The 576,716-nt window shown below is 42.0% G+C and overlaps 6 protein-coding genes across 13 annotated transcripts; 5 read left to right on the top strand and 1 right to left on the bottom strand.

Moving 5' to 3' along the window:
• The first annotated feature begins 16,000 nt into the window (after positions 1-16,000).
• Positions 16,001-170,737, top strand: man1a1 (mannosidase, alpha, class 1A, member 1). Of its 2 annotated transcripts, XM_034161869.1 has the most exons (13): positions 16,001-16,734; positions 46,067-46,163; positions 73,095-73,210; positions 77,255-77,335; positions 127,210-127,304; positions 143,793-143,916; positions 144,129-144,222; positions 147,877-147,992; positions 151,005-151,224; positions 154,920-155,092; positions 155,958-156,073; positions 163,731-163,856; positions 170,712-170,737. In XM_034161869.1, coding segments are annotated over exons 1-13 (1,872 nt in total). In that variant the 5' UTR covers positions 16,001-16,221; the 3' UTR covers positions 170,713-170,737. The 2 variants fall into 2 exon arrangements, with proteins under 2 accessions (XP_034017760.1, XP_034017759.1); XM_034161868.1 differs by lacking the exon at positions 170,712-170,737 and having other exon boundaries at positions 16,002-16,734; positions 163,731-165,293.
• Positions 170,738-192,407: 21,670 nt separating this feature from the next.
• fam184a (family with sequence similarity 184 member A) lies at positions 192,408-383,794 on the top strand. Of its 2 annotated transcripts, XM_034161841.1 has the most exons (22): positions 192,408-192,560; positions 255,023-255,142; positions 258,267-258,425; positions 266,535-266,774; positions 280,694-280,777; positions 287,422-287,673; positions 298,653-298,788; positions 302,962-303,143; positions 303,345-303,530; positions 311,525-311,647; positions 312,738-312,899; positions 313,194-313,315; positions 320,752-320,902; positions 323,852-324,064; positions 326,819-326,972; positions 332,605-332,732; positions 347,185-347,369; positions 356,359-356,505; positions 360,632-360,749; positions 363,819-363,923; positions 365,739-365,980; positions 382,868-383,794. In XM_034161841.1, exons 1-22 carry the CDS (start codon positions 192,408-192,410, stop codon positions 382,947-382,949), a joined length of 3,444 nt encoding a protein of 1,147 aa, XP_034017732.1. In that variant the 3' UTR covers positions 382,950-383,794. The 2 variants fall into 2 exon arrangements, with proteins under 2 accessions (XP_034017732.1, XP_034017733.1); XM_034161842.1 differs by lacking the exon at positions 365,739-365,980.
• Positions 383,795-395,338: 11,544 nt separating this feature from the next.
• On the top strand, positions 395,339-430,218 carry fntb (farnesyltransferase, CAAX box, beta). 2 transcript variants are annotated; one of them, XR_004558525.1, is made up of 12 exons: positions 395,339-395,553; positions 400,415-400,479; positions 404,041-404,113; positions 407,527-407,618; positions 407,744-407,890; positions 411,687-411,770; positions 415,340-415,426; positions 415,570-415,699; positions 419,715-419,847; positions 424,934-425,041; positions 425,130-425,244; positions 429,784-429,905. XR_004558525.1 is itself a non-coding variant. In XM_034162446.1 (12 exons), exons 1-12 carry the CDS (start codon positions 395,464-395,466, stop codon positions 429,937-429,939), a joined length of 1,284 nt encoding a protein of 427 aa, XP_034018337.1. In that variant the 5' UTR covers positions 395,340-395,463; the 3' UTR covers positions 429,940-430,218. The 2 variants fall into 2 exon arrangements, 1 of the variants encoding a protein (XP_034018337.1); XM_034162446.1 differs by having other exon boundaries at positions 395,340-395,553; positions 424,934-425,045; positions 429,784-430,218.
• Positions 430,219-438,735: 8,517 nt separating this feature from the next.
• Positions 438,736-465,962, bottom strand: max (myc associated factor X). Of its 5 annotated transcripts, XM_034162280.1 has the most exons (6): positions 465,804-465,957; positions 465,509-465,535; positions 451,120-451,227; positions 446,751-446,889; positions 446,150-446,189; positions 438,736-439,808 (listed from the first exon to the last, which is right to left on the bottom strand). In XM_034162280.1, the coding sequence occupies exons 1-6, from the start codon at positions 465,837-465,839 to the stop codon at positions 439,676-439,678; spliced, it is 483 nt and encodes a 160-aa protein (XP_034018171.1). In that variant the 5' UTR covers positions 465,840-465,957; the 3' UTR covers positions 438,736-439,675. The 5 variants fall into 5 exon arrangements, with proteins under 5 accessions (XP_034018171.1, XP_034018172.1, XP_034018170.1 ...); XM_034162281.1 differs by lacking the exon at positions 446,150-446,189 and having other exon boundaries at positions 446,751-446,874; XM_034162279.1 differs by lacking the exon at positions 446,150-446,189.
• Positions 465,963-474,078: 8,116 nt separating this feature from the next.
• Positions 474,079-513,245, top strand: slc10a1 (solute carrier family 10 member 1). The gene is given in 9 exon segments (XM_034162817.1): positions 474,079-474,405; positions 487,417-487,551; positions 487,553-487,649; positions 487,729-487,807; positions 495,748-495,878; positions 510,855-511,094; positions 511,262-511,440; positions 511,557-511,756; positions 512,965-513,245. Coding segments are annotated over 8 exon segments (1,089 nt in total). The 5' UTR covers positions 474,079-474,405; positions 487,417-487,447; the 3' UTR covers positions 513,024-513,245.
• A 4,277-nt stretch (positions 513,246-517,522) lies between these two features.
• On the top strand, positions 517,523-523,795 carry LOC117503560 (follicle-stimulating hormone receptor-like). Its single transcript, XM_034162818.1, has 2 exons — positions 517,523-517,592; positions 522,974-523,795. The coding sequence occupies exons 1-2, from the start codon at positions 517,523-517,525 to the stop codon at positions 523,498-523,500; spliced, it is 597 nt and encodes a 198-aa protein (XP_034018709.1). The 3' UTR covers positions 523,501-523,795.
• Positions 523,796-576,716: the final 52,921 nt, after the last annotated feature.

Consider the following 576,716-nt stretch of genomic DNA (forward strand, 5'->3'; position numbering starts at 1 on the left):
GAGTCGAGAACATAGCCCGCAGGCTTCAATCATGATATGTGTGGAGGGGCCCTTAAGATTTCATGGTCACCCCTTTTTTCTGTCCCTCGAGTGACAACATTCCACACAATCCCATTCTTACAAAACTGACTTGTTTCGGGAATAAATGCAGTGCTTTGAGCCAGTCCAAAATATTCATGAACAAGAAGAAGATGATGAAGGGCCTTTATTGTCACTGTACATACGTGAATACATAGAATGAAAATTAACCTCTGAATTAATGAGAGTTAGACACAATCCAACCACTAGGAGAAGGGATCGGCCACAGTCAGTGGAAGAAGCAGATCCTAATGCGCATGTTTTTGATACTGGTTTAAACATAAAGGTTTGAGGTTAATAACCCTCCACCCTGAATGTTTAGCAAAGGAAAAGTAAGTTTTGGCTTTCTCAGTTGAACATGTACGTGTGAATAATTATTAGGCAACTATTACTATTGTAGAATTGTTATGCAACTGCAGTAAATGAATAAAAAATTCCCATCTCACTTGTATTCATTTCAATTATTAAAGTATAATAAATAATCTGTTGATGATCAATTTTTCATGCGGCAGTAACCACAGCTTCCCAGATGATGTTCAAAGATGGCCATCATTTTGCTACACTGTAAATCTCATGTTTAAAAGGAGCTCACAAGTTCTCAGTAGGGTTTACATCAAGTGAAGAAGGGAGAAACACTTTATCTTGTGCCACTGCTTGAAGAAAGTATCTTTTAAATACTGGCAGTAGGTTTGGGAGTTGATTTCAAGTCCAGCTTCAACCCAAAAAGGTCCATCGAGTGCATCCTTAATAATACGAATAAATTTTTTTTTATAATACTCGTACATGCCCATACCAGTACACCTCCTCCACCTTGATGGTGTGTGACTTGAAGTGGTGCTGTGTGTCCATTTGTGATGGAGTCACGGGCCCATCTATCTGGTCCTTCAACTGTCATTCTTATTGATCTGCCCAAAAATCCTTTGAAAAATGTACCTACAGACATTGGTTGACCCGATCTTTACAATTCAGTTTGTGGGTGTTGTTCTGCATAGCCATGTCTCTGAGCACTGAACACCTTGTACTGTGGCCTCCATCATCCATAAATGGATGAAGTTCAGATCCACCAGAACTCTTCCTAGAGCTGGCCGCCCGTCTGAACTGAGAGATGGGGGGTAGAAGGACATTAGTCGGGTAGGTGACCAAGAACCCGATGGTCACTCTGTCAGAGATCCAGCATTCCTCTGAGGAGAGAGGAGAACTCTTTGGCATAAATGCCAGGTGTCATGTTTAGACGAAACCAGGCACCATCCCTACCGTGAAGCATAGTGGCAGCAGCATGCTGTGGGAATGATTTTCAGCAGCAGGAACTGGGAGACTAGTCAGAATTGAGGGAAAGATGAATGCAGCAACGTACAGAGACATCCTGGATGAAAACCTGCTCCAGAGTACTCTTGACCTCAGACTGGAGCAACGGTTCATCTTCACCTCCTGTACAAGAAGGGCCAAGATCACCTTTACCAGCTGAGGAGACTGAGGTCCTTTGCTGTGTGCAGGACACTGCTGAAAACCGTAGTCTGCTAGGGCTGTGGAAGTTCTGAAAGGGACAGGACAAGACTCAACAGATTAGTCAGAAGGACTGGCTCTGTCCTGGAATGTACTCTGGGCCCCATAGAGGTGGTGGTTGAGAGAAGGATGCTAGCTAACCTGACATCAATTATGGACAACCCCTCTCATCCCTACATGAGACTGTGGGAGCCTTAATCAGTAATTGATTGTTGCACCCTTGGTGCAAAACAGAACGCTTCCGCAGGTCATTTATTCCAACTGCAGTCAGACGAGTGATGGGCACAGTTCAGCTAATCCGATAACAGATAATTATTGAAGCTAATGTTTTTGCTAGCGGATTAGCTTTTCAGATAGGTGTGAATGGCCTAATGCTATATTTAAGAAGACTTGAGTCTGTAATTGCTGCCAAAGGTGCATCAACAAAGAATTCAGCAAAAGGGTTGTGAATACTTATGTACGTATAATTTCTTTGTTTGTTTTTTCAATAAATTTACAAAAAATTCCAAAAACATTTTCATGTTGTCATTATGGGGTCAACACCCCATAATGACAGAGTTTTGAGGGGAAAAATGAATTTACTCCATTTTGTAATAAGGCAGTAACATAACAAATTGTGGAAAAATTGAAGTGCTGTGAATACATTCTGGATGCACGGTACCTGCAAGCAACTAATATCTTGAAGTCATAGTTTGTTATAGTTTGATCTCATATGCATGCTTACACTTTAAACCTTTGCAACATTAATAAGATATCAGTTTTATCTTCATCCACAGGGTTCCTGAGAAGGTCCTGGGCCTCTTATCTCTGAGGCCATTGACATATGGAGTCTTGGATGTGTCACTAATTACCTGCCTGGGCTTTAAGATCTTATACTGTCCATAGAAACTGCAGAAGAAAACATTTCATATTAAAAAAATATAAGCGGATTTGCATGATTTATTGCATAAAAATATGAAACAGAATGTAACTTTTTAACCTCTTAAAATACCTCTTACAATAGGTCAATGTTAGCCATCTTTGAACTTGTCCGTCTGTCTGTGCTTATGCTGAACATGGACAGCTTATCTTAACTTATGATTAGCTAAGATAATCATAATTTATTTGTAAAGGACTTTCTGAATAATATGTTCAGAGTTTTTTTTACATCACCAAATGCACATTAAAACCGATAACTTCATGCTGTGGTTGATCAACGTAATGCCTCTGTAGTTACTGTAGCTCTGCACATCACCCTTGTTCTTAAAAATAGGAACCAGCACACTTTGTCTCCACTCCTCAGGCATCCTCTCACTTTCCAAGATTTTATTAAAACAATCTGGTTTGAAACTCCACTGCCATCTCTCCTGGACATTTCCATGCCTCCACTGGAATGTCATCTGGACCAACTGCCTTTCCACTCTTCATCCTCTTCATAGCTTCCCTTGCTTCATCCTTACTAATTTCTTGCACTTTCTGATTTACTCTCTCCACATTATCCAGCCTTTGCTCTCTCTTGTTTTTCTTCATTCATCAGCGCCTCAAAATATTCCCTCCACCTTCTCAACACACTCTTGCTTGTCAACACATTACATTCTGCAATTTTAACCACCCGAACCTACTGCACATCCTTTCCAGCTCGGTCCCTTTGTTTGACCAATCGGTACAAGTCCTTTTCTCCTTTTTACTATTCAACGTCTTGTACAGTTCGTCATACGTGTTTTCCTTAGCTTTTGTCACTTCTTTTTTCACCTTACGCCACATCTCCTTGTACTCTGCAATAATAATAATAATAATAATTGTACCTACTGCAATAAGACTCCTGAACTCTCACTAATCCCCACCCATCTCCACACATCCCCCCATGTTATGTACATCAAGGGTTACCAACCCTGTTCCTTAAGGGCACCTGCCCTGCATGTTGTCTAACTCTCCCTGTTCCACTCCCAGGCATTTAACTCGATCAGCAGGATGAATATGTTAGTTTAAATGAGTCAACACCCCCGAGTCACACTAACTGCCAGAATGCTCGTAGCACGGGCCGAGGTGGAGGATTAGCAGCAATCTTCCATTCCAGCTTATTAATTAATCAAAAACCCAGACAGAGCTTTAATTCATTTGAAAGCTTGACTCTTAGTCTTGTCCATCCAAATTGGAAGTCCCAAAAACCAGTTTTATTTGTTGTTATCTATCGTCCTCCTGGTCGTTACTGTGAGTTTCTCTGTGAATTTTCAGACCTTTTGTCTGACTTAGTGCTTAGCTCAGATAAGATAATTATAGTGGGCGATTTTAACATCCACACAGATGCTGAGAATGACAGCCTCAATACTGCATTTAATCTATTATTAGACTCAATTGGCTTTGCTCAAAATGTAAATGAGTCCACCCACCACTTTAATCATATCTTAGATCTTGTTCTGACTTATGGTATGGAAACTGAAGACTTAACAGTATTCCCTGAAAACTCCCTTCTGTCTGATCATTTCTTAATAACATTTACATTTACTCTGATGGACTACCCAGCAGTGGGGAATACGTTTCATTACACTAGAACTTAGCTATGTACCACAGGCTTTTAAGGTGGCAGTAATTAAACCATTACTTAAAAAGCCATCACTTGACCCAGCTATCTTAGCTAATTATAGGCCAATCTCCAACCTTCCTTTTCTCTCAAAAATTCTTGAAAGGGTAGTTGTAAAACAGCTAACTGATCATCTGCAGAGGAATGGTCTATTTGAAGAGTTTCAGTCAGGTTTTAGAATTCATCATAGTACAGAAACAGCATTAGTGAAGGTTACAAATGATCTTCTTATGGCCTCAGACAGTGGACTCATCTCTGTGCTTGTTCTGTTAGACCTCAGTGCTGCTTTTGATACTGTTGACCATAAGATTTTATTACAGAGATTAGAGCATGCCATAGGTATTAAAGGCACTGCGCTGCGGTGGTTTGAATCATATTTGTCTAATAGATTACAATTTGTTCATGTAAATGGGGAGTCTTCTTCACAGACTAAGGTTAATTATGGAGTTCCACAAGGTTCTGTGCTAGGACCAATTTTATTCACTTTATACATGCTTCTCTTAGGCAGTATTATTAGACAGCATTGCTTAAATTTTCATTGTTACGCAGATGATACCCAGCTTTATCTATCCATGAAGCCAGAAGACACACACCAATTAGCTAAACTGCAGGATTGTCTTACAGAGATAAAGACATGGATGACCTCTAATTTCCTGCTTTTAAACTCAGATAAAACTGAAGTTATTGTACTTGGCCCCACAAATCTTAGAAACATGGAGTCTAACCAGATCCTTACTCTGGATGGCATTACCCTGACCTCTAGTAATACTGTGAGAAATCTTGGAGTCATTTTTGATCAGGATATGTCATTCAAAGCGCATATTAAACAAATATGTAGGACTGCTTTTTTGCATTTGTGCAATATCTCTAAAATTAGAAAGGTCTTGTCTTAGAGTGATGCTGAAAAACTAATTCATGCATTTATTTCCTCTAGGCTGGACTATTGTAAATCATTATTATCAGGTTGTCCTAAAAGTTCCCTGAAAAGCCTTCAGTTAATTCAAAATGCTGCAGCTAGAGTACTGACAGGGACTAGAAGGAGAGAGCATATCTCACCCATATTGGCCTCTCTTCATTGGCTTCCTGTTAATTCTAGAATAAAATTTAAAATTCTTCTTCTTACTTATAAGGATTTGAATAATCAGGTCCCATCTTATCTTAGGGACCTCATAGTACCATATCACCCCAATAGAGCGCTTTGCTCTCAGTCTGCAGGCTTACTTGTAGTTCCTAGGGTTTGTAAGAGTAGAATGGGAGGCAGAGCCTTCAGCTTTCAGGCTCCTCTCCTGTGGAACCAGCTCCCAATTCAGATCAGGGAGACAGACACCCTCTCTACTTTTAAGATTAGGCTTAAAACTTTCCTTTTTGCTAAAGCTTATAGTTAGGGCTGGATCAGGTGACCCTGAACCATCCCTTAGTTATGCTGCTATAGACTTAGACTGCTGGGGGGTTCCCATGATGCACTGAGTGTTTCTCTTTTTGCTCTGTATGCACCACTCTGCATTTAATCATTACTGATTGATCTCTGCTCCCTTCCACAGCATGTCTTTATCCTGTTTCTCTCCCTCAGCCCCAACCAGTCCCAGCAGAAGACTGCCCCTCCCTGAGCCTGGTTCTGCTGGAGGTTTCTTCCTGTTAACAGGGAGTTTTTCCTTCCCACTGTCGCCAAGTGCTTGCTCACAGGGGGTCGTTTTGACCGTTGGGGTTTTTCCGTAATTATTGTATGGCTTTATATGACAATATAAAGCACCTTGGGGCAACTGTTTGTTGTGATTTGGCGCTATATAAATAAAATTGATTTGATTTTGATCAGATCCAACCTTTTCTATTGGTTGCAAAAATTTAGTACTATATCAAGTTAATCTGTCAAAATATTTGTTACCTGGGAATAGAAATAGCAGGGTCAAATAAAACTATTTTTCAGCATAACTATAGGTCTATTTTAGATCGTGCCATTACAATCCTAACTGCACCTTTTCTACTAAATATCTAATCATCTGAGCTGACTCAAATTTGGTGGTCTCTCCTTCCGCCTGCTGCTTGGGATTGGGCCTCACATGTCTCACCCTTTTAATGCACTTCACCAGGTTAGTACCTGCATGCACATCATATTGAGTTGTAAGTAGCACATTATAGGGTTCATAGAGTTTTGCGGTCACGTGTTGGGGATGGGTTTGCAGGGCAGTCTGTGGCGCAGCTGTGTGCTGCAGCCTTCCACTGCGATCTCCATCCGCCACTCCTGCCCTGCAATTTTAATGCACACACTTTCTTTCTACACATTTAGTAAACACCTTCATTAATTTAGAGTCAGGGTCACAAGACGGTGGTGGGTTTCCAGGGCAGGCTGTGGTGCAGCAGTGTGCCGTGGCCTCCCACAGCAGTCCGCCACCTGCCATCTCCTGCCCTGCTTTTAATGCAACAATTTATCTTTGCTCACTTAGGGGGTTGCACATAGCAAGGGAAATTAATTATAACAACTATGGTGGGGCTCCCCCTTGAAAAGCCACCTTATCGTGGTGGGGGAGTTTGCGTACCCGGATGATCCTAGGAGCTATGTTGTCGGGGGCTTTGTGCCTCTGGTAGGGTCTCCCATGGTAAACAGGTCCAAGGAAATGGGTCAGACTAAGGGCAGTTCAGAAGCTCCCATGAGCAGTATAATATCAAGGACCAAGACGTTGCCCGGTACGGCGGAGCTGGGGCCCCACCCTGGAGCCAGGCCTGCAGTTGGGGCTCGCGCACGAGCGCCTGGTGGTCAGCCCTTAGCCCACGGGGCCCGGCCGGGCGACATGGGCCCGCTCTCCTATGGGTTCACCACCTGCAGAAGGGGCCATGGGTGTTGGGTGCAGAGAGGACCTCCACGCACAGCTTGGGCTCTGGTAACCAACTCCTGGAGAGGGGCTGGGCGCTCCACTTTTCTGGTGTTGCCCACGAGGAGAGGCAGCAGGCAGGGGTAGCATTGCTCATTGCTCCCCAGCTCAGTAGCCATGTGTTGGAGTTCACCCCGGTTTAATGAGAGGGTCATGTCCCTACGCCTTCGGGTTGGGGACAGGTCTCTCACTGTTGTCTCGGCCTACGGTCTGAGGACAGTGCAGAGTACCCAACCTTCTTGGAGTCCCTGGGAGGGGTACGAGATAGTGCTCTGACTGTGGACTCCATTGTTCTCCTGGAGGACTTCAATGCCCACGTGGGCGTCAACAGTGAGACCTGGAGGGGGGTGACTGGGAAGCACGGACTCCCAGATCTGACCCCGAGTGGTGTTCAGTTGTTGGACTTCTGTGCTAGCCACAGTTTGCCTATCACGAACACCATGTTTGAGCACAAGGGTGTCCATAAGTGCACATGGCACCAGGACTCCGTGAGCCGGAGGTCGATGATCGATGCCTCTGGAGGTGGAAGCAGCTCTCCACCAACACTGTCTATAGTGCAGGTGGGGAGCTGTTGACCCTGGCTGGGGATGTTGTTGGGCGGTGGAAGGAATACTTTGAGGATCTCCTCAATCCCGTCGTCATGTCTTCTGAAGAGGAAGCAGAGTCTGGGGACTCAGAGGCGGACTCATCTATCACCCAGGCCGAAGTCACCGAGGTGGTCAGAAAGCTCCTTGGTGTCAAGGCTCCGGCGTTGGATGAAATCTGTCCGGAGTACCTTAAATCTCTGAATGCTGTGGGACTGTCTTGGTTGACATGTCTCTGCAACATCTCGTGGTGTCTGGGACAGTGCCTCTGGATTGGCAGACCGAGGTGGTGGTCCCTCTGTTTAAGAAGGTGGACCAGAGGGTGTATTCCAACTACAGGGGGAATCACACTCCTCAGCCTCCCCGGTAAGGTCTATTCCAGAGTACTGGAGAGGAGAATTCAACCGATAGTCGAACCTCGGATTCAGAAGGAGCAGTGTGGTTTTTGTCCTGGTCGCGGCACACTGGACCAGCTCTACACCCTCCATCAGGTGCTTGAGGGTTCATGGGAGTTCGTCCAACCAGTCCACATGTGTTGCGTGGATCTAGAGAAGGCGTTCAACCGTGTCCCTCGAGGCGCCCTGTGGGGGGTGCTCCGGGAGTACAGGGTCCGGGGTCCTTTGTTATGGGCTATCCGGTCCCTGTATGACCGCAGTAGGAGCTTGGATCGCATTGCCAGTTGTAAGTCAAGCCTGTTTCCAGTGCACGTCGGCCTTCGCCAGTGCTGCCCTTTGTCACCAGTTCTGTTCATTACCTTTATAGACAGAATTTCTAGGCGCAGTCAAGGTGTAGAGGGGGTCCAGTTTGGGAACCACAGAATCTCATCTCTGCTGTTTACGGATGGTGTGGTTCAGTTGGCTTAATCAAATCAGGACCTTCAGCGTGCACTGGAGCGGTTTGCAGCCGAGTGTGAAGCATCCAGGATGAAAATCAGCACCTCCAAATCCGAGGCCATGGCTCTCGACCAGAAAATGGTGCTTTGCCCTCTTCAGGTTGGTGGAGTGTCCTTGCCTCAAGTGGAGTTTAAGTATCTCGGCGTCTTGTTCACGAGAGAGGGACAGATGGAGTGTGAGATCGACAGACAGATTGGTGCAGCATCTGCAGTGATGCGGTCGCTGTATCCGACTGTCATGGTGAAGAGAGAGCTGAGCAGGGGGCAAAGCTCTTGATTTACTGATCGATCTATGTTCCGACCATCACCTACGGTCATGAGATTTGGCTCATGATCAAAAGAACAACATCGCGAGTACAAGCAGCCAAGATGAGTTTCCTCTGCAGGGTGGCTGGGCACTCCTTTAGAGATAGGATGAGGAGCTTGGTCACTCGGGAGGAGCTCGGAGACGAGTTGCTGCTCCTCCACATTGAAAGGAGCCAGCTGAGGTGGCTCGGGAATCTTTTTCGGATGCCCCCTGGATGCCTTGCTGGAGAGATGTTCCGGGCATGTCCCATCGGGAGGAAGACCCAGGACACGCTGGAGGGACTATGTCTCGCAGCTGGCTTGGGAACGCCTCGGGCTGCTCCCCTGTTCATTCGTCGTCTGCCACGGTGGCTCTTGGGGCTGCCCTTCCTGGCCCCTGTGCCCTTCCGCTGCCCTTTTATCCTGGTTTCTCCTGGGGCCCTGCGTCCTGGGCCCGTTGCTGTCAATGCTCGCAGCCAGCCATATGGCTTTGACGCGCCGGAGTGGTCCATGTCATATGGTAAGGTTCTGTACTTTAGTCTTGGCACCAGCCACAGTAGCGATCAGATATTTAGCTGTGATCTGGGTCTCTGTATATGGATGGTTGTGTGTTTGTGGCCGTCACCACAATTCGGTTTTGGGTGCTCTCAAGGGGATTAACACTCTGGTGTTCTTGATTAGGGTATGGATGCTCACTAATTAGACAACAGACTGTTGCTGTCACTGTTTGTTCATGTGTGGTTGTTTGTCCTGGTATCGTTAAGGCCCCGTCTCCCCGGTGTCTCACTTCACAGTTATTGCCTTCACCACTTGTCGTTCTTTCTTGTCTGTCTTTGTGTTGTTTTGGTGGTTGGCCCTTCCTGATAGAAGTTGTCGGTTGGCTTTGAGTAGGATGTTGAAGGCTGATAGGGAAGGGTGGATGGGGGTCACACACACACACCACGTTCACTCACGCACTACATACCTTCTGTCTTGCAAGAATAAATTGCATATATGTGTATTAATGTTCATAAATGGTTCTGCCAGTGTGGCACTTACCATTACTATATGCAGACAGGGGGAAAAAACAAGCAAATTTGGTGGTCTAAAATTTGATTAAGATGTGGGGTCAGTTCAGAAAATATTTTAATTTGACAAGCATGGGTGGCTTTTCTCCAATAACGTCTAATCACCTTTTTAGACCATCTCAAATAGATCAGGCATTTGCAGTCTGGCACAGATGTGATTTGGTCTACTTTTAACATCTCTTCACCGATGATGGCTTTGTGTCATTTAAATCTTTATGTGAGGATCATAATTTTCCAAAATATCATTTCAGATATCTTCAGGTTTGGAGATTTGCCTCTAAAATCTTTCCAGGGTATCCATCTCCACCCTCTGAAGATCTACTGTATTTAGTCCTCAATGTAAATCTACACAATAAAGGAGCAATATCAAAAATATATGCACTAATTCTGGATGGCTGCCGTATAAAATTAAGACGGCATGGGAAGGATATATTGGACAAATAATACCAAAATATTATACAGCGCATACACACATCCTCTTTCTGTATCAGACATAGCTTGATTCAGTTTAAGGTAGTCCATAGATTGCATTTCTCTAATGATAGACTGTCTAAATTATACCCTAACATTGCACCAAACTGTCCTAGATGTCAACACTCTCCTGTTTCTCTGAGACACATGCTTTGGTCATGTCCATCTTTGTATAGTTTCTGGTCTTCAATCTTTCAGTCACTTTCAGCCATACCAGGTAAAACAATGCAACATGTCCCCTTGACAGCTATTTTTGGAGTAGTTAGTGATGAGTTAGAGTTGTCCCACCTTAGAGTTGACCCCGTCTTGTACTGTTGAACTGGAAGGGGAAGACCCCCCCATGTTCATTGGATTAGAGAGATGATGTTGGGAGTAGCACTGGAAAAAATAAGGTATACAGTATGTGGGTTAGAGGACAAATATGATAGAACCTGCTCACTGTACATAGCTCATATCTAGAGCCTTTTATTTGACTCCTGGTTGATGTTTAGTAACTCATTTTTTTATATTTCCTTTTTTATTATTCACTGCTACCTTTATCCTTTTAATGTCCAGATCGTGACTGTTGGTGCATCTCTTTTTTTCTTCTAATGTATTTATCCATCTATTTTCCATTATCTATATTATAATAGCCAAGTGGCCTCTCTCTCTCTGTGTGTGTGTGTGTGTGTGTGTGTGTGTGTGTGTGTGTGTGTGTGTGTGTGTGTGTGTGTGTGTGTGTGTGTGTGTGTGTGTGTGTGTGTGTGTGTGTGTGTGTGTGTGTGTGTGTGTGGCTTTGAACACAAAAAACGGGGAGAGCTGTCATTTGCCGTTTGGCATGCTTATGTATTTTGGGTCAAGGATGAACCCTGCGAAACTGGAAAGTTGATAGGACAAATATGTTTGAAGAAATTAGCAATTTTAGCTAACCAATAAACAAAGGATGCTGTGCTGCAATGCACATTGGGAGTTTGGGTTTTCAGGTTTAAGTGTTGTTATTGTGGTTTATGTTAGTTTAACAGTGTTGTTAGTGTTAATCAATCAATCAATTTTTTTATATAGCGCCAAATCACAACAAACAGTTGCCCCAAGGTGCTTTATATTGTAAGGCAAGGCCATACAATAATTATGTAAAACCCCAACGGTCAAAACGACCCCCTGTGAGCAAGCACTTGGCTACAGTGGGAAGGAAAATCTCCCTTTTAACAGGAAGAAACCTCCAGCAGAACCAGGCTCAGGGAGGGGCAGTCTTCTGCTGGGACTGGTTGGGGCTGAGGGAGAGAACCAGGAAAAAGACATGCTGTGGAGGGGAGCAGAGATCGATCACTAATGATTAAATGCAGAGTGGTGCATACAGAGCAAAAAGAGAAAGAAACAGTGCATCATGGGAACCCCCCCAGCAGTCTACGTCTATAGCAGCATAACTAAGGGATGGTTCAGGGTCACCTGATCCAGCCCTAACTATAAGCTTTAGCAAAAAGGAAAGTTTTAAGCCTAATCTTAAAAGTAGAGAGGGTGTCTGTCTCCCTGATCTGAATTGGGAGCTGGTTCCACAGGAGAGGAGCCTGAAAGCTGAAGGCTCTGCCTCCCATTCTACTCTTACAAACCCTAGGAACTACAAGTAAGCCTGCAGTCTGAGAGCGAAGCGCTCTATTGGGGTGATATGGTACTACGAGGTCCCTAAGATAAGATGGGACCTGATTATTCAAAACCTTATAAGTAAGAAGAAGATGATTTATTATATGATAATGATTTATTGTGCTTTTGTAGCTCCATTGGGTTTGTCAGTTTAGATAAGTCTCATGTTGCGATTACCATGAGTGACTTAAGTTTCATGTAGGTACCATGAGTGAAATGTTTGGTGGTTTTAATATCTTCAGCCATTGTCTTTGTTTGTCAAATTAAAACCACATGTGTGCATCTTTGATAAAGACAAACAGAACACAGCTGTTTTTTTTACTGTTTAGTGTGCCTATGTATTTTGGGCCAAGGATGAATGGTACACTGATAGGGCTAATACTTTTGAACAAGCTACGAATATTAGCTAGCATTGCAAATTACATTTTGGACTCACACGCCTTTCCAGCAGGGGGCAGTAAGTCATCTTTATATTATACACTCAACAAAAATATAAACGCAACACTTTTGGTTTTGCTCCCATTTTGTATGAGATGAACTCAAAGATCTAAAACTTTTTCCACATACACAATATCACCATTTCCCTCAAATATTGTTCACAAACCAGTCTAAATCTGTGATAGTGAGCACTTCTCCTTTGCTGAGATAATCCATCCCACCTCACAGGTGTGCCATATCAAGATGTTGATTAGACACCATGATTAGTGCACAGGTGTGCCTTAGACTGCTCACAATAAAAGGCCACTCTGAAAGGTGCAGTTTTATCACACAGCACAATGCCACAGATGTTGCAAGATTTGAGGGAGCGTGCAATTAGCATGCTGACAGCAGGAATGTCAACCAGAGCTGTTGCTCATGTATTGAATGTTCATTTCTCTACCATAAGCCGTCTCCAAAGGCGTTTCAGAGAATTTCGCAGTACATCCAACCAGCCTCACAACCACAGACCACGTGTAACCACACCAGCCCAGGACCTCCACATCCAGCATGTTCACCTCCAAGATCGTCTGAGACCAGCCACTCAGACAGCTGCTGAAACAATCAGTTTGCATAACCAAAGAATTTCTGCACAAACTGTCAGAAACCGTCTCAGGGAAGCTCATCTGCATGCTCGTCATCCTCATCGGGGTCTCGACTTGACTCCAGTTCATCGTCGTAACCGACTTGAGTGGGCAAATGCTGACATTCGCTGGCGTTTGGCACGTTGGAGAGGTGTTCTCTTCACGGATGAATCCCGGTTCACACTGTCCAGGGCAGATGGCAAACAGCATGTGTGGCGTCGTGTGGGTGAGCGGTTTTCTGATGTCAATATTGTGGATCGAGTGGCCCATGGTGGCGGTGGAGTTATGGTATGGGCAGGCGTCTGTTATGGACGAAGAACACAGGTGCATTTTATTAATGGCATTTTGAATGCACAGAGATACCGTGACGAGATCCTGAGGCCCATTGTTGTGCCATACATCCAAGAACATCACCTCATGTTGCAGCAGGATAATGCACGGCCCCATGTTGCAAGGATCTGTACACAATTCTTGGAAGCTGAAAATGTCCCAGTTCTTGCATGGCCGGCATACTCACCGGACATGTCACCCATTGAGCATGTTTGGGATGCTCTGGACCGGCGTATATGACAGCGTGTACCAGTTCCTGCCAATATCCAGCAACTTCGCACAGCCATTGAAGAGGAGTGGACCAACATTCCACAGGCCACAATTGACAACCTGATCAACTCTATGCGAAGGAGATGTGTTGCACTGCATGAGGCAAATGGTGGTCACACCAGATACTGACTGGTATCCCCCCCAATAAAACAAAACTGCACCTTTCAGAGTGGCCTTTTATTGTGGGCAGTCTAAGGCACACCTGTGCACTAATCATGGTGTCTAATCAGCATCTTGATATGGCACAACTGTGATGTTGTGTGGGCCGCCAGAAGAGGAGGTACTGCTGGCCCACCACCAGAGGGCGCCCTGCCTGAAGTGTGGGCTTCAGGCACGAGAGGGCGCTGCCGCCACGGACACAACCAGGAGTGACAGCTGTCACACATCAACTCATGACAGCTGTTACCCATCATTTCATCACTCCATAAAAGCCGGATGTCATCTCCACCTCGCTGCCGAGATATCATCTACCTGTGAAGGTAATATTCTCTGCTGTGTCTGAACTTAACACTGACTTATAGTCTGAACTTCTTTGCAGCCGTTTTCCTGTAAGTGTTGCCTTATCTGTGGGATTGGCGTTTGGTGTGTTCAGCGACGGCTTCGCTTCACCCCCCAACCAGATAAGTGGTTGACAGGAGCTGCACGTGTGTGTGATTAGAGGTGGAGGTGACTTTCCACCTTCTGACTGTTTTTGTTACTGGGTGTGCACACACCCACATCTCACTGTTTGTGCTCCTCGCCAGCAGTACCACATCCGACAGTCGGGGACGGTGATCACATGGGAATTCGGGACTTGGCGGCTCCAGTATTCTCCGGGTTCTGTGGCGGTGGAAATCGTGTGGTTCCAGCTCTTATCAGGACAGACGTCTTCTATCCTCGGGCCTGCCCACACGTCACCTTGGTGTATTGACTGCTGTCAGATTCTGTGATTGTCTGTATAATCGTTGTGCACATTCACAACATTAAATTGTTACCTTTTGGCTCATCTACTGACCGTTCATTTGCGCCCCCTGTTGTGGGTCCATGTCACTACACTTTCCCCAACATGTGAGGTGGGATGGATTATCTCAGCAAAGGAGAAGTGCTCACTATCACAGATTTAGACTGGTTTGTGAACAATATTTGAGGGAAATGGTGATATTGTGTATGTGGAAAAAGTTTTAGCTCTTTGAGTTCATCTCATACAAAATGGGAGAAAAACCAAACGTGTTGCATTTATATTTTTGTTGAGTGTATCAAAAGCATGCCTGTAAGTGCATATAATTGTAAATACGTTAAAAATACATGGATGACACAAGAAAGTGAAAATACTTCATTGTGGTCCATTTAAAAATCAAATGACAATCAAATGAATAATAATACTAATAATGATAATAATAATTGTGTGCATATAATAGCAAGAACCTAAACAACTCAGAAATACATTAGGACAGTAAATTAACATTAAAAATGTCATAATTCACAGGAACTAACATGTTGAGTTCCTCTTCTAAAAATTGTTGAGGTCTAAGGTTCTAAAAACATTCTGGACTGACACACCATTCCAACTCATTGCTTAATTTATTACCACTCTTGAAAAATGTCAGCTACCTAGTTTATAGACACTAGATCCCCACAGGCAACACCATGGCAGTTATTATTATTATTATATCTTTCTGGTGTCAGAGGTCTAGAATGTTGGTGTTATAACTACAATGAGTTACACAGATTATTTGAGTTGTTTTTTTTTGTTTTTTTTTACTGTTTTTGTGTGTAGGTTTGTGGGGATCCCACCTGGATTGGAGGGAGTGTTTGTGGGTGCGTTTTGGTGTGGAAAAATGATAAAGTTGTAAAAAAAATAGAATCAGGCGTGAGTTGAGTAGGTAGATGTGGAAAACATGCAGGTCATGTGCTCTCCAGAAACAGGGTTGGTGACCTCTGGTGTACATGTTTACTTTTTGACTGTTGCACTACTTTTGCACCTTCAATTGCACATTATAATGTTTATAATAGTTATACCTGTCATATATATATATATATATATATATATATATATATATATATATATATATATATATATATGTGTATATATATATATATATATATATATATATATATGTGTGTATATATATATATATATATATGTATGTGTGTGTGTCATTTAGTACATTCTGTTATTCATAGTATCTGTTATTTCATATGTTCTGTTTTTTCCCTCTATATTTGCTATTTTATTTTATTCATCTTTGTTTTTGCGTGGAGACAGTAGCAACTAAATTTCGTTCCACTTTGTACCTTTTACGAGTTGTAATAATGACAATAAAGTAATCTTGAATTTTAAATGTTGAAGACACGCCCACTCCGCACGCACTCACGCAGCGGCTGTCAGTCAGGCCCCGGCCCCGCCTCTCGGCCCCGCCTCTTGTGTTTTGCTTCCTGCACGTCGATCAGTCCGCGCGGAGCCTCCGGTATGGACAGCGTCAGCCGCCTCGCCTCTCAACTTTGTAGCGATAATATTCCAGCTGGTTCTTTCTTTATACCGTCTCGAAATGGGTTTCTAAGCGGAATAAGCCAAAGCTGAAGCCGACCTGAGCTAATTCGAACGTTTGAAGCCCTTATTGCTGTTGAAGGTGTAGTAGGAAGAAGAAGACGGGAAAATGCCAGTTGCTACCCTCCTGCCTTTTACCGCCACCCCGAATCGGAAGTCCGCCAGCCCGACGTCTTTCAGGTTGACGGAGAAATTCATCTTGTTGTTAGTGTTCAGCGCTTTTATTACCTTGTGTTTCGGTGCCATTTTCTTCCTGCCGGATTCGTCCAAGCTGCTCAGCGGAGTTTTCTTTCGCTCGTCCGCGGTGGAGACCAACACCCGCACGGGTCTGGACAGCGGAGACTTCCCGTCCGCTGGAAGCGACCACCGGGTTCTGGCCAAAATCAAGAAGGACCACGAGAAAGCTCTACTGGAGGCCAAGGACACCCTGCAAAAACGACCCGAAGACATTAAACAGGACATTCTCATCGAAAAGGAGAAAGTTGCCAAAGAGGTAGTCATTAATAAAGGCGGCGGAGATGCCAATAATTTGCCTTTCTTTGAGTTCCACCGGCCCCCCGGAGCCACTGGACACGAACCTGTGGACCCCGAAGCCAGGGACAGACGGGCTAAAGTCAAAGAGGTAAGGATGGAAGAACGCACTCAGACAGCTGTGAGGGTTTTTGGGGATCAGGATCATGTAAGAGTGAGTTTGCAGAATCCACGTCCCCCCGTGGACTGAGGTCTCCGTCTGTCACCTTTCTTCTGATCGGACAGAGTTTCTCATTAACACGATCATCTTAACATCACCCAGATAACACAACACGCACTATTTTTTTACTCTCCGAGATGACATTTAGAGGAAAAGTACATATTGATATAATTTGTTGGGAATATATATATTTTTTGCTTCCAGTTTTGTGCTAAATGCTGATTCTTGTCCCTATTTAACCTGAGGAGGTTTGACAGGGATGAGCTTTTTACGCAATACTTGTGTGACTGCTCACAGAGCCCGAGGCAGAGTGGAAAAACACCAACAGGTAGCATTTATTGGTCTGGATGTCTTAAACAGCAAAGTTTTTTTTCAATCCAGTGTCTGATGATACTGAGGACAGTACTGTGATACTTTAGAGTTTTCCCAATTTCATTCAAAGTCACAGTCTTTTTTTGGGGGGGGGCGTGATGATACTAATATATGTGTTACTATACTTGGGTACTGATTCGACATGTATCACAATTCTTAAATGGGAATCTACAAGTATTCCAATGTGATATTTTGAGTATATTGTCATGTTTGTTTGTTTTTGTAACTTTAGACCAGGTAAGGGGTGCCCAAGTTCGGTCCTTGAGATCTACCTTCCTGACACTCTTGGTTGTCTCCCTGTTCCAACACACCTGAATCCAATGAAAGACTCATTAAAAGCCTACTAACAAGTCTTTCATTGGATTCAGTTGTGTTGGAACAGGAAGACAACTAAGAGTGTCAGGAAGGTAGATCTCGAGGTCCGAACTTAGACTCCCGGTAGGTCTGTGACAAAAAAATAAAATAAAGTTAAAGGAATTGTAACACAAATGGTGTTTGCAATGGAGCTTTTAGAGACCTTCAAAATGGTATTTAAATATTTGTACTATGTCAAATATGAAAAAAGTTATGAGCATTTGAAGGTGGCAAGATCTTGGTAATTTACATCTGTGTGTTAGGGTTAGGGGTTAGGGTTAGGGTTAACAGCAGAAAACACCAGAAAACCTCATTGTTTACATTTCGAAATGATGGTACTCTGTCAAATCTAATATTTAGGGGGAGGTGATGGTCTAGTGGTGATGGCGTTGGGCTTGAGACCAGAAGATTCTCAGTTCAAATCCCAGCCTGACCGGAAAATCACTAAGGGGCCTTGTGCAAGGTCTTTAATCGCTTATTGCTCCCGATGTGTAGTGAACGCCTTGTATGGCAGCACCCTGACATCGGGGTGAATGTGAGGCATTATTGTAAAGTGCTTTGAGCGTGTGAGAAATCTTGGAGTCATTTTTGATCAGGATATGTCATTCAAAGCGCATATTAAACAAATATGCACTCTCCTAGAAGGAGAGAGCATATCTCACCCATATTGGCCTCTCTTCATTGGCTTCCTGTTAATTCTAGAATAGAATTTAAAATTCTTCTTCTTACTTATAAGGTTTTGAATAATCAGGTCCCATCTTATCTTAGGGACCTCGTAGTACCATATCACCCCAATAGAGTGCTTCGCTCTCAGACTGCAGGCTTACTTGTAGTTCCTAGGGTTTGTAAGAGTAGAATGGGAGGCAGAGCCTTCAGCTTTCAGGCTCCTCTCCTGTGGAACCAGCTCCCAATTCAGATCAGGGAGACAGACACCCTCTCTACTTTTAAGATTAGGCTTAAAACTTTCCTTTTTGCTAAAGCTTATAGTTAGGGCTGGATCAGGTGACCCTGAACCATCCCTTAGTTATGCTGCTATAGACGTAGACTGCTGGGGGGTTCCCATGATGCACTGTTTCTTTCTCTTTTTGCTCTGTATGCACCACTCTGCATTTAATCATTAGTGATCGATCTCTGCTCCCCTCCACAGCATGTCTTTTTCCTGGTTCTCTCCCTCAGCCCCAACCAGTCCCAGCAGAAGACTGCCCCTCCCTGAGCCTGGTTCTGCTGGAGGTTTCTTCCTGTTAAAAGGGAGTTTTTCCTTCCCACTGTAGCCAAGTGCTTGCTCACAGGGGGTCGTTTTGACCGTTGGGGTTTTACATCATTATTGTATGGCCTTGCCTTACAATATAAAGCGCCTTGGGGCAACTGTTTGTTGTGATTTGGCGCTATATAAAAAAAAAATTGATTGATTGAATTGAAATATGTAGGACTGCTTTTTTGCATTTGCGCAATATCTCTAAAATTAGAAAAGTCTTGTCTCAGAGTGATGCTGAAAAACTAATTCATGCATTTATTTCCTCTAGGCTGGACTATTGTAATTCATTATTATCAGGTTGTCCTAAAAGTTCCCTAAAAAGCCTTCAGTTAATTCAAAATGCTGCAGCTAGAGTACTGACGGGGACTAGGAGAGAGCATATCTCACCCATATTGGCCTCTCTTCATTGGCTTCCTGTTAATTCTAGAATAGAATTTAAAATTCTTCTTCTTACTTATAAGGTTTTGAATAATCAGGTCCCATCTTATCTTAGGGACCTCGTAGTACCATATCACCCCAATAGAGCGCTTCGCTCTCAGACTGCAGGCTTACTTGTAGTTCCTAGGGTTTGTAAGAGTAGAATGGGAGGCAGAGCCTTCAGCTTTCAGGCTCCTCTCCTGTGGAACCAGCTCCCAATTCAGATCAGGGAGACAGACACCCTCTCTACTTTTAAGATTAGGCTTAAAACTTTCCTTTTTGCTAAAGCTTATAGTTAGGGCTGGATCAGGTGACCCTGAACCATCCCTTAGTTATGCTGCTATAGACGTAGACTGCTGGGGGGTTCCCATGATGCACTGTTTCTTTCTCTTTTTGCTCTGTATGCACCACTCTGCATTTAATCATTAGTGATCGATCTCTGCTCCCCTCCACAGCATGTCTTTTTCCTGGTTCTCTCCCTCAGCCCCAACCAGTCCCAGCAGAAGACTGCCCCTCCCTGAGCCTGGTTCTGCTGGAGGTTTCTTCCTGTTAAAAGGGAGTTTTTCCTTCCCACTGTAGCCAAGTGCTTGCTCACAGGGGGTTGTTTTGACCGTTGGGGTTTTACATAATTATTGTATGGCCTTGCCTTACAATATAAAGTGCCTTGGGGCAACTGTTTGTTGTGATTTGGCGCTATATAAAAAAAAAATTGATTGATTGATTGATTGATGCAGATGGAAAAGTGCTATATAAATGCAGTCCATTTACCAAAACATTAAATCTAGGCTTTCATCTTAGATGCACCTTGTGGCAAATTGTAGTTCAACTTTCAGGTCTTCTTTTTAAGAAAATCCTCATATAAAACCAACAATAATAATAATAATATTAAAACAGACAGAGCTCTGGTATCAGATCGGAAAAGTATCGGTATCGACAGATATCCAAATTCAGGTATTGGGATTGGATCGGAAGTGAAAAATTGTGGATCAGTGCATCCCTACATTTTCTACAACCTGTCCTAAACAATATCCATGTAGTGATTTTTTTTTTTTTTTTTTTTTTTTTTTTTTTTTAAAGATAAATTACTAGGGGAGCTATGACCACTACCTTTGCACACCCCCCCTGGACTAAACCAAACCAAGTTTTTTAGGTTCCTTAGATGACTCCAAAACACAATCAGGATGTTCCCAAAAATAAAAACTGTCCTCAAGCCAGTTATCCAAGATGGCCACCAAAATAGGGTTTTTCACTAAAACACCTTTAAACAACATATAAACAACTTAATTATCACAGATTCAATGATAAGAGTCTATTGGCAGCCATTTTGGACGCCATTTTGAATCTTAAACCCATGAATGAATTTAGTTTAGGCACAAATGAGTTTGCTGTGACCTGCAGTGGTCTTCCCATTGAATCTTTGTTTTCCCTCCCTCCCAAAATACTTATCTGTTTGCATAGTCCTATTGAGTTACTGCAGCTATCATGCGATCCGCCATAAAATTGTGTTCTTACAGGGTCATGGCTGAGAGCTTGATATTTGATACAGCGGACATGAGGATGGTAAATCAGAACATAGTATGGAGTATTCAAGTTGTATGAACTTCTTGTAACAGTAAAATAAAGTACACAAGGCAAAACAAACTATAACAAAAGTAAGTGCATTCAACATATAAGTTAAAAAAAAAAATGCTCCTCTATGATTAAACATAGTAATGAATAATTGGATAATCTACACAGAACAAACAACACAGAGGAATAAAGTTATGTTAGTGCATTAGGTTATACAATCTCAGGCATGTTTTAAATGGGATCATCAAAGCATTATATATGATTTTAAATGTATCACTTGTTGATGCTGATTAGACAGCATGATTGTTGCACAGGTGTGCCTTGGGCTGGCCACAATAAAAGGCCACTCTAAAATGTGCAGTTTTGCCATATTGAAGGGATCTGTGGGGGGGGGCAGAAAACCAGTCAGTATCTGGTTTGACCATGATTTGCCTCATGCAGTGCAACATATTTCCTTTGCATAGAGTTGAAGGTTGTTTTATTTATGGGCTGTGGAATGTTGGTCCACTCCTCTTCAATGACTGTGCGAAGTTGTTAGATATTGTCAGGAACTGGAACACACTGCGTTATGCAATGATCCAGAGCATCCTAAACATGCTCATTGGGTGACATGTCTTGTGAGTGGGCTGGCCATGCAAAGACCTGGGATATTTTCAGCTTCCAGGAATTGTGTACAAATCCTTACAACATGGGACCGTGCATGATCATGCTGCAACATGAGGTGATGGTCATGGCACAACAATGGACCTCAGGATCTTGAGTTTGCCAAAAGGCACCTGAAGGGCTCTCAGACCATCAGAAACAAAATTCTCTGGTCTGATGAGACAGAGATTGAACTCTTTGGTGTGAATGCCAGGCATCATGTTTGGAGGAAACCAGGCACCATCGCTACAGTGAAGCATGGCGGTGGCCGCATCATGCTGTGGGGATGTTTTTCAGCAACAGGAACTGGGAGACTAGTCAGGATTGAGGGAAAGACGAATGCAGCAATGTACAGAGACATCCTGGATGAAAACCTGCTCCAGAACGCTTTGACCGCAAACTGGGGTGACAGCTCTTCTTTCATCAGGACAGTAACCCTAAGCACACAGCCAAGATATCAAAGTAGGACCTTTAGGACAACTCTGTGAATGGCCCAGCCAGAGGCCAGACCTCAACCTGGTTGAACATCTCTGGAGAGATCTGAAAATGGCTGTGCACCAACGCTCCCCATCCAACCTGATGGATCTTGAGAGGTGCTGTAAAGAGGAACAGTCAAAACTGCCCAAAGATAGGTCCACCAAGCTTGTGTCATCATATTCAAGAAGACTTGAGGCTGTAATTGCTGCCAAAGGTGCATCAACAAAGTATTGAGCAAAGGGTGTGAATAATAAATGTACATGTGCTTTCCTATTTTTTTATTTTTAATAAATTTGGGGGAAAAACTTATTTCATGTTGTCATTATGGGGTGTTGTGAGTAGAATTTTAAGGGGAAAAATTAATTTACTTCATTTTGGAATAAGGCTGTAACATAACAAAATGTGGCAGAAGTGAAACGCTGTGAATACTTTCTGGATGCACCGTACATGCCTCGTCTTGTGTCAGAATTCCATCAGACTCTCGCTTGGTGGGCACCAGCTTTGTCCTATTGTGTGCTGCACGTTTTTCATCTGTCTCTGCTCTGCCTCCGCCTGATTAGTAAAGTTTATTGTCTGTTTGCTTTTGACTGGTTGGAGACACCTGGCTAAGGGAGGAGGACAGGCAACCTCCAGGAGTCGGATTAAATCACTTCAACATGCATACCTGAAGAATGCAGAAGTGCCTTGTGCTGGAATGTTCTCTCCGTGTCCCGTTCTCACATGCACTCATATACCGGTTGTTAACCGTGACAGACATTTTCACTTATCACTCTGAAAATCCTGGTCAGAGGGGCTGTTATCTTTGTCCCTCATATGGCTGCTGTTTTAGTCTGTCACTTTTTTTTGTATCTCAAAGAACAAGGTCGTATCAGAACCCGAGTTACGTCAGATATCTTCTATTTATATTACTCATTGATATTTTCTCTGTCTGTGTCACATCACCAGCAGTTGAAAATCAAGCACAATGGCATTAAACAGCAGCAAAAAGAGTATTATTATTATTATTATTATTTAGCGTAGTGGTTGCAGCTCTGTGCACAGTCCAGATCCATTCAGTCGTCTGCTCTCTACTTTTAAGATTAGGCTTAAAACTTTCCTTTTTGCTAAAGCTTATAGTTAGGGCTGGATCAGGTGACCCTGAACCATCCCTTAGTTATGCTGCTATAGACGTAGACTGCTGGGGGGTTCCCATGATGCACTGTTTCTTTCTCTTTTTGCTCTATATGCACCACTCTGCATTTAATCATTAGTGATCGATCTCTGCTCCCCTCCACAGCATGTCTTTTTCCTGGTTCTCTCCCTCAGCCCCAACCAGTCCCAGCAGAAGACTGCCCCTCCCTGAGCCTGGTTCTGCTGGAGGTTTCTTCCTGTTAAAAGGGAGTTTTTCCTTCCCACTGTAGCCAAGTGCTTGCTCACAGGGGGTCGTTTTGACCGTTGGGGTTTTACATAATTATTGTATGGCCTTGCCTTACAATATAAAGCGCCTTGGGGCAACTGTTTGTTGTGATTTGGCGCTATATAAAAAATTGATTGATTGATTGCTTCCTGATGTGGGCGATCCCACAGACACTGACATAGTACCGATACTACAGTGATAGACACTTCATCTTTTACTTGATTGCATTTTCTTTGTGCGTTCACACGTGGCCACTAATCCACTCTTACAAGAACATTTACTCACAAGAGTGCATGTGTGGAAGGTCACAGTTCGGTACAGTCTGTGGACACAAGGAACACAACATTAATCTGTAACATTCCCCCCCCCCCCCCCCCCCCCGCCTTAATTTTTTAATAATTTTTTTTTTTTTTTTTTTTTTTTTTGACATACTGAGCTAGGTAATGTCATGGCAACACGTCCATCTGTCTGTCGACAATTCATAAGAAGTAGGGATGCACCGATCCACATTTTTTCACTTCTGATCTGATCCCGATATATCAATCAATCAATCAATTTTATTTATATAGCGCCAAATCACAACAAACAGTTACCCCAAGGCGCTTTATATTGTAAGGCAAGGCCATACAATAATTACGTAAAAACCCCAACGGTCAAAACGACCCCCTGTGAGCAAGCACTTGGCGACAGTGAGAAGGAAAAACTCCCTTTTAACAGGAAGAAACCTCCAGCAGAACCAGGCTCAGGGAGGGGCAGTCTTCTGCTGGGACTGGTTGGGGCTGAGGGAGAGAACCAGGAAAAAGACATGCTGTGGAGGGGAGCAGAGATCAGTCACTAATGATTAAATGCAGAGTGGTGCATACAGAGCAAAAAGAGAAAGAAACACTCAGTGCATCATGGGAACCCCCCAGCAGTCTAAGTCTATAGCAGCATAACTAAGGGATGGTTCAGGGTCACCTAATCCAGCCCTAACTATAAGCTTTAGCAAAAAGGAAAGTTTTAAGCCTAATCTTAAAAGTAGAGAGGGTGTCTGTCTCCCTGATCTGAGCTGGGAGCTGGTTCCACAGGAGAGGAGCCTGAAAGCTGAAGGCTCTGCCTCCCATTCTACTCTTACAAACCCTAGGAACTACAAGTAAGCCTGCAGTCTGAGAGTGAAGCGCTCTATTGGGGTGATATGGTACTATGAGGTCCCTAAGATAAGATGGGACCTGATTATTCAAAACCTTATAAGTAAGAAGAAGAATTTTAAATTCTATTCTAGAATTAACAGGAAGCCAATGAAGAGAGGCCAATATGGGTGAGATATGCTCTCTCCTTCTAGTCCCTGTCAGTACTCTAGCTGCAGCATTTTGAATTAACTGAAGGCTTTTCAGGGAACTTTTAGGACAACCTGATAATAATGAATTACAATAGTCCAGCCTAGAGGAAATAAATGCATGAATTAGTTTTTCAGCATCACTCTGAGACAAGACCTTTCTAATTTAGAGATATTGCGTAAATGCAAAAAAGCAGTCCTACATATTTGTTTAATATGTGTATTGAATGACATATCCTGATCAAAAATGACTCCAAGATTTCTCACAGTATTACTAGAGGTCAGGGTTATGCCATCCAGAGTAAGGATCTGGTTAGACACCATGTTTCTAAGATTTGTGGGGCCAAGCACAATAACTTCAGTTTTATCTGAGTTTAAAAGCAGGAAACCGATGCTATTCCGATACCAGAGCTCTGTTTGCTGTAGTATTATTATTGTCATTATTATTAATTTTATGTGAGGATATTTTATATCACGGGATTTTCTTAAAAAGAATACCTGAAAGTTCAGCTACAATTTGCCAGCAGGTACATCTGAGATGCAAGCCTAGATATAATGTTTTGTGAAAAGAAAATCCTCCTCTATACCACTTCATCAAGAAGCTGTATCACTGGTGATACAAAACATGCATTATGCACAATTTCTCCAGTCACAGCCACAGAAGCCTATAACTTCTTCTGGGTTGTCTGGGTGTCTTGGTGGTGGTCCCTCACTCTTCTTCTTGCACAGTCACTCAGTTTTTGAGAACTGTCTACTCCATACAGAGTCACCACAGAGTGCCATACTGTTTGTATTTCTTCACAAAAAGTCCCTTCAGTTGCTCCGGTGTTTGCACTCTGGATTGCCACAGCAAATCCGAGGTGGATCTGTACGTTGAATTAGTTTTATGCCAGATGCCCTTCCTGACGCAACTCCACATTACATGGAGAAATGTGGCGGGGGTGGGGTTTGAACCAGGAACCTTCTGCACTGATGTTAAAAAAAGGTTCAAGAATGCGTTGCAGAGTAAAAAGACATTTCAACTTTTTCATTAATATATTTGTTTTCAGGGCAGATGCATCCATTTGCACAATCACGAAAACCACTCCGCAGTGCAAGTCATTCTTTCCAAATTCACGTCACCTGTTGAAAATTCCTGTATTTTTCATGTTGCACGATGCATCACGTCAGGTCTTATGGTACCTTGATATTTGCATGAATTTGATCCGTAGCATATATTCTGCAGTGCCAGAGAGTAAACTTGTTGTAAACTGTGTGCAGCTGTGTGCAAGTGCCCAACGAAAATTTTGAAATGTTCAAAATCTCTGGCATGCATTAATTTTGTGAACGAAACGTAAACATTGTGCAAACATTTCAAAAGACTGCGTGCCACTGCAAGTCACTACACCAGCGCATCACAACTCAGCTCATCTGAACAATTATGACGAGATGTTAAATCTATAATCATAATTTTACAGATACGTATGCGAATAAATGAAAATGCAACCGCTTTACCAAGCCATTACAATATAAATATTATAAATGATTACCTTTGAGATGATTCCAAATGCGTTCTCCACGTCAAGAAGTGCATGAGAAAAAGCTGCAGCTGTGAAAAATGCCTCTGTGATTCCAGAGGGATTAGAGGTGGTTTCACCAGCCAAACTCTTGAGAGCAAATGATTAATCCACTATGAAATAATTATTTTATATAACACAGTGTCCAGCAGCACAAAGCGCAGCATCCAGTGGAACACAGTGGGTTGTATTTGCATGACGAATTGCATGGCAGTGCAGGGATTAAATGCGTGCAAGTGTCAAGGTGCCTTTATTGTCAAATACACAGAACTGCCTCCAGGTTGCAGCCCCTCATGCAGACATCTATACTTCTCAAAAACATCCATCTGTCTGCAGCCATGTGAAATGTGGGTGCCCAGTTGGCCTTCTCCAACCACTGGGGTCCTCCAGTCTGAGGCCCCTGGGCGGTGGATCATGTCCAGAGAAATGCGCCACATAACCCTAATGTCAAAGCTGATGTTCCCTCACAGTCTATATTGCAGGCATATCCATTTTTTCCAATTTTGTGGTGCCTTATTTTCCTTTTTTTTTTTAAATTTGAAAACGTGTTTACCATTGTGCACCATGGCAGACTGCCGAAATGTCATTTTGTGCGTAAACATAACTCCTTTTGAAAAGACAAATAGCTTTTGGATGCTTCCAATTTTAAACCCATTTCCTGACATAAACATTAACTTCTTTCCCAGCCCGTAATGCTTAATGCATTCCTGCTGCAGAAACTGTTGAAGAGGAGCCCTGGTTTGGAGGTGTCAAACTGAACTGCCAAGATCATATTGTGTAGTATAGTTTGTACTCTTGCCTCGCAGTAAGAAGAGCAGTGGTTTGACTGGTGACACTGGTGGTTTGACACTGCAGGTGTTAACTTCAAGTTGTTCTTCATAAATGTCATGTCAAACCATTGCTCATGTTTCAAATAAAACAAATCAGTCATAATTCAAGCTAGGGTCCAATACAGTGGAAATATGAATGAGAGGGGAGGCAATAAAGAATTGTGAGGGAACCAAATTTTTTTATGCGGAAAGCCGGAAACATAAAAGTGTTCCAGAAACACTTTCCCTTTCTATTTAAAATGTGTTCTATTTAAAATATCAAATTGAGGAAGAAATCTGACAAAGTGGGAAAACGAGGCAAAAAGTTTTGAATTTAGTTTACACATGTTGGTACTAGATATGATCCCTGCAAGGAAACATAAATGCAGCAAAGCATGGTCCCAGGTAGAGTCCCTTAATTGAGAGAGTGGTGTCAACTCACAGCATGGTGCCATTTTGGTTCCAACTACTGAATGAACCTTTTTATATTTTCAACATTTTTTAAAAATCATTTAACCACATACAGCAACACATCCAGGTACAGGTGCTATCAAAATTGCTATCAAAATAAATATAAAAATAGTTAAACTATCAAATTTACAGAAATTTACTATTTCTGATGATTTATTTAATTAATTTAAAGCCTGATTTTATGCTTCTGCAGTTCTGTAGCTGCGTGACAGTTTTAAAGTTCTCCGTCTCTGGACTATGCTTTATTCTGGACTAATTTGACCCTAAACAAGCTTTTCTTTCTACAATCATCACCTCCAATTCAAAGGTAAGCTGTACATTTTCCTCTTTTTCCGACTTTTCTGATCCATTTTTAATCAGCATGCGCACTGCAAAAACTATTAAAATATGATGGCAGATGAAGTAGTGAAAGCAGAAAAGTGTTAAATCACAGCCTTTTGCTGTGTCTGATTTAACAGGTGCACGTCAGGCTGCAAGTCCGAGTCTGAGCACAGTGTGGAAAAAAAAAGGGATGCACCGATACCACTTTTTTCCAGACCAAGTACATACATTTGGGTACTCATTCATATCAAATACCGATACGAATACTTAATGATACCATTACAGTGTTATGATGACTTTGAAAACATGTTTTATTCATCAGTTGTTTCTTACTTTGACTGTAACTGCTACCAATATCATTAGATTTGTTTTTGTTTACAAACATTTCACTTAAATCATGTAAGTTCACTTATTGACTACAACAAATTGTCCTTTAACATTAATTGTGTGTTTCTTAACAAACATGACACTGACAGATATCTCACTGAAATGTAACCTGTGGACTTCAGCACTACAAGATATACCACAACGATAACTGAACTAAAACTGTCCATCAATAACTTCGTCTGTGAGCACTAAAAGCCTTTTTTGAAAATGTGAGGAGCAGATTTATTTTGATGAAAAGCAGCTTCTCTGCATTATCAGCTGTGAGCCTGTTTCTGTTTTATCTAAAACACTGAGCTAAACTCCACAATATTTTTTAACTTTTAATTAAATACGTACAGGTAACATATGCAAATACAAACCGTAATTTTTTTTTCCTCCCAAAGGTGGAACATGTAATGTTGGAGTAGCACGGCTTACACACACGGCGTCGCACACACACAGACATGCGCAGTGTTGCGACACAAGGAAGCAAAACTTAGTAATTTTAACGTTATTTTATTTTTCCTTTTTGGATGATGGGATAATTTCCTCACATTCAGACAGAATCACCCATTTCCTGTGGTAAATGAGCCATTTAATGAATGAGGTGCGCAGTGAGCCAACTTCTGGCGCAAAGCGCAGCTTGTGGAAGTGAGCGGATGGTCTGAACGCAGCCTCACAGTGATTCTGCAAACGGATTACCCCTGTAGTGGGCCGAGATGCCTGAACACCCACATCAAGGGCTGCAACTCACCAACCTGATTGACCATCTCCGCCGCTGAAGCCCCAGTCTGAGTTCTGATGGAGGAACTGTGATGCAAAGTGCCAAAATCACAGAGGAACTTTTTTTTTCAAGCCACACGAGGAATGAAAATGTTTTCAAATGTTGTCTTCCAAACTCAGGAGGCTTTATGTGGATTATTTTTCAGGATCGTATGATGATGAAATCTACAAACAGGTAAGACTTTTTATTTACTGTGTGTGTGGATTTTCTCTGCATGATGGACCGCGGCTCTCTGTCAATTAATGGACAACATTGATGAACGTATTTCGACTTAGTCCGGAAATTTCGGAGCATGTGCGTGAAAATCCAACATTGAGAGGTTGACATCACTAAGGGTCGTGGAGTATCGGTCACGTTTTACGATTACAAGTACGAGTAAATAAATATGGGATCGGGCCAATATCGTTGTATCCCTAGATAAACGGCTGGGCTTTTAATCACGGAAATGCGTCCGGTCCCACAAGCGAGGGTTTTTTTTAAATGGAAATATAATTGTGATCGGATGAACATTTTATCCAATGTGAGTGAAAAATCTGTTGTATAAAATCCGTTATATACGGTGTTTTTTACATGGAAAACAATACAAAAACATTGGGACTTTTCATGTCTGTGACTGCGAATAGCTGTTTTTTACGATGCTGCTTTAGGTGTGTTTTACTGTACATGGAACTGAACAATAAATTTACCTTGCAAAGCTTTGATGATGAAGTCGGCTTCCATCCCACATGGCTGACTGTATTTTCCCAAATTTTTCTTCTGTTTGGATCTGAAGGGAATCTGTACTTCTTGAAGTGTCTGTTTGTGCCTCCAAATGCACAGCAACCTGTCATTTTCAGCAAATAAATAAATAAAATAGCTGGATTTACATGCAGACAGTGACCCCAAGATGGCACCACGAGTCATGTGAGTGTTTTTTTTTTCAACTCATTATGTCGCCACTCCTCTCAATTAAGGCACTCTAGTCCCACGTACACCAGCATCTTTTTCTGTGAGTCAGTATTTTTCCTTCCCACTCTCGCCAAGTGCTTGCTCATAGGGGGTCGTTTTGACCGTTGGGGTTTTTCTGTAATTATTGTATGGCTTTTGCCTTACAATATAAAGCGCCTTGGGGCAACTGTTTGTTGTGATTTGGCGCTATATAAATAAAATTGATTTGGTTTGACTCTGTACCGAGACAGCTTTGATCAGAAAGTTAGCTTTGGTGGCATAAATAAGGGTTTCCAAGCGACATGCCATTCACACAAATCTGATGAAGATACCGGACTGACAGATGGCTTTTTTTTTTTTTTTTTGAGAGCTCTTCTTATGGGGCTATTCCACAGAATGTCGTCCCTTCTGGTTTAATCCTGAATAACAAATGGCAAAGGCTATACGCCCAACCGTTGGGCAGATAAGTCATACATTAAACATTACACGCCCAACCGGCAGTTAAATATAATGTCTTACCTTATTCGCCCACCCGTGATTGTGTATTTGACATGTTTTGCGCATCTAAACGATTTTTTACACCACTTTTTAAGGCTCTGTTGCGGCGTATGTTTGACACATTTAACGGCATCGTGTTTAATTACTGCGAAAACACCGCAATGGATCAAAACAGACAAACTTCATAAGCAATTTGAACGGAAGCCTGTTAATGACGACGAAACAGGTTTTGAACAAAATGCTGCTTGTTGGCTGGAAGATGGTGTTAGTTTGACACAGTTCCCTGGGTGTGATGAGCCAAACAGAACCACTTTAGATAACAGCTCCTCCGTGGGGTGCGAACCCTCCTGCAGCCGGCGAAAAAATATCCCTCCCGCGTTGAAACCGGAAGTAAGCTTAAAGCACGCTCATTGGTCGGTTGTGGTTGGGTGTATATGCTCGCATATTAGATTAGATAAGCCTTTATTCATCCCTCAATGGGGAAATTTCAGATTTCCCCATTGAGCGATGAATAAAGAATTTGATGAATTTGGGATTTCCCCAAATTTCAGCATATTTATTGAACCAACAGTTGGGCGTATAGCCACTCCGATAACAAATCGGGGCATGTTTTGATCAGTCATGTTTGAATGTCTTTAAACGGAGTATTCCTTGTCAGTATGGCTTGAAACGTGCTTGATCGTGCTTCATTGGGGTAAAAATTTGAAGCTGAAGCAGCATTTGATGCAGTTCTGGCAGAGGGTGTAGCTCCTTAATTTTGTTTTTGGGAGGGTTGCCAGTTCTGCACTTTACAAACCAGCCTGTTAGGAGGCAAGCCGGACTAAGCCGTTTCATCCCATTTTTAAAATTTATTTATTTATTTTGCACTTTTTTTGGATCGTGGTCGATTGTAGTAGAATGGTGCCCTGGGGAATAGGGGTGTAAGAGGTGAATGGTATAAACAGTATATAAAATCAGTATATATTTGCCCTTATTACTAATAATTAACTTTATTATAGAAAGATTAAAAAAATAAAAATATGAAAAATAAAAACCTTCACTGTGCCTTGTGGTGGAATCAGTACGATGACCAGTCCAAGATGGCGGCTGCATTTCTTACACCTCAGCAAGCAATGCGGCATCTACTCTTTATAATGTCTGTGGGGCCACCAATCTGGACCAAAAATTACAACAAAGATACTGATGGTTGGGCATGATCTAAATGTGTTGAATCTTAAAATCTGAACAACAAAACCAAGCAGAAAGGATCAAGCCAAATGATGCGTGTCTTTGGCCATCTCTAGCTTTTGGGGTCCTCAACATTGAGGCACCTCAGTACTGGATCATGCAAAGGGACGTACCTAAGGATGGGTATTGATAAGATTTTATCAATATCATTACCATTATCTTTCCAATTCCTTATCAAGTCCCTTATCCATACCTCTTAACAAGATTCCCAATACCTGCACTGGCCACACAGCCCCACAGCATGATGGAACCACCTCCAAATTTTACTGCAAGTAGTAAGTGTTTTTCTTGGAATGCTGTGTTCTTTTTCAGCCATGCATATCGCACCTTATGTCCAAATAACTCAATTTTAGTTTCATCAGTCCACAGCACCTTATTCCAAAATGAAGCTGGCTTGTCCAAATGTGCTTTAGCATACCTCAAGCGATTCTGTTTGTGGCATGTACGCAGAAAAGGCTTCCTCTGCATTACAGCATCATACAGCATCTCCTTGTGCAAAGTGCACTGTATAGTTGAACGAGACACTATCTGCAACAAGATCATACTGTAGCTCTTTAGAGCAGGTCTGTGGGTTGACACTTCAGCTTATCTGAGATTTTTCTTGGCCTGCCACTTCGGGCCTTAACTAGTACTGCACCTGTGGTCTTCCTTTTCCTCACTATGTGAAATCTCCCTAAACCATGATGTTGAACAATCTTTGTCCCATGTTGCCATTCGTTAGAAGAGATGCAAAGAGGGGAAGCATTTGCAAATGGCCACCTTAAATACCCTTTCTCATGACTGGATTCACCTGTGTAAGGAGCTAGTGAGAAATAAACACTTCTAAAACTGAAAATGCTGTTTTTGTAACCTGATAACACCTCTAGAGCCATTCACAAGACATTTTGCGGATGTTAGCTTGCACAGTAACTTTCGCTAACTCAAAGCTAAATTCAAAGCTAAGTTAAATTTCTTATTAATGACTACAAATGCACAGATGGTGAGCTACAAATATTCCTTCATTTGCACAACATGAGCAAATGATTTGATTTGAACATGTACAAATTGTACGTAAGACAGTAGGATCTTAATAATTAATTAAAGAATTGCAAATTCTAAACAACACAATGCTAATACAGCCGAGGATATTTTAGCATTGCGTTATATTTTTTTCTGTCCAGTGGCTGTAGTATGCTGTAATTTCAATATTACAACATTGCGGGTGACTGGTGATGATATGTGCAGGCAAGCAAAATGTATGTGTGTTGTAAAGTCACATAAAAATGAAAACTGTATCAGGTGGAAACATGCAATGACACTTTGCACTGCTTTGTGATTGTCTAAGATATTACCATACCAAGCATAGCAGACGATGTTTTGCAAAAACACAAAATGTTCATACTCTTTTTCTTGCCAGTCATTATAAACACTGCACACCCGTGTGAATCTCTGGGCACCTCACGATTCAGTTCAGCTACGATGCAGAGAGCTGTGATTAGAGTATACTACTTGACTATGTGACAAGTAGTCACTATGTACTTTAAGTGTTTCCAGTGATCCATAATGAATTTACTTCCAGTCCATTCTTTAGCAGCTCAGCCATATTTGCACCTGTGTGGCTCTCATTCACTGATTCTAAATTCTACATCATAAAAACACAAGTGTCACTGTTCATTTCCACCCTTCAAAATAACAATAGCACTTGTGCTCCTGTGGGGTTGCTGGTCTTAAAATGACATGTGATCGGGTGCACAGCTGACACTTTCATTCCTCCCATCACCAGATAGTGTTTGCACTTAGACCAGCAAATACCGGGTCTGAAGTCCAGCGCTGTCTGCAGTGGCACAAAGAGCACAGCAGTCATTCATGCCTGATATATGCAGCTTCACAACACAGCCATAATAAAAGTTAATGAGATAAATAACAGCTCATGAAAGGAAATGTTCCTTTAACAAATGAAGACTGTTGTTTGTGGTGAGTCTTAATGATGAGAGGAGTTCATGCGCTTTAATTCATCCCCCTGAACAAATTATTTTCTGTTATTAGAACAGAAATTAACTTTTATTTGTTGTGTACTTGTATTGATATGCCTAGCTGGGTGTTTGCTTTAACAATTTACTTTTTTTTATCAGACGATGTATATTGTAAAAAAAAAAAATTACCACAGTCATGTATAATTGTGCGCACACATGGCTACAAATACTAATAATGTTTAAGCAGAAAAACTTAAAAATTTGACAAGTCTCCTGGGGAAATGGAAATTTTTTATCTTTTATTCTTAGGCAGCTCTGATGGATTTACCAGATGGATTTAATTCAAAGGATTTGCAGTATGATTATTATTATCTTAGATTTCTAAAGACGTTTCAAGGAACCAAAGGTCACTTTACACAGAAACTGATCAAGGTGAGGGTTACTTCTAAGAGCTAGCAGTGCTACGCTGCATGTTTTAAAAACACATTTATTAATGCTCTCTTTGCTTCACGTCCAAAATTTAATGGAGTATTCCACGCTCTCATGTCTATCTCTGGTGCAAATTTGGTGAGAATGAGATGAGATGAGATATACTTTATTGATCTCACAGTGGAGAAATTATGTTTACACTCCAGTTACCTCAGATAGCAATTAGTCCACAATTATTACTTGTTTACCGTAATAATGGCACACATCAGAATTAAAGACAGCACATACACATTTGACATTGTTTATGTGCACTAAATTTGAAGAAGGCCGTTATCCGAATTGAGGCAAGTGGGTGAAGGTCATGCAGCAACCCTGAGTTGCGCCACTGTCAGCTTGGGGGGAGGAACGGGGACCAGCAGCAGCTAAAACCGCACCGCCCCCCCAGAAGGGAAGGGGTGACGTGAGCAGAAGCCGGAGTGGGGTGTGTGTGATGCGGGGTAGGAGGGGGGTGGGGAGAAGGAGTGGAGCATGCTTCAGTCCTATGAAGAACAGTTTGTCTTTGTGAGTTGAGATAAGAAAAGAGCCAAGTAATCACCAAGGCCTGAAGACATTCCTCTGGAGGAAAACAGTCGGGCAATTTGTCCTTCAGGCTTGATAAGCCTGCCGTGTTGTGGTTTGAGCAGTGAAAAACACTTTTTACAGCTTCACTTGAACAACCAAATTCCAATTATGAATTAAGAATATTCCCCGGCCTCCGAAATCTTCATCTTCATCTGCAAGGCACACATCTGCTCCAAGATGTCATCGCATTCTGAGAATGCACTACCTTGCCCACCTTGTTAATCACGACGGACAAGCGAGGGGCCGTGGTTCTTGATGCCGCCATCTTTCCAATTTTCTGGTAGATCAGGGCAGCACATAAGCCAGAAAGTACCAGCCCTGCTATCATAAGACCAAATATGAATAAATCCTCGACGTCCTCAATGGAGAAAGGCGCCAAGCATGCAACACATCACGACCCCCAGGAGTTGAGAACATAGCCCGCAGGATACGTTCCATCTGGGCAGGTAGGATCCCCTGGTCCTGGCCTTCTTGTAGAAAAGATGGTGTCAATAGCGTTCAGAGACCAGCTGATCAATTCCATGGTAAATCCAATAGTAGTCCAATAGATGCAGTATCCAATATAATTTGAGGAATTCACAGTCTGGTGAAGTAAGGACTTGAAGGTTAAAGCAGAGAGCAGAGATAAGGGAGAGTGGAGGAGATGCGACCGCCCTCGTTGGAGTCCCAAGCTATCATCTGTGAAGTAGTTTTGAAGAAATCCCTCAAAGCCTATATAAAGTGAAATCTTGATCCGGAATCCGGATCCAGCTCACCTTCAAAACTCAGTGGGGTTTTCTGTGGTGCAAATTTGGTGAGAATCCTCAAAGTAGTTTTGACATAATCCTTCAAAGTGTATATAAAGTGAAATCTTGAACCAGAATCTGGATTCGGATCTGGATCACCTCCAAATGTTAATGGGTTCTTCCTTGACCTAATACAACCCCTGGCAAAAATTATGGAATCACCGGCCTCGGAGGATGTTCATTCAGTTGTTTAATTTTGTAGAAAAAAATCAGATCACAGACATGACACAAAACTAAAGTCATTTCAAATGACAACTTTCTGGCTTTAAGAATCACTATAAGAAATCAAGAAAAAAAGATTGTGGCAGTCAGTAACGGTTACTTTTTTAGACCAAGCAGAGGAAAAAAATATGGAATCACTCAATTCTGAGGAAAAAATTATGGAATCACCCTGTAAATTTTCATCCCCCAAATTAACACCTGCATCAAATCAGATCTGCTCATTGACATTGACCCTATGCCATGACATTGACCCTATGTGTCTTTTTGCAAGGAATGTTTTTGCAGTTTTTGCTCTATGGCAAGATGCATTATCATCTTGAAAAATGATTTCATCATCCCCAAACATCCTTTCAATTGTCCAAAATATCAACATAAACTTGTGCATTTATTGATGATGTAATGACAGCCATCTCCCCAAGCAGAGGAAAAAAATATGGAATCACTCAATTCTGAGGAAAAAATTATGGAATCACCCTGTAAATTTTCATCCCCAAAACTAACACCTGCATCATATCAGATCTGCTCGTTAGTCTACATCTAAAAAGGAGTGAACACACCTTGGAGAGCTGTTGCACCAAGTGGACTGACATGAATCATGGCTCCAACACGAGAGATGTCAATTGAAACAAAGGAGAGGATTATCAAACTCTTAAAAGAGAGTAAATCATCACGCAATGTTGCAAAAGATGTTGGTTGTTCACAGTCAGCTGTGTCTAAACTCTGGACCAAATACAAACAACATGGGAAGGTTGTTAAAGGCAAACATACTGGTAGACCAAGGAAGACATCAAAGCGTCAAGAGAGAAAACTTAAAGCAATATGTCTCAAAAATCGAAAAATGTACAACAAAACAAATGAGGAACGAATGGGAGGAAACTGGAGTCAACGTCTGTGACCGAACTGTAAGAAACCGCCTAAAGGAAATGGGATTTACATACAGAAAAGCTAAACGAAAGGCATCATTAACACCTAAACAGAAAAAAACAAGGTTACAATGGGCTAAGGAAAAGCAATTGTGGACTGTGGATGACTGGATGAAAGTCATATTCAGTGATGAATCTCGAATCTGCATTGGGCAAGGTGATGATGCTGGAACTTTTGTTTGGTGCCTTTCCAATGAGATTTATAAAGATGACTGCCTGAAGAGAACATGTAAATTTCCACAGTCATTGATGATATGGGGCTGCATGTCAGGTAAAGGCACTGGGGAGATGGCTGTCATTACATCATCAATAAATGCACAAGTTTATGTTGATATTTTGGACAATTGAAAGGATGTTTGGGGATGATGAAATCATTTTTCAAGATGATAATGCATCTTGCCATAGAGCAAAAACTGCAAAAACATTCCTTGCAAAAAGACACATAGGGTCAATGTCATGGCATAGGGTCAATGTCAATGAGCAGATCTGATTTGATGCAGGTGTTAATTTGGGGGATGAAAATTTACAGGGTGATTCCATAATTTTTTCCTCAGAATTGAGTGATTCCATATGTTTTTCCTCTGCTTGGTCTAAAAAAGTAACCGTTACTGACTGCCACAATCTTTTTTTCTTGATTTCTTATAGTGTTTCTTAAAGCCAGAAAGTTGCCATTTGAAATGACTTTAGTTTGGTGTCATGTCTGTGATCTGCTTTTTTTCTACAAAATTAAACAACTGAATGAACATCCTCTGAGGCCGGTGATTCCATAATTTTTGCCAGGGGTTGTATGTATCTGTGTTGAAAATTTCATCGAAATCCGTGAAATAGTTTTGATGTAATCCTTCAAAGTGTATATAAAGTGAAATCTTAATCAAGAATCTGTATTCGGATCCAGATCACCTCCATGCCCTATTATGTATCTGTGTTAAAAATTTTGTCAAAATCCGTGAAGTAGTTTTGACTTAATCCTGCTGACAGTAATCCTTCAAAGTGTATATAAAGTGAAACTTGATCCAGAATCTGGATTAACTCCAAAATTTAATGGGTTCTTCCTTGGCCTATTATCGATCTGTGGTGAAAATTTCATCAAAATCTGTGCAGTAGTTTTGACGTAATCCTGCTAACAGGCATACAGACAAATAAACGCAGGTGATTTTATTATGTCCTTGGCGGACGTAACAAGTTTCAAGCACTATTCAGTAGGAATACCTTGTTTAAAGACTTTCAAACATGATTGAAACTGTAAAGACTATGAACACCAGGAAGCTTCCATGCACTAGCAACAATTTTGCGAATCGGAATGAAATTTTTGAACAATTCCAAAATTGGACCCCACTTTCAAAACTGGTGCCGGTGATGGCTGTAACTAGTACTTAAGTAAGTATGATGCTTCAAAACACACCCTGATTTGCTATTTAGGAGTAATCAGGAAGGAATGGCGCTCTGTGGAATAGCCCCATTAGATACTCAATTTTAAATGACTCTGTTTGGGATTGGGGGGCGGGGGACTTAATCAGGACACCCACAATGGTCACAACATGATTTTTTTTTTTTTTTGTCACTCACGGCAAGATATAGATTGCACAATACTGTCAACATCATGAGAACTTAGATCAACGAGAACACCCAAAAGGCTAGAAAAGTCTTTTTTAATTTAATGTAATTTAACCTTTATTTAACAAGGTTAGTCCCATTGAGACCGAGACCCGGACAATTATAAAGTTTCCAATTCACCGAACCTGCATGTCTTTAAATGTGGGAGGAAACCGGAGCACCTGGAGGAAACCCACGCAAACACGGGGAGAACATGCAAACTCCACACAGAAAGCCCATAGGTGGGGATCGAACCTATGACCTTTTTTGCTGTGAGACAACAGTGCTAACCACTAAACCACAGTGCTGCCCACTGTGCTGCTTTTTAGTGACACAAACAAAAACTAATGCAGATGAAATAACACCTAGATGACACCAAGTATCCATTCATTTGGGAATCAGTAATCATTCCAGTGCATCCACAACTTGGCTCAGAACTGTTAAATAGTTCTTGAGCGATACCCTGAAAATTATATAACGATAGCTCAAGGACATTTGCGATAACTATACAATTATTACTATATAGAAACTTCTCCATGCAGATCCGTCTCTGATCCGCTGTTGTGACCCTGAGTGAGCGTTGTAAGTAAGTAAGTAAGTAAATAAATAAATAAATGAAGTCCAAAATTAGATGTTCTGCTGCCAAGAAAACTGTGGGGGAAACAAGAGGGGTCGAGAAGATTCTGTCTGTGTGACTCAGTGTGTTCTTGTGCACGCACCAAGCTGTCGAGGCTAACGAATGGTTGCATGTCATCAGTGAACACAGGACAGTTATTAGTTCGCTGGCTGAAGCACACCAGTAAGATGAAAGGCAAAGTGGTGCAGTGGGACAGCAGAGAATAGTGATTAATTGAAGAGATAGGATGTGGTTCTGTCTTCACAGCGATCACCAACACTTCTCACACTCCTCCTGTCTGCAGAAAATGATCCAGCTCTTCCCTGGAAGTCTTGTCTATGTATGTCGTCATATTCAGGAGTAAAGAGCACGTCCATGAGTATTTTGTGACGCTCTTCTAAGATGAAAGAGATGTAACGCCCGACTGCAGCAGAACAATGTTACTTTCACAAGACAAGGATGGACCACAGTTTCCAGACAGGGTCCAAAGCAACAACAGGAAGTGGTGAATGATGCAGCACGTTTTTACAACAACTTGTTGTTGAAACTCCACAAATCTACAACACCTCAGCGAACCAGTAAGCGTGGATGTGTAGCTGAAACAGCATCAGACAGCTGTTCTAAACCACAGTGGTCTGTCGAGAACATCCCGAGCACTTATCACACACTTAGGGTTGTAACACGCTGTCTGCATGTGTCATTGTGGAGGTCCGTGGACGTATGACACGTATGACACACTGCCCGGCCATATTTATTTATTTATATTTATTTTTATTATTAGTACATATTTATTTATTTGTCCCCTTGGGGACAAATAAAGCTTTTTGAATTTGATTCCCGTGGTGGAACATCGCACTTATCTATTTTACTAACCAACTCAAGTACATACAGTAGTGTTCAGAATAATAGTAGTGCTATGTGACTAAAAAGATTAATCCAGGTTTTGAGTATATTTCTTATTGTTACATGAGAAACAAGGTACCAGTAGATTCAGTAGATTCTCACAAATCCAACAAGACCAAGCATTCAGGATATGCACACTCTTAAGGCTATGAAATTGGGCTATTAGTAAAAAAAAAAAAGTAGAAAAGGGGGTGTTCACAATAATAGTAGTGTGGCATTCAGTCAGTGAGTTCATCAATTTTGTGGAACAAACAGGTGTGAATCAGGTGTCCCCTATTTAAGGATGAAGCCAGCACCTGTTGAACATGCTTTTCTCTTTGAAAGCCTGAGGAAAATGGGACGTTTGACATTGTTCAGAAGAATAGTGTAGTTTGATTGAAAAGTTGATTGGAGAGAGGAAAACGTATACCCAGGTGCAAAAAATTATAGGCTGATCATCTACAATGATCTCCAATGCTTTAAAATGGACAAAAAACCAGAGACGCGTGGAAGAAAATGGTAAACAACCATCAAAATGGATAGAAGAATAACTAGAATGGCAAAGTCTCACCCATTGATCAGCTCCAGGATGATCAAAGACAGTCTGGAGTTACCTGTAAGTGCTGTGACAGTTAGAAGACGCCTGTGAAGCTAATTTATTTGCAAGAATCCTGTTACGTGCAGACGCAGGTTGAGGAGCGGACCAACGTCTGACCGAACCCAGCGCTAAATAAGCAGAAAGCGGTTCCACAAAGAAAACGATTTTATTTCCCCCTCTAGTGCAATAATTAGTGCACAACATAAATATGTGGTTTGTCTGGTGGAGTGAAGGACGGCGCGCTCTCCAGCGCCCAAAAAGATCGAAGCCTCGGTGCTTCTGGACTCAGACTCACCGCCAAACACCCCTCAGGTGGACACGACAAACTGACTCTGTGAAGGATGGAAAAGGTGAGGTAAGTCAACAGAGCTACAGCAAATATCCCTGAGGCACACACTATCAGCAATACATTCAGGTCTGAATTTAAGCTTTATGTAAATGAGCAGCTTCTCACAACAGGTGGAGGATCATCAGTCCGTACGCCACGGCAATGAGAAGCAAACTGCACAATTCTCATCAATGTTCAAATACACTGCGTAACAAAATACCAAATTACTATTTACGATCAATCAGACAATAATCACCTCTGATGTGTGCTGACAGCATGTGTCCCTCACCCGTCCTCCTTCACAGGCACGATGTGTCAAACCCTGGCGCGGTCCTCAGCGTCTCACAAACGAACGTCACAAGGTCGAGTTCCCGGCAATTCTGCTTGAACCACTCATGGCTTAAATGCAGAACGCCATCTCATTATCTGCTTCAGCTGAAAGTCTTTAAGTTTACACGTGAGCATCATCCACAGGTGCAGCTAATAATGCTGATGAGGGTGAAGGACTCTTCTGCCAGCACCTTCTCCACAGACAAAAACCAGTTTGCATACCACCTGGAGAGCAAAGAAAAGAAAACAACACAAAAACATCCAGCCAAACCCCCCAACACACAACAAATCCCCCGCAATGTCCCTCTGTTAAATAAAAGACGTGCAGAAGAGGTTACAATTTGCCAAAGAGCACATCAACTGGCCTAAAGAGAAATGGAGGAATATTTTGTGGACTGATGAGAGTAAAATTGTTCTTTTTGGGTCCAAGTGCCGCAGACGGTTTGTGAGACGACCCCCAAACTCTGAATTCAAGCCACTGTTCACAGTGAAGACAGTGAAGCATGGTGGTGCAAGCATCATGATATGGGCATGTTTCTCCTACTATGGTTTTGGGCCTATATATCACATACCAGGTATCATGGATCAGTTTGGATATGTCAAAATACTTGAAGAGGTCATGTTGCCTTATGCTGAAGAGGACATGCCCTTGAAATGGGTGTTTCAACAAGACAATGACCCCAAGCACACTCGTAAACGAGCAAAATCTTGGTTCCAAACCAACAAAATTAATGCCTCGTAGATGTGAAGAAATCATGAAAAACTGTGGTTTTACAACTAAATACTAGTTTAGTGATTCACAGGATTGCTAAAAAAGCAGTTTGAACATAATAGTTTTAAGTTTGTAGCATCAACAGCAGATACTACTATTATTGTGAACACCCCCTTTTCTACTTTTTTTTTACTAATAGCCCAATTTCATAGCCTTAAGAGTGTGCATATCATGAATGCTTGGTCTTGTTGGATTTGTGAGAATCTACTGGATCTAGTGGTACCTTGTTTCCCATGTAACAATAAGAAATATACTCAAAACCTGGATTAATCTTTTTAGTCACATAGCACTACTATTATTCTGAACACTACTGTAATTCTGCCTTTTTATGTAGTTGTTTGTCATGATATTTCTTTTGTTTAGATACCCCTGAATGTCTTTCAGTGTCCGTCTTTGTACCTTGGATGTCTTCATATATCATGGCAAGCGTCCTTACAAACAAACCTGAATTTTGTTCTGTCTAGGGCTGCAGCCATTGATTATTTTATTGATTATATTGATTATTCTGGTGATTAATTGAGTAATCGGATAAAAAGTACTTTTGCGTTTTTAAACAACCTCAATAGTCCAGGGCTCTCACTAAGCAATAGCACAGTGTCGCTGTGCCAAAGTCTTGAAATTTTGATGAAATGGTGCTGGGATGTGGCTTTCTGTTGTTTTTTCCCCCCCACTACTTGTAAAATTTAACCTTTTTTTTTTAAGTCTGGTGGACTGGGTCCCTACGTGATTTTTTTTTTTTTTAATCCCTCTTTCTCTGCATTTCAGCTGGTGCATTTCAGCTGGTGGTTGAACATGCACGCCTCGCAGTCACTTTTTTTTTTTTTTTTACTTAAGTTACTGTGTTTGTGAAGCATTGTGTGTTGCCCAAAAAAAGTGAAAATTAAAAAGTGAAACACTCAGTGCGAGTCTGAACAAAACAGACAGCAGCCGGCTTCGACTGTGGGAACCCGGCTGTCGGGTCATTAGTCACTTACGACGTCGAGCAGACCGTGTACAAACACATTGCTTCACTTTAAATGCACAGTAAGTCTTTTTTAGATGATCAGTGTGGACCCTCTTTCTCATCAAAGGCTTTATTTTAGTCCGTGTCGCATTGGAAAGTGGTAGCTTTAAGGGCTAACTTATTAGCTGTTACACCGCCTGAGTGCATGCTCTAGTCTTCTTCTGTTGTCTTTTCTGGGGACATTACAGCGCCACACACAGGCCTGGCATATGTACTACAACGTTAAACGAAGCTTCGAGGCACAGAATTTGCCTCAATCATTTTTTGTAATCGAATTATTCGAGTTACTCAAGTCATCCTTTCAGCCCTAGTTCTATCTGTGAACACAGAAACTGCTCGTCTTCCATGTTGTGTATCCGGGTGTGTCTGAGTTGATGCGTGCACACATCACATTTCAGTGCTGAACATTATGGGCCTGATTCACTAAGATCCCAGGTAATGAGTGCTAAATTGTGTGGGTGCAGGTAGTGATTTACTAAAAGCAAGGGGTCTGTTACACAAGACGGCAGCGGTTTTGCAGCTTAAAACGTGTCCGATCCGCAGAGGGGACCTGAAAACACCTCTCTGTCTGCCTGCTTCAGTGGTCTTTGTGCAGTGTTGTTGTCTCATGTGGCCTTGGTGCGCTACACATGATGTCACATTTCTGTATTGATCTGCTGCTTTTTTGACATATGCTGAATTTTTAGCGGTTTGCCGTGATCGAAAAGCATGAAAGTCATATTTGAGAGAGAGAGCGAGCACTAAACAATTTTTCACATTCCTTACTTTGTTTATCTAGTGTGCATATGCGTTTCTCTGTCATTCATGGGCAGTGTCAGCTACTTCAGCAGAAAAATAATATCACTGGGTAATTCTTATCCAATTACATTTTCCACAAATTTGATTGGTTAATCGTGTGAGATTTCCATAAAATATCGCGTATACGGTGGCAAAATATTTAAACTGTTTCACAATTAATGTGTTACTCCATACCCTGTCCACACGTGTTGCTATGCAGATGTCAGTAATGGCGCTGTCATTTGAGATCAAGAGGTTGCCAACTGCCATTAAACACGAAGAAGGAGAAGAAGGGGAAAAAAAAAACAACTGGTGGAGCAACGACGCCGAAATGGATTAATTTAGGATATCATCAGAAAGTACTGATGTGGATTCTGCTCACAGAACTTCCAGTTTGGCATGAAGACGCTGTTGCCACTGTAAGCTTTGACGAGCCGACCACATCCTTTGTCTGCGTAACATTTTTACTAAACTATAGTATTATGCAGATTAAGATTTAGCCTTCAGTGGTGGACACTGATCCGTTCAAACGTTGGAATTGGATTAGAATAGGAATAACCCCCTTGACTGTAAAATCCAGCATTAACGTCCGCAAATCATCAGACACAACAGGGTTAATCCCTAATTAACATCCTACAATGGACTTTTTTATGTTTGAAAAATGACTGAGCCATGAAAAATACAAACTTTTTTATTTTTATTTTTTTAAACCATTGCAGTGATTGAAAAAAGGTCACGTGATTGTTGTCCGGTGTCACAGACCGAACGGTCCACCGCTAAAAATTGGTCTATCCTGCCTCCACTACGCATGAGTCATTTCAGAGCTGTGAGACAGAGTCTCTTCACCCAAAGTGATCAAATGGATTAATGGGATTATTAACCAGATTATAAGGTAAAACCTCTTAAATCATTCTAAAGTCAGTTTTAAGCAGACACCAGGGTGTTTTAAGCAGAAACGAGGCGATACTTGATGATGCTTTGAAATAACCGACGTGCAGTGAACGCATCAGCTAGCAGCTCATGTAGCTGCGGCGCTCTGATCGCTTCTTCTGTCTTTTATGATGAAATAATGCTGAATTTATGTGGAAATGATTGTTGTACAAAAGTGTCCGACTGTTGCTCGACACTGAGCTCTGAGAGTCAGACCCTGGATTATAAAATTCATGAAAATAAGGACAAATGTAATGTTAAGCCCACATAAACTTAATGTACCTATATTTTATATGAAAACATTCCGCCCAAGGTGTTTTCAAGCAGGTGTTGTCAGGCGCATGGCAGTGAGGGGGAAATGCACACGCACACATAATTCAAACTGAAGGTGCACTGTACACAAATGTGGAAAAAGGATTAGTTTAATATTTAGCTCATTTTTTCTTCCATGATGATAGTTTTTTAGTTAGTTAGTGCTACAGGTTGTCATCATAACAGTAATCTGGTCGCATGTTAGTTGTCTGACGTGATGTGCACTTTTGTGCTGAATTGACACTGGAGCTTTCAAAAGTCCAGAACTGTTTTCCTTTTACAGGAGAAAATATACATTTGATAGAGTTCATTTTATGTCATAATTTTTGTTTTTATTTAAAAGAAAAACAAATCATTTATTTTTATTTTCATCTGTGGTCACATTTCATATACTGGTATATATAAGGGTGGACTGGTTAATTTTTATGAACATCAGATGTAATTTCTTGGAGAAGAGATGACCTATCAGACAGTCTTGGTGTCATTTTAAAGCTTAGGATGTTCTCTTTCCAGTGATATGTATTTCGTAACATTTGGACATAAATCAAGGAACCTGTGGTCTGTTGAAATAATTTTGTCAGGGGTGGACTCAGTGGTGGTGATTCAATAATTAATTCAATAATTCAGTCTTTTTTTTTGGCCAGATGTCTTTAAATATAGTATATTATGAAAGAACGGGTTCTTCAGAACATTTTGACACCAAGTCCCATAGATTTTGCATAAAAACTGACTGAATAATGCTATTTTGTGCAAAAAAAAAAAAAAGCTCAATTCTGAGAAAATTGACAAAACATTTCAATTCCAAAACATTTTCCATTTATTTATGTCACATAAATTGGCTTTTTCTCTATAATTAAATCCAGAAGGTTGCATTTAAAAGTGATACATGTGTATAGTTTACATAATGAATTTTGAAAAAAAATGACCATTTTGACCCTGTTACACTTTTCAGGCCCAGTTTGTGAAATGCGACCCTATTTACAAGACAAAATTAGGTTTTCTCAGCTGGGATGTTTTCATAAATTCAGTGAATTGAGCTGGAATGAACCTTTGGTCAACATGTGAGAGGAACACTTGAGCAAACATCAGTGGAGATTTGGTGTGACTGTGTTTTGACCCTAGATGATCACGATCTAGCTGATTCTAATGGAAGATATAGCAACAAATATCAATATTATAGACAACAGATCAATGCCACATTTGTTAATGTTGAAATAAATTTATGATCACATGACTTGGATTTGATTGTTGAATCACTACGGGTTGAATGTAAACTAATCAAGTTCTGTAAAAATTAAAACAACTCTGTTCTGTATCCTTACAGCCCAGCTTTGTCCTTTTAAAATAACAATCTCTCTCGCTCTCTCTCTCTCTCTCTCGCTCTCTCTCTCTCTCTCTCTCTCTCTCTCTGCCTGTCTCCTTCCTTCATGTCAGATGATGAAGCATGCATGGGACAACTACAGGCGCTACGCCTGGGGTTCCAATGAGCTCAGGCCGGTCTCCAAACAAGGCCACTCCAGCAATCTATTTGGTGAGTTGCACAGGCATACACGTACACAAACACACAATTGATCTTTTGTCCCTTTCACCAGCAGCCTTGCCCTTTATAACTGGCAGCCAAATTGGCACGTCACTGAGAGTCATCCATCTGGGGACATCTGGAAATACCAGCTTTATCATATTTTTAAATGCTGTTTGTGCTGTTAATGAGTGGGGTAATGATCAGAGGTGTCTGATTTCATTCCCTTTTTTCTCCTCTTTTCCACACTCTGCAGCTCTGCTCAGTTTCCATCTTTTCATATATTATGAAACACTGTGTTTGCTTCAAGACCCAAAGCACTTTACAAATGTTGCACACTAGAATGTTGAAAAATCAACTGAAAACCCATGTGCATAAAAAGATTGTCAGGTTTTTCTCCTGATACTGACATACAAACTCACAGTATAGACGCCTTTACGGTGTCAAATCTCGCACGGAATCACGTTCTCGCTGGGGAGGCCGAGATTTCGTTGTCAGTGTAAACAAGCGTTTGCAGCAACTTGTTTGCAACATTGCTTCGTTATGGAGGTGAGTTCAACCAAAATATGCACTTAGGTGTTTAACTAAGATAATTGCGAGTCTGTAATGTGAGTTTTATGAGAAAAAAAAAAAAGCGTGTTGCTGTTAGGGTTGGGAACTGGTTCTTTTCGGGTATCCTTAAGAAATAATTTGATCCATCGACATCAATAGCCTTTTTGCATAACGATTCCCTTATCAGTCCTTCAGAGTGGCCGTTGTTTTTGGGGGGTGTTTGTCAGGAAAATGATCATTTCTCTATTATTTGCAGACCCTGCAGCGGGTCTGTATAATCAACCGTTTCTGCAGTGCGGCTTTGCTTTAAACCTTGAACCAATCGAAGCAGTGCTTCAATCTTCGATCTGCTGCTTCGTTGGTTCTTTGTTTTATTTCACTTTATCTCAATTTTTCCCCGCTAAAACCCCAAAGAGCGTATGTCTGTGACTAATATTTACCTTTTTATGTTAAACCGACCTGTTATGGTCTTCTGAAACAGTTGATAGATGTATTTTACAACTTAAAAAGGGGACCGATGCTAATGCGTTAGCATGTCTTACTTACTTACTCTGGATGGCATTACCCTGACCTCTAGTAATACTGTGAGAAATCTTGGAGTCATTTTTGATCAGGATATGTCATTCAAAGCGCATATTAAACAAATATGTAGGACTGCTTTTTTGCATTTACTCAATATCTCTAAAATCAGAAAGGTCTTGTCTCAGAGTGATGCTGAAAAACTAATTCATGCATTTATTTCCTCTAGGCTGGACTATTATAATTCATTATTATCAGGTTGTCCTAAAAGTTCCCTAAAAAGCCTTCAGTTAATTCAAAATGCTGCAGCTAGAGTACTGACGGGGACTAGAAGGAGAGAGCATATCTCACCCATATTGGCCTCTCTTCATTGGCTTCCTGTTAATTCTAGAATAGAATTTAAAATTCTTCTTCTTACTTATAAGGTTTTGAATAATCAGGTCCCATCTTATCTTAGGGACCTCGTAGTACCATATCACCCCAATAGAGCACTTCGCTCTCAGACTGCAGGCTTACTTGTAGTTCCTACGGTTTGTAAAAGTAGAATGGGAGGCAGAGCCTTCAGCTTTCAGGCTCCTCTCCTGTGGAACCAGCTCCCAATTCAGATCAGGGAGACAGACACCCTCTCTACTTTTAAGATTAGGCTTAAAACTTTCCTTTTTGCTAAAGCTTATAGTTAGGGCTGGATCAGGTGACCCTGAACCATCCCTTAGTTATGCTGCTATAGACGTAAACTGCTGGGGGGTTCCCATGATGCACTGTTTCTTTCTCTTTTTGCTCTGTATGCACCACTCTGCATTTAATCATTAGTGATCGATCTCTGCTCCCCTCCACAGCATGTCTTTTTCCTGGTTCTCTCCCTCAGCCCCAACCAGTCCCAGCAGAAGACTGCCCCTCCCTGAGCCTGGTTCTGCTGGAGGTTTCTTCCTATTAAAAGGGAGTTTTTCCTTCCCACTGTAGCCAAGTGCTTGCTCACAGGGGGTTGTTTTGACCGTTGGGGTTTTACATAATTATTGTATGGCCTTGCCTTACAATATAAAGCGCCTTGGGGCAGCTGTTTGTTGTGATTTGGCGCTATATAAAAAAATTGATTGATTGATTGATTGATGTCTGTGGCATTTTCAATGTTAAATTTAGCATTAAGCTGAGCCATTATCAAGCCTCCTTCCCCAGAGTGCAAAGGATTCTGGGTTACTGTAAAACCATGAATAAATCACGTCAAACCTGTTGTCGTATCCACACAACCACCTTGGAGCCAAGATGGCAACCACCCAGGCAGACAGCAGGGCCATTCTTACATCTCTAAAATAACCATCTACTTACTGCAGCTAGGTGAAACGTGGGCATCCCCTTGGCCTTCTGCACCTTCTGGGGTCCTCAACACTCAGACACCTGTGTGCTGGATCATTTACAGAGCCACGTTAACAAAATTTTGAAGCTGTCACTCCCTCATCTTAGTCTCTCTTAGTAACCGCTTGTTTGATGCACAGTCATTCCAAAGATCCTTTGAAGACACCTAGTTACAAAGACATCCAGTCGTCTCCTGGTGAGCATCCAAGTCTCACAACATACAGCAAGACAGGTAGCACCAGGACCTTCAAGATTTGGATCTTCATTTGCCTGCAAAGATATTGCCATCAGTGATATCTTACAGTGTCAGACAGTATCAGGCAACAGCAAAAATGAGCTGAATTTATAGTTTCTCAAAACTGTTTAGAACTGTGTACCTTCAAATTGTGAACTTATAGTTTCTCAAAACTGTTTAGAACTGTGTACCTTCAAATTGTCTGGATTTCCCCCCTCGGATATGCACAGCATGCACCAGACTCGGCTACTCTGACAGTGACCCAGTGTGATGACCTGCAGCTCTGTGTGAGGACAAGTTGACTGGTCAGGCCAATGGCAACAGCCAGTACTGATCCCACACACACACTCTTTGTCCTCACCTGATGACTTAAAGGGCATATCTCACTCCACTCCATGTGTTCTTTAAAAAATTATATACCAGATTATAAATCATTTCCTCCAAGTCTGTAATGTTTTCAGGCCCTGATATAGCTGATGAAAGTAAAATAATCCAGAGTCCATCAGAAAAATGCACGACAGATTCACCACCATTTTGATCCAGAATCATTACATAACATTTGGAACAGACTTTTAGCTGCGTGAAGGTCACAGAGCCTGCATCCAGTTACAGTGTCATGCTGTTACTTACGCAAGCATGTCGATCCAGGTTGCTTGTTGTAATCAGAAAACAAAAACAACACATCTAAATAAGACTGAATAATCACAAAGTATTAATAAATACATACCCTGAGAGATGCAACCCACTGACTATGTTTACATGCAGCCAGTAACCCTTTCATAACCGGAATATTAGCAAAAACCCGTTGCGCACAGCCATGTAAACACCCGCAAAAACCCGAATATGCTTATATTCCAGTTTTTAAAAACCCGAATATGACCCCTGGGTTACTCCTTGTCTAACCCGAATATCGGGTCATATAAACGCGCATTGGGATATCCCCATAGAAAGGAACATTATTTTGTGTTCTGCGCATGTCCTGTCCGCAAGGAATCTTGGTCTTTTGAGTACAGGAACTACTTGTATGCAGCGCACGCAACCCACAGAAGCAGAGGTAAGCAGCCCATTGTGTTCTGGTTCTGCGTCCTTATCAGGCTGGCCCGGTCGGCTTCACCGCGATGGCTCTCACTGCGTCCGATGCGCTTACTGAGTCTGCGGGCTCGGTAAACGCTGCAGCGGGCCACTCCCCCCACCCCCTCTCTGCTGTGCAGAGCTGCGCCAACTCTGGCAACAGGTCCAGAGACTACGCTCGTTGTTTTGATGCGGAGTGCTCCGGCAGCCTGCAAGGATAGATTTCTTGCGGAAAAATCCACAGCGCTGCAGGGTCTCGGTATACCACAGCCACAGAGCTCCGTGGCCATGACTTGGATTCTTTGCGGGTCCTGCATCCGTACCTCCGGAGGCAGTGAGCGAAGGGAGAGCATGCGCATTGTGTTCTGCATGTGTCTGTTTATAATCTTCTCACCCAGAAGAAAAAAGAGAGTGTTTACACAGGAGAGAAAAGTGAGAAAATGTTAATGCCTGTTTGAGAAAAGTGTATAAAGTGTGTAGTGAGGGGTTTTACAGCCTTAAAACTGTTGTGTGGGCCGCTGAAGAGGAGGTACTGCTGGCCCACCACCACAAGATGGCGCCCTGCTTGAAGTGCGGGCTTCAAGCACGAGAGGGCGTCGGAGCGACCGGGAGTGACAGCTGTCACCCATCATCCGTACCAGCTGTCACTCATCCACTACTCATCACCACCACCATAAAGGCCGGACTGCAACTCCACCTCCCCGCCGAGAAATCAGCTACCATTCAGGTAACTTCTCTGCTGAATCTAAAGACCTTGTGTAATAGTCTGATCTCATTTGCCGCCGTTTTCCTGTGACGGTGTCATTCTGCGGTATTGGCGTTTGGTGTGGACTGCGACGGCTTCGCCTCACACCCCAAACCAGATAAGTGGTTAAACAGGAGCTGCACGAGTGTGTGATTGGAGGTGGAGGTGCTCCCTCCTAACTGAATACTGACTGTGGGATTACTGAGTGTGCAAACTCACACTCATCAGTACTGTTTCTGTTCTCTGCCAGCAGATCCAGGTCTGACTGCTGAAGACAGTGGCCACCTGGGGCGCAGGGCTTGGCGGCTCCGGTGTTCTTTAGATCCGTTGGTGGTGGAAGTTGTGTGGGATCCGGCTCTTCTCTCGCCAGACGTCTTCTATCTTCAAGCCTGCCCACACGTCACCTTGTGTGTAATTGACATTCCACCATATTGGTATTGTCTGTACTTCGTTGTGCGATTCACAACATTAAATTGTTACTTTTTGGCTTATCCATTGTCCGTTCATTAACGCCCCCTGTTGTGGGTCCATGTCACGACACTTTCACAACAAAAACATCTATAATAATTGTAAAAACTAACGCTGACTACTTCGCGGATTTCACCTATTGCGGGTTATTGTGGGAACGTAACTCCCGCAATAAACGAGGGACCACTGTACTTCATTAGAATAGTGCAAGACATGAATATGTATTTTATTGACGGTAGAAAGTACCGAGATAGTGACATTTACAAGATGGTGGCCAAAAAGTTACATGAAGCAGGATTTGCATAAACGCCAGACCAAATCAAGCACCGGTGGAAGACATGCGTCGCTGTTTAAATGGGGATATTCCAAATGATACTAATGACCATGTATACAGGAGTAACTCTGTCTGCTTAAGCATGTAAACGGGTTATTCCTAATGATTCACAAACCGGAATATTAACCTTATCCCAAATATTAACGGCATGTAAACACAGCCACTGAGTTCATCATCATCATCATCAATTTTATTTATATAGCGCCAAATCACAACAAACAGTTGCCCCAAGGCGCTTTATATTGTAAGGCAAGGCCATACAATAATTACGTAAAAACCCCAACGGTCAAAACGACCCCCTGTGAGCAAGCACTTGGTGACAGTGTTAAGGAAAAACTTCCTTTTAATAGGAAGAAACCTCCAGCAGAACCAGGCTCAGGGAGGGGCAGTCTTCTGCTGGGACTGGTTGGGGCTGAGGGAGAGAACCAGGAAAAAGACATGCTGTGGAGGGGAGCAGAGATCAATCACTAATGATTAAATGCAGAGTGGTGCATACAGAGCAAAAAGACAAAGAAACACTCAGTGCTTCATGGGAACCCCCCAGCAGTCTAAGTCTATAGCAGCATAACTAAGGGATGGTTCAGGGTCACCTGATCCAGCCCTAACTATAAGCTTTAGCAAAAAGGAAAGTTTTAAGCCTAATCTTAAAAGTAGAGAGGGTGTCTGTCTCCCTGATCCGAATTGGGAGCTGGTTCCACAGGAGAGGAACCTGAAAGCTGAAGGCTCTGCCTCCCATTCTACTCTTACAAACCCTATGAACTACAAGTAAGCCTGCAGTCAAAGAGCGAAGCACTCTGTTGGGGTGATATGGTACTATGAGGTCCCTAAGATAAGATGGGACCTGATTATTCAAAACCTTATAAGTAAGAAGAAGAATTTTAAATTCTATTCTAGAATTAACAGGAAGCCAATGAAGAGAGGCCAATATGGGTGAGATATGCTCTCTCTTTCTAGTCCCCGTTAGTACTCTAGCTGCAGCATTTTGAATTAACTGAAGGCTTTTCAGGGAACTTTTAGGACAACCTGATAATAATGAATTACAATAGTCCAGCCTAGAGGAAATAAATGCATGAATTAGTTTTTCAGCATCACTCTGAGACAAGACCTTTCTAATTTTAGAGATATTGCGTAAATGCAAAAAAGCAGTCCTACATATTGTTTAATATGTGCATTGAATGACATATCCTGATCAAAAATGACTCCAAGATTTCTCACAGTTCACACACAGCAGCCATGTAGAATATTGTTCCTGCTCCGGTTCCACACGGCTCCATATGTAAACGAGGTCATTATCTCCTTTCAAAACCTCCAAGTTGTACAAAAACATACATGACTGTCAATAAATGTGCAATCACTGTCGTCACATTTGTGTTGCTTCCATCTGTCATTTGTCCATCAGCAGACATTGATCTAGTAAGCAGGTACTGCTGATAAATGGCCGGGTGCTGGTCCGGGGTCAACGCCGCACAGCTCTTCCATTAATATTACAACAACTATCACTTTCTCAGAGCCTTCGTGGCCACGCTCTAGTTTCCACATGTTTATGACTTAATTTCTCAGTGCATATGGCACCAAAAATAAACACAATACATCAGTGTTTTTAGAATTCTTTCTTTATTTAGTTTATCTGGCTCATTTTGCTTTTCATTTACCAGAGATATGCACTTTAAGTTTACCAGCTGTTGACTGGTTGAGGACACCTGTCAGAGTCAATTATTGATACACATTTTAAGAAGACTCCATACATCATTAAGAAGTAATTGCTGAAACATATTTGATAACGCCACTCATGGCCTTTGCTTCTTATTTCATTACATTATCTCAGCTTATAAACGGCTCCAGTCTGCATCACTGTCAGATTTGCAGCCTATATTCACGCGTAAGATTTGCACGGCCTTTGACGGTAACCTTGACAAAAACTGTTGACGCTTCAATATCTGGTAGGAGAAGGTGTGCAGTTAATTCAGTCTGGGTGTGTGTGTGTGTGTGTGTATAGTGTGTGTTCATGTGTATTTTCTGCTTACGATAACACTATGAGCCAAAGGCTTAGTCAATACTTTGCTCACCCAGCCTTCTGTGACCTCTTAGAAAACACTATAGACTCAGTGATGAAGCAGCATTCGGGATCAGCAGCAAGGCAGAGTTGAGATCTGGATCAAATTATCAAGTTATCAAGGTAACATCATGCTGTGGAAAAGTTTTTTTTTTTTTTCCAATTTTAGAAAAAATGCTGAGAATGGCAGCATGCTGTAAGAACGGTTTTGTTGGTGATGTGTGGATGAAAAGCTTTGCTATTCTCAGCTTTTATAATATCAGTGACACTTTGATAGGTGCCTGAGCTTTTGACCTGAAGCTGCTGATCCAGTATATATACCACACCAATTATTCTCAGGTTCTACAAACTCCAGCAGAGTCCAAAACCAAAAAGTATTTACACAGCAATTATATAAAACAAAGAAAAGGAGAAACTTTTCATTGATGATCACTCAGAGGTGGGATGAAGTCACCGTCAAGTCACTCTCGAGTCATCAATCTGCAAGTCCCAAGTCAAGTCTCATGTCAGCTTGCAAACATTACCGTTATACGGTCGCAATTATCCATTTTACCGGCGACGCATTAGCTCAATTTGCAACCATATAACCCGCATGAACATCCGCAAATCATCAGACACAACAGAGTTATATTTGATAGAAAGTTAACTTTCTGAATCTTAAATAAATACCTAACTACAACCCCAATTCCAATGAAGTTGGGACATTGTGTCAAATGTAAATAAAAACAGAATACAATGATTTCCAAATCCTCTTCAGCCTATATTCAATTGAATACACCACAAAGATAAGATATTTAATGGTCAAACTGTTCAAACTTTTTTGTTTTTGTGCAAATATTTGTTCATTTTGAAATGAATGCCTGCAACACATTTCAAAAAAGCTGGGACAGTGGCAACAAAAGACTGGGAAAGTTGATGAATGCTCAAAGAACACCTGTTTGGAACATTCCATGGATGAATGGGTTAATTGGAAACAGTTGTGTCATGATTGGATATAAAAAGAGCATCCCCAAAAGGCTCAGCTGTTCACAAGCAAAGATGGGGTGAGAATCATCACTTTGTGAACAACTGCTTGAAAAAAATAATCCAACAGTTTAAGAACAATATTTCTCAACATTCAGTTGCAAGGAATTTAGGGATTCCATCATCTACAGTCCATAATATAATATAAAATCTGGAGAACTTTCTACACATAAGCGGCAAGGCCAAAAACCAACATTGAATGCCCGTGATCTTTGTCCCTCAGGCAGCACTACATTAAAAACCGACATCATTGTGTAACGTATCTTACCGCGTGGCCTCAGGAACACTTCAGAAAACCATTGTCAGTTAACACAGTTCGTCGCTGCATCTACAAGTGCAAGTTAAAACTCTACCATGCAAAGCGAAAGCCATACATCAACAACATCCAGAAACACCGCTGCCTTCTCTGGGCCCGAGCTCATTTGAAATGGACAGACGCAAAGTAGAAAAGTGTGCTGTGGTCTGATGAGTCCACATTTCAAATTGTTTTTGGAAATCATGGATGTCGTGTCCTCCGGACAAAAGAGGAAAAAGACCATCGAGATTGTTACCAGAGGAACATTCAAAAGCCAGCATCTGTGATGGTATGGGGGTGTGTTAGTGCCCATGACATGGGCAACTTACACATCTGTGATGGCACCATCAATGCTGAAAGGTACATCCAGGTTTTGGAACAACACATGCTGCCACATCTAAACAACGTCTTTTTCAGGGACGTCCCTGCTTATTTCAGCAAGACAATGCCAAGTCACATTCTGCACATGTTACAACAGTGTGGCTTTGTAGTAAAAGAATGCGGGTACTAGACTGGCCTGCCTGCAGTCCAGACCTGTCGCCCATTGAAAATGTGTGGCGCATTATGAAGCGCAAAATACGACAACGGGAGACCCCGGGCTGTTGAACAACTGAAGTTGTACATCAAGCAAGAATGGGAAAGAATTCCACCTACAAAGCTTCAACAATTAGTGTCCTCAGTTCCCAAAGGCTTGAGTGTTGTTACAAGGAAAGGTGATGTAACACAGTGGTAAACATACCACTGTCCCAGCTTTTTTGAAACGTGCTGCAGGCATCCATTTCAAAATGAACAAATATTTGCACAAAAACAATACAGTTTATCAGTTTGAACATTAAATATCTTGTCTTTGTGGTGTATTCAATTGAATATAGGTTGAAGAGGATTTGCAAATCATTGGATTCTGTTTTTATTTACATTTTACACAATGTCCCAACTTCATTGGAATTGGGGTTGTGCTAAAAATGGCAACAAGCCCAATGTTCTTCATAATTTATTTCTTGTCAGCTGTCATGGCATGTCAAAACAAAAGGGGTGCTGGCCAAATGTGGCTGGCAGGCCCCAAATTGGGTTCTCCTGTACAGCCACAGTAAGAAGCTGGTGCTGGGAGGCAGCACCAGTGCCTGTGTTGGTTTGTGCTTTTGAGCGTAATCACCTTGAAGTAATCACAAAATAATACAATGATTCCCAGCTTTGTCTTTGACTCGCATTGTAACTGGGAGAAACTAAAAAGAAATAAATGAAATTTGCTCCCATGATGGAGGTGAGTCTCAAAGCACCACGTACAGCTCAGTCATGTTTTCTAGATAATTAGCTCATGCAGGCTGATGACGACAAAGTCTTGTCTCCTGGATCCCCAAAATCCACACAATAAGGAAAACTCATACCGGTGTAATTTATATACAGGTTATATTTCTCAGCTCAAGCTGAGCGATTGATTACTGTAGCTATTAAGTCATTAACACAATACACATTGAGAGGGCTGTGACAAATTGTTAAACCTATTCAGCTTCTCTTTTTGTCTCTCACATATGAGGCCATGTTAAACAGCCAGTTTAAAATTTGGAGGATTTTAAAAATTGCGGTATTTCAGGTTTTCGCTTAATCACAGTGGAGATGAAAGGAAACACTCACGATGTGGTTGTAATGTGAATATGTACGATATCGGCACTGAGGCTAAACGCGTCGGTGCCTATTCTGGATTTTGTAGCATAAAGCAGATGGGATTCTTTGACTCGCTCGATACAAAATGGAAGTCCAGTACAGGTTAGTCCTGTTGACTGATACTCGTTTACAGCTGGCTGGACTGGGACAAAGCAGATTAAGTTTCTTGGACATAGACAGGTGGTTTCAACTGACTATTTCATACTCAGAACTCAAAATCACTGTAACTGGGGTTCATTTTTACAAACAGGCTTCACTTCATGTTATTTATTTGACGCTTTTATGTGAAAATTGTGGTATTAAAGCACCATTCTGCACAGAGTGAAACTAACTTTTCTTTCTGATGTGGATAATTTCAAATATTGCATAATCCCCTAATATCCTGAACTCAGAGCACACCGTTATATTTGTGCTGGGTGCACACAGTCACAGTCAAGTGGACAGAAATGGGCCTGGTGGCATTTCCACTATACTCTTAGCATCATGCAACATGAGTGAACTCTCGTTTTTTCAGACACGTGAGCAATTAAAGATGTCAAGAATCACTGCTTCACTGTCTCATTAGTCATCAGCAGGGATGGGTATTGAAAAGATTTTATCGATATCAATGCCATTATCGATCTGATTCCTTATAGATTCCCTTATTGATACCTCTTGTGAATTGTCTTTATACTAAAAGTAGGCTTTACAGGTTTTCTATGGCAACAGCATTTTAAATTGGTCACTGGATCTTTGATCTCTGGACATAAATAAAAATAATCTGTAGTTTTTGTCAGTAGGTGTCAGTTGATTTTAAACTGCATTTCACTTTGAAGTTATTAATTCTGACGGGACTCGGCAGAGAGCCGCGCAGCGTTTGGAGCTGTGTGAACAGAACAGAGGACGATTCTCGTTTTTTTTTTCTCCCAACAAGACAGGAGCCCCAGTTAGTAACTTTAATCCGCACAAAAGTGACTTACGATTGACATATTCAGGGATGAAAGTGGTGAAAAACCAAAAAAAGCTGTAACCCAAAATTACCCCCCAACACCACCCGCACAAAAATGTTTACATTTTACAAGCTCTGAAATGCCATCTGGGGTTATTCCAGACAAACTGCAGTGAGTGCAGCATCCATTTTGATGAGAAAAAAAACCCCCAACTTTCCTTATTCAAATTTATTCCAGTAGTATTCTGCTCTTACTAGGATGCAGCAGTTTTCTAGCTTGGCAGATACAACCCCTGGCAAAAATTATGGAATCACCGGCCTCAGAGGATGTTCATTCAGTTGTTTAATTTTGTAGAAAAAAAGCAGATCACAGACATGACACAAAACTAAAGTCATTTCAAATGGCAACTTTCTGGCTTTAAGAAACACTGTAAGAAATCAAGAAACAAAGATTGTGGCAGTCAGTAACGGTTACTTTTTTAGAGCAAGCAGAGGAAAAAAATATGGAATCACTCAATTCTGAGGAATAAATTATGGAATCACCCTGTAAATTTTCATCCCCAAAACTAACACCTGCATCAAATCAGATCTGCTTGTTAGTCTGCATCTAAAAAGGAGTGATCACACCTTGGAGAGCTGTTGCACCAAGTGGACTGACATGAATCATGGCTCCAACACGAGAGATGTCAATTGAAACAAAGGAGAGGATTATCAAACTCTTAAAAGAGGGTAAATCATCACGCAATGTTGCAAAAGATGTTGGTTGTTCAGTCAGCTGTGTCTAAACTCTGGACCAAATACAAACATGGGAAGGTTGTTAAAGGCAAACATACTGGTAGACCAAGGAAGACATCAAAGTGTCAAGACAGAAAACTTAAAGCAATATGTCTCAAAAATCGAAAAATGCACAACAAAACAAATGAGGAACGAATGGGAGGAAACTGGAGTCAACGTCTGTGACCGAACTGTAAGAAACCGCCTAAAGGAAATGGGATTTACATATAGAAAAGCTAAACGAAAGCCATCATTAACACCTAAACAGAAAAAAACAAGGTTACAATGGGGGTAAGGAAAAGCAATCCTGGACTGTGGATGACTGGATGAAAGTCATATTCAGTGATGAATCTCGAATCTGCATTGGGCAAGGTGATGATGCTGGAACTTTTGTTTGGTGCCGTTCCAATGGGATTTATAAAGATGACTGCCTGAAGAGAACATGTAAATTTCCATAGTCATTGATGATATGGGGCTGCATGTCAGGTAAAGGCACTGGGGAGATGGCTGTCATTACATCATCAATAAATGCACAAGTTTACGTTGATATTTTGGACAATTGAAAGGATGTTTGGGGATGATGAAATCATTTTTCAAGATGATAATGCATCTTGCCATAGAGCAAAAACTGTGAAAACATTCCTTGCAAAAAGACACATAGGGTCAATGTCATGGCATAGGGTCAATATCAATGAGCAGATGTGATTTGATGCAGGTGTTAGTTTTGGGGAAATTCCATAATTTTTGCCAGGGGTTGTAGTTCTGGGGGAAATCACTGAAGAAATTAACCAGTTGAAAGTATGGTTTTACCGAAACAAATTGTCATTAAACTTAAATGAGACAGGGATGAAGTGGAGGTGTAAGAGTCACTAGGTGTTCACAGGAAACATTTATTTCTGTATTTATTTATGTTCATTGTTCGTTGGTTTTATATTTTCTGTTGTTTTGTTTCATCAGGTTCTGATGAAATTGAATTGTAGCAATTATTAGTTATTGTTGTTGTTGTTTTTATTAATATATGAATAAAAATAAATAAAAAAATTACAATTTGACTCTTAAGACAACGAATGCTGAGCCATTAATTATTATACAGAAAACAATTGTACACAAAATGTGCTGAGATGCGAACAGCTTAATGCTAACTTTAACATTGAAAACACCATAGACATGCTAATGCGTTAGCATCTGTCCCGTTTTTAAGTTCTAAAATACATCTATCAACTGTTTCAAAAGACCATAACAGGTCGGTTTAACATAAAAAGCTAAATATTACTCACAGACGTATGCTCTTTAAAGTTTTAGCGGGGAAAAATGAAGATAAATCAAAATTAAACAATGAACCAACAAAGCATAAGATCGAAACACTGCTTCGACCTGCGAATCACTGCTTTGATTGGTTCAAGGTTCAAAGCAAAGACACGCTACAGAAAAGTTGATTACAGACCCACTGCAGCATCTGTAATCAATGTAGAGAAGTGATAATTTTCCTGACAAACACCCCTAAAAACAGCGGCCACTCTGAAGGACTGATAAGGGAATCGTTAAGTAAAAAGGTTATTGATGTCGGTGGATCGAATCATTTCTTAACGATACCTGAAAGGAACTGGTTCTCGATACCCAACCCTAGTTATCAGCAGTACCCTGGAGTGAGACCGTTCAGATGCTTTTGCAGGCTAATACGGATATGCTACATTCAGCCTTGATGTGTCCCCTTAAAGACAATGTTCTTAGGCAAATGTCACATCTGCAGGTGCTGATAATGAACTTTTTAAAGTTTTTAACCAGCTGATACAGATGTCTTGCCAGTATCGTTGAGCATCTCTAAAAGAAAGCATTAACCATGAAGCTATAATTATTGTGTAAATCAAATTATCAGCGCCGTTATTTCCTCTTCTGTATCAGATGCACTCAGAATATTGTTTTGCTCACGGTCTAGTTGATGGAGGTGCAGCTGCCAAAATTCAGATAGGCCAAAAAATGTTTTGTACGCATGGGGAGAATAATGCCCTCATTCAACAAGCCCTGATGTGGCATGTGCGGTACTTATTATAATTAGGTTGTGACAAATTAACAGCATGGCAGAGTGCGGCGTGGGTACGGAGGAGAAATGAAAATCAGTAAGGCCATCAGAAATGACTGACTTACCCAAAATAAATCATGAACGTGGACCTGCTACGGCAGCACAGACGGTCTGTGATTCATCCATTCAAGTGGGCATTTGCCCAGAGCCAGGCGGGAATCCAGCATAGAGCGAGACCCGTGTGGGAGGATCACAAACCTGACCTGTGGTCTTCCACTCATCCGAGTTGCTGTTTCTCCCAACCAGAGAGATAAAACAATGAGACAAAAACCATACGATTTGAATTGCAAAGAGCTCAGAGCCAGAATCAATTTGCATGTCTGTTAAGCAGACGAAAGTCCGGCTTCCAAAAACAGCACTTTAAATTGATATTACAGTATTTGCCATATTCATATATTCAAAATATTATCTTCATAACGTCATGACATTTATACCTAGACGTTTTTAAAGTTATATTGTAGGGGTTTTTTTTTTTTTCTTCAATTTTAGTTTTTGTACAAATAATTAGCAGTACTAGCTCAGGATATGAATCGTACAACAACTTACGATTCAATTTGATTCCAATTCTTGGGGTGATGATTCAATTCAGAATCGATTTTCGATTCAAAGAGCTTTGAGCAATAGTTATATTACTTAAAAAATGTTTATGTTTAAGAAAATGCAGCTTTACAAGGTTAATCAAGTGATTCTAGATGTAAATTTACTTATCTGCTTTGCTCGTTCAGAGTTAGCTGGCAATTTCGCAAAGCTGGTCAGTAGTCGGCAGAGACCGCTGCTCCCCTCTTTTAGCTCCGGGTGATGGTTGTAGCATGTGGGCTTGCAGATTTGAAGTGTTTCCAAAGTACTTGACTTTCATTTTTCAGATTTTGCACACTGCATAAGTCATGTCAGGCTCCTTCTTACGCAGCAAATAATAAAATCCAAAATGCGCCCAAACATTTGCCTTCAGCAAAGATGGTGCTGGCTGAATTAGCTCTTCGTCCGCCATGCTAAGCTGCAGCTCACGAATGTTTGAAGCACGCCGGACACTCCCCTTGCGGGGACGCTGCAGTATGGAGGCCGTTGCCTGACAAACAGTACACACAGCGAGTAAGCAAGAAAATGTTTTAAAAAATGCATTTTAAAAATCGATTCTTGGACATTTTGGATTGATTCAGAATCGTAATAAATAAGAATCACGATTCAGACATGAATCGATTTTTTTTTTCCGGCACCCCTAATACTAATAGTAAAAAAGTAAGTAGTAGTAAAAATTCCTGTTTTCAGGACACAGTGACGCACTGAATGAGATCAGTGATTTTTCTAAGAGATTGTTCAGATGTGTTTGTGTCTTACACTGAGCAAATGTCAAAACATTTCTGAAGTGCTTTCTCCCTCAGTGTCTTGTTAAACTTTGTAGTGGTATTTCTTGTTGCTCTTTGACAATTTGGATCTGGAGGGAACACACGCACACACACGCTCGGGACGAGCACGGCAGCGAGAGGGAAGGAAGCACAGTGACAAGGCTTGAATTAGGAGGGAAGTGTTTGCTCTTCCTTGTGAAACTCTGGAGGCGTCTGTTGAGAACATTTTTCATAGACGGCTGGAAACAGAAAAGACAAAGCAAGGACAAGTAACTGCAACACAACCGTGATGCCTGGGCGATCACACGTCCTCTGTACACACACCCGCATGTTCAAAGATAAGCTTACAAATACAGTCATCAGACTTGTGGTCTGTTTCTAGTTGGATGAACAGAGGTTTATTGATTAATTCAAATGCATTTTAAATCATTAATGTCTCACTGCATCATTATTGAAACCCCACTTTTCTGGAAGGATTCCAGCGCAGTTCATGTGTGACGCCACGTGTATTGCTGTTGTCATGGTCACATCCTGCACCCATGTCGGCGAGTACAGTCGCACCCTTCCCGGCACACCCGAGCGTGCTGGTCTAATAATCAAACATGGTCAGGCACAGTGTTGGATCCTTTTTTTTGAGTGCCTTTAGAGAAACAAAAGACAACAATCTACAGACTGACATATAGCAATTTCAAATGTCATCAGGAGAACCTACCACCTGCAGGAGAGGGCAGCCTCCTCCTGCAATTTCTCTCCTAAAATGTTTTTTTTTATTTTGCTTTATCATTTTTATTTCTGTTTATTGATATGATATAAAGTAGAGCTCTTGACAGTTTTAATATTTGCATTGGCAGATTGTGTGATCCCTGGTGTCGCCAACCATTAACCCAGCCATCATTCCTATTCTGGAGAGGAATTGGTAACATCTAAAGTATGATTCCAGTGAATTGAAAAATTCAGAACGGGCTCTCAAGTGGAAGCTGTACTTGATTCCCATCCCTGTGCAGGCTGTTTTTAGTTTAGTTTAGTTTTGTTTTTTGACTAGTAATTTGACATTTTCCCATAACTGATTTTACCCCAATCACACACTCAAGTATGTAATTATTCACTGGAAACTCTTGGTTATGCATTTCTGAGTGGCCGTGAAATGCCACTGGATGGGTTTTCAGCGTTGGTTGGTCAAACTCACACAGAGGAAAGCAACAACAAACACAGAGTGTCATTTGTGATAGTGAGCAGAAGGAAATGAAACAGAATGGATAGTAGAGGCAACAGACTGAGTGGTGAGGAGGTACGGGCGATGCACGTGGTACTGTCGATAGAGGAGATACTGGATGAGGTACAGCTGATGGACTAGATACTGTCGATGGACGTGGTGCTGTCGATAGAGGAGATAATGGACGAGGTCCAGCTGATGGACTAGATACTGTCGATGGACGTGGTGCTGTCGATAGAGGAGATAATGGACGAGGTCCAGCTGATGGACTAGATACTGTCGATGGACGTGGTGCTGTCGATAGAGGAGATACTGTCGATGGGCGAGGTCTAGCTGATGGACGAGGTACAGGCAATGGACATGGTACTGTTGAGGATGCAGTACAGGTGATGGACGCGGTCCAGTGAGGTTTCAAGTCCTTCAGGATGAATGACAATCTCTGTTAGCTCACATGGATTCCCACGGAATCAAATCATCAAAAATCAATGCCAAGAGACAAGTTGAAGTAGGACTATGAGCATCTGAAAGACCACAACAGCAAAAGTGGCTTATACCACAAAGCCAACAGACATATGGACAAAAGGCTCACTGCTTTTTGTTGTTTTCTTGTTTTATCTACAACAGACATTGTACTGGAGAGGATGTTGCAATCTCCAAAGATCAAAAGATTTAAGACTTTGCATTACCTAGCACTACATTATGTTAGAAAGCTAGTGGTAAGCCACACACACACACTCATCTTCAACCTCAGCTTAGTCCACTTAAGGGTTGCGGGGGGCTGGAGCCTATCCCAGCAGTCATAGAGCACAAGGCGGGGTACACCCTGGACAGGACGCCAGTCTGTTGCAGGGCCACATATAGACAAACACATTCACACCCGCACGCACACTTATGGACAATTTAAAGTTTCCAATCCACCGAACCGGATATGGGAGGAAGCTGGAGCACCTGGAGAGAAGCCACGCAAACACTGAGAGAACACGCAAACTCCACACAGAAAGGCCACAGGTGGGAATCGAACCCATGACCTTCTCGCTGTGAGGCAGCAGTGCTAACCACTAAACCCACCGTGCTGCCAGTGCTAAGGCAGATAAAATAAAAATAAGAAACATAAATTATGCCCATGTTTGCCTTCTGAGTAGTGAACTAAAGTTGAAAATGTTTATGATGCCTTGATTGGAACTTTAAAATTTGCTTACTCGCTATCGCTAATGTTAGATGCTTGCTGTCAGTGTGAGTCCAGTGGGTCTTCATTGGAGAGGAAACACAGCGGCTGAACAGGGTTAGCGGAGCGTTCGGTAAACATTTGTGGCACCCGTGGAGTAGGTTGTTCCTCTGGTGGAAATGGGGTTATTGAGTAACAGGTTTCCTGCACAGTAGACCAGTTTAATAGCTAACCTACGATGCCGTAGCTGAGAACTTTCACTTTGCTGTAATGTGTTTTTAACCAGTGGGTAATTTGGAAATAAACCTTTTGCCAGTGAAGATATGCGTTTTTACTGAAGAAAGTATAACAGATTAGTGATTCTAGGTACATTTACCCCTGTGTTTTCTACCTTGAATTATGGCCCAGAATGGAAGCTTTCAAGTCAGAAATTCACACCCGATCAAGAATATTACCACATTGATGGACATGTCTTTTTTTTTTTTTTTCTTCCCTTCCCAGTGGGAGCCCTGTCCGTACTTGCGTCCGCTTTCTAAATAGCACTGTGCCGGGTGACAGATGACAGTGATTGGTATATTTCTTGTTATACCCACATCATGGCTTTGACAAAATTGAATAAACCTATTTTGCACTCAAATTTCAGACCCTCTAAATACCAAAGTGGATTTGGATGACACCAAATGCACTTACACTGTGTGCCATCGGTCACCACAGTAGGATCTGTAGAGTCCACCGAAACCATCCCGAGCTTATTTGTTTTATTCAAATCCTAAAGCGATATTGGATATTAGTAACTTCATCCAGGAACGTCAGCATCACTGATGACTTAGAATTTGTCAGTTGATCGGCCATCACAACGATCCCAACAGCGACAAATTGAAATACTGAGTTGGAATATTCCAGCAGGGATTAAGAAACACTTATTATCTTGCCAGATGTGGTGTGAGCACAGCAGGATAACAGTGTGCACGCCTGCAGCTGATGATTCAGCATTGTCTCTAATGGAAAGCTTTTAGCCGCCTTTCAATCCTCCCACCGCTTACACAAGCGTATGAAGCAACAGATTCACATCCTTTTTTTCTGGGCTTATTTTCTTTTCTTGTTTAGTTTCTGACTTCAGCTTTCGTTCTTCTTATCTATACTTCAGCGTTTTTCTCCTTCCTCTCGGTGGAGATGTACCCTGTCTGACCCCAGAAGGGCGGTCTCCCATTGCAGAATAAATGTTTTCATTTCTGCTATCTCTGCCTTTCTTCTTGTGTTCTGTCATCTCCTTTTTTCACCTCACTTACCTGTAAGTGGTCACATACGTTGATAGAGGCGTTGTTGTGTTAATAACACATTTGTTATCACTAAAAGCATTGTTGAGCGCTCTGTGTTGAATTTCCAATGATGTTCTTGTGCATGCGCACATATAAAAAGGGAAGGCGGTAGAAGGATGATGGTGTATTTAATGTTTTGAACAATGACAGCTAATTCTACTGTCTTTGTTCTCACCAGTGAGTTTAATCGCTTCAGATGAGCCGCATTTCCAGCGTTTCATCCGTGGCAATAACAATAATGGCTGATTCTCACCATCTGCCAAGAAATAAACAAGCAAATATGAGTTGAAATACAAGATCTTACTTTTAATACATAACTTGTAAAGGATTTTCATTCCATTGCTTGTTCAGTGTGACTTTCTGTGCAGAGTTGGGACCATATATATGTGGACATTGACAACATTTTTGCTGTTTCAAATGTCCATCAAAGTACGTTAGAAAAGAAATCATTAATGTGTTCATTGATAGTACACCAGTTTTAATTCACTTCATGGTGCTGTCGCATAAATGTATCAATTGCTAAGTTGCTGCTAGAAGAGCTTGTGGACGTGGTGCTGTGAGAGGGGTTCCCATTCATCTCTGTACTCTTCCATTCTGTTTTTGCAACATGTAACTTTATAACGCAACAATTAATTACCCAACAACTACATAAATGTGGCTGCTCAGACTGCCATAATTTCATGATCTGAAAATACGTGTACATGTTCTGCAAAAGAAAACCAGCCACCCAGACCATCAAAACCTGGCCTGAAAATGCGCTTACCCAGCTGCAGGACTGCTTTGGCGCATTTTTGAAGATCAGGATCTGGACACATACACACACCAAGTCTGTCCTCTTCTACATTAGGTGCTGTGTAGAAAACATCACCGAGGACAGACACAACTACGTCTTTCCAAACAGGAATCCCTGGATGACAAAGGAAGTCCAGACGTGTTGCTCCAAAACCTGGATGTACCTTTCAGCATTGATGGTGCCATCACAGATGTGTAAGTTGCCCATGCCATGGGCACTGACACACCCCCATACCATCACAGATGCTGGCTTTTGAACTTTGTGCTGATAACAATTTGGATGGTCTTTTTCTTCTTTTGTCTGGAGGACACGACGTCCATGATTTCCAAAAACAATTTGAGACATGGACTCATCAGACCACAGCACACTTTTCCACTTTGCGCCTGGTTCGGGTCCAGAGAAGGTGGTGGCATTTCTGGATGTTGTTGATGTATGGCTTTTGCTTTGCATGGTAGAGTTTTAACTTGCACTTGTAGATGTAGTGACGAACTGTGTTAACTGACAGCGGTTTTCTGAAGTGTTCCTGAGCCCACGTGGTAAGATCCTTTACACAATGATGACAGTTTTTAATGAAGTGCCGCCTGAGGGATCGAGGGTCATGGGCATTCAGAAAGTTCTCCAGATTCTCTGAATCTTCTGATTATATTATGGACTGTAGATGATGGAATCCCTAAATTCCTTGCAACTGAATGTTGAGAAACATTGTTTTTAAACTGTTGGACTATTTTTTCATGCAGTTGTTCACAAAGTGGTGATCCTCGCCCCATCTTTGCTTGTGAACAGTTGAGCCTTTTGGGGATGCGTCTTTTATACCCAATCATGACACTCACCTGTTTCCAATTAACCTGTTCACCCATGGAATGTTCCAAACAAGTGTTTTTTGAGCATTCATCAACTTTCCTAGTCTTTTGTTGCCCTGTCCCACCTTTTTTGAAATGTGTTGCAGATATCCATTTCAAAATGAGCAAATATTTGCACAAAAACAAAAACGTTGATCAGTTTAAACATTAAATATCTTGTCTTTGTGGTGTATTGAATTGAATATAGGTTGAAAAGGATTTGGAAATCGCTGTATTCTGTATTTATTTACATTTTACACAGCGTCCCAACTTCATTGGAATTGGGGTTGTATTCCAAAGCTCCTCTGTCAGATATGCACAGTAGAACTACAGTGCTGCGACGAGTGCGTTCAAAACAAAGTTTGCAGTAAAGTTAACAAATTGCAGTAATCATTGCAGTTACTTGCCAGTCCAAACTATTTTATCATGATCTACTGTATGTATCACAGCAAGCAGATAACATGACTGCAGACCTTATCATTGATAAATAATGTTCATCTAAAGTGTGCTAAGTTAGCATGGTGTGAACATCTTATTCTTGCAAGTTTAAAGTCAAACCTTTTTGGTGCATTTGGATAGGATTATGTATCAGCAAACTGACAAACTAACAGTACAAATACTGTAGATCCACCCTCTACCCTGGATGAGAACCACCCATGCAGACAGCCGACCAATGCCCAGCCCTTGAAAGTAACCGCCTTTCTGCTCCACCCACCTGAAACATGGACATGGTATTGGCTTCCTCCAGTTGCTGTGGTTCTTCCTCAACACTGAGCCATGTGCATGCCGTATCATGCCACATGACCAAAATGTCACACCTGCTTTTTCCTCCCAATTTAAGTCATATTCCTCATCTTAGTCTCCCTGAGTAGCAGTTATTTTGATACAGAGGTATTCCAGTAGTACCCAAAGATTCAATCAATAACAATATGTTACTAACTTGGAGAGTTCTGTTGCTTCAGCAGCTCAAAGAGTAAGAAGAGATTATACACTGTTTAATTAATATACTCTGTAGCTCTGACACTGAGTGGAGACTAAAGCACAGACCCATGGAAAGTGTTAGTCATGCAAAAAGAAAAAAAAACTGACACGTTGTGAAATGTTAGTCTTAAAAATAAAAAAAGGAAAAAATGTAATTGTGAAAAAACTAGTGAACACATACTATCCAAAGCTTAAACTCTGTGTGCTGGGCTGACTGAGATGCAAAAATGGAAAACCGCCTGCACACTAGAAACTTTACATGCACTGGCACAACAATTATCATACAAGGATACAAATTTTTCTTCATACCCCCACTCACTATGACTGTATGCTAAGTGGCTAGTTTGCTGATCTTAACTTTGCAGATGATACTGTGATGATTCTTTAAGGGAAATGACTTTACATCCACGTTTTTGTGAACAGTTTGGTACCACCACTTCTTGTGCGTGATCCTGCATTTTTAAGGGACCTAAAATAACTGGACAAAGTTAGTTGCCAAGCTGTTTCACAGGTTGGAGTGTGTTACTCCCTCATTATTTCATTGACATAGTGCTGTCTTCCAGTTTTTGACAGCCTGCTCTTGACAGATTTACCTCACTGTGAAATGCTGTTTCCATTTTGTAATCATCGATTTAGCTCATCTGCCAGTGATATGTCATATGTGACATTCACTCTGCACCTCATATCTGTTGACTTGATAATGAATTGAGGGAATAAAACCCAACGGATCATGCCGCAGTTCAGCCACTGAATGTGCAGTTCAATTCAGTTTATTTATACTGCGACAAATCACAACATAAGTCATTTCAAGGAGTTACACAAGCTAGGCTTAAATTTTAGCCATTCCAAGAGCAAGCACATTGGTGAGCATCGTAAAGAAATACGTCCTCAGGAAGATTTTGATTACAGGAAGACACCTCAAGCAGACCAGACTCAGTGGGTGACCTTCTGCTTTGGCCAGGCTAACGATTAAAACAAAAGCACAACAGTGACAAATGTAGCTAAGCAACTGCATACAGGCCAACATTGGCAGTGGCAGATGATCGAAAAATCAACCAGGATGTGAAGGTTGAAGTCAGACGCAGAAATAACATGTTCCCTTTGAAATAAGGGACCACACAGTCAAGTTCCTCTGATATTTGAGAGATCTGGAAGGAGAGAAATTCTGTCCAAACCTGACATGCAAAAATCTGACACAAACCAGAAAATAAGATCTGATCCAGAACAGGACTGCATGATTTTTTTTTTTTTTTTGGGGGGGGGGGGGGGAATTTCCACTGCTGCGATATGTATTGCAATTTAAAAAAAATGCAGGAGTTTTTACTAGATGGCTTAAGTGTGTTTGCATAGAATTAATGAACCGTGTCTCATGTTGTGTGACTGACAAATATAATACTGTTCGAGTCGACAGACTAATTCATTAACAAGTCTTCTCGCACGAACGTTTGTGTTGTATCATGTTTTAATCAGTAAATGCAATGTGAAAGATTTATAGTTTTGACCTGTCCCAGAGGGCTTTTGTCACATAACAGGAAGTGAGAAATGTCTGTTTTAAGTGAGAAAGAGAACAGACAACGGAAACGACCCCAGTCCTACACACACACACACGCACGCACACACACAAAAACATTTTCCAAATTTCAGTATTGTCTCAACCTGTGCATAAATGAGCTGCATGTACGTTAGTGTTCTACTCGATCACGTTGTAATCCATTAGTTTGTGACAAACTGCAGAAATCATTCTGTGTTTTTGGCCATGTAAACGCTAAAACTGTAATATTGTTGTGATCCTCGTTTAGAAATTCAGTTGCTGTTTTAATGTCCGTGAACCAATCCTCTGTTCCCCCAGAACACCAGAACAGATTATTGCAAGGGCACACATGCTTTTCAGTGGAGGCGGAAAAAGTGGTAAAAGGTGTCGTAATTACTGTCGCTTTCCCACTTTAGACGTAATTGCTTTCAAATTAAATCTGAAAGTCGATAGCGTGACTTCATGTTGGTCTGTTGCTTTTAAATTCTCACATGCTGTGATACGTGGCTAATCAATCAATCAGTTTTTTTATATAGCACCAAATCACAACAAACAGTTGCCCCAAGGCGCTTTATATTGTAAGGCAAGGCCATACAATAATTATGTAAAACCCCAACGGTCAAAAACGACCCCCTGTGAGCAAGCACTTGGCTACAGTGGGAAGGAAAAACTCCCTTTTAACAGGAAGAAACGTCCAGCAGAACCAGGCCCAGGGAGGGGCCTGGTTCTTTACCAAAGTAAAACTTAACATACTGTCCCTGTCTGTATTACTGACGCCACTGATTCTTCAAGACAGTGTAAAATGTTCAGAAATAAATGCCAAAGAGCTAAATTTATACAATCATGAAATTTATTAGAAGGAAAAAAAATGCTTTGACAAAGAGAAATAAAAAGCTCAAATGAATTTACAGTAATTCATCAATTTCGCAGCTGCAGGTCAGGGATTGATATGTACATTGACATCTACAAGTCACTGAATATGAGCTGAACTTCATTTACATGAACTATTAAACAGTACAAACCGTATGGTGCTGTATGGTCAATATATCTGGAGTGGACAGCTCTCAAAGTTGACCAGTGAGGGAAGCCAACAAGGCACCTCTGATGATGCTGAGTTTTAGGTTTCAACAATTTTTTTAAAAAGAAGAGGAAAAATTTCAGCTAGTTTGCCAGAACACGATGTTCTCTGTTGTCTTTGGTCTGTTGTCTGTTCCAGGAAGCTGTACCTGCTGATGGAACAAAAGCTGCCCTGAGCACAGTCTCTCCAGTCAAACCCACAGAAGCCTAATATACAAATAAGGAATATTTATGAGTTTAATGATTTGAATATTTCATGAGGTGAAAGCTGGAACATACCATTCAAAGAGGCGAAGCCAGTGCGTGTGCACGCTCACACAAGCGGGACGGCACTTGTGCGCACATATACGTCCCAAAAAAAAAAAGACTGTGTATTTCCTCAGTGCAGCGAAAAACACGTCAGAAATTAGTCGAGGTTTTCACTCTAGCTTCCTCCGAACAGCTCCTCCTGCCTCCAGGCGGCTTACAGCATAGTGTGTGTGTGTGTGTGTGTGTGTGTGTGTGTGTGTGTGTGTGTGTGTGTGTGTGTGTGTGTGTGTGTGTGTGTGTGTGTGTGTGTGTGTGTGTGTGTGTGTGTGTGTGTGTGGAGTGCAATGGTACCAAATGTATGGAACCAAATTGCGCTCTATATGCAATGCAACACAATTAATCCATGTCACGTGACATACAAAGGACCAATCAAATGACAAGGATCCACTCATCTCTTTAGACGTCATCAGGGATGCGTTTCCTCGCTAGTTTTCTTCTTGGATGGTCAGTGAGTTTTTGAGAATTGCCCGCTCTGTTTACTGTGCAGTATCATATTGTTTCTGTTTACGCAGTCATTGATTTTCAGATGTTGTCTTTCCCCTGATCTGTGTGTAGAAAACTGTCTGTGATGGCCCTGACTTTGGATATTACAGTCAGGTCAATGCTGTTTGTATTTCTTATTGATGACTATAAATGCAGTCTTAAGACATATTCAATGAGTTGGACATGTTCATATATCCATCCCCTGATGTGTCCAAAGAAAACTGGCAGTAAAAGTTTTTATTTGTATTGAAAGTTTTACTTGTATACGAGGTCTGTCAATAAAGTATAGGTCTTTTTTATTTTTTTCAAAAACTATATGGATTTCATTCATATGTTTTTACGTCAGACATGCTTGAACCCTCGTGCGCATGCGTGAGTTTTTCCACGCCTGTCGGTGACGTCATTCGCCTGTGAGCACTCCTTGTGGGAGGAGTCGTCCAGCCCCTCGTCGGAATTCCTTTGTCTGAGAAGTTGCTGAGAGACTGGCGCTTTGTTTGATCAAAATTTTTTCTAAACCTGTGAGACACATCAAAGTGGACACGGTTCGAAAAATTCAGCTGGTTTTCCGTGAAAATTTTAACGGCTGATGAGAGATTTTGAGGTGATACTGTCGCTTTAAGGACTTCCCACGGAGCGAGACGTCGCGCAGCGGTCCCAGGCGCCATCGTCAGCCTGTTTCAAGCTGAAAACCTCCACATTTCAGGCTCTATTGATCCAGGACGTCGTGAGAGAACAAAGAAGTTTCAGAAGAAGTCGGTTTCAAAATTTTATCCGGATATTCCAGTGTTAAAGGAGATTTTTTTTAATGAAAGACGTGCAGGCGGATTGCAGCGTCGGCTCGCAGCCGCCGCGACGCTCCGCCACAGGAAAAACACCTCCGTTGGAAGCCTTAAGGACAAGTTGGAACATGTCCAGCTGTTAAACAATTTCTCATATACTCACTCCACTGAAAGCCATCAAAAGCTGCCTGGATTTTACAAATGGTTATCAACACGGAGGTGTTTTTCCTGTGCCGCCGCACCGTGCCAGCTGCGTCCCGACGCGCGGACCCGTCCGCACGTCTTTCATTAAAAAAAATCTCCTTTAACAGTGGAATATCCAGATAAAATGCTGAAACCGACTTCTTCTGAAACTTCTCTGTTCTCTCACGGCGTCCTGGATCAATAGAGCCTGAAATGTGGATGTTTTCAGCTTGAAACAGGCTGACGACAGCGCTTGGGAGTGCTGCGCGACGTCTCGCACCGTGGGAAGTCCTTAAAGCGACAGTATCACCTCAAAATCTCTCATCAGCTGTTAAAATTTTCACGGAAAACCAGCTTAATTTTTCGAACCGTGTCCACTTCGATGTGCCTCACAGGTTTAGAAAAAATTTTGGTCAAACAAAGTGCCAGTCTCTCAGCAACTTCTCAGACAAAGGAATTCCGATGAGGGGCTGGACGACTCCTACCACAAGGAGTGCTCACAGGCGAATGACGTCACCGACAGGCGTGGAAAAACTCACGCATGCGCACGAGGGTTCAAGCATGTCTGACGTAAAAATATATGAATGAAATCCATATAGTTTTTGAAAAAAATAAAAAAGACCTATACTTTATTGACAGCCCTCGTATACTTTGTCCAGTTGCTTATGGTCTATGAAAATGGAGGTGGAGGAGTGTGGCTGTAAGGTCTAAATGGTTAATGTGATATTTTTATTTATCCTATTCAGTTAAAGCTAAAAGTCTTCACTACAAGCACATCTTGGAAGGAAACTAATCCGAGGCTGTGGCTCTGTAATATGTGTAATCTTTGTCTCTTACAGGCAGTATAAAAGGAGCGACCATCGTGGATGCTCTGGATACTCTTTATATCATGGAAATGTATGAAGAATTTGATGCTGCGACTGACTGGGTAGAGAAGAACCTTGACTTTAATGTGGTAAGAATTTGACCTTATCCTGCATGATATCTGACTGAACAGAACTGTACACAGAGTACATGGTACGATTCTGCACAGTCTAGTTATAAACGCGTGTATATTACTTTCCATAAGTCACTGACATTTTGGCAAGTAGTGCTGCTGATTAGGGCTGCAGGTGTTGATTATTTTAGTAATCGAGTATTCTTTCGATTATTCTGGCCATTAATTGAATAATCGGATAAAAAGTACTTTTGTGTTTTTAAACAACGTCAATAGTCCAGGGCTCTCACCTAAGTAATGGCACAATGTCACTGAGCCATCACGCAGATTGTCAAGTTTAGTGTATCCCTTTCTGTTTTCCTGGGTAACTTATTTTTTCACATCTTTGCAAGTTTTGGATCTTTGCCGATGTCAGGAGCTCAGCTCAGCACTCCCCCGACACCGGACCGTAAGCGCAGGTGGTTGGTGTAATCCTTAGTCAGTCAGGCTGCACGTGAATGTGAGCACAGCGGTGCGACAATTTACCCAGACTGACCCAGACTGTCCCAAACTGACTCCAATAATTTAACCAAACTGCCCCAAACTGACTCCAAATATGACTAAATTAAGTACTTTTATTTATTTTCGGAAATGCGCTCCGTTCTCAAAACGGTACATGAAAAGCAAATGGCACTCACCTTTGCAGACGTTCAGCGGGATGCACTGCTGCCTCGTCAGGGCTTGCAACATCAGATCTTAAAGTTCAGAATACGTTGTATGCCCCCCCCACACACACACACAAAATTGGCAGTACTCACAAACGTAAATGCTAAATAAATGGACTGCATTTACAAAGCGCTTTTAAAAGACATAGCTCATACAAGACAAAATTCTCTATGCAAAAAATAAATAAATAAAACAGTAAAACAAATAATATATAATAAAAACTTTACACTATAAACAATGTTACAGAATGTACAGAATGTATATGAGCTAAGATAAATATATAAGATATACATACATATACACACACACACACACACACACATATATGAGATCCGTGCAAACAGACTGCATAACACAGGGTTGTTAGTGGTGATAACAACAATCTACAGTTCTAAAAGTTCTTGTTGATGAGGCTAATGGCAGAGGGGAAAAAACTGTTCTTATGGCGGGAGGTTCTGGACCGAAGGGACCGTAGCCTCCTGCCTGAAGGGAGGAGGTCAAAAAGGCTATATCCAGGGTGAGAAGGATCGGCTCTGATCCGACCTGAACGCCCCAGTGTCCTGGAGATGTACAGGTCCTGAAGAGATGGAAGGTTGGAACCAGTCACTGTCTCTGTATGTCCCTGGTGGTGGCTCCAGCGTACCACACGGTGATGGAGTTGGTGAAGATGGTCCCATACTTAAACATCCCTTGTTTATTGTTTCAGCATTCTAAAGACACAGAGAGACAGAGGGAGGGAGGGAGAACGCTCATGTACCGTTTTGAGAATGGAGCGCATTTCTGTAATTAAATAAAAGTACTTCATTTAATCATATTTGGCGTCAGTTTGGGTCAGTCTGGGTAATTGCCGCACCCCTCTTGAGTGCGGCCACACTGAAAAATCTGCTCTGTACCCTGTTGATGAAAACTTGACTTAAAGTGCACGTAGAGCAGAGCGCAGCCAGCGGACCAAACCGTGTGTTTTTTAAAAATAGACAAACACACTGCTTGGCTTTAAATGCGCAGTGAGCTATTTCAGATGATCAGCGTGGACCCTCTTTCTCTTAAAAGGCTTTATTTTACTCTGTGTGTACTGACATGCATTTGCCTTCAATCACTGTCCCCTGATGAGGTCGGTCCAGTTATCTGTTTAGACAAAGAACTCCAGCAAATGATGACAAAAGTTGATGTTTTGTATGAATTAGTGTAAAATTTTAATGGATGAGCTGGTCACCGAATAACGACACTGTCTACAATGAATTGAAACCTGTTCAGAGTGAGTTTTAATGAGATAGCGTCATTTGCACAAAAATAAAACAAACTCATAATATTAATAAATATCGAAAGCAGTCTGGCTCGACAAGTCACGCAACATAAAAACAAACAAAACCTGAAACATTTAACACCCTGTGCAGTGAATTCATCCCAATGGGAATGACAAGAAATGTAATCAATTCATAAACGTACATTTACACTCTGCTGCACAGTGTTAAAGACGGCAGCTCTCTGCTTTTCACAGATTAAAGATACTGTATAAGGATTTGAAAACTTTTTACAAAGCGAACTCGTTCCAAACCGTGACACTCCTGCATGTTTGTCATGTTTGTCAAGCATGTTTGTCTTTCCCAAAAAGCTCTGGGAAGCTTTCTCTGTCGAGTTTGTGTGTGCCCACACGTGTTTGCGTGCGTTCCCTCCGGGCGCTCCGGCTTTCTCCCACTACCAAAGACAGGCAGGTTAGGTGGATTGGCGATTCTAAATTTGACCGCAGGTGTGAGTGAGAATTTGAATGAGTTCGTCTGTTTGTATGTGACTCTACGATAGACTCGCATCCTCTCCAGGGTGTGCCCCACCTCTCGCCCAATGACCGCTGGGATAGACGCCGTTTATTCCTTAACTGGAATGAACTGGTTTAGAAAATGGACAGACAGATGGTCCTGTATCGCAGTATTCCTGGTTTTGGGCTGTAAACCCTTTAACAATGATAATAATGACTTTAAGACTATTTTATACCAAAGATGGTGAAATTGCACTCATTCCACAAGCAGTGGACCATTAATTTCCAAACAGATTCACTCATTGGAATTGGAATATGGGTGTAATTTTAATTATCCAAAATACTCTACATGAAACAAAATATTCCAACACGACTAAACCAGTAAATAAAGGGGACTCTTTGGCCTCTTTATTTTATTATTTATTTTTCTTTAGAAGTCATTTCAACATTGGCGACAGTGTTGCCTGTTTTTCCATTTACACAGAAGAAATTTAAAGCCCTATGTTCATTTTAAGTGTAGCAGCTGCATTTGGAATTGGATTCTGCTATAGTCAAGTCCAAAAATAGTCACAATTTATATTTTTATTTTTTTTTGCCTCTGTACACCACCACAGTGGAGTTTCATTAAAACACTGGGTTTGCTTTTGTTGTAGCCTTTTACAGTTAATTCAAGGGATTTCACAAAAATATTGCATTAAATATTGAGAAGTTATACCCTTTTGTTGACATAGTCCCCTGATTTCAAAGCCTACGTGTAATTGGACAAACTAAAAATAGGGTTAGTTTTAGTACAATTCATCACTGAAATTGAATTTGAAAAGCTTTAGCCACGGTGTATGTAAACCTTTGTCCTTAAATGTAGATGTTTGTTAGTCACCTGTGGTCAAACCTGCCATAAATGACCTGCATTTATGGTGCATTCTCATGTTGGTGGAAGAAAAACTGTCACACTGGTCATCATAGTAGATTTCCTGTCATCTGCAGTGGCTGACTGTAACAACATGAGCTGTGATCATTTTCAATGCTGTTGACGTGGACAGTCATTTACGTCTCCCAAACATTTTCCATTTTAAAACATAAGTTCACTTAGTCACGTAACTGTTGAAAATCGCACCCCTTTGGTGATGGCTTCTTATTACAGAAATCCCATTTTCAGAAGGTTAGTTTAGGAATGAATAAGAGTAAACAGGGACATTCACCTGCTGGATTTGTATCTGTTTTAATATGACTAAAGGTTGTTAAAAATTTTCAGTGTTTTGAAAAACATTTGTGGGTAGTTTCGAGCTTCGTTCACACCATCATCTCATCAAACTCTCATGAGGTTTTGTGCATTTTTAAGTGGAAGCTTCACATTAAATCATCGAAGAAAAACGTTTCTGGAGTTATTGGAGTGGAAAGGTTGTTTTTTTTTCTACCTTTGGTTGATGCAGAATGTAGTTCATCGCGTTTGTGACCACGTGTTTTTAGCTCAAGTAGAATTTCACATATTGCTGTAGTTAATACTGTCAATAAATAGAGAAATATGTATTTATGAGAAGATGTGTGTATGTATTTATGTATCTCTCAGTTTCTTTTGTGTGATTATTTTTTTTTTCTTTGTCCAGAATGCAGAAGTGTCGGTGTTTGAGGTGAACATCCGGTTTGTTGGAGGCTTGTTGTCCGCCTACTACCTGTCTGGCAAAGACGTAAGAAACACACTAGAGCCTTTTTTTCAGGTCCTCTCTGCAGTGCACACTTCTTGGGAGAAAAACCTCAGTGCCTTGAGGCTGAGAGAGAGAGAGAGAGAGAGAGTGAGAGAGAGAGAGAGAGAGAGAGAGAGAGAGAGAGTGAGAGAGAGAGAGAGAGAGAGAGAGAGAGAGAGTGAGAGAGAGAGAGAGAGAGAGAGAGAGAGAGAGAGAGAGAGAGAGAGAGAGAGAGAGAAAAAATATAATAGCAGGAGCAGACAGAGTGAATGAATTGTTCTAAATTGTCATGATTTTATTTTCTTCCATGTCAGGCACCTTAAAGTAGAAGTCTCAGAGTACCAGAAATGGCTTGCGGCAGACCTTGTACTTTATTATTAAGTAAGGTCAGTGTGGGTTTTTTTGTGGGGTGGGGGGGTTGTATTACAGCTGTCAGACTGTTGTGTGCTGGTCTCAACATGGCTCACTGATAAAAGTGAAGAATAAATCCTCTTCTTACAGCAGGATTTGGCAGCAGGTCTTAAGAAAACAGCACTGGGGAGGGGAGATTGGACCCGTGAACATTTTTCAGAAATTACTTTAGTCAAATCTGGGAGTGTGCGCTGGTGTTGTGCGTTACCACATTCACCACATCATGAAACCACCTTAGGTCCCCGATGCCAACCACCCAGGCAGACCCCACCTCTCAAACAACTATTCATTTGTCGTAACCTGGTGAAACGCGGGCGTCCCCTTGGTCTTCTCCAACCGTTTATGTTCTTTGCACTGATACACCTACGTATGTGTTGGATCTGACACAGAAATGCGCCGTATGACCTGGACCTAAGTCCATCCTGTCACAAGTTCAAGTCAAAATGTGGCAAGTCACTGTTTTTAATTTAAAAACAAACAAAAAATTTAAAAACCTTGAGCTCACTTAATTCCTTGTACCAGTTTTGTTACCCTTTATTTTTACTTTTTATATTTTTGAACATTTTTACAATTTTCTGGAGTTCAGTCAAGGTCCCAACTACCTGTTGGTTGGGAGCCACTGCTGGTGTTCAGCACCGTCCAGGCCCGTGACACACTGAGTCGCAGTTTTCACACTGAGCACAGAAAGAATCACTCAGAAATATCAGGAGTTGAAGACTGAGTGTGTGTAATACGCCTTTTTCCTGTGCTGTTCCAAGCTGAGTGTGGGTGTGACCATAGTGGCTGGGAGTCCACTGAGCTCCACAAAACCTGACTTTTCTCAGCTTTTACTGAGTGGTGTGTCTGATTGGGAGCACTCTGGTGCCAAAGACAGCCGGGCAGGAGCTCCCCTGGGGCTGTCAGATGCCATGTGCCATGTTTTTAGCACAACCTGTAACAACACCAAAGTTGGCTAGGTGTCAGAATATTTGGTTTAAGTGTATTTTTGCTGGGTATGTTCATCAGTTTGCAGAATTATTTAACAAAGCCTGCTACATATTAATTGTTTCAGTACCATAAAAAATGGAATTGCAATGATGTATATAATTTTTATTTAAAAAAAATTACGATTACTAAAACCATTATTGCGATGGCATCAGTTATTACAAAGTTATTTGATGTACTGTTGGGTATACATTGAGGCAAATAAGTATTTGTTCCACTGTTGATTTTTGCAAGTTTCCTCACCTACAAAGAATGGAGAGGTCTGTAATTTTTATCGTAGCTACACTTCAACTGTGAGAGTCTGTGTATCTTTGTTTGACAGTGTGAAACTTATTTCATGAAGCAAAGGTGCAGCTGCAGAGCAGTAACACAGTGAAAAGGACAGAGATGGGAACTCAACATGTTTTTTTTGTTCACCAGATACAGTGTTTCGTACTCAGGGTCTTGAATAATTTAGTTCATCCTTGCTTGTAGACATTGGTGTAGTCGTATCAGTTTTATCACTTAGTCACTGATAAAACCTTTACAGTTGGGACACAAATGAAAACCCTGGCAGAACTCCAGTCTCTCCCCGCGGCAGTGGGACACTATTACAAAACATCTAGTTAATCTCCCAGTAAGCCAGCTATGTCCATTTAACAGTGATGACATAAATCTCATGAAAATTCAGTAAGGTATATCTTATATATTATATTCCAATTCTAAGGTGGAACTATGGCAGTATACAAAGGTATATCTAAATATCTAAAAAAGAACAGTAAAATAGGAGAGTAGAAAAGAGTAGAGTAGAGCCACTTAGGTGCCTGATCTTGAGAACCAGGGATGGTAGGTTAAAAAGCTTTTTTATCCCATGGGAACTCTCCCTACCCACCAAAGCAGCTCAAGAAAAAGGTCTGTATAATATAATAAGTAATAAGACATAAGAAGGATAAGACATCACAGGAGAAGATTGTAGTAAAGGTAATTAGTATGTAGACTAGTAGTGAAATCAAATATAGTTAGTAGGCTAAGCTGTAGAAGCAGAAGCTGTGAGTGTGTGAGTGTGCTGGTATCTATCTAAAGTAACTCTGTTAGCATACTATAGGAAAATAAAAAGTATAATCATTATGCTATCTAATGGAAACCTAAGAACTTAGGTACTATATGTTGATGTCTTTAGAGGAACACATAAACTGATGAATCATTAAAAATCTACACCATGTAAAATAGAATTGTAAATGGTAAAAATAAGCTATATGGTAGAAGAGCTAAATTACCTGTGAATAAGCCAACCATACCCAGCAAGCTAACGCGATAAACAAAAACGGTAATTAGTGTATAAATATAATAGCATAGTTAAACCTACAGTAGCGGTATTAACAAATACATACAAAATAAATGTGGGCAAAAGTATGAATTAATGTGGGTTATCAAACACAAAAGAACCAACTATTTTGTAAGCTACGATGAACGTTGCTAAGGCCGCCCTTACCAAAAAGTAGTATATGCATGTATGTTTCAAGTATACTTCTAGTTTACTTTTTATATACTTATCAGTACTATTTTTTGGTAAGGGCGGCTAGATAAGCTAACGTTAGCTGTTAGGTATAACTAATTGTACCCCACTCCTCCAATATTTATTTAAATATAATAATATTAAAAAGGGGGGAACAAGAAAAAGTAAAGTGTGTAGAAATGCATATGGAGACATAAGTACATATATTTGCAGAAATGAGAAAAATGGTGGGCGTTTTAATCACCAAACCTGCAGCTGCCAGCATTGCACATCTTCATGTTAAAGAATGTTCCTTCTTTATTAAAATGGAACTCTGCTTCTTACTTACTTTTAGTGACTTGGGAATTGGGTTGGTGATGGATTTAATACCAAAGAGAGAATTTGATGCTATGCTCAAAATAAATAAATAAAATAATTTAAGGTAACAATGCAGCTGAGATAATGTCAAGAATCCATTTAATATATTCAGTCCCAATCGCTTGTGTTGTTTTTAGCTTCGCTAGTAGCCTCTTAACGTGTTCTTTTGTGATAATGTCATTCAGAAACATCAGTTAAAGACGTACAGACAGTTGAAAAATGAAAGTAAAAAGCTGAATAAATGAGTGGAGCAAGACAGTGAATCCAGATGGACCTGCATGTTAAATGAAGCAGTTAACAGCCAAATACTCTGTGGCAAGTGTAAAAATGCTGAGCATGTCCACTTGATTGTGGACCAACATGCTCAGAAGAGCTCTCCATCAACACTATCATCAAAACACCAAGTCGTGGAATTTCTTTACTCCGGTAGAGTTCCAGAGACTTGTCAAATTAATGTCATTGTACATTGAAGCTGACAGCTTCCTGAGTCACTCTACTGTGTTTGTGTTTTTAAGTTGTTACCTCACTGGGTCCAAATTCAGCGGTGGCACGCTTCTAAGGCTGTAATCGTCAGTTGGTTACGTCATAAATGGCATGAATGTGCTGTCCCATTTCAAAGACTGCTTGTGAAGCGGTCAGCATTCATAGCCTTCTTTCCTCTGAAAATGAAGAACACAAAGTGGATCCTTCATGGCCCAAACAATCCCATGAGTCATTGCGTGATTTCTACCCACCCCATCCGAACCTTGGGAAACTGTGTATAGCTGACTTGTCAGACAAGCACGTGGCTAATACATTAATGATACAAATTACCACTGATCTGGCACAGATTGACAAGAGCCATCTTTCAGGACAATTAAAGATCTAGTGCTGCCAGTTCACCTTATACAGATGGCTGATGTGGCCTCTCAAGATGTGTGAGATGAGCATCTCCACTGTGCAGAAGATGGACTCAAAAGCTACAGCTACATTAGGAAGTGGCTGGGCTTACCACGGAGCCTCTCCAGTGTTGGACTGTTTGGGAGGAATGCAGTTCAACTGGTACTGAGATCAATCCTGTTGGGCTACACACAGAAGGTGACGCTGGTCCTAGAGTTGAGGGACTTGTCAGACCCATCTGTGCAGACCATCAAAGCCTCAGTCCAGACAGGTTGCAAGTGGAGAGTAGAACTTTACAGGTCGCAAGTGGAGAGTAGAACTAGCAGTCAATCAGGCCATCAGTAGACTGAAACACCAAGAAATTGTTGGCAGGATGCAGACAGGGAGAACAGGCCTGGGGTGGGGGACTTCTCCAAATAGGTGGTCTAAAGCCACAGTAAAGGAGTGGAAAGAGCTAGTGAGGTGGTCAGTACAGATGAGGAGCTCTGTCATATCAAAGCCCTTAGCCAACACCAACAAGGATGCTGGAGGACCTGGGAGGGTGTAATCCAAAGAACCATAGGATGGATGTGGAAGATCCCCCAAGCCAGGCTGAGTTTCTTCATAAGGTCCACCTACGCCATCCTCTCAAGCCCCAGCAACCTGTGTCTGTGGTGTGGCTCAGAGGAGAGCTGCCAGCTCTGTAATGCCTCAAATCTGACTGTGCAACACATCCTGTCAAGCTGCAAGTTAACTTTCCTATGAAAAGTATTTAACGTGTATTTAACGTGTGTTACAGAGCAGCAAAAAAACACTAAGGAGGCAGTTTCATTCCTCACAGTAAGAGAACAAGTTATTCTATGTGCAGTTGATGCGCTGATGGCATTACTTTCCTTGGCGTTATGAAAAAAAAAAATAAATAAATAAATCTCTGGTCTGGTGCTGTTACAATGCAAAGACAGCTATCCTACAGACGAATCACTGACGACAAAATGAAACGTTACCATAAAAAAATAATACTGCAATGCTGAAATACCTTCAGCTGTATGAGCATAAAAATAGTAAACAGAATGTGACCTTTTGACCACTTAAAATAGGTCAGCTTTAGCTATCTTTGAACTTGTCCAAGGTCTGTGTCCCAAGAATGTTCTCTGTGAATTTGAAGACCCTGACAGTAATAGGACTGGAGTTATGCTGAGCACAGACAGACAGACGGATGGATGGGTGGACAGACACACACAGTCTTCACAATACCCGATGGCCATATTTTGGCTTTGGGTAAAAACCCACATGACTTTGAAATTTTAATTTCACCATATACAAGTGGTCATACGTACCGGGTGAAAAATGACTTTAACTTGTACAAAATACGGGCAAACTGACAGGTATGAAAACTCTGCGTGGGCCATACAATCACATTTCTGAACAGTTTGTTTCGGCGTCTACTACGTTTGTAGAGCTTAAGCCTGAACAATTTTGTGGGACACAGCCATTAGAAGAGCTCAGACCCTGAATTGTAACAGCCTGCGTGTCCTGAGGCAGTATGGTGGCACAGTTATTAATGTTCTTGTATTAGTGTAATGAGGTTATGGATCCACACACATAAAGAAAGGGCATAATGAAGGACATCTTTTGTAAAGTGTCTGCCAATTCACAATATGACGACCCTCAAATAACTGGAAGCAGCCAAAAATACTGAGCGCTTTGTATTATCTAGTTTGTACTTCAGAAATTGTACTGGCAGCAAATTGATCCACTCGGTTTGGCAGCTATGGCCTGAAAAGAAAGTAAGTCATGTTGTTTGAGCTGCTTTTCTGGGCCTGGTGGCTGTGATGTATCATCAGATTCCCAGATAAGCAGTGAAAAATCGATAAATGATAGATCAAGGCCACATGAAATGGAAAATGGATATATATTAACTATTTGAGTTCTCTGAAACATTACTTTTAACTAAATATAAAACATCTTTCGGTAATTGTCACTGAAGAATGAGGCCATACAAATAAAGCTCAAAAGGAAAAAGGAACCACATTGACGTGGCATCAATAGATGAAGGCTGTTGTCATTTGGTCGATACAGTGTTAAATCCTGTATCCATTGGGCGTACGGTTGTATGGTTTCATTGTGAGAAGTAAATCCATGACATCACATACCTGCAACCAAATGTTTATCATAGCTTTTACCTGAGTTTGTGTTGATACACACATCTATTGTCAATCTGTCACCACAACAGTGTAAATGAGAAAGGAAGAAAAAAAAAATACCACCAATACGTGATACATAATCTGTGACCATAAACCACGAATTGTCAGCAACAGGCTATATGCAAACGACTCAGTCTGTAGTAAGTAAGAAGACAAGTTGATAACAGTCACACTTTTGGCATACATACAAATAAGTAGTTAGTAACTTTCTAAAATTAAATGGTCCCTATATTAGTCAAAAGGTTTGTAGCATACACCTGACCCTGTTACTCTATTTTCTGGGCTATAAGTAACCACTTACTGTCGGCGGCAATGCCAACATCCTTGAAGCTAAAAGATTTGAATGAGAAGGATGTGTTGGGGCTTAATGAATGCATGAAATTACTAATCATGCTCTCAAGCTGTAAGACCATGCTCTTGACTAAAGATTGTGAACTCTACTTGTTTCTACTTTGTGAAACAGAACAGCAACGAGGAGTACAGCTAGGTTAAGGAAAGGGTAACTGTAATGTTTTTAAAATGTATAGCAGTTTCAAAATGTTTAATAATAGTTACCAAAAATGTGCCTATATTTAGCTCCAGACAGAAGTTTTTGTCTGTTTAGTGCCGAAAAGAAGCTTACCTTTGAGTTCTTTGTGTCTAATAACATTATTTGGCCTGTTAGTGTCCCCTTGCTAATGGAGTGTTTGGATTATAAATAATTTCGGAAAAATTAATTTGCTTGTTCTTGCATGAAGTGTTAGCACCATGTTTCAAAAAATAAATGACAGACTGATGTGACATAGATGGGTTTTTTTCCTCTTCATGACACATTTTTACCTCCGTCAAGGAGGTTATGTTTCGGTCGCGTCCATTTGTTTGTTGGTTGGTTTGTTAGCAGGATTATGCAAAAAATCCTCAACGGATTTCAATGAAATTTTTACCAGGGGTGTATTGTGGCCTAACTTAGAAGTCATTAAATTTTGGCAATGATCCAGAACACGATCCAGATCCAGTAATTTTTTTTTTTTATGGATTCTTTATCATTGCAGGATAGGGCCAATTTCAACATTTTTGCATCCAACTTCATGAAGACGGGTCACAAAGGCTGAACAAAAATTAAGTTACGACACAGCAATGATTTAGCATTTGTTTGTTTCTTCTCATTGAATAAACTTATTAGAAAATAAAAAAAACTTGTGAAGTTCATGCAGTTTCTCTTTATAAATACATTTGCTGAAGATCTAAGGGTTTAACCACTGAATCTGAAACATGACGGTAGATGCATGAAACGACGTGGAATAAGTCTGTTTGCCAAAGGGTATTCCATGTGACGTCAGTGACCCTATGGCCTTGGCGGAGGTTTGCGCTCTCTTAGTGCTTCTAGTTTACAAATGTGACTGCTGCTCCAGTGCGACGTTGTACCGGAGTGGTCCAAACATGATAAATGGCTTGTTAAATACACATTCTGATAAAAGGAAGTATGGATGCACCCACAACAGCAATACAAACAATTTCATGTTTGTGTGTTTCCCTGCAAAATAAATTTGGAAGTAATACTTTAAACAATAGTCTTAAATGAAGCTCCTACATTTTTCCTTTGGAATTTAATCCAATACTGAAGCAGCATTCAGAGTAAAAACAAATGATCACAGATTGCATCAGGCACTTATTTGTTTCAACCGCATTTCACAGGCTTGATCTGGTATTAGCACGTTAGGGTCGAATTTGTGAAGAAGTGCTTTTATATTATCAAAATGATAGTCATATGGCGATCGAAACGTTGCCTGCCACACATTTGGCAGGTGCGTGTATACATTCCTGCCTCATCTGGACTGGCAGTAGGGATCTAAAGAGTCATATCCAGAAACACAGAGTTTTTCAGGGATCTTCCACATAGGACCATCCACCCCACAGCTGCTTGCAGCAGCCGGACGGTGGGATTAGCCACTGCACATCAGGGTACGTGACACCAGTCACACGGTTCTGAGAGTCTGTCATGTGCAGCATTGTCTGATTGGGACGACACACACGTGGACCACAGTGCGATCAGTTCATAGAGCTGTATCCGGAGAGGGGAAGGCCGTGAGAGGCAGGGTGAGGGGGTGAGCGACATTGAGAGAGAGAGAGTGCACCCGACAGAGGGGCTGGCCAGCCGCTGTGTAATGCTTTTACCTGCCTTGACACTTCTCAGCGTTACACATGATATCCAGTATATGCCCTGATGCAAGTAGTCCAGGTTCTTCCTGATTGTGGTTGTACTGTGATGCATCATGGGCTGGGAGCTATCACTGCCGCATCGGTAATGATGCATGTGCACATCGGTTGATCTGATGACTGTAGTAGTCTGATCACACGGGGGTATATGCACTACAGTGATGTAATAGCCAGTGGACCCTGGTTTACATCTCATCAGTTCATAGGTTGGATGTCATTCAACATCCAGCAGAGACACACGGCAGGTCTCCAAAAGATAGCGGACCACAGTGCTCGCTCTGCCACGCCCTTCCCCTTAATTGCCCTCCATCCTGGCTTCGGGTGGCATTCAGACTGCAGTTGTACAGCATTTGAAGTGCATTCGTAATATTCTTACTGCCATGTAACAGCATTCTAAGTATTTGTACTGTGTTCTAAATACATTTGGACTACAGTCGAGAGCTGAATATCTGTCCCTTCTGACTGTGGCTCATATTGTGGGTTTTTTAACCCATTTGGCCTGATTTCTTGATTCTTGCTCATTCGAGCTAAGTGTGATGGGGCCTTTAGGCAGGTACTCTGAATGCACACACAACATATCTGGATTGAAAACAGCAATTAAAAGAAATAAAAGTAAACATTAATGGAAAAGTTCCTAATTGTGTCTAAATGCCCCGACCACTTTGCACACTTTACACACTGTAAATCACAAAGTGGAGTCAGAAATCCCATAAATTGTGCACTACACAGCATCGAGCCATCGTCTCTTCGGGAGCGGTTTGTGTTGTGGCAGGAGATCAGTTTCCCATGGCCTCGAACACAACGGAACAGAAATCACAATAGAATAATTGGTTTGGTGGACGACAACAAAAATGGAATACGTGCCAAATAAACAAAGAGTTTGGCCAAATGTAAGCAATAATATAAAACATCCACGGTACGTAAAGTGACGTATCCGGGTCGAGGATCATAAGAGGTGTGTGTAACGTGTTTCGCTTATTTTTATGCAGCATCAAGCAGCCACAGATGACAAGTAGAATCTCATCTGAATCGTGGGTCATGAAACACATTAATATCAAACGGCACTTTATTTAGACGATTATGTCTTACTTTTTTAAGGTCGTAAAACATGGGGGTGAGTATTAAGCAGGATGACTTCATCACTACGCTGCTGAACATTGGGTGGGATATTAAACATGAGACTTTTTAACACGCTTGTGTGTAGCCTCACCAACTCATAACTGTGCGCGTCCTCTCATGTCGGGCCTTGAAATGCGATAAAAGAAAACAGAAAATTGAGGAGCTTGATGTTTACATGAAATATTTAAGAAAATGCAGATGAATATCAGCACACAGAAACAAGATAAATGGTAAATGGACTGCATTTTATATAGCGCTTTTCCATCTGTATCAGACGCTCAAAGCGCTTTACACTAATGCCTCACATTAACCCCGATGTCAGGGTGCTGCCATACAGCGCACTCACTACACCCCGGGAGCAATAGGGGATTAAAGGCCTTGCCCAAGGGCCCTTAGTGATTTTCCAGTCAGGCGGGGATTTGAACCCATGATCTTCTGGACTCAAGCCCAACACCTTAATCACTAGACCATCACCTCCCCCCATAGATGTTAACAGGCTGGAGATTTTTGGTTTCTTCTTCTTTTGGGCTTCTTCAGCCCTGCACTTTCTGGAGCTGTAAAGGCGAGCAGATGCACACAAGCCGGTGAAGATGGCGCAGACTTGCAGCAGCTCAACAGTGAAAACTGGCCTTAAGAAGAACCTTATGTGTCATGTAATCTGATTGTCCATGACAGTGTCCATATGCTACAGTCACTGTTCCTTTTAGCAGTCTGATGTAATGGGATTAGCCAGCTGAGCAGCAAGCAAACAGGGCTTCTAATAATCCAGGTTTAAATACTTGCGAGCACACCCTCACCAACTTTTAATTCCGGCTTAACTGTGTGTTTTTTACCAGGATTTTACTTTGTTCCCTCAGTACATTGTTAGTACACACTTTGTCTCCCACTCTCATAAAAATCGCTGACAAGGAGAAAATTGGTTTGGGCAACAGGGTCACACATGGGTTTCATCTTCCTTCTTAACAAATCCTTTGTTAATATGGTTTGTGATAGCGTGTGTGTGTGTGTGTGTGTGTGTGTGTGTGTGTGCCTGCAGCCTGCACGCTGTTCCAACAGTTTTATAGCCTCCTAACACAAGCACACACAAGCAGCAAAGTGTCCATATATTCGGATTTTGTGTGCACATTCTAATTTTCAGCAGCTTTATTTACAATCCATCTTAACATCAGATGTGCTGTTTTTGCTTGTGTGTGTTTTTTTCCTCTTCAGTTTATTGGGTTGTGTTATTATTTTTGCAAGTTTCTGGTCTACTTCATTGGTTTGATGTGTAAACAGTCCCACCCAGTTTGGCCCACTGTTTGCCAGGGCTAAATGAGTTTAAGAAGAAAAAAAAATCTAATTGTGCTTTTGCTTCTTATCTCTACTGAAATTGCAATTTCATGTACAATTATAAAATACATAAATAAATTCCAGCCTATGTTGGTGCACTGGATTCATCAGGAGTGAGGCTGAGCAACTGGGGGTTTATCACTATTTGTTTTTTGTATATTGCCGTACGAATCGAGGCGCTGTTTCTTTTGGATTTCAAGTTGCTTCATATTTTTTTATTTAAGGTGGTACTTATGCAGAAAAATAGAGCAGGCGAGATAACTTGAAACTTGTAACGTGGCAACAAAAACATGAAATATGCACACGTTCTAAAACTTTACTTAATATTTTTCAATAAATATATACAGTGAGGAAAATAAGTATTTGAACACCCTGTGATTTTGCAAGTTCTCCCACTTAGAAATCACGGAGGGGTGCATGTCTACTGTGAGAGACATAATCTAAAACAAAAAAAATCCGGAAATCACAATGTATGATTTTTTATATATATATATGTATATGTATATGTATATATATATGTATATGTATATGTATATGTATATATATATGTATATGTATATAATTTATTTGTATGTTACTGCTGCAGATAAGTATTTGAACACCTGTGAAAATCAATGTTAATATTTGGTACAGTAGCCTTTGTTTGCAATTACAGAGGTCAAACGTTTCCTGTAGTTTTTCACCAGGTTTTCACACACTGCAGCAGGGATTTTGGTCCGCTCCTCCATACAGATCTTCTCCAAATCTTTCAGGTTTGGAGTTTCAGCTCCCTCCAAAGATCTTCTATAGAGTTCAGGTCTGGAGACTGGCCAGGCCACTCCAGGACCTTGAAATGCTTCTTACGGAGCCCCTCCTTAGTTGCCCTGGCTGTGTGTTTGGGGTCATTGTCATGCTGGAAGACCCAGCCATGACCCATCTTCAATGCTCTTACTGAGGGAAGGAGGTTGTTTGCCAAAATCTCACAATACATGACCCCATCCATCCTCCCTTCAATACGGTGCAGTCGTCCTGTCCCCTTTGCAGAAGAGCACCCCCAGAGTATGACATTTCCACCCCTATGCTTCACGGTTGGGATGGTTTTCTTCGGGTTGTTCTCATCCTCTAAACATGGTAAGTGGAGTTGATTCCAAAAAGCTCTATTTTGGTCTCATCTGACCACATGACCTTCTGCCATGCCTCCTCTGGATCATCCAAATAGTCACTGGTGAACTTCAAACGGGCCTGGACATGTGCTGGCTTGAGCAGGGGAACCTTGCTGCCCTGCAAGATTTTAAACCATGACAGCATCATGTGTTACTAATGTAATCTTTGTGACTGTGGTCCCAGCTCTCTTCAGGTCATTGACCAGGTCCTCCTGTGTAGTTCTGAGCTTTCTCAGAATCATCCTTACCACACAAAGTGAGATCTTGCATGGAATCCCAGACCGAGGGAGATTGACAGTCATCTTGTTTCTTCCACTTTCTAATAAATAATCATAACAGTTGTTGTCTTCTACCAAGCTGCTTGCCTGTTGTCCTGTAGTCCATCCCAGCCTTGTGCAGGTCTACAGTTTTGTCCCTGGTGTCCTTAGACAGCTCTTTGGTCTTGGCTATGGTGGACAGGTGTTTGATTGAGTGTGTGAACAGATGTTCTTTTATACATTAAACACATTTTAAATATATTTATGTTTTTAAAGAACTGTCTATGCATTTGCACATTTTATATCCTTTGTAAACATTTTAAAAGACCTTTCTCTTCTTTCACACATTTTACACCCTTTTCAAACATTTTAAACGTGTTTTTAAAAAAACTTTCTTTTCTGCTAAACATCTCTGTGTGTTTTTAAATGTCTTTGACATAACTAACACATTTTAACATGAATAATGTTAATTAAACTTTTATACATATTTAGTCTCTCATCTTCTGGGGTATCGTTGGCATGATTTTGTGTCAAACCAGCAGTTGTCACTTCCTTTGTGTGGGAATGTCAGCTGCAACATTTTGGACACGTTCTCTAAACGTAGTTCGCCACTGTTGAGGATACCAACAACTTTAAAAGGTCAAGCGGACGCCCACATATCTGGACTGGATATGATATGGTTGACTGTCTGGGTGGTTTCCGTTCAGGGCCAAGAGTACTTCCGTGGTGCGATGGATGCAGTTCCATGCAACTCTTTCACAAGAGGAGCTGGTTCAGACCTTCATAAAAGGGGGTGTTGAGTCTGTGTTAAGTGTTTCTGTTCTGTGATCTGTTTTGGATAAGAGTACTACGAATTTTGAGAAGTTAGACTGTTCTTCTTTGTTTGACTGATTTTGTGGTACTTTTTAAAGTGTGCCTCAGTGACATTTTGTCAGACTTTAAATAACTCGAGCCTTGCCACATCACAGATGTCTTTTTAACTTGCTTTCATGGCAGCTTTTATTGTGGCAGTTATGGTTCTTGAATTGTTGCTTTCTTTGCCGTCATCTGAAATTTTACGTGTCAGTACGCCTCTTTCTTCCAGCAGCTCTCCACTTATAACACCACTGACGGCTGCTGCTCACTGGAATGAGAACAAGACTGCTTAGAAATTGCTGCAGCACTGAGCTTTTCTTGTTGTCAGTAAATTATTGTTGAAGATCTTCCCTTTTTGAGTGTTTTTTTGTCCATCTTTTTTAGCACTTCATCACCCAGCTCTAACTCATCGCACACATCACTCCATCACTTCGAGGATTCACTCATTTTATTGTTTCCCAACGTCGTGCCTGTGTGCAAGAAAAAACCTTGTGAGGGAAGCCACCAAGATGCCCAGACAAATCTGAATGAGATACAGGCGTCTGTCATTTGTATGGGGAAACGAGAAAAAAAAAAAAAAAAAACTGTGGCAGGTTTTAAAAAAAGCAGTGAATCTGCACTGGACTAAACAGAGATGTGACCACTAGAAAGGTTGATTTGAATTTCAGTTGCAGTTTGTCAGAAGGCACATGAGCCTGGATTTTGATTTTTGATTTTGTTGGTGCCACTCCACCACGAAGCTGCAGCTTGTCTTTTGAAAATATGTTTTGTATTTCTTTGTGAAATATGCACTTTTTTTAGACAATGATCAAACTTTGCAGTATTATTAAATAAATAATGAGCGCATCATTTCACTTTAGCATTTGTAAAATATAATGCAATTCTAAAATATCCTCGGCAGTATGAGCATTGTATTCTTTATAATTTACAGTTGTTTAATTAATTATTAAGATCCTATTGTCTTATATATAATTTGTACATGTTCAATAAAACCTCTCTGTCAATCAAAAACAGTATTTGCATTTTAAGAGCGGAAGTTGTGCAAATCAAGGAATATTTGTAGATCACCCTCTGTACATTTGAAGGTATTAATGAGACATTTAACTCCATCCGCCCTTTTCAGGTTTGAAATCCCGCAAAACCTCGGCGAGGTCGCCGCGCTGCGAGATCTCAGTAACATTGAGAACTGCATTGAGATGCTGTGATCAGACTGCACTTTAACCGCTGCACACGGACAACAGCATTAACATCACAACATAAAACTATTTTTATATTGTGCCTAAAACTCTTGTGAATATATTCTCTGGGTTTATAGACGTTATAGACGTTATTGCGTTTATTTTATGTAAACATGGGAGAATCACAGGCTGTCTCTGTTATTTTCAGTGGGAGCTGCTGTGAGCTACGCTTGCTTCCTGATCATGTCGTACTTGGGGAAAGTGAAGTTTGCTCTTTAACGTCTTGATTATTGTTGTTTACAACACTGTTTGTCCTCTTTGTTCCAGACTAATATATATAATGTGTCTGAAATTCAGTTTGCGTTTATTAAATTCCACGCAGATTAAACGTAGCAGACACGGTTTTATTCGTTATAAATTGTTTTAGCAGGTTTTTCAGGGTATCATGCATGCAGTCTTATTAACGTGATGAAAAGCATACTAGGTCTGTCAATAAGTATAGGTCCTATTTATTTTTTTCAAAAACTATATGGATTTCATTCATATGTTTTTAACGTCAGGACATGCTTGAACCCTCGTGCGCATGCGTGAGTTTTTCCACGCCTGTCGGTTGACGTCATTCGCCTGTGAGCACTCCTTGTGGGAGGAGTCGTCCAGCCCCTCGTCGGAATTCCTTTGTCTGAGAAGTTGCTGAGAGACTGGCGCTTTGTTTGATCAAAATTTTTTCTAAACCTGTGAGACACATCGAATTCAGCTGGTTTTCTGTGAAAATTTTAACGGCTGATGAGCGATTTTCAGGTGATACTGTCGCTTTAAGGACTTCCCACGGTGCGAGACGTCGCGCAGCGCTCTCAGGCGCCGTCGTCAGCCTGTTTCAAGCTGAAAACCTCCACATTTCAGGCTCTATTGATCCAGGACGTCGTGAGAGTACAGAGAAGTTTCAGAAGAAGTCGGTTTCAGCATTTTATCTGGATATTCCACTGTTAAAGGAGATTTTTTTAATGAAAGATGTGCGGACGGATTGCAGCGTCGGCTCGCAGCCGCCGCGACGCTCCGCCACCGGAAAAACACCTCTGTTGGAAGCCTTAAGGACAAGTTGGAACATGTCCAGCTGTTAAACAATTTCTCATATACTCACTCCACTGAAAGCCATCAAAAGCCGCCTGGATTTTACAAATGGTTAACAACACGGAGGTGTTTTTCCTGTGCTGCCGCACCGCGCCGGCTGCGTCCCGACGCGCGGACCCGTCCGCACGTCTTTCATTAAAAAAAAATCTCCTATAACAGTGGTACTGACGATGGCGCCTGGGAGCGCTGCGCGACGTCCCACTGCGTGGGAAGTCCTTAAAGCGACAGTATCACCTCAAAATCTCTCATCAGCCGTTAAAATTTTCACCGAAAACCAGCTTCATTTTTTGAACCGTGTCCACTTCGATGTGCCTCACAGGTTTAGAAAAAATTTTGATCAAACAAAGCGCCAGTCTCTCAGCAACTTCTCAGACAAAGGAATTCCGACGAGGGGCTGGACGACTCCTCTCACAAGGAGCGCTCACAGGCGAATGACGTCACCGACAGGCGTGGAAAAACTCACGCATGCGCACGAGGGTTCAAGCATGTCTGACGTAAAAACATATGAATGAAATCCATATAGTTTTTGAAAAAAATAAAAAGGACCTATAGTTTATTGACAGCCCTCGTAAAAGTACATTTTTGTAGTATAATATTCATTTACAATTGTCATCATGTGGATTCTCTGTTGTTTTGGCTGCAGCAACTCTCTGGCGCACAAGGGATTATGGGATACTTGAAAACCCTGGATAGGAAGTTAGCTTTGAGTTAGCGGATGTTAGCGTGCACGCTAACATCTGCGAAATGTCTTGTAAATGACTCCAGATTACATAAACACCATTTTCAGTTTTAGAAGTGTTTATGTCTCGCTAGCCTTTACATAATATATGACACAGGAGATCTATTTACACACAAACAAGAGAGTTTTGCAGCTAGCTACCAGCCTGTGATGTCACCATGCTAACTAACGTAAGTGAAATGTCATCTAAACGGTCGGACATCCGGGTCCCTGATGCGTGTGCACATAGCAACGCACATAGTAACCAGCGAGCCGCTGAAAACAAACCGCTGTCACACTCATTTCCTACTTGACGTCCATCACGCTCGCAGCGTTCTGCTGCAGCTTTTTCTACTTACTATACATCAGTTTTCACAGAGAATGCCACGATTGTGTCAGCACCGTTGGTGCCGTACCTGAGTACATGTTCTCAGGCTCATACACGTCAGTCGTTCATATTCATACAGTGAGGAAAAACAAAGCAAACATCTGACCACAGCTGTAACACAGTTTCACAGGAATTAAACCTCTCACTGTCATGTTTATTCAGGAATATTCACACGGGTGTAGAAAAAAGAATTATTGCTGCCATTTTCTGTTATCTTTCTGCTGAGTAATCTACAGATTGAAATCCTGCAGCAGTGAAAACCGTCTCTTAAGGCTTCAGTTTGAGTTGTGTATTTGAAACAGGAATGCTAAAAGGTTATGGTCAGTGAATACGCCGTCTCTTAAGGCTTCAGTTTGAGTTGTGTATTTGAAACAGGAATGCTAAAAGGTTATGGTCAGTGAATACGAATGCAAGCTGTCAATCGATGGAAACTTCATTGTTTTGCAGAGCGGGCAGGAAGGCTAGTTTTTTTTTTTTTTCTCAATTGTGCTGTGGTGTAAGTGATGCATGTTTGATGCTTTTAAGAAAAGGAACAAATGAGATGATCAATGCCTTGCTGTTCCTCCAGCAGGATAATGCAACGGTTTTGCACAAACCGCCATCAGCCTCTCATTTGAAGGCACGCTGGAAGTTGGCACCAAGAATAGGGGAATTACAAAGCAGTCCATTTGTGGACTCAAATGGTATTCTTCAGTTCATATGTCAAATAGACCTTCAAGACTGAAAGATATTGTTTAGTTTACCAGGTCTGTTATCTGTATATTAAAAACGAAGCGGTCTCTTTGTATACGTGTGTGTGCGTGTGTTTGACTTAGATCACGGAGAAACTGGGGAGAGCTGCTATTTTCCATTTGGTATTTTGGATTAAGGATGAACGCCGCAAAAACAGAAAGTACGAGGTCTATTAGAAAACTAACCGGCAGTTTTATAAAAAAAAAAAAAAAAAAACTATATGGATTTGAATCACGTGCGATTACACCAGACATGCTTGAACCCTCGTGTGCATGCGTGAGTTTTTTCACGAGTGTCGGTGACGTCAGTCGCCTGTGTGCAGGCTTTGAGTGAGCACTGGTCCAGCCCTCTCGGCTGAAATCCTTTGTCTGAGACGCTGCTGGAGACGGCGCGCGTTGCTTTATCAACATTTTTTCAGGACCTGTGAGGGATATCCGAGTGGACACTATTCGAGAAATTCAGCTGGTTTTCGGTGAAAAGTTTAACGGCTGATGAGAGATTGTGGAGTTTCTTTCCCTTTAAGGACAGCTCACAAAGCAGATCGGCGCGGCGCGGTCGGAGGTGGTGTCCGTCTGACTGTTTCGAGCTGAAAACATCCTAATTTAAGGCTCTCTTCACCCAGGTTGTCGTCAGAGAACAGAGAAGTTTCAGAAGAAGTCGGCATGAGGCGTTTATGCGGACATTCCACTGTAAAGGAGATTTTGTAATGAAAGAACGTGAGGGCAAATTCGCCGAGTCGGTTCCGTGACGACGACGCAAATCCGTCTGCGCCGCGACAGGAAAAACACCACCGTGAAAACCATTTGTAAAATTCAGGCGGCTTTTGATGGCTTTCAACAAGTGAGTATCTGAGAAATTGTTTAACAGCTGGGCATGGTCCAACTTGTCCGTTAAGGTTTTCAATGGAGGTGTTTTTCCTGTCGCGATCCCCCGCGGTCGGGTCCGGCCCAACATGCAAATCTGCCCGCACGTTCTTTCATTACAAAATCTCCTTTAACAGTGGAATGTCCGCATAAACTCCTCATGCCGACCTCTTCTGAAACTTCTCTGTTCTCTGACGACGACCTGGGTGAACAGAGCCTGAAATGTGGAAGTTTTCAGCTTGAAACAGTGAGACGACGCCGCCTTGAAACGCAGATCGCTGTCAGGCACCGTGGGCCGTCCTTAAAGCGACACTAACAGACCAAAATCTCTCATCAGCCATTAAAATTTTCACCAAAAACCAGCTGAATTTATCGAATGGTGTCCACTCAGTTGTGCCTTACAGTTTTTGAAAAAATTTTATCAAACAAAGCAGCAGTTTCTGAGCCATTCCTAAACAATGAAAAAACGACGAGAGGGTGGGCCACTCCTCACTCAAAGACTGCCCACAGGCAAATTACGTAACAGACAGGTGTGAAAAAACTCTTGCATGCCCACGAGGGTTCAAGCATGTCTGATGTAATCACACGTGATTCAAATCCATATGGTTTTTGAAAAAAATAATAAGGTCGGTTACTTTTCTAACAGACCTCGTAGTAGCAGGAGGTGGTAAAATGACAAGTCAGAATTTCAATACATCCACTTGGGAAATGATTCACAATATTAATACCAGCATTTTGGCATCAAAATTAATCCTGTATCTTGAAAATAACCCCCCCCCACCTCTTGAATGTAACAAACTATGGTCTATTTTCAATTATCTGGCTGTTCCGCTATGTGTAATGTTTGTCCAAGCTCTTCAAAAACTTTCACAAAGGTTTTATTTCAGTAACACTGTGTGAATAACAGAACTTAGGAGGAGGCCATGCTCTTCTAAAACTTTAAAAACATAAACCATTGTCAAAGGTTTTATTTCAGTAACACTGAGCCTCATGTATCAACGTTGCGTACGGCGATATTTGAGCGTATATGGGGTGTACGCCAAAATGGCTGCGCTACTTGGCATTTATCAGTGTGGTCGTTGGCGTACGCTGCGCTGAAAATATACACCAAGTCGAGAGGTGGTGTAAATTATACACCAAAATGAACCAGCACTGGAATCCACATAAAAATGAAAATGATCAACATGATAAACAGTGCCATTATACAGATCAATGCACGTTACATAAATAACACTTTCTTGATTATACTACATAATAATTAATACAAATCCCGCTTTTGCGGGATTGTTGGTCTATCGAGCACGATTCGTGGCCACAGCGCTGACTGCAAAGAAAGCGCTGCTCGCCTTTTTCTCCAGACTTCAAGCCTGGAGCCAGAGCAGTGCTGAGCTTAACTTCATGTGGTGTGATCATTTTAGACAATGAAATTGATCATTACAACTGTAGTGTTTCATTCCCTTCGCCCGTGCGGCAATCAGGTTTTGTCTTCTCCATTCGTTTGTTACAATAAAATAAATAAAGAAATTTAAAAAATAAAGAAATCTGAAAAATTAGGCGTCTCTTATCAATTGAGCTAGCAAATATCCACGTCAAGAATTATTGACGTGAAAAGAGAATACAGTGGTCCCTCGCTATAACACGGTTCACCTTTCCCGGCCTTGCAGTTTCGTGGATTTTTTTAGTCCAATTTTGCATGCCTTTTTTTACAGTGCATTGTGTTCTGCGTGTCTGTTTATAAGAATCTTCTCGCCCAGAAGAAAAAAGAGCGCCAACAACTACTCATAACTGTGTTCTTCACTCGGGAAAAAGACACCTGCAGCGAGGTTTGACTCGGTGGAAAAAGGCGCGGCGCCAGGACGAAGAGGAACTGTGAAATACTGGTCAGTCACTATTAATAATTTCTTATGTGTCCAACCTCGTACGTTGATCGTTAAATTTAAATTCGTTAGTTCTAAAAGCCATCATAATTATTTATAGGAAAACGTTCTATTTTTATTTCTCAAACAAATGTTTGGGCCTGAAAACAGGTTGGTCTTATTTTTCTACTAAGGTTTGAACTTTGAGACTGTTTACACACGAGAGAAAAGTGAGAAAATGTTCATTTCTGATTGAGAAATGTTCATGTCTGATTGAGAAAGTGTATAAAGTGTGTAGTGAGGGGTTTTACAGCTTTAAAACGCCTATAATAATTATAAAAAATAACACTGACTACGTCACGGATTTCGCGTATTACGGGCTATTTTTAGAACGTAACTCCCGCAATAAATGAGGGACCACTGTAACACTTTTTTGATTATACTACAAAACAATTAATACGACGGCCGCTTTTGACGCTCTATTGGCACGCGTCGTGATTGGTAGAGTTCTTTTTCTTTGCCATCTTCCTGGCTTCCATGTCGTAAAATGAGGGTGTGTCTGAAGCGGAGTCTGAATGTTTATGGGCGTGTTAATTATAATTCTGATTGTTTTCACCCGCCGCATTTATCAAGGTCACGTCAGGCGTACGCTGGAACTGGGCAGGTGCGCACTGCTTGATATACATGTCATGGCAACTTTGGTGTACTTCAAATTTACACCGTAAATTTACGCCACAAGTGCGCAACGTTGATACATGAGGCCCACTGAACTTAGGAGGAGGCCATGCTCTTCAAAAACTTTAAAAACATAAACCATTGTCAAAGGTTTTATCAAATTCTTTAGCCTGAGATCTTGTTTTTGGCTTGGCCATGACACTTGATTTACTACAACTTGCCATGCTGTGACTTGAAATTACATGTGTAATTGCATGATCACTGTAATAATATCAGTACTTATGTTATGTGTCGACGCAGATAGAGGAGCGAACCTGCGTCAGACAGGACCCAGCACTAAAAATAACCAGAAAGCGGTTCATTCAACAAAAAACAATTTATTTTTCACCTGTGCCTAAATAAATTATACAAAAAACCCCAACCCAATGTCCTTCAAGAGGAGTGACTGCTGGCACGCTCTCCAGTGTTCATGGGGAGAGAAGTCCGGTGCTCCTGGACTCACTACCATCAAACAGACACCCCCCAGGTGGACACGACAAACTGACTCTCTGTTGAAGCACAGAAGATGTGAGGTACGTTAGCAGTTATAGCAATTTCTTTCACAAAACACATGCTATCAGCAACACATCAAGGTCTGTACTTTTCATCTTTATGCACATGAGCAGCTTCTCACAATAAGTGGAGGATCACTTATCCTGCACGCCACAGCAGTGAGAAGCAAGCCACACCATTCTCATTACAATTTCACGTATACTATGTAGCAAAACATCAAGTTACCATCTACAATTAGTCCAACAGTTAATTACCTTTACTGTGTGCTGACAGCATGTGTCCTCACCCTTCCCTGCTTCACAGGCTTAATGTGTCAAACCCAGGTGCGGTCCTCAGCGTCTCACAAACGAACATCACAAGGTCGAGTTCCCGGCAGTTCTGCTTGATTCACACATGCCTTAAAAGCAGAACGCCATCCAATTATCCGCTACAGCTGAAAGTCTTTAGGGCTGCACGTGAGCACCAGTCCCAGGTGCCTCACATGATATTGACGAGGGTGAGGATTCTTCAGCCAGCACCTTTTTTCCACAGACAAATCAGCTTCCATGCCACCTGAGGAGCAAAGAAAAGAAAACAACACCAAAACCTCCAGCCACACCCCCCAACACACAACAGTACCCCCCCATCAACGGGAAGCCCCCCGGCGACCGACCAGACCAGGACCGAGAACAGCACCTCTCTCCGGGGTCCATACCAGGAAGCAGACAGCACCACGCTCCCGAGGTCCACCACAGACAACAGGACAGGCACCGCAGCTGGAAGGCCCCAAAACAAACCCCAACAATCCAACACACACAAAAAAAACACAAAACCCACCCGACAACCTCCCCAGGGGACCGTCCCATCAAACCCCGGGAAGAAAAAAAAATCATCCCAAACACCAAAACCCAACATAGTCCCACAAACACAATATAAATAGAAATACACGAAAGAAAAATAACAAACAACCCTCCCAGAATGACCTGCAAAGACCAACCCCCCCCAGAAGGCCTTCATCGCCTGTTCCAGGAGGAACAGCCAGAACCAAGATCCCACACAGGTCCCCAGGTGTACATAGAGTAAAACGGCGCCCCCCAGGGGATCGTACCATCAACCCCAGGAGGCGCCCCCCCCCCCCACAACCCCGGAACCCCAGACCCAGGCACACTCGGCCAGTTAGCCCCAAGCCAATTCCCCCCCAGAGGACCGTCCCATCAACCCTGGAGGCGGAACCCGGAAGGAAACAAAACAAAAGCAAAAATCAACCCCCGGAGGACTACCAAAAACAACCCCGGGGGATGGTAAAATGACTCTAAACCCCGTTACCCTCCCCGACACCCCGAATGACCCTAGGTCCCACCCAGAGCCCTTCGGCGGCTCAATAGCATCGAACCGCTTGCAATACTAAGCCGGAGAAGGGAACAGGAATAAACTAGCCCGGCTCCAACCCCAAGGCGCAGCGGAGAACCGGAAAAACGTCCGGTGCCCCAACTCGACCATACCCCAGCCCCTCGGGAGGGGTGGAGCCACCGAAATGGCAAACGGCAACAGATCGGGCCACCCCTCCGACTGAGGTAAGTCCCCGCCGCACCATACCCCGTCAACACCAATGACAAACGGTACAAAGGCACGCCGAGGCTGGAGTGGAACCGGGCCCTAACCAAAACAAAAAAAACGCCTCTAACACCCCCCCCCCTAGGTGCAGAGGTCTTCTGAGAATACTCAGTGACCAACCTGCACCACCCCACCACCCACAAGACAAACGGTCTTGGGGCAAGGGAGGCCGGGGTTAGGAATGTAGAGAAATAAAAAACAACAAAAGAAAACGACCCAACAAGCCCAAACAGAAAATACCTAAAAACACATAAAAAAGCAATAAGGACAAGAGTCCAGGCGGACATCCAACCGCCGAACAGCCACTCCTCCCCCTCCAGACAAACCTACAAATCACCAACCAAAAATAGAAAAAAAAAAAAAGAGAAGAAGAAAAAAAAAAAAACCAATTACCCGTGCTGGGTTTTTTTTTTTTTTTTTTGTATATATGTGTATTATATTGCCGGTCCCAGAACACTTGGAGTCACGTCACCATTATTCTTTTTGACGTCTAATAGTCGGGGCAATACAGAAATCTCTGCTCGACCGAGCTGCATGGGCTCGTCGACAGGAGGAGCCAGAGGTCCCGTCGGGGGAGCCTCAGTGGGGCGAAGAAGAGGCGGCCCAGACCTGTGTCGGGGAAAGCCCCGAGACGAAAAACCCCGCTCTGATGGGTGTCCTCTCTCGCGTCCACGCTCCCTCATCCGATCATCCTGACGAATTACCAACGATATTAGCTCATCTAAATCGTTTGGTTCGTCACGGACCGCCAGCTCGTCCTTTAATGACTCATTTAACCCGTCCACAAACACGCCCCGCAAAGCTGCGGCATTCCAACCTGACCGGGCAGAAAAAATCCGAAAGTCCACGGAATACTCCGCCACACTCCGCCTCCCCTGCCTAAGATTCAGTAACCATTGAGCAACGGTATTCGTTTTCACCGGATGATCAAAAACCAGTCAGAACTCCCGGGAGAAACCCTTAAAGGACCCTAACAATGGCGAGTCGTTACTCCACAACGCTGTGACCCAAGCTAAGGCGTCACCTCGGAGCAAATTTGTCACATATGAAACACGGCTCCCATCAGAAGAGAAGGAAGCCGGTCGCTGAGCAAAAACCAGAGAACATTGCATCAAAAACGAAGCACAAGCCTCGACATCTCCCGCATAAGGCCCCGGATGACAGATAATCGGTTCGAACACCGAATCCCTGGGTGACGGAGTTATCTGCCCCGGTATCGCTGATGCCACAGCTGACGCAGCAGGAAGCGGAACGACTTGCGCCGCAAGCTCCGTAACACGGGCGTCTGTTTGTTTAATTTGATTTGCGAGATGCTGTAATTGCTCCCATATTGTCTCCAAGTGTTCTTGGACTTTCTCGGCAAAAGGAACCGCCTCTGCCGCTGGGTCCATTATGGAATGGCCGGGAACTACTGTTATGTGTCGACGCAGATTGAGGAGTGAACCTGCGTCAGACAGGACCCAGCACTAAAAATAACCAGAAAGCGGTTCCTTCAACAAAAAATTTATTTTTCACCTGTGCCTAAATAAATTATACAAAAAACCCCAACCCAATGTCCTTCAAGAGGAGTGACTGCTGACACGCTCTCCAGTGTTCATGGGGAGAGAAGTCCGGTGCTCCTGGACTCACTACCATCAAACAGACACCCCCCAGGTGGACACGACAAACTGACTCTCTGTTGAAGCACAGAAGATGTGAGGTACGTTAGCAGTTATAGCAATTTCTTTCACAAAACACATGCTATCAGCAACACATCAAGGTCTGTACTTTTTATCTTTATGCACATGAGCAGCTTCTCACAATAAGTGGAGGATCACTTATCCTGCACGCCACAGCAGTGAGAAGCAAGCCACACCATTCTCATTACAATTTCACGTATACTATGTAGCAAAACATCAAGTTACTATCTACAATTAGTCCAACAGTTAATTACCTTTACTGTGTGCTGACAGCATGTGTCCTCACCCTTCCCTGCTTCACAGGCTTAATGTGTCAAACCCAGGTGCGGTCCTCAGCGTCTCACAAACGAACATCACAAGGTCGAGTTCCCGGCAGTTCTGCTTGATTCACACATGCCTTAAAAGCAGAACGCCATCCAATTATCCGCTACAGCTGAAAGTCTTTAGGGCTGCACGTGAGCACCAGTCCCAGGTGCCTCACATGATATTGACGAGGGTGAGGATTCTTCAGCCAGCACCTTTTTTCCACAGACAAATCAGCTTCCATGCCACCTGAGGAGCAAAGAAAAGAAAACACCAAAACCTCCAGCCACACCCCCCAACACACAACAACTTATGTAGCTTTTGTGACTTGTCTAAAACAAGTACTACCAAGTCAGGAGCATTATATATCATAAACTTGAATGTTGTGTTCAATGCAGGGTTCATCAAAACTAATCATGGAGTCAAAACAGTTACATTCTAATATTTCGAAAGATGTTAGAATTACAGTATATAGTATAGTATACAGTTTTCTTTTTTGCATGGGGTGGGGGGGTTTTGTCATGGTAGACACCCACTTCCTATATGAAATATCTCCCAAATTACACAATGCACAATCTCTGAAGTGGATGTAAGCATATTTGAAAAGAATACGTATTTTCTACCATTTCCACCTCCTGCTATAAGTAGTAGGATTAATAAATGGAATAGGTTTGCCCGTGTTGAATGCTTGGTTCAAGCATTCAACACTGACACACTGTGCACACTGACTGACAAGCACTTTACTGTTTTTTATTATCTCTTATTGCTCTTATTGTGGCAAGTGTTATTTATTCATTTATTATTTATGTCTTTGTCTTTAAAATGTATGTTTATGCACACTAAGCTCTTGCAACATTTTTTCCAATGTAGTTTTACTGCAAATGGCAAATAAACTGAAACTGGTTTGCCAAGTAAAGGTCAAATAATGTCGACGTACATTGGATTCTATGACGTGACATATGTTACCCTGTAACGTGACAACTGAGCATGACACATGGTGCAAACTATTCCTTTCTAAAACCCTATTAACTCAACCAGTAATTTGCATCACTTTTTACAAAAATTGGAGCAATTTTAACGTTTGACCCCTGTACAAACTGAAACTGACCTTTGTCACCATTCTTGCTGTTTTTACCCCGAAACTCCATAACATTCAGTCATAGATAGTCCAAACTGTACCTTTTTGGAATCGTAATGATCAGACAAATAATGTTTTAGACTTTTCAATATGATTGGAGCGTTTTTAAATTTTGACCCCCGTGTAATTCTTCATTGACCCCTACCTGGCCGCCATATTGGATTTTCAAGTGGCCAGCACTTTTTTTCTCAAACACTGATTTATGAAGAACATTCATGCCAAATCTAATGTGTGTTTCACCAAGTGAATGATTCTGGCCAAAGGTCGCACTTATCTGCTCCACTAATCAACTAAATGTGCCAAATAATAAATACAATTATTCATAAAACTTTCTCATTTTAATTTCCTGTACTTTCAATTAAAATCTTTATAGAAATGTTGCATAATTTATTATCACTATAAATTTAAAGTTTCACTATATGCTATTTTAATTTGATGAGTTAGAAGATGATAGCATTTATTGTTTTTGAGTTATCATGGTAACAGTCTGGTGGGATGGAGTCATAAATATGCACATCTATCTTTTCACTCTTTAAAAACATAGAATGTGTCTGTGTTGAAAACATTTCTTCCACTGTGTAAAAATCCATGCAGATGCTATTTATTTGGCTCAAGTTGGAAAACAAAACTGTCAAGTCAATTGTTGATTATCACGAATTTATAGTCTTTAGTTCATATGAGTATTGTTTGTAATTCCTGACTGATTTCCTGGATTATCTCCTGGCCTGTCCTTGCTCACATAAAACTGCGTGTTTGACTGACAGAGAATGCGTGATGAATCTCAGTCTGTGTGCTCACATTTTAATATCACAAACAAAGCTGTTAATCTAATCAGATTAAGAGCAGAGTGACGCATGCCTATTGTTCAGATTTCTTTCTGTTCTTATCTGTCACTGCTTCACCTGCCAGTCATCTAATTGTTGTCATTTTGTCTTTGAATATTCCCATCCTTTACTTTCTCTTTGCATAGCATTTCCTTTGTGGGGTGAAAAATTTGTTTGAAGAGTGTGAGAATTTTTGAGAATCTAGTAGATATTTTACACACGTACAGTCACATTAACACATATTTCATCAACGTGTGTTGTGTCATTTGATTATTTATTTAGTCACGCATGACTCCTCTTAAACCACTTAGCTGGGATCAGGTCACGGGGGCAACAGCTCTAGCAGGGGACCCCAAACTTCTCTTTATTTAAATATTTAAATCTATTTAATTTGAATATATATAAATATATATATATATATAATATTATTTTGGAATTGAAGTTTCCTGGTTCAAGGCCAGCATGCCCATGTAAAGTGGAGTTGCATTACGAAGAGCATCTGGCGTAAAACTTGTGCTAAATCAACATGCATATCCTCTTCAGACCTGCTGTGGCGACCCCAAGTGGAAAAAGGGAAAAGTTGAAGGAGCTTATTTACTAAAGGTCCTTTTGACACACACCACATGCTGAAGTCTTCCTGCTAAAATGTGCTGTTCATTTCTCCATCCATGTCCATTTAAGGGACACAGGTAGAGACGGAAATAATAAGGCTGGGAGAGATGTACATAAACACAACTGAGCCTCTAACTGACACCAAGTTGTATGGGGATCTATTAACCAACAAATGTATTTTTGAATGTTAGCTGCCCAGTGAGAAAACATCAAATTAGGTATAGACATATACCTTATCACATGTCTGTTTGTGTATCACGCCCTATATCATGCCCCAATGTATCTGTATCAGCCCGAGTCCAAAGAGCAAAAACTTTGAAGTACTGCCATAATAATGTTAAATAACTAGTTGGATTTGTGACATAGAAAAGTAAATCGTCTGCATACAGAGCAACCCTATGATCTGTACTTCCACGAGTCACACTCAAGAATATTTGAATTTCCCAGCCAGCAGTTTGAGCTGCAAAGTTCCTCAAAGGCGGCGCAAACTCTGTGATACATCTCTGTGGCAGTCGTTAAGTGAATCCATTCCCACCCTGCGTTACGGTCATGTCATTCTTCCTCTGCAAGTGTTTGTGGTCAACACACATGCCTGTGTATGCGTCTGTTTGGCCACACTGAAAGCACACTTCATCTGCAGTTTAAGGAAATGCAGGCCCGGATCCAGACGTTTTTTTTACGCATCATTCGTCATCGGGAAAAAAAAAATCTCGAATAATCCCGAATAGTGCCGAACGTGTCCGCGCGGTGAACACAGCTTTTGATTTGATCCCACAATGCACCACGCAGGTGTACGCAGGAAAATTCAATCCGGATCAAACAAACATAGCTTCAGTCCAGTTGAGTCGATGATCATGGCATCCAGGAAAAAGTTGTACAAGGAAAATTGAGCACTTATTTCAGCAAGAAACGGTGAGTGGTTTATAAATAGTTTTCAGACAATAGTGTGATTGAAAGGCATTCTGTGATGACTGAAATTACATTTTTGGTGGTTTTCCGACCATACATGTCAACCTATATGGATTGATCCTAAATTACAGGGATTTTTCCGAGTTTCAGAGTCATGCGGATGTACAAATAAAGTCGGATATTCAGAGTTTGGTCTGCAGCAGCTCTGTAATCGACTGTTTCTGCAGCACGACTCCACTTTGAAGCGTGAACCACTGAAGCAATGCTTCGATCCACTGTAGCTCGTTGGTTCTTTGATTTGCTGCTCTTCAGAAACAGCAAGTCCGCTTCTTAACCCCTCTCAAAGCCATTAAAATACCGTGAGTCACTTTTGTGTGTGTTAAAGTCACTAACTGGGACTCTTGTCTTGTTGCCGTCAAGAAACAAAACTCGTCCTCCATTCCGATGGCACAGCTTCAAACACTGCGTGGCTCTCTGCCGAGACAGAGCCCGCTCGGAGTTAATAACTTCAAAATTAATTGCCGCTTTAAATAAAATGACACCTACAAACACTGTAATACAGACAAGAAACTACAATCGACTAAAACGATTTTTTCCTCCCAAAATGATACGTGCTGTATTTCTTTACAAATTACATCCTGACGTGCAGCACAGCAGCTGTAAGCGCTCAGCTCAGATATATGCCTGAAAGGAAATGCTTTTGACAAAAACTACAGATTTGTTTATTCCTATTTATGTCCAGAGATCAAGGATCCACCATGTAGAGTTTATTATGTCCAAAGTTTAAGGATCCAGTGACCAATTTCATATTTATTTACTTTAACACTCAATAAAATGTTGTTTAATTTCAATTTAATCGGCTTATAAAACACCAAATCACAACAAAAGCCGTCTCAAGGTACCTCACATAGAACAGCTCAACATAAAAAAAAATTAAAATAAATAAATAAAAATTAAAAAATTAAAATACATAATTAAAAACAGAAGTAAAAGAATAAAACAGATAAAAAAATAAAAACTATTCATAAGAAAGAGAATAAAAATAGGCTTTAAGTCTTGACTTAAAAATGTCCACGGACTCCGACACTCGTACGGTCGCAGGAAGACCGTTCCACAGAGCGGGTGCACGATAAGAAAAAGCCAAATAAAAGAATGAAGATTATTGAATAACAAGACGCGTATGATTTTTATTTTATCAATGGGCAAAAATGCATCTGTCAGATTTTCACTCTGGATCCAGCCCTGGAAATGTCCAGGTCGTTCAACACCTGACAAGTGAAATAATGTGATATGGATCCAAATTTCAGCCTTGTCTGTAAACAATCAAAGCTGGTCTATTTGTTATAATGCCGTAATGAGACATACTAGTCATCACATCCTCTGATTTGACCAACACCGCTATAGTGAAAGTGCAGATATGGCTTCACCCATAAAATTTTGAACTGTTGCAAAGCAATCTACATTAGACTGCATCGGAAGAGGTTACTAATGAAGTGTTAGTTGGTAGTAGTTAGTTGTTTATCAGTGAATTATCTATCAAAGCCTTGACCAGGCAGCTCAGAATGCTGCAGCACTTACAGTCCAATTACATCAGCTCTCTGTCCTTGTTACCAAATATCTGCACCTGTATCTGCAGCAGCTGAATTCCTCTCTGATGTATTTTTCATGTTGGACTTTCAGGTTTTCAGCAGCAGACCCATCTTTCCATCATCTTAGGATGTCTGATTTAAAGCAGAGTTTTGATCTGCAACTTTGTTCTTTTAAGTACATTCTCCACCGTCTGTGGATTTGTCCATGAGGTGGTGTGCGTGTTCTGCGCCCAGCACATTGTAGGGTCACTCACTCCTTTCCACGCTGGTACTCGGCCAACTCACCAGCGTTTACAGGAACAGCTTGGTTATTGGTTCTCAGTTGCTGTTTCTCCACTGCAGTGAAGACCCACAGGGCTCACACCGACAGCAAGTGATAGCAAGGAAACTTTAATCTTATTGCTAGACACTAGTCAACAGCTAATGCTGTCGTCCAATGTTAGTGCACTAGTTAGAAGGCAAAAGCAGTTTTTGATTACGTCCACCAAGGACCTGGAGCAGAGCCGTTGCTGCAGTTGGTTGACAGTTGATTTTCATCTTCAGTATTTAATAGTAGCTAAGCAAGAATTTGTGTTACAATTTGGAACACGACAGGTAAAACTATTATAGTTGCGTTTTCAGACGGCTGATTTTGACTTGGCATTAAAACATCAGTTCTTGTGATGTCCCTAACCCCGATGATAGAAATATCCCCAAATGCCCAGGGTTATCCAGAATGGTAGCAAGACTACAGGACAACAAGCAAGAGGATTTAAAAAGTTCCACAGCACTGTAAACCAGTTGTTGTGACATCTTGCACTTATCAGGACTTATCAAGAGTGTCCAAGACTTACCAAGACTAAAGGACCGGCCATGATTTGGCAGCCATGGTGGCGGTGCCCCATCACTTTCCAAAATGGAATCGATCGATTGCACTATAGTAGTTATGGGAGAGATTTTGGAGCCATATTCTTTTCTTGGTACTCTGTACTTCCAGGCTTAGGGCCAGTATCCAGGTTCATCTTCCCACCTGGATGTCATTAGTTCTGAGAGGAACTTGTCTGAGGACATCTCAGCCAGTGCAGGATATTAACAGTTAACTAAACAAACAACCGAGTACACTATGCTATGTTGCTGTGTTGTACTCGGAATATTCTAGTTCTAGTATACGAATTTGTAACTTTACAGTTATATAGAATTTAACACTTTTAAAACATATATAAATGTTCTCTGTACCTTGTTGCCATGTTACTGTCAAATATGGTGATAGCTCAAGGAGATAGATGGTTTAAATGCAGTCGCCCCACTTTACAATTTAGATAAACGCTCCAGTTTGAAAGCGTATTGTTATCCATAACCTTTAGCAAGGGGAGGCTTTAGCTGGCGACCTTCGCAGTGAGCGGCATTTGTCAGTTGCTCAGAGACATTTTACTTCCAAACAATGGCATATAATCAGCAGGAAAGTGCTTCATTTCTGAGTCACTTTTAGTCATTTTGAATCATTCCTTGTATGAATATGAAATCTTAACTTGGGGGGGGGGGCTTAGGCTGTCGTCCAAGTTTCCAGTTTTTCCAGTTTTAACTCGTCCGTTAATGTGTCTGTTTAACTCCAGTATAATTAGTGTATAGATGTTTTTGATGCACCCATGTTATAGAAAGTGTTCCAGAGGTTGGATGGGTGAGCTGAATACTAACCTGATTGTTTTGCACTGGTGGGGGAAAATAATGATTCTGCCTCACCTTGTCTGACGTGTTCATCTCCTTGAACTAGTGCCAGTTGTACTCTACCTTGAAACTGGTTAATATTCTGTTAATTTGGAATGTGTGAGTGATGCCCTGGAGAGTGTTGTGAAAGTGTAGGAACACGGACCCACAACAGGGGGCGTAAATGAACGGGCAATGGATAAGCCAAAATAGTAACAATTTAATGTTAAGACGTGCACAACGGAATACAGACAAAACAGGTTTGGAAAAACAATTATACGTTGAGTGACGTGTGGGCAGGCTCGAGGATAGGAGACGTCCGTCCAGAAACGAGCCGGATCCCACACGGCTTCCACCACCAGCGGATCTGAAGAACACCGGAGCCGCCAAGTCCTGGTCCCCAGGTGGCCACCGTCTCCAGCTGTCAGACCTGGTACTGCTGGCAGAGAACAGAAACAGTACAGATGAGTGTGAGTTCGCACACTCAGTAATCCCTCAGTCTGTGTTCCTTAAGGAGGGAGAACCTCCACCTCCAATAACGCACTTGTGCAGCTCCTGTGTAACCACTTATCTGGTTGTGGTGTGAGGTGAAGCCGTCGCGATTCACACCAAACGCCAATACAGCAGATAAGGAAACCGCCACAGGAAAACGGCTGCAAAAGAGATCAGTCTATTACTCGGTTTAGATTCAGCAGAGAAATTACCTCTATGGTAGCTGATTTCTCGGCGGGGAGGTGGAGTTGCAGTCCAGCCTTTATGGTGATGGTGATGAGTCGTGGATGAGTGACAGCTGGTGCTGATGATGAGTGACAGCTGTCACTCCCGGTTGCTCCGATGCCCTCTCGTGCTTGAAGCCCGCACTTCAAGCAGGGCGCCATCTGGTGGTGGTGAGCCAGCAGTACCTCCTCTTCAGCGGCCCACACAACAGAGAGTATATTTAGTGCACTTTTCCTTATTTCTATGTATTTATATTGTTGATCATCCCTGAATTCTTTTCACGAGTTTCATCATTCCGTTATGCATATTGTAATATGCCACTCACGTATTTACAATCCTCTGTATAAATATGCAGATAGTCTCTGTCAGAATGGCAGCAGTAACATGGAAATGAAGTGTGGGGACTGGAGACAGACTGACGTCCAGATCTGGGATATGTGTGACCCCTCAAATACATGTTAAACCTGTTTAGGTGTATTTTGTTAAATGTGTCTTTTTGTTGTTGTTTAGTATGTATGAAAGGTGTATAACAAAGAAATGCAACTATGCATCCGTCTGACTGTCTGTCTGTCTGTCTGTCTGTGCTCAGCATGTCCAGTCCTGTTACTGTCAGGGTCTTCAAATTCACAGGGAACATTCTTGGGACACAGACATTGGATAAGTTCAAAGATGGCTAACCTTCACCTATTTTAAGATGTCAAAAGGTCACATTTTGTTTCCTAATTTAATGCTATGAATCATGCAAACCCAGTTTTTTGGGGGTGAGGGGGTGACAGCCAGTCAGAGTAGAGAGGCATCGTGATGTCATTAGGAGGTCTCTCTCTGGCTAATTCAACATGACAGAATCCGCTCTGAAACAGCTGTGTTTCTGTGTAAATCTGACATCTGTGTAAAAGCTAGCGAGAAATAAACACTTCTAAAAACTGAAAATGCTGTTTTTGTAACCTGATAACATCTCTGGAGTGATTTACAAGACATCTCGCAAACGTCAGCGTACACGCTAGGCATGTGGAGATTAATCGATAGGAATCGGTATCTTGATACAAACATGCGCAATGTGAGTGTATCGAATCATTCAGTGTGCATCGATTCAGTTGACGGGTGAAATCATGATGCATCGCTCGCTGCGTGCTCACATCGATTTTTGTTTTTTTTTTTTTTTTTGCGAGGCACATTGAATGCATCATCACTGCTCCGCATTTTGTTTCGAACAAGGGCGGGAGCCAGAAAGCACATTTCTACCGCAACAAACATGGACCGCCGTGAAAACAGCTGCAAGCAGTTGGAAGAGGTTTTTGACACATCTGAAACATTTAAATCAGGCGTTCGGAGATACTTTGGCTTTTTTAAAGATGGGAAACTTGAGGTATCCACACGGCCGCAGATTGTAAACCAAGCTCTGGAAAACTGGTAAGAAATGTATCTCAAATTACTTTTGCCAAGGTTGTACTCTCATTGAGACTGATGTTATCTTACTTACTTTACTGTTTTTACTTACTTTACTGTTTAAGTTCTGACAGTGTGATGAAAAGGGTTCCAAATATGAGGGAACCAATTCCTGTTCCATAATGTTGACTCTGGTAAATTTGGTCCTTATAAGGAGTAAAACAAATGCCTCTAGTAGAATCAGAAGAAGAAAAATACCATAGTACTGTACTGAATTGCAGCTTCTTCTCATGTATGTATGCACGCACGCACGCCTGCAGCCGCCGTAAAGGTACATGCTGATATAGCCAAGGGTATTTTAGCATTGCATTACTTTTATTTATTTTTTATGGTACTGGTGAAATAATGAAACACACCACAGTCCACAGCACCCTAAAAAAGATGCTCCACAGTACAAAATATAAACCGGGTCTTTTTATGGCTCTCTTGTGTTCTGTATTTGATCCTGAATGTAGCCACCCAGGGCTTTGAGCTCCAGGCATTCTTGTTTTGTGGCAGGAGCACTTTAACAACACGGTAGTGCACCTGTCTTGCAACGAAAAGGTCCCTCCTTCAAAACTGCTTGAGTATTTCTAAATGCAGATAAACCCTGACGCTAGTTTAAACTCATACACATGGTTTTTTCAAGCATGATCAAAAGTGCACTCATAAAAAAAAAAAAAAACCCCGAAAAAAAAAAAAAACAATGTTTACTGTTTCGGTATTCTGGCAAAACAATTTACTTCAAGATTTAAAAAGTTCTTCTTCTTCTTAGTTCCAGTTATTGACTCTTCAGTTCAACCTTTAGTTTGCTTACTCGAAAAATTGTTCCTCACCAGTACCTCAAAGGATGCTGTACAGATTAGTAGGATTTTAATTACCCTGGGGGTATAGCGATCTGCATGTTCGTCTCTCTGTTTTCACTTGTTACTGCGATATCTCAACAACCATATGGCCAATTTCATTCATATTTAGCATAAGGGTGATTCCCCAACACCAGTCTATTACACTGACCTTGGGGTCAATGAGATATTCACAATACTGTAGTTGCCAACCTTGTTAGTGCGATATGTCAAGAACCAGTTGACCAATTTCATTCATGTTTAACATAAGGGTGTACGTGGGTGATCCCCCGGCACTTTGTGTTACTGATTTGTGGGGACTTAGGGGGATATGTCATCATTCTGATGCTATTTCTGTGTTTGTTGGTCTACTGCTCTCAGAAAATGCATTTTTTTCCCTCCTGGTCAGGATTTTTCTTGGAATCAGGTGGAGTATGATTTTGTTTTTCATATGTCCATCCATCCATCCATTTTCTTCCGCTTTATCCGGAGTCGGGTCGCGGGGGCAGCAGCTCAAGCAAAGCCGCCCAGACCTCCCGATCCACACACACCTCCCCCAGCTCCTCCGGGGGAACCCAAGGCGTTCCCAAGCCAGCCGAGAGATGTAGTCCCTCCAGCGTGTCCTGGGTTTCCCTGGGGCCTCCTCCCAATGGACGTGCACCGCACACCTCTCCAGCAAGGCGTCCAGGGGGAATCCGGAAAAGATGCCCGAGCCACCTCAACTGACTCCTTTCGACGTGGAGGAGCAGCGGCTCGACTCCAAGCTCCTCCCGAGTGACCGAGCTCCTCACCCTATCTCTAAGGCAGTGATTTTCAACCTTTTTTGAGCTGCGGCACCCTTTTTATATTTACAAAATCCTGCGGCACACCACCAACCAAAATAATATTATAATTCTATTACCTCTGGTTTTGCGCAAAACCCAATTATCGCAATAGAAAATCGATACAGAAAACACTGCATTTCGAAACTCCTCAAGCATTTTGCGCTCTGATCTCAAGTGTTTTTTTTTTTTTAGACGTGTCGACACTTTTATTCACAATAATCTGCCACTCTAATATTCACGGAGCACAGAGGCTGCCTTCAGCGAACCCAGTTGTGAGCGAGAAGGCCCAAGTCTGACCACGGTGACATCAACGGAGGTCAGGCCACCTTCCCTGCACACCTCCACAGCCAACGCGGTTTCTCCTTCCCCAGAGGAGCCATGCTCCATGAGCAGCTGAGATTCACGCTGTAGTCAGCAACCCGTAACCATGGAGACGCACAACGCTATGTGCGCAAGTATGTCTATTATACTATAGTACAGCGCTTTGCTGCCATCTACTGGAATAAAAGAGCATTACATCATCTGCCACTATTACAGCACATACACCCGATAATGGTGATATTTGATAATTGCCCACGGCACCCCTGACGATCGATCACGGCACCCTAGGGTGCCGCGGCACCCCGGTTGAGAATCACTGCTCTAAGGGAGCACCCAGCCACCCTGCATCCATCCCTCACTCTTGAACAAGACCCCGAGATACTTAAACTCCTCCACTTGTTGCAAGGACACTCCACCGACATGAAGAGGTCATATGTGGTTTAATAAAATATAGTGTCATTGTTATTGAAAATGGTGACAAATAAGACCCAGGAGAATGCCAGTGTTCTGTCTTAAGTGTGTCACTTTGTCCATGGAAGGGCTGTAACACTTGGCAACATTTCTGTTGTTGATCTTTAATTGGCTTTATTTCAGCTATTTCAGCTTTCCATAAAACCAGCCAATTTAATGTAATAGTGTTTAAATTTATGCATGTTTCATCTTCTAGACTCTTGGATTTTACCATTTCACCAACAGCAAATGAGATGTTTTTGAGGAGTAATGAGTAGGTGGATTGCACTGGATAACAAGAGTGGATGCTGGATGTTTTACTGTCACTTAAACAGCAACATGAAATGATACAGAATACAGTGCTGTCATGGTATGCACTCTGGATATATTATTGTTTTTTTTGTTTGTTTTTTCATACTATATATATATATATATATATATATATATATATATATATATATATATATACACACACACAGTAACTAGTTAACACACACTGGCCTTGTAACAGTGGCTGAATTTAAGACACTTTCGATGATTTGGTTGTATGAATAAATGGGAAGCAAATGATGCACATTTTTAAGAATGAAAAAAGTTGCATTTTCTTGAATGACCACTTGAGGCTGGCTCCAGAAAGCAGCACATTAGCACATTGCTAGAGAAGCCCATGTTAAAATGTCCAACTTTACAGGAGAAAAAAAAAAAGCTTACAGGCTGGTAGACAAGATGGTTTTGGTCTCTTTAGCTAGGTTCCTCTTCCCTAACTGTCCCAGATCTTTAGTTTAAGCTATTTTAAGCCATAACGTTGTACTTAAATAGGGGTGTGGTCACTTTGAGTGACAGCTCATGTGTTGTCGCTGAGCTGAGAGCTTCAGAGCATGGGGTTGGGAATGCGAGTGCACTTAACTAGCACTTTTCACATTCCTTAAGTAAACCTGTGCTTCTACTTTTACTGAACACATTTTTTGAACCAGTAATGTACTTTTTAATGTAAGAATGTTTGTCATACAGCTTTGTTACAGCCTCACTTTTTGTAAAAACCAGAGGAAACAGTGATCAGTGCAGCTGCAGGTGTTAAGTTGCATGTGTGATTGCATGCATGAAGAAATTGAGAAAACCCACTGGTTTTTGAACTATGTGTCACAGAACAAGAAGCATCAAGCAACGCGTTCTAGCTACATGTGACAGTTTTGAACTTTAAAATCTGCTTGCATACAGTATGTAAGCTATTTCTTGCTTTAATAAAGACATAGTCATCAAAAAAAAAACAGAAACTAGCGTGTTGCCTGTGTGGATCCATGGGCTCTACATTGGTAGTGTTTCTGAAATAGATATCTGATATTTTTCAAGGGCGGGAATAAATTAAGTTGGAATGGCGTGTAAGTCCAGAACGTTTTTAGAACCGTGGACCTCAACAATTTTTAGAAGAACTCAACCAGTTATTTCCTGTTAATTATGTAATTTTTTAAATGTTAGTTTACTGTCTTAATGTATTTATAAATTGTTTAGGTTCTTGTTATCATATACACACTATTATTATCATCATTACTGTCAGTGTTATTATTATTTTATTTTATTATTGCTTCTGTTTTGTCATTTGATTTTAAATGGACCACAATGGAAATACATGTTTCCATTTCTTGTCATTCCATGTATTTTTACCGTATTTATAATTATATACTTACATTGAACTTACTAAATAGAATCACGCACACAGGCACTCGTGCTTTTAATATAAAGATGATTTACTGCCCCCTGCTGAAATGGCCTGGTAGTCCAGAATGTAATTAGCAATGTTAGCTAATATCTGTAGTTTCTTCAAAAATATTAGTCCTATCAACATTCCGTTTTTGCGCCGTTCATCCTTTACCCAAAATACATGAGCATACCAAACGGCAAGTGTCCACTGTCCACAGTTGCACACAATCACAACTTTTTTCTGCATTCTGCTGCAAGCAGGTGCTTTTAATTTTTACACACACAAACAGAGGCAGTGACAGAAGATATCAAAAGCAATACTCTTTTTCACTCATGTTAACGACAACATGACACTTAGCTAAACTGACTTAACTAATTGAACTACAAAAACACAATAAATCAATAACACTAACAACACTGTTAAACAAACACAATAAATCAGTAACAGTAACAACACTGTTAAACTAACATGAACCACAATAGCAACAGTTAAAGCCCCAAAACCCCGAACTCCCACGGTGCATTGCAGCACAATGTTCATTGTTTACTGGTTAGCTATAATTGCTTATTTCTCCAAAAATGTTAGTCCTATCAACTTTCCGTTTTCACAGCATTCATCCTTGCCCCAAAATACAAAAGTATACCAAACAGCAAATGTCAGGTCTCCACACAAACATGCACACAGAGGCCACTTGGTTATTATAATATAGATTAAGCAGTCTGTTTAAAGTACTACAAGGTGTGTAAAATTAGCCAGATACTTCCTCATTACTAGCAAGAGAACAGAAAAGCTAACAAAGGAGCAATTAAATGAAACCCAATAAACACTGATGGTAACAAACCGTCTCACGGATCATGTTGTGCAGGTTGCATGAAGTACACCGGGGACAGACATCATTACCCAGAGCAAAACACTAAAACATCACCAACAACCTAAAAACAGGAAACTGCCGCTTTAAGTTGCGAAGCAAACTGGATCAGCTCTATATTTGCTCAAATGTGTCTCTCACCAAATTTATATGCGGCAAAGCGTGGCACAGCCCAAATTAGGCTTCAGACATATCACCTGTTTTCAAGTGATTAATTCTTTGCTTAATCTTGAATCTGCTTGTGTTTTAGTCATGAGTTCATATAAAACTGAGGGGAATAAATCTTGGTTTGACAACACACAGTTTGACGTGGCCTTGAGCTGCTACAGTATGTGTCTATTTCACTCCGTATGGTCGGCTCCGTGCAGTTGTGTGACCATAAATGCTTACACCTTCACGTTAGTTGGCAAAAGAGACACTGGATCTACTTTCTCAGCACAAAAATAGTCATAGCTTTCAGAATGCAGAGTACAAGCACAAATATGCCCCTTGCTAAATACGGTCAGTACTTACTTACAAACTGAAAGTAAATCTCTACAACCTGATATAAATTAATTAAAAATATAAAAGCCAAGATGATGGGTTGCATAAGTAATCCGCCCCTTTGGTATAATACCTGTAAATAATCAGTTTTATTGCCATTTTGCTTCAGATGAGTCAGGGGATGGATACATGTACATTTCCAAGTCCCCGAATGTGTCTTTGACTTTATTTACATCAGTTATGAAGAAATACAGTTTGGCACTCTGCGGTAAATCTGTGTGGAGTAGACACTTCTGAAAAACTGATTGTGTAAGAAGAAGAGTGAGGAAAGCCACCAAGACACCTAGACAACCCAGAAGACGTTACAGGCTTCTGTGGCTGTGATTGGAGAAATTGTGCAAAAAAAAGGCTGCCAGCCCGTTGACAAAACTCTATCCTGGTCTAATAAATAATACATAATCCAGGTATTGCTTTTAGATAGATAGATAGCTTTTATTATCATTGTCATTACGAGATTTCTGCACTCACATTCCACATACAACAGCAATTGATCTACAATTATTACTTGTTTACCGTAATAATGGCACACATCAGAATTAAGACAACACATATACATTTGACATTGTTTATGTGCACTAAACTTGAAACAGTCCGTTTCCCAATTGAGGCGATGTGAGTGTGTTTGTAGCCGTAGAAGACGGAGGCCTGCCACAGGGAGGCAGGGGCAGGACGAGATGCGACCGCCCTCGTCGGAGTCCCAAGCAGAATGTGAATGTGATTTGAAATGTGAGTGTCAAACGGTTCAGTATTTGATGGGCCCACATCTCTTGTTTTATGGTTTCAGAATGTCAGATGAAGTATGTAGCCAACTATGATGATGTTTGATGACAAGCTTACTTGTTGATTGATTAGTTATCACTAAATAATTACATGCACACTTGAAGTAAAGATAGAGACCAGCAGCCACAGTCCTAAATCAATACAGCATTTACTCAACGGCTCCATGAATGCTGTTGTGACGGAATGTGAAACTGAAGAGGGCTGGCATGAATAAATCTAGTTTTTCGAGGTCAGCAGGAGTGACAGACATCAGGGACATTTGAGGAGGGGAGACAAGGTTGTTGATGAATGCCAGAAGGTGAGGAGAAGAGAAGAGGTCATTTGTGAGTGTGTTTGGTTCGGGGAAAAGTGTCAGCATGTGTTTGTTTCTCTCTCCCTGTAGATGCTGATTTAATCTGGGTCGTGTATCCCAGTGGACCTACTGGTCACCCAGCAGCTGTGCTGGGTGATTTGTCTTAGTTAGGGAGCTGTCTCGACAATTTTCTTTGGACTGCAACACATAATCGTACATACGCATGCTGATAAAGTATCAAGCTGGGTACAGAAGCTGAAACTGTGTGTACATGCACACATGAAAACATTAAAATATTTTCAAGTTCCAGTTAATTCATTATGTGTTTGATATATATTGATAAATATATTAATACTAGCTGAGTTATCGGTTCTACACACGAGTCATAGAGAAGAATTTTAGCCATGTCATTGTATATTTCATGTCACTTTAGTTAAGGTTTTAGTAAGTTGCACTGCATTGTGTGTTTGTTGTCATCATTAATTTTCATAGAGCAATTTGGGACATTCATGAAACTCAAGTGAATGATGATAAAAGTTGACAGCACGTCATATCACTGCAACGCTCTGGCATGCCATACACAGCAGGTACTTTATAATTGAAAAAAAACGCCCACTTTAACTTTCACGCAGCACATGCTAGCCTGTTCGGCTTGTAACTGAAGTCCACCCTAGCCAGTCGCTACTATGTAGTAAGTAAATTGTGATGCTTGAGTACCACATGAACTGCGAAAATAAGGGCTCCAGTGAGCAGGTTGTGATCTAATATATACACTGGGGGAAATAAATATTTGATCCACTGTTAATTTTGCAGTCAGTTTTGTCAATTTTAAATTAATTTGCATTTTATTGCATGAAATAAGTATTTGATCCCCTACCAACCAGCAAGAATTCTGGCTCTTACAGACCTGCTAAGAAGCCCTCCTATTCTGCACTCTTTACCTGTATTAATTGCACCTGTTTTGCACCTGTCCACACACTCAGTCAATCACACTCCAACCTATCCACCATGGCCAAGACCAAGGACAAAACTGTAGACCTGCACAAGGTTGGGATGGACTACAGGGCAACAGGCAAGCAGCTTGGTAGAAGACAACAACTGTTATGATTATTTATTAGAAAGTGGAAGAAACACAAGATGAATGTCAATCTCCCTCGGTCTGGTATTCCATGGAGGATCTCACTTTGTGGGGTAAGGATGATTCTGAAAAAGCTCAGAACTACACAGGAAGACCTGGTCAATGACCTGAAGAGAGCTGGGACCACAGTCACAAAGATTACATTAGTAATCTTTAATTAATTAGAGTTTTAACTTGGACTTGTAGATGTAGTGATGAACTGTGTTAACTGACAGTGGTTTTCTGAAGTGTTCCTGAGCCCACGCGGTAAGATCCTTTACACAATGATGTCAGTTTTTAATGCAGTGCCGCCTGAGGGATCAAAAGTCACGGGCTTTCAGTGTTGGTTTTTGGCCTTGCCGCTTACATGTAGAAAGTTCTCCAGATTCTCTGAATCTTCTGATTATATTATGGACTGTAGATGATGGAATCCCTAAATTCCTTGCAATTGAATTTTGAGAAACGTTGTTCTTAAACTGTTGGACTATTTTTTCATGCAGTTGTTCACAAAGTGGTTATCCTCGCCCTATCTTTGCTTGTGAATGGCTGAGCCTTTTGGGATGCTTCTTTAATACCCAATCATGACACTCACCTGTTTCCAATTTCTTTGTTCTTTGAGCATTCATCAACTTTTCCAGTCTTTTGTTGCCCCCTTCCAACTTTTTTGAAATGTGTTGCAGGCATCCATTTCAAAATGAGCAAATATTTGCACAAAAACAATCAGTTTGAGCATTAAATATCTTGTCTTTGTGGTGTATTTAATTGAATATAGGTTGAAGAGGATTTGCAAATCATTATATTCTGTTTTTATTTACATTTTACACAACATCCCAACTTCATTGGAATAGGGGTTGTATCACCTTGCACCTTAGTCATTTATCTGTTCATTGTTGTCACAAAAACAACTCCCTCCCACAGTGTTTTAAAGAAAGTCTGGGATTAAGAGCTGCTCAGTGCAGTTGCAGTGCAGCTGTTCTTTGATACATTAGTTTAAATATGAATGATGGCAAAGCGGGGCGTGTTCAGGCAGGCGCAGGTGAAGCAGCCTTTTGTTTGTTTGCTGCTAATCACACGGTCCTGGTGGCCACTGTGTCTACTGTCACTTAGTTACCATTGTGGAAATACCTTGAATCCCAGTCTCAATTTATTAAATACAATATTAACCCTCAACCTGACCGCTAAGTTGTGATGATGAGTAATACGTCTGTGTCATATGCATTAAATGCGCAAGCCACCGCAGAGTACAAGTAGCATTTAAATTCCAGCATCTGAAATTCAACTTAAATTCTGATTTTCAGTCAGTGGATTAAATCATCTATCATATGACTTCAAACGGTTTTAAAAAGTTCTTCTTGCCCCTCTCTCATCCTGTCCACTTGTCCATGAATCTTGTAAAAACAGCTCCTCTAAAACCATGCGGTGAATTTCATTGTAATCCACCAATCCTCCCGTTTAGGAGAATTGGATATTTTGTGGTTAAGTGGTGCATCACGTGATATTGATCTCTTATCGGCAACTCTTCCTAAACCATTTGGGAGATTTCATTGAAACATCGCACACTGGTAACACACTGGGACACAGTCACTAATATTTGCGCAGAAATGTCACATGTGCTCACTACACCACCACCGGATTCATGACGAGTGTGTTCCAGCCTTTGCTCTTATCACCGTTAGTATGTTTGTGAATCAGAAACTTTATGAACTAGCAGGTACGTTCTCGTGGACAACAGTCTGCGTGGTCTCACACCGACCGGTATTTCTCCGTACAAGGACATCCAATTGGTGTCTCATGACGAGAGTGTTGTGAGGAAGAAAGGTGACAGTTATAAAAAGACATGGCCCCAAAAGAATTTCTCAACAGTAGAACATGAAGCAATTGTGCCAAAGGTGGCGGCAAATACAGGCTCTATTCTCCGTGCAGTGTTGTCCGCAGTGACATAAAAAAAAATGTCTGACCAGTTGCAGTAAATGCTGAAAAAAAACAAACAAAAAAAAACATCTGGACTGTTGCAGTGAATGCTGAATACTCTGTCCCCTGGCATTTGTATGGTTCCGATATCAGCGTTTCTGACCAAAAAAAAGAGCAAATCATGGACCAGAATAAAAAACAGGAGGAGGATAATGTAACGTCATCAGTAAGTGGCATTTGTTCAAGGAATGACTGTGAGAGTAATAATCCATGAAAAATGCTCACCAGAGTTAATTACTTTCTTTATATTGTGCTGTTTTGAGATGGGCCCGATCCAATCCAGTATCGGTGTCCTCTGTGTGCATGCGCCCATACATGCGTATGGCTTCAGTCACGGATAGTCATGTTAGTTTAACAGTGTTGTTAGTGTTATTGATTTATTGTGGTTTTGTAGTTTAATTGGTTTAGTCAGTTTAGATAAGTATCATGTTGCTGTTACCATGAGTGAGTTAAGTGTCATGTACCATTACTGTGAGTGAGAAGTGTAATATGTTTGATGTCTTCCACCATGTCTCTGTTTGTTGGTGTGTAAAAATAAAAGCACCTGCTTGCGGCAGAATGCAGAAAAGACGAGAAGATCTGTGTGCATGTATCTGTGTGTATAACTTCAGTCATGGACAAACTGGGGAGAGCTAACATTTGCCGTTTGGTATGATTATGTACTTTTGGTCAAGGATGAATGCGACCAAAATGGACCATTGATAGGACTAGTATTTTTGGAGAAACTACAGATATTAGCTAACAACACTGAACAATGGACATTGATGATTGCATTCTGGATTTGCACACCATTCCAGCAAGGGGCAGAAATCATCTATATATTAAAAGTGTGCATGGGTGCATGATTTTATTTAGTAAGTTCAATGTAAGTACATATTATAATTGTAAATATGTTAAAAATGCATGGACTAGAAATAAACTAGAAATAATAATAAAATATAATAATAGTAATTAATAGTGTGTATATGATAACAAGGGTGTCCAGACTCAGTGTTAGAGGAGCACTGCTCCCCCAGAAGCATCCTTGCTGTTTTTGAAGGCATTACTCACCGTTTGCTGCAGCTTCTGTATAAAAAGAGGCTTAATTCAGACCCCGCTACCTAAATCCATATCAACATGGGGTGTGTTTAACGAATTAACAGGTGGTGAAGAAAGATAAACCTGATGAACCGGACACACGCATTCAATGAATTACTTCTGTGTGTCGTGTGTTACGATGCTTTCATCCGCAGCAGAAACACTCATTCACATACATGCACAAGTACAAAAACACACTCAAATGCACCTCAGTGTGAAGATTAGGACTTGTTGTCTCTGCGTAAAGCGCTGTGTGTCCTCCCTTTGGCAAAGCACAGTTTGATTTAAGTCTCATCAGAACAATAACTGAATAACTGAAGTCAGATTTTTTTTTATTACAAGTTTGTGAACATGCTCAGATGGTGTGTGTGTGTGTGTGTGTGTGTGTGTGTGTGTGTGTGTGTGTGTGTGTGTGTGTGTGTGTGTGTGTAAGCATTTGGGGCTGTGGGCGGGCACGCAGCACTGTCAGCTGTGAAAATCCAGGTACAGATCTAACTTCAGATAAGGGGGGCATGGTGGATCCAAGTACCCCCCTACCCCAACACAAGCACACCTGTGACTTTGTTCTGCTTTAAAAATCTAAAGCTTTTTTCCTGCATTCTAAGTCAATCTGGGAAGCTCAGTACTCTCTAGTCATTGCTTTTAACAGGCAATTTTCATTTTAAAAGACTATAAATCTTCTGAGGACACTGACTCAGCTGAGCTGTGCACTGCAGCAACTAATTCTGCCAGCAACAGTGTTCATCAATCAGCCTTTGTTTATACAGGAGCTGTTCCTTTTTTATCACACAGTTTTCAGTTAAATAACAAATACAAATAAATGGAAAAAAAAACGTCAAATACAGTTGAGTTAAGATAATATCACTAATGGTAAACAGAAGAAAAACAAATTTTCAGATTTGCCTTAAAAGAGTCAACATAAATGGACGTCCTCATATCGACGAGGACTGTTGGGAGCACAGCGTTGGTCTTAACCACAACACCATCACCAGGCATGAAGCTCTAGATTGAACTCCGGTGTATCCTGTTTCCACTGATCATCCTTGAGATGTTTCCACAGCTTAATTGGAGTCCACCTGGGGTAAATTCAGTTGAATGGATATGATTTGGAAAGACACACATCTGTCTACATATAAGGTCCCACAGTTGACAGAACATGTCAGAGCACAAACCAAGCATGAAGTCAAAGGAATTATCTGTAGATTCCCGAGACAGGATTGTCTCGAGGCACAAATCAGGGGAAGTTACAGAAACATTTCTGCTGTTTTGAAGGTCCCAATGAGCACAGTGACCTCCATAATCCGTAAATGGAAGCACGTCAGATCCACCAGGACTCTTCCAAAAGCTGGCTGCCTGTCTAAACTAGTCAGGGAGGTGACCAAGAATCTGATATCAGAGCTCCAGCATTTCTCTATGGAGAGAAGAGAACCTTCCAGAAGGACAGAGGGAAGCCACTCCTTAGTAAAAGGCACATGGCAGCCCGCATGGAGTTTGGCAAAAGGCACCTGAAGGACTCTCAGACCATGAGAAACATATTCTCTGGTCTGATGAGATTGAACTCTTTAGCATGAATGTCAGACGTCAAGTTTGGAGGAACCCAGACACCATCCCTACAGTGAAGTGTGATGGTGCCAGCATCATGCTGTGGAGATGTTTTTGAGCGGCGGAAACTGGGAGACTAGTTAGGATTGAGGGAAAGGTTTGAAAAGCATCAGCTATCACGGAAATATAATGTTTGGTCAGTAGTTTGGGACTCTCCTCCCCCTGCTTTGCAGTAGAACAGAGAACATTTCTAGTGCGTGCAGACTGCTCTCAATCCAGTCAGAGAAAACTCCAGAGCGCTCTTGACTTCATACTGGGGTGATGGGTCATTTTTCAGCAGGATAATGACTCTAAACACACAGCCAAGATATCAAAGGAGTGGCTTCAGGACAACTCTGTGAATGTCTTTGAGTGGCCCAGCCAGAGCTCAGACCTGAATCCGATTGAACATCTCTGGATAGATCTAAAAATGACTGTGCACCGACGCTCCCCATCCAACCTGATGGAGCTTGAGAGGTGCTGCAAAGAGGAATGGACAAAACTGCACAAAGATAGGTGCACCAAGCTTGTGGCATCATATTCAAGAAGACTATAGGTTGTAACTGCTGCCAAAGGTGCATCAACAAAGTACTGAGCAAAGGCTGTGAATACATGGGATTTGTTAGATTTTTACTTTTAATAAATTTGCAAAAACTTCATAAAACCTTTTTTTCATGTTGTCATTATGGGGTGCTGTGAGTAGAATTTTGAGAGGAAAAATTTATTTACTCCATTTTGGAATAAGCCTGTAACATAATAAAATGTGGAACAAGTGAAGCGCTGTGAATACTTTCTGGTCGTACCATAAGTGGGGAAAATGATTTGTGGAGTTTCAACTTGTCCACACACGGGTAAAGTAGTGCATTTAGTTTAATCTGTAAGGATGAAGCGTGTTTTCAAAATGACCTCGTGAATTGGGCTTATCAATATGCATTTTTACAATCAACATTAGTACCAAACATGCCTGTTTCTGTGTAATCTCGTGAGTGATTAAGGCTTGTTGGCAGTTTGTGTAATAGCCTCGGACACAGAGCGTGTTTAATTTATCCTTTTGTGCATCCCTGCGAGTGTTTTTATTCAGTCCCACAGTGTGCTCCTGGCATTATTAAAGGCATTCATCACGGAGATCTGATGGCTTGTTAGCACACAATCTTGCTCCCACAGGGAGCCTGTAGCCTGAACCAAAAACACTCAGCCAGGCACACAACGGAGTTATTTTAATGTCAACAGTGCCGCCAAGGAGCTTGGTCTTTAACATAATGTATCATGTGTGTTTTCCTGAAAAGCGATAAACAAAATCGTTCCCATTTGGCTCGAGGAAGTTGTAAGAAGGGAGGAAATGCATGATTCATGAAATGAAATCGGTATAAAATCCAAACCCTTTAGCCTGTAGTTTGCTCAGGAATGTGTTTCCAGTAGATCTGACTGTTTTGCCCTCATCTTTGATCCGTCTTTACCCCCACAACTGTGCATGTGCTGTTGATCACATGATTAACGAGGTATGTAGTGTGAGAGGTGATGGACGTTTGTCTTGTGTTTGACCCTCGAACCCAGAGCAAGTCCACAAACACCAGTGAGTGAAGACGCCACAAAATAGTGTGTGTACTTTTATCTTAATTTGTAGAATTGGGTATGTTAGAAACAAAATAAATAATTCTTCCACTGCTCTTCATTGTGGAAACAACCTGAATAACCAACTTCACACACTCAGTGTTCCACTGAGAGTGGAATGAGAGCTAATCCTGCCTGGTGAACTTTGATGCACCACCTCGGCGGAACAAACAGCTTTGTTTTGCCTGTCAAATATCCTGCAGACGTATGCAGCATGCTGGATTGTTAGTAGATGCACGATGGATTAGTTGCAGTTGTGCTCGGCAGTCATAGAGATGTATGAAATTAGAGAACTAAATTTTGTAGATGTTTAATTTTGGCTACGTGCTAAAACTCAAGCAACATGGAAGGATTTTTTTTAAGCCAAAGTAAAATTCTTCTCCCTGTCTTTTTCAACCAGGGCTGCCCAATGTAGGGCCTGCAGGCCACATTTGGTCCACATTCCCTTTGTTTTGCCCTGCTGTGGTAACTGAAAAATTCTTACTGTAAAGGCAGTTAAACAGTTGTGTAATAATTACTTAGAGATTTTATTTTGGATGCTTTTTTGTATTAGTTGTTTGCCATCCAGTTACCTCCGGTTCCCACAATAGATCCGGCTGAAATCCACATTGGAATTTGGCACACGTTTTATACCAGATGCCCTTTCTGACACAACTTCAGTTCTACATGAAGGAACGTGCCCAGAGCTCCTGATGTTCACAAACAGTTTCCCAGCCAGAACTAATCACGACCTTTCAAAAGATTAATTTGGGCACCTCTGCTGCCAGTTTCTTTTATTTCTGCAGCCTAGTTCTGGTGACCACCAAAACCTCGTTCTAGTGACCACCAAAGCCTTGGTCTGGTGACTACCAAAGCCTTGGTATGATGACTACCAAAGCCTTGGTATGATGACTACCAAAGCCTTGGTATGATGACTACCAAAGCCTTGGTCTGGTGACCACCAAAGCCTTGGTCTGGTGACCACCAAAGCCTCATTCTAGTGACCACCAAAGCCTTGGTCTGGTGACCATCAAAGCCTCGGTCTGGTGACCATCAAAGCCTCGGTCTTGTGACCACCAAAACCTCATTCTAGTGACCACCAGTACCTTGGTCTGGTGACCACCACAGCCTTGGTCTGGTGGCCAGCAAAGTCTTGGTCTGGTGACCACAAAAACCTTGTTCTAGTGACCACTAAAGCCTCGGTCTAGCGACCACCAAAACCTCATTCTAGTGACCACCAAAACCTTATTCTAGTGACCACCAAAACCTTATTCTAGTGACCACCAAAGCCTCGGTCTGGTGACCACCAAAACCTCATTCTAGTGACCACCAAAGCCTTGGCTGAGTGACCACCAAAACCTTGGTCTGGTGACCACCAAAAACCTTGTTCTAGTGACCACCAAAAACCTTGTTCTAGTGACCACCAAAACCTCATTATAGTGACCATCAAAACTTCATTCTAGTGACCACCAAAGCCTTGGTCTGGTGACCACCAAAACCTCATTCTAGTGACCACCAAAGCCTTGGTCCGGTGACCACCAAAGCCTTGGTCCGGTGACCACCAAAGCCATTCCTTCTTGTTTCACATTCCCATCATTTTACGCCACAAAGAGCTGATCAGTATATTTGTCAGGATTCTAACTACCTCATCCCAGGACTACCAGGACTCTTCCATCCTTTGGCTAGTGGAAATATTATACACTCGCCAACTACACCTTCTTAATTGATCCTACTGCATTATTGGGGTTGTCATCCTGGATTTACGGCTGTGAACTAGTTTGTCATCAGGGTACAGACAAACATGGGAGCTCCTGCTTGGTTACTCTAGTTCTCTTTTAAGTCACACTCTCACTGCTTTTAACTACACCTTTCAGCCAGAGTTCTCTTCTTCTGCTGATCTGGGTTGAGTGTTTTTGTGTCAGGCTATCTTCCTGGTCTTGGTGTATGAAAAAGTACAAATCTCGCCAACCATTGGCAGAAGTTGAACCTGGTTTCTTGAATAATTCCATGTGGGTGCATGAGCAGCTCGCGCTTTCACAGGCCTTCCACAGTGGTCTTGACAAAGGTTCCTCTTAAGACTTGATAATGTTGATAATGTGAAATTGTGTTCGAAAAACTATAAACCTGTGGTAATGAGATCCTGTCTTTTTCAGGTATTCCGTAGAAAGGCAGTAGAACTGGGAGAAAAACTATTACCAGCCTTCAAAACACCCACTGGCATCCCCTGGGCTCTGCTCAACCTCAAAAGGTAGGACAAAAACACACTCTGGCTCTCACAGCAGTCCAGTCTAGCAATGTTTGAGGCTGCTGGTATTTTTGGATGGTTTGAAATAGTTAATTCCACTGTGGTATGATGTAAGTGGGTTTAACACAATCTCCGTTCCTCTCTCTCTCTCACACACACATGCACACTCAAGCTAAGATCTTTCAGTTTTACATTACAGTAGACAGCTTCTCTGTATAATTTCATGTGTGAAGTTTTAGAAATTGCTCAAATATTACAGCATGCTAGAAACTGAAATTGAACTGCCCAGAATAAAAACTAAAGCCGTCTCAGTGTTGCCCTGGTCATAGGTTTCACTGAGTGTTAATAATTGATGGGATATTGTCTTTGGACCTTCTATAAAAAGCCACTTTTGTATTTTGTAAAAAATGATTTGCCACAACTGTGACGAATTGATTCACGTGGATGCTGAAGTGTTTTATTACTGTATAATTAATCCCCGTATCAGCGGTTCCCCTGATATGTCAAACCAAAGGGGCAGATGAATGACCACTAGGGACAGTCAGGCACCTGGAGGTGTGAATGAGATCCTCCCCTGTATCATTAGCCCAGTTTCCACCACAGGAACTCAGTGTAGAATGAGGGCCTCACTATGTTTACAAGAACGGCCTTCTTCAGGGCCTTTCAGGTTGCGCATGTGGGGGCATTGAAGTTATCGTGTCTGCAGGTGCAGGGCCTTTCAGATCGGACGGGGCACGCTGTGAATGCAAGCAGACGTGGAAAATGCGTAGAGTTCTGTTTGGGTTCTGGAGGCAAGTCTCGCAGTCACTGTTTGTGAAGACCTGTGTCTGCATGCAAGTCATAACCACAAGATTAGCAGGGAAAAGCAAAAGAACGGGTGACGGACATCACCCTGCTGGGAGGACCTTTTTTCAGTGGCTGTTCATAGTGTGGCCAGGCGGATCTGCTCTCTGGGCCTATGAGTGTTACGGACCTTACCCAAGAGTCCTCAGTCATTTTCCGGTCTGGCTGGGTTTTGAACCAAGGATCTTCTGGTCCAAAGCCCAACGCTTAACCACGAGACCATCACCTCCCCAAAAGATACTTATTTTGTTGAGTTTTGACATTTCAAACATTTTAACATTAATCATTCTTGCTGCCATTGAATGGGGAAAAAGGTAAGGATCAAAGTGTGATAATCAAGATTAAAACACGTAACGCGTTCTAGGCGCTGTAATTAATTAAATTAGCGCATTATCCTGATAGCCATAATTGTAACAGTTTACCATTTGCTATCCCCATTTCAAAAAGGTTTTGGGGAACTGGTTGATGATGTCACTAAAAAAATCAATTAAATAAATGCAGCATTTCATTTCTTAGAGTGCACAGGGTTCCCGACTTTAATCGTGGTTTGGAACAAAAATGTAGACTGCTGATAACACATTGTAAAATGTGTAACAGCCTGTTCCAAACTCTAATCACACACCACTACCTTTATTAAAAAACAAACAAACAAAAAAAAAAAAGCCATGCCTGTCGGAGTGCAGCAGACAGAGCGCACCCCAGATCCATTGAACAAGCATTTTGAAACACTTACTATTGGAGCAAAGAGGCCAAAGTAGATGTACCCTGCAGTAGAGTTTGGTCTTATGTCCAGGTCTTCATGCTGCTGTCACTGCAGTGTGGAGCTTTCACAGCTCTCAGTGATGGAGCACGGCGTGCTTACTGATGTTATAGAAGGCACCGCCCGCCCTTGACCGTTGGCCCTCTCTTATATATGTTCTTTTCCAGGGAGGAGGATGGAAACTGATACCCTGCATTCCCTTCATAATGTCTGTCTTCCTCTGATAGCAGGCAGCGGCAGAGTTACGCCCGTTGAATGTGGAAACAAAAGTCTTCTTTTGCACCTTTAAGCTTTGCAAGGTGTTTTTTTGTTGGATGGAGGGCTGATTCTGCCACCAACTGGACAAACTACAGAGTGCATATTTTGTCTGTTGCATCATCAGATTCAGAACTTCATGTTGGAGTGGTGCAGAGAGGGTTGTTTCTTAAAAATGAGGCCCCAACTACTGTTAACCAATACACATAGAAGGCTCAAGTCTAGATGTGATCTATTTTCTCGTTTGAAAATCTTCCTGTGTTTCAGTTCAGCATGAAGCTGTTGCTGGTGGTGCAACAGACAAAATCTTTCGATGTGTCCACTTTCTTCAGTAACAGCAACAGAAGCCAGTAACTTTCATTTGGGCTCTTCATAGGACAGTATTTGAGTACCCAGCATGGATCATTGTGATGTCATTAGGCTGATTCTCAGGACTGGAATTGTTTTAAATCATATCCATCGTATCTCAGTGTCAGAATTTAACTAACTACTACCATCTCTCCATAAAATTCCATTAAAAATCTGAAATGTACTTTTTAAGTTGTTTTGTACACACACACTGGGACAGTCGTATCACATTCACCCTCCTAATCCAGTTGGCGGAAGTAATGAATATTTAGCATGAGAGGGGCACGTTCTGATGTGACATGCTAATTTATGCTCATGAAATGCATAAATACAATTCCAGGTTGCTGCTTCACAGCAAAGAATTATTGTCACTGTTGTTTGCATGACAGAAGAGGCGGGATATGTGTGAGCCGGGTCACTGTCAGTGCAGACAGACGGGGACAAAGGATGTGACACACACCAAACTTTATACTTTATGTAAACATAAATAAATACAAATAACACCGCAGGGGCTTCTGTATGGTCTTCTCCATCACAGGCCAAATCTTCTTCACTTTAGCCAGTCCAGATGTGTCTAGATCAACTCAGTACTTTCTTCCAGGTCCTTGTGTGACTGACAAGTCCCCACCTGCTCCCCCACACACACATACAGAGAAAGAGAGATGGTGATGAGTCTCGTCTTGTGCCATATCTACTCCTTCAGTTTTACTGTACAACTACAATCCTCAAATCCCCATGGCGGTGCCGGGGTGTAGAGTGCTATACAGAAAGTAGAAAAATAGATAAAAATTTAATCTATCATCACTGTGCTCAAGGATGAAAAAGGTCCCCACATTGTGCTCACATTGGACTTCAAAACACAAACTTTTTGACAGATAGAGTAGAACCAGCTTGTGTTGTCATGGATACCTGACATCACACTTCAGAGTCTTTACCCTTGAGAGGCTGTAAAACTGTCATGACGATGCTCTATGTTATGACATTATGTGTATGGGCCCAAAATTTATCCCATCTAGGCGAATTTCTGCAGCTGTACATTATCTTCATCTCTTGACAGACTGTACAAAACCACATCCCCCTCCACAGCAGGCTCAGGGCTTTGAGCTTCTTATGTGATGATATATAATTCAGTATGTTGTCAGTATATTGAAATTAACAGTACATGATGATGATGACAATATTCATACAACCCCAATTCCAATTAAGTTAGGACGTTGTGCAAAATGTAAATTAAAAACAAAATACAGTGATTTGCAAATCCTCTTCAACCTACATTCAATTGAATACATCACAAAGAAAAGATATTTAATGTTCAAACTGATAGACTGTTGTTTTTGCCAAATATTTGCTCATTTTTAAATGGATGCATGCAACACATTTCAAAAAATTTGGGACAGGGCAGCAAAAGACTCGGAAAGTTGATGAAGGCTCAAAGAACACCTGTTTGGAAACAGGTGAGTGTCATGATTGGGTATAAAAGGAGCATCCCCAAAAGGCTCAGCTGTTCACAAGCAAAGATGGGGTGAGGATCACCACTTTGTGAACAGCTGTGTGAAAAAATAGCCCAACAGTTTAAGAACAATGTTTCTCAATGTTCAATTGCAAGGAATTTAGGGATTCCATCATCTACAGTCCATAATATAATCAGAGGATTCAGAAAATCTGGAGAACATTCTACACGTAAACGGCAAGGCCGAAAACCAACATTGATCCCTCAGGCGGCACTGCATTAAAAACCAACATCATAGTGTAAAGGATCTTACCGCGTGGGCTCAGGAACACTTCAGAAAACCATTGTCAGTTAACACAGTTTGTCGCTGCATCTATAAGTGCAAGTTAAAACTCTACCATGCAAAGCGAAAGCCATACATCAACAACTTCCAGAAATGCCGCCACCTTCTCTGGGCCCAAGCTCATTTGAAATGGACAGACGCAAAGTGGAAAAGTGTGCTGTGGTCTGATGAGTCCACATTTTAAATTGTTTTTGGAAATCATGGACGTTGTGTCCTCCGGACAAAAAACCATCCAGATTGTTACCAGCGCAAAGTTCAAAAGCCAGCATCTGTGATGGTATGAGGGTGTGTTAGTGCCCATTGCATGGGCAACTTACACATCTGTGATGCACCATCAATGCTGAAAGGTACATCCAGGTTTTGGAGCAACACATGCTGCCATCCAAGCAACGTCTTTTTCAGGGACGTCCCTGCTTATTTCAGCAAGATAATGCCAAGCCACATTCTGCACATGTTACAGCGTGGCTTCATAGTAAAAGAGTGTGGGTACTAGACTGGCCTGCCTGCAGTCCAGAACTGTCACCCTTTGAAAATGTGTGGTACATTATGAAGCACAAAATACGACAATGGAGACCCCGGACTGTTGAACAACTGAAGTCGTACATCAAGCAAGAATGGGGAAGAATTCCACCTACAAAGCTTCAACAATTAGTCTCCTCAGTTCCCAAACGCTTAAGCCCCTTTCACACCAGGGTTGCTCCCAGTTGCGTCGTGTGTCGTCATGACGATGCCATGTGGAAGCAACCTAGTGCCGAGACGAAGCAGCTCGGCGCCACAACAGCGCGAGGGGCGCAAAGGACGAACCAGATCGGATGCCATAAATTAAACATGTTTAAATTTTGTTTGCGTCCTCTGCTCAATGCAGAATTAAGTGGTTTTAGCGCAAGTCAGAGCAACAGGATGGTACTCAGCGTGACTGGAAGCCACACACTCACAAGACAACGTTACCCGATGCCAATTTATGATTTCTGCTGTGTTCCATTGTTCCTGAAGTATAAATCACACAGGATCGTTTTTATACCGTGTACTCAATGCAGTAAAACTATGTGCTCAAAAAAGAACACAGAGCACTGTCTCAGCTTTTTTGAAACTTGTTGCAGGCATCGATTTCAAAATGAGCAAATATTTGCACAAAAACAATAAAGTTTGCTTGAACGTTTCTGTTTTTATTTATATTTTACACAACGTCCCAACTTCATTGGAATTGGGGTTGTAGAAAAATACATAGATTTTTGAAAATACGAGGGCTGTCAATAAAGTTACGGTCCTTTTTATTTTTTTCAAAAACTATATGGATTTCATTCATATGTTTTTACGTCAGACATGCTTGAACCCTCGTGCGCATGCGTGAGTTTTTCCACGCCTGTCGGTGACGTCATTCGCCTGTGAGCACTCCTTGTGGGAGGAGTCGTCCAGCCCCTCGTCGGAATTCCTTTGTCTGAGAAGTTGCTGAGAGACTGGCGCTTTGTTTGATCAGAATTTTTTCTAAACCTGTGAGACACATCGAAGTGGACACGGTTCGAAAAATTAAGCTGGTTTTCAGTGAAAATTTTAACAGCTGATGAGAGATTTTGAGGTGATTCTGTCGCTTTAAGGACTTTTCACGGTGCGAGATGTCGTGCAGTGCTCTCAGGCAGCGTCATCAGCCTGTTCAAGCTGAAAACCTCCACATTTCAGGCTCTATTGATCCAGGACGTCGTGAGAGAACAGAGAAGTTTCAGAAGAAGTCGGTTTCAGCATTTTATCCGGATATTCCACTGTTAAAGGAGATTTTTTTAATGAAAGACGTGCGGACGGGTCCGCGCGTCGGGACGCAGCCGACGCGGTGCGGCGGCACAGGAAAAACACCTCCGTGTTGATAACCATTTGTAAAATCCAGGCGGCTTTTGATGGCTTTCAGTGGAGTGAGTATATGAGAAATTGTTTAACAGGCAGGACATGTTCCAACTTGTCCTTAAGGCTTTCAACAGAGGTGTTTTTCCTGTGGCGGAGCGTCGCGGCGGCTGCGTCCCGACGCGCGGACCCGTCCGCACGTCTTTCATTAAAAAAATCTCCTTTAACAGTGGAATATCCGGATAAAATGCTGAAACCGACTTCTTCTGAAACTTCTCTGTTCTCTCACGACGTCCTGGATCAATAGAGCCTGAAATGTGGATGTTTTCAGCTTGAAACAGGCTGATGACGCCGCCTGAGAGCGCTGCACGACGTCTCGCACCGTGAAAAGTCCTTAAAGCGACAGAATCACCTCAAAATCTCTCATCAGCCGTTAAAATTTTCACTGAAAACCAGCTTAATTTTTCGAACCGTGTCCACTTCGATGTGTCTCACAGGTTTAGAAAAAATTTTGATCAAACAACGCGCCAGTCTCTCAGCAACTTCTCAGACAAAGGAATTCCGACGAGGGGCTGGACGACTCCTCCCACAAGGAGTGCTCACAGGCGAATGACGTCACCGACAGGCGTGGAAAAACTCACGCACGCGCACGAGGGTTCAAGCATGTCTGACGTAAAAACATATGAATGAAATCCATATAGTTTTTGAAAAAAATAAAAAGGACCGTAACTTTACTGACAGCCCTCGTATACCTTAAAGTGGAGCAAGTTAATTATATGTAATAGAAAATAATGTTGAGCTGAAGCATTTGCATAACATTTTGTGTTCTAAACTTTAATTGCAACTTTTAAAAAGTTTAAAAACTTTAATTAAATCACAATTTTATGTCTTATGGTTTTTTTTTTTGTGCTAAACATTGTGCTGTGTGATAAAAACTGCACCTTTCAGAGTGGCCTTTTATTGTGGACAGTCTAAGGCACACCTGTGCACTAATCATGGTGTCTAATCAGCATCTTGGTATGGCACACCTGTGAGGTGGGATGGATTATCTCAGCAAAGGAGAAGTACTCACTATCACAGATTTAGACTGGTTTGTGAACAATATTTGAGGGAAATGGTGATATTGTGTATGTGGAAAAAGTTTTAGATCTTTGAGTTCATCTCATACAAAATGGGAGCAAAACCAAAAGTGTTGCATTTATATTTTTGTTCTATATATATATGTGTGTGTGTGTGTGTTTTGTAAAGGCATTAGTACACAAAGAAGTTTTCAAACAAAGAGTGTTTGTTGACTTTCATTAAGCCCTGTTTGAGAAGAAGGATGTGGGGCATGTTGGATTTATACAGTTTGAAAACTGGGCCACCAGACTTTTATGGGCTCAGACGCATCTGAGGTGGACCATCATACAGTGGAAATGTGTGTTGTGGTTGTGCACAGACAAGTCAATGTTCCATTTTTAATTTTTTTGTAAGAACTGGACACCGTGTGCTTCAGACCAAACACAAAAGGACCCACCCAGACTGTTATCAGATACAAGTCTAAAGGTCAGGGTCTGTCATCATGGTAATTCAAATAGCTTGACGAAGCAATGACAAAGTAAAAATAACAAAACGGAGAAAAAAGGTCAGCAAAAGAAGAATGCAAGAAAATACAGCTGAGTGTGTGTGTGTGTGTGTGTGTGTGTGTGTGTGTGTGTGTGTGTGTGTGTGTGTGTGTGTGTGTGTGTGTGTGTGTGTGTGTGTGTGTGTGTGTGTGTGTGTGTGTGTGTGTCTCTGTGCTTCGGGAAGAAAGCTCATCTTAAGTGATCATATTTTGCAGATTTTTGAAGACAGTGGTCTTCTGTCTGGACTTCCTCTGACAGTGACCATAGATTCTTTGTTCCCTGGTTTTTCTGTTTCTGCTGCCAGCTTGTGGGCGCTGAGCCTGGACTCCCATCTCTGACAGAGACGAGATACTCTGCCAGCTGTCCTCTAGATTAAGATAATTTTTCATTCTTCTTTGGGCGGTAGTTTGGTTTGTCCAATGTTTCAAATAGTCTTTTTCCTGATTGATGGTTTTGTTGACTCTGATTGGTGGTTGGGAAGCAGAGCTGAGCTGAACTTGGTGATTATCAGGTTTTGTTATTGTGTTTCTGAGCTTCATTACCAGCTTTTCAGGGTTCAGGTCTTTAGTAATTGGAGAGTGTTGTTTAGATGCATCCAGAATTTGAATATTCTCTATTAAATTGTTAACAGCCTGATTCTGTCCTACGTGTATTATTGGGTGTTTTTGATTGGACTTTCAACATAGATTGTCAGAATCCTGCATGTAGGACTTCAGTTGGATGCTAGTCCCATTTCGTGTAGTCCTGTATACTGAGTGGTCCCCAGACCTCGCTTCCATATTGCGCAATCGGCTGGATTATACTGTCAAATATTTTGTGCCAGATCGTAAGCGGGATGTTGACAGTGTGCTTTCCTTTTTATAGCATAGAGCGGTCTGCATGCTGAAACGTATTGCTGTGAGACAACGGTCCTACCATTAGAGCCTGACCTATATATCAGCCGACCGATATTATCGGCCAATATAAGCCCTTTTCAAAATACTCACTATCACCCAAAATTTTGCCGATAGAACGCCAATAATTTCTCATAAACAGAACAGTTACTGAAATAATGTTTGTGTCAGCAATGTAAAATGTCCTTACACCATTTGTCCAGTAGATGGAGTTCTGACTCCATTCAACTGAGAGCTGCTTACACCCCTGCTTAAATGTGTTCATCACTGGCCCCTGTAGTTTGCCGTCACACTGCACTGATGGCTGACAAAAGCATACAAGTAAGTTTATAAGGATGTTGTTTGTAATAACTTTACGATTACATTCACCCCACATTCCTCCCGTTTCAGTTCAACTCAGTTTGATTAACTCAGTTTATGTAGTAATGGGTCAAATGTGCTTCATTGCGTCGGTCACGCTTTTTGTTAAGCCCACGTTGTGTAGACCTTATTTCTAGCATGAAAAACTTTCGTTTACTGCTAAGAGGTTGAAACATTCAGATTCACTGGTCATCCGGAAGGGTTGTGGGAATTACTGCCGTTCGCCATTAACCCTCTGGGGCCGACACCATCATATACGATGGCTGGGACCAAGCTTTACTACATTGTAAATAACTTTTTAATGATATGAGATAGAAACATGCTTTTTTTTTTTTGCTGAAAAGTTAACTCCGTGGACTTTCGATCCACCGTCGGCCATCTTGGTATTCCTCATAGAAGATGTGTGATGACGTGCGCAATGTGAGTGTCCAATCGGAATTGGTTCTCCGTCACATGGTTTTCCAAAATCCAATTGTAGGGCAGATTTGACTCACGTGATATGGCAAAAATCATTTTCAGGAGTGATATCTTACTAGTTGGCCCGTTTGAATAGCCCCCTAACTGCTCCAATTGCTATTTGCATTTTTTGAACTTGAAAATTCTTCTCTGTTATAAAGTTAATCAATATGAGGACAACGCTTCAGCTTTTAGCTCATACCTTTCTTGTTAAGGGTCCAAAAAAGAACATTTTATTCATTTAAAAAAATAATAACTAGGACTGCAAGCAGTCATATACAGGCCCTCGTTCCGTGCAACCGCCTACCCAGGCCAGTGGGTGCCCTTGTGACCACATGTGGGCATGTGCATGCAGGGGCAACCACTCATCACACAGTTAAAATTTTAAACAAATCACACAATGCATCAAGGAGTTATGACATGTTGATTGTTCATCCACTAGGGGGCGCTCAGTGTACAAACAGAGGGGTTGGGTGTGTTCACGGGCCAACCATCATCATACATGTGAACTTTCAAGTCAATCAGGCAAAGCATGAAGGAATTATCATGACTTGATGTTCCATGGCAAAGGGTCAAAATGGCGGCACCATAGCAGCCACACCCTTCAACATAGAGAAAAGCTTTCGATAACTTTTGCCCCGCCTATGACTTGTAGGAGGTTGTCATGCTTGACCTGTGTATCAATTTTCATGATGATATGACCAAATTAAAGCCGTCAAAAGGAAGAAGGTAATTTCATGGCGAAGGGGCGATATTCGGTACGCCACCACACAGAAGCCGTTACTCGTAAGTTCACGGCGATCATCGCCTATGTTCACCAAGTTGTTCTGCATGTTTTAGAAGTGGAAGGAAGTTGATGGTGTTAAGTATGTGACATCAGGACCTGTTTAAGTATAATGTTCCATGGTGAAGGGTCAAAATGGTGGCGCCATAGCGGCCACACCCTTCGACATAAAGAAAAGCTTTCAATAACTTTTGGTCAGTATCGTCTGTGGGTGATGTGGAAGAAATTTGAAGTGCATTGGACAAAATTCCTAGGAGGAGTTTGTTCAAATACAACATGTGGAAATCACGCCAAAATGAGAAGAGAATTCAAAATGGCTGACATCCTGTTTGGAGTAGACCCATGGTGCAAGAGACGTTTTTGTACGTCTACGCAAGTCACATGTGTACCAATTTTCATCTCCCTACTCCCTACCAAAAAAACCCCTATGTGGAGGGGTTTTTGAAAGTTTCAAGGGGGCGCTATTGAGGCACTTTGCCCCGCCCATGGGCGACACCCCTATGAATTGTAAGAGGTTGTCTTGCCCGACCTGTGTATCAATTTTCATGATGTGACAAAATTAAAGCCGTCAAAAGGAAGAACGTAATTTCATGGCGAATGGTTAATATTCAGCATGACGCCACACGGACACCGTTACTCGTAACTTCACGGCGTTCATCGCCTACGTTCACCAATTTGTTCTGCATGTTTTAGAAGTGGAATGAAGTTGATTGGATTAAGTATGTGACATCAGGACCTCTTAAAGTAAAAATAGGACCTTTTCGCCAAAGTTTGACGACCCCTAGCAGCCACGCCTTTTGACTTAATTAGAATCTTTTGATAACTTTTGATCACCATTGTGTTGTGATGATTTTGACCAAATTTGAAGACGATCGGATGAAATCCCTAGGACGAATTCGTTCAAATGTAAGTAGTGGAAATGGCCAAAAATGGCAAAAAATTTGCCCAAAATCGAAACTTAAAATCAAAATGGCCGACTTCCTGTCGATATTTCACCATGACAGTAAGAGACTTTTCGTGCGTCCTGGCATGGTAAATATGTGTACCGAATTTCGTGAGGCTACGACGAAAAAAGCCCAATGCAGAGGGGTTTTTGAAAATTTCTAGGGGACGCTATTTCGCGATTTTTCTGCGACCATGTGCGACGCCCCCAAAATATCGAATTTCGGATCTGGCCGAATGACTTTGGAAAGTTTGGTGAGTTTTTGAGCATGGGAAGAGGCCGAAATTTCGATTTCAAAAGTGGCAAGAATAATAATAATAGTCATAATAACTAGGACTGCAAGCAGTCATATACGGGCCCTCGTTCCGCGCAACCGCCTACCCAGGCCAGTGGGTGCCCTTGTGACCACATATGGGCATGTGCATGCAGGGGCAACCACACATCACACAGTTAAAAGTTTAAACAAATCACAATGCATCAAGGAGTTATGACATGTTGATTGCTCATCCACTAGGGGGCGCTCAGTGTACAAACAGAGGGGCCGGGTGTGTTCAGGGGCCAACCGTCATCATACATGTGAAGTTTCAAGTCAATCAGGCAAAGCATGAAGGAGTTATCATGACTTGATGTTCCATGGCAAAGGGTCAAAATGGAGGCACCATAGCGGCCACACCCTTCAACATAGAGAAAAGCTTTCGATAACTTTTGGTCAGTATCATCTTTGGATGCTGTCAAAGAAATTTGAAGTGCATTGGACAAAATCCCTAGGAGGAGTTCGTTCAAATACAACATGTGGAAATCATTTCAAAATGAGAAGAAAATGCAAAATGGCCGACTTCCTGTTTGGAGTAGACTCATGGTGCAAGAGACTTTTTTGTACGTCTATGCAAGTCACACGTGTACCAATTTTCATCTCTCTACTCCAAAAAAACCCCTATGGGGAGGGGTTTTGGAATGTTTCAAGGGGGCGCTATTGAGGCATTTTGCCCCGCCCATGGGTGATGCCCCTATGAATTGTAAGAGATTGTCTTCCTTGACCTATGTTTCAATTTTCATGATGATATGACAAAATTAAAGCCGTCAAAAGGAAGAACGTAATTTCATGGCGAATGGGCAATATTCGGCACGCCGCCACACGGATGCCGTTACTCGTAACTTCACGGCGATCATCGCCTACGTTCACCAAGTTGTTCTGCATGTTTTAGAAGTGGAAGGAAGTTGATGGGGTTAAATATGTGACTTCAGTACCTGTTTAAGTATAATGTTCATATGGCGAAGGGTCAAAATGGCGGCACCATAGCGGCCACACCCTTCGACTTTTGGTTTTTGAAAATTTCTAGGGGGCGCTATTTCGCGATTTTTCTGCGACCATGTGCGACGCCCCCAAAATATCGAATTTCGGATCCGGCCGGCCGAACTTGAGGAACACATTTTTTAGTTTCATAAGGATGATAAAGACTGGGTTGTTATCCCTTTTGCCAGAACTAAGCCGTCTTTAATACGGTGCTGTGCATTTGTGGAGGAAAGGTGCAAAAGGTCAAGTTCAGTCTCAAATGAAAAGTAACTCACTCATTTACAAATACATATTAAAAAGCAACTTGAGAGAATCAAAGTGAAATTATTTGCTGACCTGAAGAAGAAAAGAAAATCGAACAGAAAATGGTTATTACTTCTTGTGGTACATGTTCTTAACTTTGTACTGCATCACTTTTAGACAGCGACATGGTGGAAGGACTTTCTTAAAAAGAAAAAAAGAAATTTCAGCTCTCATTTGCCAGAAGGCAAACTCTGGAGAGATCTGAAGATCTGGCCGTGCACCGATGCTCCCCATCTAGCCTGCTGGAGCTGCATCAATTTTCAATTCAGTTTCAATTTGGGCATCAACAAAGTATTGAGCAAAGGGTGTGAATACTTATGTCCATGTGATTTCTTAGATTTTTATTTTTAATAAATTTGCAAAAACCTCATAAAACCTTTTTTCATGTTGTCATTATGGGGTGTAGTGAGTAGTTTTTTGAGGGGAAAATGAATTTACTCCATTCTGGAATAAGACTGCATGTGGAGAACTGAAGCGCTGTAAATACTTTACGGATGCACCGTAATAGTTGATGTTAATATATTCCTCATGAAATTGAGGGCTTGTTTTAAAATTTTTTTTTTTTTTTTTTTTTTGTCTTCTGTAAGATAACATTTTTTAAATAGTCTCTTTTCTGACAGTTTCCTACAGAAAAGCACTAAAGGTGAAGTTTAATTGGTGTGATAATGTACTACTTTGAAGAACAGTGTGTTCAAAATTCACAGTCATCCTTCTTTCTTCTTGTATTTTCTTCTATTTGGACATCCTCTGCACTTTTATTTCTTGTGTGTTTGATGTCCGTGTGTATTTCTTGTGTGTTTGATGTACTTCTCGTGGAGGTGTCGACATTGCGTCTATCTGTGTTTGTCTGAGTGCTGAAAGCTGGTAATATGTATTCATGACTTGTTACTTACTGTTACTGCTCTCAGACCCATCAGTTCTCAGCCAAGAAGTGAACTGTCGATGCTCCTAATGATCCAGCACACAGGCACATGCTGCTCTTAGCCTTTTTTCATGTTGTGCATGTGGGGATTTGTCATTTTTCTGCATGTAATTTACAGTAACCTGAGAGTTGGTTGAGTCTGTGCACCTGTATCATCACTCAGTAAGAATGCAGTCTGATAGGTGATAGCTTACAGGATGCTGCAGTGTTATGGTCAATATTTGTAGCCTTCCCAAACAAATGAACAAATATGTGCATTCAGAAATGTCGTAAAAGAGGCTCATCATGGATACAGTCGACTGCAATACACTAGGATGCTGCATTCCTGCATCACTCTTTACACGAGGTGAGCAGTCATAACTGCCAAAACAGCAGTAAGAATACTAATTTGTTCATGATGGGTAAACTGTATTCTGATCAACAGATAATCCTAAATGAGTGTGGAGCACACTGCTCTGAGGCCAATGTGTCTCAGACAGGTGGCAGGCCTCAGAAAAAGGAGAGGAAAAATCATTATGAAGATAACATTCATACAAACAAATCCTTGGCTTACAGTAGGTGGTGTCGGCCTCGTCTGTCAGCTCTGGACTGGGAGCCGCTCCCACACCCCCACTTGTTGGTAGGGGCCCATGACATCTGCTGCTGGTGCGCAGACTGGCACCACCTCAAGATGAGGCTATTTGTTGGGACATCCGGCTGGAGGTCCCACTTGTAGTTGTATGTGACGCAGCGCACCACAGTGGGCATGTTGCATTCAATGCATTAAACCTGGGACACCTCTTTGAACAGTGAGGATGGCTTATTGTTCCTTTTTACCCACGGCCATCAAGTATGGCCATCGGGTATTGCAAAGGCTTTTCGTCCGTCCGTCCGCCCACCTGTCTGTCTGCCTGTCTGTGCTCAGTCCATTCCTATTACTTATAGGGAACATTCATGGGACACAGACCTTGGACAAGTTCAAAGATGGCTAACCGTGGCCTATTAAGAGGTATTTTAAGAGGTTAAAAAGTCACATTCTGTACCTACTTTTATGGTATGATCTCACAGACGTTAGTGTTGTGATGTCACTTCCTGGTGTCGCTAGCTGCTAACTTCTCTTCATTTTAGGCTAGAAATGACACCTTTCTCATATATTATGTAAAAGGTATCAAATGCTTCTGAAACTAAAAACACTGTAACTCATCTTGAAGGATTTATAAAACATTTAGCGGATGTTAGTGTGGTGACGTCACTTCCTGGTTTCACTAGCTGCTAACTTTGCTTCATTATTGTCTAGAAATAACACCTTTCTCATATATTATGTAAAAGCTAGTGAGAAATTAGCACTTCCAAAACTGAAAACACTGTTGTTGTAACCTGATAACTCATCTTGGAAGGATTTACAAAACATTTAGCAAATGTTAGCATTGTGACATCACTTCCTGCTTTCACTAGCTGCTAACCTTGCTTCATTTTTGGCCACAAATGACACCTTCTCATATATTATGTAAATGTTATTGAGAAATAAACACTTCTAAAACTGAAAACACTGTTTTTGTAACCTGATAACTCATCTGGAAGGATTTACAAAACATTTAGCGGATGTTAGTGTTGTGACATCACTTCCTTTGGCTAGAAATGACACCTTTCTCGTATATTATGTAAAAGGTATCAAATGCTTCTGAAACCGAAAACACTGTTTTTGTAACCTGATAACTCCTCTGGAAGGATTTACAAAACATTTAGCGGATGTTATTGTGACATCACTTCCTGGTTTCCCGAGCTGCTAACTTTGCTTCGTTATTGGCCAGAATTGACACCTTTCTCATATATTATGTAAATGGTATTGAGAAATAAACACTTCCAAAACTGAAAACACTGTTTTTGTAACCTGATAACACCTCTTGAAGGATTTATAAAACATTTAGCAGGTGTTAGTGTGGTGACGTCACTTCCTGGTTTCACTAGCTGCTAACTTTGCTTTGTTAATTGGCTAGAAATAACACCTTTTTCATATATTATGTAAAAGCTAGTGAGAAATAAGCACTTCTAAAATTGAAAATGCTGTTTTTGGAACCTAATGACACCTCTGAACTGATTTACAAGACAATTTGTGGATGTTAGTGTGCACACTAACTTCTCCTAACGCAAAGCTAACTTCCTATGGAGTTAAATTTGTTTCATTATAACCTGCAAATGCACAGAGGGTGATCTACAAATATTTCTTGATTTGCACAACTTTCACTCTTCTCAAAAGCTCATATATGCGCACATGCAAGGCCTCCTGCAGATGCCGTTAAAACGACAAAACTCTGTGGCTGCATTCAAACAAAGTTCTTTCTGCAAAATCATCTCAACTCATCCAAAAATAATCAATAGATTAATTAGTAGTTAATAGTTATAAAAATAATCATTAGGTGCCACCCAAGATCCAGTAGGTTTGCGGCCGTCTGTGTGTGCATGTGTCCATGGCCTTTGACACAAGCTTGTTGTGGATCCAGAACATAAATTCATCACAGCCTGTAGAGGGCGCTGACCTTGACCGGCTTTGTGTGGGTCAACTCAGGGAGGATTAAAATGTCAGCGAATGCCCCAATACTTGTCCCTCTGCTCAACAGCAGAATTGGCAGGAACTATGGGGCCTTCAACACAGATTGCCCCCCCCCCCCACCCCACCAAAGTTATGTGTCATTAAACACAGTTACCACATTTTCACATGCTGTTATTAATATTCACAACATGCTTAATCTTTCTGATGATCTTTCCTGGAACTGTTGGACACATTTTCCTTTAAAATAAAGATATTTGATTTGCTCATGAATCATTTTCACTTGCTGACAAACTAAAATGTCCATTTAGCAAACTTGACTAAAACTCCATCTTTTTTTTCAGATGAGCCGCAAATATTGTTTCCTTTGCCAAGTTACACTACACTTTTTCCACCAGGTTTTGTGAAAACCAATTCTTTAGTGTAACACCCTCACAATTGATTAATTTTTCAGAATGTTAAACATCATGCAGATTACAGGTTTTGCACCCACTGCATTCATTTACATCCCAGCTGCACATTTAGTACTGCTAAATTTGATTTACAGAATCCTTTCTTCTTGTCCTTGTCCAGTGGTATTGGCAGAAATTGGCCCTGGGCATCTGGTGGCAGCAGCATCCTGGCAGAATTCGGCACCCTCCATTTGGAATTCATGCACCTCAGCAGACTCTCTGGAAACCCTGAGTTTGCTCAGAAGGTAAAGAAAGAGGTTTTTTTTGTTTATTTTGTTCATTGCAGTGTGCCAGTAATGATAACTGCAGAACAAATGTTGAATTTTTTACAGTTTGTGTATTAAAATGTTGTATTGTGCGTCATTTTAAACATGATGAATGCACTGTACTTGGTTTATTTGCATTATTTTCATTGCCTGTTCTTTGTGACATACTTGTTTTTGGTTTCTTGTATTAGGTAATGAACATCCGTAAAGTTCTCAATCGCCTGGACAAACCCCAGGGGCTTTATCCTAATTACCTGAACCCTAACAGTGGCCAGTGGGGGCAGCGTAAGTCTCCTCATTCATTCACTTAAACCCTGTACTTTGTCCGGCTTCTACTTCTACCTGAATTCTTTAAGTGTCGTGTTGTTTCTGTGTCAGTCCTCAAACACAGCGCCAACCACTTGCATTTCTCAATATTGCATCCAGTGTGTCAAAACTTCACACATTCTCGAGAAATGTTGGTTTCTCAGAATGTAAAAGACGGAGAATGGGACAGCACAGTCTTGTTTCGGGGTGGGCGCTAAAGGGGTAAAATATTTGGGATGTGAATCGTACAACAACTCATGATTCAATTCGATTCCGATTCTTGGGGTGACGATTCGATTCAGAATTGATTTTCGATTCAGAGAGCTCTGAGAAATAGTTATATTACTTAAAAATGTTTATGTTTAAGAAAATACAGCTTTACAAGGTTACTCAAGTGATTCTAGATGTAAATTTTCTTATCTGCTTTGCTCGTTCAGAGTTGGCTGGCAGTTTAGCGAAGCGCTGGTCAGTCTTCGGCAGATACCGTTGCTCCGCTTCTTTTAGCTCCGGGTGATGGCGTAGCATGTGGGCTTGCAGATTTGAAGTGTTTCCGAAGTACTTGACTTTAATTTTTCAGATTTTGCACACTGCAAAAGTCATGTCAAGCTCCTTCTTACGCAGCAAATAATAAAATCCAAAATGCGCCCAAACATTTGCCTTCAGCGAAGACGGTGCTGGCTGAATTAGCTCTTCGTCCGCCATGCTAAGCTGCAGCTCACGAATGTTTGAAGCACGTCGGACCCTCCCCTCGCGGGGACGCTGTACTATGGAAGCCGTTGCCTGACAAACAGTACACACAGCGAGTAAGCAAGAAAATGTTTAAAAAAAATGCTTTTTAAAAATCGATTCTTGGACATTTTGGATCGATTCAGAATCGTAATAAATAAGAATCGTGATTCGGGCGTGAATCGATTTTTTTTTCTGGCACCCCTATAAAATATGACGCATGTGACATAACGTCTCTACTTCCGGGGTACAAGCCACAGCTTTTTCAATGGGTTGTGGGCAAATTACACCCAAACACAGTGAAAATGCAAAGAAAAAGTGACGATGCGGCGGGAAAGTGGACATGTGTTTGTTTATGATCCGGAGCACAAACATGTCGAGGAGGTTTTGCAGGCGAGAGAACGGAGCTACTCTGGTTAGCTGTGTATGCTAACACTTACCGACACGACGTCTTCCACCTCCTCACCTTTTCTTCTCCACCAGGAATTGAAAATAAAAAATACTTTTCACGACTGCAGCCGAAAACAAAACCTCACATCGTTTATCCATGTGAAGTTATGCTGTGTATATATATTACAACCCCAGTTCCAATGAAGTTGGGACATTGCATGAAATGCAAATAAAAACAGAATATGATGCATATGGTGCATCATATTATAATAGTTTTTTGCAGTGTACACGCTGATTACATTTTGATAATGGATCAAATACATTTGGCAGAAAAAAAAAATTTTCAGAGCAAATTTTGACCCGGTCATTAAATGAGGTGCGTAGATGTTTGGCGCCTCCTGACTGTAACTAATCTGTTACATATGGCTCACATCAGGATAAATGTCCGTCCGATCGCAATGTATTTACATTAAAAATCCCGAGCAGTCTGGACGTGCACAGTAACAGAGGTACAAGTTAAGCGTTCTGACACTCACTGATTTGAGTAAAGTGGAACCGGAGTCATTTCTGTGCTAAAAGTCCAACAGTTTATTTTTTTCAAACCGTCTTCAGATTCTGACCTGAAGCCTGACGTGCAGCTGTTAAATCAAACACAAACGGCTGTGATTTGTCACTTTTCTGCTTTTACTCCTTCGTCTCCCATCATATTATAACAGTTTTTACAGAGCGCACGCTGATTACAAATGGATCAGAGAAGTCCACACATTTACAGCATGAAGTCAGTAAAAGAGGAAAATGTACAGCTTACCTTTGATTTGGAGGTGATGATTGTAGAAAGAAAAGCTTGTTGAGGGTCAAATTAGTCCAGAATAAAGTATAATCCAGAGACAGAGAACTTTAAAACTGTCACGCATGTCATTGCTTGACGCGGAGGTAAAGAGCAGCAGCTGCATAAATCAGGTTTTAAATTAATTAAATAAATCATCATAAATTGTAAATTTATGTAAATTTGATAGCTTAACTTAAATGATTTTTAAAAAATGTTGAAAACATTAAAGGTTCGTTCAGTCGTTCAGCACAGTTGGAACCAAAATGGCGCCATGTTCTGAGTTGACGCCACTCTCTCAATTAAGCCACATGATGTTGTACTCGTGTTATTGACTAATTTTAGTTTTACTCTGTTTTTTTTTTTTTACTGCATATTCTGTTTGTTCATATTGAATTATAAAGATTTATGCATATGTCATATGTATCTGTGGGTTTATATACTATTTTGTTTGTATTATTTTGTTTTGGTAGCAAGTAATCACTTTACTTAAAGGATCATGTAGGTTTAATATGAGTCTTTTATCTGCTTAAACATGCATTTGGAACTGGATTTAACTGGTTTTAGTGCTTAGAACAACGAGAAGCAAGTTACTATAGGTTTCGTCCTCGCAGGGGTCCGGACCTCCCTCTATGCCCACGGGAGACCAGTAAGAGAAGGATTTGTGAAATAAGGTCTGCCTTTTGTCACGTCCATATTGTGTTTCATAAAAACTGTTTCAGTTTCTTTCTTCGGCCTTCTGGATGGATGGATCTCCTGCAAGAAAGAAGTTCACCAAAAACATGGCCTGTTTTTCGCAGTGATTTTGAATAAATTTAATCTGAGAAATAGTTTGACTTTGTACTTTGTAATAAGGACCAGGTTAAAATTAACACATGACACCAACAGTCAATATAATAACTGGAACCATCTTCTTGGGCTGATTTATTGTTGATATAAACTGATATATTAGAAGAAAAAAACACTGAGTTGGCAGTTTTCCTGCAGATGTTACAACCACAGAACAGATAACTATTTTGAGTGCACGACAGTTTTGTAACCATGCTGTTCACTTTTATTAATTCCCTCCTAAACTGATTTTTTTTTTTTTCACAAAGAACTTTTGTCAAACATTGCAGTCATCAAACTCAGAGGTTTGATTTGTAATATTTTTTTAATGTGACTAAATTTACTTGTCCATGAAATGACTTCTCTTGCCTGTGTTTGTTTGTCTAAAGACAAATAACTTCAAACAGCATGTCAGGGAGGAGTTGATTAACTTTTGATGGAGATCCGGATCTGCTTTGAAATGTTTTGAACGTTGACCTCCATTTTTGCCTTATGATTACTTGGAGCTTTTCTTGTTTTCAGTATAACATCAGCATCAAACAATATTAATACTGTTATTGTCACTGGAAAATCATGGATTGATTGATTGATTGGTTTGTGCACTCCAGTGCCACAGCTGGATTCTGTCAATGGTCACGCATCAGTATGAGTCTTAATTTGTAATCAATACTACAAATATCAAACCTGCAAATAATGTCTCAGAGACATGTGCTGTAGGATTTCACCGGCTGTAGACTTGTTCTTCATGACACACACACACACACACACACCAGGGCCTAATCCATATAAAGGTGACATATTGTTGTCTGTAATATTCTAAACTAGCTGTGTGTTGTTTATTTTTGTTGGTCTCTGGTGTGCAGATCACGTCTCAGTGGGTGGTTTAGGCGACAGTTTCTATGAGTACTTGCTCAAGGCCTGGCTGATGTCCGACAAGACTGATGAGGAGGGGAAGAAGATGTACTACGATGCCCTTGAGGTAACAGACGCCCTTGTGACATCTCAGCGCACACATACACACATCAGACATAATCATTTAAATGTTGCAGTGACTGAAATAGAAGATGATGTTCTGGTTAACTCAAACAAAGTTAAAATTTATTTGAGGTATTTTAAGAGGAAGAAGGTGATGTCCTTTGTAGGCCCTCGGGCCCATGGGTGCTGGTGCTCATGGGAACATCCTCAGATTCATCCCAGATCTTACTGCAGTAGCAAATATATTTTTTGGGTCTGTGGATCCTATGGATTGAACAGAACTGGATAAAGACTGGCCTCTAAGCATACCAGATAGCATAAAATAGGTTTACCGTGGAGCTTTAAAAAGTCTTAAAAGGCAACGAGTTTGTTCCTTAATTGTTATTAAAATGGGCCTTAAATTGTTATAAAAATGTCTTAAATCAGTCTTTCAAAAATAAAAAATAAAAGAATGCCAAAACATGAAAAGTAGGGTTTTACGAAAGAAGAATCTCCATCAAACAAATGCCCATATCTGATGCCAGACTGTTTGATCGTGTTACGTATTGAATAAAGAATTTCAAGTGCTACATGACAGTCGAGAGTTCAGCCAAGAGCAAGTGGTCACCCACTGAAATAAATAAATACCACATGCTGACTTCTGCCAGCCTCGCTTCAAATCTGTGGTTCTGTGTTTTACTATAAAACTACAAAAGAGGGTTTTTAGGCCACACCCAACAACCCAGAGGCGTTCATTGATGGATTCATCACCACACCACTAAAATTACCAAACGACCACAGGAGGAGTAGGAGGAGCAACAGGAAGACAGAGGTCGTGAATGTGAGGAATGGTAGTAGCCAGTAAACCAGTATTGATTAGTATGTCTGATATTTATATTTGCAAACTGTTTTTCTTTTTTACTTTCACTTTTGATACTGTGTGCTTCTTACCCTGTGTGCTGCTTCACAATGCTGCTGGAACTTCAGTTTTCCTGAGGGAATCTTCCCAAGGGATCAATAAAGTTCTGTATAATTTAATCATCTAATCTCATCAGAAATATCAAGTACTTTTTCAGTACCATTGTATACAAATGGATAAAGAGGTCAAACTAAAGATTCTGACCAATTTCACAAGAAAATGTTCAAAACCATTTCAAAGACCACTTATGGTGAGATAAACTATATATTAAAGCACAAGGCTGCTTGGACAAAGGTCTGACTTCTGGCTTTTCGACCCCCCCCCCCCCCCCCCCCCACACACACACACACCTTTCTCCCTCGGCTTCCTTTTCTTGGCAGCGTCTGTGTCTGTCACTATGTCTGTCAATCCCATTAGTTTTTATCACTCTCTCACTGTCCACCATATCATAAATTACAAGAATTGTGTCGCTGTCCGGGTACTTTTGGACATGACTGTATATCACTCCTCCTCTAAGTGGTTTCTTTTTTTTCTAAAGCCAGCTGACGAACTGTTAACCCCACATACAGTCTACCCTTTAGAGAAAGAGAGCTGTTGAGTTCAGCCATAGGAAAATGTTTTAAAGCGACCCTGGGAAGTCATTAAGGTCAACTCACCCACAAGAGGACCTTTGGTAGTGCTCCCCTTGATGGATGTATAAACCAAGACTTGCACAACTTAAGATTTTTTTTTCTAAGTCGACCATTATGTCATGAAAGGTTGAATAACTGCTGATGATGTCATTAATAAAACCATGGGAGAAGAGAACACTTTGCACCCAGTCGTAATATGCATCCCCAAAAATTAATGGATACAGAAACCAGTCCAGGGCAGTTCCAGGAGATTGTCACATCCGTTACCACTTTCAGTGGTCCTGCTGTGATCTAGCCATCGTCTAGTTCTCAATAGGATGAATAAATAATCGAGAAACCACGTAGATCGTAACAGGATCATTAATCGGTAATGACGTGACAGTCTCATGAAACGACCCCACAAACAGCAATACTTTGCTACAAGTTCCACTTAAGTGTGAAAGAAGATTGAAGTTATGATGATATGAGAAAATTAATGAATGCAAGAACCAGTGTCATGTGTGCAACTTTGCCTTCATCACAAGGAGGTAGAAGATCTGCGGGCACACTGACATTTTCATACCGTTAGATATATCTGTGTTTAGGTATTAAGTAATTGCTATACTTAAATGGTTTTTGTTTTTAAATGTTTTTGTTATCTGTTTAAACATGCATGTGAACTGGTTCTAACTGGTTAAACTTGTGTCCCACTCCCATCTCTGGGGAGGTCTCATGGAGTGGAGTACTAGAGTGCGGCAGACGGCAAGTCACGGACACATGATCAGTTACTCATCAACATCGCTCTTGAAGTGACCTTGTATAGCAGTGAACTGAGTCCTCAATTAGGCTGTGCAACCCCCAGCACGAAGAGTTCATCTTCTTCAGCGATAGACGTCCGCCCTAGTTTAGAGAAGCTTTTTCCACTTCTGTTACACTCCTGCAAAACCATCTATATCCCTGTCAAAAAAGTGCAGTTTTTGTCCTCAAAGATGTATCATCTGCAGCTTGAGATGACTGTAAACTGCTGGGTTTTCATCTCAGGTGTTGCTCTTTCTGGGCTCGGTGCCACTCTGATGCCAGCAGCTGTTTGGTTTGTCTCATGTGGACGAAGCACTTTGCATGTAAACACCTCTCTGTGATTCTGCATCTGACCTTTGGTGTGAAAGAGTGACTGTCTCAGTGTCTTTATTGACATAAAGAAAACAGCTATGTTCTGTTTTTCTGAGATGTGTCTCAACAGGTCATGAGGAGTAACAAGGTCCCACTGTGTCTCCTGTCCTACACGTCTCTTTGTTCTGTTTAACTGGCTGCAATTACCAACTTAAAATATCCAGAGCTGAATATTCACTATTAAGTCTAAATGAAGGATTTCCTTCATTTATCATGGCTTCGAAGATGAAGGAAGGCAAATTAAAGTACAACTGTAATGATTTAAATGCAAAGATACAACTATTTTGTATCAACATAACCCTGAAACACTCAGTCTTGCCATCCTTGTGTTTCTCAGGCAATAGAAACAAACCTGATCCGGAAGTCAAGCAGCGGCCTGACCTACATAGCGGAGTGGAAAGGGGGACTGCTGGAGCATAAGATGGGTCACCTGACCTGTTTTGCAGGTGGCATGATTGCCCTCGGTGCCGATGGGGCGCCCAGTGACAAGATGGGCCACCAGATGGAGGAAGCCGCAGAAATCGCACGAACCTGTCATGAGTCTTATACAAGGACAGGTAAATACACACATCTGGGCTGTTGGTGAAAATAGAGTCATGAATGAAAGATTTATGTGTGTATAACCATATTTGTCATATGTATGGTAATGACAAGGATGACAGCCACGGAGAATATTCTGGTTTAAATGCTGTGAACGTAACATCTCTTTACTGGCAGACACTTGCCGATAGAAATTCAGCTGTTTCTGAAGTGTTTTAAACAATTTAGGCCGTCAGGTTGACTGGTGAAGATGGTCATATTTGTGCCAAGCTGGTTATGTTGGACCAAGCTGATCATAGTGATCAACCTGGTTGAGCTGACTGCTGCACAGGCTGATTATCTGCCTGCTGTTCAGTCTGACATATAGGCAGCCCAACTGAGACGAACCTTATTGAGACATTAGCTAAAATCACAGGTTACCAGGTTTAACAGCTATAACGTGTAGTTTACGAGTAAAGTACCACTGATAGTTTGCGTATATTAGTATAAATATTAAGTTTGTTTTTGTTTTGATTTTTTTACCTCAAGTCAAACACTTAAAAATTATTAGACTGCTTAAAATGTTCAAGGTTATTGTGCATTCAAAGTTATTGTGAAGACAGTTATGGCAAAAAAAAATTGAGCCTTGTGTCATTCATGTATTCCTACTTCCTTATAATATAGATCTAATACTAGAGCACCGCGCTCGTAGAGTGCAAACCTCCACCAAGACTAGTTTCCAATTCCACAACTTTTTACCTTGAAAAACACTTTCAAGCTCAAAGTCCAGTTAGAAGTCTCTTTTCATGAGCTAAATTAGTCAGGAGTATGTATTTACTTCATGCTCTTGAATCAAAGTATTTTTTGTTCTGGTGTTGTCAGGTTTTTTTTTTTCTTTCAACTTTTCAGTTTGAGTTTTTTTTTTTTTTTCCCAGATAATTTTCACAGAAAATTGGTTATCTCTGCTATGCACAATTTGCTTTTTGGCACTTGGTTTCCGGGTGATAACTAGAAAACGAAAATTGTAGCCTCCATCCAATTTTGGTGGTGTAGGTAAATCCATAACAGTAAAATGAGAGTGATTGAGGCACTTTTGATTGAGATATAATGCAAAATGTTCACCATATGGGTTTTCCGATGTTGGATTCAAATGTTCGCAAAATCCACAATCCGGATCAGATTTGGATCAAACTTTGTCAGGCGATAGTGAGTGTCGGTCTGCACCTCCCTTTCAAATATGAGAGTGATTGGGGCACATTTGATTAAGATATAATGGAAAGTATACATTAAATGGGGTTTTCAATGTCAAATTTAAATGGCCACAAAATCTGTAATCTGGATCAGATCTGGATCAGATGGATACCATCCTAAATAATGCTCTCAAATATGAAAGAAATTCAGTCTTTTTGACAGTTATGAATTTTTGAAAATTCATTCAATGTTAAATATAGAGATTTTTCCAATTTTTCCTGACTTTGACCTATGACCTTGAACATTGAATCAGTTCTTGCCTATCAGGATATGAATCTTCAGTTTAAAAAAAAATCATAGCGATATATGGAAAATTGTGGGTTACAGGCTGTTCACAAACAAACAAACACACCACCTTTGCTGGCAAAGGTAATAATTTGAAAGCAGATGAATCAGACTGCAGCTGGGTGATGTTCGGACAAACAGTTTGGCCTCGTGCTCTGTCTGTGCCCTATGCTTCCTTTTTGTTTGTTTTTGCAGGTTGAAAAATGTTTCTCTGTGATTTGTGACCCTGACTGTTCTCTCTTTGCTTTTTGTCTCGTCTTTTCTGCAGCTTCTGCACTGAAGAAACCTTTTTCATTCTTTGATTGCTTATGGTTTTGAAGTAACATTTATGTTGAAAATGAATTTGTCTGGGGACATAAAACATCACGTTGACTCTTGAACTAAAAATCAGTGTCAACAGTTTGTTTTTGTTCAACACAATGTCTCATCATAGTGAAGGACAGGGTTCTGGCTAGGACCATCTTAGTGGTGATCGTGGTGGTGGATCGCGGCTCATAGCTATGAGGAACCGCAGGCTCTGCGCCCCTCCAAAGCTGTAGGAGTTTTATGCCACTAAAACATGATTGGCAAGCCCTATTTTAACTCATTTTGGGTGGTTTTAGATGCATTGAAAGCAAGATAAATAAACCAAAAAAAATTATATTGTAATATAGTATTTGTAAGATCAAAGTTCTTTTTTGCATGTTTCTCTCAAAGTCCAAGTTAATAAATTAAATAATGTTGAAGATGTTAAAAACACATTAATATTTAATGGACGTAGCATTTACTCTCTTGTTCAAAAATGACACAAAGTAGTTGTTAATCCAGTGAAGCAGGCAGTTTTTCTGTCATCCTGACAGTTATGTTTTTTTATTGTTTGAGTGGGATTGTACGACATTTTTTTTTAACAATATAACACCTAATTGCCTTGTTTGAACAAGAGCTGAACCTGGACTGGTTTGTTAAAGCTGCTGTTTTAAATAAAACCTTTGTGAATCAGTTTCACTTTCCATTTTCACTGACGTTGTGCTCCTCCTCCTCTCCACCCCACCCCCCCCCACCCCCCCACCCCCCCCCACACACACACACACACACACACCTGCTGTTTTTCAAACTGAGCTTTTTGGAAACACGAAGCCTTTCAACTGTTAAATAAACTCTTCATTACAGAGCAGAGACGCTGTTTTCAGCTCCTGCCTTTCACAGCACACCGCTGTGGCCACAGGACACCCTGACTCTCTGATCTCTGCTGTCTGTGATTTGTTACAAAGAAAATGACAATTATATTTCTTATTACTTTAATTATTGATTTAAAATTGTAAAACTATGACTCTGTAAGCTTGAAATACAATCAAATTGGTACATTTTCAGCTACATTTCAGTTCATTTTTCAGAAATTCTGTGCTGGGTAGCACAGCTAATTTGAGAGCCGGGTGGAAATTTGCAGTGCCGGGCTAGGCCGCCCAAAGTGGCTAGAACCCTTTGGAAGGATTTGAAAGCTATAATTGTTTCAAAAAAATTAATTTTAGATTAATGCCTGATTGCATAATAAAACTCAACTTTTTTAAAGTAAAAGTCTATTTATTAAAACACATGGACCTTCCTGTGTAGAAAAACAAAACATTTGGAGGACTCATAAATGAAAACACACTGTACTGCACTAATCAACGATCTTGTGAGTCCCATCTCGTTTGCCCTGATTTCATCTCTCACTTCATGGACCCTGATTTCTGGTGGACCAGCCTGAGAGCTTCATCCGCTGAGCTAAATCCAGCAGCCAGCTTTATGTGGTCTAAGCCGTTCTTCAGCGTCTTTCCATGCTTCAGAATCACTGCGACCTCGTGGTCACATGTTGTTGCCATGTTGCTGATTAGTTCAGAACGTTGGTTTGATCTCATGAGGTAGCTGTCAAAATGTGACATTCTGGAATTTTATCTTGTGATCATCGTATTTTTTGGCTGACATGCTGTATGTTTATAATTTTCCAAATGAGCTACATTGTTTGTGTTTTTAAGACCATTACACACATGAGCAGCTTTTGGAAATTAGCATCACAGAAAACAGTCCTTTTCTTCTCTTTTTTCCCCAGCTTGCTTTATGATGCTGAAATTATACCAGTCTTCATCTTCCTGATTGTGTTATTTGAAAACTGTCCAAAAACCTTTTTCCTTGTGAATTATTTTCCACCCATTTTCTGATGCTGCCTTCTCGTCCGCAGCATTGAAGCTCGGTCCTGAGGCATTTCGCTTTGATGGAGGGGTGGAGGCCATAGCAACCCGACAGAATGAGAAATACTTTATCCTCCGTCCAGAAGTCATCGAGACTTACATGTACATGTGGAGGTTCACCCATGACCCCAAATACAGGGAATGGGGTTGGGAAGCTGTTCAGGTGAAGTAGTTGTTCATCATAATAAGTGTTTCCTGTTATCCTACTGTAGTCACCAGTAGCATCCACAAAAATATAGTTTTATAGTCATTCATTCATTTTCTGCTGCTTAAATGGGTCCGGGTCAATCCTGAGGCATTCACAAGTGAGCTGGGAAGTGTAATTCCTCCAGCATGTCACAGGAAGACCCTCCTGGGGAGACAGCCAGGGGACATCCTCACCAGATGCCCAAACCACCTCAGCTGGTTCCTTCTGATGTGAAGGAGCAGCAGCTCTGCTCAGAGTCCCTCCTGGATGTTCAAGCTTCTCACCCTGTCCCTGAGTGTAAACCCAGATAAATGACTCATTACCTCTGCTTGTATCCATGACCTTGTTCTTTCTGGCATCATTCAATGCTCATGAACAATAGGTGAGGATAGGTGTATAATTGAAAGCCTTGCCTTCATGGACAGGCACAGTCGGGGATTGGAGGGTGTCCAGGTTGTGACCTTAGAATTACCCATGTCTGCTTTTTCGCAGATGATGTGGTTCTGTTGGCTTCATCAGGCAGTGATCTCCAATGTGCACTGGATATTCTTGAGGCTGAGTGTTAAGTGACTGGGATGGAGATCAGCACTGTCAATCTGAGACTGTGGTCCACTGTCAGAAAAGGGTGCATTGTCCCCTCTGGTTCAGGAGAGAGTTATTGCCCCAAGTGAAGATGTTCAAGTATTTCTAGGTCTTGTTCTTGAGTGGGGGTATATGAGGCAGATAAATTAAAGGGCATCAGGACTTCCATGTCATTTTACTTTAGGGACAAGGTTTGTGACATTTTTAGTTGAATGGAAAACTCGATAGAGCTCACCCCTGATTTGTTTGTCTCTCTCAGGCCTTAGAGGAACATTGTAAAGTAGAAGGAGGCTACAGCGGCATCAGAGATGTCTATTCGTCGTCTCCCAACCATGATGATGTACAGCAAAGCTTCTACTTGGCTGAGACACTGAAGTAAGATGCGCGCGCACACCACACACACACACACACACACACAAGGGCCTAATCCATATAAAGGTGACATATTGTCCAGTTGTGTTGTCTGTAATATTATATATATAATATTATATATAATATTATACTTCTTCAGGCACATACTCCTCACTTCTTCTTATGATTGTGCTGTCAGTTTGTTTTATGGTGGGATGTGTGTTCAGGCTCTGCATGTCCAAAACTGGCAAAGATGTCAAGCCTCTCACACACAAGGCCCAAACTCCATTTTATTCAAAAACCCATTCAGACAAGGCTTCAACCAAATGCTCGGGTCACTACCAGCAGTACACAACACTCAGTCATACACACGCAAATGCATGTCAGAGGATTCTGCATCAATTTCCATTGATTATCTGGCTGCTAAACCTCTTTGGCCTAGAAATCTTTAGTTTACACTGATTTAATTCTGACCAAACACTAGCTGCTGATATTAAAGGAAATGTCGCACCAAAATCATAGCAATTCAGATTTAGGCTGTTAGTGACCATCCCATTATACACTGGGATTACTTTGTTCACTTCCATGACCGGTCTGAAAGTACACGGCATTCCCAACAAACAGGTACGCAGGCTGCCGAAAAGAAAGTAGTAGTGAGTACTCGTTTTTCCAAGTGTTTCCGACAGCTTTTACATAGCTTTGAGGAAAATGTACCAATGCACACTTGAATGGAATGTAGCTGCTAACGTTAAGAATGGAGCCGCAGATTAATTGCAAAGTCTACATAAGTGTGATATTGTTACGATGACTCATTTTTGAGTGATAACTGTTCATTTTGTTGCAGTCACGGTAAAAGGAGCAGCCGCGCTCCACTGTGACCAGACTTGGTGAACGTGCACGTTCATCATGGTTGCAGCCTGTCAAAAACAGTCTCTGCTAGATGCTCAGCACGCTTATAAGTGTTGTCATCATTCTAACTGTGAAAAATTTAAGAACTACATCTGTGTGATCAGATCAGGCTGAAAAAACAGTGGAGAGATCCTGCATGTTCACAGCAGGAGCTATAATGGGGTTAAAAAAGAATGCCACTCCATTACAGACCAGACTTGCACACATCAAGATCCAAAATCCGACAGACTCTCTCAAAGTAAAATAAAAATGAAGTCTACAAGCTCCACTGAGGAGAACAAAATACGAAAGGAAAAAACTGAACAGGGCACTCACCCACTTGTAGAATAATTTCCAAGATTAAGTATGTAAAGTCCACACCATCAAAAGTAAGTAAGTAAGTAAGCTTTATTTATAAAGCGCCTTTCACAGACCAGGGTCACAAAGCGCTGCACATGGCATACAAAAATAATCTAAAAATAACATACAAAAACAATAAAATACAAAAGAGTCCTCTCACACAGATCGTGTGGGATCGCCAGCTGGAGAACAATGTCCCACAGCAGCTCTGCTGTCAGCTCCCCACAAAGTTCTCATGATTCTGGCACATTAGATAGAAAGCCCATTATCTCCTGATAATAACGCATTCTGACTTTTTCCAATGTAAGAAATACATCTGCATGTTCAAGCAGCCTGTATGAACAGCATCGTGGAGACATTCCTTGCACACGTTCCCGGCAGCAGTGAAACTGCATCTTGTGACACAGACAGCAGCATCACCATACGTTTGGTTCCAAAATCCAACAGACTGAAAAAATAGTTTCGGGTGAAGTGTGTCGTCTCCTCTCTGTACATCCTGTGTAAATCCAAGCTACCACTTTCAAATGAAAGCTCAGAAGCTTTTTTATCAGATGTAGCAGTGTTCATTTCACTCTGTGTGTCGGCCATCAGGATGTTTCTGCTTTTCCTAAAATGTATGTCACAAGCTGAGAAATGCTGAGTAACACATTTTCCGGAAATGCACCTGCTAACTCAGAGTGAGAAGAATCATTAGCATTAAAACACATCAGCGACCGCTAATTATTACCGCGTGTTCACAGATAGATTTATAATCATGAATACTCTAACATTGTGTTGCTAACTGGGACATTAAATAACGTATGAGATGTTCTTTAAGCAACAGTGCAGTATCCTAAATAAACTTTCAGTGTTACACAAAGATGTACTGCAGAGTGACAGCAAACACATCACAGTGCCTGCCCCTACAGTACAAAATACAGAACAAGGCCACGTGACCATTACCTTGACCAAAAACTTATTCTCAGCTCAGGTCTCGCAGGAAAGAACAACATGTACAGCTCCGTAATTAAGTCAAGTCTGGGAGTATGCACTGTGCCGCATGTCACCACATCCACCACACTACATACTCGCCACTACTCAAGCAGAAAACCAGCCCATCGCCACCTTTTGAAAGTAAGATTTATCTGCCCCAACCAGGTGAAATGTGGGCATCTCTTGGTCTTTTCCACTTAGTGGCGGTTTCCTCAACACTGAGGCACCTCCCTACTGCAAAAATGTGTCACATGTCCAAAATATCATAGCTGACATTCCCTCACAATCCTGTTGTTAAGCGCTGACGTAACACATCACGTGATAAATCTGTTTCCAGGTCCAAAGACCTCCAAGTTTACAATTGAAGTTACGTCTGTTTGAGCCTTTTTAAGGATCTACAGCTGTTGTACGTGTGGAGCCTGATCAGAGCATCTCAAATGCTTTGCTCCTGTTGTGACTCTACTGCGATTACCCATTATGCACCAGCATGTCCACACTAAAACCTTCAAAATTAGTGCAGTACTTTAAAACTAAAACATATAGCTGATATTTTTGCTTTATAAAACTTCAGAAGTGATGTTAATTTAAATAACATGTCCAAAATTAGTTTGGTTAAAATTTCAACCATAAGTTAAAACTATATGCCTCTGGATGACTTGGGTGATATTGCCAGTGAGTCAGTATGGTGTCAGGAGCAATTATCTTGTGACCAGATCTCCTCTGACTGCAGAGGATAGAGCGGTTTCTGCTAAAAACCAGCTCTCCCCTGTTTACAGAGGATAGAGCGTTTTTTCTGCTACAAAACCTTTAACAGGTAAGCACTAAAATCTTTGATATCAGACTTCACAAACATTTTTAACTGTTCATGCTTTATTCACTTCACCTGCAAAAACATATTAGCGATCTAAAAATTACCGGGCCAAAATTTATCGGAAGATAATTGGTCCGATGATGCTTTTCAGAGTTATCTGAAAAGCTGATCCGATAATGAAAACATTAGCTTCGATAATTAGCGGCTAGCGGATTAGCGGAGCTGTACCCACCACTGGTAGTACCCAAGTATCTTCCAAACAGACCTCATACCAAAGGTATCCAGCCGTCGCCTTAACTCAATGGAGTCTGACACACAACCACAGGCTGAGCATGTTGTTGGGTCCATTCGTATCACACATGGGCACAGTGATCATTTTGGAAGTTAATTTGCACATTTATCCCGTGGTTATTGAATAAATATGTCAATTGACATAGTAGAGTACAGGTAATGTAATAGTGCAATGCAAGTAGCACATTATTGAAACATTTTAATGAGCTATGTACAATATGCAAACATATTAATCAGGAATAGTGCATGAAAACTATTTTATGCAGTATAGATTGTGGCACTCACTCTGAAATAGTATTATTTTTGAAGCACTGTAGTGTCACCATTTGAGGCTCAAAGAGGTGAGTCCGCTGTTGGGCAAGGTGAGGCACAAAGTGTGATTTTGTGTTATGAAGCTGTGATACGGGACGGGAATGTGGTGGTTTTTCCAAGTTCTGTGTTTGTGCATCCAACAGCCTCCACACCTGTGGAACAGTCTGCTGCACGTGCAGTATATACACCTACAAAGTAAAGGGTTAAATGGCTGCACAATAGGACAAATTAAAAAATAGAAGAGATCTATGCCCTCATAATAATCACAACTTTCATTATAAAGCACTTTTAAGTTGAGTATTTTAAAGTACTTTACAATATTAAAAACTACGGGTGGGACATCGAATGAAAAACATTTGTTGGTGAGTCGGGGATCATTAACCATCTAATGGCCCCAGCAGTGTCTTTAGTCCTACTATATGCAGTATATTTACTCAGAGCCCTTAGGTGAAGGGAGTCCTGACTGCTGGTGAAGGTTTGTCTGTGTTGGTTCCTGTTTGGTCTCTGTCTTCGGTGAAAGAATCTCTGCAACGGTACCGTGTCTTTGTTTGTGATAACTGTGCAGGAAAAGAACTTCATCCAGAGCACTCAAAAGAGTGTTTAAAGGGAAAAATGGAACGCTGCACAGATTTAAAGCACCCACCTTTTGGTGTGCACTAGAGCCTGACTGATTTATCATAATATCCGTCGATATCAGTCTGTCACAAGCATATCTGCATTATTTTTGCTGACATGAAAACTTTTATTTTACCAAATAAACAATGCAGAAAGACACGGTTGGAAATGCAGTCATTACTTAGTCTATCCAGCAGAGGGCAGCCCTATTGCATTGTTTACATTGCTGTCAAGTGTGGCTGGGACCCCATCACCCCTTGGTCAATTAGCTACAAGAGACAGAGGGAAAGTGGCCAGAGATACTGTGGGAGGTGCTGCGGGAGTATGGAGTGAGGAGGTCCCTTCTCGGGGCCATCCGATCTCTGTATTCACAAAACGAGAGCTGTGTTCAGGCGCTCGGCAGTAAGTCGCACTTGTTTCCAGTGGAGGTTGGCTTCCGGCAGGGCTGCCCCTTGTCACCAATCCTGTTTGTGATTTTCATGGACAGGATATCAACGCGTAGTCAATGGGAGGAGGGTTTCCAGTTTGGTGGGCTCAGGGTCTCATCACTGCTTTTTGCAGATGATGTGGTCCTGTTGGCTTCATGAGCTGGTGACCTCCAGCACTCGCTGGATTGTTCACAGCTTAGTGTGAAGCAGCTGGGATGAGGATCAGCACCTCTAAGTCTGAGAGCTGGAAACCGATGGATTGCCTACTCCGGGTAGGGAATGTGGCGTTGCCCAAATGAAGGAGTTCAAGTACCTCTGAGTCTTGTTCACGAGTGAGGGGACAATGGAGCGTGAGATTGCCTGGAGATTTGGTGCAGTAGGCACGGTATTGTATTCGCTCTACCATACTGTTGTGATGAAAAGGGAGCTGAGCCAAAAGGTGAAGCTCTCGATCTACTGGTCAATCTTTATTCCTACTCTCACCTATGGTCATGAGGGTTGGGTCATGAAAATTCAGTAAGGTATGTCGTCTATAATACATTCCGATACTAAGGTAGAACTGTACTAGTGTATACTAAAGTATGTATATCTTTAAAAAAAAAAAAAAAAAGAGAGTAGTAGAGTAGAGCCACTTAGGTGCCTGGTCTTGAGAACCAGGGATGGTAGGTTGAAAAGCTTTTTTATCCAGTGGGAACTCTCCCTACCCACCTAAGAAAATTATGAAAATTATGACCCAGTCTTCTCTGTGAAGGTGACACCTCATGACCAAAAGAACTAGATCTCAGATACAAGCGGCTGAAATGGGCTTCCTCAGGAGGGTGTTTGGTGTCAACCTTAGAGATAGGATGAGACGTTCGGCCATCCGTGGAGGAGTTTGGAGTAGAGCCACTGCTCCTTTGCTTTGAAAGGAGCCAGCTGAGGTGGTTTGGGCATCTGGTAAGGATTCCCCCTGGGCACCTCCAAAGTTCTTTTTCAACTTTCCCTTAAGGTACTTGTCAACTATCGGTCTCGTGCCGGTATTTAGTCTTAGATGGAGTCCCCTTCCCTGGGGGAGGAGACCCCAGGGAAGACCCAGGACTAGGTGGAGAGAATATATCTTCACACTGGCCTGGGAACGCCTCAAGATCCCCCAGTCAGAGATGGTCAATGTGGCCCGGAAAAGGGAAGTCTGGGGCCCCCTGCTGGAGCTGCCTGACCCAGTCCCAAATAAGTGGTTGAAGATGAGTGAGTGAATTAATTGTATCTTTTGCACACACTAGGATTTTTAGTGCTCAATAAAACGTGAGGTCATCAGTCACAGTTGGAGAAACTGCAGCTCACAGTGCACAGCTTCTCGTCTTTTACTGCACCGATTCAATCAATGTGAGAAAACCATGAAACAGTCTAAGAAATAGTTTTAGAAAAAGCAAAACTGATTTTAAATGCCTTATTGGCAACGAGAGTATGCTGGTGTTCCTGACAGAATGCCAGTAATAATGTAATAATGTTATAGTCCAGCTGCATCATCAAAGAATTCACATTGCACATTAGAGACAGGAGTTGGTAAGAGTGGGAACAATGCCATCATCAGTTCTGTTTTCAGGTCGTTTTTTTAGCGATTCCCTCGATGCTGATCAGTTTTCTCTGTGGAAACATGTGGGCCTTCACAGCTGCTCAGGATTTCCTTTGCAGCTGGTTTTCCTTGTTGCTACATGCAGAGTTTGGCATCGTGACATCAGACAAACATGTTTGTGCAACATGAAACAATCAGAACAATATGAAGACATTGATCAGAGGAACTGATCAGAGCATCAGAGAGTTCTTGATTCCCATTCCTGCTGCATACAGGAAGTATGAGACACAAGTACCAGCAGACCAATAAATCTAATCCTGCTGAAGTCCCTCGGGGATCCCGGCACTGCGGCGTACCAGTTCCTGTATTCCTCTTGCTCCGCTGCCGAGGATGCAAACATACGTCATGCTGCTGTCTGCCATCAGTAATTCGCTTTCTAGTGCTTTCCTGGCCGGGGTGCTGCACTGGAGCCTTGCACAGGAAGAGGGTTTAGTTGGCAACTAGTTCTGCTGTGTCAATACCATTTTTCTACATGAGATCTTACTTTGCCAAAACTCCCCTCCCACATACAGTAGTGTCCAGAATAATAGTAGTGTGGCATTCAGTCAGTGAGTTTGTCAGTTTTGTGGAACAAACAGGTGTGAATCAGGTGTCCCCTATTTAAGGATGAAGCCAGCACCTGTTGAACATTCTTTTCTCTTTGAAAGCCTGAGGAAAATGGGACGTTCAAGACATTATTCAGAAGAACAGCGTAGTTTGATTAAAAAGTTGATTGGAGAGGGGAAAACTTAAACGCAGGTGCAAAAAATTATAGGCTGTTCATCTACAATGATCTCCAATGCTTTAAAATGGACAAAAAAACAGAGACGCGTGGAAGAAAACGGAAAACAACCATCAAAATGGATAGAAGAATAACCAGAATGGCAAACCCATTGATCAGCTCCAGGATGATCAAAGACAGTCTGGAGTTACCTGTAAGTGCTGTGAGAGTTAGAAGACGCCTGTGTGAAGCTAATTTATTTGCAAGAATCCCCCGCAAAGTCCCTCTGTTAAATGAAAGACATGTGCAGAAGAGGTTACAATTTGCCAAAGAACACATCAACTGGCCTAAAGAGAAATGGAGCAATATTTTGTGGACTGATGAGCGTAAAATTGTTCTTTTTGGGTTCAAGGACCACAGACAGTTTGTGAGACGACCCCCAAACTCTGAATTCAAGCCGCAGTTCACAGTGAAGCCTGGTGGTGCAAGCATCATGATATGGGCATGTTTCTCCTACTATGGTGTTGGGCCTATATATTGCATACCAGGTATCATGGATAAGTTTAGATATGTCAAAATAATTGAAGAGGTCATGTTGCCTTATGCTGAAGAGGACATGCCCTTGAAATAACAAGTGTTGTAGTTTTAGGGATTTAACAGCTCAAGTATTTGTCCTCATGTGTGTCCCACAGGTATTTGTACCTACTCTTTTCTGATGACGACCATCTCCCGTTTGAGCACTGGGTCTTTAATACGGAGGCTCACCTTCTGCCAGTCTTCAAACAGGACAAAACAGACAGACCCAATGAGGTGGAGTAGTGACCGCGACTGCGCTGGCACTCTGAAGACACGTAAGAACCTCTGATCCTGTATACCTGAGCCTCCAGCTGTCTGAAAGAGTTGAGCCATTTGGAATTCCCAGTGGTTTCCAACGCCTCGTGTTTGGAGGCTGATTTAACGTTTTGGTTTTCCTGCGGTGGGATCAAAGCAGGATTCCAGCCTGTCAGTGGGGAATTCTGCCTGTTAAATTTTGCCCAGATAGGGTTGGTTTTTTTTTTTCTTTTTGTTTTGTTTTTTGTCTTGTCAGCGGGGTCCAGCGGTGGTTGTGGTGTCCAAACACTGTCCCCAACAACGCTCACTTCTCAGTATCATAGGTTGTCGGCATGTGATATCTCATCCCTCTACATGAGTTTGAAACTTGGAGGAGATAAATGACAGGATATTTTGGGAATATCCTCATTCTGATAAGTATTTTTGATAGTCTTGAATTCATGGAAGTGGCAGTTGATGAAACGTTTCTTTATTACTTAGTTGATTTTGTTGCTTCATGTTTCACCTCATCTCCAGGAACATCCTGACCCGACAGGATGTTTATTTGCTGTTATTTTGTTGTCTGTTGCTCCAGCGCCATCTGAGTGGAAAATTATGACCCAGTCTTCTCTGTGAAGGTGACACGGATTGTCAGTTTTGGTACTTAGTCCTTAGTGAGCTAACGGATGCTCTGTTTTGCACGCGTCTTTTCGCTCTGCTGTACTGCTTTAATATTTAAATAGGACCTGGTATTTCTGCACCAGTGCTGTTGCCACCATCCGTCTTCATACAGATTCACTTCTCTTGCTGGGATGAAGGGAAAGCTTCAGCACAGCTCGACTCGCTTCCTGAGTTTGTTGTGACTCAGAATGAGCAGCTCCTCCAGCTGCCTGCAGCCGCTTCACTTCTCTCCTCAAACATTTTCTTCCTCCACCTGGATAATCAGTTGTTTTTCTGTAATCTTGTCTGGCGTTTTGGATTCTTTTCACCTTCTGAAGGTTTGACTGATACAGGTTTTCAGGACTAATACAGATGATGTTATTATGAATTCAATGAACTGCCAATGTTTTCTGATCCTTCAACAAATCAAATTTATTTAAAAACATGAAAAACTATAAATTTCAAGGGGCCACATGCTTTATTTTGTATTTAATTTTTGTATTTATTTATAAATATTAGGTGTTTAGCAGCTTTAATTTATTTTTAAAGGATAAATTTTCTGAATGGTGCCTAAAATCTCTGCTCAGTCATATATGTCGAGTGCTGTGCAAAACTCAACACATTTATCAAAACTTCACCGATGCAGAGATGCTTTTGATCATCAAATGATTTTTTTTTTTTTTTTGTAGTCCTCAGTGTTAAAGGCTAAAAATAATCACCCCGTGTCACGAGCTTTGACCTTTAAAATTGAATTATTTTCAATAAACTAGCCCAATGTTTTCCAAGAACAGCTTGTTGATCGGGTCATTATTTATTGTTTTCCCGTTTGTTGTATCAGACTTTGGTATTTACCTTTTTCTTGGTCTAAAATGGTGCGTCGCCTTCTTTCATGTGCCGTTTTCCTTTAAATAATATAGACAAAATAGTTTCCTAAGGGGATTTTTTTCTCTCTCTTTTTTTGTGGTGTTACTGTGAACCTTTGGACATGTTAAATTTGTGTTCTTATCTTAAACCTGCTCCAAAGCAGTGCACAGCGCATCGTTTGTGTACAACTGACACAGTTGTCAAATTCACACCCAATGTGTCATGTTGTGTAAATAGCCAATACAATTGTACTCATTTGTGTGCCATGTGTGTGTTGGTCTGATAATCAGGTGTGTTCAGGCACACTGCACATGCATTCTTATCATGTGGCAGCAGAAAGTGATTGCCGTGGTATCCTGCTCCAGTAGGGGGAGGGGCTGTCTGCACCTGGTGTGATGGGGTATGCTGGAGGAGGAGGAGTCTTTCACACCATCTGATCTCCTCCTGGGAGATAAGGTGGTGTGAAGAGGTGGCAAAAGTGTTGAGCGACAAGGCACTGAAATGCTTCCCTTCAGGGAGCTTTGGTGGTGCCATAAATAATTCGCTCACAACCTGCGTGCAGGACTGTTTCCTCACCTGAAAACCTTTCACTTCTCAGTCCGCAATCTGATTAGCAATGTACCATATGGTGGCACCTCAAAGAGGTGGCAGCCTGTCCAGGGTGTACGTTGCCTCGCCCCAATGACCGCCATGACCCTGAACTGGAATAAGCGGGTTATGAAATAGATGGATTGATATTACACCCAAAACAGGAAAAAAATACAACCTCTCTGTGCCCTGGTCCCTACTTTGCATTCAGATTTCTGTGTTTTCCGGAGTATAAATCTCATTACTAGTTTGAAAGATCCTAGGACTTATATACTGAAAAATCAAATAATAATTTGATTAATAATAACTGTTTATACTGGCCTTTCCCATTAATCAAAGCACTAAACAAAATAAACAGGAATAATATAAGTAATCTTTAGCTTTCAGGCTCCTCTCCTGTGGAACCAGCTCCCAATTCAGATCAGGGAGACAGACACCCTCTCTACTTTTAAGATTAGGCTTAAAACTTTCCTTTTTGCTAAAGCTTATAGTTAGGGCTGGATCAGGTGACCCTGAACCATCCCTTAGTTATGCTGCTATAGACGTAGACTGCTGGGGGGTTCCCATGATGCACTGTTTCTTTCTCTTTTTGCTCTGTATGCACCACTCTGCATTTAATCATTAGTGATCGATCTCTGCTCCCCTCCACAGCATGTCTTTTTCCTGGTTGTCTCCCTCAGCCCCAACCAGTCCCAGCAGAAGACTGCCCCTCCCTGAGCCTGGTTCTGCTGGAGGTTTCTTCCTGTTAAAAGGGAGTTTTTCCTTCCCACTGTAGCCAAGTGCTTGCTCACAGGGGGTCGTTTTGACCGTTGGGGTTTTACATAATTATTGTATGGCCTTGCCTTACAATATAAAGCGCCTTGGGGCAACTGTTTGTTGTGATTTGGCGCTATATAAAAAAATTGATTGATTGATTGATTGAAAGCTGAAGGCTCTGCCTCCCATTCTACTCTTACAAACCCTAGGAACTACAAGTAAGCCTGCAGTCTGAGAGCGAAGCGCTCTATTGGGGTGATATGGTACTACGAGGTCCCTAAGATAAGATGGGACCTGATTATTCAAAACCTTATAAGTAAGAAGAAGAATTTTAAATTCTATTCTAGAATTAACAGGAAGCCAATGAAGAGAGGCCAATATGGGTGAGATATGCTCTCTCCTTCTAGTCCCCGTCAGTACTCTAGCTGCAGCATTTTGAATTAACTGAAGGCTTTTTAGGGAACTTTTAGGACAACCTGATAATAATGAATTACAATAGTCCAGCCTAGAGGAAATAAATGCATGAATTAGTTTTTCAGCATCACTCTGAGACAAGACCTTTCTGATTTTAGAGATATTGCGTAAATGCAAAAAAGCAGTCCTACATATTTGTTTAATATGCGCTTTGAATGACATATCCTGATCAAAAATGACTCCAAGATTTCTCACAGTATTACTAGAGGTCAGGGTAATGCCATCCAGAGTAAGGATCTGGTTAGACACCATGTTTCTAAGATTTGTGGGGCCAAGTACAATAACTTCAGTTTTATCTGAGTTTAAAAGCAGGAAATTAGAGGTCATCCATGTCTTTATGTCTGTAAGACAATCCTGCAGTTTAGCTAATTGGTGTGTGTCCTCTGGCTTCATGGATAGATAAAGCTGAGTATCATCTGCGTAACAATGAAAATTTAAGCAATGCTGTCTAATAATACTGCCTGAGGGAAGCATGTATAAAGTGAATAAAATTGGTCCTAGCACAGAACCTTGTGGAACTCCATAATTAACCTTAGTCTGTGAAGAAGATTCCTCATTTACATGAACAAATTGTAATCTATTAGATAAATATGATTCAAACCACCGCAGCGCAGTGCCTTTAATACCTATGGCATGCTCTAATCTTTGTAATAAAATTTTATGGTATCAAAAGTAGTATCAAAAGCAGCACTGAGGTCTAACAGAACAAGCACAGAGATGAGTCCACTGTCTGAGGCCATAAGAAGATCATTTGTAACCTTCACTAATGCTGTTTCTGTACTATGATGAATTCTAAACCCTGACTGAAACTCTTCAAATAGACCATTCCTCTGCAGATGATCAGTTAGCTGTTTTACAACTACCCTTTCAAGAATTTTTGAGAGAAAAGGAAGGTTGGAGATTGGCCTATAATTAGCTAAAATAGCTGGGTCAAGTGATGGCTTTTTAAGTAATGGTTTAATTACTGCCACCTTAAAAGCCTGTGGTACATAGCCAACTAACAAAGACAGATTGATCATATTTAAGATCGAAGCATTAAATAATGGTAGGGCTTCCTTGAGCAGCCTGGTAGGAATGGGGTCTAATAAACATGTTGATGGTTTGGATGAAGTAACTAATGAAAATAACTCAGACAGAACAATCGGAGAGAAAGAGTCTAACCAAATACCGGCATCACTGAAAGCAGCCAAAGATAACGATACATCTTCGGGATGGTTATGAGTAATTTTTTCTCTAATAGTTAAAATTTTGTTAGCAAAGAAAGTCATGAAGTCATTACTAGTTAAAGTTAATGGAATACTCAGCTCAATAGAGCTCTGACTCTTTGTCAGCCTGGCTACAGTGCTGAAAAGAAACCTGGGGTTGTTCTTATTTTCTTCAATTAGTGATGAGTAGAAAGATGTCCTAGCTTTACGGAGGGCTTTTTTATAGAGCAACAGACTCTTCTTCCAGGCTAAGTGAAGATCTTCTAAATTAGTGAGACGCCATTTCCTCTCCAACTTACGGGTTATCTGCTTTAAGCTACGAGTTTGTGAGTTATACCACGGAGTCAGGCACTTCTGATTTAAAGCTCTCTTTTTTAGAGGAGCTACAGCATCCAAAGTTGTCTTCAATGAGGATGTAAAACTATTGATGAGATACTCTATCTCACTTACAGAGTTTAGGTAGCTACTCTGCACTGTGTTGGTATATGGCATTAGAGAACATAAAGAAGGAATCATATCCTTAAACCTAGTTACAGCGCTTTCTGAAAGACTTCTAGTGTAATGAAACTTATTCCCCACTGCTGGGTAGTCCATCAGAGTAAATGTAAATGTTATTAAGAAATGATCAGACAGAAGTGAGTTTTCAGGGAATACTGTTAAGTCTTCTATTTCCATACCATAAGTCAGAACAAGATCTAAGATATGATTAAAGTGGTGGGTGGACTCATTTACTTTTTGAGCAAAGCCAATAGAGTCTAATAATAGATTAAATGCAATGTTGAGGCTGTCATTCTCAGCATCTGTGTGGATGTTAAAATCGCCCACTATAATTATCTTATCTGAGCTAAGCACTAAGTCAGCTAGGTCTGAAAATTCACAGAGAAACTCACAGTAACGACCAGGTGGACGATAGATAATAACAAATAAAACTGGTTTTTGGGACTTCCAATTTGGATGGACAAGACTAAGAGTCAAGCTTTCAAATGAATTAAAGCTCTGTCTGGGTTTTTGATTAATTAATAAGCTGGAATGGAAGATTGCTGCTAATCCTCCGCCCCGGCCCGTGCTACGAGCATTCTGACAGTTAGTGTGACTCGGGGGTGTTGACTCATTTAAACTAACATATTCATCCTGCTGTAACCAGGTTTCTGTAAGGCAGAATAAATCAATATGTTGATCAATTATTATATCATTTACCAACAGGGACTTAGAAGAGAGAGACCTAATGTTTAGTAGACCACATTTAACTGTTTTAGTCTGTGGTGCAGTTGAAGGTGCTATATTATTTTTTTCTTTTTGAATTTTTATGCTTAAATAGATTTTTGCTGGTTATTGGTAGTCTGGGAGCAGGCACCGTCTCTACGGGGATGGGGTAATGAGGGGATGGCAGGGGGAGAGAAGCTGCAGAGAGGTGTGTAAGACTACAACTCTGCTTCCTGGTCTCAACCCTGGATAGTCACGGTTTGGAGGATTTAAGAAAATTGGCCAGATTTCTAGAAATGAGAGCTGCTCCATCCAAAGTGGGATGGATGCCGTCTCTCCTAACAAGACCAGGTTTTCCCCAGAAGCTTTGCCAATTATCTATGAAGCCCACCTCATTTTTTGGACACCACTCAGACAGCCAGCAATTCAAGGAGAACATGCGGCTAAACATGTCACTCCCGGTCTGATTGGGGAGGGGCCCAGAGAAAACTACAGAGTCCGACATTGTTTTTGCAAAGTTACACACCGATTTAATGTTAATTTTAGTGACCTCCGATTGGCGTAACCGGGTGTCATTACTGCCGACGTGAATTACAATCTTACCAAATTTACGCTTAGCCTTAGCCAGCAGTTTCAAATTTCCTTCAATGTCGCCTGCTCTGGCCCCCAGAAGACAATTGACTATGGTTGCTGGTGTCGCTAACTTCACATTTCGCAAAACAGAGTCGCCAATAACCAGAGTTTGATCCTCGGCGGGTGTGTCGTCGAGTGGGGAAAAACGGTTAGAGATGTGAACGGGTTGGCGGTGTACACGGGGCTTCTGTTTAGAACTACGCTTCCTCCTCACAGTCACCCAGTCGGCCTGCTTTCCCGGCTGCTCGGGATCTGCCAGGGGGTAACTAACGGCGGCTAAGCTACCTTGGTCCGCACCGACTACAGGGGCCTGGCTAGCTGTAGAATTTTCCACGGTGCGGAGCCGAGTCTCCAATTCGCCCAGCCTGGCCTCCAAAGCTACAAATAAGATACACTTATTACAAGTACCATTACTGCTAAAGGAGGCCGAGGAATAACTAAACATTTCACACCCAGAGCAGAAAAGTGCGGGAGAGACAGGAGAAGCCGCCATGCTAAATCGGCTAAGACCTAGTAGCTACGCTAAGCTAGCGGATTCCTAAAAACACGCAAAGTGAATAATGTGTAAATAATTTAGAGGTGATTCAGCAGAAGGAGTGCTTTAGTTAAGGCACGTAAAGATTACACTGGGAAACAAATCGTAATCTAGATAACTAGATCAATCTAACTGCGCAGATTAAACAGCTAACAGATACAGAAAAACACCGCTGTGCTCCGGAACAGGAAGTGATACAATACCGCAGTGAGAGCCAACCACCAGTAGAGGTCAATAGAAAAAAATTTGGGTTTCTTCTGATTCCATGCAGCAGTTTGGTTTTCATTCTGGTGCCTTCACTGTTGAAAAGGAGTTCATGGAAGAAGCAGTTCATACACAAAGGAGCTTAAACAGATTTACAGCTTTAACTGAAGGTCCCACATGCCTCCGATGAGGATTATACCAAAAGTACGTGTGGATTAAAGGATAATCTCTGTTTTTTCAAGTGATACGCAGTAGTTTTTAGCCTGCAAGTAGACCACAAATTAGTGAAAATGTGCTTTTTGGGAGATTTTTATTATTGTTATTACACAGAGATGACAAAATTCATCTGAGAGTCCACCCAGGGGGGGAAAATTTTTAGAGACTAAAATTTTAATTGATTGTGAAAAATAATTTGTACTGTTGAAAACATTTAATATTATTCTGACTGCACTTGAACTGTGCACTTGGCATTTGATGTTATATATTTTCAAAGTCTCACATTGAAACGACCCAAAACGGTAACCAGATTTGGCTCATATTAAGACTTCTTTTTGGAGTGACGATGATGGTTCCAGCGCTGCGCGTCCGTCTGTCAGTCTGCGCTCAGATCACTGTGAATGTGGCCGTGAACTACGGCATCCGAGACACACAAACACAGAGCTGCAGTAATTAATTCACAACTGTTTTTTGCCCCGATCCCGGATAAGCGGTTGAAGATAAGTGAGAGAGAGTTTTTGAGTGTGAATTGATTAATCATTTTAGGTTTTTATTTTTATTTTCATACCCAAATTCTTCCAGCTTCTTAAATGTGATTATTTTGGATTATTGTATGAGCTGCTTTACGCCTGTTGGGTACGACAGTGATTATCTTTGAAATGTAGACAAAATGAGACATTTGGAGACATCGTTTTGGGCTCTGGATCAACATTTTTCACCTTTTTTCATATATATAACTCAACAAAAATATAAACGCAACACTTTTGGTTTTGCTCCCATTTTGTATGAGATGAACTCAAAGATCTAAAACTTTTTCCACATACGCAATATCACCATTTCTCTCAAATATTGTTCACAAACCAGTCTAAATCTGTGATAGTGAGCACTTCTCCTTTGCTGAGATAATCCATCCCACCTCACAGGTGTGCCTTATCAAGATGCTGATTAGACACCATGATTAGTGCACAGGTGTGCCTTAGACTGCCCACAATAAAAGGCCACTCTGAAAGGTGCAGTTTTATCACACAGCACAATGCCACAGATGTCGCAAGATTTGAGGGAGCGTGCAGTTGGCGTGCTGACAGCAGGAATGTCAACCAGAGCTGTTGCTCGTGTATTGAATGTTCATGTCTCTACCATAAGCCATCTCCAAAGTCGTTTCAGAGAATTTGGCAGTACATCCAACCAGCCTCACAACCGCAGACCACGTGTAACCACACCAGCCCAGGACCTCCACATCCAGCATGTTCACCTCCAAGATCGTCTGAGACCAGCCACTCGGACAGCTGCTGAAACAATCGGTTTGCATAACCAAAGAATTTCTGCACAAACTGTCAGAAACCGTCTCAGGGAAGCTCATCTGCATGCTCGTCGTCCTCATCGGGGTCTCGACCTGACTCCAGTTCGTCGTCGTAACCGACTTGAGTGGGCAAATGCTCACATTCGCTGGCGTTTGGCACGTTGGAGAGGTGTTCTCTTCACGGATGATGTGAAGGAGATGTGTTGCACTGCATGAGGCAAATGGTGGTCACACCAGATACTGACTGGTATCCCCCCCCAATAAAACAAAACTGCACCTTTCAGAGTGGCCTTTTATTGTGGGCAGTCTAAGGCACACCTGTGCACTAATCATGGTGTCTAATCAGCATCTTGATATGGCACACCTGTGAGGTGGGATGGATTATCTCAGCAAAGGAGAAGTGCTCACTATCACAGATTTCGACTGGTTTGTGAACAATATTTGAGGGAAATGGTGATATTGTATATGTGGATAAAGTTTTAGATCTTTGAGTTCATCTCATACAAAATGGGAGCAAAACCAAAAGTGTTGCGTTTATATTTTTGTTGAGTATATATAACAACTGATTGAGAAAATGATCCGTCATTTAGTCGATCATGAAAATAATTTAGTTTCAGCGGCACACAGGACATGTTTTTGTCACGCGGACAGCCTTTGGCGGCACGCCGAGTGGCGACTCCCTCCGTGCACATGTCTGATAGTGGGATTCTTCTAGGAAGCGTGACCTCTGTGTCTGTGGGATATTATTGACTCTGTAATTTCACCTGTTTTTTTCTGCGACACCAGCTGGCATGTATCAGATTTGTTGAATCTGTGCGCGGTAAAATATGTTGCTTTAATCAGCTTTACAATTTGAGAATGTTTGTAAAACCACAACAAAATCTAGTGGCAGACTGAAGGCCACATACAAGTTGTTTTATTTTGAAAATCCTGCTCATGTTAAAAATGGTTTTCATACATTTCCAACATATTACAAGAGCACAAAGTCACCTCAGCTGTAATCCACAAACACAAATCATCAAACATTTATTATTTTTATTATTATTATTATTATTATTATGTCGACTGGATAAAAGCAGCTGCTTTGAGCAGCTGAGCATCAGTTCTCGTTGTTGCAGACATTTACTGTTTTGAGGCTTTAGCATGTATTTAAATTATGGCAGAGAGGTTGTGAGTCATAACGCTGCCCTTATTCAGGTCGACTAATTATCTCGCTGATACAAATCAACCTCGTTCAGATTTCGGGGCCACTGGGACAGCTGGCAGCCTGTTCCCATCCTCTGTCTTCTGTCTGTGCACACAGAGGACTGAACCCGGTGGAACGAGCACAGGAGGTTTGTCTCAGAACAGGTTAACGAACCTGACAGGACAGTTAGGCAAACGTCTGACTGAGAGGACACTGAAGCTGAATTATTTAAACCGACTGCGTGCTCTCCTGCCCTGCCCCAGTAAATAAATAAATTGTTAAAGCTAGAAGATGCTGATCATTAAAAAAAAATGCAAATGAGCTGCTGATTACGTACCTGAGTTTCTCTGACTGAACAAATTTTCTAAAAGTAAAAGTGTTTGTGTTGCAATTTGTATCGTTTCAGTAAGATTTCCTTCCAGCGGTCCCCCCTTCTTTTTTTTTTTTCCACACCGCAAAACCTCACCTACTAATAAACACAGCAAATGCAATATATCTCTAACTTAAAACCAAAACAAATAAAGAAATAAATCTTGAGTCCTACCCATGATATGAATTTATATCATTAGAAGTTTCTGAATTGTAGAAAATCCTCGTTTAACACTTTCTGTGTGTCGCTGTTTAAACCAGTCGACAGCTGTGTGTTTTGTTGACTTGAGGCATTTAGTATCATGTGATGATGTACAATAATGATTTTGCAGATTGTGTTAATTCATTGTGTCACAGAACATGAGACTTGGTGATTTGGGAGCTGTTTGTAAATGGGTGAGATGAATAATATACAGTGCACCCGGAAAGTATACACAGAGCTTCACTTTTTCCACTTATATTACAGCCTTATTCCAAAATGGATGAAATTCATTTTTTCCTCAAAATTCAACACACAATACCCCATAATGACAGTGTGGGGGAGAAAAGCTTTTTTTTAATATATTTTTGCAAATTTATTAAAAATAAAAACCTAAGAAGTATTCAAAGCCTTTGCCATGAAGCTCAAAATTGAGCTCAGGTGCCTCCTGTTTTCACTGATCATTCTTAAGGTGTTTCTGCAGCTTAATTGAAGTCCACTTGGGCTAAATTCAATTGGTTGGACAAGATTTGGAAAGACACACACCTGTCTACATATAAGGTCCCAGAGTTGACAGAACATGTCAAAGGACAAACCAAGCATGAAGTCAAAGGAATTGTCTGTAGACCTCTGAGACAGGATTGACTCGAGGCACAAATTTAGAGAAGGCTACAGGAACATTTCTGCTGCTTCGAAGGTCCCAATGAGCACAGTGACCTCCATCATCTGTAAATGGAAGACGTTCAGATCCACCAGGACTCTTCTTAGAGCTGGCCGTCCATCTAAATAGAGCAATCGAGGGAGAAGGGCCTTAGTCAGGGAGGTGGCCAAGATCCTGATGGTCACACTGTCAAAGCTCCAGCATTCCTCTGTGGAAAGAGGAGAACCTTTCAGAAGGACAGACAGAAGCCACTCCTTAGTAAAAGGCACATTCATTCAAGTTTCATTCAAAATTCATTTATTGTGAAACCTGTTCAGGCAAAAGAAACTTGATAGCTGTATCACAATCAGCTCTGTGTTGTAACAACAGTAACCAGAAAATACCACATTCATTACTGTCGTGAGACAATATGCTTAAAGTGGAAGCTGAGACACGTTGTCACACCTACGACCAGTGGTGGGCCCAGCTAACCAAAAAGTTAGCTTCGATAACTGCTAATCAGCTAACTGAAAAGTTATCTTTTATAACGCTAAACCGATAAACCACCAAAAATTTATCAGAAGCTACAGTTAACCGCAAACCGATAGCTTTCAGTGTTGTCTCCGGTACACTCTCAGCTACTGACAAGCCGATTTTGAGTTTATACACCGCCAACGCTTCTGATAGAATCAAAGGCGATCCACAGCCACAGAGTCAGCACTACTGTGAAGAAGTGTCATTTACCTTGACAGCATACAGTGATCCAGCTGTGAGGCAGACGTCTTGAAAAGGAAAGCAAGTTTGACTTATGGTTTTGATTTATAAACCAAATTAATCCAGATAGAATAACTGCATTAATGTCAACTCTGTCATTTGTACAAAGTGAAAATATAACCTGTATAAATATAATCTGTTAATTTTATAATAGTGCACTAATTCTGAAGTTTTGAACATTAACACAGTGATGCCCAAAGGGATTATTGGTAAACTGAGCCTCCGCTCACACTGATTGGTTGACTCATTTATCCTATGTAAAAAACAACACAAGTTAATGTTACGTGTGTGTTGGTGTTTACAAATAAATGTGCTGTTGTAAAATATGTCATTTTTTTCATTTGTAAAAAAGGCATTTGCAAAACCAAAATGTCTGTTTAAGTTGTGATTCAGGTAGACAACTGTGTGATATAACCAGGCACCATTGCCTAACAAAAAAGTTTGTTTCGCTAATTAGCGGTTATCGGATTAGCGGAACTGTGCCCATCACTGCCTACGACGACGGTCAGAAGATTATATACACATCAGGAACATGAATGTCATAGTAACGTTGGGCTTTCAGTGATTTGTTTGAACTTTTTCTTGCGTAGAATGATTGTACATCCAAAAATAAAACACCTAAAAGTTTGATGTCCAAGTTTAAATATCTTATGGATTTTCTGAAAGCAACACGGGGTCGACTTTATAGAGACCAGGTTAAAAAAAAATGCACATTCAGTACACCTGAATTATGAATAAATTCCTCAAATGACCCAGGATTCATCTGCATCATACCTGCGATATACCAGGTAACATGCCAAAGTGGTACTAATACCTTGATGTGATGACAACATTGTGCAAATATTTTAAAATTCAAAATGTTGGACATTTAATTGAGTGACAGAAAATATTTTGAAAGGCCAGAAAATAAGGTTGAGAACAAAACCTCATCTGGAAATGTATCCGTATGAATGTACCATCAAATGTGATGTCAGGAATTCCTTTTGTTTGCATTATCGTTTTCATAGTAGTTGCAGGCCTCGTCTTTTGATGCATTTCATTTTTATTCTGCAAACTTTAGTGATGTTGAAAAGGATGTTTTGTTGTCAGGTGTCAGCGAGCACTGCAGTGTAAAAACTGATGCTAAAAGCATTGCGGGGCGCTCGTGAGGTCACTGAAAATGAACTAATCATTAATTGTATGTTTTCAGCTTCCACATTGTAATTCATGCAGATCTACAAAAAAAAAGAAGAAAAAAAAGAAAATCCTGATCATCCACATTATAGTGCTGTAAATTGTAATGCAAAGCATTTTTGAGTCCTGGCGGATTCAAGAAAATTAAATATAGTGTTTTTTGTGCAGAATCTCTGCTTGACCTCTTCGGGTCCCTTTCTTCACTCTTTCTTCACTCAAATTGTTGGCATCTTTGTGCTTTTAATTAACTTGTAATCTCCTAAATTTGATTTAGGAAGAATAACTATAATTGGCTATATTTTGGTTGAATATGATTTCTAAGCGCTTTTTTCTAAAGATCTTTTTATAATCCACTTAGCGTAATGGCGCTACATTTCCAGTCTTGAGATAATGTCAATTTCTCTTAAAGGTTTGCCAACATAAGAGCTATAATCTTATGATCGTTGTAATCTTGCACTGTCATTGTAATTTTTTTTTTTTTTTTCATTTTTCTTAAGGATTTTTTGAAAGTAGGTGACTGTTTTCTGATGTAATTCCATTACAGACAAATTAAGCAGCGCTGCTCTTTCAACTTGAATTGTAGACTGTTTGAAACCATTAACAAAAGTTTGGGGGTGTCCTCCCGGGACCGGAGAGATTTCCTTCTCGTCTTCTTGGCTTGTTAAATGTGGGAGTGGAATATATTACCTCTGAATTTAATTCTGTTTCCGAAGAAACACAATTTAGACTCTGTTGATTGATCAATTTGGAGTTAGAAACATTTTTACGTTTTATGGTCTGTTACAAAAAAAAAAATCCTTAAAGTGAAACAGTGATATTTAAGTTTTGTTGACTAAGAATGTGGATGCTGAGCTGTGACCATGAATACATTTTAAGCTTAATAAACATGGCAAAATGTGTTTTTCTTACCTTTATAATACCTGAAAACTCACTTCGTCATATATCTAATGTTGTAAGAAGATCTGGGTAATACATTTAGGGGTGTTTTTTTTGTTTGTTTGTTTGTTTGTTTGTTTTTTCACCTGCACCTGTTTGATTTTTCTGCAAATTTTCTCAAATTCACAAATGAATGAACTGATTTGTATGAACTTGTTTAAAGCTTCACCTTAGCATTTAAAGATTTGAAGCATCCGGTTGGTTTTTGCTCATAGATTTGTTATTTATAATTGAATAGCTTTTCTATGGTATTTTTTCTTGTCACAGGTTTAACATATTAGACGTGATATTGTTTGATTCAGCTGCCTTTCGTATCTGATTGAGACTAAACATTGTACGTTTCGATTTGTTTGAGTAGGAAATGATTGACTGACTCGACACTGATCTGGTCCTTTTATGCCTGAACACTGATGAATTCAGAATGTATTCATTTGAATTGTCCATGTCCTGCTTCAGCTTTGCATCATGTGAAATCTCCTTTTTCAGAAATTATTTTTGAGATTTTTTGTTTCAGAACTACAGCTACCTTGATTTTCTGAATATGTTGTTGACGACTTGTTTCTTTCCCATGAAATATCTGTTTAATATTGTTTCTGAAAATGCATCATGCTGACATAAAGCTGGTGAAGTCACAGTAATATGATTAAAGTAGAGCCCTACCGATATATCAGTTGGCCGATAACATCGACACTATGAGCCTGTCTGCAATATACCAATACTAGCATTATTTGTGCCGATATGAAAATTTTTATTTTACCAAATAAATTATGTTGAAAAAGATATTACATAGTTTATCCAGCAGACAATATTGTTTACAGTGCTATCAAACATTGCTGTAACCCATCACCCCTTGGTCGCAATAACTACAAAAGGAAAAGTAACCAGCTGCCATTTATTATCAATCCGACTAGACATTTTACAAGACATGTCTTTCCTATGCCACCAACTAGGTAGAGCCATATTAGGTATGTTGGTTATATTTATAGTTAATTAGAAAGTTCTGTTAAACTGTTAAACACCAAGCATGAATTACATTTCTTTGTCATAAAGGTTTAACAGAGAAATGTTAGGAATCAATTTTTTAATGTACATATCGGCAGATACATCAATATCTGTATCATATCGGTTGGGCTCTAGTTTAAAGCCTCTGATTTTCTCTGTAATTATACTTAGATCCCATCAAAAAAGTCACTCAACTGTTGAAGCAATCAAAGTGAAATTTTGAAATAAATGACTTTGCTCTTTAATGTTTTAAAATGTGTGAAATGACCTCAGACAGATAAATGTACAAAGTATTGCTGATAATGATTCAGTTGCACATAGTTTGTGTTTATATGCAGTATTTCATGATGTGAGGGAAAATTTTATGGATTCAAAAAATGTACAGTGCCTATAAAAAGTATTGCCTCCTTGGACTTTAATACAGTTTTTGTTGCCTTGTGATGTAATAAACAGAAGATTTTGACTTCTTTATAGGAATATTTGAAAAGGTATCCTATAGTCTCAAAGTGGAAACAAATCTCTACATGTTCAGGACATGTTGAAGAGGTGTGGACAGGAGTGAAGATTTGACACCATCAAATGAATTTGGTCATAATATTTATTATTATTAATTATTTCATGTCAAAGCCGCATTTTGTCACAAAAATTAAAGCCTAAGGGGGTGAGTCATTTTTAAAGGCACTTGCATTTCATTTTGTTAAATATTCTATTCACATTCATATAAACATCTGAGTTGATGAAATAAAAGGATAATAATGTTCAGCAGACTTTTTAATACATTATATTTGTTATAATTCTATTGTGAATAAACAAAATCTTTTCATAAGTGGTGTTTTGTTTTTATTTCTTCCCCCTTTATGGCCTGTCTTTGATATTTTGACACTTTTCAAGTCTTTTTCATATTTTCAGGTATTCGGAATTTGTGCACACTTTCAGATTTAACCCAAATTTTTGTTTAACGCTGTAGGCGGCAGTTGAATCAGCAGACACGGGCGGCTTCAGAAACTTTTTGCAGGGTGATTAAGAATGTGAGTTAATGTTTAAATATCACTCATGAAATTTGTACCAGCCACACTTGTGCAAAAGTGCAGAAAAATCAGTTGGATAATGGAAAATTTTGCTGCTGTACACAATCTTAGTGGAGCTGAAATTAAGCAATCAACTTTAATTAAAAGGGTTTAATGAAAAATGCCGTTTTTACCCTTAAACTATTATAGCCATTTTAGTCTTCCATTTTCAGAGGGAAAACTAAGTTGAATTTTTCAATTAATTTTCATTTATATAGCGCCAAATCACAACAAGGTTGCCTCAAGGCGCCTCACAAAAGTAAGGTCTAACCTTACTAACCCCCAGAACAACAGTGGTAAGGAAAAAAAAACTCCCTCTGAGGAAGAAACCTCAAGCAGACCAGACTCAAAGGGGTGACCCCCTGCTTGCTACGGACACAAATTACAAAATGAACATACAGGAGACTCCGTACTCCTAAAGAAACTGGATAAACTAAATACAGGGATTATTTTTTGTACAAATCACTTCTACAGTTTTCTTTTGTCAAGTCGGGATGGATACGTGAGCCATACAACATAACTATCCAAAACGAGGTTCATTAGTCTGAACTTTAAACCCTTTTACATAAATTAGATACAAAAGACTCAAATTGATTTTAAAACTCAGTGTAGGTATTATTCTGAGCTCAGACCTGTACGTCAGAGCCGCCTGCCTGGTTTCACATTTTGAGTGGTGTAGGTTAGCAGAGCTGCATGTACAGGCCCAATTTAATGCATATCTGGCTTTAGCCATTTCCCACAGAAGACTTGAGTCCTGTATAGGCCCTGAGGTGCCCGTGGTTAAGCCGATTCTGTAGCGTGAAGCAGATGTGAGTCTACAACTCCCCAACAACAGGACACCAGTTCATTACACGTTACTATCCCAACAGAGACCGGTACCCATTTACAGCTGGGTGGACTGGTACAATGCAGATCAAGTGCTCGACTCAGACCACAGAGTAAAGATGAAGGTAAGTTTACTGGATTTTTTTTCAGTTCCGTACAAACAATGGTTTGATATGAAGTAATACAGAGTTCCGGGTTGGTGTCACATCAGACTCAGATGGCAGGATGGGATCCTTCTGGTTGTGGGGCCTGGACCAAAATACTGAGGGAGAACTGAGATCTGAAGACAAAGAGATGGGTCCAGATGCAGTAGGTTAAAGCGTGCATGGATCAATATAAGAAATGCAGTGTAACAGCCTTACTTGAGGTTGTTTGATCCTGTCCTTTAACACCAGGGGGATGTGGTCCAATTGGTTTGTCAGCAGGCAAAGTTTTAGCAGCAGAAAAGCTCACAAAGCTGCTTGGACTGAGGCAGAAGTGTAGGTCCACAACAGGCAAGGGTCAGGCGATGGGCAGACAGACAACAATACTTGGGCTGTGGCAAGGTCCGGCAACAGGTAGACAAACACAAAGGAGCTGGATGTCTTGACTCATGATTTGGCAAGACAATCTGGCACTGAAGGTGCCAGGTACCTAACAGAACTAGAATAGTGTTAATAGGACACAGGTGTGCATGGGTAAGTGGGAGGAGCTGGGGGCAAGGAGGAATGAGCAGAGGGCGAGGAGGTGGAACACCAAGTAGTAGAGATATGACGGGGAATCTAACACAGGTTGACATTGGTAGCTCAAGTCATGTTTGGGAGCATGCACTGGTGCTGGACTTCGCCACATCCACAACCTCATAGAACCACCTTGGGTTCCTGGATGGGGACCACCCAGGCCAACAAGCAGTCGACCCCCACCTCTCAAAAGTAACATCTATCTGCCACAGCCAGATGAAGCATGGATGTCCCCTTAGCCTTCTCCAGTCAGAGTCTGTTGTTTACCAACCAAGTTGTCAAATGTTATGTGAACGCATCTGTGGGGAATGAAACCAGGTGGTAGCATTTTCTTGTGCTGCATGGTGACAGACTTGGCCCAACTGCTTTTCAGATCTAGGGATACCAACACCACAGAGATTGAACAAGGCTTCTTTACTTCCGGTGTCGCAGACTGAACGGTCCGCCTCTAAAAATCGGTCCACCTTTTGCATCAGTGCATGCGTCATTCCAGACCACAGCAGCACGTCTGAGACAGAGTCTCTTCACCCAAAACAATCATATGGATTAATGGGATTATTAACCATCAGATAATAAGGTAAAACCTATTAAATCATTCTAAAGTCAATTTTTCAGTTTTAAGCAGAAATGAGGCCATTTTAAGCAGATACTTGGCAAAATTCTGTGACGCTTTGAAATGACAGACACAGTGAACGCATTAGCTAGCAGCTCGTTTAGCCTCTGCGCTCTACAAAAGCTTCAGATATCTGTCGCTGAGATAAATGATGACTGGAGTGCAGTTTGAAGCAGAAACAAGGTTTTAATCCATGAACCACGGCTAATGTCACATGCGCAGATGCAAAAGGCGGACCGATTTTTAGGTGGGACCGTTTGTTCGGTGACACCGGTTATCCTATGAATGGTGAGATTCACATCTGTTCCTACTGGTGATTGTTCACCAGTGACCATCTTTTCCCAGCTTTGGTAGATGGCAGACATTTTCCCGGCTTCAGTCTCGTTAGGGAATCCGACATACTCAGTTGCATTTGTTGCTCTTCTGGGTTTTATTGACCAGCAAATGGCATTATAAATACATGTGGCTTCCAAGCAGATGGAACAATTCATCTGGTTGTAAAGGCCATTTCACTCCTTGTCTTTCTATGATTTCCCTTCTAATGACCTTCACAAAAGCAACAGTCAAATCCATCTCCCGTAATCCGTGACCCTGAATTGAAGCTACTGCATATAACGGGGGTTGACGGACGAAGAACGAACAACCACTTTTTTTCCTAACTTATTGAATTCAATGTCGTCTTCAAATTTCTCTGAGTGTTGCTTTCAAGGTGTAGGTTTTTGACACTGCTATCAGCCAGTGATTTGAGTGTTTGCATTCCTCTTGCTGACGGTTTTACAGTGTTTTTATGATGTTTGATAGCTTCATTACAAAGACTACACCTGTCAGACACTCTTATGCTTAGAATACAGCCCCTGGCAAAATTTATGGAATCACCGGCCTCAGAGGATGTTCATTCAGTTGTTTAATTTTGTAGAAAAAAAGCAGATCACAGACATGACACAAAACTAAAGTCATTTCAAATGGCAACTTTCTGGCTTTAAGAAACACTATAAGAAATCAAGAAAAAAAGATTGTGGCAGTCAGTAACGGTTACTTTTTTTAGACCAAGCAGAGGAAAAAAATATGGAATCACTCAATTCTGAGGAAACAATTATGGAATCACCCTGTAAATTTTCATCCCCCAAATTAATACCTGCATCAAATCAGATCTGCTCATTGACATTGACCCTATGCCATGACATTGACCCTATGTGTCTTTTTGCAAGGAATGTTTTTTCAGTTTTTGCTCTATGGCAAGATGCATTATCATCTTGAAAAATGATTTCATCATCCCCAAACATCCTTTCAATTGTCCAAAATATCAACATAAACTTGTGCATTTATTGATGATGTAATGACAGCCATCTCCCCAGTGCCTTTACCTGACATGCAGCCCCATATCATCAATGACTGTGGAAATTTACATGTTCTCTTCAGGCAGTCATCTTTATAAATCTCATTGGAACGGCACCAAACAAAAAGTTCCAGCATCATCACCTTGCCCAATGCAGATTCGAGATTCATCACTGAATATGACTTTCATCCAGTCATCCACAGTCCACGATTGCTTTTCCTTAGCCCATTGTAACCTTGTTTTTTTCTGTTTAGGTGTTAATGATGCCTTTCGTTTAGCTTTTCTGTATGTAAATCCCATTTCCTTTAGGCGGTTTCTTACAGTTCGGTCACAGATGCTGACTCCAGTTTCCTCCCATTCGTTCCTCATTTGTTTTGTTGTACATTTTTCGATTTTTGAGACATATTGCTTTAAGTTTTCTGTCTTGATGCTTTGATGTCTTCCTTGGTCTACCAGTATGTTTGCCTTTAACAACCTTCCCATGTTGTTTGTATTTGGTCCAGAGTTTAGACACAGCTGACTGTGAACAACCAACATCTTTTGCAACATTGCATGATGATTTACTCTCTTTTAAGAGTTTGATAATCCTCTCCTTTGTTTCAGTTGACATCTCTCATGTTGGAGCCATGATTCATGTCAGTCCACTTGGTGCAACAGCTCTCCAAGGTGTGTTCACTCCTTTTTAGATGCAGACTAATGAGAAGATCTGATATGATGCAGGTGTTAGTTTTGGGGATGAAAATTTACAGGGTGATTCCATAATTTTTTCCTCAGAATTGAGTGATTCCATATTTTTTTCCTCTGCTTGGTCTAAAAAAGTAACTGTTACTGACTGCCACAATCTTTTTTTCTTGATTTCTTATAGTTTTTCTTAAAGCCAGAAAGTTGCCATTTGAAATGACTTTAGTTTTGTGTCATGTCTGTGATCTGCTTTTTTTCTACAAAATTAAACAACTGAATGAACATCCTCCGAGGCCGGTGATTCCATAATTTTTGCCAGGGGTTGTAGGTGTGGATGCCATCACAGCTGATTCAGTCTCTTGAATCATTAATGTATCTGAAACACACAGACGGCAGCATTACAAATCCTTCAAGAAGAGCCGATCACAATGCTGTTGGCTTGTCTGTGTATTAAAGCCTGCCAAACCTGATTCAGGCGGTTGGCTATGCCAACCATCTTGAATGTTCTCCATGACTTCATGGTCTAATGTGGAAATAAATGGCACAAATGAAATCCTTGACCCCAAAAACCTGGGGATAGACACCAATTTTGTTATCACGTGCGAAACAGGAGAGAAGTTACAGCTTCTTCTCTGATCCAGGGGCTGTGTGGTGGCCATCTTGGATTTTTGGACCAATGAATCATAGAGAAAGCTCAATCGTGATATTATCCTATTCATCATCACTATCAAATATTACCAAAATAAATTTTAAAATTGTCCAAATATGCTGCAATAGACATTTTAGGTATTTTGGTGCCCATTTTGGATTTGAACTGCCATATTGAATTTGAGTCAAAAATCCTGGATGCCCAAGTTTTTATTTCAAAGAGTATGGTCTCCCTATTCAAGATCAGGTGAGAAAACCTCAAGTGGGAAAAAAAGGGCAGTTTTTATGTCTCGCTTGGACCTGTCTAACTCCAGAAGTTCTCTCTGGAGTTCCAAGGCCAAGGACCCAGAAACATGAATGTCTCAATTTCAACACTTTAACCACATACAGACACACTTCTGATTGCCGAGTTTGGAATGTCATTAAAAGCTCAGCTCTTGGTCTTTTTCTAGGACAATCACAAACCCAGATGTTCAGCTTCTCAAGTCCTGCAATCAAGGTATCCACTGATTACACAAAGATTGGTGTGAAGTCAAGGGCAAGCATCAAATACAAGGGGCCAGAACACATCCCTGGTGAACAAAAGTCTTTACTGGGGAAAAAAAAAAATTGCTCTCTATTCTCAGGATGTCCCAGCCTCAATTTGTTCCATCAAGAACGTGGTCAGTGTCCTTTGTAAGACCACCGGTTTGACAACGCCACATGGAGCTGGACACAAATGTCAAACAGAAAATGTGGCTGTGATTTTAGAAACTGTGTGTATTCTGCAACTTTTGTCTGTTGTTTCATCACCAGTTACTCAGCTTGATGGTGGAGAGGAAGAAAGGAGGATACTTTAAAGAGTGGCTGTTGAACATACTGGGGGGTGATTCTTTAACTACGGGCACTATTGGCCTTGTAAATGTAATTTCCACCACACCATTGCCGTACAATATAAAGTGCCTTGGGGCAACTGTTTGTTGTGATTTGGCGCTATATACATGTGCTCTGATGTCACTGTTTATCTCCATAGAAACTACCCAAACAATCTTTCATACAAACTGTTTAAAGGGACATTACAGTGTTGTGGTGGAAATTACGGCAATAGTGTGGGACAACTACATTTTGTTTAAAAAAATCACAACAGTTGTATGACATTGAATACCCCAATTATGTTTTGATTATTTTACTGATATTTTATTCAGAGATATTTTAAAACATTAGAATAAACGTTTCTTTACCATTCATTTTTATCATTGAAGATCAAAAGTCTGGGTGTGGGACAAGCACAAAACGGCAATATTTCAATTCAATTCAATTCAATCAATTTTTTTTTTTATATAACGCCAAATCACAACAAACAGTTGCCCCAAGGCGCTTTATATTGTAAGGCAAGGCCATACAATAATGATGTAAAACCCCAACGGTCAAAACGACCCCCTGTGAGCAAGCACTTGGCTACAGTGGGAAGGAAAAACTCCCTTTTAACAGGAAGAAACCTCCAGCAGAACCAGGCTCAGGGAGGGGCAGTCTTCTGCTGGGACTGGTTGGGGCTGAGGGAGAGAACCAGGAATATTTGCATATAATGATGCTGAAAAAAGGTGAAAAGTCATCATAGACTACTAGAACAAATTTCTTAACACACTTTCATTGTAAAGATAACTATAAAAGTGTGAAATTTCCCCGTTTTTTCTGTTTTTCATACAATATGATCAAACGACACAATAAGTGCCCGTAGTCTAAGAATCACCCTGGGACATGACGTTTGGCTCTGTGACGTTTCACTTTGCTGGTGGAAGTGAGGAAGTTATCAAAGCTCTGCTGCCCCCTACTGGTCACAAAGAAAAAAGCACATTAAATCCCCAGATTTGGGAACATTTTATGTGAAAACCTTCTTCCCACTTTGGGCCGCAAACCTGCAGAAAATTAATAAAGGAATCAGAACCACCACCAGTAGTGTGGCAACAGTGTGCCACCTCATCAATATAGTATAATTTTATTGACAGTTTTGCCATTTTTACTTTTTTTGCGCCTCCCACTGGTGTCTCACAGCGGGACAGTCGTGACATTGAATCCACCAAATTATTTTAAGTTGAATAAGTGAATGTACTGGATGTAATTAGAAACTAATCTCTCTGTATGGTTAAAAATATTCTGTTAAAATTAAGGTTGACTGAACGTAATGGCACCGTGTCTCCACTAGAGGGAGCCTGTACACTACATGTGAAGCTTCTGCAGGCTTCTGATTAGAAACAAACATCAAAGCAACAAATCAATACTATGATTTCTGCTCGACATTAAAAACGACCAAGATGATGTATTAATTAGAGCAATGACTGGGTCACATGTCACATGTTTGAAAATTCTGGAATTAATTTGAAAGTGAAGTTACTAAAAGTCACTCCTTATTGGTAATTTGTTTCAAATCTTACCTACATTAGTGTTACTGTGCATCATGGATGCACTGAAGCACCAGCGCTTCCACACTCACCTTGACTCATGGCAATATCACTGAAACATCACAAAATGATGCTACTTTATATAAGACTTAAATAGATCCTTGTCATTTGATTGGTGGTTTATATGTCACATGATTTGGATCATTCGTCCCATTTACCTTTGTACTCCATTGAACGTGCAAATTTGGTTCTATATGTTTTGTACCATTGCACGGGCGCGCTCACACTAGCGGGGACAGCTCTTAGCTTAAAAACAAACATGGCGGAGTTTGTTTTATTAACGGTGCTCATTCTTGTAACACAAAAAAAACAAACGGAGCACGTCGTAAACCATCTGGAGGCGTCTGCAGTATTCGCTGGGACGTTTCTACCTGAAGTACAAACACTGTCGGTTAAAGAGCTCTACAAATTTTTGTTGCGATTTTTCACTGGACTGAGGAAAGCAAACGGAAATCTGTACACAAAGAAGTGCACTGCATTAAGTATGGATATCGTCGGGATTGTTAGGCATTATAGGTGTTATATAAAACAAACAATGAATGTTTTTTCATTCATGCAATGTAAAGAATATTTCAGAAAAAAACGTGTAGCGTATGCATCATCCGTAAATTATCGCAAATACAATTTTCAAAAGTTCTCAAAAGTAATTCCATCAATTTCTGAAATATTAGGAATTTGTGTCAACTGATATAGATTTTTTTTACCAATACTAATATTAGGGGATAAAACATTTACAAAACTGATATATCTAACAATATATACATTAAAAATGGCAATGAAAGCAAACACAAGTATATGGGGTACTTGTGTATAACATGCCAGGACATGTCATGATTTCCACCGTTTGAATTAGATCGATATGGAAGTTTGGGGGACCGATATGATACTGATATTAGAGAGTAAAAAGATTACAATACCAATATATCTGGTGACATATATATACAAAAGGACTATTGCTGATGTTTCACTATCAAACCCATATGACAAAGAAATGTAATTGAGATTCAATGCTTCACAGTTCAAACATGAATTTCGTCATAAATAACTATAAATATAACCAAAAACCAATCACCAGACATCAGGTTGCCATCATGCTGCCGTCACTCGGATTGCAGTTGCTGTCTCGCATCAGTCAGCATTTGCATAAAATAGGCTTCTTGTCAGTTTCGGCCCTGCGTAGCAACCAGTTGCCTCTTGTTGTTGTAAAACGCCCACTCTGAATGAAAATGATTGCCAGCTGCTCTCTTGCCTCTCTCCCTTGCTATGATTGTGACCAAGAGGTGATGGAGGTCCCAGCCATGCTAGAAAGCCCTGTAAACAACGCCGTCAGTGCGCCCTTTGTTGGACAAACTATGTAATGACACGATTTTCAGCAGCCAGTGTTTTTCTGCATCATTTATTTCATAAAACACAAGCTTTCATATCAGCAAAAATAAGGCAGATACTGATATGTTTGTGAAAGGCTCATATCGGTCGATGTTATTGGCCAACTATCGGTCGCGCTCTGATACAATGAATACATGAACGTCCCACAACTACAGAATATCTTTCACCATAAAATGCAAATGTCTGTCACTGTGAGTACAGCTTGTGTGTTCATGTCATTTCCACATATTGTTAGTTGAACTGAAGTTGGGAGATATGACGGCGCCTGTGAAAGAATAGAATTCTTCTGCCTCATTAATTCATCTTGATTTCACTTGTGAGCCAGGAGTTAGGCAGTGGATTGAACTAATGATACAGATTTTGCAGACTTTTGGTGTCTAATGAAGATGTCTGCACAGAACTCTGATTGCCATCATTCAATATTTGCCAGTCCAATTCTGCTCATTTAATAAGCACCAAATCACAAAGTAGGATATCTCAAGGTGCTTCACGAGAGCAGGAGCCAAATAGGAGCACAACCAACTCAGTTGGGCAATCATCCATTCTGGCAAAAAGCAATTTAGTACATCAACCAGAAGCAATACAGAATACATTTGAATATATTTGTTACAACTGAGGGCAATGAAAGGAAAATTGATAAAAGGAACATTAAAATGACCTGTGACAGACCGCCGTCCTGTCCAGGGCGTGCCACGCCTCTCACACTATGTCTACTGGGATCAGCTCCAGATCCTGTGACCCTTCACTTGAGTAAGCAGGTATAGAAAATGAGTGAATGAACAATTCATTCATTTTCTATGACTACGGCAGTTGCAAAACTTACTATGCTTGAAGACTGGATCTGAAGACCCAATCAACCCCACCGCCACCAACCAACTGGTGCTGTCCTGGACATCTAGATGGACTTAATAATTCTCAGAAATTTTGATGTTCTTCTGTATTGTTAAAAATGTTTTTTTATTCGTATGATCTGAGCAGTAGGTCACCCCTTTGAATCTGGTCTGCTTGAGGTTTCTTCCTCAAAATGATCAGAGGTAGTTTTTCCTTACCCGTGTCGCCTGTCTGTTTGCTCTAGCGGTTGGTAACGTTAGACCTTACTTGTGTGAAGCACCTTAAGGCAGCTTGGCTGTGATTTGGCGCTATATAAATGAAATAATGCTAATGAATTTATGCTTGAACGAGGCAAGACAGGAAAATGACTATAGTCTGTTCTTGACTAAACAAAGGCATGAATCAGTCTCTGCATCCTCTATTGGCAGTATAGGTCGAATCCTTGTGATGTTACACAGATAAAAGAAAGCAATCTTTGTAATCTCTATTGTTCAGATCAAAGAACAGTATAAGATCAAAGACCACTCTTAATTTCTTTTCCCTCTCTATTAAATGACACATGCATCCAGTCTTAATGAAAAATAGTCAAACTGACTTTTGTGCCTCAAGGAACTCATGACTATTAATTCCATCTTGGCTGAGCTGAAGAACAAGAAGTTACTGAACATCCAATTTCTCACAGATGATAGACAATCCTCCAAGGTCCCAATCTGAGAGGGATTATCCATATTTATCATCATATAAATCTGGGTGTCATCAGCATATCATCCATCCATCCATTTTCTTCCGCTTTATCCGGAGTCGGGTCGCGGGGGCAGCAGCTCAAGCAAAGCCACCCAGACCTCCCGATCCACACACACCTCCCCCAGCTCCTCCAGGGGAACCCCAAGGCGTTCCCAAGCCAGCCGAGAGATGTAGTCCCTCCAACGTGTCCTGGGTCTTCCCCGGGGCCTCCTCCCAGTGGGACGTGCCCGGAACACCTCTCCAGCGAGGTGTCCAGGGGGCATCCAGAAAAGATGCCCGAGCCACCTCAACTGACTCCTTTCGACATGGAGGAGCAGCGGCTCGACTCCGAGCTCCTCCCGAGTGACCGAGCTCCTCACCCTATCTCTAAGGGAGCGCCCAGCCACCCTGCGGAGGAAACTCATCTCGGCCGCTTGTACTCGCGATCTCGTTCTTTCGGTCATGAGCCAAATCTCATGACCATAGGTGAGGATCGGAACGTAGATCGATCGGTAAATCGAGAGCTTTGCCCCCCTACTCAGCTCTCTTTACCACGACGGTCCGATACAGCGACCGCATCACTGCAGATGCTGTACCGATCCATCTATCGATCTCACGCTCCATCCGTCCCTCACTCGTGAGCAAGACCCCGAGATACTTAAACTCCTCCACTTGAGGCAAGGACATATCAATCAGCATATCAATGAAAAGTAATTCCATTGCTCAGGAAAATTGGTTCCTCAAGGTCAACCATAGGCCTGACATTTTGAAAGTCCTGCACAGTATTTTAGCTGCCCAGAATCTACAAGAGCCACACTTCCAGTTTGGGATATATATATATATATATATATATATATATATATATATATATATATATATATAGCCACTTTTATAGCTGGTTTTAGACAGGTTAGAGGATGGATACATGAATATTTCTAAGTGACGTATTTGAGTTCATTTACAGCATTTATTAAGAAGTACAAACAGTATGGTATCAATCTGTCTTGTCAGCAGTTTCCGAAAACAGAGTCGTGAGGGAAGCCACCAAGCCACCTTTGACAGCTTGAAAGGAGTTGTTGGCTTCTGTGGCTTTTGTCTATTTTGCCACCGGTCACAACTTCATTTCAGGGTTCATTTATAGCATTTATTAAGAAGTATAAACAGTATGGTATCAGTCTGTCTTGTCGGCACTTTCCAAAAACCGAGACTTGTGAGGGAAGCCACCAAGCCACCTTTGACGGCTTGAACTTTTGACCCCTGTACAAACTGAAACTGACGTGTCACTATTTTTTACCCCATAACTCCATAACATTCCATCACAGATAGTCCAAATTATCCCTTTTTCTAATTGTTATGATCAGACAAATAATGTGATCTAGTTTCAAAATGATTGGAGCATTTTTACATTTTGACCTCTGTGCAATTCTTCATTGACCCCTAGCTGGCTACAGCTGCCACCCTGTGATGGTTATGCATTTTTTGTGTAGGCCATGATACACTGAGGCTGGATTCTAAGTGTCGTTTGGTCACCTCCGGTGGTACCAATCAGGTCAAAATTGATGATTGGCTCCTGGACTACCTGTACAAACTGAAACTGACGTCACCATTTTTGCTGTTTTTACCCCATAACTCCAGAACATTAAGTCATAGATAGTCCAAACTATACCTTTTTGGAATCGTTATGATCAGACAAATAATGTGGTATAGTTTTCAACATGACTGGAGCATTTTTAAATTTTGACCCCTGTGTAATTCTTTATTGACCCCTGTAGCTCATTAGAGGTCAGCTGCTGGACGGCTCCATATCTGAAAATAAACATTAGTTAATATGTGTGCCAAATTCCATGCTTTTGTCACAGAATGAACAATTGTTTTGTTGTGCCGCCCCACTATTTCGCTCTTTGGCTTTTGGACCACCAGTGTATTTTCTTCCGATTTTGTCAGTAGCCCGTAAACGCAGCGCCGCTCTGCTCTACGTAAATGCAGCAGAGTTTGACTTTATCCATGGAAACAGCGCCGCAGCTACACGCACGCGCGCACCATTCAATTACTACACACTCGGAGAACCGAGTGTTCTGAGCGCGGAACGCTCCGGGTTCCTGGAGAAATATTGGCGTCAAGGTGACCAGGACTCCGGCAGACTGGACCCGCTGAACACGGACCTCTGGGGCCCAAAACCCTCCGCTTCACCTGTCACCGTCACCTGGAGCCCAGCAACATGACGCGGATTTTTAAAAGCGGACAAAAACGGCTTCAGACTTTGAATTAATATTTTGCTGCCGTGTGTTTTCCGTCGCTGGCTGGCTGCTCTTTCTACCCACTTTTAGATTTTTTTTTTTCTTTCAGCCTGTATTTGTCGGAGCATCACCGTGAAGATGGCGACCGGTTCGGGCTGGCAGCAGTATTACTGCCCCGCTGGTCAGGGGAAATACAACTCGTCCTCCGCGTCCTTCCAGTCCGGCTTGACCATGGAATACACACAAGACCTGCACTTAAAGATGAGCAAGAAAATCGCACAGCTAACAAAGGTAAAGAAAGAGTTTGTCTGTGGGACCTCAGCTGTCAACTCATTGAATTAAACCCTGAATCTCCCGTTCGCATCGAAAATGAACTGCGAACCAAATTCAACAAAGAATTTTACATATTTAGTAATATTTCTGTTCAGGTGAAACTGTGTTTGGGCTAAACCATTATTTTTATTCCCATTTGAATTGGGAGTATGGGAGTCAATTCGGCTCTATTCTAACAATGCATTGTTTATTTATTTATAAGCTAAATGCCACTTAAAAATAGAGCTCTGGGAGATGACGTCACACTATCTCCCGAATTGACCCCGCCCACTGTTATGACAGGTAGCAAATTTTCAATGAGAACAAGATGCTGATCGATTTCTGTTTTGATACAATTAGGATTCCAAATAGCCCAGTCGATATGGATTTTTGGGGGCGATACTGATATGGGTGAGGGCGGGTATATTTCATCCTGGCAAAGTGGCAAATCCAAAGGCAAGAATTTGTACCACTTGATGTAAACATGCATGGCTTGTATGCTGTTCACAATGTTACAAAAGACCCGGATGTACTCAGGTTCCCATGTGTCCGCCCTTGTGCAAAATTTACAATACTTCCGATATTTCTGCCCATATACTGGAAAAATGGCAGTAATTTCTAACATTTCTTTATCATGCGATACTTCTGATATTTCTGGCCATATATTGGAAAAAAATACTTCTGATATTTCTGCCCATATGTTGAAAAAAATGGCAGTAATTTCTAACATTTCTTTATCATACGATACCTCTGAAAATTCTGCCCATATATTGAAAAAAATGGCAGTAATTTCTAACAATTCTTTATCAAACCTCTATGACAAAGAAATGTATTCGAGGCTTGATCTTTTGCAGCTTAAACATGAATTTTATTTTTATATACACCTAAGATGGCGGAGCTAGCAGCGTCATGACTGAGCGCTAGCAGCAATTAAGAGATTATTGCCCCGTTTGCACTTAAACTGCCTTGTTTCTGCTTACAATCGACTTAGAATGATTAAGAGGTTTTACATTGTCATCTGACAGTTAATAATCACATTATTAGTGTGAAGTTCGCTGATCCACAGCAGGATTGTTTTCCACCGGTGCGGCTTTACCGAGGCCTGATGCGTCAGCGCACATCCACCAGTGCGGCTCCACCTGAAGCCCGAGGCGCCAGCGCAGTTCCACCGGCGCGGCTCCAGTTGAAGCCTGAGGCGCCAGCGCAGTTCCACCGGTGCGGCTCCACCTGAAGCCAGAGGCGCCAGCGCAGTTCCACCGGCGCGGCTCCACCTGAAGCCCGAGGCGCCAGCGCAGTTCCACCGGCGCGGCTCCAGTTGAAGCCCGAGGCGCCAGCGCAGTTCCACCGGTGCGGCTCCACCTGAAGCCAGAGGCGCCAGCGCAGTTCCACCGGCGCGGCTCCACCTGAAGCCCGAGGCGCCAGCGCAGTTCCACCGGCGCGTCTCCACCTGAAGCCTGAGGCGCCAGCGCAGTTCCACCGGCGCGGCTCCATTTGAAGCCCGAGGCGCCAGCGCAGTTCCACCGGCGCGGCTCCACCTGAAGCCCGAGGCGTCAGCGCAGTTCCACCGGCGCGGCTCCACCTGAAGCCCGAGGCGCCAGCGCAGTTCCACCGGCGCGGCTCCACCTGAAGCCCGAGGCGCCAGCGCAGTTCCACCGGCGCGGCTCCACCTGAAACCCGAGGCGCCAGCGCAGTTCCACCGGCGCGGCTCCACCTGAAGCCCGAGGCGTCAGCGCAGTTCCACCGGCGCGGCTTTAGTGAGGCCCGAGGTGCCAGCGCGGCGTTATCTGACCATGGGTCCAAAGAAGGCACTGACGGCGGAGGAGGGAGACGATATCAAGAAGTCCCTGGACTTTTTGTCTGAGGAAATCTCTGTTGTTAAAATGCAGCAGAAATCCATTATGGAGCTGGTGGAAGAAGTGAAGGCTCTCCGGATCCAGAATGCAGCAAAAGACCGGCGTCTGGTGCACCTGGAGAACCGTGTTGCGGAGTTGGAACAGTACACAAGGATGAACGACGTTATTATTACAGGAATTCATATTAAACCTCGATCCTACGCACGGGCGGTGTCAGAAGACAGCGGAGGGGAGGCCAGTGAGCAGGAGGCCAGCTCAGTGGAACAACAGGTGGCTGACTTCCTGCAATCTAAAGGTATTCAAATGGACTGTAATAACATTGAAGTGTGCCACCCCCTGCCCAGGAGAGAGGATGGAGACAAGCGAGCTGTTATAATGAGGTTTGTCAACAGAAAACATAAAATGGCATTGTTAAAACAGGGACGGAAACGCAAAGGCACCAACGTATTCATCAATGAACATCTGACCAAAAGAAACACAGACATCGCCAGGAAAGCTCGTCTCTTAAAAAAGCAGGGAAAAATTCAACAGACATGGACATCCAACTGCAAAACATTTATCAAATTGAATGGAACACCAGAACAAGCGAAGGTTATGGTAATCAGGAACATTGAGGAACTGGACAAATACGACCAATAAGGTATGAGGACACAAACACATCACAACACCATGACACAGACCAGAGGAACCTATTCATCTACTACATCATCTACATCTGGAGACAAGAAGGCTATAACTCAAAGGATTGCTGATGGAAAAGTAGAACTGAGAACATTTAAATACACAGACCACAATGTACTGGACTTGGAGCACGATATAGACCCGGACAATAATTTCTTCTCAAATATCAATGACAGTTGTTGCTATTATACAGATGAACAGTTTAATCGGATCATTAAAACGGATAACAAATTATCAATAATCCATTTCAACAGCAGAAATCTATATGCAAACTTTAACAACATTAAAGAATATTTAAGTCAATTTAAAAAAATATTTAACATAATTGCTATATCAGAAACATGGATCAATGAAGATAAAGGAATGGATTTTGAACTGGATGGATATGAATTTAACTGTGTAAACAGAAAGAATAAGAGTGGAGGAGGAGTGGCTGTGTATGTGGATAAGAACATGGATTATAAAATAGTAGACAATATGACAACTGTGATCGATAACTTATTAGAATGTATAACTATTGAAATATGTGAAGAAAAAAGCAAAAATGTATTAGTCAGCTGTATATATAGAGCACCAGGATCTAGTATTGAAACATTCACTGACTGTATGGGAAAAATGTTCTCAAAAACTAATCAAAAAACTGTGTTCATTTGTGGTGACTTAAATATTGATCTGCTCAATCCAAATAAGCATAAAATAACATGAATTTATCAGTATAATGTACAGTATGAGTTTATATCCAAAAATCACCAGGCCAAGCAGAATTACATCCCATAGTGCTACCTTAATTGATAATATATTCAGCAATGATATTGAGAATAACACTGTGAGTGGATTATTAATGACATTAGTGATCATCTACCAGTTTACATCGTTTATAATAGAAACCATCGGCGGAATCAGCCAGAGGAGAAAATAAAATACAGGCGAGTGCTGACAGAGGAAAACATGAACACACTAAAGAAGGATTTACAGGAGCAAAACTGGGAAAAGGTATACAGTGAAAGTGATGTTGATAGTGCATATGAAACTTTTTTACAAATATTTACATCATTATATGATAAAAATTGTCCAATTAAACAAGACTACAGAAAACAAAGAAATCCAAGATCGACCATGGATGACGAAAGGGTTACGAAATGCATGTAATAAGAAAAATACACTGTATAGAGAATTCATAAAACTAAAGACTAAAGAGGCAGAAAATAGTTATAAGAAATACAAAAATAGATTAACTAATATTATACGGGTATGTAGGAAGGAATATTATAGTAACATATTATATAATAACAAAAACAATATTAAAGGAATATGGGATATATTAAATAGCATTATCAAAAATGGTAATAAAAAACAGAGTTACCCTCAGTATTTCATTGATAATAATGTCAAGAAGGAAACTAAGGATGAGGTAGTCAACGGTTTTAATAATTTTTTTGTAAATATTGGACCAAGCTTGGCAGAAAAAATTCCCGATTCCCAACCTGAGGATTGGGATAATAATCTCATAGAAAGAAATCCCTGTTCAATGTTCCTCACAGCAGTGGATGGAAAAGAAATTATAGCCATTGTGAATAATTGTAAATAAAAAACATCTACCGATTTAAATGAAATTGATATGGTGGTGGTAAAACAGGTCATTGAATGGATTGTAGAACCATTAACATACATCTGTAACTTATCATTTCAAACCAGTAAATTTCCCAATCAAATGAAAATAGCTAAGGTTGTGCCGCTGTATAAGACTGGGGATAGACACCACTTCACAAATTATAGACCTGTTTCTTTGCTTCCACAATTTTCCAAATTATTAGAAAAGTTATTCAATAATAGATTAGACAAATTCATAAATAAATATAAATTACTTACTGATAGTCAATATGGATTCAGACAACATAGTTCAACATCACTTGCATTAGTAGAATCAGTTGAGGAGATTACAAACGCCATAGACCACAAATTACATTCAGTTGGAATATTTATAGACCTAAAAAAGGCTTTTGATACAATCAATCATGACATATTAATCAATAAACTTGAACAGTATGGGATAAGGGGGTTGGTGTTGCACTGGGTGAGAAGCTACTTAAGTAACAGAAAACAGTTTGTGAAGTTGGGGGAATATACATCATCATGCTTGGACAATGCTTGTGGCGTCCCACAGGGGTCAGTATTGGGTCCAAAACTGTTTCTAATTTATATAAATGATATTGTCAATGTTTCCAAAATATTAAAATTAGTATTATTTGCAGATGACACAAGCATTTTTTGTTCAGGGGGGGATTTGTAGGAGTTACTGAGGAGGATCAGTATAGAAATGGGAAAATTGAAAATATGGTTTGACAGAAACAAATTATCATTAAACTTAAGTAAAACAAAATACATGTTATTTGGCTATTGTAATACAGACATACAGGTTCAGTTACAAGTCGAGGGGGTAGATATTGAAAGGGTACATGAAAATAAGTTTCTGGGGGTGATAATAGATAAGATAAACTGGAAGACTCATATAAAACATATACAAAGTAAACTGTCAAGAAGCATTTCAGTTCTAAACAAAGCGAAACATATTCTGGACCACAACTCACTCCGCATTCTTTACTGCTTACTGGTTTTACCATATTTACAGTACTGTGCAGAGGTATGGGGTAATACTTATAAAGGTACAACACAATCACTATCAGTAATGCAGAAAAGAGCTATAAGAATCATTCATAATACTGGCTATAGAGATCATACAGATCCACTATTTTTACAATCCAAAATCTTAAAATTCACAGACTTGGTTCATTTTCAAACAGTACAAATCGTGTATAAAGCAATAAACAATTTACTTCCAGCAAATATTAAAAATATGTTTTTTAACAGATCAGGGGATTACAGTCTGAGGGGGAAATTTAATTTAAAGCATCAGTGGGCACGAACAACATTAAAAGGTTTCTGTATTTCTGTCTGTGGGGTGAGGATGTGGAACAGATTGGGAGTGGGGCTCAAGCAATGTCCAAGCATGAACCAGTTCAAACAGCGGTACAAAAATGTTTTTTTCTAGGTATAGGGAGGAGGAAGGGTAATGAGGGTTAGGGTGTTTTTTGTTTTTTGCTTTGGCTTGTAAATATATAGTATTTTGTATGTAAGTAGGCATGTGTAGGTGTATATTTATGTTTGTGTATGTATATGTATGTATGTATGTATATATATATATATATATATATATATATATATATATATTGATATATATATATATATATATATATTGATATATATATATATTGATATCGGTTTAGGTGTGTAGGAATCTATGTGTATATGTGGCAAAGGGTATTACTGGTTGTGGGGAAGAAGGGGTAGGGATAAAAAATCTGATGCTTCACCCTACCCCTTTTCGGACATGTTGGGTACACAGTAGGAACTTTTTTGTTGTTGTTTTCACTGATCTATCTTGTATTTGTTGTTGTATCAAATGTTCGAAATAAACAATTTTCATTCATTCATTCATTCATATACACACACACACACACACACACAGTCAACCAGCATTACACTGTCATCATGCTGCCTTCACTCCGATTGGCAGTCACCATATTGCATCGCTCAGCATATGTATAAAATCTACTTTTGGTCTATTTTGACCCGTCCAGCTGATCTCGGTGATTGGCTACATGATATATAGCAAGTGACCAGTTTGGATCTGTGTGTCTGTGTTGCAGTCCTCCTCTGCCGTCTTACCCACACTGGTTGCTATAGTGAAACTTACACACATGGGAACAGTCACGTGACTGCTGGCCAGTGTTGCAGACCGAACGGTCCCCCCCTAAAAATTGGTCCCCCTGCCTCCACCGCGCATGCATCATTTCGGACCACAGCAGCACGTCTGAGAGTCTCTTCATCCAAAGCGATCAAATGGATTAATGGGATTATTAACCATAAGATGATAAAGGTAAAACCTCTTAAATCATTCTAAAGTTAGTTTTAAGCAGAAACGAGACAATATTCTGTGACGCTTTGAAGTGATGGGCGCCCAGTGAATGCAACAGCTAGCAGCCCGTGTAGCCGTGTCGCTCTGATCATTCTCTGTCTTTTGTGATGAAATAATGCTTAATTTATGTGGAAATGATTGTTGTACCAAAGACTGGACTGACTGGAGTGCAATTTTAAGCAGAAACGAGTTGATAATCTGTGAATCACGGCTGGTGACGCATGCGCAGTGAAGGCAGGGCGGACTGATTTTTAGGTGGGACCGTTCGGTCTGAGACACAGTATCTGAACGTTGCACACAGAGCTCTATCACTCCCTGGCCATGCAATAAAAAAATATTCAAATGGTGTGAGGTGTGCTGTTGAGTAGAGCCCGATCGATATGGATTTTTTGAGGCCGATGCCGATAACGATATTTGGATGAAAAAAATGCAGATAATCGATAAATCGGCTGATTTGCCGATAGCCAATAAATCAGCCGATATTATTTATTTATTTTTTTAATGAATAACATGTTCTTTTTTGGACCCTTAACAAAAAAGGTATGAGATAAAAGCTGAAGCTTTGTCCTCATATTGATTAACTTTATAACAGAGAAGAATTTTCAAGTTCAAAAAATGCAAAAATGCAATTGGAGCAGTTAGGGGGCTATCCAAACAGGTCAACTAGTAAGATATCACTCCTGAAAATGATCTTTGCCATATCACGTGAGGTAAATCTGCCCTATGGTTGGATTTTGGAAAACCATGTGACGGAGAACCAATTCCGATTGGACACTCATATTGCGCATGTCATCACACATCTTCTGTGAGGAGTACCAAGATGGCCGACGGTGGATCAAAAGTCTGCGGAGTTAACTTTTCAGCAAAAAAAAGAGTAAGTTTCTGTCTCATATCATTAAAAAGTTATTTACAATTTAGTAAAGCTTGGTCCCAGCCATCGTATAATGGCGAACGGCAGTAATTCCCAGAACCCTTCTGGACGACCAGTGAATCTGAATGTTTCAACCTCTTAGCAGTAAAACATTTTTCATGCTAGAAATAAGGTCTACACAACGTGGGCTTAATAAAAAGCGTGACCAACACAATGAAGCACATTTGACACATTACTACATAAACTGAGTTAATCAAACTGAGTTGAACTGAAACGGGAGAAATTTGGGGTGAATGTAATCGCAAAGTTATTACAAACAACATCCTTATAAACTTACTTGTATGCTTTTGTCAGCCGATCAGTGCAGTGTGACGGCGAACTATGGGGGCCGGTGATGAACACATTTAATCAGGGGTGTTAAGCAGCTCTCAGTTGAATGGAGTCAGAGCTCCATCTACTGGACAAACGGTGCAAGGACATTTTACATGACCGACACAAACATTATTTCAGTAACTGTTCTGTTTATGAGAAATTATCAGCGTTCTATCAGCAAAATTTCGCCTGAAAATACTTTGAAAAGGGCTTATATCGGCCGATAATATCAGCCGGCCGATATATCAGTCGGGCTCTACTGTTGAGTGACTATTGGATCAACCAAGGGAGTCATTAATAAATAAAATTAAAAATGTACGTGTGCACACTCATGCACACACAAAAGTCCAAACTGAATGTGCACTTTAAAAATTCTGTCCAAAAACGGTCACAGAAAGTGCAGCGTGGGGAATAAAAAGGCTCTGAAGACAAATGATGTGGATGATGGATTTGCAAAAATCTCATTTGAATCACATTCAGAACCACCTATAAATGTGGCTTGAAACTGATTTGTAAAAATGGATTTTATGTCACTTTTGAATGTTCACACTTGCAACATAGAATCATATTCAGATGTTCACATCAATGAGAGTCTGAACTAGACCTCAGTGTCTCATAGGGCTGCAAACAATAATTATTTTCATAACTTATTGTATTACTTATTTTATTCCCTAACAATTAATAGGTTAATCTATCAATTATTTTCTCAATTAATTGATGAGTTGTTATAAAATGGTGAATGATATCAAGCAGTGTTTTCCAGAGCCCAAGATGATGCCTTCAAATGTCTTGTTTTGTCCTCAATCTAGAGATATTCAATTTACTGTCAGAGAGCAGTAAAGGAGGAGTCAAATAATTGACAAAATATTCACTTAACAAGCTGTAATCAGTTTTGATTTAAAAAAAAAAAAAAACTCAAAATGAAAGAGACAAAATAGTTGATTAATTTAATAGTGGATTAATAATCATATTGTCATTACAGCTTGAGTATCTTGTCCGGTGGAACAGACATGTAGCCGGCAGTACCCACCTGGAATCAAACCCTAACCTGGAGCTGGGCAGTCAAGTAGATCTGGGTTCGATTCTGGTTCTTCATACCTTGGATCATACATTTAATCTTCAGTGTCTCAATCTATGCCAGGGGTGGGCAGTGAGGGCCAAGACAGTGCAGGTTTTCCTTGCAACTAATCACCTCAGCAGGTGGGTTTGCTGAAGAGCTTCTCCCCTGAATACAACCACCTGATCATCAATGACATCGCCTGCTGAGGTGATTGGTAGCAAGGAAAGCCTGCAGTGTCGTGGCCCTTCATGGCACATAATTGCTCACCCCTGGTCTATGCATTGTACCTAGATGTAAATGGGAACCATCCTTGGCTCAGGAAGTGAGTAGGACTTTCTGTCCAGGGGGAGTCAAAAACTAATCCAGAGATACAGGGCGTTCTGTTATGTGTCGGATGCAGCTCGGAGAACCGACCAGCGTTTGAAGGACCCAGTATGAAATAAGCAGAGCACGGTACAAAGGCTAACTGAATTTAATACATAACAGTGATAATATAATAACAAAAAGGTGCGGCCTGGCGTGGTGCGCTCCCAGCAGCGCTAACGGTCCGGAGCCAGAAGCTGTTTCGGACCCAAGGACCCCGCCGACACCCCCCAGGTGGCCGCAACAACCGAGTCTGTGAAAGAAGGAACCATTATGTGAGTCCACACTCTACACACAGAACACTTAAAGGTGTACAAACAGCAAACACTTCCTGGCTTGATTACTGATCAGCTTCCCAACCTGCAGGCATGGAACATCCAGTTCACAAAACTCCACTGCAGTGGAAGCTGATACATGACTAACAAACAGCTCAATACAATAAGGTGTGAGGGACACCACATTTACTGACTGTATAACTGTTAGTCACAAAATCTAACGTACCTCAGGAAGTGTGCTGACGAGCGTGAAACCTCACCCCCTCCTCTTTCACAGACTGTGCATCAAACCTGGACGTTCTCAGCATCCGCTGCTGATGAGATGGCTCCCGAGACGACGATCTCACCCGTCTGGTCACAAGGTCGAGTCTCTGGCAAATACACACTGTGCACTCCAGTCTTAAATGCCAACATGTTCCAATCCATCCAGATGCACCACAGCTGTGAGTCCTGACGAGTCGCAGGTGATCAGGGTGAGGTCCTGACAGCCTCAGCAACACAGCCACTCAGTCCCAAACGCACGCCACCTGGGAGGAAAACCAAAAGACAGAAACAAACCGGCAGCCAGGCCCCCCCAGCCATATAACACGTTCTTTGTTGTCCTGTCTTAAAAACAAAAACAAAACAGAACAATACTAAGTCAAATGAAGTGAAATTGAGTTTTAAGTAGGGCTGCAACAAACGATTATTTGGATCATCGATGAATCTGATGGGGGTTCGACACGATTAATCGATTAATCGGGTTAGTGGGGAATTTTTTAAAAATGTGCCAGGGAACCAATTTTTCTCTCCTTCCATTTATTTAACAACAGAACATTATTTGAAAACTTCAAATACTTGAAAATCAGCAAATCATCAAATGTCGCTTGGCTGTTGAAATATAACATAATAAAGAATAAAACAGTTTATAATAAAGAACAAAAATAATTATTTCAAATGACATTGCTTTATCAAAGTGCTGAGTTGCCATAAAACAACACTGAAACATATAAATGTTATAAAATATATGGTGAAAAAAGAGGTATTTTGTTGCTGCAAATGAGCAATTAGCATAACCAATTAACCATAAAACCTAAATCAAAAACTGTAGTCTGACTCATTATATGTGCGACATTCTCTGTATAACTTGTAAACTATGTGGTCATTTCACAATGACACATGTGACTCATGTCTCTTTCTCTAAAATTGTATTGTAGCATTATTAGTTATTATTACTATTATTATTATTAATATATAAATAAAAATAAATTAAAAAAATATTATAATTTGTAATACATTTGACTCTTTTACGACAACAAACGCTGAGCCATTAATTATTAACAAATGCACAAACATGCTGAAATGCCAGCAGCTTAATGCTAACTTTAACATTGAAAATGCCATAGACATGCTAATGTGTTAGCATTGACATTAGCATAAAATACATCTATCAACTGTTTCAGAAGACCATAACAGGTCAGTTTAACATAAAAAAGGTAAATATTCCTCACAGACATATGCTCTTTAGGGTTTTAGTGGAGAAAAATTAAGATAAAGCAAAATAAAACAAATGAAACCAACGAAGCAGCAGCTCGAAGCACTCCTTTCAAGATTCAAAGCAAAGCTCAGTTGATTATATAGAAGAAACTAAACATTTGCTTTAAAACAAAGTTATTTAGCAACTAATCGATGACTAAATTAGGTAAAACAAAGTTATTTAGCAACTAATCAATGACTAAATTAGTTGACAACTATTTTAATAATCAATTTTAATCGATTAACTCGATTAGTTGTTTCAGCTCTAGTTTTAAGTGCACAGCATAAGAATTTAAAGAACACATTCTCTGATATCGAGGACAGTAGTTACTGTGTTTATATCTTCTGTTGAGCTGTGAGCTCTTCACACTGTTAAGCTTTACTAGAGCCAACATAAGTGAACTAAAGTTTGCTCGAACGTGGTGTCCAGATGTGAGGGTTAATGTTAATCCTCTTTCAGAAGGCAAGGACACAGCGTGTTCCATGTTTCTGGATGCAAACTGCTTTCATCATGAATATTTCACAATACACATTCAAAAAATAAAGCTGACTTTCATTGATTGAGCCATAGATAGGTGTGGGATCAGCTTTTGCTCTGATTGTGGCTTTTGAGAACCTGAATGGAGAGTTAGTGTCTGGGTTTGTGATGGTCCTGAATTAAGACCAAGATTCCATTTTTCAATGACATTCTGACTCAGAAGGGTATCTACATGTGGAAAAACGTTACATTGTCAAAATATCGCTGTTGGCGTTCACAACACATGCTGCCCCCGATGGAAGGCAGCAGTCATTATGCTGGTGACACAGGGCCGACACATGGACACAAACACATTTACACTCCGACTCGCATCTACGGCCAATTTAATCACCAGTTCATCTACCCTGCATGTCTTTGGAAGTTGCTGAAGCACTCAGAGAAACCAGCTTAAACACAAGGAGAACATTTTGGGGAATAACTTCTAGGTTTAAAATTATTGCACAGCTACCGGGGAGAAGTGACCCAGCAGACAGCAGCGCGTCTTTCCTTGGGCTGTGTGTGATCCAGAGGTTTTTTTTTCTTTGAGGCAAAGTTACAGAAAGCAGCCCATGCTGCAAAGATTCCTTTAAACATCCCCAGCGTGTACTGCATTCTGCTTTTCCTTCAGTTTGTCTTTCTTTTTTTTTTAATCACTGCAGTACTAAAGACATGAACAAATTTAACAGCTGCACTAATTACGGTAATATGATAATCTTAATTTTAGGCAGTTAGAATAATGCATATCTTTGGCGGTGGGCCTATATTTTGTCCAGGCGGTATAGGTGGTTGTGGTGCATTTAATCATTGCAGTACGTAAATCTCACACCAGCCGACGCCAACAGTCTGCTGTGTGTAAGGTTTTCTGACAGTGTTTAAGATCGGGGTGGCAAGATACTGGAACCAATATCTGCAAATACCGATACCAATCCGATACGTTTTACCCTGTCTTTAAACAATGACTCAATAAACACATTTGTACACTTTCCTGGCCATGTGCCAAAGCCAACTCAAACTGTGAAAAAAATATTCTACTCCCCAAAAGGAAAATGTACATAATCCAGAATAATCTTCTTTTGAAGTTTCTGATATGCAATCCAGTCATTTTGGCCAACATTTAACTAATACTGATCCACATTTTTAAGGATAACAAAAAGTGTCACCCTGCCTCACTGTTGTTGGTTTAAAAGATGGTGTTCTGCAACGGTCTTGTTATTTTAAAAGAGCAGTGGAATAAATCCTATTTCCACAAATGATCGTTGTTGTCACATGGAGATCATCGTTGGGTCAAATCAGTAGAGGCCTCTGGGCTACTGAGATCTGGTCTTTAAAAAAAGGGACCATGGCTCTAATAAATGTTTCTAAAATATTGTAAAATTTCATAATTTATTACTTTTGAACTTTTAATGATATGTTTGATGATGGCATTGTGGTGGCCAAGCATGTTCCTAGATCAGAAGGTTCCTGGTTCAAGACCATCCCTGCTATTCTCCATCTAATGTGAAGTTGTGCCAGGAAGGACATCTGGCATAAAACATGTGCCAAATCAACATGCAGATCCAACTCTGATCTGTTGTGGTAGCCCCAAGTGAAACACAGGAGAAAGTGAAGGAACTTACTATGCTATGTGCTTGACATTTTAAAATACTGTTCTACATTATTGGATTGTCTAAAATGGTTTAACTACAATTGTATATTTTCCAAGTTATGATTTGCTTCACTTGTATTACAGAATTCTTCAATGGTTCGAACCCCACTATATTTTCACAGTATAAAACATACATTTCAAATTTGAATATATAATGCTCATGTTATAATAGCTTCTTATCAACTAGAAGCAAGTCTGAAAGAAATCAAAATGTTAAATTAGGGATGGGTATCAAATACCGGTTCCTGTTAAGAATCGTTACCGGCGTTTGTAGCCTTTTTGCTTAACTATTTATTCCCTTATCACTTCCTGCAGTTAACATTATGCCAGAGCAGCTGTTGTTTTTGAGGGTGTTTATCAAGAAGAAGATAATTTCTCGATGTTGATTGTAGACCTGCTGCTTCTGCAGTGACTCTTGTCTTGTTGTGGGCAAGAAATGAGAATCATTCTCTGTTCCACACTGGAGTTTTATGCAGTGGTTCTCTGGAGTGAGCTGGACTCGCTTTGCCGGTGTGTAAACTGAAGTTGACTATCAGGTAAATAGAGGTGGGCGGATCGATCCTAATATCGATAATATCGATGCCAATGCTGGTATTGATATTGAACGATCCTCGTGTAAAAAGATCAATACTCAAACTTTTTTCTCTCCTGCACGCACTGACTGCTGTGCACGCAGATTCATCAAAGTCTACTCTGTGTCTGTAAGAGCAGCGCTGCGCTGTGCCACACAACATGGAGCAGCGCACCCTTGTATTGTGGTTTGTCAGCCCTCTACCTCAGGAGAATTTAAGTTGTGTTGAGTGATATTTTTTATAAACAAAAATGTTGATTGTGATAATAAAGTATTTTGTTGTCACATGCAATGTTTGGTGAAAATCTATTGTAGCTCTTTTGGATCCTTTGGATCTATGAAGCTTAAATATGAAAAAGTATCTGTATCGATATCGGCGATACTGGATCTGTATTTACTTGGTATCGGATCAATACCAAAATTCCCGGTATCGCCCACCTCTACAAGTAAAGGAACTAATAGTAATAATAATAATAATGATAATAATGATATCCTCTGTTTTGAGGGACTAAGTGCACAGCTTCAAAAGCTGTGCAGCAAAGAGCCGCGCCGATTTTGGTCAGAATTAATAACTTCAAAGTGAATCACCATTTTAAATCAAATGACACCGCATTCCAAACAATAAGCTACAACCAATCAAAATCATTTTTTGTGTAATACAAACAATAAGCTACAACCAACCAAAATCATTTTTTTCACCCAAAATGAGACATCCTTCGTTCTTTATGAATTATTCTTGACGATGACGTGCAGTACAGGCGGCTGCAAGATCTCAACTCCGAGGCTATGGAGTTAGATTTGTCTCATTAAGATCTGAAAGGAAATGCTCAAGAACATTTCCTTTCAGATATTAATTTTAATAATAATTACAAAAACTACAAATTTTGTTTATTTCTATTTATGTCAATAGATCTCAGATCCATCATGTACATCAAGGATCTAGTGAGCATATACAGATTTTATTATATTTTTATTTATGTCCAGAGATCAAGGATCCAGTGATCCATATTTATTTACTCAATAATATGTTGTTGACATTGAAAACCTGTAAAGCCTACTTTTAGTACACAGAAAATTCACAAGAGGTATCGATAAGGGAATTGATCAGATCGATAAGCAGAATCAATAATGGCATCGATATGGATAAAATTTTATCAATACCCATCCCTGTATTTGATTTATGAGGGAAAAATAATTTCATGCCTATTTGTCAAGTGCATACTACCCATTTGACTTCATTACAAAAGCTTTGCGAATGGTACATCACATTTTGGTTCAGGCATTTCAGGGTTCTCACCAGGATTTTTTTTCACAGCATAGGGGGAACTTAGTGGGGCACAGGAGCATAGGCCGAATATTGTAGGGGGTTCCGGAGGCATCCCAAGAGAAAATTTTTGAAATTTATAACCCTTGAAAACACTGTTTCCTACATTTTGAGGGCAACTTTGTGTTGCTAATTGGGTTGTTAAATAACATGCGATATGTCCTTTAAAAAAGAAAGGGAAAAAAAATGGTTAAATCACAGCATAGGGGATCTATATCACAGCATAGGTCCCCTATGCTGAATTGCTCTGGCGAGAAGCTTGCATTTACTGAGCATAGAATAGATATTGTTTGTTAAGAAAGAAAGGTGCATCACATGAGCCACCTCGCCTTTTCCAGTTTGGCTTGCGTGCAGTAGTGTATGCGCGTGTACCTGTGCACCCCTCTGTGCTGCTTGTAATAACATCTGTGTATCATCACGCATTGTATGCTATGATGTTATACAGGATATATTGCACTGACTGCATCACAGAAGTTTTGAACATGCTTAAAATGCTGCACTGTGGTCTGATTTCACCAAGAAGCACACTTCGTAACAAAATTTCTTTGCTCGCTTTCCTTTAAAACGCACATTTGTATCACATCATATCACATTCATCTTGTAGTGAGTAACAGTTTTTAGCTTCCTTTGGTCGCTCATATATCTGATGTCAGCACCTTTTCTAACTCTTCAAAAACAAAAGTGTCTGAGCACATCATCATGGAAAATAAAATGGAGGAAATTGTCCTTTCAGTTTTGAGGGTGATGAACTATTTCAGAAATGTATTGCTTCATAGCTCTGAATATCTCAAACTAAGTCCTGAAGTCATCATTTTCAATGTATTTCTAGAGGGCAGACATCACAGCCTGGTGTGTGTGTTGTTGTGTTTAAGGAATAGGTCAGTGACATCTGCTCGTTCTGGCCTCTGTGGAGTCAGAGCTGCATTGAGAAATGAATCCAAACCTTGATATCTGTCTGACCAGTTTTCTAACCAAATTGTTGCCTCAGAATTTTCTGGCTTCTTCTCACTTGCTGTGGCTGAAGCTGACGTGACTGTGACGGGGTCTTCTGAATTTTTCATGTAATATTGTGCCTGGCCTACTTTTATCTCTTCCATTCCTATGTTCTTACTAAGCCTGTTTGCATATTATTATTGAGTGATCAAAAACCTGATGTGCACTTTTTCAGGACTGGTGCAGCTCTTACTGGTTTTCCTTATTCTCATCATGTTCTTATTGTATTTTGTGATCGGTCACCTCACTTATGATCGATTGCAATTCTTCAGTGCTATTCACTTCCATAATTTCTGGTGTATAGCTTGTTTGCTTCTTCTGTTATTTCAGCCTTGTAATAATGTTTTAAAGTACGTGGCGGTAATCCACTGTGTTGGGTTGCAACCGCCAATAAAATCTAAGAAGCAAGAAAGTCCGTCTTCTTATTTTTTCCAGTAATCATACATTAAGTCAGGGGTGTCCATCCTTTTTTGAACCAAGATCTACTTTTAAAGTTGACAGTGTATCAAGATCTACCAGGCCATATCGGAAGCCATAGCATAGCCACAATTTATTTTGCACCAATGTAATAACAGAATTTTATGGCACAAAGATAAGGTTTTAACAATAATAATACATAATTGAAGTAAATGTACATGGTCCAAAGAATAAGCGCAAGCAGGCTGAGGACTGACCCATAACAACGCAACAAAAAACCCAAATAATACAACGCCTAATTCAAGTTGGAAAAGTTGTTCCCTACCTTAGTAGGTCTTCTGGCACTGAGAGGAGGCAGCTAGTTTGTTTGGACTGTAGGAGCTGAGTGCCAGTCATAAGCAGTCTGCAAGGTGGTCAACAGTCCTGGTGGATCTGTATTTTGACTTGATGATTTTCATATGTAAAAAGGCAGACTCACACAAATATGTTGATCCAAAACGTGCAGTCAAATTCTGTGCAGTTGGTCTGAGGTTCGGGTGCTTGTCTTTATGTATTAAATTCCAGAATTGGACATTCATGCCAGGTGTTGCTCTGGATTTGATCTCAATATAATTTTTCAGTGTGAGGATCTCATTCTCAATAGCACAGCTATCCAGGTTGAAGTGATGTCACTTTGGATGTTATACAGTCCATATCTGTAGTTTCCCCAAATGGAAAATGGAGAAAGCTAACAACAGGCTCAGTGGATGCAAAGTCAGTAAAGTGCCTGTCAAATTATGGCAAGATGCTCTGCACTTGATCATCTTAACATGCACTCTTAAGCACCACACAGTCTTTGTCCTGGTGCTTAAGTTCTGTGTCCATGTGTGAAAAGTTCCACAGATCACACTGTTGCAACTTGCTTGATAGTAGGTGTAACTTTCTTTTAAACGTTGTCGCTGAGCTGATCATGTTGATGATGGATTTGTCCTTGAGCTCGTCAGACAGATCGGTAAGACAGGCTTAGTCCGGGAGCTTAAATTTTGAGCTTCCAGCTGTGCATAATCAGCATGGTTTGAACATTTCAGAATTTTTTTAATTTCGGCAACAATTTAGAAAACCGTTCCAGAAATTTACATCTGTGTGTTGCAGCAGCATCTGTGCATGTTTCTCCTCCAACTGCTCATAGAATAAACACTTCTGCAGACTCATGGCCTGAACAGAACACACAATGTTATTTGCCACATCCATCACATCTTCCGTATTTATGGACTGTTGTTGCTGCTAGCCAACTTTTCAATTCCTGGACTTTTCGGGCATGCAGAAGTGATTTAGCCAGGAAGTTTGCATCGTAGCTGTTCTTGTGGATTATTTTGAAATGCCGTTCCAAATTCCCTTTCTTCGGTAAAGCCACATTTGCGCTGCAGATAAAAACTGATGGATTTGCCATTCGAATACATGAAAAAATAAATTAATTTTCTTAACCTCTACCAATGTACCATTCCCTTGGTCGTCTTCTTCTTCTATGGCATTTTTCTTCTTCTTTCTGTTCTTTTTCTTTGGTATTTAATGGCAGCCGACATCCTTATTGGTGCATTGCTGCCACCTTCTGCATCAGTCCGTTATTGCAGCATAGTCTAGATGAGTCCAGATTTTTTTATTTTTTCATGCAATCAGCTGGAATTCAGCCTGCAATTGAACGGTCGATCGACTGGTTGGGTATGCCAGCATTAAGTGGAGCTAATGGCTGAAAGTACCGAAAGCTACTACAAGTGCTAATGTTGTTAGCATTCAACATTAAATCCGACTTGAGTGTCACTGCAACAGAGGCGTCTGATCGGTTAGGATGTTTTGGTGTATTATATGACAAACACCTGGAATAATCTGGCTTGTTGTGCGGTGAAACATCCTAACGGTGTACTGCAAGGAAGAGCCCAGATGTTCAGTTACGTGATGTTCTTATGGTCTCTTTTTTATGATTCCTGTACAGTATTTTGTATAAGATACTATGCATATTCTTTGTATTTTGTCTGCCTTTTATGTGTGAAATGCTGTTAAAAAGGTAAAAACGCAGTGTTCTTTTTGGGCCAGGAACAGATTAATCCATTTTACATTGTTTTTTCTTATGGGAAAATTGTTTTCGGTTTAAGAACAACTCAGGATCCAATTAAGTTCTAAAACTGAGGTTCCACTATATTTTGCTTGCTACCTGCTGATCGCAGGGCACATCATGTGCTCTGTCCACTGTCACCCACCTTCACGCCAATGTATGCTAGCAACATGATGCCCATTACATGAGCAAATACAGCACAAAATATACAACTGAAGAACAAAGTAAAATCTGAATTAATGAATGGATAGAATGTGTGAGCGGGGGTGATGCCAAAACTTTCTTCCCTGCTTTAATAATGTAATATATTCTTTCTTCCTACAAATTAAATCTCAGTGCCTTTCACCCTGGGGGGGGATCCAAATGAGTGTCATGGATATAGTTAGATTTCCATGAAAAATAGTGCCTCCAACAAATTGAAAGTGTGAATATGAGAAGCAAGAATGGGTAAAGTAATGAAGAAAAGTGGGAAATGGCCATGTTTCATGAGGAAAACAATATCCAGAGGCAAGTGCTCAAACACATTATCCTTAGCATCGTATTAGTACTGACAGGAATATGACCGCGAAATGTTCCTCAATGCCAAACCGCCCCTGCAGAAAGAATGGAAATAATCCCTCACAACATGATCATTGTCTCTGTTTTGTTTCTCCATTTGTAGTTCTGTTCTTCAGGTATTCAGGTGAAACCTTTTTAATTAATTTGAACAATCTGAAAGAAAAATTTCCTTCCACAGTGAATATCTTTATTTCCCGGTTTACCCTGGACGGACCTCCAGTCTATCACAGGGCCACATATACACAGACAAGCTCAGTCACACTCCCACTCACACCTACTGTCGATTTAGAGTCACCACTTCATCTAACCTGCATGTCTTTGGAAGTGGAAGTAAGCTGGAGTGCCCGGAGGGACCGCACATATTTTATGGATTAATATGTTAGATGTTTAGTCCATAAAATGCTAGAAAGTGGTAACAGTATCGATCAGTGTGTTTAAAAGCCCAAGATGATGTTCTCAAATGTCGCATTTTTATCCACAAACCAAAGATATTGTCAGAGAGGAGCAACGAAACAGATCAAATTCACATTTTAATAAGCTGATGTCAGAGACTTTGGGTATTTAAAATGAACATCAGAGGGCTGTTTCACACCCCTCAACATAAATGTGCAGCTAAATATACCTGCCTTTTGAAATGGTGTTTGTGACTGTGACTTCTGTGTGGGGCTGCAGCTATCGATTATTTTAGTAATCGAGTATTCTATCAACTATTCTGGCGATTAATTAAGTAATTGGATAAAAAGTACTTCTGCATTTTTAAACATCAATAGTCCAGGGCTCTCCCTAAGCAATGGCACAATGCCGCTGCTCCAGAGTCTAGACATTTTGCTTAAATGGTAATGGGATGTGGCTTTCTGTTTTGTTTTGTTTTCTCCAACTTGTAAAATTTAATCATTTTTGTGTTTTTTTTTTTTTTTTTTTTTTTTTTTTATATATATATATAAAGGTTGATGGACTGGGCCCCTGCATGATTTTTTTCCTTTTAATCACACTTTCTCTGCAATTCAGCAGATGCATTTCAGCTGGAGGTTGAACATGCAGCCTCGCAGTCAGTTTTTATTATTATTATTATTATTCTTATTTTAGTTAGTTAGTTTAGTTTAAGTTACCGTGTTTGTGAAGCATTGTGTGTTGCCCAAAAAAAGCGAAAATTAAAAAGCGAAACACTCAGTGCGAGTCTGAGCAAAATACAGAAGAAAGAGTGGACTTCTGCTGTTTGTCAGTGTAGCCGGGGATGGAGCTGTGACTCGTGTGGTCTGACAGCCCCTCACACCGGGCAGAGAGAGAGACAGCAGCTGGCAACCGGGTCGGTAGTCACTCCCCACATAGAGCGGGCCATGTTTTTTTAAAAATAGACAAACACACTGCTTTGCTTCAAATGCGCAGTTAGTCTGTTTCAGATGATCAGCTTGGGCTGTCTTTCTCTTAAAAGGCTTCATTTTTACTCTGTGTATCGTGTCGGAAAGCAGTAGCAATTGTTGCTAATTTGATTAGCGGTTATGCTCCAGTCTTCTTCTGTTTTTTTTTTTTTCTGGGGATGTTGGAGAACCACACACAGGCCTGGCATATGTACTACAATGTTAAACGATGCTTCAAGGCACAGAATTTGCAACATTTTTTGTAATGGAATTATTAGTTACTCGACTCATCGTTTCAGCCCTACTTCTGCGTGACTTCATTATGGTCATTCACACAAATCAATCACAAATATTTTTCTAGTCAGGATGTGCTTTAAATCATCCACTAAGGCTTCTTGGTTGTTGAAATATACACAAAAATAGTTTTTCGGACCATGTTTCAGACCATGTTTTCTTTGACCTTTGACCAAACTACTCCAACAATCAACTCTAGGTATCTGTCCAAGTAAAGTTCTCACCACGATTGAAGGAAATCTCTCCAGCCATTTTTATCTGTGGCCATCGAGTGTTTCAAAAGCTTTGCGTCCGTCTGTACATCCATCTGTCCGTCAGTCCGCGCTCGGCATAACTCCAGTCCTATTACTGCCAGGGTCTTCAAATTCACAGGGAACATTCATAGGACACAGAGCTTGGACAGGTTCAAAGATGGCTAACCTTGACCTATTTTAAGAGGTCAAAAGGTCACATTCTGTTTTCCTACTTTTATGCTATGAATCATGCAGATCTGCTTTTTTTTTGGGGGGGGGGGCTAACAGCCAATCAGAGTAGAGAGGCATCGTGATGTCACTGGCTAGTCTCTTTGCCTGCTTCTTTTCTTTGTAAATCTAACATGTTTCTCATATATTATTTAAAAGCTACCCACAAATAAACACTTCTAAAACTGAAAACGCTGTTTTTGTAACCTGATAACACCTCTGGAGTGATTTACAAGACATCTCATGGATGTCAGCGTGCGCGCACATCGCACACCATCAAAGGTAAATTCTATTCTTTTCAAAAGCTCATGCATACACACACGCATGCCCCCCCAGACGCTATTAAAAGGTACAATATTGTTTATGATTGACTGATTGAGTTTAATCTGCAACATCAATATAAACATACAGAGGTGAATATATCAACATATATCAATGGATGACAAATTATCAATAAGACAATAGGATCTTAATAATTAACAATCAATGTATAATTAATTAATTAATTAATTATATAATTTCCACTGGAATACCAATTAAATAACTGCAAATAATAAAGAAGACAATGATCATATGGTCAAGGGTATTTTAGCATTGCGTTATATTTGAGGTATCTTTCCTATAACACACAAACGCACGTATGGTGTGTGTCACTGCTGGTTATCCAGACTGGATTGTGTGAAATGACAGAAACATGAGGAGCATTGAGGCGCTGGAGGTGTATCGTTCACTGCAGGCAGAATCCGAGTGCAGGTTCATCTGTCGATATTTTAAAATATTAATTCCAGGAGTTGCAAACAGTGTTGTCAGACATCTCTTCAGGGAAAATCTTGTGACAGCCGTCAGGTACGTTCTGCCATAGTCTGTTGATGAAGCTGTTCCTCAACTCAGGTACCAGCAAACTGATTGCACATGAAAATGCTAATATAAGTGAAGGCATCTTGAAGACTGAACACTTTCCCTCCCCCTGACGTATTCAGAAACAGACTTCACTGAGAGTGAAAGAGGGAGAAAAAACATATAATCTGCAGTCCACAGAGTCCACAGTCTATGTGGGAGCTGCCCAAATGGATTTTAAATCAGGTGCTGTTATCCTCAGACCAAATTGGACAACGTCCTTTCAGCCTCAGTCAAAGTTTAGACGAGCTCGCTCTTTTGATAAATTACTTCTTGTGCACTTAAATCCATATTGCTGTGGCAGAAATCCATTTTCCCTCAAGTCCAAACTTTGGGAGCCATGACAAGCTCCGGCTCATGTTTAATCCAGCGGTGGTAGCACAGTGATTCATAGTGATTCATGCAGCCTGGTCAAGGTTAGAGAGCTGGAAAAAGACAGAGGGAGAGTGAATGTTGAACAATAGTACAATATTTTTCTTAATCCAAAGCTCCACTCTGGTGATGTTTTAAATCGATATTAATCATTTTTATCTTAAGTCAAAAACTACACCATAATAAATGTTTTATGTATTTAATTTCATCTTTTTCTCTACATTTATAGAGATTTAGGCCATAAAACCTGACAACCATAAAGACTGGCACCTACTTGACAATTCTCCCAATTTTGGTTGCTTAAAATTCTCTACCTAAATTTGAGGTTGACATTTTCCGATGGTTCAGAACTCAAATTATGAAGGCAGGACATTACCACTTTTGCATACTTCATTTTGTCTGAGGCTTGGGACTCTTCTGTTTCCACAGGGATGTATACAAACCCATGTGGTGAAGGCCATCACAGGCTGTTTGCAGTGGTTTCACCAACATTAAGCTGTAAGGGCCCTGTCACACCATGATGATTTAGCCAATGTTTGCAGGCGTATGAAGAATGTGCAGAATACGCTAGATGTGTTTAGTACGTTTTTGCATGTCACACCATGACGATTACCCAGAGTGTATGCTGACAGCACCATTTCCACCAAGTGATCCGGGTCAGTACTGCATGATATGGTACGGGTCGGACTGTTAAGTCTAGCTTGGTTTGCGTTTCCACCGCCAGCAGAACCCTTTTATTTGTTGGCAGAACATGTAATATTGATGAGCACATTATTGAGTACATGTATGCTGTTGCACGGCATCTCCGCTCCAAATAGATGCCAAACAGAGTAATTTAACATTTTTAAAAAAATTTAATTTAGTTTAATTTTTGTCTTGGTAGATAATACAATAACATGCTTTTGGAGAGCGGTATGCATTTTCAAGAGGCCCGGCGTCCATGCCCAGTCGCCCAAAATGACAGCTATTCGCCCGAGTTAGACGAGGGTGAATAGCTGTTATTTTGGGCGATGGGATGGACGGAGGGACTCAGAAAAATGGATACCGCACAACAACAGCATGTTATTTGCATTATTATCACTTTTTACTGAGATACACAACACGTAACGCGTACATAAAAAGTTAGCTCACTTAACTTCTGCCTTGTCGCCTGGCACACGCGCTGCTGTTCAAATTCAGCAGTTCGTCCTCATCAAGCTGGCTGCTTTAGCTGCTTTTCATTGTCGTACTATCCATGAGAAAATAATCCGGAATATCCATATTGGGACCAAAACACACTTCTTGCCTTTTCATCTTTTCCTCTGCGGACAGTTTTTTTTTTTCCCCCTCTGCGGACAGTTCTTGGGCTGCGCGCTATGACGTCATTTGTTTATGCACATGGGCGGGTATAGCCAGATATCGTTGACGTAAATCTATGATACCGGCCTAGCAATGCCCCGGTAAAGTGATAATAATAATACAGTAACATGTTTTTGGAGGGTGGTATGCATTTTCAGAGGCCTGATGTCCATGCCCAGTCACCCAAAATGACAGATATTCACCCTCGTCTTACTCGGGCGAATATTGGTCATTTAGGGCGACTGGGCGTGGACGTGGGGACTCTGAAAATGCATACCACACGACAACAGCATGTTATTTGCATTATTAGCACTTTTTTACTGAGATACACAACACGTAAGGCGTACATAAAAAGTTGGCTCACTTAACGTCTGCCTTGTCGCCTGGCATGCGCGCTGCTGTTCAAATTCAGCAGTGCGTCCTCATCAAGCTGACTGCTTTAGCTGCTTTTCATTGTCATACTATCCATGAGGAAATCATCCGGAATATCCATATTGGGACCAAAACACACTTCTTGCCTTTTCATCTTTTCCTCTGCGGACAGTTTTTTTTTCCCCCCGCTGCAGACAGTTCTTGGGCTGCGCACGCTATGACGTCATTTGTTTACGCACAACAGGCGGGTATAGCCAGATACCGTCAACGTAAATCTATGATACCGGCCTAGCAACGCCCCGGTAAAGTGAAAATAATAATACAGTAACATGTTTTTGGAGGGTCGTATGCATTTTCAGAGGCCTGATGTCCATGCCCAGTCGCCCAAAATGACAGATATTCACCCTCGTCTTACTCGGGTGAATATTGGTCATTTTGGGCAACTGGGTATGGACGTGGGCAGTCTGAAAATGCATACCACACGACAACTGCATGTTATTTGCATTATTATCACTTACTGAGATACACAACACATTAACAATATTTCATGTCATTTCAAAACGCACGACACCCAACAAACGCGTACATAAAAAGTTGGCTCACTTTAACTTCTGTCATGTTGGCTGGTACCGCGCTGCTCTCCAAATTCACCAGGGCATCCTCATCAAGCTAGCTGCTTTGGCTGCTGTTCATTGTCGGACTATCCATGATAAAATCGGCCGGAATATCCATATTGGGACCAACACACACTTCTCACCTTTACACGTTATCATCTGCGGACAGTTCTTGGGTTGCGCATGATATGACATCATCAGTTTATGCACAGCAGGCAGGTATTGGGATACCCGCCTGTTACTGCGGGCAGGTATAAACAGGTAGCATAAATGTAAATCTATGCTAACGGCCCAGCATGCCTCAGTAAGTGATAATAATGGGGTTTATTTTCATTGTGTGCAGAATGTTGAAGAGTCAGTTGTTATCTGTGGTAAAAGCTGATGTGAATGAAAAGGCGCTGTGACTCTTTCATATTTTAAAATAAGTTAATTTTCTTGTTGTAGCACAAAGCCCCGGCATTCTCTGGTTCAGGCTGAGAAACAAAACACAGAGGAACTTCTTCAAAATATTGTGCATGCCCCCCAAAATTTTTGTGATCTACTCGCTGTATTATGACTTATATCAGTGTGCTCTTAACTTAGGCAACACTTACACATAACTTATTAAACGTGTGCCAGTGTTTCTGATACAGTCAGCATACGCTGGCTAAAGGTGTGACAGGGGTGTAAGAGGACTGTTCCACAGAGCGCCTTTCTTTCCTGTTTAATCCCTATTGAAGTTACATTTTGAAGCTTTGTAGTAATGTCTTGATCCATCTTTGTCTGTCTTTTTTTTTTGGATCATGGGCAATCATAGTAGAACAGCACTCTGTGGATTAGGGATGTAACAGAGAAAGTGTGGTTGGGGTGGGTGGAAGGAAAGACATGGGAGTGTAATGGAGTTTGTTGGAGATTGATGCAAATGGTCAGGTTTTTGTTGAAGAATACTTGAAACCAAGCAATTATTTTCTCTGAACTGTACTTTCTGGATTTTTATTTATTACCTCTGCCAAGTAGTAAGTTGGAGGAGGTTATGTTTTCGCCCGTTTGTTTGTTTGTTTGTCTGTGAACAGCCTCAAGCCCAGAGTTTTTTTTACATATCATTATTAAATTTTTACAGAAGTTACATTTACATTCAGTTTTCAAGGTCGTAGGTCAAAGGTCAAAGTCAGTAAGAATCTTGAAAAATGGAAAAAAATCCCTATCTTTTAACAGTGACAAATTTTCAGAAATTCATAACTCTGTCAAACAGATCAAATGTCTTTCATATTTGAGAGTGTTATGTAAGATGATATCCTTTATTGACTGACAAAGTTTGATCTGGAAATATTGAAAAGCCCATTTGGTGTACATTTTCCATTATATTTCAAACAAAAGTGCCTCAGTCACTCTCATTTTTCTGTTATGGATTGACCAAGACCATCAAAATTGAATTGAGGTTTATAAATGATCATGATGATTTGAGGAAGAAATCTCAAGCAGAACAGACTCAAAGGGGTGACCTTCTGCTTGTGCCATGCTACTGACACAATTGACAATACAAATATACAGGAAATTTTGGGAGTCCTTGTTGGTTAACAGAACAGGAGACTTGCAGAACAAGACACCACTCCCACTTCTGGATGGAGCCACACCTCAAACTGAGAGAAAAAAACAAACAGAATCAGGAGGCAGAAAGACAACAAATAAGGTATAATTTGTCAGCATTAAGCAACAAGAAAAACAGAAGAAATACTAAGGTGATCGCCACCCACCAGCCCTAAGCTTCATTAAAAGACCCAGACTTTAGATAAAGTTGAGGCCACGGCTCACTCGGTTTGCTAAAAGAAATAATTTAAAAGGGTGGGAGGCTAGTACCATACTATGCCAGTATGCTAGCCATACGAAAGGGAAAATAAGTGCATCTTAAGACTGGACTTGAAAGTCTCTACAAAATCTGACTTTTATTGATGCAGGGAGATCATTCCACAAAGCAGGGGCACAATAAGAGAAAGCTCTGTGACCCACAGATGTTTTATTCACCCTAGGGACACAAAGTAGTCCTGCACCTTGAAAACGTAGAGCCCGGGCCGGTATGTAGGATTTAAGCAGTTCAGCTAAGTAGGGCTAGTCCGTGAATAATTTTATAGATTAATAGCAGAACCTTAAAATCAAAATAAGAATTGTAGGAATAACACAAGGTTTTAGTTGTTAAAAACATATATACATTATGATTATGTGCAAGAAATTTCTTTAAACATTCTTCAAAAGTAGACCTTTACTCTGTGGGGGTTTGGGGCCATTCTGACCCCTCAACCCTCTGGGTACGCACCTGTACAGTCTCTGTGAGCAGAAGGAACAGATGAGAAGAAGGAAAACTTGTTCCTTTATGTAGAAAGTGTGGCCTGATAAACTGGTAAGAAAGACTTGGTGTGTATTTTAATTAAAGAAAAGTGTAAGTATATTTAAAACATTTTACACTGAGAGTTGCCTGGTTGATACCGTGCTGTGCAACAGAGACTCTTGGACATTGTTGGTGATCTGTGTGAATAAAATAGATTTCTTGCATTTTTAAACCAGCACGCTAACCTACTTTTAAAATGTGCACTACGTCTCTTTGTTGAACTCAGCAGTAGCACTGATTGTCTGCTTGCTCCATGAATACAGTGACTATGACACACCTATTTTGCACTGAGACATGCTGCAATTTGGACCCTGGTCACACATAACCGGAATCATGCAGAGAGGCATCGGAATTATGAATCAGCGCACATCCGAAAAGTTTTGGATTTTAGTTACAAAATGTTCTGACAGCCATCTGCAAGAGTCCACACAGTTGGTCAAAATCAGCTGGCGGCCCCAAGTGTAATGCACATGTTCAAAACTCTCTGGGCACTATCGAGGTGGGACACCTATCCGACGGCGGTCCATGTGCAGTCTGAGGACCATCTAACTGCAATTTACTTATTCCGATGGCGGCAAAACGGGATCCGAAATGATTTGAGCGCATGTATGGGAACCTCGAGATGCATCTGGCACCGCAAAGCCTGCCGGTATGACCTTCATGTGCCACGTATAATAATGCCCCCCAAAGGAACTGTTAATATGTATGTGGCACACTTCATCATGATAATAATTATGAATTATTATCACGTAAAGTGAATGTGAACAGCGGCTATCAAACTGAAAGCTCTGCGTGCTGCTGCGTGCACATCGCCGCAAATCTGAACAGGCTGTTATATCACAATAGACCTTACAGTACCGACTATTTGTCCATCCGTTCCCATGGGCTGCGTAAATAATGTGAACTATTGTCTCCATCTGCGTCTCTCTGTCGTGCCCAGTATGTGTCATTGCATGCGTCAGGCTCTGAGCTGAACGGATCTCACGCTGTAATAAATGATCACCTTCTAACTCTGTAGGAGATGACATGGAACTTGTGCCAGGCAGTTACACCATTAATAAACATGAATCTCACCTCCAACAGCGATCCAGGAGTGTTTAACAGTGAGAACGTGGGCACAAAGCCGGGACAGCAGCCTGCAGTTAAAATCCTCTCACCCAAAAGAAAAAAAAAAAATTCCACGTGATAATCCAACCATTGCGGTGTCCAGAGTTGCATTGTGCTGTTGAAGTGGACAAACAACAACAAACAAACTTGTGACACGTGCGCCCCGTTTGTGCCCTTAGTGGCCCATGCACGGTTATGCACACACACACGCGCGTGGCTGAGTGATAATTGTAGCACCACACGCACTCGCATTTGTGTGCTTGAGGAACACAGTGCTCTGGTTCGTGTTTGCCATCCAGCCATTTGGAGATTGGGCAGTCTTCAGTGCCTTTTATGGCCATCTGACAGCAGTCTGTGTTGTCTACATACGAACGTGATCTCACAGTCTGTCTGTGCTCCGACACTGCTGACCACGCCTCTTTTCCTCCCGACTGTGTAGGATATGGCAATATTTGCTGTGTCTGGTATGCTTCCGGCACATTCTTGCTATGTGTGACGGGGGCTTTAATCATAATGCTGGACAACTGTAAGTATGGACAGACAACTGATAAAATGTATTAACTTGCCCCAGAGTTTCTATTTGCATTGGACAAGAGGAGTTGTTAATGTTGATGTGCGTAAGTACAGTTGTGGTTGGAAGTTACCATACACTCATCATGGGCATGAATGTCGTGGTAATTCTGGGCTTTTAATTATGTCTTTGAACAAATTTTTTTTTAACGGGTGGAATGATTGTACATCATTATTGACGTTACAAGTTTTTGTATTGTTTTGGATCTTGCAAAAGAACAGTTCAAAGACATTAAAAGCCCAGAATTTCCATGACATCAGACAGACAGACAGACAGACAGACAGACAAATACTTTATTAATCCCAAGGGAAATTGTGCATTATCTGTGCTCCAAGGATAAATAGAATTAAAAGATACAATAAAATGGAAGGACCAAAGCCCACCACAGAAATAAATAAATGATAACTAAAAACTAGCTGCTAAAACACATTCTCCCTCCTGCCCCTCCCAGCAGAGGCCTCATTAAGCAGCATAATGGCACGCGGAACAAATGAGTTCCTCAGTCTCTCTATAGAACATCTCAATGACCGAAATCTCAAGCTTACTGAACTTCTCTGGATGGAGAAGACAGAGTTCAGCGGGTGACTCTCATTAGACAGGATGGCATGAGTCTTTGTGAGTGTTCTCTGCTCCACCACTGTCTCCACAGAGTCCAAGCCCAGACCCACTACAGAACCGGCCCTCTTAATGAACCGGTTCAGTCGATGAATGTCCTTCTTAAAAGCACTGCCCCCCCAACACTGCGGCATAAAAAAGAACACTGGACACAATAGCCAGATAAAACAGGTGCACTAACTTAGGGCAGACTCTGAACGAGGCCAGCCTTCTGAGAAAATACATTCTGCTCTGGCCCTTCTTATAAACAGCGTCCATGTCGGCTGCCCAGTTCAGCTTATTGTCCAGATGTAGTCCCAGGTACTTATACGTGAAGACCACCTCCACCTCTGCTCCACCTATGTTAATGGGCTGCAGAGAGGGTGGCGCCCGGCAAAAGTCCAACACCATCTGCTTTGTTTTAGTGGTGTTCAGCTGGAGCTTATTCAGCCGGCACCACTGCACAAAGTCCTTCACCAGGCTTCTGTACTCCCTCTCGTCCCCCTCCCGAATACATGCCACAATTGCAGTGTCGTCTGAGAACTTCTGCATGTGACATGTATTGGAGTTGTAACGAAAGTCCATGGTGTAGAGGGTGAAGAGGAGAGGAGAGAGCACTGTGCCCTGAGGTGCTCCAGTACTGCAAGTCAGAGTTGAAGACCTGCAGTCCCCCACCCGGACAAACTGCGGCCTATTGGTAAGATAGTCTGAGATCCAGCTCACTAAATGGGGGTCCACAGCCATGATGTTGAGTTTATCCTGGAGAAGGCTGGGGTAGATGGTATTAAAAGCACTGGAGAAGTCAAAAAATAGCATTCTCACAGTGCATCCCCCCATCCAGGTACTTAAGAACACGGTGTAGGAGATAGAGGACCGCATCCTCAACACCCACCCTCTCCCGGTAGGCAAACTGGAGAGGATCCCTCACTGCATGCACCTGGGGCTGCATGAACTGCAGAACCAGTCGCTCCAATGTTTTCATCACGTGTGACGTGAGGGCGACTGGCCTGTAGTCATTGAGCTCGCGAGAGCGACTGATCTTAGGAACTGGCACAATACAGGATGTTTTCCATAGTAAGGGAACCTTGCCCAGCCGAAGACTCAAGTTGAAGACCCGTTTCAGCGGTTCTCCCAGCTCCACAGCACAGGCCTTCAAGAGCCTTGGACAAACTGAGTCAGGTCCCGCAGCCTTCCTAGGGTGGAGACGTCACGGTGCTGTAGTCACCTGCTTTGTGGTAATGGAGGTGTGAGTTGAGTTGGGTGAGTTGGGGGCTAGTGAGGGAGAGAAAGAGGCACATAGGGGAGAGGCAGGACGGGGGTGGTCTGGGGAGCTGACAGTAGGCTGTGGGGGATTGGTCGGTGGTGAGCTGAATCGATTAAAAAGTGTTCAGCTCCTCAGCTCTCTGAATGTCCATGCAACCCAGATTGCCCTTACTACCACAGCCAGTGATGGTTTTCATTCCTCTCCAGACCTCCCGCATGTTTTTATTAGACAGCGTCCTCTCCAGCTTTTTACCATACTCCTCTTTAGCCTGCTTTAAACAAAGTTTGAGCTCCCCCTGCACTGCCCTCACCCCCTCCCAATCCCTGCTCCTAAACACCCACTTCTTCCTGTTCAGGAGCCCCTTCACTTCAGCTGTGATCCACGGCTTGTTATTGTCAAAACATTTAACAGTTCTGACTGGTACCACCTGGTCCATACAAAAGTTCAGATAATCCGACAGACAGCCCACCTCCCCCTCGAGGTCCTCTCCATGAGCATCAACCAAAACACTCCAATCTGTGGTGGCAAAACAGTCCCTGAGAGCTTCCTCTGCTTCAGGTGACCATTTTCGAACAGACCTGGTTATCACTGTTTGCCTTTTAACCAGAGGAGTGTAAGTGGGTTGTAAGTCCACATCCACACCCATGATGAGTGTATGTCAACGTCTGATCACAACTCTAAGTATGTGCATGCGAGTCGTTTCATTTTTGTCATTTTCTGTCGCTTCCCCATCCTCATCTAAGTTGTCAAACTCTTTCTTGAGGATCCTGAGTCATTTTCAAGCCATATGGGAAATATAATACCCCTCGTATGTCCAGGATCTTCCCACTTTCACTAAGACACACGCTGAAGTGGTAGTAGAGCGTGGCTTGATGAGTCATTATGAATGTCTGACATGAAAGTCTAAATTGCCTTGACTGTCACACAGGCAGAATTTAAGTCTTCTTGGGTCCATTTGAAGTTGAATGATACAACAGTCAAAGTTATACAACTCTGGGTGACTCACAACACAATGCACGATCGTCTGTGGCGTAAGACTGATGTCAGAAGAACCAGTTATACCAGCCAGTTAGTGTCTCAAGGCTCCTCTAGTAGTGTTACCATCACAACACCACGTTATTAGACAGTTTGTCTACAGGTGGGTTTCTGCTGCAGGGACCAGGTTCTGAGTCAATGCTCTGCTGTTTTATATATGTGGAGTAGTGATACATGGGTGACGGGCAAATGGGTCTTAGCCCAATTAATGCAGCAGATAACTAAAACAAGCCTTCAAATGGTGATGCAAGCACCAAATTCAGCATAAATACTATTAGACATTACTCTTTTGAAAAAAACCGACTAGCTGCTTGAATTTTCAATAGGTGGCCACTTAGACGTCCGTTGAAGAATTACACAGGGGACAATTCCACGAAATGTCATCCAACGCACTTACACAAAGAGTAACGCACAAAGTGAGAAAACAGTGCTGAAACTTGGTCTACTGTAGAGAGTAGATATCTCTGGTATAGGAAATAAGAGAGAGTTCACTAGTCTGTCCCTCATACCCTCAGGAGAGAGCCTTAAAAAAACCTATCAGTTCCTTCAAATCAAATGGTGATAGAGCAGAGACTTTGTTTCTGTCATTTCAGCAGAGTAAAATGAGCTGGAGTAGAAGTTTTCTGGCTATGCAGCAGCTTTATCATCACCTAAGAGGAAATCATTGTGTTTTCCCAATTTTCTTCAGAAATTTTGGGAGGTAGCCTTTTTGGACTCTTTGAGGAAGTGTCATGTCTACAACATTTTATCACTTGGAAATAAATTCCTGTTACCCAATTCTTCCCATTTTAATTTCCATTCTGATGCAAAAGTAACTTTGTGTCCTCTAGGTGACCACTTGATACATTCCTCTGTTAACTTGGCTCCCAGGAATCTATGATGTTATAGGCTGTCATCTCCACAACACATGGTTGTGGACATGATCCATTTTGTCGCAGACGCAACAAAAGTGAAAATTATCAAGTAGAAACTCAAGTTGGTTTGAAAATAACTCTGAAATCATGGCCAGGATTATCAACAAGTCATCAACTTTTATCATGATCAAGAAACAAATGAAGAAGTATGTAGCCATTGTACTAATAGGATTTTGACTGTGTGGAATGTTTGGTCTTCAAAAGTAAAGGTCAAACAATGTTGACGTCCATTGGATTCTATGACGTGTCATATGTTATCCCATAACGTGATAACTAAGCATGACACATGGTGAAAACTATTCCTTTTAAAAAACCCTATTAACGCAACCAATAATTTGCATCACTTTTTACCAAACTTGAAGCAACTTTAACTTTTGACGCCTGTACAAACTGCAATTGACCTTTGTTACCATCCCTGCAGTTTTTACCCCATAACTCCATAGAATTCAGTCACAGATTGTCCAAACTATACCTTTTGGAACATTTATGTTCAGACAAAAATGTGGTATAGTTTTCAGTATGATTTGAGCATTTTTCAATTTTGACCCCTGTGTAATTCCTCAATTGACCCCTACCTGACCACCTATTGAAAATTCAAGTGGTCAGTTCATTTTTTTCAAAACAATAATGCCTATGGAATATGTGCCAAATTTGGTGCTTTCATCACCATTTAAAGGATTTCTCTGTAAATATTCTGTTATCTGCTGCACTATATTTTATCCCATTCAGCTCTTAATCATCAAGAGCCAATTTTTTTAAGGATCAGGCGGGCTGTAATTCAAGCCGACTCGTATTTCAATGAAACATGGCTCAGAGATGGAACCTACCAAGAAATTAACTTTCCCAAAATTTTTCGACCGAAAACCAAACAGTGACCTTGCCAGGGATTATCAACGTTCAAGGCAAAAATACGCAAAAACTGATATTTCATTAAATTCCCATCTTTCAAGTGGTGTAACATTCAGCGCCATCAAGTCCCCAAGCCAGTTTTAACTATCAACTGACTTATGGAGGCAAACTTTAAACTTTAAAAATATTGGCTCTTAAAAGCATTGTCTGTAAATATAATGGGCAAACACTCCGTGACATCACCCATGGGTTTTCTGATGAGTGGGTTTGAAGCTCAACTGGGATGGTTACAAGCGGTAAGCATCAGACATCCAAAAGGAAGCCACTTGGAAGAAGGAAAAAAGTTGCAGTTCCCTGAATGGTCACTTGAGGCTGGCTCCAAAAGGGAACACATCCCCATAGACACCATATTAAAATGTAAACGTGTTTGCAGCCTGGTGCAAAAAATGGTTTTCCTCTCTATAGCTCATTTCCCCCTTCATGACAACTGTATGAGGGGTGAATGTGGAATATGGCTTGTTGTGCAGTTAATTGTCCCAGCAGATCATGTAAGATCCATGAGGACTGTGCTTCAGTATTTCCATTTCATACAATTTTCGTCTGGATAAAACCATTACTGCTTTTAGCAGCTATCAGTATCAGCTTGGTGGCATTCAGTCCAGTTAATCTATGGCAACATCCAGCAGAAATTTTTCCATAAATGGGTTTGGAGTGGATCATGGGCAATACCAGCACACCTGATGGATAAATAAAATCCAAACACACCCACCTATCTTGAATTTAACAAGCTAGCTAAAGCTAACAAGCTAGGTAAGCTATGTTCAGGTGACTGGTTAATGCTTATTTTTGTGAACTGGATGGTGGGTCTAATAACAGGTGGCCTGGATGATGGTATTAAAAACTATAGCTAACTAGCATGTAGGTTCAATAACTGTGGCACTATTGCTGTGGCTAACATTACCTGCATGTAATTAGTACATGCTAATCATGCTAATTAAATGATTCTAAAATTTCACTCAGTGAAAATACTGGAACATGGATCATAGAATGCTCATTTAGCTCGTATTGTACTAATGGTTGGCTGCCTGAATGGTAGTTGTCACTTAAATTGACCATTCCCCTAATTAGTCATTCTTTCTTTATTTAATCTCAAAAAACCATTGAGGGACATCCCTCCTTTCCAATGATGTCAAGAATACAATTAAAACAAAGCAAAACATGCATACGCACCTATACATAACATACATTCACAAGTGTATACCTGCACAGACACACACACATGCATAGAGCTATACATACACATAAACAAAATAAAAATTGACCTATAGATACAGGGGTACAAGGCGTTGGAGGCAGTTACGATTTCACACGTATTGTATATGATTCCTGCTTCATGCGCAGTTTGACCACATTTGTACTATGTGTGAAGGGGCCCTAAAGTTGGACATTTTAACATTGTGCTCTATGGGATTGATTTGCTTTTGAAGCCACCCCAAGTGGCCATTTGAGTAACTGCAGATTTTGGCACCAAAGGTTTGAATTTGTTTTTCTGCACCAGAGGTTGCTGGTAGTGCAACCAATTTGGAGATTTTTTTTAACCATTCATATATATATTATATGTATATATGTATGTATATCTGTGTGTGTGTGTGTGTGTATGTATTTCCTGTTTCTTTTGACAGGTAAGTATAAGAAAGCTAGTCACCACTGCTGCACTTAAAGCATTTTTTGTGACTGATTTTCATGTGACACAGTAATAATTATTGATGTTCCACTGCAGTTGAAGCAATCGGACCCGAGCCAGATGAAGACATTTATCAGTTGATCCTAGCAGATAAACACGAGTCACCACATCAGTGCACACTACATCTTGCTTCGTTTTGTATGTTCAGAGCGAGCAGGCAGTGTTGGCTGCTGCTTCACCACAGTGCACGTTTGAAAAGTATATATGTATATTCTCCATCACTTTAAATATGCAATAAGTCTATTTTATTCATATGGATTATTAGCATAGCACATTCAGTCCTGCTCTGTTTCATAAGCTATATGTCAACGGAGTGTTGTTCCTTACTTTTTTGACATTCAGCCCTATGTTTATTTACTAGTGCTATTCGTATTACAATTTAATATAACAGTTCAATTCAAAGTTTGTCAGATGCACAGTAAGGAAACATATTTCCCTGTACAATGAAAATCTTTCTTTGCTGCCCCCCCAGTGCATGTCAAACAGTTAAGAATGCAAAATAAATTAAAGCAATTATAAAAGCAACATGATAATACACAGTAAAAGCAATTAGAAAAAGCAGTATATGAAAAATACAATATAAATATAAACTGTGCAGAGATATAGCTATGGAGTGGCAACTGTGTACATATTTGTGCAAATTAGTGAGCTTACATCAGCTATATGTGCAATGGATGTGCAAATACACGTGCAGCTGAGGATGTAAACAGTCAAATGTGCAGCCATCCTGTGGACTCTGCGCTAGAAGATGCTCTGCACCACCAGTCTTCATTACTCTCTGCAGGTGTGTGCGGTCCTTAACAGCGGTGCTGTCGTACTACTCAAAAATGCATCTGTAGAAGTTGCTAAGGATCTTAGGCGACATACCAAACATCCTCAGCCTCCTCAGGAAGTACAGCCGCTCTCTTAATGAACTGTGTGGTGTTAAGTGTCCAAGTGAGGTCCTCACTGGACTGGTGTAGACACCCAGGTATTTAAAGCTGCTTATCCTCTCCACTTCAAGCTCCCGAATGAAAAGTGGCCAGTGAGGTCTCTTCTGCTTCCTTATGTCCTCTATCATGTCCTTCATCTTGTCTGTGTTGAGACTGAGGTTATTGTCCTCACACCAAGACTGGCCACCTCCCTCCGATAGGCTGTTTCATCCCCACCAGTAATGCTTCCGATCACTATGGTGTTGTTCACGAACTTAAGGATGATGCTATCCTTGTGGGAGATGACACAGTCAGGGATGAACAGGGTGTAGACTAGGATGAGGCTGAGAACACATCCCTGTGGAGTTTCTGTGTTTGTAATGATGCTGTCTGAAGTCCTATTGCCAATCCTGACAGACTGGGGCCTGCCAGTCAGAACATCTAGGCAGGATCAGAGAAATATTTTTTGAGTCAACTGGTCAGGATCAGTAGCACTAATTTTGTTAGTGGTCCTCCTGGTCCAAGGTAGTGGCCCCGGTTATTTGGAAGCTCAGAGCCTCCGACGGCGAGCCTCAGCATAGCATTAATCATCACATCTTGTGCATGTATTCAATCAATATTGCTTTTGTAAATCTGTAGCATGAGAGAACATTTTAGTTTTGTGCTGAATGTATGTAAAGTTATTTTTTACATGATCCTCTGCTTTTATGTGAATGTACTGTACACCTTATACTGCACTTTTCTGTAATTCTGGCCTCTTGCCTGTGTTATGCAGCCCAAACAGCCTTTACTCTTGTTAATTAAGCCACTTGTCCTTGCTATGTGAGCTCTATAATATCTCACATTTTTTGGGCAACAGTTCTACCTACTAGAACGTTTACTGTCAAAAGAGCAGTATATATATATATATATATATATATATATATATATATACACAGTTCAACTATATGTTTTAATTCTTCTTTTTGTTTTGTTTTTTATAACTCCAAATCAGAAAAGATGATATGAAATATGTGGCGGGGAGACCCATAATGATCCTGACATTTTCTTTGACTTCTATTTATTTTAGACCGTATAAAACCAACATATTTCATGTTTTTGTGTGGTCAGCTTTATTTTATTTGTCCATTCCTACATTTAAGGCCTGCAGGATTTTCCAAGAAAAAAAAGGTTGGGACGGGGCAGTTTATTCTAAGTGTAAGAGTTAATACTTTTTACAGCCAGTTTTCTTGACAAATGTCAGGGGATGAAAACATGAACATTTCCAAGTCACTGAATATTTCTTAGACTTCATTTACATCAGTCATTCAGAAATGCAAACAGTGTGGTACTTTATGGTAAATCTGTGTCAGGTAGGCAGTTCTCAAAAACTAAATGTCCATGCTGGAAGGAGACAAGTGAGGGAAGACACAACTTTGGAAGAACTTTTGGCTTCTGTGGGTGTGAGTGGAAAAACTGGGACTAGTGCAGCATTTTTATTTTTATCTTCATTTTGCATACAGTACCAACTTTTTCTGATTTGTAGTTGTTCTCTGTTGCATTTCTGAAATTACAGAAGTGCTATAAAGAAAAGTGTTAACATTTTATTGTTTTTTAAAACTTTTTAGAACAACTGCACTTTTTACTACAATACTACAACGCGGGTGTAGTATTTGGGATTTCTCCATAGGTTTGGTATAGGTGCATGAGTGATTAATTAATTCATTATTTTTTTCCTTTTTCGGGGGAGTCTGAAAGGGTGACTTAATGTTTAAAAAATGTATAGGAGTTTTAAACCATTCATCTAAATGGCAGACATTTTGCTGTGAACATGTTTCTGTTCAGTGGTGAGTAGTAATTAACTCTTGAGTTCTTTGTGCTGCATACATTAATATCAATTAGCCCGTTACCTTCTGCTCACGAAATTAATATTGTGCCAATTAAACGGAGCTTAGTTTTTGTTCAAAACACCGGCAACACCGGTACAATTTATGCATCTTTTTTCCTTCTTTGTGACACACTGTTGCACAGATGCATCTAATACTTTAGTGCAACATATTGACTGAAAAAGGCAGTAATCAGCGATGAAGAATATTTTATCATGCATGATGCACCATAAGATTTTGTGCGCTGGTGGGCCTCTTTTCAGTTTTTGAGCCTTGTCCTTTAAACAGAGTCTGCCAGTGGTGTTACTTGTGTAACACCATGTCAGTCAATTTCAGAATTTTTATCCCCCGCTGGCTGAAGGCCTGAAGGGGGATTTGAGTCGTGGTGATTTCTGTTTGTGTGTCCGTCCGTCCCAACAAAGGTATAAGCCTTCTGAAATCAACTCCTCTCACACTTTTAGGAGGGATTTTGTGCACGTCCTTGTTATTGGCTGGAAATATGCACATTATAATATCGCTCGAGTTGGGCCCATTTGACCAGCGTTATGGTCTTTGATTAACAAATCTAGACTCCATTAGTTTCATGAGTGGGTGCCTGCATTCTGAAATCAACTCGTGTCACATTTTTAGTAGGAATTTTGGGAAACTTGGTGCAGTTCCTTGGGATAGGTTGGTAATAAGAATATTTTAATAATATTTGAGTTGGGCTCATTTTGACAGACTTATGGACCCTTGCTTAATAGCTAAACTCCATCAGTTTCATGCCTGGGTGCTTGCATTCTGAAATCAACTCCTCTCACATGTTTAGATAGAATTTCATGTAACTTGGTAAAAAAAAAAAAATCCATGTTATAGGTTGATAATGCACATATTGTAATATTGTACAAGACTGACACAATTTGGCCCTTGATTAAACAAACCAAGACACTGCCAGTTTCATGAGTTGGTGCCTGCCTTCTGAAATCAACTCACATATTTAGGATGAATTTCTGGAAAATTGGTACAAGTCCTTGAAATCTTATCAGAATATAGCAAGTACTTGTACCAAAGCAGCATTTGCCAGTGGGGATATTGTCAGTGGACTCTTGTTCTTATAGCTGTGATCCATCTTTCATGTCTTATGCTCATCAGTGATGTTTATCTGTTTATAGATTGTTTTATATAATGGCTGAGTTAATCCTTGTCATTTGATTGGTGCTTTGTATGCCACATGATGTGGATTATTCATCCCATTTGTGTTGAATTGCATTTAGAGTACAGCTTGGTTCCATTTAGAGTGCAAATTTGGTTCCATACATGTGGTACCATTGCACTCCCCACACACACACACACACACACACACACACACACACGTGTGCACACATGCACATGTGCTCGCACGTGCATACACACACAAAACAAAGCCACTGTGCTGTCTGGAGGCAGTTAGCAGGAAGTTAGAATGAAAAGCAGGGCTAATTTCTAACATTATTTTTTTTTTTCTGCTGCACTGAGAATGTACACAGTCTTTTTTGGGGGGGGGTAGTACATGCGCGCAGAATTGCTGACCCAGTTGTGTGTGTGCGCGTGCATGCGTGGGGGACAACGACTCTACCAAGATGATGATTTGATTGAGCTAACTGATGCTGCTAATTCTTGTAACACACACACACACACAAAATCCACTCCGCTATAAGCCGTCTGGATGCATGAAGAACTGTTTAGCTGAAAAGCTGACGTTTTGGCTGGACAGAGGAACTACACAGTCTTTTTTTATTATTTTTGTGGAAGTCCAAAGTAAGCGCACTGCATCACCAGACTACACGTCACAATTTGGACTTTAGCAGCAGTGGAACACCAAAATGTAAGTCCCTTTTCTGTTGTTTATAAATTAATAAAATATCAAATGACAAGGATCTATTTTAGTCATTATATAAAACAAATAATGATTGTTTTTGCATTCTTTCAATGCAACAAAGCGAACGAATGGTTTGTTCCAGCTTTGACCTCATGAAATATTCGTACCATTGAACTCATAAACATTCATTATTTGTTTAATATACTTACTTGCCCTATGCCACCACACCTTGAACCTGTGATGCTGCATTTTTACATGGCTGTAGAAACCATTTGTTGCAGCTGAAGCACTTTCAAGTACGGCAGCTGTTATATACTGATCTGAGCAAGTGAGCAACATATTCACAGGGCAAGTGACAATTCATCCAGAAACAAAGATGATGATGTTTACTTCAATTCCATCAGCAAGTAATGGGTCAAGATTATATAACACATGACTGCTTCAACACAAATTGACTGCAGCAATCCTCTTTCTGCACAGGCTTGATTATCCATGGCAATTTGGAATGAAGCACTAAGATCTGTGCTGTGTTCAGTGAGCAACGTAACCTTGTCGGTACATAACAGCTGCATCAGAAACAGATCTTACACATTTTAGATGCATTTAAACCTGAACTGGATGACTTCATGATTAATGCAGGTGATAGATTTACATTTAAAATGTTCCCATTCGTGGGTGTACTAAACATGGTGTTCAAATATGAAATCTTGCTGATGTAATTTTGACTTATCTGCCTGGGGTTTAAATAAATAATCTTCATGCACTGCACTGTGGTCGGCATGCACCCTGCTATTTTAAAGATTTGTTTTAAATTGCATGCCATTATTTATGCCTGTTTCATGAAAAATGTTAAATGTCTCAGTTTCCTGCCACTGATAGTTACTGTAAGTGAAGGTTCATGCTAGGGCTGCAACAAACGATTATTTGGATCAACGATGAATCTGATGGGATTTCGACACGATTAATCGGATTAGTGGGGAATTTTTTTTTAAATGTACCAGGGAACCAATTTTTCTCTCCTTCCATCACTTTATTTAACAACAGAACATTATTTGAAAACTTAAAATACTTGAAAATCAACAAATCGTCAAATGTCCCTTGGCTGTTGAAATATAAAATAATAAAGAATAAAACAGTTTATAATAAAGAACAAAAATAATTATTTCAAATGACATTGCTTTATCAAAGTGCTGAGTTGCCATAAAACAACATTGAAACATATATAAATGTTGTAAAATATATGGTAGAGGTGCACCGATCAGGATTTTTTAGGCCGATTACTGAAATTTTGATGTGATACCGATCAAGTACATATTTGGATCATGCCCAAAATAAGAATATAGGTCTAATGTGTAGTACTATTTTTGCATTAAAACTTAATGATGAAAACAAAAAACATGCATTCAAATAAAGACACTAGAATAAACTGCCAACTTTTGTTTTATTACACTGACTTTGTTCTACCAGCAAGCTTTTTTTTTTTTTCCCATATTTCCTGTTGCTCAAGTTACACCCTACAGAACATTGAGAATGTAAAATACAGCCCTCATTCTATGGGGTTAAAATTGTCTCATTAATATTTGTAAATGCACACAGGGTCATCTACAAATAATCATTGATTTGCAAATGTGTTCAGATATCCACAAATGCAAATTTCATATTTCTAACTTGTAAATTGGTCTTTGCAAATAATGTTGTATTTGCAAATATAAAACTTAATTTGTAATAAAAAAAAAAAAAATTACATTTGTAAAAATGGAAATTGTATTTGTGAATTGAGTTTCAGCATTTGTGGATCACCAATTACATGCATTCATTGCTTTCCTCTGTGACGTAATTTTGAGACATTCTTTTCGCGAAATCCACAGATCCACAAACAAATGCCTACTGATTCACAAATACACACTCACCACACTGGATATCCACTAGATGGCAGTGTGGTTCCATTCATTACACAGTAGTCTATTTAGATCTCTGAGTTTCTTACCATCTTTGCTGTATGGTTGCTGCCGCTGTAGTGTCTCTGTAACTGAAAGTTGTGCAAATTGTTTGTTCTTTGTCGGGTCTGGCTTCTGCTCTGCTCGAGAGCTAGCCGCTTTTTGAAACTCCTGGTATTTTGTCAAGTCACAATTCTTCAAATGTCTAATTAGGTTTGTAGTATGGAATGTTTTTGGGTTTACTCCTCCTCGAGGGATTACCTTTGTCGCAAGTGTTGCAAATAGCAAATTTCGTGTCTGTTTTTGACACCGCAAAAAAAGTCCAGACCGGTGAAGCCATTTGAAACTGCACATGCTCTTGGCTGGGCGTGTCATGACAGGACCAAGCGCTCCCTGCGCTACTGCCTGCACTGTTGTGATCGGTCCTTTTGATCGGCGCATTTTGCCGATCAAACCGATCAAGGGCTGATCGGCTGATAATGATCGGTACCCGATTGATCGGTGCACCTCTAATATATGGTGAAAAAAAGAGGTATTTTTGTTGCTGCAGCTGAGCAATTAGCATAACCAGTTAACCATAAAACCTAAATCAAAAACTGTAGCCTGGCTCACTATATGTGCAACATTCTCTGTATAACTATGTGGTTATTTCACAATGACACATGTGACTCATGTCTCTCTCTCTAGAATTATATTGTAGCATTATTAATTATTACTATTATTATTGTATCTATTATTATTAATATATAAATAAAATAAATTAAAAAATATTATCATTTGCAATACATTTGACTCTTTTATGACAACAAACGCTGAGCCATTAATTATTATACAGAAAATGAATGCACAAACATGCTGAAATGCCAGCAGCTTAATGCTAACTTTAACATTGAAAACGCCATAGACATGCTAATGCATTAGCATTGGCGTTAGCATAAAATACATCTATCAACTGTTTCAGAAGACCATAACAGGTCAGTTTAACATAAAAAAGGTAAATATTCCTCAGACATATGCTCTTTAGGGTTTTAGTGGGGAAAAATTAAGATAAAGCGAAATAAAACAAATGAAACCAACGAAGCAGCAGCTCGAAGCACTCCTTCATTGGTTCAAGATTCAAAGCAAAGCTCGGTTGATTATATGGAAGAAACTAAACATTTGCGGTAAAACAAAGTTATTTAGCAACTAATCGAAGACTAAATTAGTTGACAACTATTTTAATAATCGATTTTAATCGATTAACTCGATTAGATGTTTCAGCTCTAGTTCATGCCTCTCGTTCTGCACAAATAACCACAGAGCGCCATTTATTCATTGTGCGTGCTGCAAACAACTGCTGATCACTGGTCTTATCAATGACTGTCACCATAAAGTTAACTGTGAAGGCAGGTGTTATTCATCACTATGTCCTTTTTTAAGGCAAGTTAAGAAAAAGACAGCAGCACACTTTGGGCTTCATTCTAGAATGTTCATCTTAAAATTCTCTTACTTTTTGTACAGTGAGCTCATATGAGATTCAGCAAACTACTCCAACTTCAAATCACTGTGTAAATGTCCTGCATGAACATGATGAATGTCAGCTGAGTGTAAACCAGTGTGCATGCATGAAGACTGTAAATTATCATCAATTTCCCAATAATGTCATATGCAGTAACCCCATGTGCCCTTCTCCATATGGCCGAGGTATTCAAGAAAATGGCACTGAAGACACAAAAGAGGAACCCTATGAATTTTTATTGGACAAATTTGGAAATTGAAGTTCTACTATAATTGATCCTCAAAACAGTGTCTAGTTCTTAACAATGAAAACAGTTGTGTTAAGAGATCTGCTGTCAAGGAACGGGGGGAAAGTGCTGTTAATGCCATGTCGCCCCAAGGGTGTACTTTCCCTGAAGCAAAGAAAAAAATGGTTTGACATGAACATGGCGTAAAAAAAGTCTCACCATTGCAAGGTGATTGATGACTGCAACAGGAGGGAGTTGAGAGTAAGTGTCAATCATGTGGGCCATCAGGCCCTACGTCAGTTCCGCTCTGATGTCACTACAAGTGGTCGCAACAGGTGCTGGAGGGCTACAAACAAATTCCACAAGATGGCGCCCATTAGCTTGTGTGGAATTGTATCATTCTTTCCTGAGGAACTGAAATAGCGCTTCGGCTCATCAAATGAGGGGAAGATGCACTGAAGTCGGGTCAGGTCGTTTCAGTGGAGCGCCCCTGGGACGTAGTACAAGCAGCCATGAACAATAAAATCTCTGTTGTTTTGGTAAGTCATTGCTTGAGTGCAGAGTTGTGATAATCTTCTTCACTGTTTGTTTATACATGTTCACCAGTGGGTTATCCAGTGATCAGCACAAAGTGCGGTTGATGTCTCGTGTAAATCACAATACTTTGAAGGAGCTGATAAAGCACACGTGATGACATAACAGCACACAGGCATAAGCTGTACTTCACCAGTACATTTGTTTATAGCCAATATGGCGCATGTCCGAGGTAACGACGACTCATTGTGGAAAGGAAAATTGTCTTTTGGATTGATTCCTGGACAGGATAGAAAATCTTCATCTACAGTTGATCTAGAGACACTTGTGCATCTGTTTGTTTAATGTGGGAATGTTATTGCATGCCGACAAACACGCGATCCTTGACAGATCCTTAGCCTGGTCCGATGGCTGGGAAATCCCAGATGATCAGGATCTGAGGACCTACTGCAGCCTTTATCTGTTTGCACAGCTGTTGGTTTACAAGCCATCACCTCCTCCGCCTGATCCACCATTGAGGACTATGAAGATGCATGAAAGATAGTTTTGCAGTTTCAGATGTTCTTTTTTTACTGTTAAAGGCATAAAGAGCCCATTTTCATTAATATATTAGTAATTCATTCATTCATTCATCCAGTGAATGAATGAATGAATTAATCTTTATAATGTTGAACTTTATTTGCATAACACTTTTCTCAACAGTTACAAAGTGCTGAGAATTAAGGCTGTATAATTAATTAAATTTACAATTACACAACAATTCAAATTGTGACGTTAAATAGCATAATATCAACATAATTATAAAGGGTAATTTATATAGGGTCATCAGACCGCTTCAAAGTAATGAAATATACCCTCAAATAGTGATAAATCTAGACATGTCCCAACCGAACATACATTGTGTTTGTGTCTACAAAGAAAAAAAAAAATGACAGAATTGGTTCACGCAGCACATTCCTCATACAAGCTACTTATGAATAAATTTTTCATACAAATGGTTCTTGCAGGAGACCTATTATTACAGTAATAAGCAAAGAATAAAAGCTAACAAATACAATGGTCACATTAAAATGAGTAAAACAACAAAATCCAGTTTGTATACAACAAAATTTCAGAGACAAAATGAGTTTAGTTTACAAGCAATTTCAGTGGAAACAGGCCAGTGTACACGTTACTGTGCATGGTGCTCATGCATGCTGAAAATAAGCAGACAGAAGCACAGGACAAAGGGGACGACACATTGTAGGAAAAGTATTTCCCTCTGTTTTTTTTCTGCTGCACATCATTTATTTTGAGCGCGCATGAGCACCAGGTATGCACACGCCTGAATATAGGAGAAATCACATTGACAAAGGGTACTATTTTCTTCATCCTTTGGCCTTAATTTAAATTCCCCACAGTAACTAACCTCTTCTGAACATTTCATGTCCTTCTGTACATTATTCTGGTTGAAACGGTAACATTTAGGTCATGTTTTGTTTACTTCTGTTCTGATTCTGGTGACAAACATCTGCAAAGTATTTTAAGAGTGCATTCTGTATCGATTTTGGTATACACATGCAGGTCATCTGGAAAGCATTCACAGCACTTCACTTCTTCCACATTTTGTTATGTTACAGCCTTGTTTCAAAATGGATGAAATTCATTTTCTCCTCAAAAGTCTACACACAATACCCCATAATGACAATGTCAAAAAGGTTTTTTTTGTTTGTTTTTGCAAATTTATTAAAAATAAAAACCTAAGAAATCACATGTATGTAAGTATTCACAGCCTTTGCCATAAAGCTCAAAATTGAGCTCACGTGCATCCTGCTTCCACTGATCATCCTTGAGATGTTTCTGCAGCTTAATCAGAGTCCACCTGGGGTAAATTCAGTTGATAGGACATGATTTGGAAAGACACACACCTGTCTAAATATAAGGTCCCATAGCTGACAGAACATGTCAGAGCACAAACCAGACATGAAGTCAAAGGAATTGTCTGTAGACCTCTGAGACAGGATTGTCTCAAGGCACAAATCTGGGGAAGGGTACAGAAACATTTCTGCTGCTTTGAAGGTCCCAATGAGCAAAGTGGTTTCCATCATCTGTAAATGGAAAAATATAATCTGGACCAACTTTCTATCCTCTTTTAATCCTCTTCAAAGCTGTCCTAGCTTTGAAGTACTTCTTGACTTACTCCCTCCATAAAGCCATGGAGAGAGCCTTCTTTCCATTTCAATTTCTACAGTCATCAACTTCTCAAAGTACTCCCTCCACCTTCTAAACACACTCCCCTGGCTTGTCAGCCGCATGTCTTTTGAAAGGACGTCAACTGCTTCGCACTACAAAATCCTAGGAGAAGCAGAGACATCATAGACCTTTGGGACAATATATGACTTATTTGTTTATATATATATATATATGAGAGAGAGAGAGAGAGAGAGGGGATAATTAAAATGGCTGTTTCAGTGACTTATTTGCCATTTAACACAGATAGGAAATCAAATATCGCCTGTCTGTTGCCACATCATTCAACCTTGTTTGACCTTGAAAGGTCAAATTCAAGATCATAGATGTTAACTCAGGTTTGGAGTCCACATGGGTTTAGCATGGTGAAAGGGTTGGGTGTGATAAGTATAAAGGGCTTCAGTGTTGAATTAAACCAAGCAGATTATCCTCTGATGATCATCTGAGATTGTCTTTTTTCTTCTTTCTTTTTTTGGTATTATTTTTGAGCTTGGCCACAGATCTCTAGTCAGGTTTCAAGTTCAAATACATGTAGTTTTGTTATAATTTGCAGAAGCTACTGTTGTGGTTTTAGTTGTGGGTTCTCTTTGGCCTCCAGGTTCTGAATCTTCAGTGTTTTATTCATATCATGTCAGGTTGCCATGGTCATGCTTCAGTTTTGATTGATTGTTTCGTTCATTCTCTGTGTATCTTTTCTTTGCCACATATTTTGTTTTGCTAAATGGTAAATGAACTGCATTTATATAGCGCTTTTTCATCTGCATCAGACACTCAAAGCGCTTTAGAAATAATGCCTCACATTCACCCCGATGTGAGGGGTGAATGTGGTGTTTTGCTTTATTGTTTATTGTTTGCTTTCGCTCTTGGTCTCTTATGTTACTTTAGTCTTAGTTTAATTCTGTTTATCATATTTATTCCATTATGCTTTAGTCACCGGTTTTGCTTATTATTGATATTCAAGTGTTTCTTATTTGATTATGTTCTGATGTCACTTATTGCTTATCAGTTGTTTCCTTTTATTTATTGCATTATTCTGTAGTTTCTGGTTTTGTCATTCTGTTCATTTGTTTTCAGTGTAGTCTTGGTTTATATTGTCACCTCCTTATCGGTTGTTGCATTTACTTTTAAATTTTAATCAGTATCACTTCTGTTCTAGTTTTGATTATAATCAATGCTCTTTGTGTTTCCCGCTATTTAGTTTAATCACGTTATTTCCTATTTTTTCCCCTTTTGTTTTGTTCACGTTAATTATTGTTTGTCTCATTTTGCACCATTGGGTTTTCAGTGACTGAGTTATCTTGCCCCAGTTCGCTTTGCTTTTGTTTCACTGCACTCTCTTGCACTTACCTTTGACTTCCCGGCCACACCCCCTTCCAGGCCCTTCCACAAACCTGCACTTCATCACACCTTGATTAGTCTGATCCTCATTTAAGCCCTCACAATCTCACAGCTCACTGCCAGATTGTTGAGTTCGTGTTCGGGGCGCTGGTCATGGCGACAAGCAGCAGCAGCGTGTTGAGTGTGCAGTGTGTATGAGGACTATCTTCTGGGTGTGACCATTCAGTGCCTCCATGAGTGCCTTGATTGCACAGATTGGGATGTTTTTAAAAACAATTGCAAAGATTTTGACGAACTTACAGAAACAGTGTCTGCCTACATCTTGTTTTATGAAAACATAACTATCCCTCGCAGATCATTTCGTTCCTTCTCAAACAACAAATTCTGGTTCTCTAAAGATGTTAGAGACTCAGTAATACAGAGAAGTAAATGCTTTGAAGGAGGGGATGTGTCTATCACATATTGCAGAAAGAAGTCAAAAGTAATGTTAGAAGAGCTAGAAATGACCACAAGAACAAAGTGCAACGCCTTTTTACCTCTGGAAATCTACGTTCATCTTGGAAGGGAATGAAATCTGTTAGGAATGGAATCAAAATCAGGCACTGGTGTTCTGAGCACTAACCTGTTTCCTTCAGATGTGGTCTTTGCAAATGAATTGAATACTTTTTATAATCGATTTAATGTCCTGAATTTTAATCAGAAATTGTGTGTCCTTCAGAATGATGAGCCCAGTAATATTAACTTATCCATTGATAGAGGTGTGGTCCTTAAGCACCTTAAAAGTAGTAAGGAAAGGACAAGTTCAGGGCTTGATGGTATTGGGGGAAGGGTAATTAAAAACTGTGCAGAGCAATTGGCTGATATATTCTGCCACATCTTTTCTTGTTCAATGGAACTTCGCAGAGTACCCTCCCTTTGGAAATCCTCAACAATTGTTCCAATACCAAAAAACAAGTCACCTAAAGAACCGAACGATTACAGGCCTATAGCACTAACATCTCTTGTTATGAAGACTTTTGAGAAAATTGTGAAAGAGGAGCTTTTAAGACAAACACAGGGAGTGTTAGACCCACTCCAGTTCGCATACAGATCTGGAAGGGGTGTGGATGATGCGATCTCCACTCTACTCAACGATCTCCACTCTACTCAATCTGGCTTTGCAGCATCTTGAAGGTGCAGATACCTTTATTCGGATGTTGTTTATTGATTTCTCCTCCGCTTTTAACTGCATACAACCACATGTATTGGCAGAGCGATTAAGAGATATGAACATTGATGTTGGCCTAATTTTATGGATGATTGACTTTTTAACATACAGATCGCAGAGAGTCAGAGTTAATGAAACTCTCTCCGATGCTGCTGTATCATCCACTGGAGTCCCTCAGGGCTGCATTTTATCTCCTTTGTTGTTTGTTCTTTATACTAATCTCTGTCAAAGTCAACATGATAATCATCACATCATAAAATATGCAGATGATTCAGTTATCCTCTCCCTTCTGCACGGTGATGACTCCACAGACCACAGTTTGGTCTTGCTCAACTTTTTAGAGTGGTGCCATTCATCCTTTTTATATATAAATGTGGACAAAACTAAAAAAATGCACATTGATTTCAGGAAAACACCACCTGTTCTGAATCAAATGTCCATTGATGGGAAGCCCATAGATGTTGTTGAGAATTATAAGTACCTGGGCACCCAAATTGACAATAAATTATCCTTTGAATTGCAGGTTAATGCAGTGTGCAGTAAGGGTCATCAAAGAATGCACTTTCTGCGAAAGCTTAGGAATTATAACGTAGATGATGTCTTCATGAAAATGTTCTACAGTTGCTTTGTGGAGTCTGTGTTAACCTTTTCCTTCCTGTGTTGGCTCAACTTATTGAACCTTAAGAATCACAACCATCTTTGTAATATTGTCAAGGAATGTGGTAAAATTATGGGAACTCAGTGCACGGACATCATGGACCTTTTTAAAACAAGGGCTGTGTCAAAAGCCAGGAAAATTATGGTGGATTTGGCACACCCTCTGCACTCACAATTTAAGTTTCTGCCCTCGGGCAGATGCCTGGTAATGCCCAGATGCAGAACCAACAGACTAAAAAACTCTTTTATTCCCACAACCATTGCTCTCCTAAATAATACCTAAGGACTCACTGTTGCACTTAAGTCTACATTGACTTGCACCTTATTTCTTGGTTTTTGTTTCGTATATTTATTCTGCTGTGTTTTTGTGAACTTGTATGATGTGTTTTTATGAATGCAATTTTTACTGTTGACTGCACCTGAATTGCCCCCATGGGGACTAAATAAACGATCAAATCAAATCAAATCGCTTTCCAGCCTCCGTCCCGTGCTTTATGTCTTGTTTTGCTTTCCGGTATTTTGATTTTGCCTGTTTTTGACCTTGAGTGTGTCTTGCCTCTGCTCTGATAGCCCAAACACTGTGTATTTTGACCTGTGCCTGTTTTTTTTGACTACGCCTCAGCTTCTCGTCTGTCTGCTACCTCTGCCACGCTGCTGGACCACACGTTTCCCGACCTCCTGCCTGTTTTACTCATTAAACCTCTTTTGAACTCTATCAGTCATGTGAGTTTGCACTTGTGTCCATACCGTTTGTGCCACGCCTGATAGCTACACATATTGAGTTCTGGCTTCTGGCAGCTTCAGTCCCAGCTCAGTGATATCAGCCTGAGAAAAACATGTTGAAATATAATCAAATTCAAACAAATCATTCTTTCTCACATAAACTGTGAAACATGAGCTGTTAAAAGAACAGAAAGTCAAATGAGATGAAACAGAAAATTTGAGAGCGACATAGTGTCGCTTTGGGCCTGTGCTGCTGGTGACTCATCTGACCTGATTCTGCACAGTATCAAGCAGCAAAGAGATGGTATACTGCAGTGAAATACAATGATCACCTGTCTGTTATGACACACTGTGCATATAATGTATTAACACCGATTGCAATTTGACATATGTAACAATTTCATAATAATGTAATGCCTTTTTTTACATTGACAGGAGATTGATGAGTTGTTCATATTAATCAAAATGCCATACTTGATGATTTTGCTGGTGTGAGTATCACACCTCACTTGAAACAAATGTTTTCATTATGTAAAGTGAAAAATGTAACTCCTGTGGGAAATTGAGAGGATCTTATGTTAGGGAGGGGTGTTATTTCAAAAAATTTGGAAATGTTTAAAATGTTTGCATGGAATATGGAAATATACACGGAATAAACCATAGCAGGATAAATTTTGGGTCATTTGGTTCCAAAAACCCATATGGACGGAGCCAGTGAAGATATCGGGTTCAAAAATCACCAAAAATATCAACGAAAATGTCATATCTTGAGAACCGCTGCACCTAGAGACTTGAAATTTGGCTCCAACTGTTGCTTGACCCCAAGTTTATATTCAACTTCTATAGTAACAATAAGCCTATCTGGTGTTTTTTAAGAGTAATGGACAAAAAACACAATTTCAGTACATATGTTACCATCAATTGTAACAAACAAAATCTATGTACTTTTTATTTCAGGAACATCAGTTGAGTATAATCATCACATGTAAAGAATGACATGGCCACAATGAACTAATTATAAGCAACAGAGTGGTTTTCTACGTCAACAGCACATATATACGACACACGCGTTACTTAAAATTTTCAAACGCTCTGTCCATATGGGTTTTTGGAACCAAATGACCCAAAAATTATACTGTTATGGTTTATTCCATGTATATTTCCATATTCCATGCAAAAATTTATACATTTCAAAAATTTTTGAAATAACACCCCTCCTTACTTATGTAAAGCTGTCCCTCATGAGACACCGGTGTTCCTGAGGGAACACCGGTGTCTCATGAGGGTCAACAGTTTGGCTTTTAACAACAGATGGTTGTTGGAATACACAGCATACAACAGATGGTTGTTGGAATACACAGCATAGAGTGTCATCCTCACACTGCTCCAGTGGGAAATCAACCAGTGTTCACTCACCTTTCGGCCACCACCTTCTATTTAACTGAGAGAACGAGTTTAAATGTCTGGGGTCAGTGGTTGGTGAAGTTGAAGGAATGGATGAGCTGTAAGACAGTGACATGTTTGTCGACGAATGAGGCTGAGACTTGGAGCGTGAAAGGAGTGCAACAGAAGAAGGTAGACATGGCAGAAACGCCAAAACCTGTAAAGTTTGAAGAGGAACAGAATTTTTAAGTGAGCCAGAGAGAGAATCAGAGGTACAACAAAAGTAAGAGCAACAGCTTTGATACGGAAAAGTTTGAAGTGGTTTCTGCATGTGAATAAAGGAGATGATTAATAAGTTGATAAAAATGTGAAAAGATCCACGGCAGCGCAGGGGAAACTGGAAAAAAAGGAGATACTGTGGACCAGTGATTTCAAAAGTATGGTCTGAATAATACAAGAAAACAGTACACCTTATTAATAAAATGCATAAGTAATCAACACATAAACTAGAAACATAGCACAATTAATAAACAAATGTGTTCTTTTGCATAATATCTTCTTCAATTAATAAAAAATTAAAGTGGATTTGATTGAGGTGAATTTTATGTTATAGTCAGAAAGAGTTTAACAAAACAATGTTTATGCGATTGTCTATAATGATCTGCAAATCCAGACATATTAATTATGATAGTAACCATGGGAACATCAGATTAAAATCATGCCCCCCCCCCCCATATTATTTTTCCTCTCAATGAACTAATTTTATAGTATTGTTTCATATTGTGAAATAATGTAATACAACTTTACAGTATTGAATTCCTCAGCTTGTCTGGTAAGAATTTAGAGACGGTACAAACAACCTGTGCAGTCGATGTGTGGACTGAAAACAAATCGGGACTTTACATGGCATCTTGGCAACAGTGTGCAGTCGCACAGATGCTGTAAAGACTCTCCATCTGTTTTTTCTGGGCGCTTGGATCAGAAGGAAATTCAACCATGCTGCTTGACCAGTTTGAGCCTCATAAACACCGTTCGCAGTAAACACTGTAGTACCCGCACAAAATTACCACTGCTATTAATTTAAACAGCAGGAAGTGGAGGCCCCCCTCCACTTCCTGCTGATATTACAAGGGAAGTGGGGCACAAATGTACACAGTATAATCCATACAGTATACTCAGGCTAAAGGGGTCCAGACTCTCATCTCAGCTTCTTTTGTCTGGAGACGTCACGACCACACACGAACATATAGCCAGAAGACTTCCTTAAAAACTTTTTCCACTTTCTTTGCCTTCTGTCTTTATATATTTTCTGTCATCCAAGTGGTGATGGGGTCAAAGACACACAATTCACACAACGCACGGGGTAGACTGCTGCGGTACCTGAGAATGATTTATGGGCAAATTAAAGGTGTCTGGAACATCTCTTTCTATGTGCAGGCTTCCACCTGGCTCTTGGGGAAGTCATGACCTATAGGTACAAAAAGTGAGATTGTGTCCAGAAGCTTTTAGATTCAAACCCCTGAGTACTTGGCATAGAGGCACCCTGCACTCACTGCGCGTGGGTGTGTGTGTGTGTGTGTGTCTGTGTCTCTGACTGGGTAATTTATCATTGTAAAGTGCTTTGAGCAGCTGCCTCAGATGGTACTGCACTTTATAAATACGCAGATTACTCTGTTATGTTAATGATAGTTACTCAGTGTAACTATCACTGTTATGCTGATGACTAATACTTGTGTATCTTTGTCTTTGACATGTTTAGGCCCATAACCAAGTAGGAGAACTTTACTGATTGTGCATTAAAGTGTAGGTATTTAACCACTGTCTCTGATTCCAGTGGTTTAAAATGCCCCCTGACACTTGCACGACTTTGATGCACGCACTTGCACGCCCTGTGTCGTGCAGGAGAGTAAATTTGTTGTTAACGGGTGTAGACTGAATGTGAGAGGGGCGTCGGTGCGTGCAGTTGTGCAAAGACAATTTTGAAATGTTCAAAAAATCTTTCACGCATAAATGTCGTGCAGCGTTGCGTGATCTGCTTGCCAACACTACGTGAAGCTCATCAAATCGAGTAAAGAAGTGAACAGTGCAAGTGATTGCACCAGCGCACCGCATCAGCACGGCTCGTCTGAATGATTATAAAAAGATGTTAAATCGGTCATAAACATACTTTTACAGCTGCACACAAGAAGGAAAGAACATGCAACTGTTTTACCAAGCCATGACAATGGCAACATGACAAATAATGACCTTTTTAGACGGCTCCAAATGCTTTCTCCACACGCACTCTGAACGACTGCGGCCTGTGATTCAGGAAGCAATTCGAGCCATTTTCAACAGCCAACTCACAGAGAAAATGATTAATCCGCTACGAAATAATTATTTTATATACCCGGCGTCCAGCGCACAACATGTGGCAGCCAGTGGAACAAAGCACTGTGTCCAGCTGGGAACACAGCAGGTGGGATTGTCATGATGATGTGCGTGCAAGTGTGGGGATCAAAGTCGTGCAAATGTCAGGGGCCTTAAGACAGGAACTTCTGAATTGTCCTAGATTCTGGTTTGATTTTGTAAATCGTATTGGAAATGGGTACTGAAAATGGGTATCAGCCCTGTGATGGACTGGCACCCCATCCATGTATCTGGGGATAGGCACTGTCCCGATGGGCCTTGTGGCCTGTATCAGGTTTTTTTTGTTTGTTTCAGCAGAACAAAACACACACACCAGTCGCATCATTATGACTATATCCTGTGTTCCACTCACACCACAGTAAGCAGCTGCCCTGTCTGATGGTGTTCTGAATGTGCTGGTAATTGAACCAAGATCAGTCTCTTGGTATATGATAGTGATAAATGTGCAATAAAATCTTCTAAGGCAGCCAAAAAAAAAAAAAAAAAGCTTGGAGAAAGTGGTTTGTTGTGGCTCTCATTGGCAACCTCCATCAAATTCAAGTAGCTGTTGCTTGGCTACAAGGCTGTTACTGCACACTTAAACATAATTGCACTCTTCTAGGTCTATACAGCCGTGTAACCTTTACAGCCACGTGAAGCCACATTGTATGTATTTATAGTTACCTGTTGTCACGGGGTGACTTTCTTTCCGGGTGGTGTTTTGGTAGTACTGCAGAATAATTTGCCTATTCCAGAATATTTTTCAAGAGATGAAAAGGTGCAAATTGCATGAGCACATTTACAGAACAAATACATAGACAAATAGTAGCTGCAGTACATAATGTACTGCAGCTCTTTTGCTTATTTCCAGTGGACTACGCCTGATTTTCAGCCCAAGTTAGGGTCTCATGAGTCTTGTCCGGGGCGCAGTGGTGGATGAGCAGAAAGCTTTACCCACTAGAAAATCGCTCACTTCTGAGCTCTCCGTGAAAATGGCCACATGTCATTTGCTGGTACACCTGTTTTTGAAAAATGACCACTTTCTGATTGGTTTACTTCATGTTATGGCCAAAAGAAGCTCATGACTAATTATGTGACTTGGCCTTTTTTACTCTGCACCTTACTTTGTTTCATGTCGCTCCTTGTGTTGTAGTTGAATGCACCTCAAATGCACCTGCGTTATGATTTTTAGCTGCAACAAAAATGAACGTCGCCAGAGGGCTGATACAAGGTCTTTCCATAAAGTATCGTACCTTTTTATTTATTTATTTTTTTAAACTATATGGATTTGATTCATATGTTTTCACGTCAGACAAGCTTGAACCCTCGTGCACATGCATGAGTTTTTCCACGCCTGTCGGTGACGTCATTCGCCTGTGAGCACGCCTTGTGGAAGGAGTGGTCCTGCCCTGTCATCGGATTTTCATTGTCTGGAAATGGGGGAATGATTTGGGGGGTTTTTCCATCAGAATTTTTTCAGAAGCTGTTAGAGACTGGCACCTGGAAACCATTCGAAAAATTTATCTGGCTTTCGGTGAAAATTTTACGGGCTTCACAGAGAATAAGGTCTGTTAGTACAGCTTTAAGGACCCCTTTAAGGACGCTCGGCTCACCGCGCTCCGAGCTGCGACGACGCGGCACAAACCACCGGACCATTTCTAAATGGATGGCTCTTTGAATACGAGACCGTTGTGTGCTCTTTCTCTAGTTATCACAAGAGCTGGACATCAGCCATTTTCCAGCAGATTTCACTTTTAACAAGAGATTTTGTCATGGAAAGCCGCGCGGAGGCTTCGCGCGTCATGACCGATTCGCTTTGGAACAAACACTTTGGGCAAACTTTGGACAAAGGAACACCTCCGTTTCGGCGTGTCAGAGGACAAGTTCGGACATGCCTATTTCGGCTTTCAATGCTTACCAGTCGAGTGAGTTATAAGAGAAATTGTGGAGAGCTGGGCATGTCCGAACTTGTCCTCTGGCACGCCGAAACGGAGGCGTTCTTTGTCTCGCTTGAACAGCGAATCGGTCGTGACGCACAAAGCCTCCGCGCGGCTTTCCACGACAAAATCTCTTGTTAAAAGTGAAATCTGCCAGAAAATGGTTGATGTCCAGCTCTTGTGATAACCAGAGAAAGTGCACACGACGGTCCCGGCTCCACACAGACCATCCATTTAGAAATGATTCGGTGGTTCGTGCCTGTCATCGTGGCTCGGAGTGCGGCACGCCGAGCGCCATTGTGGGCCGTCTTTAAAGCTGTAGTAATAGTCCTTATTCTCTGTGAAGCCCGTAAAATTTTCACCGAAAGCCAGATAAATTTTTCGAATGGTTTCCAGGTGCCAGTCTCTAACAGCTTCTGAAAAAATTCTGATGGAAAAAAAACCCAAATCATTCTGCCATTTCCAGACAATGAAAATCCGACGACGGGGCGGGACCACTCCTTCCACAAGGCGTGCTGACAGGCGAATGACGTCACCGACAGGCGTGGAAAAACTCACGCATGCGCACAAGGGTTCAAGTTTGTCTGACATGAAAACATATGAATCAAATCCATATAGTTAAAAAAAAAAAAAAAAAGGTACGATACTTTATGGACAGACCTCGTATGTCTGTAATGGTGTTTTTGACTAAGTATGACTTCATTATGAAGTCATTCACCAATCAATCACAGATATTTTGCAAATCAGTGTATGCTTTAGATTATTAATTTAGGCATCGTGGTTATTGAGATATGGTTGTATTTCACAAACTCGGCCTAAAAAGTGTAACAGCGTCAAAATGGTCATTTTTTTCAAAATTCATTATTTAAAGTATACACATGTATCCCTTTCTAATGCAACCTTCTGGATTTAATTATTCCATTTAGTTTTAGAGAAAAAAGCTATTTATGTGACATAAATAAGTGGAAAATGTATTGAAATTCAAAACGGTTTTGTTGATTTTCTTGGAATTGACCTTCTATGAAAAAAATAGCATATTCAGTCAATTTTCATGCAAAATCTATTGAAGTGGTATCAAAATGTTCGGAAGAACCTGTTCTTTCATAATATTCCGTATTTAAAGACATCTGGGCAAAAAAATGACTGTATAATTATTGAATCACTACCGTCACCGCCACTACCGCCGAGTCCACCCCTGACAAAATTATTTCAACAGAGTAGAAATTCTTTGATTTATTTACAGATGTTATGAAATACATGTCACAGGAAAGAGAACATCCTAAGCTTTAAAATGACACCAAGATTGTCTTGATAGGTCTTCTCCAAGAAATGACATCTGATGTTCATAAAAATTAACCAGAGCGTTACAAGTCCACCCTTTTTGATACACCAGTATATGAAATGTGACCATATGCAAAAATGTGGATTTTTTTCAGACTGTGTTTTCGTTGACCTTTGACCAATGTGCTAGAAAATCTAACCACCTCTAGCTATCGATCCAGGTAATGTTCCCACGAGGTTTGAAGGAAATCCACCCAGCCATTTTTGATTGCTCTTGTGCACAGACACAAGCCAGTGAAAACACTACCCTAGTGTCATTCCTTTGCCGACAGACAGGGTAATAATTGTGACCATTTATGTGTTTAATGGTAACCAGTCCAACAGTAACGGGCTGATGCCCGTTAATACTGAAGCAGGACTGTGTTCATATTAAACTGCTTGAAAACTCACTGAATTGGTTGACACAAAGACAATACTAAAATAAATGCAGCAGAAAACTTAACAAGGAGGTTGATGTACCCAATCCCTGAACGCTAAGCCAGCGAAGCGTGGATCCAGTTTGGATGGGGGTAATGGGCTACACTCATGTGAAACTATTTCCTTCCTAAATTGCCTTGCTAGTCACACAATACTAAAATACACTTCTAAATTATATCAGCCTCTAGTTTTTCATACTGGAGAATTGTGTGTGATAAATTAGTCATAATGCCACATGTCTCACAACATGCACAAGCGACAATCTCCTTCTCTTGAGTAAGCAGCGGATACCGTGCTGATACCTATTGGCCATTATTTTTAGAGCTTTAATGTCATTTTAGAGCAAAAGTGTCTAACTCTGCTCCACAACACTTTTCCATGACACCTGTGTGCTTTCAGATAAAATTATTCAGTGAATAAAGAGTGACACATTTCCCGTGATGACTCTTAAAAAGGATTCTGTGAAAATCAGGCTGACGTTTCTGCACTTGTGCCTCCTGGTATGAAACCTCAAAGATTTCTTCATGAAGGAATATTAAAAGACAAAAGAGCGAAAAACAACATTACCAACTTGGAATACAGGAGAGCTTCTATAATGTTGTGTCTTGACATGTGCTAAGCTGTCACGAGTACCAATTCACTGAGGTTCCAACTGAAAAATAGCCTCCAACTACGCCCCAGCAGTCACAGCCCAGTGAGATACTACCCTAAATGTGCACTGGGACTGGGGGGGTCTGGATTCTGTATCAAGTTTCAATTTCTATAAGGGTTTGAAGGATTACGTCAAAACTACTTCACAGATTCTCACCAAATTTACACCACAGATAGATATTAGGGCACGGATGACTCCAGTGAATTTTGGTGGTGATCTGGATCCAAAGTTGCAGACCGAACGGTCCCCCCCCCCCTAAAAATTTGTCCGCCCTGCCTTCTATGCACATGCGTCATTTGGGACCACAGCAGCTCGTCTGAGATCGAGTCTCTACACCCAAAGCGATTAAAGGGAATAATGTGATGATTAACCATCAGATGACAAAGTAAAACCTCTTAAATCATTCTAAAGTCAGTTTTAAGCAGAAACAAGGTAATAACTGGTGAGTCGCTACTGATATTTTGATTTTTTGGCCACGGAACACGAGATAGAGAGCTGGAAAGAAGGCACAAGGTGCATCAATCTGGCGAGGAACAAACACAACCAGTGAGCTTATATAACCCCAAGTGTCAATCAGGAAATCAAGAACAGGTGTGCATGGAAAGCACCAGAAACAGGGCTTGGCCAGAGAGAGAGAGAGAGAGGAAGAGAGAGAGACAGACAGACAGACAGACCCGAAACAAGAAAATGAACACACAGAAAAGCAATGCATGAGCAAAAGGAAAATAACAAAACGGATGAAACACAAAACAGAAACCCAGACAAAATGTCAGACCCTGACAGGACCGTTTGGTTGGCGACACCTGATTGGTGGACGTCATAAATCTCTGACTGCTCTTGTTTTGATAATGCCAGGTTACAATCTAAGAAATTAAAATACAGTGCACTCTGTTTTATTTAAGCAGTAAGCACAACAATTAGTGTGTGTATGTGTGCGTGCGCGCTCACATCAGAGACTCTTTAAATCTCCTCTGTTAATATAATAGATAATAATATATAATATACCATCCATAATCCTGTGGCAGGCTGCACTCTTCAGAAGAACACGTTTTCAGATGCTAACAGGTACATTTTAGCTTTGTAACGTGTTGTTATACCACAGACATTCGCGTAAATGCACAATGTGAGCACATGATGCTGCGTTCAGTGCAGCTTGTAATTGGCAGTGATCTGATCATTTTTATTACACACAAATGTAGATTGCTGCTCTGGGAGCTGTTGGACCCAATACCTTCTATCTTGACCCTGAATGTTAATCTGGGCCAAAAATCAGTCTTAGTGTCATATATTTATTAAAACTGTGAGTAAATGCTGCTGGTCTGGATGGTGACATTACAGTCTCATTGTTTTCATGTTCATGCCAGCAGTGCAGCAGGGTGTGTGTTCGCGTCTGTCTGTATAGAAAATAACCAGTCAGCAGATTTTCAAGAAAATTGGTAGAACTATTCTTTGGAAAGGTTTTTCCAAATGATGACTCTTTGGAGCACATTGGCCAAAGGTCAAGGTCGATATTGTCAGAAAATTGTAATAAACAAAACAAAACACATTTCCTGGGATGTTTGGAACCGAGCAGGTGAGAGAGCTGATACAAAACTGATCTCCATCCATCATTTGTCATTATTTGATGTAGCTCATGATGTCATGTTACTGTAGTTCACAAAACATATTTCGTGGATATCTGACACCAGTCTGCCTCGATAGTGTTTGTCTGTATCTTGAAATGAGTCTGCTCAGAGGGTGTTCATCACCCCACGATGCCTTTTTGTTTTTTTACAGTTACATAATGTGTCTGATTTTCTCACCAAATCTGTCAGCGTAACAACATGTCGAGCATAAACACTCATTCTGCACTCCACTTATTTTGACAGTTTGAAAATAAATAGTGCCTCTTTTGAACTATTTCATACGCTTGATGTGCTTAATTATCTACATGGTTTGTCAAACATAATGTATGCAGCAGTTAACATAATCAATCAATCAATCAATTTTTTTATATAGCGCCAAATCACAACAAACAGTTGCCCGAAGGCGCTTTATATTGTAAGGCAAGGCCATACAATAATTATGTAAAACCCCAACGGTCAAAACGACCCCCTGTGAGCAAGCACTTGGCTACAGTGGGAAGGAAAAACTCCCTTTTAACAGGAAGAAACCTCCAGCAGAACCAGGCTCAGGGAGGGGCAGTCTTCTGCTGGGACTGGTTGGGGCTGAGGGAGAGAACCAGGAAAAAGACATGCTGTGGAGGGGAGCAGAGATCGATCACTAATGATTAAATGCAGAGTGGTGCATACAGAGCAAAAAGAGAAAGAAACAGTGCATCATGGGAATCTCCCAGCAGTCTACGTCTATAGCAGCATAACTAAGGGATGGTTCAGGGTCACCTGATCCAGCCCTAACTATAAGCTTTAGCAAAAAGGAAAGTTTTAAGCCTAATCTTAAAAGTAGAGAGGGTGTCTGTCTCCCTGATCTGAATTGGGAGCTGGTTCCACAGGAGAGGAGCCTGAAAGCTGAAGGCTCTGCCTCCCATTCTACTCTTACAAACCCTAGGAACTACAAGTAAGCCTGCAGTCTGAGAGCGAAGCGCTCTATTGGGGTGATATGGTACTACGAGGTCCCTAAGATAAGATGGGACCTGATTATTCAAAACCTTATAAGTAAGAAGAAGAATTTTAAATTCTATTCTAGAATTAACAGGAAGCCAATGAAGAGAGACCAATATGGGTGAGATATGCTCTCTCCTTCTAGTCCCCGTCAGTACTCTAGCTGCAGCATTTTGAATTAACTGAAGGCTTTTTAGGGAACTTTTAGGACAACCTGATAATAATGAATTACAATAGTCCAGCCTAGAGGAAATAAATGCATGAATTAGTTTTTCAGCATCACTCTGAGACAAGACCTTTCTGATTTTAGAGATATTGCGGAAATGCAAAAAAGCAGTCCTACATATTTGTTTAATATGCGCTTTGAATGACATATCCTGATCAAAAATGACTCCAAGATTTCTCACAGTATTACTAGAGGTCAGGGTAATGCCATCCACAGTAAGGATCTGGTTAGACACCATGTTTCTAAGATTTGTGGGGCCAAGTACAATAACTTCAGTTTTATCTGAGTTTAAAAGCAGGAAATTAGAGGTCATCCATGTCTTTATGTCTGTAAGACAATCCTGCAGTTTAGCTAATTGGTGTGTGTCCTCTGGCTTCATGGTTTACCATTTCCTGTGTCTCCTCCATGCAACCATTTTGTGTTATGCATCCACTGTGTGTCCTCTGTGCCACACGTCAGCACCCAATGGTGTTCTTTGAGCATCTATTCAGTGATGCTTCTGGGTAGTAGTTGTCCGCTGAGTATTTTTGGGCGACACTGGCATTTCCAACCATATGCATCTATCTATCGATCGAATCGTACCTGTCATTTAAACATGATCAGCGGGCTGTGCCGCTGTCCAAGGTGCTGAAAGAGTATGCACGCTGTGGGCGTGTACAGAATTATAGTGCTGCACCCCCGCTCTCACCACTGAGGTCACTCATGTCTGATCATCTCCTCTCTTAAAAAAATAAAAAGCCAGTGTGCCAATAGCTTATACACTGTTTACTTTTTGCTATAGCGATTGATTGATTGCTTGGTTGGATAAAATTTGCTTTGCTTTGCACTCACCTGTGGTAACCTATATTGTAAATACAACAACAACAGCAGGGTGTTATAATGATATTTATTCATAAAAATCATGGCAGACTACTCCAATTATTGTGTATCCATTTGCAGATGATGGTGTCATCTGTGCCTCCTTTGTGCCTTGTCTGTGCCTCTTGTAAGCATCCTCCAGCCTCTGAGTCCCTTCTACGTTTGTTGTGAACATGTACAAAAATTCTTGGCTACATTTTTGTCATGTGTGCTTTCACTCAGTGTGCCTTGAATGACCTAGGCATGTGCTGTGCCTTCATCCCTGTGTAAAGGGGGTTTTACCAATTGCTTGTACTCCATTTTCAAGAAACCCCATCACTTCAGTATCAGTATTTGTGACTCAACTGCATCACATCAGGTCCAGACTGTTAGAATGTGCTTTCACCGGTCAATGTTGTGAAAGCTGCCCATTACTGTCATTATCACTGACATTTTCCTTCCTCTGTTGCAGGTTATCTATGCATTGAACACAAAAAATGACGAGCACGAGGCAGCTATCACCACCCTGAAGGAGGCACATGAGGAGGAGGTGCAGCAGATACTGTCTGAGACCAGAGAGAAAATCCTACAGGTTGGTTCACTTTAATTTGGCTCGATTTCCATAATTTAAATAGAATTATAAATTTACCTTAAAAATGTTTAAATCAAAGTTAAATAATTTACCTGTCCATGTCATGTGTTTGATAGGAAATATCTTAATGGAAATGTTTACTGTATAATTGCTATTTATTTTTTCTGGATATTTTTGGCAGCCATTCCACTATGTGCACACCTGATCCCGTCAAATCTCAGACGTTCAGCAGAGTAGGTCCTGATTAGTGCTCGTCTAGGAGACCACTTAGGAAGACCACTAGCTGTCGACAGGTTTCTCCATGTATAACTGGAATGGCATTGGTGAAAATTTGTGCCAAATCCACATGTGGATCTCTAATGACTTTGCTTTGACAGCTTCAAGCAACTGGGGAAACCTGAAAGAAAACAAGAACATTTCTGTGTACGAGGTCTCTTAGATAATAAACCGACCCTTTTATTTTATTTTTTAACTATATGGATTTGAATGACATGCGATTACACCAATCATGCTTGAACCCTCGTGCGCATGCGTGAGTTTTTTCACGCGTGTCGGTGACGTCATTTCCCTGTGGGCAGGCTTTGAGTGAGATGTGGTCCCGCCCTCTCGGCTGAATTCCTTTGTTTCACACGCTGCTCGAGACGGCGCGCGTTGCTTTATCAAAATTTTTTCTGGACCTGTGAGGAATATCCGAGTGGACACTATTCGAGAAATTAAGCTGGTTTTCTGTGAAAAGTTTAACGGCTGATGAGAGATTATGGGGTGTTTCTGTCGGTGTAAGGACTTCCCACGGAGCGGGACGTCCTGCAGCGCTTCCAGGCGCTGTCGTCGGCCTGTTTCGAGCTGAAACCATCCTAATTTAAGGCTTAATTCACCCAGGACATCGTGAGAGAACAGAGAAGATTCAGAAGAGGCCGGCATGAGGAATTTATGCGGACATTCCACTGTTTAAGGACATTTTTTTAATGAAAGACGTACGCGCAAATTCGCCGAGTCGTTTCCGTGACGACTCGGCAAATCTGTGTGCGCCGCGACAGGAAAAACACCTCCGTGTTGAAAACCATTTGTAGAATTCAGGCGGCTTTTAATGGCTTTCAACAAGTGAGTAACTGAGAAATTGTTTAACAGCTTGGGCATGTTCCAACTTGCCCGTTAAGATTTCCAACGGAGGTGTTTTTCCTGCCGCGACCCCCCGCGGTCAGGTCCAGCCCGACATGCGACTCTGCCCGCACGTTCTTTCATTACAAAATGACCGTTAACAATGGAATGTCCGAATAAACTCCTCATGCCGACTTCTTCTGAAAGTTCTCTGTTCTCTGACGACTTACTGCGTCAACAGAGCCTGAAATGTGGAAGTTTTCAACTTGAAACGGCAAGACGCTGCCGCCTCGAAGCGCAGATTGCCGTCAGGCGCCGTGGACCGTCCTTAAAGCGACACTACCAGACCAAAATCTCTCATCAGCCGTTAAAATTTTTACCGAAAACCAGCTGAATTTATTGAATGGTGTCCACTCAGTTGTGCCTTACAGTTTTGAAAAATTTTTTATCAAACAAAGCAACAGTCTGAGCCATTCCTAAACAATGAAAAAAATCGACGAGCGGGTGGACGATTCCTCACTCAAAGACTGCCCACAGGCGAATGACGTAACCGACAGGCGTGAAAAAACTCTCGCATGCCCACGAGGGTTCAAGCATGTCTGATGTAATCACACGTGATTCAAATCCATATGGTTTTTGAAAAAAATAATAAGGTCGGATACTTTTCTAATAGACCTCGTATTTTGATAGGAGACTAACTTACTAGGCTATTATTAGGCTTTTGTGAATCCAACAATGAAAAGATATTTGCTTACTTTGTGAGGCTCTGTCCACACGTATGCCAGAATTTATTTATTTATTTTTTTAAGTAGCTTTTTCTCTGTGTTTTGGCCTTTTGTCCACAAGCAAACTTTTGGAAACTTCTTCCAAGGTGAAGCTTTTCAGAAACACAGTTTCAGTGTTTATGTGTAGACAAGGAAAAAAGAGCTTTTGTCTTTTCTTCTAGATTGGCCAAGATGGATATTTGGTTAGGGTCATATCATCACCTGTTGCTTTGGCGTGCTCTTGACAGCTTTAAAATGTATTTTCATGTGGGCATAGATATTTTTGTAAGTACACAGAATTTATTTTAATAAACTGGAGGCAGAAAATCCCCATTTTCAAAAAAAAAAAATACCCTTGTACGGTACATGGGGACTTAACCTGAGAGTATTATTATACCCCCACAAATAATAATAATATTAATAATAAAATAAAAATGTCCATCTGTGTATCCTTAAGTGTTGTAACTGCAACTCCTCTTAAACCAAAACTGGAAAACCACAGGGTGATTATTCTGCTTCATTGTACTTCACTGATTATTTTACTACATTGCATGAAGTAAAATAATTCCAGTTTGCATGAAGTAAAATAATTCCAGTTTGTCAATGGGAGGGTGTGGGTTATGTGTAGACACTTTAAAGCAGCATCGGTCTATGAGAGACGCTTGATGTTGACAGCATAGGTTCCTCTTAGGAAGTACATGAGGTGCTTTGTGTTTGGGGGATTGGACGATATTGTCAGTATCATCATAAGATATATATGATACTGACAGTATCATCATATGATACTGACTTTGGAAGTGCAACTCCTGATAAACCGTGTAATGGATTTTAATGAAACGTCACACAATGGTAGCACACCACATGAAGATGTACATGAAGGAAAATACTCCTGGTCCAGTGTTGTCAGCGAGCACACCACATGAAATGTCTGGGAGCATACGCAGCTGCCACACATAACGACACATGCCACACTACAAAACCGCCTTGGGTCATGAATGACAACTAGTTGATCTCCACCTCTCCATAGCAACCCATGTATCTGCTGCAGCCCAGAAGATTTGAGTTAAAATGATTCTTGTCTGAAGTCTTCAAGGGGAGATAATTGGACTTTTTTAAGAAATCATATTTGTTAGTTAGCACACTGATATCGCGTATGAATGAGAGGCATCATTGTAAAAATGCTGTATATAAATACGTTCCATATTAGTTTTCACCGTCTGCTGGTCTTATTTGTATTGGTGACTGAATTTTTTTTTTTTTAGTACAAGAGTAAGATCAGTGATGAGATGGACCTGAAGAGGAGAATACAGTCTCTGGAGGAGTCTATGGAGCTCTATGAAACGATGAAGAGACAAGCCCTGGCTGAGTTTGAGAACTATCGCCAGAGGGTGGAGGACATGCAGCTCTGCACGGAGGCACAGGTAGATGGAAACGTGTGATGTTTTTGTGTGTGCCAAGAAAAAGTAAAGTTAGCAGCGACAGCAGCTAATGAGTGCTAATGTTTATTTTTTATGTCCTGCCACTCTAGATTGATTGTGCAAAGTATTATATCATTTTGCTAGAGTCTGTCTGTCTGTAGGTTTGGGGGATAGAAGTGTATAAATTGCATGAAATAATGGGGACATCATCTTTTGGTAACCACTGTATCTCAGGAGGACTGAATGATTGAGTACATGTTGCAGTATGAATTCTCATCATTAACTCGTGTCTAGATGACAGAGACGGGTAAAATTTGTCCAGTAGGACAAGTAATTGCTATTTCATGTATTGTGCTCATTTCCTTCCAGATTTTGAGTGGGCAAATTAATTGGCTTTTAGAAATTTGGCATTAAAGCCATATAAAAAATGTTTTTCTTTCCTGCATAAGTAAAGCGGAACTTGAAGCAATATCTTTCTTTTTACTTGATGTCTCAGCTCAGACATTACTCGGTCTGTTTGGGGTTCTAGCTTTAAAATCGAGCTCAGGTGCATCCTGTTTCCACTGATCATCCTTGAGATGTTTCTACAGCTTAATTAGAGTCCACCTGGGGTAAATTCAGTTTATTGAACATGATTTGGAAAAGCACACACACACCTGTCTACATATAAGGTCCCACAGTTGACAGAACATGTCAGAGCACAAACCAAGGATGAAGTCAAAGGAACTGTCTGGAGAGATCAGGGACAGGATTGTCTCAGGGTACAGAAACATTTCTTCTGCTTTGAAGGTCCCAGTGAGCACAGTGGCCTCCATCATCCGTAAATGGAAGAAGTTCAGGTAGACCAGGGGCCTCATGTACAAAGCATGTTTACGCACAAAAAACGTGGTGTACGTGTGGCTCCACGCCAACGTTCAGATGTATCAAAAGTGATATAACCATGGAAATGTGCGGTGTGTAAAGCAAAAATCATGGCTGGCGTACACATGTTTCTATAGCTATTGTTCCACTGCAGACATGTAAAGGTGATGCTGGGAACTGTTAATAGTGTGAAAACATGAAAACAAGAAGTCGTCAGAGTGATGTGAACATCAGAGACAGTGATGAGCAATTAACACATGCACGTGTTTGCAATTATATGGACAGATATAAAACCATGCGCAAAGTGATGCGTAAAATAGCACTAACCGTGGCTGCGTTAGCGTCAGAGGACCTTGCAAATGGTGCAATCTGACGTGCGGGTGTATTCAGGGAACGTAAGGATTTACTTGCAAATGACAATAATTGGCTCACAAGCCGATGCTGTTTACCAAGGCCACTGAAACTGGAGTTACGCACAGAACTGCGGCCATCCCAGAGCGCAATACGGCAAGGAGCCAGGGGTTGTCTGTGCCCACACAGGTGCTGACTGCGCTGGGCTTCCTGGAAACAGGGGCATTCCAGCGTGAGCTGGCCGATCGGTCAGGAGTGTGCCAGTCAACCTTGAGCCGAGCCATGCCAGCTGTGTGGAACGCAATCACCCAAAAGTCATCCAGATAAATTCCAGCATTAAAGCGCCATCTGTAGGGAGAGCCGGTTTCCATGTAATCAGAGCTATTGAATGCACACATGTGATGCACACATCATATGTGATGCACCAATGCGCGTCAGGCTGGTGGCTTGCACGGTGCACGATGGCAGCTGCTTGCTGCTTGTGTATTCGTGTAATCTGAAGGTAAACCAGCGCGGCCACATTTGGACATGTGCACATTTATGTTTATTAATGTCTTTTTTTTATTTTTGCTTGATGGTGAGCTGCAGAGCTTCTTAACAGGCTTCCTGTGTTCTGTATTTGTCAATAAATACATCTGTAAATTGTGAATGTCACACTGTCAGCGGAGGCACGCCTCACCTTTTTTAACATCAGTGTGTACGCGCTGTTTTGCGTGTCAGCCTCACACACATGCTCCGTATCTCCCACGAACATTTTTTCAGTTTCATGATGAATCCGTGCATCAAAGTATCGCGCAAAGGCTGATACATGAGATTTCTTTGTTTTTTTTATTTATAATAAATTTGCAAAAATGTAAAAAAAAAAAAAACTTTCATGTTGTCATTATGGGGTGTTTTTAGGGGAAAATGAATTTACTCCATTTTGGAATAAGGATGTAATGTGGAAAAAGTGAGGCACTGTGAATACTTTCCAGACGTACCATGTGTGTATATTATATGAAAGTCGATTACAACTAGTAGTGAAGCTACACTTGATTGATCTTTATGCATGTACTGGTACTTCACACGGAATATACTGAGCAGTGGTGGGCACAGCTAACCAAAAAGTTAGCTTCGATAACTGCTAATCAGCAAACTGAAAAATTATCTTTTATAACGCTAAACCGATAAACCACCAAAAAAATCTATTGGAAACTACAGCTAACCGCTAACTTTCAATATTGTCTCCAGTACACTCTCAGCTACTCTCAATGGATTTTGAGTTTATACACCGCCAATGCTTCTGGTAGAATCAAAGGCAATCACAAACCCAAACACAGCCAATGAGTCAGTGCTTCTGTCTTTGTGCGCCCTGCCCACTGCTGTAGGGAAGCGTCATTTACCTTGACAGCGTACAGTGGTCCAGCCGTGAGGCAGACATATTGAAAAGGAAAGCAGGTTTGACATATGGTTTTGATTTATAAACCAAATTAATCCAGATAGAATAACTACATTAATGTCAAGTCTTTCATTTGTAAAAAGTGAAAATATAACACATATCTTTTAATTATAAAATAATGCACTAATTCTGAAGTTTTGAACATATTAACACACACAGATGCCAAACTTCAGTATGGGTAAACTGAGCCTCAATTTCAATTCAGTTTACTGACTTTATATAGTGTCAAATCACAACAGAGTCCTCTCAAGGCACTTCACACAAAATAATTCAGAAAACAAAATAAAATGAATTAAAAGATTACAAAGCATAGTAAAAGAGTAAAAAAGTCAAATAGTAACATAATATGCCATCCAGTAGATGGTTTAAAATGCATAGAACACTGCCATCTACTGGATGGCAGTGTGAATGATGACATCTTTTACAAATACACATTTATTTGTAAAACCAACACACATTAAGTTTTGTGTTGGTTAAATGCATCAACCAGTTAGTGATCACAGGCTCATTTTACCCATAATGCAGTTTGGCATCTGTGCGTGTTAATATGTTAAAAACTTCAGAACAAGTGCATTATTTTAAAATTCAAACATATGTGTTGTACTTTCACTTTGTACAAATGATAGAGTTGACATTAATGTTGTTAAACTATCTGGATTAATTTGGTTTATAAATCAAAACCATAAGTCAAACCTGCTTTCTTTCTGAGGACTTTGACCTCCGCTGGACAGCTATATACTGTAAAGGGTAATGACTTTTGATTTTTTTTTTTTTTTCTTCTGTAGCAGCCTGGCAGCCAGGCCCCTTCTGCTGGGCAGGAGTTGAGTTCAGCTCCTCTTAACTGCCTCACTGCTGCAAAATACATAGCAGGCAGGAGCCAACAGGGTTTATAAATGTTTTTCACCATTACTATGTAAAAAACGTTAGCTGTCTAAATGTTATCGGAACTAAATTTATCGGAAGCCAATTGGTCCACTGATGGTTTTTGAAGTTAGCTGAAAAGCTAATCCGCTAACAAAAAAGTTAGCTTTGATAATTAGCGGATTAGTGGAACTGTGCCCTCCACTGATACTGAAAATATGTATATTCAGTGTGAAGTACAAGCACACAAGCAAACGAATGTGGTATTCACGAATATTTCTTAATTTGAACAGTACCTCACATTGCAAAGCATCAGTTATTTATCAGGAACTTTAACCATAAATAATGACTTCAGTGCTTTGTTTTGTCTTGTTGGCAAAATTTTCTTCTCTCTCTGTTCTGTTTTATGTACACTCACCAGCCACTTTATTAGGTATGCCTTGCTAGTTTCAGGTTGGACTTTCCCAGTCTTTTGTTGCCCCTGTCCCAGCTTTTTTGAAATGTGTTGCAGGCATCCATTTCAAAATTAGCAAATATTTGTACAAAACAAAAAAGTCTGTCAGTTTAAACATTAAATATCTTGTCTTTGTGGTGGATTCAATTGAATATAGGTTGAAGAGGATTTGCAAATCATTGTTTTCTGCTTTTATTTACATTTCACACAATGTCCCAGCTTCATTGGAATTGGAATTATACTAGTAACTGATTTGCTGACTATGGTATTATTGTACTTGATTGCCCTCTTTGACAGTACATCATAGATTCTGTTTGGGGTATTGTCAAGAGGAAGATGAGAGCCATCAGACCCAACAACACGGATGAGCTGAAGAGCTGAAAGCCTTTTTAAAGCAACCTGTGCTTCCATAACATCTCAGCAGTACTACTGGCTGGTCCTCTCGGTGCCACGCTGCATTGATGCAGTAATTCATGCGAAAGGGCGCCATCAAATACTGTGCACAAATGAGCATCAAACCACTCCCCTCGGGCAGGATGCTACGGTCCATCCGGACCAGAACCTCCCGCCATAAGAACAGTTTCTTCCCCTCTGCCGTTAGACTCATGAACTCCTCATAACTCAGTCACCTTAAGCTTAACTCTGTCACTTTATCATTTTATCACGGGTCACTTTAGACAGTGTACTTTGGTTTCTAATTTCACTCCTCCCACTGCACTGTTTTTTCTGTTTCTCTGTTTTTCTGTTGCACACAGCCTTTCATATTTCATATTTCTTTTTTTTAATCTTATATTTTATCTTATTTTGACACATATGTTATATTTTATCTTAGCATTTTATCTCTTCTTAATGTTGCACCATTGTACCAAAGCAAATTCCTAGTCTGTGAATCCTGTTCACTGGCAATGGCAATAAACTTCTGATTCTGATACGTTTCAAAAGTTTGATACTTCTGTATTACTGATCTTTTTTTAACTGATTTCATGAAATAATTGATCATATGAAATAATGTATAAACCTTTCACTATTTGAGATACCTGACAAAAAACTTTAACTTGAATTTTTGAAATGTATCTGTACATCTGAAGTTGCGTCAGGAAGAGCATCTGGTATAAAACACAAATAACATGTGGATCTGCTGCAGTAACCCATTTTCATATAAACCAGGTCATTTATGTCAACAAATAATTAAAAAAAAAATCTCAAGAATTTTTTTTCTTGAAAATGTCTAACTTGAATGCCAAACCCAGCAACCATTAAGATACAGTATCAGTTTAAAGCTTTCTTTGTTTACCTGCTCTATTATGCTTAATATGGGACGTATACAATGTATTGATGGATGAATAATGTTTGCTTTGAGGATAGATACATAAAACTCTGCAGATGTGAGACTAAAACTCTACCTGCAGAAAACTAAAATCAGCACATGTTCTGGTTGTCAGTTATTCCTAACACTGAGCTCATGCACAGCTCTGTTTTATGAATCCCAATCAGTGCAACACTGTGTGCGCACATGCATGAACTTAATCTTCAGTCACGTAGTTGATTATAAACGTACGTACCAGGCAGGTGTTTGTATGCGCAGACCTTTTTTAATTTCCGTGCCAGTGAGTGAAAAAGAGCCGGAAAAAGCACAGTTTGTATGAAACAGCTGGTGTCCTCCAGCAACAGGACAGACGTTATTTATTATGATGAGCTTCAGTACTGATTATCACAACCAAAATAGAAACCTAAATCAGAAAAGATGTGATGATATGGAAATGCAAATAAAAAAACAACAGTGCAGTGATCCTTACATTTGGTTTGGCTTCTGTTTTCATTGCAGACAGTACGAACCCAAGATATTTCATGTTTTGTGTGGTCAATATTGTCTCATTTTTATATATGCATCCACTCTTACATTTAAGACCTGTAAGACATTCTAAAGAAAATTAGAGCAGAGGCATTTTATTCTAAATATAAGGATGAAATCATCATGTTTGCAGCTAGTTTTCTGAAGACAAGTCGGTAAGTGAATACATGAACATTTCCAAGTCACTAAATATGAACTTCATGTACATCAGTCATTCATAAATACAAATAGTATGATATTGTGTGGAAAATTTTGTGTCAAGTAAGCAGTTTTCAAAAATTGAGTGACCAGGCTGGAAAAAAGCAGTGAGGGAAGCCATCAAGACACTTAGACAAATCTGAAGGAGTTACAGGCTTCTGTGGTTGTGGTTAGAGAGACAGTGCATAGTGCAAGCATCGTGCCATGCTTTACAAAAAGTCTTCAGAAAAGTCTACACCAATCTTGGTCTTCTTATCAACCTGAAGAAGACACACATCCTCCATCCAACAGAGTCTATCCAAAGTTTCTTGCAGTGAAATTGCACTGACAGGTCCTGGAGAACTTGAGCCACTTTCCATACCTTGGCAGCCATGTGTCATCAAATCTTGACATCAGTAACAAGATACAAGACGATTCAAGTGTGCAGGAACTGTCTTTAGCCGGCTTCGCACCCGTGTTTTCAACCACCACGACCTTTGACATGAGATGAAAATCCTCATTTACAAAATTGTTGTCATGCGAACCCTGCTATACGGATCTGAGATCTGAAAAACCTACAACCCCTATTCCATTGAAGTTGGGACATTGTGTGAAATGTAAATAAAAACAGAATACAATTTTTTGCAAATCCTCTTCAACCTACATTCAATTGAATACACCACAAAGACAAGATACGCGTATTTAATGTTCAAACTAATAAACTTTTTTGTTTTTGTGCAAATATTTGGTCATTTGAAAAGGATGCCTGCAACACATTTCAAAAAAGCTGGGACAGGGGCAACAAAAGACTGGGAAAGTTGATGAATGCTCAAAAAACACCTGTTTGGAACATTCCACAGGTGAACAGGTTAATTGGAAACAGGTGAGTGTCATGATTGGGAAGAAAAGGAGAATCCCCAAAAGGCTCAGCTCACAAGCAAAGATGTGGCAAGAATCACCACTTTGTGAACAACTGCGTGAAAAAATAGTCCAACAGTTTAAGAACAATGTTTCTCAACTTTCAATTGCAAGGAATTTAGAGATTCCATCATCTACAGTCCATAATATAATCAGAAGATTCAGACAATCTGGAAAACTTTCTACACGTAAGCGGCAAGGCTGAATGCCCGTGACCTTCGATCCCTCAGGCTGCACTGCATTAAAAACCGACATCATTGTGTTTTTTCCAGAAGGCACATGGGAAACCTGAGCATAGATTTGATCTGTTTTTCTCTCTTACAGTCCTTCTCTACTCCAATCCAGCATGAAGCTGTGAGTGGGGATGCAACAGGCAAATAGATGAGAATAAATTGTTTCTGTCCCAACTTTTAGTATTTTTTTGTGTGTTGTAGGAGTGGTGGCCAAGCGGTTTGTGTGCTTGTTTTAAGTGCAAAAAGTTCTTGGTTTAAGGCCACCCCGCCCATTCTCCATGTAATGTGGAGCTGTCAGGAAGGGCATCCAGTGTAAAACCTCTGCCAAATCAACATGCAATCCGCCTCAGATTTGCTGTGGTGACCCCAAGTGAAACGAGGGATAGTCGTAGGGACTTTTTTGAAATGCCTGAAGTGGAGGAATGGTTGTGTGAAATGAAATGAAATGAAGTTGACCACACAAAACAAGAAATATCTTGGCTTCATGCTGTCTGCAATGAAATAGAAGTCAACATAAATCTAAGAATCACTGTGGGGGTTTTTTTTTTTTTAAATGTGTCTTACCCATATCCAGGTATGCACATAACTGGTGCTCATTGTGCTTGTGCATGCTAAAAATAAATGATGAACATGGAGAGAATCACTTCTCAGGAGGAAAGCAATGACTTCCTCTTCTGTTTATTAAGTCAAACGGTTTGGATTAAACATGGTGGAGAAGTTGCCTGATAGTCAAGGATGAAATGTTGCAGTTTTGGACAGAATTCAAGAAAACAGAGATCCATATATGATGTGTCACCAAATCACAAAAAAATTATTTGCATCAATCTGTGTGAAACTTGTAAGTCGCGGGTGTTGTACCTCCACTTGTACTTGTGTATGATGTCCTCATATTAGCCTCCAAATGATGATAATAATAATTATAATTCTCCAGTTATAATTCAGTCATGCTCTTTTTTTTGTTTTGCAGCACACACAGCGTGTTGTATCCATGTCAAGGGAAGTGGAAGAAATACGGAGATCTTTTGAGGAAAAGCTGCAGTCTTTCAGTCAGGCGCAGGCACAGTTTGAGCAGGAGAAGGCGGCCGCTTTGGAGGAGCTTAAAACTGAGCACAGACAGGAGATCCAGGAGCTTCTTCTCAGCCACCAGAGCCAGAATGCAAACTACAGTAAAGACCAAGAGAAACTGGGACAGCTCCATAAAGCAGAGGTAAGACACAAACCACTGGTGAGACCAGAAGGAGTAGAAACACAGACTTCAAGGAGACCTCATAGAGGTATATAAGATCTTACATGGCCTAGAGAACATAGAGACGTCACAAGACCATCTACAGGATGAACACTGGGACACAAATATAAGCTGCACAAAAAAGGACTGGGTAAAGCACCGGAACTGAGGAAACAAATATTATTCTCAAAGAACGGCAGGAGCAGGAAATGTCGACCTGGCCGGCTCACCATCCACACAACGACCAGGGTCTGATTTCATAAAGCAGTCTAATCTTTTAGTCTACTTAACATACTTAGTCAACTGTGTTTAGTCACCCAACATTAGCTGTCTAATCTCAGTTTCACATTCAATTGTCAACTAACATTTGACGGCTAATCTACAAGTTTAGCCGTCAAATGTCTGGGTTGGTCGTCTGGTACACACTTGGCCGAGTCCGCTGCACCAGAGGAGAAGCGTTCATGGAAAAAGGCCCCTACATTCTCCAAAGTGGAGGAAACTCTCCTTTTGGGAGAATACGAGCGGCATAGGGGTGCTCTTGAGTGTTTCAAAGGAACAACATTGGCCCTAGCTGCCAAAAGACAGGTTTGGGAGGAGATTGCAGTGTCCCACAGTAGGTAGTTGGACAAATCGCCCCATGTACAGGATAAGTGCCAAACTAACATCCCTCATGATTCGACACACGGTCGACTTGGAGACGTGGATGGTGTCTCCGATAACCTGCTAGGTCCCACATGTGTAAAACCTCAGCACAATCAGAACCTGAAGAAGGGCTGGCAGGGTGTTGTTCTTCCTCATTTGGCGGCAGATGGCTGGAGCTATCATGTCCGTGATGAAGAAGATTGTGGTTTGGACGGAAGTGGTATGGGTGTTATACCTCTTCGTCCGTAAACATCTCCAATGGATTATTCTGGTCTGGAACACCTGCTCCCACTGCAGGGCTCTCCTTCCTTCCTGCTCCATCAAGTGGAGGTGCATGATAGCTGCCATTTTGAGGTAAGATACAGAATTTTTGTTGACTAAAATAAGATTACCCTCCTTTGTAGCAGGCTTGTTGTGTGGGCCGCCAGAAGAGGAGGTACTGCTGGCCCACCACCAGAGGGCGCCCTGCCTGAAGTGCCGCCTCACAGGAACAGCCGAGGTGACAGCTGTCACTCATCAACTGTGACAGCTGTCACCGATCATCTGCACTTCACCCCGGATAAAAGCAGGATGACACCTCCACCACGTCGCCGAGATATCGTTCTTCTACGGAGGTAATACTCTCAGCCTGAATATTCCGATATTGATTCCAGTAGATACATTGTTGCAGCTGTCTCCCCGGAGGACCGGCGTGGGCCGCGACTGCTTCGCTCTGCTTTCCGCCAGATAAGTGAATAGACAGACGCTGCACGAGTGTGTGTTAGAGGTGGAGGTGGAATTCCCACCGTTGTTGTTACTGGGTGTACACACACCCACACTTGACTGTCTTTGCTCTTCGCCAGCAGTACCAGATCCGACAATCGGAGACGGTGGCCACCTGGGGGACTCGGGACCTGGCGGCTCCAGTATCTTTCGGGTTCGGTGGCGGAGGAAATCGTGTGGTTCCGGTTCTTCTCTAGACGGACGTCTCCTATCGTCGAGCCTGCCCACACGACACCTTTATCCATTGACTTTGTATTTATTCTATAATCTGCTGTGTGTGGTTGTGGCATTCACAACAGTAAAGTGTTCAAATTTAACTCCTTCTATTGTCCGTTCATTTACGCCCCCTGTTGTGGGTCCGTGTCACTACACTTTCACAACAGGATATCTCGGCCAGCGTCATGGACTCCGAGGGGCGTCACCCAGCGATTGAACGGCCAATGGGAGAGCAGGGTGCACAGGCGTCTGCAGGAGGCGTGATTGGTGAGTTGCAGCACATCCTCACCGCCTTTACGGCTCGGTTGGATCAGATGACCGAGCAAAACATCCTCCTGAACCGCAGGGTGGAGGCTCTCTCCGCACAGGTGGCAGCGAGCGCTCAGGGCGCTGCTGCAGCTCCTCCTCCTGCCGACCCTGTGCAAGATATGAATGTTCCAGTGGTCGTTCAACAACCCCCCCCACCATCCCCTGAAGCATACATAAGCCCCCCAGAGCCATTCGGAGGTTGTGTGGAGACGTGCGCGGACTTTCTCATGCAGTGTTCGCTCGTCTTTGCACAACGTCCAGTCATGTACGCGTCTGATGCTAATAAAGTAGCTTATGTAATTAATCTGCTTCGCGGAGAGGCACGCGCTTGGGCTACGGCGCTTTGGGAGCAAAATTCATGGCTCCTTCATACGTACACTGGGTTTGTGAGGGAGTTCAGAACCGTGTTTGACCACCCTAACAGGGGAGAGACCGCTTCAACTGTGCTGCTGTCAATGAGACAGGGACGCCGGAGCGCAGCCGCTTATGCAGTCGACTTCCGCATTGTGGCTGCGAGGTCCGGCTGGAATGACGCTGCGCTCCGCGCCGCCTTCGTAAACGGACTGTCGTCGGTCCTGAAGGAGCACCTGGTGGCTAAGGACGAACCGCGGGAATTAGATGGGCTTATCGACCTCGCTATACGGTTAGACAACCGGTTGGAGGAACGCCGTCGGGAGCGAGACGAAGGACGTGGCCGGGTACGCGCCGTCCCTCTCCCTTCCGGGTTCGAAAAGGGTCCGCCCTCCCCACGCTCCACAGCCGCAGCGCTCCGTGGGGCAACAGCTCCCCCTGCTGACGTTGCTAGGGAAACGCACAGGGCCAAAATGAGAACAGATGACGCGGGGAGTGTTTCATCTGCAGCTCAAAAGAGCACATACAGAAAAACTGCCCCAAACGGCCACAACGACAACACCCGCCCTTAGAGACTGGGCTAAGGGGGGGTCATAACATTCACGTGGGACACACACATATTGCCACACGACTCCCAGTTACAATCCTGAGCGGGGATTTAACCCTTCAAGCCCCAGCACTGGTGGACACGGGGTCAGAAGGGAATCTGCTAGACAGCAGATGGGCAATGGAGGTTGGGCTCCCTCTGGTGGCACTTCCTTCGCCATTGCAGGTGCGGGCACTAGATGGCACCCTTCTCCCTTTAATCACGCACAAGACACAACCTGTAACTCTGGTGGTGTCTGGAAATCATCGGGAGGAGATCGAGTTTTTTGTGACTCCTTCTACCTCCCGCGTGATTTTGGGTTTCCCGTGGATGTTGAAACACAATCCCCGGATTGATTGGCCGTCTGGGGTAGTGGTTCAGTGGAGCGAAACCTGCCATCGGGTGTGTTTAGGATCCTCGGTTCCTCCCGGTTTACATGCTAAGGAGGTGGTCAAAGCCCCTCCCAATCTGACGGCGGTGCCGGTTGAGTACCACGATCTTGCTGACATCTTCAGCAAGGATCTGGCACTCACCCTTCCCCCGCACCGTCCGTACGATTGTGCCATCGATTTGATTCCAGGCATGGAGTTCCCGTCCAGCAGGCTGTACAACCTCTCACGACCTGAGCGCGAATCGATGGAGACCTACATCCGGGACTCCTTAGCTGCCGGGCTGATCCGGAACTCCACCTCCCCGATGGGAGCAGGTTTCTTTTTTGTGGGCAAGAAAGACGGCAGTCTTCGTCCATGCATTGATTATCGGGGGCTGAACGAGATCACGGTTCGCAACCGATACCCGTTGCCTTTGTTGGATTCGGTGTTCACCCCCCTGCATGGAGCCAAAATATTCACAAAGCTGGATCTTAGGAACGCATATCACCTAGTTCGGGTCCGGAAGGGAGACGAGTGGAAGACGGCATTCAACACCCCATTAGGTCATTTTGAGTACCTGGTCATGCCGTTCGGCCTCACTAACGCCCCCGCGACGTTCCAAGCTTTGGTAAATGATGTCTTGCGGGACTTCCTGCACCGATTCATCTTCGTGTATCTGGACGATATACTCATTTTTTCTCCGGACCCTGAGACTCATGTACGGCATGTACGTCAGGTCCTGCATCGGTTGTTGGAGAACCGGCTGTTTGTGAAGGGCAAGAAGTGTGAGTTTCATCGCACCTCTTTGTCCTTCCTGGGGTTTATCATTTCCTCCAACTCCGTCGCCCCGGATCCGGCCAAGGTCACGACGGTGAGAGACTGGCCCCAACCTATGAGCCGTAGGAAGCTGCAGCAGTTCCTCGGCTTCGCAAATTTTTACAGAAGGTTCATTAAGGGGTATAGTCAGGTAGTTAGCCCCCTGACAGCCCTGACCTCACCAAAAGTTCCCTTCACCTGGTCGGATCGGTGTGATGCCGCATTCAGGGAGTTGAAACAGCGCTTCTCGACTGCACCCGTCTTGGTGCAGCCCGATCCCAGTCGCCAGTTTGTGGTTGAAGTGGACGCCTCTGACTCAGGGATAGGAGCCATGCTGTCCCAGAGCGGAGAGACCGATAAGGTTCTTCACCCGTGTGCCTATTTCTCCCGCAGGTTGACCCCAGCAGAATGGAACTATGACGTGGGCAATCGAGAACTCCTAGCGGTGAAAGAGGCTCTTGAGGAGTGGAGACACCTGTTGGAGGGAGCGTCAGTGCCATTCACGGTTTTTACTGACCACCGGAACCTGGAGTATATCAGGACCGCCAGGCGGCTGAACCCCAGGCAAGCCTGCTGGTCACTGTTCTTCGGCCGTTTTGACTTCCGAATCACCTACCGCCCCGGGACCAAGAACCAGAGGTCGGATGCCTTGTCCCGGGTGCATGAACATGAAGTCAAAACCGAGCTGTCAGATCCACCGGAACCCATCGTACCAGAGTCCACTATCGTGGCCACCCTTACCTGGGACGTGGAGAAGAACGTCCGGGAGGCCCTGGCACGGAGCCCGGAACCCGGAACAGGGCCAAAGAACAGACTATACGTCCCACCAGAAGCCTTCTGGTCCCCAGTTTTCCTCGCAGATTTGGAGAAGTTTCTGCCGGGAGCTGGGGGCCACCGTGAGCCTCTCGTCTGGGTATCACCCTCAGACCAACGGACAGGCTGAACGGGCTAACCAAGAGCTGGAGCAGGCCCTGCGATGTACCACATCCGCACACCCGACGGCTTGGAGTGAACACCTGGCCTGGATCGAGTATGCACATAACAGCCAAGTGTCCTCTGCCACCGGCCTCTCCCCGTTCGAGGTGTGTCTGGGGTACCAGCCCCCTTTGTTTCCTGTGGTGGAGGGAGAGGTCGGTGTACCCTCGGTCCAGGCCCACCTGCGGAGATGCCTACACTTTCACAACAAGGCTCAAAACTTTAGTTGGCTGTCACAGAACTTTAGGCGACTAAGCACTTTGTGCAACAACTAACTTCAAAAGATTAATCGACTGAGTTTAGTCGACTACACAAGATTAGACCACTTTATGAAACCAGGCCCTGGCCTGCTAAGCTACCACATGCAACCCAATCTCACACCATTCCGTGATAACATGAGAAGTAAATGGCTCATGATACCATCACGAAAAGTGCCACATTTTCTTCATGGGAGTATGAAATACGGGGTGACACGAGCGGGGGGGGCGTCTGTGGGGGTTGTGGTTACGGTTGGGGGAAGGTAGAGTGTTAGGTTAGGGTTAGGAGAAGGAGCAAGGTTAGAAATAAAAAATAAAAAACGTGTCACGAAAATGTGGCATATTTCGTGACGGGAGCACAACAAGAGACTAGACACCTATTGGCAACAGGATATGGAAAGTATTGTTCAATCCATTATCTAAACTAGCTCCCAACACCCAAAGCTACAAAATAAATTGTCATAAAGCTGGACAACCTTGGAGTAATACACGTTTTTGTATGCAGCTTTTTGCCAGTGCACCACAGATTTATTTCTCAATGCTAAAGTCAAAGCAGCAAACTGTCACTTGCTACATTTTTCAGCTTTTTCTGGTGGCAATAAAAATGCAAAAAAAGAACAAGTGGGTGACATACACAAGTGCATATCTTCATGTTCTCACCAATCACTACCATGTGGCTTGACCATATCAAACTATATGCCTTGACCCTATCAAACTTTAAGATAAGGGCTCTGGCAAGCAACCAGGAAGAAACAAGGGGGCAAGACTGAGTCCACCAAAATTGGTACCCATGAATCTGCTGGCGATGGTTCAGTCAGAGTGCTGTATTGTGAACTGCTGTCCTGTTTCTTCCTCCAGTGACTGAAAATAATAATTAAAACTGTAATTCTGGGGAGGCTCTTATCAGTTGCAGTGTGATGAAAATACATGAATTATTTATCAAATAATTCTGGTTTCATGTCAGTATGGTTTACCATGTATATAATCAGGACAGGAGTATGCGCTGGCTCTGCACACAATGAAACCACTTTGGGACCTGGTTGGCAACCATCCAAGTAGACAGCTGGTCCATCCTACCTCCCCAAAGTAGCCATCTGTCTTTTGCAGCCAGGTAAACTGTAGGCTCTAGGCTCTCAGCACTGAGGAGCACACTTAGGCAGATATGTAAAAAAAAAAATTGCCCGAGATCTTCACATCTAGCAGAAAGTATGTAAATTTGCATACAGATTGTTTGAAGTATGCTGACTTCAGATTTTGCCAGATCTAAGCACTTTTCCCAAGGGATCCAGAAGTAACATGAGAATTAATGATGGCCGGCAACGTTATTGGTTGATTTAGATTGTATACTCCATTTGTTGGAATATGCAACACTTTATTTAGAACTCAATTTGTGGTGGTATTTGCCATTATTATACGGTATTGATCTGGTAATGGTCTTTTTAATTACATTTGTAACTATTACATCAGTTTTAAATGACTTACAAGTGGCAAAAGACCTTTCACTGGCAATAGTTATCATGTCTTTAAGCATATTATTTACTAAAAGCAGAAAGGGTGTAATTATTAATTTGTTTTATATGACACTTAGAATTTGATAAATGTAGAATGAAACAATGAAAGCATAATTAAAATCAGTTAATGCAGACAGTTGGTTCATTTGTGGAAACTTATTACAGACAATACATACAAGATGGTAAATACACCAGTAGAAGCTTGCCTCTACTGGTGGTTGGTTCTCACTGTGGTATTGTATCACTTCCTGTTCTGGAGCACAGCGGTGTTTTGCTGTATCTGTTAGCTGTTTAATCTGCGCAGTTAGATTGATGTAGTTAACTAGATAACGATTTGTTTCCCAGTGTAATCTTCACGTGCCTTAACTAAAGCACTCCCTCTACTGAATCACCTCTAAAAAAAATTATTCACTTTGTGTGTTTTTAGGAATCCGCTAGCTTAGCGCAGCTACTAGCTCTTAGCCGATTTAGCATGGCGGCTTCTCCTGTCTCTCCCGCACTTTTCTGCTCTGGGTGTGAAATGTTTAGTTATTCCTCGGCCTCCTGTAGCAGTAATGGTACTTGTAATAAGTGTAGCTTATTCGTAGCTTTGGAGGCCAGGCTGGGCGAATTGGAGACTCGGCTCCGCACCTTGGAAAATTCTACAGCTAGCCAGGCCCCTGTAGTCGGTGCGGACCAAGGTAGCTTAGCCGCCATTAGTTCCCTTCCAGCAGATCCCGAGCAGCTGGGAAAGCAGGCCGACTGGGTGACTGTGAGGAAGAAGCGTAGTTCTAAACAGAAGCCCCGTGTACACCACCAACCCGTTCACATTTCTAACCGTTTTTCCCCACTCGACGACACACCCGCCGAGGATCAAACTCTGGTTATTGGCGACTCTGTTTTGAGAAATGTGAAGTTAGCGACACCAGCAACCATAGTCATTTGTCTTCCGGGGGCCAGAGCAGGCGACACTGAAGGAAATTTGAAACTGCTGGCTAAGGCTAAGCGTAAATTTGGTAAGATTGTAATTCACATCGGCAGTAATGACACCCGGTTACGCCAATTGGAGGTCACTAAAATTAACTTTGAATCGGTGTGTAACTTTGCAAAAACAATGTCGGACTCTGTAGTTTTCTCTGGGCCCCTCCCCAATCGGACCGGGAGTGACATGTTTAGCCGCATGTTCTCCCTGAATTGCTGGCTGTCTGAGTGGTGTCCAAAAAATGAGGTGGGCTTCATAGATAATTGGCAAAGCTTCTGGGGAAAACCTGGTCTTGTTAGGAGAGACGGCATCCATCCCACTTTGGATGGCGCAGCTCTCATTTCTAGAAATCTGGCCAGTTTTCTTAAATCCTCCAAACCGTGACTATCCAGGGTTGGGACCAGGAAGCAGAGTTGTAGTCTTACACACCTCTCTGCAGCTTCTCTCCCCCTGCCATCCCCTCATTACCCCATCCCCGTAGAGACGGTGCCTGCTCCCAGACCACCAATAACCAGTAAAAATCTATTTAAGCATAAAAATTCAAAAAGAAAAAATAATATAGCACCTTCAACTGCACCACAGACTAAAACAGTTAAATATGGTCTATTAAACATTAGGTCTCTCTCTTCTAAGTCCCTGTTAGTAAATGATATAATAATTGATCAACATATTGATTTATTCTGCCTTACAGAAACCTGGTTACAGCAGGATGAATATGTTAGTTTAAATGAGTCAACACCCCCGAGTCACACTAACTGCCAGAATGCTCGTAGCACGGGATGAGGCGGAGGATTAGCAGCAATCTTCCATTCCAGCTTATTAATTAATCAAAAACCCAGACAGAGCTTTAATTCATTTGAAAGCTTGACTCTTAGTCTTGTCCATCCAAATTGGAAGTCCCAAAAACCAGTTTTATTTGTTATTATCTATCATCCACCTGGTCGTTACTGTGAGTTTCTCTGTGAATTTTCAGACCTTTTGTCTGACTTAGTGCTTAGCTCAGATAAGATAATTATAGTGGGCGATTTTAACATCCACACAGATGCAGAGAATGACAGCCTCAACACTGCATTTAATCTATTATTAGACTCAATTGGCTTTGCTCAAAATGTAAATGACTCCACCCACCACTTTAATCATATCTTAGATCTTGTTCTGACTTATGGTATGGAAATTGAAGACTTAACAGTATTCCCTGAAAACTCCCTTCTGTCTCATCATTTCTTAATAACATTTACATTTACTCTGATGGACTACCCTGCAGTGGGGAATAAGTTTCATTACACGAGAAGTCTTTCAGAAAGCGCTGTAACTAGGTTTAAGGATATGATTCCTTCTTTATGTTCTCTAATGCCATATACCAACACAGTGCAGAGTAGCTACCTAAACTCTTTAAGTGAGATAGAGTATCTCGTCAATAGTTTTACATCCTCATTGAAGACAACTTTGGATGCTGTAGCTCCTCTGAAAAAGAGAGCTTTAAATCAGAAGTGCCTGACTCTATGGTATAACTCACAAACTCACAGCTTAAAGCAGATAACCCGTAAGTTGGAGAGGAAATGGCGTCTCACTAATTTAGAAGATCTTCACTTAGCCTGGAAAAAGAGTCTGTTGCTCTATAAAAAAGCCCTCCGTAAAGCTAGGACATCTTACTACTCATCACTAATTCAAGAAAATAAGAACAACCCCAGGTTTCTTTTCAGCACTGTAGCCAGGCTGACAAAGAGTCAGAGCTCTATTGAGCCGAGTATTCCTTTAACTTTAACTAGTAATGACTTCATGACTTTCTTTGCTAATAAAATTTTAACTATTAGAGAAAAAATTACTCATAACCATCCCAAAGACGTATCGTTATCTTTGGCTGCTTTCAGTGATGCCGGTATTTGGTTAGACTCTTTCTCTCCGATTGTTCTGTCTGAGTTATTTTCATTAGTTACTTCCTCCAAACCATCAACATGTCTATTAGACCCCATTCCTACCAGGCTGCTCAAGGAAGCCCTACCATTAATTAATGCTTCGATCTTAAATATGATCAATCTATCTTTATTAGTTGGCTATGTACCACAGGCTTTTAAGGTGGCAGTAATTAAACCATTACTTAAAAAGCCATCACTTGACCCAGCTATCTTAGCTAATTATATGCCAATCTCCAACCTTCCTTTTCTGTCAAAAATTCTTGAAAGGGTAGTTGTAAAACAGCTAACTGATCATCTGCAGAGGAATGGTCTATTTGAAGAGTTTCAGTCAGGTTTTAGAATTCATCATAGTACAGAAACAGCATTAGTGAAGGTTACAAATGATCTTCTTATGGCCTCAGACAGTGGACTCATCTCTGTGCTTGTTGTGTTATACCTCAGTGCCGCTTTTGATACTGTTGACCATAAAATTTTATTACAGAGATTAGAGCATGCCATATATTAAAGGCACTGCGCCGCGTTGGTTTGAATCATATTTATCTAATAGATTACAATTTGTTCATGTAAATGGGGAATCTTCTTCACAGACTAAGGTTAATTATGGAGTTCCACAAGGTTCTGTGCTAGGACCAATTTTATTCACTTTATACATGTTTCCCTTAGGCAGTATTATTAGACGGCATTGCTTAAATTTTCATTGTTACGCAGATGATACCCAGCTTTATCTATCCATGAAGCCAGAGGACACACACCAATTAGCTAAACTGCTGGATTGTCTTACAGACATAAAGACATGGATGACCTCTAATTTCCTGCTTTTAAACTCAGATAAAACTGAAGTTATTGTACTTGGCCCCACAAATCTTAGAAGTATGGTGTCTAACCAGATCGTTACTCTGGATGGCATTTCCCTGATCTCTAGTAATACTGTGAGAAATCTTGGAGTCATTTTTGATCAGGATATGTCATTCAAAGCGCATATTAAACAAATATGTAGGACTGCCTTTTTGCATTTACGCAATATCTCTAAAATCAGAAAGGTCTTGTCTCAGAGTGATGCTGAAACACTAATTCATGCATTTATTTCCTCTAGGCTGGACTATTGTAATTCATTATTATCAGGTTGTCCTAAAAGTTCCCTAAAAAGCCTTCAGTTGGTTCAGAATGCTGCAGCTAGAGTACTGACGGGGACTAGCAGGAGAGAGCATATCTCACCCGTGTTGGCCTCTCTTCATTGGCTTCCTGTTAATTCTAGAATAGAATTTAAAATTCTTCTTCTTACTTATAAGGTTTTGAATAATCAGGTCCCATCTTATCTTAGGGACCTCGTAGTACCATATTACCCCATTAGAGCGCTTCGCTCTCAGACTGCGGGCTTACTTGTAGTTCCTAGGGTTTGTAAGAGTAGAATGGGAGGCAGAGCCTTCAGCTTTCAGGCTCCTCTCCTGTGGAACCAGCTCCCAATTCAGATCAGGGAGACAGATACCCTCTCTACTTTTAAGATTAGGCTTAAAACTTTCCTTTTCGCTAAGGCTTATAGTTAGGGCTGGATCGGGTGACCCTGGACCATCCCTTGGTTATGCTGCTTTAGACGTAGATTGTGGGGGGGTTCCCATGATGCACTGTTTCTTTCTCTTTTTGCTCCGTATGCATCACTCTGCATTTAATCATTAGTGATCGATCTCTGCCCCCCTTCACGGCATGTCTTTTTCCTGGTTTTTTCCCTCAGCCCCAACCAGTCTCAGCAGAAGACTGCCCCTCCCTGAGCCTGGTTCTGCTGGAGGTTTCTTCCTGTTAAAAGGGAGTTTTTCCTTCCCACTGTTGCCAAGTGCTTGCTCATAGGGGGTCGTTTTGACCGTTGGGGTTTTTCATAATTATTGTATGGCCTTGCCTTACAATATGGAGCGCCTTGGGGCAACTGTTTGTTGTGATTTGGCGCTATATAAGAAAAAAGTTGATTGATTGATTGATTACCCTGACCTCTAGTAATACTGTGAGAAATCTTGGAGTCATTTTTGATCAGGATATATCATTCAATGCGCATATTAAACAAATATGTAGGACTGCTTTTTTGCATTTGCGCAATATCTCTAAAATTAGAAAGGTCTTGTCTCAGAGTGATGCTGAAAAGCTCATTCATGCATTTATTTCCTCTAGGCTGGACTATTGTAATTCATTATTATCTGGTTGTCCTAAAAGTTCCCTGAAAAGCCTTCAGTTAATTCAAAATGCTGCAGCTGGAGTGCTGACAGGAAATAGAAGGAGAGAGCATATCTCACCCATATTGGCCTCTCTTCATTGGCTTCCTGTTAATTCTAGAATCGAATTTAAAATTCTTCTTCTTACTTATAAGGTTTTGAATAATCAGGTCCCATCTTATCTTATGGACCTCATAGTACCATATCACCCCAATAGAGCGCTTCGCTCTCAGACTGCGGGCTTACTTGTAGTTCCTAGGGTTTGTAAGAGTAGAATGGGAGGCAGAGCCTTCAGCTTTCAGGCTCCTCTCCTGTGGAACCAGCTCCCAATTCAGATCAGGGAGACAGACACCCTCTCTACTTTTAAGGTTAGGCTTAAAACTTTCCTTTTTGCTAAAGCTTATAGTTAGGGCTGGATCAGGTGACCCTGAGCCATCCCTTAGTTATGCTGCTATAGACTTAGACTGCTGGGGGGTTCCCATGATGCACTGAGTGTTTCTTTCTCTTTTTGCTCTGTATGCACCACTCTGCATTTAGTCATTAGTGATTGATCTCTGCTCCCCTCCACAGCATGTCTTTTTCCTGGTTCTCTCCCTCAGCCCCAACCAGTCCCAGCAGAAGACTGCCCCTCCCTGAGCCTGGTTCTGCTGGAGGTTTCTTCCTATTAAAAGGGAGTTTTTCCTTCCCACTGTTGCCAAGTGCTTGCTCACAGGGGGTCGTTTTGACCGTTGGGGTTTTTCCGTAATTATTGTATGGCCTTGCCTTACAATATAAGGCACCTTGGGGCAACTGTTTGTTGTGATTTGGTGCTATATAAATAAATAAAAATAAGTAAATAAAACATTTGAATAAACTCAAGACTTGAGCCATATTTTGTTCCAGTATAAGAGTCAAATACCACTGTGTTTTAAAACAAGAAAAACTGACCAAAAGTGTTTTCAGAATGCACCAAATTGCACCATTTTTTTTTTCAAAATTTCCTCAGGGTGCATGCCCCCAAACCCCCTTCAAGGGGACCTTGTGCCTTCTGCACTCAGTCGTCCACTCACAGAAAATGTTCAGTCAGAAAATTTTCAGTTGCTGTCGTGTCATGTGAGGAATGCTGGATGACCCCTCCCTGTGGTGCTTACGCCTGTGTGGACTTCTCATCTTCTTTATATTATTATGTTGTTTGATTTCCTGTTTTCTGTTCTTCAGCTTTATAAAACTTTGAAAAACCTTGTAATCGTTAGAATGGCCTAAGCAGTGGGTCACCCCTCTGAGTCCGGTCTGCTTGAGGTTTCTTCCTCAGTATCAGAGGTAGTTTTTTCTTACCACTGTCCCCTATGTGCTTCCTCTAGGGCAGGGGTGCCCAAGTTCGGTACTCGAGATCTACCTTCCTGATACTCTTAGTTGTCTCCCTGCTCCAACACACCTGAATTCAATGAAAGGCTCATTAAAAGTCTGCTAACGAGTCTTTCATTGGATTCAGGTGTGTTGGAGCAGGGAGACAACTAAGAGTATCAGGAAGGTAGCTCTCGAGGACCGAACTTTGGCACCCCTGCTCTAGGGGTTAGTAAGGTTACACCTTACTTGTGTGAAGCGCCTTGAGGCAGCTTTGTTGTGATTTGGTGCTATATAAATGAAAATAAATTCATTCATTCATTCATCTTCTACCGCTTTGTCCAATTAAGGGTCGCGGGGAGCTGGAGCCTATCCCAGCAGCCATAGAGCGCGAGGCGGTCTATGGCTTAATAGACCTAAATTAAATTAAATAAATTAATACTTATCTACCAGAGAAAGAATAAAGCAGAGAATAACACCAAAAACCATAACGTAGAGATTAGATCCACACACCAAAACATGTCCCTGTTGGACAATGGCCAAACCCTGTTGCTTTGCTGCAGCTGTACATTCGGTAGCTCTCAGCCACTGGACCTGTCTCTTGCCCAAGTGTAGCCGCCTTTAAAGTGTGTTTGAGAATGTTCATAGCACACCCAAACTGTTCAGAACCTGTTGTGGCCTTCATGTGCAGTGCTGATGTGTTTCAGGTCGATTCTCTGACGGAGCGGGTGGAGGAGCTCAAACAGGACAAGAAGAGACTGGTGGAGGAGTACGAAGTGAAACTCAGCAAGGTGGAACCTGAAGCCTTCCCGTTTGTTTTGTTTCCCTTTATTAGTGGGTTCAAAATAAATATGAAATATCCAAACATTCATTCCTCTTCTAGCAAAAAACATACGTGAGCTTTAAAAAAAAATTTAAAGAAATGAAACAGTATCACCTGACAAACCTCATTATAAAAACAAATAATTAAATACACATTTATTTGTAGTTGTGCTGCATGTATTAGCAGTTAGTCATGCAACAAAATAAATGTTAAGATGATAAAATGCTACCCCGTTGTCTTATAAACTAAACGTCACCAGGGGTGGATACAAGAAAAAAAGTGGATACAAGAAAAAAAAAGTGTGAGCCATGATTTCTACCTTTCTATCTCCTTGAAGATCCGATGTTGCATGGGGGGGGGGCTGTCACTAAATCAGTCTAACGATCATAAAAATCAGAGTTCCGTAGCGGATTGAGTGAGATGGACCATCCACTGTGGAAACCCTTAATGGCAGCAGCTGAAAGTAAAAAATATTTGTGGTTTCAGCAGGGCAGTAATTTACTATACATAGTTTGTTTCCCACTGATCGATTGAATTATGCTCCAGTGGACAGTCATCAAGTTCAAAATCTTATTGTGTTGTTCCCTGTCTTGTACTTTTCAATTGCAAATACAAAGGATTTGATTGGAATATTCTTTTCTTTAATACTGACTCATCATAATTCATATAGTCCAATCAGCTCTGTATTTAAACTGCAGTCAACTCAAACTCATTAAAGCACAGTTGATCTCAGTTCAGTAATTATATCAATTCCAAAGCCAATTGGCATCTAAAGTGACTTAGTTGTGATACATTAAAGGGTTGTGTATACTTATGGCGTCTGTTATTTTATGTTTTATACATTTTTAGTTAATTTATTTAATATTGTAAGAATTTGTTTTCACTTTAAGACTATGGAGAAGACTTTTTGGAAATGATTATAGAAAGATAATATTTTGATTTGATTTCACGAAACAGTGTAAATTTGTAAAAGCCACTGAGGGGAGTGTTTTTTACAAATTTACGAATTTGTGATTGAGTCAAAGTATTAACAAGAATAATTGCGTTCCTAAGCCTAGCTTTGGGCATCACGTTATCTGTAATTGTGCCACACTTTCACTGTTGTTCAACTGAATTGGAATATGGACCCTAGTAATTATTGATATTCTATTGAGAACATGAAGGTTATCTGCTTTTGGATGCAAATACAAAATTACTGCAATAATTCATTGTAATTAATGTTAAAAGAAATTTAAATATTTTTATATACAACGACAGATTTTAGAGCAGGTAGGTCAGTGGAATATGGAGTTGGGCTACAAATATGTAAACCTGAGATTGGTTCACATTAGCAGACTGAGTCCATGGACAAGATGCTTTATTGGCATTGTCTCAGTCCACCCAGCTGGGTACTGGCCTTTGCTGATCAAGTAACTTGCATTGAACCGGTGTCCCATCCTGGGCGAGTCCAGACTTTCAACCCTTCATGCTGTGGAATTCCGGGATAACAGGTGTACAGATGTTTAAATTTTAAGTAACATAAAAGGTACACTTTAAAATCTTACTAAAATGAAACTAGGCTAATGCAAACATTTTTGGGGGTTTTTGGGTGCTGCCGAATGTTAACATGAGTTAGTGTTGTAGTAGTGCAATTGTCCTCTTGCTTGCCTCTACTGGTGGTTGGCTCTCACTGCGGTATTGTATCACTTCCTGTTCCGGAGCACAGCGGTGTTTTCTGTATCTGTTAGCTGTTTAATCTGCGCAGTTAGATTGATCTAGTTATCTAGATTACGATTTGTTTCCCAGTGTAATCTTTACGTGCCTTAACTAAAGCACTCCTTCTGCTGAATCACCTCTAAATTATTTACACATTATTCACTTTGCGTGTTTTTAGGAATCCGCTAGCTTAGCGTAGCTACTAGCTCTTAGCCGATTTAGCATGGCGGCTTCTCCTGTCTCTCCCGCACTTTTCTGCTCTGGGTGTGAAATGTTTAGTTATTCCTCGGCCTCCTTTAGCAGTAACGGTACTTGTAATAAGTGTAGCTTATTCGTAGCTTTGGAGGCCAGGCTGGGCGAATTGGAGACTCGGCTCCGCACCGTGGAAAATTCTACAGCTAGCCAGGCCCCTGTAGTCGGTGCGGACCAAGGTAGCTTAGCCGCCGTTAGTTTCCCCCTGGCAGATCCCGAGTTGCCGGGAAAGCAGGCCGACTGGGTGACTGTGAGGAGGAAGCGTAGCCCTAAACAGAAGCCCCGTGTACACCGCCAACCCGTTCACATTTCTAACCGTTTTTCCCCACTCGGCGACACACCCGCCGAGGATCAAACTCTGGTTATTGGCGACTCTGTTTTGAGAAATGTGAAGTTAGCGACACCAGCAACCATAGTCAATTGTCTTCCGGGGGCCAGAGCAGGCGACATTGAAGGAAATTTGAAACTGCTGGCTAAGGCTAAGCGTAAATTTGGTAAGATTGTAATTCACGTCGGCAGTAATGACACCCGGTTACGCCAATCGGAGGTCACTAAAATTAACATTAAATCGGTGTGTAACTTTGCAAAAACAATGTCGGACTCTGTAGTTTTCTCTGGGCCCCTCCCCAATCGGACCGGGAGTGACATGTTTAGCCGCATGTTCTCCTTGAATTGCTGGCTGTCTGAGTGGTGTCCAAAAAATGAGGTGGGCTTCATAAATAATTGGCAAAGCTTCTGGGGAAAACCTGGTCTTGTTAGGAGAGACGGCATCCATCCCACTTTGGATGGAGCAGCTCTCATTTCTAGAAATCTGGCCAATTTTCTTAAATCCTCCAAACCGTGACTATCCAGGGTTGGGACCAGGAAGCAGAGTTGTAGTCTTACACACCTCTCTACAGCTTCTCTCCCCCTGCCATCCCCTCATTACCCCATCCCCGTAGAGACGGTGCCTGCTCCCAGACTACCAATAACCAGCAAAAATCTATTTAAGCATAAAAATTCAAAAAGAAAAAATAATATAGCACCTTCAACTGCACCACAGACTAAAACAGTTAAATGTGGTCTATTAAACATTAGGTCTCTCTCTTCTAAGTCCCTGTTGGTAAATGATATAATAATTGATCAACATATTGATTTATTCTGCCTTACAGAAACCTGGTTACAGCAGGATGAATATGTTAGTTTAAATGAGTCAACACCCCCGAGTCACACTAACTGCCAGAATGCTCGTAGCACGGGCCGGGGCGGAGGATTAGCAGCAATCTTCCATTCCAGCTTATTAATTAATCAAAAACCCAGACAGAGCTTTAATTCATTTGAAAGCTTGACTCTTAGTCTTGTCCATCCAAATTGGAAGTCCCAAAAACCAGTTTTATTTGTTATTATCTATCGTCCACCTGGTTGTTACTGTGATTTTCTCTGTGAATTTTCAGACCTTTTGTCTGACTTAGTGCTTAGCTCAGATAAGATAATTATAGTGGGCGATTTTAACATCCACACAGATGCTGAGAATGACAGCCTCAACACTGCATTTAATCTATTATTAGACTCTGTTGGCTTTGCTCAAAAAGTAAATGAGTCCACCCACCACTTTAATCATATCTTAGATCTTGTTCTGATTTATGGTATGGAAATAGAAGACTTAACAGTATTCCCTGAAAACTCCCTTCTGTCTGATCATTTCTTAATAACATTTACATTTACTCTGATGGACTACCCAGCAGTGGGGAATAAGTTTCATTACACTAGAAGTCTTTCAGAAAGCGCTGTAACTAGGTTTAAGGATATGATTCCTTCTTTATGTTCTCTAATGCCATATACCAACACAGTGCAGAGTAGCTACCTAAACTCTGTAAGTGAGATAGAGTATCTCGTCAATAGTTTTACATCCTCATTGAAGACAACTTTGGATGCTGTAGCTCCTCTAAAAAAGAGAGCTTTAAATCAGAAGTGCCTGACTCCGTGGTATAACTCACAAACTCGTAGCTTAAAGCAGATAACCCGTAAGTTGGAGAGGAAATGGCGTCTCACTAATTTAGAAGATCTTCACTTAGCCTGGAAAAAGAGTCTGTTGCTCTATAAAAAAGCCCTCCGTAAAGCTAGGACATCTTTCTACTCATCACTAATTGAAGAAAATAAGAACAACCCCAGGTTTCTTTTCAGCACTGTAGCCAGGCTGACAAAGAGTCAGAGCTCTATTGAGCTGAGTATTCCATTAACTTTAACTAGTAATGACTTCATGACTTTCTTTGCTAACAAAATTTTAACTATTAGAGAAAAAATTACTCATAACCATCCCAAAGACGTATCGTTATCTTTGGCTGCTTTCAGTGATGCCGGTATTTGGTTAGACTCTTTCTCTCCGATTGTTCTGTCTGAGTTATTTTCATTAGTTACTTCATCCAAACCATCAACATGTTTATTAGACCCCATTCCTACCAGGCTGCTCAAGGAAGCCCTACCATTATTTAATGCTTCGATCTTAAATATGATCAATATATCTTTGTTAGTTGGCTATGTACCACAGGCTTTTAAGGTGGCAGTAATTAAACCATTACTTAAAAAGCCATCACTTGACCCAGCTATCTTAGCTAATTATAGGCCAATCTCCAACCTTCCTTTTCTCTCAAAAATTCTTGAAAGGGTAGTTGTAAAACAGCTAACTGATCATCTGCAGAGGAATGGTCTATTTGAAGAGTTTCAGTCAGGTTTTAGAATTCATCATAGTACAGAAACAGCATTAGTGAAGGTTACAAATGATCTTCTTATGGCCTCGGACAGTGGACTCATCTCTGTGCTTGTTCTGTTAGACCTCAGTGCCGCTTTTGATACTGTTGACCATAAAATTTTATTACAGAGATTAGAGCATGCCATAGGTATTAAAGGCACTGCGCTGCGGTGGTTTGAATCATATTTGTCTAATAGATTACAATTTGTTCATGTAAATGGGGAATCTTCTTCACAGACTAAAGTTAATTATGGAGTTCCACAAGGTTCTGTGCTAGGACCAATTTTATTCACTTTATACATGCTTCCCTTAGGCAGTATTATTAGACGGTATTGCTTAAATTTTCATTGTTACGCAGATGATACCCAGCTTTATCTATCCATGAAGCCAGAGGACACACACCAATTAGCTAAACTGCAGGATTGTCTTACAGACATAAAGACATGGATGACCTCTAATTTCCTGCTTTTAAACTCAGATAAAACTGAAGTTATTGTACTTGGCCCCACAAATCTTAGAAACATGGTGTCTAACCAGATCCTTACTCTGGATGGCATTACCCTGACCTCTAGTAATACTGTGAGAAATCTTGGAGTCATTTTTGATCAGGATATGTCATTCAAAGCGCATATTAAACAAATATGTAGGACTGCTTTTTTGCATTTACGCAATATCTCTAAAATCAGAAAGGTCTTGTCTCAGAGTGATGCTGAAAAACTAATTCATGCATTTATTTCCTCTAGGCTGGACTATTGTAATTCATTATTATCAGGTTGTCCTAAAAGTTCCCTAAAAAGCCTTCAGTTAATTCAAAATGCTGCAGCTAGAGTACTGACAGGGACTAGAAGGAGAGAGCATATCTCACCCATATTGGCCTCTCTTCATTGGCTTCCTGTTAATTCTAGAATAGAATTTAAAATTCTTCTTCTTACTTATAAGGTTTTGAATAATCAGGTCCCATCTTATCTTAGGGACCTCGTAGTACCATATCACCCCAATAGAGCGCTTCGCTCTCAGACTGCAGGCTTACTTGTAGTTCCTAGGGTTTGTAAGAGTAGAATGGGAGGCAGAGCCTTCAACTTTCAGGCTCCTCTCCTGTGGAACCAGCTCCCAATTCAGATCAGGGAGACAGACACCCTCTCTACTTTTAAGATTAGGCTTAAAACTTTCCTTTTTGCTAAAGTTTATAGTTAGGGCTGGATCAGGTGACCCTGAACCATCCCTTAGTTATGCTGCTATAGACGTAGACTGCTGGGGGGTTCCCATGATGCACTGTTTCTTTCTCTTTTTGCTCTGTATGCACCACTCTGCATTTAATCATTAGTGATCGATCTCTGCTCCCCTCCACAGCATGTCTTTTTCCTGGTTCTCTCCCTCAGCCCCAACCAGTCCCAGCAGAAGACTGCCCCTCCCTGAGCCTGGTTCTGCTGGAGGTTTCTTCCTGTTAAAAGGGAGTTTTTCCTTCCCACTGTAGCCAAGTGCTTGCTCACAGGGGGTCGTTTTGACCGTTGGGGTTTTACATAATTATTGTATGGCCTTGTCTTACAATATAAAGCGCCTTGGGGCAACTGTTTGTTGTGATTTGGCGCTATATAAAAAAATTGATTGATTGATTGATAGTGTTGGTAGCATTGAAAACAGAATGGCACAATTCATTTTTGTTTTGTTTTTTCAAATGTATTAATTTCACTGACAGTAATCACTGTAAGCCTACTTATTTTGGCTCTGATTGTCTTTTGCAGCAGTAATTAAGGATATGCATTGTTGTGGTGGACTTTACAATCTTCCAAAATGGTTACCAATTACATTTCCAATTGTTGGCAAAAAATAGGGAAAGTAAAATATACTTTTAATTTAAATGTGAAGTGTGCTAGTTTGTGTTTCATCTGGGTACAAAGATGCTTGAGTCTGGTCTTTTTGGGTTTTATTTAATCCAGGCTCAGGCCTTCTATGAGCGTGAGCTTGAGGCCATGAAGAGAACCCAACAGCTGACTGCCGACAATCTGCTGGCATGGAAACGTACCGAGGCTGAGCTACGGCGAGAATTCCAAACCCAGGAGGCGGCACTCCAGAAAACTCTTGGAAAACTGAGAGCTGAATTAGCAAGGGTAACTGATGACGCTCGAGAAAACCGGGAAAAGTCCTACAAGCTCCACTCTTCACTCAGCACTTCTGAGAGCACTATCAAGGTGAGAGCAAGTATGAATGAATGAAAGTTTTATTTTGGGCATGAAAAACAAACTAAATAAAGAAGAACATCAAACCTAGAAAAGCAACAAGTCATAAAAAAGACAAAACAAAAGAACAATGAAGCAAAGAAGCATATGCTTATTCAGTCCTACCCCTTGGCCTAAGTCCTTTTCTTATCATCAGTTGATTTCATAATACTCTTTCAAACAAATTTGCAACTAAATGTATGTAAATACCTACTAACATCTCATGATTATATATATTTACATATGTGCATATTTACAGACAATAAAGAAAACAATAAATAAATGTGAATAATAAATGGATACATGAAACACCTGGTGACCATCAAAAACTTTCATCCTCCCTGTACCCTGTGAAAACCATGTTTTTGTACCACCGTTTGAACTGGGTCATGCTTGGACATTGCTTGAGCTCCGCCCCCAACCCGTTCCACAGCTTCACTCCACATATTGATATACAGAACCTTTTTAATGTTGTACAAACCTGTTTGGACTCCCCCCTTCAGATTATAATCCCCATCTCTGTCAAAATACAATTTTTGAATATTCCCTGGAAGTAGATCGTTTTCTGCTGTATACGTAATTTGTGCTGTTTGTAGATGAACCAGGTTATTGAATTTTATTGTTTTGATTTTAATAATAGTGAAGTTGTATGTTCTTTGTAACTGCCATTATGAATTATCGTCACAGCTCTTTTTTGTAGTATCAGTTTTGAATGTAGTGTACATGTATAGGTATTGCCCCAAACCTCTACACATTAATTTAACCCCTTAAGCCCTAGAGCCTATTTCACCAAAATCACATACCCATACATTCTGATTTATTTCTTCTTGTACAAGGTCAAAAATACAAAGGTTTGGTTCAGCTAAAAGACAGGTCCTAGGGGATGTTGTGGATGCAAAAAAATTGAAAGTAAATAATACTTGGTAGGAGTAAATGAGTTTGTTTTTTTTTCCCAAAAAATGAATTCCGATTTATGTCTTTATTTGCTTGGCGTTTCAGCTGTGGTTAGTTAATATGTGATTGAAGTGGATACGTTTGTAGAGGAGACTTCACTTGATATTTTGATATATAATTTATGTTGGTGTTAGCATTGATTAGTTATGAGTGTTCAAATGTTCCAAAACAGGGAAAGTCCCCAAATTTGGGTACTCTGGTAAAAACCACAGTACAGTAGAAAATGTGGAATAATTTGTAGTCTAGAATGTGTTTGGTCTTACTGAGTACTGAGAATACTTCTTGACAGTTTATTTTGTATATGTTTGGAGTGAGGTTTCCAGTTTATTTTATCATCCGTGATTACACCAAGAAACTTAGTTTCTTGAACTCTTTCAATAGTGTACCACAATCTTGCTTGAACCCTGCGTGATATCGCAGGATTTGACCACTTATGGGGACAAATGGTCCCATTGTGCAATACGAGGGCTGTCAATAAAGTAACGGTCCTTTTTATTTTTTTCAAAAACTATATGGATTTCATTCATATGTTTTTACGTCAGACATGCTTGAACCCTCGTGCGCATGCGTGAGTTTTTCCACGCCTGTCGGTGACGTCATTCGCCTGTGAGCACTCCTTGTGGGAGGAGTCATCCAGCCCCTCGTCGGAATTCCTTTGTCTGAGAAGTTGCTGAGAGACTGGCGCGTTGTTTGATCAAAATTTTTTCTAAACCTGTGAGACACATCGAAGTGGACACGGTTCGAAAAATTAAGCTGGTTTTCAGTGAAAATTTTAACGGCTGATGAGAGATTTTGAGGTGAGACTGTCGCTTTAAGGACTTTTCACGGTGCGAGACGTCGCGCAGCGCTCTCAGGCGGCGTCATCAGCCTGTTCAAGCTGAAAACCTCCACATTTCAGGCTCTATTGATCCAGGACGTCGTGAGAGAACAGAGAAGTTTCAGAAGAAGTCGGTTTCAGCATTTTATCCGGATATTCCACCGTTAAAGGAGATTTTTTTAATGAAAGACGTGCGGACGGATCCGCGCGTCGGGACGCAGCCGAGGCGGTGCGGTGGCACAGGAAAAACACCTCCGTGTTGATAACCATTTCTAAAATCCAGGCGGCTTTTGATGGCTTTCAGTGGAGTGAGTATATGAGAAATTGTTTAACAGGCAGGACATGTTCCAACTTGTCCTTAAGGCTTTCAACAGAGGTGTTTTTCCTGTGGCGGAGCGTCGCGGCGGCTGCGTCCCGACGCGCGGACCCGTCCGCACGTCTTTCATTGAAAAAAATCTCCTTTAACAGTGGAATATCCGGATAAAATGCTGAAACCGACTTCTTCTGAAACTTCTCTGTTCTCTCACGACGTCCTGGATCAATAGAGCCTGAAATGTGGAGGTTTTCAGCTTGAACAGGCTGATGACGCCGCCTGAGAGCGCTGCGCGACGTCTCGCACCGTGAAAAGTCCTTAAAGCGACAGTCTCACCTCAAAATCTCTCATCAGCCGTTAAAATTTTCACTGAAAACCAGCTTAATTTTTCGAACCGTGTCCACTTCGATGTGTCTCACAGGTTTAGAAAAAATTTTGATCAAACAACGCGCCAGTCTCTCAGCAACTTCTCAGACAAAGGAATTCCGACGAGGGGCTGGATGACTCCTCCCACAAGGAGTGCTCACAGGCGAATGACGTCACCGACAGGCGTGGAAAAACTCACGCATGCGCACGAGGGTTCAAGCATGTCTGACGTAAAAACATATGAATGAAATCCATATAGTTTTTGAAAAAAATAAAAAGGACCGTTACTTTATTGACAGCCCTCGTATATAAACAGCATAACTTCACATGGAAAAATGAATTTGTCTAATCTGTTATTGAAAAGATTTTCTGGAATTTTACAGAACTGTGGAAGTAAAGAAACAGGCAAATAATTTGTGAAGTGGTATCGATCCGAGGTTCATACAGTGGCACAACTTTTGGTATTTTCATTTTCTTTGGAAATTTACCGGTTTGGAATGATAAGTTACAGATATATTTGTGGTTCTGAGATCCCTTTGATTATCAGGTTCTACTGGCAGAGCAGGCTGGACACAATTGCAAGACACAGAAAAACAACTCTGTAGAATTAAGGCGTTTACTTGATACGAAAGCAAGGGTTGGTACACAGAAAGGCAGTCTAAAAAGAGCAACAGTAACACAATCATCAGGCAAAGGCATGGTCCAGGTACACATGCAGGTTGTTTAAAAAAACATAAGGCAGTCAAGGCAATGCAAGAAACATGACAATCAGAGCTAGAAAGAGTCACAAAGCACATCGATCAGGCGAGGAACAAAGACAAATGGTGAGGCTTATCAAGCAACCAGGTGATGAGCAGCAAATCAAGAACAGGTGTAAGGAAACCTCCAGAACCAGAGTGTGGCCAGACAGAGGGAAATGCCCACCATGAAGAACCAAGGGAAAGAGAGAGACAAGAAAGAGCAGAACAGAGAAAACCCAAGCAGAAAGGCAGAGCAGGAGATAGACAGATAACAAAAGCAAACCAAACACATACCACACAAAGTCCAATTCCTGGCATTGATGACCTTTTTAAGAACTTTCATATCAATTTCATTACAGTCTGTTGATGTTTTGCATTTACACATATTTACAATATCCATCATTTCTTTGTCTTCCACTGGTGTAGGAACATTGAGCTTGGACTCCTGTCAATGATCTTATCGTTCCAATCCATGGATGACAATGGATCAGGGACTTTTCAGCCAAGTTTGATTTGACACTCAGAATTCATTAAAGCTATTGACTACATCATTTTTAATTTTATCATTTTTAATGTTATTATCAATAAAAATGGAGGATAATTTTGTTGTTTGCAGCCACTTTTCATTATACTATTAAGTATGTCCCATATTCCTTTAATATTATTTTTATTTAAAATTCTACTACAGTGTTCTTTCCTGCATACCGTTATAATATTAGTAAACTTATTTTTACATTTTTTTATATTTGTGTTCAGCATCTTCAGTTCTTTGTTTTATGAATTCTCTATAGGGTGTGTTTTCTTTTTCCAGGTGTTTTGCAGTCCCTTTGTGATCCACATGTTGTGTGGGCCGGCAGAAGAGGAGGTACTGCTGGCCCACCACCAGAGGGCGCCCTGCCTGGAGTGCGGGCTCCAGGCACCAGAGGGCGCAGCCGCCTCACAGGAGCAGCTAGGGTGACAGCTGTCACGCATCACCTGCAACAGCTGTTACCAATCAGCAGGGGTACATCAGCAGGACGTCTCCACCTCTTTGCCGAGATATCGTTCTACCTGGAAGGTAATATTCTCAGCTGACTGCTTGACAGTAACCTTTTGTGACTTTTGTGAGTGATAACAGACCTTTTTTCCAACGAGAGGTGGAGGTAGCTTTCCTGCCGTGCGGATTACTGGGTGCAAACGCGCCCACCTTTAATTGTGTTTTTGTTCCTCGCCAGCAGTACCAGGTCCGACACGCGGAGGCAGTGGCCACCTGGGAGTTTGGGACTTGGCGGCTCCAGTATTCCCGGGGTCTGGTGGCGGAGGAAATCGTGTGGTTCCGGTTCTGCTTTGGACAGGTGTCTCCTATCTTCGAGCCTGCCCACACGACACCTTTGTGGATTGATTCTGATCTATTGTTGTAATCTGTTGTATTTGTTGTGCACATTCACAACAGTAAAGTGTTGTTATTTGACCTACTCCATTGTCCGTTCCTTTGCGCCCCCTGTTGTGGGTCCGTGTACCGACACTTTCCCAACAGGATATCTCGGCCAGCGTCATGGATCCCGAGGGGCGTCAACCGGCTGTTGAACGGCCAATGGAAGAACAGGGCGCACAGGCGTCCGCAGGAGGAATGATCGGTGAGTTGCAGCGGATCCTCACCGCTTTCACGGCTCGGTTGGATTTAACGACCGAGCAGAACGTCCTCCTTAACCGCAGGGTGGAGGCTCTCGCCGCGCAGGTGGAAGCGCGCCCTCAGGGCGCTGTTGCGGCTCTCCCTCCTGTCGACCCTGTGCGTAACAGTGACGTTCCACAGGTCGTTCAACGACCCCTCCCACCTTCCCCGGAAGCATACATAAGCCCTCCAGAGCCGTACGGGGGTTGTGTGGAGACGTGCGCGGACTTTCTTATGCAGTGTTCGCTCGTCTTCGCACAACGTCCCGTCATGTACGCGACTGATGCTAGTAAGATAGCTTATGTCATTAATCTGCTTCGCGGCAAGGCACGCGCTTGGGCTACAGCGCTTTGGGAGCAAAATTCACGGCTCCTTCTGATATATGATGGGTTTGTGAGGGAGTTCAGAACAGTGTTCGATCACCCAAATAGAGGAGAGACCGCTTCAGCCGTGCTGCTGTCAATGAGACAGGGGCGCCGGAGCGCAGCTGTTTATGCAGTCGACTTCCGCATCGCGGCTGCGAGGTCCGGCTGGAATAACACTGCCCTCCGCGCCGCCTTCGTAAACGGACTGTTGTTGGTCCTGAAGGAGCTCCTGGTGGCCAAGGACGAACCGTGGGATTTAGACGGGCTTATTGATCTCGTTATACGATTAGACAATCGGTTAGAGGAACGCCGTCGGGAGCGAGGCGAAGGACGTGACCGGATACGTGCTGCCCCTCTCCCTTCCGGGTTCGAAAAGGGGCCACCCTCCCCACGCTCCACAGCCGCAGCGCTTTGTGGGGCAACAGCTCCCCCTGGTGACGTTGTTAGGGAAACGCACAGGGCCAAAATGGGGAGGCTGATCCGTGGAGAGTGTTTTCTCTGCAGCTCAACAGAGCACACACAGAGAGACTGCCCCAAACGGCCAAAACGTCAACACTCACCCTTAGAGACTGGGCTAAGGGGGGGTCAAGACATTCAAGTGAGACACACACAAATTGCCACACGACTCCCAGTCACAATCCTGAGCGGGGATTTAACCCTTCAAGCCCGAGCACTGGTGGACACGGGGTCAGAAGGGAATCTGCTAGACAGCAGATGGGCAAAGGAGGTAGGGCTCCCTCTGGTGGTGCTTCCTTCGCCATTGCAGGTGCGGGCACTAGATGGCACCCTCCTCCCTTTACTCACACACAAGACACAACCAGTAACTCTGGTGGTGTCTGGAAACCACCGGGAGGAGATTGAGTTTTTTGTAACTTCTTCTACCTCCCGCGTGATTTTGGGCATCCCATGGATGTTAAAGCACAATCCCCGGATCGATTGGCCGTCTGGGGTGGTGGTTCAGTGGAGCGAAACCTGCCATCGGGTGTGTTTAGGATCCTCGGTTCCTCCCAGTTCCCAGGCTAAGGAGGAGGTCAAAGTCCCTCCCAATCTGACGGCAGTGCCGGTTGAGTACCACGATCTTGCTGATGTCTTCAGCAAGGATCTGGCACTCACCCTTCCCCCGCACCATCCGTACGATTGTGCCATTGATTTGGTTCCAGGCGCTGAGTTCCCGTCCAGCAGGCTGTACAACCTCTCACGACCTGAGCGCGAATCAGTGGAGACCTACATCCGGGACTCATTAGCTGCCGGGCTGATCCGGAACTCCACCTCCCCGATGGGGGCAGGTTTCTTTTTTGTGGGCAAGAAAGATGGCGGACTTCGTCCATGTATTGATTACAGGGGGCTGAATGAGATTACGGTTCGCAACCGATACCCGTTGCCATTATTAGATTCCGTGTTCACCCCCCTGCATGGAGCCAAAATCTTTACTAAGCTGGATCTTAGAAATGCGTATCACCTGGTTTGGATCCGGAAGGGAGACGAATGGAAGACGGCATTCAACACCCCTTTAGGTCACTTTGAGTACCTGGTCATGCCGTTCGGCCTCACAAACGCCCCCGCGACGTTCCAAGCATTGGTTAATGATGTCTTGCGGGATTTCCTGCACCGATTCGTCTTCGTATATCTGGACGATATACTCATCTTTTCTCCGGATCCTGAGACTCATGTCCGGCATGTACGTCAGGTCCTGCAGTGGTTGTTGGAGAACCGGCTGTTTGTGAAGGGCGAGAAGTGTGAGTTTCACCGCACATCTTTGTCCTTCCTGGGGTTTATCATCTCCCCCAACTCCGTCGCTCCTGATCCGGCCAAGTTTGCGGCGGTGAGAGACTGGCCCCAACCCACTAGCCGTAGGAAGCTGCAACAGTTCCTCGGCTTTGCACATTTCTACAGGAGGTTCATTAAGGGCTACAGTCAGGTAGTTAGCCCCCTGACAGCCCTGACCTCACCAAAAGTCCCCTTCACCTGGTCGGATCGTTGCGATGCCGCGTTCAAGGAGTTGAAACGGCGCTTCTCGTCTGCACCCGTTCTGGTGCAGCCCGATCCTAGTCGCCAGTTAGTGGTTGAAGTGGACGCCTCGGACTCAGGGATAGGAGCCGTGCTTTTCCAGAGCGGGAAGACCGATAAGGTCCTTCACCCGTGTGCCTATTTTTCCCGCAGGTTGACCCCGGCCGAACGGAACTATGACGTCGGCAATTGAGAACTCCTTGCGGTGAAAGAGGCTCTTGAAGAGTGGAGACAGCTGTTGGAGGGAACGTCCGTGCCATTCACGGTTTTCACTGACCACCGGAACCTGGAGTATATCAGGACCGCCAAGCGGCTGAACCCCAGGCAAGCCCGCTGGTCACTGTTCTTCGGTTGTTTTGACTTCCGGATCACCTACCATCCCGGGACCAAGAACCAGAGATCGGATGCCTTGTCCCGGGTACATGAAGATGAAGTCAAAGCGGAGTTGTCGGATCCACCGGAACCCATCATCCCGGAGTCCACTATCGTGGCCACCCTCACCTGGGACGTAGAGAGAACCGTCCGGGAGGCCCTGGCATGAAGCCCGGACCCCGGAACTGGGCCGAAGAACAAACTATACGTCCCACCAGAAGCTAGGGCTGCAGTCCTGGACTTCTGTCACGGCTCCAAGCTCTCCTGTCATCCAGGGGTGCGAACAACCGTGGCAGTTGTCCGGCAGCGCTTCTGGTGGGCGTCCCTAGAGGCCGACGTCTGGGATTATATCCAGGCCTGCACCACCTGCGCCAGGGGCAAGGCTGACCATCGCCGGGCATCAGGTTTACTCCAGCCGCTGCCCGTGCCTCATCGCCCCTGGTCCCACATCGGCCTGGATTTTGTCACGGGCCTCCCGCCGTCCCAGGGTAACACCACCATCCTCACGATAGTGGACCGATTCTCCAAGGAAGGCCCACTTCGTGGCCCTCCCGAAGCTCCCAACAGCCCAGGAGACAGCGGACCTCCTGGTCCACCACGTCGTCCGGCTGCATGGGATTCCAACAGACATCGTCTCCGATCGCGGTCCCCAGTTCTCCTCGCAAGTCTGGAGGAGCTTCTGCCGGGAACTGGGGGCCACGGTGAGTCTCTCGTCCGGGTACCACCCTCAGACCAACGGGCAAGCAGAACGGGTAAACCAGGAGGTGGAGCAGGCCTTGCGCTGCGTGACTGCCGCACACCCGGCGGCCTGGAGTACCCATTTGGCCTGGATCGAGTATGCCCATAACAGCCAGGTGTCTTCAGCCACCGGCCTCTCCCCTTTTGAGGTATGTCTGGGGTATCAGCCCCCGTTGTTTCCGGTGGTTGAGGGAGAGGTCGGTGTGCCCTCGGTCCAGGCCCACCTGCGGAAGTGCCGTCGGGTGTGGCGTGCCGCCCGTTCTGCTTTGCTAAAGGCCCGGACGAGGGCAAAAGCCCATGCAGACCGTCGGCGGACCCTGGCCCCTGCGTATCGGCCTGGGCAGGAGGTGTGGTTATCCACAAAGGACATCCCCCTCCAAGTGGACTCCCCCAAGTTACAGGACCGTTACATCGGCCCATTCAAGATCCTGAAGGTCATCAGTCCAGCCGCAGTGAGGCTTCGGCTGCCGGCTTCACTGCGGATCCATCCTGTGTTTCATGTGTCCCGGATTAAACCTCATCACTCCTCACCCCTCTGTACTCCGTGTCCGGCGCCGCCTCCTGCCCGGATCATCGATGGCGAGCCGGCTTGGACTGTACGCCGGCTTTTGGATGTCCGTAGGATGGGCCATGGCTTCCAGTATTTGGTGGACTGGGAGGGGTACGGCCCCGAAGAACGCTCCTGGGTGAAGAGGAGCTTCATCCTGGACCCGGCCCTCCTGGCCGATTTCTACCGCCACCACCCGGACAAGCCTGGTCGGGCGCCAGGAGGCGCCCGTTGAGGGGGGGGTCCTGTTGTGTGGGCCGCCAGAAGAGGAGGTACTGCTGGCCCACCACCAGAGGGCGCCCTGCCTGGAGTGCAGGCTCCAGGCACCAGAGGGCGCAGCCGCCTCACAGGAGCAGCTAGGGTGACAGCTGTCACGCATCACCTGCAACAGCTGTTACCAATCAGCAGGGGTACATCAGCAGGACGACGTCTCCACCTCTTTGCCGAGATATCGTTCTACCTGGAAGGTAATATTCTCAGCTGACTGCTTGACAGTAACCTTTTGTGACTTTTGTGAGTGATAACAGACCTTTTTTCCAACGAGAGGTGGAGGTAGCTTTCCTGCCATGCGGATTACTGGTTGCAAACGCGCCCACCTTTAATTGTGTTTTTGTTCCTCGCCAGCAGTACCAGGTCCGACACGCGGAGGCAGTGGCCACCTGGGAGTTCGGGACTTGGCGGCTCCAGTATTCCCGGGGTCTGGTGGCAGAGGAAATCGTGTGGTTCCGGTTCTGCTTTGGACAGGTGTCTCCTATCTTCGAGCCTGCCCACACGACACCTTTGTGGATTGATTCTGATCTATTGTTGTAATCTGTTGTATTTGTTGTGCACATTCACAACAGTAAAGTGTTGTTATTTGACCTACTCCATTGTCCGTTCCTTTGCGCCCCCTGTTGTGGGTCCGTGTACCGACACTTTCCCAACACCACAGTCGGCCAGTGTATTTTTATTTTTTTACAGTATTGTTTTAATGGACAGTTTTTTTATCATATAATGATGTGAACACTCTTAAAACTGTTGTGATAATGGGTGCCATGATTTTCTTTCACCAAAACATCAGATCTAGGCTTGCATCTCAGATGTACCTTCTGGCAAATTGTCGTTGAACTTTTAGGTCTTTTATTTAAGAAAATCCTCCTCTGTACCACTTCATTATGAAGCTGTATAACTGGTGACGCAAAATGCAAAACTTGTTGCAAGATTAAAAAAAAACAAAAAACAGTTTGCAGCGTCTTTCAAATATAAATGTGAATCCAAGATTCATCTCAGATGAGGAGTATTAGTTGTGTGGTGATGGAGCACCAGCTATGACATTTTTGTCCATGTGGCACATTTCTTTCAACATGACCCAGCCCACATATGGTGTTGACCCAGCAGTAGATAAAAGCCAAGAGGACGCCCACATTTCACCTGACTGCGACAGACAGATGGCTACTGTCGAGAGGTGGTGATGGACTGGTTCTCTGGCTGGGTGGTTGCCATCCAGGACCCACAACAGTACCATGGTTTGGTGGATGCAGTGTTGCACAGTACCAGAGTATGCTCCCAATCCTGACTTGACCTGAATGCAGGATTCAAGCAGGTCCATTGTTGCGGGACAGGATTCAGGTGTGTGTGTGTGTGTGTGTGTGTGTGTGCGTGCGCATGCGCCTGTGTGCATTTAAGTTTCTGATCTTTAATTAGGCTGCTGCACTTCGTTCTGTGCTTTTACAAGATATCTGAAAACTGAAGTGTTAAAACTGCTGGTTACAACTTACTTCACTGCAGTTTGTGCCTTTGCACACACGACTTTCAGATATAAATTTCTACCAGCAGTCTTCAGAAATGAACTGGTAACTTTATCAAATTACATGACATAAATGAATATTTCTTCCTTCCAGGGATGATATCTCTGGGAATATTACAGTTTCATTCTTTAGGACTGTAGTTTGACAGAAAAGTAGGAGGTGAGGAGACAGTTGTTACAAATGCAGAATTTATCTGAAGTGTTGGTCATCAGGATGTTGCACTTTCAGTATTTTTATTTTTATTGGCTTGCTTTTCTAATCATTCACCCCTCTTCTTGGTTTGATTCCACACCAGGACTTAAGCAAGCAGCTGGACGAGGTGACTCAAAACTCAGAGATTGTGGAGATTCGCCAGAAAGAAGCTGAGTGTGAACTGGAGGCAGCCAGAGACCGAGTTCAACAACAAGCAACGGAAATACTTCTTAAAGCCAGTAAGATGCATCCTCTTCTCTTCTCTTCTCTTCTCTTCTCTTCTCTTCTCAGCAGTGCAGCTCACTTTTCCCCAGAATGACACACACGGCCATCAAAGGTTAAACACAAATAAAGGCCCCCTGACACTTGCACAACTTTGATCCACGTACTTGCATGCCACTTTGCCGTGCACGACAGTAAACTTGTCTTAAACTTGTCTTAAACCGTTGTTAACTGTGCGCATGTTCGCGCAAGTGCGTAAAGAAAATTTTGAACATTTCAAAATCTTCATCACGCATTAATTACGTGAACTTCAAGTGAATGTTATGCAAACAATTCAAAAACACTGCGTGTGAGTGCAAATGATTGCGTCAGTGCACCGCATCACAACATAACTCATTTGAGTAATTATAACGAGATATTAAATCTGTCATAAACATACTTTGCACACAAGAAAGAAAGAACATGCAACTGTTTTACCAATCCATTACAATGTAAACATGACAAATAATTACCTTTTTAGACGGTTCCAAATGCTTTCTCCACCTCGTTCAGTGCTGGAACAGCCCTCTGTGATTCTGGAAGTGATTAGAGGTGTTTTCAACAGCCAACTCGAAGAGAAAATTATTAATCGTCTACGAAATAATTGAATGAATGAATGATGATTTATTCGGCCCACACAAAGAATAAGAAAACATAACATAATATGTACAGACCTCAAAAAATACAATCTGCTATAAGCCTATAGCCTACATAATTATTTTATATATGCAGCGTCCTGCACAAAACGTGTGGCAGCCAGTGAAACAAAGGTGGCATCCAGCTGGGAACACAGCGGGTGGGATCGTCACAATGATGTGTGTGCAAGAGAGCGGATCCAAGTCTCAAGTGTCAGGGGGCTTTAACTGTTGTTTTCATTAACACACAAAACTGAGCACACACGTGTCCAGTCAGTGACGTGTGACACTCATTCAGTAAATAAGATGTATAAGATTTATAGTTCTTTGGACAAAGGCCTAGAACACTAATTCCATCAAGATTTGCATGATGCAATATGTGCAGTGCTTTGTTGGATGATTTCCTGGAAAACTTAAATTTTTCTGAAATTTGATACAGACAGTACTTGAGGGACTGCCTGGTTATGGTAAGTTGAGCTTTCTGATTAAATTCCTGTGGCCCCTCCAGGGCTCCCAAGAAGGACAAAAAATGCTGTTTTTTCACACTGATTTATTGCAGGAAAAACTGCAATAACGTTTTCTCTTATTTTGTGTAAAGAATCTTACAGAGGCGGCATACTACGTTGGCCCTTAACTGCAAAACACAACAGCAAATCGCACAGCACAAAAGCAAATCACACAACACAACAGCAAATCGCACAACACAAAAGCAAATCACACAGCACAACGGGAAATCAAAAAAACACAACAGCAAATCGCACAGCACAACAGGAAATCAAAAAAACACAACAGCAAATCGCACAGCACAACAGCAAATCGCACAGCACAACAGCAAATCACACAACACAACAGCAAATCACACAACACAACAGCAAATCACACAGCACAACAGCAAAAGGAAACAACAACAACATTAACCAAAAACGGAAAAGGTAGGTACCTTCGGACAACACAAATCGTCGCTGATTGGACAGTGGTCCGTCCTGTCTTGTGAACTGGAAGGTTTACATGTTTTCAAAATATGAGCGCCGCTAGTGAAAACATACGTGCTCTTAAAGTTGAAGGTTGCATGTCAGTGTCGTCACCATCTTCTTTTAACCTTTTCCCACAATCACTGCAGAAGTTTGGTTTTTCCTCAAACTCTTTGCCAGTTTTGGCAATACATCGCGGCATGGTCATTTGTTTCTGTTCATCTGCCACCTGAGTATACGGTCTTCCGGTTCACAGGACAGGACGGACCACCGTCCAATCAACGACGATTCGTGTTGCCCGAAGGTACCTACCTTTTCCGCTTTGGTTAATATTGTTGTTTCTCTTTTGTTGTTGTGTTGTGCAATTTGCTGTTGTGTTTTATTTATTTGCTGTTGTGCGATTTACTGTTGTGTTTTGCACTTCAGGGCCACAGTAGAACCACAAAAGAACTCATTGTCCTTGAATTGTTTTAATGGTCGCCAGAGCCCCCAAAACACCCAAAATTGACCTTTTGCACATTTCTCAATTTATAGATGAAAACCCCACTCTGTGTGTTTTTCCTGATTCCTTGAATCTGTGTCAACCACCGCATAGTTTGTCATTGACAGTGAATCATTAATGCTGCTTTACCTATATTTGTTCAAAATGACTCTTAATTTGTCAAATGGACTTCAAGGTCTTTTGACCCTTGTTTTTTTTTTTTTTATGATTGCTTACACAGTGAAGTGAAAAATAATACACAGATTTTGAAACTCGACTCACAAGGAACAATATCAGCCCAGATGTGCACAACTATACTCACATTCTCAGCTTCACACGTTTTGTAAAACATCAAACACACTTCATTACATTACTGCAACTCCATTTGTCAATCACGCAAATGCAGAAAGCTCATGTGAAGATGCCTGTAACCAATCAGATCACACAGAAATCAGAGCCTGATCAGCATAAATAGGAGTCAGGCTTGCTCTTTGGTGTGCACAACAATGGAGGACAATTCTGGAGAAAGAATTGCAAGAAGAGAAGTTTGAGTAAGCAGAGGAAAAGCAAGGGATAATGGTGAAGGAGCAAGAGGACACAGAGGACAGGGAATGGTGAAAGGACGGGTCTAACAAAATAGGGCAATTCTTAACAATGAGTTGACTGTCCTCATCTGAGCCGCTACACTGTAGCGTGGTAAATGGACTGCCTCTATACAGCACTTTTTCCATCTGAATCAGAAGCTCAGAGTGCTTTACAATGATGCCTCATATTCATCCATTCACTCACACACTGGTGTCAGAATGCTGCCATGCAAGGCACTCAACTGCACACTGGGAGCAACTGGGGGATTAAGGACCTTTACCCAAAGCCCTTAGTGAGTTTGGTTTGCAGGGGCTTGAACCGAGGATCCTGTCATCTCAAGCCCACCGCTTATCCATTATGCTATCACCTCCCCTGTGCAGGTGTCAGTGCATGCATTTCAAAATGAAAACATCGATAATTCAGTTTTACTGGGCTGCATGGAGGACACATCACAATGTGTACAGCAGTTAGGGGGCTGTTCTTCACCACCCCGGCCCCGACAACACGGCTTCTCCATCCTTGACATCCTGCATGATACACTTGTTTCCATTGACCAGGGAATGTGCCAAGGAACTCTCTTTGCTATCATATCAGCTTATCTGGTCCAAGGTTGGTTCAATAGTCACCCACGGTTTCAAGTTCTCACCTTTCCTGAACTCTCTTGAGCAGCTATTTTTGGCATGGCGTCGGGAGGATTATGACCGTCAACCATACAAATGTGCAACTCTCATCCAGACAATGGAAGAGGCCTGTGGTGACATTGCTTTGGGGTGTATGCCAAGGCTGGATACACCACTTGTGATGTTGTTGAGGTGGAGTCTGAACCTCCTTCAATTTACAAGATACAGCTTGTTACAGGTGCACTGAGTTAGTTCCAGTGATTAAAAGTATCAGCACAGTGGTGAGTACTCTATCCTCACAACAAGAAGGTCCATGGTTGAATTCTACTGATGCTGCTGTCCACTGTCTTGAAAATGTTCAATCTACACTGTGAGTACTGAGTACTGCTGTCCTTTTATAAAACAGGGGATGGGCAACAGTTTCACAGTGCTGGAATTGCATGTACTAAATGTGCACATGTGGAAGTCTCACTCATGTTTAATGCTTGAGATTTCCAGACTGAGAATGTAAACAGGGGAAAGAAAAGCTCAGAGCACAGAGGGAGCATCGCTTTGTTCTCGACACAGGACGCCATGAAGCCACTAAATGTTTATACAGAAAATAGATATTGGCTGCTGTATTGGTGTACAAAATATAATTTAGGGCACCTTAAAATGCGGAGGACTAATTTTATTGTCTGTAATATATATACAATGACAGTAAAGGGCTTCTCCTCTGTTAAATCAAAAATCTAATGAAATAGTTTTTTGCTGAGCGCAGTTGTTTTTCAAGATCTTTTTTTCTTTAATCGGCAAAGCAACTTATAAATAAGTGTGCACATGGCATTCTTCTCACTCTGTGCTGTGTGTGCTGTGCTAGGTCAAATCAGCAGCTTGCAGGCCACCCACATGACACAGGAAGCAGCAATAAGGGATCTGAATAACGAGCAAAGTCGTGTGAAGGACAAGGTGGTGAGGATGGAAGAAGAGATGGAGGCCCTGCAAAGCCAAAGCCAGGCGCTAGACGAGCGTCAGAAACAACAGATTCTGTCTCTGGAGAAGGTGTGTGTGTGTGGGTGTGTGAGATATGCCAACAGTCAGATTTGATTTAGTTCAACTCGCTATACATGCATATTTATATGTATATATTTGTGTGTGTGTGTGTGTGTGTGTATGTGTATATATATATATATATATATATATATATATATATATATATATATATATATATATATATATATATTTGTATTTTCTGTGCATCAGACTCTTAATGAAGAAAGGGCTTCCCATGAAAAGGCCATAAACAGTGTGCAAGCTCACTACAAGGAAGAAGCAGCCCAGATGGCAGAAAGCCAGGTTCGAACTCTGGAGGAAGCGACCAAAAAACACAGAGTAGCCCTGGAGAATGCGCTTAACAATGCTGAGAAGGAGAAGAATCGGCTGCTGGCAGTGAGTATGCATTCATCTTCTTACCATGCTTCAATCAGAAAACAGGGGGAAATCTGCCCTGCGCTAATAACACATCAAGTCACCTCTGTGAACATGCGCTTGTGCTGAACTTTGGATGCATCCGTGACACCATGGAACCACTTTGGGTCATGAATGGCAAACACCCAGGCAGACAACTGGTTCATCCCCACATCTCTAAAATAACCATCTATCAGAGAAAAAACTCAGAGAAAGAAATCTTGTATGTCATTTATGAGGGTTTGCACCATAAAATTTTAACTAAAAATAGTTACAATTTTGAAAGAAATTTTAGGTGTACTTGCAAACTGCCTCGTCCATCCTCTGTCTGTGTCCAACAAATCCTCTGTGGCTCCATAACTACCAATGACACGTGTGTGTGTGTGTGTGTGTGTGTGTGTGTGTGTGTGTGTGTGTGTGTGTGTGTGTGTGTGTGTGTGTGTGTGTGTGTGTGTGTGTGTGTGTGTGTGTGTGTGTGTGTGTGTGTGTGTGTGTGTGTGTGTGTGTGTGTGTGTGTGTGTGTTCAAATGATGGGCCACGTTCAAATCAACCACTGAAAATTGGTTTCTTGTTGAGTTTGCATAACTAAAACATCCTTGTCTCACCTGTTTTCCAGGATTAGCTCAAAATGTGTTAATTTCTCTTCAATAGTAGGTCCAGGGCTTTCACACAGATTCTTGAAACTCAGTCCTGCTGCTTTATCAAAAAAATTGCTCAAACTGTTAGGCTAGGCATGGATGCTTATTCGCCGTCTTTGGACGGATTTCCGTCTTTTTGCAAAATCTCACCGTCTAAAAGAACTAGCAAAACATTAATTTTTATTTCCTCAGATCCATACATGTCAACCTATACGGATTGTCCATAAATTATATGGATTTTTCCAAGTTTCAGAGTCATAGGGACGTACGAATAAAGTCTTACGGATATTCAGGGTTTGGTCTGCAGCGGCTGTGTAATCAACCGTTTCTGCAGCGCGACTCCACTTTGATGCGTGAGCCATTGAAGCAATGCTTCGAACCACTGGCTCGTGGTTCTTTGATTCGCTGCTCTTCAGAAGCGGTAAGTCCGCTTCTTAACTCCTCTCAAAGCCATTAAAATATCATGAGTCGCTTTTGTGGGGATTAAAGTCACTGGGACTCTTGTCATGTTGTTGTCAAGAAATGAGAATCGTCCTTTGTTCCGTTGACACAAAATTGCTGCTTTAAATACTTAAGTGTGATTTTCCAGTACTTTATACAACACTGATAAAATGTTGTTCAATTCAATTTCAATTTAATCGGCTTATAAAGCGCCAAATCACAACAAAAGCCATCTCAAGGCACCTCACATAGAACAGTTTAACATAAAAAATAAAAATAAATAAATAAAAATAAAAAGAATTCAAATACATAATTAAAAACAGAAGTAAAAGAATAAAACGGATAAAAAAATAAAAACTATTCATAAGAAAGAGAATAAAAATAGACTTTAAAGCTTGACTTAAAGTTTAGTAGGTATTTTAGATTGATATTCATGTTTTGTACATCCATATTAGTCAGTGTGATATTCAAATATGATTTTACACAGGAGAGAAACCAGGATGTGGAACATTGGTTGATGTGTTTATACTGTGTTTATGTTGTTCTGTAAGAAGAAAATGTGACACTCTAGGTATAGAATGACTGATTAGATGCCATGTCAGTGTTCAGAGCAGACAAATAGGCTGACTATATATGTACGAGGTCTGTGATGAAAAAAGCGGTCCTTTTTATTTTTTTCAAAAAATAAATGGATTTGATTCATATGTTTTTACGTCAGACATGCTTGAACCCTCGTGCGCATGCATGAGTTTTTTCACGCGTCGGTGACGTCATTCACCTGTGGGCAGGCCTTGAGTGAGGAGTGCTCCACCCTGCCCGTCGGAATCTCTTTGTCTGAATAGCCGTTGCGGACAGCGCGCGTTGCTTTATCAACATTTTTTCTGGACCTGTGAGGGATATCCGAGTGGACACTGTTCGAGAAATTAAGCTGGTTTTCGGTGAAAAGTTTAACGGCTGATGAGAGATTATGGGGTGTTTCTGTCGCTGTAAGGACTTCCCACGGAGCGGGACATCGCGCAGCGCTTCCAGGCACCGTCGTCGGCCTGTTTCGACCTGAAAACATTCTAATTTAAGGCTTAATTCACCCAGGACGTCGTGAGAGAACAGAGAAGATTCAGAAGAGGCCGGCATGAGGACTTTATGCGGACATTCCACCGTTTAAGGACATTTTGTAATGAAAGACGTGTGCGCAAATTCCGTGACGACTCGGCGAATCTGTGTGTGCCGCGACAGGAAAAACACCTCCGTGTTGAAAACTATTTGTAAACTTCAGGCGGCTTTTGATGGCTTTCAACAAGTGAGTAACTGAGAAATTGTTTAAGAGCTTGGGCATGTTCCAACTTGCCCGTTAAGGTTTCCAACACGGAGGTGTTTTTCCTGTCGCGACCCCCGCGGTCGGGTCCGGCCCGACATGCGACTCTGCCCGCACGTTCTTTCATTACAAAATGTCCATTAACAATGGAATGTCCGAATAAACTCCTCATGCCGACTTTTTCTGAAAGTTCTCTGTTCTCTGACGACTTCCTGGGTCAACAGAGCCTGAAATGTGGAAGTTTTCAACTTGAAGCGGCGAGACGCTGCCGCCTCGAAGCGCAGATCGCTGTCAGGCGCCGTGGGCCGTCCTTAAAGCGACACTACCAGACCAAAATCTCTCATCAGCCGTTAAAATTTTTACCGAAAACCAGCTGAATTTATCGAATGGTGTCCACTCAGTTATGCCTTACAGTTTTGGAAAACGTTTATCAAACAAAGCAGCAGTCTCTGAGCCATTCCTAAACAATGAGGGTTCAAGCATGTCTGATGTAATCACACGTGATTCAAATCCATATGGTTTTTGAAAAAAATAATAAGGTCCGTTACTTTTATCACAGACCTCGTATTTACTATAATAGTATGTATACATGGTAATGTCATCTGTGATGGCATACAAAAGTGAATTGATCCTGAGCCGAATCTCAGTATTATGTTATGTATCTTTATCTAGTCTGAAAGCAATTATCTAGTCTCTAGTCTGAAAGCATTATGAAGTTAACTAGTTCTTTGATTGAGATTTTAATTGCCTAGTCTTTGAGCCCAATCAGAAACAAACTAAATCAGTAAGGTTTTTTGCATTAGTTAGCTATATTTCAAATCAAATCAATTTTATTTATATAGCGACAAATCACAACAACAGTTGCCCCAAGGCGCTTTATATTGCAAGGCAAAAGCCATACAATAATTACAGAAAAACCCCAACAGTCAAAACGACCCCCTGTGAGCAAGCACTTGGCGACAGTGGGAAGGAAAAACTCCATTTTAACAGGAAGAAACCTCCAGCAGAACCAGGCTCAGGGAGGGGCAGTCTTCTGCTGGGACTGGTTGGGGCTTAGGGGAGAGAATCAGGAAAAAGACATGCTGTGGAAGACAGCAGAGATCAATCACTAATGATTAAATGCAGAGTGGTGCATACAGAGCAAAAAGAGAAAGAAACACTTAGTGCATCATGGGAACCCCCCAGCAGTCTAAGTCTATAGCAGCATAACTAAGGGATGGCTTAGGGTCACCTGATCCAGCCCTAACTATAAGTTTTAGCAAAAAGGAAAGTTTTAAGCCTAATCATAAAAGTAGAGAGGGTGTCTGTCTCCCTGATCTGAATTGGGAGCTGGTTCCACAGGAGAGGAGCCTGAAAGCTGAAGGCTCTGCCTCCCATTCTACTCTTACAAACCCTAGGAACTACAAGTAAGCCTGCAGTCTGAGAGCGAAGCGCTCTATTGTGGTGATATGGTAGTATGAGGTCCCTAAGATAAGATGGGACCTGATTATTCAAAACCTTATAAGTAAGAAGAAGAATTTTGAATTCTATTCTTGAATTAACAGGAAGCCAATGAAGAGAGGCCAATATGGGTGAAATATGCTCTCTCCTTCTAGTCCCTGTCAGTACTCTAGCTGCAGCATTTTGAATTAACTGAAGGCTTTTCAGGGAACTTTTAGGACAACCTGATAATAATAAATTACAATAGTCCAGCCTAGAGGAAATAAATGCATGAATTAGTTTTTCAGCATCACTCTGAGACCAGACCTTTCTAATTTTAGAGATATTGCGCAAATGCAAAAAAGCAGTCCTACATATTTGCTTAATATACGCATTGAAGGACATATCCTGATCAAAAATGACTCCAAGATTTCTCACAGTATTACTAGAGGTCAGGGTAATGCCATCCAGAGTAAGGATCTGGTTAGACACCATGTTTCTAAGATTTGTGGGGCCAAGTACAATAACTTCAGTATTATCTGAATTTAAAAATAGGAAATTAGAGGTCATCCATGTCTTTATGTCTGTAAGACATTCCTGCAGTTTAACTAATTGGTGTGTGTCCTCTGGTTTCATGGATAGATAAAGCTGGGTATCATCTGCATAACAATGAAAATTTAAGCAATGCTTTCTAATACTACTGCCTAAGGGAAGCATGTATAAAGTGAATAAAATTGGTCCTAGCACAGAACCTTGTGGAACTCCACAAGAGGAGGAGGAGGACTGGTCTTAAAATAGCTTCTTTGAAATGTGTTGCAGGCATCCATTTCAAAATGAGCAAATACGCGTATTTACACAAGAACAATAAAGTTTATCAGTTTGAACATTAAATATCTTGTCTTTGTGGTGTATTCAATTGAATATAGGTTGAAGAGGATTTGCAAATCATTGTATTCTGTTTTTATTTACATTTTACACAATGTCCCAACTTCATTGGAATTGGGGTTGTACATCTTTAATAAACATAACTTTACAGATCGTTAGATAATGTATCTGACATTGTCTAACTCATGAGAAGGAATAAAAATACAACTCTTTTACCAATCCATTACTATATATTATAAATAATTACCTTTGAGACAAGATTCCAAATGTGTTCTCTCCCACGATGAGCACAAGACAACTTGCAGCTGTAGATAATTTCTCTGTGATTCTGGGAGCGATGAGAGAATGGTTTCATCAGTCACGTTCTGAGAGCAAATTCGTCATCAGCTACAAAATGATATGGCACAGGGTTTGTTTTATATAGGGTGGCATCAAGCGGGACAAAGCGGGACGCATTGGCACGACGAATTGCGCAGCAGTGCAGGGATCAAATTTGTGCAAGTGTCAACGTGACTTTAGTGAAAGCAGTAGCTTCCTGTCATAACTAAAATGCAGATGATAGGAAAGGGGCACCAATGTTCCATCCACTGTCTGCTGCCAACATACAGAAATGTGTTCAAGAACTCAGCCTTTTCATAGCTTGAGGTTCAGACGTCTTATAAGACCCCCAGCTTCGCAGCTGGGATGTCAATGCAAGACCTTCTGGCACTTGAGTGAGGGGTGGAGAACAGTAAAAATAGAGTTGTTGTCCAAGGCTGGTCTCACTGTCTTGAAAGGACTTCTTCCACCACTCTCTGTCTCCAGCCAAATTCAGCCATGCGTGTCCCAGGTGGCAGGTGATGTCGTCCGCATTGTCTTTTCCACTCACGTGGTGTCCATTCAATCACGCTGATGGTCCATCTCTTACCCTTGAGGTGTGCAACATGACCGGCCCATATGTGTTTGTTCTTTTTATTGGTCGCAGTGATGTTGTTCACGCTCATCTGTTGCCAGGTCCAGGTGTTTCTTTTCTGACCTCGCAGGGTGATGCCGAGCATGATGCGCTCCATCTTTTGGTGTGCCACCTCGAGTTTGTTGGCGATGTTGTTGTTCAGTGGCCAAGTCTCGTCTGTTATGTCATCACAGGCACGATGTACTCGTTTATTACTTTCCTCTTGACACTTCTCATGATGTTGTCTACTTTCCCAAATGCCATCCATTCTAATGCAATCCTTTTGATCTTGGGAAGAAGGTCACCATCTCTTGCCAATGTGTGACCCAGGTAGACATAGCTGTCCACCGCCTTAATGGTTGTCCCATTTACAGTGACTGCTGATGGGATGATGTGGTTGTTGCACATGACCTTGGTCTTGCCTATGGGCATGTTGAGGCCGACTGGTCTGCTGGCGTTGTGGATATCAGAGAGCATGGCTTTGAGTTCCTGGGGTGAGTGAGCTATCAGGATGATGTCATCGGTGAACTCCAGGTGGGCGAGGTAGTCTCTGCCGATGTTGATTCCTCTGTTCTCCCAATTGATTTTCCATTGATGGCATCTTGCAAACAAGAGGTGAACAATTTTGGGGAGATGTTGTCGCCTCGTCTTGCTTCTCTTTCCAGCCTGATCTTGTTGCTGTCCTGTTGGACCCTTAAAGTTGCTGTAGCACAATTGTAAAGGTTATGAAGTAGTGCAATGAAGGCTGGGTCAACTCCTTGATTCTCCAGGGCTTTGAAGAGCTGGGTGAACTCAGTGATGTCAAAGGCCTTCTAGTAGTCCACAAAGGCAAAGCCGGTATCTTGTACTCATTGGCTTTTTCTTGCAGTTGACTGACTACTTGGATGTGATCAACTGTGGAGAAAATCTCAGAAGAATCTAGTATTAGCTCTTTTAGCAGCTATCGGTAACTTCATCCATTAGGTCCACTTAATGAATAATTGCTGAGAAAGTAAGTGGCTCAGAACATTGATGTCTACAGCAAGGTAAATCGGTAGGAGAACCGCTGCGCAGTCCCCAAAAATATGATTTAATTTTACCTGAACCCAGGTTAGGTGATTTGGACTCGAAGCTAATGACACGCTAGCAAAATGCATCACGGGCTAGACCATCTCATTTCAGAACCAGTGTTGCTGACCGAATGGTCCCCCCTAAAAATTGGTCTCCCTGCCTTCACTGCGCATGCGTCATTTCAACGCGTCCGTAGCGACTCACCGATTATCGCCTTGTTTCTGCTTAAAACAGCCTTGTTTCTGCTTAAAACTGACTTTAGAATGATTTAAGAGGTTTTATCTTGTCATCTGATGGTTAAAAATCACATTTTCTCTTTGATCGTTTTCGGTGAACAGACTTAGTCTCAGACGTGCTGCTGTGGTCCCAAATGATACATGTGCAATGAAGGCAGAGCGGGCCAATTTTTTAGGGGGGACCGTTCGGTCTGCGACACTGACTTGTAACTGTGTTGTATGGGATTTAGAACTGTGAAACTATCAGAAAATCATAGTTATGTCTCTGGTGTACATTTATGTGCTGAAATGGTCTGTTTCTCAAACTGACAACCACACCTGATCCTAATCCATCATCAATCCAGCATCCACTAACCATCCAGCAGGTGGCAGATATGTCTATGCAATATTACATAAGCAAAATAAAGATGTGTCCTCATTGTATGTGCTTTTTATTTGTTGAGTTGCAGCACACGGTGACAACAGTTTGGAATTACGTGAACTAACGGAAGGGGATAGACGGGCAGATGGACAGATAGATGAATGCATCCATTTTTATAGGAATTTCCCCACACCTAGCAACAAATTATTGTCTTAATCTAAAGTTTTTTTCTCAAGTGTGTGCATATTATTTCCTTTTGGCAATATTATTGTCACAACAGCATTGTTATCCTCTGTGCAGTTAGATAAGGATATGAATGATCAAAAACCTTTTGTGTTGAAAAAGGTTGTGTTGCTTTGTGACATGCAGCCTCGAGCCCTCTATGGTTCACCGCAGGAAATGGCTCATTACCGCTACAAACAACTTTATGGGAATATTAATCACGATTAATAACTTATTATAATTCCAGGCTCGACTGTTACAATTCAGTGAACATTAATTAATCAATGTGATGTTGACAGAGTATGAAGCCAGTTAACATAAAGACAGAATTTCAGAATCAGTCTTGTACCCACAGAGTAGCTGGTAATGCAGTTGAGGGAATTCCATACATGTTACACAGGACGTGAATTGTTTCATTTATCAGACATTTAACCGAATACAGAACTGTGTCATGATTTGTATTTCTCACTGGTTATCACAGAATCTAGAGCAGCAGTTTCAGAGGGAGCGTCTGTCACTGGAGGAGCAGAAGATTCTTCTCAGACAGCAGCTGGAGGAGCTGAGAGAAGAGCTGACGTCAAAACTAGCTGCAGCAAGTGAGGAGGTAGGACATGTAGCAGGACATGTAGCACATGACTGGTACCTTAAAATGCATTACCTCTGCCAATCTGCTGGTGCATCTGCCAGGTGGGGCACATCTGTGATCACTCTTGTCTGTTTGTATGTCTGAGTACAAGTTGTTTGAAAGTAATAGTTGAATCTTCACAAAATTTTGCAGGGCGCTGAATTTAACTTGTGACATTTATTTTAGAAGGCACAGAGCAACTCCTCAACATCATATTGGTCCCTGACAACTACAGCTGCCTCTGTGTGAAGCCACGGCCATAATGTCACAGTGCAAACTATGAGCTGATAACGGATCATTAGGATGGTTAACAACCTGTGCTTTGAAACAAAACCACATTACAAATACTAATAACACACTCCAACCTGAACAGGAAAAGAAAACTCACTCATTCCGTCTGCATCAGAGCGCACAGACGAGCGCACCACAGCACGCTCTGTTAGTCAGAGTGAACAGTTTTTATCTTACCTTTAGAAATGCTGCAAGGGACAAAATCTCAGTGTGGACTGTCGACCACCTGAAACAACTGCAGCTGATATGCATGTCACGTGCACTGTGCTCAGTAGACAATCTTCACGCATAGCAGTAGCTATAGCGGCTGGTAATTGAGTCATAGCAGTCACTAAACGTCCAGCATTTTATAGTACATGGACAGAAGTTTATATTATATGTTGTCCATGTCTCTCTTCTTTGCTGATTATGTGCTTGTGTCCTGACCAGAAAACCTCTCACTTCTGAGTGCTGTCTCAGTAGCAATGTGCAAGTGCTTAGCACATTGCACATATTACTCATATTACTCTTACTTGCACATATTACTTAAGATACAAGTGTATCTTAATAATAACAGATGACACACTGGATGATTTTATGTTGTCCTCCCAACACACTTATGACCAATTAGGACACTCAATCTCTTTTGTAAACTTAGATTTCATCACCGTTAAATAGCTGAAAGGGGCTTAACACCACCCAGAAGCCTTTGCACCACGTTATAGTGTAGATCATCAAGACAGGACCATATTATTTATTTTCTCTGCCTGTCTGCCTCCTTTCTGTCGCTCCCTGTGAGGTCTCACGGCTACAAGAGAAGGTGAAGCAGGGGGAGCAGGACATTGGAGCTGCTGAGGGACAAGTCTCCACACTGAAGGGGGCACAAGACAAATTGCTGGAGGAGCTGGATGCTACCAGGGCCCGGCTGAGAGAGACGAGCAACCTGCTGACTGCGCTACAGGTCAGCTCCCTCACACTCACCAAGACTTACTGTTATTACAGATCACCAGAATTCGATTTTTAACATAATGTGGACTTTGCTTTGATTTTTTTTTTTTTAAGTCCAACACAGATGTTCTTGATTAGCACTACCGGCAACCAGCATTTTGCATTGGTTGTCTGTAGTGCGAATACTAAAAACATTAACCGTCTTAAGATGCAGAATATTGAAAAAAATGCTAAATTGTTCTAAAAGTGAATGAGGTGACAAACTAAGCCCCTCCAACCCCCACACCATTCCCTCTCTGTGTCTCAGGGAGAGCTGGAGACCCAAACCCGTCATCATGAGGCCAAAGTTATCTCGACCAAAGAAGAGGAGAAACATAAAATGGACAAGATGGCTCTGGAGCTGGAGCTCAAATGGACTGAAACGCTCAGGTGTGTGTGTGTGTGTGTGTGTGTGTGTGTGTGTGTGTGTGTGTGTGTGTGTGTGTGTGTGTGTGTGTGTGTGTGTGTGTGTGTGTGTGTGTGCGCGCTCGCGCGAAACTGATACATAGAGAATGGGTACTGGTGATCTTGAATCGGGAGCCGCCTTAAACGCACACACTAACCCCTTGGCCACCGGCGTTATTCAGTTGCTCTTTAAATTATTTCCTGTTATTCCTGGTTATAACATTACGTCACTGCAATCATATTTTTGTTTTATTTAGAAAGGTAGAATGACGTGTTCTATTCCTGAATGTGTTATTTATTATTAATACAGTAAAACTCACATACAGTTGTATGTAAAAGTTTGGGCACCCCTGATGATTTTCATGATTTTCCTTTATAAATCATTGGTTTTCTGCATTAGAAATTTCAGTTAATTATATCATATAGCAGATGAACACACTGATATTTGAAAAGTGAAATGAAGTTTCTAATATTTACAGGAAGTGTGCAATAATTATTGAACAAAATTGGGCAGGTGCATAAATTTGAGCACCCTTGTCATTTTAATGATTTGAATATATTTAGCAGTAATTATTAGAACACAAAATTAGTTTGGTAAGCTCATTGACCTTGACCTCCTTACACAGGTGAATCCAATCATGTGAAAAGGTATTTAAGGTGGCCATTTGCAAATGTTTCCCCTCTTTGCATTTCTTCTAGTGAGTGGCAACATGGGAGCCTTTAAACACCTCTCAAATGACCTGAAAACAAAGACTGTTCAACATTGTGGTTTAGGGGAAGGATACAAAAACCTAACTCAGAGATTTCAGCTGTCAGATTCCAGTGTGAGGAACATAGTGAGAAAATGGAAGACCACAGGCACAGTACTAGTTAAGGTCCGATGTGGCAGGCCAAGAAAAATCTCAGATAAGCTGAAGCGAAGGATAGTGAGAACAGTCATAGTCAACCCACTGACCTGCTCCAAAGACCTACATCATGGTCTTGCTGCAGATAGTGTCTCTGTGCATCGTTCAACTATACAGCGCACTTTGCACAAAGAGATGCTGTATGATGCTGTAATGCAGAGTAAATGGTAAATGGACTGCATTTATATAGCGCTTTTCCATCTGCATTAGACGCTCAAAGCGCTTTACAATTACAATACAGAGGAAGCCTTTTCTGCATACACGCCACAAGCAGAGTCGCTTGAGGTATGCTAAAGCACATTTGGACAAGCCAGCTTCATTTTGGAATAAGGTGCTGTGGACTGATGAAACTAAAATTGACTAATTTGGACATAACAAGGGGCGGTGTGCATTTGCTGCAAAAGAACTCCAAAAAGAATTCCAAGAAAAACACTTGCTACCTACAGTAAAATTTGGAGGTGGTTCCATCATGCTGTGGGGCTGTGTGGCCAGTGCAGGTACTGGGAATCTTGTTGAGGATCACATGGATTCCAGTCAATATCAGCAGATTCTTGAGAACAATGTTCATGAATCAGTGACAAAGTTGAACTTGTGCCGGGGCTGGATCTTTCAACAAGGCAACGACCTTAAACACTGCTCAAAATCTACTAAGGCATTCATGCAGAGGAACAAGTACAATGTTCTGGAATGGCCAACTCAGTCCCCAGACCTGAATATTATTGAAAATCTGTGGTGTGATTTTAAGTGGGCTGTCCATGCTCGGAAACCAACAAACCTGAGATGTTTTATAAAGAAGAATGGTCCAAAATACCTTCAACCAGAATCCAGACTCTCATTGGAAGGTATAGGAAGCATTTAGAGGTTGTTATTTCTGGAAAAGGAGGAGCTACTAAATAATTATGTATTTTTTCTGTTGGGTTGCCCAAATTTATGCACCTGCCTAATTTTGTTGAAAGAATTATTGTACACTTTCTGTAAATCCTAGAAACTTCATTTCACTTCTCAAATATCACTGTTTGTCTGCTATATGATATATTTAACTGAAATTGCTGATCCAAACAACCAGTGATTTATAAAGGAAAATCATGGAAATCAACAGGGGTGCCCAAACTTTTACATACAACTGTATAATGGATTCAGGTGGGCCAGCAAATTTTCTCTGTTATAATCAAAATCCACTGAATGCAATTTGAGAATTTTGTTGTCATTAGTACTACTCACACATTAGTTATCTTGATGTTACAGTGATTGAGGATAAATGTTAATGAAATTAAGAGTTGTTTTTGTTATTGTGTTTGTTATGTTATTGTGTGTGGACCAAGTTCAAATATGGGTGGGGCTAGTAATTGTGATCGAGATATGTTTTGAATATAGTCTTTCTTGTTGTCAGATAGGGTTGAGATATAGTCATTTTTGTTGTTAGATATGGTTGATATACAGGTGAGCCCCATTAACTCGCGCATGTGTAAGTCATGATTTGGCTTTGCTCGTGGTCAAGTTATGGACCCTGAAATTTTAGTCTACCTTTAAAAGTCAATTTTGATTTGAGCCTGTTTGGGAGACATCGTCACAGCGGACAATTCTGGATGATGATTTCTTCTTCCTCCTCCGGCTGTTGCAGGTCAGCAATGAGGGCAGACGATTCTGTGTCGAAGATTCCTGAGTTTTTAAAGTTTTTAGATGTGACTCTTTAGATCCTTGCTGCTGGTTCAGATTGGGCCAGAATTTATACACGCGCCCACTGGGAGTGCTGCCGGGGCTGATGCCAACAACATTCTGACATCAGTAGTCAGTAGTCCAGACCCACAGAGTGCAGGTATCACTGCGGAATTGATATTTTGTGTCTACCAGCTTCAGATTATTAAACAAATCATTTAAATTACCTCTTGGTAGCTGGGAGTAGAAATAGTTTGCAATTTCAGTGTTTATATGAAACATAAATCATATACATTTTGGGAACTGTGTACTGTGTGTATTTCGTTAGTGTGCAGGTACCTCATGATTGGTTTCAGGTTGGCAAGCCGACTTTGACCTAATATTCTGACACAACATCATGATCACTGATATGTCACATGATGTGTGTTTGTTGGACATACAGTAGTGTTCAGAATAATAGTAGTGCTATGTGACTAAAAAGATTAATCCAGGTTTTGAGTATATTTCTTATTGTTACATGGGAAACAAGGTACAAGTAGATTCAGTAGATTCTCACAAATCCAGCAAGACCAAGCATTCATGATATGCACACTCTTAAGGCTATGAAATTGGGCTAATGGTAAAAAAAAAAAAAAAAAGTAGAAAAGGGGGTGTTCACAATAATAGTAGTGTGGCATTCAGTCAGTGAGTTTGTCAGTTTTGTGGAACAAACAGGTATGAATCAGGTGTCCCCTATTTAAGGATGAAGCCAGCACCTGTTGAACATGCTTTTCTCTTTGAAAGCCTGAGGAAAATGGGACGTTCAAGACATTGTTCAGAAGAACAGCGTAGTTTGATTAAAAAGTTGATTGGAGAGGGGAAAACGTATATGCAGGTGCAAAAAAGTATAGGCTGTTCATCTACAGTGATCTCCAATGCTTTAAAATGGACCAAAAAAAAAAAAAAAACAGAGACGCGTGCAAGAAAACAGAAAACAACCATCAAAATGGATAGAAGAATAACCAGAATGGCAAAGGCTCACCCATTGATCAGCTCCAGGATGATCAAAGACAGTCTGGAGTTACCTGTAAGTGCTGTGACAGTTAGAAGACGCCTGTGTGAAGCTAATTTATTTGCAAGAATCCCCCGCAAAGTCCCTCTGTTAAATAAAAGACGTGCAGAAGAGGTTACAATTTGTCAAAGAACACATCAACTGGCCTAAAGAGAAATGGAGGAATATTTTGTGGACTGATGAGAGTAAAATTGTTCTTTTTGGGTCCAAGGGCCGCAGACAGTTTGTGAGACGACCCCCAAACTCTGAATTCAAGCCACAGTTCACAGTGAAGACAGTGAAGCATGGTGGTGCAAGCATCATGATATGGGCATGTTTCTCCTACTATGGTGTTGGGCCTATATATCGCATACCAGGTATCATGGATCAGTTTGTATATGTCAAAATACTTGAAGAGGTCCTGTTGCCTTATGCTGAAGTGGACATGCCCTTGAAATGGGTGTTTCAACAAGACAGTGACCCCAAGCACACTAGTAAACGAGCAAAATCTTGGTTCCAAACCAACAAAATTAATGTTTTGGAGTGGCCTGCCCAATCCCCGGACCTAAATCCAATTGAGAACTTGTGGGGTGACATCAAAAAAGCTGTTTCTGAAGCAAAATCAAGAAATGTGAACGAATTGTGGAATGTTGTTAAAGAATCTTGGAGTGGAATAACAGCTGAAAGGTGCCACAAGTTGGTTGACTCCATGCCTCGCAGATGTGAAGAAATCATGAAAAACTGTGGTTATACAACTAAATACTAGTTTAGTGATTCACAGGATTGCTAAAAAAGCAGTTTGAACATAATAGTTTTGAGTTTGTAGCGTCAACAGCAGATGCTACTATTATTGTGAACACCCCCTTTTCTACTTTTTTTTACTAATAGCCCAATTTCATAGCCTTAACAGTGTGCATATCATGAATGCTTGGTCTTGTTGGATTTGTGAGAATCTACTGAATCTACTGGTACCTTGTTTCCCATGTAACAATAAGAAATATACTCAAAACCTGGATTAATCTTTTTAGTCACATAGCACTACTATTATTCTGAACACTACTGTAAGGGTGACAGTTGTGATGTCTGCGTCAGCATTAGCCACTTTGCGTGTATTGACACCTGCCTGCGTTTCAGCTGGTTGTGTTGTGTCGCTGCTCAAATTTCCACATCATCTGTCTTTTGGTGATGGTACAACAACATGATTTTGGTGGGAGCTGTGGTTGATTATCAGCCGTTCATCTCTGGGTAGCATCTCACTGTGAGCCTCAGGCTGCTGATGAAAATATTAAAATAATCCTTATCGTTTGTTTGTCCAGTTACATATGAGTTCTGAACGCAGTTGGACTATGGATACAAATGGCGGTCATTCCTTATTGGTTCATGGAATGTTTTTGTTGAGTTAAAGCCGGCAGCCTTCAAAGCAAACATATCTTCATTGTTTTATTTCAACTCTGTTACAGTGATGGACACAGGCAATATTACAAAAAATGTGACACTGTCCAACTACAGTCTCTTATGGATGTGTTCTTGCTCTGTTGAGGGTTTGCTTGATGTCAGTGTTTAGATGATTCATGGAATCCAGTGATGGTGTGTCCATTGATCGGTGAGTAAAGGTTCACTGATCTCTCCTTACCAACTGATCTGTGTCTCCGTGTGTGTGAGTATTGAACTTAAGAGATTCTTTCACCGACTGTGTTTTGACCATGAAAATCATGTTTCAGCTTGTAATGCTGAAAGATGTCTGGGAACACTTGATGGTGTCAAAAGCTTCCCACTGCACAAACGTCCTAGGTGATGTAGATACCTTTGCAAAAGGACAGAACTTCAAGTATTCAGAGCTCTGGTGGTTCTGGTCTGGACCTGGATGCAGTGACTGGTTAATTGATCAACTACACCGGTGTCGTAGTCATCACTGGTGTGATAGTGTGCCACGATATGGATTGTGTGAGAAATGTCTTCTCCAGAGCAGCCGCTGCAGACACCTGCCCTTGCTTCCTCTCCATGGTATCACTCTTCCAAAATCAAATAAACTTGCACAGCTTTCTCATAGACACCTGGAGAAATAAAACATAGTTGCCAGACACTGCAAAGCAAAGCTCTTCACTGTGTGAATCTGGGTTTTTCTTGCCTCAAAATGAGGCTGAACTGGAGCCCACCATAGGACTTGGGTTGGAGGGAGGGGCCTTGTTAATTGGACATGTACATACACATTTACAGTCTTACTTTTGCTGATTACCTAAGGAAAAATAATAATTGAGAAATGATCACAAAGCATTTTTATTTCAAAATTTAAGGTGCTCTGTTCAATAGATAAATGAAAATGTACAGCAGTTAATAAAACTCGGTTCTCATTGGAGTTTTTACATATCTAGTCAATAATGACTAGAATATTACTGGAGAAGCCATAAGAAATTACTTTTAATCAATATTATTATACAAATTATTTGACCAGTAGATGTCAGAATGATGACAGACTGCTGTGATGACGACATGCGGAGCAGAAAAAGAAGCCACTAGTGTGACACACATATCTGCCCTTTCACTGAACAACTTTACTTTGACAGTTAAACCAAACCCAGCTGAATCTAATGCAGCTCTGTGACCTTTTCTTTGACCAACTTTCATTTTTATGTTACCAACAAAAATGTGTTGTGCCTACCTGTCCCTTTGACTCTACTGTGTGTGCTCACGCGGTCGTATTTCATCAAAATTTACGCTTCAAACATTGTTTGAAGTAGATAAAAGTTGGTGTTAGTGTTAGGAGATGTGTATTTGTTGATAATCTGCACGTAGTACATCTGGGAAGAATCCATGTTTCAGGACACTACGGCTGTGTAAAATCTTTTTTTATATATATATTTGTGGGGGTTTTTGTTTTTTTTGTACAGTATTGAACCCTGTGCACTGTTTCATAGAGAAAAACCTACCTGGTGAACTGACAAAAAGAACTTTCTTTTTGTGTTGTTTTTGTGCAACATTGATAAATTCTGCTACCCACATTAGCTGGCAGCAGAATCTGGCATACGTTCTGTCAACGTGTATGCTAATTAAATAAATGTCCACGTGCAACTGGGATAAAGTTCTTCTTCAGGCAAAGGCCCAGTATTGACACCAGGCGAACAAGGCGGGACCTTGCCTTTCTCTGTTCGGAAAAAATAATACGACTGCAGGTTTGGCTGTCAGGAATAACACAAAGGGTTTTAATGACGCAGTACATTCTGGGTTAGAGAGAACTGAGTGAGGGAAGAGACCCGAAAATCCAGGAGGATGTGGTCGCATTTCATATATTGGTGTATCAAAAAGGGTGGACTTGTAACGCTCTGGTTAATTTTTATGAACATCAGATGAGGAGAGATCTATCAAGACAATCTTGATGTCATTTTAAAGCTTAGGATATTCTCTTTCCTGTGGTGTTATTTCATAACATTTGGTCATAAATCAAGGAACTTCTGGTCTGTTGAAATAATTTTGTCACGAGTGGACTCATTGGCGGTGGCGATTCAATAAACACAGTCATTTTTTGCCCAGATGTCTTTAAATATGGTATATTATAAAAGAACAGGTTCTTCAGAACATTTTGACACCAGTTCCATAGATTTTGCATAAAAATTGACTGAATAATGCTATTTTTCGCAAAAAGGTCAATTCCGAGAAAATCTACAAAAACATTTTGAATTCCAATATTCTATATTCTAATATAACTTCATGGGATGTTGCAAACCACGGTATGAAGGTGTTTGATGCCACCTTTTTTGCTCTTACCATTTGTAGTCCACAGTAGGATTTTAAATGATTTAAAGGAAGTACGTGGGGTTCATGTTGTGGTGCAGGCAGGAGTGTAAGAAGCTACGTGAGGAGCTGAGGGAGGAGCATGAGGAGGACAAGGCATCAGCATTGAAGAAGCTGGCACAAAGCAAGGAGCAGGAATTGAACAACGCCAGGGAGAGCTGGCACAGGAAAGTGGAAGACCTGGTGGAACAGGTAGGAATATGAACCTCTGTTACATATTACTTTCTAATTATAATATTTGATTGCAGCCTACAATATTTAACTGAAAAGCAAGAAAGATTAGAGATTAGATAGAACTTTATTAATCCCATGGGAAGACACCGTCTTGGAAATTGAGGCTTCAGGTTCCAACAGCACAGTTTGAAATTGTCAAGTAAATATTTTCACATTTAATACCCCATGCATAACTTTTATCTTGCACAGAAAGAGTCAAAATGTTCAGTCAAAATATATGAAAATATCAAATGTAAATTTTTGAAATAAACTTGTTGAAGCGAAAAACAAGTTCCTTTGATTCTGTACCAGTATTTGGAAGAAGTTCACTGTGACAATGTGACAGTAGCAGTGCAAAGGATTCTAGGAGAACTGTAATGATAGATAATTATGATGTTGTCTGTTATTTGAGAATGTTTTGTGCTGATTCTTGTGGTGAGCTTGTTAAGGTTAAGCAGGTAAGTGATTGTGATGTTAAAATCAATCAATCAATTTTATTTATATAGCGCCAAATCACAACAAACAGTTGCCCCAAGGTGCTTTATATTGTAAGGCAAGGCCATACAATAATTACGTAAAAACCCCAACGGTCAAAACGACCCCCTGTGAGCAAGCACTTGGCGACAGTGGGAAGGAAAAACTCCCTTTTAACAGGAAGAAACCTCCAGCAGAACCAGGCTCAGGGAGGGGCAGTCTTCTGCTGGGACTGGTTGCGGCTGAGGGAGAGAACCAGGAAAAAGACATGCTGTGGAAGGGAGCAGAGATCAATCACTAATGATTAAATGCAGAGTGGTGCATACAGAGCAAAAAGAGAAAGAAACACTCAGTGCATCATGGGAACCCCCCAGCAGTCTAAGTCTATAGCAGCATAACTAAGGGATGGTTCAGGGTCACCTGATCCAGCCCTAACTATAAGCTTTAGCAAAAAGGAAAGTTTTAAGCCTAATCTTAAAAGTAGAGAGGGTGTCTGTCTCCCTGATCTGAATTGGGAGCTGGTTCCACAGGAGAGGAGCCTGAAAGCTGAAGGCTCTGCCTCCCATTCTACTCTTACAAACCCTAGGAACCACAAGTAAGCCTGCAGTCTGAGAGCGAAGCGCTCTATCGGGGTGATATGGTACTATGAGGTCCCTAAGATAAGATGGGACCTGATTATTCAAAACCTTATAAGTAAGAAGAAGAATTTTAAATTCTATTCTAGAATTAACAGGAACCAATGAAGAGAGGCCAATATGGGTGAGATATGCTCTCTCCTTCTAGTCCCCGTTAGTACTCTAGCTGCAGCATTTTGAATTAACTGAAGGCTTTTCAGGGAACTTTTAGGACAACCTGATAATAATGAATTACAATAGTCCAACCTAGAGGAAATAAATGCATGAATTAGTTTTTCAGCATTTTTCAGCAAATGAAGAAGCAACATTTGGTACCATGACACTAAATTGTATCTCCCAGACTGACTTCCCCCTCTTGTTAGGGTTGTCAACAACAAAAAAGAAAAAGTAGTTTAAGGATAGTTTCTGCCACCCACTGTACAGGATATGGGAAAGTCTAGTTTGTTATTATAAAAGAACTCTATTTTTCTGATGTATTTTCTGGAGAAAAAAAAATCCCTAATCTTATATTTGGGTCAATATGGTTATTGACTATTAGCTTCAGTGTCACAGTGATTACACTTTTGCCTCACAGTGTGCAAATCGTAAAATATTTTGTAACTTAGATGGATAATCTGCTGCAGTTACCTCAAATGAAATAGAGCACCCACATAAAAAGGTCAATTTGAAGAATCTTTGGCATATTTTTTTTCAGTTTACATCATACTTTCAACAGCCACTTCATTAGCCACACCTTGTTAGTCAGGTTAGGCCCTCTTTTGTCTTCAGAAGTGCTGTAACTCAAAGGCTGTGTCTCAGTTCAGAGGATAAACCCTTCAGAAACTGCATTCATTGACCACAGATGTCATATTGGCGCCACTAATCTGTGTCATTTCAAAGGTTCCTTGGAATATGGCTGATGACTATAGCCTTCTTTCCCTGGAAAATGGGCACAACAGAAATATCCTTCACAATCCAAACAATCCCAGTTTGGGGCTCCATATGTACTATTATAAATAAGTAATGTTTACTGAAAAATGATCACAAAACAACAGGTTGTACGGATGTGCCCGCTGTGCTAGCTTGTCGTGTGCAGCTGTCAACACTGCTCGGTGACAGGGTGGGATAAGCCAATGACGCAGTAGCAAAACGCTCCATGTGCTCCTTTCAGAACAGTTGGTTCGGCCTCGGAAGGCCAGTCTCAGGAGAATCTGTTGAAGGACACTGTCCCTGAATTGAGACACACCCATAGATTCAACAAGGTGCCGCAAATAATCCTCAGACATATTTGTCCATGTTAACATTAAAGTGTCACACAGTTGCCACATCACCACACCACCAGCAGCAACCTAAAGTGTTAAGTCTTTAGAGATGCTCTTCTACAGACCTTGGCGGTAAAGAGTGTTTATCTGAGTTTCTTGCCTTTCCATCATCTTAAACCAGTTTGGCACTTCTTCTCTGATCTAAAGATGTCCTGAAGCAAGAGAATTATGATCAAATGACAAATAATATGTTAAATAAAGTGATTTTTCTTTCTTTCTTTTTTTCTTTTTTTTTTTTTTTAAAAGATGCATTTCATTCCAGCTAATCACATCAGCAGGCGATTTCTACTCTGTCATTAATTGGTACTATAACCTGCTGGAGTCTGCGGTTTCAATGTTAACCTGTACCGCCTCAGCCCTGTCTGGAATAGTTTGAGATCACTGCCTTGGGGTTGTTGTAGCACTTACAAACTCTCCTTCCCGTATCACAGATCTGTGTATGCAGATCATTCTCCAAGATGGGGGCAGTTAATAATCAAGTCCAATTCAACATGGATGTTTTCTGTGTTATTCCCTAGATCTCTCTGTTGAAGCAGAGTCTGGAGATGCAGTTGTCCCAGTCCCAGTCATCGCTGCAGCAGCTGCAGCACCAGTTCAGCCAGGAGCGAGAGCACCTGAGGATGCAGTTACACGAGCTGCAGACAGAGCACCAGAGGCGACAGCAGCGTCTGCAGGAAGCACACTGCTGTGCCGTGCAGGACCGGGAGCATGCCAGGCAGAGGGACCTAAAGGTTGGCAATGTTGACAACATGCCTGTAGCATAGCCCAGCTATTAGAAAAGAGGCAGGGTAAACACTGGAGGGGGCGTCATTCTATTGCAGGGCCATATTATTAATAAAAGGCTCGGACAGGACAGACACGGTCCTCCAGAACAGCTGGCAGCCACACTACTATGGTCTCTAGTAGTGGAGCTCTGTACCTGGTTTCATAAAGCAGTCTAATCTTGTATGGTCAAATAAACTCAATTAGTTGACTAATTTTTTGAAGTTAGCCATTGCACAAAACACTTAGTCAGCTAAATTTGCATTACCAGACTAAAGTTTTTAGCCTGGTACAATCTCATTTTAGTCAACAAAACTTCAGTGTCTTACCTCAACAAATGGCAGCTATCATATACCAACACTTGATTGAACACTCAAGAGCACCCCTACATCGCTCGTATTCCTCCAAAAGGAGAGCTTCCTCTGCTTTTGGCTGCGGTTGCAGCAGACGACGACTGTCATGATGCGTTTGTGATAGTTCTCACATTAGTCACCGGGCATCGCTGTTAGTCAGAGCAGCGTGCACAAAAAGGCTTGACAGAAGTGTAGAAGAAGAAACTGAAGAGTGAAACCGCTAGGCCAAGAGCGAAACACGTCATTCTGCAGTTCGTATGGGTCCGTAAAGCCAGTTAATGAAATAAAGTCTGGATAGTTCATGACAACAACCAACCCGGAAGTAAACAAAACTGTTGCATATTGGAGCCATCTCTTGACACCGCCATGCACAAGGTCGTTATGCCCGTGAAAAACATCAATTCACGTAAGATGGTCACTCTGACTAACTGTAGTTGACTAAGTAATTTTAATAGACTGAAATGATTAGATTGCTTTTTGAAACCGGGGCCTGGTCTCAGCTCCGCAGCACACGCTACCTAAGCAACCACACCCCTAATTATTCATAATTTTATGGCGTAAAATATGACAAACTGAATTCAGCTGCTATTCAACTGTCTGTTGTGATTTGGCGCTATACAAGAAAAAAGTTGATTGATTGATTGATTGACTTCATTTTTTATCACCGGGGGTTGGGGTCTATGCTCCATATAATGTGGTGTTCCATCCTGTGATGTTGATTAGATTCAGTGAAAACCTTTGACAAATCAACGTGCAGATCCACATGGTGACTCCAAGTTAAAAAGGGAGAAACTCAAGGAACAAATATTGAAGAACAGTAATGCATATTAAATGTGGAAAAATGCAACACAAAATTGTCCAAACATCCACTAGTCAAAGAACAGTGGTCTGTTCGAAGTGGAGGCACTGTGACTTCATAGATGAAGATAACCCCATTTGTCCCCCACATGGACAACAGGGATCAATAACAACTTGAAGGATGCAGCTCTGTGGAGATACCAGTGGAGCGCACAAAGCTGGAAGTGTGAGAAGAAAGGTCCACCACTGGCCAGCCTGCTGAGTGGACAGTTACCCATAAGGAGGGGGTGTGGAATGGACCACATCAGATAGGTTTGATATTTTCAGTAAAAAAGATTTTCCACTTTCAACTGATGCAGAATAACGACTGGCTCTGTTGGTTTTAATGGCTGACCCATGCGCCTCCTTCACCACCAAGATGGAGTTTAAGCAGTGACTATCAGCCTGCAGGCACAACTACAAATGACCGCACACACCTCAGGCTAAGGCCCGGTCACACCGCGCCAACATAAAGTCGTATCATGACGAAGGCGGGTTTTGCATCCTAATGCCACAAAGTGCTGAGGGACGCAAAGGGCAACGTGAAACGGACGCAAAAAATTAACTGGCTGCATGCCACACCCTCACAATATACCACTACCCAATGCCAATTCATGATTCCTGCTGTGCTCCATTGTTGCCGAGCTATAAATCACGCAGCCTGGCTGCAGCTCCTCGGCCCTCTCATCTCCTCATGAGTTCTGTCACGATTGTTTTAAATAAAGTCCATCAACTCCTGCTCACAGACCGATCGACAGGTAGAGGACATGTCCACATCCAGGGTCCTCACGGAGGACATCTCCACGTCTCCTCACAGAGGACATCTCCACATTCACCCACGGAGGATCGCGTGTGTGCGAGCGATCGCCAGCTGCAGCTCCGCAATTACAAGAAGAAACTAGAAGGGAAATCAAAGCGCACACCTGCTCATTACAGTCTGGCTGCAGCTTCTTGGCACTCTCACCTCCTCAAGCTTCTCCCCCCCGCTGCACACAACGGGGCTTAACACAACATAAACACAAGTGAATGACAACAGGCTTCTCCATTATTCCAGAAAGAGATATCAGGTCGTCCATGGAAACACTGGATACTCAGCAGTGTTGGTGAAATAGTTCTGTGTTCCTGGATGACCTGTCGCTGCTGTTTAGCGACTTTACAACAGGATTAAGACAAAGGCTGTGTCACTGAAGAAGGGCACAAATAAATCACTTTGTAAGATATGATTGTTGTGTCCACGTTCTCTCCAGTGGAAACAGGCGTAATACACGTTTAGAAGAGATACGAGCACCAGTGGCGGATACTCAACTAGTCACTGTACAAAAACTCTGCTGGAAATCGTCGTTGGCCACCCTAAACACTAAAACTTAGTCTGTGATTGGTCCCAACCAGAGGACATGAACTTTTTTTACTCTTCTTTTTTACAACATTTTATTTAGAACATTGTTTGTTTTCTCTTGTCGTCTCTTCCTCCTTCATTCTAACTTACTTTTTTGGTTCATTTTTCCACCTGATTGTGTTTCTGTTCTCCATCAGGACTTAGAGGAGCGTCTTCGGCATCATCACCAAGCCGAGCTGCAGTCTCTGAGAGAGGCCCACCGCCAGACCATCGAGACCATCAAACAGCAGTCAGAACAAGAGCTGCAAACACTGCGCTTTGAGCTGGAGGATGAAGGCAAAGCCATGCTGGGTGAGATCTGAGAGGGGACAGCCTGTCACCACACCACATCCTCAGCAACGCTGCATCAGTCACAGCCACAGAACCTCATGACTTCTTCAGAGTTGTCGTACTTGTCTTGGTGGCCTCCCTCAATAATCAGTTTTTGAAGATAGTTTACTGTAGGCAGGTTAACACACTATACCAAAGTATTTATATTTTACGATTAATTTTATTGAATTCCATGTATGCATATCCTGACTTAAAAAAAAAAAGGTGGTTTCAAAAGTGATGCTGTAACTGTGTTTTACTCACAGTTTCACATTCTTATACACTTCCTTATTTTTGGTTTTGATATTTATGTTTGATTTACGAGGTCTGTTAGAAAAGTATCCAACCTTTTTTTTTTTTTTTTTTTTTTTTTGCAAAAACCTGATGGATTTCAATCACGTGTGCTTGTATGAGCCAACCTTGAACCTTCGTGCGCATGCGTGGATTTTTGTCACGCCTGTCGATTGCGTCAGTTGCTGGTAAGCAGCCTTTGTGTTCGGATGGGTGTAGTCTCTCAGCGGATTTTCATTGCAAGGAAAATGACAGAACGACTGGAGCAGTGCTACTGAATCAAATTTTGCCAGAAACTGGGCGACAGCCAGGTGGAAACCATTCGGAAGATTCAGATGGCTTTCGGTGACGATCCTATGGTCATCACACAGATTAAGGAGCAGTACAACCGGTTTAAAGACGGCCGCACAATGGTGGAGAGCGAGCCGCGCTCAGGTCAGCCATCAACATGCCAAAATGACCGGATCATTTCCAAAGTGAACACTGTGGTGATGCGGGACCGTCGTGTGACTATCCGAGAAATTGCAGAAGAGGTGGACATCAGCACTTTTTCAGCACATTCCACTGTGACAGAAGATTTGGCCGTGAAAAGAGTGGAGGTGAAATTCGTGCCGAAGCTGCTGACGGCGGCAAAAGCACCTTCATGCAGGGCTGGACTGGGGAAATTTTTCAGACCGGACATTTTTAACCAAGACCAGGCCACCACCAGGTATCGAAGGGGAAAAAAATTAAGCCTGCTGTGACAGTGTGTTTTTTTTTTTTTTTTTGGTCCCTTAATCGATCAGTGTGCACCAGGAGACACATACATTTTAACACTATAAGAAGCATTATGAAAAGTTCTCCCGAAATAGTTATCATAGGCTTATCAAAAGTACGATCTATTGACAGTAGGTCACATTACTTTTTAGACATAATAAGCCGTCATTTCATTCAGCCTTGTTACTTAAATTTAGAAATAGAAATTATATAAAAACATTTGTTATAGAAATACTGTAGGCTATACTATAAATAATATATCACTTGTGTGATACATAACATCACATAAAGCAAGAAATGACTGGATGACTGAACCCAATGACTGGATAAAAAGGTTGAACTTTTGAAACTGCAATACACAAAAAGGCCACAAGATGGAGACAGTCTATCTCACTACAAGCTACAAGTAACATCAAGGATTTCTTTTATTACCAATTTGTGTTGCTAATCAACTTAGAGAATGACTCTCAATTTAAAGTAAAATGTTAGGTATGTGAAATTATGCCTGGACTTGGGAAAATACATTTTAGACAGGGACGCCGTTATACCACGCCACCGCACCGCAGACTGTGCAAAACAGCATACTTTGTATGACCGACCCACGACCGTCACACAAATAGAATAAAGAATAAAGAAACAACCTGGTGGCGGCAGCATGGTAGCTAGCCATGCACACCATTTGCACAGGTTACATTGCTAGGCTAGGTTACGTGACTGGCAGAGTTAGCATGAACGAAAATTATATCCAACCTTAATTCATATCTGAGTGACCCAGTTAGACAGCACTTTACTTCGGACCAGAAGATCAGAATGTCTCTCTCACACACAGATGTCTGATTTATGAACAAGCTAGGTTGCTGTTCATTAATTAATAGCTGAAGTTAACCTTCACTTACCGTCCACCTGTTGAACTTCTTCTCCGCCACTTCCTGAGGCTGCCTGCCGCAGATGTGGATGCTCCCCGTCCACGCGAAGCAAACATGTCTGTTATTTTAAGACATTTTGCAGCATCTGCCTGAAGGGCTACTCTCTTCTGATCCCTGGCTCTTTCAGCGCCACCTTTCGTCTTCTTGCCACCATCCATATCGCTCGTTATCGCTCTGTCCGGCACTGGCGCACTGTGTAGCCCAACCGAGGCCCGAGATGGAGGGGTAATTGGCCTGCCCCTCACCTCATTAGTCCAGGCCACAATCAATCATGACTAAAGGGCCGATCTACCAGTTTATGCACCAATAGGACAGTTTATATACCGGTATCCAGTGTTGCCACAGTTACTTTGAAAAAGTAATCCATTACTGATTACTCCTTGAAAAAGTAACTTAGTTACTTTACTGATTACTCAATTGTAAAAGTAACTAAGTTAGATTACTAGTTACTTTTTAGTTAGTTTCCCCAGCTGCCCACAACAACCCTCTGCCACCTCAACATGACAATGATACTCGTTTTGCCAAAACTCACTTTATAGTCACCCTTTCTTGACTTCAATGAAAATATATACTTGTTTTATAAAAAGTAAAATAAAGACCTCTTTCTTGACCTCATATTTAACTGTTGACAGCACTGTAACAGTAAAACTTGTAATTTCTAACCTACATTGTTAATAAATGTAACTATTAAATTCTTTCTAACATTTTTCTAACATTTAAATTTTCTCTAAACATTTTACTTGTCGAAATTATTATTATTTTAACTAGTATTAGTAGTTGTAGTAAAAAAAGGCTTCAAAACTGGACCTTTAATCTAGGGGTGTTGTGAGGGGGGACATCCTTGCCCCACGCCCCCATTCCATCTGGATTCGCCCCTGCTTTGGCGTTTGAGCACAAAGAATGGATAACATTTATTTATGCAGAAAACATGACTAGATTTACAGGTAAGAAAGTTTTAGTGTGTTTTCACATCATGTGGTCCTCAGAAAGAGAGTTTATGTGCATTTGAGTGGAAAATAGTGTTAGTTGTTGACGCATCGCGGAGGATCCGCTGTTTTTAACGTGCAGATACGGAGCGGCTCAGCTCAGCTCTAAATAAAGGAGGAAAAAAAGCATAAAAATGTCTTTGTAAAGCTCAGTGCAGGTGTGCAGTTGTTACCGCGCTTTAAGAGGTGACGACGAGTCGTAGCTGCTACACAAAAAAAAAAAAAAAAAAAACGCGGATGAAAAGCTCACAGCTCGCTTTACTTCATAAAAAAAATAAATAAAATCCGCAGGCCAGTAGGCCATCAGGCCACCGGGCAAATGCCTGGTGTGCAATACTATCAGTCCAGCGGTGCCTTCATGTTGAAGTCTCAGGACATGCTGGACTCCGAAAAATGATGCCCACCTCTTCCACAATTTCTCGGATAGTCGCACGACTGAAAAGCCACCGAAAGCTGTCTGAATCTGACGAATGGTTTCCACATGGCTGTCGCCCAGTTTCTGGCAAAATTTGATTCAGTAGCGCTGCTCCAGTTGTTTTGCCATTTTCCTTGCAATGAAAATCCGCTGAAAGCACAACAGCCGTCCTCACACAAATGCTGCTTACCAGCAACTGACGCAATCGACAGGCATGAAAAAATTCACGCATGCGCACGAAGGTTCAAGGTTGGCTAATCAATCAATTTCAATCAATCAATTTTATTTATATAGCGCCAAATCACAACAAACAGTTGCCCCAAGGCGCTTCACATTGCAAGGCAAGGCCATACAATAATTACATAAAAGCCCCAATGGTCAAAACGACCCCCTGTGAGCAAGCACTTGGCGACAGTGGGAAGGAAAAACTCCCTTTTAACAGGAAGAAACCTCCAGCAGAACCAGGCTCAGGGAGGGGCAGTCTTCTGCTGGGACTGATTGGGGCTGAGGGAGAGAACCAGGAAAAAGACATGCTGTGGAGGGGAGCAGAGATCAATCACTAATGATTAAATGCAGAGTGGTGCATACAGAGCAAAAAGAGAAAGAAACACTCAGTGCATTATGGGAACCCCCCAGCAGTCTAAGTCTATAGCAGCATAACTAAGGGATGGTTCAGGGTCACCTGATCCAGCCCTAACTATAAGCTTTAGCAAAAAGGAAAGTTTTAAGCCTAATCTTAAAAGTAGAGAGGGTGTCTGTCTCCCTGATCCGAATTGGGAGCTGGTTCCACAGGAGAGGAGCCTGAAAGCTGAAGGCTCTGCCTCCCATTCTACTCTTACAAACCCTAGGAACTACAAGTAAGCCTGCAGTCTGAGAGCGAAGCGCTCTATTGGGGTGATATGGTACTATGAGGTCCCTAAGATAAGAAGGGACCTGATTATTCAAAACCTTATAAGTAAGAAGAAGAATTTTAAATTCTATTCTAGAATTAACAGGAAGCCAATGAAGAGAGGCCAATATGGGTAAGATATGCTCTCTCCTTCTAGTCCCCGTCAGTACTCTAGCTGCAGCATTTTGAATTAACTGAAGGCTTTTCAAGGAACTTTTAGGACAACCTGATAATAATGAATTACAATAGTCCAGCCTAGAGGAAATAAATGCATGAATTAGTTTTTCAGCATCACTCTGAGACAAGACCTTTCTAATTTTAGAGATATTGCATAAATGCAAAAAAGCAGTCTTACATATTTGTTTAATATGCACTTTGAATGACATATCCTGATCAAAAATGACTCCAAGATTTCTCACAGTATTACTAGAGGTCAGGGTAATGCCATCCAGTGTAAGGATCTGGTTAGACACCATGTTTCTAAGATTTGTGGGGCCAAGTACAATAACTTCAGTTTTATCTGAGTTTAAAAGCAGGAAATTAGAGGTCATCCATGTCCTTATGTCTGTAAGACAATCCTGCAGTTTAGCTAATTGGTGTGTGTCCTCTGGCTTCATGGATAGATAAAGCTGGGTTTCATCTGCGTAACAATGAAAATTTAAGCAATGCCGTCTAATAATACTGCCTAAGGGAAGCATGTATAAAGTGAATAAAATTGGTCCTAGCACAAAACCTTGTGGAACTCCATAATTAACCTTAGTCTGTGAAGAAGATTCCCCATTTACATGAACAAATTGTAATCTATTAGATAAATATGATTCAAACCACTGCAGCGCAGTGCCTTTAATACCTATGGCATGCTCTAATCTCTGTAATAAAATTTTATGGTCAACAGTATCAAAAGCAGCATTGAGGTCTAACAGAACAAGCACAGAGATGAGTCCACTGACTGAGGCCATAAGAAGATCATTTGTAACCTTCACTAATGCTGTTTCTGTACTATGATGAATTCTAAAACCTGACTGAAACTCTTCAAATAGACCATTCCTCTGCAGATGATCAGTTAGCTGTTTTACAACTACCCTTTACCCTTTAATGCAAGCACACATGATTCAAATCCATCAGGTTTTTGCAAAAAATAAAAAAAAAAGGTTGGATACTTTTCTAACAGACCTCGTATGTCATGTTTCAGACTTTGGTTTTCACAGAGATTTTAACCAACATACTTTGAGAAATCTGTGTATGGAGAAGCCTGAGGGTTTTTTTTTTTTTTTAACTTAATGTCTTGATTTTCGTCCCTTATGCGTGTCCTTTGTCTTCCTCCCTGTGATACATTTTTCATTTTTGGCAGCCTCTCTGCGATCAGAGTTGAACCACATCCATGCATCAGCCATCGAACACCTGAAACAAACCCACCAACAGGACATCGCTGCTGCTAAACTGGAGGTGGAGAAAACAGTAGAGACCAACCAGATACAGGTAGGACAGAGTGGCGGTGTGTGTCAACACGTGTTCATGTGATGAGCACAGCATGTGTGGGATTATTGAAGTCAGTGAGCCGGTCCTCAAAATTTCTGCAAGTAAAACCAGTCTCCCGTTGATTGTTTTTAATGCCCAGTTGTATACTTTTTTGGGTCAAAAAACAATCAGCGATCTGATTGGGGCTTCAAAACGTGTGTAATCTTTGATGATAGTAGAGTTGCAAAAAATGTTGTGACCAATTAGGTCTGTTTTTAGTATGTTCAAAAAATTTGTGACATCAGGATGAATCGTGTGAAATAAACATGAACAATCAGACATAGTGCTGACTGGGTGTAATATTGTTTAAAAGTACAGGAAAGTGATGGGAACAATTCTGATTGGAAAATGTAGGTAAAAAAAATTGTAGGCAAGCAGGTCATACATTGAACCCATCAGGGTGCACTCAGGATGTGCACCATTGCACTCGATTCTTTGGGCAGAGTAGGTAGAAGTAGTTTTGTGCGCATGTGCCGATGCATGTGCTCCAACAATCATGTCCTGGGAATCGTACGGAATTACACTTGGATGTTACAGGATTTCTGATGACTTTTTAGACAATCAGGCCCAATTTCCTCGTGTGTGACATCAGGATAGTGATCTGGGCCAGAAACTAGCAACGGGAAACCGGCATAATTCTTGTAAAAACTATGCATATTCGGTTCTGAAATTTTGGTTCTGATCGAAACAGGTAAGGAAGAGAACGTCCAGTTTTGTGTCTTATAAAATAAAGGCAGACAATCCAATTATGTTTTTATCCCCAGGTGGCTGAAGGCCCAAAGGGGGATTATGTCGTGGCGATTTCTGTCCGTCTGTCTGTCTATTCGTCTGTCTGTCCGTCTGTTCCAAAAAGGGTATAAGCATTCTAAGATCAACTCCCCTCACATTTATAGGAGGAATTTTGTGAAACTTGGTACAAGTCCTTGTATAGGTATGTAATGCGCATATTAACATATCATTTGAGTTGGGCCCATTTTACCAGAGTTATGGCCTTTGATTAACAAATCTAGACTTCCTCAGTCTCATGACTTGGTGCCTGCATTCTGAAATCAACTCCTCACATATTTAAGATGAATTTCATGAAAATTTATTTTCTTCTCATTTCTGTTTATTTTTAATACATTTTCTAACATTAAAAAATAAACAAAAAAAACTTTTTCATGTTTTCAATACGGGGTGTTGTGAGTAGAATTTTGAGGGGAATTTTTTTTACTCCATTTAGAGGCTGTAACATAAAATGTGGAAAAAGTGAAGTGCTGTGAATACGTTCCACATGCACTCTACTATATCAGTGTGCTCTGAATGAAAAGTCAGGTATTTCTTACTCATTCTCTAGTTTGAGTCAGTTTTCCTTGTATTGAGGTGTTTTCTGCAAAGGTTCAGCCAACCAGATCATCATTGTGGCTGTCCAGAGTCAGTCCCCATCCCTTCCTTAAAAAGTCCTTTAGTAACGGGCATCACTGTTCACCTTCTAAAATCACCAAACTTAATTCCTGGTTCTACTGTTTCCCCTGACATACCACAGTTTCTGCCGCTTCCCAATCTGCTCACATTAAAAACATTGAGCATGAACATTTCCGGATCAGATCTTCCCTTGAACAACTGCTCATCAATCCCGGAACTCTTTGCGCTCACTGAAATGTCAATTTTGCTTTTTCCTCATCTCACTGCAAGTGGCCGTGTCTGAAGGCTGAACTCTCCCCAAATTTATTTATGTATTAGAAATCATATCCTCCTAACAGTTGACATTGTCAAAGCGGATTGTATCAGAATCTGAATATAACTGATATCTTCAAGGGCAAACAGCGTGTGGAATCATATCGGGATTTCTGTTTGCAGTGACATGAATCTCTGCATAGAAGCAAAGCCTGAAGTGATGAATGAGTTTCTGCTCAAACGTACCTTATCCAGAGCTCTGTGTTCTCGTTCTGAAGATTTGTCATTGTAAATCCTGAGCAATAAAACATTTCGTGTAATCACACCAATCAATGTAAATCAGGTAATAAATATTAATATAAATAAATATTCAGAACGTGTCTGTGCATCAGAATGCTCAGGGCGTTCCATGCAAAATTCTGCCTGAAAAGGTTGTGGGCGGATGCACGAGCTCACGGCCAGTATTACATTCGCTGGCACGCCTGTCCCTCCATATGTTTCAATAAAATCTCTGATTTCATCACAAATACCTCACCCGTTTAGTGGCAGATGGTGCCACATCCATTCTGCCTTGTGCACAACTGTTCTGTACTGCAAACCCTCAAATTGACATTATTGTCATGTGACTACAACTATTTTTTTTTTAACAGCATTGCTTGCATGTGTCAAAAATAGTTCCCCTTGCAAAGCAGAAGTTATTGTGGGTCACCTGCTACATTTACGGTATTCTGGAAAGACAAGCAATGAGAAAAACCTCATGAAGTCTCATTTTTTGTTTTTTCTGATGTTTTGAGGACACAAAATTAATTTTATTTGGGGTGGATGTTTGGGCAGATACTCAAGAATGGTGGGGGTGTTTCTACGAGCAGATACAGCCCAAAAAATGAGGTGGGCTTCATAGATAATTGGCAAAGCTTCTGGGGAAAACCTGGTCTTGTTAGGAGAGACGGCATCCATCCCACTTTGGATGGAGCAGCTCTCATTTCTAGAAATCTGGCCAATTTTCTTAAATCCTCCAAACCGTGACTATCCAGGGTTGGGACCAGGAAGCAGAGTTGTAGTCTTACACACCTCTCTGCAGCTTCTCTCCCCCTGCCATCCCCTCATTACCCCATCCCCGTAGAGACGGTGCCTGCTCCCAGACTACCAATAACCAGCAAAAATCTATTTAAGCATAAAAATTCAAAAAGAAAAAATAATATAGCACCTTCAACTGCACCACAGACTAAAACAGTTAAATGTGGTCTATTAAACATTAGGTCTCTCTCTTCTAAGTCCCTGTTGGTAAATGATATAATAATTGATCAACATATTGATTTATTCTGCCTTACAGAAACCTGGTTACAGCAGGATGAATATGTTAGTTTAAATGAGTCAACACCCCCGAGTCACACTAACTGTCAGAATGCTCGTAGCACGGGCCGGGGCGGAGGATTAGCAGCAATCTTCCATTCCAGCTTATTAATTAATCAAAAACCCAGACAGAGCTTTAATTCATTTGAAAGCTTGACTCTTAGTCTTGTCCATCCAAATTGGAAGTCCCAAAAACCAGTTTTATTTGTTATTGTCTATCGTCCACCTGGTCGTTACTGTGAGTTTCTCTGTGAATTTTCAGACCTTTTGTCTGACTTAGTGCTTAGCTCAGATAAGATAATTATAGTGGGCGATTTTAACATCCACACAGATGCTGAGAATGACAGCCTCAACACTGCATTTAATCTATTATTAGACTCTATTGGCTTTGCTCAAAAAGTAAATGAGTCCACCCACCACTTTAATCATATCTTAGATCTTGTTCTGACTTATGGTATGGAAATAGAAGACTTAACAGTATTCCCTGAAAACTCCCTTCTGTCTGATCATTTCTTAATAACATTTACATTTACTCTGATGGACTACCCAGCAGTGGGGAATAAGTTTCATTACACTAGAAGTCTTTCAGAAAGCGCTGTAACTAGGTTTAAGGATATGATTCCTTCTTTATGTTCTCTAATGCCATATACCAACACAGTGCAGAGTAGCTACCTAAACTCTGTAAGTGAGATAGAGTATTTCGTCAATAGTTTTACATCCTCATTGAAGACAACTTTGGATGCTGTAGCTCCTCTAAAAAAGAGAGCTTTAAATCAGAAGTGCCTGACTCCGTGGTATAACTCACAAACTCGTAGCTTAAAGCAGATAACCCGTAAGTTGGAGAGGAAATGGCGTCTCACTAATTTAGAAGATCTTCACTTAGCCTGGAAAAAGAGTCTGTTGCTCTATAAAAAAGCCCTCCGTAAAGCTAGGACATCTTTCTACTCATCACTAATTGAAGAAAATAAGAACAACCCCAGGTTTCTTTTCAGCACTGTAGCCAGGCTGACAAAGAGTCAGAGCTCTATTGAGCTGAGTATTCCATTAACTTTAACTAGTAATGACTTCATGACTTTCTTTGCTAACAAAATTTTAACTATTAGAGAAAAAATTACTCATAACCATCCCAAAGACGTATCGTTATCTTTGGCTGCTTTCAGTGATGCCGGTATTTGGTTAGACTCTTTCTCTCCGATTGTTCTGTCTGAGTTATTTTCATTAGTTACTTCATCCAAACCATCAACATGTTTATTAGACCCCATTCCTACCAGGCTGCTCAAGGAAGCCCTACCATTATTTAATGCTTTGATCTTAAATATGATCAATCTGTCTTTGTTAGTTGGCTATGTACCACAGGCTTTTAAGGTGGCAGTAATTAAACCATTAGTTAAAAAGCCATCACTTGACCCAGCTATCTTAGCTAATTATAGGCCAATCTCCAACCTTCCTTTTCTCTCAAAAATTCTTGAAAGGGTAGTTGTAAAACAGCTAACTGATCATCTGCAGAGGAATGGTCTATTTGAAGAGTTTCAGTCAGGTTTTAGAATTCATCATAGTACAGAAACAGCGTTAGTGAAGGTTACAAATGATCTTCTTATGGCCTCGGACAGTGGACTCATCTCTGTGCTTGTTCTGTTAGACCTCAGTGCTGCTTTTGATACTGTTGACCATAAAATTTTATTACAGAGATTAGAGCATGCCATACGTATTAAAGGCACTGCGCTGCGGTGGTTTAATCATATTTGTCTAATAGATTACAATTTGTTCATGTAAATGGGGAATCTTCTTCACAGGCTAAAGTTAATTATGGAGTTCCTCAAGGTTCTGTGCTAGGACCAATTTTATTCACTTTATACATGTTTCCCTTAGGCAGTATTATTAGACGGTATTGCTTAAATTTTCATTGTTACGCAGATGATACCCAGCTTTATCTATCCATGAAGCCAGAGGACACACACCAATTAGCTAAACTGCAGGATTGTCTTACAGACATAAAGACATGGATGACCTCTAATTTCCTGCTTTTAAACTCAGATAAAACTGAAGTTATTGTACTTGGCCCCACAAATCTTAGAAACATGGTGTCTAACCAGATCCTTACTCTGGATGGAATTACCCTGACCTCTAGTAATACTGTGAGAAATCTTGGAGTCATTTTTGATCAGGATATGTCATTCAAAGCGCATATTAAACAAATATGTAGGACTGCTTTTTTGCATTTACGCAATATCTCTAAAATCAGAAAGGTCTTGTCTCAGAGTGATGCTGAAAAACTAATTCATGCATTTATTTCCTCTAGGCTGGACTATTGTAATTCATTATTATCAGGTTGTCCTAAAAGTTCCATAAAAAGCCTTCAGTTAATTCAAAATGCTGCAGCTAGAGTACTGACGGGGACTAGAAGGAGAGAGCATATCTCACCCATATTGGCCTCTCTTCATTGGCTTCCTGTTAATTCTAGAATAGAATTTAAAATTCTTCTTCTTACTTATAAGGTTTTGAATAATCAGGTCCCATCTTATCTTAGGGACCTCGTAGTACCATATCACCCCAATAGAGCGCTTCGCTCTCAGACTGCAGGCTTACTTGTAGTTCCTAGGGTTTGTAAGAGTAGAATGGGAGGCAGAGCCTTCAGCTTTCAGGCTCCTCTCCTGTGGAACCAGCTCCCAATTCAGATCAGGGAGACAGACACCCTCTCTACTTTTAAGATTAGGCTTAAAACTTTCCTTTTTGCTAAAGCTTATAGTTAGGGCTGGATCAGGTGACCCTGAACCATCCCTTAGTTATGCTGCTATAGACGTAGACTGCTGGGGGGTTCCCATAATGCACTGAGTGTTTCTTGCCTTGCCTTACAATATAAAGCGCCTTGGGGGCAACTGTTTGTTGTGATTTGGCGCTATATAAAAAAAGTTGATTGATTGATTGATTGATACAGTAAGAACAAAATAGCTGAGTTTTACACCAGAAGAATTTAATTAATCAAGGTTTTGATGAATCATTATAAACATCTGTTGCAGCTCCATCATCATCGTGTGAGTCTTCTTATTCTCTTTTTTTTTATCTCAGTCCATCCAGCTGGGAAGGATACCGGCCCTGGTGGGGGAATTAACCTGCGTCAGACTGGCGTCCCCTCCAGGGGGAGTTGCAGAATCTCAATCGCTTTGTGCAGTTATTCTGGGTATAAGCTCCTGCACCAGTGGGCGTCGGGGCCTGTTTAGGGCTTACTCATCACTTAATGTCTTTCCGTCACTTTTTGCACTTGTTAGTGACTCGCGTATCTAACCGGGTGAAAATGAAGCCCCTTCAGAGAGGCAGTAGAAACAGTCACATGTTGGCAGTAGTGGGCACAGTTCAGGTAACAGCTAAGTAGTGAAACTAACTTTTTCATGAGCAAATTATCTTTCAGTTAACTTTGAAAACCATGAATAGACCAGTTAGCTTCTTCTCACTCAGCCAACTAGTTATTAAAAGAAATTCAGTGGATCCTCCTCCAGTGACCGACAGCTACATCAGGATTGATGTGGGTCTCCAGCACTCCACTTTTCAAACTGTCATTCTGGAGTGAAGGATGAACAGACTTTGACGTATAAAAGTATTTCAGTTCCTGATTGCTGCTTACACTGAACTAGAGCATCTTCTTTTATCACCACACAGTTTATTACCAGCAGTTTCTCTTTTGTTCTTCCACCCACCAGCACCTCCTCACAGCTACAACAGCTGCTGCATCTGGGACACAAGTATCTGCAAAAATAGTCCTGTCAGTACTGCATAATTGAGATTTATCGAGTGTGGGAGTTCAGTAGTTAGCCTGCAACAATTTCAACTGCACCACCATCTGTAGCTTCCGTTACCACACAGCACCAGGGTTTTGCACGTGGTTTTTCCATCTCTGTGACCCCAGTTTAATTTTAAGCCATAGTTATTGGATTTATTGGTTTATGGATTGTTTTCAGGGACTCGAGGGCCAGGGTTGGTCAGGAAAAAAAAACATGGTTTGAAGGATCAGTCGGTAAGAAATAATAATGATCATATTCAAAGTTTAAATAATAACCAATGTTTTTGAGAATTGATGGGTTCGACTTTTTAATTAAAACTTATGGACCAGTTATGAACAAACAAATCCGCTGCATAGCTGTGGACATTTCTTCCAAACAGACCCTGATTTTTTTTTTTGATGACTTTAGAATCAAATCACTATGAGACAAAATCACAATTATGTAAGCTTTGCAATTAATCTGCAGTTCAAATCATGGAAAAATGTCGAGGACTCATTTAAACGTTAACATGTTTGCAGCTTTTGAACACGTAAGAGGTCAGAACAGTGTGTTATTGATGCAGGCCACGCTGGCTGGTGAAGGCCACGAAGGCAATCATTCATGGTGGAAGTGCGGATGCAGTCCATGTATGTGATCAGATTATTAAGGGGGGAAAAAATAAAAAAATTCACATTTCAGCGGAAAAGTCGGCTGTCGCTGCATGCACAGGAATCATTGTAGGCATTAGGCTTATTTCCACAGAAAAATACAATAAATCCGGTTTGTGCAGTGACTCTGTGGCAGAACAGGAAGCATCCATTGAGTGTGTGCACAAGTGGTCTGTGCATGCACAGCCAGTCCATGGATAAAACTTAATTCCATTGGACGGTGCAGCATGCTCACTGTGATCCCTTGGAAGCACTCTGATAAAAATTAAGTTTAATCATAATGTGGGGTATCAGTTAAAGCTCACAAACCCAAGACATAACACCACTCTTAAAGTCACTCTTGTCTTGAAATTTTTGGGCAGTACATCAAGAAGTCGGCGAGGGGAAAAAAAGTGCCCAGTCCGCAATTTTTAGAGCAGTTGGCAGTTCTGTAAACCAATAAATCCAATAGCTATGGCCAAAGTTAATGAACGCTGTCAGCTGCATTTTATTATGACTACATTAGTGGGTTCTGAGTGAAGAGGCACTTGTCTTTCTCACTCATCCACTAGTGTGAGTTACAGTGATATGTAAAAGTTTGGACACCCCTGATGATTTCCATGATTTTCCTTTATAAATCATTGGTTGGTTGTTTGGTTCAGCAATTTCAGTTAAATATATATATCATGATTCGTCAAATCAGGACCTTCAGCGTGCACTGGGGTGGTTTGCAGCCGAGTGTGAGGCGTCCGGGATGAAAATCAGCACCTCCAAATCCAAGGCCATGGTTCTCGACCGGAAAAAGGTGCTTTGCCCTCTTCAGGTTGGTGGAGTGTCCTTGCCTCAAGTGGAGGAGTTGAAGTATCTCGAGGTCTTGTTCACAAGTGAGGGACTGATGGAGCGTGAGATCAATAGACGGATCAGTGCAGCATCTGCAGTGATGCGGTTGCTGTATCGGACCGTCGTGGTGAAGAGAGAGCTGAGTAGGGGGGCAAAGCTCTTGATTTACTGGCTGATCTACGTTCCGATCCTCAACTATGGTCATGAGATTTGGCTCATGATCGAAAGAATGAGATCGCGAGTACAAGCGGCCGAGATGAGTTTCCTCCGCAGGGTGGCTGGGCGCTCTCTTAGAGATAGGGTGAGGAGCTCGGCCACTCGGAAGGAGCTCGGAGTCGAGCCACTGCTCCTCCACGTCGAAAGGAGCCAGTTGAGGTGGCTCGGGAATTTTTTCCGGATGCCCCCTGGACGCCTCGTTGGAGAGGTGTTCCAGGCACGTCCCATTGGGAGGAGGCCCCGGGGAAGACCCAGGACACGCTGGAGGGACTACGTCTCTCGGCTGGCTTGGGAATGCCTTGGGGTTCCCCCGGAGGAGCTGGGGGAGGTGTGTGTGGATTGGGAGGTCTGGGCGGCTTTGCTTGAGCTCCTGCCCCCGCGACCCAACTCCGGATAAAGCGGAAGAAAATGGATGGATAGATATATCATATAGCAGACAAACACAGTGATATTTGAGAAGTGAAATGAAATGAATAGGATTTACAGAAAGTGTGCAATAATTCTTTAAACAAAATTAGGTAGGTGCATAAATTTGGGCACCCCAACAGAAAAAAAATTTAGTAGATCCTCCTTTGGCAGAAATAACAGCTTGGGACTCCGGTGAAGGTGGTCACATCTCCTCCTCTCTCCTCTGTCTCTGCTCCAACCTTCAAGTCCCTACTTCACCGGACTGAATTCTTCAAACTATATTGGATTAACTATGGAATTGATCAGCTGGTCTCTGAATGCTATTGACACCATTGTTTCAACAAGGAAATCAGGGCTGGGGGACCCTGCATGCCCAGATGGAACCTACCCTGTGGGCTATGTTCTTGACGGCTGGGAGTAATGGTGTGTCACATGCTTGGTGCCATTCTCGGTGGAGGACGTTGAAGATCTATTTATATTTGGTTTTATTGTAGGAGGGCTGGTACTGATTGGTTTATGTGCTGCCCTGACCTACTGGAGAAATGGCATGACGGCTGCCACCAGAACCACCAGGCAATACATTCTCAGACTGCTTTTTTGTGCCTCCCCACGTGCCTGGTAGACCTCCCCAGGGAGCTGCCTCTTGAGCATCTCCCTGTGGAGGTCTACCAGGCACGTCCAACTGGGAGTAGGTCCTGGGGAAAACCGAGGACACGCTGGAGAGATTTTATTTCCCAACTGGTTTGGGAATGCCTTTGAACTCAGACGCAAATTGGATAACATCGGAGCAAATGCACTCCTTGCAAAGGAAGATGTCGGAGACCAGGGAATACTCATAAATAAATCTGGTTGTTGATGTGAGCTGCAAAGGTGTTTTCACTGCTTAACCATAAACATGGCAGGCTTATCAGCCTCTGAAGGACAAAACACCCTGTTGTTTTCCTCCAGAAGAATTTCTACCGCCTTGGTGACCCATTCGGCTGCATTCTTTCTTATCTTCTGCAACTCCAGCACACACGGACATAAACTAACATAAACTTAACTCATTCTCTAGTTTGAATAAGTTTTCCTTGTATTGAGGTATTGTTTGCTTGATTTTCTGCAAAGGTTCAGCCAACCAGATCATCACTGTGGCTGTCCAGACTCAGTCCCCGTAACTTCCTTAAAAAATCCTTTAGTAACAGACACCACTCACACATGGACAGAGACTGATATGCAGCAAGATCATGTTGTAGGTCTTTGGAGCAGGTCTGTGGCTTGACTATGACTGTTCTCACCATCCTTCGCTTCAGCATAACTGAGATTTTTCTTGGCCTGCCACTTCGGGCCTTAACTAATACTCTGCCTGTGGTCTTCCATTTCCTCACTATGTTCCTCACAGTGGAAACTGATAGCTGAAATCTCTGAGATAGCTTTTTGTATCCTTCCCCTAAATCACAATGTTGAACAGTCTTTGTTCTTGGGTCATTTGAGAGTTGTTTAGAGGCTCCCATGTTGCCACTCATTAGAAGAGATGCAAAAAAGGGGAAACATTTGCAAATGGCCACCTTAAATACCTTTTCTCATGATTGGATTCACCTGTGGAAGGGGGTCAAGGGTCAAAGAGCTTACCAAACTAATTTTGTGTTCCAATAATTAGTATTAAATGTATTCAAATCAATAAAATAACAAGGGTGCCCAAATTTATGCACCTGCCCAATTTTGTTTAAATAATTATTGCACACTTTCTGTAAATATTAGAAACTTCATTTCACTTCTCAAATATCAGTGTGTTCGTCTGCTATGTGATATATTTAGCTGAAATTTCTGATCCAGACAACCAATGATTTATAAAGGAAAATCATGAAAATTATCAGGGGTGCCCGAACTTTTGCATACAACTGTAAGTGTTCACTTTATCAAGCAGTTATCCTTCATCTTCATTCAATAAAATCTTATTGTATGTAATCTGATTTTGGTCACTAAACCCTGGTGGTGTTTGGTTGCCTCATTGCAAACGTTCAGGTGAACAGATCGCGCTCTGACATTTTATTTGGTTCTTATCTGTAAATATTTTGGAGGCATATTTTGTTATTGATGTCTGTTTTAAATTTGCTTATTGTCTTAAGTTATTCTTTATGCTTTTATCTGACTGTGAAGACCTTTGGTCACCCTCTGGGCTGTGGAAAGGGATACATAAATAAACTTTGATTGATTGATTGACTCCTATCATGAGCTTTAGATTGTGAGCTATAGATTGTACAGATAAGACCCCTTATCTGCCAGATTTGTAGAATCACCATAAGTCTGTCGCTGACACCTAGTGGCTTATATCATGTACAATAGTTACTGCTCACCACAGCAGTGGTTTGTTGCGGATGGACAGGCTTTCCTTGGCCATGCCAACTTTGTGCAAGTGTTAAATGTTGTTCATAATTTTCTATGTTGCTGAACTTTCTATGTCAAGATGCATAAATTTGCCTCATTTGTGTTCTGTTGTTACACTACTTTGTTTGTAGCAATAAGAAATTCAGGCTTCACTGCTGCTGCATTTTATGGAGTTTGTAGAACTGTTCCCGTGCACAGCAACAAACAAAGCTGTGCATTTCAAATGTGTTACCGCCGGCTGTTCATCAGCTAAGGAGTCCACAAAATGAAAATGTGCATCAGAAATAGTTTGAATTAATTTTAGGAGACAACATTCCATCCATTATTGCAGCACATTTACAGCTGATTGCCTGCTTAACTGGCCTCGGGGCGCTGCAGGATTATCATCAGTAATTCTTCAGAAACAGATTAGTTTCAACTGTTCGCGCTCTTGCCTGCACAGTTCAAGCAGTAAATTGAATGTCATTCATAATTTAAAGTCTTATGTGTGTGGAAGAACTAGAAGGGCTTTTATTGTCGTTGTACATGCAGGATACATACAGTGAAATTTGTCCTCTGCATTTAAGTCATCCTAATTACAGTTTAACACAGTCCAGCCATGACCAACTCCAGCTGTAGATGCACTGCCTTGGTCATGGGCGGAGAACGGAGCAGATCCTAATGTGCATGTCTTTAAAGTCTGCTGTGTAATTCATTCATTTCATGACAGCATGGGATCGCACACTTCCTGCAGCAAAGCTACCACATTTCCAGAGACTACGCCTGTGAAAACAATTAAATAAGTGACTTTCTCCTTCACAAGAATCCCAAAACAAGCAGCTGTATCTTAGGGTGAGGGAAAGGTCGTTCCAAAAAGTTGCCCACAACCCCCATAATTTATTAGTGGCTACAAAAACCAAAAACCAAGAAGGGGCCCTTGGAGACAAACAACACCCACATTTTGCATGTTTTTGATAACATAATAGATGATTGACATTGTTCATTGCTGTCCACAGTTGAGCCACTTTATCCTTAATTAACCAAAAACCCTTCCATAAAGTTGAATCTGTCATAGTCCATAGTTCCTCTGTAGATGACCCATGGTCACAGACGTACAGTCATGAAATGACATGAATGATAAGCAGTTTATTCGTCTCATCATGTCCACATTTGCTGGGGCTTGTCCAGCTGGCCCGTGCGCGTCCTGCCTGACATGCATGTCTTGTGGACAGCGTGCCGCAGGACAGACACCACATCATGTGGAACAGAGCTCACGTGGATGATGTGACAGTCAGATCGCCTGCTGCGTGTTATGATCTGATGGCCGTTTCAACCTGGGGGCAGCCTTTCAATGGGCTGCAGCGTGTCTGTGCGCACGCGCTTGCTGCAGCCCGTCGCCACAGCAGTATATGTTGTTATGTATGTCCACATGATGACAGCAAGCAGACACACGCGTCACAGTGGGCAGTTGTTAGCACACGGAGGTCCAAGCTTTTCTCTTCTACCTGTAAAGCCCACGGAGAGTCAAATGACCCTGGCTAGCTGACTTGGCTAGCCACATTCTTGTGTTTGCATAAAGCCCATGGAGAGTCAAATGACCCTGGCTAGCTGACTTGGCTAGCCACATTCTTGTGTTTGCATATTTGCTGTCTGTGTGTTCTGAGACTTCCTTGTTTACATAACAGAAGTAGTTCTCCACAGGGGATTTTGGAGTCACTTGCCTGCTTAGCTGAAAGGGCTGCGTATGAAGCAGGAGTTGTGTGCAAAACGTGTAAAATTACAGCTGCATAGTACACCTATTGCTACAACTATTTGTGCACCACAGCGGCTGAAAAATCTGTCATTCTGGATGTCCCAGCTGGACAGCATGTACTGTGTTTGGATAGACATGGACTAACAACTGCCCACTGTGACGCATGTGTGTCTGCTTGCTGTCATCATGTGGACACAATGACATAACAACAGTGTGGGGACTGTTAGTCATTGTGAGTGACTGTAACCTGTACCTGTTGTATATATTTTGGTTTTCTGGTGTGTTTTTTGGTACATTTTGGTACGTTTCAATAAAATCCAGAAAACAAAATTTCATCTCTCCCCCAGGAAGTTTTCTTTTGGTGTGTTTTTTGGTACATTTCAATACAATTCAGAAAGCAAAATTTCATCTCTCCCCCAGGGTAAAGTTATTTATCCACCTAAGCACAAATCAGCAGCCCTTTCAGCTAAGCAGGCAAATATGCAAACACAATAATGTGGCTAGCCAAGTCAGCCCCTCCCCTGAGGTGTTCTGAGACTTCCTTGTTTACATAACAGAAGTAGCTCTCCACGGGGGATCTTGGAGTCATTTGACTATCTGTGGACTTTAGAGGTAGATTGGTCATTTGACCAGACCTTGGCCTTCTGAGTGTTAGTCCATGTCTGTCCAAAAACACAGTACCTGTTGTCCAGCTGGGATGGCCAGAATGACAGATCTCCACAGCCACTTCTGTCGGCAGCCACTCCTATCAGTTCAGCGCACAGACCAAAGCCACACGCGTGAGGCACTTCGACAAATTTCACTGCCAGCACGACAGTAATCGTCGGCTGACTGTTTTCATGATGATAGTGTGAATGGTCCCACATTTTCTAAGTGCCAAGCGAGCGGTGTTAGATGTGTTTGGCCGACACCTGCCGCAAGAGGGTTCGATGGGCTCTCACAGCGCACACTCTGTCTTTCAGCCCCTGGTGTGCACAAATAGTTGTAGCAACAGGTGTACGAGGCATTGGAAGCAGCTACAAAATTACACGGTTTGCATACGATTCCTGCTTAATGCACAATTTGACCAAATTTGCACTATGTGTGAACGGGCCCTTAGGGAAACAATTCATGAGATATTATTCCAGTGGCCACACTTCTAGCCAATCAAACAAGGTGATCATGAACACAAAAATGTTTTAGATGTAATTAATTCATTGAATTCCCTGCTTGAGTGAGGGAAATGCAGTTTGTGAGGGAAGATGTTTTAGAGAAAAGTAAAACAACCTAAACTTTTGGTCAGTAAAATGTCACATGTACACTTCATATCAGTAACAAATCAGTCAAGAAGGTGCCGATACCAACATGTTATATGTGAAGTATTTCAATTCTAAAAACCACAGCACTCTCAAAGCTTGTGGAATCTCAGAATGAATGAGTCCTTTCTTACTTTGTTCTAGGAGCGAGAACTGTTGGTGCGGATCTCTGAGCTACAAGAAGACTTGTCCAGGAGGAAGAACCACATCGCTCAGCTGGACCACCAGATCCACACACTCAACGAGAACATCAGCACTCTCACAAAGGAGCTGGAACTTAAAGGAAAGGAAGTGCTCAAGATTCGCAGTGAGGCCAATCAGCAGATAAGGTATGACTCAGAACTAAGAGCAGAGCACAACACAATACAGTGAAAAAGCCGGGATGATCATCAACTTTGGTTTTGACCTGTGTTTGCATTTACTCTTCAAGCACCTTTTACAGAAATCACTTCATTTTGCATGTGTATCTCAAATTGTTGGACTTTAGAGCAAATAGAAAACATGAGCTTAACACATTATCACTGATATTAGGGTACTTGCAGTCAAATTGTGTGAACTACTAGGAGTTTGAGCTACTGACTGGTTGCTTGAGTGGCAACCACTCAGAGGTTTGAGACTGTAACCACATGAATGACTAGTGAAGACACTGAAAGCCTGGATCTTGATTTTAATCCAGGATCATAAACCTAGTAGCACCAACCCCATACTCAACATCTCAAGACCTCCATTCAAGACATTTGTTGTTTCCAAAAAGATCATAGCCCCATCTGCAAAGTCAAGCTCACTGAATGATTCATCATTAACAAATGGACACAAATCATTAGAGCCCACACAACACCCAGTCCAGGAAAGCATTAAATGGAGTCAGGAGCCAGACCTCCTCTTTCAGACCCACAACTTCACTCAGAAGATGTGAGAGATGTTGTCTGTATGCTGCTAGGTGTAATGAGGATTCTCAGGATGTCCCACAAACCAGCTTAGTCAACAAAGTCAGTACATTGTGAAAAATCCAATGAAACCCCGTGGATAGCTCAGCACGTTGGATTTGTGGTTAGCAATGTTGCCCCACAGCAAGAAGGTCATGGGTGGGATTCTCACCTGTGGCCTTTCTGTGTGGAATTTGCATGTTTTCCCTGTGTTTGTGTGGGTTTCCTCCGTGTGCTCCGGTTTGCTCCCACATTTAAAGACATGCAGCTTAGGTGAACTGGAAACTTTATAATTGTCCAGGTCTCCCTTGAAAAAGAGATCTCGATCTCAATGAGACTAACCTGGTTAAATAAAGGTTACATTAAATAAAGGTTAAATTAAATCAAAATAATACAGAGATTGCAATATGCCTCTATTTGACCTTTTTCTTTCCAGAGAAGAATAACCAAGCCTCTGTTGGGATGATACTTGATTCTCAAATGGAAGCAAAGATTGCATGCAATTCCAGGAGAACAGCATTTCCGACAACCCTTTTTTCTTCCACCACCTTTGCAATCTCACTGAGATTTGGTGGATAACACCTGATCAAAGGATCAGCTACAAGAACCCTGGCACTGTAGTCCACGGTCCAAGCAGCTTTTTGGTGCTACTTAAGGGGAGTAAACAACACTTACAATCCAGTGTCAGTATATCATGGTTGACACAAAAATGGATGCTATAGTCAGATAGGGATCAGTGAAGGATTACAGGTGTCAACATTTAAAAATGCCACATTATCTGTCTAAGATTCCAAAAAGGTGCAGTTTGGACTGTCTACAACTGAATGTTATGGAGTTATGTGGTTAAAACAGCAAAAAGTGGGAAAAAAAAAACAGTTGGTGTTGGGAAGGTGTCGTAGCACGGACCCACAACAGGGGGCGCAAATGAACGGACAATGAGTAAGCCAAAAGGTAACAATTTAATGTTGTGACAATACACAACTAAATATACAGAAATTGCAAAGTCAATTAACACCAGGTGACGTGTGGGCAGGCTCGAAAATAGAAGACCCCGACGAGAGAGAGGCCGCGTCCCACACGGCCTCCACCACCAACGGTCTGAAGAACACCGGAGCCGCCAAGTCCCGAGTCCCCAGGTGACCTCTGTCTTCGGCTGTCGAACCTGGTACTGCTGGCAAAAAGCAGAGACAAGATGAATGAGTGTACGTCCTTACACTCAGTGGTCTACAGTCTGTACACAGTCAGGAGGAGGACCTCCACCTCCGAATCACCCACTCGTGCAGCTCCTTGTGTAACTACTTATCTGTAGCGCAGTTGTCGTCGTCACGCCACACGCCAATTCCCCAGATAAGGGCGAACACCACAGGATACCGGCTGCAACAGAAGTTCAGAATTCACTCAACGATATGAGTCAGCAGAGAAGTTACCTCTCGGTAGTCGATTTCTCGGCGGGGAGGTGGAGTTGCAGTCCGGCTTAAGTACTGGTGTAGATGAGTGACAGCTGGTGTGATGAGTGACAGCTGTCACTTCCTCTGGGTCTGGCGCCCTCTTGTGCTTGGAGCCCGCACTCCAAGCAGGGTGCCCTCTGGTGGTGGTGGGCCAGCAGTACCTCCTCTTCAGCGGCCCACACAACAGGACCCCCCCCTCAATGGGCACCTCCTGGCGCCCGACCGGGCTTGTCCGGGTGATGTCTGTAGAAATCGGCCAGGAGGGCCGGGTCCAGGATGAAGCTCCTCTTCACCCAGGAGCGTTCTTCAGGTCCATACACCCTCCCAGTCCACCAGATATTGGAACCCCCGGCCCTTACGACGGACGTCCAGGAGCCTGCGGACCGTCCAAGCAGGTTCCCCGTCGATGAGCCGGGCAGGAGGCGGCATGGGTCCAGGTGTACAGAGGGGCGAGGTGTGGTGCGGTTTGAGACGGGACACGTGGAAGACAGGGTGGATCCGCAGCGAAGCCGGGAGACGGAGCTTCACTGCGGCCGGGTTGATGATCTTGAGGATAGGGAATGGTCCAATGTACCTGTCCTTCAACTTGGTTGAGTCCACACAGAGGGGGATATCCTTTGTTGACAGCCACACCTCCTGCCCGGGCTGGTACGTGGGGGCCGGGGACCGTCGGCGGTCCGCATGGGACTTGGCCCTCGTCCGGGCCTTCAACAGGGCAGAGCGGGCGGTCCGCCACACCCGGCGACATCTCCTGAGGTGGGCCTGGACCGAGGGCACACCGACCTCTCCCTCCACCAACGGGAACAGTGGGGGCTGGTACCCCAAACACACCTCAAAAGGGGAGAGGCCGGTAGCAGACGAAACTTGGCTGTTGTGGGCATACTCGATCCAGGCCAGATGGTGACTCCAGGCCGCCGGATGTGCGGAGGTGACACACCAAAGGGCCTGCTCCAACTCCTGGTTGGCCCGCTGTGCCTGGCCGTTGGTCTGGGGGTGGTACCCGGACGAGAGACTCACGGTGGCCCCCAGCTCCTTGCAGAAACTCTTCCACACCTGTGAAGAGAACTGGGGACCACGATCTGAGACGATGTCCGAAGGTATCCCATGCAGCCGCAAGACGTGGTGAACCAGGAGGTCTGCTGTCTCCTGGGCCGTCGGGAGCTTCGGGAGGGCCACGAAGTGGGCCGCCTTGGAGAACCGGTCCACTATCGTGAGGATTACGGTGTTGCCCTGGGACGGCGGGAGGCCCGTGATGAAATCCAGGCCGATGTGAGACCAGGGGCGATGAGGCACTGGCAGGGGTTGGAGGAGGCCCATCGTCCTCCGATGGTCTGCCTTGCCCCTGGCGCAGATGGTACAGGCCTGGATGTAGTCCCGGACGTCGGTTTCCAGGGACGCCCACCAGAAGCGCTGCTGGACTACTGCCACGGTCCTACGCACTCCGGGATGACAGGAGAGCTTGGACACGTGACAGAAGTCCAATACGGCAGCTCTTGCCTCTGGTGGGACGTACAGTCTGTCCTTGGGGCCAGTCCCCGGGTCCGGGCTCCTGGTCAGGGCCTCCCGGACGGTCTGCTCCACGTCCCAGGTAAGGGCGGCCACGACAGTGGACTCGGGGATGATGGTCTCGGTGGGGTTCGACAGCCCCGCTTTGGCTTCTTCTTCGTGCACCCGGGACAATGCATCTGATTTTTGGTTCTTGGTCCCGGGGCGATATGTAATCCGGAAGTCAAAGCGCCCGAAGAACAGAGACCAGCGGGCTTGCCTGGGGTTCAGCCGCTTGGCGGTCCGGATGTACTCCAGGTTCCGATGGTCAGTGAAAACCGTGAAGGGCAACGACGCCCCCTCCAGCAGGTGTCTCCACTCTTCAAGAGCCTCCTTCACCGCAAGAAGTTCCCGATTGCCAACGTCATAGTTCCGTTCAGCTGGGGTCAACCTGCGGGAATAAAAGGCACAAGGATGGAGAACTTTATCAGCCTCCACGCTCTGGGACAGCACGGCTCCTATCCCTGAGTCAGAGGCGTCCACTTCTACTACGTACTGGCAATCAGGATCAGGCTGCACCAGAACTGGTGCAGTCGAGAACCGGCGTTTCAACTCCTGGAACGCGGCTTCGCACCGATCCGACCAGGTGAAGGGGACTTTTGTGGAGGTCAGGGCAGTCAGGGGGCTAACTACCTGACTGTAACCTTTGATGAACCTCCTGTAAAAATTTGCAAAGCCGAGGAACTGCTGTAGTTTCCTGCGGCTTGTTGGTTGGGGCCAATCTCTCACCGCCGCAACCTTAGCCGGATCAGGGGCGACGGAGTTGGAGGAGATGATGAACCCCAGGAAGGACAAAGAAGTGCGGTGGAACTCGCACTTCTCGCCCTTCACAAACAGCCGGTTCTCCAACAACCGCTGTAGGACCTGACGTACATGCTGGACATGGGTCTCAGGGTCCGGGGAAAAGATGAGTATATCGTCCAGATGTACGAAGACGAACCGATGCAGGAAGTCCCGCAAGACGTCATTTACCAAAGCTTGGAACGTCGCGGGGGCGTTTGTGAGGCCGAACGGCATGACCAGGTACTCGAAATGACCTAACGGGGTGTTGAATGCCGTCTTCCATTCGTCTCCCTTCCGGATCCGAACCAGGTGGTACGCATTTCTAAGATCCAATTTCGTAAAGATTTGGGCTCCATGCAGGGGCGTGAACACTGAATCCAACAGAGGTAACGGGTATCGGTTGCGAACCGTGATCTCGTTCAGCCCTCTGTAATCAATGCATGGACGGAGTCTGCCGTCCTTCTTGCCCACAAAAAAGAAACCAGCACCCATCGGGGAGGTGGAGTTCCGGATCAGCCCGGCAGCTAAGGAGTCCCGGATGTAGGTCTCCATTGATTCGCGTTCCGGACGTGAGAGGTTGTACAACCTACTGGACGGGTACTCAACGCCCGGGACTAAATCAATGGCACAATCATACGGTCGGTGCGGAGGAAGAGTGAGCGCCAGATCTTTGCTGAAAACGTCAGCAAGATCATGGTACTCCTCTGGCACCGCCGATAGATTGGGGGGGACTTTGACCTCCTCATTAGCTGTAGTGCCGGGGGGAACCGAGGATCCTAAACACTCCTGGTGGCAGGTTTCGCTCCACTGCGTCACAACCCCGGACGGCCAATCGACCCGGGGATTGTGCTTCACCATCCATGGAAAACCCAAGATCACTCGGGAGGTAGACGGTGTTACATGGAACACTATCTCCTCCCTGTGATTCCCAGACACAACCAAGGTCACTGGTTGTGTCTGATGTGTGATTAATGGAAGCAGGGTGCCATCTAGTGCTCGCACCTGCACTGGTGCCGGCAGAGCCACCAGAGGGAGCCCTACTTCCTTTGCCCATCTGCTGTCCAACAGATTCCCTTCTGACCCCGTGTCTATCAGTGCTGGGGCGTGAAGGGTTAACTCCTCACAAAGGATTGTTACTGGGATTCGTGCCGATCTGCGGGGTCTTTCCGCGTGTGTGTTATGGCCCACCCTTAGCCCAGTTTCTAAGGACGGGCGTTGTAGTTTCACCGTTCAGGGCAGTCCCTCTGCATGTGCTCACAAGAGCCGCAGACAAAACACTCCCCGCGGGCCAGTCTCCTTTGTCTGACATTTAATCTTACTTTGGCCCTGCTCGTGTCCATAGCCTCCTCAGCAGGGGGAGCTGTAGCCCCACGGGGCTCTCTGGCAGTGAAGCGTGGGGACGACGTCACCTTGTCGGAACCGGAAGGGGGAGGGACGGCTTGTGCCCGGTCACGCCCCCCGGCCTGCTCCCGACGATGCTCATTCAAACGGTTGTCTAAGCGTATAACCAAATTGACAAGCCCGTCAAAATCCCGCGGTTCCTCCTTAGCCAGTAGGTGCTCCTTGAGGACCGGTGACAGTCCATTTACAAAGGCGGCGCGATGCGGAAGTCGACTGCATACTCGGCTGCGCTACGGCGCCCCTGTCTCATCGACAGCAGCACGTTTGAAGCGGTCTCGCCTCTGTTGGGATGATCAAACACTTGTTTGAACTCCCGTACAAACCCAGTATAAGACGTTAGGAGCCGTGAGTTCTGCTCCCAAAGCGCCGTAGCCCATGCGCGTGCCTCTCCTCGAAGCAGATTAATAACATAAGCTACCCGGCTAGCGTCTGATGCGTACATGACAGGGCGCTGTGAAAAGACGAGCGAACACTGCATGAGGAAGTCCGCGCACGTCTCGACACAGCCCCCGTACGGTTCCGGAGGGCTTATGTATGCTTCAGGGGATGGTGGGGGGGTTCGTTGAACGACCAGTGGTACGTCTGATTCAGGCCCAGGGCCAGCCAGAGGAGGAGCTGCAGCAGCGCCCTGATCGTGCGCTTCCACCCTGGCGGCGAGAGCCTCCACTCTCCGATTAAGGAGGACATTCTGCTCGGTCACTAAATCCAACCGAGCCGTGAAGGCGGTTAAGATCTGCTGCAGCTCACTCAACACGCCTCCCGCTGACGCCTGCGCCCCCGGCTCTTCCATTGGCCGTTCACACTCGAGCTGACGCCCCTCGGAATCCATGACGATGGCCGAGAAATCCTGTTGGGAAGGTGTCGTAGCACGGACCCACAACATGGGGCGCAAATGAACGGACAATGAGTAAGCCAAAAGGTAACAATTTAATGTTGTGACAATACACAACTAAATATACAGAAATTGCAAAGTCAATTAACACCAGGTGACGTGTGGGCAGGCTCGAAGATAGAAGACCCCGACGAGAGAGAGGCCGCGTCCCACACGGCCTCCACCACCAACGGTCTGAAGAACACCGGAGCCGCCAAGTCCCGAGTCCCCAGGTGACCTCTGTCTTCGGCTGTCGAACCTGGTACTGCTGGCAAAAAGCAGAGACAAGATGAATGAGTGTACGTCCTTACACTCAGTGGTCTACAGTCTGTACACAGTCAGGAGGAGGACCTCCACCTCCGAATCACCCACTCGTGCAGCTCCTTGTGTAACCACTTATCTGTAGCGCAGTCGTCGTCGTCACGCCACACGCCAATTCCCCAGATAAGGGCGAACACCACAGGATACCGGCTGCAACAGAAGTTCAGAATTCACTCAACGATATGAGTCAGCAGAGAAGTTACCTCTCGGTAGTCGATTTCTCGGCGGGGAGGTGGAGTTGCAGTCCGGCTTAAGTACTGGTGTAGATGAGTGACAGCTGGTGTGATGAGTGACAGCTGTCACTTCCTCTGGGTCTGGCGCCCTCTCGTGCTTGGAGCCCGCACTCCAAGCAGGGCGCCCTCTGGTGGTGGTGGGCCAGCAGTACCTCCTCTTCAGCGGCCCACACAACAGTTGGTTTCAGTTTATACAGGGGTCAAAAGTTAAAGTTGCTCCAATTTTGGTAAAAACTGATGCAAATTTTAGTCCTCGTGTAGGTTTTAAAAGAATTGTTTGTATCATCTGTTATGTTTAGTTGTCACTTAAGGTAACATATGTTGTAGAATCCAGTCAAAGTCGATGTTCTTTGAATATTACTTTGCAGACCAAACTTTCAACACGTTCAAAACTATTCCATTTATTAATCCTCTTATTTCAACCAAAAAATTGCATCACTTTTATTTTACAGTGGTCTCTCGTTTATCACGGGAGTTACGTTCTAAAAATAGCCCACAATAGGCGAAATCTGCGAAGTAGTCAGTGTTATTTTTTTACAATTATTATAGATGTTTTAAGGCTGTAAAACCCCTCACTACACACTTTATACACTTTTCTCAAACAGGCATTAACATTTTCTCAGTTTTCTCTCGTGTGTAAACACTCTCAAAGTTCAAACCTTAGTAGAAAAATAAGACCAACCTGTTTTCAGGCCCAAACATTTGTTTGAGAAATAAAAATAGAACATTTTCCTATAAATAATTATGATGGCTTTTAGAACTAACAAATTTAATTTTAACGATCAACCTACGAGGTTGGACACATAAGAAATTATTAATAGTGACTGACCAGTATTTCACAGTTCCTCTGACTGCGCCTCTTCATCCTGGCGCCGCTCCGCTGTCGTGTCTTTTTCCACTGAGTGACACCTCGGTGCAGGTGTCTTTTTCCGAGTGAAGAACACAGTTATGGGTAGTTGTTGGCGCTCTTTTTTCTTCTGGGTGAGAAGATTGTTATAAACAGACACGCACACAATGCGCACGCTCTGCCTTCGTGGTGCCACGACCGGCCTGCTTGATGAGGATGCAGAACACAGTGTGCTGTAAAAAAAAAAAAAAGCATGCAAAATTGGACTAAAAAAATCTGCGAAACTGCGAGGAAACTGCGGCAAAAGGTGAACCGCGTTATAGCGATGGACCACTGTATTTATTTATTTTACTTAAGTGGTACTAATTAGGTCAAAATTTGTTTTGGGTTCATGGACTCCTGGTGATGTCCAATATCTGGTAGGAGGATCCACCTCATGTAGCTGGTACAGGACACTGCAACAGTCATCTATCAGGGCTGCAGTGTCAGTCTCTGTGACTTTGTTGGCACGATGTGTAGGTTTGGAGGAATGTAATGCATCGATTTCTCTGTCAGCATGCTGAAGGTCATTAGAGCAGGTTGTGCGTTCTCACAAATGACTTCCTTGTCTGTCCCCCTTATTGAGGAATTGCCACCAAGCTGATGATATTAAGAATGTCCTCTGAAATGAAATATCTCCTGTGAACATTAGTAACTCCGATGCAGAGAAAAACTGCCTGTGAGATATGATGAAACCCAAACTTGTACAGATACACAAATAGTCACAAACCAGTTTAGATTATTATCAAGAATCCACATATTCAGTTGTTTGGTTTGTTTCACCAATGAAGCTAAGTGATAAGCAGCAAGAAGAGATTTTAACACTGTACCATTTTCTTTATCAGTGCTATAATACTGTGGATACATAAATAATATTGTGCATCTGTGTTTTTTTCCCATCCAGGGCTTATGAGCAAGAGTTTAGTAAGAGGCATGAGAGGGAGATTGCAGAGATAAGCGCTTTGCACAACAGAGAGATGCAGACAATGCTGTCAGACTTCAACAAAGCCCAAGAAGTCCTCAAAGACAAGATCTCCGCCCTTCAGATACTGTATGTATATAAATGCACTGTGCATGAGGCTGCCAAATCTGCTCCTTCATGATCCGTTTGTCTGATTCTTAAATTATGAACTTTAAACTGCCTTTAATCCTGTGCATTACCCCTCACACATGGGTCAGCATCCGTCCTAGAATATGTATTTGTGTGCTGTCAGGTGCTAAATGAAAACTAGACTGAAATAGACGTGGCTTTTTTTCCTCCTGGGAGTGAAAAGAAAAAGCCTTCACTGCTTTGAAGAGTCCTTCCTGTGTCTTTGCTGCACACCCAATTATTTCATTGTGTCTCTTGTAGAGCAGGTGAAGCATTTCTATTAAATCATTTTGTGATGCTTCAAGGCCCCATTTAGCACAGCTCATGATGTCTTCCTTTTGACAGGGGCTTTGGAACAATGTTCAAAACAGGGCTCAAAACATTCTTGAGTAGTGTTTCTGATTAACCCTCACTGATCTGCAGTAGAGAGGCACGGTGGTTTAGTGGTTAGCACTGTTGCCTGACAGCAAGAACATCCCGGGGTCACTACCCACCTGGTCCTTTCTGTGTGGAATTTGCATGTTCTTCCATGTTTGGGTCCACCGTCCAGGTGCTCCAGCTTCCTCAAAACTTCCAAAGACTGTAGGTGTGTGTGTGAATGAGTTTGTCTGTATACAGTGGCCCAGTGATAGACTGGTGTCCTGTCCAGGGTGTACCCCATCTCTCACCCAATAACTGCTGGCATATGCTCTAGACACCCGCCATCCCCCAAGACCCATGATTGGAGTGAACAGGTATAGAAAATTAATACATAATTTGCATTATATCTGCTGTTAAATTCTGGTTTTACTTTTCCACTATGTTGTACAACCGCAAAACAAAAAATGTTTCTGCAGTTTAGGCTTCCAACACATTACAAAAAAAAAAATTTAGGATGCAAAGCATTTATCGCTGTAATGTTGCCATTCCTTCTCACAACACTTAAAAGACATTTTGGATACACGCATTGAAGCATTCCAGGTGTTATTTTGTCCCATTCTTCATGCAAACATGTCTTAAGGTGTGCAACAGTATGGGGCCATTTTTGCATTTTTTGTTACAAAATTCTTCAAACATTCTCTGTTGGGGATAGGTCATGCCTGCAGGCAGGCCAGTCCAGTATGCATACACACATATCTTGCAGCTATACCTTTGTAATATGTGCATAATGTGGTTCTGTATTGTCTTGTTGAAAAATACATGGACATTTCTTGAAAGTTATCTTGAAAGCAGCATAGTAGTTGCTTTAAAATATCAGTGTATTTTTCTGCAATGATGCCGCCATCACTTGTAAATTACCTTTCCTAAGGGCACTGACACAGTGGCATTCCATGATATATCCTGGGGTTTGGACTGGTTACTGAACAGTCTGGATGGCCCTTTTCATCCTTGGTCTGGTTCTGTTCTCAGTGCTCATTTCTTCCAAAACAGATCTTGAATCATGATTCCTCTGACCGTAATACACCTTTCTACTGTGTGATAGTCCAACCCAGACTCCTCCAAACCCAGAGAAGTCAGTGCTGCCTCTGGACAAAGTTAACATAAGCATTCTTTGTTGCACAGTAAAATTTTAAGTGGCATTTGGAAATGTAACTCCTTTGTAGTGCATGGCCATGCAGTTATATCAACTATTGTTGAATGACAGTTCATGCAGTGCCATCTGAGTGTTCAGAGATCACAAATATTCAACTTTTGGTTGTGCCTTTGCCCCTTACACACTGAAATTTACCCTGATGCTTGAATTCTTGAATGATATTCTGCACTATAAAGAGAGAACTATGCAAATCTCTTCCACTTTTTCTATAAGGAGCATTGTTTTTAATAATTTCAATAATTTTCTCCCGTTTTTCTGGAGATTCTTCCCATTTTTGGTCCTCAAACGCAGCCTTCGTGGATACTGATTTTATATCAAAACATGATTACAGTCACCTCTTGATATCACCTGTTTGAAATGATTTATTTATTTAATCTGAAATTAAGGAATGGATGTATATTAAATGAAATAAAGTTGACCACATAAAACATGAAATGTCTTCATACTGTCTGTGATTACAGTGCAGCCTTATTACAACCTTATTCCAAAATGGAGTAAACAATTTTTTCCCTTAAAAATTCTACTCACAACACCCCATAATGGCAGCATGAAAAAAGTTTTTTAATATATTTTTTGCAAATTTATTAAAAATTAAAAACCTAAGAAATCACATGTTGTACATAAGTATTCACAGCCTTTGCCCAGTATTTTGTTGATACACCTATGGGAGCAATTACAGCCCCATGTCTTCTTGAATATGATGCCACAAGCTTGGTGCACCTAAGGGTAATAAGGGTTTTGAATTTTTTGCAAGGTTATTAACAATAAAAAAAACTAAGGAATCACATGTACACCAGTATTCACACCCTTTTCTCAATACCTTTTTGATGCACCTTTGGCAGCAATTACAGCCTCAAGTCTTCTTGAATATGATGCTACAAGCATGGTGCACCTATCTTTGGGCAGTTTTGTCAATTCCTCTTTGCAGCACCTCTCAAACTTCATCAGGTTGGATGGGGAGCGTCGGTGCACAGCCATTTTCAGATCTCTCCAGAGATGTTCAGTCGGGTTCAGGTCTGGGCTCTGGCTGGACCACTCAAGGACATTCACAGAATTGTCCTGAAGCCACTCCTTTGATATCTTGGCTGTGAGCTAGGGTTATTGTCCTGCCGAAAGACCTCGCCCCAGTCTGAGGTCAAGAGCACTCTGGAGCAGGTTTTCATCCAGGATGTGTCTGTACATTGCTGCATTCGTCTTTCCCTCAACCTGACTAGTCTCCCAGTTCCTGCTGCTGAAAAACATCCCCACAGCATGATGCTGCCACCACCATGCTTCACTGTAGGGATGGTGCCTGGTTTCCTCCAAACATGACGCCTGGCATTCACATCAAAGAGTTCAATCTTTGTCTGATCAAACCAGAGAATTTTATTTCTCATGGTCTAAGAGTCCTTCAGGTGCCTTTTGGCAAATGTCAGGCAGGCTATCATGTGCCTTTTACTAAGGAGTGGCTTCCATCTGGCCACTCTACCATACAGGCCTGATTGGTGGATTGCTGCGGAGACGGTTGTCCTTCTGGAAGGTTTTCCTCTCCCCACAGAGGAATGCTGGAGCTCTGACTGAGGCCGTTCTCCCCCAATTGCTCAGTTTAGACAGCCTGCCAGCTCTTTATGGATGATGGAGGCCAGTGTTCTCTTTGGGACCTTCAAAGCAGCAGAAATGTTTCTGTAGCCTTCCCCAGATTTGGGCCTCGACACAATCCTGTCTTGGAAGTCTAGAGACAATTCCTTTCACTTCATGCTTGGTTTATGCTCTGACTTGCACTGTCAACTGTGGGACCTTATTTATAGACATGTCTGTGTCTTTCCAAATCATGTCCAATCAACTAACTTTACCCCAGGTGGACTACAGTTAAGCTGTAGAAACATCTCAATGATGATCAGGAGGCACATGAGCTCAATTTTGAGCTTCATGGCAAAGACTCCGAATACTTATGTACATGTGATTTCTTAGTTTTTTTAATTTTATTTTATTATTTTTAATAAATTTGCAAAAAGCTTTAAAAAAGTATTTTAAAAAGAGTATTTTGTGTAGAATTTTGAGGAAAAAAGGAATTTCATTAATTTTGGAATAAGGCTGTAACATAACAAAATGTGGAAAAGGTGCAGTGCTGTGAATACAAGTAAATACAAGAGTCACTGCGGGGGGTTTGTCTGCATTCTCAGTGCTGTCACTTTTTCTGATTTGGGGTTGTATACTTCTGTATTTCTTCCAGAATTTGCTAATGTACAGGGTGTCTTACTTCTCCCTGCGTTTGCCAACTTGTTAGCTGGGCAGTGCAGTACGAGGTCTGGAGGTGGCAGACAGACGACATGCACGACACGCGTTGCAGATATGACAATGTCACTGACGACACTTTTTCCTGAAGTTATGGCGAAGCACAACTTTTCTAACTTCTTTTGACTATTGAGCGTGCCTAGCTTTGCTAATGGAGCACCTCTAAGGCGCTTGGAAGACGTTCAGTAACGGTTTTGTAATGTCAGCTGTCTTTTTAATGTCTCCTCTCTTGTCATACAGGCTGGAAGCAACAGAGGAGAAGTTCAGGAACAGGGAGAGCCGTCCTGAGGATCTGCAGGCCATTGCTGAGCTGAAGGAGATGGTGTCTGAGAGGGAGTCTCTCGTTAAGAAACTGGTGGTAGGTACTGCTGGTGAGGGCAGCAAAAGTGAAGGAAAATAATGGTCCATCCCCTTCAGTTTTTTGTCTAATCTAGATATGACCAATTTAATTTTCGCTCAACAAAATGAAGTGTTTTTTCACCCCAAAAGATGTTTTCCAAAGTCCTGAGATTCACAGATATAGCTGCCAGTGGTATGTAGTCCCACAGACACTCGATTGAAGAGAGTTGAAATCTCTAACAAATCATTCACTTTCTTTGTTTAAAAAAAAAGGATGTTATGCAGCAAACATATTGTGTGTTTCTGACAAAAGCACTACAACACAGACATTGGGACGCTTGTTCATGTTCGATAGCTGCCCAGCATCCTAAAGTGGAGCCATCATTGTTCCACAGACTAATTTCTTTGTCCCTATTACCAGTGGTGGGCACAGATAACCAAAAAATTAACTTCGATAACAGATAATCTTTGATAAAGATAAAACGATAAACCACCCAAAAATGTATCGGAAGTTACATATAACCGATAACCGATAAATTCCAGTATTGCCTCTGGTACATTTGCAACTACTAATAAACTGAATTTGAGTTTTAGCTCCACGATCGCTTCCAGTAGCATCAAAAATGACAACAGACCCAAACAATGAGCCCACACTTATGTCATTGAACATCCTGCTCCCTGCTGGAAGCTCTTGTTTACTACACAGCTTCCAGCACAGAAGCACCCTGAAAGCAGCTGCAAAGCCAACTCTCTACCCAATCACAACGCTCCGGTCAGGCGGAGGTCTTGGAAAATAAAGTCATGCTGACTTACTATGGTTTGGTGTGAATACTGGTAGAATAACTCGTCCAAACCATCGGCATGTTTATTGGACCCCATTCCTGCCAGGCTGCTCAAGGAAGTCCTACCATTATTTAATGCTTCAATCTTAAATATGATCAATCTATCTTTGTTAGTTGGTTATGTACCACAGGCCTTTAAGGTGGCAGTAATTAAACCATTACTTAAAAAGCCATCACTTGACCCAGCTATCTTAGCTAATTATAGGCCAATTTCCAACCTTCCTTTTCTCTCAAAGATTCTTGAGAGGGTAGTTGTAAAACAGCTAACTGATCACCTGCAGAGGAATGGTCTATTTGAAGAGTTTCAGTCAGGTTTTAGAATTCATCATAGTACAGAAACAGCATTAGTGAAGGTTACAAATGATCTTCTTATGGCTTCGGACAGTGGACTTATCTCTGTGCTTGTTCTGTTGGACCTCAGTGCTGCTTTTGATACTGTTGACCATAAAATTTTATTACAGAGGTTAGAGCATGTCATAGGTATTAAAGGCACTGCGCTGCGGTGGTTTGAATCATATTTGTCTAATAGATTACAGTTTGTTCATGTAAATGGGGAATCTTCTTCACGGACTAAAGTTAATTATGGAGTTCCACAAGGTTCTGTGCTAGGACCAATTTTATTCACTTTATACATGCTTCCCTTAGGCAGTATTATTAGACGGTATTGCTTAAATTTTCATTGTTACGCAGATGATACCCAGCTTTATCTATCCATGAAGCCAGAGGATACACACCAATTAGCTAAACTGCAGGATTGTCTTACAGACATAAAGACATGGATGACCTCTAATTTCCTGCTTTTAAACTCAGATAAAACTGAAGTTATTGTACTTGGCCCCACAAATCTTAGAAGCATGGTGTCTAACCAGATCGTTACTCTGGATGGCATTTCCCTGATCTCTGGTAATACTGTGAGAAATCTTGGAGTCATTTTTGATCAGGATATGTCATTCAAAGCGCATATTAAACAAATATGTAGGACTGCCTTTTTGCATTTACGCAATATCTCTAAAATCAGAAAGGTCTTGTCTCAGAGTGATGCTGAAAAACTAATTCATGCATTTATTTCCTCTAGGCTGGACTATTGTAATTCATTATTATCAGGTTGTCCTAAAAGTTCCCTAAAAAGCCTTCAGTTGGTTCAGAATGCTGCAGCTAGAGTACTGACGGGGACTAGCAGGAGAGAGCATATCTCACCCGTGTTGGCCTCTCTTCATTGGCTTCCTGTTAATTCTAGAATAGAATTTAAAATTCTTCTTCTTACTTATAAGGTTTTGAATAATCAGGTCCCATCTTATCTTAGGGACCTCGTAGTACCATATTACCCCATTAGAGCGCTTCGTTCTCAGACTGCGGGCTTACTTGTAGTTCCTAGGGTTTGTAAGAGTAGAATGGGAGGCAGAGCCTTCAGCTTTCAGGCTCCTCTCCTGTGGAACCAGCTCCCAATTCAGATCAGGGAGACAGATACCCTCTCTACTTTTAAGATTAGGCTTAAAACTTTCCTTTTCGCTAAGGCTTATAGTTAGGGCTGGATCGGGTGACCCTGGACCATCCCTTGGTTATGCTGCTTTAGACGTAGATTGTGGGGGGGTTCCCATGATGCACTGTTTCTTTCTCTTTTTGCTCCGTATGCATCACTCTGCATTTAATCATTAGTGATCGATCTCTGCCCCCCCTTCACGGCATGTCCTTTTCCTGGTTTTTTCCCTCAGCCCCAACCAGTCTCAGCAGAAGACTGCCCCTCCCTGAGCCTGGTTCTGCTGGAGGTTTCTTCCTGTTAAAAGGGAGTTTTTCCTTCCCACTGTTGCCAAGTGCTTGCTCATAGGGGGTCGTTTTGACCGTTGGGGTTTTTCATAATTATTGTATGGCCTTGCCTTGCAATATGGAGCGCCTTGGGGCAACTGTTTGTTGTGATTTGGCGCTATATAAGAAAAAAGTTGATTGATTGATTGATTAATGTCAATTCTGTCATTTGTACAGAGTTAAAATATAACATTTTTAATGTTGAATAATGCACTAATTCTGAGGGATGGTGGTCAGTCTGCGGGGTGCTGTGACTGCACTGGGCAGTCTGTGAGCCATGTGCATGCTACAAAATGAGTGGGTACTCTAAACACCCTCCGGTCAAATCTCTTGGAGTTACTCTGCTGAAATTTCATGTCTTCTTTTTAATAAATCCCTCCCATAAGCCCTGTGGTGTGCTCACTGCCTGAATGGATGCCAGCTAACATGAGTTTCCCTCACAGGATGACAAGAAGTTCTACCAGCTGGAGCTGGTCAACAGGGAGACCAACTTCAGCAAAGTCTTCAATGCAAGTCCTAATGTAGGAGTTATCAACCCCCTGATCAAGGTAGGATCTGCTGTCTGTAGAACAACACACACACGCACACACGGTCACTCTGAAAAGCTTCACAACACACAGTATACATCAGATCGCTTCACGCTCATTCCACATCCAACAATTATGACTGAACATGAAGAAATGACTCATAACCTGTTAATAAATATGACCAGATCTCAGACAGTTAAGGGCAAAATGTGCATTTTACTTGGACAGTGGAGGAAGTCTGCATTGTTCAAATGCAGAGGAGGGAAATACCAGTGAAAAACCGGGCGTTGTGCACAAAAGGGTTGGGTTGGGTTTACCATGTTCATTATTGATGGGAACGTTGTCGCCTGAATCTGATAACAACCGATTACAGTGGCACCTGTTCATCCCTTTAAACTGGAGCATGATCATGTAAACGGACGCACATGAAAGGACTTCTGTCTTATTTAGAGATTAGCATCAACCTGTCAGAGAACACACCAGACAACAGTCACCCAAAGCTCCCTGAGGTGAAGTCTGCAGTAGGTGGGGGGGTTTTGCTGTGAGTGTTTATTCTTATTTTGTTTACAGGTTGTTTTCATTTCACTGTCGTAATGTACTTTATGCACATAATGTCACCTGTTTCTGAGTGAGGCAGCAAGAGACGGTTTCCTCATGAAGTGAGTTTGTTCTCTCCTTCCCCCTGGTGGTCTAAGGTGATGGATGATCTCAACGTGCCAGCACCCAGCCCCACCACACCTCACCACAGGACCACAAGCTGTATTTTTATTTCAAGCATGTGGGTGGTGGGCATTAAAATGACATCTGCATCTGGTGGAACGTTGAAATGAAATTTGTGCTGGTCTTTGTGCTGCTCAGCACCATGTGTACGATAGGACCCAGTGTCAAAATTTAGACAGTTTTCCAGTTAAATGGAAAACAGTGTGTTCTGGACTGAAATCTCAAATCTGCCTTTTTTCAGTGAAAGTTCAGCCTCTAGTTTGTTTGTTTTTTAAAGTCCTGGACAGGTGGGTAAGGTTCTTGTTCATGTGTTCTGCCTTGACATGAATTATATTCTGATTTGGTGCTGTATTAATTCAAATTGAAAGTCTGTAAAGCTGAAAAGCCACAAAGGCTGATTTCATCACTGTTTGTTTTTCGTGTTGACTTTGAAATGCAAAGTAACGTGGCAAACGTGATAAACGAACAACCCAAAATAACAACATGCTATTTAAATGTTCAATGAACATTTAACATTGTGTTGAATGAGCAGTTCCTCGTGCATATATATATATATATATATATATATATATATATATATATACATAAAATATGCTAAATACTTCTCTTAACTGGTTTTGTAACTTCCAGTAGTTTTGTTCTTGTTCCTCATAATTTTTCCACTGATATGTTTTACTTTTGTCCTTTATTGTGTGTATGTCAGTGTGAGTAGTTTTTCCGTCCTATTTGTTGTTTGCTGACTTTCTCCAGCTTTCCTTTGCTTTCCAAGCCATTTGTTAGTTTGTGAGGTTTCCTGCTTTGGCACATCCCATCCCATCTGAACTTCTATTCAGCTCCGAGCGTCTGGTGCTTTACGAGGACAGACCAAGTGATGCCAGTCTCAGCTTTTCAGATCAATTCCATTCACTTTGTATGGATTGGTATTTAAACGAGATCAAGTCAGCACACTGATCGTTTCCTATGTCTCACCGGTCAGACTGTTTCAATCTGTCGAGCTTTCCGTGCACTCCATTTGCCCATTTTCTCCATCCCTTTTTAAAACTATTTTATTTCTAACTTCCTTCTTGCTCATTTTGTTTACCCCCGTGCCCGTCCCTTTCTATTTTTTCTGTGTAGCAAAAGAGAAAGAATGAGAAAACAACAGCCAGCAGACTGAGCAGCTCTACCAATCTCAGAGCTCTGGAGGCAGCAGGCAAGGGCATAGGTGTGGTGGGTACAAGAAGGGGGCAGCCCCCACAGCCGCACCTGCCCAGCCATCCAGAGCCTATCCCCAACTCCCCCCTCCAACACCTTGACCTCAACTCCGACAAACCTCTTCCCCTGCCGACCCTTCCCAACGAACCCAAGAAATTCACGAGGTGAGACCTTTTCAGCCCCGACGGGCAGCAGCTGGTCTATCCATGCATCAGTCATCCAATCACTGACCTGTTTCTGGTGAAACACCAACAGAAAGAGAAATTTACTGATCCTACTCATGCCCTCAGTCATGTCTTGATATTGAAGCATTAAAGTTAGATTTCAGACATCATTACCTCAAAGTACGCCATCACTTCTTAGTTTGAAAACAAACATCTCTGGGACAGTAACTGTTTGTTTGTTTGTTTTGAAATTATTCTTCCCTGCCGTGTCTGACCCTTTAAGAAATCATAACAAGCACGACATCAGTGACATCACAAACTGCAGAGTGGAAACATTCTCCAGATACCCTGCTGTTGGAGCACAACAAAGTGGATCAGCAGCTTGTCATGTCCTGAGTTTTTAATCAGAGAGCAACTGATTCTCACTTCAGACTCATGCTTCTTTCGATTGCATGTCGGACATTGTTAATTCTGAGTCAGTATTTCCAGCATCTGATCGCAATGCATTCTGGTGCAGCTGCTCGGAAAAAGGGCATTGAGCTCATTTCTACAATATTTTGATTCTCCGGCTTGGGCCGAGGCATTGTCAATTGTTTGTGACACAATGCAGTACTGACAGCAACACCAAGGTCCCCAAATTGTCAGGATCAGATACATTTCTTGCGTAAAACCCACCATCAAACATTACATACCAGTTTATTATTATTAACGAAAACATAGAGTAATTCTGTTTAGTGCTCACTATATTGCTGTGATGACACATCGGCAACCTCGGGCTTCGTGGATCCTGACTGAGTTTCTGACTTGGGATTCCATGTTGAATGGCTGTTCCATTGCACTTTTGTGAGTTGGAGCTTATTTTTTTCCCACAAGTCCCGAGCGTAATCGAATGCAGCATAAGGGCCCCGTCACACTAGGATGAAGACCATGAACACTGCACTGCATCCTAAAAATTTTGATGAATGCAGTGATGACATGATCATAAGTTCAAGTTTATATGGCACTTTGCAATAAAATAAAACAAAACAAAATAAAACAAAACTGATTTCTCAGCAACCAAAAGGGTGTATGTGGAAGAAAAGCTTATATACGCCTACCCCTTTTACCTAAGCAACTTTTACTTATCACAGCAAAACCATACAAAATTGTTCTGTTTTCAAGTCCATACTTCGTACTGGTTACATCCCTCCCATGTTCTCACAGAGTCTAACACATTCCTGCTAATTTCTTACCAAGTGCATGATCACACACACATACCACATCCAGTTCATTTTTACAATGTCTTTAGCATGAACAATCACATCTGTCCTTATCAATATTGTGCCACGTGCTGTGCTTTTTTTTACTTCGTTCTGCAAATTTTCTTGTGTCCACATGGAGGGTCAACAATAAACTACAGTCAGAAAAACTCTCCTGCCAAACATACCCGTTTATATTTTAACATACACTCAAATATGCACCATGCAAGCAGTCATGTGTGCATGTGGACGCATGCTTTGAATTGGACTTCGATTTGTATGCGGAGGTGGGGGAGAGTTTTTTAAACTGCGTTTCAACACCACGGACAGCGACCAGCACATTCCATTCACAAACCAGTCCATAGACTGCTGCTGGGAGAGCCATCTGTGCCGCATTTATACTACATCAATGAAATGCCTATTAAGTTTAATTACATCATTAATTTGTCAGTGCAGTCATTACTACATCCTCCATGTTCACATCCTCACCGGTTTCTACTATGTTCCTACTTCCTTGTACAGCTTCTTACTGCATCCACCCAATTTTTGTCAGATGTAGTGGAAACGTGGCTGAGGGTGACGAGAGTTTAAAGGACATAACTGCACCCAGAGCGGCATCACAGGTCTTTGAATAGCAGTGCAAAATATTTGCAAATTAACATTATAACAGAACAAACACCAGAGCCCCACACACGATTGAAGCTTCAAAGAATGGCCTTGGAATGCAAATGGTGTGTGCTTGTTGTTTTGTTTTTCTTCTTCTTTTTCTTTGTCTACATCCACCAGTCACCATGTTAAGTGTGTATCCTTTTTCTGTTGCTGTGGCTGGCTGCTCACTCAGGAAGTTATTAAACTTGCAGTTGGTGTGCTTTTTTTAGTGCTTTGTGTCATTTTGATTATGTTCTGTTTCCTCATTTTCATCAGCTAAATTTTAGCATGTTGCACGTGCTATAAATATTTTTTTCACAAACAGGAAATGGGATTTTTTTCATTTTTGTAAGCAAATTGTTTTATTGCATAAAGAAGGTGGATATTGTTCTTTTCATTCCCTTGTCATCTGTGTGTTTTATTGTTGGAAACATTTGATGACATTATATCTGTTTTAAAGTTTAATAAATTCTTCACACTAAGAAATAAATTATGGAACATGCTTCTTAAATGAATATATGCATTGTGCGTATTTTGTGGCAAAACAATGTTTCTAAGCATTTGGGTTTGCAGCATACACAGGCTTGGGAAGTAATGCAGTATAGTCAAGTTCATAACTAACTGGACAGTGATGCAATTTTTCTAATTTTGCCTTTATGTGCCACCATGACAGAGTTGAAATAACAATCAAGGTATGCTTGAAATGTATAGTTTCTGCTTTAATTCAAACAGTTTAACAAAAGTATCATACTAACCACTGAGAAAGGATGTTCATTTGTATACATAGTCCCCAGACAAAGAGCAGAGCAAAAGCATAAAACCATGAGGACTTTCCAAATTCATGCGTTTAGACATTGAATTATCAGAACAACAGTCTCTCATGGACATTTGACTTTGTACTTTGTGATTTTTATTTATTTATTTTTTTATTTTTTTGCATTTGTTTTCTGTGTTGAAAAACCAGTGGACAATTGGGAGGTGATGGTCTAGTGGTTAAGCATTGGGCTTCAGAACAGAGGATCCTTGGTTCAAACCCAAACCTGACTGGAAAATCACTAAGGGCCATTGAGCAAGGTCCTTAATCCCCTTGTTGCACCCGGTGTGTAGGCAGCACCCTGGCATCGGTGTGTGTGTGTGTGTGTGTGTGTCTGTGTGAATGGGTGAATGTGAAGCATAATTGTAAGTGCTTTGAGTGTCTGATGCAGATGGAAAAGAGTCCATTTACCATTTACAACCCCAATTCCAATGAAGTTGGACGTTGTGTAAATGTAAAAAACAGAATACGATTTGCAAATCCCTTTCAACCTATATTCAATTGAATACACCGCAAAGACAAGATATTTAATGTTCAAACTGATCAACTTTATTGTTTTTGTGCTTATTGTTGAAGTTTTGTTTGTAGGTGGAATTCTTTCCCATTCTTGCTTGATGTACGACTTCAGTTGTTCAACAGTCCGGGGTCTCCGTTGTCGTATTTTGTGCTTCATAATGTGCCACACATTTTCAATGGGCGTCAGGTCTGGACTGCAGGCAGGCCAGTGTAGTACCTGCACTCTTTTACTATGAAGCCACGCTGTTGTAACACGTGCAGAATGTGGCTTGACATTGTCTTGCTGAAATAAGCAGGGACGTCCCTGAAAAAGACGTTGCTTGGATGGCAGCATGTGTTGATCCAAAACCTGGATGTACCTTTCAGCATTGATGGTGCCATCACAGATGTGCAAGTTGCCCATGTCATGGGCACTAACACACCCCCATACCATCACAGATGCTGGCTTTTGAACTTTGCGCTGGTAGCAATCTGGATGGTCTTTTTACTCTTTTGTCCGGAGGACACGACGTCCATGATTTGTAAAAACAATTTGAAATGTGGACTCATCAGACCACAGCACACTTTTCCACTTTGCGTCTGTCCATTTCAAATGAGCTCGGGCCCAGAGAAGGCGGCGGCGTTTCTGGATGTTGTTGATGTATGGCTTTTGCTTTACATGGTGGTGTTTTAACTTGCACTTGTAGATGTACTTGTCAGTTAACTGTGTTAACTGACAATGGTTTTCTGAAGTGTTCCTGAGCCCACGCCGTAAGATCCTTTACACAATGATGTCGGTTTTTAATGCAGTGCTGCTGAGGGATCGAAGGTCACAGGCATTCAGTGTTGGTTTTCGGCCTTGTCGCTTACGTGTAGAAAGTTCTCCAGATTCTCTGAATCTTCTGATTATATTATGGACTGTAGATGATGGAATCCCTAAATTCCTTCTAATTGAACGTTGAGAAACATTGTTCTTAAACTGTTGGACTATTTTTTTCATGCAGTTGTTCACAAAGTGGTGATCCTTACCCCATCTTTGCTTGTGAATGGTTGAGCCTTTTGGGGATGCTTCTTTTATATCCAATCATGACACTCACCGGTTTCTAATGACAATTCTGACAATTATGACAATTAGCAAAGGTCAGCCTTATGCAGTTTGCAAAATTATGAAAACATTGGAAATAATGGCCTACACATACAGCTCACAAATAAGGAATTAAATGTAAGGTTTCCAAATGTGTCACATATACAACCCCTGGCAAAAATTATGGAATCACCGGCCTCGGAGGATGTTCATTCAGTTGTTTAATTTTGTAGAAAAAAAGCAGATCACAGACATGACACAAAACTAAAGTCATTTCAAGTGGCAACTTTCTGGCTTTAAGAAACACTATAAGAAATCAGGAAAAAAAATTGTGGCAGTCAGTAATGGTTACTTTTTTAGACCAAGCAGAGGGGAAAAAAATATGGAATCACTCAATTCTGAGGAAAAAATGATGGAATCATGAAAAACAAAAGAACGCTCCAACACATCACTAGTATTTTGTTGTACCACCTCTGGCTTTTATAACAGCTTGCAGTCTCTGAGGCATGGACTTAATGAGTGACAAACAGTACTCTTCATCAATCTGGCTCCAACTTTCTCTGATTGCTGTTGCCAGATCAGCTTTGCAGGTTGGAGCCTTGTCATGGACCATTTTCTTCAACTTCCACCAAAGATTTTCAATTGGATTAAGATCTGGACTATTTGCAGGCCATGACATTGACCCTGTGTGTCTTTTTGCAAGGAATGTTTTCACAGTTTTTGCTCTATGGCAAGATGCATTATCATCTTGAAAAATGATTTCATCATCCCCAAACATCCTTTCAATTGATGGGATAAGAAAAGTGTCCAAAATATCAATGTAAACTTGTGCATTTATTGATGATGTAATGACAGCCATCTCCCCAGTGCCTTTACCTGACATGCAGCCCCATATCATCAATGACTGTGGAAATTTACATGTTCTCTTCAGGCAGTCATCTTTATAAATCTCATTGGAACAGCACCAAACAAAAGTTCCAGCATCATCACCTTGCCCAATGCAGATTTGAGATTCATCACTGAATATGACTTTCATCCAGTCATCCACAGTCCACAATTGCTTTTCCATTGTAACCTTGTTTTTTTCTGTTTATGTGTTAATGATGGCTTTTGTTTAGCTTTTCTGTATGTAAATCCCATTTCCTTTAGGCGGTTTCTTACAGTTCGGTCACAGACGTCGACTCCAGTTTCCTCCCATTCGTTCCTCATTTGTTTTGTTGTGCATTTTCGATTTTTGAGACATATTGCTTTAAGTTTTCTGTCTTGACGCTTTGATGTCTTCCTTGGTCTACCGGTATGTTTGCCTTTAACAACCTTCCCATGTTGTTTGTATTTGGTCCAGAGTTTAGACACAGCTGACTGTGAACAACCAACATCTTTTGCAACATTGCGTGATGATTTACCCTCTTTTAAGAGTTTGATAATCCTCTCCTTTGTTTCAATTGACATCTCTCGTGTTGGAGCCATGATTCATGTCAGTCCACTTGGTGCAACAGCTCTCCAAGGTGTGATCACTCCTTTTTAGATGCAGACTAACGAGCAGATCTGATTTGATGCAGGTGTTAGTTTTGGGGATGAAAATTTACAGGGTGATTCCATAATTTATTCCTCAGAATTGAGTGAGTCCATATTTTTTCCCTCTGCTTGGTCTAAAAAAGTAACCGTTACTGACTGCCACAATTTTTTTTCTTGATTTCTTATAGTGTTTCTTAAAGCCAGAAAGTTGCCATTTGAAATGACTTTAGTTTTGTGTCATGTCTGTGATCTGCTTTTTTCTACAAAATTAAACAACTGAATGAACATCCTCCGAGGCCGGTGATTCCATAATTTTTGCCAGGGGTTGTACATTCCAAGATATACAGGCCTTACTGTAGAAGAAATAAGGTTTGTGTTGGCCCAGGGTCTCATTGGTGCTGGGGCGTATTCCCTGGCATGAAGCAAATGAGAGTCTACAACATGCCCAATGGGATGGCAGTCTGGCACACGTTACTTCCCCAGCCAAGTCCGGTTTCTTGGGGTGTCTTTTTGGGGGTGTTGCAGGAATATTGATTCTCAGATCTCTTGTAACAAACCCACCTTGTGACACATTCTCAGTCTGGGTTGGACTCTGCTCGTGCTGCATTGAGGTTTTTGTCTGTGATTATCAAGGTTGATTATGAGGCCATAGCTGAAGGGTGGAGAGTGCCCATTATAATGACCTCAGAATGTCATTGTGGTCATTTTGAACATTTTTGTTGTTGTTCTGATGGGTTATTCCAAACAAGACCTACAGTGCTCATTGGAAAGTTTTGCAGCTGAATATGAAACAGGATGAGAAGTGGCACATTTGAGCCTGTCATGTGCTGGAAAGCAGTGGATTAGATTCTGTGCGCTTCTGGCTGTTGTGATAAAGATGGGTGTTGAGCCACCAGGTGAACCTCTGAATCTACCAGTTGATCATTTGGTCCGCAAGTTTGGATGGCTATCAAATGGTTGCGCTCACATATATGAAAGACAAAATTTAGATTTCCTTCTAAGGAAAAGGACAAAGTGACAATTTCTGGCATTTGGAAGGCTGTCAAACTGGAAGTTCTGGACCTTCACTTAGAAGGGCGCAAGCTGAGGTGGCTGGAGCATCTGATTAGGGTGTCCAGCCGGCAAGAGAATATTGAAGTAGACCAAGAATGTTATGTTGTCCATCTGTCCTAGGAATACTTGGAATATCGAGAAGATAATGGATCTGGCTGGGGCAAGGGATGTCTGGGCCACCTGAATTAGACCATTGCCACCGCACCCAATAAGCAAAGAAAGTTTTCATTGGATGACTTCCGGTTTGGGTCATGAAGGAGTAGGCAGCGAATGTGAAGATCTCCGACTTAACTTGTAACTTATGTGACCAAATTTAATACCTTTACCATAGGATTGGTGTAATTTACGCATGCTACAGTGTTATACGACCTTGAACAGCTAATGGCTACCTCTAAACAAAAACAAACTTCTTTGATGACCACGCGAAACACCGTTGCTAGTAAGCTATCTACCATGGCCTCTGACGCTAACCCATCCAAAAGCGACGGAATAACCATGACTCAGCTGGTGCAAGAGCTAGCCAAGCAGCGAGAAAGTTTAAAAGAAGACATCTCTACCCTCATTCAAGAATCACTTGTGCCGTTACAAACTTCAGTGGATGCTTTGACAGAAACGGTGGACTCGGTGCAACAACGGCTGACTACAGCAGAATCACTTGCAGGTGATAATTTTGAGAAGATATGTGCAACTGAATCTGCTGTTGATGCTCTGAAAGCCCAAAATGCGGCACTCTTGGACCGTATCGAAGATTTAGAAAACAGGTCACGCCGCAATAACTTGAGGATTATAAATGTTCCAGAAGGCAGCGAGGGTGTTGAGAATACTGTTAACTTCGTGGCGAACATGTTTATGGAGATCACCGGCGGCAATGCACTGTTTGACTCTGCTCCAGTGCTGGAGCGAGCGCAGAGAGTGGGCACGAAACCCGACGACGCTGATCACCCCCCACGTCCCTTTGTGGTGTGTTTTCAAAGGCACCAGGAGAAGGAATGATTACTGCAATGGGCAAGGCAGAACACTATCACCTACCAGGGCGTTACACTGAGAATATATCCAGATTACAGTGCTGCCCTGTCGAGGAAACGCGCTGGGTTTAACGGTATTAAACAAGCATTTTACAAGAAGGGTATAAAATTCTGCTTGCGTTATCCAGCTGTCCTACGAGTCTTCCACAAGGGAAAGACCTACGATTTCAACACACCGGAGGAGGCACAGGCTTACTATGATCAACAGGTGGTTGGCAAAGAAGATTGATATGACCTAGACAGTTCATGCATGCTTGATGGAAGGAAGCCGCTTTACTGCTTGGAGGACGTCTTGACATGTCTGTGAATTCGAACTTTCGCCAACGTCTACTTTGGTCAATCTACTTTGTTATGAGGACTATGGTATCTAACGGATCATTTCCCTTTCTTTTTTTTTCTTTCTTCCACTTTCCCTTGGTAAGTGCCTTTACCTGTTTTTTTTTTGGGGTTTTTTTAGATAATGGTTGACTGATAGCCTACCTGCTGGATGTTGCTCTGCTAATGTTTGACGGTGGTCGGACTTTTTCCTGCTCCCTTTTGTTTATTCATTGAACGTGTTGAACGTGACTGAAGGGCTGTCAGCAGCATATTTGACTGCGTGCATTTCATTTAAATTTTAACATGGAAATGGTTTCAACTAATACAAGCCATCACTGCTAAATGGTCATAGGCTCTTCACAGTTTAGAAGGAGAGGGTGTATCGGAAGGTCCAGGAGTTAGAAGAGAGCCTGCAGTCTGCCCATGTTCCGGGGGTGGGCATAGGATATGTTATGTTTGGGGTTAAAGGGGTGCTTATTCCTATGAAAGTGTTATTGTTTTTTCCTACTGAACAGAGTATGTTTTTGTTTGTTATTGACAGACGCTTTGGGGTGCACAACCTGCTTTTCATTTCTAATCATGTCATATGTCACATGAATAATGTCAGGGCGGATATAGGTGTAACGCCAACACGTTTTATTACCTGGAATGTGAAAGGAATGAATGGGCCTAATAAGAGAGCAAAGATATTTTCTCATTTAAAGAGGTTAAACGCAGAAATAATATTTTTACAAGAAACACATTTGAAAATAGCAGATCATATCAGGCTTAGGAAGAACTGGATTGGACAGAGTTTCCATTCTAACTTCAATAATAAGGCATGGGGGGCAGCCATCCTGATCCATAAAAAAATATTGTTGTATTGTTTACCATTCCAAACCATCTCAGACCCCCAAGGGCGATTTGTGATAGTATCTGGGCTGCTATTTAGCACTCCAGTAATACTAGCAAGTGTTTATGCCCCAAACTGGGATGATGTTAGCTTTATACATAAACTCACCTCTCTTTTCCCAAACTTAAACAGACATAGTCTTATTCTATCTGGTGACTTTAACACGGTTATGGACCCAGCTCTGGACCGCTCCAGCCCTAGAACTTTGGCACGCTCTAAAATGTCTCTTGCTCTTGGTGAGTTTCCTGACAAAGCAGGCTGTGTTGACCCTTGGAGGTTCTTTAATCCTCACAAAATTCCTTTTCACAGGATTACTTTTCACACGTTCATCATACATATAGTCGGATTGATTTTCCTCATTGAAAAGACACTTCTCCGTTTTACAAAGAAAACTGAATATACTGCAATTGTCGAATCTGATCATGCACCAGTTTCCCTGGATATTTCATTCTCTCAAAATGTTACACAGCCAAGAGTCTGGAGATTAGACACATCCCTACTATCAGACAGTCACTTCTGTGAATTCATTGGTAAAGCAATAGATGAGTTCATATACTTTAACAGGTCTGACTCCATATCCCCATCTACATTATGGGAAACACTCAAAGTTGTTATAAGAGGGAAGATTATTTCTTCTATTCTATTCTATTTCACGTAGTAAGGAGAGAAAACAAAAAGAAAAAGAACTCCTGGAATCAATAAGACACATTGACCAACAATATTCTACCACCCCAACACCTGAGTTATATAAAGAAAGGGTTGCACTGATAACCCAATATGACCTATTGTCAACAGAAAGAACAGAAAAACACCAGCTTTGGTTAAAAGGACATTAGTATGAACATGGAGATAAAGCAGGTCGTCTTCTGGTTTACCAGCTTAAGTGTAAATCCGCGTCTCGCTTAATACCTCAGATACGTAACACATCACAATCCTTGACCGTAGACCCAATAGAGATAAACAACACTTTAGAGATTTTTATTCCAAACTATACACAACTTCTTCCCCACAAGATAAATCAAATATGATGACTTGATAACATTGATATCCCACAAGTAGATACAGAGGCCAAAGACAGCCTTGAAGAAACCATAAAGTTACAGGAGATTGTTGACTCCATTCATAAAATGCAAAGTGGCATGTCACCTGGGCCGGTTGGCTATACTGTTGAGTTTTATAAAAAGTTCTCTCCTCAACTCACTCTCCTGCTACTTGAAATGTTTAATCATTCTTTCAATCAGAGCCATTTACCACAAACTTTAACAGAGGCTTCCATTTCACTTCTTTTAAAGCCAGACAAGGATCCAAATGATTGTGGGTCATATCGACCTATATCCTTGCTTAACGTTGATGTTAAAATTTTAGCCAAACTGCTAGCTTCAAGACTAGAGAATGTTACCACCAATATCATCTCAACTGAACAAACTGGTTTCATAAAGGGTCATCAGTACTTCACAAATATCCGTAAACCTTTAAATGTTATTTACTCTCCTGTGTCCAGGGAGACTCCTGAAGTTGTTGTCTCCCTGGACGCGGAAAAAGCATTTGACAGAGTGGAATTTAGTTACTTATTTACTGTACTGGAGAAATTCTGCTCAAACTTCATATCTTGGATACGTTTATTATATACATCTCCTAAAGCATCAGTAATTACAAACAAGATATCTTCCAACTATTTTCTCTCTCAAGAGGTACATGCCAGGGCTGCCCCTTTAGCCCACTTTTATTTGCATTAGCTATTGAACCTTTATCAATTAAATTTAGGACAACCCCTAATCTCTTTGGTGTCCGCAGATTTGAAACCGAACATAAAATCTCTTTATATGCTGACAACTTACTTCTGTATATTTCCGTTATCATGTATTCCTAATATTGTCAATATCCTTAATGACTTTGGGCTTTTCTCTGGTTACAAATTAAACTTCTCCAAGAGTGAATGCTTTCCAATTAATAATTTGGCCCTTCAGTTACCAGACAATGCATTCCCTTTCCATATATCAAAGTCTGGATTTAAATATTTAGGCTTACACATCACCCGTGCTTTCTCTGATCTCTATGAAAAGAACTTTAAACCCCTCTTGCTTAAATTGGAAGCTGATTTTAAGAGATGGTCTGGTCTTTATCTCTTCCAGGTAGAGTTAGTTGTATAAAAATGAATGTCTTACCCCGTTTTTTGTACCTCTTTCAATGTCTCCCAATATTTTTGTCTAAGTCTTTTTTCCAGTCTTTAAATAAATTAATCTCCTCTTTCCACAGAGAGTTTTTAGAAAGGCCTAGGGACAAGGGTGGCCTGGCACTACCTAATATGAGAAACTACTACTGGGCATCTAATATTCAAAAAGTCATATATTGGTACCAGAATCCACAGCTAGATTGGTGTAAGACTGAGGCAAACTCCTGCACCGCTACCTCACTTCCTGCTTTGGTCACTGCCGGTTTACCACTTTCACCCTCTAAATTCACTTCTAGCTCTGTGGTATCTTCTACTCTGAGGATATGGATACAATTCAGACAACATTTCAAACTAAAAGATTTTTCTATATACAGCCCTATTTGTAATAATCACCTTTTTCCTGCTGCCAGAATAGACCATACCTTCACTCTATGGAGGAGGAATGGTTTGAATGCATGTGACTGCTTCTATATAGATGGCATTTTTGCCAATTTTACTGACCTCTCTGCCAAATTCCACTTACAAAAATCTGACCTATTCAGATATTTTCAGGTCCGTCATTTTATTCAAAACCAGAGTCCAACATTTCCTACTTTTCCAGCAGACTCACGACTTGAGAAGATTTTGCGTAACCCTATGCATTTCAGGAGGTATATCGCAAACATCTCAAATATAATTGCCTCTCTTCAGGAAACGTCATTAGATGGGCTTAGAACTGCATGGTCTGAAGAACTTGGCTCTGAAATTCCTGGATACTTCTGGGAACGTGCTCAGGAAAGAATTAATGGAACATCATCTTGTGCCCGGCTCAGCCTGATACAGTTGAAAGTCTTTCATAGAACTTACTACACTAAATCTAAACTCTCAAGAATTTATGAGACATTGATGACAGGTGTGAGCGCTGCAATTCTGCTCCAGGAAATATGACCCATATGTTTTGGAATTGCCCTAAGTTAACTGAATTTTGGTCATCTATCTGTAAAACACTAAATGATGCATTTAACACCAAAGTCAAACCGTCTGCAGATATGGCCATCTTTGGGAGTGTTGGTTGATGAGCACATGCTACCCATTGACAAGATGAACGCTTTTGCCTTTGCATCTTTGATAGCCCGTAGAAATATAGTTTTACATTGGAAATCCCCTGAACCACCCAAAGTGTCTGTCTGGCTCACTGAATTGTTTTTTTTTTAATTAGAGAAAATTAAATACTTTACTAGAGGCTCAACAAGACAATTTCACAAGATGTGGGACCCTCTGATTGAGTACTATAAAAATCTCAAGACCCTTCCATAAGCCTATGGAGCCCTGAGATATATATTTGATCTTGCCCAGTTATTGACATGTACTTGAATATGTAATGCCCCCATTGTCTGTCATTAAATTTTTTTTTTCCTCAACTTTATCACTGTATGGACAATTCAACTCTTACTAGCATTACTATTATCATTATTATTGTTTTTCCCTTTAGTTATTTATTTAATCTATTTATTATTTATTGTATTGTTCATTTATTTTACTTTGCTATCTATGCTTATATGTGTGTATATGTGTTTTTTTTTCCTTTACAGCAGTATATGGGTGTTGTGGGTGGGTGGGTTTTGTTTGTTAAAAAGAAAACAAATCCAATTCAAGATATTGTATTTAAATGCATCTTACTTTGTGCTTTCTTGAATAAAAAATATACTTAAAAAAAAAAGAAAGCCTTCATGGATATATCATGGATGGATACATTTGAATAATTTTGGTACTAGAGGTGGAAGAAGGTAAAAATGTAAATCTGAAAAAAGCAGTAGGGTTTCAAGACAGCTATAACTGTTGTCTGGAGCCCAACAGACTTTCCAGTGTGTATCAGATAGCCCCACGTCACAGTGTTGCAGTTTTATTTATTCACTTTTTGTAGGTGTGACAGATTATGACCATCTTGCTGCCTTCTTAACTATGGTGAAAATCTACTACCTGCTGCAATATTGTGGAATTACCACTCTTCATCTTGTCCAAGGCTTGTTTACCCCTTTGCAGTTGCAAATAATAACAAACAAAACCACACGTCATGTTTTATTTTGTGTGTGTGTGTGGGGGGGGGGGGTGATGTTGGTGGCGGTGATGTAGCAGTTGTGCCAGTAATAATAACTGGACCATGATGATGGGAAAGGAAGACCTGAAGGAACTGTGCTGAGTGGGGAGGATGTGCTTTAAAAGGTTAAAGGGGAACTCCTAACAACTGAGGCTGTGTGTTGAGGTGTTTTGAGGTCACCACTTATGACCAAAACAAAATTAAGCTGCACATTATCAATTTAGAATGCAAACACCATCACAGGCTAACCAACTAATTAATGTAATAGCATGTGGCAGTCAGTGTCCCTTCAGGGGTAAATGTGCACATATTAATCTCACTAAAAGTACACCGCATCTGGAAAGTATTCACAGCGTTGCACTTTTTCCACATGTATGTCACAGCCTTATTCCAAAATGGATTAAATTCATTTTTTTCCCCTCAAAATTCTACACATAGTACCCCATAATGACAATGTGAAAATAGGTTTTTGGAGATTTTAGCAAATGTATTAAAAATAAAAAAAACTGTGAAATCACGTGTACGTAAGTATTCACAGCCTTTGCCATGAAGCTCAAAGTCAAGCTCAGGTTCATCCTGTTTCACTGATCATTCTTGAGATGTTTCTACAGCTTAATAGGAGTCCACCTGGGGTAAATTCAGTTGATCGGACATGATTTGGAAAGACACACACCTGTCTATATCTCATGTCCCACAGTTGACAGAACATGTCAGAGCACAAACCAAGCATGAAGTCAAAGGAATTGTTTGTAGACCTCCAAGACAGGATTGTCTTGAGGCACAAATCTGTGGAAGGGTACAGAAATGTTTCTGCTGCTTTGAAGGTCTCATTGAGCACATTGGCCTTCATCATCCCGAAATGGAAGAAGTTCAGCTCCACCAGGTCTCTTCCTAGAGCTGGCCGCCCGTCTAAACTGAGCAATCAGTGGAGCAGAGCCTTAGTCAGGGAGGTGACCAAGAACACAATGGTCATTCTGTCAGAGCTCCAGCATTCCTCTGTAGAGAGAGGAGAACCTTCCAAAAGGACAGCATCTCTGCAGCAATCCACCAATCAGGTAGAGTAGCCAGATGGTAGCCACTCCTTAATAAAAGTCACATGACATCATGAGAAACAAAATTCTCTGGTGTGACGAGACAAACATTGAACTCTTTGGTGTGAATGCCAGGCGTCATGTTTGGAGGAAACCAGGCACCATCCCTACAGTGAAGCATGGTGGTGACAGTGTCATGCTGTGGGGATGTTTTTCAGCAGCAGGAACTGGGAGACTAGTCAGGATTGAGGGAAAGATGTACAGAGACATCCTGGAATGAAAACCTGCTCCAGAGCGCTCTTGACCTCAGACTGGGGCGACGGTTCATCTTTCAGCAGGAAAATGACTCTAAACACACAGCCAAGATATCAAAGGAGTGTCTTCAGGACAACTCTGTGAATGTCCTTGAGTGGCCCAGCCAGAGCCCAGACCTGAATCTGATTGAACATCTCTGGAGAGATCTGAAAAATGGCTGTGGACCGACGCTCCCCATCCAACCTGATGGAGCTTGAGAGGTGCTGCAAAGAGGAATGGGCAAAACTTCCCAAAGATAGGTGCAGCAAGCTCGTGGCATCATATTCAAGAAGACTTGAGGCTGTAATTGCTGCCAAAGGTGCATCAACAAGGTATTGAGAAAAGGGTGTGAATAATGGTGTACATGTGATTCCTTAGTTTTTTATTTTTAATAACCTTGCAAAAAATTCAAAAACTTCATTCATGTTGTCTTTTAAAACTAAGCCTGTGTGTGTATGTGAAAACATAATTTTTCTCCCGTCCTGCTGCATGCTTTGCTGCTGTTTACAACTGAGATGGCTGTGTTAAAGTTTAAGTCTTTACTTTGTCGGTGTGGACGCAACCCATTGCTGTTCCATAATGCACACGTGCGTACACACACACACACACACATATCTGTCGCCAAAGGTGGTGTGACATGCAGTTGGATGTTGTAATCTTGTTTGTCATATTCAACTCTATTAAACATTTTATTTCTCGTCTCCCCGTTCAATCCTTTTTTCCTGACAACACCCCTGATACTCTAAAGTATTTTTTTATTTTCAGCAAATGTGCCTGCCTGCGTGTTTATTATGATTGTTGGTGATGGTTTCCCTCTGGTCATCATTATTTTCTTTTGTTGAATCCACAAATAGAGAAGACGAGATGGTCACATAACCTCCGCCCTCCTCTGTCAGCTGGCAGGTGTCTTTTTTTTTCAATTCTTTTACGAATCTGAAATGGCTCTAAGAGACATTGTTGATGTGTTTGACTCTATAATCCTGTCCTCAGACCTGTGCTGAGCTCATGGACCTTCAACATTGTACGTTGTGTTGGTCCATTGATGTCTGTCAGTGAAGTTTTGAGGACTCAGAAAATTCATAGACATTTTGGATATTTCAGCAAAACAAATCAATGATTGAAGTGGGTGTATGTATATTTTGACACTATATATATATATATATATATATATATATATATATATATAGAAGGGTTCAGAATTAATCCAAAATCACAACTATTTTGATGAGTCCATAATGCACTTAGCTGCTTTGGTAACTATCCGTGTGAAAAATATTAAAGAATTTGAACATGCAATTTTCTTTATATTTGTGGGAATCTGTGCATTTTTCTGTGTTTTCCTTTAAATTCCCATTTTAAACTGCATTTTTCTTCATTAAAATAAATGGACTGACTGGGTTTTGATGTGAATCCTTCAGTTTTTACCCCTGTCTTGGTTTCATAAAAAAAAAAAAAAAAAAAAAAAAGAATAAATAAATTACATGTGCACAATTTCTTGGTATGCCATACATCACTGTGTCCCCAAAACTGAAGACTTCAAAGAAATGACTGAAAGTCCAGTGACATTAATGATCACAAAGAGTGAATGTGAATATCTGACTACAGCTGCATCAGTGCATTATTTTTAAGACATTTCGCTGGCCTCATGAATCATTTGCTGTGTTTTCCGAGTCCACTAGATGGCGTTGTCACAAAACAGGCTTTAAAGGAAACTGAAGTGCTTACCTCTTGTAAATGGACACTGCCATCTAGTGGAGTCAGAAAAAAACACAAAATGCTTTGTGAGGCCTCACAAGGCCATCACTCTAAAACCAACAAGAATTCTGGATGTTGTAAAGGAAAATTCTACACATCTGTAGTTACCATTTTCAAACACAAACACTGGGTCCTGATAATACCTTGTGACTGCCCCATTTGGACATTTTCATAAAGGCCTTTCGACATGCGTGTGTTGCCTAAATTAAACCACAATTTGTTTCAGGATATCCAACAAAACTATAATTTATTTAGGATTGTGGCTTCATTAATCTGCATTGGACATGGATTCGGCACAGTTTGGGGATTCCTGCCAGTGCTTCATGACTTCTGTGTAATTTTAAAGACTAAAGGTTTATCCCAGCCAGATTTGAGGCAAAATGCTGTGAATGAACCTGAAGTTTATTTCCTGACTTGTCTTCTTTTTTTTTTTCTTTGCTGTTGCTGTTCACGGATTTGTGTTCAAACCCCGAAGCCCTCCTGAAACAAAGGAGTCCGACCTCGACATCCCAGAAGAAGAGCGCCAGGAGTGGTTTGCTCAGTATTTTTCTTTTTGATTGACCATAAACACGAAACAAGTATTCACCACATCATCTGTGCCAGAAACAACGAAAGATACTGAAAAAAGAGAAACATTACAATCATTTATTTTTCATGAACAGGTTCAGGGATCAATTTACTTTGGAGTCAGTCAGGTACACTGCAGTTAAAGAATGGAAATTAGTTCTCATTTAGCTGTTAATAAACAGCACTGAACGTGATGTCATTTATTTTCTCTTTCTTAGAATATTCCGGTTGTCCACATCCTGGTTTGACTGAGAAGAAACTGAATTGAACTCTAACTTGATTGTCAAACGTCATCAGTTTTATCACGCTTTGGTTTTCACTGTGAATGAGTTCTCTCTTTTAACGGTGACGGTGATCATTAGTGTGTTTATTTTGCTACTTCTTCTTTCTCTGTTTCTGGAAACTAGAATTAAAATGAGTATTGTATTTTTATCATTGTGGGAATACAGTAAGAAATATATATGTAAAGACATATCTGTTGTAGGTTATCGTGCTGTCTGTATGTGAGCCCTCTGAGTAATGCGTCTTAGAATAGGGAGCTGATCTGAGGCCAGTGGGCTTCCTGATTCATGGTGTCACTTACATGAACCTGATCTTGGGTCAGTTACACTTTTCTAACATGCTCCAAGAATAAAGGCTCAGATTTTAGAACAGCATCATCATGGCAAGTTTGTTATAACCGCATAGACGTTTCAGCAGATTTTGGTAGAAGATAAAATACCAGTTTTTAATGGCTGTCTCAATACAGATATAATGATGTCTCATCAATTTTAAAAACAAAAATAGCAAATTTTATATTTCTAATGTGTATGCTTAATAAATAATTGTGACATTTACCTCTTGTTGTCATTTCTTTTGAACTTTAAATTCTCTGTGTTCAGAAAAAGAAAACTGAGTTTTAAGTGATCTCAAGTCCAGAGTGATTTTATTTTGTTTTATTTTGTAAATCCATTCAGGAAGGAAAAGTGTTGATCAGAGGAGGAGGTTTTGCTGCAGCTCAGGTCCTCTACCAGACGCCTGGGAATTTGAGGGCTTGGCACAGTATCTTTGCTGTTCCTTGGACTGCACTCTTCTGGACAGAGACCTCTGATGTTCCTGGAATCTATTGGAGCTACTCTTCCAATTTGGGGGTACAGCCCCCAGTGTTGCTATTACCACTGGGACCACTTTGGACTTTACCTTCCACATCTGCTCCAGCTTCTCAGTTTTCTCGTGCTCCCTCTTTCTGGTGTTGCTGTAAGCTGGGCCAAAACTGCAGTTTTGGCCAGCAACTGCTTGTCCGTCTGGAATTTGAAGTCCCACAGGACCTCAGCCCTGTCGTTCTCAAACACCTTTGGTGGTGTCTCCTGTCGGGATTTGGGGACTTCTAATCTGTGTGTGTGGCACAGATTAGAAGATGTACATGATTCCTGACACTTGCTTGTGCTCCTCGGTGTACACTTGCATCTTGCATCCTGCTGCTATGTGCTGGACTGTCTCTGGGGTACATTTGCACAGTCAGCAACTTGGGTCCTGTTGGCTGTGGTAGACTCCTGCCTCTGTGTTGTCCTTTAGGCCGGCCCTTTCTAACCACTGGTAGGTCTTCTTGATGTCAGCCACTTCCTCTACCTGTTGATGGTACATCCCACGGAGGGGCTTGGTCTTCCATGATACCCTCTCATCCTGATCACCATCTGTCTTCAGCTGTCTGAGGCACTCTTGTAGCAGCTGATCTTTGGGAGGGGGGAATCACCTTTCAGTGTATTCATGGATGCTCCTCATTTGATCCTGGAGTGTGACTCTGGCACTCACTAATCCTCCCTCTCCCTCTTTCCGTTGCTCATACAGTCTCAGTGTGCTGGAATAATGAGTTGGCCATAGATGCCACTGATCTTAAAACATGAAAGCGTCTCACATGACACAGAAGTGTCAAGAATGGAGACACCACCAATGGTGGCTGAGAATGTCAGAATGGTAAATGGACTGCATTTATATAGCGCTTTTCCATCTGCATCAGACGCTCAAAGTGCTTTACAATAATGCCTCACATTCACCCCAATGGCAGGGTGCTGCCATACAAGGTGCTCACTACACACCGGGAGCAACTAGGGGATTAAGGACCTTGTCCAAAGGCCCTTAGTGATTTTCCGATCAGGCTGGGATTTATTCCTCTGGCTAAAGGTCCAAGGAACAGTTAAGACACTGCAAAGTATCCTCAATCAATCAATTTCAATCAATTTTTTTTATATAGCGCCAAATCACAACAAACAGTTGCCCCAAGGCGCTTTATATTGTAAGGCAAGGCCATACAATAATTACGGAAAAACCCCAATGGTCAAAACGACCCCCTGTGAGCAAGCACTTGGCGACAGTGGGAAGGAAAAACTCCCTTTTAACAGGAAGAAACCTCCAGCAGAACCAGGCTCAGGGAGGGGCAGTCTTCTGCTGGGACTGGTTGGGGCTGAGGGAGAGAACCAGGAAAAAGACATGCTGTGGAGGGGAGCAGAGATCGATCACTAATGATTAAATGTAGAGTGGTGCATATAGAGCAAAAAGAGAAAGAAACACTCAGTGCATCATGGGAACCCCCCAGCAGTCTAAGTCTATAGCAGCATAACTAAGGGATGGTTCAGGGTCACCTGATCCAGCCCTAACTATAAGCTTTAGCAAAAAGGAAAGTTTTAAGCCTAATCTTAAAAGTAGAGAGGGTGTCTGTCTCCCTGATCTGAATTGGGAGCTGGTTCCACAGGAGAAGAGCCTGAAAGCTGAAGGCTCTGCCTCCCATTCTACTCTTACAAACCCTAGGAACTACAAGTAAGCCTGCAGTCTGAGAGCGAAGCGCTCTATTGGGGTGATATGGTACTATGAGGTCCCTAAGATAAGATGGGACCTGATTATTCAAAACCTTATAAGTAAGAAGAAGAATTTTAAATTCTATTCTAGAATTAACAGGAAGCCAATGAAGAGAGGCCAATATGGGTGAGATATGCTCTCTCCTTCTAGTCCCCGTTAGTACTCTAGCTGCAGCATTTTGAATTAACTGAAGGCTTTTCAGGGAACTTTTAGGACAACCTGATAATAATGAATTACAATAGTCCAGCCTAGAGGAAATAAATGCATGAATTAGTTTTTCAGCATCACTCTGAGACAAGACCTTTCTGATTTTAGAGATATTGCGTAAATGCAAAAAAGCAGTCCTACATATTTGTTTAATATGCGCATTGAATGACATATCCTGATCAAAAATGACTCCAAGATTTCTCACAGTATTACTAGAGGTCATTACTAATGCCATCCAGAGTAAGGATCTGGTTAGACACCATGTTTCTAAGAACTTCAGTTTTATCTGAGTTTAAAAGCAGGAAATTAGAGGTCATCCATGTCTTTATGTCTGTAAGACAATCCTGCAGTTTAGCTAATTGGTGTGTGTCCTCTGGCTTCATGGATAGATAAAGCTAGGTATCATCTGCGTAACAATGAAAATTTAAGCAATGCCGTCTAATAATACTGCCTAAGGGAAACATGTATAAAGTGAATAAAATTGGTCCTAGCACAGAACCTTGTGGAACTCCATAATTAACCTTAGTCTGTGGAGAAGATTCCCCATTTACATGAACAAATTGTAATCTATTAGATAAATATGATTCAAACCACCGCAGCGCAGTGCCTTTAATACCTATGGCATGCTCTAATCTCTGTAATAAAATTTTATGGTCAACAGTATCAAAAGCAGCACTGAGGTCTAACAGAACAAGCACAGAGATGAGTTCACTGTCTGAGGCCATAAGAAGATCATTTGTAACCTTCACTAATGCTGTTTCTGTACTATCTTCAAACAAACTTCAACTAGGGACGGGTGTTATTTCAAAAAATTTGGAAATCTATAAATGTTTGCATGGAATATGGAAATATACACGGAATAAACCATAGCTGGATAAATTTTGGGTCATTTGGTTCCAAAAACTCATATGGACGGAGCCAGTGAAGATATCGGGTTCAAAAATCGCCAAAAATATAGACAAAAATGTCATATCTTGGGAACTGCTGCACCTTGAAATTTGGCTCCAAATGTTGTTTGATCTGGTCTTCACATTGGGTCTGCATGTTGCTGATGTGTGCGTAGAGGATGTTCTGTTGAGCAACCACTCCTGTGTTCTCTTTGACTTGAGGGTGCCGTCTCAGCCAAGGCCTGTGCTCTCCAAGGTAGAGAGGAGGATTATCACAGATTATCACACATTTTGTGATAAGTTTGATCCTCTTCTTTTAGTGAATGCACTGAAATTGATGGCCTTGTGGACAGCTTTAACGGTCACTGTGCAACTATCTTGGATCAAGTTGCACCACTTAAAATCTAAGAATGCATCTTGTGAAAAGTTCTGCCCCTGGATTAACGATGCAATCATGAATCTAAGGAGATCTTGTCATCAAATTGAACGCTTGTGGAAATCTACAAAACTGGAGGTCCACAGGCTGCATTTGAGAGACCTAATAGCCTCCCTAAATAAGATGTTAGAAGAGGCCAGGGCAAACTACTTCAATCAGCTGACTTCCTCTAATAGAGGAAATCCCAAGCGCTCTTTGAAACTATTAGCTCTATTGTGGCACCTGCTACTTATGTCACTCCTGTTCACTCTAAAACTACTAGTGATGAGTTTCTGACTTTCTTTATTGATAAGGTCAGAGCTATAAAAGACAGATTGCCACAGTCAGTGCCACCTTGTCCAGGCCCCCAGCATATGGGACCACTCCCTCAATGCTGGGCATTATTTGCTCCTGTTACACAAGAGGACATTTTATCCATTATCAGCAAAATGAAACCATCCTCTAGTACACTAGATGTTCTTCCTTTTAGACTTTTCGTGAATGTATTTGACTCTATTGGGCCATGTGTTGCCAAAATGTTTAATATGTCCCTGTTGACTGGTGTGTTATCCAGTTCTTTCAAGCATGCTGTTGTGGAGCCACAGCTTAAGAAAGCTGGACTGGACCCTACAGATCTGAAGCACTTTAGGCCAATATCAAAAACCCCTTTCCTGGCTAAAGTCGTGGAAAAATTGGTCTGTGCCCAACTAACTTTCTTTTTGCAAACTAACAACATTTATGACACTTTTCAATCTGGGTACCGTGAGTTTCACTCCACTGAAACCGCTCTGTTGAAAGTGTCAAGTGACATTGTGATGGCCGCTGACACTGGCAAATGCACTGTCCTGGTTTTGTTAGATCTGTCAACTGCATTTGACACAGTTGACCATGGCATCCTGATCAGGAGACTACAGGATTTGGTGGGGATATCGGGTCCTGTATTAGAGTGGTTTAGCTCTTACCTGGTTGGTAGAACTTTTAGTGTGTCTGTTGATAATGTGATGTCTGAGTCTGCTGACCTTTTGTGGGGTGTGCCCCAGGGCTCGGTTCTGGGACCTATTTTATTTCTTTTGTACATCATCCCTCTCGGCAAGTTGATCCAGCAGTTTTGTGACGTATCCTATCATCTCTATGCTGATGACCTGCAGCTGTATTGCTCCTTTAAAACAACTGAGACCCAGAAACTCAATTCTTTAACCAATTGTCTCACCAAAGTTAAGGAATGGCTCAGTGAAAACAGCTTGCAGCTGAACTCTGATAAGACTGAAACATTGATTGTTGCTCCGGAGAGTGCCATGCCTGCTATCAGGCTGCACCTTGGTGAACTGAATAGTTCAGTTAAGGGCAGCCTGCGCAATCTTGGCATTATCTTGGATGAAGGGATGTCTCTGGAACATCATACGAAACAGTTAGTTAGGAATTGTTTTTTCCAGATCCGGAATATCTCTAAACTTTGAAAAATGGTGTCTTTTGAAGAGTTAGAGATGATTGTACATGCTTTTATATCTTCGCGATTGGATTACTGTAACAGCCTGTTCACGTGTCTTAATAAGAAAGAACTGGCTCGTTTGCAGGTTGTGCAAAACTCCGCTGCACGGCTTCTGACCCGCACCCACAGGGGAGCCCATGTTAGCCCAATACTCAAGTCCCTGCATTGGTTCCCTGTCTCGTTTAGGATAAATTATAAAATCCTGGTGCTTACATTTAGAGCTCTGCACAGGCAAGCTCCGGAATACATCAAGGACCTGATCCAACCGTATGTATGCACCCGGGGCCTGAGGTCCTCCAACCTGAACCTGCTGATGGTTGCCCGTACCTGTTTTAAAACTCGAGGGGACAGATCTTTTAAAGCCGTGGCGCCGCGCCTTTGGAATGAGCTTCCCTGCTCCCTTCGCTCGATAGACTGTCGATGCTTGTAAAAAGCAACTTAAGACTCACCTTTTTAAAATTGCTTTTTAGCTTGATCCTCTTAAATGTTTGTATGTGTTATTTTGTATTTATTGATTTTATCATGTGAAGCACTTTGTGACCCTGGTCTGTGAAAAGTGCTATATAAATAAAGTTTACTTACTTACTTACTTACTTGACCCCAAGTTTATATTCAACTTCTATAGTAACAATAAACCTATCTGGTGTTTTTAAGAGTAACTGACAAAAAACCTAATTTCAGTACATATGTTACAATCAATTGTAACAAACAAAATCTATGTAGTTTCAGGAACATCAGTTGAGTATAATCATCACATGTAAAGAATGACATGGCCGCAATGAACTAATTATAAGCAACAGAGTGGTTTTCTACGTCAACAGCACATATATACGACACACGCGTTACTTGAAGTTTTCAAATGGGTTTCCATATGGGTTTTTGGAACCAAATGACCCAAAAATTATACTGTTATGATTTATTCCGTGTATATTTCCATATTCCATGCAAAATTTTATAGATTTCAAATTTTTTTGAAATAACACCCCTCCCTACTTCAACTGTGCACACACACACACACACACACACACACACATATATATATATATATATATATATATATATACACACAATAGTGTTCAGAATAATAGTAGTGCTATGTGACTAAAAAGATTAATCCAGGTTTTGAGTATATTTCTTATTGTTACATGGGAAACAAGGTACCAGTAGATTCTCACAAATCCAACAAGACCAAGCATTCATGATATGCACACTCTTAAGGCTATGAAATTGGGCTATTAGTAAAAAAAAAAAAAGTAGAAAAGGGGGTGTTCACAATAATAGTAGCATCTGCTGTTGACGCTACAAACTCAAAACTATTATGTTCAAACTGCTTTTTTAGCAATCCTGTGAATCACTAAACTAGTATTTAGTTGTATAACCACAGTTTTTCATGATTTCTTCACATCTGCGAGGCATTAATTTTATTGGTTTGGAACCAAGATTTTGCTGGTTTACTAGTGTGCTTGGGGTCATTGTCTTGTTGAAACACCCATTTCAAGGGCATGTCCTCTTCAGCATAAGGCAACATGACCTCTTCAAGTATTTTGACATATTCAAACTGATCCATGATACCTGGTATGCGATATATAGGCCCAACACCATAGTAGGAGAAACATGCCCATATCATGATGCTTGCACCACCATGCTTCAATGTCTTCACTGTGACCTGTGGCTTGAATTCAGAGTTTGGGGGTCGTCTCACAAACTGTCTGTGGCCCTTGGACCCAAAAAGAACAATTTTACTCATCAGTCCACAAAATATTCCTCCATTTCTCTTTAGGCCAGTTGATGTGTTCTTTGGCAAATTGTAACCTATTCTGCACATGTCTTTTATTTAACAGAGGGACTTTGCTGGGGATTCTTGCAAATAAATTAGCTTCACACAGGCGTCTTCTAACTGTCACAGCACTTACAGGTAACTCCAAACTGTCTTTGATCATCCTGGAGCTGATCAATGGGTGAGCCTTTGCCATTCTGGTTATTCTTCTATCCATTTTGATGGTTGTTTTCCATTTTCTTCCGCGCGTCTCTTTTTTTTTTGTCCATTTTAAAGCATTGGCGATCCTTGTAGATGAACAGCCTATAATTTTTTGCACCTGCGTATAAGTTTTCCCCTCTCCAATCAACTTTTTAATCAAACTACGCTGTTCTTCTGAACAATGTCTTGAACGTCCCATTTTCCTCAGACTTTCAAAGAGAAAAGCATGTTCAACAGGTGCTGGCTTCATCCTTAAATAGGGGACACCTGACACCTGTTTGTTCCACAAAATTGAGGACTCACTGACTGAATGCCACACTACTATTATTGTGAACACCCCCTTTTCTACTTTTTTTTTTTTTACTAATAGCCCAATTTCATAGCCTTAAGAGTGTGCATATCATGAATGCTTGGTCTTGTTGGATTTGTGAGAATCTACTGAATCTACTGGTACCTTGTTTCCCATGTAACAATAAGAAATATACTCAAAACCTGGATTAATCTTTTTAGTCACATAGCACTACTATTATTCTGAACACTACTGGATGTTGTCTTAACTGTTCATTCCTTAATTTTCAGAGTAAGTACCAGCGCACCAGAACCTGGAAACACAAAGTAAAATACTGGATTATTCAAATTAATAGATCAGTAATAATGTAATATGATGAAACACATTTATTTTGGCTTCCCTCTTTGCTAAGGCTCACCACAGCAGATGTGGTGTGGATCTATATGTTACTTTGGCACACTGGCAATTTTCAGATTCCCAAAAGTAAGAACACAGCTTGAAATCTGAAAACTTATCCGGGGCTTCGTCAAGCCAATAATCACAATTTTGACCGACCCATGAGAATAAGACAAAATATTTCCATCCATGCATTATGTCAAACTAAATCAGATCAATAAATAATAACATGGCTTTGTTTTGTTACTTCTGATTATATATTGAAAATAATGGAAAAAATAATAATTTAGTCATTTTAACCTTTATTATAAAACTGAAAACATATTTTTTACAGATCTTTATGAAGAACAAATCAAGTTTATGTAGCGTGTCAAAATCTATGTTATCTGAGAAATTCATTAAAATGTTGAAAAAGAACATGCAAAAGAACGTTAACGGTTTATTTCTTGGTCCGCATCCTCTCACCAAGGTTCAAGGAAATTGGTTCAGCAGTTTTAAAGTGACAGTGGACACACACGTGGGTTCTGCAGCGCTTCTTGTTTTTCATTTGAGTTTCTGGTTCGATTATATGGAAGGTTTATGACTAACTTTAGTCTGAGGATTCAGTTGACACTGATAGTCATATCTTCAGTGTTGAGGGAGTTTGAGGACAGTCTGACCTTGCAGACATCGACACAATATACAATTAATTTATTTAATTGGTAATTTATTTCAAAGGTGAATTTCAAATTCACCTTTTATATCGCACCAAATCACATGTTGGAGTTCTTCCACAAACAGACCCTGAAAGTTCTCTCAGGCAGACAACAGAAACCTCTGCTACCAATTCCTTTTCTTACTTCATCTGAATGATTATAATTTCAGTCTTACTTTTGTAACTTTTGTTAGTAATTTCAGTTACTAACGTTGTACTGATCCGATTGTCACCAAACTTGATACATTATAGATAGAGACCACAAGAAGCCTATTGATTTAGAGGGCAAATGATCAAAAGCCAAGGTCACTGCCACATACTTTGGTGAGCGCAATAACTGCTTTTTTAACTGCCGATTGTGACTAAATTTAGTTTGTGTGTTAGGTTTATTGACCCCAAGAAATCTGTTGACTTCAGGTTTAACAGGTCAAAGTCACTGGAGAGTACTTTGTAAAAATATTTTGAGTGCAATAATTTATTTCCAATTGCTTGATTATCACTAACTTAATATGCGTGTTAGGCATGGTGATCCCAAGAAGGCTATTGATTTTAGGGTCAAAAGGTCAAAAGCCATAATCACTGTGCTGTAAAATCCTTCTGCAGGAAGGTGTCACCTGTCAGTGTTGTGCACCGTGGCTTTGTGCAGCCTATGCACTTGTTTTTCCTGTCTTTTCATGAAGAAGGGTTCATCCTGTCACCAAAATATTGACACCAGACTCCCTTTGACATGAGGGTGAGGTGAAGGTGTGGCCCATGTGTTAGTTGTCGGCGCGTCGTCTGCAGCGCACAGAGGATCATATCTCCATCACACGGTGCCTCAGAAGAAGCAACAGTCACCTGTGAGGACCCGACACACCTGTGCCATCACCTCTTTGAACTGATATCATTAGGTAAACATTAGAAAGCTTTTGTACCCACAGGTTCTAAACCCAGAGCCGTGGCTGTTCTGAACCAGGCCAAATACACACATGCACACAATCACTAGTGCAGTGATTCTCAACCGGGGTCAGGGGTGCCGTGGGTATTTTTCATATTCGCGATTATTTTTCATATTCGCGATTACCGTGAATTATTTATTTTATCCACAAAGCATAAAACGACTCAGAATCTGACGTCATTGTGGTGCAGCCTCGCTCTCGTCTTAAGGCGGGACAATAACAAGGAGGCTGACGGCCGATTAAAACAGTACCGTCTCCTTCAAAAGCCGTCTAAAATGCGGAGCTGTCGGTGTGTGTGTCTGTGCCTGTGTGTGCACGCGCGCGGAGTTAACAGGCTGCAGACTGCGAGGGAGGGGGTGGGTCAGGGAGGGGAGGGGAGGGGGTGAGGGAGGGGAGGGGGTGGGTGAAGGAGGGGGTGAGGGAGGGGAGGGGAGGGGGTGAGGGAGGGGAGGGGGTGAGGGAGGGGAGGGGGTGGGTGAGGGAGGGGGTGAGGGAGGGGAGGGGGTGGGTGAGGGAGGGGGTGAGGGAGGGGAGGGGGTGGGTGAGGGAGGGGGTGAGGGAGGGGAGGGGGTGGGTGAGGGAGATTCCTGAATGCAGGCGCGACACGTTCAGTGCGCAGCGAGCGCGGAGCAGAGAGGATTTTAAATGGAGTGAACATGTTAACAAAACGAAAACGTGAAGCTTTTACTTCTCTCTGAACTTTCTCTAAAGGTGTGATTCTGCCGTTACCGTCCTGTTCACACCATGTGCGCGTCGTATGCTGAATTTATGAGATCATGAGATGAAATAAACGGTCAAATATCTTTAAAAACATATTTAAAAAATGAGAATTATATGAATGAACTGAGATACACACACAAAAAAAATGTTCAGACGCACAGATCACAAAAAGCAGGTGAGAACTCTGAACTTTAACAGCTGTTATTTTCCAAAGGTATTTATTTGTTCAGTCTTGAGCTTAATGTAGTGTTTAAGCACAAAACGTGACTGATGAGGAGAAACAATTTCAGAAATGCAACAGAAACGACCACAAATCAGAAAAAGTTGGGACTGTATGTAAAATGAAGATAAAAATAAAAATGTTGCACTATTCCCAGTTTCTCCACTTACAGAAGCCAAACGTTCTTCCAGAGTTGTGTAATTATACTACAATAGTAGAATATAAAGAAGGGGAAAAAAAAGAGAAAAAATAGAAAATATATTCGTCAATCGCAATTATTTGTCTGACAATTAATCGTCTCCAGAAATTTCTAATCGTGACAGCCCTACTTGAGATCAGAGCGCAAAATGCTTGAGGATTTTCGAAATGCGATGTTTTCTGTATCGATTTTCTATTGCGATAATTGGGTTTTGCGCAAAACCAGAGGTAATAGCATTATAATATTATTTTAGTTGGTGGTGTGCCGCAGGAATTTGTAAATATAAAAAGGGTGCCGCGACTCAAAAAAGGTTTAAAAACACTGCACTAGTGGTTAAGGTGTTGGGCTTGAGTCCAGAAGATCATGGGTTCAAATCCCCGCCTGACTGGAAAATCACTAAGGGCCCTTGGGCAAGGCCTTTAATCCCCTATTGCTCCCGGTGTGTAGTGAGCGTCTTGTATGGCAGCACCCTGACATCGGGGTGAATGTGAGGCATAATTGTAAAGCGCTTTGAGCGTCTGATGCAGATGGAAAAGCGCTATATAAATGCAGTCCATTTACGATTTACACAATTTCAGATTACAAATATAATGCAATATAGATTATCCAGCTCAGTATCCATTCTGACTGTGCAGGTATGTGCACATAACATCATCACATCATGCATTGCAATGCTGGTTTACTGTTTTTAATGCTGTTTAAAAAATATGGATTTTTTTACTGACTGCACTCGTGCTGTTACATTATTTTCATTTTATGCACGTTAATCTGCTTTATGTGTAGATATTTATATATTGAGCTTCTCTTTATTAGTATCACTCGGGTACCTAAATAGACCTCCAGACCTCCTCTTGTTGCGCTGTACAATAACAATCAAGATGTTTAATTCTGTTTACTAATTTGTTAAATGTATTGATTATGTTAACATCTATTATTATTATTATTATTATTTTTTATATAAAGGTCTGACATGAGGCAGAAGCTGTGCAGGTATTAGAAAGGACGAGATGATCGTTCATCACCGCACCGTCAGCGGCAGCAGTGCGCCACATAGCGGTTAAAGCTACTGGGATTAACGAAGAAGAAAAAGACAACGAAGAAGAAGAAGCGGTGAAGAAGGAGGGGGGGGGGAAAAAAAAAAACCCCACAGTGGAGTTGATAAAAGTGTGAAACAGCAAAATAAACCAGCAGCATCTTCTGAGTTCTTTGGTCTGCACAGAGAACTGGTTCTGACGGTACCATGGACAGTCCCCTGACCTCTCTGCGGTGCTTTAGTGAGAGTGAATTGTTCGTGGACGACGGGGTGGAGACCGTGACTTCAGTGGATCAGGTCAGGATCAGATTATCTTCAGTTAAATCACACAAACGTCATAGTTTGTCACTTACGTGATCAGTCCAATCGAACCTATTGATTAGAGTCATGATTATAAACCAGATTCCGTGAATCCGCAGGATTTGAGCCAATCCAGTGTAACAAATCTGTGTTTCTAAATATCTGTGTATCTTAAGTTTAAGTACGCGGTTAGAATGTTAAAAATCCCAGAGCTAAAAACTTGATAGTAATCATGCCCTCGGGTCGGTGTTATCATCACACCAAAGACAAAACTTTATGCGAAATTCCTTTTTTCCTTCTGCTATATTATATTATATTATTATATTTTGAGGCCGATGCCGATAACGATATTTGGATGAAAAAAATGCCAGTAATCGATAAATCGGCTAATTTGCCAATAGCCGATAAATCAGCCGATATATATTTTTAAATGAATAAAATGTTCTTTTTTGGACCCTTAACAAAAATGGTATGAGGTAAAAGCTGAAGCTTTGTCCTCATATTGATTAACTTTATAACCGAGAAGAATTTTCAAGTTCAAAAAATGCAATCAAGAATTAAACCTTTGTGAAATTATCAAATACATATCCTTAAAAAGAGTTGTGAAATACATCTGATCTTGTACCTCTTGTTGCTGCAACTTAGATATAGGTTATATGACAGGTAGAAAAACCTTTTCAGTTGCAGACAAGTAATTGTGAGAGGAAAGAAACACAAACACTAAGGAAACATAATTTTCACAACACTCCTTTATTTTTCTATTCAACAACTTTCAAGAACAAAAAACTTTCAAACAACCTTCGTGCAAGCAGACACAAACATTATTTCAGTAACTGTTCTGTTTATGAGAAATTATCGGCATTCTATCGGCAAAATTTCGGCCGATAGTGAGTACTTTGAAAAGGGCTTATATCGGCCGATAATATCGGTCGGGCTCTAGTGCTGATGTTGTGATGTTTAAATGTGGAGGTTAGTTGCTGTATTTATATATATATATATATATATATATATATATATATATATATATTAATCTTATTTATTATGAATGGATTGACTGCAGAAATTAATTGCCCTTTTGGGCCTAATAAAGTATTCTGAATCTGAAGCAGTAATTTGGAATAATAATTATGATAATTTTAGGAGATTGCTGCAGAAGCACTGGAAAAGAACTATGTGGTTGTATTGATAACAAGAGCAGTCGGAAATTTCTGATATCCACCAATCTGGATCCGGATCACCTCCACAATTCCGTGGAGTCTTCTTAATATGTATCTGTGGTGCAGATTTGGTGAGAATCCATGCAGCAGTTTTGACGTAATACTTAAAAGCCTATAAAGTGAAATCCTGAGTCACAATCCGGATCCAGATCACCTCCAAAGTTCAGTGGAGTCTTCATGCCCTAATGTGTATCTGTAGTGCAAATTTGGTGTGAATTCATGAAGTAGTTTTGACATAATCCTTAAAAGCCTATAAAGTGAAATCCTGAGTCAGGAAGGTTTCTGACTCAGGATCTGACTCACGTATCTCCAAGGCCTTTGGGCCCAAATGAAATATACTTGGAACATCAGTAGCCCCATTGGAGGAGCAGTAGGGATGGGCAATGATAAGATTTTATCAATATCGATCGGATTCCTTATCGATTCCCTTAATGATACCTCTTGTGAATTTTCTGTGTACTAAAAGTAGGCTTTACAGGTTTTCTATGTCAACAACATTTTATTGAGTCTTAAAGTAAATAAATATGAAATTGGTCACTGAATCCTTGATCTCTGGACATAAATAGAAAAATCTGTAGTTTTTGTCAAAAGCATTTCCTTTCAGACATTTTGGCATGAATGTCCATACGTCTGAGCTGAGCTCTTACAGCTGGCTGCGCTGCACGTCAGGATGTAATTTATAAAGAATGCAGGATGTCTCATTTTGGGAGTGGAAAAAAAAAACGTTTTAGTCGATTGTAGTTTACTGTCTGTCTTACAGCGTTTGTAAGAGGTGTCATTTGATTTAAAGCGGCAATTCATTTTGAAGTTATTCATTCCAACTGGACTCTGTCTCGGTAGAGAGCGGCGCAGCGTTTGGAACTGTGCCAATGGAACGGAGGATGATTCTCGTTTCTTGACTGCAACAAGACGAGAGTCTCAGTTAGTGACTTTAATCCACACAAAACTGACTCGCAATATTTTAATGGCTTTGAGAGGAGTTAAGAAACAGACTTGCCGCTTCTAAAGAGCAGTGAATCAAAGAACTAACGAGCTAGTAGATCAAAGCATTGCTTCATTAGTTCATACTTCAAAGTGGAGTTGCACTGCAGAAACACTTGATTACTGAGCCACTGCAGGGTCTGTAATCAATGTAGAGGAATGATCATTTTCCTGACAAACACCCTCAAAAACAGCTGCTCTGAAAGACGGATAAGGCAATCATTAAGCAAAAACACTATTGATATCGGTGGATCAAATTATTTCTTAACAATACCCAAAAGAACTGATTCTCGATACACAACCCTAGTAATCAATGTAGAGAAATTGTAGTTTTCCTGATAAAACACCCTCGAAAACAATAGCCGATCTGAAGGACTGATAAGGGAATTGTTAAGCAAAAAACTATTGATGTCTGTGGATCGAATCGATAACGATTCTCTAAAAGAACCGGTTCTCGATACCCAACCTGAGGGAGTAGTGACCTTATTTGCATATTAATTAGGTCTTAGGGTCAGTTAGTGAAAAATTACATTTTGACTCATTCAGACTTCATTTCTTGAGCGAGGTACACAAAACTAACTATAGGGCTCAACAGTAAAGTTGATGTGATTACATGGGGCAAGAAAATCAACTACCCCACTGGCAGACGGGGCAAGCACTAAAAAAACTTTAAAATGTCATTTGAAAGGAGCTGCCACACTGACACGGCCAGGGAACATAAGTGGGAGTGAGACATCTGTCTGCATTCTCCTTCTTGTTGATTGCTGAACATGTGCAGCTCCTGAGAACGTGGTGGCCGCGATGTTGAGTGTGAGCTGTATTCAGTCGTGCTGCGGTAAAGGATGTGGGAGAGGTGCAGGTTTTGTTTTATGCAGTCTGTCAGAGGTTTGAGAGCAAGATAGAAAACGTCTGGTAACTTTTTGAAGGTTAAAGCTGGTGAGTTCTGCTGCACCATGTGAGAGCGGAAGCTGAAACTAGTGGATGTCAGAATGATTTTTAGGTCAAAGTGCAGCATGAAAACAATGCATCATCAGTAAATCACGTTATAAGTCAACCCTTTTACTTTGCATCACAATTTTGATTTCATAAGTCAAAAGTTCTACTTATTATTACACAATTAAACATTCTGATTTGATTTCTTTCTACGTGTTCTACACATCTTAAACGCAATTAGATTGTAAAAAGCAGATTTTCTTAAATTGCAGGTTATCTAACTTTCTCAAATGATGTTGTCTAATTTCAAAGATTTGAGATTAAAGTTGTCTATTAAAGTCTTGATTAAATACGACAATAATTAAATAGGTCATGTTTTTTAAATTCTATTTTTATCTGCTTTTCACACTTTCCTATGTTTGTGAGTTCATTCTAAAAATAAACTGGACTGCATTTATATAGTGCTTTTCCATCTGCATCAGAAGGTCAAAGTGATTTACAATGATGCCTCACATTCACACAGACACTCGCATACTGATGTCAGGGTGCTGCCTTGCAAGGTACTCACTACACGCCAAGAGCTACTGGGGGATTAAGGACCTTGCCCAAGGACCCTTAGTGATTTTCCGGCCTGGCTGGGTTTTGAACTGAGGATGCTCTGGTCTGATGCCCAGCGCTTAACCACTAGACCAGAGGTCTTCAACTCATTCTAGAAAGGTCCAAGAGGTTCCATGATTTCTTTGCAACCAGCTACTCTACCTGGCGATTTCACTAATTAACATCGCTTTGACCAGATGGAATCAGTTAATCAGTGAAATCACCTGGTGGAGTGGGTGGTTTGGGCGACAACTCATCTTTCACAAGGACGGTAAACCCTAAGCACACAGCCAAGATATCAAAGGAGTGTCTTCAGGACAACTCTTTGAATGTCCTTGAGTAGCCCAGCAGCAAATAACAGAATATTTACAGAGGAATCCTTCAAATGGTGATACAAGCACCAAAGTTGGCACAAATACTCCTTAAACATTGCTCTTTTGAAAAAAAACTGTGTATCCACTTGAATTTTCAATAGGTGGTCAGGTAGCGGTCAGCTGAAGAATTACACAGGGGTCAAAATTTAAAAATGTGCCAATCATATTGAAAGGTAATACCATATTATTTGTCTGAACATAAATATTCCAAAAAGGTGTAGTTTGGGATCTATGATTGAATGTTATGGGGTTAAAACAGAATGGTGGTGTACAGGGGTCAGAAGTGAAAGTTGCTCCAAATATTGTAAAACGTGATGCAAATTATTGGTTGAGTTAAAAAGGAATAGTTTGCACCATATGTCCTGCTCAGTTGTCACGTTACAGGGTAAATTTTAATTTCATGCATTTTCAAATAAGTCTGTAACATAACAAAATGTGGAAAAAGTGAAGCGCCGTGAAAACTTTCTGGATGCATGCATCATACATAAGCTGTGTTTTTATCAGTTCCTTCCCCCTTGGAGCCTCCTCCCAGTACATCAGCTTCTTCTGCGGTTCATTTAATATATAAATTGTCACATGTCACTGAACACCAGCAGGAACAGTTAGTGATGGATGCATGTGTGTAAAAGGGCTGCAGTAGAGAGATTGGGTTCTTTAATGTCAAATAACAGTGTTTTTAGAGACTTTTCAGAAGCTGGTTAACCATTTGTTTTTTTGTGATGTTTTTTTTTTTTTTTTTTTTTTTTGTCCTATTAGAAAAAAGTTGAAGCCAGCATCGAAGAAATCATCAGTGCTTGCAAGCAAACAAACAGTTTATTACAGTAAGTACCTACAGTGGCTCTGAAGTGTCCGTTTCAGTGTTTGGACTGTGCGCACCACTGGAGTGGAGCTGAAATGAAACAGTCAAGATGTGAAGGAAGTGGAGACTTTCAGTGTTAATTTAAGGTTTTAACAAAAATATAACCAACAACGTGGAATAACATCCATTTAAAGTGGTTAACGTCTGTAATGAAGAGCCCACCAAGCTGGTTCACACATACAACTGACAAATGTGATGTATGGAAAAGTCCAGTTATCTCCCCTTGAAGACATCACACTGGAATTATTTTCCTTCCTGCACAAAAGTTAATTTTGTGTGGTTTTTATAGGTGTCATAGTGGTTTCCTTCACAAATCTCTGTTTTGAAAAACGCTTACTCAAGGATTGTATTAAGTCATCTTGATATTTATTTTGACCAGTTACTTAAGGGCTGTAAAAATGTAGGAACTACATATTAAAACAGGATTATTCCTTAATAGTTCCTGCAGTATTTTTCTTAAACCCCTTGAATTAAAGCTGAAAGTCGGCACTGCAGCCACAATTCAATTCATTTCATTTATACAGCGCCAAATCACAACAAAGCTGCCTCAAGGCGCTTCACACAAGTGAGGTCTAACCTCACCACAGTTTGATTGTTTCATTTTAAACCCATAGTTATGCTGTACACAGGCAAATTATAAAAACGTAACGGAGTGTAAATGAGTCCATCTTGTCCAGTTTATTCACTTGTTGACTTAGAAACAATGTCCTCATCTTGTAATTTCCCGTTTACCACACTTATCTTGTAACAAGTGGGTATTGAGAAAGAATGAATAGCTGAATGGACATGACCTCGGTCATTTTTGCTAAACTCGATATTGCCTGTTGTATAAAGTTGGTTTTCTTCACCAAACATTTTTTTTTCTGCACAAAGCCAGAATAAACATTGTGGTTTATCTTATTATTGTACTTTGATCCAGCGTCTAAATGGAATGGACAGAAAGAAATGTGGTGAAATTTGTCTTGGGTCACACTGTAGATGTATTCTTGTCTAACATGTTACTAATGGGTGTTTTCCCCAAATACAGCATAATTCCAGCCAGAGCATTTTTCAGAATAAGCCCAAAAGGAGTTTGTTCATAGTTGCACTCCACAGCTCCGGGTTTAAAGGGGAACTGCAACATTTGTTCACTATTTTAACTCTGTTTTTAGTTTTGGGAGTTAAATACAGTGGGGAAAATAAGTATTTGACCCCCCTCTCAGTTTTGCAGGTTTTCCCATCTACAAAGAATGGAGAGGTCTGTAATTTTTTATCGTAGGTACACTTCAACTGTGAGAGAGACAGAATCTAAAAAAAAAAAATCCAGAAAATCACATTGTATGATTTTTAAATAATTCATTTGCATTTTAATTGCATAAAATAAGTATTTGACCCCCAACAAACCAGTAAGAATTTTGGCTCTCACAGACCTGTTAATTTTTCTTTAAGAAGCCCTCTTACTCTGCACTCTTTACCTGTATTAATTGCACCTGTTTGAACTTGTTACCTGTATAAAACACACCAGTTCACACGCTCAATCAATCACACTCCAACCTGTTTACCATAACCAAGACCAAAGAACTGTCTAAGGACACTAGGGACAAAACTGTAGACCTGCACAAGGCTGGGATGGACTACAGGACAACAGGCAAGCAGCTTGGTAGAAGACAACAACTGTTATGATTATTTATTAGAAAGTGGAAGAAACACAAGATGACTGTCAATCTCCCTCGGTCTGGGATTCCATGCAAGATCTCACTTTGTGGGGTAAGGATGATTCTGAGAAAGCTCAGAACTACACAGGAGGACCTGGTCAATGACCTGAAGAGAGCTGGGACCACAGTCACAAAGATTACATTAGTAACACATGATGCTGTCATGGTTTAAAATCCTGCAGGGCAGCAAGGTCCCCCTGCTCAAGCCAGCACATGTCCAGGCCCGTTTGAAGTTCACCAGTGATCATCTGGATGATCCAGAGGAGGCATGGGAGAAGGTCATGTGGTCATATGAGACCAGAACAGAGCTTTTTGGAATCAACTCCACTTACCATGTTTAGAGGATGAGAACAACCCCAAGAAAACCATCCCAACCGTGAAGCGTGGGGGTGGAAACATCATACTCTGGGGGTGTTCTTCTGCAAAGGGGACAGGACGACTGCATCGTGTTGAAGGGAGGATGGATCGGGTCATGTGTTACGAGATTTTGGCAAACAACCTCCTTCCCTCAGTAAGAGCATTGAAGATGGGTCATGGCTGGGTCTTCCAGCATGACAATGACGCTAAACACACAGCCAGGGCATCTAAGGAGGGGCTCCGTAAGAAGCATTTCAAGGTCCTGGAGTGGCCTGGCCAGTCTCAAAACCTGAACTCAATAGAAAATCTTTGGAGGGAGCTGAAACTCCAAACCTGAAAGATTTGGAGAAGATCTGTATGGAGGAGTGGACCAAAATCCCTGCTGCAGTGTGTGAAAACTTGGTCAAGAACTACAGGAAACGTCTGACCTCAGTAATGGCAGACAAATGTTTCTGTACCAATTGTTAAGCTCTGTTTTTCTAGGGGGTCAAATACGTATTTTATGCAATAAAATGCAAATTAATTATTTAAAAATCATACAGTGTGATTTACTGGATTTTTTTTTTTATTTTATTTTATTTTTTTAATTCTGTCTCTCACAGTTGAAGTGTACCTACAATAAAAGTTACAGACCTCTCCATTCTTTGTCGGTGGGAAAACTGACAGGGGGTCAAATACTTATTTTCCCCACTGTATTTCATTCATCCACAACCATCCAGAGATTGGTGTGGTGTCTGGTCGTGTAACTCTCCTGTCCTGTGCACCAGCAACATTTCCTGTATTTTCATTTTGTGAAATGTTCTGTAATTTATGTCTGTAGTATGGCCCAAGCAGAGGGTCACCCATTTGAGTCTGGTCTGCTTGAGGTTTCTTCCTCAGAGGGACTTTTTCTTTACCACTGTCACCTGTGTTCTTGCTCTGGGGGTTGGTAAGGTCAGACCTTACTTGTGTGAGGCACCTTGATGCAACTTTGTTGTGATTTGGCGCTATATAAATGAAATAAATTGAAATTCATGACAAACACATTTAATCGGTGCACTGTTGAATCTTAAAAAAGCTCATTTACACTTTGTGAAGTAAAATGTTGTGTGGGGCTCCTCTCTATGCTGCTGGACACTTGTAGACATTGATCTGCTTCATGCTACCTGCCCGACTGGCCTCAGAGCCTGTACAGGAGTTTTTAGAGGTTTTGGTTGACATGAAATATCCTCTATTCTATCTTGTTTAACACATCTGGATGGAAAATACCAGACAGTAAGTTGAAATTAACCCGTCACCTATATTAAAGTAAAATATTCTTGGTGTATAGCAGTGACAAATAGTTTGACTTTGTTCTTCCAATATTTTTTTGAATGGGAATGTACTCCTTCAAAAAAGTAAAAAATAAAAACAAAAAAATATGTGTACATGCATACATACACATTTTAAAATCTGTTTATGTATTTTTCTGAAGTGTTGTGTTTCCTCCACAGGCCAGTGTTGTTGCGGGATCAACACTATAAGTATCTTAAAAAAGGCTTACGTCAGCTGTCACATACGTACGAGGTAAGATATCACCCTTCTATTAATAAGAAAAAGTGTGTGCAGAGCAGATTATTCCATGAACATGAATGTCAGGAGAATATTGGGCTCTGGGTGATTTTATTTGGGGGGTTGCTCTTCTAGGACAGAAGGTTTGTACCAGTGTTGCCATGGTTACTTTCAAAAAGTAATCCAACTACTGATTACTCCTTGAAAAAGTAACTTAGTCAATTTTAAAAGTAACTAAGTTAGATTACTAGTTATTATTATTATTAGTTACTTTCAGCAGCTGCCAACAACACCCCCTCCCCACCACCACCTCAACGTGAAAATGATAACCGTTTTGTCAGTACTCATGTTATAGTCACCCTTTCTTGACTTCAGTGAACATAAATACTTGTTTTATAAAAAATAAATAAAATAGACATCTTTCTTGACCTCATATTTAACTGTTGATGGTACTGTAACTGTAAAACTTGCAATCTCTAACCTATATTGTTTATAAATGTCACTATTAAATTCTTTCTAACATTTAAATTTTCTCTAAACATTTTAGTTGTTGAAATTATTATTATTATTATTATGAGTAGTATTAGTAGTAAAAAAAAAAAAGGCTTCAAAATGGACCTTTAATCTAGGGGTGTTGGGGGAGGGTGTCCTCCGCCCCATACCCCTGTTCCATCTGGATTTGCCCCTGCTTTGGCGTTTGAGCAGGAAGAATGGATAACGTTTATTTATGCAGAAAGCATGACCAGATTGGCAGGTAAGAAAGTTATATCAGCGTTTGCATGTTGTCCTCAAAAAGAGAGTTTAGGTGTGATTGTGTGGGAAAAAGTGTTAGTTGTTAACGTGTCGTGGATCAGCTGCTTTTAGCGAGGACACACGGAGCGGCTCAGCTCAGATTTTTAGGGGGAAAGTGGTGTTGGAAGAGTGTAAAAATATCTTTGTGAAGCTCAGTGCAGGTGTGCTATCGTCACCACCTGCTGAAAACCGCGGAGGAAAAGCTCGCCGCTCACTGAAACTGGGCAGTTCAGTCGAACCCTGACCTCCTGCCCACGGACCAAGTTTAATGCTGCGATCGACCTGCAATACAAAAATAATAGTAACACAAAGTGACTTGGACAAGTAACTTTAATCTGATTACTGATTTAGACAGATTAACGTGCTAGATTACTCATTATGGAAAAAAACCCTTTAGATTAGAGTAACGTGTTACTGATTAAGGCGTCACTGGCATCACTGGTTTGTACAATAAACATCTTTACTCGAAAACCCCCCAAAAATGTGGTGTACACTTTTTTTTTTCTGATGTTAACATGGCCCAAAGTGATGCGTACAGGTTCAAAGATATTCATACACAAAGTACTGGGTGATATAATGTCCCCTGTATGGACTCATAAATGAAAATTTATGTCAATAACAATGATGAACTTTGGACGTTTTTGGAGTATGAATCAACCAACCAGCTTATTACAGGTCAGATCTGCGACCATATGCTGGTGTGTCACTGCACACACACTACTGTACCATCTTGGTTCCTGGATGGCAACCAGTACTTCCTCACCTCTGAAAAGTAGCTGCCACAGCCATATGAAACATGGGAGTCATTTATTGTGATATCTAAGGCTTTGGTACTAATCACTGAGAAAGAATGACTGGATGGTACTATAGTACCAATGCCATCCAGTCGTCACCTTAGGTCATGGGTTAGTGTCCAAATTGCACAACTATACAGTCAGACAGGAAGCACCAGGACTCTACATACTTGGACCTTCATTCTGCTGCAAAGGTATCGGCATCACCAAACATCTTTGTCGAGTAACCTCATGACTCTGCCTCTTGCCAGACGTCTCCCAGTCTCATAGGCCGAGGAGCTATAGACGTGAATTCCACTGCTGAGATAAGGGAATCCAGGAAGTCTTTAAAAACCTGGCTCTTAGTCTTGATCCAAGACAATCACACACCTAGGCACTCTGACTCTTTAATCAACTTCTCAAGTGCTTCACCTGGGTCATCCAATGATTCTGGAAAGATCACAGTATCATCCACAAAGTGAAGGTCAGTAAACTTTTCCTGGGCAACAAAGGCAGTGAAGCCATTGGGTTCCACATCCCCATCCAACACCCAGTGCACGTCAGCGTTTATGAGGAGCAGTAAAGCTTATTTTCAAACCACAGTGACGGTGCCCATGTTTGCAAGCCATCTGCATCGCATGCGCACTGTTTTGTTTGCTGCTGCCCTGTTTCTGCTGTTTTACGCCTCTGGAGATGTGTGTGCTCTAATGGTTTATGATCACTAAGCTCTCTTCAAAATTGAAGCTTCATCTGAGGCTTCATTGCTGTCTGATCGGTAGCTCTGACAGAGTCGATAACAATGATTAACTTTCAGCTCCAGTACATGGATCCCTGGAGCTGTGCCTGCCCTCTGGGTTTCACCGTTACTGTGATCTCACCAGTATTTGGATGTGACTGGAGTATCAGCTACAAGAAACCTGGCACTGGAGGTATCAAACATCCCAGCGGCAGGATCGGCTTCATACAGCTGCTATGAGGAGCATCTTGTCAGGAGTCAGGAGTGAGCTGCTCTCCACCATTGCCATTGACTAAACCATATTTGGTGAGTCACAGGTTCCTCTGAGAAATGCCTCCAGGGCCATCACAGCACACTTTTTCAGTTCCCTAAGCAGCCTGGATTTTCTATCAACTCGTACATTATGGCTCCTTTGGATGATATTCACAGTGAACTCAGATGTGAAACGTGATGTAACCAAGAGTTATGGATGATAACATGGCTCATTTGTGTGAACTGAGACGAGCAAAACTTCACTGCTGAGCTCAGCGTCAAGCAACCTGCAGAGGCAAAGATGCAAACCTTCTGTCCTGACTGCTCCCAATGAAGAGACACACGCTGCTGCACAAACGGGGCACTGACATTAACAAGACGCAAATCACTAAAATAGCTTGCAGTAACCCAGTGATTCTAGAATATTCTAGAGGGGTTCATTTGATTTGTCATGTCATAATTGCTACAACAGAAGACTTTAAACATTTTCTTTAATTCATCCTGCTTTGAAGTATATCCGGAAAGTATTCACAGCTTTTCACTATTTCCACATTTTGTTGTTACAGCCTTATTCCAAAATTTAGTAAATTAATTTTTTCTACTCACAACACCCCATAATGACAACATGAAAAGAGTTTTTTTATTTGCAAATTTTTTAAAAATAAAAAACTAAGAAATCACGTTTACATAAGTATTCACACCCTTTGTGTATGTGCTGTGAATACTTTCCGAATGCACCGTATGCCGTGGTTCATAAACACCATTGTGCCACTTGTGCTGGATGATTTACTCACTCAGGTTCACGTGGGACTCATGTCACCTGGTGCCCATTTGATCACGTCACTTTTGTTTTTATTGTGTGTCTGGAAAAGTAGTGTCTAGATGCTAGCAGACCGTGGCTTTGCTTTTGGATTCTTCACAGTCTAGAGTTACTAGAGGAGCCTGTTCCTGCCGCTGTCGCCTCAGAGTGAGTGTCTCTTTCACATGTCTACTACGTTTGCTATATACTGCATCTAACTGAGTGTTGTCCTCCATCACTACAAATACTGCACAAGTAACCTTTTTTTTCCCACACTGGGCTTGTGTCTGCAGTGTGTGTCAGTTCCTGGCACTCTGTCAATGCCCAACAGGAGGTTTTGCAGGGGGGCCGGGACAGCACGCCCATCTTGCTCCAACCTACGCTGCGGTCAATGCCCTATGTATCATTGGTACAGAAGAGGCTTATAATGTCATAAACAGGTACAGTTATGACATCATAGCCATCGCAAACTGGCAAAGAAAGGTAGAGGTTCTGTTATCTTTAACCCCCAAAATGTGAATCTGCTGAAAATGGTGAATTATCTGCAAACCATGAATTGCAAAACATGAATAGGAATAGGAACAGGAATAATAAAACATTTATGCCAGGCGAGTGAACTATCCAAAAAATGATCTCGGAGCCCAGAGGGTTAAAGTATTGATCAGTTTTGGCCTGTAAGGGGGCGGGAATATGAAATTGTAGATTTTGGTGGGTTGGGGTATTTCTTAGCACTGCTTATTTTTTCTTTGTTTTTCAAATATCTTAAGCACAGCAAATGGGCCTGAAACTTGCTGTGTGTGTGTGTGTGTGTGTGTGTGTGTGTGTGTGTGTGTGTGTGTGTGTGTGTGTGTGTGTGTGTGTGTGTGTGTGTGTGTGTGTGTGTGTGTGTGTGTGTGTGTGTGTGTGTGTGTGTGTGTGTGTGTGTGTGTGTGTGACTTAGTGGTGGTTCCTGTTATATTGTATGACTCAGAGTTGCACAGCAGCTGTTGAATTGGCATTGGTGCTTTATTATGTTTGACCTGCTGATGTTTTTGAGACTCCTCCCCCTGTTCCATCTATTTTAGTCCTGCAGTGAAATGCGAATTTTTGGGTGAACCTTGTTTTGGCGTACCACCAAAGTTTTTTTGCAGTTCTGATATCCTTGGGTGGAACATATGAAGATCCTGGGTAATGCCCCTCTTGCACCCTTGGGCAATTTGCATAATATGCAAATGAAGTCGGCCATTACAGAAGATCTGTTATCCATGGATTAAGATGTTAAATAATGGAATAATGAAGGGGAAACTTATTTGCGCTCTATGGAACGATTACCAAAAGATATTCTGAACCATTTCATGAAAGGCTATCACGTAATGAGGCACAAGCCTGGATTGTGGAATGCAATTTGGTCAGATATGTACATTGAGAGTACATTTATGCGATATGGTCATGGCGCTGGGGGCATCATCGGCATTAGACTGAAACCATCTGTCTTGAAGAAGTGGGCTTTCAGAATGCATATCTGCTCGAAGTTAGAAGAAGATGTTACCGAGATGACAAGTAGTAACAAGGAGACAGAAGTCACAACACACAAAGAAGTAAATCCGTCTCGAATTCGAGCTGATAACCAGGATCGAGCCAAAATTAAAGACAAACTTCAATTGTCCATAGATCCTTTGGATTCATCAGACCATCCAGATGGCATAGTCAATATTGTGACTGGACTTATCGCTCCATCTGTTGTGAACGTAGAGCAGGCCTTAGAAATAGGAACAGCACAGATGGTTTCTTTCGAGAATTCTCTGCCCGACAGATTCAGTGGACCAATTAGAAAGGAGGTGGTCACAATGAATACAACCAAAAAGTTGATATAGGTGGGAGGCAAAGATGTCTATGATGTGAATCTAATATATTCAAGGGTGTTGGGCATTCAGCAATCTCGTGACATTGATTTCACAGATGTACTTAGACATGAACTTGCACCATTGCCAACCTCAATGTTTAAAGACACTGGCGATATGCGCACTGCCACTGGAAAATCCTCTTTGAAAAAGAAACTTAAAGTTACTCTGTCTTCACATCATGTACATGATGCCGAGGTAACTATCATTGATGGCTGTGCTATTCTCTGGTGCATACATTGGCCTTGCAAGGGAACTGTGCAGGATTACATTGACAATTTCTGTACCTTTGTCATCCACAAAACAAAGGTTTCAGATGTCTATGTTGTGTTTGATCGCTACTTTGAGTACAGTATTAAAAGTGTCACAAGATCAAATCGGTCATGTCAAACTGCTAGCCGACGCCATCGCCTCAACTTGACAAGTCCTCTTCCCCCACAGAAAGTGGTTCTCACTGTAGTGGAGAATAAAACTCAGATAATTGATCTCATTTGTGCAGAACTAGTGAAGAAGGAGCTGTGCGGTCCCCACAAACTTGTGGAAAGGATTCCAAACCAGTTGAAGTCACCAAAGACGTGCTGGGAGAGGTCGGACTTGGAAACATTTCATGAAGAGGCTGATGTGATAATGGTGCAGCAGATGGCTAGACTGGCACAATCTGGGGTTAAAAGTATTTCAGTTGTGTCTGACGATACAGATGTATTCATCTTACTGTTGCATTATTATTATTATTATTATTATGCAGATCTTCACCTCACATGCAACCTTACAATGGAAGCAACGGGAAGTGACCGAACAGTCATTGATATTGCAGAAACTGTTAAGGAACATTCACACATAGTAGCCAACTTGCTCGCCATACATTGCTTGTCTGGCTGTGACACTGTAGCCCAACTGTTTGGGATAGGCAAAGGATCAGCTTTGAAAACCTTGAAGGCAGGACATTCTCTTACCAAGCTTGGATACCTGCATATTCCACGGGCAGAAGTGATTGCAGAGGCTACAGTGTTCATGGCACAGTGCTGTGGATCAAACAAGGAAGTTATGTCTGATGTTAGAGTGGAATTGTGGTCAAAGATGTCGAAAAAAACGTGTGACATCAGCACCTGATCTGAAATGCCTTCCACCCACAACGGAAGCATTTGCACAAAATGTCAGCAGGGCTCACCTTAAGGCTGCAATTTGGAGATCAGCGTTATCACCACACCCGCCAAGCATTGAGGTTACACAGTATGGCTGGAGTAAGGATGAACATTCTAAGACTCTCATACCTGTCACAACCCCCTCAGATGTTACACTAGCACCACCATATGTTCTGAAAATGATCAGGTGTGGTTGTGCATCAGATGAACCATGTCAAAATGCACAGTGTGGATGTGAAGCTGCTCATCTACCATGTACATTCTTCTGTACATGTCATGGTGAGCCAAATGTCTGTAGGAATCTGTTTAACAAACAAACGGAGGAAGCTGATGTTAATGATGATGATGATGATATTCTCAGCCCTTAGACTGGTAGAAAGAGCTGCATTATTTACCACAAATTCCAATTCAACTTTCTTGTAACTTTTGACACTGAATTACTTTTCCCTCAGCAAACACATATTTGAAGCAGTGGTTGAATTTATTATCTTGTGATCAGTTTGGAAATGGCTTTATCTTAATCCCTCATCCTTGAAAGGATAGGTGTAGATAGACTCTGTTTTTACTATATTACCTTGTATAATAAAACTGCCATAATGAACAAATTAAATTTTGGTAATTAATGCCTTCATTTACATGATTTGCATATGCAAATTAACACTAGATTAACAAAGAAATGGCATTTTTGTAACCAAACCCAATAAGTCTGGATATATGCATTGTTATTGTGTTTATATCATTTACGTTCATGTATATATGGACAAATAAACAGTAATTTTGCATAATGTTGGTACTAATTTGCATAATTTTGCATATGCAAAACACCTGATCATTTCGGAAATGGGTTTATCTGTACCGCAAACCCTGAAAACATGGGTATAAACACCATTTTTATTCTGTTAGCTAGTATATTACCTGAATTACTGCAGAAAAAAGAAATTTTGGTAATGGCTGCCTTCATTTGCATATTATGCAAATTGCCCAAGGGTGCTAGAGGGGCATTAACCAGATTGGTTAAAGACACCCCCTATAGATTTCAGAACTGCAAAAAAACTTTGGTGGTACACCAAAACAAGGTTATGTCACATACCGCAGGACTATTTTCTTTTCATATCTCTTCTATGACCTTTCTTCACCATTTTTGCTATTTTTTAATAGTTAATTCTCCTGTTCTATCTTCTCCTTTTATGTGCACGTGTGCTGTCCGTCCACAGGGAGAAGCTGTTAGATTTCCTGTGGTCAGTGAAGCAGCAGGACGGCTCTTTTGCGATGCACGTCGGAGGGGAGGTGGATGTCAGGTGAGCTGCCAGAAAATGACACTCGTGCTGCCATTTTTTTTCTTTCCTCTGGAACCTCTTAGTTTCTATCTTCAGGTTAATAAAGTATTTTGTTATAGTGGTTCAGTTAATTAGCAAATGCAAAAGGAATGAGATCATAAAATTTAAACTCTTTACGCCAACAGTTATCTGCAGTATTATCATTGTACTTTTCTGACCATTTATTTTAATGTCAGCAGTTAACTTTAGAGTGACTCTTTTCACAATAAAAGCTGATTGTAAAAATTGCGTTATCACGATTGGTTGGTGGAGTCCAAATCTCTATTGTAGGCCAAATTTATATCATTTATATCATGTACCGCCTATACCATGCAGTACTACTACAGAACCACTCTAGGATGTGGTTGGCAACCATTTAGGTAGACATCCAGTCCATCCCCAGCTCCTGGAAGTAGCCATCTATTTGCCACAACTGGGTGGTCATTTCCTTCATCCTTTTCCTCAGCACTACTGTACCTGCATGCTAGTCCAATAAGCGTACCACATGGCCATAATGCTGTCATGATGGCACTTTGACACTTGCACAAATTTGGTCCCCGCACTGGCATGCACTGTTGTGTGCCAGTGTGTAAACTTAATGTAAAGTGTTGTGAACTGTGCGTGGCTTCATGCCAGTCCACAAAGAAAATTTAGAAATATTCAAAGTTTCTGGCACGCATTAATTTCGTGCCACTTGTGTGAACTAGTTGTGAACACTGCGCAACCTATTGTGGGCAGGGCATCTGAACCTGAAATTAGATTATGACGAGATGTTACATCTGTAATAATCATAACTTTACAGAAAAATTATCTGACTCATGAGAAGGAATGAAAATACAACTGTTTTACTAATCCATTACAATACATATATATTATAAATAATTACCTTTGAGACAAGATGTCAAATGCGTTTTCCACCGCAAGACATGCACAGGACAACTTGCAGCTGTAGATAATTTCTTTGTGATTCTGGGAACAATGAGAGAATGGTTTCATCAGCCACATATTGAGAGCAAATGAGTGAAATTAAATTATTGAAATTATTATTTTATATAGTGTGGGGTCCAAAGCAGGATGCATTGGTATGACAAATTGTGCAGTAGTGCAAGTGTCAAGGTACCTTAAGTCTCCCTAAATAAATGTTCAAATGAAACAAGGTCATTCCATCGGCACCCAGTGCTCCTCTGAAAAGATCTAGTATCAGACATCCAGCCATTGCCTTTGGTCACATGTTGGCCTCTATTTCTCACAACCATGCAATAGTCTTAAAGCATTGGACCCCAAAGACTTGGACCATCATTCTCTTACAAGATGACTGCATCACCAAACACCTCTGTCCACTGACTTCATCACTCCATAAGCTCTTCCCAGGATTTTCTCAGTCCCAAAGACTTGGGTCCCAGAGACCTGTCACTGCTAAAGTAAGTGAATCAACAAGCTCAAGATGTTCACCAGCAGAAAGTTACTGTAAGCTGGGATCTTAGTTATGATCTGGAATAGTTGCCGACCCTTCACTGGACAACAGAGGGGAAACGGAAGTGAAGACGACCCAAGAACACCAGGAGTCGGACTGTGGCGGCGGAACTGAAGACCTTCCATCACACCTGGGGAATGTTGTGTCAAAATTATTCATTTAATGCCTAAAAGTTTTGCATTTAACTCTAGGAGACAAAGACAAAATATGGGACTGCAGCTTAATGAGAAATGACCTCCCCTGGAATGACCTTATGCTAATCCTGGGGTCCTTGTGTACCTAAAGGTGCTTTTCGTTCATGTAACCCTAGGCTACCTTAAATCTAAAGTAACCCTACAGTTGGCCACTGAAGGCCACCATGTCAAAATAAGGAATTGAGACCGTGTAGAATGCAGGTAAAGTGTCTAAGTCATTAGATTAGTGGAGAAGGGAATACAATGGAAGAAGTTCGGATCCACCAGGATTCTTCCTAGAGCTGGCCACCCAGCTAAACTGAGTGATCGGGGGAGAAGGACCTTAGTCAGGGAGGTGACCAAGAACCCAAAGGTCACTCTGTCAGAGCATTAGTGGAGAAGGGAGTACAAAAATGTTTACCAACAGCGATGTAACACTGTCTATGAGTTCAATCAATCAATCAATCAATTTTTTTTATATAGCGCCAAATCACAACAAACAGTTGCCCCAAGGCGCTTTATATTGTAAGGCAAGGCCATACAATAATTATGTAAAACCCCAACGGTCAAAACGACCCCCTGTGAGCAAGCACTTGGCTACAGTGGGAAGGAAAAACTCCCTTTTAGCAGGAAGAAACCTCCAGCAAAACCAGGCTCAGGGAGGGGCAGTCTTCTGCTGGGACTGGTTGGGGCTGAGGGAGAGAACCAGGAAAAAGACATGCTGTGAGTTCAGACAACACTAATGCGTATTTGGTGTATATTTTGCATTATATCTCAATCAAAGTGCCTCAATCACTCTCATTTGTAACAATGAGGTGCAAACTGGAACTCTCGATGAATATTTGTGACACTATAGGAACCATTCATAAGTGGCCCGGGGCAGGCAGGACAACACAGTTCCCGTGTCGCTGCCCTACATACCAAAGAGGCACAGTAGTAGTAGTAGTAGTGGTAGTAGTAGTAGTGGTAGTGGTAGTAGTGGTGGTAGTAGTAGTAGTGGTGGTGGTAGTAGTCATCATAGTGGTGGTAGTAGTGGTGGTAGTAGTCGTAGTAGTGGTGGTAGTAGTAGTAGTGGTTGCCCACCAGGCACTCTAAAAACTTGATCATTTCTCTTTTTACAGCTTCTCAGTATGATCAAATTAAACTGTAGTTTGGTAAAAAAATAAATAAATAATTTGATGCACCTTTCAAGCCTTGTGGTGGGTTGTGGGGTTATAGATGGTTAGGTACATATAGCTAATGTTAGTCTGACTCTTAACTCAAATGCAGCAGTCATCACAGTCCTGTAATTGGTGGAGCCCAATATCATGGCTGTTAGTAGGACACAGGAGAATATGAAACAAATGTGGAACTATATTATAATGAGGTGATTGTCATTTATAGGCATCACTCTGTTGGTCTTTTAAGAAGTAGAAGTATATCCGGCCTCTGTGGAAGTTCTGTTTTTTATCTTTGCAACACCAGAGTGGTGCAACAACCTCGAGGAAATGAGCGCTTCACACAGTCTTCCCCTTAAACATGAGGAAGACGATATGACTTGCAAGTGGAAATGCAGAAATGGCCAAATTTGTTTGTTCATTTATTTCCTTATTTGGTTATTTATTTACATTTTTTAATAGGCTGAAGACCGTGGAGTCACAGTCGGGGTAAATGAAACTGTAGCTGTAGAACGAGGAATCTTTAAGTCCTACTTAGAGTAAGAGTTTGTGGGAATGTTACTTAGTAATCAAAAATGAGTGTTTGGAAAAAGAAATTAAAAAAATCTATGAAAAAAGTTGCACTGATTTTAACGGACTTCTGACTTGTCACATACAGTTTGTATGGATGTTATATCTGGCATTCGAACTCTGTAAAAATGTCATAAGAGAATTATAATTCAGTATGTTTTTGTTTTTTCTTCTTAGGAGTGCATATTGTGCAGCTTCTGTAGCATCTCTGACCAACATCATTACACCTCAGCTGTTTGAAGACACACCCACCTGGATCCTCAGGTACAGCCTGTTGCATTGTGGTAAAATTTCTGCCATTATTTTTATTGACTCAGTTCCCAGAAAACCTCTCATATACATGCTTGAACTCCAGAACCAGTTAAAGTGTTGAACGTGGGTTTCATTGCCTTCTTTCCTCTGTGCAGTTGTCAGAACTGGGAAGGTGGCCTCAGTGGAGTTCCAGGGTTAGAGGCCCATGGTGGCTACACTTTCTGTGGCACAGCTGCACTTGTCATTTTGGGAAAGGAACATATGTTGGATCTGAAAACATTACTGGTAAGCCATCACGGTTCTCATTCAAAAAATCTACACAGTTTCACAAGTAGAAGTGTTAAATTGCATTAAATTGCATTTAACAGTTTCTGAATATTCGGAGGTACCTCAGCTTAAGGCAGAAACTTTAAATTTTAAGTTTTAGTATGTAAAACCCCCAGTTGTCCAGGCACTTCCATCTGGGAGGAAACCCCGGGGAAGATCAGAGTTGTCAAATCCGGCTTCAGAAAGTAAAAACCCTCCCATGTGTTGCTTCTACCTGTGCACCTAAAACAGGTGATCTCAATAATTAGCTCATCCACCTGCCTGAAGAGCTGAACTAATTGCAATCAGCTGGTTTATTGGGAAGATGGAACAAATATGTGGCTGGACTTTTACTTTCTGAAGCTGGATTTGACACCTCTGGGAAAGACCCAGGACTAGGTGGAGAGATTATATCTCCACACTGGCCTGGGAACACCTCAGGATCCCCTAGTCAGAGGTGGTCATTGTGGCCCGGGAAAGGGAAGTCTGCATTCCAGCAGGGGAACGCAGCAATGCACAGAGACACCCTGGATGAAAACCTGCTCCAGAGCGATCATGACCTCAGACTCAGGGGACAGTTCATCTTTCACTTTCTGGATGCACTGTATTGACATTCTCCCTAGCCCATCTAAAACTGCACTGCTAGGCTTAGTAGAACAACCAGCATTCCTTCTTTGTGGTAGGGTAGGCACATTCAAGCACATCTTGACTGATTTAGACAAATGTTTGAATCAGTATAGGTTTATTCCAAATCCAAGAACAACCGTTTGAGGTTGAACTGTGTAGGTGTTGTTTCTTTCAGATGGTCCCAGTTCCTCAGGGTTGCCACAGTGGATCTAGTACACATCTGCATTGGGATTTGGTACAAGTTTCTATCTAACGGCTGTTATATAGTAAGACCCAAGACCAGGCCACAGCTACCCGCTGCAGCTTCAGCAATGCAAGCTTTGAACCTTTCCCATTCTGCTTCCATGCCCCCACCCTGTACAGGGATGCTAGAAAAACTCCACCAGAGGCATGAGTTGAAGATCTGTCGGACAGTGAGCTCCCCCAGATGTTCCAAGTTCACCCGCACTATTCGTTTGGGCTTACCAGGTCTGTCCGAAGCCCTCCCCCACGCTCTGATTTGACTCGCCACCAGATGGTGATCAGTTGACACCTCTGCCCCTCTTGTCACCCGAGAGTCCAGAACATGCCGCCTCAGATCAGATGAGACGATCACAAAATCGATTATCGACCTTCGGCCTAGGGTGCTACACTGATGAGCATCCTTATGTTCGAACATAGTGTCCGTTGTGGACAGTCCGTGACTAGCACTGAAGTCCAATAACAAACGACCAATCAGGTTTAGATCTGGGAGGCTGTTCCTCCCAATCACGTCTCTCGAGGTGTCTCTGTCATTGCCCACGTGTGCGTTGAAGTCCCTCAGCAGAACAGTGGAGTCCCCCACTGGAGTCCCATACAGGACTCCATTTAGGGACTCCAAGAAGGCCGAATACTCCAAACTATTGTTTGTGCATATGCACCAAACAACAGTCCCGCCACCCGAAGGCACAAGGGAGGTGACCCTGGTACTGACAGGCCCAAAGGGCAGCACCCTCTGTTGTGGAGGAGGGAAAGCCGCCGGTGTTGGAGGAGTTTGGAGTAACCATGGAGAAAGACTTTCGGTTGGCATCAAGGTGCTTCTGGTGGACCGTGAGGTACCTCAGGAAGGGAAAACAGGGAACCATCCAAGCTCTCTACAGTAAGGATGGGACTCTGTTAACCTCAACTGAGGATGTAATCTGGCACTGGAAGAAACACTGAGGAACTCCTGCATCAGACAGGAGCACACTCTATTGTAGGGGCAGAGCTGGAAGCTTTTGGGGATTATCATCAATTTCCCTGGGGGGAGTCACTGAGGTAGTCAAACAACTCCGCAGTGGCAAGGCCACGGGGGTTGATGAGATTCATCCAGGAATGCTGAAGAGACTGGCTGTGGAGAGACTGTCTTAGATGAGATGTCTTTTCGGCATTGCATTGAGGTCTGGAACAGTGCCTAAGAAGCGGCAAACTGGGGTAGTGGCCCCCATATTTAAAAAAGGGGGACCACAGAGAGTGTGTCCATTACAGGGGCATCACACTACATACTTACTGGTAAAGTCTACTCCAGGGTGCTGGAAACGAGGGTTCAGCCAACAGTCGAACCTCTGATTGAAGAGGTTTGTGGTCGCAGGATGCGGGACTTTTCTGTGTTCCCAGGGTGAAGAAGAAGTCAGCGGGTCAAAGAGCCTTTTCGTATCGTGCACCCACCCTGTGGAACAGTCTTCCTGCGACCGTGAGGCAGTCAGAGTCCGTGGACATTTTTAAGTCTGAAAACCTATTTTTATTCTCTTTCTTATGAATAGTTTTTATTTTTTTATTCTTTTATTTCTGTTTTTAATTATGTATTTGAATTTTTTTTATTCATTTTTAATTATTTATTTAAATTTTATGTTAAATTGTTTCATGTAAGTCGCCTTGAGACGGCTTTTGCTGTGATTTGGCACATTATAAGCTAATTAAATTGAAATTGAAGAGGAACAATGCAGGTTCCTTCCTTGTCATGGAACTACCGATCAGCTCTTGACTCACAAGGATCCTGGAAAGTGACTGGGAGTATGCCTATCCAGTTTACGTGTTTTGTGAACATGGAGAAGGCGTATTATCGGGTACCCTGGCTGTGTTCAGGTGCTCAGCAGTAAGTTGGACTCATTTCCGGTGGGAGTTTGCTTCCGCCAGGGCTGCGCCTTGTCACCAATCCTGTTTGTGATATTCATGGACAGGATATTGAGGTGTAGTCGGGGGAAGGAGGGTTTCCAGTTTTGGTGGCTCACAGGGTCTCATTACTGCTTTTTGCAGATGATGTGATCCTCTTGGCTTCATCAGCCTGTGAAGCTTGATTTGAAAATAAACAGTTCTTACACAGAAACCCTCAGAGAATCAGGATAACTGCAACGATATCACTGTTTCTCTGCCAACATATTTGTTTCTGCCTGTCATTCATTTTCAAAACCTGCTTACTTCAATTAAGTAATTGGTGGCGGTGGGGGAGGGGCAGCAGCCTATCCCAGCAGTCATAGGGTGAGAGGTGGGTACACTGTGGACAGGATGCCAGTCTGTCGCAGGGTCACATACAGACAGACAAACTCAACCACACTCTCATGCACATCTACGGTCAATTTTAAAGTTCCCTTGTTTATACAGTAAATGCAAATTAAAAACATACTCATTTCATGTGCAGACGATTCCGTTATTTGCCGTGTGGACTGTGAAATGCTGATTAATGTGACTACAGTGATTTTCCGAGCGTCCCCTGAGCTCCCGCTTTGTTAGCTCACTGTGCGCTGGAACACTGAAACTAATTAACTAAAAATGTTCAGCCTCTCTTCAGACACACAAGACGGTTCCCAGCTGGCACCGAACCTCTACTCATTAATTATTTACTCAAGACTGCACAGGCTGGATGTGCAGCGATTAGCCGTTTCCATGGCAACAATTTCTCATTTTGAGCTCTAATAATATTCCCTTTCATTCCGTCTTCATTCTGTGTGTTGCTCAGCTGTGATACAGCAAAGAAGTGATCTTTAAGAGTTTACTTGTGGGCTGTAAATAGTGAACAGTGTTTGGGTGACATCATGTGTTGATGCACTTTGCCACACCCACTACACTACGGAACGCCTTGGGTTCTAAATGTTAACCACGCTGGCAACCCAGTGGTCCGTACTCACGCCCCAAAGTAACGTCTAAGTGCTGAAGAACATGGGCGTCCCCTTGGCTTTTTGTAGTTGCTGGAACCTCAGCACTGAGCCACCTGCTTGCTGCATTACTCTTAGAGAAGCACGCTGCATGACCACATTTCCATAATTGACTCTTCCTCACAATGTAGGTTGTTACACCTTTTCCCTACGTAATTACACATTTGACAAAAAAACGGCTTGATGGGACTAAAAGTTGGATTGTCATCTGTCTTCAGCGGTGGGTGGTCAGCAGACAGATGCGCTTCGAGGGAGGCTTCCAGGGCCGCTGTAATAAACTGGTGGATGGTTGCTACTCTTTCTGGCAGGCTGGAATCCTGCCTCTGCTCCACAGAGCCTTACACAGAGAAGGTAATCTGACTTTTTTTCTAATCGCCTTGATTTCAGGTTTGTGCGTGTGCATCTTGTCTTTATGTTTAAAAGGTTGGTTTCATTAAATCATGGCTGTCTTCTAATTTCACCTATTCATTGGTGTTTTCATATCTCGTGGTAATAAGAAATTAACTCTGAATATAATCTGAGTGCATTTTCAGACAGATTATTGCTTTCTCTAAGAGTCAGTTCAACATTTCAAAAAATGAGATAAAATCCAATGGTGGGTCTCACATTTTCTGTGTACTCCTGGGGAATCGGTCACCTCTTTGAAAATGGCGCTTCCTCTGTCCGTGGATGGCAGCAGGAGTGCCATATTTTCCGTAGCATACCATGTATTTTAATTTTTTTTTAACTAGTTTGGGAGGTCCTGCCACTTATACACGGATGCTAGTTAGAGTATATCCTGAAAAATGAATCAATCAATCAATCAATCAATTTTTTTATATAGCGCCAAATCACAACAAACAGTTGCCCCAAGGCGCTTTATATTGTAAGGCAAGGCCATACAATAATTATGTAAAACCCCAACGGTCAAAACGACCCCCTGTGAGCAAGCACTTGGCTACAGTGGGAAGGAAAAACTCCCTTTTAACAGGAAGAAACCTCCAGCAGAACCAGGCTCAGGGAGGGGCAGTCTTCTGCTGGGACTGGTTGGGGCTGAGGGAGAGAACCAGGAAAAAGACATGCTGTGGAGGGGAGCAGAGATCGATCACTAATGATTAAATGCAGAGTGGTACATACATAATCTTAAAAGTAGAGAGGGTGTCTGTCTCCCTGATCTGAATTGGGAGCTGGTTCCACAGGAGAGGAGCCTGAAAGCTGAAGGCTCTGCCTCCCATTCTACTCTTACAAACCCTAGGAACTACAAGTAAGCCTGCAGTCTGAGAGCGAAGCGCTCTATTGGGGTGATATGGTACTACGAGGTCCCTAAGATAAGATGGGACCTGATTATTCAAAACCTTATAAGTAAGAAGAAGAATTTTAAATTCTATTCTAGAATTAACAGGAAGCCAATGAAGAGAGGCCAATATGGGTGAGATATGCTCTCTCCTTCTAGTCCCCGTCAGTACTCTAGCTGCAGCGTTTTGAATTAACTGAAGGCTTTTTAGGGAACTTTTAGGACAACCTGATAATAATGAATTACAATAGTCCAGCCTAGAGGAAATAAATGCATGAATTAGTTTTTCAGCATCACTCTGAGACAAGACCTTTCTGATTTTAGAGATATTGCATAAATGCAAAAAAGCAGTCCTACATATTTGTTTAATATGCGCTTTGAATGACATATCCTGATCAAAAATGACTCCAAGATTTCTCACAGTATTACTAGAGGTCAGGGTAATGCCATCCAGAGTAAGGATCTGGTTAGACACCATGTTTCTAAGATTTGTGGGGCCAAGTACAATAACTTCAGTTTTATCTGAGTTTAAAAGCAGGAAATTAGAGGTCATCCATGTCTTTATGTCTGTAAGACAATCCTGCAGTTTAGCTAATTGGTGTGTGTCCTCTGGCTTCATGGATAGATAAAGCTGGGTATCATCTGCGTAACAATGAAAATTTAAGCAATACCGTCTAATAATACTGCCTAAGGGAAGCATGTATAAAGTGAATAAAATTGGTCCTAGCACAGAACCTTGTGGAACTCCATAATTAACTTTAGTCTGTGAAGAAGATTCCCCATTTACATGAACAAATTGTAATCTGTTAGACAAATATGATTCAAACCACCGCAGCACAGTGCCTTTAATACCTATGGCATGCTCTAATCTCTGTAATAAAATTTTATGGTCAACAGTATCAAAAGCAGCACTGAGGTCTAACAGAACAAGCACAGAGATGAGTCCACTGTCCAAGGCCATAAGAAGATCATTTGTAACCTTCACTAATGCTGTTTCTGTACTATGATGAATTCTAAAACCTGACTGAAACTCTTCAAATAGACCATTCCTCTGCAGATGATCAGTTAGCTGTTTTACAACTACCCTTTCAAGAATTTTTGAGAGAAAAGTAAGGTTGGAGATTGGCCTATAATTAGCTAAGATAGCTGGGTCAAGTGATGGCTTTTTAAGTAATGGTTTAATTACTGCCACCTTAAAAGCCTGTGGTACATAGCCAACTAACAAAGATAGATTGATCATATTTAAGATCGAAGCATTAAATAATGGTAGGGCTTCCTTGAGCAGCCTGGTAGGAATGGGGTCTGATAAACAATCTAATAAAATCAATCTAATAAAAAATCATACGTTCCTTATTAATAATGATTAAAAATAAAGTCAAAACACTAAACAAAATAAACTCTATTAATAAAATATACAGCAATAATGTCCACTACAATCGTATATAAAATCATAATTTAAAGAACTGAGATTCGTCCTGAGTTGCTGAAAACTTTGGATGTTGTTGGCCTGTCATGGCTGACACGTCTATGCAACGTTGCATGGAAGTCTAGGACAGTACCTCTGGATTGGCAAACTGGGGTGGTGGTCACACACTTCCCCGGGGAAAGTCTGTGCCACAGTACTATAGAGTAGATTTAGACCATTAAGTCAAACCTCAGATTCATGATGAGCAATGCGGGTTTTGTCCTGGTCGTGGAACAGTGGACCAGCTTTTTACCCTCACAAGGGTCTTGGGAGTGTGACCAACCAGTCTATATATGTGTTTTGTAGACTGGGAAAAGCGTATGAAAAGGAACAGGTGTCCCTCAGGGTATCCTGTGAGAGGGTGCTGTGGGAGTATGGGGTACCAGATTCGCTGCAATGTGCGAACCGGTCTCTATATGACCAAAGTAAGAGCTGTGTCGTAATTGCCATTAGTTCAGACCTGTTTCCGGTGGGAGTTGGACTCCGTCAGGGTCACCAGTCCTGTTTGTGATGTTCATGGACAGGAGTTCAAGGTGCAGTCAGGGACAAGAGGGTGTCCAGTTTAGTGACCTCAGAGTTGCCTCTCTGCTTTTTGCAGATGATGTGGTTCTGTTGGCTTCATCAGGCGGGGACTTCCGATGGGTACTGAGCAGGTTTGAGGCTGAGTGCACAGCGACTGGGATGAGAATCAGCACCTCCAAATTGTGGATGAGACTATGGTTCTCTGTCAGAAAATGGTGGATTGTCCCCTCTGGGTCTCCCCCAAGTGGAGGAGTTTGAGTATCTCTGAGTTTTGTTCACAAGTTGGAGTAAATTGGAGTAGATTGATAGATGGATTGGGGCGTCTGAAATTTTATGGGCGTTGTACCGCGCCGTTGGACTGCATTTATATAGCACTTTTTCATCTGCATCAGATGCTCAAAGCGCTTTACAAATAATGCCTCACATTTACCCCGATGTGAGGCTGCTGCCATGCAAGGCGCTCACTACACACCGGGAGCAACACACTTTATCACAACTCGGCCACTGTGATAAAGAAGGAGCTGAGCCAGAAGGCGAGGCTCTCAATTTACCAGTTAGTTTACACTCCTGTCCTCATCTGTGGTCACAAGCTTTGGGTAACAACTGAAAGAATAAGATTGCGGATACAAGCGGCAGAAATGAGATTCCTCAGTAAGGTGTCTGGGCTTACACTCCTGGACAGGGTGAGAAGCTCGACTATCTGGGAGGGACTCGGAGTAGAGCCGCAACGTCTTTGCATCAAAAGGAGCCAGTTGAGGTGATTTGGGCACCTGGTGAGGATGCTCCCTGGTCATCTCCCTTCTTCCAGGCACATCCAACTGGGAGGAAGCCCCGGGGAAGACACAGGACATGCTGGGTAGATTATATTTACCAGCTGGCTTGGGAATGCCTTGGGATCCCCTGGAAAGAGCTACATGACTTGGCTGAGGATGGGGAAGTGTGGAATTAGCTGCTTGCTCTGCTCCCACCACAACCCAGACCTAGATAAGCGGCTGAAAATGAATGAATGAATGAAAAATGAATAATTTGGACTTGCATTTTTCAATCAATTTTTCAATCAATCAATCAATCAACCAATTTTATTTATATAGCGCCAAATCACATCAAACAGTTGCCCCAAGGCCATACAATAATTACGTAAAAACCCCAACGGTCAAAACGACCCCCTGTGAGCAAGCACTTGGCGACAGTGGGAATTTTTCTTGCCATGTTTCTAGCGGTCTGTGTGGCTTTGGCGGTCTCTTCTGTCCAACCCATAGCGAATGACGTCCAACGCATGTTTATTTGTCCATCTTGCTTATTTTTGGAATTTACTAATCCTTATGTTAACAAACAGCCCAGGCTGTGGTGTGCACATGTGACACCACAGCGCATGACCGAAACAACTAGATCTTGGGTACAAGCGGATGAAATGGGCTTCCTTAAGAAGGTGGCTGGTGTCTCCCTCCGAGATAGGGTGAGAAGTTCGGTCATCCGTGGGGAGCTCAGAGTGGAGCCGCTGCTCCTTCACGTTGAAAGGAGCCAGCTGAGGTTGTTCGGGCATCCGGTAAGGATGCCCCCTGGGCGGAGTGGAGAGATTATATCTTTACACTGGCCCTGCAACACCTTGGGGCCCCCCTGGGGAAACACTGTTACAGAGTGAGTTCCACATTCAGACAAAAGGTGCGACTTGGTACTCCAATGTGACTTTTGTGTATGGTTTTTCCTCTTCAGTGTATTTTTGACAGCTGCAACTTACAGTAAATCAAATGGTAGTTAGTCCAACACCATGATTGAACTGAAGAGTTCATTAACTTCGATATTCTGTAAATGGTGAAATATGAGTAAAAAGGAGTATGATTTGTGGCTGTACTGCAGTAATGTTGTAGTGAAGAGGGAGGTGCAGTAGAAGGTACTTTATTTCCACTTCAGTATTTTCTAGTCCTCTCCAGCAGTCATGAACTCTTGGTGGTGACTGAAGGAATGAAAACACAGATGAAATGTTTTTGCTTCCCAGAGGATACCCTTAGACAAATTGCACTTTTTAAAATTTATTGCATTTATGATCCATTTTATTGTTGCCATTGTTTACTAATAAAGATCATCATGACGCCCCCTGAACCTCGACTCGTTCACGAATGGCCAGAAAGCCAAAGCCGGTGACTGCTCAGTGATGATGTGTGTGTTTGGTTGTGCAGGAGAGTCTGAGGTGAGTCTGCAGCACTGGATGTTTGAGCAACGAGCCTTGCAGGAATACATCTTCTTCTGCTGTCAGAACCCAACCGGGGGGTTTGTGGATAAGCCCGGCAAGTCAGTTCCACGCCACATGTCTGTACCATGAGTAAACACACACACTGCTCATTGTTGATGTTACTGCTGCATCATTTTGTCCAGATCCAGAGATTTTTACCACACATGTTACTGCCTGAGCGGCCTGTCCATCGCACAGCAGTGTGGAAACGCCGACGCGCTCCACGACCTGATCCTGGGCCCTGACATCAACAGAGTAGTGAGACTGCACTGGGGCATGCTGGGAGGAATGATTGAATGGTGTCAATACTTATGTCCTGCACCTATGCACAGTAGTGTTCAGAATAATAGTAGTGCTGTGTGACTAAAAAGATTAATCCAGGTTTTGAGTATATTTCTTATTGTTACATGGGAAACAAGGTACCAGTAGATTCAGTAGATTCTCACAAATCCAACAAGACCAAGCATTCATGATATGCACTCTTAAGGCTATGAAATTGGGCTATTAGTAAAAAAAATAAAAATAAAAAAAAAAGTAGAAAAGGGGGTGTTCACAATAATAGTAGTGTGGCATTCAGTCAGTGAGTTCGTCAGTTTTGTGGAACAAACAGGTGTGAATCAGGTGTCCCCTATTTAAGGATGAAGCCAGCACCTGTTGAACATGCTTTTCTCTTTGAAAGCCTGACGAAAATGGGACGTTCAAGACATTGTTCAGAAGAACAGCGTAGTTTGATTAAAAAGTTGATTGGAGAGGGGAAAACTTATACACAGGTGCAAAACATTATAGGCTGTTCATCTACAATGATCTCCAATGCTTTAAAATGGACAAACAAACAAACAAAAAAAAAAAACAAGAGATGCTTGGAAGAAAACGGAAAACAACCATCAACATGGATAGAAGAATGACCAGAATGGCAAAGGCTCACCCATTGATCAGCTCCAGGATGATCAAAGACAGTCTGGAGTTACCTGTAAGTGCTGTGACAGTTAGAAGACGCCTGTGTGAAGCTAATTTATTTGCAAGAATCCCCAGCAAAGTCCCTCTGTTAAATAAAAGACATGTGCAGAAGAGGTTACAATTTGCCAAAGAACACATCAACTGGCCTAAAGAGAAATGGAGGAATATTTTGTGGACTGATGAGAGTAAAATTGTTCTTTTTGGGTCCAAGGGCCGCAGACAGTTTGTGAGACGACCCCCAAACTCTGAATTCAAGCCACAGTTCACAGTGAAGACAATGAAGCATGGTGGTGCAAGCATCATGATATGAGCATGTTTCTCCTACTATGGTGTTGGGCCTATATATCGCATACCAGGTATCATGGATCAGTTTGGATATGTCAAAATACTTGAAGAGGTCATGTTGCCTTATGCTGAAGAGGACATGCCCTTGAAATGGGTGTTTCAACAAGACAATGACCCCAAGCACACTAGTAAACCAGAAAAATCTTTGTTCCAATCCAACAAAATTAATGCCTCGCAGATGTGAAGAAATCATGAAAGACTGGTTATACAACTACATACTAGTTTAGTGATTCACAGGATTGCTAAAAAAGCAGTTTGAACATAATAGTTTTGGGTTTGTAGCTTCAGCAGCAGATGCTACTATTATTGTGAACACCCCCTTTTCTACTTTTTTTTTTTTTTTTACTAATAGACCAATTTCATAGCCTTAAGAGTGTGCATATCATGAATGCTTGGTCTTGTTGGATTTGTGAGAATCTACTGAATCTACTGGTACCTTGTTTCCCATGTAACAATAAGAAATATACTCAAAACCTGGATTAATCTTTTTAGTCACATAGCACTACTATTATTCTGAACACTACTGTACATACTTGTGTGTGTGTGTGTGTGTGTGTGTGTGTACACAATGGCTCAATAACAGTTGATTATAGATGAGGTGATTAGATTTGCATGTTGTTGAAGAAGTTCAGTCGTAGTTTTCCTTTTGAATGAAGCCTCACACTCACCTGTGTACACACACATTCACAAATTGATGTCAGGAGCTGGTGTGCAGGCATTTAGCTGCACCCAGGAATAACACGGCCATTAAGCACCTTGCTCAAAGACACCTCAGTGGTGGAAACAAGGGTGAGAGAACAGTTTCCTGCACCTTCCTCACCCCTATTTTTGTCTTTCACCTGTTATGTTACAGCCTTATTCAAAAATGGATTAAATTAATTTTTTTCCTCAAAATTCTACACACAATACCCCATAATGACAATGCCAAAAAGTTTTATTTTATTTTAGAAAATGTATTAAAAAAAATAAGAAAACACATGTACATAAGTATTCACAGCTTTTGCCATGAAGCTCAAAATTGAGCTCAGGTGCTTCCTGTTTCCTTCTGGGGAGCGACGGTTACCCTGTCAGAGCTCCAGCATTCCTCTGTGGAGAGAGGAGAACCTTTCAGAAGGACAACAATCTCTGCAACAATCCATCAGCCAGGCCTGTATGGTAGAGTGGCCAGATGGAGGCCACTCCTTAGTACTTAGCCTCAGCTGGCACCTAGTAGCTGACTTAGAACTGTTGCAGACCAGGGGAATCCGACTTTTTAATTAAAACTCCTTAGTCCTCTTGACTGCACCGACGCTCCGCATCCAACCTGATGGAGCTTGAGAGGTGCTGCAAAGAGGAATGGACAAAACTGCACAAAGATAGGTGCACCAAGCTTGTGGCATCATATTCAGGAAGACTTGAAGCTGTAATTGCTGCCAAAGGTGCATCAACAAAATATTGAGCAAAGGGTGTGAATACTTGCGTACATTTGTTTTCTTAGTTTTGTTTTTGCATTAATTCTATTGTACCTACATTAGTGGTCCACCAGGCGGAGATATTGCTCCATTTCAAGCACCTTGGGACACGGAATGACCCCAGTTGCTTATTGTTTTCATAAAAGTTGGTCAGTGTATACAGTGCAGCTCAATAAATTCATGAATGAATCATTTTCAGTCACTGAAACGTCCACTGAGATGGAAACGAGCATAACTGTCAATATATAAGATACTGAAACCTTCATTATCCCAGTACTACAACCCCTGGCAATAATTATGGAATCACCGGCCTCGGAGGATGTTCATTCAGTTGTTTAATTTTGTAGAAAAAAAGCAGATCACAGACATGACACAAAACTAAAGTCATTTCAAATGGCAACTTTCTGGCTTTAAGAAACACTATAAGAGATCAGGAAAAAAAATTGTGGCAGTCAGTAATGGTTACTTTTTTAGACCAAGCAGAGGGAAAAAAATATGGAATCACTCAATTCTGAGGAATAAATTATGGAATCACCCTGTAAATTTCCATCCCCAAAACTAACACCTGCATCAAATCAGATCTGCTCGTTAGTCTGCATCTAAAAAGGAGTGATCACACCTTGGAGAGCTGTTGCACCAAGTGGACTAACATGAATCATGGCTCCAACACGAGAGATGTCAATTGAAACAAAGGAGAGGATTATCAAACTCTTAAAAGAGGGTAAATCATCACGCAATGTTGGATGTTGGTTGTTCATGTCAGCTGTGTCTAAACTCTGGACCAAATACAAACAACATGGGAAGGTTGTTAAAGGCAAACATACTGGTAGACCAAGGAAGACAAAGCGTCAAGACAGAAAACTTAAAGCAATATGTCTCAAAAATCGAAAATGCACAACAAAACAAATGAGGAATGGATGGGAGGAAACTGGAGTTAACGTCTGTGACCGAACTGTAAGAAACCGCCTAAAGGAGATGGGATTTACATACAGAAAAGCTAAACGAAAGCCATCATTAACACCTAAACAGAAAAAAACAAGGTTACAATGGGCTAAGGAAAAGCAATCGTGGACTGTGGATGACTGGATGAAAGTCTTATTCATTGATGAATCTCGAATCTGCATTGGGCAAGGTGATGATGCTGGAACTTTTGTTTGGTGCCGTTCCAATGAGATTTATAAAGATGACTGCCTGAAGAGAACATGTAAATTTCCACAGTCATTGATGATATGGGGCTGCATGTCAGGTAAAGGCACTGGGGAGATGGCTGTCATTACATCATCAATAAATGCACAAGTTTACATTGATATTTTGGACACTTTTCTTATCCCATCAGTTGAAAGGATGTTTGGGGATGATGAAATCATTTTTCAAGATGATAATGCATCTTGCCATAGAGCAAAAACTGTGAAAACATTCCTTGCAAAAAGACACATAGGGTCTGCATCATGGCCTGCAAATAGTCCGGATCTTAATCCAATTGAGAATCTTTGGTGGAAGTTGAAGAAAATGGTCCATGACAAGGCTCCAACCTGCAAAGCTGATCTGGCAACAGCAATCAGAGAAAGTTGTAGCCAGATTGATGAAGAGTACTGTTTGTCACTCATTAAGTCCATGCCTCAGAGACTGCAGGCTGTTATAAAAGCCAGAGGTGGTGCAACAAAATACTAGTGATGTGTTGGAGTGTCCTTTTGTGTTTCATGATGCCATAATTTTTTTTCCTCAGAACTGAGTGATTCCATATTTTTTTCCCTCTGCTTGGTCTAAAAAAGTACTGACTGCCACAATTTTTTTTCCTGATTTCTTATCGTGTTTCTTAAAGCCAGAAAGTTGCCATTTGAAATGACTTTAGTTTTGTGTCATGTCTGTGATCTGCTTTTTTTCTACAAAATTAAACAACTGAATGAACATCCTCCGAGGCCGGTGATTCCATAATTTTTGCCAGGGGTTGTATAATCATCACCTCAGAAGATGACACATAAAAAATATTTTGTTAACAAATTGTTCCTACACAGTTCTAATGTGTTTTACGCTTCTCACTAAGGCACCAACCCATCCGGTGTACAACATTGGCCCGGAGAAGGTGGCTCAGGCCCTGCAGCACTTTCATCAGCTACCAGTCCCAGAGTTCAGAAGGGAGCAGGAAGTCTCCAGCCAAGACCCAGCAGCAGCTTCTGGTTCAGGTGAGCATCAGTCCTAGTCTTCAGGATCCAAGTGCACCAGCCAACCCCAGGGAACAGACCCAAGTCAGCGAAGAGCCAGCTGTGAAGTGGACAAGCTTGACAAGCCCTCTCATCTTTGACGTCAAGTAGAAAATGCATTTAGGTTACTGAAAACAAATGTCAGTTGTGTACGGGAAGCTTTGTATTCAGTGGAAGTTTTGTTTGCAGTGGAGATAGTTTTAATTCAAAAAAATAATAATTCAACTTTTTAAAGTTTCAATATGATGCAAGTGAATAAAACTTTGATAATGATGTTAAAAATGTTGTCTTTTTAATGGATGGCTACTGTGGCGTGGTGCATTCTAGTGATGTTGAGAACACAAGTGTCAGGCAGCAAGGGTGACATGGCATAAACAGGAGGTGGTCAGAAATGCAGACTCACAAAAGCAGGTGTTGGATTGTTCCAAAGGTTTTATCCAGGAAACCCAGGCAATGGTACGGTACACAGGCAGGCCATCAGTAAGGCACAGAGGATCAGATCAGTGGGGTCATACAACAAGCATGGTTCAAAATCACAGGTCAGCACAGTTCAAGGGCAGTGACAAAAGCAAGGTCAAAAACAAGGTGGGGCAGACAATAGGGCAGCGCAGTCTCGTTTGAAACCCTGCGTGATATTGCGGGATTTGACCACTTCTGGGGACAGCCTCTTGTTGCGCAGTACTAAAACAGCACAACTTCACATGGATAAATGGTATACTGTTTTGCTGCAATTACCAAAGCAGTCACGAAAAATGCCATTTTTTTGGGGGGGGGGTTCCCAGTGGAGAAGGGAAGACGAGGCAAATGGTTTTGTCGGTGTGTTAGTTTTTCAGAGTTAGACCTGAAAAGTTTACACACACACAGAAATGATCACACAGGAGACACTGAATTTCTTTATCCTGTACAGGAGAGGACAAACAAGAAGCTCCTTCAGAAAGAACTGTCGTCCGTCCTAAAGGTCCCGCCCATTGTTGAATATTGTTGCATACAGCATATAGGAATGACGACATCACAACACAATGGAAAGACACAAAGTCAGCCTACACGCCTGCACAACTGCCTCAACATGTTAGTCATAAACTGCAACGCATGTGCTTTCTACAGCATCGTCACTTTTTCTTTATTTTCGCTTTGGTTGCGTGTAATTTGCCCAAATACTCAGAGAGCTGTCCCTGGATGTAGGATTATTGCGTCATATGCTTCCTATTTTAACCCTTTAGACCATTTAACCCTTTTAATCCACTGTCAAACAAAACTGCGCTGCCCAATAGAAACACAACAAGACTATGATATGAGGCTGGAATGCAGACAAAAAAGTCCAACAGACTGGCAGGGAAAACGTGAACAGAGTGAGGCTGAAATACTGAGAGACAATGCAGGTGTGAGGGTAAGATGCAGGGAGTGGGAGTGGAAAGGCAGAAGGAAACGCCCACCACCAAGAACCAAGTGATGGAAAAGAGTGCCGTGAGACGGAACAGACAATTACAACAAAGGTGAGAGGAGCTACTGCAAGAAAGTACAGTGACAAAGTGAACAGGACCGGACAAGAGGATAAACCAACCCAAAACCATAGTGATCAAAATAAAATACCAAAACCAAAGACAAAATCCAAGGCCAAATAAAAAACAAATTAAGAACTGAAAAGAGACCAACAAAAAATAAAGACTTAAGACAAAACTAGGATGGAACTCACATGGCTGAAGTACAACCCCAATTCTAACGATGTTGGGACATTGTGTAAAATGTAAATAAAAACAGAATACAATGATTTGCAAATCCTCTTCAACCTATATTCAATTGAATACACCACAAACAAGATATTTAATGTTCAAACTGATAAACTTTGTTTTTATGCAAATATTTGCTCATCTTGAAATGGATGCCTGCAACACCTTTCAAAAAAGCTGGGACAGTGTGGCAACAAAAGACTGGGAAAGTTAATGAATGCTCAAAGAACACCTGTTTGGAACATTCCACAGGTGAACAGGTTAATTGGAAACAGGTGTCATGATTGAGTATAAAGCACTTTAATTTGGTGTACAGGACATGTTTTACTCAGATCTGATATTTGACCTACATTTGCTCACGATTGACCTCAAGGTAAACCCTGAAGGTCAAGGTCGATTGCTTATCCCAGGTAACTGCATGTTTTTTTTTTTGCATGACGATGTCATAACTTAAAACCTTTGCTATATTCTGGATCCACTCATCAAGCTCAATTATCCCAGGTAATGGCTTATGGGCAAGGACTATCACTATGTCCATGCCATATTTGGAGGCAAAATTTCAAAACTTGCCACTAGGAACGTTGTGTCATTGAATTTAGTATTTGACCTTACTGTGACCTTGACCTTTGACCTTCAGCTTGATCCTTTTGTGTGTTGAAAGGTATCTTGCTGTGTGAAGTTGCAAGAGTCTGTGATTTAAACTGCTGCACAGCAAGTTAAAGGTGAAAAAAGCAGTGATTACAAACATGAACATACAAATGGAGCAGACTGACCCTGCGGCTGAAGTTTCATCTCTTGTACACCAGATGGCGCACCTGCCCCAAGTACAGGCACTGAGTGCATCTCACAAAAAACAAACACCAAACAAAGTACATATTAGTACATATCTCATTACATGTTACCTCCATTTCGTGATTATTAGTCCCCATTTCTCTCCATATTTCGTCTGCATGTCTCCTCCACCTGCACATGGAATAAATGCTTCTGTAGATTCCTGGCCTGAACAGAACACAATCTTGTTCGCAAGATAATGCAATCGATTCCCACCTGTGTTTCTGTGTGGAGTTTGAAGTTGTTCCCCTGTCTGCGTGGGTTCCGTCCTCACACTGGTTTCCTCCCACATCTGAAGACGTGCACATTAGGCGAATTGGAAACTTAAAAACTGTCCAGGTCTCACTTATAAAAGAGATCTCGATCTCAATGGGACCAACTTGGTTAAAAAAAGGTTAAATAAAATAAAAAAACAAAATCACGCCTTTGTTAGATAATGCCTATGTTATTTATTATTTTATGTTAGTTATCAAGTATTTGCTTTTGTTTTCTGTTTAGAAGTGCCTGGAACCTGGTTCAAAGTTTCAACAGAAGAGTGTCCACTTCCATTACACATACGCAAGCTTCCGATATGGGGACGGCTTCCCCCAGTCTGTGGGGAGCCAGTAAGATTAGGTTTGTGAGACTAAAACCCATCCAGTGTCTTATATTGTCTCTATATTGTCTTAGATAAAAGCCATTTGTCGGCCATGTTCGGGGTCTCAGAAGCTGCGTTTCTGGGGACCCAGGCCTCTTTATCAATGTGACTTCCAGTAAGTTCAAACTGAGGAATATATTGATTTTGTTCTTTGTGACAGTATTACAATAAGACCCAGGTAGGTTTTAACACCTTTCATTTGGCATTAAAAATAAAATAAAATCCTCCTCCCACTCTGAAAATACGTTTTTGATATTTATTATTTTTTTTAGCATTAGCTTGCTCTTCTATTGTCTTTCTGGCAGCCCCGCATGTCCAGCGAGCAGCAGGCCGAAGGACACTGTGGACCACAGCTGACGTGACATTCATATCGCGAGTGTACACATGATCAGACGATCCTTTTCAACTGGCACAGTCTGCCAATGTGCGCAGACACAACCGTGCCAGCCCATTGCAAAGGTGTTTTTATGTATTTCCACGTGAGCACAGCATGCACACGCACACATCTCACGGTGAAGAGTCGTAAGGTCATGGTCATGTCCATGTTCTCCAGCTATGACTTGCAGGTCAACAGATCCCAACAGCTGCGGCTGTTTGCAGACACACCCACCTTTTCGATCAGCGCACAGAACTAAGCGTCACTCTGTTTTTGTTCAGTGATTATTTTACTTATTTATGTAGTTATGTATGTAGTTATTGTATTTATATATTTGTCCTAGTTGTGTTTTTTTTTGTTTTTTTTTAAACACGCCGTGTGCACTGAGCCGTCATTTCCAGCTGTCAGTGAGTGACTGGCCAGCAATCAGCTGAGGCGCGTTGCTGTGCACGCTGAGACGTGCCTGACCGGTCCCCATATGATCTTGTCTGTACATAATTATCAGCATGTCATGCAATCGCACGTGTTTTTTTTTTGGGGGGGGGGGGGGCAGACTTGCATGTGTTGCTTGGTAACGGCACACTGTGGCACTTATGACAATTTTTGAATTTGGTCATCTGCACTCCATCATCATCCCAGGAGCGCGAATAGCCCCTCCTTTTCTAAGTGCCCAGCAAGTGGTGTTGGATGTTCATGTGTGGCACTCGGTCTTTCGCTAGCTGGTGTGCGCGAATGGGTGTGGCGACAACTGCACAAGGCCTTTGAGGCGGCTCCGATTTTTCACATGCAATTCCTCCGGGCGCCAGTCAGCTTCCAAGGTAAAATTTTGTGGACTTGTCAACTAATGTTGGCGGAGGTTTGCGCTCTATGAGCGCAGCTTTCTGGTCCATTTTATTTTTTGCTAACATGCAAAGGTGTCATACAATTTTGTTCTTAAAAATGGGTTTTTAAGAAATGGGTTTTTGCATCAAAAAATTGCATTGCATTATTACACAAATAATGGTTATGAGCTCAATGGTACAAATATTTCAAGAGGTAAAAGATGGAATGTTCCATTCAATGAGGCGAAGTAGAGTTGAATGGTATGTTCCAGCTTTCATCAAGTTAAATATTAGGTTTTTTTTTTCATTCGTTCCATTGAACGAATGAAAAAAAAACTTTTATATAACAGCTAAAATAGATCCTTGTCATTTCACATTTTATTAATTTATAAACAGAAAAGGGACCTACATTTTGGTGTTCGTCACTGGTGCTCTGACAACAGTCCAGCACAAACCAAGAAATCCAAAACTGTTCTCAATCAATTTGCAAAAAACAATTCTGACGATGTAGTCTGTGATGCCGTTTCTGTGCCAAATTCAGTATCTCTTCTTCCTAACAGTGCCCATGTCCGCCAGCAAAACAAAAGCCACCATGTTTAGCAAAATGCTGCCCCTGGTAGTGTGAGCACACACGGTGATCAGGGCGTGCAATAGCACATTTCATACAGCACGAAAATTGCACACCAAAAATAACTATTGCACAGTAAATTAAACAAGGGCAAATGGGACAAATAATCCATGTCACATGACATACAAGTCACCAATCAAATGACAAGGATCCACTCAGCCGTTATATGAAACATTTCAGAATATCTGTAACAGATAAAGGAAACAGTGTAGATAAAAGAAACATACATAGCAATTTAAAAAAAGGATAAAATGTAATTGGTCATAAATGAGCCTATTTGGTCATTTTAGTTGATAAAATCGTTTGAGGGTTAAAGAACACGGAGTGAAAATCACAAGAGTCACTGAGGCTTATAAACACAAGCGTTTTTATATTTCATACTTTGGTGTAACAAATCAGAGGCTAAAGAATAAAACAGTTCATTTTATACTCATAGTAAAAGCAGGCCTCCACTTGCCAACAACTGTTGGTGATACAACAGATCCATATTCTCCATGGAATGGAATTGGACAAAGACCCATTACACTACTGTATATCAAGTCACATACAGTAGTGTTCAGAATAATAGTGCTATGTGACTAAAAAGATTAATCCAGGTTTTGAGTATATTTCTTATTGTTACATGGGAAACAAGGTACCAGTAGATTCAGTAGATTCTCACAAATCCAAGCATTCATGATATGCACACTCTTAAGGCTATGAAATTGGACTATTAGTGTAAAAAAAAAAAGTAGAAAAGGGGGTGTTGACAATAATAGCAGCATCTGCTGTTGACGCTACAAACTCAAAACTATTATGTTCAAACTGCTTTTTTAGCAATCCTGTGAATCACTAAACTAGTATTTAGTTGTATAACCACAGTTTTTCATGATTTCTTCACATCTGCGAGACATAAATTTTGTTGGTTTGGAACCAAGATTTTGCTGGTTTACTAGTGTGCTTGGGTCATTGTCTTGTTGAAACACCCATTTCAAGGGCATGTCCTCCTCAGCATAAGGCAACATGACTTCAAGTATTTTGACGTATCCAAACTGATCCATCATACCTGGTATGCGATATATAGGCCCAACACCATAGTAGGAGAAACATGCCCATATCATGATGCTTGCACCACCATGCTTCACTGTCTTCACTGTGACCTGTGGCTTGAATTCAGAGTTTGGGGGTCGTCTCACAAACTGTCTGCGGCCCTTGGACCCAAAAAGAACAATTTTACTCTCAGTCCACAAAATATTCCTCCATTTCTCTTTAGGCCAGTTGATGTGTTCTTTGGCAAATTGTAACCTCTTCTGCACGTCTTATTTAACGGAGGGACTTTGCGGGGGATTATGGCAAATAAATTAGCTTCACACAGGCACCTTCTAACTGTCACAGCAGTTACAGGTAACTCCAGACTGTCTTTGATCACCATGGTTGTTTTCCGTTTTCTTCCAAGCATCTTTTTTTTTTTTGTCCATTTTAAGGCATTGGAGATCATTGTAGATGAACAGTCTATAATTTGCGTATAGGTTTTCCCCTCTCCAATCAACTTTTTAATCAAACTACGCTGTTCCTCTGAACAATGTCGAACGTCCCATTTTTCTCAGGCTTTCAAAGAGAAAAGCATGTTCAACAGGTGCTGGCTTCATCCTTAAATAGGGGACACCTGATTCACACCTGTTTGTTCCACAAACTTGACAAACTCACTGAATGAATGCCACACTACTACAACCCCTGGCAAAAATTATGGAATCACCGGCCTCGGAGGATGTTCATTCAGTTGTTTAATTTTGTAGAAAAAACCAGATCACAGACATGACAAAACTAAAGTCATTCCAAATGGCAACTTTCTGGCTTTAAGAAAAACTGTAAGAAATCAAGAAAAAAAAAAAACTGTGGCAGTCAGTAACGGTTACTTTTTTAGACCAAGCAGAGGGAAAAAAAAATATGGAATCACTCAATTCTGGGGAATAAATTATGGAATCACCCTGTTAATTTTCATCCCCAAAACTAACACCTGCATCAAATCAGATCTGCTCGTTAGTCTGCATCTAAAAAGGAGTGATCACATCTTGGAGAGCTGTTGCACCAAGTGGACTGACATGAATCATAGCTCCAACACGAGAGATGTCAATTGAAACAAAGAGGATTATCAAGCTCTTAAAAGAGGGTAAATCATCACGCAATGTTGCAAAAGTTGTTGGTTGTTCAGTCAGCTGTGTCTAAACTCTGGACCAAATACAAACAACATGGGAAGGTTGTTAAAGGCAAACATACTGGTAGACCAAGGAAGACATAAAAGCGTCAAGACAGAAAACTTAAAGCAATATGTCTCAAAAATTGAAAATGCACAACAAAACAAATGAGGAACGAATGGGAGGAAACTGGAGTTGACGTCTGTGACCGAACCGTAAGAAACCGCCTGAAGGAAATGGGATTTACATACAGAAAAGCTAAACGAAAGCCATCATCAACACCTAAACAGAAAAAAAACAAGGTTACAATGGGCTAAGGATAAGCAATCGTGGACTGTGGATGACTGGATGAAAGTCATATTCAGTGATGAATCTCGAATCTGCATTGGGCAAAGTGATGATGCTGGAACTTTTGTTTGGTGCCATTCCAATGAGATTTCTAAAGATGACTGCCTGAAGAGAACATGTAAATTTCCAGTCATTGATGATATGGGGCTGCATGTCAGGTAAAGGCACTGGGGAGATGGCTGTCATTACATCAACAATAAATGCACAAGTTTCCGTTGATATTTTGGACACTTTTCTTATCCCATCAATTGAAAGGATGTTTGGGGATGATGAAATCATTTTTCAAGATGATAATGCATCTTGCCATAGAGCAAAAACTGTGAAAACATTTCTTGCAAAAAGACACATAGGGTCAATGTCATGGCCTGCAAATAGTCCGGATCTTAATCCAATTGAAAATCTTTGGTGGAAGTTGAAGAAAATGGTCCATGACAAGGCTCCAACCTGCAAAGCTGATCTGGCAACAGCAATCAAAGAAAGTTGGAGCCAGATTGATGAAGAGTACTGTTTGTCACTCATTAAGTCCATGCCTCAGAGACTGCAAGCTGTTATAAAAGCCAGAGGTGGTGCAACAAAATACTAGTGATGTGTTGGAGCGTTCTTTTGTTTTTCATGATTCCATAATTTTTTCCTCAGGATTGAGTGATTCCATATTTTTTCCTCTGCTTGGTCTAAAAAGGTAACCCTTACTGACTGCCACAATTTTTTTTTCCTGATTTCTTATAGTGTTTCTTAAAGCCAGAAAGCTGCCATTTGAAATGACTTTAGTTTTGTGTCATGTCTGTGATCTGCTTTTTTTTTTCTACAAAATTAAACAACTGAATGAACATCCTACGAGGCCGGTGATTCCATCATTTTTGCCAGGGGTTGTATTATTGTGAACACCCCCTTTTCTACTTTTTTTTTTTTTTTTTTTTTACTAATAGCCCAATTTCATAGCCTTGTTGGATTTGTGAGAATCTACTGAATCTACTGGTACCTTGTTTCCCATGTAACAATAAGAAATATATTCAAAACCTGGATTAATCTTTTTAGTCAGCACTACTATTATTCTGAACACTACTGTACATGCGTTTTCTGGACACTCAAAACATTTCCTGTTTTTTCCCCCTTCTTTCCTTATTTTGCCGCTGTGTGTGTATAAACCAACCGTGTCAAGCACAACACATGGACTCCAATTTCCTTGTACGGCTAAACAGAGGAGCTACTTTTAAACATTCAATTAAGAAAAAAAAAATAATAAATATATATCATTTTCCAGTAACGTGAGGATACAACAAAATGCACAACTCACTTTTGAAATCCAACATCCAATCAATGCTTTTTAAAATGATTTATAAGATGCAGAATTTTTTCAGCTGCCTAAAATCATTCACTAATTCAAGCTAAAGGACAAAATACAATACATATTTAGGAATACTCTCTTTTAAAAGACCAGTTTAAAGAAAAAAAAAGTGGCGCATTTTCCACATCAGGGCAGAAAACGTCATCTACCCCGTGGATCTGAGGTGGGACCAAGTACTAACATTTGCTGTAAAGCATCTTCACATTCTTTAGTGTAAAAGCTACAAATTTTATATTTTAAAAAGCTAAATTTCTCCAGCATCTTATTCTACACGGGTGTAAATTCTTAACTGGATTTTACTCTAGAATAACATAAACAAAATACATTTATATATATATATATATTTATAATATAGCAGTGCATGGAGGAGTACAGCTAGTGTGCTCTTCCCCACAACAATAAACAGGAGCGAAGGACAGAGAGAAAGTACCAAAAACAAAGTATCAAGTCCTTAAGTAGCCAAGCTGCCTCTTGTTCAGTTTTGGAGATGTTGCTGGAATAACAAAAAGAGAAGGATGCAAACAACCTGGTTCTCTTTATCAATAAGAACAGGTCATCTTCTACCTTGCTCAGTTTCTCGCTTCTGTTCTCAGGAACAGGGTGGACGGTGGTGTGAGGAGGTCAGAGGGGTCACGGGTGTCCAGTGCCACCCACAGAGAACGAGGAGGACAGTGACTGAGGGAAAGATGTCATCAGAAATGATGGAGGGATCGATGAGCCTTTAGATCTTTGCAGGCTACTGTTCCCTCTGTGAGCTAGAACCCTGTAGACCCTTGACCTAGACTTTCAGATCCTAGATGGCCTCCACACGAAGCTTCTTCCTGTTTGGGGGCTCCTCGGACTCCGACTCAGAGCTGGAGTCTGAGCCTCCGTCGAACGCCGACACGGCGCTGCCTTTGGGGTTGGTGTACAGGCTGCTGTCGGATGACGGGTAGTTGGCCTGGAGCTGGGCGGAGCCTTTCACCTTCTCCAGAGCACGGACTGCATGTGAGCACAGCAAGTTAAACTACATCCATAGGTACCAAGAAGAATTTAAAATACTGATATAAAAAAGTACTTCATTGATTTAAAAAAATAAATAAATAAAAAAAACTTATAAACATCACCTCTCAATATGTAAATGTATTTCTAATGTCACATTTTAACATCTTTTTTTTGGTGCAGTCTGTGTAAAATTGCTTACAACTGTGATTAACGAGTGTCTGTTCTGTAAATTTATCTCCACAGAGACGAAACTCGCAAAAAGAAGCTTTATAATAAACCTAATTTCTGAACCAACAACGGGAAAGGAAAAGTACACTTTTTCCAACCTTAGTGGCATTAAAATGTCACAAATGATACAGTAATTAGAAGACGATGATTCGCGCCGAATATTTCTGCAGAAATTTACGCAGCGACAAACGTAGACACGTCACACATACAGCATGGTACAAAGCTGATAGTCCGGGCTTATGTAGGCCCTGAGACCCCATGGTTACCCCTAGACACTGCAGCAGGAAACGGATGAGAGTCTATGCCTCCATCCGGACATGCCAGTCCATTACAGGTTACATCTCCAGTCAAGGCTGGTACCCATTTTCTTCTGGGCGGACCAGGGCAACATCGGTTAAGTGTCTTATCAGACAGACAGGTTCAGTGACCAGGAATCAAACATAGGTCTACATACTGGCAGCCCAACTGCTATCCCAATAATTAAAATCTGCAAAAAGAGAAAAAAAAGTTCAAATAACTTGATGTGCAGCCACATTAAAAAAATAAAGATTTTTTTTTAGGTGATAAAACAACCAGGTAATCTGGTATTTGTAGTCATGTTATTATTGAGTGATTATTGCCAAATGTCCATTTTGTCACTCACTCACTCGTCTTCAACCACTTTTCCGGGTTCGGGTCGCGGGGGCAACAGCTCCAGGAAGGGGACCCCAGACTTCCCTTTCCTGTGCCACACTGACCACCTCTGACTGGGGGATCCCAAGGTGTTCCCAGGCCAGTGTGGAGATATAATCTCTCCACCTAGTCCTGGGTCTTCCCCTGGGGTCTCCTCCCAGATGGATGTGCCTGGAACACCTCCCTTGGGAGGCGCCCAGGAGGCATCCTTAGCAGATGCCCAAACCACTTCAGCTGGTTCCTTTCAACGCAAAGGAGCAGCGACTCTACTCCAAGCTTCTCACCCTATCTCTAAGGGAGATACTAGCCACCCTCCCAAGGAAGCCCATTGCGGCCGCTTGTACCCGCGATCTAGTTCTTTCGGTCATGACCCAACACTCATGACCATAGGTGAGAGTAGGAACAAAGATTGACCAGTAGATCAGAGCTTCGCCTTTTGGGTCAGCTCCCTTTTCGTCACAACAGTAAGGTAGAGCGATTGCAATACCGCCCCTGCTGTGCAGATTCTCCGGCCAATCTCACGCTCCATCGTCCCCTCACTCGTGAACAAGACCCAGAGGTATTTGAACTCCTTCACTTGGGGCAAGGCCGTATTCCCTACTCGGAGTAGGCAATCCATCTGTTTCCTGCTGAGAACCATGGGCTCAGATTTAGAGGTGCTGATCCTCATCCCAGCCGCTTCACCCTCGGCTGCGAACCGATCCAGTGAGTGTTGGAGGTCACTGGCCGATGAAGCCAACAGGACCACATTATCTGCAAAAAGCAGTGATGAGACCCTGAGCCCACCAAATTTGAAACCCTCCTCCCCCCCAACTACGCCTCGGTATACTCCCATAACTATGGCATACTCCAAGGCACCCTCCAGGATCCTTGTGAGAATTAAGAGCTGGTCGGTTGTTCCACGACCAGGACAGAGCCCGCGTTGTTCCTGTTCAATCTGAGGTTCGACTATCAGCTGAACCCTCCTTTCCAGCACCCTGGAGTAGACTTTACCAGGGATGCTGAGTAGTGTGATGCCCCTGTAGTTGGCACACACTCTCTGGTCCCCCTTTTTAAATATGGGGACCAGCACCCCAGTCTGCCACTCCTTAGGCAGTGTCTCAGACCTCAACGCAATGTTGAAGAGACATCTCATCCAAGACAATCCCTCCACACCAAGAGCCTTCAGCATTTCTGGACAGATCTCATCAACCCCCGGGCCTTGCCACTGTGGAGTTGTCTGACTACCTCAGTGACTTCCACCAGGGAAATTGATGAAAATTCTCCATCAGCTTCCAGCTCTGCCCCTACTATAGAGGGTGCTCCAGTCTGATGCAGGAGTTCCTCAAAGTGTTCTTTCCAGCGCTGGATTACATCCTCAGGTGAGGTCAACAGAGTCCCATCCTTACTGTAGACAGCTTGGATAGCTCCCCATTTTCCCCTCCTGAGGTGCCTCAAGATCCGCCAGAAGCACCTTGGTCCCGACCGAAAGTCCTTCTCCATGGTTGCTCCAAACTCCTCCCACACCCGCTGCTTTGCCTCCCCCACAGCAGAGACTGGTGCCCTTCGGGCCTGTCGGTACCTTGCAACTGCCTCTGGAGTTCTCTGAGATAACATATCTCAGGAATCAAGGACGCCTTCTTCAGTCGGACAGCTTCCCTGACCACCCGTGTCCACCAGGGTGTTCGAGGGTTGCCACCCCTGGAGGCACCTAAGACCTTCAGGCCACAGCTCCCCGCTGCAGCTTCAGCAATGGAACCTCCACAGGGATGCTAGAGAAGCTCTGCTGGAGGTGTAAGGTGAAGATCTGTCCGACAGTGGCCTCCTCCAGATGTTCCCAGTTCACCCGCACTATCCGTTTGGCCTTACCAGGTCTGTCCAAAGTCTTCCCCCACCCTCTGATCCAACTCACCACCAGATGGTGATCAGTTGACAGATTTGCCCCTCTCTTCACCCGAGTGTCCAGAACATGCAGCCTCAAATCAGATGATACAATCACAAAATTGATTATCGATCTTCAGCCTAGGGTGCTCTGGTACCATGTACAGTTATGAGCATCCTTATGTTCGAACATAGTGTTCATTATGGACAGTCCGTGACTAGCACAGAAGTCCAATAACAAACGACCATTCAGGTTTAGATCAGGGAGGCCGTTCCTCCCAATCACAACTCTCCAGGTGTCTCTGTCATTGCCCATGTGTGCGTTGAAGTCCCCCAGCAGAACAATGGAGTCCCCCACCGAAGCCCCATACAGGACTCCATTCAGGGACTTCAAGAAGGCCAAATACTCCAAAATGTTGTTCGGTGCATATGCACAAACAACAGTCAGAGTCCCCCACCCAAAGATGCAGGGAGGCGACCCTCTCGTCTACTGGTGTAAACTCCAACATACTCAGCCAGGGACTTGTGAGTATCCCCACACCCGCCCGGCACCTCACCACTTGGGCAACTCCAGAGAAGTTGGAGTTGGGGAACTCCAACTTCTCTGGAATTGGGCAACTCAGTTCCCAAGTTACCTATCAAGGAGAGTGGTTCCCTATCAACCACTCTCCTTGATAGGAAACCACTCTCCTCTATCAAGGAGAGTGGTTGCGGAGCCGAGGCTGTGTGTGGAGCCGAGGCCCACCAGATGTAACTGGTATCGCTCCACCTCCCACACAAGCTCCGGCTCCTTCCCCCACAGCGAGGTGACGTTCCACACCCCCAGAGGTAACCCCTGCCACCTGGGTGTGGTCCGTTGAGGCCCTCAACTTTCACTGCCACCCAAAGGACAGGCCTCTCGCCTGAGACCAATTTGCCATGGGAGACCCTACCAGGAGCACAAAGGTTCCAGACAACACAGCTCTCAGGTCGTGGTGGAAAGGTTTTCTCCACCACGATAAGGTGATGGTTCCCGGAGAGGTTCCCATTTTGTCATATACTGAAAAAATTATTTTAAATTTGAAAACAATGGTTCGAACTAGGCCTGCGCGGTTTATCCGGTACATGGTATAATTTTGGCCGATGGTAGAGATTTGGACTCCACCGACTAATCGCGATAACAGTCGTGAGGTGGCTGTGTGTGTGAACCAGTATGCTGTGGCGGAGAGGGGTGTTCTGAGCTGACTCTCACTGCTGTTCACGTACGTTTGTGAGATGCCTGTTCTGTCGCTGACATTAGCAAAGCCGTTCTTTATTTATTTCAGATGACGCACTGGGGGAAGGAGGAGGCTCTGTCACGACCTGAATCAAACATTTGAGAAAGCGCCACGTTAAATAACAAGGTTTTTTTTTTTTTTAACTGGATTAGAAAGACAAAATTAGCCAGGTAATGTCAATTTACCCAGACTGACATTAAGTATTTTTTATAAAATGTTGTGGTGGTTTCGTGTTGAGTTTTGTAAATGAGGAAGTGACCATCCTGAAAGTGCTTCATGTATTCAGAGCAGGTGTGCCATCTCGTGTTCAAGAGATGAAACTTCAGCCGCTGACCATAAATTTATTTTATTCTTTCACCAAAACTTCAAATCTAGGCTTGCATCTTAGATGTACCTTCTGGCAAATTGTACCAGTAGTTTTGAGATCTGCACAACAAATGTTTTCAAAATTACATAATATTTGTTTTTATTTTTTGTTGTAATTTTTATTTATTTATTTTCATCAATTTACCTTTGCTAAGGGACCTATTCAGAAACATCTTTTTGTTTTACATTTAAGTTTATATTGCGATACATACTGTTACCATGAAGGGATTCAATTTATACCGCAATATGAACTTTACATCATACCGTGCAGCCCTAGCTCGAACGTGACCTTTAATTTAAACAAGAGTCCTCAGAAGATGTCATATCCCCCGGGTCCCCACAAGTCAGTAACAGAAAGTATCAGGGGATCACTCAAGTACACTCTTACAGTGCATCCGGAAAGTATGAACAAAACAGAGTGAATTCCTTTTTTTCCCCCTCAAAATTCTACTCAAAACACCCCATAATGACAACATGAAAAGGTGTTTTAATCAAATTTTTGCAAATTTATAAAAATAAATAAAATCACATTTACATAAGTAAATCTTTGTGCAGTTTTGTCCATTCCTCTTTGCAGCACCTCTCAAGCTCCATCGGGTTGGATGGGAAGCTTCGGTACACAGCCATTTTCAGATCTCTCCAGAGATTGGATTCAGGTCTGGGATCTGGCTGGGTCAAAGTGCTCTGGAGCAAGTTTTCATCTAGGATGTCTCTGTACATTGCTGCATTCATCTTTCCCTCCATCCTGACTCGTCTCCCAGTTTCTGCCACTGAAAAACATCCCCACAGCATGATGCTGCCACTACCATGCTTCACTGTAGGGATGGTGCCTGGTTTCCTCCAAACATGATGCCTGGCATTCACACCAAAGAGCTCAATCTTTGTATCATCAGAACAGAGAATTTTGTTTCTCATGGTCTGAGAGTCCTTCAGGTGCCTTTTGGCAAATGTCAGGCAGGCATCATGTGCCTTTTACTAAGGAGTGGCTTCCATCAGGCCACTCTACCATACAGGTCTGACTGGTGGATTGCTACAAAGAAGGTTGTCCTTTTGGAAGGTTCTCCTCTGTCCATAGAGGAATGCTGGAGCTCCGACAGAGCGACCATCAGGTTCTTGGTCACCTCCCTGACTAAGGCCCTTCTCCTCTGATTGCTCAGTTTAGACGGGCGGTCAGCTCTAGGAAGAGTCCTGGTGTTTCCAAACTTCTTCCATTTACAGATAATGGAGGCCACTGTGCTCATTGGGTCCTTCAAGCAGCAGACATGTTTCTGGATCCTTCTTCAGATTTGTGCCTCGAGACAATCCTGTCTCTGAGGTCTACAGACAATTCCTTTGACTTCATACGTCATTTGTGCTCTGACATGTACTGTCAACTGTGGGACCTTATATACAGACAAGTGTGTGTCTTTCCAAATCATGTCCAATCAACTGAATTTACTCAGTCTCAGGTGGACTCCTATTAAGCTGTAGAAACATCTCAAGGATGATCAGTGGAAACAGGAGACACCTGAGCTCAATTGTGAGCTTCATAACAAAGGCTGTGAACCCTTATGTACATGTGGTTTCTTCAGTTTTTTTTTTCATTTTTAACAAATTTAATAGATTTGAAACGTCTCAAAAACCCTTTTCACATTGTCATTATGGGGTACTGTGTGTAGAATTTTGAGGAAAAAATGAATTCCATCCATTTTGGAATAAAGCTCTAACAAAATGTGGAAAAAGTGAAGTGCTGTGAATACTTTCTGGATGCACGGTATGCTAAATATGAAGGAAACTGGTCAACTGTTTCTTGAGATATCACACTAAAAGGAAAGACAGACTGCCATGCTGATGGCTATATCCCCCCATATTTCATGCCAGGGGATAAAAATAAAATCATCTTTGAGCAACAATGTTTGGATGTTGCAAATTCGGTGTGATTTTCTGTTGACACACTGATGAAGAAAATCCATCAACCTATCAAAAGGTCTGGAGGACCTAAAACCTTTGCACAGCACTGTATTGTAACAAAAGCGGAAAAGTCCTGAAAGGGTCCCTATAAAAATCCTATAAAAGTCCAATAACATTTTTTTTATTTATATCAACAACTATCTTAGATTAGTACATAGTAATTTTTGGGAGTTTCTGTGGGTCACATGGGCTTACAATGTATTTTTTAAGAAATACTTTACACTTTAACAAAGCGCTTTGGAAAAGCACTAAATAAATGCAGTCCGTTTAAGAGGGCAGATGGCGGCCAATCTGAGAGGAGCCACCAGCAGACTGCTCCCCAGTGCTGAAGCTGAGAGCTGATTTCTAATAATGAATTAAATCTAAATTCTGCAGGTTTCCAGTTTGAAGAAGAAAAGCATGTGGAGAGGAACAGACACCGAAATAAGGACTTCCACTGAGTCACGTGATGATTAGTGTGTATATTAGTTAGCAGGTTATCTCAAAAAGACTTTGATAACATTTGGGTCTTGATTCAAATCCTGAATTTTCCAAAAAATTCTTTGGTTGAAAATGATCAAAGAGCTAAAACGATGACTACGACAGTGTGTTTGGATCAGAGCTTTACCTTGCTGCTCCAGCAGCGCGTTTTGCCTCTTGAGGTCATCAATGTCCTGCTGGTGGGTGTGGTTTTTCCGTCTCATGTACTGGATGTATTCTGTGGCTTTGTCTAGGATTTGAGCTCGAGACGCCTGTTTGGTAGACTGCTGTTAGTGACACATGCAAAAATTCAAGCGGTGACGCAAACAAACAGTGGTATCACATTTCAAACACAAAGCTACTGTGTTCTTGTCACTGTACGACAAAAACAAGGTCCAAAGGCCGGTACACCGCACCATCACACACAAAAAAAAAAACAGCTACCTAAGCCCCGCCCCCAAACATCTCCAACAAATCCATCTGGCTTTAAAAGGCAAAGTCACGAACCTCAACTTTGACATTGTTACATCTTTAAAGATCAGGAAAAAAAAGCCCTGATGATTGACTGAACTGATTAAAACAGATTGTACTGTACAAAGTTCAACAAAAATGCCAACATTGCCAACTACGTATGGTGGATGACGTCAGCCACCAGAAGTAGTAAAAATAAATGCGACCCCTTATTAAACAATCTAAGATATTTTCACATTTGAAGCACCTGAACACTGATAAAAGTGGTCCTACAGGAAACACATCTCCATGATATACAACCCCTGGCAAAAATTATGGAATCACCGGCCTCAGAGGATGTTCATTCAGTTGTTTAATTTTGTAGAAAAAAAAGCAGATCACAGACATGACACAAAAGTCATTTCAAATGGCAACTTTCTGGCTTTAAGAAACACTATAAGAAACCAAGAAAAAAAGATTGTGGCAGTCAGTAACAGTTACTTTTTAGACCAAGCAGAGGGAAAAAAATATGGAATCACTCAATTCTGAGGAATAAATTATGGAATCACCCTGTAAATTTTCATCCCCAAAACTAACACCTGCATCATATCAGATCTGCTCGTTAGTCTGCATCTAAAAAGGAGTGAACACACCTTGATGATATGGGGCTGCATGTCAGGTAAAGGCACTGGGGAGATGGCTGTCATTACATCATCAATAAATGCACAAGTTTATGTTGATATTTTGGACAATTGAAAGGATGTTTGGGGATGATGAAATCATTTTTCAAGATGATAATCATCTTGCCATAGAGCAAAAACTGCAAAAACATTCCTTGCAAAAAGACACAGGGTCAATGTCAATGAGCAGATCTGATTTGATGCAGGTGTTAATTTGGGGGATGAAAATTTACAGGGTGATTCCATAATTTTTTCCTCAGAATTGAGTGATTCCATATTTTTTTCCTCTGCTTGGTCTAAAAAAGTAACCGTTACTGACTGCCACAATCTTTTTTTCTTGATTTCTTATAGTGTTTCTTAAAGCCAGAAAGTTGCCATTTGAAATGACTTTAGTTTTGTGTCATGTCTGTGATCTGCTTTTTTTCTACAAAATTAAACAACTGAATGAACATCCTCTGAGGCCGGTGATTCCATAATTTTTGCCAGGGGTTGTAGATTATTTTAGACTCAATAATCCATGGGTAGGTGATGTTTTCATTCTTCTTTTAGTTCTAAAGTCAGAGAAGTATCCAACCTTAATTAATAAGAGGGTTTAGTTCACAACTCCCAACATGATAGCTGATAAGAACAGCAGATATTTGATAACTGCAAGTAATTTATTTCACAATCCAGTTTCATTAGTAAACATTTACGCCTCAAACTTGGCTTATCCGGATTTCATAAATAAATTATTTGGCACTCTCCTTTTTCTCTCTTGTGTCATCTTTAGATCGTTCCCTTCCTTGCGTCCTCACTCAGTCCTCTATGTCTAAATCAGTATCTGATTGGTTTGTAGATCTTTGAAGAGTTGTTAACCCACAAACAAGGGCTTAGTCCTTTTTTCTCATGTACATCTGTTGTGTGGGCCGCTGAAGAAGAGGTACTGCTGGCCCACCACCACCAGAGGGCACCCTGCCTGGAGTGCGGGCTCCAGGCACCAGAGGGCGCTGCCGCCTCACAGGAGCAGCCGGGGTGACAGCTGTCACTTGTCACCTACGACAGCTGTCCCCAATCATCTGATCTTCAGTGGTATATCAGCAAGATGACATCTCCACCTCTTTGCCGAGATATCGCTCTACCAGGGAGGTAACGTTCTCAGCTGACTGTGTTGACTTTCTGACAGGAATATCTATTGCTTGTGTGTGTTGGACAGCAGATATTCTGTTTCTTTTTTCGACGAGAGGTGAAGGTGGTTTTCCCACCGTACGTGTTGCTGGGTGCACACGCACCCACATCTAACTGTTTTTGTTCCTCGCCAGCAGTACCAGATCCGACAAGCGGAGGCAGTGGCCACCTGGGAGTTCGGGACTTGGTGGCTCCATTATTCCCGGGGTTCGGTGGCGGAGGAAATCGTGTGGTTCCGGTTCTGCTTTGGACGGACGTCTCTTATCTTCGAGCCTGCCCACGTGACACATTTTTTGTGAATTGACTACTTGTCTACAATTGTAATTCGCCGTGTTGGTTGTGCTTCTTCACAACAGTAAAGTGTTGTTATTTGACTTCCTCCATTGTCCGTTCATTTGCGCCCCCTGTTGTGGGTCCGTGTTCCTACACTTTCACAACATACATCATTCCTATTCCTGTACAGATTACTTTGTCACTGATAGTTCTTTAATGTCTCGGGTGAATTCCTCAGAGTATCGTAATTATCATCTCAGATCATGCCCCTCTTAATCTCAATATAAAATTTAAAGATCAACCTTGTTTTTTTCTCTCCATGGAGGTTCAATCCTTCTATTACTATCTGATGTCAAGTTTAATACTTTCAATACAATTTTGTCTTTGTTGCAGAGGTTTGCTTCATTTTCAGGCTATAAAATCAATCTATTAAAGATTCAATGTAACACAAAAAATTCTTTAGCCATTTCACTCAGCCAATCTTATATCCCTTTCACATTCAACCCATCAGGGTTTAAATTTTGGGGAATAGTGTTACTCAGCCAATTGTGTTCCCCTGGTTGCCCAGACCATCAATTCCCTCTTTGATCATGGGAAATGTGAACTCGCTGATCTCAAACAAGATCGATGAGCTGTCCGCACTGGATGTCCGCAGTGGATTTACTGTGAGAGCAGCTTGTTTATCCTTATGGAGATGTGGCTAACAGATGCTAACGTGGACCTGCTGGGATTCTCTGCTGTGAGAGCCAGACTGCTCTCACAGCTCTCAGACTGCAGGCTTACTTGTAGTTCCTAGGGTTTTTAAGAGTAGAATGGGAGGCAGAGCCTTCAGCTTTCAGGCTCCTCTCCTGTGGAACCAGCTCCCAATTCAGATCAGGGAGACAGACACCCTCTCTACTTTTAAGATTAGGCTTAAAACTTTCCTTTTTGCTAAAGCTTATAGTTAGGGCTGGATCAGGTGACCCTGAACCATCCCTTAGTTATGCTGCTATAGACTTAGACTGCTGGGGGGTTCCCATGATGCACTGAGTGTTTCTTTCTCTTTTTGCTCTGTATGCACCACTCTGTATTTAATCATTAGTGATTGATCTCTGCTCCCCTCCACAGCATGTCTTTTTCCTGGTTCTCTCCCTCAGCCCCAACCAGTCCCAGCAGAGGACTGCTCCTCCCTGAGCCTGGTTCTGCTGGAGGTTTTTTCCTGTTAAAAGGGAGTTTTTCCTTCCCACTGTCGCCAAGTGCTTGCTCACAGGGGGTCGTTTTGACCGTTGGGGTTTTTACGTAATTATTGTATGGCCTTGCCTTACAATATAAAGCGCCTTGGGGCAACTGTTTGTTGTGATTTGGCGCTATATAAATAAAATTGATTTGATTTTGATTTGATTTCACTTGGAAACACATGTGCAGACTTTTACCATTCCAAACACACTGTGACTATGACGACGTCACACATACATCATGAAATTATACCAAAATTGATAGGAAAGGGCCTTTTCCAAGTCTCCTTCAAAATCAATAATAGTAGAAAAGGTGATGTCAACCTTATTTCAATGCTAAGCTAATGTGGTATAAATGGCATCATCACTAAAATGCCATGAAATGCCACTAATGAAAACACATTTAATGGACGTCTGCAGTATTATGAGTATACACATAAAGGGCAGCATCCCTGCTTTGAATTTAATATGTTTTTTGTGAAGCCAACTGTGGCATCAGACGGAATACGTATGTGGGCAAACAAAATTCTTAGTAGCTGAGAGTCCTACAATAGAAAAAATGTAGAATTATATAGAAACACATAATGCCAAAACCAGAATAACGAGCAACACAGATTTATGAGCGCTTTAGAACATTTCAAACATTTTTACACAGTGCTGTACATTTAAATGAAGTAAAGATATGCAACGACACAAATGACAAAATACACTTTTATTTGATTAAAGTTTTACCAACCTTTTCTCCCTGAAGGGCGGGGACAGAGTCACGCAGGCTGTGAAAGCTGTCTTTGATGTGATCCCTACGTTTGCGCTCCAGTGCGTTGTGGTGTGCCCGTTTGTCTGCCTGCAATGAGAGAGTCACAAGGCCTTGAAACGTGGTAGCACAGCAGCATGTAACGGACAGCGAGCGTTTGGCCGTCAACAGTCATCCACACGACTGCTGTGCTGCCAATACACAGCAATACACTGTCGTCTGTTTTTCTACAAATATCACATTATACAACAGAATGTGAGTTACATCACGTGGAATATATTGTCTACACTGTGCACATAAACCACATTGGAATTACCTAATGCCCTGTGACTCGCTAAAACAGTTTTGATAAAAATGTACTTTTTGCAAATTAGTATAGCTGCATCACTGTGTGTATATATATATATATATATATATATATATATATATATATACACATACACACACATACAAGGTCTGTTAGAAAAGTATCCGACCTTATTTATACCTTCGTGTGCAGGCGTTAATTTTTTCACACCTGTCGAATGCGTCAGTTGCTGGCAAGCAGCCTTTGTGTGAGTTCGTGTGTTGTGCTCTCAGCGGATTTTCATTGCAAGGAAAATGACAGAACGACTGGAGCAGCGCCGCATCAAATTTTGCCAGAAACTGAGCGACAGCCAGGTGGAAACCATTTGGAAGATTCAGACGGCTTTCGGTGGCTTTTCAGTCGTGTGACTATCCAAGAAATTGTGGAAAGGTGGGCATCATTTTTCGGAGTCCAGCATGTCCTGTGAGACTTCAACACGAAGGTGCTTTTGCTCCGCCGTCAGCAGCTTCGGCACGAATTTCGCCGCCACTCTTTTCATGGCCAAATCTTCTGACACAGTAGAATGTGCCGAAAATGTGCTGATGTCCACCTCTTCCGTAGTTTCTCGGAAAGTCACACGACGGTCCCGCATCACCACACCGTTCACTTTGGAAATGATCTGGTCATTTCAGCATGTTGATGGCCGACCGGAGCGTGGCTCGCTCTCCACTGTTGTGCGGCCGTCTATAAACCGGTTGTACTGCTCCTTAATCTGTGTGATGCCCATAGGATCGTCACCGAAAGCCGTCTGAGTCTTCCGAATGGTTTCCACCTGGCTGTCGCCCAGTTTCTGGCAAAATTTGATTCAGTAGCACTGCTCCAGTCGTTCCGTCATTTTCCTTGCAATGAAAAACCACCAAGAGCGCTACACACATCCTCACACAAATGCTGCTTGCCAGCAAATGATGCAATCGACAGGCGTGAAAAAATTCACGCATGCACACGAAGGTTCAAGGTTGGCTCATGCAAGCATGCTTGATTCAAATCCATCAGGTTTTTGCAAAAAAAAATAAATAAATAAATAAAGGTTGGATACTTTTCTAACAGACCTCATAAACATATATAAATAAACACAGTCTAAATATCAAGTCTCTTGTCAAGTATTTTTGAGTTACGGCAAGTGGAAGAATTTCTGCAAATTAGCAGCCAAATTAGCGCACTGGTACATAACATCTTGTTGAGCTACATTAAAACACATTCTGAAAACCAAGAACCATCTTTTCTCAAGTAATGGTAAAAAAAAAAAAAAAAAATCCTTATGAATACGCAAATACAAGCATGCCTGTGTGTGCATGCGCACAAACACACACAAAATGCCAAGATACGTCAAGTCTCCTCTACTGGGGCCACAGCATTTATAAGCTTACTGTTGGCTTGATCACTTTAGGTAATACGTTTGGGGATATTTACAGATGTTTGTCTTTTGACAACTCCAAAATGTTACTCCCCCATGATCAATGATTAATTTTTGGATTGACACCAGTGTCTCATCTTCTTTCACCAAAGTGATAAAATCCATTACTTGGGGGGGGGGGGGAAGGGGGGGAGTGAGATGCAAATTAGGGCTGCCACGACGAGTGGACTAGTCACGACTACGTGGACTACTGAAACCGTTGACAACTAATTTAGTAGTTGCTTTGAACCTTGAACCAATGAATCAGTGCTCCGATCCGCTGTTTCGTTGGTTCTTTGAGTCACTGATCTTCAGAAGTGGCAACTCTGCTTCTTATCCCCTCTCAAAGTCATTAAAATATGTCAACCGTCGTCACTTTTGTGGGGATTAAAGTGACTGAGACTCCTGTCTTGTTGCGAGAAACGAGAATCGTCCTCCGTTCCGTTGCTCCAAACGCTGCGCCGCCGAGTCAAGTTAGCAAGATAGAGTACGCACAAAATTAATCATTTCAAAGCAAATCGCCATTTAAATCAAATGACACCTCTTTCCAAATATTGTAGTGCAAACAATAAACTGCAATCAAAATGTATTTTTTCGTCCCAAAATGAGACGTCCTGGCTGATGTGCAGCAGCCCAAGACTGTATGGCTGCAGACCTGCAGACTCCAGCAGCGAGCTGACCTGAGCTCAGACATATGGAGAGGCAATCATGCCATTAATGTCGGAAAGGAAATGCTTTAGACAAAAACTACAGATTTTTTTCTATCTTATGTGCAGAGATCAAGGATCCACCATGTAGTTTATTATGTCCAGAGATCAAGGATCCCGTGACCAACTTCATATTTATTTACTTTAAGACTCAATAAAATGTTGTTGACATAGAAAACCTGTAAAGCCTACTTTTAGTACACAGAAAAGTCACAAGAGGTATTGTTAAGGGAATCGATTATGAATCGGATCGATAAGCGATGATCGATAATGGTATCAATATCGATAAAATGCGATAAGCTGTAATTTACGTATGATCCGACTAATCAACTAATCATAAAAATAATTGTTGACTAAGTCAACTATCAAAATAGTCGTTTGTGGCAGCTCTGATTTTGAGTGGTTTTAGATGCACAAAGAAAGAATAATAGACAAAAAAAAAAGACATTTATGCTGTAATATCAAAGTTCTTTTTTAAATGTTTCTCTCAAAGTCTAAGTTCACAAAATAAATAATGTTAAAGGTTTAAAAACACATTAATGATGGGCATATAGCATTTGTTCTCTTCCTCAAAAATGACACACTACCTTTTAGTAATCATGTGAATCAGGAGTTTCAGTTTTTCTGTCATGACAGTTTTTTCCCAACAATTTTGAGTTGGATAGCATTACTTTTTTTAAACAATATAACCTCCAATTGTCTTGTTTCAACAAAAGCTGAACCTGGACTGAATTGATTGTCAGTTTTTTACTCTCCTGATTCCTGATTCACTGAGGCTTCTCCCCTCTCGCTGTCTCTCCTCTGCCCCCCCACCAGCGTTTTCATTGTTTTTGTAAACGGGGAGCCTTTAAACTGTAAAATAAACTGTAAACTTCTGAGTGTATCAGTGTAGAAGCAACTCTGGATTACTAAACATTTTGATGGAGGATTTTTTTTTTTCTTTAAATCAGAGCAGATTAGGGGTTATTTTTGTAATAGAGTATTTTATTGATTATTCTGGCGATTAAGCGAATAATCGGATAAAAAGTACTTTTACGTTTTTAAACAACAGTCCAGGGCTCTCCCTACTAAGCAATGGCACAATGCCCTGCGCCAAAGTCTTGACATTTTGCTGAAATGGAGATGGGATGTGTCTTTCTGTTTTGTTTTAACCATATTTAAGTTTGTTTTTTTTTTTTATGTTGGTGGACTGGGTTCCTGCATGATTTTTTTTTTAAATCCCTCTTTCTCTACGATTCAGCAGATGCATTTCAGCTGGAGGTTGAACATGCAAGCCTCACAGTCACTTTTTTAAATTTTATTTTAGTTACAGTGTTTGTGAAGCATTGTGTGTTGCCCAAAAAAGCGAAAATTAAAAAGCAAAACACTCAGTGTGAGTCTGAGCAAAACACAGTTGAAAGAGTGGGCTTTTGCTAAGAGGATCTTCTTTCGGAAACTGTTTGTCAATGTGGCCGGGGACGGAGCTGTAGCTGTGTGAGGTGAGAGAAAGCAGCTGCCGCCAGGCAAACAGTCCCTCCCCACGTAGAGCGGACCGTGTGTTTTTTTAAAACTAGACAAACACACTGCTTTGCTTTAAATGCACAGTAGGTCTATTTCAGATGATCAATGTGGACCGTCTTTCTCTCAAAAGGCTATTTTTTTTTTTTTTTTTAACTCTGTGTGTCATGTTGGAAAGGTGTAGCCATTGTTGCTAATTTGATCAGCTGTTATGCTCTAGTCTTCTTCTGTTTTTTTTTTCCTGGGGACGTTGCAGCGCCACACACTGGCCTGGCACATGTACTACAATGTTAAACGAAGCTCTGAGGCACAGAATTTGCCTTGAATATTTTTTGTAATCGAATTGTTCGACTAATTGCTTCAGCCCTAGACCAGATAGAGATGCACAGTATCTCCGCTCTGATCTGCTTTCACCATTCTGTGGCTTCACAGACGCAAACCACACGCACGCCATGTGTTGAGGGAGGGGAGTGTGAAACCCATGCACACGTGTTGTGGGGGAAGCAGACACTCTGGCACGCCACATACGTACTTGGCAACTTCACAGCCGTGGGAGCACTTTCACCGTCACCTCGATAGTGATTGTCTGCTGACTGTTTTCGTGCTGACAGCACAAATGGCCACACATTTTCTAAGTGCCAAGCGAACGGTGTAGATGTTCAAGTGTGTCACCTGGAATTTGGCCGACACCTGCCATGAGAGGGTTTGATGGGCTCTCACAGGGCACACTCTTTCAGCTGCTGGTGTGCGCAAATAGTTGTAGCAACAATGTACGAGGCGTTAGAGGCAGCTATGATTTTACACATATTGCATATGATTCCTGCTTCATGTGCAATTCAACCACATTCATACTGTGTGAAGGGGCCCTTAAATGTGTTTTTTCACTTCCTGTTGCCATGTTTTCTCTTGTGATAAGCAACATGTGTGAGCCTCCACTCAACAAAAACGGGGGTTCTCAAACTTGTTAGTCTGCACTAGCATCGAGCAGTGTACTGGTGAGCCGCCATGGATTCATTGTCTTTTTTCTTTCAGTCTTCCATCCATACTGCTCTCATGTAAACATCAACTCATTGTTGCAGATAATTATCCACTAATTCACATGGCAATGAATGAATGAATTAATGAATGAATAAATCAATGCACACATTATGCCAGGTAACTGGCTTATTAACTAAAATCACAATTTCACACAAAACTGCCCATAGCCTCCAAAAAAAAAAAAAAAAAAAGTCAAAGACCCAAAACATATCTGCATGGTGATTTCAAACATAACGCTTTAAGATGGCTGCTGCAGTCACATAAAAACGCAAACAGCTGCTGCTGCATTACAACTTCTTTTTAGGCCAAACATCCCGGCCTCCAATCAGATCTGACTGCAGCTTAATCCACACTGTCACCAGGCTGAAATTCAAGACCAACAACCAGTCAGTCTGTGCAGCGCAAGTCATCATCATCATCTCATTTAAGTCACCTCTGACAAAAGCCCAAACTAAACATCAGCAATCAGAAGGAGGAATTTGGCCATGACTCAGATCAGACAAAAGGAAGAAGTTATGTAATCTGTAATCATGGTGACTCATCGTCTACAACCGAAAGAAAACTAACCTCACAACACCTCCATCACGCTCCTTTAGCTGGAAACGGTGACAGAAAATAAGATGATGGCTGTGTCCCAATTCAAAGGCTGCATCCTATGAAGGTCTGGCCTTCTGAGGTCACAGAGGATGAGCAAACCATTCTGAAACGTCTATCCCATGGAGCATTTTGCTGCATCATTAGCTTTTATGGCACAGTTTAGTAATCATTTTACAATACTTATTTATACTACATATTTAGTGTTGGGAATCTGACCTGTCTTTCTCAATCTAGCGCTTTGTAGTTTATTTGAGTGAGCTGTCAAGCCAATTTGAACAATTAACCCTCTGGGGCCCACGCTGTCATATACAGCAGCTGAGTACAAGTTTTACTAAATTATAAATGACTTTTTAATATGAGCTAGAAACGTACTTTTTTTCTGAAAAGTAAACTCCGCGGACTTTCGAGCCAGCCGTCCACCATGTTTGTACTCTTCATAGTGTGATGACGTGCACAATGTGAGTGTCCAATTGGAATTGGTTCACCGTCACATGGTTTTTCAATCTCCAATCGTAGGGCAGAGCAGCCTCAAAATCTCAAAGATTATTAAGCCCCTTTCACATTGGCGTATTCACTGAGCTGCTCATTGTGGCGTATTGTCTACGCTGAGATGAGCAGCTTTACGCCCACTTTTAGCAGCTCTACGGTGAGTTTTTTCTCTTTACGCAGCAGTATGTTGCGTAGAGAGACATAAAAGCACACTCCCTGCATGTCGGTGCGCTCATCAAACGCCCTGATCGTGGAAGTAAGGCAACTGTAAAAAAAAAACCTCATGATACAGTCCACTGTTTTCCAAATGCAGTGATGTGTTCTGCACAGCCAGCAGGAGTGAACTGGTTTTAAATAGTGGCAAGGTACATGCGACTGTGTGCACACATTAAAAAAGCGAACACACGCAGCTGCAAGTATGAAACAAACATGGAAAAAGGCTGAGTACACTCGCATTTCTGGCGTATTTAAATGAAAGAATGCTGCAATATGCAGCTCTACGAATACGCCAATGTGAAAGGGGCTTTAGGAGCAGTGACTTTGGCATGTGAATGCTGTTTGAATAGCCCTCTGGCTGCTGGCTCCATGCATAAAAGTGCAGCATTATGCACATGAACCGGGGGGTGGTGGGCCTCAAACTGTGAAGATAGGTTGTTTACAGTGCAGGAACACATTCTAAGAGAGAGTCAAACTCCATGGAAAGGGCCTTTCACAGTGGTGTATTCGTAGAACTGCTCATTACAGCGTATCGTCTACGCTGTAAAGAGCAGTTCTCTGTCCACTTCACGAGGAGGTTTTTCTCAATACACAGCAGTATGTTGAGGGCTACACGCATAGGATGGAAGAAATTAAACCTGTTTAATTTTCTTCGGCGTACAGCACAGCATGGAGCCTTCATGCGAGTACACGCAGCGCCGTGCTACTGTCCGCTATTGTGAGCCCTCCCATGCTTCAACACGGTACTGTACGTCATTTCACATCTCCCTGTTCTTCTGGAGCTATAAAAACTGCAAGATCGTTGCTTCACTTTATCATACTGGACTATTTATATGAGGACTGTTTCACTGTGTCGCATCGTTTCATAAAAGCGCTCTCTGTGTGTGTGTGTGAGTGAGAGATTTTATTTTGAGGAGTCCGAGTCTCCTTAAAATAAAACCGCTCTCTCCTCTATCAGACTCCTTAAAATAAAATAAAAGTGCTCTCGCGCGCTCTCACTCTCTCTCTCTCTGTGTGTGTCTAATTAGAGCTGTGACTCTTTAAAATAAACGCGCACTCGCTGCATGCCGGTGCGCTCATCAAACGCCCTGATCAATCAGTCTGATCAAAGCTGAAAAGAGCTGTGACTAAAATAAACGCGCACTCGCTGCATTAAAAAAATAATAATAATAATGTTACTAGTAAATGACTGTTTTTGAGCCGCACCACACCATGCAGTAGAGAACAGAGCGCACTTCCACAGAGGCAGAAAATAGCACTGAAACTGGTGCGGCATGGCACACGCGACTGTGTGCACACATTAAAACATGAACACACGCAGCTGCAAGTATGAACGAACACTGTTAAAGGCTGAGTACGCGCGTATTTCAGGCATATTTAAATGAAACACAATGCCGCAATGAGCAGCTCTACGAATACGCCACTGTGACAGGCCCTGAAGTAAAAAGTTTGTGTTGTAAGCCTTTGTGTAATAGCACAGAAATTGCTTTGAGATGTGGCATAAAGACACACAAAATGCATAGACCATTTTGTATATATTGTTCAAAATGTGCATTTGTATTCATTGTTAGAACCATTATTTTGTACAAGACTCCAAACGACCATTATAAAGTGTCAAAATAGTTGTTTATTATAATTTCCAGCTTATGATATGAAATCATGTAAAACAGGTTTTTCTGATTATCGGATTACTGAAGTGCCTGTAAACGTGACACATCAGATTATTACAGTCATCTGATTACTAACACTTACTTGATTATTATGGTCATGTAAACATGCTCCGCTGCAGGGAACTAAACACAACAGAACACCGGCACCAGTAATAATAGCCCACAGACTGTGATCTGGCTGTGGGGGGCTTGTGTACGAGAACATGCACCGTTTTGAGGATAGACCGTATTTCCGAAATGCCACAAGAAATCACAAAAATAAATAAAAATAACTTTCACCAAAACATCAAATCTAGGCTTGCATCTCAGATGTACCTTCTTGCAAATTGTATCTGAACTTTCAGGTCTTTTTAAGAAAAGTCTCCTCTATACCACTTCATCATGAAGCTGTATAACTGGGGATACAAAATATCTTAATATAAAAAAACAATAATGATAATAATATGAAAGCAAACAGAGTTGAAGAACAGTATCAGCAGATATACAAATTTAGGTATCAGGATTGGACATGAAAAATATGGATCGGTGCATCCCCCATCCAAGAAGCCTTAATCTGTAATAAATCATGTGGTTTCAGACAGACCTCTCATGTAGATTAATCAGGGAAGATGACAAGTGTATTATTTTTAAATCAAACAACAAAAAAGATGGCAGGTAATATGTCTGATTTAATTTCCTTGGCACTGCACATCCTGCGACGTGACTATTGCATGTGTTCACTGCAAAGATGACGCCCCAACATTTTTTGTAAATCCTCTGTACAACCATAATAGAGCTGAAATTAAACCGGCTTTAGTTGAAGTGCAGACATTCACCTTTAACTCAGGAAAAAGTAAGTCCCATGTAGTCCATGAGGCCCATTGGTGCCGTTTTTATCCCTGCATTCTACACTATGAAATGTCTATAATGCCTCCTGGATGGGATGTTAATACATCATAGGGTATTTCCACAGTCGAGACCTACCTTTTTACAGCTGGCCAGATTGGGACATTGTAAGTGAACAGTCTTGTCAAAGGACACACAATGCCAAACCTGAACCCAGGTCTCATATTGGTAACTTAACACTTCTAATACTAAGCTACCTGCTCTACGTCTACAGTGGAGTAGCACAGAGAAGGGCTTTCTTTAAAAGATGTGAAATTTCAGTGACAGTTTATCAGAAAGAACACTGGAGATCAGAGCCTAAATTAGATCTGTTTTCCTGCATGACAATTTTCTATGTCACTCCTCCCTGAAACTGTGCCTGGTGGTGCAACACAGTTTCCTCAATCACAGCCACAGAAGCCTATAACTCCTTCAGAGTTGTCATGTGTACATAGACACAAAGATCTTGATAAATGTCTACTGCAGACATACTCAGACTGAAGGATTATAGACAAGCTTCCATATTCACTAAGTACATGGAAAACGTGGTGGAGCACTGCCATTTTACAGAACATTGAAATATTACTTATTATTAATCAATTCTGATTGGTGAGCACGCCTAGGACATGAAGCACATGATACTTTTGATTGGTGAAAATTACTGTCTGTCAAAAGCGTGGTATGAGCTAATGGCTCCTCAGTGCCTGAAGTAATGGGCCATTTTCCCATATGATGGGCTCTTCTACGTCATCAATAATAAAGAATAAAATATATAATTCAATTAGTAATTTTTTAATCTACTGTAAGAGCCTCAACTTGAGCCAATTCAAGCTGAAGCTAAATATGATGCAAATTTAATATTTCCTTATTTTCTTATATTTCATGCCATTTAATGTTATACGAGGGGGTGCTGATAAGTTGCTGGCTTTGCCCACTTCCAGATGAAATAGAAAAACAAGTGTGCTTGCATTTGACAGCCTAATATCTTAGTATGTAACTATGCAAATATCAGGTGTTTGTGATGATTATAACTGCTTTATATTTTCGTGATAAGCTGTGATGGCAGAGGTACAAGCTAGTTTCACGTCACTGGAGTTACGGGCTGTCATGAAGTTTTTGTTTCTCCAGGGAAAGTCAGCAAAGGACGTTCACACTGAGATGTCACAAACACTAGGGGAGAAGTATCCTTCCTAAAACACTGTCAAAACCTGGATCTCTCATTTCAAGACTGGCATTTCATTGTTGAAGATGAGCCCCACAGTGGACACCCTCCAATCTCAACTGACCCGGCAACATGCGAGGCAATCCCTGAGCTGATTTTTGAGGACTATCGAATATCTGCCAAAAAGGTAGCCCAGATACTGCACATCTCCTGGGAGTGTGTTGGGTTTGTTATCACCATTATCCTAGACATGTGCAAGCATTCAGCAAAGTGGGTGTCCAAATGTTTAAACAGCGATCAGAAGAAGGAATGAGTTGAGGCATCTAAAGTGATTTTGGCCCATTTTAAAGCCGCATAGGACTTTTTGGCCAGATTAGTAACTGAGGATGAAGCCTGCCACCACATCTATGATCCAGAAACCAAGGAACAGTCAAAGGAATGGCAGCATAGTGGGCCCCCATGGCCGAAGACATTCTGCCCCCCCCCCAAAAAACCCCAAACCGTCCACTTTCTGGGACAAAGATGCTATTTTGTTGGTGGACTACCTACTACAAGGTTCTTGTATCACCAGACTGTATTATGCTAACCTCCTGGACCAGCTGAAGGAGACAATTAAGACGAAAAACCGTTGAAAGTTGACAAAAGGGATCCTTTTTCTGCAGGACAATGCGCCTGCGCACACATCTAACATTGTGGCTGCCAAATTGAACACTCTGCCTTTCCATTTGGTCCACCATCCCCTCTACTCACCTGACCTGGCTCCTTCAGACTTATCTGCTCCCTAAGTTGAAGAAACACCTGAAGGGGCATCATTTTGAGGTCATTTTTGACGTCAAACATGCTGTTGAGAGGTGGTTTGAGGCCCAACCAAAGGAACTTTATTTGAACAGTCTAGAAAAGTTGCACCAAAGCTGTACCAAGTGCATCAGTCTCAGAACGGGAATATGTTGAATAAATGTTATTTCATAACTCTGGCTCTCTTCTTTCTGGGCAAAGCCAGGAACTTAACACCCCCTTGTACATAGGTCAGAAATAATACTTAAAAGGTTAAAGTTATTAGATGGACATAGAATTAGCTCCCGTTTTCAAAACTAACCGTAACTACCTGACTGCAGCCAACAGTAGCCGGGATTCCCTGACAGATTTGTGCAAATGTTCAGTAATATTTTCAGAATATAGTCAAAGCACGATAACAAAATGACAGCGTTTCCGTGAACTGATGGGTTCTGTCACTCTAGCGAGGCTCTCATGAGGACTGTAATTCCAACAGTCATGGCAGCAGATTCCGACTACATATTGCCAGTTTTTTTTTTAATCAAATACTGTCATGTTATCTCTTATAATGTGCAACATGCTTTCTGTCTCTTCCTCTGTCAACACGTACCCTGCCCTGTATTTCAGAATGTCATGTGGCATTTTCTGTACATCATGTAGCCTGTGATTGCAGAAAAACTGTTTCCATTCCAGTGTTTTGAAATAAGGTTTATCCAATTACCTAAAAAGCCACCTCTTGCATGCTTAAAAACTTTTTTGCTATATTATTAAGGGGTTTTTGTTTTCTTAAGAATTCTCAAGTTTCCATCAAGCGTATTTTCAATTCTTTACTTCAAATTGCAAAACATGGGAAGTAATGGAAACTCAGTGACTCAATAGGTGGTTGCTACTGATATGGTACCATATGCAAACCACAAATTGCTATTAGTCCAGCACATATTGTTATGGAAAGGCAGTGGCTATCCATAATTAGCCGCATTAATACAACAAAATTCTATTTGTAAGTATCGCTTCTGATTGGTCAACCAAGTTCACCTGATTATGACTGTATGCACTTTTACTTGTTTTGTATCCATATGTAAGATGGAAGTAAAAATTTTAAATATAACTTTTGGGTATGTGTCCCTTTACAGTGGCACAGTGGAAAAAAAAACTTTTTTTTTTTTACAGTGAGAACAAAATGACTGAAGACACTTGCACAAGATGCTGACAGTGTTGCACAAAGCTCTGAGTAACTGAAAAACTCTGATCAATATGTATTCATCCTGCAGAAGTGGGAGGAGTTATACAGTCTGAGTGCCACAGGTAGGAAGGACCTGATGTGGCATTCTGTGGTGCACCTTGGTGGCCTCATTACTGGTCAACACTGTAGTCTCACAGCAAGAAGGTCCTGGGATCGCTTCCTGCACCCAATAACCACTGGAATAGGCTCCAGCTCCCCCATGACCCTTAACTAAATAAGCAGTTACACAGAATGAAATTCTGCTTTTATAGCAGACATGATTGGAGGTGAGGAGAGACTTCACCCTGGCATGTGGTACGCGCCTTAACCACAACCCATAACACGGCTGCACTATGTACGAATAGAATTTGGAATCAATAATACGGCTAAATACGAATACCGACTTTGTTATTAAAACTACTTAATATCATGGTTCATGCACAACTCGTGTAACAGATCACAGTTGAGTCGATACCAGACAAATGCAGACATCCTCATTTTTCAAATATTATATAGAACACTGGACACCTTGTTTTCTTTCAGGACCACAGGCAAAAGTTTGTTTTCTTTGTCCATTAAGTTATTTTTAGAAATGGAACGTGCAGTAGTGTTTCTGTGAAATTTCTTTGTTTTGTTTTAGGGTGATAAAAAAAAAAAAAAAAAGGATCCAACCCATGGCTTTTGTGGTCCATGACACCACTACAACCATAACCCTAAGCTTTGAGTTTGAAATTTGCCAACTACTTCCTGCACAGCTTCAACACCACGATGTCCGCCTTTATCTCATGATAATCACTGCGCTCTCTTATTGGATACCGTACTGTGAAAAAGAAATACAGCACCATATCAACAGCCACGTCATACTTAATAAGATGATACTTTAATTCTTTTTAAACTAACTATATGAAGCAGCAATTAATTTTTTTACGATCTTGTCTTCTCCAGATTCAACTGTAGGACATTCAATGGCGCTGCCTGCTCTGACAGACCGTGTAGAAGATAATCACGAGCGAAACGTCCTGCAAGACTCTTCCTGACATGAAGGTTTATGTGAAACACAGATGTGGTTACCACTCCACATGTACAGTCGCTTGCCCAGTTCCGGATCACTGCTGTAGTATTTGCGCCGCCACTTCTCGTAATCAGCACGAATAAGCTAATACTTGGTACCAATGGAAATACTGATGTTTTGTCTACAAACGACCACAAGGTCGACCGGATCCAGCCATCCTTGTGATCAGCAGAGGAATCAAAACATCCCGGTGTCTGCTGTGTGCACGTTTTCTCACTCACTCATTCCTGCAAGTTTGAAAGTAACGATCTCTAAGACATAGCAAAGGTGAGTGAGCCATTCAGTGTTTTTGGTTCTAGAGAGGGAAAATACTTATTTGGGTAGAAAATGTCAGTGTGTTATGTCTTGCTGTTTAATTGCTGCGCGCATTTATGTCCAACGCGAAAATTTGCCGGTTGTGGATCACTGAAGCAGCAGCCTCGTGTCAGGACTTGAGTCATGTGGACTTTGGGGGTCATCTCAACATCACGAATGGGCATGAATGTGGGGCTTTTATTTTAATTCGGGAGAAATCTCACCTCCACACTTCATTTTTTGCTCGTAAAAATGTATAACAGCGCCTTTCGAAGCTAAGTAAATTCTCATTTAGTAAGTATAATTTCTATGATTTTGTGTCCAAAACACATTCTCGGGCACAGTGTGTATCATTCTGCATTAGAAAGGCTCCAGCCAGATGCCAGGAATGAACACAAAGTGACACAGAGGGTCGTGATCCAGAACCGGCAAAAGTGATCCATTTCTGGCAAATGTTTGCACCACACATAATGTGGCTTCACGCTCTAAGTAGAAGCTCTACTCCACCCAGACTTTTTCAGCTAAATAACACCCAAATACCCAATACAACAATACACAATTAAAGCATATTCAGTTGCATTATGGCTCCGTATAGCGGGACTTTAAAAAAGGTGATACGGAACTGGGCAATCGTCTGTACCACAGCTGTGCACACTGCAGACTCATCCATGCAGTCCAAAAGGAAAAGGTCTCCCTTAGGTGTAACCACCTGCACGCCCACTTTTGCCTTAAAGCAAAAGTGATCACGAGCAGAATCCCCGTGCGTGGGAGTGGAGCGAAGCCATTTGCCAACCTCCACCAAACAAAGTTTATTGTTTAATTAATATTACAACGGTGATGATGACGTCACAAAACGCCTTTGCAGTGAGATAAAGCTTTGATCGTGTGGTGCCCAGCAAAAATCAAGTTATTTCACAAGGCAACACTTATTTGACAAATAATGAAGCCCTGTCATCTGATTAAATACTGGAGAAGCAAACTGATCAAATGAAGCAACTTTCGACCAGCACACATGTTTGTTATTACGCACCACAGAGTGATATCTCGGTGATTCTTCCTGCAAAGAAACAGAACAAAAAGTACAATTGTAGCCACGATTGTTCTGCAAGTCTTTCGGGTGCACTAAGTCACGAGAAAATAAAGTTAACTGAACTATATCAATGCCTCTGAAAAATGCATGTTAGTGTTTATCAAAAAAAACAAAAAAAATCTCCGGTAAGTCGAAAGCAAAGCTAGTGAGTGGCAGCTAACGCTATCTGAAAAGCTATTTTTTTTTCTAAACCACCGGCGACAAAAATATTAATATCCAAAGAGATCCTACTCACGTCACTATCGACTTCGATGTCATCGTTATCACTCATCCTTCAATAAAATCCTCTACACTAAAAGGACGGGTGGCTAAAAAACAACATGAATCAAGCTAGCAGCTATCAGACGGCTCACGATATGTTTGCACTCCTCCGTCTGTTTCCACGTGACTACACGACAGACACGACCGCTGACACGCAGTGCGCATGCGCATAACTGCAAGGCCCTTCGTCGTCGTTTACCGGCATCCTTTTTGATGCATTGCTGCCACCTGCTGTATCAGTCCATTACAGTTGTATTAAATCCTCTTGAGTCCAGTGACTTTCAGGTATTTAAATTAGAGACTTTCATCACGAAATACCCCGTGCGCAGTATTTTCCATGCAAAATGCAGTAATATGTACTTGTATGGGGTGGGTATTTGGTTGAAGCCTTATGTGTTTGATGTAAACTGGGATATACAATGAAAAAATTGGAGATTGGCATATTTTTTTAGAGGATGTGACAAACAGTGACTATAAAAAGTCGGTCACGGTCGCCAGCCTTCAAAACACATGCAACAACTGGTGACCTTGTAACGGAGGTCAAGGTCACTGGCCTTTGAACCCATGCAAAGTACTCCTCCAAGGCATGTACCCACCAACTATTAAGTTTCTGCGAGCAATAGGTGCGTAGCTATGTTGTGGGGAAGGATTTGACAGTTGTGACCACTGGTGACCTTCAAAAGTAGGTCAAGGTCACTGGCCTTCAAATCCATGCGAAGTGCTCCTCCAAGGCATGTACCCACCAAATATGAAGTTTTTGCAAGCAATAGGTGCTGAGCTACGTTGCGGCAAACAGATTGCAGCCGGACAGAAACTGACGGAAGGACGGACGGACGGACAACCCGGATGCTATATGCCCCGCCTCACGGCGCAAGCGCCACACAGGGCATAAAAACCACGACTTCCCCCTCTCACTCCCCCTTCCCATGTCCAAAATACTGGCCACAAAATCTCTATCTAGACCTACTCTAAATTCTGACAGAAGCTCTTGCCTTTTCCTGGAATATTTCTCACAATACAAGAGGACATGGTCCAAACATAGGCCATCCTGGTGTTTCTGTAAGAGGAAGAGAGTAGTATTCAAAAATGTATGCCCAATTCTCAGTCTCATAATAGTGACCTCCTCCTTTCTTGTCCACCCTTTTCTTCCACAACTATTCCCTGGATTTGTCACTCTACAAGTATTAGCTATTGAAAATAAATGCCTACTCTTAGTCTCCTGTTTCCAACACTTTTCCCATTGCAGGTTATTTTCTCTTCATACGATACACTTACCTTCTGCTTTAGAAAGATTGACACCGATGACTATATTTTCCTTTGCCACAGCTTTTTTGGCCAACCTGTCCACCCTCTTATTTGTTGGGTTACCCACATGTGCTGCAACCCACATCAATGTTACCTCCACTCCTTTACTTGCCATGTCCCTAATCACTAAAAGAATGTCAGAGATAAGGTCTTGCCAACTCCTAGATGATCCTGTCAATACTACTGATAGTGTTGTGGTTAGAAGTCCGGATAAAACCGAACTCTTTCAGGCAATGGACTCACATGCTGGGTGCAAGGAAGAGAACTTGGTTGTGAATGAAAAGAGATTTATTTACAATAAATAAGTAAACAATATTGCTGCGCTGGGGATGCCTGCAGAGTGGAGAGTCAGCCCGCAGGTAGCGATGGAAATTAAGGAGCTGAAGGTTCCCGAGCCAGTCTTGTAAGAAGGAGAAAGGAACAGAAACCTGGAGTATATGGGACTGGAGCCAGGTGGGACACACAGAGGACAAGGAACTAGGAGGATGGAGAAGAACAGAGATGAGTCATTGCACTCGTAACACTGGAATCCTTTAACAACGAACAGTTCATTGAAGGCTTAAAACAGGAATGTTCACAGGTCTCAGGAATAAAGTTCACTTTCTAGGAAATAAAGTTTACAGTTCAGAAATTGTTCACAGTTCATGAATTATCTTCAGAGGTCAGATGCTGTGCATCTTATGATGCAGTTCCAATTAAGCACGACGTGACTTCAGAAACAACTTGGGAAGTTCTTAATAGTTCAGCATCAGAGTTCATACAGTTCTTGGACAGTGCACAGTCACAAACAGGAGCAGGGTGAGAGCGGGATCTCATCAACTCAGTCATGCAGGAACTTAGCTGAACGTGTCAGAGCAGTGCGCTCTGAGGCTGATAGCAGATGAGTTCCAAAGTGACGTCATGCTTGGTAGTGGTGTGGGAGCCATAGTAGAAGCTGCAATAGTGTGGAAGCTGCACAGAAAAATACCAAATGATCAGCGAGCTTTATTACAGAAAACAGAGGAGGCCAGGTTACCTTGAAATGAGCTGTGGGAAGCTCAGGTGTCAGAGCACTTGGAAACAGCAAGAAAGACGAGGTAACGATCATGAAGGATCAGTCTCAGCGTAGAATCTGGCTGTGGAATCACACTGTAGAATCTGGGTGTAGCTGAGTTCAAAGCAGGGATTTAAGTAAATCGCTACTGATGAGCAGCAGGTATTCCTTGCCTCTGCAGCACCCCAGCTGGAGGGAAAACAGACAAACAAGCAGTGAGAGGTCCACCCTGGGCATTTCCAGCTGCCACAAAGGAACAGGAGACCACAGAACTCCCGGACTTTGTCATGCACCAACAGTTCCTTTGCGACTACCTCTCATGACCACCCAAAGCTTGATAAGTTAGCCCCTTCTCTCTCCCAGCATGGCTGAATCACTACTTTAACCTGGTGATCATCTCTCTGACATCAGGTTTATCCAATAATTTGCTTGTAGTTGTTTTCGCTGCAAGCTAAGTGGCATTTTTCCTGTTTCCACCTGCAGAGCACACTGGAGATGACTGCACTGCTCCCGTAAATACGAGTTCTTAGAAATGTATCGGACCTTTTTATTTTTTTCAAAAACCTGATGGATTTGAATCAGGTGTGCTTACATGAGCAAACACTGAACCTTCGTGCGCATGCATGAACTTTTTCACACCTGTTGATTGCATCATTTTCTGGTAAGCAGCCTTTGTGTGAGGTGTGTCGTGCGCTCGGCATTTTTTCATTCCAAGGAAAAAGACGGAACGACTGGAGCAGCGCCGCATCAAATTTTGCTAGAAACTGGGCGACAGCCAGGTGGAAACCATTCGGAAGATTCCGACGGCTTTCGGTGACGATCCTATGGGCATCACATAGATTAAGGAGCGGTATAACCGGTTTAAAGATGTCCGCACAACGGTGGAGAGCGAGCCGCGCTCCGGTCGGCCATCAACACGCTGAAATGACCAGATCATTTCCAAAGTGAACGCTGTGGTGATGCGGGACCATCGTGTGACTGTCCGAGAAATTGCGGAAGAGGTGGACATCAGCACTTTTTCGTAACATTCCACTGTGATAGAAGGTTTGGCCATGAAAAGAGCGGCAGTGAGAATCATGCCAATGGCTTCGGCACGAAGCTGACAGCGGAGCAAAAGCACCTTTGTGTTGAAGTCTCACAGGACATGCCCACCTCTTCCACAATTTCTTGGATAGTCACACGACTGAAAAGTCACCGAAAGCCGTCTGAATCATCCGAATGGTTTCCACCTGGCTGTCGCCCAGTTTCTGGCAAAATTTGATGCGGCGCTGCTCCAGTCGTTCCGTCTTTTTCCTTGGAATGAAAAAACAGTGTATGACACACGTCCCACACAAAGGCTGCTTACCAGAAAATGATGCAATCGACAGGCGTGAAAAAGTTCACGCATGCGCACGAAGGTTCAAGGTTTGCTCATGCAAGCACATGTGATTCAAATCCATCAGGTTTTTGAAAAAAATACAAAGGTCCGATACTTTTCTAACAGACCTCATATCCTGAGGGGCTGAGCTTGAACTAGGTCCAACCAGGACAAAACTGTCTTTGGAGGCAGATCCATATACCAAACTTCGATATTCCAGTTTTGATCTTATCAGATACATATAAATTTGCTTTAAAACAGCCATATCTGCACCCACACCTCATTATGTTCAATCAAATTTTATTTGTTAAGCGCCTTACAACAACCTAATTTGACCAAAGCGCTGTACATATAAAAATCGCATTTAAAATATAGTTAAAAAGAGGAACACGGATTCATTTTATTCCCAAGTCTAAAAAGACTAAGTATCAAAAGCACATCTAAACAAATACATTGAGTTTTGTTTTAAAAAGTGGCAGATCCGAGATGGCACGCAAGTCAAGGGGCAGCGAGTTCCAAAGTTTAGGACCTGCTACTGCGAAAGCACAATCGCCCCACTGTTTGCTTCGAGACCTGGGCTGCTCCAACAAGTCAAGCTGTGCAGATCGTAGAAATCTGCAGGGCTGGTGAAGAGTCAGAATCTCACATAGATACGCAGGTGCGAAGCTGTGGATGGAGCAGAAAACAAACAGGAGAAGTTTGTACTGGATCCTGTATTGCACTGGCAGCCAGTGGAGAGAGCACAGAACAGGTGTGATATGGTGATATTTTGTGAGGAGCCGGGCAGCAGCATTCTGTACCAGTTGTAATCTGTGTAAAGATGTTTGACTGAGTCCAATGTACAAAGCATTGCAGTAGTCCAAGCGTGAGCTGATGAATGCGTGGATTGCTTTCTCCAGGTCACAACAACTGAGGAAGGGTTTCACTCTTGTGAGAGTGCGGAGCTGAAAGAAGCTTGTCTTAACAGCAGAGTCAATTTGTTTATGGAGATTTAGGCCAGTGTCCAAGTGAACTCCCAAGTTTCTGATTACGGTGTTATGGTGAGGAAGAGAGTGACCGTTTGAGACAGCGGCAAGTGGGCTTGTGGTGCCAAATAGACAGAATTCCGTTTTGGATTCATTTAGACTCAGGAAATTCTGTGTGAGCCAGTGCTTGATGTCATCCATACAGGTGTTGATGGTCTGAAATGCATCTGGAGAGACTAGTAGATTTGAAGATCATCGGCGTACATATGAAAAGACACATTATGGCTAGAGATGATTGAACCCAGAGGCAGCATGTAAAGAGAGAACAGAACCGGGCCCAAAATGGAGCCTTGCGGGACACCAGAAGACAGTCGGGCGGTAGAAGAGGAGTGGCCATTGATGAAAACAGAGAAGTGCCTGTCCGTTAAATAGGACTTGAACCACTGCAGCACGGGACCCTGAAAGCCCACCTGCTGGGCTAGACGGTTCAGGAGGATGGAGTGGTCCACTGTACCGAATGCTGCAGTGAGATCAAGCATTACCAACAGTACAGGTCTCTTTGAGTCCAGGGACAACAGAATGTCATTTTGGACTCTCAACAGTGCGGACTCAGTACTGTGGCGTGTACGAAAACCTGACTGGAATTTATCAAAAATCTGATTCTGGTCCAGAAAAGACAGCAACTGATTTAAAACAAGCCTCTAGAATTTTAGAGAGAAAAGCCAGGTGGGATACTGGTCTGAAGTTTGACAGTACTCCTGGATCAAGGTTTGGTTTTTTAAGCAGCGGTCTGACCACAGCCTGTTTGAAAACAGCCGGAACAGTCCCAGATCTTAGGCAGTTGTTGAAAAATAAAAGAAGCCTTGGTCCTACTGTGTCAAATTTGTTTCAGCATCTTTGGTGGAATTATGTCCAGGGGACAGGTGGTAGGTCTCAACTTCTGAACAACCTCTGAGAGCTGAGAGAGAGACACTGGCACAAAGTCTTTGAGGACACTGGAACTAGAGACAGAGGGAGGTGAGCTTGACAAAGTAGGGATATGGTGGTTTGGTTTTATACTTTGTCTAACAGATGCCACTTTGTCCACGAAGAATTGAAGAAACTCTTCACAAGTTGACGTGGTTGCATTATTGAAATTTTTATCTGTAGGATTTACGACTGATTGAATTGTATTGAATAATGCACGGGGACGGTTGCAGCTGGTAGAGATTATGTTGGAAAGATATTTGCACTTTGTCTCCTTTACTGCATGATGGTAATCAGAGAAGGAGTCCTTAAGCATCTCCGATGATACATGCAGTCTGTCTTTTTTCCACCTGCGTTCAGCCTGCCTACAACGCCTCCGCAGAGCCCGGGTGGTGTCATTCAACCAGGGGTCTGGTGTAGGTTTGGTGGATTTAAATTTGACAGGCACAATGGTGTCCAGAATTCCAGAACAGGTGGAATAGAATGAGGCAAGGAATTCGTCCGGGGATTGGGAAGTTGGTTCAACATGTACAACCCCTGGCAAAAATTATGGAATCACTGGCCTCTGAGGATGTTCATTCAGTTGTTTAATTTTGTAGAAAAAAAAAAAAGCAGATCACAGACATGACACAAAACTAAAGTCATTTCAAATGGCAACTTTCTGGCTTTAAGAAACACTATAAGAAATCAAGAAAAAAAGATTGTGGCAGTCAGTAACGGTTACTTTTTTAGACCAAGCAGAGAAAAAAAAAAAAAATGGAATCACTCAATTCTGAGGAAAAAAATTATGGAATCACCCTGTAAATTTTCATCCCCAAAACTAACACCTGCATCATATCAGATCTGCTCGTTAGTCTGCATCTAAAAAGGAGTGAACACACCTTGGAGAGCTGTTGCACCAAGTGGACTGACATGAATCATAGCTCCAACACGAGAGATGTCAATTGAAACAAAGGAGAGGATTATCAAACTCTTAAAAGAGAGTAAATCATCATGCAATGTTGCAAAAGATGTTGGTTGTTCACAGTCAGCTGTGTCTAAACTCTGGACCAAATACAAACATGGGAAGGTTGTTAAAGGCAAACATACTGGTAGACCAAGGAAGACATCAAAGCGTCAAGACAGAAAACTTAAAGCAATATGTCTCAAAAATCGAAAAATGTACAACAAAACAAATGAGGAACGAATGGGAGGAAACTGGAGTCAACATCTGTGACCGAACTGTAAGAAACCGCCTAAAGGAAATGGGATTTACATACAGAAAAGCTAAACGAAAGGCATCATTAACACCTAAACAGAAAAAAACAAGGTTACAATGGGCTAAGGAAAAGCAATTGTGGACTGTGGATGACTGGATGAAAGTCATATTCAGTGATGAATCTCAAATCTGCATTGGGCAAGGTGATGATGCTGGAACTTTTGTTTGGTGCCTTTCCAATGAGATTTATAAAGATGACTGCCTGAAGAGAACATGTAAATTTCCACAGTCGATGATATGGGGCTGCATGTCAGGTAAAGGCACTGGGGAGATGGCTGTCATTGCATCATCAATAAATGCACAAGTTTATGTTGATATTTTGGACAATTGAAAGGATGTTTGGGGATGATGAAATCATTTTTCAAGATAATGCATCTTGCCATAGAGCAAAAACTACAAAAACAGTCCTTGCAAAAAGACACATAGGGTCAATGTCATGGCACAGGGTCAATGTCAATGAGCAGATCTGATTTGATGCAGGTGTTAGTTTGGGGGATGAAAATTTACAGGGTGATTCCATAATTTTTTCCTCAGAATTGAGTGATTCCATATTTTTTTTCCTCTGCTTGGTCTAAAAAAGTAACCGTTACTGACTGCCACAATCTTTTTTTCTTGATTTCTTATAGTGTTTCTTAAAGCCAGAAAGTTGCCATTTGAAATGACTTTAGTTTTGTGTCATGTCTGTGATCTGCTTTTTTTTCTACAAAATTAAACAACTGAATGAACATCCTCTGAGGCCGGTGATTCCATAATTTTTGCCAGGGGTTGTATATTGGAGTTCACAAAGGCTGCAAAGAATTTTTTAACTGTGTCTGAAGTGATGGTATGGCAGCCACAGGCAGGGGCAAGTGTTTTAGTTGCTGGGGGACAGACAGTGAAATTAAATATAATGGGGAAATGGTCAGAGATACAGGTGTCACATATTTCAGAGACAGACAATGGGAGACCGTAGGAGATAACTAGGTCCAATGTATGGCCTCGCTGATGTGTGGGAGCATTTACAAACAGTCAGATCTAAAGAGGCCAAAAGGCTTTTAAACTCATTTGTCAGCTGACTGGAAGGAGAACAGACATGAATGTTAAAGTCCCCACAAATGAAAAAACTGTCATAAATTGGTATTATTTCTGAGAGAAAATCTGACATTTCAGAGATGAAATCCTTGTTGTATTTGGGAGGACGATAAACTACAGCACCCAGTATGGGACGTGACAGTTGAAGCAGAAATGATTGCACTTCAAAACTACTGTAGACTTTAGAAGGAATGGGCCGACAGCTGATGCTCTGTTTGTACACAGTAGCAAGCCCGCCTCCACGGCTCGTTGTACGGGGCGCACTCAGGAAAGAGTAACCAGAGGGGAGGAGCTCAGAGAAAGCAGTGTTGTCACCTGGCTTTAGCCAGGTCTCCGTGAGCATGAACAGATCCAATTTCTGGGAGGAAATGAAGTCATTTAAGACAAATGTCTTGTTCATGACTGAGCGGGCGTTCAGCAACGCTGCGCGCACCGGCTTGGGACTCGTAGTCCGCTGCAGAGCTGCACGGCTGAGCGGGCGAAGATTCTCCTGCACGCAACCCCCGCGCTGAGTCGTCGTTTGCCGGCAAGATGGAGTCGGATCCTCGGCGCTGGGAAACCGCCGCGCTCCGTAGACATCACTGTTTGTCAGTCAAGATGTTTCCCTCCAGAGAAGGCCAGGTAGGTTTTAATCCTGACATGTAATCCCCCTCTCCTTCCACGTCTACGCTTCTTGCTGCGAGGCAACATACAAGCAGGACGCCTCAGGTAGAGTGGTACAGGAGGTAACTTCGATTGTCCGTTTTTAGTACAGCCAGGCAAACAGTTCAAGGTATCACGTATTTTCAGCAGTGTCAGGCGATCATACACAATCAGACATGATATATTGTGTAGGACAAGCAAAACCCAGAATCAAAAGTAAGTCTAGCAGACGAGGACGGCGAACCAAACACAGCGGCGCCATCTTGAAAGGGTCAAAACTGCACCATCACTTTTTTGCATTTTTCCACCACTTTCAGTATGTCATCCCTACATGTCAGTCTGGAATCAAAAGAAACTCCCAAGAACTTAAAACTTGACACCATCTCCAAACATCAGTTTTCCGTCTTCTCCAGTTTTCTTCCTTGTGAAGAACAGTCTTAGTTTTCTCAACTGAGAACTTAAAACCCTACTTCCTTCCCCACTCTTCTACTTGAGTTACTGCTTCTTGTAACCTTCCCACTATAAATTGAACATTTTTCCCTCTTTTCCATGAACTTCCATCATCTGCAAACAATGACTTACGAATGCCTAAATGAATATTTGAGAAAATATAATTTATCGTAATATTAAACAGTGTCGGGCTTATCACACTCCCTTGAGGGATTTCATTTTCTACCTGACATTTCCTTGATATTGCTGATCCTATAATAACTTGAATACTTCTCCCCTTCAAGAAGTCCATTACCCAGTTAAACATATTCCCTCTTATTCCTATCATATCCATCTTGATTAACAGGCCCTCCACCCACAGCATGTCGTAGGCTTTCTCTACGTCTAAAAATACCAGCACCATAGTTTTTGTTTACCCGAGCTTTCCTTATCTAATCTTCTAAGCACAAGATTGAATCAGTGGTGCTTCTCCCTTTACTAAATCCACTCTGGTAGTTGGCCATCAGCCCTCTTTCCTCAGTTAAATGTACTATTTTTCCATTAACCAATTTTTCCATTAATTTACCGATATGCAAGGTCAAAACTATCGGTCTATAATTCACTGGGTTACTAGTGTCTTTCCCAAGTTTCCTGATGGGGACAACAACTACCTCCTTCCACCCTGAAGGAATCTCACCTTCCTCCCACACCTTTATACAGATTTAACTGTTTTTAAGTTGCTCATCACTTAAGTGTCTTAACATAAAATAGCAGATTTCATCTTTTCCAGGAGCTGAATTCTTACATTTAGCCAATGCAGCCTTTAACTCTGCCAGAGTGAATGGAACATTATACTTGAGACTTTCCCTTTCTATGACCAATTTCAACATTGGCTCCCCTTGTTTCTGTTCTTCTCCCCTTTGGAGAGATTAGATGAACTGTGCGCTCAGAGTTCTCACCATCATTTCTGCTTTTTCTAGTAAGTCCCTACAGCTGCTCCCTTGTTTGCACTCGGGGTCGCCACAGCAACTCCAAGGTGGATCTGCATGTTGAATTGGCACAGGTTTTACGCCGGATGCCCTTCTTGACGCAACTCCACATTACATGGAGAAATGTGTCAGGGGTGGGATTTGAACCCGGAACCTTCTGAACTGAAACCAAGCGCATTCTCAATGAGTTACTTGAACTCAAACCATTTGAGGAAACCAATGCAGACTCATGCTCTTTCCCTGTATCTATCGCTCTATGTGGTATTCCCCTCTAATAAAAGTAGCACACCCTCCCCCCCCGTCCTTGTTCCATATCTTGTCTTGCACCAATATATCCAAATAACACAAAATCCAAAGTAGGCTTTAACCATGTTTCTTGAATACATGTAATATCTGGTGTCTCAGTTCTACTCTGTTTAAAATCCTGTCCATTTGCTAATAAACTTCTTGCGTTCCATTTTAAAAGTAATATAATCAGTAGGCACATCCCCATAGTATTCCCTTTCTGTCTTGGTTGCACACTGAGTCTATCCCGTATCTCTTCCCACTTTAAGCCTACCATATCCAAATGCTCTACTGCCACCTTTGAAATAATTTGAATCCTCAGTTTTTGAATTAACGTCTGCTGTTGCATTTATTACCCTGCAGTAAAGGTAACCAAGTCCTTCTTTTCTTCCCGTGTCCTAGTTCTTCTCTTTGAGGGTGTCCTGTCTCTGTGTCCATGTAGTCACTGACTCAGTTTCCAGTCTGATATGTTCTCCATTGACAGTCTCTGCTGGATCAAATCTTTTGAGTGCTTCTGCATATGATATCTTCCCTTTTACCCTCACATTGTGAATCTCAGCTTCTCTTTTCATGACTTCACATCCCCAGTATGCAGCACTGTGGCCTCCACCACAGTTGCAACACTTTGGCCTCACTCCCTCCCCACATTTGGCACATCTTTTCTCACCCTTACAAGCTTTTGTTGCTTAAAGCACCTCATTGGCTTTTGTATGTACTCTGTACCTCATGAGTCCAAAATGCACCTCACTCACTTTCTGATCCCTCATTCCTTGTCCTTTTTGATCCCTTACTAACCCAACCTGACACCCAAGTACCACTCCCCTCTTCCTCCTCCAAATCATCCATATTCCAGCTACTCTCTCCCAGTTCCCCTGCCATTCCTAAGAGTAAGGAATACCAGTGAGCACCGTATATCGGACCTATACAGGTCGTTGGCCGGTACCCACACAAAGTATGCTCCCCTCTAGCTCCCCTACCCTCAAAGCCCAAAAGCTTAAAGTCTGCGCTGATATTTATCAGCAGTTAAAATGCGATTCAAACCGTCTGTGAACACTGCGTCCCCTCTTCCGTGACCAATCCCCGCCAAACTACTCCACACCTCGCAAGGACCTTTGGGGCCTGAAGTTATTCTGGATACTTTTCTGTATGTTACAAATAAACTTCCATTCTTTGAAGATTTTCAACATTAATGTGGTTTGGAAAGTGTTATTCCCCCAGTTCTTTTTGTAGATACTGTCCCTTGCAAAGAACAAAATCAATTTATTCCTCAGTTTGAATTTATTGAAAGTCACACCGAAAACCAGGTCCGAGTCCCCAGAAACAGAGCCCACACACGGACTTCATTTTCTGAGAAGACTTTTATACAAGACAATGTAGGCGGTACAGTGGGTGGGTTTTAGTCTCACAAACCTAATCTTACTGGCTCCCCACAGACAGGGGAAGCGCCACCCCTCATCTTCAACCTAGTTGTTTGGTAAATGGTGGAATGTAATTCCTTTGTTTCTGAAAGTTGACATACGAGGTCTGTTAGAAAAGTCAATCAATCAATTTTATTTATATAGCGCCAAATCACAAACAGTTGCCCCAAGGCGCTTTATATTGTAAGGCAAGGCCATACAATAATTACGTAAAAACCCCAACGGTCAAAACGACCCCCTGTGAGCAAGCACTTGGCAACAGTGGGAAGGAAAAACTCCCTTTTAACAGGAAGAAACCTCCAGCAGAACCAGGCTCAGGGAGGGGCAGTCTTCTGCTGGGACTGGTTGGGGCTGAGGGAGAGAACCAGGAAAAAGACATGCTGTGGAGGGGAGCAGAGATCAATCACTAATGATTAAATGCAGAGTGGTGCATACAGAGCAAAAACAGAAAGAAACACTCAGTGCATCATGGGAACCCCCCAGCAGTCTAAGTCTATAGCAGCATAACTAAGGGATGGTTCAGGGTCACCTGATCCAGCCCTAACTATAAGCTTTAGCAAAAAGGAAAGTTTTAAGCCTAATCTTAAAAGTAGAGAGGGTGTCTGTCTCCCTGATCTGAATTGGGAGCTGGTTCCACAGGAGAGGAGCCTGAAAGCTGAAGGCTGTGCCTCCCATTCTACTCTTACAAACCCTAGGAACTACAAGTAAGTCTGCAGTCTGAGAGCGAAGCGCTCTATTGGGGTGATATGGTACTATGAGGTCCCTAAGATAAGATGGGACCTGATTATTCAAAACCCTATAAGTAAGAAGAAATTTTAAATTCTATTCTAGAATTAACAGAAAGCCAATGAAGAGAGGCCAATATGGGTGAGATATGCTCTCTCCTTCTAGTCCCCGTTAGTACTCTAGCTGCAGCATTTTGAATTAACTGAAGGCTTTTCAGGGAACTTTTAGGACAACCTGATAATGAATTACAGTAGTCCAGCCTAGAGGAAATAAATGCATGAATTAGTTTTTCAGCATCACTCTGAGACAAGACCTTTCTAATTTTAGAGATATTGCGTAAATGCAAAAAAGCAGTCCTACATATTTGTTTAATATGCGCTTTGAATGACATATCCTGATCAAAAATGACTCCAAGATTTCTCACAGTATTACTAGAGGTCAGGGTAATGTCATCCAGAGTAAGGATCTGGTTAGACACCATGTTTAAGATTTGTGGGGCCAAGTACAATAACTTCAGTTTTATCTGAGTTTAAAAGCAGGAAATTAGAGGTCATCCATTTTCACGCCTGTCGGTTGCGTCATTTGCTTGTAAGCAGCCTTTGTGTGAGGTTGGGTGGAGTCTCTCGGCGTTTCTTTGCACGGAAATGGCGGAACGACTGGAGCAGCGCGACTGCATCAAATTTTGCCACAAACTGGGCAATAGCCAGGTGGAAACCATTCGGATTATTCAGACGGCTTTCGGTGACGATCCTCTGGGCATCACACAGATTAAGGAGCGGTACAACCGGTTTAAAGACGGTGGAGAGCAAGCCGTGCACCGATCGGCATCAACACGCTGAAACGACCAGATCATTTCCAAAGTGAACGCTGTGGTAATGTGGGACCGTCGTGTGATTATCTGAGAAATTGCGGAAGAGGTGGACATCAGCACTTTTTTGGCACATTCCATGAAAAGAGTTGCAGCGAAATTCATCGGCACGAAGCTGATGGTGCAGCAACAGCACCTCCATGATGAAGCCTCACAGGACATGTAACATGCCCAGCTTGTCAACCATTCGGAAGATTCAGACGGCTTTCGGTGGCTTTTCAGTCGTGTCACTATCCGAGAAATTGTGGACAAGCTGGACATGTCAGGGTATGTCCTGTGAGGCTTCATCACGGAGGCGCTGTTGCTGCGCCATCAGCTTCGTGCCGATGAATTTTGCCGCCGCTCTTCATGGCAAAATCTTCTTTCACAGTGGAATGTGCCGAAAAAGTGCTGATGTCCACCTCTTCCGCAATTTCTCGGATAATCACACATCACCACCACACCGTTCACTTTGGAAATGATCCGGTCGTTTCAGCATGTTGATGCCGGTCGGAGCGCGGCGCGCCCTCCACCGTTGTGCGGACGTCTTTAAACCGGTTGTACCGCTCCTTAATCTGTGTGATGCCCAGAGGATCGTCACCGAAAGCCGTCTGAATAATCCGAATGGTTTCCACCTGGCTATTGCCCAGTTTGTGGCAAAATTTGATGCAGTCGCGCTGCTCCAGTCGTGCCGCCATTTCCTTGCAAAGAAAAAATGACGAGAGACTCCACCCATCCTCACACAAAGGCTGCTTACAAGCAAATGACGCAACCGACAGGCGTGAAAAAAAAAAAATCACTCATGCGCACGAAGGTTCAAGGTTGGTTCATGCAAGCACACGTGATTCAAATCCATCAGGTTTTTGAAAAAAATAAAAAGGTCGGATACTTTTCCAACGGACCTCGTACATACTCAGATGACTAAAACTCACTAAAAATATAACCATAATACTTGATAACTAACATGAAATAATAGAATAAGGGATTAGCACAGCTATCTCACATTAAGGATGGTTTTTAAGTAATAGTTAAAGTGTAAAACACAACAAAAAACACTTTACTATCAGTTCCACAGTAGGCTATGCTCCATTGTAAACTACAATAACCAGGATTCATTGCAGGCAATATCGCGAAATCTTTTCTATTTGGTTCATACGAGTAAGCCATCTCACACTCTCAGGTGACACTGCATTGTGGGAGAGGTCATTTGACGCAAACACAGGTGATTACGTGTGAGCGGCACTATTTAAATCCAAGTAATTTCTCTGTCATGAACTGTGTTTTGTCTGGTTATCTGCCATGTCTGGGTGGGAGGTCTGGGCGGCTTTTCTTGAGCTGCTGCCCCTGTGACCTGACTCCGGATAAAGCAGAAGAAAATGGATGGATGGATATCTGCCATGTTTAGCTTAGGTCTTCGTCTCATTTTGTTCTGGTTTTGTGTTTGCTTAGTTTAGATCAGGGGTCGGCAACCTATGGCACGGCACGCGGTGGCATAATCACTGGCACGCACAACACTGGACCAGCATCAGCAAAACAAAAAAGAAAGAAAAAAAAATATCTTTGAGTGACAGCACGATCTTCCAACCTCATTCGCTCCACAGCGCTCTGCACCCAGCTCCCGCCCACTTTCCCAGAGACCCATGTGTAAAATTAGCCTAGCGTGCATCAAAATCAAAGTTAACTGATAGCGTTACAAGTAGGGATGGGTATCGAGAACCGGTTCCTTTCAGGTATCGTTAAGAAATGATTCGATCCACCGACATCAATAAGCTTTTTGCTTAACGATTCCCTTATCTGTCCTTCAGAGTGTCCGTTGTTTGGGGGGGGGGGGGGGGGGGTGTTTGTCAGGAAAATGATCATTTCTCTACATTGATTACAGACCCTGCAGCGGGTCCGTAATCAACTTTTCTGCAGCGCGGCTTTACTTTGAACCTTGAACCAGTCGAAGCAGTGGTTTGCAGATTGAAGCAGTGCTTTGAACTATTGCTTCATTTATTCTTTCTTTTGCTTAATTTTCCCCCGCTAAAACCCTAAAGAGCATACATCTGTGAGTATTATTTACCTTTTGTATGTTAAACTGAGCTGTTATGGTCTTCTGAAACAGTTGATGTATTTTATAACTTAACGGGAGCGATGCTAACGCGTTAGCATGTCTATGGCATTTTCAGTGTTAAAAGTTAGCATTAAGCTGTTGCAGCTGTCATCGCGTTCGGGTGCATTTGTTTTCAAATTGTAATATTTTTTAAATTTGTTTATATATTAATCTAATGATTATGTACAATTTATACAATTTTAGAGAAACAGACAAAAAGAACCTGAATAGAAACACAACAGAAAATATAAAAGCAACTAACATAAATAAATACATACAGAAATAAATGTTTCCTGTGAACACCTATGGGCTGCTTTTGTCGCATTCTCAGGTGACATTGCGTCCACCTTCCGCTACTTCCGACACTTGAGGGAGTTGTCCTCACAATGCAACATGAGCACCGCTGAAATAGCCAAATACATGCTTGAGCTGGAGGCGGAGTTCACGACCCGCTTTGTGGATTTTAAACGGTACGGTCTGATGTTCTCCTTGATCAAGCCTGACAGCTTTGATGGACATGACCTAGACACAGCTCTGATCGACTGGATGGATGTACAGGACGTTGAGATGCAGCTGATAGAGCTGAAGAGCTCATCCCTGTGGGTGACGAAGTTTGCAGAGCTCCGAAAGCAGTTGGAATCCACCCCTGTGCAACAGCACGGAGACTGCATCCTCGCATGCTGGACGCGTCTGCACCAGAGAAGTTCAGCTGTCTCGAGAACATTGCATTGGCCCTCTTGTCAGTGTTCAGCGCAACATACCTGTGAGCAGGTATTTTCGCACATGAAAAGTGTGCTCAGCCCCATCCGCAGCCGTTTGACGACGGACCATTCTGAAGCATGTTTACAATTAAAAGTGACAAACTACAAACCCCAGATAAAAAAGCTCAGCCAAGAAAAGCAAAGACAGGGATCACACTGACTGGTAGGCAAGGTATATTAATTGAGACATAGCACAAATAGCATAAATACGTTGCTGTTTGCTTTGAATTTGTTGAACGTATTCCTGTAGTTTGTGTAATTTCTAGCATTATTGTTGATAGTGGCACACTCATTGACTAGAAAATTTTAATTTGGCACTCAGTGTCTCAAAGGTTGCCAACCCCTGGTTTAGATTTTGGATTGTGTTGTCTATGTGACTTCTCTGGCTGGGTGTTTCCTGCTTGGGTTTTATCTGTCCCTCTCTCTCATCTGTCTCTCTTGGTGCTTGGTGGGGGCGTTACACTCTGTTTGGGCCACACCCTGTTCTGGATCTTTCCACACGTGTTTCCAATCTGCAGCTCATCACTAGGTGTATTTAAGCTCCTCTGGTTGCACTGGTTTTTCGTCTGATCGTTGTGCCTTCACTTCGAGCTCTGTGTCGTAGTACGAGGTATTTTCAAGTCCTGCTGCCACATTGTGTTTTGACCACTTGCCTGTTTATACCGACCACGCCGTTTGCCTGATGATTTTGATCTGTTTGCTTCTTTTGGACTGCTCTGTGTATCAGACCCCACTGAATAATTCAGTAAACACCTCTTTTGACCAGAGCTACTGTGTCGAGTCCCGCATTTGTCTCCAGCCTTCTCTGTCCGTCAAACCCAATACTGTTTCAGTATTTTGGGACTTTAGAGCAAAACAGAACAAAGGAATACGGTGACAAATCTCAATATCTATAATAAAGAATCAGATGTAATAATGAACCTTTAAAGAAAGTTCTTCAGTTCTCCCCACTCTAATACTGCTGTCTGTCAAATCCTTTGTGCTCCAGAACTGCCTGAAAGTGTTGATGCAAGGTTCTGATGTTGTCTTCTCCAAAGTCATCATCTTCATCCTCTTCTGGCCATGTGGAGAACTGGAACAACACTCTAGCAGAGGCAAACAGAGTTGCTGAGGAAGACGTCAAATCTTCGCCCCAAGTGATGCAGCATATTTGCTGACAATCTTGCAGCACTTCCTCCTTGTATATTGCAAGATTTCCTGCTCACCCACGTTGTGGTCTCCCGGTGTGTAACTGAGTGTCTTTCCACACCAATGATCCATCCCTCTCCTCTAGGCCATCAGAAAGTACTCTGTTCAGCTTTCCAGAGTTGGCCAGTTTTGTCAAAGACTTCACTGCACTCTCCACTCTTCTGAATACAGCTTCAACTGTGCTATCATTGTCTTGGAATACTTTTGAAATAGCACTCACCAGGTCCAGGTAAGTTGTCAAGAAGTTGATGAACATAAACTTAGTCTTCAAAACTTGAAGGATACCTCTTGCTTTGTCATGGCTGTCACTGGTGCCAGTGTCACCAATCTCCACCACATGTCCAAGATGTTGGGCTACTGCTGGGAAGTCTCGACACTGCTCTTACTGCTCTTTCCAAGTGTGGGAGCCAACGTGTGCCAGTCGCTCACAGGTTTCAACATGGCAATGTTCAGTGCTTCTCCAGCATTCTTAAGGCCTTGCCAGTTCAGCTGTGAGTAATGGTAAAACTTAGAGGTTGCACAACAGCTGTTAGTTCAATATTACCCCTTAGGTATCCGACATGGACTACTTCAATTGGATTTCTGTCTGTGCTGCCATCAGCAAGTACTGACACAAAAGATAAGTTCTTCACTTCTGTTGCCAAGTCATCGCGAATGCTTTCTGCTGTATAATCAACAAAAACCTGCACCTCTATCATTTAAGTATGTTTCCCCTACAGACTCCAAACCATTTGCTTTTAACAGATGCATGAGGTGTGGAAAATCTGTAAGCGGTCGAACTCTCTTTGCAAGGTAGTATGCACTGCGGAACAAGGTGCACATCTGCTCCACCTTTTTTTCCCCCTCCATTCTCAGTACTGCTTGAGGCATTGGTCTTTCTGGCACTGGCTATTTTGCAATGATCATCTTGCTCCAAGCCATAATGTGGTTTGGGGATTTCTCATGCCACTGGACATTCCACAGTCTCATACTTGTGGTCCCTTTAATGAAAGAATTTTTCTTGCTACTTTTGTTAAATTGTCTGCAGGCCTCACACCACATCAGCTACTTAGATTTGTCATGTTTCAGCCATGGTCTTTGTTTGTCCATGAACCCATGACTCTTGGAATGTATATTCTCTCTTTAACTTCTCTCCCTCCTTTTCTTGCCAAAAAAAATAAAGTTCATGGACTTAACATGATGAATAAAACAACATCTTGGCTTTCGCGGCTCCATCAAAAATATCTATGCATATCTAAATATTGAACTGTGCATTAACATCATTTTTTACATGAAATTCATACAAGGAAGATAGATAATCCCATTGTAAACAAAGCGAAAATTCGTAAAATTAAAAATATCCTACCGATAGTTTTGGCTTCTTGGCCCTCGTTGAAGAATTGCCCGACCAGTCATCTAAAGAATCCTCAGACGACTGGTCAGGCAATTCTTCAGTCCACGATAAGGTTGCCAAAGCTCCGGATGTCCCGGTTTATGGGTCGGTACCCAATTCTTGTTGGGATGGAGATTTGCCGCTGGCTTCACAACTCACGTCTTCTGGTGGGGACGGAGGGTCTTGAACGCCGCCGCTGGGTTCGCAGATCTCTTCCACTGGCCTAGACAGAGATTTTCCACTTTGCCCAATACCGTCCATACACCTCCTCTTTGGCCTCCCTCTTCTCCTCCTGCCTGGTGGCGCCATCCTCAGCATCCTTCTCCCTATACACCCTGGGTCCCTCTGCACATGTCCAAACCATCTCAATGTCGCCTCTGAGTCGTCCCACCTGAGCTGTCCCTCTGATATGTTCATTCCTAATCCTGTCCATTCTCATCACTCCCAAAGAGAATCACATCTTCAGCTCTGCCTCCTGTCTTTTTGTTAGTACCATAGTCTAAGCCATACAACATAGCTGGTCTCACTACTGCAGGGGTGGCCAAGTTCGGTCCTCGAGAGCCACATTCCTGACACTCTTAGTTGTCTCCCTGCTCCAACACACCTGAATCCAATGAAAGACTCCTTACCAGACTTTTAATGAGCCTTTCATTGGATTCAGGTGTGTTGGAGCAGGGAGACAACTAAGAGTGTCAGGAATGTGGCTCTCGAGGACCGAACTTGGCCACCCCTGCACTACTGTCTTATAAACTTTCTCCTGCACTCTTGCAGATATTCTATCACAAATCACTCCTGCCTCTTTTCTTCACCCACTCCACCCTGCCTGCACTCTCTTCACCTCTCTACCACACTCTCCATTACTTTGGATAGTTGACCCCAAGTATTTAAACTCATCTACTTTCACCACTTCTACTCCATTATTTGCACTATTCCACTGGGCTCCCTCTCATTCACACACATATACTCAGTCTTGTTCCTACTGACTTTCCAGAGCATATTTCCACCTTTCCAAGCTAGACAACCTGTTCTCTATTCTCACTGTAGATCACAATGTCATCTTCAAAAATCAAAGTCCATGGAGACTCTTGTCTGATCTCAGTCAACCTGTCCATCACCACTGCAAGTACTCAGAGCTGATCCTTGGTGTAATCCCACCTCCACCTTGAATGAGTGTCATTCCTACTGTGCATGTCATCGCTATCACACTATCCTGCATACTTCTCTGCCACTCCAGACTCCCTCATGCAATACCACAACTTCTCTCTTGGCACCCTGTCATAAGCTTTCTCTATATCCACAATGTAACTCCTTCTGGCCTTCTCTATACTTCGCCATCAGTATTCTCGGAGCAAATATTGCATCTGTAGTGCTCTTTCTTGGCATGAAACAATATTGCTGCTCACAGATCTTCACCTGTTTTCTAAGCCTAGGTTCAATCAAATTTTTCGCTCTGTAGTTACTGCAGCTCTGCACATCACCCTTGTTCTTAAAAATAGGAGCCAGCACACTGTCTCCACTCCTCTGGCATCCTCTCACTTTCCCACCGCTTTCACCACTCTCCATTCAGAGCACTGGTCTCTGTCCGGTTGCTTCAGTGAGCTGTTGGAGAATGAACTATGGACGTTTCCTGGTGGCTTTAAAAGGGCTTTTCATTTAAATATCCATCTGAAGCAGTTTTTTTTTTTTTTTTTTTTTTTTTACATGTTAACCCGGATCTTGTGTGGTGCTGTCATGAACGTGATGGCCCAGGACGAAAAACTCAGCAACTACAGTGGAATATAATTTATCCCCCCCCGGCCCAAAAAATACTTTTTTTATGTAAAAAAAAAAAAGCTGAACAAGATTTTCTATTTAGACAAAAATTAAGTCAAATTACCTTTAAACAAGTCTTGTTTTATTTTCTTAGATATCAGTTTTTGCAGTGTGAGGGGGAAGACCCACTAAAAGGTGTCACATCCAGGCAGTTTAAATTTACACAGACCATTAAATTTGTGGGATCATTGAATGTGAAATGAACTACCTACCTTGTGAGCTGTGTAAGAATAGACCTGATGGATAAATTAACACTGCAATCAACCATCAACAAATGACATTATTACATTCCCACACAGATATAATAATCTGTGACAGATTGGCGTCCTGTCCTGGGTGTGCCACGCTTTGGGCTCTGTGACGGCTATGATAAGCCCCAGCCCCCCACGACCCTTAATTGGACTAAGATGTCAAAGGTCAGAGGAGAATTGGCAGACTGGTTAAATGGACAACTGTGTGATGCTGTCACATCAGTATAGACCATCTCTGAGAACTGTTTCCAACAACGTGTTGAGCCTATGTCAAGAAGAATTAAGGCAGTTATGAAGAAAAAAGGGGATCCAACCCAGAACTGGCCAGGTGTACCTAATAAAGTGGCTGGTGAGTGTATTTCCCAGATAGCTTAGGAATGCCTCTGGATCCCCTGGGAAGAGTTCCATGACTAGGCTGAGGAAGTGTGGAATGAGCTACTTGGTCTTCTTCCACCAAGACCCAGAACCAGATAAGCTGCAGAAAAATGAAAGAAATACATTTTTTTAACCAATTGCTTATGTACTCTGAAAATGAAGGGACTGTGAATGAAAACAGGACAATCACCTCGTCAGTGTTTCTTTGGTGTACAGAGATTAAATAACAAAAGCTGGGTCACTGACCCAATATTTATGGACCTGACTAACAACAAGCAACTTGCACACTTTTGCAGTTTCAACACCACAAATAACTGCAGGCGTTATATGACACGTATGCAAGAACCATAAGGATGAATAATAAAAAACAAACTGTGAAACATCAAGAAACAGTGTCAATTTTTTCTGTTTGTCTTTTTCCACATTTGTCCCTGTCTGCTTTTAGGGAACACAGTAACTCCGGACATTACGACTCCATGGAATATACACCGGATCCTTTTTCTGCTTCCAATTTGTGGCTAAATGACAGCTTCCTGCTCAACCTCACAGCAGCTAACACCAGCCGTGATGCAGTCCCAACTCTTTTTTTCACCGGTATTGGACATGATTGTTTTGATAACCATTCTATTCATCATCATGGTGTCACTGGGATGTACCATGGAGCTCCTCGGAATTAAGGTGATTGCAGACACACACTCCAAATGGATTATGTCTATAACTTACAGTATGTACACTTTATTCACCGTTTTCTTTCCAGCATCACATAATGAAACCAAAGGGAGTTGCCATAGCGATGCTGGCTCAGTTTGGCGCCATGCCTCTCAGCCTTTTCCTTAGCTAAGGTTGGTGTTGCTCTGTTATTTGTTTGTAGCTAAAAACAATTCAACTGATTTTTGTGAATCATCCCCCAAAGTGTTTCGAATTCTAAAAAGAGAATTCAATTCATATATTGCAAAATTTTGGTGATTGACAGATGCATGCCCATTAAGTTATGCAACACTACACTATTTTGCAAAATATATGATGAAAAGTGTGCAATGATATAAACTATCAGTTTGTGCTTATGAATATGTGTGTTACGATTAGGAGTTACAGCAGCTAACTGAAACCAGGACTTAAGCCCCGTTTACACAGACGGTAAGAGCTCCCGGAAGCGTCCCGGAAGAGTTTTTGGCCGTCTTAAGGATCACACACCGTTCTTAATGCCGGAACTACGGGGCGTGGCTTAGTTCCAGCTTTACCGGGAATCGTCGAAAAAATTATTCAACATGTTGAATAATTCCGGGAGCACTCCCGGAGAATTCGCGTGACGACAGAGACAACGCGAACAACGGCGTTTGATCCGTGCCCATTCCTGTAGTGCCGCAGTTTACACCGCCGTAATTGGCGGCCGGCGTTGTATCCCTAATCAACGGCGTGTAAAACGGCGATAGAGCCCACATCGGTGTCCTCAAGGGCGTTTTAACCGGCGACAGAGGCAGACAAAATGGCGGTGCTAGCGGACAGTACGCCGTTCTGAACGCCACCTCCCGGTTAACGGCGTTCCAAATGGCTGATAGGCGGCGGTCAATATAAAAACGCTAGCGCACTGCATGCAGGCCTCTCAGTTGTGGCCAGCTCCAGATATTTTTGCAGAGAAGCTCCAGTATGCCTCCTAAAAGAAAACTGGCAGCAGCAAGGACTTACCAAGAGGTCTGGTTCAGAAGCAGAGGGTAGCCCTGTGGTGGAGACGGAGCAACACGTTGAGGAGGGTAAAAGGAAGGAGAATAAAAGGCTGAGGATGATCTCCCTTCTCCTGCAGTGACAGAGGCATGTATTCCTGTTGCTTCAGCCTATTATACTCTGGGGGCGGTGCCTATATGCAAAAATTCCTGGAGTAACGCAGGATTTGCCTGGATAAATCCAGCGGTACACAGGGCATTATCGGCAGCAGTAGAACACCGCCGTTCTCACTCGCGTCTTAACCTGTGATTGTAAAGGATAGAACTGGGTATTAACCCCCGTTGCCTGACGTGTGCCGGATGCTACGGTGTCAAAACGGTGCTTTATTCGGCGGATTTAGCGGCATTTTATCCACGTATTTGTGGATAGTACGGTGGCCAAGACGCCGGCGAAATGCTCCGCCCCTTTCCACCGTGAAAACAGCCGGAACTACCGCGAACTTCGGTCTATGTACTGCCCGCCGACAAAACTGTCTGTGTGTAAACTAGGCTTTAGGTAAACAGTGTAGAATTCCAGGATGCAGAGCAGCTCGGACACGAGGGTGAGGATAACATTTTATTCACTCAGGTGAGTTACACCAACTCAGAATTTAAAGGCAGAACAGTCTTAAGACTGTTCATAACAGTGTAGCGCAACTCAGGAAATCCTCTTCTTAAAAGGTGTGGACCAACTCATGAAATCTTAAAGGAGTGGACAAACTCTTAATGAAAAGTGAGAATGAATAGAAACATCTTTCATGGAAAGGGCGTGGCAAACAGAAGTCAAACTTAAATCTCCTTTCTTCAAGGATGGTGAAAGTCGCACATACAGAATCAAACTGATATTTAGCTTCTTCATAAGAGTGAGTCCAACTGAGAAGTCTTTCTCCTTAGATGGAAATTAATGCTGCAGTCTTTAACAGGAGACACCAACTGAAGAGACAGCTTCAAATGGGAAAAACTTCTGTTTTGTTCAACTTAGGAATGTCTCTAATTTCATAGATGTGGAAGTCCAACTTAATGACAGGACTATTTTTGGTAAACCCATTCTTCTTACAAAAGGTATGAACTCACAGACAGGAGTAAAGTCAGGGGAAAAAAACAAAACAAAACTTTCTTGCTTCATAAACAGGTTCAACTCTAGAGTACAAAAAAACAGGCAAATACTCACTATTAAGTGGCAACAGGAAACACACCATCAACCAACTCCACACAAACATGCACTAATGCAATGGATCTGCAACTCAAGATAAGCCAAGCCCCTTTAAATAGACAAACAAATCAGAGAGCAGCTGTAGACATAACAGGTGGAAAAGATCAGACCTAATTATGTGTATGGACCACAAGCAAACACTAGATGGAGGTAATTAAAAGACAGAGACCAAGACCGGTGAGGACAAAAAGGGTCACTAGAGGGAAGCAGAGAGTGCTAAACGCTGAAAGGTGATAAAGGACCAATGCAAAGAATACAAGACAAGAAAAAGGGTGAAATTGATAAGGAGTGATAGAGTTGGAAATGACTGAGAAGGAAATGACAAAAACTACTGAGACAGACAGAACATGACAGACAAAAGCTAGGAAATATAAAGAGAACCTAAAAGAGATGGAAGAAGACAGATCAGAGCTGGTAACAGATATGAAACAGATTAACAAAGAGGAGAAAAGAACCCCAACACAGACCGAACCACAACAATATGAGTATGTATCTCTTTCTCTTCACTTTCCTTCAATATGTGTTTATAACACAAATAAGATAAGATAATCCTTTGTTAGTCCCATGATGGGGAAATCTGCAATGTTACAGGTGCAAAGTGATAGTTCCAGAGCAATTGTGCAAAGTATGCTAAATAATAGGTAAGAGAAAAAAACCTCAGACATCAAGTAAATAATAACATAAACGATCAGTGATGCCGGTAATGCGTTACTCTAATCTAACCACTTTTTTTAGTAACGAGTAATCTAACGTGTTAATCTTTCCAAATCAGTAATCAGATTAAAGTTACTTCTCCATGTCACTGTGTATTACTATTATTTTTGCATTGTGGGTCATAGCTGCATTAAACTTGGTCCGTGGGCAGGAGGTCAGGGTTTGACTGCACTGCCCACTTTAAGCGAGCTGTGAGCTTTTCATCCACAGTTTTCTGCAGCAGCTACAATTCGTCCTCACCTCTTAAAGCGCGGTGACAACAGCACACCTACACTGAGCTTCACAAAGACATTTTTATGCTTTTTTTCTCCTTTATTTAGAATTCTGAGCTGAGCCGCTCCATATTTGCGCGCTAAAAACAGCTGATCCTCTGCGACACGTCAACAACTAACACGTTTTTCCACTCAAATGTACCTAAACTCTCTTTCTGAGGACCACATGATGTGAAAACGCAATAAAACTTTCTTACCTGTAAATCTGGTCATGTTTTCTGCATAAATAAATGTTATCCATTCTTTGTGCTCAAACGCCAAAGCAGGGGCGAATCCAGATGGAATGGGGGTGTGGGGCAAGGATGTGCCCCCCCCCCCACAAAGGTCCACTTTTGAAGCCTTTTTTTACTACAGCTACTAATACTACTTATAATAATAATAATTTCGACAAGTAAAATGTTTAGAGAGAATTTAAATGTTAGAAAAATGTGAGAAAGAATTTACATTTATTAACAATGTAGGTTACAAATTGCACGTTTTACTGTTACAGTGCTGTCAACAGTTAAATATGAGGTCAAGAAAGAGGTCTTTATTTTACTTTTTATAAAACAAGTATTTATTTTCATTGAGGTCAATAAAGGGTGATTATAAAGTGAGTTTTGGAAAACAAGTATCATTGTCATGTTGAGGTCGCAGAGGGTTGTTGTCGACAGCTGGGGAAAGTAACTAAAAAAGTAAGTAGTAATCTAACTTACTTACTTTTACAATTGAGTAATCAGTAAAGTAACTAAGTTACTTTTTCAAGGAGAAATCAGTCTTCACCTCCCACCTCCGGGAGAGCTTCTCCCAGATCCCGGAGGAGGTTGGAGACATGGACTCCAAGTGGACCATGTTCTCCACCTCCATTGTCAATGCAGCCGCCTGCAGCTGTGGTCGCAAGGTCTCTGGTGTCTGTTGCGGCGGCAATCCCCAAACCCGTTGGTGGACGCCGGAAGTAAGGGATGCCGTCAAGCTGAAGAAGGAGTCCTACTTGTCTTTGTTGGTAGGTGGGACCCCGGAGGCAGCTGACAGGTACCGGCAGGCCAAGCGTGCTGCAGCTTGTGTGGTCACAGAGGCAAAAACTCTGGGAGGAGTTCGGAGAGGCCATGGAGGAGGATTATTGGTCGGCCTCGAATAAATTCTGGCAAACCCTCCGACGCCTCAGGAGGCGGAAGCAGCTCTCCGTCAACACTGTCTATAGTGCGGGTGGGGAGCTGTTGACTCTGACTGCGGATGTTGTTGGGCGGTGGAAGGAATACTTCGAGGATCTCCTCAATCCCACCGTTACGTCTTCCAAAGAAGAAGCAGAGACTGGGGACTCAGAGGCGGACTCGTCCATCACCCAGGCCGAAGTCACCGAGGTGGTCAGAAAGCTCCTGGGGTGGACGAAATCCATCCTGAGTAACTTAAGTCTCTGGATGTTGTGGGACTGTTGAAGGTTCATGGGGGTTTGCCCAACCAGTCCACATGTGCTTTGTGGACCTGGAGAAGGCGTTTGACCGTGTCCCTCGAGGCGCTCTGTGGGGGGTGCTCTGGGAGTACGGGGTCCGGGGTCCTTTGCTAAGGGCTATCCGGTCCCTGTATGACCGCAGCAGGAGCTTGGTTCGCATTGCCGGTAGTAAGTCAAACCTGTTTCCGGTGCACGTTGGCCTCCGCCAGGGCTGCCCTTTGTCACCGGTTCTGTTCATTAACTTTATGGACAGAATTTCTAGGCACAGCCAGGGTGTAGAGGAGGTCTGGTTTGGGAACCACAGAATCTCATATCTGCTGTTTGCGGATGATGTGGTCCTGTTGGCTTTGTCAAACCAGGACCTTCAGCGTGCACTGGGGCGGTTTGCAGCCGAGTGTGAAGCGTTTGGGATGAAGATCAGCACCTCCAAATCCGAGGCCATGGTTCATGGCCATGGAAAAAGGTACCTTGCCCTCTTCAGGTCGGTGGGGTGTCCTTGCCTCAGGTGGAGGAGTTTAAGTATCTCGGGGTCTTGTTCACGAGTCAGGGACGGATGGAGCGTGAGATCGATGCAGCGTCTGCAGTGATGCGGTTGCTGTATCGGACCGTCGTGGTGAAGAGAGAGCTGAGTAGGGGGGCAAAGCTCTCGATTTACAGATCGATCTGCGTTCCGACCCTCATCTATGGTCATGAGATTTGGCTCGTGACTGAATGAATAAGATCGCGAATACAAGCGGCTGAGATGAGTTTCCTCCGCAGGGTGGCTGGGCACTCCCTTAGAGATAGGGTGAGGAGCTCTGCCATTCGGGAGGAGCTCGGAGTCGAGCCGCTGCTCCTCCATATCGAAAGGAGCCAGCTGAGGTGGCTCGGGCATCTTTTCCGGATGCCCCCTGGACGCCTCGCTGGAGAGGTGTTCCGGGCACGTCCCATTGGGAGGAGGCCCCGGGGAAGACCCAGATCACGCTGGAGGGACTATGTCTATCAGCTGGCTTGGGAATGCCTTGGGGTTCCCCCGGAGTAGCTGGGGGAGGTGTGTGTGGATCGGGAGGTCTGGGCAGCTTTGCTTGAGCTGCTGCCCCCGCAACCCGACCTAGGATAAGCGGAAGAAAATGGATGGATAATCAGTAATCAGTAATTGGATTACTTTTTCAAAGTAACTGTGGCAACACTGCAAACAATTATTACTGAATATTGCACAATTATAAGATAACACCTTATGATTATGACTTTCTCATAATTGTGAATTAACATCTCATTATTATGCATATTTATTGTATAATTGACTTGCAATGTCTAACTTTGGCGAATTCTAACTTTTTCATAATTATAAATTTACTTTTCATAATTACTGTGTTGACAAGCAGAAGGTGAGGCTGAGGATCAGAAGGTGGAGGAAGTACTTTGAGGAGCTGTTGAATGAAAAAATGTGTGCAGTAGATTAGTATAGTGGACGGGATAGGTGCACATAAGTGGCCAACTTATGCACTTTTGGAACGAAGCACCAAAATGTCCATAACCTATTTTAAGGGTGCCGATTCCAAAAATAGATGGAGACAAGCTGTAAAATTAATGGATCCATCTCTTTTTGGCCTTCAAAATAGGCATATATGCATTCTCGTTATGTATTCTTATTTTATGCTCTTTTCAGATCACAAATCTTGTTTTGTCTTCACTGTTATACAAACCTGCTCCTGTCACCACCATTTCTTTACGCATGTTATTTGAGATAATCTGCAGTATGCATCCTATGAAAAGCTTATTTATGCATTTAATTTTTGGGACTAGCTGGTTTGACACCATTCTGTAAAAAATTATTTGTTTAGGTGTTAAGGGTACATAAAACTTTTTTTTCCTGCTGGAATGATTTGTACAAGCAATATCTTTCTATTATCACACAATAGCATAGAATAAACTAGACAACCTGTTTTTTTTTTTATTTCTTCCCTGTCTTAATTTTTAAAGGAGATATGGTTTCTTATGCAAACTGTGTGCAAATCAAATCTAGGTTTGAGGTGCACGCAGTGTGTGGATCAAATTTGGATGATCAGTACAATTTCTTTCCCCACACAAAAAATACAACCCCAATTCCAATGAAGTTGGGACATTGTGTAAAATGTAAATAAAAACAGAGTACAATGATTTTCAAATCCTCTTCAACCTATATTCAATTGAATACACCATAAAGACAAGATATTTAATGTTCAAACTGATAAACTTGTTTTTGTGCAAATATTTGCTCATTTTGAAATGGATGCCTGCAACATGTTTCAAAAAAGTTGGGACAGTGGTATGTTTACCACTGTGTTACATCACCTTTCCTTCTAACAACACTCAATAAGCGTTTGGGAACTGAGGACACTAATTGTTGAAGCTTTGTAGGTGGAATTCTTTCCCATTCTTGCTTGATGTACGACTTCAGTTGTTCAACAGTCCGGGGTCTCCCGTTGTCGTATTTTGCGCTTCATAATGCACCACACATTTTCAATGAGCGACAGGTCTGGACTGCAGACAGGCCAGTCTAGTACCCGCATTCTTTTACTACGAAGCCACGCTGTTGTCACATGTGCTTGGCATTGTCTTGCTGAAATAAGCAGGGACGTCCCTGAAAAAGACGTTGCTTGGATGGCAGCATGTGTTGCTCCAAAATCTGGATGTACCTTTCAGCATTGTTGGTGCCGTCACAGATGTGTAAGTTATCCATGCCATGGGCACTAACACACCCCCATACCATCACAGATGCTGGCTTTTGAACTTTGCGCTGGTGACAGTCTGGATGGCCTTTTTCCTCTTTTGTCGGGAGGACACGCCGTCCATGATTTTCAAAAACAATTTCAAATGTGGACTCATCAGACAGCCCAATTTCCACTGGCACCCTGTTGGGCAACAGCACTGGTGGCGGACGTTCTTATTAACCCGGGCTGCGACTGATCCGGTATGGAAATTCTATTCTTAGTTTGCATAGTTGGGTTGGCTTGTTTTACACCGGATGCCCTTCCTGACGCAACCCTCCTCATTTATCCAGGCTTGGGACGGCACTCAGAATCTACTGGCTGCACACCCCATGTGGCTGAGTTGACAATTCATTAATAATTTAAAAAATAACATTTGACCGACATAACAAAATGCTTTACCAAAAAGAAACCATGTCAACCGGTTATATTGGAATATGCAGTTTCTCTTTTGATTAATTGTACAACATGAAAAACATTATAACTTTTCTACTTGAGATAAAAATGTTATTTCTACAATGAACTATGTCTGTGTTCTTTCCACCCTGGACCTCCAGGGGGAGCTCTGGTCTTTTCCTAATATTGGTCACAGGACATCAGGCTGCTGACAAACCTGGGTTTATTGACCTTTTATCTTGGAGGGAGAGACTATTCTGGCCTGGAACATCTCTGGCTTTGATGTGTGGCTGTTAAAATGTCCCATTATTCAATCTGAACAGAGTTTAAACCCATTCTGACATTCAGGAGAACCTTTGAAGTAGAATCATGTTTACTTTGTGAGATGTTGAGTGTTGAAAGAGACTCTACAGAAATTCCACAGGAAACCTCCCCTATGGAGTTTGGAGATCAGGTCAGGTAACGGTAGTCCTTTGGTTTAAAACATTCTGCCTTTGGAAGGTTTGGACAGACAATTCTTTGTAAAAAAAAAAAAAGGGGGGGGGGGGACATGAATGTAAATTTGATTTTGTGTGAATTAGCTTGAAGTCAGATTTGCTACAGTGAACATACAGGTGGTTCTGACTGAAGAACATCCAGAAGACAGGATGAGATAGAGATATATGATCTGGGCCCGGTTTCATAAAGCAGTCTAATCTTTAAGTTGATTAAACTTAGCTGACTACGCTTAGTCAACCAACATTATCCGTCTAATCACAGTTTCACATCAACAGCTACACTTGTAAATCTCTTACATTAGTCAACAATTTTCACGGGCATAGCGGCCTCATGAGCACCATTGCCAAGAAATGCCTCCAATGTGCAACAGTTTTGTTTGAAGTTTTGTTTACGTTCGGGTTGGTCGTTGTCAAGAACTATCCAGCCTTTGTTTTGTTAACTGGCTTTATTAACATTTATGGGCACATACCAACTTTAAGCCCCTTTCACACCGGGGCTGCTCCCAGTTGCTCCCTGTGGCGTCATGACGACGCAGGAATTTCTGCGTCAGGTGTGCGCAGCAGGGGGCAGAGAGGAGGTGAGAACGCAGCCTGCAGGTTCTCTGCACAGAGAAGTCAGAGTGCACAGTTTGGCTGCAGACAGAGTATGCACTCTGACTTCTCTTCTGCTTGTTGTGCTGAGCTGCAGGGCTGCGCTCTGAGTTCTGTTATAGTTTATCTTTCCTCCCTTGCAAATGTGGAGATTGTTGGAGTTCTACTTGATGTTGACATGTCCTGGACTTATGGCCTTCTTTAACTGTGATGAGAGTGAGGAGAGAAAGGAACTAACTGCCTGCAGACAATTTTTTTTTCTTTTCTTTCCTCCTTTGACCGCGAGATGCGCGCGTCAAAGAAGGAATGAACAGACAGCAAAAACAGCTCACTACTTCCAAGGGCAGTGACGTGTGTGTACTGTGTTCAGAAAACAGACTGGATGAGAGGCAGAAAATGAGGCTATTTAAAGTTTAGAGTGAGGGGGAGCAACTGGCAGCACCTGGCAGCCAAACTCGCAGCGCAACGTCATCAGGCGCAAGCCGACACAGTAATTAACCGGCAATTAACTCCAAACAGCGCGGTTTTTTGGCGTAGTCATGGCGCAATAGGGAGCAACTGGGAGCAGCCCCGGTGTGAAAGGGGCTTAGCTTAGCAGTTCTTCTTCTTCTACCCTTCAGTCAAGCCTTTTCATGCTGCTCAGTGTAACAGCACCCGGTGGCTAATGTGAGAACTGTCACAAACGCATCATGACAGTCGTCGTCTGCTGCAGTCATGCCCAAAAGCAGGGGAAGCTCTCCTTTTCCTCCAAAAGGAGGAATACGAGTGAGGTAGGAGTGCTCTTGAGTGTTCCATCAAGTGGTGGTACATGATAGCTGCTGTTTTTTGAGGTAAGACTCTTCAGTTTTGTTAACTAATAAGGTTAACCTCTAGGGTTGCCAACTCTGAAAAATAAATAAGGGACACCTCACTGGCCCATGGAAATATCTGGAATGGACATGCGCGCCTCTGTCTATTAGCGTCACTCAGGACAGGAAGGCGCCATTACTAAGGGTGGAAATGTGCAGCTCATCAATAATAAACTGACCGCTTTTTTTGCACTAGCATCACTATTTCTTAATGGATTTTAATAAATGTAGGCTTGTTTCAAAGCCCTTTGAAAGCTCTTTCCAATGCACCTATGCATGTGTGGGTGAAAAAAAAAACTTTATGTGAAATGCAGAAATTTGGGGAAATTACGACAAACTGCTGCTTTTCTCGCTCTATTGTCGCTATTTGTTAACAGATTTTAATAAAAGTAGGCTTGTTTTAAAGCCCTTTAATTGCTCTTTTTAATGAACCCATACATGTCTAGGTAGAAAAATGTTTTATGTAAAGTGTGGAAATTTGTGGAAAATATTCCATTCTGTTCATTTACTGTGATTTTTTTTTCCTGTCATCATAATTCTCTATGGATTTTTAATAAATGACACTTGTGAGTTGTATTCAAGCTGATTAAAAGCTCTAATGAATCCATACATGTCTGGATAAAAAAATCCTTATCTATTAAAATATAAATCTGAACTATGCCTTGCCATTGTGCTCATTTATCTTGCTGCTTTTTCAACTGTAATATTACTGCTAGTCTTTTAATGACAACAACATATATATGATTTTTACTAACATTTTATTACAAGTAGATATAAAGCCATTCAGAATTTATGACTTTTGACCCTCAGTCAGGGTAAAAAGTACCTCGTCCATCCCCCCCAATCACACTGTTAAAATTTAAATGCCGCCTGTGACCACCATGTACATATCATATTAAACAACAGCAAGTAAATATATTTAAACATTATTGTTTCTGCATGTGAACGCAGCTTAATGAAAAGAACTTATGGTGTTGAGTTATAGTCTTAGTATATTGACATTAAATTGCGGCATAACGACTTTAAAATAGACATTTGTTTTACATAATTACATTAAGGCTCTTGTACAGTTCATATAGGAGAATTTGTTTTTGTGGTTCGTGCAGTTGATGATGAAGCACTGGCCGCCTTTTTTCTCCTCATATCGCTTCTGTTTAACAGGATCAAGGTCTCTCTCCACCCTCAGTAACGGCCGCCGTGCAGCACGCCGCTAGTCACGTGACGTCCTTTCCAGTCTCTATTTCCATGGACCGGCCAACTGACCATTGCCTTCACTCTTCCCAGCGTGTGTGTGAAACGATTTTTAACCATTTCACTATTGACTTGACCCTGAATTTAAGTAGATGCACACATGCATTTGTTATGATATGAACATGCGGAAAACAAATTATTATTTAGCAATTTATTTTTAGTGCAAAATAAATTTTCACTCACAATTTCAATATGAGCATCCTGTCCTGCTTCAAAATATAAAAAAAATTTCTTTAAAAATAAATCTTTCTCTGTCGTGTTATTTCTTAACTTAAAAGTGTATAAATTAACAAAAAAAATATCATCCAAAACAATGTAACAGTGAAAGTCTGAAAAAGTAAACAATACTTACAATACTTATAGCTGTTGTCGCGCACCTTTTCCACCCAGCCATTTTCCTTTTCCCATTTGCCCATGTATTTTTGCTTTCTTTTTTGTTTTGAGGAGGAGTAACGACGTTACAGACATTGCTGTTCGTAGGCGTATCTGCAGTGTCGGTGTCTGTGTCGGTATCAGCCATGCTACTTTGTTGTGGTCGTCCGACGACTGTCGTCGGCTCATGATTCTCGTCCGGGATCTTCTTGCGAGCAGATGTCCCTCAACCAATGAGATAAGACTGTTTCTGTATCGTCAACTCGTGTCTGTCAGCTCACTGGTGAAGAGCAGGAGAGAGGCTGGGATCAAATTTACCGTAAGTTTCCATATAAAGCGCCAGTCAATTCCATTGACATTTTACAGACTTTTTGATTCTCACAGAAATACGGGACAAACTGCGTCCCGTTTCAGGTCAATATGGAACGCACACTTTTATTTCCAAATAAGGGACGATTCCAGGGACGGTTGGCAACCCTATTAACCTCCACTGTACCAAGCTAAAAACTTTAGTCAGGTAATGTAAAACTTGAGCTGACTGAGTCCTTTGTGCAACGACTAATGTCTGAAGGAGGTCTCTCCAAAGTCCTGACCCTGGCCCTGCAGGGCGACATGAATCTCAGGTACACACACACACACACACACACACACACACACACACACACACACACACACACACACACACACACACACACAAGGGCGCAATTTAGAAGAGGAAATTGGGGGGAATGATGTGCGAGGCCCATAGGCCGGGGGTCTGGGGGTGGTTTTGACCCCCTTGAAGCCAACGGTATCTAGATAAACTCAGATGCATTCTGAGCATCCAGAACAGTAATTTTAAAGTTTTTAGAAGACCATAAAGTGGACACCATTTGACTTATGCAATTTGAAACTGTGAATATAAGTACTTTAGCCAGCAATGATTTTATTAACATCCTGGTGTAAATAAGGTATCACCACATGTGTAGAACTCAAAAAGAATGATAGGTTGAGTTCTCATTAAAAAACAACTGCAGTGTGGTAAAATTTGTTCATAAATATGAAAGAACAGGCTCTTTATTAACTATCGCATACTGTATTTTTTTTTCTCAAGATTTGTTTTTGCATAAGTTTGAAAAAACAACAGACCATAAGTTTAGGATAAATTACTTATCATGAATTTAATTTTCGAAGTGACACTAATGACAACACTCATACTGAACATAATTTCGCTTGCATAGACAGATGGGCTTTCTGAGGTCCCAGATAGCTTTTCTGATTTCCTTTTCTAACTTTCAGAATTTAGTAAATTAGCATATGGTCCATTGATACTTATGTGTAGACACTAGTCCCTAGAGGCAACTATTTTTGGTTTCAAAACTGGGCAAATTGTTGGGAAAGTGTAGTGACACGGACCCACAACAGGGGGCGCAAATGAACGGTCAATAGATGAGCCAAAAGGTAACAATTTAATGTTGTGAATTGTGCACAACGAACATACAGACAATCTCAGAATATCATTACAGTCAATCCACAAAGGTGACGTGTGGGCAGGCTCGAGGATAGAAGACGTCCGTCCTGAGAAAAGCCGGAACCACACGATTTCCGCCAGCCACAGAACCTGGTGAATACTGGAGCCGCCAAGTCCCGAATTCCTAGGTGATCACCGTCCCCGACTGTTGGATCTGGTACTGCTGGCGAAGAACAAAGACAGTCAAGTGTGGGTGTGTGTACACCCCGTAACAACAGCGGTGGGAATGCCACCTCCACCTCTCACTCAATATGTTGCAGCGATCCCTCAGAGGAAAAAGAGTGCCGTCTTGCACAGCCTCCACAAAAAGGACCGGTACTCATGCAAACACTCACAATAAACAGATTTACAAAAGGCTGAGGATATTACCTCCAATGAAGTATGATATCTCGGCGATGAGGTGGAGATGACGTCTGGGTTTTATGGAGTGAGATGATGAAGAATGAGTGACAGCTGTCAGGAAGTAATGAGTAACAGCTGTCACTCTCGGCTGACTCCGTGGCGGCAGCGCCCTCTCGTGCCTGAAGCCCGCACTTCAGGCAGGGCGCCCTCTGGTGGTGGGCCAGCAGTACCTCTTCTGGTGGCCCACACAACACAAATGCAGTCCCAGAAAATTCCAGTTGTGACAAACAAGAAACAGGTGTTGTAAACAAGTCAATGCTGCTAAAAATACAAACTTGCAGAAACAAAGATACTATTCTGACATGGTTTGGCACATAAGACTGGCATAGCATGTTTCAAGTACACACATATATGTCAGAAGGTGGGGGGGACATATCATATTCTGTCCCCCCAGTTGAAAATTGAGCCCATACACACACACACACACACACACACACACTCTCTCTCTCTCTTACTTGGTTACTTGGGACAATATGGAAAATACAAGCTTGATTTGCATTTTTAAAATGTGCAGTCATCCATTTATTTGTCACTCTGCGGGTATTATATAAAGTGCTAAATTATATTAATATTTATGTGAATGTGAACTGGAAACTTTAAACTGACCGTAGGTGAGTGTGACTCAGTTTGTTTGTGGCCCTTTAAGACTAAATATGGTAACATGCTATAGGAACAGATGAGACAAGTTAGAACGAACCAACTCTTGTCCGAAGGTTTAAAATTTACATCACCCAGTTGAGGTGGGTTAAGCCTGTTACTCCTGAGCCCGGTTTAATAAATCAGCCTAATCTTGTTTAGTCGATGGTGACAACATCAGCACAGTGAAAAACAAATGGGGCAGAGAGAACAGAGTCCAAAAACAGAATAATATTTAAAGACAACCACTGACATAAATAACCCCTTGCCCACCTCTTCGATCCTCAGGCTATGATTTCTGTACTTTTATTATTGTTACTGCTTTTGTTTTCTGTTCATCATTTGTTGCATGTTCATCATATCCTAAGATGCTAAGATGCTGAGACAAAACTACTGATACCTCAGTGATATATCACTGAGTCATTTAAAACTAGATATCAATATGAAAATGCTGATTATCACTATGTAACAAATTTTTATTTTTGTTTTGTTCCTGGGTACACAGTGTGTTTTCCTAACCTTGTTATGCCTTAAATAAATAGAAAATAGCTGTTATTCCACAGAAACTTTGCTTCTGTGATCAGGACAATGATATTTTGAAATTTGTCTGTTTTCAAGAATATTCTCGATTCGCCTTCACTACTACTGAGTAGTCTTCTATAGAATATTCTTTAACTGCTAGAACTGTCCAGAATTTTCTAGAAGTTTCCATAATTATCTAGAAATTTCAAGAAACTTTTAGAACTTTCTAGAACGTTAAAAAAAATAAAATCAAAGTTTGTGCTGAATGTAGTCGTTTTTCCATAGACTTTAGACATAAGCAGTTGAAATATAACACTTAGAAGCCAGGAACAAAAATTGTGTTACATAGTGTTATGCAGCAATGAAAAAAGTTCTTCTCTACAATCAACATGGTTTTATGACGGAGAAATCACGAGATGATGGTGTTATGGCATCCAGGGAATGTGTTCAACTGGTTTCAAGTTCTCCAAATAGTTCAGAAACAAATAGTCATCATAAATCTAGAGCTCAAGTGAGCAAAGTTTAAAAGTGGAATTCCTCAAACAAGTGTGTTGGGACCAAGGTTGGGTAGGATTACTTTGAAAGAATACATGTGGATTACATGTATGTGTGTACATACATTTGGATTACTTGTAATCTGATTACTTTTGGATTACATTTCAAAGTAATCCTACCCAACCTTGGTTGGGACATATTCTTTTCATTATCTGTGAAAGTGACGTACTCGGTAAGACCTTATATCTCCAGTTAGGTCATTTACTTCACATTTACCTGTAAATGTGACAATCATTGTAGGTTTTTGTTTTGTTTTGTGTTCACGAGAGTTTTAGGCACAATATACAATGAGTTTATGTTGTGATGTTAATGCTGTCCGTGTGCAGTGGTTAAATTGTAGCCTGATCATTTCTCAGTGTAACTGACAACAGAGTGGTGAACTCTCCAAGGTTTTGCAGAATTTGAAACGTCAATAGGGCGAATGATCTGGGTTTATAGACGCTGTTACTGTGTTTGTTTTATGTAAACCTGTGAGAAGGTCAGGTTGTTTCACCATTTTTTTTGCAGTGGGCGGGGAATCTCTGTGAGCCATTCTGGAAGAAATTGAAGTTTGTTCTTTAACATCCTGGTTATTGTCCTTTACAGCACCATTTGTTCCAGAATGATAGACATAAAATGTTTGAAATTTGGTTTGTGTTTATGAAGTTCCACATAGATTAAACGTAACAGACAAAGAATATTTGGAACATTTTGTTTTAGCAAGTTTTGAGGGTCTCATGTAGTCGTCTCTTAAAAATGTTATGAAAGGCATAAAAGTTCCATTTTGGTCGTACAACCGCAATTCCAGTGAAGTTGGGACATTGTGTAAAATGTAAATAAAACAGAATACAATGATTTGCAAATCCTCTTCAACCTATATTCAATTGAATACACCACAAAGATTTAATGTTCAAACTGATAGACTTTTTAATGCAAATATTTGCTCATTTTGAAATGGATGCCTGCAACACATTTCAAAAAACTTGGGACGGCGCAACAAAAGGCTGGGAATGTTGATGAATGCTCAAAGAACACCTAATTGGAAACAGGTGAGTGTCATGAAAGGAGCATCCCCAAAATGCTCAGCTGTTCACAAGCAAAGATGGGGTGAGGATCACCACTTTGTGAACAACTGCATGAAAAAATAGTCCAACAGTTTAAGAACAATGTTTTTCAGTGTTCAACTGCAAGGAATTTAGGGATTCTATCATTTACAGTCCATAATATAATCAGAAGATTCAGAGAATCTGGAGAACTTTCTACACGGAAGCGACAAGGCCGAAAAGCAAAATTGAATAGCCGTGACCTTTGATTCCTCAGGCGGCACTGTATTAAAAACCAACATCATTGTGTAAAGGATCTTATCGTGTGAGCTCAGGAACACTTTAGAAAACCATTGTCAGTTAACACAGTTTGTCGCTACATCTACAAGTGCAAGTTAAAACTCTACCATGCAAAGCGAAAGCCAAACATCAACAACATCCAGAAATGCCGCCGCCTTCTCTTTGCCTGAGCTCATTTGAAATGGACAGACGCAAAGTGGAAAAGTGTGCTGTGGTCTGATGAGTCCACATTTCAAATTGTTTTTGGAAATCATGGACGTCGTGTCCTCTGGACAGAAGAGGAAAAAGACAATCCAGATTGTTACTAGTGCAAAGTTTAAAAGCCAGCATCTGTGATGGTATGGGGTGTGTTAGTACCCATGGCATGGACAACTTACACATCTGTGATGGCACCATCAATGATGAAAGGTGCATCCAGGTTTGGAGCAACACATGCTGCCATCCAAGCAACGTCTTTTTCAGGGACGTGCCTGCTTATTTCAGCAAGACAATGCCAAGCCACATTCTGCACGTGTTACAACAGCGTGGCTTCATAGTAAAAGAGTGTGGGTACTAGACTGGCCCGCCTGCAGTCCAGACCTGTCGCCCATTGAAAATGTGTGGTGCATTATGAAGAGCAAAATACGACAACGGAGACCCCGGACTGTTGAACAACTGAAGTCGTACATCAAGCAAGAATGGGAAAGAATTCCACATACAAAGCTTCAAAAATTAGTGTCCTCAGTTCCCAAACCCTTATTGAGTGTTGTTAGAAGGAAAGGTGATGTAACACAGTGGTAAACAAGCACTGTCCCAGCTTTTTTGAAATGTGTTGCAGGCATCCATTTCAAAATGAGCAAATATTTGCACAAAAAATAAAGTTTACCAGTTTGAACATTAAAGTGGATATGGCACTTAAAGACAACATAGTCTTATTACATGTAACAAAGGTTATATAATTTGGTCAACCTAAGCATTTTGTTGGGAAAGTGTAGTGACACGGACCCACAACAGGGGGCATAAATGAACGGACAATGGAAGGAGACAAATTATAACACTTTACTGTTGTGAATGTCACAACCAAACACAGCAGATTCAGAATGTGCAACAGTCAATTAATAAAGGTGTCGTGTGGGCAGGCTCGACGATAGGAGATGCCCGTCTGGAAACGAACCGGAACCACACGATTTCCACCGCCACCTGAACCCGAGGAATACTGGAGCCGCCAAGTCCCGGAGTCCCCAGGTGGCCACCTTCCCGGTGTGTCGGATCTGGTACTGCTGGCAGAAAGCAAAAGACAGTCAAAGGGTGGGTGTGTGAACACCCAGTAACAATGGTGGGAATGCCACCTCCACCTCTCACTCAACACGTTGCAGCGGTCTCAGATGAAAAGGAGCGCCGTCTTGCACAGCCTCCACAAAAACGACCGGTTCTCCTGCAAACACTCACAATAACAGATTTATAAATCTCACAAAAAGGCTGAGAGTATTACCTCCAGATGAAGATGATATCTCGGCAGTTTGGTGGAGGTGTCTTCCTGCTTTTATACCAGATGTGATGATTAGTGACAGCTGTCACGGATGATGGGTGACAGCTGTCACCACGGCTTGTTCCTGAGGCGGCAGCGCCCTCTCGTGCCTGAAGCCCGCACTTCAGGCAGGGCGCCTTCTGGTGGTGGGCCAGCAGTACCTCCTCTTCAGCGGCCCACACAACACATTTTGGGAAAATGGACACAGTTCTCCCGTTATATATAACATTTGAACGTCCCACCACTGCAAAATGTGCACGCCCCCTGAACAGCTTCCCGCTGAGCACCAAGCTGAAAATACGTCACAGGCTGTAGACCGTATCGGCTCGCGCGCCTGGCGGCCGTTGTTTACACTTTTTTTTAGCGGCAGATACTTTGATTAAACACAGCTCTCAGGGACTTGTTTGTCGATATGCCTGACCAGTGTGTAGCAGCATATTGCACAAACACAAGGGCGAAAGGTTTTAGCCTTTTCAAGTCTAGGCAGATTGATCGAAAGCTGCGGTATTGTGTGATGCACGAAATGTCCGGCTGCCGCTCCCTCCGCTTGCACACCCACATTTGCTCCAGACAGCAGACACTTTCCTCTACCATCTCCATGTTCTCACTGCTCACAGGAACACATAAAATGTCAACCCCAAATAATATGTTCACAATAATCTTGCAGCATGTAAACACGACGGTGGCATGAAAACATGGCGGCGTAAACACGGCACCGGCATGAAAACACGGCGGCGTAAACACGGCAGCGGCATGAAAACATGACGGCGGCGTAAACACGGTGGCGGCATGAAAACAGGGCAGCTTAAACACGGCAGCGGCATGAAAACACGGCGGTGTAAACACGGCAGCGGCATGAAAACACGGCGGCGTAAACACGGCAGTGGCAACACGGCGGCGTAAACACGGCGGCGGCATGAAAACAGGGCAGCGGCATGTAAACACGGCGGCGTAAACACGGCAGCGAAGGGTAAACACGACGGCGGCATGAAAACACGACGGCGGCGTAAACACGGTGGCGGCATGTAAACATGACGTAATTAGAGTGTTATAAACAGCAGCAACAAAAATCAAAGCCTCCCTTACCATTCCATATTCTGCAGCCTTTCAAAATCCATCAGAATTGGCACGTCTTGCCTCTGCTTCGGCTCCGCCATAAACACCGTCGGCATTATTTTTGCTGCCAGAATACTCCTGGTTTGAATGTTCGTCTGAAAGATACGGCTCCAATCTGTAGGGTCTAATCACTGCTGCGACATCCTCAGGATCCGAGTCAGAAATAATCCACACTTGAAGAGGAGTCAGAAAAGTTCTTGATCTCGTCACAGTCTGAGGTCCATTTGTTCCTGTTGTCGATCGAACAGACAAAGACGGGACTCTCCAGCCTGTGTCGTCACGGCATCATGTGACCGCTGAAGGCGCGTTGAAAGCGCGCTGTCCAATTAACATACTTTTGAGAAGCTGTACAAACTTTATTTTTCAGTGATAATGAGTATAATTACTTTCAACTTACTATAAAATATGTATATTTTGCTACTTATATCAGTTTTCCCTATTTTTCTGAGGTGTCATCTCCACTTTAAATATCTTGTCTTTGTGGTGTATTCAATTGAATATACGAGGTCTGTGAGAAAAGTATCGGACCTTTTAATTTTTTTCAAAAACCATATCAATCAATCAATCAATTTTTTTATATAGCGCCAAATCACAACAAACAGTTGCCCCAAGGCGCTTTATATTGTAAGGCAAGGCCATACAATAATTATGTAAAACCCCAACGGTCAAAACGACCCCCTGTGAGCAAGCACTTGGCTACAGTGGGAAGGAAAAACTCCCTTTTAACAGGAAGAAACCTCCAGCAGAACCAGGCTCAGGGAGGGGCAGTCTTCTGCTGGGACTGGTTGGGGCTGAGGGAGAGAACCAGGAAAAGACATGCTGTGGAGGGGAGCAGAGATCGATCACTAATGATTAAATGCAGAGTGGTGCATACAGAGCAAAAAGAGAAAGAAACAGTGCATCATGGGAACCCCCCAGCAGTCTACGTCTATAGCAGCATAACTAAGGGATGGTTCAGGGTCACCTGATCCAGCCCTAACTATAAGCTTTAGCAAAAAGGAAAGTTTTAAGCCTAATCTTAAAAGTAGAGAGGGTGTCTGTCTCCCTGATCTGAATTGGGAGCTGGTTCCACAGGAGAGGAGCCTGAAAGCTGAAGGCTCTGCCTCCCATTCTACTCTTACAAACCCTAGGAACTACAAGTAAGCCTGCAGTCTGAGAGCGAAGCGCTCTATTGGGGTGATATGGTACTACGAGGTCCCTAAGATAAGATGGGACCTGATTATTCAAAACCTTATAAGTAAGAAGAAGAATTTTAAATTCTATTCTAGAATTAACAGGAAGCCAATGAAGAGAGGCCAATATGGGTGAGATATGCTCTCTCCTTCTAGTCCCCGTCAGTACTCTAGCTGCAGCATTTTGAATTAACTGAAGGCTTTTTAGGGAACTTTTAGGACAACCTGATAATAATGAATTACAATAGTCCAGCCTAGAGGAAATAAATGCATGAATTAGTTTTTCAGCATCACTCTGAGACAAGACCTTTCTGATTTTAGAGATATTGCGTAAATGCAAAAAAGCAGTCCTACATATTTGTTTAATATGCGCTTTGTTTAATATGGATTTGAATCACGTGTGATTGCATCAGCCGAGCTTGAACCTTCGTGCGCATGTGTGAGTTTTTTCACGCCTGTCGGTTGCGTCATTCGCCTGTGAGCAGGCTTTGAGTGAGCACTGGTCCACCCCCCTCGTTGTTAAGGAAATGGCGGAATGATTTGGAGCTTTGCTGCATCAATTTTTTCCTGAAACTGTGAGAGACCTCCAGGTGGACACCATTCGGAAAATTCAGATGGCTTTCAGGGACGAATTTATGGGGATTACACAGAGAAATTGAGCATGAGCCCCAACATGTCCTGTGAGGCTTCATCACGGCGTTGCTTTGCGCCATGTGGCTGTGCCGCGACGTGCGGAATTCCTCCGCACGTCTATCTCAATGTGCCGAAAATGTGCTGATGTCCACGTCTTCCGCAATTCCTGTGCTAGTCAGACGACATACTGGATCAAGACAGCGTCCAGTTTAGAAATGAACGACACATTCCACTGTTACAGGAGTTTTTGTCATGGAAAGAGGAGAGGAGGAATCCCGCGTGTCGCAGCGGAGCTGCATGGCACAAAGCAACGCCGTGATGAAGCCTCACAGGACATGTTGGAGCATGTCCAGCTCATGCTCAATTTCTCGGATATTCACACAACTGAAAATCAACTGGAAGCCGTCTGGAAGCCGTCTGAAAGCCGTCCTGTGAGACCAACACGGAGGTGGTTTTGTCCCGCGCCATGAGTTGCACGGTGGTGCATTCATCCGCTTCTTTTTCCATGAAAAAAACTCCTGTAACAGTGGAATGTGCCGAAAAAGTGCTGATGTCCACGCCTTCTGCCTTTTTGTGAAAGTCAGATGACGTCCCGGATCAACAAAGCCTTCATGTTGGAAATGATCTGGTTGTCTCAGCGGGGTTTGAGCCTGTCCTCTCAGATGCTGTGGGCGGTCTTTAAACCGGCTGGAGCACTCCTTAATCTGTGTAATCCCCATAAAATCGTCCCTGAAAGCCATCTGAATTTTCCGAATGGTGTCCACCTGGAGGTCTCTCACAGTTTCAGGAAAAAATTGATGCAGCAAAGCTCCATTCATTCCACCATTTCCATAACGACGAGAGAGGTGGACCAGTGCTCACTCAAAGCCTGCTCACAGGCGAATGACGCAACCGACAGGCGTGAAAAATCTCACCCATGCGCACGAAGGTTCAAGCTTGGCTGACGTAAAAACATATGAATCAAATCCATATATTTTTTGCATAAAATAAAAAGGTCCGATACTTTTCTAACAGACCTCGTAGGTTGAAGAGGATTTGAAAATCATTGTATTCTGTTTTTAATTTACATTTTACACAACGTCCAAACTTCATTGGAACTGGGGTTGTATAATGTTCATTTGCAATTGATGTCATGTAGTTTCTCAGTGTTATTTTGACTGCAGCAACTCTCTGCTGCGCAAGGGATTATGGGATATCTCAATGGGGCAAATTGTGGTATTTTAAAATGATATACTATTGTGAAACTGAAAAAAGTGCCCATTTTGACACAACCTGTAAAGTTACTGTAACTTGGTGTGTTGGTTTTTACGAGGGTGAAGGGTGATCCACTTATATTGAGACAGTTTGAGCATAAAACTGCGTTAGAGATTCACAACGTTGGTCTATTTACATGCCCATCCAGTAGATGGCAGTGTTCTCTGCATTTTGATGGGGGCAGATCATTTGAATTTCCCATAATGCCTTTCAGCACGTGTCTGTTTAATGCTCAAACCTTCAGGAATTAGTGCATTACTTTAAAAAATATGTGTAATATCATATTTTCACTTTGTAAAAATGACAGACTTGCTGTTAATTTCAATAAACTGTCCAGAATTAGCTGGTTTTAAATGAAACCATTAGTGAAAGATGTTTTGCGCTTCATGTCTCCTGCCCACTGCCTGAGTATTGGCATGTTGAAAGTAAATTTCTTCTTTGCAATAGCAGCTACAGGGAGAGGACTGAGGTTTTCACAGCTGTCTGTTTATTGCAAAATGAGAGGAATGAACATGTGGGATTTTAGGTTTAGAGATGATTGTGACTGTTAAGCTTTGCTCACTATGCCAGAAAAAAATGTTAGTGGACTGAAAATTATTGGGACTAAATACAGAGGAAGCTAATTGGTCAACTGATAGTTTTCAAAGTTACTTGAAAACGTTTATCAGCTAATGAAGATGTTAGCTTTGCTAATTAGTGGTTAGTGGAACTGTGCCCACCACTGCACTATAACTCCTCCCTCTGATATTCATTCACACATTCATTCTCTCCCGGCCTCACTATAGCTCAGCAATATTGCTTTGATATTGCTCAGATGTGCAATACCAACATACCTGCACCTGCTCCTATGTGTAAGAGGACCTCTTCCACTCCCAGAATGTGCAATAAATCATTTGTATGTGCAATATTATCAACACTGTTAGCTACAATAATTCAGGCTCAGGACTCAAGAGGTTTTTAAAATAGTCTTATCTGGATATTTGTCTTATTTATTTTTTACTGATATGATGATTTTCTTATATTTGGTTCTTCATGTTGACTCGACGTAATCTGTGCAGTTGTAACATAAGCAGTTTTCTTTGGGATTAACAAGGTCTTCTGATTGAGAGTCTGTTGATATTCAGGCCTAAAGGTGTTGTTTATGCCTTTGAACTCATCATGACAATTTTTTTGTCTGACTGTTTTAACTACATGTAAACAGACTCTGTGTTTTATATGTCTCAGTGACTGTGTTCTATTTAGTCACCAAAGAAGGTGTCACTTCGTCTTTCTGCCAGCCTCGTGATGACTACGTGCTCCACGGTGCTGGCACTGGGTATGATGCCTCTCCTGCTGTACGTGTACTGCCAAGGTTTCAGTAACCTGCAGAATGCAGTGCCGTATGTTGACATTGTCGTGGCCCTCATCCTTATTCTCATACCCTGTGCTGGTGGCATTCTCATTAACCACTACAAGCCGAAGTACGCAAACATCGTCAACAAGGTCAGTATAAAGGCACGAGGCTCATGTTCGGTGATAGCATGGAGGTATGTATGCATGTGGACCCACACACCGCTGCACCATCAGTTAAGGCACCAAAGAACTGGTGATGAACAGTTACAAGATGCAACAAAGTAGTTTGACTGAACTCTGGTCCTTGTTGTTCCCAGGTGGGCCTTTCTGTATTGGCACTTGTTGTTGTTGTAATTTTAGTCATTTCTAGTGTTTCAATTGGACGTTCCATCCTGGCAGTGTTTGCTCCTCCACTCATGGCCATCGGTGCCCTCATCCCCTTCATAGGCTACGCCTTTGGATACATCATCTCCAGCATCTTCAGACTCACTCACTCGTAAGTCAAGGTTGTTCTTCTCTTTTTACACTCAAGTGTGACTCTGATATTCACGCAGGTAAAACTAGTCATATCAAATCAAGAATAATTACAATTTAAAACTCTTTCCCACTCAGGGAAAGGAGGACCATTGCCATGGAAACAGGCTGTCAGAACGTACAGCTGGCCTCCACTGTTCTGAAGATGGGGTTTCCACCAGAAGCAGTTGGTCCACTCTTTCTGTTTCCCTTTGTCTACGCATCTTTACAGCTGATGGAAGCTGCAGTGCTTATCCTGCTGTTCAGGGGTTACCAACTGTTTAAGTTCATACAGAAACGTAAGTGTGACACTGTTCTTTCACAAAGCTTGATAAAATGGTCAAAACAAAAAAAAAAAATCAAATGGTTTGCAAGAATAAGGGGCTCAGTCTTACACTCATCACAAATCAGTTCACAGTGCAGTGTCACTGCTAGTTTCTGACTAAGTTCTACCAGAAAGACTCAGGAGAAAAGGAAAAGTTTTTTAGTGGTACTGATCATTTATAGAACATTAGAAGAGTCTTCGGCATATGCCTCTGTCATGATGGTGTCAGTGTTTGAAGATCTTAGATCTTAATGTTGGAAGAAGGCAGGCCCAGAGCCTATTCCCAGGCATCAGGGACCAACTGATGTAGGTGGAGGAGGTAGCATTCATGTCAGCAACTGCAAGTAGCAGAGAGGTGAGTTAGAAGTGACATTTTTTAAATAACATGCATGTTTCCTATTGGTTGATCATTGAAAGGGTGACCAGGTGTTTAGAGATTATAGGTGCTATTGAGTAAGTGAATTTGAATGAAAGCTTGAACTCTGTCTTCCTGGCAGAACTTACTCTATGCACCATTTGACATTTTGCCACCAAACATTCACAATGCAAAAACAGCAAATGCAGTTGCCCTCATCTGTGTACCCATGGGTGTTTATAGTCTTACCAATGTTGCGTAGTCAGGCACAGTGCTGTTGCATTGTTATCACGAGGCAGAAGAAACCAACTGCACCACAGACCGTTAGAAACTTCAACCACAGTTTTTCAGTGGCATAATATTCAGACAGACCAAAAATATGTGCTTACACGAAACACATATGCTCTTGCTTGTACACACACACACACACACACACACACACACACACACACACACACACACACACACACACGACTGACTAAATATGTCTTAGTACCCTGCAACTTACTTTGTGCTCTGAGTATGTGCTGTGTAATTGGCAAACAAAGTGGAACTGGACACACCCCAAATGCATTTGCACTTTACACTATGCACAATCGATTGTCAAGATAGGGCCCCTGAAGTCATAAGGGATTTACAGTTTTGAAGCAATTATACAAGACCAAAGCAATGACATCCAGTCTAAATGTAGCAAATAACAGGAATAGCCACAACATTGTTTTGGAGTCAGCACTGATGCCTTCCTCACCATTAATGTACTTTGAATGAGAATTCTGTTGATTTTACTTTACCTTGACTCCAAACCTTTGCTTGCCTTTGACATATAGGTAGATACCAGTCGACGAATACAACAGCAGAGTGCGAAGAGACTGAGCTGCATGCATGATGGATGGATCTGAACTTCATGGCTTAAGGATAACAACCATCCTGCACCAACTCTGTAACGGTTCAACACAGCTGTTATATTTGTATTTTTATTGAAGCAGTCACTGTCCAAATACTAACACTGCTAGCATAATTACTTTAGTATATTTGAATTTTCTCTTCTAACTTCCCAGTTTTTATTAAAATGAAGATATTCAGAAAAATAAATGGGTTATTGACTGAAGGCTGTTTTCTTCACTACATATATATAATTTGTATTTAAAATAAGTAATAAATGTGGAAATAAGAATAATAAATTGTTATTTCCACAAAATTTGTGCAACAGTACCCATCATAATTCCAATAAATATTTTTGGAATTATATACACTTCAGTGAAACAAAATGTGCAATAACGCATAAAAATCTGTTCACACTGAATAAACAGCATTTGAGGCAAAAACCATGGAGACATACACCTTCACCACCCTTTGAAAACAACCACATCCTCACAGTGTAGGAACATAATGTGAATTGTATGAACAGAGGAGTGAATTCAAGGAAAGCTAATGGCCCTGATGGACAGAGGATGCCATTTCCACTGTTCTTCACACTGCACTAACCCATCTTAACCATTTCAGGGGGCTATGTGAGGATGCTTATAAATTACACAGCTGTGTGTTCAAAACAATAGCAGTGTGTTTAAATAAGTGAATAAAGCTCAAAATCCTCATAACCTTTTCCAGACATGCAAATGCACTAGGATCACTGCACATTCTATTCCAAATAAAAACATGAAGAAAAATTGTATCAAATGTGTTATTCATTTCCAAAAAGTGAAGAAAAGGGAATATTAGGCTGTTCAAAAAAGGCTGTTCAAAAAGGGTGGCCCTTATTTAAGGGCCCTGTCCCACTGGCGTTTAGGAGGATTTGCACATGAAATGAGGAGACAAAAGCTGAGCGTCTGCAACAAAGGTGGGTGGAAATGACAAATGTCCCAGGGTGGATCAGCGAATACATGAGGAAGAAAAGTGGATATAACAGGGAACAGAAGCGAAGGTGACCGCAGAGGCGCCCCCATGAGGGGCACAGCGGCCATGATGCACTCGCCTCATCCGTGCCCACTCTGTCTGCATTAGAGGATGACATTTTTCTGGAATTCCCATGGGTCACGTGATTCCTGCGGGATTCCCACGGGATGGGAGTCAAAATTTTATCAATCCCGTGATTGGGATGGGATGGGAATAAAAATGAACGGGAGCCGGCAGGAGCGGGAATGCCAAAAATAGATGATGATTTTATCTATTTAATGCCGCGTTCACACCAGGCGCGATCAGGCGCTACAAATTCGCGGGGGTCGAGTGGCGACGGACGCGCCTCCTTCGCCCGGTGTGTCGCTCTGCTTTTGCTGTGAAAATTCACCCTGGTGCGTCATCAAATAGGAGGAGCTTCCATTCTGCTCGCCGGCTCCGGTTGTCAGTCAAGTTAACATGACGGACCTTGATCACACGGAGCAAGTTGTTGTGGAAAGCTCCCAATACAGAGAGTATCATTATTTGCTGCAGGAGCTGAGTCTGGATGATGGCCGCTTTCAGCGGTCCTTCCACCTCTGCGGGACCCAGTTTGAGGACCAACTGTCCCGTTCACGTGCGCACATGTAAACAATAAAAAAAAAAAAAAGAAACTCCGCTGCTTGCTGCAGCTCGCTCTTCCACCAAAAAACTCTGTCATAATTGTGTTTAGAAACCAGTCACCATTTGTTTTATTATACATCTGTGTAGTTAATAAGTAAAATAATCTCCATGAACGATTCGCTTGCGCGCGCACGTAACAAAAAAAAAAGAAACTCCATTCCTGCTGCTGCTCGCTCCAAAAACTCTGTCATAATTGTGAAATAAAGGACAAAAGAGACATAAGTCCTGCTCACAGGCTGCTACCAGATACAGGACATGTTCACATCTTCAGTCAAACTCCAGACATCTCTACGTCACTACATATTCAGTCCCTGATTGATCATCACGGCGCGAGACATACGGGAGTGGGATGGGAGTGGGACTGATTTTGAGTGGGAGCAGGATGGGATTGGGAGTCATCTTTACAGGAGTGGGATGGGATGGGATTTTTTTTTTTTTACTCCAGTCCAGGATTGGGACAGGATGGGATTTTTTTTGTGGGAGCGGGATGGGACGGGATGAAAATCTACTCCCGTGTTATGCTCTAGTCTGCATGCGCGACATACCATTTGCGACTGTGATGTGGCCGTGCTGGGCACGCATCATATCTGTTTTGCACGCTGTCCTGGTCCGCCGCCAAGCCGCGCCAACCTGTCGGTTGCGGATATCAGCGGATGACAGGGGATATGCGGCGCGTTGGTTGTGTATGTCCTGCGTATGTCTTCAGTATGTGTTAAGGCAGTGATGCGGATCTCATCCGCAGCAGGATTTTTGAGCCACTCAAAAATCCTGGCTGCGGACATGCATGCCTCTGCGGATGATCATGGATGTGTTCGGATGGCGGCCGACTCATACAGGAATGTTACACAGTTATTGCGATTGTTTGGTGGATGTGGGCCACTTTTGTGCACATTCCGTCCGCAAATCCTCCTAAACGCCAGTGGGACAGGGCCCTAAGGATGAAGGCAGCAAATGTTGTACATGCCGGTTGTTGTGCATTTCTCTCTGAAAATCTGTGTGAAATGGGTTATTCCAGACATTGTTCAGAAACACAATGAACTTTGCTTCCAGTTAATTGGAGAGGGGAAGGGCAGCAAGGTGGATTAGTGTTTAGCACTGTTGGCTCACAGCAAGAAGCTCATGGTTCGATTCCCACCTGGGGCCTTTCTGTGTGGAGTTTGCATGTTCTCCCTGTATTTGCGTGTGTTCTCTCCAGGTGCAGGTTTTGTAGCAACACATGCTACCAAGCAACGTCTTTTTCAGGGACGTCCCTGCTTATTTCAGCAAGACAATACCAAACCACATTCTGCATGTGTTACAACAGTGTGGCTTTGTAGTAAAAGAGTGAGGGTATGAGACTGACGGATGGTTATGGTTAGGGTTGGGAAGGAGTAGGGTTAGGTTATGGTTAAGGTTTGGTTGGGGGTAGGAGTACGGTTAGTAATAGTGAGTTTAAAAAAAAAAAAGTCACAAAAATTTTACTCATTTTGAGATGTGAGCATGAAAAAAGAAAAAACAAAAAAATGAGACTGGGCTGGCAGGTTAGGTGAACTGGAAACTTTATAATTGTCCAGGTCTCCCTTGCAAAATAGATCTCGATCTCAATTGGACTAACCTGGTTAAATAAAGGTTAATCAGGACTCCACCACTTAAGAGAAACAGGTTGCAATACAACCTGCAATATGTGGAATAACTACTGGTACTGGTTCTGACCATGTACAGACTTTATTTATTTTTATTTATGTCCAGAGATCAAGGATCCAGTGACCAATTTCATGTTTATTTACTTTAAGACTCAGTAAAATGTTGTTGGCAGACCTGTAAAGCCTACTTTTCATACACAGATAATTCATAGGCGGTATTGATAAGGGAATCGATGAAGAATTGGCTCGATAAGTGGAATCGATAATGGGATCGATATCAATAAAAACTTATCAATACCCATCACTAAATAGGACTGCTGTTAATTTAGTTGCACAGTAAGAATGAAGTTCTAGTTCTATTAAGCAAGCAATACCCATTGAAAAATAACATAGTTGGTGAAAGGTCTTTTCCAAGTGTGAGTAAAGTGTCATGGTAATACTCATTCACTGATATTGTATGTTGTAAAGAGAGTGAATGGTCCTGCTCTCTTGGGAAGGGATTTGATTAACAGACTACAGTTAGACTGGTCTTTTGTGAACAGACTTGCACCTGAAAGTGTTGAGGAACTGTGTGGGAGGTACTCTCAGGTGTTTAGTCAGACCAGGGGAAAGTCAGAGGCATCATAGCAAAACCTTGACCTGTACCCTATGTGATGAAGGATGCTGTGGAAGCCCATTAGAATAAAATGGAAAAAGAAGGGATCATAACCGCAGTAAGTTACAGTGACTGGGCCTCACCCACGTTAACATTCCCAAAGTGAATAATTCTGTTAGAATTTGTTGGCGATTACAAGGTATCAATCAACCCCTGGTTGTAAGTTGACCAATATCCCATTCTGAAACCTCAGGATTTGTTCACAAAACTAGCAGGTGGTGACAGATTTAAGAAGTTAGACCCAAACTTATCAACAGGTGGAACTGGGTGATGATTTGAAGCAGTTTTTGACCATAAACATAAAGGCTTCTAAAAAGTAAATAGGCTTCCTTGTGTTGTTGTGACTGCAAATGCATATTCCAAAAGCTAATGGATCAAGTGTTGCAAGCATTAGGCCGAGTAATATGTTACTTGGATGACATATTGATTATGTGAAAGAGCCATAAGGAGCACATGAAAAGTTTGGAAGACGAGCAAAAAAGGCTGAAAACTCTGCGAGTAAACAGTAACAAGTGTGATTTTTTTCAGCACAGTGTGTCATATCTGGGACACATGTTCAATGCTGAAGAGATGCACCCTTTGAAGGAAAAACATGAGGCTATTTCCAAAGCAAAGCCTCCCAGTAATGTGACAGAGTTGAAGTCATTCCTTTCCATATTTAGTTACAATGGCAAATTCATACCGAATTTGTCAACAGTGATAGCTCCGATGAGTGTTGCTACATAAAGATGCTAAATGGGTTTGGTCAGATATGTGTGAAAGGGCTTTTGAAGAAGCTAAAAGACAGATGATTTCAAATCCAGTCTTGGTGCACTACAACTCAAATCTGCCACTTATCCTAGCACGTAATGCATGACCTGTAGGAGTGGGTGGTGTGGTTTCTCACAAAATGTTGGAAGGAAGTGAGAAACCCATTGCTTTTGCTTCTTGAGTGCTAACTATAGCGGAGAACAGCTATCCACAGATTGTAAAAGAGGCATTAGGCTTAATCTTTGGAGGGATGAAGTTCAATGATGACCTTTTTGAACGTACATACGCTGATCAAAGATCATAAGCTGTTGTCGGAGATATTTGGTCCAAAAACAGTGGTACCACCATTGGCAGCCCCTAGAATGCAAAGATGGTCCTTGATTTTAGCTGATTACTCTTATGGGATAAAGTACAAACCATCTGAACAACACAGAAATGCCGATGCCTTGTCAAGATTGCCAATCAAAGATGATAATTTTCCTAGGTCAAGTACTGTGTTTCGGGTTTTGTACATTGACAGCTTACCGATCACAGTGCAGCAGATTGCCAAGGAAACTGCAAAAGATCCAGCACTGGCTAAAGTAAAACAGTATGTTTTTCCAGGATGCCCGAAACACGTGTTGGATGAAAACCTTCAGCTGTATTGGAGATGTAAATTTGATCTAACAGTGGAAAATGAGTGTTTACTCTGGGGTCGGACCCGACGCCACGAGGGGGCGTTTGGGGGTGACGTCATCAACCTCGCCCCCTCGGATGTGAGAGTTATCAAAAATAAAAATAAAAAGAAAGAAAAAAATACTAGAAAATATAGCGCCTCGCAGTTTCGCTGATTTTTTTTAGTCCAATTGTGCATGCTTTTTTTTTTTACAGTGCATTGTGCTCTGCGTCCTCATCAAGCAGGCTGTTCTGTCGAGATGACAGGACACCTGTTGCAGCACCGCGAAGGGAGAGTACGCGCATTGTGTTCTGCATGTCTGTTTATAAGAATCTTCTTGCCCAGAAGAAAAAAGAGCACCAACAACTACCCATAACTGTGTTCTTCACTCGGAAAAAGACACCTGCAGCGAGGCCTTCAGCAGAGCGGCGCCACAATGAAGAGGCGCGATCAGAGGAACTATGAAATACTGGTCAGTCACTATTAACAATTTCTTATGTGTCCAACCTCGTAAGTTGAATGTTAAAATTAAATTTGTTAGTTCTAAAAGCCATCATAATTATTTATAGGAAAACATTCTATTTTTATTTCTCAAACAAATGTTTGGGCCTGAAAACAGTTTGGTCTTATTTTTCTACTAAGGTTTGAACTTTGAGAGTGTTTACACAGGAGAAAAAAGTGAGAAAATGTTAATGCCTGTTTGAGAAAAGTGTATAAAGTGTGTACTGAGGGGTTAAACAGCCTTAAAACGTCTATAATAATTGTAAAAAATAACGCTGACTACTTCACGGATTTTGTTTATTGCGGGCAATTTTTAGAATGTAACTCCCGCGATAAACGAGGGACCACTGTATATCTACATGAAAGGTTTATCTTTGACCCCTTGTTTGACCGTCATGCCTAATTGTGCTGTGTTTGCGCTTGTGATGGAGGGCTGTATGTGGGGTTAATCTACTGTCTCGTGTCGTTTCTCAGATCAGTTGTTGGTTTGGTTTTGTGGTATGCAGGAGATCACTTGACCAAGGGTCTATACGTTCAAATAATGATTAAAAAAATACTGTCATCACTCTTTACTCTTAGTCAGTCTCTTACAACGGTGTAGCCTAAATACACAAGCTTTCTAGGTGCACACCCAATTCATTACGCATGCTCAGAGGCACGTCCCCTCCGGTGCGCACCTTTTTTGGGGGGGGGGTACGCGACCCCGCCCCTATGATAAACTCTTCGCTCCCTTAATATTTTTTTTCTGGCGCCGGGCCTGTCTGGGGTTTCCAAGTAATCACTCCAGATTCTCTGAAAGACAGATTACTGGCAGAGTTACACTACAGCCACTGGGGCATGGTGAAGACGAAGTCTCTTGCTAGAAGTTTGTTATGGTGGCCTTCACTTGATATGGATATTGAACTTGAAGTGATTCAGTGTGACGTATGCAAATTCCAGTATCGTGTTCCTGAAAAAGCACACTTGAAAATGGGCTTCAGGACCCTGGGAGAAGATAGATTTCGATTTTGTGGAGTCAAAGTGACAAAATTTCTGAGATTGATTGATGCTTATGCCAGATGTCCAGAAATTGCTCATATGCAGACTACCACCAGGAGCAAGACTGTTGAAGTTTTGAGGAAGTTGTTTGCAGTTTATGGATTACCAAAAGAGGTGTAGTAACAGATAATGTGTCGCAATTCACCTCAACTGAATTTGAGTCATACTTCAAGTTGAATGCTGTTAAACATTTTAAAATACCATCGTTCCATCCAGCCTCAAACGGATCAACTGAACGGCTGGTACAAAATTGAAAGCATTCTTTAAACGCCAGTCTGTCGCAGGGCTCCATGACAAATTCTTGAAGTTAATGAATAAATACACTCCATTACGTAAATTTAGAGTAAAGGGGTGAAATGATCCCTGGTGTTCCAAGGAAATTGGAAATCTTCCTCAAGAAAGAGATCATGCCTGGACCAAAGTGCGAAAAACAAAATCTGAGGCGGACAACATTCATTTTTGTCAGTTATGCAATAAATGTATGTTTTTAATCAAGAAGGCTAAATCTGACTTTTTTTTAATCTGAAACTACCAAAAGCTTAAATGATCCCAATAAATTTTGGAATGTTGTGAGATGTGCTTCTGGTGTTACATCTTCCAGTGATTTGCCAAGTTTCTTGATCAAACATTCTTTAAACCTGTCTGATAAGGGTGCCATGTTAAATCACTTTAATGAACATTTTACTTCAGCAGGGAATTTGTTTGATTCTTTTAACATTGATTTTAAAAGAATAGTTTTAAATGATGAACCTGCTGCTGTAAATTGTCCCTCTGTTGATTGTTCCTTTAATGTTAAACCTTTATGTGTCTCTGAGGTTCACAGTGCGTTGAAGAAGTTGGATTCTAAAAAATCAGATGGTCCTGATCATTTGGATTAATTTTTTTTAACTATCAGCTGACATCATTGCCGAGTCGTTAAGATATATTTTTAATCTGAGTCTTAGCACAAAAACATTTCCTAAATTTTGGAAATCTGCGGTCGGGAGTCGGGAGGGAAAGAAGCGTGGTCAGCAGTGTCAGAATGCCTCGTCCACACCTGCATGATGGCATACAAAGCACATGTAGACAACAGTTTAGATGACACAGACTGCTGTCAGATGGCTATAAAAGGCACTGAAGACTGCCCGATGTCCAAACGTCTGGATGGCAAACACTGGACCAGAGTGGGAGGGAGCGCTGTGTTGCTCACATGCATGTGAGCCCCGTGTACACGGGTGGGGCTGAAATTATCACTCAGCTGTGTGCGTGCATGTGTTCATAACGGCTGCATGAGCCACTTAGCATTCACAGCATGCGTCAGATGCAGCCTTTCCAGCGAACTTTAATTTCGTTTTCCTTTTTTGCTCCCTTCAGCAGCACAGCACAACTCTGTACATCATGATGTCAGTTGGATTATTACATGGGATTTAATTTTTGCAGTGGTTATTTGCAGCACACAGCAACTGAGTGAGAGACTTTTCACCACAGGCTGTGATTTGGTTCCTGTGCACTCTGCGCTGTGAAAAGATTGTGGTTCCGTGCTGGAGGTGAGTGTTATGTTTAATAATGTTGTCATGGCCTGGGATACAGTTCCACGTCACACCTCCTACAGAGTATAGATGGTGTTAAGTAATAATGTGTATATTACAGCGGTGAGATCCATTCAGCTTTATGCCTGACGTGCGCTATAACACATTACTGTGCATGAGACAACAGAGAGGCGCAGTGGCACATGGTGCTTTCGGTTTGATTGCACACTGTTCATACACACTGCACATGATGAATGCATGCCACATGCATATTATTACACATCAACATTTCCTTTGCCCTTCCTGGCCGGGGTCCAGTGGAGGTGGACATCTGTGGCACAACATGCCGGCAGGCTTTGCTGTGACCGATCAATCTCAGAGCTCAATCAACCATGATCAGATCATTTCAGATACTGTTTTTATGCCGTCAGAATATGTAGACTGCAATCAGATGACGCAAAAGCAGAACACTGACCACCGTCAGATGTGTCTCCCTTCTCAATGGTGCCGAGAGTTTTTTGAACATGTGCAACACACTCGGGACAGCCGAGTAAATGGGACCAAATACAGCTGTATGTAAAAGTTTGGGCACCCCTGATGATTTCCATGATTTTCCTTTATAAATCATTGGTTGTTTGGATCAGCAGTTTCAGTTAAATATACCATATAGCAGACAGTGATATTTGAGAAGTGACATGAAGTTTGTAGGATTTACAGAAAGTGTGCAATAATTCTTTAAACAAAATTAGGCAGGTGCATAAATTTGGGCATCCCACATGGAATCCATGTAACCCTCAACTTTAACAAGATTCCCAGTACCTGCACTGACCACACAGCCACGCAGCATGATGGAACCACCTCCAAATTTTACTGTACGTAGCGAGTGTTTTTCTTGGAATGCGGTGTTTTTTTTTTTTTCAACCATGCTTACTGCCCCTTGTTATGTCCAAATAACGCAATAGTGCAGTAGTCATTTCCAACTGCTTATCTGGGATCAGTTCTTTCGGTCATGAGCCAACCCTCATGACCATAGATAGAATAGGAATGAAGACTGACGAGAGCTTCACATTTTGGCTCAGCTCCCTTTTCGTGACAACATTACAGTAGAGCGAATGCAACACTGTCCCTGCTGCACCGATTCTCCAGCCAATCTCACGCTTCATTGTCCCCTCACTCGTGAACAAGACCCCGAGGTACTTGAACCCCTTCACTCCTACTCCTACTTGAAGGAGTTCAAGTATCTCTTTGCAGTAAAAACAAAACAAAACAAAAAAAGAATAAAAATCCAAGAGAGCCAAGATGTAGACAAAATGAGAAAAATGCCCCCCCCCCCCCCCCCCCCCCCCGGTTGTTGTGTTTTCATAACATCTGTGGTCAGTCCATCACGTGCACGCTGATCACACCTCCATGCTGAGCACATGCACAGATGGGCTTGTTGAGTTGGCAGAGAAGTTGCATGGGAACTTGGCTGTCATGACAACGCTGCACTGCTGCAACGGCATTATTTGAGTCTTTCACAGGTGCATCAGTACCCATGATGGGTGGGTACAGTGGGCTCGCAGGTTTACGTGGTGAGCGTGCTCATTCTCAACGTCGTGGCATTCCTGGTGGTCTGCTACTGTTACATATGCATTTACATCAGCGTGCACAACCCCGAGCACGCGTCACGCCACGGAGACACAAAGATCGCCAAGCGCATGGCTGTGCTCATTTTCACAGACTTCCTGTGCATGGCGCCGATCTCGTTCTTCGCTATCTCTGCAGCCCTGGGTATGCCCCTCATTACAGTTTCTCACTCCAAGATCTTGCTCATCCTTTTTTACCCCATTAACTCTCTCTGTAACCCTTTCTTGTACACCATCTTCACACGGGCCTTCAGGAAGGACGTGTGCCTCCTGCTGAGCCGCTGCGGCTGGTGCCGCCGCCGCCGCAACGCCGCAGACGCCTACAAGTCACAGACGATGGCTTTACCCATCACCAGCGCACATCCGATTTCCACCAGAAAGCCTCAATCGCTTAACATTTACACATATCACATTAAGATGAAGGGTTGCTTCCTAAACAAGGGAACTACATGAACATCTGCAGGCTGGATTTTTTTTTGTTTTTGTTTTTGTTAATGAACTGACAGCGGCATCTGCTGCCATCCTTCAAATGGCGGGTCACGGTGAAAGGACTGTCACTTCACATCAGGCATCACATCCAGTTTGACACTTCACATTGAAGTGACTGATGCAAAAGGTGCCGCTGCTCCATTTGTGTACAGGAAGTGCGGCACAAAGAAGCCAGGACTGACGACGGGGAAAGTGACACAGGGTCGTCATTTTCGGTAATTAAGATCAAACTGGATGAAACCTAAGATGTTTCTTTCGAGCAGAGACGTTATATTGTGATACATACAGTAATTTTATCGTTTGTGCACCATGTCAGACATCTGATCAAATTTAACTTGTCTGTTTAGATTGAGCTTCAGTATGTGTTTGAAAGCTGTACTCGGGAAATACTTGGATTGAAATACTGCATTTAGTGAGGCAGATATGTGTAAAGTATCACTATGATTGTGTATTTTATGTCAAAGGCACAAAGTTTTGCAGACATTCTTTGATATATAATGTAAATTTAGATACCATTCCAAGTTCAGTTATTTTTTAATTTGTGCAATTGTGCTTTTTATTGCATATAAAACAATGTCTATGCAAAATTTGTTGCCTTTACTATCAATGGATGAGTTCAATATTGCTCAAACAGTTGTGTATTTTTACAGTAAAACACATGCACTCAATCACTTAGGCTCATCAGTTTTCACTATTTTCATAATGTAAAAACATACAGGACGATATGACCAAATAATTAAAGGTAATCATGCCAAACATCCACTCTCATCACTCTGTTAGTTTTCTAAAACAGCCCATCAACTCCTGTGCTTGGAACTAATGTCACTTTAATTAGTCATTACCTTTGGTGCAGTGCTCTGCGTAAACAAGTTGTAATGGCCGTACTGTTGGACAAGTTCATTGCCACTGCAGTTCCTTCTCTTATGTGTGAAGGCTGGAAATAAGCTTTATTTCTGTAGCAATTTCTTCACAGAATCACAATATATGTTCATTCAGTTGCTCCCATTTGGTGGGGGTCGACCAGCAGGTCATCACTTTCTATCTCACTCTGTCCTCTGCATCGTCTTCTGTCACACCAACAACATGCATGTTCATCATCTTATCTATGAACCTCCTTCCATCGGTTTGTTGTATTGTTTCATCAGTGCAGCCACACTCTGCATACATGATTAGAAAATTGCCACACATGAACATAAACTGGTAAGATGGAGGGGGTGGGGGAAAAAAAACAAACAGGCTCCGTCTTTAATGCTGGGTGCCCACTTTTCTCTGTTCTATACATTGTATATAGTAATGTACATGTCCAGTTCATCTCAGTCTGACTTTAACATGATGATACCAATATTAAAATAAAAAAGGTACATCCTTGTGGTCCTTAAGATTTGTTTTTATGAAGATGCTAAATAGTGCAGCACATAACTGAAACAATCATGCAGGTGGTGATGGGGGCATCAAATTCTGCGGAGATACTCCTTAGACACTTTTGAGAAGGACAATTGGCCACTTGACTTTTCCAGTCGGTGGTCAGGTAGGGGTCAGTTGAAGAATTGCAGAGGTCAAAATTGAAGAATGTTCCAATCGTATTGAAAAATATGCAGCATTGTTTGCCTGATCATGGGGATTCCAAGGGGGTGTGGTTTGGAGTGTCTGTGACTGGGTTCTGTGGAGTTGCGGGATGGAGGATTTTTTGGAGCGCCTTGGGGCAACTGTTTGTTGTGATTTGGCGCTATACAAGAAAAAAGTTGATTGATTGATTGATGATGCTGTGGGCACGAGCACGCATTGGAACCATGAATGTTTTTGCTGGTTCTAAAAGTTGTGGTGCAGAAAAAGGACTGTAAGTGCAGCAGGAGGAGGACTGAGTGAGTCTTCACTGTCTGCTGTAGACCTCAGAGTCTGGCAGTATCCTGAGGAAAACCATACACACTGTCAGGCTTTATTTCCACATACACACTCACACATGGAAACAGTAGCAAACTGTACACTTTGACAGTGAAGCGGAAATGGAATTTTGTACATTGTGTCCTGATTGTGTCCCCAGATTAGAATGTGTTTGGTTTGAGATGAAGGGAACTTGCTGGGCTGGCCTTGCTGTGTGTCTCCTGTCCCAGACAAACAGTGACCTTTCAGCACGACTGGGCCGCTCCACTGCTGTTCTTCCACTTGTGCCGGATTGTTGGGTTTTTTCAACGAGGTTTTCAGGGACGTCATCAGCCTTACCTGAGAGGCTATTTTGTATAAATTGTTTAGGTTCTTGTTATTACATACACACTATTATTATTATTATTATCAGGCGTCTTCTTTCAGCTGCTCTCGTTAGGGGTCGCCACAGCAGATCAATATTTTCCATCTCACCCTCTCCTCTGTAACTTTCTCTGTCTCTACAACCACTTGCATATCCTCCCTCAGTAAAAGAAGAAGGAAAATGGAAAAACAGAATACGTGCATCTGTGACAGACTGGCGTCCTGTCCTGGGTGTACCACGCTTCGCGCTCTGTGATGGCTACGATAGGCCCCAGCCCCCCGCGACCCTTAACTGGACTAAGCGGTTGAAGATGAGTATGTGTGAGTGTGTGTGTGTGTGTGTGTGTGTGTGCATGTGTATGCTTGCATGTGTGTGTGTGTGTGTATGCAAGGGCGCAATTTAGAACTCGAAATTGGGGGGCATAAAGTGCGAGGCCCGCAGGGCTGAAGCGCATACACCGGGGGTCGCTTTAGGCCCCAAAATCAAATCAAATCAATTTTATTTATATAGCGCCAAATCACAACAAACAGTTGCCCCAAGGCACTTATATTGTAAGGCAAAAGCCATACAATAATTACAGAAAAACACCAACGGTCAAAACGACCCCCTGTGAGCAAGCACTTGGCGACAGTGGGAAGGAAAAACTCCCTTTTAACAGGAAGAAACCTCCAGCAGAACCAGGCTCAGGGAGGGGCAGTCTTCTGCTGGGACTGGTTGGGGCTGAGGGGAGAGAATCAGGAAAAAGACATGCTGTGGAAGAGAGCAGAGATCAATCACTAATGATTAAATGCAGAGTGGTGCATACAGAACAAAAAGAGAAAGAAACACTCAGTGCATCATGGGAACCCCTCAGCAGTCTAAGTCTATAGCAGCATAACTAAGGGATGGTTCAGGGTCACCTGATCCAGTCCTAACTATAAGCTTTAGCAAAAAGGAAAGTTTTAAGCCTAATCTTAAAAGTAGAGAGGGTGTCTGTCTCCCTGATCCGAATTGGGAGCTGGTTCCACAGGAGAGGAGCCTGAAAGCTGAAGGCTCTGCCTCCCATTCTACTCTTAAAAACCCTAGGAACTACAAGTAAGCCTGCAGTCTGAGAGCGAAGCGCTCTATTGGGGTGATATGGTACTAAGAGGTCCCTAAGATAAGATGGGACCTGATTATTCAAAACCTTATAAGTAAGAAGAAGAATTTTAAATTCTATTCTAGAATTAACAGGAAGCCAATGAAGAGAGGCCAACATGGGTGAGATATGCTCTCTCCTTCTAGTCCCCGTCAGTACTCTAGCTGCAGCATTTTGAATTAACTGAAGGCTTTTCAGGGAACTTTTAGGACAACCTGATAATAATGAATTACAATAGTCCAGCCTAGAGGAAATAAATGCATGAATTAGTTTTTCAGCATCACTCTGAGACAAGACCTTTCTAATTTTAGAGATATTGCGCAAATGCAAAAAAGCAGTCCTACATATTTGCTTAATATGCACATTGAAGCACATATCCTGATCAAAAATTACTCCAGTATTTCTCACAGTATTACTAGAGGTCAGGGTAATGCCATCCAGAGTAAGGATCTGGTTAGACACCATGTTTCTAAGATTTTTGGGGCCAAGTACAATAACTTCAGTTTTATCTGAATTTAAAAGCAGGAAATTAGAGGTCATCCATGTCTTTATGTCTGTAAGACATTCCTGCAGTTTAACTAATTGGTGTGTGTCCTCTGGCTTCATGGATAGATAAAGCTGGGTATCATCTGCGTAACAATGAAAATTTAAGCAATGCTTTCTAATAATACTGCCTAAGGGCAGCATGTATAAAGTGAATAAAATTGGTCCTGGCACAGAACTTTGTGGAACTCCATAATTAACCTTAGTCTGTGAAGAAGACTCCCCATTTACATGAACAAATTGTAATCTATTAGATAAATATGATTCAAACCACTGCAGCGCAGTGCCTTTAATACCTATGGCATGCTCTAATCTCTGTAATAAAATTTTATGGTCAACAGTATCAAAAGCAGCACTGAGGTCTAACAGGACAAGCACAGAGATGAGTCCGTCTGGAGATGAACCGGAACCACACGATTTCCACCGCCACCGAACCCAAAGGATACTGGAGCCGCCAAGTCCCGAAGTCCCCAGGTAGCCACCGTCTCAGCGTGTCGGATCTGGTACTGCTGGCGGAGAACAAAGACAGTCAAGTGTGGGTGTGTATACACTCCGTAACAATAACGGTGGGAATTCCACCTCCACCTCAACACACACTCGTGCAGCTCCTGTCTCAGTACTTATCTGGTGGGAAGTAGGACGAAACAGTCGCGACCCACGCCGGTCCTCTGAGTAGACAGCTGCAACACAATAGCTCTTGGAATCAATCAACACAGGCAGAGAAAGTTACCTCTCAAAGAAGTCGATATCTCGGCGACGTGGTGGAGGTGTCATCCTGCTTTTATCCAGGGTGAAGTGCAGATGATCGGTGACAGCTGTCATAGTTGATGAGTGACAGCTGTCACCTCGGCTGTTCCTGTAAGGCGGCAGCGCCCCCTCGTGCCTGAAGCCCGCACTTCAGGCAGGGCGCCCTCTGGTGGTGGGCCAGCAGTACCTCCTCTTCTGGCGGCCCACACAACAGGACCCCCCCTCAGGCTTGTCCGGGTGGCGTCGGTAAAAATCGACCAGGAGGGCCGGGTCCAGGATGAAGCTCCTCTTCACCCAGGAGCATTCTTCGGGTCCATACCCCTCCCAGTCCACCAAATATTGGAAGCCCCGGCCCATTCGACGGACATCCAAGAGCCGGCGTACTGTCCAAGCTGGCTCCCCGTCGATGATACGGGCAGGAGGCGGCGCCGAACCGGGAGTACAGAGGGGTGAGGTGTGATGCGGTTTCAACCGGGACACATGAAAGACTGGATGGATCCGCAGTGAGGCCGGGAGTTGGAGCCTCACTGCAGTGGGACTGAGGACCTTGAGGATCCGGAATGGCCCTATGTAGCGGTCCTTTAATTTTGGGGAAGCCACCTGGAGAGGTATGTCCCGTGTGGATAGCCATACCTCCTGCCCGGGCTGATATGCGGGAGCCGGGGACCATCGACGGTCTGCATGGGCCTTTGCCCTCGTCCAGGCCCTCAACAAGGCTGAACGGGCGGTGCGCCACACCCGACGGCATCTCCGCAGGTGGGCCTGGACCGAGGGCACACCGACCTCTCCCTCCACCACAGGGAACAAAGGGGGCTGGTACCCCAGACACACCTCGAACGGGGAGAGGCCGGTGGCAGAGGACACTTGGCTGTTATGCGCATACTCGATCCAGGCCAGGTGTTCACTCCAAGCCGTCGGGTGTGCGGATGTAGTACATCGCAGGGCCTGTTCCAGCTCTTGATTGGCCCGTTCAGCCTGTCCGTTAGTCTGAGGGTGATACCCAGACGAGAGGCTCACGGTGGCCCCCAGTTCCCGGCAGAAACTTCTCCACACCTGCGAGGAAAACTGGGGACCGCGATCTGAGACGGTGTCTGTTGGTATCCCATGCAGACGGACGACATGGTGGACCAGGAGATCCGCTGTCTCCTGGGCCGATGGGAGCTTCGGGAGGGCCACGAAGTGGGCCGCCTTGGAGAACCGGTCCACTATCGTGAGGATGGTGGTGTGCCCCCGAGACGGCGGCAGGCCCGTGACGAAATCCAGACCGATGTGGGACCAGGGGCGATAAGGCACAGGAAGCGGCTGTAGGAGTCCCTGTGCCTTCTGGTGGTCCGCCTTGCCCCTGGCGCAGGTGGTGCAGGCCTGGATGTATCCCGGATGTCAGCCTCCAGAGACGCCCACCAGAAGCGCTGCCGGACCACTGCCACGGTCCTACGCACCCCTGGGTGGCAGGAGAGCTTGGACCCGTGACAGAAGTCCAGGACGGCAGCCCTGGCTTCTGGTGGGACGTATAGTCTATTTTTCGGCCCTGTTCCGGGATCCGGGATCCGGGATCCGGGCTCCGTGCCAGGGCCTCCCGGACGGTCTTCTCCACGTCCCAGGTAAGGGTAGCCACGATAGTGGACTCCGGTACGATGGGTTCCGGTGGATCCGACAGCTCGGTCTTGACTTCATGTTCATGCACCCGGGACAGGGCATCCGACCTCTGGTTTTTGGTCCCGGGGCGGTAGGTGATCCGGAAGTCAAAACGGCCGAAGAACAGTGACCAGCGGGCTTGCCTGGGGTTCAGTCGCTTGGCGGTCCTGATATACTCCAGGTTCCGGTGGTCAGTAAAAACCGTGAAAGGCACTGACGCCCCCTCCAGCAGGTGTCTCCACTCCTCAAGAGCCTCTTTCACCGCAAGGAGCTCTCAATTGCCCACGTCATAGTTCCGCTCTGCTGGGGTCAACCTGCGGGAGAAATAGGCACACGGGTGAAGAACCTTATCAGTCTCTCCGCTCTGGGATAGCACGGCTCCTATCCCTGAGTCAGAGGCGTCCACTTCAACCACAAACTGGCGACTGGGATCGGGCTGCACCAAGACGGGTTCAGTGGAGAAGCGCTGTTTCAACTCCCTGAACGCGGCATCGCACCGATCCGACCAGGTGAAGGGAACTTTTGGTGAGGTCAGGGCTGTCAGGGGGCTAACTACCTGACTATACCCCTTAATGAACCTCCTGTAAAAATTTGCGAAGCCGAGGAACTGTTGCAGCTTCCTACGGCTCGTAGGTTGGGGCCAGTCTCTCACCGCTGCGACCTTGGCCGGATCCGGGGCGACGGAGTTGGAGGAGATGATAAACCCCAGGAAGGACAAAGACGTGCGGTGAAACTCACACTTCTCGCCCTTCACAAACAGCCGGTTCTCCAACAACCGCTGCAGGACCTGACGTACATGCCGTACATGAGTCTCAGGGTCCGGAGAAAAAATGAAAATATCGTCCAGATACACGAAGACGAATCGGTGCAGGAAGTCCCGCAAGACGTCATTTACCAAAGCTTGGAACGTCGCGGGGGCGTTAGTGAGGCCGAACGGCATGACCAGGTACTCAAAATGACCTAACGGGGTGTTGAATGCCGTCTTCCACTCGTCTCCCTTCCGGACCCGAACTAGGTGATATGCGTTCCTAAGATCCAGCTTTGTGAATATTTTGGCTCCATGCAGGGGGGTGAACACCGAATCCAACAAAGGCAATGGGTATCGGTTGCGAACCGCGATCCCGTTCAGCCCCCGATAATCAATACATGGACGAAGACCGCCATCTTTCTTGCCCACAAAAAAGAAACCTGCTCCCATCGGGGAGGTGGAGTTCCGGATCAGCCCGGCAGCTAAGGAGTCCCGGATGTAGGTCTCCATTGATTCGCGCTCAGGTCGTGAGAGGTTGTACAGCCTGCTGGACGGGAACTCCACGCCTGGAATCAAATCGATGGCGCAATCGTACGGACGGTGCGGGGGAAGGGTGAGTGCCCGATCCTTGCTGAAAACGTCAGCAAGATCGTGGTACTCAACCGGCACCGCCGACAGATTGGGAGGGACTTTGACCTGCTCCTTAGCCTGGGAACCGGGAAGGACCGAGGATCCTAAACACACCCGATGGCAGGTCTCGCTCCACTGTACCACCACCCCGGACGGCCAATCAATCCGGGGATTGTGTTTTAGCATCCACGGGAAGCCCAAAATCACGCAGGAGGTAGAAGGAGTCACAAAAAACTCGATCTCCTCCCGATGATTCCCAGACACCACCAGAGTTACAGGTGGTGTCTTGTGCATGATTAAAGGGAGAAGGGTGCCATCTAGTGCCCGCACCTGCAATGGCGAAGGAAGCGCCACCAGAGGGAGCCCTACCTCCCTTGCCCATCTGCTGTCTAGCAGATTCCCTTCGGACCCCGTGTCCACCAGTGCTGGGGCTTGAAGGGTTAAATCCCCGCTCAGGATTGTGACTGGGAGTCGTGTGGCAATATGTGTGTGTCCCACGTGAATGTTATGACCCCCCCTTAGTCCAGTCTCTAAGGGCGGGTGTTGTCGTTTTGGCCGTTTGGGGCAGTTTTTCTGCATGTGCTCTTTTGAGCTGCAGAGAAAACACTCCCCGTGGACCAGCCTCCTCATTCTGTCAGCTGTTCTCATTTTGGCCCTGTGCGTTTCCCTAGCAACGTCAGCAGGGGGAGCTGTTGCCCCACGGAGCGCTGCGGCTGTGGAGCGTTGGGAGGGCAGAACCTTTTTGAACCCGGAAGGGAGAGGGACGGCGCGTGTCCGGCCACGTCCTTCGCCTCGCTCCCGACGGCGTTCCTCCAACCGATTGTCTAACCGTATAACGAGATCGATAAGCCCTTCTAAATCCCGCGGTTCTTCCTTAGCTACCAGGTGCTCCTTCAGGACCGACGACAGTCCGTTTACGAAGGCGGCGTGGAGCGCAACGTTATTCCAGCCGGACCTCGCAGCCGCGATGCGGAAGTCGACTGCATATTCGGCTGTGCGCCGGCGCCCCTGTCGCATTGACAGCAGCACTGTTGATGCGGTCTCTCCCCTGTTAGGGTGATCAAACACTGTTCTGAACTCCCTCACAAACTCAGTATACGTATGAAGGAGCCGTGAATTTTGCTCCCAAAGCGCCGTAGCCCAAGCGCGTGCCTCTCCTCAAAGCAGATTAATTACATAAGCTACTTTACTAGCATCAGACGCGTACATGACGGGACGTTGTGCAAAGATGAGCGAACACTGCATGAGAAAGTCCGCGCACGTCTCCACACAACCTCCGTACGGCTCTGGAGGGCTTATGTATGCTTCAGGGGATGGTGGGAGGGGTTGTTGAACAACCACTGGAACATTCATATCCTGCACAGGGTCGTTAGGAGGAGGAGCTGCCGCAGCGCCCTGAGCGCTCGCCGCCACCTGTGCGGAGAGAGCCTCCACCCTGCGGTTCAGGAGGATGTTTTGCTCGGTCATCTGATCCAACCGAGCTGTAAAGGCGGTGAGGATGTGCTGCAGCTCACCAATCACGCCTCCTGCAGACGCCTGCGCTCCCTGCTCTCTCATTGGTCGTTCAACAGCTGGGTGACGCCCCTCGGAGTCCATGACGCTGGCCGAGATATCCTGTTGGGAAAGTGTAGTGACACGGACCCACAACAGGGGGCGTAAATGAACGGACAATAGAGGAAGTTAAATGTGAACACTTTACTGTTGTGAATGTCACAACCACAGACAGCAGATTATAGAATAGATACAAGTCAATGAATGAAGGTGTCGTGTGGGCAGGCTCGACGATAGGAGACGTCCGTCTGGAGATGAACCGGAACCACACGATTTCCACCGCCACCGAACCCGAAGGATACTGGAGCCGCCAAGTCCCGAAGTCCCCAGGTGGCCACCGTCTCAGCGTGTTGGATCTGGTACTGCTGGCGGAGAACAAAGACAGTCAAGTGTGGGTGTGTATACACCCCGTAACAATAACGGTGGGAATTCCACCTCCACCTCAACACACACTCGTGCAGCTCCTGTCTCAGTACTTATCTGGTGGGAAGTAGGACGAAACAGTCGCGACCCACGCTGGTCCTCTGAGTAGATAGCTGCAACACAATAGCTCTTGGAATCAATCAACACAGGCAGAGAAAGTTACCTCTCAAAGAAGTCGATATCTCGGCGACGTGGTGGAGGTGTCATCCTGCTTTTATCCAGGGTGAAGTGCAGATGATCGGTGACAGCTGTCATAGTTGATGAGTGACAGCTGTCACCTCGGCTGTTCCTGTAAGGCGGCAGCGCCCCCTCGTGCCTGAAGCCCGCACTTCAGGCAGGGCACCCTCTGGTGGTGGGCCAGCAGTACCTCCTCTTCTGGCGGCCCACACAACATCTGTACTATGATGAATTCTAAAACCTGACTGAAACTCTTCAAATAGACCATTCCTCTGCAGATGATCAGTTAGCTGTTTTACAACTACCTTTTCAAGAATTTTTGACAGAAAAGGAAGGTTGGAGATTGGCCTATAATTAGCTAAGATAGCTGGGTCAAGTGATGGCTTTTTAAGTAATAGTTTAATTACTGCCACCTTAAAAGCCTGTGGTACATAGCTAACTAATAAAGATAGATTGATCATATTTAAGATCGAAGCATTAATTAATATTAATTAATAATATTAAATTGGTAGGGCTTCCTTGAGCAGCCTGGTAGGAATGAGGTCTAATAGACATGTTGATGGTTTGGAGGAAGTAACTAATGAAAATAACTCAGACAGAACAATCAGAGAGAAAGAGTCTAACCAAATACCAGCATTACTGAAAGCAGCCAAAGATAACGATATGTCTTTGGGATGGTTATGAGTAATTTTTTCTCTAATAGTTAAAATTTTATTAGCAAAGAAAGTCATGAAGTCATTACTAGTTAAAGTTAAAGGAATACTCGGCTCAATAGAGCTCTGACTCTTTGTCAGCCTGGCTACAGTGCTGAAAAGAAATCTGGGGTTGTTCTTATTTTCTTCAACTAGTGATGAGTAGTAAGATGTCCTAGCTTTACGGAGGGCTTTTTTATAGAGCAACAGACTCTTTTTCCAGGCTAAGTGAAGATATTCTAAATTAGTGAGACGCCAGAGAGAAAACTGACCCACCTTTCGTCAAAAAAGTGACAGCTGCCAATCAAAATCGGCCACGTCACTAAGCCCCGCCCCCTCTATGACGTCATAGCCAATCAGAATCGATGACGTCACTATGTCCCGCCCCTAAGCCCCTCCCCTAGTCCCGCCTCCAAGCCCCGCCCCTTATGACATCACAGCCAATCATAATCGATGACGTCATTATGCCCCGCCCCTAAGCCCCGCCCCTAGTCCCGCCTCCGAGCCCCCGCCCCTTATGACGTCACATCCAATCAGAGTCGATGACGTCAGTATGTCCCGCCCCTAAGCCCCGCCCCCGGCTCCTCCCCTAGTTCCGCCCCTGGCTCCTCCCCTAGCCCCACCCCAAGCTCCTCCCCTAACCCCGGCCAAGCACCGCCTCCAAGCCATACCTCCCCTCCCACCCAGGGTCTAATATTTTAATGTCATTTTATTTCATGAATTAAAGAATGATAAAAAATACCTAGATCTTTTTAATGTATTAAAGAATTAACTAATTCTGAAATAATTAAACATAAATCAGTGTCTATTATTTAATGCCCCTTTAATATTTTTAATTCTTAAATTATTACGTTTCCTTTTCTGTTTTTTAATTCGTAAATTAAAGAAGGGGTACAAATAGCCGTCTCTCGGTTGTAAGTCTTTGCAGCAAGACGGTCAAATACCCACGCATAGAGCTGCTCGCGGAAACATGACCCCACGGCTGTAAAACCTGTTGCAGACGCTGTGTCTGTGTGTGTGCGTGTGTGTGTGTGCGTGTGTGTGTGTGTGTGTGTGCGTGTGTGTGCGCGCGTGTGTGTGTGTGTGTGTGTGTGTGTGTGTGTGTGTGGCGGGACACCCGCTGAGCGGAGATGCTGCCCCGAGGTGATGAACCCGAAGAACAATAAACAATGCTCCTTATCACTCACGCCAAAGGATGTTTCAATAAACAATGCTCCTTATCACTCACGCCAAATGGTGTTTCTTTTAAGATATTACCCGATCATCATGGTGCGCGGGACACCCGCTGATCGGAGATGCCGCCCAGAGGTGATGAAGGCGGAAAAAAACAAAGTTTCTTCTCCGTCACTCCCGGCAGGGTGGCTGGGTGTCAGGCCAGATGGTATTTTTAGAGCAAAAGGTACCAGTAAGTGTTTTTCACAAAAAACCTCGTTTGAAAAACAATTTACCCTTTTCAACAATATTATAGGAAAGAACACAGGCTGTATAAGGTTTAGAATATGTGCTTTATTACATTCATTAAAGTCACACACAGAGAAAAAAGCAATTGTTCATGTTTATTAAACACAGCATACGTGAAGGAAAACATTAAGAAAAAAGTATTTGGTCCACTTACATGAAGAAAAAAAGTATACGTTCATGTTTATTAAACACAACATACATGAAGGAAAACATTAAGAAAAAAGTATTTGGTCCACTTACATGAAGAAAAAAAGTATACGTTCATGTTTATTAAACACAACATACATGAAGGAAAACATTAAGAAAAAAGTACTTGTTCCAGTTACCTGAAGAAAAAAGCATATTTTCATGGTTATTAAACACAAATTTGGTCCACTTACATGAAGAAAAAAGCATACGTCCATGTTTATTAAAGGGTAACCATCAGGCTGTCGCTGTAAATTAGCTGATAGATGATTATTGTGTCTCCAGCTGCGTATAATAAACTCAAGTCTGCTCAAAGCCACTTTTCTAAGGCAACAAGTTCGCATATTTTTTTTTGTAAAGTCAACTTATTATATTTTACACATTTTGGGATTCAAACATCAAATCCTTATCTCAACACTTCACGGTAACGTTCACATGCCAGCAGCTTGGATGTTAAGTCCTAAATCTAAACATTTTCTTTGCTCACTTGTATCGCTGCAAGTTCCTGCTTTACCACCTCATTCTGACCAAGAAACATCTGAAGTGGGTCAAAAAAATAACTGAAACTGTTCTTGAAAGCAGCTTTCTCCTGGTTAGTTTTTAATACACCCTGAAGACATCAAGATTCTCTGATCAGATTTCTTGGGAGACTTTCCAAAAGGGAGACATGTATTGTTTTAATATGAAAATCAGCCGTCAGCATTTTATGTCAAGTGTTCCCTGAAAGTCACAGATAACTGAATGACGGAGAACTGAAGCAACAACTTTGAAGTTTCAAATAAAACAGGGTTCATCAGCATTTTTTGGTTTATCAGAATCTGAATCAGAACAGCTTTTAATGGCCAAGTATCCACAGAATACATGGAATTTGACTTTGGTTTGAGCCGCACTCTCTCTGTACACTGTAAATGCATGCTAACATACAAACGAATTAAGTTAACCAGACTCAGTTTTCAAGCTGTAGCTTCAAGAAAATTAAGTTGACCTGAATATGATGAATGAACAAAACTATTTTGAGAATTAAGCCGTCACTTGCTGGATGCTCACAGTAAATACATTACTGTAATTTATTTTTTTCAGTACAGCAAAATAAACAAGTTACTGTAATCTAGATTTTAAGTGTATTTGAGTACTGCACACTCGCAATAATTAAGGTAATCAAATCTGCTTCAAGACAACATAAATTACTTTGTAAGGCAGCAAGTTTGCATTTTTTGATTATTTTCATTTTTAGTAAAGTCATCTTATTATTTTTTACAGTGTATGGCATGTAGAAATACCCTAAACAGCGAATAATCCGCAGTAAAAAATTGTACAACGTGTTTTTAAAAACCGCTTGTAATTATGAACAAACTAGTTTAGCTAACAACTGCTACAGAAAGGTGAACATTTATTAAAATGAATCTGAAATACACGAGTTGACCAACATCAGGAGGGTAAGAGTTCTAATGTTAAAACTCACTGTTGTTACTCCGCTGTTTTATGATTTGTAAAAAGCTGCACCAGGCACTTGAAAGTTGCACATTTCCGACCAATTCTGTCAAAAACATTAACAGCCTGTGAGCCGACACACTGCTGTCAGTGTGACAAGAGGAAAGTGTGTCATGTAGAATCTGTGCATTTGTTCAGAGCGTATAATTATAAATCTCATGTCCTTTTAACGTGGATAAAGATTTAAATGCGGTTGTTTTGCAGAAGTTCCACTGAAAACACACAGAAGCTGTAATTTTTACAATTCACACGCCGTATCTGTGATAGAAACAGTCGGTGGTCATTTATTGAGAAATCTAACTGGCGGAGGGTTTTACGCTTTAAACGCTTATTTGGTTGTGAAAAGCTCCACAAAAACTTCTACTTTTCGAGCTGATGCTGGCTGTTTGCATAAATTTTTGGCTGAGTGGGGAAACGTCTGACATTATATAGCCAATATGTTTTTTTTCTTACTTTATGGCCCTTTAAAAACTTTAGTCATATTACTAAATCATTGTTTTTCTTTTTTCTTACCTCATGAAGGCGACTCTCTCTCTCCGGCTCCCCGTGTCGTCTAATAACCCTCTGGGCTTCATTTGTCTTCTTCTTCTCGTTAAACCAGAATAAACTTTTTATGCATCGCAATTATTCTCTGTCAAAAACATTCATTAATATCAGTCCAAAATATCCTCGAACCTCCGGGCATCTTGCAGGAGCGACGGTCACGTCTCGCCACAAACTGAAAGAAAAGATGCGACTTATTAAATATTTAGCCTACACTTTAAAAAAAAACGTCATGATGTGATTTTTTTCTTCTTACCGTGTAACACGAGTCCGTCCCCGCGGCGCCCTGTTGACGGTTCGACAGACCTCCGTCGGTTAGAACACACCAGCTCCGCGTTATTAACCTGTATTTTTAATATAAATGAGATTTCAGAGGGTTTACTATCTCTGCTGCTGTGTCTGGGGGAAAAAACTTGATTAAACAGCGTTAAATAAACTCCTAACAGAATATCCACAAACTGTAACACAGACCATACTTATTAATGAAATATTTACACTTTAAAAAGTTTTGAGCTGATTTTCTTACGTCATAAAGGAGAGTCTGTCCCTGGCCTGTCGTGTCTCTAAATGATCCTCTGGGGTTAATTTGTCAGGCCGAATTCTTCTGCTCCATCAGAATAAACTTTTCTCACCGTGGGGCTCTATATCTAACAAAAAAACATCATTTAAAAATGTTTTTACCGCCGAGGATCTTTTTTAAAAAAAAAAAAACAGAAGCATTTCTATCAAAAGATTACTTAATTCACTTGCCGTGAAAGACTTTCGCACTCTGAAGAAAAAGAAAACTTCATTCCGAGAGAATGAACGTCTGCTCCGGTCAGCGGCTGGAATGAAGGAAAAACACTGCAGCAGGAGGCGGGACAGAAAACTGGACCAGCCTCCAAAACAAGCTCATTACCCACAGGTATCAGGTTTTATGGTGGACCCAAAAAACACACGTAATCATCGATCAGGGGATTTAGCCTGACACCTCGGACCCAGGGACACAGCAGGACCTCATAAAAATATTGCTTCAAACGGGATCTGTGACGCTGGTCCGGTTTGTCAAAAGAGGTGCGACCTTTTGCGCTAAACACCCCAAATACACACACACAGGCACACACTTTTAAGAGCAAATATCCCCAGACCCGCGCGTGTAGTGGTCCCATACTATGAACAAAAGCGGATGGATAGCAAAGTCATGACGGATAATACAGAAATAGTGAACCTTTTAATAGTTGCACTAAAAGAATAAAACGCTACTCACAGGAGAATTAGTTTTCCCAGCTTCAGCCTGTCTTATTCCAGACATGTCAGAAACCACATGAACAAAACATCTACATATCTTTAACACCAAAGAGATTTAAATATATCCGTACATACATATGTACATACTCATATTTTTTCCCATTTCTATTCCCATGTTTCCTTTTTGTGAATATTTACAAATAAAATAAAGGTCACTGCGTGTATTAAATATATATCAGCGCCACCGGGGCGTCGTACCAAGATGTGCTGTCTTTATACACCGAAAATACTATCGCAAACCATGATCTGGTTTCTGATTTTGTGAAAAGATATCGTAATTGCCTTAAGAAAAGGGGTAATACCTCCTGTATCCAGCTACAAGGACCTTCGCACACTTTTAAATGCTGTGACAGCTTGTGTTAACCTTTGATCCTAATTTTTTTTTAATGTTTTTTCACGTGAAAATGTAACCCCTGTCTTGGGACAACCTCCCGATCATACCTTTTAAAGTTTTATCGCGTTTGCACGCTTTAAAACATTGTTATTAAGTACAGAAAGAAGTGTTAATCTTTGATCCTAAATTTTTTTAATGTTTTTTTTCACCTGAAAATGGGTTGGATGTGTGAGAGCGGCCTTCCGATCATACCTTTAAAGTTTTACCGCGTTTGGATAATTTAAAACGTCGTTATTAAGCGCAGAAAGAAGCGTTGACCTTTGACCTTGAATTTTTTATGCGCGTTTTTTTTGTGAAAAAATGCTTCTGGTGTGTTGAGAACGCTCTCCCGATCATACCTTTAAAGTTTTACCGCGTTTGGACGTGTTTAAAAATTGTCACGGCTCGTGTTAATCTTTGATCCTAAAATTTTTTAATGTTTTTTTTGCCTGAAAACGGACCGGATGTGTTGAGAGCGGCCTCCCGATCATACCTTTAAAGTTTTATCGCGTATGCACGCGTTTAAATATTGTCCCTCACATAAAACATGTTCAAGCTAAAATATCTAAAAATATTTCTAGTACCCTCAACAAAGCAAAAATATTTATTGAATTACAAAGCTCTACATATTTTATATCATTCACTTGTTTCGCCATATCTGAATTACTGCGTGGACGTTTGAGGCAACATTTACAAATCCTCACTTCGACCATTACCTTTATGATACCTTGTCAGTATTCATGACAGCCAATTAAGCAGTGTCTTTACTATAACCTTGATTAGCAATTTTAATGCGTATTCTTTATTCTATACAACATATAGCCTATTGAAATGATGTAAACTAAGGTGCAGCAATACAAATTCTATGGAAAAGAAGAGACTTACATGATTAATTATAACATTTATTAAAATAAGGGCTTACTTTCATCAATCAGCAACTCCGTCACTACATAAACGGAAAGTTCACCCCTTAAAAGTCAAAATTCAGCCAAAAGAGGGGCACCTATTCTCGTTTTGAGCTTCTCACAAACCTTCATGCGCTGCGTCTCCTGGAACTCACCGTGGAAGAATATGAAGAGCTATTGTGGAATACTTTCGAGCAAAACTGCTGACAAAGATGTTCAGATGGTTCTTGCAGGATGCTAAGGTGACACTCCATGTGGTCCGGCTGCTGATGGTCTATTTCAGAGAGCCCACGGATGGGCTTGTCCTTCTTGCAGACGTAAGTTTGTTCCTCTTCTTTCTTAAATTTTTATTGCATTGAATAATATTCTCACAACATGTATATATTTTCTGTACCCTATAGTCATCTTCCATAGGCTGACATCGAGAAGACCCTCACCCTGCCCATGATCTAATAACACTGCTTGGTATTTGGTGAATTCGCGCATTCGAATCAGATGAGCCGAAGTTATAGTCATCCCAGCAAAGCATGAATGTTAACCCGATTAGAGATATTTTCAAGATGCTTTCTGAAATAACTCCAATTTCATATTTCAGATGGGACAGAGCGTGTAACTGTGACGCTGTAATTTCAGTGTACTACAGTACCAAGAGGAGGCTGCCAGCACACTTGAATTCCTTCAAAAGTAAGCCTCTTCTTCTCCAATTGACCTATTCACAGCAGTCATTTTGACATTAAATTGTATGGTCAACTCTCTCGTGGTGCTGTAATGACATAAATTGAAATGAAATTAACGATAGAAGGTTCACTTCTTCTATAAACAACAACCCTCTTTTGGAGTGACAAGATTAGGAATGAACATATCAGAGGGACGGCTCAGGTGGGACGGTTTGGAGACAGAGTCAGAGAGGCGAGATTGTGATGGTTTGGACGTGCAGAGGAGGGACCCATAGGGAGAAGGATGCTGAGGATGGAGCCACCAGGCAGGAGGAAACGAGGGAGGGCAGAGAGGAGGTTCATGGATGTGCTGAGGGAGGACATGCGGGTGGTTGGTGTGACAGAGGACAGGGTGAGAAGGAAACGATTGATCTGCTGTGGCAACCCCTAATGGGAACGGCTGAAAGACAAAGAAGATGCTGAAGATCCTGTCCAAATTACTAGTGATTGTTTATCAACAATCCTGTATGTCCATATGTTTGGAATGCGCCAATAGCCATCTCATCAATAGCCACACTGCTCAAGAACCTGATGGATCTTGAGTGGAATTTCATATAGGTGACTAAGAACGCTCTACTCCCGCTCGTCTTGTCAGCAGTGTTTAAATTTTGACTTTTAAGGGGTGAACTTTCCGTTTATGTAGTGACGGAGTTGCTGATTGATGAAAGTAAGCCCTTATTTTAATAAATGTTATAATTAATCATGTAAGTCTCTTCTTTTCCATAGAATTTGTATTGCTGCACCTTAGTTTACATCATTTCAATAGGCTATATGTTGTATAGAATAAAGAATACGCATTAAAATTGCTAATCAAGGTTATAGTAAAGACACTGCTTAATTGGCTGTCATGAATACTGACAAGGTATCATAAAGGTAATGGTCGAAGTGAGGATTTGTAAATGTTGCCTCAAACGTCCACGCAGTAATTCAGATATGGCGAAACAAGTGAATGATATAAAATATGTAGAGCTTTGTAATTCAATAAATATTTTTGCTTTGTTGAGGGTACTAGAAATATTTTTAGATATTTTAGCTTGAACATGTTTTATGTGAGGGACAATATTTAAACGCGTGCATACGCGATAAAACTTTAAAGGTATGATCGGGAGGCCGCTCTCAACACATCCGGTCCGTTTTCAGGCAAAAAAAACATTAAAAAATTTTAGGATCAAAGATTAACACGAGCCGTGACAATTTTTAAACACGTCCAAACGCGGTAAAACTTTAAAGGTATGATCGGGAGAGCGTTCTCAACACACCAGAAGCATTTTTTCACAAAAAAACGCGCATAAAAAATTCAAGGTCAAAGGTCAACGCTTCTTTCTGCGCTTAATAACGACGTTTTAAATTATCCAAACGCGGTAAAACTTTAAAGGTATGATCGGAAGGCCGCTCTCACACATCCAACCCATTTTCAGGTGAAAAAAAACATTAAAAAAATTTAGGATCAAAGATTAACACTTCTTTCTGTACTTAATAACAATGTTTTAAAGCGTGCAAACGCGATAAAACTTTAAAAGGTATGATCGGGAGGTTGTCCCAAGACAGGGGTTACATTTTCACGTGAAAAAACATTAAAAAAAAATTAGGATCAAAGGTTAACACAAGCTGTCACAGCATTTAAAAGTGTGCGAAGGTCCTTGTAGCTGGATACAGGAGGTATTACCCCTTTTCTTAAGGCAATTACGATATCTTTTCACAAAATCAGAAACCAGATCATGGTTTGCGATAGTATTTTCGGTGTATAAAGACAGCACATCTTGGTACGACGCCCCGGTGGCGCTGATATATATTTAATACACGCAGTGACCTTTATTTTATTTGTAAATATTCACAAAAAGGAAACATGGGAATAGAAATGGGAAAAAATATGAGTATGTACATATGTATGTACGGATATATTTAAATCTCTTTGGTGTTAAAGATATGTAGATGTTTTGTTCATGTGGTTTCTGACATGTCTGGAATAAGACAGGCTGAAGCTGGGAAAACTAATTCTCCTGTGAGTAGCGTTTTATTCTTTTAGTGCAACTATTAAAAGGTCCACTATTTCTGTATTATCCGTCATGACTTTGCTATCCATCCACTTTTGTTCATAGTATGGGATCACTACACGCGCGGGTCTGGGGATATTTGCGTCTTAAAAGTGTGTGCCTGTGTGTGTGTATTTGGGGTGTTTAGCGCAAAAGGTCGCACCTCTTTTGACAAACCGGACCAGCGTCACAGATCCCGTTTGAAGCAATATTTTTATGAGGTCCTGCTGTGTCCCTGGGTCCGAGGTGTCAGGCTAAATCCCCTGATCGATGATTACGTGTGTTTTTTGGGTCCACCATAAAACCTGATACCTGTGGGTAATGAGCTTGTTTTGGAGGCTGGTCCAGTTTTCTGTATCGCCTCCTGCTGCAGTGTTTTTCCTTCATTCCAGCCGCTGACCGGAGCAGACGTTCATTCTCTCGGAATGAAGTTTTCTTTTTCTTCAGAGTGCGAAAGTCTTTCACGGCAAGTGAATTAAGTAATCTTTTGATAGAAATGCTTCTGTTTTTTTTTTTTAAAAAAGATCCTCGGCGGTAAAAACATTTTTAAATGATGTTTTTTTGTTAGATATAGAGCCCCACGGTGAGAAAAGTTTATTCTGATGGAGCAGAAGAATTCGGCCTGACAAATTAACCCCAGAGGATCATTTAGAGACATGACAGGCCAGGGACAGACTCTCCTTTATGACGTAAGAAAATCAGCTCAAAACTTTTTAAAGTGTAAATATTTCATTAATAAGTATGGTCTGTGTTACAGTTTGTGGATATTCTGTTAGGAGTTTATTTAACGCTGTTTAATCAAGTTTTTTCCCCCAGACACAGCAGCAGAGATAGTAAACCCTCTGAAATTTCATTTATATTAAAAATACAGGTTAATAACGCGGAGCTGGTGTGTTCTAACCGACGGAGGTCTGTCGAACCGTCAACAGGGCGCCGCGGGGACGGACTCGTGTTACACGGTAAGAAGAAAAAAATCACATCATGACGTTTTTTTTTTTAAAGTGTAGGCTAAATATTTAATAAGTCGCATCTTTTCTTTCAGTTTGTGGCGAGACGTGACCGTCGCTCCTGCAAGATGCCCGGAGGTTCGAGGATATTTTGGACTGATATTAATGAATGTTTTTGACAGAGAATAATTGCGATGCATAAAAAGTTTATTCTGGTTTAACGAGAAGAAGAAGACAAATGAAGCCCAGAGGGTTATTAGACGACACGGGGAGCCGGAGAGAGAGTCGCCTTCATGAGGTAAGAAAAAAAGAAAAACAATGATTTAGTAATATGACTAAAGTTTTTAAAGGTCCATAAAGTAAGAAAAAAAACATATTGGCTATATAATGTCAGACGTTTCCCCACTCAGCCAAAAATTTATGCAAACAGTCAGCATCAGCTCGAAAAGTAGAAGTTTTTGTGGAGCTTTTCACAACCAAATAAGCGTTTAAAGCGTAAAACCCTCCGCCAGTTAGATTTCTCAATAAATGACCACCGACTGTTTCTATCAAAGATACGGCGTGTGAATTGTAAAAATTACAGCTTCTGTGTGTTTTCAGTGGAACTTCTGCAAAACAACCGCATTTAAATCTTTATCCACGTTAAAAGGACATGAGATTTATAATTATACGCTCTGAACAAATGCACAGATTCTACATGACACACTTTCCTCTTGTCACACTGACAGCAGTGTGTCGGCTCACAGGCTGTTAATGTTTTTGACAGAATTGGTCGGAAATGTGCAACTTTCAAGTGCCTGGTGCAGCTTTTTACAAATCATAAAACAGCGGAGTAACAACAGCGAGTTTTAACATTAGAACTCTTACCCTCCTGATGTTGGTCAACTCGTGTATTTCAGATTCATTTTAATAAATGTTCACCTTTCTGTAGCAGTTGTTAGCTAAACTAGTTTGTTCATAATTACAAGCGGTTTTTAAAAACACGTTGTACAATTTTTTACTGCGGATTATTCGCTGTTTAGGGTATTTCTACATGCCTTACACTGTAAAAAATAATAAGATGACTTTACTAAAAATGAAAATAATCAAAAAATGCAAACTTGCTGCCTTACAAAGTAATTTATGTTGTCTTGAAGCAGATTTGATTACCTTAATTATTGCGAGTGTGCAGTACTCAAATACACTTAAAATCTAGATTACAGTAACTTGTTTATTTTGCTGTACTGAAAAAAATAAATTACAGTAATGTATTTACTGTGAGCATCCAGCAAGTGACGGCTTAATTCTCAAAATAGTTTTGTTCATTCATCATATTCAGGTCAACTTAATTTTCTTGAAGCTACAGCTTGAAAACTGAGTCTGGTTAACTTAATTCGTTTGTATGTTAGCATGCATTTACAGTGTACAGAGAGAGTGCGGCTCAAACCAAAGTCAAATTCCATGTATTCTGTGGATACTTGGCCATTAAAAGCTGTTCTGATTCAGATTCTGATAAACCAAAAAATGCTGATGAACCCTGTTTTATTTGAAACTTCAAAGTTGTTGCTTCAGTTCTCCGTCATTCAGTTATCTGTGATTTTCAGGGAACACTTGACATAAAATGCTGACGGCTGATTTTCATATTAAAACAATACATGTCTCCCTTTTGGAAAGTCTCCCAAGAAATCTGATCAGAGAATCTTGATGTCTTCAGGGTGTATTAAAAACTAACCAGGAGAAAGCTGCTTTCAAGAACAGTTTCAGTTATTTTTTTGACCCACTTCAGATGTTTCTTGGTCAGAATGAGGTGGTAAAGCAGGAACTTGCAGCGATACAAGTGAGCAAAGAAAATGTTTAGATTTAGGACTTAACATCCAAGCTGCTGGCATGTGAACGTTACCGTGAAGTGTTGAGATAAGGATTTGATGTTTGAATCCCAAAATGTGTAAAATATAATAAGTTGACTTTACAAAAAAAAATATGCGAACTTGTTGCCTTAGAAAAGTGGCTTTGAGCAGACTTGAGTTTATTATACGCAGCTGGAGACACAATAATCATCTATCAGCTAATTTACAGCGACAGCCTGATGGTTACCCTTTAATAAACATGGACGTATGCTTTTTTCTTCATGTAAGTGGACCAAATTTGTGTTTAATAACCATGAAAATATGCTTTTTTCTTCAGGTAACTGGAACAAGTACTTTTTTCTTAATGTTTTCCTTCATGTATGTTGTGTTTAATAAACATGAACGTATACTTTTTTTCTTCATGTAAGTGGACCAAATACTTTTTTCTTAATGTTTTCCTTCATGTATGTTGTGTTTAATAAACATGAACGTATACTTTTTTTCTTCATGTAAGTGGACCAAATACTTTTTTCTTAATGTTTTCCTTCACGTATGCTGTGTTTAATAAACATGAACAATTGCTTTTTTCTCTGTGTGTGACTTTAATGAATGTAATAAAGCACATATTCTAAACCTTATACAGCCTGTGTTCTTTCCTATAATATTGTTGAAAAGGGTAAATTGTTTTTCAAACGAGGTTTTTTGTGAAAAACACTTACTGGTACCTTTTGCTCTAAAAATACCATCTGGCCTGACACCCAGCCACCCTGCCGGGAGTGACGGAGAAGAAACTTTGTTTTTTTCCGCCTTCATCACCTCTGGGCGGCATCTCCGATCAGCGGGTGTCCCGCGCACCATGATGATCGGGTAATATCTTAAAAGAAACACCATTTGGCGTGAGTGATAAGGAGCATTGTTTATTGAAACATCCTTTGGCGTGAGTGATAAGGAGCATTGTTTATTGTTCTTCGGGTTCATCACCTCGGGGCAGCATCTCCGCTCAGCGGGTGTCCCGCCACACACACACACACACACACACACACACACACACGCGCGCACACACACGCACACACACACACGCACACACACACACGCACACACACAGACACAGTGTCTGCAACAGGTTTTACAGCCGTGGGGTCATGTTTCCGCGAGCAGCTCTATGCGTGGGTATTTGACCGTCTTGCTGCAAAGACTTACAACCGATTTACGAATTAAAAAACAGAAAAGGAAACGTAATAATTTAAGAATTAAAAATATTAAAGGGGCATTAAATAATAGACACTGATTTATGTTTAATTATTTCAGAATTAGTTAATTCTTTAATACATTAAAAAGATCTAGGTATTTTTTATCATTCTTTAATTCATGAAATAAAATGACATTAAAATATTAGACCCTGGGTGGGAGGGGAGGTATGGCTTGGAGGCGGTGCTTGGCCGGGGTTAGGGGAGGAGCTTGGGGTGGGGCTAGGGGAGGAGCCAGGGGCGGAACTAGGGGAGGAGCCGGGGGCGGGGCTTAGGGGCGGGACATACTGACGTCATCGACTCTGATTGGATGTGACGTCATAAGGGGCGGGGGCTCGGAGGCGGGACTAGGGGCGGGGCTTAGGGGCGGGGCATAATGACGTCATCGATTATGATTGGCTGTGATGTCATAAGGGGCGGGGCTTGGAGGCGGGACTAGGGGAGGGGCTTAGGGGCGGGACATAGTGACGTCATCGATTCTGATTGGCTATGACGTCATAGAGGGGGCGGGGCTTAGTGACGTGGCCGATTTTGATTGGCAGCTATCACTTTTTTGACGAAAGGTGGGTCAGTTTTCTCTCTGACGCCAGTTCCTCTCCAACTTACGGGTTATCTGCTTTAAGCTGCGGGTTTGTGAGTTATACCACGGAGTCAGGCACTTCTGATTTAAGGCTCTCTTTTTCAGAGGAGCTACAGCATCCAAAGTTGTGCTCAATGAGGATGTAAAACTATTGACGAGGTAATCTATCTCACTCACAGAGTTTAGGTAGCTACTCTGCACTGTGTTGGTATATGGCATTGGAGAACATAACAAAGAAGGAATCATATCCTTAAACCTAGTTACAGCGCATTCAGAAAGACTTCTACTGTAATGAAACTTATTCCCCACTGCTGGGTAGTCCATTAAAGTAAATGTAATGTTATTAAGAAATGATCAGACAGAAGGGGGTTTTCAGGGAATACTGTTAAGTCTTCAATTTCCATACCATAAGTCAGAACAAGATCTAAAGTATGGTTAAAGTGGTGGGTGGACTCATTTACATTTTGAGCGAAGCCAATTGAGTCTAATAATAGATTAAATGCAGTGTTGAGGCTGTCATTCTCAGCATCTATGTGGATGTTAAAATCGCCCACTATAATTATCTTATCTGAGCTAAGCACTACGTCAGACAAAAGGTCTTAAAATTCACAGAGAAACTCACAGTAACGACCAGGTGAACGATAGATAACAACAAATAAAACTGTTTTTTGGGACTTCCAATTTGCATGGACAAGACTAAGAGTCAAGCTTTCAAATGAATTAAAGCTCTGTCTGGGTTTTTGATTAATTAATAAGCTGGAGTGGAAGACTGCTGCTAATCCTCCCCCTCGGCCCGTGCTACGAGCATTCTGACAGTTCATGTGACTCGGGGGTGTTGACTCATTTAAACTAACATATTCATCCTGCTGTAACCAGGTTTCTGTAAGGCAGAATAAATCAATATGTTGATCAATTATTATATCATTTACTAACAGGGACTTAGAAGAGAGAGACCTAATGTTTAATAAACCACATTTAACTGTTTTAGTCTGTGGTGCAGTTGAAGGTGTTATATTATTTTTTCTTTTTGAATTTTTATGCTTAAATAGATTTTTACTGGTTGATGGTGGTCTGGGAGCAGGCACCGTCTCTACGGGGATGGGGTATTGGGGGGATGGCAGGGGGAGAGAAGCTGCAGAGAGGTGTGTAAGACTACAACTCTGCTTCCTGGTCCCAACCCTGGATAGCCCCAGAAGCCAATGGTTTCTAGATGAGCTCAGATGCATTCTGAGCATCCAGAACAGTAATTTTAATGTTTTGAGAAGACCATAAAGTGGACACCATTTGACTTATACAATTTGAAACTGTGGATAAAAGTACTTTATTCTGAGAATAGCCAGCATTGATTTTATTAACATTCTGGTGTAAATAAGGTATCACCACATGTGTAGAACTCAAAAAGAATGATAGGTTCTCATTAAAAAACAACTGCAATGTGGTAAAATTTGTTCATAAATATGAACGAACAGGCTCTTAATAATTATTAACTATCACATACTGTATTTTTTTTCTCAAGATTTGTTTTTGCATAAGTTTGAAAAAACAACAGACCATAAGTTTAGGATAAATTACTTATGAATTTAATTTTCAAAGTGGCACTAATGACAACACTCATACTGAACATAATTTCGCTTGCATAGACTGATTTTGGAGCTCAAGCAATATTGCAGATGGGCTTTCTGAGGTCCCAGATAGCTTTTCTGATTTCCTTTTCTAACTTTCAGAAAATAAAATACAAACTTGCAGAAACAAAGGTACTATACTGACATGGTTTGGCACATAAGACTGGCATAGCATGTTTCAAGTACACACATACGAGGTCTGTCCATAAAGTATCGTACCTTTTTATTTTTTTCAAAAACTATATGGATTTCATTCATATGTTTTTACGTCAGACATGCTTGAACCCTTGTGCGCATGCGTGAGTTTTTCCACGCCTGTCGGTGACGTCATTTGCCTGTGAGCACGCCTTGTGGAAGGAGTGGTCCCGCCCCCTCGTCAGATTTTCATTGTCTGGAAATGGCGGAATGAAAAGGACTTTTTTTCCATCAGAATTTTTTCAGAAGCTGTTAGAGACTGGCACCTAGAAACCATTCAAAAAATTTATCTGGCTTTCAGGGAAAATTTTACGGGCTTCACAGAGAATAAGGACTTTAACTACAGGTTTAAGGACCCCTTTAAGGACGGTCGGTGCGCTGCGAGCTGCGATGATGCGGCACAAACCACTGGATCATTTCTAAGCTGATGGCTCTGTGGATACGAGACTGTTGTGTGCTCTTTCTCTGGTTATCACAAGACCTGGACATCAGCCATTTTCCGGCAGATTTCACTTTTAACAAGCGATTTTGTCATGGAAAGCCGCGCGGAGGCTTCGCGCGTCACGACCGATTTGCTGATGAAGCGAGACAAAGGAACACCTCCGTTTCGGAGTGTTAGAGAACAAGTTGGGACATGTCTATCTCGGCTTTCAGTGCTTACCAGTCGAGTGAGTATAAAAGAACTTGTGGAGAGCTGGACATGTCCCAACTTGTCCTCTAACACTCCGAAACGGAGGTGTTCCTTTGTCTCGCTTCATCAGCAAATCGGTCGTGACGCGCGAAGCCTCCGCGCGGCTTTCCATGACAAAATCGCTTGTTAAAAGTGAAATCTGCCGGAAAATGGCTGATGTCCAGGTCTTGTGATAACAAGAGAAAGAGCACACAACGGTCTCGTATCCACAGAGCCATCAGCTTAGAAATGATCCAGTGGTTTGTGCCGCATCGTCGCAGCTCGCAGCGCGGCGCACCGACCGTCCTTAAAGGGGTCCTTAAAGGGGTCCTTAAACCTGTAGTTAAAGTCCTTATTCTCTGTGAAGCCCGTAAAATTTTCACTGAAAGCCAGATAAATTTTTCGAATGGGTTCCAGGTGCCAGTCTCTAACAGCTTCTGAAAAAATTCTGATGGAAAAAAAGTCCTTTTCATTCCGCCATTTCCAGACAATGAAAATCTGACGAGGGGGCGGGACCACTCCTTCCCAAGGCGTGCTCACAGGCGAATGACGTCACCGACAGGCGTGGAAAAACTCACGCATGCGCACGAGGGTTCAAGCATGTCTGACGTAAAAACATATGAATGAAATCCATATAGTTTTTTAAAAAAATAAAAAGGACCGTTAATTTATGGACAGACCACGTATATGTCAGAAGGTATACCATATTCTGTCCCCCCTGGTTGAAAAGGTGGGGGGGGGGACATGTCTCCCCTATCCCCCACCAAATTGCGCCCATGTGTGTGTGTGTGTGTGTGTGTGTGGCTTCAATCATGCAAAACTGGGGAGAGCTGACACTTGCCATTTGGCAGCCCAGTCTCACTTTTTCTTTTGTGCTCCTGTCACGAAATTAGTCAAATGTTTGTGACAGGGTTTTTTTAAATTCACTATTACTAACCCTATTCCTACCCCCAATCCTAACCCTAACCACCCCCAACCCCGAAGCTTCACTTTTAATTTCATGCAGCCATCACGGAATGAATTAGAATGAATTTGTGCTGCTGTGATGAAAATGAGGCACTTTTTGTCACAATATCATGAACCAATACATTAATGTATATCTCGGGCTGATGAATCATGACTTGCCGTGAGACTGGGTTGCATTTGGCATGCTTATATACTTCTGGTCAATGCTATGAAAACAGAAAGTTGATAGGACGAATATTTTTGGAGAAATTCGCAGTTTTAGTTAACCATTAAAAAATGGATGTTGTGCTGCAATGCACCATGGGGGTTATCCAGTGACTTCAAATATCTGGTTTATACAATGACGATTTAGGTACGTTTTACTGTACATGGGACTGAACAATAAATTTACCTCTCAAAACTTTGACGATGAAGCCATTTCCATCCCACACGGCTGACTTTATTCTCCCAAATTCTTCTGCTGTTCGGATCCGAAGGGAATCTGTACATCTTGAAGCCCTTGCTGTGTCTATTTGTGCCTCCAAATGCACAACAACCTGTCATATTCAGTGAAAATATAAATAAAATAGCTGGATTTACATGAAGACAGATTAACAGCGAACACTATTTTGAAGCCAAGATGGCACCAGGAGTCACATGACTGATATTTTTTTTCGACTCGTCATGTCGCCACTGTCAGTTTAGGCACAGAGAAGCAGTAAGTGTGTGGGTGGCGTGGGTGAGGGGGGAGCCAGCAATTCACATTTTGAATGAATAAATGGATGATTGAATGACTATATAAATGTATTCTTCACATACACATATGCAGCACAGACAAAAGCTCCTTATCATAACAACAAAAGATGTCAGGAACACATATTAAATATACCAAAGGGAATCAGGAACACATATTTAACACATGTGGCATGTTTCCAGTCAAACTAGTTGATGTATTTTTAATATTAGGTGTCTGCAGGTCAAGAAATAAATACAAAGGTCCCAGCGGCTCTTTGTGCAGCCCCACATTGCAGCTAATGGCTGCCTCAGTGCTGCACAAATCTAGAGGACACATATCGTAATATGTGCGTCATCTAGCCATGTCCAAGGCATGAGGGTGCAATCGTGTTGCTAAGCGACGGTGACATGGGGAAAAATAAAAACATATATGTCCACATGACACCATGTCATTTGGTCTGCCGTGTGGAAAGAGGTCAGGGACAGTGTGGTCACTCGCTTTCACCTCCATGTTCCTGGCTGATGTGTTCATGCTGTGAGATGCATGGACGCCTCACACCAGGCAGGTGGCCTGCAGCAGCCATGAACTTCGTGTACAAAGGAGATAGGGATGTTTTTATTTCATTTTACTTCATCTCACTCATGTCATTTCATTAAGTCCTTGTTTGTGTCCATGGGCATGCTTAATGAACATACAGGTACAGAAGGATGATAATTCTTGTATCCTCTGCTCCTTATAACAGGAATGAAATATTTTAACAAAAGAAAATCGATTTGTTTCCTCATTTCCAACACAGACGCCATCCCAGCGTCGTCATCAAGCATCAATTACACATCATTACCAGTTACATGATTGTCTTGCAATCATGTTTGCAATTGCAAACATGACAAAGAAAGAGCACAGGTGCAAATCAATCCCATGACCTTCTTGCTGTGAGGCAACAGTGCTAACCATTAAGCCACCATACTACAGAGAAATAAAATTTATTGAAATCTCATGTGAAGTCAGACAGATCTGGGTTCTTAATAAACATAGCTCTTTATTTATATTGCAACCGCTGGCATTTGAAAGTGCTGCATTCTGGTGATGGCATTTCACAACACTTTATTTAGAACTGAATTGGTCTGGTGGTCATATTTGGCATGCAAATTCCAGTGTCATGTTCCTGAAAAAGCACACTTGGAAATGGGCTTCAGGACCCTGGGAGAAGATACATTTGGGTTTTGTGGAGTAAAAGTGACAAAGTTTCTGAGATTGATTGATGCTTATGCCAGATGGCCAGAAATTGTTCAATGCAGACTACCACCACGAGCAAGACTGTTGACGTTTTGAGAAACTTGTGTGCAGTTTATTGATTACCAAAAGAGGTGTAGTAATAGATAATGTGCCGTAATTCACCTCAACTGAATTTGAGTCATATCTCAAGTTGAATGCTGTTAAACATTTTAAAATGCCATCGTTCCATCCAGCCTCAAACGGATCAACTGAACGGCTGGTACAAAATTTAAAGCATTCTTTGATTAAAAGCAAAGCATGTGGTAGTCAGTCGCTACAACATGGTATTGCAAATTTCTTGTTTTTGTACAGAAATATACCACGTGACAACTGGGAAAACACCAGCTGAGCTGTTTTTGAAATGACAGATTTGTACAAGGTTGTCATTAGTAAAGATCTGAGTGACCACTGTGCAATTGTCCTGGCCTTGCTGATGTTGAGTTGGTCTGGAATTTATTCCATGAAGAATTCTTGAAGCTAATGAATAAACACACTCCATTACGTAAATTTTGAGTAAAGGGGTGAAATAATCCTTGGTTTTCCACAGAAATTGAAAATCTTCCTAAAGAAAGAGATCATGCCTAGACCAAGGCGTGAAAAACAAAATCTGAGGCGGACAAGATTCATTTTTGTCAGTTACGCAATAAATATATGTTTTAATCAAGAAGGCTAAAATCTGACTTTTTTATCTGAAACTACCAAAAGCTTAAATGAAAAGAAATTTTGGAATGTTGTTAGATGTGCTTCTGGTGTTACATCTTCCAGTGATTTGTTTTCCTTGATCAAACATTCTTTAACCCCTTCCAAGTCTGTATATCCCATCAATGGGAAATTTCACTTTGTATTTGTGAGATACTGACAAGTCAAAATGAGGCGGGGGGTAGGGGGTTAAACCTGTCTGATAAGGGTGCCATGTTAAATCATTTTAATGAACATTTTACTTCAGCAGGGCATTTGTTTGATTCTTTTAACATTGATTTTAAAAGAACAGTTTTAAATGTCTGGGCTGGTTTTGGTGACAGCTTTCCATTTGTTACTGGAAAATCGACAACAACAATTGTTTGAGCAGTGTGTGTGTGTGTGTGTGTGTGTGTGTGTGTGTGTGTGTGTGTGTGTGTGAGAGTGTGTGTGTCTTAAACCATGCATTGTTATTGTTGTTGGAGCTTACATTGTTACTGCAACAAATAACTGTCCTTTGGTCAGCTGCTTGTACTTGTTTTTTTTGTGGTGGTTTTGTTTTTTGTGTTTTTTGGTTACTTGGTTTGTCTTGTATGTCGTGACCTTTCTTGGCCAGGTCACCATTGTGAAAGAGGTCTTGATCTCAGTGGGTTTTTGTTATCTGGTTAAATAAAGGTTAAAGAAAGTGGTAAGAGCTTTAACCAATGTACCTGCAAATCTAGTTCTTTCGGTCATGTTCCAACCCTCATGACCATAGATTAGAACAGGAATAAAGATTAACCAGTAGATTGAGAGCTTCGCCTTTTGGCTCATCTACCTTTTTGTCACAACAGTACGGGACACAGTGTTTGCTGCCCTGATTCTCCGGCCAATCTCATGCTCTACCGTCCCCTCAGTTGTGAACAAGACCCCGAGGTACTTGAACCCCTTCACGCCTACTCCTACTTCAAGGAGTTTGTTAATAAATACCTTAGAAGTACACATGTCATATAATATTGTCGATTTCAAACTCTCTAAACCCATGTTAATATATTGTTACATTTCTGGTGAGGGTTACGTGAGGTTAAGAGTGATGGCGGTCAGCAAGTTTGCACTGGGTCAATATGTTCCTGATATCTGCACAGTAATTTACTGTACTCTTGTTAAGATATTTGTCTGCACCAAAAGTATATCTTGTAAAAGCTAGTGTCTTTCATTATCTTGTTATCACGTGAAAAGACGTAACAGCAGCCATCCTGCTTTCACGTCTTTAAAGCTTGTCCAAGTTAGTCACATGGCCTAAACATGACATGGCATTTTTTGATCATGTTAGCACACGTACATGTTAGGAACACCGCTTTATCGATGATGTCAATAGATGTCTATGAAGACCTTACTGTAAACTGTGTTTAGAGTCTCTTTCCTGAACAAGCTCCTGTGTGACCTTGGGACGGTGAGAACCTCAGATCTGTTATGATTAACTTCACATGAAAAGAAATAAACTGTCCTTTTTGTAATAACAGAGTATCATTGATCCAGGACAGACCCAAAGAACTCAGGGTCTCACAGTTTGATGCCAAAACCCAGTGGTCTGATCCTGATACCTGACTTAGGGAACATCAAGGACAGAGGACGATATTTTTTCCAAACAACTGAGGCCTCGCAAATCAAGGGTGAGAAGAAAACCCTTTGTATTAAAATACAGAATTTCTGCACATTGAGTATTTCCAAATTTGTGTTGTTTGGGAAAGAAAAAAATCGAATACTGTTCATTAACTTCGTCAAAACATTGACTTGATTGATTTCATTTTTAAGTTAAATTTTAAATAATCAGTTTTCATGTGAAGTTAATCATTGCACAAGCTGTTTGTCTTGTTGTGATTTTTGTTTACCCTGAAGGTGTGCCAGGGTAAATAAATTAGTTGTTTTCCGTAAGTAACCATAGTCAGTTATTTCCATTTCACTGTGCAAAGATTGAATAATCTGACCAGAGACGCTATGACTGGACTACATGAAATCTACATGACATTTTATATATTATATTCCAATTCTAAGGTGGAACTATGCCAGTATACAAAGGTATATCTAAATATCTTAAAAGAGAGAGTAAAATAGGAGAGTAGAAAAGAGTAGAGTAGAGCCACTTAGGTAACTGGTCTTGAGAACCCAAGCAGCTCAAGAAAAAGGTATATATATAATATAATATGTAATAAGACATAAGAAGGATAAGACATCACAGGAGAAGATTGTTATCAAACACAAAGGAACCAACTATTTTGTAAGCTACGATGAACGTTGCTAAGGCCAGCTAGATAAGCTAACATTAGCTGTTAGGCATAACTAATTGTACCCCACTCCTCCAATATTTACTTAAATATAATAATATTAAAAAGGGGGAACAAGAAAAAGTAAAGCGTGTAGAAATGTATATGGAGACATAAGTACATATATTTGCAGAAAAGAGAAAAACGGCAGGCGTTTTAATCACCAAACCTGCAGCTGCTAGCGTTACACATCTTGCTGTTTCTTCTTCTTCTGCTATATTTTTAACAGTATTCAGTAGCTTCGAACAACTAGAAGCTACATTGATGGCTTACCAAAACAGATTGGCTTTGGACTTTAGCCTTTTTTGGTGTCTGCTTTAAGTTTCTATGAGTTGTGACCAAGTAATTGATTTACATGTAGCCCAGATACATAATCTGTGTATCAAAAGGAGGTTCATAAAGATATAAATATGTTAAAAAGAGTGAGTTCATTTATTTTTGTTAAATGTTCATCTTTAAAATGCAGTTCAAGACTTGTCTTAAAATAGTTATTCTATATTTAGATTGTTTAATTTGTGGTACCTGAAGAATGTGTTATTTCCGACACTCAGACTGTCTTTGAACGTGACGTGAAAAAAAAAAAGGAGAGAGAGATTCAGCCCGGACGGCCAAGGAGGTCGGCAGCTGCGGAATGAGTTTGTTTGTATTGTGAAAGTAACAGCTATCATCGCTGTGAGATTGTCCCTAAGACAATCTGCTTTAAGTATTTATGCTAGAGTTGTGGTGGAGGACTTTTGAGCTCCTACTCGAAGCTGTTTGAACTTTCTGCCGCTAGCTTCTAGCATAGCCGGTGGGCGATGCTAATTAGCACGCTAAAGAGCTGCTAAGCTGCCTTTTTGCTAAATCAGCAGGACCGGGGAGCTGGTAGTGCATCGTTACCGAACTGGTCAACGAGGAACTGGATCCAGAGAGTACTCTGCAACACCTGCAACTATCCGAGTGTCTCTGTGAACGGTGAGACACAAGCAGGAGGCGTTCGTGACTGGGTGTGGGCCACGTGCCCTTCTACCACGGAAGCTGCTACTGGTAATGCCGAGCTGGGGTTTCGCTTGGACCGAGAACGACACAACAGGTTGGGTCAGATGGGACTAACACCGACTCCAGGTACCATAAGTTTATTTTGTTTGCTCTTTGAGTGAAGTGATCAATAAGTTTGGGGTCTCCACGAACGCAAGCATCAATACAGGCCTGCAACGTAGTAGTATTGTATGGTGTGCCGGCCTTATTATGGGTTAAGAGACTGGTTAAAATAGGTTGGACTATTAACTTGGAGTACCATACTGTGTTGGGGTTTTTCTGTGTTGAGAGGGAGGTGCTTGTTGTTTTATTTATTTTATATTTTATTTTCCACACAAGAACACTTTTAATTTACTCTTAACTGTTTAATAAAAGGTTAGGTTGTTCATACGTTATCCCTTGAGTCAGGAGTGCTTATTATGTTCAGTTATGGTGTGTAGTCCTTAATTTGGTACCGTGCAGAGATCCAAGATATTACTTAATCTTTAAGTATATATAGAGTAGGACAAATAGAACCCAGAGCCCACTTGTTCAATTGGCGAGTATTAAAAGGGCTACATAAAATGGAGGCACCGCTGGGATATCTTGGGTCTTTCTAGGCACGTTAAAGGGGCATTACACTAAAGTTAACGTCACTCCAAAGTACCCAGTTTCGACAATCCACATAATTGGCTGACTGGACCATGGCAGATCGCACCGAATTGGCTGCAGAGCTGAAGAGGTGGTGCCGGGGGGAAGGTTTGGAAGAAGCTAGAGCGCTTATGGTCCTGGTCCCTGAAGAAGTGGAAGTAGACCAAATAGAAGAAACCTTAGGAAAGGTGAAATGTTTGGGTCGAGTCCGTGTCCGAGGCAGAATGTTCCACCCCTCCCAAAGCTGTATATCAGTTTTGTGTGAATGCAGAGAAGAGTGTACTAAGAATGTACCCCCTGAAGTGCTTCATGCGGGAAGTGGAAAACTCTGGCCAGTGATCACATTATGTGAAATTCCAGTTGTAAGTAACTTCAATACCAAGTTGAAAACCCTGCTTAATGCTGAGGGCAAGACTATAGAAGATGTTAAAAGTCTTTTCACAGAATCCACTCCCAAGGTCAACTCCACTGAGTCTATCTTGCAAGCGGTTGGTGACTTCTTGGAGAAGTCTTGCAAGCCACAGGCGGAAGGTGGTTATCGGCGTTTACGCCTGTTCTCAGGGAACTTGCCGATTCCCCCCAATGAGGAATCATTTGACTACTGGCTTGAACAAGCATGGCTCATGGTGGAAGAAAGTGACTGTACAGAGAGGGAGAAAAGGCGCAGGATAATGGAAAGCCTAAAAGGGTCTGCATTGGAAATTGCGAAGTCAGTCAAAGATTCATATCCAGATGCAAAACCCACAGAGTACCTAGAAGCCCTAGAGAGTGCGTTTGGTACTGCTGAATCGGGAGATGATCTCTACTTTGCCTTTCGGCTAATGCAGCAACAGCCAGCCGAAAAACTGTCTGATTTTCTAAGACGGCTGGAGAGAGCTCTCAATAAAGTAATACAGAGAGGAGGGTTTCCGGCTGATGGCAAAGACAAAGCCCGTTTGGAACAGCTTTTGAGAGGAGCTGTTGTTTCAGACCTCATGCTAATTCAGTTGCGCTTACGTGAAAGAAGGGAAAACCCCCCTACTTTTCTGCAGCTCTTGCGTGAAATCCGTACAGAGGAAGAATATGAAGCGTCAAGGAGAAAGCTTACTACCTCTGTTAATGTAATACAGACCAAACAATCTGCAGAGGCCAGCCACACAGAATTACAAAGTCTTAAAGCTGAGATCAAAGAGCTTAAGACTAAGTTGGCTTCCTGCCTGATAAGTCCCCAAGGTGTAAAAGAGAAAGGTCACTGTGCTCGGTCTGTGCCCACATTACAGTCAAAAGAACACTGTGGTGACACTGAGCTTGCAGCCTTGAAGAAACAAGTGAAAAGACTGCAACAGAAAGTGGCACAAAGGGACTTTGGTCAAGAAACCTCCGGAAAGCCGACTACAGTCACAGCGGTGGAGGTTAAACAAAAAATGAATGTTCCCAACCCAAGCAGACAACAGTCAGATGAGCAGTTCTGCTACAGGTGTGGGGAAAAGGGTCATTTTGTGGCAAAATGCCGCAATCCAGAAAATCAGAGTAAAGTAATTAGGAAGCTCATTCAAACTGTAAAGACAATGAAGAGTAACCTAAGTGCTGACCCTAGTACCTCAAATATCAACTGTCAGGTCACGCATGGTCTGCTGACCTCTCCCGCTACAACAGGGATCCCTGAGGGTCTGATTGGACCACCCAGTGTCATACCACCAAAGGTCAATGGACAATCCTGTGATGCCTTATTAGACAGTGGATCTCAGGTTACCATCATCTTTGAGTCGTGGTACAAAAAGCATATTTCCTCTGTTCCTGTGCATCCAGTTACTGGTCTCGACCTTTGGGGTTTAAGTGAGTCTAGTGTCAGCTACCCCTATTGTGGCTATGTTGTGGTTGATCTTGAGTATCCAGCCGTAGTCACTGGCAGCCAGCATACAGTGACAGTTCTAGCCTTGATTTGCCCGAGTTCCAAGGAAGAACAGATTCCGGTCATTGTGGGCACCAACACTAGCCATGTACGCCGCTTGGTAAAGCAATGCTGGAAAGAGGGCTTTGACATCACTGGAGCTCTTGGCATCCAAGCGGATCATGAATCGAGCGGTGCACTCGCAGGCTCGGTTTCTTTAACTTCCTCCGAGGAGGAGGTGGGCCACGTGGTATGGAAAGGTCCGAGCCCTTTGATATTGCCTCCCGGGGAAGACCTGCAAGTTTCCTGTAAGGTGGAATTCATACAAAAAGTTGACAATGAAATCTTAATGGTGGATTCTTCACCATTAGCCCCTCTGCCTGGGGATGTGTTATTACAGCCAATGGTGGTACCCACCAATGCTGTGCAAGTCAACAACTTCAGGATTTTAGTACAAAACCAGTCTGCAAAAGAAACCATCATTCCAGTGGGGACAGTAATGGCTCACATGTACCACACCGAAAGCGTTCTCTCAATGCCACTCCACAAGAGGGACGCCCCCACGATTGATAGTGCTCTAATCAATTTTGGCAACTCTCCGGTGCCGACAGAGTGGAAAGATCGGCTTTGCCAAAAGCTAGCTGAACGTTCTCAAGTCTTCTCAGTCGATGAGTGGGATGTTGGCCTCGCCAAAGGGGTAGAGCATAACATCTGTCTGTCCGATCAAAGTCCTTTTCGTCAGAGATCTCGACGTTTGGCTCCTGCGGACATAGAGGATGTGAGAAAGCATCTGCAAGATTTGCTGTGTGCAGGCATCATCAAGGAATCCTGTAGCCCCTATGCTTCGCCGATTGTTATAGTTCGTAAGAAAAATGGAACTATAAGAATGTGCATAGACTACAGGTTACTAAACAGCAGAACAGTGCCTGACCAATACACGACCCCTTGCATTGACGAGGCACTTGACTCCTTGTCTGGAAGCAAATGGTTCTCCGTGCTGGATTTGCGTAGTGGATACTACCAGATAGCAATGGCGGAGGAAGACAAAGAGAAAACGGCATTTATTTGCCCGCTTGGGTTTTTCCAATTTGAGAGAATGCCCCAGGGAATAACTGGAGCGCCTGCAACGTTCCAAAGGTTAATGGAAAAGACTGTTGGAGACATGAACTTGTTACAGGTTCTGGTCTACTTGGATGATTTGATTGTCTTTGGGAAGACCCTCGAGGAACATGAGGAAAGGCTCCTCAAAGTGTTGGATCGTCTCGGGGAGGCAGGGCTAAAGATTTCTCTAGACAAGTGTCAATTCTGTCAGCCGCAGGTGAAATACCTCGGACATATTGTGTCTGCCCAAGGTGTCTCTCCCGACCCACAGAAAATTGAGGCTGTAACCACTTGGCCTCAGCCACAAGATCTAAAGAGCCTGAGATCTTTTTTGGGTTTTTGTGGGTACTATCGAAGGTTTATAGCCAACTATGCCACTATTGTGAGACCACTTACAGAATTGACTAAAGGCTATGCTCCCACCCAAAAGGGCCGGAAAACATGCTCAGATCCCGCCAAAACTTATTTGAAAGAGTCCAAACCTTTTGGGGAGCGGTGGGACGACTCCTGTACCCAAGCTTTTCACCAAATAATCTACTGCTTAACCCATGCACCAGTACTAGCCTTCGCAGATCCTGCCAAGCCATACATGCTTCATGTGGATGCAAGCTTCAAAGGACTTGGAGCAGTCCTCTATCAACAGGCAGAGGATGGCTTAAGGCCAGTTGCATTTGCTAGTAGGAAGCTGAGCCCGTCTGAAAAACGGTACCCCATACATCAGCTGGAGTTCCTGTCTCTAAAATGGGCAGTGGTAGAGCGCTTTCATGATTATCTGTACGGAGCTCGTTTCACTGTGCGGACTGATAATAATCCGTTGACGTACGTGCTTTCCACAGCCAGGCTCAATGCAGTGGGACATAGATGGCTTGCTGCACTGTCCACCTATGATTTTGATGTCCAGTACAGAGCGGGAAAGCACAACGTAGATGCAGACATTCTTTCTAGGCGTTTTCCTGAGACAGACTCAGGCACTGAGTGGGAAACCATATCTGAGTCGGCGGTTAAGGCGATCTGTCAAAGAGTTCAGGCTTCTGAAATAGCAGATATTCCCCCTCGGTGTGTCGATCAAATTGGAGCTTCTCCAGATTGTGTTCCAGATCTTTATGCTTTCCCACTGCAAATGGAGCTTCAGTCATTGGAACATGTTTCAAACATTGATCTGGCTAAGGCTCAAAAAGAGGATCCAGTAATTGGGCCTGCTATCCAAGCACTGCAACGGAATCAGTGGACGGAAACGAGCACTGAAATGTCACAGATGAGACGTGAAAAGGACAAACTGACTATGCGGGATGGTTTGCTCTATCGTGTTACCAAGCGCCCTGGTGACAAAGAGGTGACCCAACTTCTTCTGCCCAAACAATACCATGACAGTGTTCTGAAATCTGTTCATGATGAATCAGGACATCTTGGTATCGAAAGAATCCTTGACTTAGTTCGTAAAAGGTTCTTCTGGCCAAAAATGTCACAAGATGTTGAGCAACACATTGGGAACTGTGGTGAATGTGTCACGCGCAAATCTCCTGCTCAGAAAGCTGCACCACTTCACCAGATTTCCAGTAGTGGTCCCATGGATTTGGTGTGCATCGATTTCCTCTCCATGGAGGCAGATTCAAGGGGCATGAGAAATGTATTGGTAGTCACAGATCATTTTACACGATATGCCCAAGCATTCCCAACCAGGAACCAAACTGCGCAGACGGTGGCCAAGACCCTTGTTGATAAATATTTTGTTCATTATGGTCTACCAGCCCGTATCCATTCTGATCAGGGCCGTGATTTCGAAAGTCGCCTGATTAAAGACTTATTCAAGCTTATGGGGATAAAGAAGTCGCGAACTACCCCTTATCATCCACAAGGAGACCCGCAGCCTGAGAGGTTCAACCGCACCTTACTTTCTATGCTGGGCACTCTGAGTGAGGAAAAAAAAGGCAGTGGAGTCAACACGTCCCTTATTTGGTCCATGCCTATAACAGCACGAAAAGTGATGCCACTGGCTTTTCACCTTATTTTCTCATGTTTGGGCGAGAATCAAGGTTGCCAGTAGACCTGTGTTTTGAGACCTCCCTTGATACAACTGAGGAAAGTCATTCTGGCTACGTGTTGAAGCTAAAAGAAGATCTGCGTCAAGCCTATCAGTTAGCTTCTGAGACGGCGGACAAAGCTCATCGGAAGAACAAAACCAGCTATGACAGAAGAGTTGGTTTCCAGTCCTTAGAAGTAGGAGACAGAGTTTTACTAAAGAACTGGGGGATAAAGGGAAAACACAAATTGCAACCAAGATGGAGTCCAGTACCGTACACAGTTGTCGGGAGGATGCCACACCTTCCTGTCTACCAACTGAAAAAAGAAAGTGGGAGTGGAAAAGTTAAGACAGTCCACAGAGACCATATACTGCCTATTGGACAGCACGTGAAACTGCCAGTCCTACACAAAGACAAGAAGAGTACCAAGGCTAAGCCGTCAAAGCAATCAAAACAATCGACAGTTGTGCTGGAGCCTCAAGATACAGACTCATCCTCAGAGTATGAGTACTATGGACCTCAAAGACCGTATTACACCAGTGAAAGAGTTCAAGAAGTCGTAAAGCATGCTCTCAGACCTCAAGAGATATTGCAAGAGACTCTAATCAATGACCAAGAAAGTGATGATGATGACACCTCGTCAGAAGAGGAAAGTGCAAGTGCCGACGCACAACTGAAGGATGTTAGGGAGTCTACTTGGGTTAGTGAGGCAGAGACGAATCAAGAGGAATCGGATCAAGACGACATGCAAGTCCAGGTGCCTACCCCAGAGTTGGAGATGGACACCCGAAGGTCGCGGTCTGTCAGGGTCCCAAAACAGAAAACACCTCATAACCATTTGGCTACAACTCCTGACATTAAACCTAAACGAACCGTTAAACCGGTAGTACGTTTAACTTATGATGAACCTGGAAAAACTAAAGATCAGCCAATCACAATCATCCATAGAGGGGTTGTGATTACTATTGGACAAGATTGATCTGCACTGTACACAAAAGTGTTATACTGTCTCCCTGGTTTAGAGTTTTGGTAGTCTGTTGGGGACACCAGACGTCTGGGGGGGGAGGGTGTAGCCCAGATACATAATCTGTGTATCAAAAGGAGGTTCATAAAGATATAAATATGTTACAAAGAGTGAGTTCATTTATTTTTGTTAAATGTTCATCTTTAAAATGCAGTTCAAGACTTGTCTTAAAATAGTTATTCTATATTTAGATTGTTTAATTTGTGGTACCTGAAGAATGTGTTATTTCCGACACTCAGACTGTCTTTGAACGTGACGTGAAAAAAAAAGAGAGAGAGATTCAGCCCGGACGGCCAAGGAGGTAGGCAGCTGCGGAATGAGTTTGTTTGTATTGTGAAAGTAACAGCTATCATCGCTGTGAGATTGTCCCTAAGACAATCTGCTTTAAGTATTTATGCTAGAGTTGTGGTGGAGGACTTTTGAGCTCCTACTCGAAGCTCTTTGAACTTTCTGCCGCTAGCTTCTAGCATAGCCGGTGGGCGATGCTAATTAGCACGCTAAAGAGCTGCTAAGCTGCCTTTTTGCTAAATCAGCAGGACCGGGGAGCTGGTAGTGCATCGTTACCGAACTGGTCAACGAGGAACTGGATCCAGAGAGTACTCTGCAACACCTGCAACTATCCGAGTGTCTCTGTGAACGGTGAGACACAAGCAGGAGGCGTTCGTGACTGGGTGTGGGCCACGCACCCTTCTACCACGGAAGCTGCTACTTTTAATGCCGAGCTGGGGTTTCGCTTGGACCGAGAACGACACAACAGGTTGGGTCAGATGGGACTAACACCGACTCCAGGTACCATAAGTTTATTTTGTTTGCTCTTTGAGTGAAGTGATCAATAAGTTTGGGGTCTCCACGAACGCAAGCATCAATACAGGCCTGCAACGTAGTATTATTGTATGGTGTGCCGGCCTTATTATGGGTTAAGAGACTGGTTAAAATAGGTTGGACTATTAACTTGGAGTACCATACTGTGTTGGGGTTTTTCTGTGTTGAGAGGGAGGCGCTTGTTGTTTTATTTATTTTATATTTTATTTTCCACACAAGAACACTTTTAATTTACTCTTAACTGTTTAATAAAAGGTTAGGTTGTTCATACGTTATCCCTTGAGTCAGGAGTGCTTATTATGTTCAGTTATGGTGTGTAGTCCTTAATTTGGTACCGTGCAGAGATCCAAGATATTACTTAATCTTTAAGTATATATAGAGTAGGACAAATAGAACCCAGAGCCCACTTGTTCAATTGGCGAGTATTAAAAGGGCTACATACAGTAGTGTTCAGAATAATAGTAGTGCTATCTAAAAAGATTAATCCAGGTACTGATTATATTTCTTATTGTTACATGGGAAACAAGGTACCAGTAGATTCAGTAGATTCTCACAAATCCAACAAGACCAAGCATTCATGATATGCACAATCTTAAGGCTATGAAATTGGGCTATTAGTAAAAAAAAGTAGAAAAGGGGATGTTCACAGTAATAGTAGTGTCGCATTCAGTCAGTGAGTTTGTCAGTTTTGTGGAACAAACAGGTGTGAATCAAGTGTCCCCTATTTAAGGATGAAGCCAGCACCTGTTGAACATGCTTTTCTCTTTGAAAGCCTGAGGAAAATGGGATGTTCAAGACATTGTTCAGAAGAACAGTGTAGTTTGATTAAAAAGTTGATTGGAGAGGGGAAAACTTATACGCAGGTGCAAAACATTATAGGCTGTTCATCTACAATGATCTCCAATGCTTTAAAATGGGGAAAAAAACAAAAAAAAAAAACAGAGATGCATGGAATAAAACGGAAAACAACCATCAAAATGGATAGAAGAATAACCAGAATGGCAAAGGCTCACCCATTGATCAGCTCCAGGATGATCAAAGACAGTCTGGAGTTACCTGTAAGTGCTGTGACAGTTAGAAGATGCCTGTGTGAAGCTAATTTATTTGCAAGAATCCCCCGCAAAGTCCCTCTGTTAAATAAAAGACACGTGCAGAAGAGGTTACAATTTGACAAAGAACACATCAGCTGGCCTAAAGAGAAATGGAGGAATATTTTGTGGACTGATGAGAGTAAAACTGTTCTTTTTGGGTCCAAGGGCTGCAGACAGTTTGTGAGACGACCCCAAACTCTGAATTCAAGCCACAGTTCACAGTGAAGACAGTGAAGCATGGTGGTGCAAGCATCATGATATGAGCATGTTTCTCCTACTATGGTGTTGGGCATATATATCGCATACCAGGTATCATGGATCAGTTTGGATATGTCAAAACACTTGAAGAGGTCATGTTGCCTTATGCTGAAGAGGACATGCCCTTGAAATTAGTGTTTCAACAAGACAATGACCCCAAGCACAGTAGTAACCAAGCAAAATCTTGGTTCCAAACCAACAAAATTTATGTTTTGGAGTGGCCTGCCCAATTCCCGGACCTAAATCCAATTGAGAACTTGTGGGGTGACATTAAAAAAGCTGTTTCTGAAGCAAAACCAAGAAATGTGAATGAATTGTGGAATGTTGTTAGAAGAAGAAGCAGCTTCTTGGAGTGGAATAACAGCTGAAAGGTGCCACAAGTTGGTTGACTCCATGCCTTACAGATGTGAAGAAATCATGAAAAACTGTGGTTATACAACTAAATACTAGTTTAGTGATTCACAGGATTGCTAAAAAAGCAGTTTGAACATAATAGTTTTGAGTTTGTAGCATCAACAGCAGATTCTACTATTATTGTGAACACCCCCTTTTCTACTTTTTTTTTTTTTTTTTTTTACTAATAGCCCAATTTCATAGCCTTAAGAGTGTGCATATCATGAATGCTTGGTCTTGTTGGATTTGTGAGAATCTATTGAATCTACTGGTACCTTGTTTCCCATGTAACAATAAGAAATATACTCAAAGCCTGGATTAATCTTTTTAGTCACATAGCACTACTATTATTCAGAACACTATCGCTGAACACTTTTCTATCTTTGCAGTGCTCATGTTCAACTGCTTATCTGGGATCAGTTCTTTTGGTCATGACCCAACCATCATGACTACAGATAGAAAAGGAATGAAGGCTGACCAGTAGATTGAGAGCTTCGCATTTTGGCTCAGCTCCCTTTTCGTCACAACACTATGGTAGAGTGAATGCAAAACTGTCCCTGCTGCACCAATTCTCCATCCAATCTCATGCTTCATTGTCCCCTCACTCGTGAACAAGCCCCTGAGGTACTTGAACCCCTTCACTCCGACTCCTACTTGAAGGTGTTCAAGTATCTCTTTGCAGTAAAAACAAACAAACAAAAAATCCAAGAGAACCTGGATGTAGACAAAATGAGAAAAAAGTCCCCCCCCCACCCTTGGTTGTTGTGTTTTCATAAAATCTGTAGTCAGTCCATCACGTGCACGCTGATCACACCTCCATGCTGACCACATGCACAGATGGGCTTGTTGAGTTGGCAGAGAAGTTGCATGGGTACTTGGCTGTCATGACAACGCTGCATTGTGAGCACTTTGAGTCTTTCACAGGTGCATCAGTACCCATGATGCCGTGGGCACAAGCACGCACTGGAACCATGAATGTTTTTGCTGGTTCTAAAAGTTGTGGTGCAGAAAAAGGACTGTATGTGCAGCAGGAGGAGGACAGAGTGAGTCTTCACTGTCTGCTGTAGACCTCAGAGTCTGGCAGTATCCTGAGGAAAACCAGCTGATTGTGTCCCCAGATTAGAATGCGTGTCCTGATTGTGTCCCCAGATTAGAATGTGTTTGGTTTGAGATGAAGGGAAGTTGCTGGGCTGGTCTTGCAGTGTGTCTCCTGTCCCAGACAAACGGCGACCTTTCAGCACGACTGGGCTGCTCCACTGCTGTTCTTGCGCGTGTGCCCGATTGTTGGGTTTTTTCAACGAGGTTTTCAGGGACGTCATCAGCCTTACCTGAGAGGCTATTTTGTTTTTAATTCTCTTTTGGACTGTTGTCTGTGCTGTCTCTTCTGTTGGCCGCTGATAATCAGGTAAATATTGTCTTTTACTTTCAGATGATACAAATTGTTTCTTTGTAGTTTGTTTCCTCCATCTGTCCGTTTGGATTGTTCCTGTGGATATGAGTGTAATGGTGGAAGAGGTTCAACCAGCAGATCACGTTATTAACTAGATAAATCAGCCAGTGATGGTGCTTGTTCAGGAAATGGAGATGAACTAGCACATTGTCCGTGCAGTACCACGGGCTCTAGATTGGGTAATAAATTGTGCAAAGATTTTTGAGTCAGAATGACGTGTGAGTCCAGAATTTTTTCAGAACATTAGATCTCAACAATTTTTAGAAGAACTCAACCTGTTTATTTCCTGTTAAATCTGACATTTTTTTTTTATTTTAATTTACTGTCTTAATGTATTTATAAATTGTTTAGGTTCTTGTTATCATATACACACTATTATTATTATCCCAAGATGGCACCACAAGTCACGTGACTGTTCAAAACACTCTTGGCACCATTGAGATAGGACACCCATTTGATGGCGGTCTATCTGCAGTTTGTGTGCCATCTCATCACAATCTACATATTCTGACAGCGGCATAACAGCATCTAAAACGATCCGATCACAGTTGATTAAACTCTTATATGGATCAGTCACAGGAAAGCCTGCCTGCTTGTGCCACGTATGTCCACCTCCAGTTGACCCCGCCAGGGAGGGGAAAGGAAATGTTGATATGTAATAACATGTATGTGGCACGCATTCATCATGTGCAGTGGGTGTGAACAGTGTGCAATCAAACCAAAACCACCGCGTGCTACTGCAAGTCAATGCATCGCACAGTGCACGCCTTTGCAGATCTGAACAGGCTGTTATATCCATAATAGACCTTACTGTATTGATATATGTCCAGTCCTTCCCATGGGTAACATAAATAACATGAAATATTGTACCCATGATATCTGTGACACCACGGGCAGGTGCGCTCAACCACTGTCTCATGCACATCAGTGCGTCACTGCTTGCGTCAGAGGCTCACACCTGAATGGATCTCACCACTGTAATATACATGTAACTACTTGATCACCATCTAATTCTGTAGGAGGTATGACGCAGAACTGTTTCACCAGCCCATGACAACGTTATTAATGGCCCAGTCACATGGCACACGACGATTCCTGAACAAAGGGAAAAAGTTAAAAAACGTCACAATTCGTTGAGTAAAGGTGGATGAAAGAGCTTTTTATCACCAAACAGTCTGTAAAGCAAGAGCGTAAAAAGGGACGAAAAAGGAAATGAACAAAACCGAAGCTCACGAAACGCACCTGGAGCCACAACTGGAGCAGTGTGTGTCTGCGTCTCTGCATTCCAGGACTCGGCGCTGGGACGGAGCACATAGCACCTGAATCCTGGAGAAACTGCAAACAGAAGCTGTGGAGATCTGTGCGCACGTCGGTGGACCGCCTGCTCTGGTTCCTTGTCCAGAACAAAAGAGGGATCATGTCCATCATTATCAGAATCCACACTGTCTGTTGACACGCTGTGCACTCCGTCTTCCTCCAAAAAAAAAAAAAAGTGTGAAGTGGTCACTGCTGTATTATGTTCTAAGCCATATATATATTTATTTATAACAGAAAACTGTCAAAAGGGAGAATAAATATAAATATAAGTGTAAAGATGTTTGAATATATCAGAGCAGTAAATTAATCAGTGCGTGTGAACGCGCGCATTGACTCACGTGCGGTTATTCCACCAGCTGATCACTGATCCACAACGTGAATTCTTCCTTCCAGAACAGCTCTTTATATCATCATTTTGATTCATCTACCTGTTGCCACAAGTACAGAAGGACTAGATTGTCATTCCTACACTCAGATTGTTATATTTAATAAAAATAATAAGCGCACGCAGGAGCTCCTGCTGCCGCTGATGCTGTATTCACGTACCGTCGGAAATTACACACCTTTTTTGTTGTTTCAAATTCAACAGTTGCTTGTGGCAAAATAATTAATTATATCCACACAAAAGATTAATTTTGCCCTATATAAGGTGCCTGAGCCCATTGAAGCTGCCCCCCCCCCCACACAGATCAAAAAAATCCAAGCAAGCAGGCTGAGTTTGCCTTGTAATTTCCGATGTACATGAACGCAGCAGCAGCCTCAGTGCTCACAAACCGGCTTCTGAACTGTGAAAACATTCAGCTGCTCCAACGAAGTCAAATTAAACAATGACGTTACAAAAACTACACAAACGCTTAAAAAAAATCAAGAACGACAGAAAAACCAGACACAGACGAATTGAGGTTTTCGTTGCCCTTCGTTTAAAAATTTCAACAGTTTATAAATCCTGACGAAGCGCCCGCTGCAGGAACGAGGCTGCGCGAAGGTTAAACGATGCCAACGACAGTCAACGAAGGTCCAGATTTCTTGTTTCGTCAGGTCTTCGTCAACCTTCGTTAAGTGCCGTGTGACTGGGCCTTAACCATGAATCTCACCTCTGTCACGGCCCCATCAGCGTTACACAGCAAATCAAATCAAATCAAATCTATTTTATTTATATAGCGCCAAATCACAACAAACAGTTGCCCCAAGGCGCTTTATATTGTAAGGCAAAAGCCATACAATAATTACGGAAAAACCCCAATGGTCAAAACGACCCCCTGTGAGCAAGCACTTGGCGACAGTGGGAAGGAAAAACTCCCTTTTAACAGGAAGAAACCTCCAGCAGAACCAGGCTCAGGGAGGGGCAGTCTTCTGCTGGGACTGGTTGGGGCTGAGGGAGAGAACCAGGAAAAAGACATGCTGTGGAGGGGAGCAGAGATCAATCACTAATGATTAAATGCAGAGTGGTGCATACAGAGCAAAAAGAGAAAGAAACACTCAGTGCATCATGGGAACCCCCCAGCAGTCTAAGTCTATAGCAGCATAACTAAAGGGATGGTTCAGGGTCACCTGATCCAGCCCTAACTATAAGCTTTAGCAAAAGGAAAGTTTTAAGCCTAATCTTAAAAGTAGAGAGGATGTCTGTCTCCCTGATCCGAATTGGGAGCTGGTTCCACAGGAGAGGAGCCTGAAAGCTGAAGGCTCTGCCTCCCATTCTACTCTTACAAACCCTAGGAACTACAAGTAAGCCTGCAGTCAGAGCGAAGCGCTCTATTGGGGTGATATGGTACTATGAGGTCCCTAAGATAAGATGGGACCTGATTATTCAAAACCTTATAAGTAAGAAGAAGAATTTTAAATTCTATTCTAGAATTAACAGGAAGCCAATGAAGAGAGGCCAATATGGGTGAGATATGCTCTCTCCTTCTAGTCCCCGTTAGTACTCTAGCTGCAGCATTTTGAATTAACTGAAGGCTTTTCAGGGAACTTTTAGGACAACCTGATAATGATGAATTACAATAGTCCAGCCTAGAGGAAATAAATGCATGAATTAGTTTTTCAGCATCACTCTGAGGCAAGACCTTTCTAATTTTAGAGATATTGCGCAAATGCAAAAAAGCAGTCCCACATATTTGTTTAATATGCACATTGAATGACATATCCTGATCAAAAATGACTCCAAGATTTCTCACAGTATTACTAGAGGTCAGGGTAATGCCATCCAGAGTAAGGATCTGGTTAGACACCATGTTTCTAAGATTTGTGGGGCCAAGTACAATAACTTCAGTTTTATCTGAGTTTAAAAGCAGGAAATTAGAGGTCATCCATGTCTTTATGTCTGTAAGACAATCCTGCAGTTTAGCTAATTGGTGTGTGTCCTCTGGCTTCATGGATAGATAAAGCTGGGTATCATCTGCGTAACAATGAAAATTTAAGCAATGCTATCTAATAATACTGCCTAAGGGAAGCATGTATAAAGTGAATAAAATTGGTCCTAGCACAGAACCTTGTGGAACTCCATAATTAACCTTAGTCTATGAAGAAGATTCCCCATTTACATGAACAAATTGTAATCTATTAGATAAATATGATTCAAACCACCGCAGCGCAGTGCCTTTAATACCTATGGCATGCTCTAATCTCTGTAATAAAATTTTATGGTCAACAGTATTAAAAGCAGCACTGAGGTCTAACAGAACAAGCACAGAGATGAGTCCACTGTCCGAGGCCATAAGAAGATCATTTGTAACCTTCACTAATGCTGTTTCTGTACTATGATGAATTCTAAAACCTGACTGAAACTCTTCAAATAGACCATTCCTCTGCAGATGATCAGTTAGCTGTTTTACAACTACCCTTTCAAGAATTTTTGAGAGAAAAGCACAGCACAGACAGCACAGGACGGACAGGAACCAGGGACCACAGCCTGTGGTGAAAACCCTCTCACCTGGCTGTGCTGTGTGCTAAAAACAACTATAACATAAATAAATCTCATGTGACAAGCTGCACACGATAATCTAAGCGGACATCGCGGTGTAAGAGTTGCGTTGTGCTGCGTATGCTGGAGTGGGAAAAAAAAAGTTAGTTGGAATGGCTGCATCTGACAAATGTTGCGCACATGTGGAACCTTGGCCCACTGCCCGGACCTCTTTTCCTCGAATTCTGTTTGACAGAAGCGGGTTTCAGAACTGTCATGTTCTTGTGCTTTGTCAGCCTTTTTGTGTGCTCTTTGCATGGAGAGCTCCTGGGCTCTCTAGACAGTTTACACAAACTGTTGTGTAAACTGTGTAACAAAGAGAGGGAGAAACATCATGGAATGTCATTCTGTGTTTAAGAAAAGTCAAGTTCTAAATTATAATTTCCAGCACATGAATCTCAAAATAAAAACCATATTCTGCATTTACTAATAAAACCTTGAGTATTATTGGAATGACATCAATAAAAGCACACAAACAACAGTTACAACAAATACATTTCACAATAACATTAAATATTATTGTGAAATATTAATGGATAACTTCATGGTCTCCACATTTCATTGATTTCAATTACCAAAACTGTGAGCATAAAATCTGAAGAAAAAAAAAAGAGAGAAAATCAATCAATCAAGATCAAGAGATGAACTGGCAACAGATCAATAAGTTTTGGAATATTGAGACTGACAAAAGAAAAATGTGAAAATTCATATTGTTTGTCACAATATGACCCATTTAATGACTGATATAAACAAACACCAAGATGTAGTCAGTGACTTGGAATCGTTCATTCATCCATTCAGTCAGCTGAGTTGTTTAAAGAAAATAAAATTTCTTTCAGTTCTTTACATAAATGATCAGTTCTTCGTCTGTGCTGGCCCAAAGGTGAATTTGTGGTGGTTACAATCAAACCAGTCTGTTTGATTATGGCTCCTGTTCTGTGTAAGTACATGCTCTCTGTTTTTACCCTGCAGTGGGGTTGTGTAGCTCATATTGTTTTTGATCATTCTCCATACAATCTCTCTTTGTCTTCACCAGGTCTGTGGATATTTTTGGGACTTTTGTCAACACTGCACTCATTGATCTATTTTTTCCACAATAAATCACCTAGATTGATACACATCTCCTGTGTGCTGTCTGCCTGCATACTGGGTTCATCACCACCTAAACATAATCCAAAGCAGTATTCTTCTTCTGCAGAGGTCACAGTGGCTCCAGAATATCACATTTTCCTCAAAGTCAATAATAAATAAATACAAACACATTGAGGAACCCATTTCTTTTCTCCTCTGCTAATCTTCAGGTCTCCCCTGACTGAGGGCTGGCTCATGAAGGTTTAATTGTGCATTTGTAGCTTATATACCTATTGAGCCAGGGAGAGTTTTTGGGGTTGTCTTTGTATATTTGTTATCCATTTTTGCTTTCTTTGTTTAAAATAAAAAAATATATATTTATGCATTCATTAATTTATGATATCAATATGGATTTCAATAAAAAATTGAAATAAATAATTTAATATAAATTTATTGCAATGAATTTTAGTTTGGCATCTGGTGAGGATGACGAAGAAGACCAGAACAGAAGACCCAGGACACACTGGAGGGATTATACACTCACTGGCAGCTTTATTAAAATTGTTCAATTGCTGTTCAATTGCGTGTTAACACAAATAGCTAAACAGTCAATCGCATGGCAGTAATGTAATGCATTTAGGCATCTAGATGTGGTGAAGATGACTTGCTGAAGTTGAAACCGAGCATCAGAATGGGGATGAAAGGAGTTTTAAGTAACTTGGAACATGTGTTGTGTGGGCCGCTGAAGAGGAGGTACTACTGGCCACCCACCAGAGGGCGCCCTGCCTGAAGTGCGGGCTTCAGGCACGAGAGGGCGCAGTCGCCTCACTGGGGCAGCCGGGAGTGACAGCTGTCTCTCATCACCACCTGACAGCTGTCACTCATCACCATCTCCATAAAAGCTGGACAGCAACTCCACCTCCCTGCCGAGATATCTTCAAGCCAAGAAGGTAAACTCTCAGCCGTTTGACTGTGCCATACGCACGTGATCTTTTTCTGAGTGTTTGCAGGAGATCCTGGTGACTGCTTTCAGCTGGTCCTGAGTTTTGTGGTCCGTGTAGGAGTGACGTTCTTCACCCCTCACGCCAAAACGGATAAGTAGCTCTCAGGCTCTGCACTACTGTGTTACTGTGTTGGAGGTGGAGGTGTTTTTTCCCACCTGGAGAAAACCTACAGACTGTTTTGCTGACTGTTTGCTGGGTGTGTGCTCGCACCCACCCTTAATTGTTTCTGCTTCCTGCCAGCAGTACCAGATCCGACAGCCGGAGACGGTGATCACCTGGGGACTCGGGACTTGGCAGCTCCAGTATTCTCCGGGTTCGGTGGCAGTGGAAATCGTGTGGGTGCCGGCTCCTCTCTGGACGGACGTCTTCTATCCTCGAGCCTGCCCACACGTCACCTTGTATATTTTGATTGTAACCCAAATTCTATGTTTGTCTGTATTCTCGTTGTGCACATTTCACAACAGTAAAGTGTTGTATTTTGGCTCATCTATTGTCCGTTCATTTACACCCCCTGTTGTGGGTCCGTGTCATTACATTTTCCCAACAGGATATCTCGGCCAACGTCATGGATTCAGAGGGGCGTCAACCATCTGTTGAACAGCCAATGGAAGAGCAGGGTGCACAGGCGCCAGCAGGAGGCGTGTTAGGTGAGTTGCAGCGCATCTTAACCGCCTTCACTGCTCGGATGGACGTAGTGACCGAGCAGAGCAATATACTCAATCGCAGGATGGAGGCTCTCACCACGGAGGTGGAAGCGCGCGCACAGGGTGCGGCTGCAGCTCCTCCTCCTGCTGTCCTGGTGCCAAATATAGACATTCCACTGGTCGTTCAACGAACCCCCCCACCGTCCCCTGAAGCATACATAAGTCCCCCGGAACCACACGGAGGTTGTGTAGAGACGTGCGCAGACTTCTTAATGCAGTGTTCGCTCGTCTTTGCACAGCGTCCCGTGATGTACGCATCAGACTCCAGTCGGGTGGCTTATGTAATTAATTTGCTTCGAGGTGAGGCACGCGCCTGGGCTACGGTGCTTTGGGAGCAGAATGCACGGCTCCTATCGGTGTATACTGAGTTTGTGAGGGAGTTCAGACTGGTGTTCGATCACCCACATAGAGGTGAGACTGCTTCAACGGTGCTGCTGTCTCTGAGACATGGGTGTCGGAGTGCAGCCGAGTATGCAGTAGGACTTCTGCATCGCAGCTGCGAGGTCCGGCTGGAATAACGTTGCACTCCGCGCCGCCTTTGTAAACGGACTGTCTCTGGTCCTAAAGGAGCATCTGGTGGCTAAGGACGAGCCGCGGGATTTGGACGGGCTTATTGATCTAGTCATACAATTAGACAATCGGTTAGAACAACGCCGTCGGGAGCGAGACGAAGGACGTGGCCGGGCACGCGCCATCCCTCTCCCTTCTGGGTCCGAAAAGGTTCCGCCCTCCCCACGCTCCACAGCCTCAGCGCTCCGTGTGGCAACAGCTCCCCCTGCTGACGTTGTTAGGGAGACGAGCAGGGCCAGAAGGAGATCAGATGACAGAATGAGGAAGCTGGCCCGCGGGGAGTGTTTTCTCTGCAGCTCAAAAGAGCATATACAGAAAAACTGCCCCAAATGGCCAAAACGACAACACTCGCCTTTAGAGACTGGGCTAAGGGTGGGTCATAACATTCACGTGGGACATACACACATATCTGCACGTCTCCCAGTTACGATCCTGAGTGGGGATCTAACCCTTCAGGCCCCAGCACTGGTGGACACGGGGTCAGAAGGGAATCTGCTGGACAGCAGATGGGCAAGGGAAGTAGGGCTCCCTCTAGTGGCGCTCCCTTCACCATTGAAGGTGCGGGCCCTAGATGGCACCCTTCTCCCTTTAATCACACACAAGACACTGCCAGTAACTTTGATAGTGTCTGGGAATCATCGGGAGGAGATTGAGTTTTATGTGACTCCTTCTACCTCCCGCGTGATTTTGGGCTTCCCATGGATGATTAAACACAATCCCTGGATCGATTGGCCGTCTGGGGTTGTGGCTCAGTGGAGCGAAACCTGCCACCGGGAGTGTTTAGGATCCTCGGAGGAGTTTCTGCAGAGAACTGGGGGCCACCGTGAGCCTCTCGTCCAGGTATCACCCACAGATGAATGGACAGGCAGAGAGGGCCAACCAGGAACTCGAACAGACCCTCTGCTGTGTGACATCCATGCACCCGATGGCCTGGAGCACCCATCTGGCCTGGATCGAGTACAGCCAGGTGTCTTCTGCCACCGGCCTCTCCCTGTTGTTCCCCATGGTGGAGGGAGAGGTCGGTGTGCCCTCGGTCCAGGCCCACCTGCGAAGATGCCGTCGGGTGTGGCGCACCGCCCGTTCTGCCTTGTTGAAGGCCCGGACGAGGGCTAAGGCCCATGCAGACCGCCGGCGTTCCCCGGCCCCTGCATACCAGCCCGGGCAGGAGGTGTGGTTATCTACCAAGGACATCCCTCTCCAGGTGGACTCTCCAAAACTGAAGGACAGGTACATTGGCCCCTTCCGGATCCTCAAAGTCCTCAGTCCGGCCGCAGTGAAGCTCCAACTCCCAGCTTCACTGCGGATCCACCTGGTATTCCACGTCTCCAGACTTAAACCACACCACACCTCA

This window comes from Thalassophryne amazonica, chromosome 21 (assembly GCF_902500255.1).
Source record: "Thalassophryne amazonica chromosome 21, fThaAma1.1, whole genome shotgun sequence".
Classification (NCBI taxonomy): domain Eukaryota; kingdom Metazoa; phylum Chordata; class Actinopteri; order Batrachoidiformes; family Batrachoididae; genus Thalassophryne; species Thalassophryne amazonica.

Bases quoted from the DNA above. Each gene is read 5' to 3' on its own strand.
- LOC117503560 (XM_034162818.1), top strand. From the start codon at position 517,523: ATGTTCAATGCTGAAGAGATGCACCCTTTGAAGGAAAAACATGAGGCT. The intron at 517,593-522,973 runs GTAATGTGACAG...GGGTGGGTACAG, and splicing joins TTCCAAAGCAAAGCCTCCCA to TGGGCTCGCAGGTTTACGTG.
- fam184a (XM_034161841.1), top strand. From the start codon at position 192,408: ATGGCGACCGGTTCGGGCTGGCAGCAGTATTACTGCCCCGCTGGTCAG. The intron at 266,775-280,693 runs GTAAGACACAAA...GATGTGTTTCAG, and splicing joins GACAGCTCCATAAAGCAGAG to GTCGATTCTCTGACGGAGCG. The intron at 311,648-312,737 runs GTAGGACATGTA...GCTCCCTGTGAG, and splicing joins TAGCTGCAGCAAGTGAGGAG to GTCTCACGGCTACAAGAGAA.
- fntb (XM_034162446.1), top strand. From the start codon at position 395,464: ATGGACAGTCCCCTGACCTCTCTGCGGTGCTTTAGTGAGAGTGAATTG. The intron at 395,554-400,414 runs GTCAGGATCAGA...TTGTCCTATTAG, and splicing joins CCGTGACTTCAGTGGATCAG to AAAAAAGTTGAAGCCAGCAT. The intron at 407,891-411,686 runs GTACAGTTATGA...GTCCGTCCACAG, and splicing joins GCTTATAATGTCATAAACAG to GGAGAAGCTGTTAGATTTCC.
- man1a1 (XM_034161869.1), top strand. From the start codon at position 16,222: ATGCCAGTTGCTACCCTCCTGCCTTTTACCGCCACCCCGAATCGGAAG. The intron at 151,225-154,919 runs GTAAATACACAC...TCTCGTCCGCAG, and splicing joins TGAGTCTTATACAAGGACAG to CATTGAAGCTCGGTCCTGAG. The intron at 155,093-155,957 runs GTGAAGTAGTTG...TGTCTCTCTCAG, and splicing joins GGGGTTGGGAAGCTGTTCAG to GCCTTAGAGGAACATTGTAA.
- max (XM_034162279.1), bottom strand. From the start codon at position 465,839: ATGAGTGATAACGATGACATCGAAGTCGATAGTGAC. The intron at 451,228-465,508 runs GTGCGTAATAAC...CTCTCATTGCAG, and splicing joins CACCGAGATATCACTCTGTG to GCAGACAAACGGGCACACCA. The intron at 446,890-451,119 runs GTTGGTAAAACT...TGTCACTAACAG, and splicing joins CCGCCCTTCAGGGAGAAAAG to CAGTCTACCAAACAGGCGTC.